The sequence below is a fragment of the Rana temporaria genome, chromosome 1 (genome assembly GCF_905171775.1).
Source record: "Rana temporaria chromosome 1, aRanTem1.1, whole genome shotgun sequence".
Taxonomy (NCBI): Eukaryota; Metazoa; Chordata; class Amphibia; order Anura; family Ranidae; genus Rana; species Rana temporaria.
Genome location: NC_053489.1, coordinates 141,650,346 through 142,227,061, shown reverse-complemented (window position 1 = coordinate 142,227,061; position 576,716 = coordinate 141,650,346). Strand labels below are relative to the sequence as shown.

Here is a 576,716-nt window from a genome sequence, read left to right as displayed (position 1 = left end):
AACCCCAAATTCAGTTTTTAACCAGTTCCCGACCCCCGCATGTACATATACGTCCACAATATGGCACGTACAGGCACATGGGCGTACACGTACGTCCTCGCCTATTAGCGGGTGGGGGGTCCGATCGGGACCCCCCCCCGCTACATGCGGAGGTCGGGTCCGCTCGGGGAGCGATCCGGGACCACGGCGCGGCAATTTGTTTATAGCCGCTCCGTCGCGATCGCTCCCCGGAGCTGAAGAACGGGGAGAGCCGTGTGTAAACACGGCTTCCCCGTCCTTCACTATGGCGGCGCATCGATCGCGTCATTCCCTTTATAGGGAAGACACGATCGATGACGTCATTCCTACAGCCACACCCCCAAACAGTTGTAAACACATACTAGGTGCACCCTAACTCCTACAGCGCCACCTGTGGTTAACTCCCAAACTGCAACTGTCATTTTCACAATAAAGAATGCAATTTAAATGCATTTTTTGCTGTGAAAATGACAATGGTCCCAAAAATGTGTCAAAATTGTCCGAAGTGTCCGCCATAATGTCGCAGTCACGAAAAAAAAATTGCTGATCGCCGCCATTAGTAGTAAAAAAAAAAAAAATAATAAAAATGCAATAAAACTATCCCCTATTTTGTAAACACTATAAATTTTGCGCAAACCAATCGATAAACGCTTATTGCGATTTTTTTTACTAAAAATAGGTAGAAGAATACGTATCGTCCTAAACTGAGGAAAAAAAATGTTTTTATATATGTTTTTGGGGGATATTTATTACAGCAAAAAGTAAAAAATATTGCTTTTTTTTCAAAATTGTCGCTCTATTTTTGTTTATAGCGCAAAAACTAAAAACCGCAGATGTGATCAAATACCACCAAAAGAAAGCTCTATTTGTGGGGAAAAAAAGACGCCAATTTTGTTTGGGAGCCACGTCGCACGACCGCGCAATTGTCTGTTAAAGCGACGCAGTCCCGAACTGTAACAACACCTTGGGTCTTTAGGCTGCATATTGGTCCGGGGCTTAAGTGGTTAAGAAAACTTTAATATTTAAGACCAAAAAAAAAAAAAAATTAATACAGAAATGTAGGCTTACTGAAAAGTATGTCCATGTAAGGTGCACTTAATACTTGGTCGGGCCTCCTTTTGCATGAATTACTGCATCAATGCGGCGGAGCATGGGGCGATAAGCCCGTGGCACTGCTGTTATGGAAGCCCAGGTTGCTTTGATAGTGGCCTTTAGCTCATCTGCAATCGTTGGGTCTGGTGTCTCTCATATTCCGCTTCACAAAACCCCACAGATTCTCTATTAAAGTTTAGGTCAGGCGAGTTTGCTGGCCAATTAAGCACAGTGATACCATGGTCATTAAATGAAATTGGTCGTAAATGTCGTAAATGAAATTTGATTTATTGCTCCGGATTACTTCTCAAGTGCACCTGTGCCTATACATAAAGAATAAAGCATGTTACATATTCTTAAAAATAAATAAAAGAAATTGCTTTAAAAAAAGGCATCAATTACTTCTTTGGCTAAAGGCTAAAGGCATTGTGTGAAAAATCATCCTCAAATTTTACAACAGAGGCACTAAAACCACCACTCTGATCCCCTTATTATCTCATGGCAGATGAGATTTGGCAGCCTTCCAATGTAAACAAACGGAAGTTGATTGTAAGCTTCTACAAACTGACTGAAAACCAACTTTACAATTTCTGCCATGATTCTGGGGATCAATTGCAATTACAGTAATTACATCTACAGAGATCAGCAAATGCTTGTTTTAAAATAATTTTACTACTTGATAGGAATACGATATGTACGGTGAGTACTTAATATCCATAATCTGGGTTCAGGTGCCATTTAAGGTTTATTAGTTCTCATTGAATAAAGTCATATAATTGTAACATGCAGCAATCATACCATTTATACAATACCTAAATATAGCTATGGAAAATGTATGTGTACTCTATGTCAATATATATATACACTGCTCAGAAAATTAAAGGAACACTTTGAAAACATATCAGATCTCAACAGGCAAAAATCTCATGCTGGATATCTATACTGATATGGACTGGGTAATGTGTTAGGAATGAAAGGATGGCACATCATTTGATGGAAATTAAAACTATCCACCTACAGAGGGCTGAATTCAAAGACACCCCGAAAATCAAAGTAAAAAAATTATGCAGCAAGCTAGTCCATTTTGCTGAAATTTCATTGCAACAAATCAAAATGGTCCTCAGTAGTTTGTATGGCCCCCCAGTGCTTGTATGCATGCCTGACAATATTAGGGCATGCTCCTAATGGAACGATGGATGGTGTTCTGGGGTATTTCCTCCCAGATCTGGACCAGAGCATCACTGAGCTCCTGAACAGACAGAGGTGCAACCTGGTGGTACCAGATGGACCGAAACATAATGTCCCAGAGGTGTTCTTTTGGATTTAGGTCAGGTGAGCATGTGGGCCATTCAAGGGTATACATTTCTTCATCCTCCAAGAACTGGCTGCATGCTCTCGCCACATGAGGCTGGGCATTGTCGTGCACCAGGAGGAACCCAGGACCCACTGCACCAGCGTAAGGTCTGACAATGGGTCCAAGTATTTCATCCCGATACCTAATGGCAGTCAGGGTGCCATTGTGTAGCCTGTAGAGGTCTGTGCATCCCTCCATGGATATGCCTCCCCAGACCATCACTGACCTACCACCAAACCGGTCATGCTGAACGATGTTACAGGCAGCATAAAGCGGCTTCTCCAGACCCTTTCACATCTGTCACATGCTCAGGGTAAACCTGCTCTCATCTGTAAAAAGCATGGGGCTTGGGGATGTCAGGCCCTCAGGCCACCCCCATGAAGTCTGTTTCTGATTGTTTGGTCAGGGACATTCACACCAGTGGCCTGCTGGAGGTCATTTTGTAATGCCGCGTACAGACGGTAATTTTTTGTGATAGAAAAAAACGACGTTTTATGTGATGAAAAAAAAACGACGTTTTTGAAACTTCATTTTAAAAAACGACGTAGCATACACACCATCGTTTTTTCAAAATGCTCTAGCAAAGCGCTGTTACGTTCAGCACCTACGACGGCACTCTGTTCCATTCAAGCTCGCTTCATAACTTGCTTCTGAGCATGCGCGGGTTTAAAAAAGTTGTTTTAAACGTCGTTTTGCCCACACACTATCATTTTAATACCATGACACAAAAAACGACGTTTTGAAAAACGACACAAAAAATTGAAGCATGTTCAAATTTTTTTTTTTTACGTTTTTCAGAAGACATAAAACGGAAAATTGTATACTCACCTTTCCGTAATTTTCCTTTCCTGACGCATCTTCATGGCAGCACACACTGGGTTGTGACTCCGCCCCCACAACCTGACAGGATTGGTTAGCTATAAATTTGAAGGGGAGACGCCCCGCACCATTCTCTGTATATATCATCATAAAACAATAGGGCGGGCATCTGTGTGCTGCCATGAAGATGCGTCAGGAAAGGAAAATTACGGAAAGGTGAGTATACAATTTTCCGTTTTCCTGACGCATTCATGGCAGCACACACTGGGAAATAACTCGCCAGTCGGGAGGGTGCAAGAAAACAGTAATATTTATTCTCTATAGCGCTGAGGAATTGGCTCTAAGAACAGATCTGCCAAAGTCGACGGTAGCCAGGAGAGCAGAATCCACTCTGTAGTGAGAAATTAAGATGTGTTGGGAAGACCAAGTTGCTGCTCTACCTATGGTTTCCGGTGAAATCCCGCAAAATGCTGCCCAAGAAGTGGCCACTGCTCCTGTCGAATGAGCCCTAATGCTCTTTAGGAGTCGTAAGTTGCTGGATGGAATAGGTCTCCGCGATAGCACTAACAACCAAGAGGTAATGGTACGGGAGGTAGCTGGCTGACCTCGTCTGCTCCCGTGTGGGATAATTAAGACAGAATCCGTCTTCCTGAGATGTAGCTGTGAAGTAACTGGAGATGGTAGACTTGACATCCTAGTCATGGGACTCGCCCCTCTCATTAGTAAAAGATGGAAGGACGATGTCCTGGTTATAATGAAAGGAGGAAGTTACCCTTGGATAAAAATGGTCTGAGGGCTTCAGAACCACTCTGTCAGGGGAGAACACTAAATAGGGGTTCCGTAGCCATAAGTGCTTGTATCTCCGACGTCCTCTTAGCTGAGGTGATCGCAATACGGGAAGCCATCTTCAGAGCTAGGTTCCACGGTGAGACTAAGTTGAATGGAGAAAAGGGTGGATTGGACAGGGCCTCGAGTACTACACAGAGATCCCCTTTTGGAAAGGCTGGCCTCCTAGGTGGTCTGATCTTACGCAGGCCCTGAGGAACAGAGTGACCGGATGATGAAGAGCCCATCTAGTACCCGTCATGCTGAAAGGGCGGATACTTGCACCTTCAGGGTACCCGGGCCCGGGCCCTTGTTAAGCCCTGACTGAAGAAATTCAAGAATTTGAGATGGGATTCCAATCTCTTTGCTGCGACGACACGAACCTCTCCCAGATCCTAGTATAGGTGACATCAGTGGAGCTCCTTAGAGCTTGTAATAAGGTTGATATTACCTCCTGAGAGTATCCTAGTTCCCCTAACCTAGCCCTCTCAACTTCCAAGCTGGCAAATGCAGCTTCTCTGGGCTGGATGGAAGAATTGCCTCTGATGTATGAGATCCCAGGTTACTGGAAGATGTATTGGAGGCCGCGTACCTAGTTGTAGCAGGGTCGTAAACCCTGGCCTCCTCGGTCGTAACGGTATTAGTACAATAACCGTGGCTGAGGACCTCCGAAGTCGGGACAGGAATCTTGTAATCCGAGAAGTTGGAAGAAAAATGTACCCCAGCTCGAAGCTCCATGGAAGAGCTAGGCAGTTTGTCCCTTCGGCTGATGGAAAGTGAGCTCTGGACAGGAACCTCTGACACTTGGAGTTCTTTGGCGTGGCCGCTAGGTCGACTTCTGGTATTCCACAAGTTTTCGTAAGAATGGAGAATACCTGTTGGTTCAGGGACCATTCGTTGTTTGAAAGTGTCTCTCGGCTTAGGTAGTTGGCCAACGAATTCTGTGTTGCCGGGACATACACTGCCCATAGATCTAACAGGTGCACTTGTGCCCTTTCCAATATGGGCAAGCTTCCTCTTGAAGCGTGCGACTCCTGATGCCCCCCTGTATCTGGATACATGACACCGCTACTTGTTGTCCATCCTGATCAGGACACTCTTCCCCTCTAGAAGAGGCGCAATGGCCAGGAGAGCCTGAAAGGCTGCTCTGAGCTCTAAAATATTTGACACTATGCCCTGAGCCCGAAAGTGCCACTGTCCTTGGGCTACTTGGTCTAGATAGTGTGGACCCCATCCCCCCTGGCTGGCGTTCGATGTTACTACTTCTGGACTTGGGGGAACTATTGGAATGGACTCCCTGAGGTTGGACGGGTGTGTCCACCACCATACTAATTGCTTTACCCAGTTCGGGATGTGAATGGTTTGGAGTATTGACGTTCCATTCCACTGCCTGAGAAAGGAGTTCTGTAAGACTTGCATGTGTCACAGGGGCCACTGTATCAAAGGTATGGATGCTGACATGGACCCCCGGGTACTGAGGCAGGCTCTGACAGTAGACGTCTGGATGATAGCAGATTCTGTACCTTCTGGAGTAAGGGCTTCAGCCTCTCTTGAGGGAGTTGCACCCGGTACAACCTGGTATATTATTCTGCCCCTAGGAACACCCTGACTTGCTGAATGCTCTGGGTGCTGAGGCGATGCCGAATGGGGGGCACCAAAATTGGAAATGAGATTGATAGATTGAGAACCGAAGGGACCTCTGGAAGGCGGGATGATCGGGACGTGAAGGTAAACGTCCGAAAAATCTAGGAGATAGCATCCAGTCTCCTACGTCCACTGTCAACAAAATGGACTGAAGGCTTTTCCAATCTGAGGGCCTCTATTTTGATCGTCTGTTGAACCTCTTTAGGTCCAGGACTGGACGTAGATCCCCTGTTTTTTTTTTTTTTTGTACCAGAAATAAAGGGGAATAAAACCCCCTCCCTTTCTGGTGTGGAGGTACTTGGTAGGCTGGAATGTGTTCCCTGGCAATGTGCCCATGAATTTCCAATTGTGACCGGTCTTGATAGAGGATAGTGTCCATGAATCTGTTATACGAGTTGCCCATATCCGAGCGAATCTCTTGAGTCTGGTGCCCACCTGAGCTGGGTGGGCAGACGGACCCTCAAAAAGGACTTCTGCTGTTCCCCGGCTGTGATAGCCTTGGCTTACTGTAAATACATGGAGGGTCGAGTATTCCAGTCCCTCCTAAATTTCCTGCCGGGACGGTAGGATCTAGCATCCCTGTACTTGACAGGAAGATCGCGTCTGTAAGCGGGGCCCTTCTGGGGCTCTGGTCTCCTATCGGAGGGAATCAGCCCGGATTTTCCCCCGGTAACCTTGGAGATGACCAAGTCCATCTTTGTGCCAAATACACTTGAGCCGCCATATGGAGTTTTGCACCAGTAGATTTTGATGCTGTCTCCGCTATCCAGGGTCTCAGCCATAAGGCTCTTCCCAGTCATGAAGTCGCCCCCTCAGGAGCCGTAAGCCAACTTAATTTCCCTGCAGGGAGGAGAATATCTTCCCCTGGTCGGCTCCTTCTAGAATGGAATTCTCAATGTTAGCCGCCCATGCAGCGATAGTTTTAGCTACTGCCGCCGTGGTGATAGCCGGCCTACTAGCGTCTCCTGTCGTGGAGCAGGCTTTCTTCAGTTCTATATTGATTTTACGATCAAGAACGTCCCGGATGGTAACTGCATCTTCAATCGGTAGAGAAACGTCTCTAGCGAGTCGCATTAAAGATGAATCGACCGTAGTTGCATTGATCAAAGAATTGATCCTAGACTCCCACAAGGGGTACAATCTGCAAACTTGTTGCTCATACTGGGCCGCTTATGCGATCTCCCCCACTCATCCTTTATGAGGTTTTCCAGCTCTTTGATGAAGGGAAATGATTCAGGGCCCCCTTTTCAGCACCAGGAAATATTTCTGAACCTTCAGAGGTTCTGCCATAACCCCTTCCCAGCCGATCGCTTCCTCGACTGAATGGGCAAATGGTTCAACTAAAGAAGAGACAGTCCGACGCCTGCTCACACTCCTCATTCTTAGAGAGGGTTTTTGCAGCCTGGCGTAACGGCCGGGTGCTGGGCGATGTGCTTGGGGAAGGATCGCCCACAATTGATCCCTGTGCGATTCTCCTAGGAGCTTAGTATATACTCTGGCCTCTGAATCCTTGGTTACTTCAATGAAGCACGAGCGGCAGGCCAATTCCCCTGGCAAGGCTGGCGCCCCGCATATTTGGCAAACATTTGCTGTGGTGCGGGTAAGATAGCTCCATCTGGGATGAAGGTAATTGTCTGCGGTGGGACCGACTATGACAGGAGTGGCTGTGACGCGAGCGGCTATGCCTTGACTGAAGAAAGCAAGAGGGTAACCTTGAGTGACTTCTTGCGCCTTCTGCCGGAAGCATGGCTAGAATCTCCCTCTGTGCCGCAAACTTGCGTCTTTTGACCCGATAGGGCTACCAAAACTGTAGCGTCAGTGGCCAAGCTCTCTTTTTTGTCTCTTCTCTACTTACCACCTTCTGGACGGCCTCTATACCTGGTCAGCTGATGGTGGTCTGCGAGGGCAGTGGCCCCCATGAGGATAGCAGGGAGACAGCCCGGAAAGGTGGGAAAAAAGAGAGAAGGGAAAACATTACAATATGTCCCCCCCCCCAACATTTATATTTATTAAATATAATGATTTATATACATATATCTATCCTTATTTTATTTTTTATTTTTTGGATTATATTAATTGTTTAATTATGGATATACTTTCTCCTATAATATGTTATAAATTAATATATAAATGTATTATATCTTCTATCCTATTTGTTCCTATTTTTTTTTTTTTTTTTTGGTTTTTTTTTTTTTTGTGTAATCAATTGGCCCAGGCTGAACTGGGACGAGCCTGCACACACCTGGTGCAATCTTCACTCTGAGTAGAGCAGAGCAGCAGGACTGCAGCCAGAACTACAGAGCGATAGGAGTGTTTCCTTTTTTTTTTTTTTTTTTTTTTTTTAAACGGCGCCGCCATTTGGAAGAGGGCAGAGGAGACCGGCGGCATCATCACTGAGCTGCGTGCATGCGCAGAGCGCTGAGGGGTACGCGGCGGTGACCCCGAGAGTATGGGGTGTCAGAGGAACCACAGGGCTCAGCAGAGCTGAGAAAAAAACAACAGGCAGGCAAAGGTACAAAATGGACTAACCTTAGGTGGCAAATGTAATGATACAAATACCTTTGTGGAAGCACACACTGCACTGGAAGGAAAGACAGAGCGAAAGTGGGGGCCACTGCGAGATTTGAAGCTTCTTTAAAGCTTGCTACAGATGCCAGTATAATTCCAGAGCCCCTGAGACCACCAGAACGGGGGTTCCCACCATAAAGCTCATTTAGAGACTGTACAGGAGGGACTTCCAAACAGGAGAGGCTGAACCTGCTGGGGCGATCTGCGGTAAGAGGCATGCTTCTTGCTTGTTCGTCCAATCTGTCAGGTGAGGATAAAAAAAGAGAATGGTGCGGGGCGTCTCCCCTTCAAATTTATAGCTAACCAATCCTGTCAGGTTGTGGGGGCGGAGTCACAACCCAGTGTGTGCTGCCATGAATGCGTCAGGAAAACAACATTTTCCCCACACACGGTCATTTTAAATGACGTTTTTAAAAATTTCATGTTTTTTCATCACAAAAAGTGATGGTGTGTACGCGGCATAAGGAGCACAAAGGAGCAGATACCGGTCCTGCTGATGGGTTAAGGACCTTCTACGGCTCTGTCCAGCTCTCCTAGAGTAACTGCCTGTCTCCTGGAATCCTGGAATCCCCTCCATGCTCTTGAGACTGTGCTGGGAGACACGGCAAACCTTCTGGCAATGACACATGTGCCATCCTGGAGGAGTTGGACTGCCTGTGCAACCTTTATAGGGTCCAAGTATCGCCTTGTGCTATATATATAGTATATATACTGTTTCTCCTTTGTAAATATTTTATTATATATTTTATTATACACTGCCATTAATATCTAAATCACTGGCAACAAAAGTGAGTACACTCCTAAGTGAAAATGTCCAAATTGGGTCCAAAGTGTCCATATTTTATTTGGCCACCATTATTTGCCTGCCTTAACCCTCTTGGGCATGGAGTTCACCAGAGCTTCACAGGTTGCCACTGGAGTCATCTTGCACTCATCCACTCCTCCATGATGACATCACGGAGCTGGTGGATGTTTGAGACCTTGCGCTCCTCCACCTTCCGTTTGAGGATGCCCCACAGATGCTCAATAGGGTTTAGGTCTGGAGACATGCTTGGCCAGTCCACCACATTTACACTCAGCTTCTTTGGCAAGGCAGTGGTTGAAAGAAGAGGTATCCTGCACTTGTCTATAGAATCACCAAATAGTCAAGGGAACCAATGTGTTCAATATGTGAGAATGCTGCTCAAATCTATAAAGTGTACAAATCCACTAAAAATTGAATAAAGAAAAAAGTGTGATGAGCGCAACCTCTAGGAACACTCTCTATGTGAGATATAAGGGTCAATGCTGTGAGCCAAATACATAACCAAAAATGTGAGTACCTATTAAATAAAGTGCAAAAGTGCAATGTATTGAACTCAGAGGCGCGTGAGTGCTCCGGGATCTGAATACCACTAAACCTCCTAAACATATCACATGTTGGAGTGTCTACCACACAAACCCGGTGGGGTTTGTCTTGGAGGTGTTTATGGGGTTGTTATCATGTTGGAATATTGCCCTACGGCCCAGTCTCTGAAGGGTTGGGATCATGCTCTGCTTCAGTATGTCACAGTACATGTTGGCATTCATGGTTCCCTCAATGAACTATAACTCCACATTGCCGGCAGCACTCATGCAGCCCAAGACAATGACACTCCCACCACCATGCTTGACTGTAGGCACACACTTGCCTTTGTACTCCTCACCTGGTTGCTGCCACACACGCTTGACACCATCTAAGCCAAATAAGTTTATCTTGGTCTCATCAGACCACAGGACATGGTTCCAGTAATCCATGTCCTTATTCTGCTTGTCTTCAGCAAACTGTTTGTGGGCTTTCTTGTGCATCATCTTTAAAAGAGGCTTCCTTCCTGGGACAACAACCATGCAGACCAATTTGATGCAGCGTATGGTCTGAGCACTGACAGACTGACACCCCACCCATTCAACATCTGAAGCAATGCTGGCAGCACTCATACGTCTATTTACCAAAGACAACCTCTGGATATGATGCTGAGCATGTGCACTCAACTTCTTTGGTCGACCATGACATTTTCACTTAGGGGTGCAGGCCCGGACTGGGACAAAAAATAGGCCCGGGCATTTTGGAATGAGCAGCCCATGACACCTTAACCGGCCCATCTCCACTCTCCATCCTGACAGATCTCCCGGGAGAGGGGAGGGGGAAACCCTGCAAAGGTGCAGAAGGTGAGGGGACAGGGAAAGAGCAATGGGGGCAGAGAGCACAGGGAAGAACCTTGAGAACATGGGGTGGGGTGAGAGCACGGGGAGAGGCAGAGAACACAGGGAGGAAGAGGAGAGCACAAAGGGGGCCGGAGAGCATGGGGGTCTAGAGAGCACAGGGAGTGGGGGGTTGGAGAGCACAGGGGGAGGCAAAAACACAGGGTGGGGCAGAGAGCACAGGGAGGGCAGGAGAGCACGGGGGGAGGCGGAGATCACTGGGGGGAGGCGAAGGGCACAGGGGGGGCAGCAAAGAGCATGGGAGGAGGTGGAGAGCACAGGGGGTAGGTGAAGATCAATGGGCGGCTGGAGAGTACTGGGGGAGAGGCGTAGGCCACAGGGGGGCAACGTAGAGCATGGGAGGAGGTGGAGAGCACAGGGGGGCTGGAGAGCACTGGGGGGACTAGAGAGCACTGGGGGAGAGGCAGAGGGTACAGGGGGCAGCGTAGAGCATGGGGGAGGTGGAGAGCACAGGGGGGGCTAGAGAACACTGGGGGGCTAGAGAACACTGGGGGGGCTAGATAACACTGGGGGGGCTAGAGAACACTGGGGGGCTAGAGAACACTGGGGGGGCTAGAGAACACTGGGGGGCTAGAGAACACTGGGGGGGCTAGAAAGCACTTGGGGAGAGGTAGAGGGCACAGTGGGCAGCGTAGAGCATAGGGGAGGTGGAGAGCACAGGAGGGAGGTGGAGAGAAGAGTGGACTGGAGAGCACTGGGGGGATAGAGAGCACTGGGGGGGGGCTGGAGAGAATTATGGGGAATTAAAAAGAGCACAGGGGGAGGTGCAGGGCACAGGGGGCAGCGTAGACCATGGGGGGAGGTGGAGGGCACAGGGGGCAGTGTAGAGCATGGGGGGAGGTGGAGAGCACAGGGTGAGGTGAAAAGCATAGGGGGAGAGGCAGAGAGCACAGGGTGGGCAGCGTAGAGCATTGGGAAGGTGGAGAGAACATGGGGAGAGACGGAGGGCACAGGGGGGCAACGTAGAGCATGGGGGGAGGTGGAGAGCACTGGGGAGAGACGGAGCGCACAGGGAGGCTAGAGAGCACTGGGGGGCTAGAGAGCACTGGGGGAGAGGCAGAGGGCACAGGGGGGCAGCGTAGAGCTTGGGAGAGGTGGAGAGCACAGGGGGTGAGATGGAGGGCATAGGGGGCAGCGTAGAGCATGGGGGGAGATGGAGGGCATAGGGGGCAGCGTAGAGCATGGGGGGAGGTGAAGAGCACAGGAGGGAGGTGGAGAGAAGAGAGGGGCTGGAGAGCACTGGGGGGGATAGAGAGCACTGGGGGTGATAGAGAGCACTGGGGGGGGGGCTGGAGAGAATTAGGGGGAATTGAAAAGAGCACAGGGGGAGGTGGAGAGCACAGGGGGAGAGACGGAGGGCACAGGGGGCAGCGTAGAGCATGGGGGGAGGTGGAGAGCACAGGGGGAGAGACGGAGGGCACAGGGGGGCAGCGTAGAGCATGGGGGAGGTGGAGAGCACAGGGGGAGATGGAGGGCACAGGGGGGCAGCGTAGAGCATGGGGGGAGGCGGAGAACACAGGAGGGATGTGGACAGAAGGGGGGGCTGGAGAGCACTGGGGGGGTTGGAGAGCATTGGGGGGAGGTGAAGAGCACAGTGGGAGGAGGAGAGCATGGGGGGAGGTGGAGAGCACTGGGGGGGCTAGAGATCACTGGGGGGGCTGGAGAGAATGGGGGGGTGAAGAGCACAGTGGGAGAGGCGGAGGGCACAGGGGGAGACCATAGAGCATGTAGGGAGGTGGAGAGCACAGGGGGAGGTAAAAAGCACAAGGGGAGAGGTGGAGGGGGCAGCCTAGAGCATGGGGGGAGGTGGAGAGCACAGGAGGGAGGAGGAGAGCACGGGGTGGGCTGCATAGCACTGGAGGAGAAGTGGAGGGCACAGGGGGCAGGAGAGCATGGGGGAGGTGGATATCACAGGGGGGAGGTGCAGAGCACAGGAAAAGAGGCGGGGGCAGAAGAGAGCATGGGGGAGGTAGAGAACACTGTGGGGGGGGGCTAGAGAGCACTGTGGGGGGCTAGAGAGCACTGTGGGGGCAGCAGAGATAAGCAGGATAGGTGGAGCGGTGGGGAGGCTGCATACTGTATAGAAGAATCATTCTCTCCATCTTCTTCCCGCAGTACCTGAATGCCTTCGAGAGAGCAGAAGGCATTCAGAGACTGCTGGAGGACGATGGAGAGAATGATTCTTCTATATGCAGCCACCCCACCGCTCCTCCTATTCAGGTTACAGGGGCCGCACTTACATTTTCTCTGAGAGATCCCCTCGGCAGAACATGCTGTAGCAGGCTCCTCTCCCTTCCTGGTCACGCCCCCCAGCACCAACGGCTGAACTTCACTGGCGGCCGTGAAGTGGTGTCTCCTCTAGTCCCTCCCCGTTCTTGTTTATGTCCTCCTGCTGCTGATGCCAATGCCGAAGGCTGAGCCTTAGGCTGAACTGGCAGCCGGGCGGTCGCTGAAAGGTCGGAGAACCGGCGCGGTCTTAAAGAGCAGCCTGCCTTGGCACCGCAAGCAAGAACAGCGGCCCGGCGGCCGCAGCCCACTGGACATTTGCCCGGTTTGCCCTATGGCCAATCCGGGCCTGTAGGGGTGTACTCACTTTTGTTGCCAGCGGTTTACTCATTAATGGCTGAGTGTTGAATTATTTTGAGGGGACAGCAAATTTACACTGTTATGCACGCTGTACACTCACTACTTTACATTGTCTGGTGGAAGAGGTCTTGCACTGAAGTAATATAAGCAAGCTAATTGGTCGAAGATTTGACAAAGCACCGATTGTCTTTCTCAAGACACTAAACAACTTTGACAAAAATACACTTAAAAAGGAAACCCCACCCTTGTGCCATATTAATAACAGGACAGTGCAAATTTAAAATGTTGCAGAGCAACTGGGCTATATGCACAAAACAGAACATCAAACCAAATAACAAAACACAGCAAAATGATTTGATGCAGTAATCAAGTACCAGCCGTCTTTAGCATGATACTGATAAAAGCAGCACATTACTGGAAAATAACACAAATCACAAGTAAGATCTATAATAGTGTAGATTCAATGCATAGCACCCGAATCCTGCTAGAATTCGCTCTGTGAAGTGAACATTAAAACAAAACAAACATACCAGACAAGTAGCAAAAATCATGCTGTGTCAGTGTTTTATAGAGAGTCAGTGTGTAGGAAAGGAAGCAGTCAGTGCACAGTAAAAGCTGCAACCATGACCAACAGGAAGTAGAGGGATGTCCTAACCGAATCTCTAACATCAGAAGGAAATGTAAGCGAGCAACAACCAGAGGACACTGATCTAAAGCAAAAACAAAAGGCGAAAAACAAACAACCCAAATAACAGTGGTGACAAAACCACAAGCAAAACGTGGCTAACAAAATATAATCAGAATTACAAACCATACATTATTGCAACATGGAATTAGAAAAAAACGAATCTGGGTCAGTCAAAACAGGAAGGAGTACTAACACTCACCAAGATGGAACTGGGTGAAGTAGAGCTAGTCATTTCACACACTGCCCATAATTTCACAAAACATATATTAAACATGCACATGATCTAAAAACTGCAAATATTCATACAAAACAGCTATAATTAATACTGTCATTCAGGCCCTTGGGGGACATAATTTGCAAATAGAGCCAAACCCACACCCTGTCATCCCCACCAACAAATGACCACTGCACCCTCTTTTTTACTAGGATGGATGATTATGGAGTGGTCAGATGATAATGTTTAATTTTTGCTTGCCTTAAATTAAGTCTAATTGATAAATTATTTTTATTTTCAATTATGGCAACAAACGTTCACAGAGCACAAATCGGTGGGTTTATTCTGATTACTTCTGCTTTTCAGGCCTATTTCTCAAATAGATTTTTGAGCCATAAAACTAGCAGTTATGTGATAACTGGAGTCAAAAATATGTACAATCTCATGAAAGGTCATTATATATTTTGGTATATAACCTTTGTCCAGTCCACCCTCATGTTATCATGGAACTACCATAAAACTGTCTATTCAAGCAATCAAGTTAATGCACTTGTGGGATTAGGATACAGTATATCCCCATTATTCATTGTTGTCATGAAGCTATCTGGGTAATAATTCTAAAGTATTGCACACGCTTGATTTATAGTATTGCTGCACTCTCTAATAATTACTTGGTCTTCAACACTAGGGCCCAGATTCACAAAGGAGATACGACGGAGTATCTCAGATACTCCGTCGTATCTCTCAGAGTATCTATGCGACTGATTCATAGAATCAGTTACGCATAGATATCCCTAAGATCCGACAGGTGTAATTGTTTTACACTGTCGGATCTTAGGATGCAGTACCGCGGCCGCCGCTGGGGGGAGTTCGCGTCGTACACCAGCGTCGGGTATGCAAATTAGGAGTTACGGCGATCCACAACGGTTTTTCGCGTTCGCTATGTCGTCGCTAGTCTAGTTTCCTGTCGCAAAGTTAGTCGTCGTTTTGGGTGCCTTAACTTTAGTCAGCAAACGTATTGCTGTCTAAAGTATGGCCGTCGTTCCCGCGTCGAAATTTAAAATTTCACGTAGTTTGCGTAACACGTCTGGGAATACGGAAGTACGCTACGCGCGTCGCCGTTCAAAAAAATGACGTCACTTCGCGCAAAGCACGGCGGGAGTTACGAAACGGAGCATGTGCAGTAGGTCCGGCGCAGGAGTGCGACTAATTTAAATGGCACACGCCCATTTAAATTACGCGGGCTTACGCCGGAGGCTGCCGGCGTAGTTTTCATCGCAAGTGCTTTGTGAATCAGGCACTTGCGATGAAAACTTGCGGCGGTGTAACATATCTACGATACGTTACACCGCCGCTCTTCTACCTGAATCTGGCTCTAGATACTCAAAATCTTACACACTAACCTTATATGGTCCTATCTATATTCATATTGTTTAGACTGACATACCTGTTTTCTTTCTTTGAAACTAAGATTACATTTTACATTTTACTGGGTAGTATAACTGATAAACTTTTGATAAGACAATTTTGTACCAAGTTCTTTCCTGCAATGTTCATTTGTGTCTTTTATGTAAACGATGGAACATAAAAATGTACAATGCTGAATGGAAAGTTGAAGTTATTAATCAAATAAAAAAATGTGATTATTAAAAAAAAAAAGATTGCATTTTACTGCACCTGATTGCTTTTACTGTTTACTTTTCAGTGTTCCCTTGAAAAATAATTATTAGGGCTCATGTACACTACAGCTGCTAAACTGAAGTTTAGGAGCAGTTGGGCATTTTTTTCAGGATTTTTTTTTTTGCAGCCCCTAAACTCTCCTCTATATTATCTTATGTGTAGTAGAATGGAGAAGTGCTGGATATAATTTTTTACACACGGTACCTTCATCCCATCAAGATTTAACCACTTAAGCCCCGGACCAAAATGCAGGTAAAGGACCAGGCCCCTTTTTGTGATTCGGGACGGCGTTGCTTTAACTGACAATTGCGCGGTCGTGCGACGTGGCTCCCAAACAAGATTAGCGTCCTTTTTTTCCCACAAATAGAGCTTTCTTTTGGTGGTATTTGATCACCTCTGCGGTTTTTATTTTTTGTGCAATAAACAAAAATAGAGCGCCAATTTTGAAAACAAAATCAATATTTTTTACTTTTTGCTATAATAAATATCCCCCAAAAACATATATAAAAACTTTTTTTTCCTCAGTTTAGGCCGATACGTATTCTTCTACCTATTTTTGGTAAAAAAAATCGCAATAAGCGTTTATCGGTTGGTTTGCGCAAAATTTATAGCGTTTACAAAATAGGGGACAGTTTTATTGCATTTTTATTATTTTTTTTTTAACTACTAATGGCGGCGATCAACGATTTTTTTCGTGACTGCGACATTATGGCGGACACTTCGCACAATTTTGACACATTTTTGGGACCATTCCCATTTTCACAGCAAAAAAATGCATTTAAAATGCATTCTTTATTGTGGAAATGACAGTTGCAGTTTGGGAGTTAACCACAGGGGGCGCTGAAGGGGTTATGTTTCACCTAGTGTGTGTTTACAACTGTAGGGGGGTGTGGCTGAAGGAGTGACGTCATCGATTGTGTCTCCCTATAAAGGGGATGACACGATCGATGCAGCTGCCACAGTGAAGCACGGGGAAGCTATGTTTACACACGGCTCTCCCTGTTCTTCAGCTCCGGGGACCGATCGCGAGACCCCAGCGGCGATCGGGTCTGCGGGTCCCGCGGTCCCGGAGCTTCGGACCGGGTCACGGGCACCCGCGGCACATGGCTGGGTAGATGTACAGGACGTGCCGGTACGTCCATCTGCCCAGCCGTGCCATTCTGTGGACGTATATCTACAGGCGGCGGTCCTTAAGTGGGTAAAATATGTATTTGGGAGGAGGGTGGGGTTTGGACTTTAATGGGACCAAATCAACTGATTTCTAGTCAAAATGTGAAAAGTATAAAGAGAGTTTTATTGCAAAAAACATATACACAATTTACATATTCATAGAATAAACTTCTTTAGTCATAACAACTATGAAGTGCCTAAAAAACATCCTATCATTGTAGATATAATATCAACTAAATTACAATCTAAATTACATTGAAAAAAGCTTAACATTTCCCCTAGGAAAAAGGACCACCCATAAAAGTGTCACCATGGGGAGCGGTGACCAGGGATCCCGGCAAGTCTGGGTGAATTGCCTAGGGGGGTTTTGTGGGATGAACGCCTCTCCTATCTTATCTGATATTTTATGATTTGTATTCACACTGTAATATTGTTATTAATGTTGTCTCTTTTTGTTCATAGTCTCATGACAACCTCTTATACATCATCTGACAAATTGTATGTATGGGTAATGCTCCCAAATAAGCGGCTGATATAAGAAACCGCGAAACATGTCAAGCTTTTTTCAATATAATTTAGATGATGTTGATATTCTATCTACAATGATAGGATGTTTTTATGGCACTTTATAGTTGTTATGACTAAAGAAGTTTATTCTATGAATATGTAAATTGTGTACGTGTTTTTTGTAATAAAACTCTCTTTATACTTTTCTAATTTTGACTGGAAATCAGTTGATATATGGTACCATCAAAGTCCAAACCCCAACCTCCTCCCAAATACAGTCGTATGCAAAGGTTTAGGAACCCCTGACAATTTCCAAGCTTATCATTTATAAATATTTGAGTGTTTGGATCAGCAATTTCATTTTGATCTATCAAATAACTGAAGGACACAGTAATATGTTAGTAGTGAAATGAGGTTTATTGGATTAACAGAAAATGTACAATATGCATCAAAACAAAATTAGACAGGTACATAAATGTGGGAACCCCTGTCATTTTGTTGATTTGAATACCTGTAACTACTTAGCACTGATTAATTGGAACACACAATTGGTTTGGTTTGCTCATTAAGCCTTGAACTTCATAGACAGGCGCATCCAATCATGAGAAAGGGTATTTAAGGTGGCCAATTGCAAGTTGTTGTTCTCTTTGACTCTCCTCTGAAGAGTGGCAACATGGGGGCCTCAAAACAACTCTCAAATGACCTGAAAACAAAGATTGTTCTATATTATGGTTTAGGGGAAGGCTACAAAAAGTTATCGCAGAGATAAAAGGGGTCAGTGCCCACTGTGAGGAACATAGTGAGGAAATGGAAGACCACAGGCACAGTTCTTGTTAAGGCCAGAAGTGTCAGGCACATAAAATATTGGAGAGGCAAAGGCGAAGGATGGTGAGAACGGTTAAAAACAGCCCAAGGACCACCTCCAAAGACCTACAACATCAACTTTCTGCAGATGGTGTCACTGTGCATCCTTCAACAGTTCAGTGCACTTTGCACAGGGAGAAGCTGTATCGGAGAGTAATGCGAAAGAAGCCTTTTCTGCACACATGCCACAAACTGAGTCGCTTGAGGTATGCAAACGCACATTTGGACAAGCCAGTTTCATTTTGGAATAAGGTGCTGTGGACTGATGAAACAAAGATTGAGTTATTTGGTCATAACAAGGGGCGTTATGCATGGCGGCAAAAGAACACAGCATTCCAAGAAAAATACTTGCCACCCACAGTAATATTTGGTGGAGGTTCCCTCATGCTGTGGGCTGTGTGGCCAGTGCCGGTACATGGAAACGGTTGCATGCATTCCACTCAATATCAGCAGATTCTTGAGAATAATGTTGAGGAATCAGTCATAAAGTTGAAGTAACGCCGGGGCTGGATATTTCAACAAGACCACGACCCAAAACACTGCTCAAAATCTACTCTGGCATTTATGCAGAGGAACAAGTACAATGTTCTGGAATGGCCATCCCAGTCCCCAGACCTGAATATCATTGAACATCTGTGGGGTGATTTGAAGCGGGCTGTCCATGCTCGGCAAACATCAAACCTAACTGAACTGGAGATGTTTTGCAAGGAGGAATGGTCCAAAATACATTCATACAGAACCCAGACACTCATTACAGGCTATAGGACACGTCTAGAGGCTGTTATTTATGCTCTACTAGATATTGATGTGATTTTTCTGTTGGGCTGCCCAAATTTATGCCCCTGTTTAATTTTGTTTTGATGCATATTGCGCATTTTCTGTTAATCCAATAAACCTCATTTCACTACTGAAATATTACTGTGTCCTTCCGTTATTTGGTAGATCAAAATTAAATTGCTGATCCAAACACCCAAATATTTATAAATGATAATTGTCAGGGGTTCCTAAACTTTGCATACGACTGTAGATATTTTAAATGTATGTGTAGTAGTAGTTATAGTAGTTTAGAGGCAGTTGAGGTTATAGGCATTTTTTTTTAAAGCAGAAAAATTGCATTCAGGACTGTAGTTTACTGGCATTTTCAATGCCAAATGCTTGTAACACGTGTAACTGTGGTAAACCGCGTTTATACATTTCCAAGCATTTTTAAAGGAGAAAACATTTCTGATAATTTTCGATGGAAGAGTCCCGTAAAGATGAACTCTGATCCTCTCACGCCATTTTCTATGTCTTTGGAGCCTTGGCAACAGCAACATCTGGAGCATTTCCTCACACATGTTTATGATTGGAACCATAGTAAAAACACATTTTGTTTTTAAATAGTTTACAATTTACTTGTTTTTCATGCATTGTGGTCATTTGGGAGGGCCTCTTGAGGTTATCTTCAAAAACTCCTCTGACCTCAAATGCTCATAACTGCTGCTAAACTTGCATAAACTTGGTATGTAAAAGCTGTAAAACAGATGTTTTTCACTGTGGGTTTTCAGCTGTCAGCTTCCAGTGTTCAGAAGAGGTTTTCAACCGCCCTGTGTACATGAGCCCTTTTTGGGACTAAATTCTATTGTTTGTATACCATTGACCTTTTGGCTTGATAAAAGCTTAACTCTGAGCATTAAAATAATATTTTTTTCTTTCTCCTTCACCATTAGGGATGAGCCGAACACCCCCCCCCCCCCCCCCCCCGTTCGGTTCGCACCAGAACCTTCGAACGGACCGACCGTTCGCGCAAACATTTAGAACCCCATTGACGTCTATGGGACTCGAACGTTTGAATTCAAAAGTGCTCATCTTAAAGCATAATATGCAAGTTATTGTCATAAAACTTATTTGAGAACCCGGGTCTTGCCCCAGGGAACATGTATCAATGGAAAAGAAGTTTTAAAAATTGTCGTTTTTTCTGGAGCAGTGATTTTAATGATGCTTAAAGTGAAAAAAAAATGAAAAATTCCTTTAAATATCGTACCTGCTGGGTGTCTATAATATGCCTGTGAAGTGGCACGTGTTTAGAACTGTCCCTGCACAAAATGAGATTACTATAAGAAAAAAGTAATTTAAAACTGCTTGCGGCTTTAATGTAATGTCTGGTCCCTGCAATATGGATGAAAATCTTTGAGAAAAATAGCACAGACACAGACAGTACACACACCACATATCTTTAGGTGCACACTGCAGAGGACACGGGCAGTACACACACCACGTAGCTTTAGGTGCACACTGCAGAGGACACGGGCAGTACACACCATGAAGCTTTAGGTGCACACTGGAGAGGACACAGGTAGTACACACCACGTAGCTTTAGGTGCAAACTGCAGAGGACACGGGCAGTACACACACCACATAGCTTTAGGTGCACACTGCAGAGGACACAGGCAGTACACACACCACGTAGCTTTAGGTGCACACTGCAGAGGACACAGGCAGTACACACCACATAGCTTTAGGTGCACACTGCAGAGGACACAGGCAGTACACAAACCACGTAGCTTTAGGTGCACACTGCAGAGGACACAGGCAGCACACACCATGTAGCTTTAGGTGCACACTGCAGAGGACACAGGCAGTACACACCACGTAGCTTTAGGTGCACACTGCAGAGGACATGGGCAGTACACACACCACGTAGCTTTAGGTGCACACTGCAGAGGACACAGGCAGTAAACCACGTGAGAATATTGCAGCTATAGCGCAATCACCTGTCTGCCAGTAAATTAGGAAGTGCAGATCTAGCTAAACTATACAGTGTATAAATATATATACAACACCTGGGATGCATATATATCCTCTACACACTGTAACTTTAACTGACTAGCCTGCCTGCCTGCTCTATCTACCTACTAAAAATGACACTCTCTCTCTCTCTCTCTTTCTCTGTCTTCTCTCTTTTAACCACCGCAACACACTACACAAGGCCGACCTGCAGGCGGCCTTTTATAGAGTGGGGCGTGTACTAAACCCCCTGAGACATAATTGGCCAAAGCTACCCTGGCTTTGGCCAATTATGGCTCTCAGTTTTTTGCAAGCTGTGATTGGCCAAGCATGCCAATCATCAGCCAGCAATGCACTGCAATGACGCAGTGAATTATGGGCTGTGAAACACAACTCAAATTTGGCGCGAAATTCGTAATTTGACGAACGATCGAACATACGATGTTCGAGTCGAACATGAGTTCGACTCGAATACAGAGCTCATTCCTGTTCACCATCCTCCAGGAAATCTATTGTTTTCATATAAAAAAAAATGAAAAGCCCCAAGTCCTTACTTGAGAAGAGGTCATATGAGGGGCTACAGTCTAGTTCGCCTTTCCTCTGGTTTGTAATGTGGGTCCGCCCATGGTGCTTCCCAGTGACATACAGTGCCTTGAAAAAGTATTCATACCCCTTGACCTTTTCCACATTTTGTCATGTTACAAAAATGTAAATGTGTTTTATTGGGATGTTATGTGATAGACCAACACCAAGTGGCACATAATTGTGAAGTGGAAGGAAAATGATAACTGGTTTTCAAAGTTTTTTACAAATAAATATCTGAAAAGTGTGGTGTGCATTTGTAATCAGCCCCCTTTACTCTAATATGCCTAACTAAAATCTAGTGGCACCAATTGCCTTCATTAGTAACCTAATTAGCAAATAGAGTCCACCTGTGTGTAATTTAATCTCCATATAAATACAGCTCTTCTGTGAAGCCCTCAGAGGTTTGCTAGAGAACCTTAGTGACTAAACAGCATCATAAATATGGGAAATACATTTAAAAGAGCGAACAAAAGTCCTGGATGGCTTAACTCCAATATAAAAATTAATATAAAAGCAAAGGAGAAGGCCTTCAAAAAATACATGGCTGAGGGATCATCATCAGCATTCAGACTTTACAAAGAATGCAACAAGCTATGTAAGGGTGCAATTAGGGCGGCTAAGATAGAACACAAAAGACACATAGCGGAAAACAGTAAAACAGGGATGACAGACAATATTGGCCACATAAGGAATGTTGAAGGACATCTGGTTACAAAGGATGGGGAGATGGTGAAGTATTGGATTTATTCTTCTCCTCAGTCTTCACGAGGGAGTCGGGGGGGCTTCAGTAACCAAAACTGCAGTTTTTGTCCTCATGACACATAACAGGAAGCACGCTCATGGCTAACAGATGACAGAATTAGCAATAGATTGGGAAACGTAACTTTAATAAATCAACGGGACCATATGGCTTGCACCCGAGGGTACTTAGGGAACTCAGCCAAGTATTTGCCAGACCATTGTTCCTATTTTTTACTGACAGTCTACTAACTGGAATGGTACCAGCTGATTGGAGAAAAGTCAATGTAGCACCAATATTTTAAAAAGGGCCAACATACATCCCTGGGAATTACAGACAGTTAGCCTAACATCAATAGTATGCAAGCTCTTGGAGGGGATGATAAGGGACTATATACAAGATTTACTAATGAAAACAGTATCATTAGCAGTAATCAGCATGGATTCATGAGGAATCGTTCTTGCCAAACCAATCTATTAACCTTCTATGAGGGGGTGAGCTGCCATCTAGATAAAGGAAGGCCCGTAGATGTGGTGAATCTGGATTTTGCAAAAGCATTTGACACAGTTCAACATAAATGTTTACAAAATAAGGTCCGTTGGTGTCACGATTTGGAGTCAGGCTCAGAGGCCAGTAGCTATAGCAGCAGAGCGGATATTCACACAGGTCACCCTGGCTGATGACACGGGTTCACCTGAGGTGCGGGGTCTAAGCACTAACCGGTATTCACCAGAGCTCCTGATGGTGGAGATGGGCTTTGCTGCATGTTAGTGCCAGGTCGTGGTCCTCAGGTTAGACCCACCAGGAGGTGAGCAAGCCGGGGTCCGGAAGCAGATATAACAGGTAGGGATCAAGCAAAAGCGTAGTCGGGAACGAGTCAAAAGTCGGTAACAAATAGTTGCAGGTTGGGATTCAGCAGAAGCATAGTCGGGGGACGAGCCAAAAGTTAGTAGCGAATGGTAGCACAGATCGGTCGGCAGCAAGAGAGACAGGAGCAAGATATTGGCTGGTGAAGGCTCAATATTCTGGCAACCAGGAAGTGCAGGGACATGGCTTTTATCGGAAGTTCATGGGAGGAGCAAAAGGGTTCAAGGTTCAAGGCAAACAAGATTCAAGACAAGATCTTTCAAGGAACTATCCGAAGAACTGTCCAAGGAGCTGTCCAGCATTCCAGGTGGCTCAGCAAGCAGAGTCACTACCAGACACACCAGAGGTCCCAGGTTCAAGCTCAGGTCCTAACAGTTGGCATGGGCCATAGAGTGAGTACATGGATTGAAAACTGGCTACAAGGGTGAGTTCGGAGGGTGGCGATAAATGGGGAATATCTGGAATGGTCAGGGGTGGGGTCTCCCAGGGTTCTGGTGCTGGGACCAATCCTGTTGAATTTTTTAATAAATAACCTGGAGGATGGGATAAACAGTTCAATCTCTGTATTTGCGGATGACACTAAGCTAAGCAGGGGAATACCTTCTCTACAGGATGTGGAAACCTTGCAAGAAGATCTGAACAAATTAATTGTGTGGTCAGGTTTAATGAGGTTTAATGTAGAAAAATGTAAAATACTGCATTTGGGTGGCAAAAATATGAATGCAATCTACTCACTAGGGGTGAACCCTTGGGAGTATCTAGGATGGAAAAGGACCTGGGGGTCCTAGTAGATGATAGGCTCAGCAATGGCATGCAATGTCAAGCCGCTGTTAACAAAGCAAACAGAATATTGGCATGCATTAAAACTCCAAGGATAAAGTGATAATTCTCCCACTCTACAAGACTTTGGTTTGGCCACACCTTGAGTATGCTGTCCAGTTCTGGGCACCAGTCCTCAGGAAGGATGTACTGGAAATGGAGCAAGTACAAAGAAGGGCAAAAAAAGCTAATAAAGGACTATTAGTTATAAAGGAATGTTGCGGGCACTGAACTCATTCTCTCTGGAGAAGAGACGCTTGAGAGGGGATATGATTTCAATTTACAAATACCATACTGGTGACCCCACAATAGGGATACAACTTTTACGCAGAAGGGAGTTTAACCACTTGCCGCCCGCCAATGACAGATTGACGGCGGCAAAGTGGTTGTAGAATCCTGACCGGACGTCATATGACGTCCTCAGGATTCTGAACCGCTGCGCGCCCCCGGGGGCGCGCATCGCGGCGATCCTTGTTGCGGGGTGTCAGTCTGACACCCCGCAACACCGATCTCGGTAAAGAGTCTCTCACGGAGACTCTTTACCACGTGATCAGCCGTGTCCAACCACAGCTGATCACGATGTAAACAGGAAGAGCCGTCGATGGCTCTTCCTCACTCGCGTCTGACAGACGCGAGTAGAGGAGAGCCGATCGGCGGCTCTCCTGACAGGGGGGGTTCGCGCTGATTGTTTATCAGCGCAGCCCCCCCTCGGATCGCCACATGGACCACCAGGGATGCCCACCAGGGAAGGGCAAAACAAAAAAAATGAAAAAGAAAAAGTCCAAAAAATAAAAAATAAAAGTCGAAAAAAAAAAAAATGGGGAAAAAAAAAGATGCAAAAAAAAAAAGATGCCAATCAGTGCCCACAAATGGGCACTGACTGGCAACAAGTAAATCAGTGCCGCCCCACAGTGTCCATCAGTGACGCCCCACAGTGTCCATCAGTGCCACCCCACAGTGTCCATCAGTGCCACCCCACAGTGCCCATCAGTGCCACCCCACAGTGCCCATCTGTGCCGCCCATGAGTGCCCATCTGTGCCGCCCATGAGTGCCCATCTGTGCCGCCCATGAGTGCCCATCTGTGCCGCCTATGAGTGCCCAGTGCCGCCCATGAGTGCCCATCACTGCCGCCCATGAGTGCCCATCAGTGCCGCCCATGAGTGCCCATCAGTGCCGCCCATGAGTGCCCAAGAGTGCCGCCTATGTGTGCCCATCAGTGCCGCATACCAGGGCCGCCAATCAGTGCCACCTCATCTGTGCCCGTCAGTACTACCTTGTCGATGTCCATCAGTGCCATCTCATCTGTGCCCATCAGTGCCACCATATCAGTGCCCGTAATTGAAAGAGAAAACGTACTTATTTACAAATAAAATTACAGAAAACAATAAAAACGTAATCTTTTTCAAAATTGTCGGTCTTTTTTTAGTTGTTGCGCAAAAAAAAAATCGCAGAGGTGATCAAATACCACCAAAAGAAAGCTCTATTTGTGGGTAAAAAGGACGCCAATTTTGTTTGGGTACAGTGTAGCATGACCGCGCAATTGCCATTCAAATTGCGACAGTGCTGAAAGCTGAAAATTGGCTTTGGCGGGAAGGTGTATACGTGCCCTGTATGGAAGTGGTTAATAAGACACATGGCCACTCACTAAAATTAGAAGAAAAGAGGTTAAACCTTAAACTGTGTAGAGGGTTCTTTACTGTAATGCCCCGTACACACCATCACTTTATGTGATGAAAAAAAACGACGTTTTTTAAAACGTCACTTTAATTGACCGTGTGTGGGGGAAAACGTAATTTTATGTCTTGTAAAAAACGAGCAAAAAAAATTGAAGCATGCTTCAATTTTATGTGTCGTTTTTCAAAACGTCATTTTTTACTTCACAGAAATTGACCGTGTGTAGTAAAAAAACGTCGTTTAAAACTACATGTTTTCACCCGCGCATGCCCAGAAGCTACTTATGAAGCAAGCTTCAATGGAAAAAGTGGTGAGAACGTAACCTCGCTTTGCTAGAACATTGTAAGAAAAACGATGGTGTGTAGGCAACTTCGTCTTTGAAAATTGAAGTTTCAAAAACGTCATTTTTTACTTCACAGAAAATGTTGTTTTTTTTCATCACATAAAGTGATGGTGTGTACGGGGCATAAGAGTGGTAAGGATGTAAATTCCCTTCCACATGCGGTGGTTTCAGCGGACCACAACATACAGGGATATACAATGTAATACTGACATATAATCACACATATAGGTTGGACTTGATGGACTTGTGTCTTTTTTCAACCTCACCTACTATGTAACTAGTCATGGATAAAGTTGTGGAGAAGTTTAAAGCAGGGTTATGTTATATAAAAACAATCCCAAGCTTTGAACATCTCACAGAGCACTGTTCAATTCATCATCCGAAAATGGAAGGAGTATGACACAAATGCAAACCTACTAAGACATGAACGTCCACCTAAACTGACTGGCCGGACAAGTGAGCATTATTCAGAGAAGCAGCCAAGAGGCCCATTGTAACTCTGGAGGAGCTGCAGAGATCCACAGTTTAGGTGGGAGAATCTGTCCACAGGACAACTATTAGTCATGCACTCCACAAATCTGGCCTTTATGGAAGAGGGGCAAGAAGAAAGCCATTGGTGAAGGAAAGCCAGCAGAATTTCCTTTTGCAGTTTGCGATAAGCCATGTGGGCAGACACAGCAAACAAATGGAAGAAGGTACTCTGGTGCTCTGGTGAGATGAAACCAAAATTCAACTTTTTAGCCTAAAAGCAAAACGCTATGTGTAGCGGAAAACTAACACTACATATCATCCTGAACACACCATCCCCACCGTGAAACATGGTGGTGGCAGCATCATGTTGTGGGATGCTCTTCTTCAGCATGGACAGGGAAGCTGGTCAGAGTTGATGGGAAGATGGATGGAGCCAAATACAGGGCAATCTTAGAAGAAAACCTGTTAGAGACTGAAGCGGAGGTTCACCTTCCAGCAGGACAATGACCCTAAACATACAGCCAGAGCTACAATTAGATGGTTTATATCAAAGCATATTCATGTGTTAGAATGGCCCAGTCAAAGTCCAGACCTAAATCCAACTGAGAATCTGTGGCAAGACTTGAAATTTGCTGTTCACAGATGCTCTCCATCCAATCTTACAGAGCTTGAGCTATTTTGCAAAGAAGAATAGGCAAAAATGTCACTCTCTAGATGTGCAAAGCTGGTAGAGACATACTCAAAAAGACTTGCAGCCGTAATTGCAATGAAAGGTGGTTCTACAAAGTACTAACTCAGAGGGGCTAAATACAAATGCATGCCACGCTTTTCATATATTTATTTGTAAAAAAAAATTAAAACCATTTATCATTTACCTTCTACTTTACAATTATGTGCCACTTTGTAATGGTCTATGACATAAAAGCCCAATAAAATACAATTACATTTTTGGTTCTAACATGACAAAATGTGGAAAATTTTAAGGGGTATGAATACTTTTTCAAGGCACTGTACATAACTACATAGTTAGCCTGGTTTCAAAAAAGACATATCTAGTTCAACCAAAAAACATGGACATGGACAATCACCATCAATCTGTCACTGATCTTCACTACAGATAGAGACATGGAGGATCAAATAGCAGAGGATTTAGGTAACTAAACTAGGTTCTTAGAAAGTTTTTTAAAATAACAATTAGAGAATGGCTAAGAGCAGTGAAGCATTGTTTTCATACCTGGATTTTAGCTTTCACGAACTTCAAATATACACTTATAAGAGGTGCAGTTTTTATTGCTATGTATCCACCCTTCACCTTTTAACTAACCAAAGGAGTTAGTTAGCATGGTTGTTTCTTTAACAATTCATTTTTACTCTTTTTACAATTCCAAATTGAAAAATGTTTAAAAAAATATACTGATCAAAATACAGTATATGAATAAAGATATTATGCATAAGGCCTCGTACACACGACCGTGAATCTCGTCGTAAAAGAAACGGTTTCCTCGACAAGGTTTTTGTCAGGCTTGACGAGAATCTTGTCAAGCTCTCCTTGCATACCAACTATTAAGACAAAAACTTGTTGTTCTCAAGCGCAGTGACGTACAAAACACGTACGACGGCACTATAAAGGGGAAGTTCGATTCCATTGGCGCCACCCTTGAGGCTGCTTTTGCTAATCTCGTGTTTCCGCGTGTTAGTAAAAGTTTGGTAAGAGACGAGTCACGCTTTTCAGTCTTCGTGCTTTCAGATCGTTTTCTGCAGTTCAGTTTGTGCTTGTGGGTCCGTATCTTGTCTTTCAGGGTGTGTGGTCAGGTCGTATTTGTTTTACAGTGCATTCCTGTCTGCTCGTTTCTGATTTTCAGGTCGTTGTTCATAGGACTTGCTGTTCTTCAGTGCGTTCTGTTTAGTCTGTTTGTTCTGATTAGATGTTAGTTTTCTAGCCATGTTGCAGGCACCTGCTTGGCGTAGAGTTCGTGTTGTGCAGTCGGTTTGTGTTGGTCTTATTGTTTTAGACCAAGACGAGGCCATGAACAGGATGAAGAGGCGTTCATGGACCAAGAATTGGTTGCTCCGTAGGAACCAATTCTCTCATATGCCTCTGCTGTGGGAGATCCAGGAGAATAATCCTGATGATTACAGGAATTTCCTTAGGATGTCTGACCCCGTTTTCCAGCAGCTCTTGGCTTTGGTGTCGCCCTATATCACCAGGCAGGATACCGTTATGCGGGAAGCCATCAGCACTGAGCAGAGGCTAGTTGCCACGTTACGCTATCTGTCAACTGGGAGAAGCTTGCAGGACTTGAAGTTCAGGACAGGCATCTCCCCCCAGGCTCTGGGCCTCATAATCCCAGATACCTGTTCTGCCATTATACAAGTCCTGCAGGAGGACTATATGAGGGTAAGTTTTCTTCTTTAATATCATATTCTATGTATTTAAAGTATGCTAATGTATTGTATTTTTTTCCTCCTTCCCTAATTACTATGTTTGTAATATGCTGTGAAAGTCCCCTTTGCCCCCATGCATGCTGTAAGTTTTTAATGCTCCTTTTTTGGCCTACATGCATATTTCCCTTCACTAACCTCTCCAGCATGCTATCCTGGGCCCAAACACACCTAGCCTAGTCACTTCCCAATGTATTTTGTAAGATCCAATGTATATCCTCCCCCCCATAAAATGTGTTTTAAAATATAGCTTCACCTTTTTTTTTTTAGGTCCCAAACTCATCTAGCCCCCCCTAAAATGTTTACAATGGTCCATCAGAGGGGGTGAGGAATGTGATAATTGGGCCTTATATTTTTGTATTTAAATGCTCCTTAAAATAAATGTTATAATGATGTTGGCCAATAATGTTTTTGTATAATCTGCTTGCAATGTTATGTGCAAAAGTACACATTTTTTTTATCTTGTTTGATTCCACAGCTATCTTCCACGCCACAGGAATGGCAGACTGTGGCATCGGGGGTTTGCTACACGGTGGGACTTCCCCAACTGCAGTGGACCCATTGACGGGAAGCACGTCCGCATTGTGCCACCACCCCCTTCTGGTTCCCAATACTAAAACTACAAGGGGTTTCATAGTATTGTGCTGATGGCGGTAATGTCAACACAGTATAAGTTCCTCTTTGTGGATGTGGGGAAGAACGGCCGGATGTCAGATGGGGGAGCCCTCAGGCAGACGGAGTTTGCTCTTTGTCTCCAGAGTGATGACCTTGCATTGCCACTGGAATCAGAGAATGTGGAAGGACTCCCCTTTGTATTTCTGGCTAATGAAGCCTTTAGACTGGGAAAGCATCTCATGAGGCCATTCCCCCAGCGGACCCTCACCCCAGAAAGGAGGGTGTTCAACCGGCTAGCCAGAGCCCAAAGAGTTGTGGAGAACGCCTTCGGGATAATGGCCAGCCGGCTCCGCCTGTTTTTAACCTCTATGTACATGGTGGAATATAAATGGAGCTAAATTATTTTTTGCTGCTGTATTCACCATCGTTTTCTAAGGAGACAGTCTCCTACTTATATGGCCACAGTTGGGCCCGAGGCTGGACTTGCCTCAGGTGAAATCACCTTGCCGGGCCTAGAACATGCCCGTACTGGCTTGCCCCCCAAAATGCCCGTGCAGTCTGGGATAAGTACGTGGAATATTTCACGGGTAGGGGGCCATTCCTATGCCAGCCAATGTGTAAATTCATTATTTTTAGAAAAAACATAAAGAAATCTGTTGAAATTACATTTTTGATGTCTTGCTTGTGTTCATTTCAGCTGTCTCCTAGTTTTTCCTAGTGTACTACTTGTAGTGTCAAGTGTATTTTCATTATGAACTAACAACCATTTCACTGGTAACACCAAAACAAAACATAACAAAAGTTCTAGGGGATTTAAGAAAAACAAGCCACACTTTGTTGTTGTTTTTTAAAAAAAAATTACTTGGTGCATATTCACACACATGGGGCCAGATTCTCAAAAGTCTGAGCCTGAGTCTGGGCGGTCGTATCTATGCGCCTGATTCTTAGAATCAGTTACGCATAGATTTCTATTAGATCCGACCGGCGTAAGTCTGTTACGCCGTCGGATCTGAACTGCATATTTACGCTGGCCGCTAGGGGCGTGTACGCTGATTTACGCCTAGAAATATGTAAATCTGCTAGATACGCGAATTCACGAATGTACGCCCGGCCGACGCAGTACAGATACGCCGTTTACGTTAGGCTGCTATATGAGGCGTACATGCGGCGTACCAATGTTAAGTATGGACGTCGTTCCCGCGTCAAATTTTTAATATTTTACGTCGTTTGCGTAAGTCATTCGTGAATGGGGCTGGACGTCATTTACGTTCACGTCGAAACCAATACGTCCTTGCGACGTACTTTGGAGCAATGTACACTGGGATATTCCAGGGACGGCGCATGCGCCGTTCATGAAAAACTTCAATCACGTCGGGTCACAAGTTATTTACATAAAACACGCACCCCTGTTCCAAATTTGAATTAGGCGGGCTTACGCCGGCCTATTTACGCTACGCCGCTGCAACTTACGGAGCAAGTGCTTTGAGAATACAGCACTTGCCCGTCTAAGTTGCGGAGGCGTAACGTAAATCGGATACGTTACGCCCACGCAAAGATACGCCGATCTACGAGAATCTGGCCCATGGTCTTAAAAAAATATTTGAGGTGTATAATTTGTTTTTGTTTGTTTTTTTAATTGCCATAAACTGTTTTTTTTTTCATGAAAATAAAAAAATTAAAATAACAACACAAAATACAACAATGTAAACCTCTAGGCAATAACTCAGACATTCTAATTTTTATTAAATTTTCTACCTGCCCATAATAAGATGGGTTGTTGTCACCCTTGGACAAGCCAAAATTTGAAGAAGCACACAGTCTTTTTAGGGTTAAAAATTGGTATTTTCCTCCTGATCCCTATTGTCAACATGTGCTATCTGCCATGATGGGTGATCAATGGACGTGTTTTGTGGGTGCAACCCCTTCTTCCTTTCACCTACTTGAGTAGCGAGGAAGTGGTTGCACCCACAAAACACGGACATAGCTATCCCGAGATGGCAGAGAGCACATGTTGACCCACTGTGTGCATCTTCAAATTTTGACTTGTTTGAAAAAGTGCAAAAAAACTATTTGAAACTGGGGGAAAAAAAAGGGGGGTCTTATTAGTTTCCCCCCAAGTCATCAATTATGTCCTTAAATGTTTCCTCAATAAAGGCCATTTTTGTTTGATGACGTACATCTCCCTACTGCATGCCTTGATTTGGAGGAGGATGTTTTGGGCCCTCGAATGGGAGAATCGAGGCCTTTATTCAGCCACATGTTCATCCCCTAAACCAAAAACAACAAAAAAAGGTATTAGGAAATCTGTAGGCCTACATCTCGTATTACCTGAAGCTGTGGTTACAGATACTGACCTGAATTTCCACCACATTCTCCACCTCTCCTTCCTCCACTTCTCCTTCCTCCACATCCTGAGGTCTGGGTGGTCAGTGAGGTGTGGGTTCAAAAGCAACAACATGGAGCACCATGCAAGTTCTGAAAAACAATAATAATAGGGACACAGGCAGGGCCGGATTCCAGACAAGGCCAACAAGGCCAGGCCTCGGGGCGGCAGTGGGTGCAGGGGCGGCACTGTGGCTGAGAGGAGAGGACACTTTCACTTTCATTTCGGGAGTTCCCCCTGTCATGCGGATGGTGAGAGGAGAGAAAACAGAGGGAAGAGGAGGTGAGATGGTTCTCGGCAGCAGCAACCCCCCTCCCGGTTCTCAATGTCATTTTGTCATTTTTGGCAGCAACACCCCCCAGGTTTTCAGTGTCATTTTCGGCAGTACCAATCCCAGTCCCCCACCCCCCCTCCGCTTCTCAATGCATCTCAGTATCCTGCCGAAAAAGTCCCCCGGCGGATAATGTCCCCCTTGTACTGCGTAGGCGAGGTGCCGGCATTGAAGGACCCGGCCTTGGGGTGGCAAAGGGAGTAAATCCGGGCCTGGACACAGGAGAAGTACTTACTTTTTTCAAGCATTCTCTTAATGCTCCCTCAATTTGAGGTCTGACCACCTCTTTCTGAGCTGCTCCTTCGATCTTTTCACCCCAAAATGTCTCTTCAGACTTTTTACCACTTTTTACATAATTGTAGCCTTCCTTAAATTAGGGTGGGTATAGGGCCCATGCCTGGCATCATAATCAGACTTTAGCAATATGTCCACCATTTCCGCATAGGACATATTAGATGCCTTGTATCTGCTCCTTGTTTCTGACGTTTCCTCATCAGGCTCCGGGCTTGTTGTGTCGTTTTTCGACAAATTTATAATTACAGACACCTGCTCATCAGACTCCACCACGTCGTCATTTTTGGATGAACTAGGCCTAATTGGAGACACCTGCTCATCTGATTCCGCCATGTTGTTTGCGCGCCGAAAGAAAAGGAGCGGGGAAACATCGAGTGAGAACGTCATGGGCGGGTGACGTGTGCGGAGTGTCACGAATGCGTAGTGTATATAAAGCTTAACACACATGTGTTGTACCTACGTTCGGTGTGCGGAGGATGACGTAAAAGCGAGGAACGTGTGAACGAAGGTATGATTTGAACTTGGGACATCAGTGGCCTATACTGCAAAGAGTTTGAAGGCCTATATGGGGATAAAGATTACTAGAGTTTATAGACTGTGATTGACATTAGTATATTTGTCTTTTGTTTTGTCTTGCAGAAAATATGAATCCATTTAATGAGAGGGAGTTCCTTAGTGATTTCATAGATAGATTAAGGGAGCTGCCCGCTCTTTCGGTGACAAAAGACCCCATCCACCGGGAAAAGATGGCTAAGGACAGCAGCACTGAAGAGCCTGCTCCCATTTGTGCACACTTGCATGCCCCATGTAACCACTGAACAGCTGGACACCTCGAGAGGCACATACATGACTGAGCGTAACAAGTTCCTGGCTTCTCAGAGGTCTGGAGCAGCAGCAGGAAAGGTATATGTACCGTCAATGTGATACTACAGCAGACTGTCCTTTCTTGACGACCACTTTGAATCAAGGCAGTCACTTTCTAGCCTTCCTCCCAGACTTCCCTCCAGAAAAACCTCCAGACAACCCTCCAACCTTCCCTCCAGCCAACCCTCCAGCCTTCCCTCCAGCCAACCCTCCAGCCTTCCCTGCAGCCAAGCTGAGCCTTCTCAGGAGCAAGAGGAGCCTTCCATCCTGGTGGAAGACCTGGATGTAGCTGTCTGGAGCCAGGTAATTTTAAATTTATTTATTGTGGGGAAAAAAATGCTGTAAAATAGATGTTAATATGTAAAAAATATATAATGTTTGATCTAAAAGTGTTTTCCATATCAATAGACAGAAGTGGCCCAAAAAGTTAGGGAGAAAAGAATGAAAACTGCTGGGGTCAGAATGATTGTCTTTTCTATTCATTTTCAATCAATTTGCAACAGTCATGAGCTGAAAATTGTGAGTAATTTTTTAACCCAAAACTTAAACTGTCCCTTTTTTATACACAGGAGGACATCAGCCAGGATGAGGGTCTGGAAAGTGTCAGGCAGGAGGAGGCCGGGGTGAGTGGCAGAGAGGAGGTGGCAGGAGTGAGTGGCAGAGAGGAGGTGGCAGGAGTGAGTGGCACAGAGGAGGTGGCAGGGCCAAGTGCCTCCCATCTGCCTTCCAACAAGAAGGACCAGGAGGGATAGGAGGGTGAGCGAGGCAGCACTGGCCCTGATTAAAGAGGCACAGGCCACCCTCCAGCAGCCTACCACCCCTGAAGAGGGCTATGGCACCCTCGTAATGGCCAGATGTCCGAGGACCAACGCCTCATATTTGAGCCCCTCTTAATTCGTTTGCTGAATAAGGGGGTGAGGGGGGCACTTACCGAGGACACGGTCATTTGTAGCCATGGCCATCCTCCTCCACCTGCTTCTTCTCAACCTCATCCACCTTCTTCTCCTCCACCTTTTTCTCCTCCACCTTCTTCTCCTCCACCTTCTTCTCCTCCGCCTTCTTCTTCCCCTCCGCCTTCTTCTCCTCCACCTTCTTCTCCTCCACCTTCTTCTCCTCCACCTTCATCTCCTCCACCTCCACCTTCTTCTCCTCCTCCTCCTTCTACACCTCCAGAGGCACAGGCTCCAGCCAAGTGGAGAAGGAAGGCTGCAGAGGTTGCAGGGCAGGCTGCAGAGAAAGCAGCAAGGAAGGCTGCAGGGAAGGCTACCAGGAAGACCAGGAAGTGATGGCCTTACTTCAAGGTGGTCTGACAGAAGGCAGCCTGCTGTAGTACCACAAACTTGGGACATATATCTGACCTGCTGCTGTTCCTGACCTCTGGGAGTCCAGGACCAGATTGAGCTCCCTCCTGTATGTGCTTCTCAATGTCCCAATTTTAGTGTCCACACAGAGTTGCACAAATGGCAGCAGGTTCTCCAGTGCTGCCTTCTATTTATTTTATTTATATTCTTTACCAGAATAAAAGGTCATTTTATTTTTACAGTTCATACTTGCCTATGTGTTTTTAATCAACCCAAAAATTTAGCTTGTGAGTAGGCAGGTTAACTTTAAACAAAATACAAAAGGTCTAATTATAAAGGGACAGATCAGATAACACCAAACAATAATGTTAAAATTGTGGTAACTTGACACAACAAAATTTGAAAATAAATCATGGAGATGACTAGAAATTAAATAATAATTACAAATGCAGATCTGTATTTAAAATATATATATATATATATATATATATATATATATATATATATATATATATATATATCTTGCTATATAAATTAATCAAAAATATTCATGAGATCAGCATGAAAAATGTTACAAAAAGTTAGTCATAACTCTGTGAATATCAGCAGCAAAAGAAGTTCATTATTGTTCAGTTTTGTACCGGAGGAACGTGTGAACGAAGGTATGATTTGAACTTGGGACATCAGTGGCCTATACTGCAAAGAGTTTGAAGGCCTATATGGGGATAAAGATTACTAGAGTTTATAGACTGTGATTGACATTAGTATATTTGTCTTTTGTTTTGTCTTGCAGAAAATATGAATCCATTTAATGAGAGGGAGTTCCTTAGTGATTTCATAGATAGATTAAGGGAGCTGCCCGCTCTTTCGGTGACAAAAGACCCCATCCACCGGGAAAAAATGGCTAAGGACAGCAGCACTGAAGAGCCTGCTCCCATTTGTGCACACTTGCATGCCCCATGTAACCACTGAACAGCTGGACACTAAAATTGGAACCTCGAGAGGCACATACATGACTGAGCGTAACAAGTTCCTGGCTTCTCAGAGGTCTGGAGCAGCAGCAGGAAAGGTATATGTACCGTCAATGTGATACTACAGCAGACTGTCCTTTCTTGACGACCACTTTGAATCAAGGCAGTCACTTTCTAGCCTTCCTCCCAGACTTCCCTCCAGAAAAACCTCCAGACAACCCTCCAACCTTCCCTCCAGCCAACCCTCCAGCCTTCCCTCCAGCCAACCCTCCAGCCTTCCCTGCAGCCAAGCTGAGCCTTCTCAGGAGCAAGAGGAGCCTTCCATCCTGGTGGAAGACCTGGATGTAGCTGTCTGGAGCCAGGTAATTTTAAATTTATTTATTGTGGGGAAAAAAATGCTGTAAAATAGATGTTAATATGTAAAAAATATATAATGTTTGATCTAAAAGTGTTTTCCATATCAATAGACAGAAGTGGCCCAAAAAGTTAGGGAGAAAAGAATGAAAACTGCTGGGGTCAGAATGATTGTCTTTTCTATTCATTTTCAATCAATTTGCAACAGTCATGAGCTGAAAATTGTGAGTAATTTTTGAACCCAAAACTTAAACTGTCCCTTTTTTATACACAGGAGGACATCAGACAGGATGAGGGTCTGGAAAGTGTCAGGCAGGAGGAGGCCGGGGTGAGTGGCAGAGAGGAGGTGGCAGGAGTGAGTGGCAGAGAGGAGGTGGCAGGAGTGAGTGGCACAGAGGAGGTGGCAGGGCCAAGTGCCTCCCATCTGCCTTCCAACAAGAAGTACCAGGAGGGATAGGAGGGTGAGCGAGGCAGCACTGGCCCTGATTAAAGAGGCACAGGCCACCCTCCAGCAGCCTACCACCCCTGAAGAGGGCTATGGCACCCTCGTAATGGCCAGATGTCCGAGGACCAACGCCTCATATTTGAGCCCCTCTTAATTCGTTTGCTGAATAAGGGGGTGAGGGGGGCACTTACCGAGGACACGGTCATTTGTAGCCATGGCCATCCTCCTCCACCTGCTTCTTCTCAACCTCATCCACCTTCTTCTCCTCCACCTTTTTCTCCTCCACCTTCTTCTCCTCCACCTTCTTCTCCTCCGCCTTCTTCTTCCCCTCCGCCTTCTTCTCCTCCACCTTCTTCTCCTCCACCTTCTTCTCCTCCACCTTCATCTCCTCCACCTCCACCTTCTTCTCCTCCTCCTCCTTCTACACCTCCAGAGGCACAGGCTCCAGCCAAGTGGAGAAGGAAGGCTGCAGAGGTTGCAGGGCAGGCTGCAGAGAAAGCAGCAAGGAAGGCTGCAGGGAAGGCTACCAGGAAGACCAGGAAGTGATGGCCTTGCTTCAAGGTGGTCTGACAGAAGGCAGCCTGCTGTAGTACCACAAACTTGGGACATATATCTGACCTGCTGCTGTTCCTGACCTCTGGGAGTCCAGGACCAGATTGAGCTCCCTCCTGTATGTGCTTCTCAATGTCCCAATTTTAGTGTCCACACAGAGTTGCACAAATGGCAGCAGGTTCTCCAGTGCTGCCTTCTATTTATTTTATTTATATTCTTTACCAGAATAAAAGGTCATTTTATTTTTACAGTTCATACTTGCCTATGTGTTTTTAATCAACCCAAAAATTTAGCTTGTGAGTAGGCAGGTTAACTTTAAACAAAATACAAAAGGTCTAATTATAAAGGGACAGATCAGATAACACCAAACAATAATGTTAAAATTGTGGTAACTTGACACAACAAAATTTGAAAATAAATCATGGAGATGACTAGAAATTAAATAATAATTACAAATGCAGATCTGTATTTAAAATATATATATATATATATATATATATATATATATATATATATATATATATATATATATATATATATATCTTGCTATATAAATTAATCAAAAATATTCATGAGATCAGCATGAAAAATGTTACAAAAAGTTAGTCATAACTCTGTGAATATCAGCAGCAAAAGAAGTTCATTATTGTTCAGTTTTGTACCATTCTAAAGATGATTTAAATGCGCAGCATTTAAACGATGCAATCATTTAAACCAGGGATATGCAATTAGCGGACCTCCAGCTGTTGCAGAACTACAAGTCCCATGAGGCATTGCAAGATTCTGACAGCCACAAGCAGGACATCCAGAGGCAGAGGTATGATGGGACTTGTAGTTTTACAACAGCTGGAGGTCCGCTAATTGCATATGCCTGATTTAAACGAATGTGCTATCTCGATTACGAACACTACTTTTACCGAACTCCAGTCTCATACTTTATTCCGAGCATGTGTGGGTTTCTAAGCATACACACAAACGTGTTTCTCGTCGTAAACCAGCCAGACGAGAAACACGACGAGGAGATTGAGACTGTGTGGGTTTCTAAGCATCCACACAAGCATGTGTGGGTTTCTAAGCATACACACAAACGTGTTTCTCGTCGTAAACCAGCCCGACGAGAAACACGACGAGGAAATTGAGACTCCCGACGAGAAAAAAGATAGCATGTTTTCTTTTTTTCTCGTCGAGATCCACAACAGTTTTCACGAGGTCATATACAGCCTAAGTTAAAACCAGCCACCAAAGGACTCCTCCACAGTAGCCACATCAACCTCATGTAACTGTTCTCCTTCAGCACTAAAAAGAGTATAACTCATAGAGGGTTAAGCTCCGTATACACGATCCAAAAATCGTACGGAAAATTCTTATCATGAACCTGGTACTGGAGGCCAATGGAGAGAGAGGGCTTCCCTTGTGGCTAAGTTCCAGACCCCCCTGAGGGTGAAAACAGGAAAGGTCAGGCCCAAAAAAAGCATGGGTCGCATGCTGGACTGTATGCAGGAGGTTCTAGAGTACAGCTGGTGTGCTGGCGTAGAATCAGCAGACAGGTGACACCCGTGAGGTGTTCCAGGATTTAGATAATACTGTGACTGGAGCGTGGTCAGAAGAAAGCCTAGGTCGTGAACCAGGTTGGTATCAGAGCAGACGTGGTCAGGTGGATAGCTGGAGTCGAACACAGGAAGCAAACAGGAGACAGGTCAAGGACAAGCCAGATCGGTAACAGGAGACACAGAAACAGGAACATATCACAAACATAACACACTGGAGGAGCTGAAGATCAACCAGCAAATGCAGACACTAGCAGACTTCCTTATATAGGCCCATGTGACCTGCTGGTAGAGATACTGGGTCCTAAAGTCCTTCTCCTGCCAGAGATGCTGGGTCCTAAAGCCCTTCTCCTGCTGTTGGTTCCCTGACAATGCCGCTTTCGAAGAAATGGTACGATAATCGGATCATTAGTACATAGCTTTCAAGAGCCGATCATGACAGTTCATCCGATATTATTCTATCGGACATGCACGGAATTTTTTTTGTACGATGCCATATCTTACGATTTTCTTTTAATCAGTACGGCTGTCATTCGAAAACACAATACAAATGCATTACAACACATGACATCACTTTCAAATTTTTATTCTGTCATACGAGAATTTTTGTGACTTTAGTAAACTCTTCAAATTGCAAAAAAACTGACAATGATTCGTCCGATAATCTCATTTAGCCAGATTCAGTAAGAATTACGACGGCGTAAGTCCGAATCTGCGCCGTCGTATCTTTAAGTGTATTCTGACATAACTGACATACGCTTAAATGTTGCTAAGATACGACCGGCGTAAGTCTCCTACGCCGTCGTATCTTAGCTGCATATTTACGCTGGCCGCTAGGGTGACACAACTTACTGGCAGGTATGTCACCCCCACATTCACACACCAGTCACACTGTAGCCTGCACTAATGACCGTGTGCAGTAATAAATAAAATAAAAGGATCATGACCTGAGCATAAATAAAAAAAAAACGAATTTCCTGAGCACAAACAACAAAAAAATAATAATTTCCTGAGCACATAAAAAACATAAAGAAGCTCATACTCTGAGCACAACAAAAAATAAACCGGCACTCATTTGCCCCGATGTGGGCTGCGCCTGGTGCCACCTCTCTGGCTCCTCAGCTGCCTGGGGGGAGCCTCGGGTGGGGGGGGTGGGGCATCTGGAGGTGGCTGATCCCCAGGTCTGCCACTCCTGGCAGGTGATGGCTGCCTGCCCTCCAAGGCCTGCATCAATCATCTGTGCCGAGGAGGCCAGGCTGTCAGCCACCCTGTGCAGGCTCACGGCGATTTCCCCCATATGCTGGGTCTGCCGGGCCTGGTCCCTTGCTATTTGTTCCTGCATGGAATCAGGAACACCCTGGGTCTTCCGTGTCGCCTTCCTGGGGGCAGAAGATGATTGGGACCGGCTGTATGGTGAGGCCCTTGAGGGGCTTCCCCTGCTGGGGGCTGAGCCAGAGGGGCTTCCCCCGATGGAGGCTGAGCCAGAGGGGCTTCCCCAGATAGAGGGAGGTGTGAGAGGGCCCGGGCACAACAGAGGCCTCCTCTATATAGAGGCAAACCTGGGCAAGTTTCACAGTCTCCTCCTCAACCACCTCGAGCGGAGAGGTGTGGGCAGTCCTCTCCACCGCTGGAACTTGCTTCCTAGGGGGTCCTGCTGAGGTTGTTCTGGGGAAGATGGCGTGGGATGGCCATCGGAAGCAGATGGCCCCGCTCCCTCCTGCACATCTGTGGATGACACAAACCATTCACATGTTGGTGGACCCACACACTTGTCACATGTTCCCTTCCACCCCCTCACATGCTACACACCGGATAGGGGTTAAAAAACACTTACCTGTCCTCGAGGCCTCATCAAGGGAATCAAAGCCCTCCAGGCCCTCCAACTGCTCCCTCTCCAGACAACGGGAAATCACCTCCTCCTCCGGGGTCAAGCTCACATCACAAGGTGGTCCGCCACCCGTGCCCCTCTGGTGCTTCCTGATGGCGGCCAAATTATCCCAAACATGGCGTCTCAGGTCATTAATTTTTTTATTAATGTCCTTGGCGGTCCGGGACTCATTGCCAAGGGCATTAACTTCAGTGGCGATGGACTCCAGGATGACCTGTTTCCTGGCCCGGCTGGTATCACGACTCTGGGCACCATGGAGGAAGACGTCATACCACTCAATAGCAGAGATGAGGACTGCCTTCTCCTCTGGCGAGAAATTCTTCTTTCTCTTGTCCTTCGCTGAAACTCTAGAAGCCATCACAAAACAAAAGTACCTTGCTCAGGGGGGGAAAAAGCAGGATGTACTTTTGCGTCGGACGGGCGCATGTCTGGGCGTATTTATGCGCTCAGCGTAAGCCGGGGGGGGCGGCGTATCCCAGGAAGTTGCGATGGCGTAGTTGTAAACATGCGCACAGGGAAGCGATCATACGTCAACGTCACTGCGCATGCTCCATTGATGATACGCCGGGAGTAAGCCACTGCTCCACGCTCAGGCCATCATTAGCATAAGGCCACACCCACTTACACTTATGCCGGCTTATGCCTTGAAATTTACGTTACGTCGGTGCAACGTTGGGAGCAAGTGCTTTGTGAATACTGTACTTGCCTCTCTAGGTTACGTCGGTGTAGCGCATTTGAGCTGCGCTACGCCGGCACAAAGATGCGCCCATCTACCTGAATCTGGCTAATAGTGATTAATGCTTATTTTATAAAAAAAAGAGAATTAAAAAAAATCACACTCACAACTATAGATAGGTATTGGCATGTAAATAGAGATATGATAGTCACAGTGCATCCTGTGGTTGTCCCACCCAACTAGTGTAAGAAAATACTGGATACAGTTCCAAAACACATGCACAACTAATTTGGGGATTTTATTAATTTAGGGCCAGATTGTGAAAGAATTACGTTGCTCCACGGCAGCGTAATGTATCTGATTTACGTCACACCGCCGCAGGTTTACAGCGTAAGTGCCTGATTCACAAAGCTCTTACCTGTAAACTTGCGGCGGTGTAACGTAAATCCGCTCGGCGCAAGCCCGCCTAATTCAAATGGGGCGGGCACCATTTAAATTAGGCGCGTTCCCATGCCGAACGTACTGCGCATGCTCCGTTGGGAAAATTACCCGACGTGCATTGCGCTAAATGACGTCGCACGGACGTCATTTGTTTAGACGGTAACGTAAATGGCGTCCAGCGCCATTCACGGACGACTTACGCAAACAACGTGATTTTTTAAATTTCGACGCGGGAACGACGGCCATACTTAACATGGCTTAGAACAACTAGGGCTCAGCCCTAATTTTACGACGTGTATCTCGACGGAAACGACGGAAAGTTTTTTTTTTTCTCAATTATAACATTTTTTATTGTTGTTTGCATATTTAAAATACAAAAAGCAGTACACCAACGTGCATAGTCTTAACATAATACATACACAACCATACATTTTTCCCCTCCCCCTCCCCCTGCCTTTGTATCATTATGAGTAAGTGAAAAAACCTCTTAATTCCAAATTGTCTTCCCTTGTGTCCACCCGCCCCTCCAACCCTCACCCACCCATCCACCCTCCCACCCATCACACTATGAACCAAAGTTTTTGAAGTTAATATGCTTCATTAAATTAATCCTCCTCATGAAGGGATGCCCGATAGCGGGTTAAAATATATATTAGATTTGAAAGACGACTGTCATCTTCTTATATAGAACATCCTGTTATGTCTAGCCAAGGCTTCCACATCCTCTCAAACTTTCTATAATTGCCCTGTCTAGTGAGTGTCACTCTCTCACTCCAGATCATTGTGTTAATGGTTTCAACCCAAGATTTAACAGTGGGTGGGGTCTAGGCCTGCCACCTCCACGCAATTAGCTTCCTTGCCTGGAAGAGGCATCTCAGCACCACCTCAAGGGCGCCAGCTGGCACTCTATCCTCCTCCATACTGGCTTATAGGCATGTCTTAGACTCAACTTCCAAATTAGTTTTAAAAGTTTTATTTATTATATCCACCACCTCCTCCCAGTATCTAAATAGCTTTGGGCATTTCCATAGCATGTGAATAAGATTGCCTGTCCCTCTGCACCTTGGGCATTCGTCAGTACTTCTCCACACAAGATTGAACATTCTCCTAGGGGTGTAGTATACTCTATGCAAGAGGAACAAGTGTGATACTTTCTGGGATGGGGAGATCGAAACCAATACCCCCCTCCTCAAGATCGCACTCCACTGTTCAGTGGTCATTTGACCTAAGTCTCTCTCCCATCCTATCCTGCTCTTAATGGGGCCTGCCCTACTTATTGTTTTGGCTCCTATTCTGGAATACAGTTCAGAGATCAGGCCTTTAGTTGTTTTTGAGGAGGTTATTTTCAGGAGGGTAGGGGCCGAGGACCATACAATGGGTTGTGGCCCAAACTGGGCTTGGATGGCGTGTCGGATCTGGAGATATCTGTAAAATGTATTATTTGCTATATTGAATTCCTGTCGCAAGTCTGAGAAGGATTTCATATGTTCTCCATCATACAATTGATTTAAACGGTTTATCCCTTGTCTCTCCCATTCCTTACATCTCTCAATATCTTTTAATTCCCTTAAGTTTTGATTGCACCAAAGAGGGGCAAAAGTTGTTATTCCCTTATAGCCCATCAGTGCTTTTGTTGTTTGCCACACTTTAAGGATAAGTTTTATAGTTGGACCTTTATGGATAAACGAACCAGCCTCAAGTGCCTCCACTATTGTCCTGTGTGGTGCCCCTATTAGCATCAATGTACCGGGATTCCCGCCTCCCTCCAATCCGCAGTTCGCAAGATGTTGTAACTGCGAAGCTAAAAAGTATGTTTTCGGGTGGGGTACTGCCATTCCCCCCTCTTTAGCTGGTAAGTGCATGGTCTGAAGGCCAATCCTAGCTTGTCTCTTCTTCCAAATTAACTCTCTGAAGAGGGATTCTATCCTTTTGAACCATTTTTGATCTATCCAGACTGGGGAGTTATGGAGGATATAGAGTAACTGAGGCAGCCATAGCATCTTTATTAAATTACATCGCCCCGCTATGGATAACGGTAGTCTACACCAGATGTCTCTTTTATGTTCCCATTTGGACAAGAGGGGAATTAAGTTATTTGGAACAAAGCTATTGATGTCCCTCGTGATCCATATCCCGAGATATTTCATCATAGCTACTACTTTTAACTGAGGAATTCCGTGAGGTATCTGGACACCAAGGGAATCAATTGGCAGTAGTGCTGACTTTTCCCAATTAATGACCAACCCGGAGCATAGCCCAAACTCGCCCAAGTGTTTTGATCACATTTTTTAACGAGGTTTCGGTGTCTCCCCAAAAAAAAAGGACGTCGTCCGCAAACAGTGCGATCTTATCCTCTATGGTTTGTCTGCGGAACCCCTGTATATCTTCTGATTTTCTGATTTTAATGGCTAATGGTTCCATCGCCAGGGCGAACAGAAGGGGGGAAAGGGGACAACCTTGTCGAGTACCTCTCTCTAGTTGGAAAATTTCTAAAAATTCGTTGTTGATTTAAATTTTTGCTCTTGGCTGGTTATATAACAGCTTCACCCAACTAATAAACCTGGGGCCAAACCCGAATTTCTCTAGGACCTTCAATAAGTAGTCCCATTCCAGACTGTCAAAAGCCTTGGCAGCATCCAAGGCTAAAACAGTTCTGGAACCCACCCCCTCTGTTGGAATTTGCATATTCAGGAACACTCTCCTGATATTAATACTGGTTGACCTATTGGGGATAAAGCCAGATTGGTCGGGATGTATGAGCGCTTGGATATTCCGGTTTAGACGAGTTGCTAACACTTTAGCCAAGATTTTGGCATCAGTACATAGGAGTGAGATGGGGCGATACGATGAGGCCTCAGTTGGATCCTTCCCCTCCTTATGTAAGACAATAATAGTGGCTTCTGTCATAGAGGTGGGGAGTATTCCGTGAGTCAATGCCCAATTTAATGTCTTAAGGAGTTCTGGTAGCAGAGTGTCCCCATATCTTTTGTAGATCTCTAAGGGCATCCCATCTGGGCCCGGTGACTTTTGAGTTGACATCCCCACCGGACATTCCCTGGAAAAAAATTCCCGGTCCTTCAGTCCCCTCCCTTCTCTTGGAGCTATAAAGGGATACGTAGAATTCTCTAAAGGTGTTTAATATCACAGTTTTATCGGTGGAAATTTCCCCGCTTGCTAACTTAACTGCTGTAACAGTGGAGGGGGGGAATTAGTTCTAATAAGCAGAGATAATAGGCGCCCCACACGCTCTCCCTCTCCAAACTGATTCTGTTTCTGGAATATTCGTTTTCCCTCTGTTCTTTTTAATATAGTCATTTTGTATATCTGTTGTTTTTCTAACCACTCTTTTAAACTGTGAGAGGTTGGGGCTTCAATGTATCTCTTCTCTGCCTGTAGCGACTGCTTCCTTAACTCGCTCTCTCCCTCCCTATTCTTCCTCTTAATCCCTGCTATCTTTTGAATCAGGAGACCTCGGAGGTGGGCTTTTAGGGTGTCCCATACCACCCCCACTGATGCAGTTCCCACATTTATCTGTAAAAATTCTTTAAGAGCCGACATCACCATACTGTGCTCACTCATTAGCTCGAGCCAATGAGGGCTAATTTTACATTCGGTGGGGTACCATTTACCCCTAGCTTTTATTGTCAACTCGATCGGTGAGTGATCAGAGACTCCTCTTGGGCCATATTCTATGTCTGTTACTAGTGTTGCTGCCTCATCGTTACCCAACGCCATGTCTATTCTGGATAAAGTGTGGTGAGTCTTCGAAAAACAGGAGTATTGGCGTTCCTGCGGACAGCGCGTACGCCAAATATCACATAGTCCAACTTCATCCAGAAATAGCGCTAATCGATCCTCTCCTTTTGTTTTAGGTCTGTTTCCCGGCGGGAACCTATCCTGGATCCTATCTAAAGCTTCATTAAAGTCTCCTATAATAAGTATCGGTATTCCTGGTTTATCCAATGTAAACTCAATCAATTTGTGTAGGACTTCAAATTTAAATGGGGGGGGGGGAATATAAACGCTGGCTATCACAAATAATTTATTTTCAATTGAGCAGAATAAAAATATAAACCTTCCCTGATCATCTGTCCTGCTCTCTCTACAGGAGAATACCAATCCTCTCCCCACCAGTATACTCACTCCCCTGGAATAGGAGGAGTGATACGAGTGGTAAGTGGACTGGAATTTTGGACCGCTCAACTGTGTAGCTGTTTTTGCGGTTAAGTGCGTCTACTGCAGGCAGAGCAGGCCTGCACCTCTCCCCCCCAGCATATCTAGAACAGTCATTCTCTTAACAGAGTCCATCATTCCACGCACGTTCAGAGAGTTTATACAGAACGTCTTATCTACCATATGCTATGGTTGAGTTTGGCATAAACCCCCCGATTATTCTCTCTTGTCTTGTATGAAAGGAGATACAAAAATGGTGCAGTCATAAAATGTGTGAACCATTGACCTTTACCCGATTTGTATCTTGGGGACCCCAAAAAAAAAAAAGGAAGAGTCCCGGCAGTAAGAAGAAAAGTAGAAGGTCCGAAACCTGAGCAACAATCAAAATTCTATATGCTGGGGAAGAAAACCACAGGAACCACTGGCTTCTAAGAATAAGATACTGGTTATATAGAAAACTCCCCAAGGTACTTTTTTTGTCAAGAATTAGAACATAATACAACTCTCCTATCGCCGAAGTGGCAAAAGCAAAAAAAAAAAAAAAAAGAGGGGGAGAGCCACAAAAAGTGTTTGCCCGCTTCGCCATACCTTAAAAAAAGAAAAATAATAATAAAAACGATCTAAATATGGAAATTGCAAATATTAATAGTGTCATCAAATATTTAGTGGTGGTGTGTAACCCAACCGATCCTCCCCCACCCTTCCCCCCTCCCCCCAATATATCCCTCCCTCTTATCCCTACCCATTCTACTCAACCCTCCCACCCTTGGCCCTCCTAGGCCTCCCCTGGGGACTCTACCTGTGGCCTACATACTACTCACCATTATTAAAACTACCATACCTCCCTATACGAACCACAACCATACGACCCTCCATCCCCCCCACCCCACCCCCTCCCTCTAACTACCGTTCAGTGCCTCTTACTTTCTCTTTTTCCCATTTTGTGCAAATTTTAGTGCATATTTATTGTGTAAGGGAGGGATTCCCTGTGGTTTAACTAGCCAGTATTCGGCTCATTACCGTGTTACAGTATTTGCTAAATTCGTATCGTGTTAAAAAGTGCAATAAATAACAAAGCCCTAAAAAAAAAAAAAAAAAGGGAGTCCTTGAGTTCCTAAGTCTTTCAGATGTCTTTCTTATTTTCCTCAAGCCATTTCACAGTACTCGCCGATGAGTCAAAAAAAAAGTTCCACCCAAAGCAGAGACTCGCAGGCGGGCTGGGTAAAGCAGAGCATACGGAAGTTTATGTTTTTGAAGAGTTCGCTTGATTGGAATGAAATCAGCTCTTCGTCTCTGCAAATCGGGGGAGAAGTCCTGATACAGCGAGACTTTAACCCCGTTATATAAAATCTCCCCTTTTTCTCTGGCCTTTTGGAGCAGAGTCACTTTGTCGGTGTAGTTGAACATTTTGACAAGCAATGGTCTAGGGCGCTCACTTGGCAAGCGTGGTTTAAAGGGGACCCGGTGGGCACGTTCAATGCCGAAAAAGGGTGAAAAAGTTGTGGCCCCAAAAGTCTCCCTAAACCAGTCCTCGAGAAATACAATGGGGTTAGCTCCCTCACTCCTCTCCGGTATGCCGATAATTCTAACGTTATTCCTACGATTTCTATTTTCCAAGTCATCGATCTTGGCCCCCTGCATGTCCATTTGTTTCTTTAACCCTGAAATTTCTTGCCTAAGCGGGAATAAATCATCCTCGACTGTACTTAATCTTTCCTCTAGGATGGTGGTTCTTTCCATGGTCTTGCTCAATTTGTCCCCCATTGAACATAAATCCTGTGATTGAGTCTTTGCAAGCATTTATGGCATACAAGAGGTCTTTCAATGTGGGTTCCCCCTCACTTCCTGTTGTACCACCTGCCATGGTTGTTTTAGGTAAATTAACTGGTTTTGTTACAGCATTTGTTGCAGCAATTACCGTGTAGTCTTTTTCTCCCCCAGACCCTTTGGTACTCACGGTTTTCATAGAAGGTACTGCTGCTGGTTTTATCGTTGTCAAACCTTTACTTCTCCTGTCCGTAGAGGGTCCTGCTTGCGCTGACTGCTGATAGTTCCCCTTCGCTGGAGACAGAGCGATTCGAGCAAAGCGATCGAGTTTTGCTGCAGCTGCTACAGATATTGCTGATGGCGCTGACGCATTTGCCTGGCTTTTTGCGGATCGTGTGGTTAGGGCTCCCACCTGCCCCTTGGACATATTATTAAGAATATTATTAAGAATAGCAAAAATATATACGGGAAGCGGCTAGCCTCCCCCACCACAGGGCCCCAGTCTTATCAGTCAAAACCAGTCCTGGGGGAAGGACGACAAGGGGAAAAAAAAATCCCAGCACCAGGTGGCCAAAAAAAAAAAAAAGAAAAAAACGTTATTCACAATAATGAATACTCATTAAGCGCACACTGGGTTAGGTTCTCCTCTACCCCACGTTGTTTGCTGCAATGTTTTATAATAGTCGCTGAAAAGTTTCAAGTTGTCACGTACCTGGTTGGCGAGCCCGACGTGCAAGGAGTGGCTGCCCTTGCTCCCGTGCGCATTACGGTGCGCGAATGTGCCGCGATTGCGCCGCGATTGCGAGTGCGCACGCCCGCGCCAAAGTGCCGCTACTGCCATCTAGTGGCCGAGATTGTTCATGACATTGCCCCCCTCCAATGGGCAGCCTCCGGATGCCCAACTGAGACAACTTAAGAGGATGAGCATCTTTAAAGGACTGGACCAATCTCTCCGCATGGATGTTACATTCTGGTTCCCATGAATTATCTTCGGGTCCATAGCCCTTCCATTTCACTAAGAACTGGATCTGGCCGCCTCTCTTCCTACAGTCCAGGATAGCTTCCACCTCAAACTCTTCCTCACCGTCGACTAGAACTGGTTCAGGGGGCCCGGTGTCCCTCTGAGGGAAAGGATCAGGGACGTCAGGTTTGAGAAGAGTAACGTGGAACACTGGATGGATGCGGAAGGTTTCAGGCAGTTCCAATTCATACGCCACGTTATTGATTTTCCTCTTGACGGGAAAGGGACCCAAAAATTTTGGACCCAATTTCTTTGATGGACATGCCAGTTTCAGGTTTTGAGTGGATAGCCACACTTGGTCTCCTGGTTCTAGGTTAAGCTCCCCCCTCCTTTTCCTGTCAAACACCTCTTTGTTATACTCCTGCGTCTTGGTCATGGTTTCCTGCAGAATCTTATTGTTGGTGCTGAAAAAGTTCAAAGTCTCCTGGACCGCGGGTACCGTACTTTCAGGGACGGAGTTAGACAAGAACAAGGGGTGGAAGCCGTAGTTTGCATAAAACGGAGATTGTCTTGTGGCGGAGTGAATAGAGTTATTATACGCAAACTCGGCTAAGGGCAGCAAGGAAGCCCAATCTTCTTGGGAAAAGGAAGAGAAACAGCGTAGGTATTGTTCAACAGTCTGATTAGTTCTCTCCGTCTGACCGTTCGACTGCGGGTGGTACGCTGAGGAGAACGACAGGCCGATATTAAGGGCTTCACAGAGTGCTCTCCAAAACCTGGACGTAAATTGTACCCCCCGGTCGGATACAATATTTGCAGGGACCCCGTGGAGTCTCACAATTTCTTTGATGAACATCCTTGCTGTTTCTGAAGCAGAGGGTGTGCCCCTCATGGGCAAAAAGTGAGCCATTTTGGAGAGTCTATCCACCACCACAAAGATGGTGGTAAAGCCCTCCGACCGGGGAAGTTCAACGATGAAATCCATGGAGATCATCTTCCAGGGTCTTTCTGGTACCGACAGTGGCTTCAGTAATCCCCAGGCTCTAGACTTACTTCCCTTGTTCCGTATACAAGTGGCACAAGACTCCACGTATTTCCTGCAGTCTGTTAAAAGTTGGGGCCACCAGAACGTACGCTGTAACAACTCTGATGTTTTGTGCACCCCAAAATGACCGGCCAGCTTGTGATCATGACAAAACCTTAGGACGGTGACCCGTACACCTTTAGGTACAAAAATTCTGTCTTGATGCCACAACAACCCATCCTTCAGCTGAAGATCCGAACTAGGTAGGGGAGGAAGGCTGGAAGAGGCTTGCTTGATTTGCGATAGCAGGTCTTCTTGAAGAAGCAAGAAGTTTTTGAAGGACAAGATGGTGTCCGGAGGAGTAGAGATTTCTGAGTCACCATACATACGGGAAAGGGCATCGGGCTTGGAATTCTTTGACCCAGGTCTGTACGTTATGTGGAACACAAATCTTGTGAAGAATAATGCCCACCTGGCCTGACGTGGTTTTAGTCTTTTAGCAGATTTGAGATACTCAAGATTCTTGTGGTCAGTATATATCAGGATCGGATGGGCTGCGCCTTCCAGAAGGTATCGCCACTCTTCCAGGGCGGCCTTGATTGCCAGCAGTTCCCGGTCCCCCACACCATAGTTCCTTTCAGGTTCAGACAACTTGCGGGAAAAAAACGCAACAGGGTGTAAGAGAGCCTTGGGGCCCTGTCTTTGGGAGAGGATCGCCCCAACAGCGGTTTCTGAAATCGACTGGCTTGTTTGGTTAGGCTGGTTATCGGGGCAATGATACTGGAGAACCCTCGGATAAACTTTCTATAAAAATTTGCGAAGCCAACAAAACGTTGGACACCCTTTTTGTCCTTGGGTGCCGGCCAATCAAGGATTGCAGAGACCTTTTGAGGATCCATTTTGATACCTTCCACTGAAATTATGAGACCCAGGAACTGTATGTCCTGGCGCTCGAACTCACACTTCTCGGGTTTTGCATAAAGTCCATGCCACCGTAGGCGGCCGAGTACACACCTCACATGTTCCCGATGTTTGCTTAGAGAAGGGGAGAAGATGAGGATGTCGTCCAGGTACACAATAACAAAAAGGTCGAGAAAGTCTCTGAAGATGTCGTTCACAAAATGTTGAAATGTGGCAGGGGCGTTACAAAGCCCGAAGGGCATGACCAGATATTCAAAATGTCCGAAGCGGGTTCGGAAGGCCGTCTTCCACTCGTCCCCGTCACAAATCCGTACCAGGTTGTATGCCCCGCTGAGATCCAATTTTGTGAAGATGACTGCCGCGCCCAAGCGTTGGAATAACTCAGGTACCAAGGGTAGCGGGTACCGATTTTTAATAGTCACTTTGTTCAATTCCCTGTAATCCACACAGGGGCGGAGGGAGTGGTCTTTCTTCTCTACAAAAAAAATCCCAGCCCCTGCCGGAGAGGTGGATGGGCGAATGAACCCCTTCCTGAGATTTTCATCAATGTAAGTTTTTAGGTTCTCAAGCTCAAGTCCTGTCAAGGGGAAGATTCTCCCAAAGGGAATTTCAGCTCCTGGGAGGAGCTCTATCGGGCAGTCGTAGGCCCTATGCGGAGGAAGGGTCTCAGCTCCCTTCTTACTGAACACGTCCAGGAAGTCGTGGTATGCACTAGGGACAACTTGGCGACTTTCAGGGTCAGAGTCCATGCAGAGCAGGGGAGACGAGGAGGGTGATACTTGCAGGCAATGTTGACGACAGTAAGGAGAGTTGAGGGTAATTTCCCCAGAGATCCAGTTGATCTGTGGGTTGTGGGCTTGTAGCCACGGCATGCCTAAGATAACAGGAAATATGGGTGACTCGATAATATCTAGGCACAGAAGTTCGTGGTGGATGTCGGCAATTGTTGTAGCCAGAGGCAAAGTCTCTTGGACAACCGGCCCGGATTTTAAGGCAGATCCGTCTGCAAGATGTACAGAAAGTCCAATAGTCTTAGAACGCAGAGGAATACGGTGTCTGGTGGCGAAGGACTGGTCCAAGAAACCACTGCACGCTCCGGAATCAATTATGGCGTGGACCGGAATATTCCTTCCGGGGAGCTGAAAGACAACGGAGACAGCCAGATGAGTTGAGCAATTCTTGGGGAAAGCGGGGTAAATGGACAGACGACAAAAAGAGGGACTTACGAAGCTTCGCCGGGCAGGATCTCACGAAATGTCCGGATTCCCCGCAGTATAGGCACAGATTATTGCTTCTTCGACGTTGGCGCTCTTCTGGGGTAAGAGATGGACGAAGGAGCCCCAGCTGCATGGGTTCCGAAGTGTCGGGTGGTGAAGAGGTCATTGGGACCGGTGGAGCTGAGTTGGCGAAGGAGGGTACTCGCGGCAACATCCAGACTGGACGTGACGGACCGGTGGTTCGTTCAGACCGGCGTTCTCTCAGGCGTCTGTCAATCTGGACTGCCAAATTAATTAAGGTGTCTAAAGTCTCAGGGACACCTACCCGAGCCAACTCGTCCTTATGTGAATCCGAGAGGCCAAGGCGGAACTGGTAGCAAAGGGCCGAATCATTCCAGCTGGTGTCTGAGCTCCACCTTCGAAACTCAGACACATAGTCCTCTGCTGGTCTGCGACCCTGTTGGAGGGCATGTAGGGTGGCCTCAGCGGTGGCAGCTTGATGTGGATCCTCGTAAAGCAAGGACATAGCTTGAAAGAAGGTGGTTAGGGTGTCCAGGGAAGTGTTTTTTTGTTCCAGAAGGCGATGGGCCCAAGCCTGTGGTTCTCCGGATAGAAGTGAGATCACGAATCCCACCTTGGTGGCCTCCAAGGAAAAGGTCCGCGGCTGCAGGGCAAAGAACAGTTCACAGGCGTTCCGGAAGGCCCGATATTTGCTCCGATCCCCTGAAAACCTCTCCGGTGTAGGGACCTTGGGCTCTGGTGGCAACATGATCACAGAAGGTGAGGCGGCATTACCCGCGGCTGCGGCAGCGGGAGCTGGAACTGATAAGGCCTGGACGCGGTCTCCAATCTTGTATAACCCTCTTGCAGGGTTCGGACCGCCTGGGTTAGTCCCTCAAAGTGACGGCAGAGTTCCTGCATGGGATCCACTCCCTGCGCGGGCTCGGACATGGCTGACCTGTACTGTCACGTACCTGGTTGGCGAGCCCGACGTGCAAGGAGTGGCTGCCCTTGCTCCTCTGACCACGAGACCCCTGATAGAGCAGACAGGGGGCTCGGGGGTACAGAGTTGCACGAGTGCCAGTTGCAGCGCTGGTGCTGAGCTGAGAAGAGCTCCAGAGGTCCCGGACTGCGTAGGGAAGCAGGTGCAGGCTTGCGGACCCAATAGGCAGGTGAAGGTGCAGGAAGCAGACGAGGCAGCAACAGCGGGGAAGGTGTATTGTAGTCTGGTGGGGACAAGTCCCAGCAGAGGGATCCGCTGATGGGTATTGGATCCGGTACAGGTGCGGAAGGCAAGCAGAGTCAAGTCCAGGCAGAGTCGGCAACAGGCGGGCAGCAGAAGTACAGTGGGTCAGGCAGGAGAATGGTCAGGCGATCCGTAGTCAGGGCAGGCGGCAGGCAGGGAGAGACAGGTACAAGCCGGGTGATCAGGAATCAGGTATAACAGGAACAAGGATACAAGGGTCACAGGGGGCGCTGTAGACAGGTCAGCAAGAAGTGCAGGGGTCAGGATCCTTTTGAACCCGAGTTTGGCGCCAAAACGGCGTCCTCACGTGCACGCGCGCTGCCGCCGCTGGTGCGCGCGCCCGTGCGCATTACGGTGCGCGAACGTGCCGCGATTGCGCCGCTATTGCGAGTGCGCGCGCCCGCGCGCGCCAAAGTGCCGCTACTGCCATCTAGTGGCCGAGATTGTTCATGACACAAGTTCTCAATGGGAGCAATTTCATTTCATTTAGACACAAGATGCAAGGGGCAGAAAAATAGGGAGCAAAAATGGTAATAATCAAATTGAGCAGGAAAAGCAAGAAGAGCAAAGTATCACCTGGAACTTTTTATTTTTTACCCAATTCTTTGCTGAGAGAGTTGTCTCCTTGCAGATCTGTTTCTCTGCAGTCTGTCTTTTCGTCAGCAGGGTGCAGCAGAGTACTCTTCATTGAGCTAACTACAGGTCTGGCACTGACTGTGACTGTAGCTGTGATCCGTCTTGCTACAGTCTCGCGAGACTTCCAACGGAGCTTCCGACTGGTGTTCACACAGCTCTGTTATGCTGCACTGTAACGACCATCCGGGCTCCTAAGGGGCGACCCGCGGGACCCGCTTTCTACCGCAAGGTGAGAGCAATTCTGTTTTGTACAGCTCCCCAATGAGCGTTTGCTACACCCGGCTCCCAAACGAGCGGAGGAGGCTGCTACAAGCAGGGATGGACACGCGATCCCACTGTGCGCTGATTTCACAGGAGGGAATGGCACAAAGCGCATGGATAGTGTAGCAACAAACCGGGCAGACTTGACAGGATAAGGGCATGAGGATTTGTGTCAGCAAGAGACACGAGCAAGGCACGTTATAGCCGGCATGATCTCGGGCATAGGTGAAGGGTATGGAGTGGAGGGACTCGTTCGCTCACTCCACCATTCTCACACCGCACTCACACCGTTCCTACATCTGGCCACGCCCCCCAATTCCTGGACTAATTGTGTACTGTAAAAAACGACATAAAGTTAGAGCGACGGGTAACGCGGACGTTCGTGGATCGCCGTAACTAGTCATTTGCATATTCTACGCCGACCGCAATGGCCTCGCCACCTAGCGGCCGGCATAGAATTGCATCCTTAAGATCCGACAGTGTAAGTCAATTACACCTGTCGGATCTTAGGGCTAGCTATGCGTAACTGATTCTATGAATCAGCCGCATAGTTAGGACGGGCGGATCACAGAGATACGACGGCGTATCAGGAGATACGCCGTCGTATCTCTTTTGTGAATCTGGCCCTAAGTGCTTAGCAAGGTTAGCTGATCTGCATTAGAATGTATTTTACATTTTTGTTAAGGGTAGCGTGGGAATATTTTACACATTGTATTCTGCTAAGGCCTCGTACACACGATAGGTTAACCAGAGGACAACGGTCTGAAGGACCGTTTTCATCGGTCAAAACCAAAAGTGTGTGGGCCCCATAGGTTATTTAACCATAGGTTAAAAAAAGCCAACTTGCTTTAAAATTAACCTATGGATTCCTAACCGATAGGTCAAAACCGATCGTTAGTAGGCATAACCATCGGTTAAAAATACACGCATGCTCAGAATCAAGTCGACGCATGCTTGGAAGCATTGAACTTCTTTTTTTTCAGCACGTCGTTGTGTTTTACGTCACCGCATTCTGACACGATCGGTTATTTAACCTATGGTGTGTAGGTGTGATGGACCATCAGTCAGCTTCATCTGTTAACCTAAGACAACGGTCCTTCAGACCGTTGTCCTCTGGTTAACGTATCGTGTGTACAAGGCTTTACACAGAAAGCAATATAACCTGGCAAAGGTTCTAATCCTTCTGTATTTTATCTAAAACGAAATAAAAAGATTTCATGTAGTTAGACTTTAACATTTTAAATGCTTGTTACATTATTAACCACTTGCCGACCGCGCACCGTCGTTATACGTCCACAAGTTGGCTCGGCTGGGCGAGAGCACGTAGTATGACGTCCTCTCTCCCAGCCGCCACTAGGGGCATGCGCGCGCGCCCCCCGCTCGCCCCCGACTCCCGTGCGTGTGCCCGGCGGGCGCGATCGCCGCCGGGCACACGCGATCGCTCGTTACAGAGCGGGGACCGGGAGCTGTGTGTGTAAACACACAGCTCCCGGTCCTGTCAGCAGGGGAAATGCTGATCTTCGGTTCATACAATGTATGAACCGAGGATCAGTGTTTCCCCTAGTGAGGCCACCCCCCCCACAGTAAGAACACACCCAGGCATACTTAACCCCTTCCCCGCCCCCTAGTGTTAACCCCTTCACTGCCAGTGGCATTTTTATAGTAATCCAATGCATTTTTATAGCACTGATCGCTATAAAAATGCCAATGGTCCCAAAAATGTGTCAAAAGTGTCCGAAGTGTCCGCCATAATGTCGCAATACCGAAAAAAAAATCGCTGATCGCCGCCATTACTAGTAAAAAAAAATATAATAAAAATGACATAAAAATACCCCCTATTTTGTAAACGCTATAACTTTTGCGCAAACCAATCATAAACGCTTATTGCGATTTTTTTTACGAAAAATATGTAGAAGAAAACTTATCGGCCTAAACTGAGGAAAAAAAATGTTTTTTTTATATATTTTTTGGGGGATATTTATTATAGCAAAATGTAAAAAATATTCATTTTTTTCAAAATTGGCTCTCTATTTTTGTTTATAGCGCAAAAAACTAAAAACCGCAGAGGTGATCAAATACCACCAAAAGTAAGCTCTATTTGTGGGAAAAAAAGGACGCCAATTTTGTTTGGGAGCCACGTCGCACGACCGCGCAATTGTCTGTTAAAAGCGACGCAGTCCCGAATCGCAAAAAGTACTCTGGTCTTTGGGCAGCAATATGGTCCGGGGGGTAAGTGGTTAAATGAGAGCAGGAAATATATATTCTAGACAGATAGATGGTGATGTTTCATTCTCAAAAACATTATATGAGACAGCAGATGGAAAGTCACATGTTTCTTCATCTACAAGCCACCAGATTAACCAGTGGGTCAAACAAAAAAGACCTCTACAAAAATACGCAGTGGTTATTTAGACCAAAAGTTGAATTAATGTATTTAGGAAGGAGACAACACTTAGGCGACTTGCCAAGTATTGTACTTTTCAGCTTAGCTAAAGAATCCTTTCCTCTACAATAGTTAAGCCTTGCTGTTCTTTTTCTCTGTATGTAGGCCATATATTCCTAAATTTTATTACCCACAGCTAAAGAAACACGATCCATCTGCGCATACCATTACTTGATGTGCTCGAAAACCCATAATGTTTCTTTTACAAAAACCTACAAGGGTTTTAGCTTTCTTGCAGTTAATTCCGGTCAACAATTTTATTAGAGAAGAGCAGCAGAGATTATATTGCTTCAGCAAAGATCAAGCAACATAATTCTCAGCAAGAAAAAAAAGATTAGTTATGATGCATTGCCAGAGTGAAATCAGAACAAATGTGAGGATTAAATTGATCTGATAACTAAGGAAAGCAAAATATATTGCTTCATTCCATTAAGCCGATTTGAGGGAATATTTTTAACTCCTGCTGCAGAAATAGGAATTGTTAAAAGAGATGTGACTGTACAATCAAAATAAAATAAAAGTGACAATTAAATGAATGCTCAGGAAGAAAAAAAGGAAAAGAAAGAAACTGTAGGAAAGAAATAAGACAATTAGGTCACATTTATTATTTTAAAAGTATTTTAAAAACTACATTTAAATTATAACTGAATGCTGGTGTAATAAATGCCCCTGCCAATTTTTTTTACGTACTTAGAGGTTCCAGTGGCATTATTCCAGCAATGAAGCTCATGGCTCTGCCCTCCCAGTCTTAGCCTCACTCATCCTCTTGTTCAGTTCTCTGTGGTAATTCAAAAAACCAACAGAGACTTTTAGATTAGTGATAAGTGGAGTGCTTCCTAGCGATATTATTGATTCCGCTGTTGTCAACGATACAGCAGGAACTTTCAGTTTCTTTCACTAACCTGCATAGGCCAAATTTGCTTTTTTTTAGTCTGTAACATCTCTAAAATTCACCCTTGTTTAACTAATGAAACCACCAAGCTACTCCCTTGTTATCTCTCGCCTTGACTATTGCAATTTCCTTTCTCATGGGTCTTTCTCTTCAGTGTATCATGAATGCCATCTGCTAAGTGTCTGCCACCTCTCTCTGCCAATCCCTTCACTGGCTTCCAATTGCCAAGCAAATTAAATTTACAATACTAACAACAAAATACAAAGCCATTCAAACTACATCAAGCTACTGCCCCAAGCTACATCACTAACCTTGTCTCCAAATATCACCCAAACTGTTCTCTCTGCTCCTGTCAAGCTCCCTTGTCTCCTTTTCCCATGCTCATCTCCAGTACTTCTCCAGAGATTCTCCCATCCTCTGGAATGCTCTACCTCAATCTGTCCGTCTATCTCCTACCCTATCTGCCTTTAGGAGGTCCCTGAAAATGCAGCTTTTCAGGGAAGCCTATTACGCCTCCAACTAACTGAACTTTTATTGCTTCCATCAGCTATCCCGCCTCCTAGTTATAAACTTTTGTACCACTTGCCCCACTCTATTACATTGTAAGCTCTTATGAGCAAGGCCCTCTTAACCCTCTTGTATTTTATTGTATTGTAACTGTACTGTGTCCCTTTATATTGTAAAGCTCTGTGCAAACAGTTGGTGCTATATAAATCGGGTATAATAATAAGTGGATGGTGTTTTGGGGTGTATTTTTCTAATCTCTAATTTAGTGTTCTTGGCATGTTTTTATTAATTTGTGCACTCCCTTTATTTGTTCTGCCCTTTTTTCAATTTCTATGTGTTTCTTTCTTTGAAAAAAAATGTAAAATTATAGAATAATGAGGGGACACTTTTTAGCACAAGAAAAGGTCCAGGATTCACTCAGAGCTCATTGCATATTTAACCACTTGAGAATTTTGAATGTAATCGATGGCTTACAAAATAACTTAAAATAGAACTATAGGCAAAACTTTTATTTCTTCATTTTGAATAGAGAAAGGGAGGGTTATAACCCCTGGCAGTTTTTCTTGCCATCCATGTACCACTGGGGAGATTTACCTTTAAGGATTTGTAAAGGTAAAACATTTTTTCCCTAAATAGCTTCCTTTACCTTAGTGCAGTCCTCCTTCACTTACCTCATCTTCCATTTTGCTTTCAAATGTCCTGATTTCTTCTGAGAAATCCTCACTTCCTGTTCTTCTGTCTGTAACTACACACAGTAATGCAAGGCTTTCTCCCTGGTGTGGAAAAAGCCTCTGAGGGTGGAGGGAGCGAGCAGGAGGGTCAGGACGCTATCTACAGATAGAGAAAGGAGCCCTGTGTTAGTGGCGTCCTGACACTCCTGCTCGCCCCCCTCCCCCCCTCAAAAGGCTTTCTCCACATCAGGGAGAAAGCCTTGCATTACAGTGTGTAGTTACAGACAGAAGAACAGGAAGTGAGGATTTCTCAGAAGAATAAGGAAAAGCAAAATCGAGGATGAGGTAAGTGAAGGAGGACTGCACTAAGGTAAAGGAAGCTATTTAGGGAATTTTTTTTTTACCTTTACAAACACTTTCACTTCCTGCGCCTTACCCAAAACAGGAAGAGGAAATCCCTGAAAATTAAGGGAATCCCTTGGGGCCCCCAGGTCATCAAACTAGTGTCCTTTTGGAAGAGTTTCCCTTTATCACTTCTCTGGGGAAAATCCAAATTTTGGAATTTTAATTTGCTTTCACTTTCAATCATAATGGTAAACAGAACAACTAGAGAGGATGAACCTCCCTAACGGGGGCACAGGCAGTAATAAAAACCCAGGGTTTGACAAATTTTCTTGGAATCTAGGAGCCAGCTTGCGTGCAGACGAGCTTGCGCGCAGAAGAGAACGCATACGTGAGTAGCGCCCGCATATGTAAACGGTATTCAAACCACACGTGAGGTATCGCCGCGATCGTTATAGCGAGAGCAATAATTCTAGCTCTAGACCTCCTCTGTAACTCAAAACACGCAACCTGTAGATTTTTTTAAACGTCGCCTATAGAGATTTTAAAGGGTAAAAGTTTGTCGCCATTCCACGATGCGGACGCAATTTTGAAGCGTGACCATGTTGGGTATCAATTTACTCGGCGTAACATTATCTTTCACAATAAAAAAATTGGGATAACTTTACTGCCGCCCCCCTCCCCAAGTCAGTAAAAAAAAAAAATTATTTAAACATGTCCCTTTAAAAAAAAAAAAAGGTCCTTATGTGCACTGTGTCTGGGCACCGGGCGCTGGGCACAGGTGCAGTATGAGTAGCGCCAATGTAGCGCAGACGTGGCGCTACATTGGCAGCAAAAAATGCCTTTGTGGCGATCACGGCGGGCCCACGGGGGCCGGTAATTGAGACCGCGGCTTTGCGACCTTGTAGGCCACAAAGCCGCGGCCTCAATTACCGGCCCGCCGTGGGTGTGCCAGGTCACAATTTCTTGTCGCAGTTGCGACCTGGCGCTCGGATTTTGTCGACCCCTGTTAGGTGTTCAAATCCATCTCCACTCTACCCAAAAGAAAAAAAAAATGTTTGCCTTTAGTTATACTTTAAGCACAGTTTCTAGGATCCAGCTTTTTACATCCTTCTCCTCTACCCTTCCATTGCTTCCTACACAGCCACCATTAACTGCAATCACTGGCTGTCAGAATGATAGCAGGGAATTGCCTCATATTTCGTAGCAGATGCACCTGTCAAAATGCACCCAATCTTGTGTAAAATTAGTTAATACAATGTAACAATGCATTGTTTTCTGGTTTTACTATCTCTTTCATATATAGATCAAATGCATTAAATTTCATTTGCTTAAGACTTCACTTAAAGAAATCTTACATGTAAAAACTTAAAAAAAAAAAAATCACTTTGCCTTCACTATTCCCTTAAAGCATTTCACCAACATCTCCCAATTTTCACAAAAATTCCTTGGTAATTCTGTTTTGCTCATCTCCATTTTAAATTTTATTCGTAATAGATGCAGCAAGTGGGTCAACTTGGTAAATGAGCCATGGGCCCATACCTGATAATGGATCTTAAAATGTATATAATATCTATCTAGCAAAATGGAACAATAGAATGATAGTTATATGGAAAAAGGACCTTTTCCTGTCTTTGACCTTGGCAGCAAAGTGCTCAGCTCTTTAGAGCAGTCATTTCCCTCTGCTAAAGCAAAAAATTTACTCAACTTGACGTCTAATTGACCCAAAGGAATATGCAGGCTGCTTCTAAAATGTTCCTGTGCAGCAAATTAAAGATTTCCATTTAAAACACCATTATCAAGTCAAACTTCCTCATGATGTATTCCACTAAAGAAGACAAGTTGAGAAAAGTAAAAAAAAAGAAGTAATTTAACATGCGTGTGGCACTGCTGAGATTTTAATGCTTATAAAAGTTATACAAAATGGGATAAGACAATTTATATTTTATAAATGTGTTAAATGTAGAATATCTGTGTGGAGATTGCTGTAACATGATAACTAATTTCTTCAGTAGAAATTAAGGTTAAAATGGAAAGAATCTTTTACAGATGAACACAGGACTAGGGTAGGCAGACCTTGGCAAGGTTTGGATAGCGATAAGCAAAATTGAGAGTGTTAATTTCCCTGCAGTTTCGGTGAAAGTTGCATAATTTTCATTGCAATTTTGCCACTAGTGGTAAATGCATTGATGTTAAAGGTGCAATGAAGTAAGTTTTAAGCTTGCAATAGGACTTTGAATTGACCGGAGTGATATGGATGCTCCTTTTAACTATCCTGATCTGTCTTGTGCAAAAAATGCAAATTTTTAGCACCCCAATTACTCTACATGTGTCACATGCAGAAAAAATAATACACAGTGGGTATTTGGGAAGGGCTTTTGTTTTAAGTTTCTAGCAGGTACCAAGAACAACTCCAATGATCAGGTCAAACTTAGGTGATGCCATGTGCTGTTTGATCTCAAGATGCATTTTGCTTTTCTGATTAACTCACCAAATTTTAGAAAGCTGGGCCACACTAATACATTTACGGGGTCTGAAATGTGTACTGTATTTAACTGATGCAGTGTAAAAACTGATGAGAAAACCTAGAGCTAGTTTTGCTCAATACTTGCATTCATGATATGCATGGGGTTCTAAGTTATATGCTTCTTACAGTGAACATGTAAATGTATTTTGTAGGGCTGTGGAAATTAACTTTTAATGAATCGATTAATCTTTGATCGATCTTGATTTTTTTGAACGATCAAAATGATTTTGATTTGTTACTCACCTCTCCGCTGGCTTCAGGGAGTTCCGTCGGAAAAAACCGGTGACGTCAGGGCCACCGGCGGGGGTTGCCGTGTCCATCTGAAGGGCTCCTTTGCTGTGCCTCATTTCTGCATGTCGGCGGGACCTCACTATCTGCCACACGCAAGGGCTGTTACACTTCCCTCTATCACTTCCCTCTATCAAACCTGGGAATTCTACAGCCATCCACTGGGAGTTATGATAGTTCCCTTCACGGGACATCTACATGCCGACGGACTGATGTTAACTTCTCCTTATTGGATTCAGCAGTGGCATCGTTGTACACATTTTTATACCAGTATCATTCTTAGCTACATGTTTTTATGACTGCTCTTTGCTACCGTTTGGTATTACTCGCACCATTTTTACAGTTTATGTAGCTACATCGATTTTATCTCCAGTGCAATATTTATTTTGTTACCTACTTGAAGACTATACAAAGTTTTAATGCTATTCCCATCGAGCGCTGCCTTTGTGTGTGTTTTTGTATCTGCTATCCATATTTCTCCAGTCTGTTGGTAGCTTGCATTGAGAATCAGCCTGCAAGGAGGAGATCAGCTAAAAGTAGTTGGATCTGTATGTGCGTTATAATTAATCGAACATTAGTCGATTCATCGATTAAAAAAAAATCGATACTCGAACACAAAAATTTTGATCAGTAACAGCCCTAGTATTTTGATGATTATCTATGAACATAAATTTGTATAAATGTATCAAAGACTGATCATTTATTGCATACTTTGTTAGCATTAGCCTTTAATGATGTAAACACACAAATAGGGCAGATTCACAGTAAGCGGCGTAAATGTAGGCGGGCGTAGCGTATCGTAGTTACGCGACACCCGCGCAACTTAGATAGGCAAGTGCTGTATTCACAAAGCACTTGCGTCTAAAGTTATGCGGCGTAGCGTAAATGTTTCGGCGTAAGCGTGCTAAATCAAATGAGGAAACAGGGGGGCGTGTTTTATGTAAACTTATCATGACCTTACGTAAATGACGCTTTTTTCAAACAACGCATGCGCGCGCATGTCAGTATCACGTCGAATATTCCAAATAAATTACGCCCCCGCTCAATTCCTAGTCGACGTGAACGTAAACTTACGTCCAGCCCCATTCACGGACGACTTACGCAAACGACGTAAAACACGACGCTGTTCCAACGTTTCCGACGTCCCATACATAACATGACTTACCCCTGCTTTATGAAGGGTAACTTACGCTGGCATATGTCTACGTAAATGCGTATCTTGCTACGCGGGCGCACGTACGTTCGTGAATCGGCGTATCTAGCTCATTAGCATATTCGACGCGGAAATCCACGGAAGTGCCACCCTAGCGGCCAGTGTAAATATGCACCCTAACGATACGACGGATGTAAGAGACTTACGCCGCTCGTACTCTTAGCCCGAATTTATGCATAACTGATTCTAAGAATCAGCCGCATAGTTACGACGGCTCTCTTCGGACTTACGACGGCGTACATGGCGCTACGCCGTCGTAAGTCCTTTGAGAATCTGGGCCCATAGTGTTTATAGCTATATAAAAAAAGCAAGTGGATCAATCAACCTCAGTTAAAACATAATCCTCTCTCCCAGCGATTATAGATATACATGTTATTCCAAATATTTTAAATACATATCAAGCAGCTACTATAACTATACAATTTAAAACAAAAATGTTCTAAAATCACTACATAGAAATATTCTACAACATTAGCAGCGCTGTATGGGCTGTGAATCTACACCAATGTGTCCTTATTTAATCCAAGTGGTTATTTAATAAAGTCCATCAAATGTTTGTCTTTTTTCAAAAAACACATCTGATAGATCCTTGGCTCCTGTCACCGCACCAGTGAATCCTCCTCCCTTAAGGTATCACACTCACCAGACAGGTGATCAATCAATTGCCTGTATAGAAATCCTTACTGGAGCTGCAGGATCACCATTCCATCTGGAGGTGCACATAGCGAGAGAGGTGCACATAGCGTAATACTGTATAAACAATTTATTAAAACAGTCCCCCCCTTCCAGATGTACACTTACAAGAAAATCAAACTTAAAAGCATGATATCGCAAGGTTCGGTAGGTATGCCTGTATCTCCCCGCCCCCTCTGATGAAGGAATTACGAAACAGTCAGGGCTGGACTACACAGCTGTTTAAAGGTAGAGGCAAAGACTGTCTGAACCCGGGGTCCCACTGCGATCCATGAACAATGATGAGCGGTGAGATACAGCACTTACCTATCGAACTTTGCGATATTCAAGCTTTTAACCACTTCCATACCAGGCACTTACGCCACCTTCCCGCCCAAGCCCAATTTTCAGCTTTCAGCACTGTCGCACTTTGAATGGCAATTGCGCGGTCATGCTACACTGTACCCAAACAAATTTGCGTCCTTTTTTCCCCACAAATAGAGCTTTTTTTGGTGGTATTTGATCACCTCTGCGATTTTTTTTGCGCAACAAACTAAAAAAAGACTGAAAATTTTGGAAAAAAAATAAAGTTTTTTTTTTCTGTAATTTTTTTTGTAAATAAGTAAGTTTTCTCTTTCAATTACGGACACTGATATGGCGGCACTGATGGGCACCGATGAGATGGCACTGATGGCATGGATGAGGTAGTACTGATGGGCACAGATAAGGTGGCACTGATTGGCGGTGCTGATGGGCACACATAGGCGGCACTGATGGGTACTCATGGGCGGCACTGATGGGCACTCATGGGCGGCCCTGATGGGCACTCATGGGCGGCACTGGGCACTCATAGGCAGCACGATGGGCACCTCATGTGCGGCACTTATGGGTGGCACTGATGGATACTTATGGGTGACACAGATGGGCACTGATAGGTGGGCACTGGGCATGGATGGGCACTGATGGACACTGTGGGGTGGCACTGATGGACACTGTGGGGTGGCACTGATGGACACTGTGGGGCGGCACTGGTTTACCCATGTTGCCAGTCAGTGCCCATTTGTGGGCACTGATTGGCATCTTTTTTTTTTTTAATGCTTTTTTTTTCAGACTTTTTTTTTTGCCTCCTTTTTTTTTTTTCCCTTCCCTGGTCCAGGGTGGGCTTCCCCTGGTGGTCCAGTGGGCGATCCGAGGGGGGGCTGCGCTGATAAACAATCAGCTTGAACCCCCCCCTGTCAGGAGAGCCGCCAATCGGCTCTTCTCTACTCGCGTCTGTCAGACGCGAGTGAGGAAGAGCCATCAACGGCTCTTCCTGTTTACATCGTGATCAGCCGTGGTTGGACACGGCTGATCACATGGTAAAGAGCCTCCATGAGAGACTCTTTACCGAGATCGGTGTTGCGGGTGTCAGACTGACACCCTGCAACAACGATCGCCGCGATGCGCGCCCCCAGGGGCGCGCAGCGGCTCAGAATCCTGAGGACGTCATATGACGTCCAGTCAGGATTCTACAACCACTTTGCCAACGTCAATATGTCATTGGCGGGCGGCAAGTGGTTAAGTTTGATTTTCTTGTAAGTGTACATCTGGAAGGGGGGGAGGGTTTTAATAAATTGTTATGCAGTATTACGCTATGTGCACCGCTTTTTTTTACTCTGAGTAATTCCAGATGGAATGGTGATCCTGCAGCTCCAGTAAGGATTTCTATACAGGCAACTGATTGATCACCTGTCTGGTGAGCAGGGCAGCCATCACAAATTTTGGGGCCCCTTATACAGCTTTAGGCAGGGCCCCCTGGAGCAGAGAACCTGGGGGGGTGTGATGAAACAAAAACAAGTGTAATCTCTTTTCTCCTGATGCAAGATAATAAGCGCGGGGGGGGGGGGTGTCTGGGGACCACCGGGCCCTCTTACAAGAGTAATGCAAAAAAAATGCCTGTACCCCCCTGATAACAGCTCTGCTGGTGAGTGTGATACCTTAAGGGAGAGGAGTCACTGGGTGCGGTGATGGGAGCCAAGGATCTATTCAGATGTGTTTTTGAGAAAAGAAAAACATTTGGATGACTTTATTAAATAAGGACACATGGGGCTCATTTACTATGCTCTGTGCGCTGCGCTGGTTCATGCGTTAATTAGTACTCCGGGTGAAGCCTTAATTAGGCGCATGAACCAGCGTTAGCAGGCGGCGCATTGAAAGTAATATGTAAAGCCACACGATCTCCCTATAGAAGTCTATGGGAGAAATCAAAAGTGTTATTATTAAAGGCTAATCTGCCAAGTTTTGTCCTAAAAAGTGTTTGGGGACCTCAGTCCTGCCCCCAGGGGACATGTATCAATGTTTTTTTTTTTTTTTTAAACGGCCGTTTTTTTCGGGAGCAGTGAAATTAATAATTCTTAAAGTGAAACAATAAAAGTGAAATATTCCTTTAAATTTCGTACTAGGGGGGGCGTAATGTCAGCATGATGAAATTGCGCATTTTTCCGCACTTAGAACTGCCCCTGCACAAAGTGACATTCAGAAGGAAAAAAAGCCATTTAAAATTCACACGCGGCTATAATGAATTGTCGGCTCTGACAGGATTAATTCATAAAATAAAAAAAAAAATTGTAGGGGTTCCCCCAAATTAAATTACCAGGCCCTTCAGGTCTGATATGAATATTAAGGGGAACCCCGCCGTAAAAAAATAAAAAAAAAAGATGTGCGGTTCCCGGCAAATATCCATACCAGGCCCTTCAGGTCTGGTGTGGATTTTAAGGGGAACTCCACCCCAAATTTAAAAAAAAAATGGCGTGGAGTCCCCCTAAAAATCCACACCAGACCCTTATCCGAGCACGTTAACCTGGCCGGCCGCAGAAAAGAGGGGGGGACAGAGTGCGGCCCCCCTCCCTCTCCTGTACCGCACCAGGCCACATGCCCTCAACATGGGGAGGATGTCCCCATGTTGATGGGGACAAGGGCCTCATCCCCACAACCCTTGCCCAGTGGTTGTGGGGGGCTGCGGGTGGGGGGCTTATCAGAATCTGGAAGACCCCTTTAACAAAGGGGACCCCCAGATCCTGGCCCCCCCCTATGTGAATTGGTAATGGGGTACATTGTACCTCTACCATTTCACCCCCAAAAAAATGTCAAAGTGTTAAAAATGACGTAGCCGGTTTTTGACAAATCTTTTAATAAAATCTTCTTTTCTTCTTCCATTCGGGTTCTTTTCCGCTGCTTCTTTCTTGGGTCTTCTCGTCTACTATCTTGCCCGACGTCTTCTTCTATCTTCTCCGTCCGTCCTTCAGCCTCCTCGTCTGCCGGTGTCCTCTCCTGTCTTCTCCGTCCTTCAGCCTCCTAGTTGCCCGGTGTCTTCTCTGTCTCTCGTCTCTTCAGCCTCCTCGTCTGCCCGGGTTGTCTTCTCCTAGCTTCTTCTCCTTTCCGTCGGCCTCCTCGTCCGCATCTTGTGTCTTCTCCGGTCTTCTTCTCGGGGTCCGCCAAGCCTTCTCGTCCACATATTTTTCATCTCCCAGACCCAGCGCTTTAATTTGATTTGGCCGCCGTGTTCCGCTCCTGGGACCCGCCCCCCTCTGACGCCACAAGTAAACTCCTTAGAAGGTCATGTGCGTCAGAGGGGGGCGGGGTCACAGAGCATCACACGGCGGGGGAATTTGTTTTCCATCCGGAGAAGAAAAACCTGCCGCAGCTTCCAATTGAAGTTCCCGCCGTGTCACACTCATGTGACCCCCCCATTCTGACGCACATATGCCACACGCGGACTTTCAGATGAGTTAACCTGTGGCGTCAGAGGGGGGCGGGTCCCAGGAGCGGGAACACGGCGGGATCTTCAATTTCAAGCGCAGCACCCAGAAGATCAAGAAGATGCGGGACGAGAAGGTCGACGGACAGAGAAGAAGATGGGAGAAGACGGCAAGACGGCAAGATGTGGACGAGAAGACCCAAGAAAGAAGCAGAGGAAGAAACCCGAAGTAAAGAAGAAGGAACCGCGGAAAGAAGATTTTATTAAAGGAATTGTCAAAAACCGGCTACTGTAATTTTTCACACTTTTGTCACTTTTTTTTTGTAAAATGGTAGGGGTACAATGTACCCCATTACCATTTCACACAGGGGAGTGGCCAGGATCTGGGGGTCCCCTTTGTTAAAGGGGTCTTCCAGATTCTGATAAGCCCCCCGCCCGCAGACCCCCACAACCACCGGCAAGGGTTGTGGGGATGAGGCCCTTGTCCCCATCAACATGGGGACATCCTCCCCATGTTGAGGGCATGTGGCCTGGTACGGTTCAGGAGAGGGGGGGGCTCGGATAAGGGTCTGGTGTGGATTTTTAGGGGGACTCCACGCCATTTTTTTTTTAATTTGGGGTGGAGTTCCCCTTAAAATCCACACCAGACCTGAAGGGCCTGGTATGGATATTTGGGGGGACCCCACACCATTTTTTTTGTTTTTACGGCGGGGTTCCCCTTAATATCCATTCCAGACCTGAAGGGCCTGGTAATTTAATTTGGGGGGACCCCCATACATTTTTTTTTTTTTAGTTTTAATGAGCAACGCCTGTATTCTTTATAGCCATGAGTACTTTAAACTTACTTTTTTTTCACTTCAGAAATGACATCTTGTACAGGGACAGTTCTAAGCACGGGAAACATGCGTGTACCCCCCCTCCCCCCCTGTATGAAATTTAAAGGAATATTTCACTTTTATTATTTCACTTTAACCACTTCCATACCGCGCCTATTCTGGCACTTCTCTCCTTCATGTAAAAATTATATTTTGTTCCTGGGAAATTACTCAGGACCCCCAAACATTATATATCATTTTTAGCAGACACCCTAGGGAATAAAGTGGCGGATATTTTTTATTTGATTTCCAACGGCATTTGCGCAATAATTATTCTAACGCCATTTTTTTTTGCCCAAAAAAAAACCACGGTCCATGAATTTAAAAATAACCAAACAGTAAAGTTAGCCCAATTTTTATGGATAATGTGAAAGATGATGTTACACCGAGTAAATAGATACCGACTTGTCACACACTCATGGAATGGCGCCAAACTTCGGGACATAAAAATATCCATAGGCGATGCTTGTTTTTTTTTTTTACAGGTGACCAGTTCAGAGTTACAGAGGAGGTCTAGGGCTAGAATTATTGCTCTCGCTCTAACGCATGCGTCAATACCTCACATGTGTGGTTTGAATGGTGTTTACATATGTGGGGACTTACATGCATATTCGCTTCTGAGTGCGAGCTTCTAGGGACAGGGCCGTTTATTTTTTTGTGTTTTTTAGCTCATATTTTTCTTCTTTCACTTTTTTGTCACCTTTTTTGATTTCGGATCACTTTTCTTCCTATTACAAGGAATGTAAACATCCTTTGTAATAGGACTAGTGTGTGACAGGTCCTCTTTATGGAGAGAGGCGGGGTCAATAAGGCTGGAAAGCATGGTATTGGAAATAAAAAAAAGATCTCATGCTTTCAGCTGCAATCATGTTCGTTCAGCACAGTGGTGTAGTGTATAGCACTTTGACCTAGCAGCAAAAGGGTTGCTGGTTCGAATCCTGCCTGTGACACCATCTGCATGGAGTTTGCATGTTCTCCTGTGCCTGTGTGGGTTTCCTCCCACAATATAAAAACATGCTGTACATCGATCCGGTCTAAATAAGCCCTAATATGCAGTAGTATATTTAGGTTTTGTGCTGCCCTAGCCTGACTACATTTCTGCACCTCCTAATAGAAAAATGACCCACCCCTTCCTGTCAAGGCCACACCCTGTATTTGTATGACCCGCCAGAATTTTAGGGGACCCACCACACTAGTTCTGGGGGGAGGGGGTTACTGGATTCCCTTAATTTGCATAGTTTTTTCTCTCACTTCCTGTTTGGCTATGGGGCAGGAAGTGAAGGCAAATCTCCCCAATTGGACACAGATAATACAAAATAAACTGACAGGGCCTATAACCCTCCTCACTCTATCCAAAATTAAAGAAAATAAAAAGTGTTTGATTATAGTTCTAGTCAGGGGCGGACGGACCATTGAGTCACTCGGGCACTGCCCGAGGGCCACATGCCACTAGGGGCCCCATCAGGGTTGCCAGGCTCAATAAAAACAGGGACAGTATGTTAAAAATCTTTTATTTTTTTAGATCTGTCCCTGATATGTCCGAAACTGACATGCTTTTCAATGTGAATATCCCAAGGCTTCCTGAAGGGCCTGGTAATTTAATTTGGGGGGACCCCCATACATTTTTTTTTTTTTAGTTTTAATGAGCAACGCCTGTATTCTTTATAGCCATGAGTACTTTAAACTTACTTTTTTTTCACTTCAGAAATGACATCTTGTACAGGGACAGTTCTAAGCACGGGGAAACATGCGTGTACCCCCCTCCCCCCCTGTATGAAATTTAAAGGAATATTTCACTTTTATTATTTCACTTTAAACCACTTCCATACCGCGCCTATTCTGGCACTTCTCTCCTTCATGTAAAAATTATATTTTGTTCCTGGGAAATTACTCAGGACCCCCAAACATTATATATCATTTTTTAGCAGACACCCTAGGGAATAAAGTGGCGGATATTTTTTATTTGATTTCCAACGGCATTTGCGCAATAATTATTCTAACGCCATTTTTTTTTGCCCAAAAAAAAAACCACGGTCCATGAATTTAAAAATAACCAAACAGTAAAGTTAGCCCAATTTTTATGGATAATGTGAAAGATGATGTTACACCGAGTAAATAGATACCGACTTGTCACACACTCATGGAATGGCGCCAAACTTCGGGACATAAAAATATCCATAGGCGATGCTTGTTTTTTTTTTTTACAGGTGACCAGTTCAGAGTTACAGAGGAGGTCTAGGGCTAGAATTATTGCTCTCGCTCTAACGCATGCGTCAATACCTCACATGTGTGGTTTGAATGGTGTTTACATATGTGGGGACTTACATGCATATTCGCTTCTGAGTGCGAGCTTCTAGGGACAGGGCCGTTTATTTTTTTGTGTTTTTTAGCTCATATTTTTCTTCTTTCACTTTTTTGTCACCTTTTTTGATTTCGGATCACTTTTCTTCCTATTACAAGGAATGTAAACATCCTTTGTAATAGGACTAGTGTGTGACAGGTCCTCTTTATGGAGAGAGGCGGGGTCAATAAGGCTGGAAAGCATGGTATTGGAAATAAAAAAAAGATCTCATGCTTTCAGCTGCAATCATGTTCGTTCAGCACAGTGGTGTAGTGTATAGCACTTTGACCTAGCAGCAAAAGGGTTGCTGGTTCGAATCCTGCCTGTGACACCATCTGCATGGAGTTTGCATGTTCTCCCTGTGCCTGTGTGGGTTTCCTCCCACAATATAAAAACATGCTGTACATCGGATCCGGTCTAAATAAGCCCTAATATGCAGTAGTATATTTAGGTTTTGTGCTGCCCTAGGCCTGACTACATTTCTGCACCTCCTAATAGAAAAATGACCCACCCCTTCCTGTCAAGGCCACACCCTGTATTTGTATGACCCGCCCAGGAATTTTAGGGGACCCACACACTAGTTCTGGGGGGAGGGGTTACTGGATTCCCTTAATTTGCATAGTTTTTCTCTCACTTCCTGTTTGGCTATGGGGCAGGAAGTGAAGGCAAATCTCCCCAATTGGACACAGATAATACAAAATAAACTGACAGGGCCTATAACCCTCCCTCACTCTATCCAAAATTAAAGAAAATAAAAAGTGTTGATTATAGTTCTAGTCAGGGGCGGACTGACCATTGAGTCACTCGGGCACTGCCCGAGGGCCACATGCCACTAGGGGGCCCCATCAGGGTTGCCAGGCTCAATAAAACCAGGGACAGTATGTAAAAATCTTTTATTTTTTTAGATCTGTCCCTGATATGTCCGAAACTGACATGCTTTTAATGTGAATATCCCAAGATTTTAGCTGCCCCGCCTCTGCACTGCCTCCTGGTGTGGTGGCCATCTGTAAGCCAGAGGGGCCCCATAATCTTCTATTGCCCGGGGGCCCCATGAGTTGTCAGTCCGCCCCTGGTTCTAGTTTAAGCACAAATTTCATAGAGTTTTATTGAGAGGCCTAAGAAAATATAACCATGCCAATAGGCCAGGATACAGCGTGGCTAATATGTATGAATGTGTGTGTTAGAGCACCCCACCCAATGTTAACTAAAAAATTATTAATTTGCAAATAAGTATTATCTGCTCATTTTTTGGGGATGTCTGCACCCCTGATAGTGACAACATTTGTGAGGTGTCTTCACCCTTTCTAATTCATTCACTTCCTGTCACATAGCCAAACAGGAAGTGAGGGTAAAACCTTACTAATATCTTTTCTTGGGGACACAGAGATCAATCTAAATAGTTTCCCATTATGTAAATTGCACTCTAGCATTTTGCTGTGTACACCCCAAATTATTAGGGATCTTGGACTTTGGGGTCCATTTACTAAAGGCAAATCCACTTTGCACTACAAGTGCAAAGCAAGGAAGAAAACAAAACAACTTTGCTTCTACAGGATTGGATGTTAAAACCATCAGTGCTTCCTCTCTGATTTTCAGCAACTATGCTTGTACTGCAGAGTGGCTTTGCCTTTACTAAACCCCAAACTAAATAATCATTTGGGGCAGGGATCCTCAAACTACGGCCCTCCACCTGTTGTAGAACTACACATCCTATGAGGCCTTGTAATGCACTGACATTCACAGACATGACTAGGCATGATGGGAATTGTAGTTCCTGAACAACTGGAGGGCCGTAGTTTGAAGACCCATGATTTGGGGTGTACACAGCAGTGCTGGAGTGCAATTTGCTTAATGGGGACACTAGTTAGATTTACCTGTGTCCCCAAGAAAAGACACTGGTAGGGTTTTAACCTCACTTCCTGTTGAAGTGACAGGAAGTGAAGCCAATTTTAAGAAAAGGGACACAAAGCTCATCCCAAAAAAAAACACAAAGCAGGGGTTCTAACACTCACTTGGCTTCCCTCAAACACCCACAATTAGAATAGGATTGCCTTGCGCTAGATTTAAGCACAGTGCTGTAAATCAGCACGTCAAGCCTGTCCACCAATAGCAACCCCCCCCCCCATGGGCCATGTTTGCAGGTTTTACTTCATCTTGCACATGTGCTTTAAAAGACAGTCTGGACAGCAATTCTTGATAAGAGAAATCCACAAAACATGTCCTGTCGGGGGTACTTGAGGGCTGAGGACCACTGCAGAAAAAAGAAAATACTTACCAGTTTGTCTTTAAATTTCGAGATTAAACATGGCAAACATTTCATGCCTACACACCAGGAAAGAAGCTTAGACAAAAATCACACATAATTTGTTAGGCCCAAACCTATTTCAGCTGCAGCTGTCAAAATATAGCATGAAAAAGTAACAAAAAACAAACTTCCAAATTTTAAAGTAATTTTTATTGGTCAACAAAACATGGAAAGCAAAATAAAGACAAAACAAACACACAAACAAAAATACATTTCAATAATCAAAATAACAAGTTTTAAAGTCACATCTTGACACATTTTTCATAAAATAAGGCCGCATAGACAAATACATCAAAGTGAACATCATTTAAATATAAACAAAAACCATTGGCAAAATAAAAAAAAAACATGCAACAAACCACATTTGTGTTCAGCAACAGCATTTCTGCCAGCCTGCCCCTTCTGAGGGCAGCTGAGAAATGATCGATCCATGCTTTTTATAACAGTGCTAGTAATGAAGCAATTGAAATCACATGAACAAATTGCAGTCTCTAGTTTGGGTGAGCTTGTAATTGCGCACACCTGGTATTAACCCAAACCACGCTCTATGAGCATCCAAGTGTTTTTTCACCTTTTAAAAAGAAAGGATACTTTTTTTCTAAGTGTTTGAGCAGACTCAGTTCATCACACATGTAGGAACCAAGCTGCAATGGCATGAGAGCTTTTTTTTCCCCCTGATTCGATGATTTCCAGCCTTGCGCAAGTCCCGCCTACATATGTAAACACCGTTCAAACCACACATGTGAGGTATTGTCGCGTGCGTTAGAGCGAGAGTAATACTTTTAGCACTAGACTTTCTCTGTAGCTATAAACTGGTAACCTGAAAAAATAAAAAAAAGGTCGCCTATGGGGAATTTCCAGTACTGAATGTTGGCCCCATTGCAGGAGTGTTTTCAATAGTAAAGCGTGACATGTAAGATATCTATTTACTCGGCGTAACATCATCTTTCACATTATCACCAAAAATTGGGCTAACTTTAGTGTTTTGTGAATTTTTAACCACTTGAGCCCCGGACCATATTGCTGGTCAATGACCGGGCCAGTTTTTGTGATTCGGCACGGCGTCGCTTTAACTGACAATTGCGCAGTCGTGCGACGTGGCTCCCAAACAAAATTGGCAACCTTTTTTTTCCCACAAAGAGAGCTTTATTTTGGTGGTATTTGATCACCTCTGCGTTTTTTGAATTTTTAGAGCTATAACCAAAAATAGAGCGACAATTTAAAAAAAAAAAAAGAATAATTTTGACTTTTTGCGATAATAAATATCCCCAAAAATATATATTCTAAAAAATAAATAAATCCCTCAGTTTAGGCCCATACATATTCTACATCTTTTTGGTTCCAAAAAAAATCGCAATTAGCGTTTATTGATTGGTTTTGGCAAAAGTCTCCAAAATATGGCATTTTTGTTATATTTTTTTTTAACTAGTTATTGCGGCGATCAGCGATTTTTATCGGATACTGCGACATTATGGCAGACACATCGGACCACTTTTTGGAACCATTGGCATTTTTTCTAGCGATCAGTGCTGTAAAATGCATTGCTTACTATAAAAATGCCCACTGGCAGGGAAGGGGTTAACACTAGGTGCGAGGGAGGGGTTAAATATGTTCTCTGGGTGTGTTCTAACTGAAGGGGGGGGGGACTGACATGGGTAAATGACAGATCGCTGTTCATGAAGGGGAACTCCAGACCAAAAAAAAAAATGTGGGTTTCCCCTTCAGGTGCAATACCAGGCTCTTAGGCTTGGTCTGGAACAGTAAGGGATTAAACCCGCGCCGAAAACCAGCGTGGGGTCCCCCCAAGATGAGACCAAGCCCTTATCCCAGGCATGCAGTCTGGCAGGAAAGGAATGGGGGAGGGGACAAGCGAGCGCCCCCCCCCTCCTAAACCATACCAGACCACATGCCCTCAACATGGGGGAGTGTGTGCTGTGGGGGAGGGGGGCACTGCCCCCCCACCCCAAAGCACTCTTGTCCCCATGTCGATAGGGACAAGAGCCTCTTCCCGACAACCCTGGCCGTGGTTGTCGGGGTATGCGGGCGGGGGGCTTATCAGAATCTGAGAGACCCCCTTTAATAAGGTGGCCCCAGATTCCGGCCAACCCCCACCCTATGTGAAGGAGTATGGGGTACATTGTACCCCTACCCATTCACCTGGGGAAAAAAATGTAAAGAATTAAAACACAACACACATTAATAAATTAATTTATTAGTCTGCCGGGGGTCTTCTGCCGGGGCCCCCCACCACCACCCCACTAGGGTTTCGCCGTCTTCTGCCAGAGCCCCCTTCACCATGAGGCTCCTGCCTATGGGGGAGGGCTCCGTCGCTTTCTGCGGGGGGGTTCACCTACCCCCCCCCCCGTCTTCAGCGCCGTCTTCTGCGGGGGTCTTCTGCGGGGGCTTCGCCGGTTTCTGCGGGGGTCTTCAGCGCCGTCTTTTACCGGACCCCCTTCACCAGTGAGGATCCTTGCCTTTGGGGGAGGGTCCCGGGCTTCGTCGGTTTCTGCGGGGGGGGTGCAGCGCCGTCTTTCACCGGGACCCCCTTCACTAGTGAGGCTCCTTGCCTTTGGGGGAGGGTCCCGGTCTTCTACGGTGTTTTCCGCCGGGGGGCGACACCCGCGGGCTTCTGCGATGCCTTCCGCTTCTGCCTGTCTCCTCCGCGGAGCACAGGGCTTTCTTCCGCCGGAGGGCGCCACCCTCCGGGCTTCTGCGGTGCCTTCCGCTTCTGCCTGGCTTCCTCCGGGAGCACAGGGCTTGTCTCCGCTGTGTTCTCTCTTCTCTTCCATTCGATGTTGACACGACGAGGTTCCGTGCTGGAATGCCGTCTGAGCAGCAGGGCATCGACTTATATAGGGCAATGCCACCATGTGACCTCAACCCATGTGACATCACATTCCCATCATGCCCAGGGAATGTGATGTCACATGGTTGAGGTCACATGGTGGCATTGCCCTATATAAGTCCATGCCCGCCGCTGACACGGCATGTCAGCGCGGAACCTCGTCGTGTCAACATCCAATGGAAGAGAAGGGAGAGGACAGCGCAGACAAGCCCTGTGCTCCCGGAGGAGACAGGCAGAAGAAGCAAGAGAGAAGAAAGAAGACGGAAGAAAGCCCTGGCTCCGCGGGGGGCCAGGCAGAAGAGGGAGCAGAGAAAAGACCGGGGAGTTGGCGCACCCCCGGCAGAAGACCAGGAAGACTGGAACCCTGGCGGAAGGCACCGGAAAGACCGGGGGATAGGCGCCATCCCCCGGCAGAAGTCGCTGAAGTCTGGATGGCCCCCCCTAATGTAAAAGAGCTTAAATGGGGTGGGGGCACCCGGCGGAAGGCTCCGGAGAGGACCGAGGGATGGCGCCCTCCCCCGGCAGAAATCTCCGAAGCCCAGGGTCCCGGCAGAAGATCGGGAGAGAAGAAACCCCCCTTGTGACAGAGCTAAAGAAGAAAGGGAGCTGATTAATAAAATATTTTATTCTGTGTGGTGTTTTATTTAACTTTACATTTCCCCCAGGTGAATGGGTAGAGGTACGATGTACCCCATACTCATTCACATAGGGTGGGGGGCCGGCATCTGGGGGCCCCCTTATTAAAGGGAGCTCGCAGATTCCGATTAGCCCCGCCCGCATACCCCGACAACCAATGGCAAGGGTTTGTCGGGAAGAGGCTCTTGTCCCTATCGACATGGGGGCAAGAGTGCTGTGGGGTGGGGGGGCAGTGCCCCCTCCCCACAGCACACACCTCCCCCATGTTTGAGGGCATGCGGTCTGGTACGGCTCAGGAGGGGGGGGGCGCTCGCTCGTCCCCACCCCCATTTCCTGTCCGGGCCAGACTGCGTGCTTGGGATGAGGGCTTGGTTTGGATCTGGGGGGAACCCCGCACCGATCGGCGCGGGTTTAACCCCTCACGTTCCGGACCAAGCCTAAGAGCCTAATGTAGCCCTGGAGGGGGACCCGCGCCGATTTCAGGTTTGAAATTTGGCGCGGAGTTCCCCTTCATGGCTGAAAACAGCTCGGAGATTCCCGTGCGCCGCGTCACGCAGCGCAATCACGGGTACGCCGCTTGGTATTTACCAAGATTTTCACGACGTACTGACACGGCGCACGGGAATCCCTGACTTTTCTCTCTACGCATGCCCAGTATGCAAAAGAACCTCCCGGGGTTCAGGCGCACTGTGCAAGCGTACGGGGATCTGTTTTCAAAAAACACTTTCACTTTCAATTCGGCCCGCCAAACACATTCAAACACATGTCACTTCACTTCCCCCGCATCCCCCCACCTCCCCCCTAATAAACTCCTGCCCAAACCCCCGCAATTTACATTTCAATGTGCCGTGCGCCAGGTCTGTACTGGTGCACAATGCACCCTCTCTTGGGCGCAAGGAGCACATTAGTAACTAGGGAAATACACTGCACTAGCAGCGTATTTCTTTAGTAAATGACCAAACGGCTGCTACTCCTGCTTTTACTCCATGAGTAAAGGCTTGGTAAATCAGCCATATTGGGTGTAGATTCACAGCCCATAAAGGGCTGCTAATGTTGTAGTGTTTATCGCTAGTTTCAAATAATGCTGGTTCTCCGCATTGAACCATTAATGTTCAGTTCATTAATTGAAAGCATCTTAAACATTGGCTGAATGGTTCTCACCAAAAGTAGAGTTGGATTAAGGGTTATAACAATTATTAGCTATAAACTAAATTAAAAAGATTGTAGTGCAAGCTTTTGAAACACATTGGCCTGAAGAAGAATTCAGTAGGTATCAGCTACCTGTTCAGTTCAAGCACACATTTGGACCGAACTTTGCTAGTTCTGGCAATCATCCAAACACTAGACTTTCAGCACATTCAGCAGGAGCCAAATGTCTTGTATAGTAGAATTTTTTCCCCTCTACTATATATGACAGCTTCCTTCTCCATGTCAATGGTTGTTAAGAAAGCAGCAGGTGCCGGCAATTAAGGAGGGATATGATTACCATGTATAATTACATAAGAGGCTTGTATAATAAACTTAGTGTACAATTTTCTCCTTTTAAAGTCACTACAAAGGACAAGGGGACACAGCATATGAAACTTGTATAAAAAACTTACCATAATTTTCCTTTCCTGGTACCTACCCATGACAACATTCCTGTGATTGAGCTCTGCCTCTAACCACTTCCTCAGGACCAGTTAACAGCATAAAAAAAGAATAGTTAAGGCTGTCAGTATTCTCTGTAAGACCGAAGGTGGGTCAGAATGCTGCCATGAATAGGCACCAGGAAAGGAAAAGTATTTGATACAATTTTACATGGTAGCATACCTGTGATAAATAACTAGCTGAAAGGTTGGGATGTGCAAAAAAAGTATATATAGACACAAAAGATTCACTGTCGCTCTATGGGAAAAAACTAGTGTCCCAGATTAACAACATAAAAGCCCTAGTATGCGAAGTGAAGTGAACAGTCCAGTGCTGCAGAGTTAATGGTACCCGGAAGTACCAATCATACACATATACACCAAAAGAATCTGCGCTCATGGAAGTCCACCAGTAGGATTACCCCAAATAATGAGGATAAAGAAAAATAATTAATGTAGAAACTATATTGGGAAAAAACAATCCTTTTTAATTAAAGACAACTTCAGTGTAAACAGTAGACGGTCTGGATTTGATGACATAACACTCTTGACCAGGTAACATATATCAGATATGACATTTCACCAGCAAACTCATAGTCTCAATGGGTCATAGCTCACGGTTTTAATCTAGCATGCCATCCGCAGGTAGACCACCCATATCTTGGAAAGAAGGTGTAAAACGGGGCACTGATAAGGGGATGGATGTCTCCTTACCAGCCGGAACCTGGCGGTGCGGGATCTGTATAGCCGCCCTGTATCGCAGCAGGCAGATGGGCGCCGGATTTCCCAATGAATCAAGCCGCCGGGGACACAGCATTCCACGTCCCGCTCATAGGGGCAAAGCCTGGTGTGGGGTGACAAATCAGGACCCGGAAGTGATGAATCCTCCACTCCGACGTACGTTTCACCGTAAATGGCGTCTTCAGGAAGTGACCTCATGCCACTTCCAGCTTGCATATATATGGAAACGTTACATTTGGTGAGACTCTTTTAAAATGGAGGAGAGGACAAATCTATAGCGTACATTTTTCTTCTAGGCATGCCAATCCGCACACTCTGTCAACGCCATTATAAAATAGCCATCCATTTAGAATGTACACAAATGTTAACAAACATAATTCCGATTTTAATGGAACAATGATCCTGTCACATATATATGTGTGAATAAACTAATTTGAATAAACTAATTTAACATACCATAAAGGGAAATTTCTCTGATCAGCGCCATCTTGTGAATGCTAATCTAATAGTGTTGGAAAATGCATCACGCGAATATGAAGGTATGTTTGTGGACAAAAAAAAAAAAACAAGTATGCAAAAAATTATTAAAAAGATTATATTAAAAATTTAAGAAGCTGATATATGGTAAAAATACCCCTGTAGCTAGTATATTGTGCACAAGAGGAAGATTACCATATTTGTCGGTTTATAAGGCGACCAGGCGTATAAGACGACCTCCTAATTTTACAGTTTTTTAAGGTATTTTTGCATGTACTCACCGTATAAGACGTCCCCCCCCCCCTTCCGAGGCTTCCGACGCTTCATATTTCTTCCTTCTAGAGCCATATTCTTCTTCATTCTTGCTGGAGCGGAAGTCATATTCTTCTTCCTCCTTGCTGGAGCCAATCACAGCAAGCAATGTATTCTATTAATGAATACAAAGCCTGCTTGGATTGGCAGAGGCTGTAACATCATCAGCCCATGCCTCTCTGACTCTCAAAGCCAATCAGAGCAGGCTACTGTATGTAGCCTGTTCGGATTGGCAAAGGTTGTAACTCCAATCCGAGCAGGCTCTCTATTCATTTGAATACATCGCTCACCGGGATTGGCTAAGCGGTATATACTGTATGTAGCCAAAGCTACATACAGTATTACCGTACATCCAGCAGGCATGACCCGGCGTACAAGACGACCCCTGCTTTTTGGCCATTTTTTTTAAGTGTAAAAGGTAGTCTTATACGCCAAATACAGTATATGGCCCAGATTAACATGCTTATAGGCAGATTTGTGGAGAAAGGACACAGCAAACGGCAACTGGAATATACGAGAAAACAAGCCAGGCAAATTGACCGTCCCAGTCTTTTAAAACCCCAAATTAAAAACCTGGAGTGGACCCAGGGGCGTTGCTAGGTGCCAAAAAGACCAGGGGCTTCAGCCTGAGGCCAAGCCGGCACCGGGGGGGGGGGGGGTGGCACGGTCGGTGGAGTGGCGCGGCGCAGGGTGACCTACCTCACACACATCACACATACCATGACCTACGTGAGTGTGTGCATACACTAACACAACCAGACTCCACTGACCACTGACTCCACTGACCAGACTACACTGACCACTGACCAGACTACACTGACCACTGACCAGACTACACTGACCAGACTACGCTGATCACTGACCAGACTGACCAGACTACACTGACCACTGACCAGACTACACTGACCACTGACCAGACCACACTGACCACCTACCACACTGACCACCTACCAGACTGACCAGACTACAGTGACCACTGACCAGACTACACTGACCAGACTACACTGACCAGAATATACTGACCAGACCACACTGACCAGACCACACTGACCAGACTCCACTGACCACTGACCAGACTACACTGACCACTGACCAGACTACACTGACCACTCACCAGACTACACTGACCACTCACCAGACTACACTGACCAGACTACACTGACCACTGACCAGACTACACTGACCAGACTGCACTGACCACTGACCAGACTACACTGACCAGACTACACTGACCAGACTACACTGACCACTCACCAGACTACACTGACCACTCACCAGACTGTACTGACCACTCACCAGACTACACTGAGCAGGACTACACTGACCAGGACTACACTTGACCACTGACCAGACTACACTGACCAGACTACACTGACCACTGACCAGACTACACTGACCAGACTACACAGACCACCTACCAGACTGACCAGACTACACTGACCACTGACCGGACTACACTGACCGGACTACCTGACCAGACTACACAGGACCAGACTACACTGACCACTGACAAGACTACACTGACCACTGACAAGACTACACTGACCACTGACCAGACTACACTGACCACTGACCAAACTACACTGACCACTGACCAGACTACACTGACCAGACTTCACTGACCAGACCACACTGACCAGACTACACTGACCAGTGACCTGTCTACACTGACCAGTGACCTGACCAGTGACCCAGACTACACTGAACCAGACTACACTGACCAGTGTCCTGACTACAACTGACCAGTGACCTGACTACACTGACCTGACTACACTGACCAGTGACTCGACTACACTGACCTGACTATACTGACCAGTGACTGACTACACTGACCAGTGACCTGACTACACTGACCTGACTACACTGATCAGTGACCTGACTACACTGACCAGTGACCTGACTACACTGACCTGACTACACTGACCTGACTACACTGACGAGTGACCTGACTACACTGACCAGTGACCTGACTACACTGACCAGTGACCTGACTACACTGACCTGTGACCTGACTACACTGACCTACATACACAATCAACTGACCTGACCTACATACACAATCACTGACCAACATACACTAACACTGGGTGACCCTACCTCAGCCTGTGGTACAGATGCAGCCAGGACTCGAGGAGGTTCAGGAGCCAAGGGGGAAAGGAGAGCCGCATGAGCGATGAGGCGAGCTGGGATGTGGGGTGCAGCGCTGTCAAGGCCAATGTGCCTGGGGTGACGTGACCCTGTACATATCGATATGTCCTCAGGAGCCGAGGAGAGCCGCATCATGGCGCGCCGGGCGGCATTGTAATTCCCGCCTTCTGAGCTTGCAGCACCTATGATGCACGTCACATGTCCTGTGGTCCCAGATTGGACGAGTGGGACGTCCATCATAGGCGCTGCAGGTTCCAGAAGGCGGAACCTGCTGTGTCTCTTCGGGCTTTGCGTCCATACTCATCGGCGCTCGGGCTACTAATGATCTTCGGCATGCCCGAGACTCAGGGCTTTTCAACTGCACATTCGGGGCTCCAGCCTCCTCAGCCACCGCTAATGACGCACCTGGTGGACCAGTACAACCTTGCGTACATCTCAGGTTTTTCACCTTCAATACAAAAAAGTTGAAAATTCAAACACACTGTCCAATTTTGCAGAAAGATCATACACTCAAAAGATTCTTCCCAGCAAACCTAAGTTTATCTATAGGAGGCCCCCGGGGTGGTTGCATAATATGAGAGCAAAAATGTAATTTGGCCTCCTAAAAGACTCGCCCACCTTTTGGATAGAACATGATTTGACAATTGTAGAAGATGTAAGGCATCGCAGAAGCATTTAGGACAAAACTAGGAAAACTTCAGTTTTTTCCTCAGTTGTGATGGAGGGTGAATATGTAATAAGTAAACAAGGCAAACCGCTGATCTGTCAGGGAGAAAAATAGAGATCTTGTGTTTCAACTAAGCTGAAACATGAATCTCTCTTTTATTCAGTGTATCTGTCCCCTACACAGTTAGAAAGCACCTCCAAGGGACACACTTAATCCTTTGATTGCCGCTGGTGTTAAACCCCTTCCCTGCCAGTGTCATTTATACCTGTGATCAAGTGCATTTTTGCACTGCATCCACTGTATTTGTGTCACTGGTCCCCAAATTTGTCCGCCGCCAATGCCGCAGTCCCGCTAAAAAATCGCTGCCATTACTAGTCAAATTTTTTATAAAAATGCCATAAATCTTTCCTATATTTTGTAGACGTGATAACTTTTGCGCAACCAAACATTATACGCTTATTGGGATTTTTTTACCAAAAATTGTAGCATACTACATATTGGTCTAAACTGATGAAGACATTGGGAATGTTTTTATATTAGAAATGTTAAGAATTTTGTGTTTTTTATTCAAAATTTAAGTTTTTTGTGTTTTATAGCGGAATTTTTTTTTTCCGCAGAGATGATATTATACCATCAAAAGAAAATTATTTGTGGGAAAAAGAAAGGACATCAATTTATTTGGGCTAAAAGTTGCAATAGTCAGTTAACCTCCCTGGCGGTATGATTATTTCAGATTTTAGGTGCTGAAGCGGGTACCATCATTTTGCAAGGAAATTTTGGGGTTTATATTGTAGGCCTGTAATCTTATGCCGCGTACACACGATCATATTTCAGCATGAAAATAAACGTTGTTTTTCAGCATGTTGAAAAAACAAAGTTTTTCCAACTTCATCATTAAAATCACGTTGCCCACACACCATCGTTTAAAAAAAATTATCTAGCAAAGCGCGGTGACATACAACACGTACGACGGCACTATAAAGGGGAAGTTCCATTCGCCTTTGGGTTGCTTTAGCCGATTCCGTGTTAGTAAAAGACGATTCGCGCTTTTTTGTCTGTTACAGCGTGATGAATGTGCTTACTCCATTATGAACGGTAGTTTTACCAGAACGAGCGCTCCCGTCTCATAACTTGCTTCTGAGCAACATCGTTTTAGCCCACACACGATAATTTTTTACAACCCGAAAAACGACCTTAAAAAATGCAGCATGTTCGAATTTTTTTTTTTACGTTTTTCAGAACCTGAAAAATGATGTGAAGCCCACACACGATCATTTAAAATGACATTTTTTAAAAACAACGTTTTTTTCATGCCGAAAAATAATCTTGTGTACGCGGCATTAGGAATAACTCACTTAAATCTGTCCAAACAAGAGTCTAGTAGGCATCCCGGGTATGAAAAAGTTTGAAAAACAAAATCATAAATTATAATATAATAAATAATTATAAAATATTATAACTAATAATAATATAATTATAATAAAAATTATTCAATAATGTAATCAACTCAAAATCACTGAAATTTGCTCAGTTGCAGAATTGTCGCTGTCATTACTTTTTTTTTTATGGCGAATTTCCCCACAAATCGCTAGCGCTCAATTCTGCAAGTGATTATCATTTATTATCGCTGTTTTCTAGCTGCTCTAATGCCCTCTAATGAAAACGGTCTGATGGATTTTTTCATCAGATATCCGATGAAGCTGACTTTCATCAGTCTTGTCTACACACCATCAGTTAAAAAAACGATTGTGTCAGAACGCGGTGACGTAAAACACAATGACGTGCTGAGAAAAATGAAGTTCAATGCTTCCAAGCATGCGTCGACTTGATTTCTGAGCATGCGTGGATTTTTAACCGATGGACATGCCCACAGACGATCGGTTTTTTAACCATCAGATAATTTTAAAACAAGTTCCTAGTTTTTTCACCCATGAATGAAAAACCGATGGGGCCCACACACGATCGATTCGTCTGATGAAAACGGTCCATCAGACCATTTTCATCAGACGAACCAATCGTGTGTACCTGGCATAAAACCACTTTTGACATAAAGGGACACTTTTTGGTTGCTATGGACAATCTACAGTTTGCAGGCAGAAAGAACAGTTTTTATTATACAAAAGTACATGCGGGGCACTGGGCAGACCACTAGGGACAAAGGGGGTGTGTATTTTTTATATACAGTACTGTAATCTATAAGATTACAGTATACTGTATGTAATGTTTTTATTTACTTTTTTGAATTTGGCGCCGCTCTCCGCCCTCGTGCGTCGTAACGTCGCAGGGAACGGAGATCGGCGGCACACAGGGACACTGTGTGAATCGAGCCAGGACACCGCTCGCTCACACAGCGGGGAGGCATCGCAGGATCCAGGGACAAGGTAAGTAACTTTGTCTGTGGCTGCTGCGAGTCGATCCCGAGTCTCGCTCGGGGATACCGCTTTTGGTACAGAAATTTTACCCCGAGCCAAACTTGGGAATACCGCCAGGGGGGTTAAAGCAACTCAGTGCCGTATCGCAAAAAATGGTCTGGTCAGGAAGAGGGTAAAACCTCCCGGAGCAGAAGTGGTTAAGCTTGAGGAGCCCGCAATACAAAATAATAGAACTACTACTGCATCAAAATAAACCAATAAGCGTGTGGGGAAAGTGGGGAAAAATACCCCCCATCCAGTAATGAGGTTATAAAATTGTGAATCGATTTGTGTTTCAGTGAAAGAAAAAGATGCTAAATACGCTAAATGACAATACACTGAGCACTCGTTTCTAACTTGGGAATACATATGAATGTTTAGAAATGCACTTTACATCTGTTTAGACATTAGTGCTCTGGGCATATTTCCCCTACCATATGGTCAATTATATTTTATCAGGAAAGAAATTGGCTCTTTTTTTTATTTGTGTATAATGTGACAACATGTCATCAGCTATATTTTCCTAAAGCCTTTGGATCTAGAACTGCACTGGAATCATAGGGCCAGATTCAGGTAGGAGGGCGTATCTTTGTGCGGGCGTAGCGTATCCTATTTACGCTACACCTCTGCAACTAGCGAGCAAGTGCAGTATTCACAAAGCACTTGCTCCGTAAGTTGCGGCGGCGTATCGTAAATGGACCGGCGTAAGCCCGCGTAATTCAAAGTAGGCTGGTAGGGGACGTGTTGTAGGGCTCAATGCTTAGTCGACGTGAACGTACCTACGCCATTCCCCATTCATGCACGACTACGCAAACAACGTGAAATACGACGCTGTTCCGACGTCCATACCTTAACATGACTTTACCCCTGCTTTATGAGGGGTAAAGTTACGCGGTCGTACGTTCGTGAAATCAGCGTATATAGCTCATTTGCATATTCGACGCAGGGAAATATACGGAAGCGCCCCTAGCGGCCAGCGTAAATATGCACCCCAAAATACGACGGCGTAGGAGACTTACGCCGCTCGTATCTTGGCAACAGTGAGGCGTATCTGATTCTATGAATCAGGCGCATAGATGCGACGCCTCACATTCAGAGATACGCCGTCGTAAGTCCTTTGTGAATCTGGGCCATAGTGTTTGTATGCACACTTTTGAAAGCCTATGTACTTTTTACCTACCTGTGACTATGGGAGATCACAACAGTCCCACCACATGTCCTATATGAGCTTGCAAGGTATTTTTCCCATAGTAAGTGGACAACCTCCTAAAAGCGAGATGATATAGGTATACAATTCTACAGTATCGTACATTTTTTATTTTAGGTGTTGAGGATTCAGCCATGGCTTCTGATACAGTAAGTGTTTCGTGTATAAGCAATAAACAAAAAGTAATAAGCATCCTTTTACCGAATATACAATCTGATCGAAATAAGTCAATATTGCATATGAAAGTGTCTTTACAAAAGTTGTCCTCTAGAAAGCACATAGTGCGCATCTAGAGGACCAACACATCAGACCAAGTCCCAGGGTGAGGGATCGGGTCACTTTGTCCAGGTCGATAAAAATTGTCCTGAATTTGAATCCATAGGAATGCAGCTGGCATCCTTTTTCTTTGGTCATGTTCAGACATCCTCAGGAAAATGTGGCACTAACTCGAATGACATTTGTTGTAATGCCAATATAGGACAAAATCATCTATCCAAATGAGGACAACACATCTCTCATACAGTTCAATAAATAAACCATATTCAAACTGGATGAAAGCAATCACGGATGAAAAGTCAGACCTATAGCAAAATTCAAATGATTCAGGAATGCAAGCTGAAGATTTTCTGGCTTCTGGTATTTGCCTTTAGGTGATACCAGCTGTAGTTTGCTCCTTCAGTCTTTCTCCCCACAGATCGACAGTTGCCGGGCAATGCCTCATCCACTTTCTATGGTAGATGGAGGAAAACTTATTGGGTGGCATCCTTGTTGCTTAGGCATTGGGGTTGACTTCCATCTGGCTAGACTTCTCCCCTGATTGGCTGGAGCAATGTGGCACTATACTTAAGCATCACAAGCCCAGGTTTCTCTGCTCTAAGCAAAACTGTGCAAAAACCTCACTATTTTTGCAAGTAAAGAATGTGAATAGTTAAACTTTAAATTATCACAAGCCCCACACTGTTAGGAAGAATTATTCTCAGATGAACTCTGCAAGCTGACCTGCCAGTTTCAAGCACTCACAGTCCAGTGTTCTCAACTGCAGCCAACCCCTTCTTCAACAGCATCTGTGGCCCTCAAGCCACCCACCTTGTTTTTGGTAATTGCTGGTACTTTTCTAACTTCAAAAATTCTCACAAGTTTGTTATGAAATATGACGAAAATAATAATAATAATTTAATATTTACCAACAAAAATATGAAAAGTCCATTAGGCCTCAAATTTGAGGTGAGACATTAAAATGGAAGCTTTTCAGAAACGAAAGAAAAAAAACACACCTTAGCCATGTTTGCCAAGCATCCAAGACACTAACAATTGAATTAGCTATCTCTAACTTTTACAAGCTTGGGTGAAAATTTTAAACACTGGCAACTTTCGTCACAGAACAAAGAAATGTTGTCCCAGCTTTGGTGAATAAACAAGAAGAGGTGTACTATCATCGTTGGTTATAAATCCTGCCATAGGAAAAGTTTTCACAGATAACTAACTGGGCTATTATCACATGGAAGTAAATAACTCCCATTGTATCAGAGAATAAGGTTGCCCTAAGGAAAACAGGCAGTATTGTCTCAGCTGTCTCTTAGACAATAGCAGAAAAACCCAGTTCATCTCACACCAAGGACAAAGACATGCATCTATCTATGAGATGGACATATCATATGAATCAAGTCAGAAATATCTTAAAAATACACATGATATTAAAAGAATATATATTGACATGAAATAAATGAAAAGTAATGTTTAGATTATCAATGACATCTTAGGACCAAGGGAAATATATGACCATCGCATTCGTTAAGTAGAACTTTGTTAGAAGAAAGAAAAGATGAGAATATGAGTTTAAATAGAAGTGTTTTAAATAAGATAACCAACTTGACAGGAACTCTCATATGGGCCAGGGACCCATGAGTTAAGGACAGATGTCAGATGGGCAGAACTTGGTATAATTTTTATAGTCTTATTTTTATGACGGATATAAAAGAGGGAGAAAATTAGATCAATGGATCAATAAAAGGAAGCGATCATCAATGAAAGAAGACCCCAAGGAAGAGCCCATCAATAGGAGCACCCCATGAGAGCAGGAATGAAGCAATGACTAATGTATGATGCAGGGAGGACTGACTCCGATGGGGAGGGGCACGCTAGGACAATGCATGAACACTACAACCATTTTAGCTCTGGTCACTTGCCAGTAGGAAATAGTCATTTTGGAATCGGTAATTATGCCATTTTTAATTTTATCTGAAATCTATTGTTGTTCCCTAGAAATGTTGAAATATTGAAGTATTGAATATCTTGTAGTTATGGTTTGTTCTCATAATCAATAACTGGTAATTTTTCCTTAAAGAGTACAATTTTTATTAATTTTTTACATAGTTCTATTTTTATTGACAAAACAAACGTCCAATAAATTTCACATTGTTAACCACTTACTTACCTGCAGTATAGTAACGGTTGGACATGTGAAATAGATGCTTTTGTTTCATTGTCATTTACATAAAGTTATTTCGAGAACTTACCATGACACACAGATCAAAGGTATTGCATGCCCATTTTGGGGGTATTTTATTGATTTTCAAGTCATTCATGTAACGCAATTGGTATTTTAATTTCATGTAAATATTCATATTTTGTCTACCAATAAATTAGCTATATTGTATGATCATACGTCTCCGTGAATAAGTTTCATATTATAGACTATGTCATACAGATTGACTTGTAATTAAAAATATCTTCGTTATAAAATAATTCAATATAAATTACTGTGCGGGTAAAAATTACCTTAAAAAAGCACAATAAGTTGTATTTATAACTTCGCCCCAGGTTGTCATGTTCCAAACAACAACAAATTAAGACTGATACATTACAACTCCAAGGGGATCCGTTATCCTGTGCCTTCATTTTACCATCTTATGCCCCTGTGAGGTATTCATGAAATGGATGTGGAATGAGAGGGTTTTAGCATGTCCAGGGGGGGAGGCATGATAACCAAACCAATGTCTCTGGAACACAATGCAGCCAGGAGACCAGCAGACATGCTTCTTACATTCTCAGTGGAAATGGCATGTGGAAGTGCATTATCTTCGAGAGCATAGAGGTAAATGTTATAATAATGTTACCTACTGTTAATGTAGTAGAGACATTTACAGAGTAAAAACAGGATCCGGTCACAATACAGGGAAACCCTGTCTTTCCTGTGGAGGTGGTCCGGGTACAGTTCCCAATATTTAGAGTAACTGATCTGCAAACTTCTAGTAAGCCCTGAGGTAATAAGCAGCTGGATCTTGATCTTGAAATTTTAGTTGACGTCACAAAAAATAAATAAAAATAATGGTTTAGAAAACTTCTCCATAGGAGATGTTCATCACCTAAAGACACCAACAAAAAAACGGAATCCCACAGAGTGTCTGGTTTATATAAAGACTGTGTCCAGGGCTGGACTGGGACAAAAATTTGGCCCTGGACTTCATCCATACTGGCCCACTTTGACAGGTCTCTCCCACGGCGGCCGGACAACTCCCACACCCCCCCGGCCACCCAAGCCCCCTCTCCCCTTCACTAGTCACTATCCGTTCTACTTTATGACAGTAGAACGGTTGGTACTGGTACTCTTATAGGCAGTACCAGTGGGGAAGCTAGACATTATTTCACCCGGGGCAATATGTTTGGTGCCCCCCCTTATGGGACAAGATTAGGCAGAAGGGAGAAACTGCCATGCCAAAGCTGTTGAGTCAGCTGTCTGTCCCCTCCCCCATGCTCCTCTGTCGTCCCCCCTGCTCCTCTGGTCCTCCCCCTGCTTCTTTGTTCCCCCCAGGTGAGCGCTGCGGGGAGGGAGAGGAGGTGATCGCTGTGGGAAGGGAGAGACAGAGGAGCAGAGGGGGGGCGGCGGTCCACTGTCACTGAAGCCGGCCCACTGAGCCATCGGGCCTCCCTGTAGTCCCAATGGCCAGTCCATCCCTGACTGTGTCTAATCAGCAGCATATAACCCAAGGTCTATGATTTCCTGTCCAGCATCCTGTCCATCTGATTAGTTTCTTTAAGAGCAATTCAGATGAAACAGATCTTCATTCAGAGCCTGCTAAAAAAAAAAAGCCTAAAAAAAAATAACTATTGGCAAATGTTTCATTTGCAGCACATTGTATTTAAAATGAGGTGACTGCAAACATGGGTAAATCTCAAGTTACTTGCCAAATAAAAGTCTCCTATGGTGAATATGCATAAAACTTCTTTACGAGCAGAATACACCAAGTCTCACTTCCCTTCAGTATCTATCACACTAAAGCACAGGTACTTACGAACTGCACATAGGATTTAATAGTTAACATTAATCATATCTTACCTTTTGCACAGTGTTGGTTTTGTGTTCAGATACAATAATAAGAAATTTAAATTTGGCAACGGATTTACTGATCTGGTAATCAAAAAAACAATAGTTTCAATATTTTGATAGAATCTAGCGATCATGATTTTTTCATTATCATTTCAGTTGTTTTTAGTACAGGGCAAAATTATTTCATACCCAGTTTTGGTTTACTTTTTCCAATAAACTTTTAAAATTCAAAGAGATTGGGCTGCAGCAGGTGAATTTACTATTTTCACTGCATTAAAGTGGATGTAAACACCATTCATGAAATCTGACCTGGGCAAATATATCTGTATTGTTTACTTATCTCTCTTCAAAGTCCTGTCTCTTCCTGCTGCTCCATTCCTCTGTTATCAGCATGATAACTTCCGACACACGAGTAAAAAGCAGTTGAAAATTTGTGTCGGGGAGGGAACTTAGATAGATAATCCTAGAGCTAGTCTATTCAAAGCACAGCTCTGCAAGTTTCTTCATTCCTCTGCCTGTGTGAAGGAAGGGCGTGTGCCTTTCCTCCAATCAGCTCACACACAGTGAATGCCCAGACTCCCCTCCCACTGCTGAAATAGGAAGACAAATTTCTAACATCTCTAGTGGCTGTGAAAGACTAGGACGTCATATGACGTTCTGTCAGAACAATAGAGCTATCGTGCTGCCATCAATTGACGGTGGCCGGTAGTATAGTTGTTAAGCTCTTCTACAAATGTAAAAGGGTATGGAGACAAACCGTTTACCACTGACACAGGTGCTTACAATGGTCAGCTTTTACTTATTGATATATATTATCCCCCCAAAAAATCTGTTGCTGTAAATGTGTGTGTAGCTGCAGTGAGAGCTGTTAATAAATGTGTTAGTGTTTCTAAATCTGCTAGTACATCTAACACCCACCCCCTTAAGACTGAAAATACTGCTGTCCAAAGTTGCCCCTATTCTCCTTCATCCAGAGTGGGGGCACTCTAATACAGGAGATACAAGAGGTATACAAGAAGTATGTTTTTGGCCAGATCACCAGGTGAAAACAGAGGAAAAAAGCCTAAAAAAGAAAACGATTGCAGCCACAATTTCTAAGGATTGGTAAGCTGCAATATATTACATTTTTAGTTTTGGGATTAATACTGCTTTAAGCTGGTCATACACATATAGATTTTTTCTGTTCAACAGATTCCTTCATTCATTTTACTAGATAGACAAATCTCCCCTTCTGCTGCCATTGTATTCTGACGGATGTCTCCTCCAGCTTTTAAAATACCCAAACAGTGACTGTAATTGATTTGAAGCCGGCGCTGTTCAGCTGACAATTTTCCACCTGGCTCTTACAATTTTTAAATAGGGGGATTTCGAGGCAGGGTCACCCACTAAGTGATTGTCAGCTAGTTCATTAGGAACCAGCCAAAAGCATGGCCAGCTTTACTGTGCTGTACAGATGTTCCTTCCAAATGGCTCACTCCCTAAAGAAACAAAAAACGCTTCCTATTATGCTCTTTTGTCCATGGTAAAAAGCAGGGAAACAAATCCTGTCGTGTGCACTCAATGGAACTTAAAAGCATGGACGGAGTGGGGGAAATGGAATAGTGGGGTTGATTTACTAAAACTGGTGCACGCAGAATTTGATGCAACAGCTTTTTCATTTTTTTGGCAAAGCTTAACTAAACAAAGTGAAGTTATAAGCTGATTTGTTACAATGCACAGTTGTACAAAATTCTGTGTGCAACCATTTTAATAAATGTCCTCCAATGTGTTCAAATCTTTCAGAATGTTGTACTATGTTAAATACAAGTTGTCTGGCTGTCATATTAATCCAATAGTTTACATATTTACTGGACCCCAACACCTGCAGATCAGATTTGTTTTCTGCAGTCCTTTTCCAGGACAGTTCTCAGTACCTGTATATACTAAAGACAGAAACAGACAGGGGAAAATAAAAACATTTTAGAAACTGCATAGCAATGGAGGCTTACATATTTTCCTCAATACGCTTTTTTTTACACTCCTCCATTTGTAATTTAAAGTGTATCTAAAGCCAATTTTTCTTAGTTATTTTTTTTTATGGATAGAGCATGGAAAGACTAAAACCCCTTTCAGGGTTTTACTGCTGTGCCACCCCACAGTGGAGACTCACCATCTTTATGTATCCTAATGAAAAATAGCTTTCACCAGGACTAATCTTCCAAAAGCAAAACTTGTTTGTCATCTAAGAGGATTTCCTTTACTAATCATTTCAGAAACACCAAAAAAAGAAAACATTTCTCTTTAAAGTAAAGTAAAACCTTTTAAAATGGGGCACAGATAGCAAAAAAAGTTCTTTATATCCAACAAGTTGTGAGGTTCTTAGATATTGAAAGGTAAACAAGCTAAATATCTGAGGAGACTTTGTGGTTGGTTTACTAAAAGCAAATAGGATGTTTGCTTTGCAAGGGAACTCTTACTTAGCTTAGTGGTTGTGGAGAAAAATCTATTTTGCAAAGAATAACCCAATCAAGACAAAAAAATGCATTTTTTGCATGTATGTGATTAAATGACGAATGCAGAGATTCCCTTCATTGACTAAGCTAATGAAACATTTTCTTGCAAAGTGAACATCCTATTTTCCTTTAGAAACTGAGCCATTTGGTGTAAACTTTCATTCTCTGACTAAGTGTATACTACAGTAGTTCTAGAACAGTGAGAGATGTGTCCACATCACAGAGAATAAGGTGAAGGGCCCAGTATTAGACTACAGCCTAAAATTGTAATATTACATGAAAGGTCTTTCCCTGTTAAGTTAATTTACTGTTAAATACGATACAGAGAAACAAAGACAACATTAGATAGAAAGGCAATAGCCAACATATCAACTTTATTAAAAAAGGAATAAAAGAAAGAAAAAAGTTGAAAAACATAAGCTTTTATTCGAGCCTGGATAAATCTACAACTGGTATCTATGCTATAATTCTTAAGGCAAAGTCTCATGTTAATATTATATATTTATGCATATATTATATCTGTTCTATATGTATAATTAAAAAAATAACCAAGACCTGGTGGCTGTTTTAATAAGGGTGCATACTCACAAGACCTGGGACAACTACATCTGGGGGCTATGAGGCCATTTTACATTTAATACCTTTGGCTCAGGGTGTATAAAAATTGCCCAAGCTGGCCATAAAGTAGAATTTCCTTGAAATTTTTCATTTTGAGAAAGTTTGTTCAAATTTCCTATTGCTAGTGGGGTCAAATCGACGTTCGTTTTCGACCACAGTAACAAGAAAGTTCGAAGGAGCAGGATAGAAAATTTTCTCAAACACATTTTAAACTGTGAATCTGGTTTTTGTTCGGGAAAGTCCATTCACTCCAAAAGAGAATTATAAAAAGCAAAAGTTTAAGTACTTTCAAATGACATTCGTTTGTATCATCATATATACTAATGAGAATTTTTGAGTGAATGTTTGTATGAATATTCACATTTAATGCTTATTTCTTTGAAAATCTACTAGTGTCTGGCCAGCTTAAGTGTCAATACTCATTGACACTTTGCTCAGAGCTGTATAACTTTCTATGTGTAGCTAATAGTGACCAATGTTTGCATTGACAGGTATGTCAGTTATCTCTACAAGGGGCAATTTCACACACTGAAACTGGGAGTGCTAAACACACTTGCTCAGGCATCTCTAGATGCAAAGTCAAAGGATTTGTGAATATAACCCTTTTTTTTTTAAATTAACAACTAAATAATTTTATAAAAATCACATTGGTACATATCACTCAGTTATTTTCAATAAACTTGCCTAATGTAAGCAGAACCCATTGTATGAACAGAAGTGACCATACAATTATGTTCAGAAATTAATATTTTATTATACTATATATTAGTAGTAAAGATTCTTTGAAGTGCATGAGTAAAAAGTGAAACAGGAGAAACAATCTATATAGCAATGATAGGTGCATTCACTGTGCATCTGAGAGAAACAAAAGAGAGTTCTCAGTCTATTTGGCCTAAAACTTTGTGTTCAGGTTTCTAAGATTCTGATATCAGAACCCAGATAACACTGATTAGAACCATAGGGCTTTACAATAAAAGCTAAAATATTGACCATATGATGGCAAAAAAGTCTTTTTTTATTGTTTTTTGGTTAACTTATTCCCTTCTAGCTACTTTCCGATGAAGTTGGAGGTGCTGTGGATGAAGACCGCCGCCTTCTTGACACAGACCGTGATCGCTCGATGCTATATGCAACATGCTTGTCATAATTTTGCAGCTGAGCTTCCATCAAGTCCCTTTGTTGTTGGCTTATTGTCTGACTAATCAGTCCAGGGAGAGCTTGAATGCTACCAATTAATGTCTCTAGCTTCGTCTCTAAGACAACAATCCTCTTCTCAAAGTCTTCACTTCTTTCATTTAGATCCGAGATCAAGTCATACATGATGTTTTGAGTCTGGGAGGAAAAAAGGAAAAAAATATATTATAATTTTTTGTTTTCATTTTGTGCAGTGCCTGACACGATACATAGAGCAAACTTAAAGAATATCTAAACCCGAAAACTAAAATATAATATGTAACAGCTTACAAGCTATTAGATGCAGTGAAACACAGCATCATTTTTCATTTTATACTGCTAAGTACTTTTTCTGTAAGAAGAGAAAAAGTAGGAATTTTGACATACCTGTAAATTCCATATCTTGGAGTACAGTACAGGATACAGCAGTTTATTCTTAGATCATGGGACATCACCAAGCAATAAATCAAAGGGTAGAACACAAAATTGCAGAAACAAGCTCACAGGAAGAAAAAGAAGGTCAATAGACTGGGACAGACGGTAACAGAAGAATCTTGTAGCCAAAGCAGGGATAAGCAACCAACTGTCAAGAAACTTTTAAAAATGTGAAAAGAAGAACAGGCTGTGGCCCTTTGACTCTTAAGAAGGACTGATTCTAGATGCTGTAAAGATCCCAAGAACCCCAACCTCTAGGAGGAATGGGTGCAGACAGGGAAAGATGGACTTCTTTTGAGGACAGAAGCCATAAAGAAAAGTAAATGAATCACCAAGTTGGGTGTAAGAGAAATGGAGAGTCCCATAGAGGAGAAATGGAAGAGGGGTCAGTTGGCAAGGTAATACATGGTAGGTAGGCATAAATCATGATCCTAACCCCATTCGTAAGATGTATGGTAAGTGTTTGATATATTCTAAAGGCTTGACAGAGGGAGGGAAATTATATTGCCACTGAAGGTGACAAAAAGACTCCTGGGAAAGGCGGATGTGTTTCCAGGAAACTTTGTTCCTATGTAGCCCAATAAAAGGAATGGGATCCCAGGTAGAACACAGGGAGAGCAAAAGAAGCAGTACTGCTGTTGAAGTGGAATTCCAGCTTACACCTAACTAGCCTTAAAACTGTCCCCTCCCCCTGGTAACAACGATGTTAAATAACCTGTGTAAGAGAGATGTTTATACTTATCTATTTTCAGGCTGCTCCAGTCCCCTCACATGATCCAGCTTCCCTGCGTCAACCAGCACAGATTCAGAGTAGAGAATGCTTACAATGGATAGGCCATTGAAGCCCATGGGTGACATCACCGCTCCAGGCTTTACTAGCTGTTGTCAGAGCGCTCTCCTCTGCAGCCCCTGCTAGTTGACACGGGATAGATTACGTGGCAGGACCAGAGCGGCCTGAAAATAGATAAGAATTGTATATACATGTTTCTTACACAGGTTAGTTAGTATAGGTGATAGGAGAGGGGAGGGAATAATTTTAAGGGTTACAGATGCCCTTTATTAAGAGAGTAGACACTTTTAGCACAAAAGTAGGGGTTTGCATGGGCAAGATTATCTGAGGAAGACTCCATAGAGGCACATAAAGTTGCAATTGAAAAAGAGCAACTTCTTGAAAAAGAGCGTGAGCAAGGAGTGAAAAGCCAATTTTTTTTCAAGAAACTATGCATGGTCTTACCAAGACATGCTGGGTACAAAGGGCTAGGTGTCTTGCATCTTCAACAGACAAAGTTGCAGAATGAGGAATGGGAACAATTTGTAAGATAGGGTTCCCTATCAACACACTAGGTGAAAACTATCTCAAATGAGAGATTAAAGTATGAGGGGAGCGATCTGAATTCCTCTGAGAGGAATGGCATCCAACTTTAAGGTTGGCTAACTGACCAATATTAGAGTACTGGAGATATCTAGGCAAGAGTCTGTAGAGCAGTCACATAATCAAATATGTTTTGAGAAACTGCAGACAATTGATGAGGTATCTACAGACGCGTGTGGAGTGAAAAAAGCACATAAAGCAGGTACTGAGGATAGGGGCGTTGCAACCTTTTCCAGTACAAGGTCAGCGTAAAAGTTGACCAGTGTCAAGGCCAATACTTTTAAGGATGGGATAGTAGAAAGACTGCTTAGCTTGTAAAACAAGAAAGGCAGGATATATCAAGACTGAGGGCAGAGTCTAATGCTTGCCATACATTATACAATTTTCTTGTACAATTTTTCTTTAGAGTTACCAAAACCATAGAATATGATGTCAAACCTAAACACTCTCAATTAGTATGCAATCAGGCAGGCAGTTGCACTACAAAGTTGAATCTAAAGGAAATTGCATGAGAAAAATGTATAATGCATGGCCAGCCTAAGTGTTGGCCAGGGAGGCCTGTATAAAGAAAGAGGGTCCATGAAACAAAGCTGGACTGTGTAGTAATGAGTATAGTGCCAGTAACCTGGAGTGGATAAACCAGGCACTCTCATGAATATGCACCTGAAGGTGCCAATGGCAGCCTGCTCATAAACATTATTGTGTCAATGATATTCTCAGCAGTACAAAGTTAAGGTACAAGCCCAAGGAGGATGCGTTGTCAACTGCTGGGGGAAGTGAAAGCATCAGTGTTTTGGCCTATGACCGGAGATTATTGAGAAAAAGGCTTCCAAAGCACCATAGTTCATAAAGACTCAGGGTCTGATTTGGGGTCCAATGATATAGCACCACAAGATGTATAGTGAGTTCAGCAATGTAACTACACTGAAGTATGGCAGGCACGGACGTAGAACATCACTGTATTGCGATTCCTGTTAATGTTAGAGGATTTAGTAATAGGTCTATAAAAGGTTTGGTAGAACATAATCTGCTGTGGTAGACTTTGTGTCAAGTCTAAAAGAGACCAGCCAGGAGGCTGGTTGCTATAGTAAATAGAATGGATGTTTTAAGGAGCAATTTAGGACAGGAATTATTGAATAGATAGGTCCTCATTTGCAAGATTTTGAAACTCCTTGAAAACTTCCCATAGAGAGGACAGTAATAGAGATTCTTTTTGCCTATCACTCTGAAGGACAGAGTGAATTTTAATGTCTGTATGTCTTTGCCTAATGTTGCGCAAACGTTAATAAATGTCCCTATTCCCCCCTTTATAACAAGGGGTGGGGCAAATGTTATTGCAAAGACAGTTTTTGAGCAGGTCCAGTAGGCTCTGCCACAATGTGAAGAACCTAAAGTAGATTATGATTCTTTGAGGAGACTAACATATTTTATCTGAATGGTAGAGAAGGCCCATAGGATGGGAAGGCAATATTCAGGATAGAGGTTAAGACCTCCCTTCCTTAGTAGATGCTTCAATGTATTCCTCAAGAAAAATTCCAAAGAGGAATGAACTTTCAAAAGGCACATTTAACAAGAGCATTCTCCATGGATTCTACACAGAATAGGGGATGGCTTTCCAGTTATTACCTTATTTTTTGTGCTTAGCAGACTATATATGATCAGCTGTACTAGGTGTATCTATCTAAAGACGTGACTGCACTGCGTCACCCATTCAGCCCACAGTAGACAGCACGTGGGAAGAAACTGAAGAAATTCTGACAAGGAAAAAATGATCTGCTATTAAGTGCTCCCCCTTACTCTCTGCAAATGCAAGTGAACTAGGTAATTTCAGGTTGTTACATCTGAAGATATTCAGGGAGTGGAGAGGCAGTAAACAGTTTATGGGTGTGAGTACCTGGCGAATCCAGAAGTGGTAATAGAGTAGATAAGACATAGTGACAGACTTTTCTGCTTTAGTCAAACAGGCTGCATGTTGTATGTTTGTGAGGGAGCCCAAATTCAGGGGCTGGAGCAGTTCCAGTGCTCCTGAGCACTTTAAATCCACTATTGTTCACTGAGGATCTTTAGGGTGCTCATTGAATGAATGCTTACTGAGGGGTTTAAGCATGTTCTGTGTGATGGAATTGCAATAGCCTATGTGCTAACTGGGTTCCTGTGGATGTGTCTCTGAAGTATCAGGCAACAGGTGAGACAGCAAATGGCTGGCTTGCATTGTCCGCAGGTATGGCAGCCAGAAGTGCACATTCAGGAGTTTAAAGAGCAGACTCCAAAGTAGACTAAGCAGTCTACTAGTTTAGCAAGAGAGGAGATTCCATTAGTGAGGTGGAAAAAAAGACTGACAGTTTTTAAGTTTTTAAATAGGTAAACATAATAATGTTATAACAACTGATATAAGGCCAAGTAAACAAGACAATATTGATGAGGCTAAAAACATTCAAGTGTAGATTACCCCATGACCTGTGCCCTCCAAACACCAGAAGTTTCAGTCGAAGAAAGAAGGAAAACTGGTGAAAAGAATACAAAATGAAATGTCTTTTGCAACAGGAGAAAGGGCCCGTGTACTCGTGTAGTGGGTGGGGTTATATAGGTATACTGTTATATAGGTACACTTGTGTTCCCACCAAAGCTTTTACAAGTGTTCACTCATCTAAAGGTAGCAGGATACAACCCATGTTCTATAAATCAACTTTTGTGTCCTGTACTGTACGATTAAGGCTAGGTTCACACTGCTGCGCTGCAAAATTGTTCTGTTTTTTGTCCTGTGTGAGGTTCGAATTTACAGCCATTTTACCGTGAATTTTAGGAGTTGGACATAGCTGCGATTGATGTTCTAGCCAATGGAATCATAATGTAAAAAAAAAGGTGTTAACTTCCTGTGTACTTCCTGTTTTTTGTGGAGAATAGTGTGGTGGAATTCGCACATATGTGAACCATCAATGCGATTCCAGAACGATTTACATTGAAGTCTATGGAGCTGAATTCGCATCGCACACGGATCAAACCCGCACAGGACCCTTTTTGAGCGCAGCTTAGATTCGCACCGAACTGATGTGAACGGCACTAATGTAAAATAATGTAATTCAAATTACTTGCGAATTTGAGCGATCGCAACGGCTCAAATTTGCAAAAGAATTCGCAGCACTGTGAACCTAGCCTTAGATATACCTTTTTAAACCGGTCAGAAATTGTGTATTCTGTAGATAGATGAACAGAAGTGTTTGTGTCTGTTGTCCAAATCAGAGTAGCAGCCAATGGTGACAAAACTGCTTCCCCATAAATACAGTGCAGTAAGTGTGGGTTGTTACCCCTGGAGAGGGTTTGTGTTATTGGCAGAATCACCAAGGCAGAAGAAAAAACTAAATCTAATGCCGCGTACACACGCTTTTGCCCGGTCAAATCACATTGGAATTCCGATGGAATTCTATCGGAAAAATATAGAACATGTTCTATATCTAAAGTCCGATGGAATTCATTGCAATTTCCGATGAACAAACCCAGATGGGGGCTACACACAATCGGAAAACTCGATGGAAAATCTGACTTTTTGCATCGGAAATTCCGATCGTGTGTATGGGGCATTAGGCATTTCATGGACTGATAAAGGGCAGTATATAAATATTTGTTCTAGGGTTTAGATATGCTTTAACACTTTATGACATTTGAGGGTACTTGAATTTACAGTAAAATCCCAATTATTATTAACGAAACAACATAAAATCCTTCACATTCTTGGCAAGAAAAAAATACAGTATACATTCTTCACAAGTGTGTACACATGAGTAGAATGGATAACCCTATGTGCTGTTGAATGCACATCTACACATTGGCTGTATAATAATATCCTTTGGCATGATACAAGATACATTCTAGCTAAGCTAGAATATTTAGGGTTTAGATATAGAAATGGCTTACACTATTAATGCCTACAATTATTGTTTTTTCTTGACTTTTGAGAAGCAGCCAGGTCATTTTACTCTGTAGAGTCTCCAACTTGTGGATAACCTGGTGTTCAGGTCATTAAGATCAGTCTTCTTAGTGCACTCCTAGTCATCAGAAATAAATTATTGATGCACCTGCCACCATTGTTGTGCAGTAAATGCTTTACTACAGGGATATGCAATTAACAGGCCTCCGGCTGTTGCAAAACTACAAGTGTCATCATTCCTCTACCTCTGGGTGTCATCCTTGTGGCTGTCAGAGTCTTGCTAAGCCTCATGGGACTTGTATTCTGCAACAGCTGGAGGTCCGCTAATTGCATATCCCTGCTTTACTGGATGCCTGCACACTTCTGGCCTATCCAGAAGTCTTCTGAAACCTCTTAACTAGTTACCGACCGCCCACCGTCGTTATACGTCGGCACTTTAAAGATGGATATCTCGGTAACGGCAGCAGCTGCTGCCACAACCGAGATATTCATCTCTTCAGTGGGCGGTCCTGTCAACAATAACGGCGGTCTCCGCGGCGGATTCGCCGCAAGATCGCCGTTATCGGTGGCGTTATCGCTGCTTACCGTAGCCGTCGGTAGCGGCGGAGGCGATCGGGTGCGCTCGGCTGCTGACTGGGATGCGAGTGATTGAAAAATGTCCTTCATCCGTCCCAATAGCTCTGCTGGGCGGAAGTGACGTCAAAACGTCAGTCCCGCCCAGCGTCTTAAAGAATCTTTTTTTTTTTTTGCATTTAAGCCTAAATATGAGATGTGAGGTCTTTTTGACCCCAGATCTCATATTTAAGAGGACCTGTCATGCTTTTTTCTATTACAAGGGATGTTTACATTCCTTGTAATAGGAATAAAAGTGATATTTTTTATTTTTATTTCAGTGTTAAAAATTGTAAAATAAATAAAAATAAATACGAAAACAACAAAAAAAAAAATTCAAAGCGCCCCGTCCCGACGAGCTCGCACGCAGAAGCGAACGCATACGCGAGTAGCGCCTGCATATGAAAACGGTGTTCAAACCACACAAGTGAGGTATCGCCGCGATAGTTAGAGCGAGAGCAATAATTCTAGCCCTAGACCTACTCTGTAACTCAAAAAATGCAACCTGTAGAATTTTTTAAACGTCGCCTATCGAGATTTTTAAGGGTAAAAGTTTGACGCCATGCCACGAGCGGGCGCAATTTTTAAGCGTGACATGTTAGGTATCATTTTACTCGGCGTAACATTATCTTTCACAATATGTAAAAAAAATTGGGCCAAATTTATTGTTGTCTTGTTTTTTAATTTAAAAAAGTGAATTTTTTCAAAAAAAAGTGCGCTTGTAAGACCGCTGCGCAAATACGGTGTGACAAAAAGTATTGCAATGACTGCCATTTTATTCTCTAGGGTGTTAGAAAAAAAATATATAATGTTTGGGGGTTTTAAGTAATTTTATAGCAAAAAAAAATGTTTTAGTCTCGTAAACACCGAATCTGAAAAACAGGCTCGGGGCTTAAGTGGTTAATAATTGTTTTGGTGAACAGAGCGGGTGTCCTTTAGATAGCATTAACAGTCACCAACTAATTTTATTAACATCGATTGCTTTTAAAAACAGATCATGTTTGCATACCTTGATAATGTTAAAGTGGATGTAAACCCCAAAAATTGTATTTATATTTTTGATGTCACAATGTACAGTATAAGATTTCCTATCATCTGTGCCCAGTCTTGCCACACATAGTTAATCCAGCTCTGAGCAATCCTCTATCATTGTTCAGTGAAATAAAACGGACTTACAGAGAAAAACCTTAGTCCGTTCCGCCCCCTTGCTGTGAGTGACAGGTTATTTACATATCTCATGCACTAGCCTGGAGACAGGCATTCTTTTTTAATTCCCACCCCCACTCCTTTTCTGAAGTCATGTGGTTACTTTTCTGGATTTTGACTGGATGTTAGTGATCATAGCAGAATTTAGTGTTGTGTTTAGTGCATGTTGACAAGGGAAGTGTAGAGGAGGGCGGGGAGTCTACTGACATCACGACTCCGCCGACAGAGCTCCAGACAACAGATCCACCCACAGAATCTGCAGTTTTTCAGTTCTTATAACAGACAGAGGGGAGACATTTGACAGGTAAGGATACATGCAGGAGGCATGTATATCCTTATAGATCAGCACTATGGCAGTAGTTTAGAAAGGATGAGAGTGGCTTTACATCCTTTTAAAACATCAATTTGAACTTACTGTTCAAGAGAATATACAATAAAGACAGCTCCAAAAAGGTCCTTCATGAAGTATTTACATAGCTGATCAAATGAGTTGACACGGAGCACTTTAAAATAGACTTTACTTTACCATTAGCCTACTGGGCTATTTTACACATTTCCTGGTCAGGCCAATTTTTAGCTTTCAACGCTGTCCCACTTTGAATGACAATTGCACGGTCATGTAACACTGTACCGTAACAACATTTTTATAATTTTTTGGGGGCAGATAGAGCTTTTTTTGGGTGGTATTTAATCACCACTGGGTTTTTTTTTTTTTTTGCTAAACAAACGGAAAAAAACGTTTTTCTATTATAAAATGTCGGAAATAAGTAATTTTCCTCCTTCACTGATGTGTGCTAATGAGGCTGCACTGATGGGCACTGATAGGCTGCACTGATAAGGCGGCACTGATGGGCACTGATGAGGCAGCACTAAAATGCAGAACTGATGGGCATTGATAGGTGGCACTAATATGCAGCACTGATGGGCACTAGGTGGCACTAATGGGTACTGATAGGTGGCACTAATGAACACGGATAGGTGGCATGAATAGGCAGCACTAATAGGCACTGATTGGCAGCACTGATGGGCACTGAAAGGCAGCACTGACAGGGATCACTGATGGGCACTGATTGGCATTACTGCTGGGCAGTGTTATGATGATCAGTGCTCTGATTATCTCTGCAGATCTCTCCTCTAAGGAAATGCCGCTGATCAGCTCTCAGCTTGAGGAGAGGAATGCCGATAATTTTTTATTTATTTTTTACACATTATGATGCTTATACCAGTGTGATTGGCGCTATCTGTACTATGTGATCACTCTGCCCAATCACAGCTAGCAACACAATTGTACACAATGAATGGCATGAATCAAAGTCATTCATTGTTTACAATTGTCATGTAACCTACTGTGATTGGTTATAGTGATCACATTGTACCGGCAGCAGGCTGGTACACTGATCAGTCATCTTTTGTGTCCGGAGGACACAGCCGGTGACAGAACATGCTGCAGCATATGATGTCCACCCAGAATGACAAAGGTCCCACCCAGCCAATTGTTAAATGACAGCTGGGCAGGGCCTTTGTCGTTCTGGGTGGACGTATGAGGTTAAGAATGAAAGAGCTGTCTTCAAGTAAGACTGTTCTGTGTTTGTACATTTCTATATATGCCCAACAGTTGGGAAACTCAGATAGTTTAGAGCGAAGGCTAGTACACATCAGCTGAATATCAGCAGGTAATGGCTGGTTTAACAGAAACAGGCCAACATTCGGCCCGTGTGTACAGCTTCTTGTCGAATAGATGATGGTCTCACAACTGGCTTTTGTCAAATGAGCATGCTGGAAAACCAGCATCCGATCAGCCCTCACAGCCAATGGTGTGAGCACTGATCAGTGTGTTCTAGCAGGGGGCAATCCACAACACAATAGCACCGCAGGGAGATCGCCAGTTTCTCTCATTTTTTTTGGTTCAGCTCACTGGGTTGATAAAGAAAAAACTTCCTATGTGTACCTAGCTTTAGCGACCACACTTATCAGAGGTAACTTGATAGTGTGGCTTTCACATGTATTTGCAAAGGTGTGCAACTAAAACCTCAGATTTTACATGGGATGCTGTTAGTTAGAAGGATATGGCAGTGCTGTTAGTTAAATAGACATGGGAATGCTGTTATTTAGATGGGCATAGGAATGCTGTTAGTTAAATGACATGGGTGTGCTGTTAGATAGATGGGCGTAGGAGTGCTCTTACTTAGAAGGACATTGGTGTGCTGTTAGAAACACAAGGAAGTGCTATTAGAAGGACATGGTAATGCTGTTAATCTGAAGAACATGGGAGTGCTGTTAGAAGTATTTTGGACTGATGTTAGTTAGAATATAAAACCCTTTGGGTCCACCTGTATGGGACAGCAGTCACCCTATATAACGTTTTTTATTAGAAAGAAAAATGTGTCAATTGTTTAAGTTGTTTTTTTGGGGGACATTTCCCCTTTTGGGGAAACATAATGAGTTTTATGAAGAGGGAATTTCAGTCAATAGCAATTTGTGGAGTTTTCTGGAAGGTCGCTGAGCCTATATAAACTCCTGAGGGAATTGGTTTCCCTCACACCGGGATCTCCTACCTGAAGAAAGCTTCTTCCCTCTTGCCCGTCGCAAGTAATGTATGTGTTTATCTGCCACCTTGGAATTTCAAGGGGGGCATTGTTGTAATTGCTGTAAAGGTTAAGCTTGAGTTCTCAAAACTGAGCTTTCGGTTATGTATATATAGAAATAATTTGTACCTTTACTATGAGCAAATAATTTGATGAATTAAATTGATAAAGTTTGCAAATACCAATAAAGTGCTGCAGCCTTTTTAATGCCATTTGAGGTGTTTTGGTCTTTACTGTATATTATTTTTGTGTGGTTAAGGTTTGGCGGTTGTGGCTTGCCATCCCATAACATAGGAGTACATCTTGGGTAATCACCAGTGTTTAAACAAAAATAATTAAATGTGCAGCACTCAACCTATAATCCTCAAGAAAGACATTAAATAGTGTGAAATGATAATCTTACCCTATCTACATAAATATAAATAAATATCACAAGAACATTCAAAATATCATACTATTAAACGACTGCCTTAAATGCAAACATATAAAATATGCTAAATGCCAGTTAAATTCACAAATCAAAACAAAAACAAAATATATATACAGTGAGGAAAATAAGTATTTGAACACCCTGCTATTTTGCAAGTTCTCCCACTTGTAAATCATGGAGGGGTCTGAAATTGTCATCGTAGGTGCATGTCCACTGTGAGAGACATAATCAAATTTTTTTTTTCCAGAAATCACAATTTATGATTTTTTAACTATTTATTTGTATGATACAGCTGCAAATAAGTATTTGAACACCTGTCTATCAGCTAGAATTCTGACCCTCAAAGACCTGTTAGTCTGCCTTTAAAATGTCCACCTCCACTCCATTTATTATCCTAAATTAGATGCACCTGTTTGAGGTCATTAGCTGCATAAAGACACCTGTCCACCCCATACAATCAGTAAGAATCCAACTACTAACATGGCCAAGACCAAAGAGCTGTCCAAAGACACTAGAGACAAAATTGTACACCTCCACAAGGCTGGAAAGGGCTACGGGGAAATTGCCAAGCAGCTTGGTGAAAAAAGGTCTACTGTTGGAGCAATCATTAGAAAATGGAAGAAGCTAAACATGACTGTCAATCTCCCTCGGACTGGGGCTCCATGCAAAATCTCACCTCGTGGGGTCTCAATGATCCTAAGAAAGGTGAGAAATTAGCCCAGGACTACACGGGAGGAGCTGGTCAATGACCTGAAAAGAGCTGGGACCACCGTTTCCAAGGTTACTGTTGGTAATACACTAAGACGTCATGGTTTGAAATCATGCATGGCACGGAAGGTTCCCCTGCTTAAACCAGCACATGTCAAGGCCCGTCTTAAGTTTGCCAATGACCATTTGGATGATCCAGAGGAGTCATGGGAGAAAGTCATGTGGTCAGATGAGACCAAAATAGAACTTTTTGGTCATAATTCCACTAACCGTGTTTGGAGGAAGAAGAATGATGAGTACCATCGCAAGAACACCACCCCTACTGTGAAGTATGGGGGTGGTAGCATCATGCTTTGGGGGTGTTTTTCTGCACATGGGACAGGGCGACTGCACTGTATTAAGGAGAGGATGACCGGGGCCATGTATTGCGAGATTTTGGGCAACAACCTCCTTCCCTCAGTTAGAGCTTTGAAGATGGGTCGAGGCTGGGTCTTCCAACATGACAATGACCCGAAGCACACAGCCAGGATAACCAAGGAGTGGCTCTGTAAGAAGCATATCAAGGTTCTGGCGTGGCCTAGCCAGTCTCCAGACCTAAACCCAATAGAGAATCTTTGGAGGGAGCTCAAACTCCGTGTTTCTCTGCGACAGCCCAGAAACCTGACTGATCTAGAGAAGATCTGTGTGGAGGAGTGGGCCAAAATCCCTCCTCCAGTGTTTGCAAACCTGGTGAAAAACTACAAGAAACGTTTGACCTCTGTAATTGCAAACAAAGGCTAATGTACCAAATATTAACATTGTTTTTCTCAGGTGTTCAAATACTTATTTGCAGCTGTATCACAAAAATAAATAGTTAAAAAAAATCATACATTGTGATTTCTGGATTTTTTTTTTTGATTATGTCTCTCACAGTGGACATGCACCTACGATAACAATTTCAGACCCCTCCATTATTTCCAAGTGAGAGAACTTGCAAAATAGCAGGGTGTTCAAATACTTATTTTCATCACTGTATATATATATATATATATCTCTATCTATCTATCTATATATATATATATATATATATATATATATATATAGATAGATAGATATCTATCTGTAGCTATATATCTACATATATATTGTAAGGGGTTAGCTCGGTAGCGGGGTGTGTGACCCCTTGGATGGGTTCACTGCACACTGAATTTATACAGACAGGCAGTCGAAGACGTTTGAAAACAAAGATTTTGGTTTATTCTTCCATCTTGCTGGAAACAAGTGCAAGCATCCAAACAGCATAAACAAAATCAAACATAAAATAAACCCTGGCCACTTGGGGCGTCTATCTTCACCACACAGGAACCTATCTATGGAGTCTGGCACAGCCTAGTGCTGGGCAGACACTGCTGGTCATACAGCAGAAAAACAATAGTCTTTTGATTTTTATCACACAGAAAAATCAATCCTCTCCTCACCTTCTCAGAAGACTTTCAGTACACTGCTCTCCTTACTCACAAAGCCTCAGGATGCAGCAATTCAGTGGTAATCCTCTGGATTACTTATAGAGGCCTTAAATGCCTCATTCTGAACAGCTGAAGTTTTCCAACGCCCTTAGACCTTTTCTGGCTACTTTTGCAGCCGACGCCTAATAACAATTGGTGTATTGTCTAAACAAGGCAGAAATGTATGTCTGTGACAACACCCACAGATTTACCTGACTTCCTGTCACAATATCTATATACAGGTTGTTCTCATAAGTTTACATACCCTGGCAGAACTTATGATTTATTGGCCATTTTTCAGAGAATATGAATGATAACACAAAAAACATTTATTTCACTCATGGTTAGTGTTTGGCTGAAGCCATTTATTATCAATCAACTGTGTTTACTTTTTTTTAAATCATAATGACAACAGAAACTACCCAAATGACCCTGATCAAAAGTTTACATACCCTAGTTCTTAATACTGTGTATTGCCCCATTTAACATCAATGACAGCTTGAAGTCTTTTGTTGCATTTTAAGGATGTAGCTCTTTAGATGGTAAAGCTGCCCATTCCTCTTGGCAAAAAGCCTCCAGTTCCTGTAAATTATTGGGCTGTCTTGCATGAACTGCACGTTTAAGATCTCCCCAGAGTGGCTCAATGATATTGAGGTCAGGAGACTGAGATGGCCTCTCCAGAACCTTCACTTTATTCTGCTGTATGAAAAGCCCCAAATAGTATCTTATCGTTTACAAACACATTTATTGTTAAAACTTAAAATGGGTACTTAGAATTTTCGAGTTAAAAAAGGCATGAAATTCTAGCAGTTAGAAGTCTGGCGTTATGCTATCTGTGCTCGACCAGTTTCGTCTTGTGACATCATCTGAAGATGCTCGATAAGACACTATTTGGGGCTTCTTTTTCCTGTACATGAGCCATACTGGACTAACACCAGTGGAACAAGGGACATAATTTGCTTGCCACAGTGCTACACAGTGGCACACACTGTGAAGGCTTACATACCCCATAGGGGGTAGAAAATCCGGTGAGTGCGGGCTTTGCAGGGACACGGATTGCAGTGTTCACCTATTGAAGGAAGAGTGTTATCTTTCACAAGGCACCCAGCACGCATCATATCACTCAGCAAGAGTGGGAATATTTTCTGTGATTATTTGCCATATGGACTTGTATATGATCACAACAGTGGTCTATATTTGATTGCACGTTTGTTTGTACTTTGTTTACTTGCACGTATTATATCACTCAGCAGGAGTGGGAATATTCAGATTCTGTGATTATTTGCCACATGGATTTTTATATGATCACATCAGTGGTCTATATTTGATTGCACTTTGTTTATTTGCACAAATCATTTATTGCAATATTGGGCACTTTCCACTATTGCACACAGGCACACATGCACTTTAATGGTATCAACATTTTATATTAATATTTTACTATGCCAGATTTATTCATTAATTGAATTATAGAACAGCGCCACATCTACTACTATTTTTCTTCATACACTTTTACTTCATTTAGGTGACAGTAACACGTAGAGGCTGCAGTTCTTTTTTCAACTCCCTAGGAATACAAGTCCTGTCAATTTAAAATATCCATAGCGCGGAATCACATTTTAACAAATTTTTCCTGTGTTTTGGATCATTGTCATGTTGGAATGCCCAAGTACATCCCATGCGCAGCTTCCTGGCTGATAAATGCAAATGTTCCTCCAGTATTTTTTGATAACATACTGCATTCATCTTTCCATCAATTTTTACCAAATTTCCTGTGCCTTTGTAGCTCACACATCCCCAAAACATCAGCGATCCACCTCCGTGTTTCACAGTAGGAATGGTGTACCTTTCATCATAGGTCTTGTTGACTCCTCTCCAATTGTAGTGTTTATGGTTGTGGCCAAAAAGCTAAATTTTGGTCTCATCAATCCAAATGACTTTGTGCCAGAAGGTTTGAGGCTGGTCTCTGTGCTGTTTGGCATATTGCAAGCGGGATACTTTGTGGCATTTGCATAGTAATGGCTTTTTTCTGGCAACTCGACCATGTAGCCCATCTTTCTTCAAGTGCCTCCTAATTGTGCATCTTGAAACAGCCACACCACATGTTTTCTGAGAGCCTTATATTTCACCTGAAGTTATTTGTGTTTTGCATCCCAAACAATTGTCCTGGCAGTTTTAGGCTGACATTTTAGGTGGTCTACCGTAGAACAGAACCCCTCATTTTCCACTTCTTGATTCGAGTTTGAACACTGCTGATTGGCATTCTCAATTCCCTGGATATCCTTTTTGATCCCTTTCCTGTTTTATACAGTTCAACTACCTTTTCCCGCAGATCCTTTGACAATTTTTTTCCCATGACTCAGAATCCAGGAATCTCAGTGCAGCACTGGATAAAAGATGCAAGGGTCTGTCAGGAGTCCAGAAACTAATTAACCTTTTATACACACGCTAATTACAAGCAAACAGATCACAGGTGAGGATGGTTACCTTTAAAAGCCATTCAAACCCCTTTGTGTCAATTTGTGTGCATGTTATCAGGCCAAAATCACCAGGGTATGTAAACTTTTGATCAGGGTCATCTTGGTAGTTTCTGTTGTCATTATGATTTACAAAGAGTAAACACAGTTGATTGATAATAAATGGCTTCAACCAAACACTAACCAGGAGTGAAAGAAATGTTTTTGTGTTATTCATATTCCCAGAAAAATGCCCAAGAAACCATAAATCCTGCCAGGGTATGTAAACTTACCTATGTGTATATATATATATATATATATATATATATATATATATATATATATATATATATATATATATATAGATAGAGAGAGAGAGAGAGAGAGAGAGAGAGAGAGAGAGAGATAGATAGATAGATAGATAGATAGATAGATAGATATACTGTAGATACACTGCAGCATATTAATATACACCACTTTATGGTCACATCATAAATATAGTCATCCACTGCAAACCTGGTTTTATTCTGAATAATTTAAACGTTTTTTGATTTTTTGGCTGTCTCAAATGTGTACTGATTTGTATTTTTCCCCAGTCCTGTTGCAATATTAGATTTTTGTTAGTTTAAAACAAATCATTGTTACAAGGACATGACAGTGCTGTTAGTTACATGGCCATGAGTGTGCTATTAGGTAGATGGACATGGAAGTGCTGTTAGTTAGAAGGACTTGGGAGGGCTGTAAGGAAGGATATGGCAGTGCTTTTAGTCAGATATAGGAGTGATGCTAATTAGATAGACACAAGTGTGTTGCTAGTTAAAGGAAATGGGTGTGCTGTTAGATATAGATGGACATGGAAGTGCTGTTAGTTTGAAGGTAATGGTTGTGCTGTTAGATATAGATGGACATGGAAGTGCTGTTAGTTTGAAGGAAATGGTTGTGCTGTCATAAGGATTTGGGGGCGCTGTTAGTTAGAAAAACATGGGCGTATTGATTGTAAAAAGAACATGGGAGTGCTGTTGTTAGGATATGGGATTGCTGTTAGTTGGAAAAACATGGATGCCTTAATATAAGGAAAAGTAAGTGCTATTGATTAAAAGGACACAGCAGTACAGGAATAACGAGGATAAATTTCTGGACAGCCGCACTCTTGAACAATCATTGCCTTTATTTAAAACAGGAACAGCACTACAAGTCTGTATGACTAAACACTAGATATAGTGTGAAACGTGTCAGCTGTCCGAGGTTCGATTGCTGTAACTTGTAGTGCTGTTCCTGTTTTAAATAAAGGCAACGATTATTCAAGAGTGCGGCTGTCCAGAAATTCATCCTTGTTATTCCTGCCTTGCTGATTGCATTGCTGGCACCTGGAATCTCTGTGGGGTGGATTTTTGCCAAGGTCTCCACCTGGAGCGGCCATCTCTCTTTCCTCGACACAGCAGTGCAGTTAGTAAAAGAAAATACAAAAACAAAAACAAAAAACAAAAAAACAAACAAGGGAATGCTGCTAATTAGATTGAAATGAAAGTAATATTAACTGGAAGTTCATGGGAGTGATGCTAGTTAGGCAGACATGGTAGGGCTGTTAGTTAGATAGATATGTGTGTGCTGGTAACTAGATAGACACGGACGTGCTGTTATTTAAAAGGATATGACAGTGCTGCTGGTTAGATTAATTAGATGGACATAGGAATGTTGTTAGTTAAAAGACATGGGTGTGCTGTTGGCTGGATGGACATGGGCATGCTGATAGTTAGATGGACATGGGGATGCTGTTAGTTAGATGGACATTGGAGTGTTCCTACTTAGAAGGACATTGTTATGTTAGTGTGATGTTATAAAAACATGGTAGTGCTGTTAATTAGAAGGACATGGTAGTGCTGTTAATTAGAAGGACATGGTAGTGCTGTTAATTAGAAGGACATGGTAGTGCTGTTAATTAGAAGGACATGGTAGTGCTGCTAATTAGAAGGACATGGTAGTGCTGCTAATTAGAACGACATGGTAGTGCTGTTAATTAGAAGGACATGGTAGTGCTGTTAATTAATAGGACATGGTAGTGTTGGTAGTCAAAAGAACATGGGAGTGATGTTAGAAGGATGTCAGAGTGCTGTTAGTTAGAGTGATATAGGAGAACTGTGAATTAGAAGAACATGAACATGGAAAAAACATAATTTACATGTAAGAACACGTGAATGCTGTTAGTTACAATGAAAAATACTTGGCAGCACTCTGAGAAGGAAACATAATTAATGTTAATTAGAAGGACCCAGGTGTGCTGTTTCTTAGAAAAACAAGGAAGTGCTAATAATTAGGAGGACATTTAAGGGATATTAAGTGAAATTACTATTATTTCCTATTAATTTCATGGGAGCAATGGTAATTAGACAGACATGGAAAAGCTGTTGGAACACTTAAAGTGGATAAAAACACTTACATATGTGACTATGGAAATGGGGTATCACGCGCCAATGTGCTAAACAATCTGATAAGCTGCTACCCAAAATAATCAAGTGATTATGCAGTATTTTGTATGTGAATGGGTGCGCTAAATAAATAATAATAACAATATTTGTGCAAATGATTAAACAAATACTAAAACACCTAAAGAAAAAAAAGTCCTGAAGACGTTCACCACGAAACGTACGTTGGGGCGGCACCCAACCACGCACACGTACGCACCAGTACCTGTCACTTCCTGCATCACTGGCTCCAAACCACCTCGGACGTGGAACGCACGCTCCGGAGACCAACAGAGCACACAGCTTACAGCGCTCAGGATCCTTCATAGCTGACACTATACTACTAAGCCTCAGTGCCGGGTTTGAGGCACCTCAAAAGTAAGCGGCCACTTGGCTCCCCTTGTACATATTTTATTGATCTATTAAAACAAGTTACACTATGTTTGGCCCTATTTTATTTTACATGCATGCATCGGAAAATCATTGATTGCAATCATCACTGCTGTCAGGACGCATCAAACTATAACACAGGTGATCCTGTTACAAGCCTTATTTGTCCTCCCTTTTTGGTATCAAAATTGGGGGCAATTCCATCTGGTAAGGAGCCCATATATCCATTCACATTGGGTGCTTGATAACGTTATGGTGAAGGTGGATCACAACTTTGATTGGAATCACACTATATCTTTCAACTAAGAATTATCTATGGGAAGCATCTTTCCAGCCATTTATGTTTTCACTGGACTTCTTTATAGCAGTTTCACGTTTGATATATTAACACTATTGCTGCTAGCATTTTAGTGTTTCTGGACTTTCCGGCTTGATTCACATATATTTTTCTTTAGGTGTTTTAGTATTTGTTTAATCATTTGCACAAATATTGTACATATGTGACTAGCCTAAGATGATACACAGAGATGAAAAAAAATCCTACAAATGTTGTACCTGTTTATCTGTACTCTTCTTTTCTCTACATTCGTTCAATGTGTAGAATTTAATAAAGCTTGTCTAAACTGTCAGAAAAAAAGGGGCGGAGAGCTGAAGTTACACTCTGCAGAGCACAGTGAGGAGAGCTCTCAGAGCTGGATGGAAGGGACACACCCCTTTCACACAGTATACAGGAACAGGGCTGAGGCTGTCAATCAGCTGGCCCTCCCTCCCATCACCAGTTTTCTCTTGGTGTCAGGAAAACTTGTCAGAAGTGACTCATGCAGATAGCAGAGGAATGAAGTAGCAGAGAAATGATACTTAGTGCTCTTAATTAAGGCAAGTACACACTATAGAGGGATATGATTTGTTCATATTTAATTTCTGAAGTTCACAAACACTTTTAACCTCTTCCACTGTTTCTACTCACCTTTGCTAAATCCACTAAGGTGTTAGCTTGATCATTCAACTTCCTCTGTTCCATTTTAACACTTCGTAACCTGCAAAAGGAAAGTAGCATAAGTATTTTTTTACATAACCATGAAAACTCAAATTAGCATGCAACAGCAGATCATAGGATATGAGAGATGCCTTGAGAAGTTTGACTGATCCGTTTAGTTATGTGTCTATAGAATGAAACGCATGCTTCTTCAACACAGCAAAGCAGAAAGCAAGGAAGTGTGATGTCCCAAGAGTCATCATGGTTCTAACTGATTACATAATAAAAGAATAAACTATACTCCATGGAATAGAGAAGCAGCAAAGTATCATGACAAACAGGCACTGGAAAAACAGCTGCAGTGCAGGGAAGACATTAGCGTGTTATTCCCAGTGTCTGAATGTGCTGATACAGTATTAGGCCTTTTTAGTTTGAGATGGATTGGGTTAGGTGTGTTGATACCTGATGAAAATACAGTGATAAGTGAGGGATTTCACTAGACTCAATAGATTCAATCTTTTACTTGACCAGCAGCTAAAAAAACTGTATTACTTGTGGCAAATAAGAGAAATGCAAGGTCAGACAGTTTATTTTGTTTAAAACAAACTGACTTCATAATGTTCTGCAGTTTCCATAATGACCTCTGTGTGCCATTTTTATTTGCTATAGCCAGCTTTTCAAACAGCTAGCACTGCCTTACTTAGCTTAACTATCCACTATTCAGTAATCTTCAGTATTTAAACAAATATCAAATGTATAATCCTCAAGAAAAAAATCAAATAATGTGAAATGATAATCTTACCCTTTCTACATAAATATCACAAATACAATAAAAAACATCATAACACAAATTTACTCTCTTAAATGCAAACATACAGTACAGACCAAAAGTTTGGACACACCTTCTCATTCAAAGAGTTTTCTTTATTTTCATGACTATGAAAATTGTAGATTCACACTGAAGGCATCAAAACTATGAATGAACACATGTGGAATTATACATAACAAAAAAGTGTGAAACAACTGAAAATATATTTCATATTCTAGGTTCTTCAAAGTAGCCACCTTTTGCAGCAGACACATCTATAGAACTGTTAAGAGGAGACTGTGTGAATCAGGCCTTCATGGTAGAATATCTGCTAGGAAACCACTGCTAAAGAAAGGCAACAAGCAGAAGAGACTTGTTTGGGCTAAAGAACACAAGGAATGGACAGCCTGCTCGGATTGGCAGAGGTCGTTACTCCAATCTGAGCAGGCTTAGCATGCTCTGTCATCACACAGTGCATCGGGATTGGCTAAGCGGCGCATATACAGAATACATGCAGCCGTACAGAGCACCCGGCAGCTGATATCGATCGAGCAACTGCTATACCCGGCGTATAAGACGACCCCCAGATTTTGGCTGTGAAATTCCGGTGTAAAAAGTCGTCTTATACGCCGGAAAATACGGTACTTTGAAGAACCTAGAATATGAAATATATTTTCAGTTTCACACTTTTTTGTTTTGTATAATTCCACATGTGTTAATTCATAGTTTTGAAGCCTTCAGTGCGAATCTACAATTTTCATAGTCATGAAAATAAAGAAAACTCTTTGAATGAGAAGGTGTGTCCAAACTTTTGGTCTGTACTGTATAAAACATGTGATCTTATGCTAAATAACAGTAAAATTCACGAATCCTTCCAGTGCTCTCACTTCTTTTACTATGATTAGCAGTGGTACCTAGCCTTGGTTTGTCACCGGCCGCCCACTTTGCCACCCACCCTTTGCAGGTTATACTACAGGAGATGAGGGGTATGCAGGAACACTGACAGTTTTAGCATTGCCTGCCTTGCAGTATGCATGACTGGGGCACCTACATTCAATGCTCACACGCTTCTACGGTGTAACACTGAATTACCTAAACTCTTAACGATACCGGACCACCCCATTTGGACTTCCAGCGGCATCCTATATATATATATATATATATATATATATATATATATATATCAGGTTCTTACTTGAGTTGGGATAAAATCCTTTCAAGAGATTAAGGATGAGTTTTCCCTTCCCAATTCTATGCTCTTCCAATACATACAACTACAGGATGCCCTTTGGGACCCAATTTCCTGGCCCCCCCACCCCAGTTCGCCCCATTCTTGATGCAATACTAGGCACAGATCTCAAGAAGCTGATTTTAATATTTTACAATGATTTTCTCACTCCCTCTGTAACTAAGTTGGTCTACCAACTTAAATGCAAATGGCTGCGGGATATCGGGGACGCAGAGGATGAGGATTGTGACAAAATACTGGATGCTTGTAAACAGGTTATCTCCTAAAGCCTCAGATAGCCTTACACAGCTTTACATTCTATATAGAGCATACCTCACATCAGTACACTTTGCCAGATATCGCCCTTCTCATTGCCTTACATGTCCCAGATGTTCTGACCTTTTTCCATATGCTGTGGGGTTGTCCGGCTATACATGACTACAGGTCTCAAGTTGTTGACAGTTGACCCAAAGCTTTGTCTGTTAGATTTCTTCCCTAATCCAGAAGATGATTGATTTGTGATACTTTTGATAGATTTGTGATACCCAAATGACCCTGAACAAAAGATTACATACCCTGGTGATTTTTGCCTGGTAACATGCACACAAGTTGACACAAAGGGTTTGAATGGCTATTAAAGATAACCATCCTCACCTGTGATCTGTTTGCTTGTAATTAGTGTGTGTGTATAAAAGGTCAATACGTTTCTGGACTCCTGACAGACCCTTGCATCTTTCATCCAGTGCTGCACTGATATTTCTGGTTTCTGAGTCATGGGGAAAGCAAAATAATTGTCAATGGATCTGCGGGAAAAGGTAGTTGAACTGTATAAATACACTCTAATCAAGAAGTATAAAATTAGTGGTTCTGTTGAAACCAAACCACGGTAGGGTAGACCAACTAAGTTGTCAGACACAACTGCCAGGAAAATTGTTTCGGGATGCAAAGAAAAAGCCACAGATAACTTTAAGTGAAATACAGCACTCTCTGAAAACATGTGGTGTGGATGTTTCAAGATGCATAATAAGGAGGCACTTGAAGAAAGATGGGCTGCGTGGTGAAGTCACCAGAAGAAAGCCATTACTACACAAAATGCTAGAAAGTATCCCGCTTACAATACGCCCAACAGCAGAGAGACAAACCTCAAACTTTCTGGCACAAAGTCATTTGGAGTGATGAGACCAAAATTGAGCTTTTTGTCCACAACCATAAACGCTACATTTGGAGAGGAGTCAACAGGGCCTATGATGAAAGGTACACCATTCATACTGTGATTTGCTGATGTTTTGGGGATGTGTGAGCTACAAAGGCACAGACAATTTGGTTAAAAGCGTTAGCAAGATGAATGCAGTATGTTATTAAAAAATACTGGAGGAACATTTGCATTCATCATCCAGGAAGCTGCACATAGGACATACTTGGACATTCCAATATGACAATGATCCAAAACACAAGGACAAGTCGACCTGTCATTGACTACAGCAGAATAAAGTGAAGGTTGTGGAGTGGCCAACTCAGTCTCCTGACCTCAATATGATTGAGCCACTCTGGGGAGATCTCAAAGGTGCAGTTCATGCAAGACAGACCAAGAATTTATAGGAACTGCAAGCTTTTTGCCAAGAGGAAGGGGCAGCTTTACAATCTGGCAAGATAAAGAGCCACATCCACAAATACCACAAAAGACTTCAATATGTCATTGATGTTAAAGGGGGCAATACACTGTATTAGGAACTGGGGTATGTAAACCTTTGATCAGGATTATTTGGGTAGTTTCTGTTGCCATTATGATTTAAAATGCGTAAACACAGTTGATTGATAATAAATGGCTTCAGCCAAACACTAACCATGAGTGAAAGAAATGTTTTTGTGTTAGCATTCATATTTTCTGAAAAATGGCCAATAAATCATGAATTCTGCCCGGGTATGTAAACTTATACGCACAGCTGTATATGTAGGTTTGGTTTTTAGGATAGTATTGGACTTGTGTGTGTCCCAAATTTTGATTTTAGTATTTTAAGAAATATAAGTAAGTGCAAAGAGCAAAGCAGCAAAATAATGCATTCATAAGTAACAAAAGTTCTCTTACTCTGAAATAAAAGTTTGCCTGAAGAAATATTTCTCTCCCCACAGTATTCTACTTGGTTATTACAGTTTAGCTGCATTGGTCAACATAAAAGAACATTTTGATGAATTCTATGAAACAAAAATCCACAAATGCATTTTAATTCATATCCCTCAAATGGTAATAAGATTATCTGAAAAAGATTGTCTTTGGATTTGAAAACCACATAAGCATCACTCAACTAAAGGATGGTGCCCAATTATGCAGTCATCTAGTAATGGCAATGTTTAATGTGATGCAATGTCTACAAAAAAAAAAAACACTTACATTTGCAGCACAATAGATAAACCACTAATCTTTAATATGTATGTATTTGGAAGAAAATGTAGTTCCTGGACCACATAACCACTAAAGTGTGTACCATGCCTAAAGTAAACCTGTACTTTGGAAGAGGTTTTTTTAAAAGTGGTCTCTATGCAAAACCCTTATATTAGTTTTGGATAGACTAGGAAAGAGTTAGACCTTCTGTCAAGTGTTTATTACTGTTTGTATCCCCCATTTTGAGATGTACCCCTCTATTTGTATTGGAAAGTGAAAAAAAATCCCAAATTTAAAGCTGTCTTCAGAGCAAGAGGTAAAGAGAACCCGTCTAATAGTGAGACACCTGTTCAGAGGACCAAGATGGAATTTTGGGAGATTTCCTATAACTTCCTGTAGTGCTTCTGGTATAGGAAGTAAGACACAAAGTATTCAGTGGTACACAGACAGCAAATAAAAAATGTTTAAATACAGGCAGGATTTTAACCTGTTCTACTGTTTTCAAAATTAAAAACTGTTTTGGCTATACATGCACCCATCTCTAAAACAAATATATTTATGTTTCCTTCACTCTCCTGCTGCTCCATTAAGTGCCATGAGCCATAAAAAAAACTCCTGGTACGCCTAGGAATGGAGCAGCATTACCCATATGGCATGGAGGACCTACCCATGTAATAGTGTTGGGACAATATCATTGTCACAGGGGAGTCATCATCCTGTGGGGGCTACAACACCAATGACCTGTATCTCACCCAGAGCTTTCACCAAAGGTGGCTGCAATGATCGGAGGGGGGGGGGATAAAAAAAGTATGTATATCTGTATGTGTAGGTCTACATTAAAGTGCACCTATTATTTTACCCTACATGTTCGAAGCACAGATTGACTTTAAGGTTAGCTGTTGTCCAATATGTTTCAGACTCAAACGACAGGTTCTGCCTATGTATCAATGAGGGAGGAGCAATGGCCTATCAGTTGAGAATTTCAACCCTCACAGATTTTATCTGCATAACTAATCATCAAGAATACCTACAGAAGTCATTAGTATTTGTTAGATATATGTGCTAGGTGATAGGTTAAGTTGGCAGTAAACAGGATGGTGGTCAAACACATGGAATTGATCCAACCTTAGATTGTAATTTTTCTTTTAATCATTGGTGTATGGTAATTTACTCACATCACATGAGTGAGCATGTTCAAGCCATAGACAGGCATTGAATAACACTCCTGGCACAAGCGTTACCTAGCAGAAACATCAGTGATCAACTAAAACAAATTCCCAAGAGTAAGAAATCCAGGGTGCCTATAGAAGGGATTTCATTTATATTTCAATGAAATTAGCTTGGGATGTAATCAGTTTTACTCAATGTCTAACATTAATGTAACTATTTAAATGTATGCTTCAAAAGCAGAACTTCAATCAAAAGTTCTTTCTTAGTTTTAGGAGATGAAGGAAACCTCCTAATGGAAACACCTGTCCCAGCAACAACAACCTAAGGGTGGGTTAACCCCTCATTTTGGGGATAGTCCTCTTACTTCCAGTTGCCATAGCATAAGAAATTAGGGAAAATCTCCCCCCCTAGGGGACACAAAGGGAAACAGAGCGGCAGAAAAATTCTACCACTTTTTTCACACAATCCAAAAACCATTTAAGGGATATAAATTAGGAAACGTGGACTTTCAACATCATAATTTCACTTATCACAGGTTACAATCATGACTTCGGTTAAGTTTTCATGACAGCAATCATATCAGTAACTGGTATGTGATTGACAGGACAGCAGCCCATCTTGAGGAACTGGCATCCCTTCAAGCATTAAAGAGAAAAAGTCAGTCCTTGGCATGCAGTAGTAAAGATTCTTCACAAGGTTTTATATAACAGCCGATACGGTGTGACTTACTTCCGAGCTCTATTTTCATTTGGGTGAAAAAAGGAAAACAAAACAAAGGAAAGCCTGTTTAAAAAACACTGTAAAGAGGTATACATGTTATGGGAAATTGAAATACACTTTTTTTCTTTTCGAAACTGCAACTTTTTTATTTTACTGTTAAATGAGTATTTCAAGTTTGAGTTCCTTTATTTCAGCAATTCCATTTAACTGTACTTGTTTTTCATTCTTGCTCATCATAGCAATTGCTAAATGTTTGTGAAATGTTATTACCGAAAGCATGCAACCATTCTTTACGGTCAAATGAAATTCAATCACTTGTAAACAAAGCCTTATAATTGTACTGTGGTATCTGTACCAAAATAAAATGTTTTCCATTTCTAAACATACAATATATATTTTAAAGACCATCATGTAAAAAAAGTTAAGGTATTTTATGCCATTTCAATTATTATAGTGCAGAAAATGCTTGGGATTTTTTCTCACTTGATTGACATTATCTGTTTATCTGAATATTGGGCACATATGTATACATTTCAAAAGCAAAGTTCTGCAAATCCTGGTGACTTTAGAAATATGCAGAATGCAGCATTTATTATGTAAATAAGCAGGTAAATTGAGTTTTACATTTTCTAGCACACGTTTTGTTAAATACAACTTCCCATTGCCACCTCTACCTTCTAGTTGACTCTTTGTTCTACTATAATCTGCCTTTGAAAATCTATAAAAAAAATCTTTAAATACCACTTTTTGTTAACTAAAAAAATACAAAATTTTCTTGCATTCTACCTGGTCCTTCATATGGGGCAGCGCTTAGGATGAGCATGCAGAATGGGCTTCTACTTGAAAGTGGAGGGGAACAGTGAGTCTTTTCATGATGGACCAGGCTCACTAACAGTTATGACCATCTAGTAACCTACATAGAGGGAAGGAGCTGACACCTGTGGTAGCCCTAATTTAATGATACAACAGTGGCCTCACTTGATTCTGGAAAAGCACTGACAGCCATGCTTACCAAAAATATAAAGCAGCTTTTTTCCAGCAATAGCAACACTAACAAAATGGATATACAGATTGCAGGAAGTAGGTGTTAAAGTGATCAACTACTAAATAAATCTTTGTGTCTGAAATTATTTGGCCCATCTTCAGCTGACATTTGTTTTGATGCTAGCTAGTTTAATTATTCACTGGCCTCTTGCACATCCTAAGGGAACAGTATTGGGAATACAACAGGGCTTCTTGGCCAACAGCTGAAAGAGATTTTTTTTTTCATACTGGGAATAGCCAGAGACAGCAGGTTTCTGCTGAAGAAACTATATGTATTGGATAATCATGGTTGCAGAATGCTAGTCATTCTTACAGTCCTAAAACACATGGTCGGTTAATAGGCATATGACCAACATAGTCTTGAGTTGTGTCTGTGCTTCTGCTTTAGAGGAAGCTTTAGAGTAAAAACTCCATGATGTTAGGGACTGATGATTTAAACATGTGTGTAGAGTTCTGCCTTAAATAAAACCATCTTTTTAATGTATTAAGAACCTTTATATTTCCCTTCCTGGACAAAAGCATACAAAGTCCCTTTCCTCAAGTTACTTTAACTGAACATAGTATTTTACCTAAATTACAGACTTCTCCAAACTCATGCTAACAAACAAGGCCACAACTTCTTGCATTGTTGCTTTTGACATAAATGCAGGTAAATGTACAAACACACAACAACCTACTTCACAGAAAATGAACACAGTGTATCCACCACCGAAAGTAATTGGAGGCTTACCGGATTCAGTGGACCCAAAATAGGCTTATACCTAATGGGTCATAAAGGCTTATAATTGATGGTATCCCACTTCTGGAGGTGTCCTAGATGGCAGGCAGGAGGGAGAGGTCCGATGCAATTCAGTAAACGTACCAGGAAGAGGATAATCCCAATAATAGCCTTAGATGTTAAATGATTTGGACCCACGTAAGTGGTTCAAAATCGCAGCTCATAGAGAAGGAATGTAAGAGAAAGCAAAGATGCACATAGTGTAATTCTGTATGTAAAGGTTTACTTAGCAGTAAAAACAAAAGAAATTACACTCACATTTCAGCAAATAAAATCAGGCATAAAAACTGTCAGCAGTAGGGTCAGCGGGTTCCTGACGCGTTTCGATCTAATAGCACCCCAGATGATGATCTATTAGATCGAAACGCGTCGGGAACCCGCTGACCCTACTGCTGACAGTTTTTATGCCTGATTTTATTTGCTGAAATTTGAGTGTAATTTCTTTTGTTTTTACTGCTAAGTAAACCTTTACATACAGAATTACACTATGTGCATCTTTGCTTTCTCTTACATTCCTTCTCTATGAGCTGCGATTTTGAACCACTTACGTGGGTCCAAATCATTTAACATCTAAGGCTATTATTGGGATTATCCTCTTCCTGGTACATTTACTGAATTGCATCGGACCTCTCCCTCCTGCCTGCCATCTAGGACACCTCCAGAAGTGGGATACCATCAATTATAAGCCTTTATGACCCATTAGGTATAAGCCTATTTTGGGTCCACTGAATCCGGTAAGCCTCCAATTACTTTCGGTGGTGGATACACTTTTGATTGTCACTCCATGCCTATGAAGACAAGTCACTTCACTGCAGATTGTTTCACTAAGTGTGGGGAGTGTTTTGACTATTGCATATGAAACCTCACCTACAAACTTTTTCTTATTTCGTTTGTGGACTCACGAATTTATAATCTATTAGTACCTTCGGTACCTTATATTGGGTTTGCATCCAGCATTCCTATCACACATGTATTTAGCGCTACACTTTTTTGTATATTGTTTGTTTTCACAGAATTGATCTATTTCTGTTGTGTTGGCGGCCATTTATATGTTTTTTAAGTAGCGCGGTGTTATTTATACTATTTGTATAATTTTTTTCACACGTTTTGATTTTGTTTCACACAGAAAAAATCAATCCTCTCCTCACCTCCACAGAAGACCTTCTGGCACTGCTCTCCTACTCACACAGCCTTAGGAGTGATGCAGCAATTAGTGGTAACCCTCTGGACTTCTTATAGAGGCCTTTAATTGCCTCATTCTGAACAGCTGAAGTCTTTCAACGACCTTTAGCCTTTCTCTGGCTACGTTTGTAGCCGACGCCCGATAACCATCTGTGTACCGTTTAAACAAGGCAGAAATGTATGTCCCATCAGTGACAACACACCCAGATTTACCTGACTTCCTGTCACACTACCAATGGTAAGTATCGTTAAACAAAATTAAACACACAAGCAAAGAGCAGCGCTAAAAGCACACAATTCAACAAGTGTGCATATATACAACAAAAGAAATAGTGCAATTAAAATAATTAAGTCCAAATAAACCACAGTCATTTGCTATATGACAGGACCATGATAGGTGTATAGAAATAGAAAGTCCAAACTGTGTTAGATTCCCCCATTGGGAAGTAAAGCTGTCACCAACACCTCCACGCCTGAAAAAACTCCCCCTCTAAGACAGACTCTTACCAGATCAAGCTAGGTCAAAAACATAAACACTTGGGCCCGGATTCACATACAGCGGCGCATATTTATGCCGCCGTAGCGTATCTCCTTTATGCTATGCCAACGCAGCACAGAGAGGCAAGCACTGGATTCACAAAGCCAGTGCTGCCAAAACTGCGCTGGGTTTCCTAGGCATAAGCCGACGTATGTGGAAGTGGGCGTGAGCCATGCAAATGAGGCGTGACCCCATGCAACTGATAGGCCGAGCACCAGACACATACGAATCGCCAACTGCGCATGCTCACAAATACGTCGGAACAACTGCCTAAGATATGCCGGATAACTGCCTACGGCGTGAACGTAACCTACGCCTAGTCATATTCACGTCCTACGTAAAATACGTCAGCTTGTGTTCCCTTTGCATGGATGCTGCTGAGTTACACCTTCTTTATGGGGCATAACTTTGCGCCGGACGTATGACTTTACGCGCACTGCGTCGGACGGACGTACGTTCGTGAATCGGTGTATCTCCTTCATTTGCATATGTGAATAGAAAATCAATGGGAGCGCCAAATACGTCCAGCGTAAATATGCGCCCACTCTACGCCGGCGTAGGCAAGTTACGTTGGTCAGATGAAGCCTATTTTGAGGCGTATCTTAGTTTCTGAGTCAGGCGCACAGATACGACAGCGCATATTTGCACTTACGTGGCGTATCTCGAGATACGTTGGCGCAAGTGCTTTGTGAATCCCGGCCAGGATCTTTAGTTGAACGATTCCTCCCCAGATCTCGGAGGGTGGATCACACGCTAATCAGCTTGTTCAGATAAAAAGAAAGAAAGCTCCATAGCATAATTCCGTAGAAAAAGTTTATTGGGTTCCAACTTCCCTCCTTTTGGGTAGGTATTGCACTTACAATTAATAAAATAAAATAAGTATATCTTATTTTATATATATGTTTTATATATATTTGGAAAATTGGCTTGCTCCTGTTTTGTAATAAAGTGTTTTTTGAGCGAGCTTAATGTAATGACTAACATACTACCTTCTGACCAATGGCGCTCGGTCCATTTATATATAAGGCTCTGGTAAATTGGCATCAGCCCCACTTCCTGATGATGCGCAGAGCGTGAAATACATAGAAGAGAGGCTTGACACGCAAATACACAGGAGCTCCTCACTTCCACCTGGGCTTTGAATCAAACGCGGTAAACTGATAGCCACACAGTGGACTGGATCGGTTCTCACAGACCCTAGAGCTGCTAATGTGCTGAGCACCTACCACATTTTCATGTAAGTGCAGCATTTTTAATAAAGCAGTATTACACTATACCTGCTTTTTGTGGCTCATTTGGAGGAGCCAAGTCTGCAGATTCTTTGATGGGAAAGGAGACAGGAGTTGAATATTGTGGAGGATATACTCACTGACTGAAGCGGTATACCCATATACTCACGTTTTATGATTACTGGCTGGTCGCATCTTTACGAGGAGAGGCGATAGATGTTGTATATGGTGGAGATTTACCCATGAATTGAAGAATTTGGTATCTTAAATATCCATGCCTTATGGTCACTTGTTGGCCGAATTGATCTAGTGAGCGCAATCTGTTTCTCACTTTGGGTGGAGCACTTTATATTTGGATCACTGAAGCACTTTTTATTCATAGAATCACGGTGTTGGAGAATCAAATATTTACTTTTATCATTGTTTATGAATTCATTATTGTGCACTCTTTTATATATATTTTTTTACATATGTATATTTTCCACAGTTTTTTTATATCAATTAACCACTGGTTTATTATTTATTTGATTGTTAATCACAACAGTTTTTACTTGTAGACCAGATAGCACCCTTTTGATCTCTTTCACTTTTCATTAGTCATCTACTCATTTTAGGAGCAGCACTGGCACATATATATTTATTTCTTATTTAATTAGGTGGTGCCACCTCATTTTTCTCCTGTTTTCATATAATTTTTCCTGTCCAATAGGACACCAATAACAAGCGGAATCCTGCAGGTATCTCTTTCTGCACACTGCTCTGCTCTCTGACGCTGCTGGTATCCCCAAATGACATGCTGACGTCAATGTTGGTGACACCCACAGATGTCGCAATGACAAAATGCGGTGTCAGTGTGAGACCATACAATGACCAAAATTTACGTCAGCACACCATGAGGGCGATTGTAAGTGCAATACCTAAAATGGGGAAGTTGGAACACAATAAACTTTTTATATGGAATTATGCTATGGAGCTCTCTTTCTTTTTAGCTAAATTAACTGATTAGCATGTGATCCACCCTCTGGGATGCAGTGAGATCTGGGGAGGAATCATCCAACTAAAGATCCTGGCCCAGATTCTCAAAGGGCTTACGACGGCGCAACGCAATGTACGCCGTCGTAAGTCCTAATCTTAGAATCAGTTACGCATAGATATCCATTAGATCCGACAGGCGTAAGGCTCTTACGCTGTCAGATCTTAAATGCAATTTTTTTTTTTGCCGCTAGGTGTCGCCTCCGTCGTTTTCCACGTCGTGTATGCAAATTAGCAAAATACGTGAATTCCCGAATGTACGCGCGGTCGACGCAGTGAAGCTACGATGTTTACGTTAGATTTGCGCGGCGTAAAGTTGCCCCTGCTATATGAGGGGCAACCAATGTTAAGTATGGCCGTCGGTCCCGGGTCGAAATTTAAAAATTTACGTTGTTTGCTTAAGTTGTCCGTGAATGGAGCTGGACGCCATTTACGTTCACGTCGAAACCAATGACGTCCTTGCGACGTCATTTAGCGCAATGCACGTCAGGAAATTTTAGGGACGGCGCATGCGCATTACGTTTGGCGCGGGAACGCGCCTAATTTAAATGCTCCACGCCCCCTACCCGGCTCATTTGAATTAGGCGGGCTTGCGCCGGGGGATTTAAGCTACGCCGCCAAAACTTTACAGGCAAGTTCTTTGTGAATAAAGCACTTGCCTGTAAAACTTGCGGCGGCGTAACGTAAAGCAGATACGTTACGCCCGCACAGTTTTACGCACAGATACGAGAATCTGGGCCCCTGTGTTTATGCTTTAGACCTAGCTTGATCTGGTAAGAGTCTGTCTTAGAGGGGGAGTCCATACCCTCCCTCTCTCTTTTAACTTGTGGAGGTGTTGGTGACAGCTTTACTTCCCAGTGGGGGAATCTAACACAGTTCGGACTTTCTATTTCGACACCCATCACGGTGCTGTCAATTAGCACATGACTGGTTAATTTGGACTCAATTATTTTAATTGAACTTTTTTCTTTTGTTGTATATATGCACTCTTATTGAATTGTGCATTTTTAGCGCAACTGTTTAATTGTGTTTATTCCTGTCTGCAGCTACATCATTACAAAACAGTGTATAGTGCTAAAAAGGTTGGCAGATAAAACCAATGAGCACAGCGGAGGAACGAGAATCTGAAACTTTTGAACGTTTTGGATACTACCAGACCTTCAGTTACTGCCGGGATCAGCAGCATAGGCAGCGAGGGAGGTTAGTATCCAATGTCTTCTTTGCAGGCACCCATTTATTGTACAGATTTATTTTGTCAATAAAGTTGCTTTAAACAAAATACAGGCCTAGTCTCCCTCATGTAACACTCCAAAAGAGTCTTTATTGATAGTAATATTACTGTGCTGTTTTAAATAATAAAAAAAGTTTCATCCTGTCCACTGAACACCAATCCAGATTCCAGTCTAGTGATTTATAGATCTATTTATGAAACTAGAAAAGCAGGAATGCTGTCCAAATAAGGATGATGTTTGCTTTTTTCCGCATTTCAGTATTCTGAAGACCTGGGTGTCCCTCTAATTTTTGGTTGGACAAAGTTCATTGAAATTACTGTAGAAAAATAAGATTATGTTTTGAGTTATAAAATGTAATACTTACTGATGGATAGCCTGCAAGAATTTGCGCTGATGTTTTCTCACTTTCGCATGGTCTATCTTCTTCACCAGTTTTGTATTTTTATAAATTAACCATGTTTCCCTGAGAACATTAGCTGCTGCATTTTTCACCTGTGGAGAGAATAATTACAACACTAAGTAAAACCCTAAAACATGTTATAACACACCAATCATTCCTAATATACCCCACTCCAGTCACTGGCTACTACAAAGCCTCCTATGACTTCAGAAAGAATGACAATAAACTGTAGACCTCATTTTTCAGTCAGTATAGCATGATGCTTCCTCTTAGCAGATATAACCCCTTCCACTCTTTGGGAAAGGCTTTCCAAAGGATTTTGTAGTAAAGCCCTTACTAAAGATTTATAATAAAGCCATGGTAATATATGCACACTCCGTCACTGATATGTGGTGTTTTATAGTGTTGAGGATAGGGATATGTGCAGGCCAATCAAGTTTCTACACACAAAACTTGTTAAATCATGTCTTTATGGACACACATACAACACACAACATCCAAGCACAGAGCTAAAGGTCCAGGTGGATTTATCACGAACAACACCACAGTAAGGGCTGTCCCAATCACTCATATGAACATTATGAGAAATAGTTTACCAGTTATTTTTCACCCAGTTCTAATAGCGCTCCTATTCCGGCATCTGGTACACAAATAGAACACACAACAGTCATGCTGGAACAAAAAATTGCCTGACCCAAACTGTTGTAACAAGTGCTCAATTGTCTAAAATGCTTTGTATACTGTAGCAGTGCCATTATTATACCTAAACGCAATAATTTGCAGGGGTGTCCACATACTTTTGCTATATAGGGAAGGTGTCAGGTATCCACAAACTATTAGCCATACAATGTAAGTAGCCAGTGACCATAGGATATATGAAATTACTGCATTAACAGAGGCAAAGCGAAAATATTAGCATTATAATTTTTAATGGGCGACTCAAGACAGTTCTTTTCAGGAGATAAAAGTTACAGTATCTCACAAAAGTGAGTACACCCCTCATATTTTTGTAAATATTTTATTATATCTCAGAGGTTCAACAAGGTCACATTAATGGCTGTGTGTTGAGTTATTTTGACGAGACAGCAAATGTACACTTTTATACAAGCTGTACACTCACTACTTTACATTGTAGCAACAAGTGTAATTTCTTAAGTGTTGTCACATGAAAAGATATAATAAAATATTTTCAAAAATGTGAAGGGTGTACTCACTTTTGTGAGATAGTGTATGTCTTTATAGCAGGGATCTGAAAACGTGCTGTGTTACAGATTCTGCAATCTAGAAACCTGTTTGAGAGAGTGGGTAATCAAATTAGAAAAGAAAAGTGTGACCTTGTTGAACCTCTGAGTTAAAGATCTTTCTCATGTGTATAGCCGGTATTCAGGGAAGTATCAGTACTGTTCCCAGTAGAGATAGAGTAGATACCTCTGGTATATCAGGTTCAAGGGGACAGCCACAGAGTTGTTAGAGACTGAGATATCAGTTAATTGTGTTATGCTTTAGGTAACCTGCTGCCAAAAAAAGGAAGTGGCACAGAGCATTTCCCAAAAATATATATCAAGATGCCTGTATGGGCATTGCATCGTCAGCATACATTACTTTGTTGCTGAAAAAGTTTGGTATGGACAGATGGTGTACTATATCATCAGGTCATGATATTGTAACGTATATGCTCCCTAATTTTGGTGCCCATTAGTGACACCATCACATCAATAACATTTATAATTAAGTAAATGCACTTTTTAGAAGAAACCTGGTATAAAGGCAGGGATCAGCAGAGCACTTTATAAGTACATATTGCACCCCTGAAGAAGCCGTTTTTTGTGGTTGGATTGTTAAGGTTTTTTTTATACAGTAGGTTTGTGCTAGTTGGGATGGTGATGCCAGTCTGTAATGTATATATTTTTTTTTCCAATGAAATATTAATGGAAATACAATGTCTTCATACCCCTTGAAACGTTCCACATTTTGTCACGTTGTGTTTTTGTCTGGATTTTATGTGATAGACCAACACAAAGTGGCACATAATTGTGAAGTGGAAGGAAAATGATAAATGTTTTTCAACATTTGTTACAAATAAATATGTGAAAAGTGTGGCATGCATTTGTTTTCAGCCCCCCTAAGTCAATACTTTGTAGAACCACCTTTCATTACAATTACATCTGTAACTCTTTTTGGGTATGTCTTTACCAGATTTGCACATCTAGAGAGTGAAATGTTTGCCCATTCTTCTTTGCAAAATAGCTCAAGCTCTGTCAGATAGGATGGAGAGTGTCTGTGAACAATAATTTTCAAGTCTTGCCACAGATTCTCAATTGGATTTAGGTCTGGAATTTGACTGCACCATTCTAACACATGAATATGCCTTGATCTAAACCATTACATTGTAGCTCTGGATGTATGTTTAGGGTCACTCTCCTGCTGGAAGGTGAACCTCCACCCCAGTCTCAAGTCTTTTGCAGACACTAACAGGTTTTCTTCTAAAATTGCCCTGTATTTGGCTTCATCCATCTTCCCATTAACTCTGACCAGCTTCCCTGTCCCTGCTGAAGAAAAGAATACCCACAACATGATACTGCCACGACCATGTTTCATGGTGGGGATGGTGTGTTCAGGGTGATGTGCAGTGTTAGTTTTCCACCACACATAGAGTTTTGCTATGTGGCCAAAAAGTTCAATTTTGGTCTCATCTGACCAGAGCACCTTCTTCTACATGTTTGCTGTGTCCCCCACATGGCTTCTTGCAAACTGCCAACAGGACTTATGGATTTCTTTCAACAATGGATTTCTTCTTGCCACTCTTCCATAAAGGTCAGATTTGTGGAGTGCACAAGTAATAGTTGTACTGTGGACAGATTCTCCCACCTTAGCTGTGGATTTCTGCTGCTCCTCCAGAGTTATCATGGGCCTCTTGGCTGCTTCTCTGATTATTTCTCTCCTTGCCCGGCCTGTCAGTTTAGATAGACAGTCATGTCTTGGCAGGTTTGCAGTTGTGCCATACTCTTCCTATTTTCGTATGATGGAATGAACAGTGAGATGTTCAAAGCTTGGGATTTTTTTTATAACCTAACCCTGCTTTAAACTTCTCCACAACTTTATGACCTGACCTGTCCTGTGGTGTTTCTCGGCCTTCATGATGCTGTTTGTTCACTGAGGTTCTCTAACAAACTTCTGAGGGCTTCAAAGAACAGCTGTATTTACATTGAGATTAAATTACACACAGGTGGACTCTGTGGAAGGCAATTAGTTCCCCTAGATTTTAGTTGGGGGTATCAGAGTAAAGGGGGCTGAATAGAAATGCACGCCACACTTTTCACACATTTATTTGTAAAACATTTTGAAAACTAAGGAACCAATCCTCTAGTACTGTGATAGCGCCCCCCCCCCCTCCTTACTGCTTGGAAAGCACACAGCTGTATTAACCCTTAACTACCTGCTGAGAGTGTCACCATAGTTTGTTGCCTCAACCCTTTTAAACTGAAATAAGTGTAACAATCATAAAAAAGATTTCTATTTCCTCCATTTTCCTTACATTTAAATTTTAAAAATGTATTTTTACTTTTATGAGCTATTCCCAATCTGTGTTGCTGAAACCCAATGATTTATTAGACTGAATAGAGTACAATACATGTAATTCCACAGTGGACTGATAACTACGGTACTGCTTTTGTACAATACATTCTATGCAAAACCTCTTCACTAGACAAATGATCACAAAAACCTTTGAGAGTCTTTAAGTCCCATTAAAGGCGTCACTTAAAATACAGTTTACAGATTTGGCGATTTAGCAATTACAGCAACACATTTAAAAAATATAAATATATATAAATATTTACATACAGTTGTGCTCATAAGTTTACATACCCTGGCAGAATTTCTTGGACATTTTTCAGAGAATATGAATGATAACACAAAAACTTTTAGTGGTTAGTGTTTGGCTGAAGCCCTTTATTATCAGTCAACTGTGTTTACTCTTTTAAAATCATAATGGCAACAGAAACTACCCCAAAATCTTTTGATTTAAGAAATAATTCACTAAAATACCTTGTGCAAATTTAAGATTGAAGAGCATCCTGCAATAGTCACAGCGAGGAGTACTATTATTAACTCACCTTACCCACATAGCAGCTGCTGCCAATTGTAAATACAGTATATTCAGGGTCAATTTATATATGTAGCAGAGTGTTAAAAGAAAAGCTAAGGAGACTTTCGGCCTATAAGCTTAGCTGACATTTTAGCACTGTATTTTATATATATATATATATATATATATATATATATATATATATATATATATATATATATATATAAAAAATCTTTACTTTGCAACCCTGCTGCCTGGAAATTGTAAATAACGAATATTAATTAAAAATATGTAATACTTACGGTACCTGATGAAAAAAACTGGATAACAAATATTGCATTTTTTTTAGTATTGAACATAATAAAGAAAGAAAACATATACATAGATTATACTGTACATTTCTTTTAGGTATAATCCTATTTGAAAATAAATAATAGTAATAAAACGATTGATTGAACGTGCCTCTATCATGCATGCATGACTTTCTGCAATGCCATATTTCATTATATGAGGATGGCTGGTTATCAGAAAGAAAATGCTAAATTGTTCTTCAGGCTACTCCAAAGTTACTTAATTAGCTGTAATGCCTGATCAAACAGGGTCATAGCCAAACTCTGCATGGGGTTTAACTGTAAGTAAACTCATTATACTTTACCAAAAGAAGGTAGTAATTACGCATTAGTCACTAAGGTTTTTTTTTTAATCTTCCTAAATTTGAATGACAGTTAGTAAAACTGCAATGTTTAGAAGCAAAATCTGAGTATAGCATATACGGTATGTTGATAGGTATTATTACATCAACCTTGTTTAGATCAAAGTGGCTACCCATGGGGATTTAGACTGCAGATAGAATCCCAGAGTTTTAGGGCCTGGAAAGTCTTAGATTGGATGGTATATTGAATCCATGTTTCTGGAAATTTATATTTATGAGGATTTCAAAGCAATGAAAAGCATAGCGGAGAGTACCTGAAAATATAAATTGAGGACCCCTAAGAGATATACAATTGTATAAAAGGTGTATAAAATTGCTAATCAAGCCACGTTTTTATTGGCCAGCACTCTAAAAATATGGACAGCAAACCACATAGTCATACAGTATATAAACCACATATAGAGTATAACCCAAATGGTTGCTGTGGTGAGCCACTGACACCAAGATATTTAGGTGGCTACATTAACACCTCTGAACTGCTAGAACATAACACCTTAAAAAGGCAACATATAAAAGTGCACCGCTGCATCATGAAATATAAACAAATACAAAAAATTATTGAAACATAAGTGTATAATGAAGTGTCCATACAATATAGTGCAAAAAAGTCCATATTAAAACAGTGAAAATTCCACAAATGGATGTTGATTGATGAAAAACTAAAAGTATTAGGCCGCGTACACACGGTCGGACAAAACCGATGAGAATAGACCGAGGTTCAGTTTCATCGGTCCAAACCGACCGTGTGTATAGCCCATCAGTCTGTTGTCTTTCAGTCCAAAATTTTAAAAAAATGCTTTAAAATCGAACCGATTGCCCGCTGCCCGATCGGTCCAAACCGATGGTTAGTGCAGAAAGCATTGGTTCAAAACCTGCGCATGCTCAGAATCAAGTCGACGCATGCTTGGAAGCATTGAACTTTGTTTTATTCAGCACGTCGTGTGTTTGACGTCACCGCGTTCTGACCCGATCGGTTTTTGGAACGATGGTGTGTACGCACATCAGACCATCAGGCCACTTCAGCGGTGAACCGATGGAAATGGCCCTGTCGGACCATTCTCATTGGTTTGGAACGGCCGTGTGTACGCGGCCTTAGTGTAATCCTATATAAAGTTTCCAGACCACCAACAAAGCACCTCACTTGTGCTCTCCCCCATGGGTATAGGCTCACCTCTAGGAGTGAGACACCTTCAATGAAGCAGGGTCAGAAAACGCCTGTGAGCCACCCCAGGACTCAGTGAGATATTCAACACAGCTGGCTCCATTGGGGGGAGCACGAGTGAGGGGATTCGTTGGTGGTCTGGAAGCTTTATATAGGATTACATTAATACTTTCAGTTGTTCATCGATCAACATCCGTTTGTGGAATTTTCACTGTTTTAATATGGACTTTTTTGCACTTATGTGTTGTTTGTTTCAATGATTTTTTTGATATTTGTTATATTTCATTATTCAGCGTGGGCACTTTTATATATTGTTTTTGTGCACATGCATATGGGGATGTGATCAGTGCTAGCAGTTGGTCTTTGAATACCTTTCACACACACGCACTGTGTTTCTAGTACATATATAATTAGTTTTGTTTTTTGGGTAGCTCGCAAGGCTCTATAGCAGGGATATGCAATTAGCAGACCTCCAGCTGTTGCAAAACTACAGCTCCCATCATGCCTCTGCCTTTGGGTGTCATTCTTGTCTTGCTATGCCTCATGGGACTTGTAGTTCTGCAACAGCTGGAGGTCCGCTAATTGCATATCCCCGCTCTATAGCCTCGTACACACGACCGGTTTTCCCGTCTGGAAAACTGCCAGGAGAGCTTTTGGCCGGGAAAGCCAGATGTGCGTATGCTTCCTTACAGTTTTCCCATCTGGATTCCCGGTGGCTCTTTTTCCCCCAGATTTACTAATACTCTATGGGAAACACTGCGAGGCAGTGCCCATGGAGCATACACATGGCCGGGATTCCTGGCCAAAGCTCCATGGCAGTTTTCCTGCCGGGTTCTCGGCTTTCACCTCGGTTTTCACGGAAGACTTTTTACCGCAGTGAAATCTGAGCGTGTGTACAGGGCTTATCACCTTAAAAAGGCAATTCACACAAAATGTAGATTACTAGCTGCATACTTTGTGTGTGAGATCATCTAGGGCACTTTGCCTCTTACTACTATTCTCATTAGATGCTGAATAAGATTTGGTGATGTTACTATTTTGGAGAAGAATTCGTACCTAAGGACCTGTAGTGCAAGGACCTCTTTGCTTCTGCTTTATTCATTCATTGCTTTATTCAGAATGCTTTATTCAGAATGCTTTATTCATTCTGTGGATGTGTGCACCCTTCCTGAGTATTACCCCACCAGTCATCAGGGGAGTAGCTTTAATATGAAGAAGCAGTTCCATGCCTCCTACCAAAAATTTTGGACCTCACACAGAGAGAATGCAGAACAAGTCATTGCAAGTTAGTAAAGGGAAAGCAATCAGCTGTAGGTAACCTAAAGTGCTAAGTACTGTATCTTTAAATAAAGTGCTACCTCTTTAAAATAAGTGCACTACTTAGGTCAGACTTTGATGTTAGTTACACAGGCAATCCCTGAAATTGCCTCAAAAATAGTGTCAAAATCATGGTCGCAAAATCACGGGAAAATCACGCGACTTTGAATTCGCGGTAGTTTGAAAGGGGCCTTACACTCACTTGTGCATGAAGTAAGCAAAATTCAGAAACGTTTGCATCAACGTGCGTCTCACTGGCCGAAGATAGCATCACTACCCGCGGTCCACTGATGCACTTCACCCCTCCCACAGGGCATTATCAAAGGCTTTTCTGAGTGGTTTGATGTACTTATTTATATACTATGAAATTCCTCCTTCTACAAAACAGAATGTAGACTGCAAGTGGTAATGTTATCGCCGGCCAGTGATAAGCACGTCGATGAAGGCTTCCGGGTTGGGCATTTTGCTTGCATTTATTCATGCACAACAGTGTAACTGTTTTTAACTTTGCCAACTATTTCAACAGAATTACGCTATTTGGATCTTTTTTGCCATCCTTTTTATGTAAAAACATTGTGTTATGGCACACCCCTGGTAAACATATTCAGCAAGAAGAACTACAAGTTCCAGCATATCTAGGACAATATAAAGCATTTGTGACTCTTATAATATAGGAGTCCACACCAGTAGGTGAGTGAGTAGGGACACTGAAGGGGAGCAAAATTTGCACTTTATTTAAAGAGATAGTACTTGGCACTTTAAAAATTGCACGATTGATCATCATATTCTGCATGAATAAAGATGCAAGGATATGGACTAATTAATGAATGAAATAATGATGATTTTTATCGATGTATTTATCCATTCTTTATCTCACATAATATCACATAATCAGTTTTTTCAGTTGTTTATTGCAAAGTTGGTTTAATGGCTTTCTGACTTAACACTTTACTAGAAGGCCATGGCCCTGGTGCTGATTTTGAACTGACGCCATGATGTCACACCTAAACTCTGGGTCCCATTGGAGAAAATGATGGTGGGTAGAACTCTGGTGGGGGTACCATGGATCCTATCGGTTGACAGGGGACTCCAAGACTGGATGTCTCCTTTGACTTGTCAAACGCTTACTTGTGGGACAGACTAAATGAGCCAGGCCAATTAGCATCTTCACCGTCTCCCTTGGTACACTCAGGGGCATTTCCTTGGTCTTTGCTGGGTGAAGATGGACTTTTTTTTCTGTTCCTGCGGGAAGGAGATACCTGCTGTACAAAATGTGCCCCTTGGGGTAAATTATTGCCCCTTGATGTACTTCAAACCCTTTACAGAACGTTCTTACTAGCGAACTGGAGATATCTCAGACTGGCAGATTTTTTTAATAGGTTTGGATGTGACCTGTGACCACAAAACTCACTGTCCCCATTTGAATCACTGTGGGTGGAACTTCTAGATTCTACGCATCTCCGTTCCCACATGTGCAAGTTTGTATTAGGTGTTCAATCGGTGGCCAACCACCTATATTATTAGAGAATGGGAAAGGGAGCTGGGCTTGGAGTTTACTCCATCTCAAATCCAGAAAATGGTACAGCTGATGCATACTGCATCCATAAGTACTCAGGAATCTTCTTACAAATTCCAGATGGTAAAGAACCCATTCCCCTCTGGCACAGATGATCCCTGCTACTGGCCATCATAGTTGGTGGGGCACATTCTTACATCTTTGGTGGTCATGCCCCAAGAATAAGGCCTTTTGGAAAAAATCACCCCTGACCCTTACACCCACAGCAAACACCCCCTTCTCTTGTAAGACACAAACCCGGATTTATTTTTAGTGTAGGTTTATTCTTCAGGATACGTCTCTTTTGGTGCTTTTATATTTTTTTTTGGGTGTCACAGTACATATCTCATACACCTTGGTTCTGCCGTGGCACCTTCTCAATGGTCCCGTCGTCTTCTGGGACATACTCAGATCCCAGAAGGCAAAATGGGGGAAGGAGGAGGGCCAGATAAAACAGCAGAAGTGATGTACCTCGCCACGGCGAAATGGGATGGAAGTAAAACATGAAGAAAACATGCAAAAAAGGTACCAAAAAAAAAAAAAAGAATATCTAAAAATGAGGGGGGTTGTTGGGGTCATCAATTGTTGATACTGAGTTTTGGTTTTAATACCGCCATCACTAGCAGGCTCAAAAGCTGCTGTGTTTGTGGGACTTTGCAGAGGAACAAAGAGAAATCTGTAGGCGTAGATAACCTTATAATTAGGTGCTTAAAGTACATCTTTTTCTATATATAAACTATTGTTTATATTGTAAAATGTAAATTATACACTTACTCTTTTAGTGAGCTGTGTATCCATCATGAAGTTATGAACATGTTTCTCTGCTTTGGTAAGTTCTAGCTTTCTTGCGACCACAGCTACAACGAGGGCAGTGCAGCCAGCACCCTGCAAACAATAAGAATAAAAGATTTTCATTTCATGGTTATATAATAAAAACAATGGGGCTTATTTACTAAAGGCAAATCCACTTTGCACTACAGTACAAGTGCACTTGGAAATGCAGTTGCTGTAGATCTAAGGGGGACATGCAAGGAAAATAAAAAACAGCATTTTTGCTTGTACATGATTGGATGATACAATCAGCAGAGCTTCCCCTTATTTCAGATCTTCCCCTCAGATCTAAAGCGACTGCACTTCTAGGATTTGCCTTTAGTAAATAACCCTCAATATGTCATAAAAGAGTCTCTGGATTAATAATTTCATAGAATACAAAATGTGGGGAAATTATCTCCCATGCTGAGGCACACCAAAGGTTAAGAGCCCTGAAAAAAAAAATGAAATGCAAATAATAAAAGACACAAACGGCACCAATTTCCACTGTAAATTACACAGCAATGGCAGCATAAATTTAAAAAGTCAAAGCAGTTTCTGCAGTCACATCCATGGCACTTGTTTATCTCGCCTCTCATGGGGCAGCCTTGTTGCAAAGTAAAAAGTGACAGAAAAAAATTAAACAAGGTATAAGTTAAGCACAATTTTTAAAGGTTAAAAAAAATAACGAGGCTTTATATTACTGTATTTAAGGGTAAATATATGTATATATCTTATGTTAGAGTACACACAGACACTTAAAATCAAAGTGGATGTCAGTCAATAGAGCCAGGTCTTTTCAATGTATGTCTGGCACTGAAAATAAGCACAGGCAATCTGGGTATGGCACAAAGTATATTAGTCACATAAGAACAAACCATTAAACCGATATCTGATCACAGCAATAACATGTTACACTGACTTCCACTTACGGCTGTCTAGTAGTCTTTATAATACATGCTGCTAAGGGTAAAAAAAAAAAAAAAAAATCTGCCATCATCTGGGTACATATAAATACTCATGACAGGCTTACTCTGCTCTTGAGAACTCACTCACTACCCCAGCATGCAGCAAGACTCCTAGTTGGCGCTAAATTTTCTTGTACATTTTAAGGGCGCTCTCTAATGTTCTTTTAGGTGTACATATAAAATAAATCAGCATGATGCAATTATTTTTCTTGTATGTGTCTATGTTTTAAGTGCTTGTAAACCCTAATGCCTCGTACACACCATCACTTTATGTGATGAAAAAAAACGACACTTTCTGTGAAGTAAAAAATGACGTTTTTGAAACTTCAATTTTCAAAGACGAAGTTGCCTACACACCATCGTTTTCTCACAATGATCTTGCAAAGTGAGGTTACGTTCCACCACGTTTTACCATTGAAGCTTGCCTCATAAGTAGCTTCTGGGCATGCGTGGATGAAAAAACGTCTTAGAAAACGACGTTTTTTGCTACACACGGTCAATTTCTGTGAAGTAAAAAGTGCACTTTTGAAAAACGACACATAAAATTGAAGCATGCTTCAATTTTTTTTGGTCGTTTTTTACAAGACATAAAACGACGTTTTCCCCCACACACAGTCAATTAAAGTGACGTTTTTAAAAACGTCATTTTTTTTCATCACATAAAGTGATGGTGTGTACGCGGCATTACAAATACACAGTGAAGTGACTAGCCTGGTGATACACAAAGATGAAAAATACATTGAATAGGTAGTGTCCTTTGCGCTACTGCGAGTAATGAATGTCACAAAGATAAAATAAAACAATAGTGAAATTGCAGCAAAAACTAGTGGTGATTACAATACACACACACTGAAATATATAAATGATGATGTGTCAGAAGTGAAAAAATGATTAAATAAATAATCATATAATATTAATAGTGACAATGTGTTGGTACATAAACCAAGTCCATATAATATAAATAACGTGCCAGTGCACAAAGTGACAGTGCACAGATAAAGTCAATACGTGGTAGGCAGATAAACTGCGATAGAGAAAAAATATTATATATAGTGCAAGTGGGTGTATAAATAAAAGTCCCCAGATCTCAATAAAAGTGAATAACTGGATCTTCAGAGTATTCAGTCTCACAGAACTCTCACCTCATGAAAGGTATAATAGGCATCAAGGACAATAACATAGAGTGTGTTTTAGATTTTTGCGCAAGAATTCATCATTTATGTATGAAAAATACATTGTGGCTGTTTGTTTGCAGCCCTCCATCCTCTGCAGCTGTTCAAAGTACAGAATTTACACAACATTTCTCAGCTTCCAGAGGCAGAAGGTGAGGATCTGATGTCACACACTGCACAGCATACAGCAGGGAGCTTAGTGTAATCTGACACCTGAGTGGGAGGAAAGGACACACCCAGCACTGCAGAGTCTAATAGGAAAACATACACAAAGTGCAATTTTTTGCAAAACGGTGAAAATCGAACGTACCCAAAATTTTCTCTAAAAATCTGGAGGTTTTCATTTTTCACTTACAGCTTTCATAATTTTAAAAGACCCCTCAAACTATAAATTTTCTAAAAACACATGGCCAGTAGAGTAAAAAAAAGTGCTACTGATTTTTTGGACCCCACAATAATTGTTCATTATATCGCTATGTTCATTAAAAATACACTAAAATTATTAATATTACACATAAACACAATGTAACTTACAATATTCCTGCTAATTAGTACTAAAGCCTCGTTCACATGTGGCATACTAAAGTGTACGCCCATGGGGGGCCATGTTTACACAGACAGGGATGCACAGGTGTTCCATGCATCCCAGTACAGCCAGTCTCATTTATGTGATTAGGGATGCAAAGGCTGCACAGGCATAGCTGCTTTTCCCAATCTGACATCCGTGTGGGTGTGGGTACACAGCCCCGAACACAGACAGTGTGTGCTCCGGGACATGCATGTGGACCTACATGGATGTAAAATTGAGAGCAACGGCTCTGTTTGTGCAGTTGCTACATCCCAAATGACTCTGCCTGCACAGAGATGCACAAAGCATCTTACCAGAAGAGGCCGGTCCATTAGGGGAGCCACACCCTTTGGCTTGAAAAAGGTTGGTCTCGGGCGCATAGCATACCACCCCCAACCCACCCACTTAAATTGTTACAATAGCAAATTAATATTCGCTAATGTCTTCCGGTTTCTCCTCCTAGCCAATCATCACGGATCGGGTTGGCTGGGAGGAACAGCTGCAGTATCCTTGGAGGAGGTGAGTGCGGGGGGACCGTCACCGTGGAGGGGTGACTGCGGGCGAACCTGGTGGGTCTTACTATGGGATCTGCAATCCCAGTGTTAAAGCCTGAGTGCTTTCACACTGGAGCGCTGCGCTGGCAGGATGTAAAAAAAAGTCCTGCAAGCATGTTCCCTCTCTTCTACAGGGGGGGAGTGTTTTTCTTAATAAATATTAAATTTTTTAACCCATTACGCCTTCAAAGTCCATCATCCGCCATATACACATATGTATTTATATATATGTGTATATATACATTCAACTGAAGCATGCTTTTTGCTCTTAATTTGGCAAGGAGCCGCTTGACCTTGAACCCAGTGACCTAGAACTGCTGACATGCAGTGACTCTTTACCTAAACCAGTCTCTAGTTTATACAAAGACCTCTTTCCAGACACAGTTCTATTGATGGAAACCTGCAGACTGGCCTGGGAGGCAGGGGCTAGACAGGGATGAGGGGATAAAATTAGGGGGACTACATTTCTCTCTCTGATCCAGTATACATGTATGCATAGAATATATCTTACCCCAGCCAGATTAGCTAGGATGTTTGGGAACCAGCACTCTCTATGCTGGAGATGCTCTGCACGCCTTGCAAACTTCATGATTGTATTTTGGGACTGTCCCCACATTAAGCCCTATTGGCAAGACATAGCACAGTGTATCAGGTCGGTCACCTCTATCTCGATTCCCCTGCAAATTGAAGTATGCTTGTTGCACCTGGTTGAAACTTTGGCCACTACTAGGGCTATACGAACTCTTCACACCCTCCTTCTGTTTTATGCAAAAAATTGGATTAGAGTTCTTTTGCCCCAACTTTGGCATCCTGGAAAACAACTTACCTAAATAGGGGGCCTTTGGCCAAATTCAAGGTTTGGGGGGTTGGATGTAATCTGAGGACACGGTTTCAGAATAAATTCTAAATAGATATAGTCAATGGTCCTTGGTGTGGGATTGAAAGACAGGAGGAGGGTGTCACTGGGATTATGGGTGTTTACTGACTGAACTCATGTTAAAGACAGCATTTATTTGGTTTTTAAATTCTCCTGCTGGTGGGGGGGCTGGATGACCATTATCCTGTATGGTTGCCCAAGGTGTCATCAAGCTAGTTGACTTCATACCTAGGTTTAAATGATGTACATATCTGTCTGGGCATGTGTGGTATTGTTTTTGCTTTTATTTAAATTTTTTTTGTTAGTTTTGTTGTTATAATCTGATAAAAGTTTTACTGTGACCGGTTGTTGGTTTCCGCAACATGCAGTTTGATGTTGTATGTATTTACAATAAAACTCAATAAATAGTAATTTGCAAAAAAATTCTAAATATAACAGATTTAAGAGTTTAGCCATTTGCGTACCTTTGGGCGTCTTGCACACATCCAAAAAACTCCCTCGCCTGTACACAAGGCGTCTCCTGTATGTCCAGGAGACTGCCTGTAGTTTCTTATATCCTCTGCTCCCTTTCCTGCACAGCCCAGAGAGACCTGGTGTCTGTAGAAAAATTATCTCTCAACCCTATGACTGGGAGCCAGTCAGAAGCCTTCCTCATTGAATGATCACTCTGACAGCCAATCACAGTGAGCACTCAGTGTAACATTTGTAAGCTAAAAAAAAAAGTAATACACTAGCTGTCTTATCTCCTCAGTTCCCTGTCAGGCAGTAATCTGTGAGTTAGAGAGCTGCAGCTGACACAAAGTAATGTTTATTGTGTGCATAGGGAGTTAGTTAAAGTTTAATTAACCAGAACATGCTCTTATTTTACTACTTAACCCATTCATTTCAACCTTTATAAGCACTATTTAACAGTTTCATCTCTTGTTCCATGTTTCTATTTTAAATTATTTGTTGGAAAACAAATATTATTAAGCACATTTATACATTGATATCTTTAAGGATTTACTGTAAAAAATATGAAAACAAGTTTAACCACTTGCCGACCGGCCACCGCCGTTATACGTCGACAAGTTGGCTCGGCTGGGCGAGAGCACGTAATATGACGTCCTCTCTCCCAGCCGCCACTAGGGGGCGCGCGCGCGCCCCCCGCTCGCCCCCGACTCCCGTGCGTGTGCCCGGCGGGCGCGATCGCCGCCGGGCACACGCGATCGCTTGGTACAGAGCGGGGACCGGGAGCTGTGTGTGTAAACACACAGCTCCCAGGCCTGTCAGCAGGGGAAATGCTGATCTTCGGTTCATACAATGTATGAACTGAGGATCAGTGTTTCCCCTAGTGAGGCCACCCCCCCCACAGTAAGAACACACCCAGGCATACTTAACCCCTTCCCCACCCCCTAGTGTTAACCCCTCCACTGCGAGTGGCATTTTTATAGTAATCCAATGCATTTTTATAGCACTGATCGCTATAAAAATGCCAATGGTCCCAAAAATGTGTCAAAAGTGTCCGAAGTGTCCGCCATAATGTCGCAGTACCGAAAAAAAAAATCGCTGATCGCCGCCATTACTAGTAAAAAAAATATAATAAAAATGACATAAAAATACCCCCTATTTTGTAAACGCTACAACTTTTGCGCAAACCAATCAATAAACGCTTATTGCGATTTTTTTTTACGAAAAATATGTAGAAGAAAACGTATCGGCCTAAACTGAGGAAAAAAAATGTTTTTTTATATATTTTTGGGGGATATTTATTATAGCAAAATGTAAAAAATATTCATTTTTTTCAAAATTGTCGCTTTATTTTTGTTTATAGCGCAAAAACTAAAAACCGCAGAGGTGATCAAATACCACCAAAAGAAAGCTCTATTTGTGGGAAAAAAAGGACGCCAATTTTGTTTGGGAGCCACGTCGCACGACCGCGCAATTGTCTGTTAAAGCGACGCAGTCCCGAATCGCAAAAAGTACTCTGGTCTTTGGGCAGCAATATGGTCCGGGGGGTAAGTGGTTAACATGCTTTGTACCAAAAATGTAATTGTAATGTTTCTGTAAGTAGAACAATCAGCAGAATAACATGTATATGTTTTCCCCACAGTAATGGTACTTGTGTTCACAATATTACTGATCAAACGTGAAAAAAAGTTAATGAACAAAATCATTATGAAAAGATAATGAACTTTGGTAAAAATATTAACAGAGTTCAGACAAAGGTAACGTTTCTAATCTCAGCTCTGCTAACTTTTTGTTTGGATGCATTTATTTTAACCAATGGTCGGACTTTGGAGGCAGGACAACAACAGAAATAGCAAAAAATATTGTTTATTACAAAAATATATTAAACAGAACAACACAGTATTCAAAGATAAAAAAAAATACAAGATGTTATAAGTATGAGTTATATCCCTTGGACGCACAAGGGAACACACTTCATACTTATAACATCTTGTATGTTTTTTTTATCTTTGAACACTGTGTTGTTCTGTTTAATACATTTTTGTAATAAGCTACATTTTTTGCTATTTCTGTTGTTGTCCTGCCTCCAAAGTCCGACCATTGGTTATTCTTTTTTGAGTAATCCCCTTTTTTCTCCTAATTATACGAATGTGGCAATGTGAGTGCCTCCCTTTCCTCTTTAATTCGATGCATTTATTTTATTATTAAGCTCATACAAAGACCTGGGAAAGTCGACAGAGGGCCTCTGTAAAAAAAAACTGTTGCATTAAAAGACACACCTGGTAGCTAAACTGAGCCAACAGCTCTAAGAAAGAGATATAGATGCTTACAAGCAATGAACAGCCCCGCAGTCAGCTAAGAGACCACATACTACAGGTTTGATGCTCATTTCTTCAGAATAAAAACTGCTAACAGTATAGCAATACATGACTAAATTGAGAAAGTATGGTGCTTCTGTGGTAGACAAAAAATGAAAAAATCATTTAGAGACACGCATAATTCACAGCATATCCTAGTAAGCTGCGCCTGCTGACTGGCTCCTGCTGTGCTCTGGGAGCCGAGTGTTCCCAGAACACAACGGGGGGACGGGAGGTGACGTCCTGCCCGCAGTCTGCCTGCAGACTGTGGCTGGAAGTGGGTGCAAATACCAGTCTTTAGACAGGTATCTGCACCCCCCTCCCCCTGAAAGGTGTCAAATGTGACATCGGAGGGGGGGGGGGTTACGATCAGCGGGAGTTCCACTTTAGGGTGGAGCTCCACTTTAAGTATTTTTGTCATATTTTCTTTATATCTGTCATTACTTTAAATAAATGTTATACTTGTAAGTATTTGTGTAATCTCTCTTTGCACATATCAAACACAACCTCAAAAATCATGACAAAACATCACCATAATCAGCTTCATTATGGCAACTGCTCAAAGCTACTTGGCTTTCTCTGCTATGATTGAAATAATGGGGTTTCCAAGGCTAGAGCTGCTTTAAGATAAACAAGCTACATGAATTTAAAACACTTTAAAAGGCCTAAATTTGATCTAATCCCAAACTAGTGTGTCATAAGCAATTGCCATTTTTTTCCCATAAAATACTGTTTTCACCTTACTTAATTTTTTTATGCATCTAAGTGCTGATCTCCTCCAGCCGTTTCTACCACTTCCTATCTACATGCACTTGCTCTTTCAATGGCTACACATTTTTTCCCTGACCTGGTTTACTGACAGTGATCAAGGTGGACAATGCCTGCATCCTGACAACACAGGAGCACATTTTTGGAGACAGTTGTCACCCGGTGAAGGGAAGTAACTGAACAAAGACCTGTTTGGCAGGATCACCAGTAAAAGTTAATGTTGTGTTACTGAGGTTACTAAGGAATAATTCTGATTTACCTACATTATTGGTATCCAGTGAAAACCACTTCAGCCTTTATCTTATTTTAGCTATTATGCTTTCAAATGTATTCATAATAGCCATGTGTAAAATTTACAAAACCACTAAAGCTCTACATTTAATTGAATAGAAGCTTAATTTTAAAACTACATACCAGGGTAGGAGCTCCAATACCAAAGTAATAGTAACTAATGTCTTTAAGCAATATAACTGAGAAAGAAAAAAAATACATTTCAATCCAATGTTAGAGACTAGGAAGTGCATAATTGCATTTATTAAATATTCAGAGCAGGTTCCTTTTTACATGAACACACGATTAACTATTCTAGAGAAACCACAAGGTGTCACACTCCACTGATCAGGCTATTAACATTAGTTAGCTATACAAATAGCCATATGAAGTATGCCACTTTTTACATATCCATTTTAAAGGTACACTCCACTACATCAACAAAATATTCATATACTTGGAGCTTTTACTAAAAATAACAAAATGAAAAATGTATTTATTGCTGTTATTATTTACCATTGAATTCTGAACAATCTACAAGTTCATAGCATATGTAATGATAATAACCCAGCAGTTGGGGCTTTTTTCAATTGTCACCAAAAAGGTCCAGATTCAATGTTAAACCTTTAATCAAAAGCATGTCACTTCTTCTCTAATGCCGCGTACACACGATCGGAAATTTTGACAAGAAAAACTTGGATTTTTTTTCCCGACAAAATCTTGGCTCAAACTTGTCTTGCATACACGCGGTCACACAAAATTCTGACCGTCAAGAACACGGTGACGTACAACACTACGACGAGCCAAGAAAAATTAAGTTCAATGCTTCCGAGCATGCGTCGACTTGATTCCAAGCATTTTTTTGTGTGCGTCGGAATTGCATACAGACAATCTGACTTTCCGACAAGAACTTTTCCCGTCGAAAAATTTGAGAACCAGCTCTTAAATTTTTGCTGTTGGAAATTCAGACAGAAAAAGTCAGATGGGGGCCTACACATGGTCGGAAATTCCGACCGAAAGCTCACATGAAACTTTTCTTGTCAGAAATTCTGATCGTGTGTACATGGCATAGCAATGCAATTTCAACATTCAACATTTAGGATCTAAGGGACAGGCACAATTATAACTGTTTTAGCTTATTGCTGCTGTGATTAACAACAAAGTGGCGTGCAGTAATTAGTGAGAAGACTGTTCACTATCAGCAACTTCTACAGGAGCAAGCAACATGGCTGAAAGAATTACTTTGTCTTTGCAACACTACAAAAAACACACAAAAAAATATCAGTCACCTTTCTTAAAGAGGAAGTAAACCCCTTTTTTTTAACAAATACACCTGCAAGAGAAAGGCATAATGAGCTAGTACGGCACATGCGCCGTAGACAGCGGTGCCCGTTTCTGTGAAAATATCTCCTTAACCTACATTTCTTGCACCTACAGGTAAGCCTTAATCTAGGCTTGCCTGTAGGTGCAAGTTGCAAGAGTGGGTTTACAACCACTTTAAATTTCTTAGAAACTCATAAAAATAGGATTTTTGTACTCACCGTAAAATCCATTTCTCTGAGTTCATGGACGGACACAGCAGCTATTGACCTTAGGGTATTATCCTCCCTTTTAGGAGATTGACTAGGCAGAAAAAACAGCATGTTAAGTGTTAAACACTCCACACAGTACAGTACCTCCCAGGGGACGGTTCCCCCAGGTACATCCCCCACACTCTGCTCTGCAGCCCCAGTTCGTAACAAGCAGTACAAACAAAGGAGGGGTGGGTGCTGTGTCCGTCCATGAACTGGATTTTACGGCGAGTACAAAAATCCTATTTTCTCTTCCGTTCATGGACGGACACAGCAGCAATTGACCTTAGGGACGTCCCCAAGCAGTGTCAAAAAATCGAGGGTGGGAAAACACAGCAAACCGAACATCACCCCAAACAAACCAGAGCTCCTCAACGGAGGAACTTCAACCTTAACCACTTCAATACCGGGCTTTTATACACACCTCAATACCGGGCCTATTCTGGCACTTCTCTCCTACATGTACAAATCCTGATTCTTTTGCTAGAAAATTACGCAGAACCCCCAAACATTATATATGTTTTTTTTAGCTTTAAAATTGCGCACACTCATGGAATGGCGCCAAACTTCGGTACTTCTCCATAGGCAACGCTTTGAAATGTTTTACAGGTTATCAGTTTAGATTTATAGAGGAGATCTAGTGCTAGAATTGTTGCTGGCACTCTAACGCACGCGGCGATACCTCACATATGTGGTTTAAAACGGCGTTTACATATGTCGGCGGGACTTACGTGTGCGTTCGCTTATTATTTTATTTCTTTTTTTACTTATTTATTTATTTTGTTACACTTTTTTTTAAAAAAAAATCTTTTTTTAATACTTTTATTCCTATTACAAGGAATGTAAACATCCCTTGTAATAGGAAATGTGTGTGACAGGTCCTCTTTATGGAGAAATGCGGGGTCTTTCTCCAGGCTGGAAAGCAACCGCGGCTTTGTTTACTTAGGGGGACCCGGGCGTGACTTCAGCACATCGCGCCCGGCCCTCCGACAGTCATCTGGTCACCAGTCATCTCTATGCTTCCTGCCTACGCCGGACGATTCTTTCTCCAGGCCCCCAATGGCACGGGAGAGCCCGGAGAAGCACCGGATGGCGGCGGGAGGGGGGATGTCCCCTCCCACCGCCTATAAGAACGATTAAGCGGCGGAACCGCCACTATGATCATTCTTATGGTGCGCAGGATCGCCGGCACTAAAGAATGATATCTGAATGATGCCTCTAGCTGCAGGCATCATTCAGATATCCCCCCGCAAAGCCCAGGACTTCATATGACGTCCACCCAGGATGGGAGATCCCATCTGTGGACATCATATGTCTATGGGCTAGTATTGAAGTGGTTGAACAGCCGCTTGCAAAACCTTGCGGCCGAAGGAGGCACCCGAAGATGCACTCACATCCACCTTGTAAAACTTTGAGAAGGTGTGGACTGACGACCAGGTCGCTGCCTTACACACCTGTAAAACAGACGCTTGATGGCGGAAGCCCAAGAGGCACCAATCGCTCTGGTCGAATGCGCCGTAACCGGGAAGGGAGACGGCCGCCCCTTTAAGGCATAGGCCTGAAGCACGACCTGCCTGATCCACCTAGAAATGGTAGCCGACGAGACCGCCAGACCCTTCTTAGGACCAGTCACCGACAGGAACAGTGAATCCGACCTCCGAAACTGAGCCGTAGCAGACAGGTACACCCGTAAGGCTCGAACCATGTCCAAGGAATGCAACGCAGCCTCTTTTGGGTTTGCCAGCCGAGGACACAAGGATGGAAGAACAATGTCCTCATTAATGTGAAAAGCCGAAACAACCTTAGGAAGGAATGACGGCTGCGGACGCAGCACCACCTTATCCCTGTGGATGACCAAATAGGGAGCCTTGCAAGACAAGGCCGCCAATTCAGACACCCGTCTGACCGATGTAATTGCCACCAGAAAAAACACCTTCTGAAAAAGAGTTAATAAAGGGATTTTCCTAATGCCCTCAAACGGAGGCTTTTGAAGCACCGAGAGGACTAAATTCAAGTCCCACAGGGGCAGTGGATGACGCACAGGAGGAGCCACATGCTGAACCCCCTGCACAAACGTACGCACCAGAGAGTGCGCCGCCAAGGGTCGCTGAAAGAAAACAGCCAAGGCCGGATTCTGCCCCTTAATCGTACTTAAGGTGAAAGCCTGATCCACTCCACGCTGTAAGAACAGCAGAATCCGGGACATCACGTATGTACGGGGGTGCCAATTCATCTCCTCACACACAGAGATGTAAGCCTTCCACGTACGATGGTAAATCTTCCGGGAAGTAGACTTCCGCGCTCGCAGCATGGTAGAGATTACCGAATCCGACAGACCCCAGTCCCTCAGCACCTGGCTCTCAATAGCCACGCTGTTATAGCCAACGACTGTAAAGCAGGATGAAAGATAGGACCCTGCGACAGAAGATCCTCTCGCAGTGGCAGGCGCCACGGAACATCCGCCACCAGACGCACCAGATCCGCGTACCAAGGACGCAAGGCCAATCCGGAGCAATCAGGATTGTTGGTATCCCCTTGGCTTCCACTCTGCGTAGCAGACGAGGAAGAAGCTTCAGAGGAGGAAAGGCGTAGATTAGGAGATAATAACCCCTTGGTGCCACCAACGCAACTGACGCGTTTGCCCACGGTTCTCTTGACCTGGTCATGAAATGTGACACCTTCCGATTGAGTCGGGACGCCAGAAGATCCACGTCTGGAGTGCCCCATTTCAGACACAGACTCTGAAACACATCCGGGTGTAGCGACCATTCTCCTTGGTCTAGCGTTTGGCGACTTAGGTAGTCCGCCAGCCAGTTCTGTACGCCCGGAATGTAAACGGCCGAAAGAGCCGGAACGTTCTTTTCGGCCCGCCGGAGGATGTGAGCGACTTCCGCCACTGCAGCCAAGCTCTGTGTGCCCCCTTGATGATTGACATATGCCACAGCTGTGGCGTTGTCCGACTGAATCCTGACCGGGCGGCCCTGCAGTCTCAGAGACCACTTGGAGAGGCACAGCCTGATCGCCCGGAGTTCCAGGACATTGATTGGCAGACGGGACTCATCCCGAGTCCAGCGCCCCTGGGCTGATTGAACACCCCACACTCCCCCCCAGCCGGAAAGACTGGCATCCGTCGTGACCACCATCCAATGGTACGGCAGGAATGACTTCCCGGCCCGAAGTACCGGAGATGTCAGCCACCACACTAGGGAGGACCTGACCAGGCGACTCACCCGGACTTGGTAATCCAGAGACGAAGGGAGCTTGTCCCAACGCGACAGAATTTCTCTCTGAAACACTCAAGTGTGAAAATGAGCATACGGAACCGCCTCGAAGGAGGCCACCATCAGACCCAGAACTCGCATGCAAAAGCGAAGCGACGACCACTTCTGGGTCGCCAACCGCCTCACCACAGTTTGCAGTGTCTGTAGTTTCTCCGTGGGAAGAAAAACTCTTGCCTCCGAGGAATCCAGGACCAACCCCAGGTATTCCAGGCGCTGAGACGGTACCAACACCGACTTCTGAACCTTTAGCAGCCAACCGAATTCCCAGAGGGTCTGGCAGGTGATAGACACATCCACCTCTAACTCTGAGCTTGAAGAAGATCGTCCAAGTATCCTACAATAGCGATCCCGCGCTGCCTCAGCAGGGCCAGAATCGGAGCGAGCACCTTGGTGAAAACCCTTGGCGCCAAAGCCAGGCCCGAAAGGTAGGACCACAAATTGAAGTGGTCCTCCCTGACCGCAAAGCGCAAACATTTCTGGTGCTTTGCGCATATGGGGATATGCAAGTACGCATCCTTGATATCCAAGGACGCCAGGAAATCCCCTTGATGGAGTGCCGCTACTACAGGGCGAACCGACTCTATCCTGAACTTTTGCACTTTGACAAAACAGTTGAGGGCCTTGAGATCCAGGATTGGACGAAACCCTTCCTTCTTGGGGACTACAAACAGATTGGAGTAAAACCCTGAAACCATTCCAGTAAAGGAACCGGCACGATCACCCCCCTGACCAGCCCCAAACAGGGCCTGCCGACGACCCGGAGGAAGCTGGAGGTTGGAAGGAAAAAATCTGTTTGGCGGACAAGAGAGAAACTCTATCTTGTACCCCGAGGAAACTACTTCGCAAACCCACCGGTCGGAAAGAAGAGACCTCCACCGAGCCGCGAATTCCCGAAGCCAGCCCCCCACCCGAGAGACGGGCGGGGGCAGACCTTCGTGCGGAAGCAGGCTTTTCCGCAGGCTTGTTGGGCTTCTCTTGGGGCGCTCCTGCCCTTTAGCGGGCGCCTTAGCGCCCTGGGAACATTTACCTGCCGCATCGGGCGGACGAAGAAAACGCTTGGGGGTTGTAAAGGAGGGCCCCTGCCTACGGCAAGGCTCCTTCCATTTACCAGATTGTGGGAGCAGAGTGCTCTTACCTCCCGTGGCATCTTTTATGATGTCATCTAGAGAAGCCCCAAAAAGCCTTTCACCCTAAAAGGGTAAGTCCACCAAGGCCTTCTTAGAAGACTGGTCCGCAGACCAACACTTCAGCCAGACTAGGCGGCGCAACACCACCGCGTAGGCCGACAAATTTTAGGCCCTGAACCAACTGGTCGGCCAGCGCCACACAGTCTGGAGGGGCTTGATGCTCCTCCAACACCTGAAGCAACAACCTTGCCCGTTCAGTAAGTGTCTGTGACACTAGAGCCCTGGCCAAGACCGGTCTCACCGCCGACCCCACCACTGTGAACATGGAGCGGGACACAGTCTCAGCCTCAGCTCTTCTATCTACGGGGTCCTTGAAAGCGGGAGCCCCTTCTACAGGCAACGTGGTCGCCTTGTTCAGTCTGGACACAGGAGGAAGTCCTCCTCAAAAGGATAACGAACCGCAAAGCATTTTGAAACAGCAAAAACCTTTTGCGGCCGATCCCATTCCTTGTACAATTTTTTCCCAGATAAGGAACACAAGGAAACATTTTTGCAGTGCGGGCCGGCCTGCAGAACCCAAAAGGGACCGGCATCTCTGATGTCTCCGCCGAATCCTCAATTTTCTGAGTATCCCGCACCGCAGTGATAAGAGCTCCCACTAGCGCCCCATCATGCGCTGACCCTGAAGCAGAGTCATCCTTACTGTCCGTGTGGACTAGGTCTGTATCCTCCGACACCTTCGGAACCAGGGCCGAGAGCAGTAGATGGGCCTGATTCCGTGTCAGAGACATCCCCAGAAGAAGGCGGGGGCGCTTTTTACCCCCCCTCTGGCCACGCGCCGCTTCAATCCTGGCAACAAACGCCTCTAGGACTGCCGTCATAGCATCCACAGAGGCTGCAGGTACAGGGGCACTAAGGGTTAACTCTGGCATGCCTGGTGGAGAAGCATCCGGTTTGGACGCTATGCTGACCCACTCTTTTGCCACCCCTGGAGTGCAAGGCAAGACCCACAGGCCACCCTACCGGCCGCAGCAGAGAACAGGGGACCCCCCAGAGGACTCACCACCCGACCAGGTCTGTATGCTGCTGTCTGCCCCAGAGCGCTGCTCCGTGCTGTGCCGTCCCTCAGGAAGTGTGCTGGAGCCGTTCGCGCCGTTATTTTAGCCACTAGAGGCAAAAACCTCTTCCAAAATGGCCGCTGACATGCAAAAAGAGCATGTGGGCTACATGAAAATGGCCGCCAAACTCTAATAAAGGCGCCCGGCGCCACCAAATTGACGGCCGCGATTGCATAGTAGGCCCCCCCGCACACACGACAGCAAAACAGCACCCCCGATAGCAGACACAGCCCCAGGATGGAGCCCCCCAGGCGGACCCCCACCTCACGGCCAACCACCCAGAACGCGGGGAAGGAGGGAGAGGAAGGGAGAGAGGAAAGCAGGGCGGACCTCCGATTGACCTCCCCAGGAATGCATCAGCTGCACCACCCTGCCAAAGCAAGGGGACTGCTACTTACCCGTCCTGCGACCACCGGCTGGAGGCATCCCGGACAGAACCAACGCCCGCGCAGTTACGGCATGGCTGTCGGCCCGGCACACTGTGACACGGACATAGAGCCGGTCATATGTGTGCCCTGGAGCGTATAGCTCGCCGGCCACCCCTGGAGCAACGGGGCATGTCGTGGACGGCCCAGCGCGTAGCTAAAAAGCCAGCACACGCTCGATGGCCGAACTTGGGGGGACTACAAGGATCGAGGATCCAACCTGTCACCCAGTCGGCAGTTGATTGTAGATCTCAGGATCCAAAAATGCAGGAAAACAAAAAAGAAAAGCAAGAAAATTGCAAAAAAAAAGCCTCAGAGCACATGGGCTCAGAGGAGCCATGTCATTCTCCTTGCTAGGCAGAAAGAAAAAAAACTGGGGCTGCAGAGCAGAGTGTGGGGGATGTACCCGGGGGAACCGCCCCCTGGGAGGTACTGTATTGTGTGGAGTGTTTAACACTTAACATACTGTTTTTTCTGCCTAGGCAATCTCCTTAAAGGGAGGATAACACCCTAAGGTCAATTGCTGCTGTGTCCGTCCATGAACGGAAGAGAAAAATGGTTGTTAGCAAAGACCAAAGTAAAAATAATAAAGCAATGAAATGCAATTGGCATAAAACAGATTTGTTTTATTATTGTTGTGCTTACCATTGCTTACATAGTTACACAGTAGGTGAGGTTGAAAAAGACACAAGCCCATCAAGTCCAACCTATGTGTGTGATTATATGTCAGTATTACCTTATATATCCCTGTATGTTGTGGTCGTTCAGGTGCTTATCTAATAGTTTCTTAAAACCATCAATGCCCCCGTTGAGACTACTGCCTGTGGAAGGGAATTTCACATCCTTGCCGCTCTTACAGTAAAGAACCCTCTACGTGGTTTAAGGTTAAACCTATTTCTTCTCATTTTAATGAGTGGCTATGTGTCTTGTTAAACTCCCTTCCGTGAAAAACCCCTATTATGGGGTCACCAGTATGGTATTTGTAAATTGAAATCATATCCCCTCTCAAGTGTCTCTTCTCCAGAGAGAATAAGTTCAGTGCTAGCAACCTTTCCTCATAACTAATTTCCTCCAGACCCTTTATTACCTTTGATCCCCTTGTTTGTACTCTCTCCATTTCCAGTACATCCTTCCTGAGGACTGGTGCCCAGAACTGGACAGCATACTCTAGGTGCGGCCAGACCAGAGTCTTGTAGAGTGGAAGAATTATAGTGTTCTCTCTGGAGTGAATTCCCTTTTTAATGCAAGCCAATATTCTGTTTGCTTTGTTAGCAGCAGCTTGGCATTGCATGCCATTGCTGAACCTATCATCTACTAGGACCCCCAGGTCCTTATCCATCCTAGATTCCCCCAGAGGTTCTCCCCCCGTGTATAGATTGCATTTATATTTTTGCCACCCAAATGCATTACAAAATGCATACAAATTGGTAAAAGATCTAGAGCACAGGTGTCAAACACAAAGCCCATGGGCCGAATCCGGCCCTCCAGGCCATTTCATGTGGCCCTCACACCTCTCCTGCAGCTACAGGAGAGATCCAGCAGTCCTCTGGTCCTCCTCCAGACCCCTACTTTCTTGTTTCAAGCAATACATCCAGCTTCTTCCCAGCAGCAGCATAATGAAAGGGGGTGCACTGTGATGTAAGGGAGAGTAGGGGACTTAACTTCTGATTGTGGGGTGGCTCTTGACATCTAATGTAAGAGGAGGGGATGCGCTGAACATCTAGGCCCGGATTCACAAAGGAGTTACGACGGCGTATCTCCAGATACGCCAACATAACGCTGAGTGTGAGGGGTCGCATCTCCGCGCCTGATTCATAGAATCAGATACGCCTCACAGTTGCCTAGATACGAGCGGCGTAAGTCTCTTACGATGTCGTATCTTAGGGTGCATATTTACGCTGGCCGCTAGGGGCGCTTCCATATATTTCCGTGTATAATATGCAAATTAGCTAGATACGCTGATTCACAAACATATGTGCGCCCGGCATATCAAGATACGTCGTTTACGTAAGGCGTCGAACCGGCGTAAAGTTACCCCTCATAAAGCAGGGGTAAGTCATGTTGGGTATGGACGTCGGAAACGTCCGGACAGCATCTGATTTTACGTTGTTACTAAATATGAACTGCTAAATACCTTTTCTCATCAGCAGTATATAGAAGTCTTGTGACTTCTATCAGTGTCTGGTTAAAGCTTGTTGGAGGGGTTTTAATTCTCCCCTGTTTGTCCTATAAGGCTGCAGGACTCCTGACCTTCTGTCTGGACAGTGCTGATTGACCCTGTGCTGATCACATGCACTCTCCCAAGAAAAAAAATACTCTAGCAATACACACCAAACTGAGCATGTTCAGCTTGCCCCAAGGCTCTGTTCTATCAGCAGATGGATTGGGGACTGTGGAAGAATGGGGGGGGGGGGGGAATCAGAGAATACAGGATCAAACAGCCTTTTTACACATTTCAGAGGATTAACCCCTTAAATTCCACAGTGAGTATAACCAACATGCTTTACTGCATATACAGACTGATTTTACTGTTGTGGGTTTAGTAACACCTTAAAGCCCACACTGTGGGGGGATTTACTAAAACCGGAGAGTGAAAAATCTGGTGCAGCTCTGCACAGAAACCAATTCGCTTCCAGGTTTTCTTTTAAGCTTTGAACAAGCTGAAGTTAGAAGCTGATTGGCTACAATGCACAGTTGCGTCAGATTTTGCACTCCCTAGTTTTAGTAAATCAACCCCATGGTAAATAAATACGTACAAGCAAGACTGTATACTGTAAAATTCATACAACAGTTTTACATGTCATCTTTTAATCTTTTTTATCTTCTTATTAAGAAGGGTTGTGCTGTCTTTTTATATCAGATGACAGAGTTTATAGTCATCTCTGTAACAAATGGTCATATGGGTTTAAAACAGATGTTATTTCCCTGATGATCCTCTGTCTGTATTTTGTATCCCTCCTTCTGCCATGATTTGATTTGGATTGCCCTTCATCGGGAGGGTGTTGAAATTTGGAACTCAGAGCTGTCTGTGGGTTGTTTGTATTTAAACATGTTGATTGGTGTTACAGTCCAGAGAGTTCACAGGTTCTAGAATGACTAAAAGCTATAGGAAATACGATAAGGTTGTTTTATGAATACTTGATCTGGGGAGTAAAAAATATCTATCAACACACTTTTCATCCTGCAGTCACAATCTGTATTCCTTATCCTATTGTACATTGTCTACAATCAACAATGAAGGCTTCATTTGTTTCTAATCATATTCTATTCCTTCTGTCTGGTATAGAGGAATTTCCCAATCAGTACACCAGTATTGTATTTCTCATGGAAAGCGGATCAGATACAGACAATAGAATGTCATGTACTGAAGCCAATATCTCTTTTAGCTGTTAGGTGGCATCTGTCTGAATGATATACAAACGTGCATCAAGTGTCGCAGTGACTAAGGTCAGGAGCTAATGTACATACGTACTTCACACTGACACACATAAATTCACTTGTCGTATACTGTTTAGAAGGAGTTTTGCCAAGTTCCCAAAAGACCCAGGGCCCAGCCCTGTAGCCACGGTCTCCACGTATCTGCTAAAATGCACATGGTGTAACACTACAGATGACACTAATAAAAGAGAACATCTTTGTAGAAATGGCATTGAACACTTATTGCAAAAAATATTAAACTGTGCTTTCTAAAAAAATAATTAATAATAAAAAATTGTCACTGTACATACTGTACCTAAAATAAATTTCAGGGACAATCTTTTGCTCTGTTTGTCATATACAATGTTGTCTTCAGAAGAGTCATAATATGTTAATTTAATACTCTATTATATCATGATAGTTACTTTGAAACATATCTTGTTATATGTTTAACCACTTGCCTACCAGGCACTTACACCCCCTTCCTGCCCAGGCCATTTTTCAGCTTTCAGAGCTGTCACACTTTGAATGACAATTGCGTGGTCATGCTGCACAGTACCCAAACATTTTTTTTTTTATAATTTTCTTCACACAAATAGAGCTTTCTTTTGGTGGTATTTAATTACTGCTGGGTTCTTTATTTTTTAACAAGAAAAAAAAAAGACCAAAAATTTGTAAAAATAAATGTTTTTTACTTAGTTTCTGTTAGTAAATTTTGATGAGGCGGCACTAATATGCTGCACTTATGGGCACTGATAGGTGGCATTGATATGTGGCACTGATGAGCACTGATAGGCGGCACTGGTGGGCACTAATAGGCGGCACTGGTGGGCCCTGATAGGCGGCACTGGTGGGCCCTGATAGGCGGCACTGGTGGGCACTAATAGGCGGTACTGGTGTGCACTAATAGGCGGCACTGGTGGGCACTGATAGGCGGCATTGAAAGGCGGTACTGATGGGCATTGGTGGGTGGCACTGATGGCCGACACTGATCGGCACTGATCGGTGGCACTTGTGGGCAGTGGTGGGCACTGATTGGCAACGCTAAATTGCTATACTGTAATCAGGGCACTGATAATCAGTGCCCTGATTACATTCCTAGACGTCCCCCTGTAAGAGATGCCGCTGATCGTCTCTCCTCGCCACACACTCTGTCAGTGTGAGGCGAGGAGAGCCGATTACCAGCATCTCCATGTTTACATGTGACCGGCTGTGATTGGATACAGCCATACACATGGTAAAAGAGGGGGAAGGGATCACCGCTCCACCCTGGCTTTGGCCAAATTATGTCTCTCTGTTTTTTGCAAGCTGTGATTGGCCAAGCATGCGGGTTATAGTGCATGCTTGGCTAATTATCAGCCAGCAATGCACGCCACTCGAATTTGGCGCGAACGACCCAAAACGTTCGTAACGCGACGAACGATCGAACATACGATGTTCGAGTCGAACTTGAGTTCGACTCGAATACGAAGCTCATCCCTACTAAGCATATAGCAATTAGAAGAGGGAAGGTCTGGACAGCCACACTCCAACAAAAATGCCTTTATTGTGCAAAATAACAAAAGTACAGACCACAGCAGGGTACAGGATAAAAAAGCTGACATGTTTCACACTCTCAACAGTGCTTAGTCATAGCTAGGTAAATGAGCCGTGGCTCTTTAAAGAGATCAGGGTCGCGTTGTGTTCTAGCAACACAGCGCGGTCGATAGTGCCGCACTGCGTGCCCCTGTGGGTGCGCACGAGCTGCCGCTCTGGGACGCCGTCATATGACGGCGTTCCAGAACAAGAGCCGCAGGAAGCAGTTAATCAGGGACAAAAATATGGTTGTGCCTGAAAATCAGGGACATTTTGGAACATTTTGCCCTCAGGCCCTGTTCACACTGGTACAACAGGACTGTTATATGACTGTCGATCCTACTTTGCCCTGCAATATCGGTCCTACATCAGTCCTACTTCGATCCTGCTTCCATCCGACTTGAATGAAAAGGATACGATTTTGCTCTGAATTTAAGATAGTCTGACTTGTCTTTTGACCAATCAAAACAATCCCAGTGTGACATTAATTCCTTTTCCTGCTGATGTAATCACCATGTCAGATGTCACAAGTCACATGTGATGAAGGTCATAGGACATTGGACGAAGATCTGACTTTGATCTGATTTAAACTATATTAAAAGGGCTAAAACTGGACCAAAGTCAGACCAAAGTAGTGCAGGAACCTTTTCTAAAGTCAGACCGACTTGTGTCAGATCAGTTAAGATGGCTCTTGTAGGGAACCATTGATTTGTACACGTCATGCAACATGTGCTCCAAAAGTCGGAGCATTCGTTGCAGGAGTGTAAACCGGGCCTCAGACAATATGCAGCCCTTTGGTGCTAACTTTCTGCTTAGCACAGAACTCAAGGCCAAAAAGCCAGGGACAGCTTTTAGTGCAATTTGCACCATAAAGTAGGTCTGTCACAGGTGAAACAAAATGAAATGTTTTACAACATAATAAAAAAGGAGAAGTTACCTTCATTTGAAATACAATGTAACTAAGCAATGTAGAATCAGCAGTTTATTTTTTCGGTCCTAAATACACAGGCATCATTTAATGCAGAACTTCACACAAACAACAACAAAATGAGCAGCCTATTAAAAGACAAAAAAAAAACAAAACCACTCTTTGCTGCAATATTCAGGTTCAATCCATAGATTACCCCTCTGGTACCTAATTTCTGCCAATACATGTCCTCAGTCTGATAGCTAGCATCATTTAAGCCACTTTCATTGAGCTCAAGTTGTCCTGGACTTGACCCAGCTTGTTAAGCCTCGTACACATGGGCCGAATGTTGGGAGACATTGACCGGTTTAATAAAAACCGGCGGACATTCGGCCCGTGTGTATGTCAGCTTGTTCCGACAGAAGCCAGACGTTTGGCCATATTCTGTTGAACGACTCCTGACCAGAGGGTTCTGGCGGGGGGGGGGGGCAGATCGATGTACTAACATTGAATCGTTTGTACAGTGGCTCAGACTGGAGTCTGTCTGTCAGTTTTTTTTATTGATATTTTATTGGTTTTCATTGGTATTAGTGTGTACCAGGCTTTAGTAAACAATGAAAGGAGAAGCAGAACAGTGAAAAGCTCAACTTCCTATCAGCATGTTTCTTTACAGCATATGACCTGATTGGCTCTTTATACTGCTTCTTCTGCTGAAACCCAGCCCTCCCATACAGGGACTTAAAGTGGCTGCAATAGTTTATATCTTTTATATCTGCCTAGAGTACGGCTTTAGTCTTTGCTTGTAATTGCTGGTCGAAAAAACATCAGATTTAGCAAGCTCTTACAAAGCATTTGCCAAACTTTGAGCTGCTTTTTTGAAACCCTAAAACACGCTTTAGGCCTCGTACACACGACCGAGTTCCTTGTGAAGCCGTCGAGAAACTCGACAAGCCAATTTTCTCCATTCCCGTCAAGGAAATAGAGAACATGCTTTCTTTTTGGCTCGTCGACAGTTTCCTCGACGAAAATGTACACACGACCGGTTTCCTCGGCAAAAAAATATCTCCCAGCAAGAGAAACTCGGTCGTGTGTACGAGGCCTTAGAGAGATTTAGGCAGTTGTTAGCAAGCAATTGGCTGGTTTCCCATATTTTCACACCATCAGAGGGTAGATAAAGCTTGATAAAGGTAATAGGATTGCAGATAGCAATCCTATTAGAATCAATACTCAGCACACTTAAAGAAAATTTTTGTTTCCTTACAGGCTTTACCAAAGCTGCTTGGAGCTAGACAAATGCTTGTGAAGCTGACTGTCTTTAGATTAGCCCCATATGCAACCATTAAGAATGCCCGTGTGTTTTAGGCCCAAATATCCAACTCTAGACAAGGAAATTGCACAGTCAGAAGCTCTGTACACTGTGTATAGTAGGGTTTCCACCTTTTCTTCAAGCCAAAGCCAAATACTTTAGCAGTGCACAGCATTTTTTTTATGGAGTATACGCTTTAAGATTGTAAAAGACCTTGGACACTTTTGGTTGCCCCAAGGAGAGCAGTAATGTGCGTGAATAGTGGGTGTGGCCAAATTGTGAGTGTTATGCATGGAATGCAGGGCTCAGGAACATTTAATGTACAGAATGCAGGGGACAGGAGTACAAAACAAAAAAAGCACGGGGAGGGTAGGTTGGATATGCTGGGGGGGTGCTTTGGGAGGGGAGAGGGCTAGTACTAGTGGGGGGCGGGTCAGATATGTGCTGGGGAGTGCTTTGGGAGGAGAGAGGGCTAGTGCTAGCGGACCAGTCAGATATGTGCTGGGAGTGGAGAGGGCTAGTGCTAGCGGGAGGTGGGGAGAGTTGGATATGAGCTGGGGATGCTTTGGGAGGAGAGAGGGCTAGCTCTAGGGAGGGTGGGAGGAGTTGGATTTTGCTAGGGGGCACTTTGGGAGGAGAAAGGACTAGTGCTAGTGCAAGGTGCGGTCAGATATGTGCTGTGGGGTTCCTTTGGAGGGGAGTGGGCTAGTGCTAGCGGGGGGGAGTTAGTTGTGTGCTGGGGGATGCTTTGGGATGGGAGAGGGCTTGTGCTCAGGAAAAAAGCTCCGGAACATTTTCCTTAATGACTGAGAAAATATGTTACTTTATGTAATTTGAATTGTTGCATGTCCATGCTTCTGTTCCTTAATGGCAGACGTCCATGGGTGCATGAAAAACCCAAAATGTGAATTTTTTTCAACAAATGTATCCTTGTACAGTGTTTTTTCATCACAAAGAATCACTTGGAGTGACCAGAACATACAGTATATAAGGCAGAGGTGCTGATTTACTAAAGAAGCACATTTAGCTTGAAAACCAGTATTAACTTCAATCAAATTATTCTAGATATTTAAAGTAAACGCAGACTCACTTGTTGTTTTAAAAAAGCACTCCTTAAAGCTTAAGTTTATTCCGCTTATATTTTGCCTTCCCTGGTTCCTCCTTTCCCCTTTCCCTATCAACATGCTACAGAAATGAAAAAAACAAAAACTCTCTATTTTCATTAAATACCTAATTTTTAACCCATGCAATGCAAGTCAGATAATGGCTGGTGGGAGGGGTCAACAGGGTACTGTATATAGCTACTTGAAAACATCACAGCACCCTGCCTCAATTCCATGCAAGGGCTCTCAGCCCTGATGCAAGAAGTGGCCTGCGGGAGTTATGCAAATGTCATAATACCTTGATGGGTGTTGGTCAAACAAGAAGAGAGGGTGTTCCTAGGCAGGATGCATTTGCATGCAGACCACCCTAGGTAATGCTTACATGGGATGCTTAATGTGTGGGGCAGGCCAGGGACAGTCAGACTGTGGACATCCTGCAGGCAGGAAACGGTGGCCATTATCTGACTTGCTGCAGTTTCTAGTGCACATCGTGAAAAGCTTACAGGGCACAGTGGAATCAGGGTAAGCTGTTTCTGTGCAGTAGTGCAACTGTGCAAGACTAAAGGGAAGACTAGAAACCACATTTTGGTAATATTCCCTTATCCTTGTCTGCCAAAGCACTGTAATAAATGCCCTGCTAGTCAAGTGGCTAAAACAGTTTGATTAATTGTTTTAATGATTCTCGGTTGTCATATAAAGATGATCTGGGTGCCTGTAAAGCCTGCCACCTCTGGTGCCACCCATGCTGGCTGCTGTAGCCATGAAAGCAGCTATTCGAGTACAATGTGTACTTGTTTATTTTTGCAGTAGCCAATGCTATCATATAGGGAGCCTAGTACATTAAATTAAATTAAACAAATAAATATATATAATTCAATTATTAAATATAATAAAAAAAATGTAAAAGTACTTCTGTCACCTTGCATACACGCTAGAATACAATCGTACACATGGAGCACATACATGTATGGAAACATCATTTGTGACACCATCTGAGATATCGCCACTAATCTTGGAGTGAGAGCTATAATTCTAGGGCCATAAACCACTGGTTAACTACAAATTGCTAACCTGTAAAAGCTTTTAAAAAGCGTCATCTATGGACAATTTGGGGCACCATAGTTTTTCAACATTTCATGGATGCACACAATTTTAAGACTTAAAATTTTGGGAATCTTTTTACTCAATGCAACCCCAGCCTCTTAATTTAAAAATTAGGTTTTTATAGTGTTTTAAGGCAATGCTGTATGCAATGGTCAAAAAAACATAGTAAACATTCAGAATTTTTTTTATTGCTTTGATTTCTCTGCTTTTAATGTAAATCTGATATGGGTAATGTGCTCTCAATTTTAGAAATTGTATCATATTTAGTAGATTTTATAGGGATTTATTTAGGTAGCAAAGTGCAAAGAGCAAGGAAGAACAGACAAGCTATAGCAACTATATAGCAAGTCAGTCGTTTTGCTGTTTAGGAGATGTGCAGAAGAAAGGTTATAGGATGCCACAGGAAAAATCTGTATAAGTGTAATAGTTTGTACCAGTAAGTATGAAGTTTATAAAAGATCAAAGTAATTTTAGTTGGTGTGTGACAATATAACTATTATGCAATAATAAAAATTATTATGTAAATAATTAGATTCATAATGATTGTTCAGCACACACTGGGGTTGTGACTCCGCCCCCACAACCTGACAGGATTGGTTAGCTATAAATTTGAAGGGGAGATGCCCCGCACCATTCTCTTTTTTTATCCTCACCTGACAGATTGGACGAACAAGCAAGAAGCATGCCTCTTACCGCAGATCGCCCCAGCAGGTTCAGCCTCTCCTGTTTGGAAGTCCCTCCTGTACAGTCTCTAAATGAGCTTTATGGTGGGAACCCCCGTTCTGGTGGTCTCAGGGGCTCTGGAATTATACTGGCATCTGTAGCAAGCTTTAAAGAAGCTTCAAATTTCGCAGTGGCCCCCACTTTCGCTCTGTCTTTCCTTCCAGTGCCGTGTGTGCTTCCACAAAGGTATTTGTATCATTACATTTGCCACCTAAGGTTAGTCTGTTTTGTACCTTTGCCTGCCTGTTGTTTTTTTTTTTTCTCAGCTCTGCTGAGCCCTGTGGTTCCTCTGACACCCCATACTCTCGGGGTCACCGCCGCGTACCCCTCAGCGCTCTGCGCATGCACGCAGCTCAGTGATGATACCGCCGGTCTCCTCTGCCCTCTTCCAAATGGCGGCGCCGTTTAAAAAAAAAAAAAAAAAGGAAACAGTCCTATCGCTCTGTAGTTCTGGCTGCAGTCCTGCTGCTCTGCTCTACTCAGAGTGAAGATTGCACCAGGTGTGTTGCAGGCTCGTCCCAGTTCAGCCTGGGCCAATTGATTACACAAAAAAAAAAAAAAAAAGAAATAGGAACAAATAGGATAGAAGATATAATACATTTATATATTAATTTATAACATATTATAGGAGAAAGTATATCCATAATTAAACAATTAATATAATCCAAAAAATAAAAAATAAAATAAGAATAGATATATGTATATAAATCATTATATTTAATAAATAGAAATGTTGGGGGGGGGGGGGAACATATTGTAATGTTTTCCCTTCTCTCTTTTTTCCCACCTTTCCGGGCTGTCTCCCTGCTATCCTCATGGGGGCCACTGCCCTCGCAGACCACCATCAGCTGACCAGGTATAGAGGCCGTCCAGAAGGTGGTAAGTAGAGAAGAGACAAAAAAGAGAGCTTGGCCACTGACGCTACAGTTTTGGTAGCCCTATCGGGTCAAAAGACGCAAGTTTGCGGCACAGAGGGAGATTCTAGCCATGCTTCCGGCAGAAGGCACAGGAAGTCACTCAAGGTTACCCTCTTGCTTTCTTCAATCAAGGCATAGCCGCTCGCGTCACAGCCACTCCTGTCATAGTCGGTCCCACCGCAGACGATTACCTTCATCCCAGATGGAGCTATCTTACCCGCACCACAGCAAATGTTTGCCAAATATGCGGGGCGCCAGCCTTGCCAGGGGAATTGGCCCTGCCGCTCGTGCTTCATTGAAGTAACCAAGGATTCGGAGGCCAGAGTATATACTGAGCTCCTAGGAGAATCGCACAGGGATCAATTGTGGGCAATCCTTCCCCAAGCACATCGCCCAGCACCCGGCCGTTACGCCAGGCTGCAAAAACCCTCTCTAAGAATGAGGAGTGTGAGCAGCGTCGGACTGTCTCTTCTTTAGTTGAACCATTTGGCCCATTCAGTCGAGGAAGCGATCGGCTGGGAAGGGGTTATGGCAGAACCTCTGAAGTTCAGAAATATTTCCTGGTGCTGAAAAGGGGGTCCTGAATCATTTCCCTTCATCAAAGAGCTGGAAAACCTCATAAAGGATGAGTGGGGGAGATCGCATAAGCGGCCCAGTATGAGCAACAAGTTTGCAGATTGTACCCCTTGTGGGAGTCTAGGATCAATTCTTTGATCAATGCAACACTACGGTCGATTCATCTTTAATGCGACTCGCTAGAGACGTTTCTCTACCGATTTGAAGATGCAGTTACCATCCGGGACGTTCTTGATCGTGAAATCAATATAGAACTGAAGGAAGCCTGCTCCACGACAGGAGACGCTAGTAGGGCCGGCTATCACCACCGGCGGCAGTAGCTAAAACTATCGCTGCATGGGCGGCTAATGTTGAGAATTCCATTCTAGAAGGAGCCGACCAGGGGAAGATATTCTCCTCCCTGCAGGGAAATTAAGTTGGCTTACGGCTCCTGAGGGGGCGACTTTATGACTGGGAAGAGCCTTATGGCTGAGACCCTGGATAGCGGAGACAGCATCAAAATCTACTGGTGCAAAACTCCATATGGCGGCTCAAGTGTATTTGGCACAAAGATGACTTGGCCTTCTCCAAGGTTACCGGGGAAAATCCGGGCTGATTCCCTCCGATAGGAGACCAGAGCCCCAGAAGGGCCCCGTTTACAGACCGATCTTCCTGTCAAGTACAGGGATGCTAGATCCTACCGTCCCGGCAGGAAATTTAGGAGGGACTGGAAGACTCGACCCTCCTTCATGTATTTACAGTAAGCCAAGGCTATCACAGCCGGGGAACAGCAGAAGTCCTTTTTGAGGGTCCGTCTGCCCACCCAGCTCAGGTGGGCACCAGACTCAAGAGATTCGCTCGGATATGGGCAACTCATATAACAGATTCATGGACACTATCCTCTATCAGGATCACAATTGGAAATTCATGGGCACATTGCCAGGGAACACATTCCAGCCTACCAAGTACCTCCACACCAGAAAGGGAGGGGGTTTTATTCTGGTACAAAAAAAAAAAAACAGGGGATCTACGTCCAGTCCTGGACCTAAAGAGGTTCAACAGACGATCAAAATAGAGGCCCTCAGATTGGAAAAGCCTTCAGTCCATTTTGTTGACAGTGGACGTGGGAGACTGGATGCTATCTCCTAGATTTTTCGGACGTTTACCTTCACGTCCCGATCATCCCGCCTTCCAGAGGTCCCTTCGGTTCTCAATCTATCAATCTCATTTCCAATTTTGGTGCCCCCCATTCGGCATCGCCTCAGCACCCAGAGCATTCAGCAAGTCAGGGTGTTCCTAGGGGCAGAATAATATACCAGGTTGTACCGGGTGCAACTCCCTCAAGAGAGGCTGAAGCCCTTACTCCAGAAGGTACAGAATCTGCTATCATCCAGACGTCTACTGTCAGAGCCTGTCTCAGTACCCGGGGGTCCATGTCAGCATCCATACCTTTGATACAGTGGCCCCTGTGACACATGCAAGTCTTACAGAACTCCTTTCTCAGGCAGTGGAATGGAACGTCAATACTCCAAACCATTCACATCCTGAACTGGGTAAAGCAATTAGTATGGTGGTGGACACACCCGTCCAACCTCAGGGAGTCCATTCCAATAGTTCCCCCAAGTCCAGAAGTAGTAACATCGGACGCCAGCCAGGGGGGATGGGGTCCACACTATCTAGACCAAGTAGCCCAAGGACAGTGGCACTTTCGGGCTCAGGGCATAGTGTCAAATATTTTAGAGCTCAGAGCAGCCTTTCAGGCTCTCCTGGCCGTTGCGCCTCTTCTAGAGGGGAAGAGTGTCCTGATCAGGATGGACAACAAGTAGCGGTGTCATGTATCCAGATACAGGGGGGCATCAGGAGTCGCACGCTTCAAGAGGAAGTTTGCCCATATTGGAAAGGCCACAAGTGCACCTGTTAGATCTATGGGCAGTGTACGTCCCGGCAACACAGAATTCGTTGGCCAACTACCTAAGCCGAGAGACACTTTCAAACAACGAATGGTCCCTGAACCAACAGGTATTCTCCATTCTTACGAAAACTTGTGGGATACCAGAAGTCAACCTAGCGGCCACGCCAAGGAACTCCAAGTGTCAGAGGTTCCTGTCCAGAGCCCACTTTCCATCAGCCGAAGGGACAAACTGCCTAGTTCTTCCATGGAGCTTCGAGCTGGGGTACATTTTTCTTCCAACTTCTCGGATTACAAGATTCCTGTCCCGACTTCGGAGGTCCTCAGCCACGGTTATTGTACTAATACCGTTCCGACCGAGGAGGCCATGGTTTACGACCCTGCTACAACTAGGTACGCGGCCTCCAATACATCTTCCAGTAACCTGGGATCTCATACATCAGAGGCAATTCTTCCATCCAGCCCAGAGAAGCTGCATTTGCCAGCTTGGAAGTTGAGAGGGCTAGGTTAGGGGAACTAGGATACTCTCAGGAGGTAATATCAACCTTATTACAAGCTCTAAGGAGCTCCACTGATGTCACCTATACTAGGATCTGGGAGAGGTTTGTGTCGTCGCAGCAAAGAGATTGGAATCCCATCTCAAATTCTTGAATTTCTTCAGTCAGGGCTTAACAAGGGCCCGGGCCCGGGTACCCTGAGGGTGCAAGTATCCGCCCTTTCAGCCATGACGGGTACTAGATGGGCTCTTCATCATCCGGTCACTCTGTTCCTCAGGGCCTGCGTAAGATCAGACCACCTAGGAGGCCAGCCTTTCCAATAGGGGATCTCTGTGTAGTACTCGAGGCCCTGTCCAATCCACCCTTTTCTCCATTCAACTTAGTCTCACCGTGGAACCTAGCTCTGAAGATGGCTTCCCGTATTGCGATCACCTCAGCTAAGAGGACGTCGGAGATACAAGCACTTATGGCTACGGAACCCCTATTTGGTGTTCTCCCCTGACAGAGTGGTTCTGAAGCCCTCAGACCATTTTTATCCAAGGGTAACTTCCTCCTTTCATTATAACCAGGACATCGTCCTTCCATCTTTTACTAATGAGAGGGGCGAGTCCCATGCCTAGGATGTCAAACCTACCATCTCCAGTTACTTCACAAATACATCTCAGGAAGACGGATTATGTCTTAATTATCCCACACGGGAGCAGACGAGGTCAGCCAGCTACCTCCCGTACCATTACCTCTTGGTTGTTAGTGCTATCGCGGAGACCTATTCCATCCAGCAACTTACGACTCCTAAAGAGCATTAGGGCTCATTCGACAGGGGCAGTGGCCACTTCTTGGGCAGCATTTTGCGGGATTTCACCGGAAACCATAGGCAGAGCAGCAACTTGGTCTTCCCAACACATCTTAATTTCTCACTACAGAGTGGATTCTGCTCTCCTGGCTACCGTCGACTTTGGCAGATCTGTTCTTAGAGCCAATTCCTCAGCGCTATAGAGAATAAATATTACTGTTTTCTTGCACCCTCCCGACTGGCGAGTTATTTCCCAGTGTGTGCTGCCATGAATGCGTCAGGAAAACTGAAAATTGTATACTCACCTTTCCGTAATTTTCCTTTCCTGACGCATCTTCATGGCAGCACACAGATGCCCGCCCTATTGTTTTATGATGATATATACAGAGAATGGTGCGGGGCGTCTCCCCTTCAAATTTATAGCTAACCGATCCTGTCAGGTTGTGGGGGCGGAGTCACAACCCCAGTGTGTGCTGCCATGAAGATGCGTCAGGAAAGGAAAATTACGGAAAGGTGAGTATACAATTTTCCGTTTTTTATCTCATCTATATCTCATCTTTTTTTTTTTATATCTCTTTATTAAACTTTTTTTTCATTACAAAAAACAGATCGCAGTACATAAAAACTTAGAACACTACACAAACACAGCTATAAATACGGTGTCGATATACAATCTGATTTCTATTTATAATCCCTTTTCCAGGAGATCCACTAACCTATCACCTAAAAAAATACCCAAACCGACATTTTTGGTCCAACTGATTAAGAGGGGAGATAAAAATGCTGCATTCAAGGGAGAACTACAATGGCAAAAAAGGATAACAGAAGAATACAAGGGGGAGGAGGGAGAGAAGGGGGGAGAAAAAACTGGAGGGGAAAGAGAAGAAAAAAACAAAAAGAAAAAAACAAAAAACAAAAGGAAGGGGTGAAAGGGAAAGATTTATTTTGGTGTTAGTCATGTATCTCTACAAAGGCTTCTAATTTCAAGCCTGCTTGTGTAAAAAAAAAAAAAAGAAGGGGGACAAGGGGAAAAAAAAATTGATTTGGGTGTTATAAATATTATGTGTTATTTTAAGAAGGCTTCCCATTCCCAGTCTATTTGTATAAAAAAAAAAAGGACTTAAAATGACTCCTATTCCGAGCCTATTTATATAAGAAAGGTGAAGGGGAAAATTTTATTTTAGTGAGTGTTATACTTCTAAACTTATCTTTACGGGGGCTCCTCATTTCAAGCCTTCTTGTGTAAAAAAAAAAAAAGCACCCTCTTACCCCAAAGTGTTCATGGTGCAAATATGTGATCCTAATTACTAGTGAGAAAGAAAAGAAGGAGAATAGAAAAAAAAAGGGGGGGGAGGTCAATAAATAGAGGTGAACCCCGAAAGGAGGGGGGGTGGAAGAGTGGAATATTCCCTACATCTCCTCCCCTCCATGACCTCCCCCATCCCCCACCCCCCTACTATATGCCTCCAATTCACTAAATTCTCTCCACCCCCTCCAAATCTCATCATGTCTTGATCTACATTCATCATGAATTGACAACAACTCCTCCATCCCCTGACTCTATTCATCTCTCTTAGCCATTCTCCCACTGATGGAGCTTTTTTTTCCTTTCAATTCCTTGGGATTAACGCTTTAGCTCCATTCAGTAGGTATGGGACAAGGGAATTTCTATACTTTTTCCTTGTCATCCCCGTAGTATTAAATAGGCAATGCCATGGATCTTGTCTCACCTCTAGTCCACTTATCTTCTTTATCATACTTAATACCTCTCTCCAATATACTTGTATCCGGGGGCAATGCCATCATATGTGTGCATGTGTTCCCTCCATCCCACACTCTCTCCAACATAGGGGTGACACCTCACTATTTATTCTATGTAGCTTCGTTGGAACGTAGTACCACTTAGTAAGGAGCTTATAGTTCACCTCTTTTACTTTTGCAGCTATTGATGTGGAATGGGCAAAATCTAGGACTTGTTTCTTCTTATCCTCAGATATAGTTTGATTTAATTCTACTTCCCAGCTTTCCAATAGTTTCAATTTGTCTAGCCCTCTCGTGGGTATCAATACTCTATATATATATATATATTTGATATCCCCTGTCTTCCTGAATCTCCACGGACTATGAGCTCTTCCCATGGATTCAATTCATCCATAGCTCTCAGGGGTCTCGGAAGTGTACTTACAAAATGTTGGACCTGTCTATATCTCCAATTATCCCCAGGTATTAAACCATATTTTTCTCGCAAATCTAACATGGAGCACAAGATATTACCCTTCATTACATCCTTCAGTTTCAATGTGTCCGAAGTTGCCCATCTCAGGTACAGGAGATCTATATCTCATCTATATGACTACTAAGAGACACATTAGAACACATGGTTTACATCAGGAGTGCCCAACCTTTTGAAGAGCAAGGGCCACTTAAGCGACTTGGTAACCGGTCGTGGGCCACAATGGATGGCAGCCCACTCGACTCTCAACACACCAAACTCGCAGGTAATAACAGTCTATGGCTCAGTGCAGGTAACCCACAGATGCACTTCTCTGCACCTGCGGATCAGTTTGAAAGCCCCCCAGTAACCACTACAGAACAGATATGCCCATATGTACACTGTGATTTTAGTAATAAACTTACCTTTAATAACAGTATCCTTTTTTATTCCATCCTAGAGCAGGAGGCCGCGGGCCACATCTGAGGGCTCTGCGGGCCACATGTGGCCCCCGGGCCACTGGTTGGGCACCCCTGGTTTGCATGATATATAGACTAATAAATTCAGTGCGTAATATATGAAATAAATATAAAAAATTTGAAAAATTATTTTTATTAGTGCAGTGATTTTATGGTTAAAACTCATAATTAATATTTGTGCTCTGGGGATAAAATAATATTTGTTTTTTGCTTTTGATCAAGGTTTTTAAATAATGTCCCTCTTTAAATTTTGTGGCAAATCAGGAGGGTCCACAATAAAGTATTTTAATATGCAAGCCTCTAGACTCAGACATTATCCATCAACCTTGCTCCAAAATGTCTAAAATCAAAACCCTAAATTCAAATAGAGAAATTTCCTATTCCCTGATCTTTAAATAAAAAGAAACCATTCCAAACAAAATTGTTATTTCATTATCAGATGTAACATACACTACACACTGGCACACTTTCTTGCAAGACCCATCTCTAAAAGCAACTATACCCATGATATCGGGATGTACATTCAGACAGGTAAAAACTATAAACAATTAAATTTAGACACACAGTAGACTAAAAAAAAAAAAAAGAGAAACCCCACAACAAAAATACTTTCTTGACAACATTCTGACAGAAAGTAATACATTTAAACAAGCAAGATGCTTTAGAGCCGGTTCACACAGGGGCGGCTCAGCCAACTGACAAGTCGCGCTCCGCTCTATTCAATAGAACCGTTCTAATAGGAGCGACGCAAGTGGCTTTGACTTAGAAAAAGGTTCTTGTACGACTTTGGTGGCGACTCGAGGCGACTTGCATTGACTTCAATACTAGGGCCAAAACAACTAATCGATTAATCAACAACTAATCGATTATGAAAATAGTTGTCAACTATTTTCATAATCGATTAATCGGCCAGTTGATTAGTTGGCCTGCATATAGAATGCATTATTTGTTTACATATCAGGAAATACAGTGCAGCACACATACAGCTCAGTACACCAAGTGTGAGGAGCAATGCATCATGGGACATGTAGTCCTGGGCAAGAAGTAAGTGGTTCTAAAGCAGGGGTGGGGAACATACGGCCTGCGGGCCGCGTGCGGCCAGCGAAATCATTCCATCCGGCCCCCCCGTGCCGCTGAGTGTCCGCAGAGCTGTAGGCTGGGGAGGCTGGAGCCCCGAATGGGTCAGTGAAAAGCCCCGAGTGAGTCTCGGCCATTACGGCTTTCACTAATAGCCCCGAGTCTCGCCGAGCAGGAAACATTTTTTTTCAGCCCTTCCGCCTGGTTGGCTGGTGGAACTGTCTGTCTCCCTCGATGTGGGAGTGGCGGGGAACACCAGCCAACCAGGCGGAAGGGCTGAAAAAAACAGATAACGGCAGCGATTGGCAGGCAGTGGAGTGGGAGGCGCTGCGCCTCTGCGCTGACGTGTGCATGTGTTTACAGCACGGCGGCGGTGGCGCGCCAAGTTTAATTTTCTCCATCTCCAGCTGCAAGGTAAGCAAACACTCTCCTGTACTGCAGGGGAGAGAGAGACATTGAGCAGCGCTGAGTAGAGAGCTACTGAAGCTAACATAAGTAAACCAGCAGGTGATTGCCCTCTGTTCAGCGCTGCTCACTGTCTCTCCATATGCATGATTAATGCAGGAAAGAACAGAGCTGGGGGGGGTGTCTGTGTAAATCTAAAGGGGTCTAGTGGTGCAGAGTGTTGCTATGTAATGTAAAAGGGGTCCAGAGTGCTGTGTAATGTAAAAGGGGTCCAGAGATGTGGTGCTGTGTAATGTAAAAGGGGTCCAGAGATGCGGTGCTGTGTAATGTAAAAGGGGTCCAGAGATGCGGTGCTGTGTAATGTAAAAGGGGTCCAGAGATGCAGTGCTGTGTAATGTAAAAGGGGTCCAGAGATGCAGTGCTGTGTAATGTAAAAGGGGTCCAGAGATGCAGTGCTGTGTAATGTAAAAGGGGTCCAGAGATGCGGTGCTGTGTAATGTAAAAGGGGTCCAGAGATGCGGTGCTGTGTAATGTAAAAGGTGTCCAGAGCTGCGGTGCTGTGTAATGTAAAAGGGGTCCAGAGATGCGGTGCTGTGTAATGTAAAAGGGGTCCAGAGGTACAGGGTACTGTATAATGTAAAAGTGGACCAGAGCTGTGTAATGTAAAAGGGGTCCAGAGTGCTGTGTAATGTAAAAGGGGTCCAGAGGTACGGTGCTGTGTAATGTAAAAGGGGTCCAGAGGTGCGGTGTTGTGTAATGTAAAAGGGGTCCAGAGATGCGGTGCTGTGTAATGTAAAAGGGGTCCAGAGGTGCGGTGCTGTGTAATGTAAAAGGGGTCCAGAGGTGCGGTGCTGTGTAATGTAAAAGGGGTCCAGATGTGCGGTGCTAATTTTTAAGTTGACCATTTTGTACGGCCCCCGAATGATGTTACAAAAATCCAAATGGCCCTTGGCAGAAAAAAGGTTCCCCACCCCTGTTCTAAAGGCAGAAGTTTTTTTTACCTTGCTATAGCGGGCGCTCTATACTATACTTTGCAGCTTGCTATTGAGGCACTATGAAGGCAGGAGGAGCCAGAAGCATCGGCAAGGGACCCCAGAAGTGGAGGATCTGGACTGCTCTGTGCAAAACCATTACATAGAGCAGGTAAGTAAAAAAAGTTTGTTAAAAAAAAAAAATCACTTTAAAGACACTGTGCAGGGAAGATCAGCATCTGAACCCAGAGAAAGTGGAGGTAATAGAAGGCATTACCACTGTGTATGGATATTTAAGAATAAATTGCCTTTTTTTTTTACATATTAACTAAATTGTACACCACACTTTTTTTTAAGATTATCCGATTAATCGAAACAATAATCGGCCAACTAATCGATTATGAAAATAATTGTTAGTTGCAGCCCTATTCAATACAGAAGTCATTTTGCAAGTCGCCTCTCAAGTCGTCTTGAGATCGCCTTGCCGAATTGCCCCCAAAGTCGTGCTGCCCCTACCCGGCTCTTACCTGTAATATGATTAATAACTGAACAAAAAATTTGTCTACTAGTACTTAAGAACCAAATCAAATATTTCTTAATCTATGATACAGATTATGTAATCTAACTGCTGAAAGTCCCATGAGGATGAAGGTCTATGCGAAGGACTACACAAAAAACACAGAAATGGCCAACATAGATGTAATATTACAAAAGGTTTCATGAAACATGCAGTATCTAAATACTATGCCCTGCTTCACAAGAAATCTGAACCTCATTATCACACTCACATTAAAACCTCAGAACACAACATATACAGAAGATTAACAGCTTGGGAATCATACTAGATAGTCTCACAAAAAAAAGATGGCCCCAATGCAATTCCATAAACTTTAAAAGAATGATTTAGGCCAGTCGTTTTCAACCTTAGTGAGATTAAGGTCCATTAATATCCTTCAAAACCTTCCATACTCCAACAGTAAAAAAAAAAATCTTTGTCATTTAAATTACAGTAACTTATATTTTACTCCATTTACTGATATTTTTTAAATTCCCATACTTTTGTTGTATGCGTATAACCTTTTTTTAGTGTACTTAAGGATTTTTTTTTATCATTCTCAGTGTGTTAAGCCCTGTACACACGATCGGTTATCTGATGGAATCTAATCCGATGGTATTTTTCGACGGATATCCGATGAAGCTGACTTTCATGAGTCTTGCCTACACACCACCGGTCAAAAATTCGACCGTTTCCAACGTGGTGACGTAAAACACTACGACGTGCTGAGAAAAATAAAGTTCAATGCTTCTGAGCATGCGTCGACTTGATTCTGAGCATGCGTCGACTTGATTCTGAGCATGCGTTAATTTTTGACTGATGGACTACCACACAGACGATCGTTTTTTTTTTTCTATCGTTTTTAAAAAGGAAGATTTTAAAACATGTTCTATTTTTTTTCACCAATGTTTTTATCAGACAAACCGATCGTGTATACAGGGCTTAACTGTCAGACCTTTAAAATGTAATCCAGTGTGCACTCCCATGCAGTAAATCGAAAGGGCTCATTCATTCTCAATCTACGTCATCTCGCCGTTCAGCCAATAGGGGCGCACGCGCCGCTCGCCCCTGATGCCGATGCGCGTGCCCAGCAGGCACGATCACCGCCAGGCACCTGCGATCACTCGTTACAGAGCGAGAACCGGGAGCTGCGTGTGTAAACACACAGCTCCCGGTCCTGTCAGGGGGAAAAATGCCTGATCAAAACATTTCAAAATTGTCGCTCTATTTTTGTTTATAGCGCAAAAACTAAAAACCGCAGAGGTGATCAAATACCACTAAAAGAAAGCTCTCTTTGTGGGGAAAAAAGGTTGCCAATTTTGTTTGGGAGCCACGTCGCAAGATTGCGCAATTGTCAGTTAAAGCAACACAGTGCAGAATCGCAAAAAGTGGCCCAGTCATTGACCACCAATATGGTCCGGGGCTTAAGTGGTTAAAGCGGAGGTTCACCCAAAAATCCACTTTTTGACATTAGCTGTAGCATACTGCTAACATCTGCAGTATGCAGTTTTTTTTTTTTTTTTTACTTGTACTTATCGTTATATGAGCCCTTGTTTTCCGGCTCCAAGCAGGGAATCCTGCGGGGAATGGGCGTTTCTAAGCGAAGAGGAGTTGATTGACGGCTGCTAAGGCGTGTCTTGGCCTCTGTTTAATCTTCAACTGCCATGATGCTGCACATGTGATCAGTTATGACACCAGCCATTGGATGGTTTGACAGTTTGGTTGAGAGCACAACCAATGTGACAGTTAGCTTTCCCGGCATGCCAGGAATGTAACTGCTTTTTCAAACTGTTAAATTGATGGGTTTACTTCCGCTTTAAGGATGCTGGAAAGTTCATTTTGAGGGTGAACCTCCGCTTTAAATCTGTGTTATGTCCTGTGCTAAGTGCAATGCATTAATGCAGCCCATTCATTTTTTTGCACAGTGCACGACAACACATTTCTGTGTGTAGCTTAGAGATGCCACTTGTAAAGAGATAGTACAAATGCAGCAAATGATTCTCAATCAAACAAATATAAAGCAAAATTAGGCTTAAAATAATTGTCCCTACTCACTCTGGGTCACAGCCTGTGTGAAATGCATGATGCTATGTCTGTTCACATTCAGCACTTGAATGTAACAGATGCAGTCCTGCAGTTTAATTGACATTCTGAGCTGGCAGAATATGGGTTGGAAGACACTGGGCATCCTTCAACTTGGAAGAATGGCAACCAGGATCAGGAGCACTATATCTGCAGGGAACAGTGCCAAAGAGGAGGTGAGTAATGTAGCAAAAGTATTATTTATGGGCACTTTAATCCTAAATTGAATAGTAAAGCTCCCTTTAACTCTAAGTCAGCCATACAGATTGAAATCGAATAACGGGTTGCACAAGGCAACTGTATTAAAGAGGTTTTCATTGAGAGTTTAATCCCTAATATGAGGAATGTCCTTAAAAGACCAGCATTTTATGTACACTGTACAGCACACTAGGAACATGTTCTAGTGGGCAGAAACATAACAAACTCAATTCATTTGGCTAAAATATTCTTTGGAGAATTTAGGGACCTACCAAAGGAACAATTTCCATTGACCGGTTATTTGCTAGCCTGTAAGAAACAACAGCTGAAATAAATCAAACAGGCAAGGTTCCACAGTTCACTACGAGTAATCGATCGGATATCTTGACACTGCAGTCCATCATGAAGACAATGTCAGAAATTTGCTGATTAAATACAGCTTCAACATGACTGGTTGGTTACAGGTTGTGCTTACACATTATACTCTATGAACTACTACACCGTGTAGTAGTTCATTTCAGCTGTCATTTTACACCGGTCAGCAGATAGACAGAAAGTGATGGCCTAGTAGCAGGGCTAGCAGAAAGGTGGATGTAGCTCTTGCAGCACACTGTGGTTCAGCTGATTAGGCTATGATCAAACCCATAACATCCTACACTGTCAAAACTACAAGACTATACATGATGAAATCCACCTCTATATATATATAGACGTTCATATTTACAAACAGATAATTCCAAGCAAGGGCGTGTATTTACTAAAAGGGGAATAGGCCAATAATTTTGCAAGGGAAATTTCACTTTGCAAGAGATTTTCACTTAGCTTAGTAAAGTTGTTGATGCTCTGCTGACTTCCATCATCAAATCATGTGCAAGCAAAAAATATAAATGTTTTACTTTTCTTGAACATGATTGGGTATTTTTTTCAAGGTGAATTTTCATCAAGTTCACTAAGCTAAGGGAAAATCCCTTTGCAAAGTGAACAAGCTATTTGTCTTTAGTATATCAACCCCATAGTTTTTCTCTTTTTATAAACATATTCTATTTTAACATTGATGTTTTTAGCACTGTTTAACCACTTAATCACCGCCTCATAGCCGAATTACGGCAACAAGGCGGTTCTGGGAGAATTGTTCCCGCGCGTCCGAGCGGGCGCGCACACGCGATCATCGGTGCTCGCTGGGTCCACGGGACCCGCAGCAACAAGGATCTAACTAAAGGGCCAGTGAAAGCGGCTCTTTACCACGTGATCAGTGCTCATCTGCGCTACATCAGTGCCGCCTGTGCCCCACCAGTGCCATCTGTGCCCCACCAGTGCCATCTGTGCCCACCAGTGCCACCTGTGACCACCAAAGATATGTAGCAGTATACATTTTAGGGCAAATTTCTTTAAAAAAATACTTTTTTGAATTTTTTTATCATAGAAATTAAGAATTTTTTTTTTTTTTTTTAACAAATTTTCATTCTTTTTTCATTTATAGCGAAAAAAAATAAAAACTGCAGAGGTGATCAAATACCACCAAAAGAAAGCTCTATTTGTGGGGAAAAAAGGACAAAAATTTCATTTGGTTACAGTGTTGTATGACTAAGTTATAGTCATTCAAAATGTGAGAGCACCGAAAGCTGAAAATTGGTCTGGTTATTAAGTGGGTTTAAGTGCCCAGTGGTCAAGTGGTTAATATGACCTGCAGGTCATTGTTCATATTTACTCATGCCAACACATGTCTGTATTTTGTCTTCAGGGTCCCTGTGCGTGCCACTCTACCCCTCTTCCGCATATGTAAAGGGAAGGAGATCGCGCTAAGATTATACAGTGACAATAAATGGTGAAAAAGTTCAAATCAATATAGATAGTCCCGCCACACAGGCAAATTCATAAAACAATCTCCCAGGTGCACCAACGAATCCACAAGAAGAGTGCTTGAAAGGAAAGATCCTCCACCAAGGTTACAAAGGGCCTCTTACCGGATGGAATTGATCTCCAGGTTATAAGAGATCTCACACAGCATGATAAGAGGTACTGGGATGATATCACATAGGCAGCCACAACACTGGAATCCTTATCAGAATATGTCCTCATTTAGCCAGGAGCTCCCATTAGAACATCCACAGGTATGCAAAAAACAAAAAGGCTCACATAGTGTAAAATCCTTTTTTTAATGGTAGGAAGTAAATGAAATCGCACTTACATGAAATGTATTAAAAACGAGCACATAAAAGCCGGCCAGCTTTGGAAACACAGCCCGTATCCGGGTAGAAGGTACGCGGTGACGTCAGCACGCCGCCTCCCAACGTTTCGTCGCGATAGGACTTGATCACGGTATACGGGCGGCGCTCTGAGTCACCGCGTATATACAGAAACAGACGGATGCAGCCTCGATGTGGAACGGCACCTGAAATCGAATCCGCCATGCCACAGATCGTTCTGTGGGCTAGGTACATAGACGACATCCTCCTCCTGTGGGAGGGCACTAGGTCTGATTTAATGCTATTTTTGAATTCTCTGAATATGAATGACAGGGGCATTCATCTAAGCCACGAGGTGAGTCAAGAGAAGGTCAACTTCCTAGACTTGACCATTTCTGTCACTGATGGCGTTTTTGTCACATCAACTTACTTTAAAGCCACCGACAGGAATGCCTTTATTCCAAAGAATAGCTGCCACCATACATCATGGTTAAAGTCGGTACCCAAAAGCCAATATTTAAGATTAAAGCGAAACTGCACAGAGGATGCTACATTTGTTGAACAAGCGGATGTTCTTACTCAGTGCATCCTTTATGTCAGCGTAGTTTTATATGTCCGTCTGGTTGCCCTTACAATGTGTGTGTTTGTGGCACCAGTAATGATTGTTTCCAGCAGCCAAGATGGCGGATTCGATTTCAGGTGCCGTTCCACATCGAGGCTGCATCCGTCTGTTTCTGTATATACGCGGTGACTCAGAGTGCCGCCCGTACCCCGTGATCAAGTCCTATCGCGACGAAACGTTGGGAGGCGGCGTGCTGACGTCACCGCGTACCTTCTACCCGGATACGGGCTGTGTTTCCAAAGCTGGCCGGCTTTTATGTGCTCGTTTTTAATACATTTCATGTAAGTGCGATTTCATTTACTTCCTACCATTAAAAAAAGGATTTTACACTATGTGAGCCTTTTTGTTTTTTGCATACCTGTGGATGTTCTAATGGGAGCTCCTGGCTAAATGAGGACATATTCTGATAAGGATTCCAGTGTTGTGGCTGCCTATGTGATATCATCCCAGTACCTCTTATCATGCTGTGTGAGATCTCTTATAATCTGGAGATCAATTCCATCCGGTAAGAGGCCCTTTGTAACCTTGGTGGAGGATCTTTCCTTTCAAGCACTCTTCTTGTGGATTCGTTGGTGCACCTGGGAGATTGTTTTATGAATTTGCCTGTGTGGCGGGACTATCTATATTGATTTGAACTTTTTCACCATTTATTGTCACTGTATAATCTTAGCGCGATCTCCTTCCCTTTACATTTGTCTTTGTGTAGTATAACACTTTTTGATCGCAGCTTCACACATTTTTGTAAAATAAGCGCAATATTTTTTTTGTACCTCTTCCGCATATGCATCAGTTGAAATGCCAAATGCCAAAAACCAAATATCTAGTGAAACATGCCATCTGCCCAAAAATAGTACAGGCAGGGCAAGCGGTCTTAGAATACTACCAATCACTGGAACAAATCAGGTAAACTCTTACTACAAATATTTATTAGCCTATACCAGCTAGAGGCTTTTCATTTGATTTATGTACAACTCATTTAAGAGTCACCTGCAGTCTTCCCTACTCCTAACCCTTGCATATTTAAATTATTTTGACAAAATATATACATTTAAAATAATTGAAAAAGCATTATAAATTCATGAACTACCAGCTACTATTATTTCATTCCTATGGTATAAATATTAATCATGAGCTTTAACCACACAATCATTTCACTAATAGAAAACATTTTTCATAATTTTTTAATATATTTCATATATTATGTACTGAGTTTATTAGTCTACATATCAAGAAAACCATGTGCTATTATGTTCCGGAGTGAGGATAGAATAACCATCATGGGTCTAATTATTCACAAATCTTTTTTATGATTATGATTTATGATTATATAATAGTTTTTACATAACAGCATTTATACATAGATTTTTTAACACGATATATCACTGAATCCTTTATAATCTATAGTAGATATCCCAAATCTCAAACAGTGACTACTATACAGTAAATATTAATGATTAAATTTATGCTATGTACCGTTTATATTATACTTAATATTTTTTACCTTTTATTTTCCTATACACCAAACCTAAGGAAGTGGCAGTTACTGTGCCAGCAAAGGCATTGATGGAATCTTAGATTGATGTATGACAAATAAATATCTACCTTTACAGACATCTCAAGTCTCTCACGAGGTGCAGGAAACTTCTGCATTTCTGCGGTGGCTCCCGCACACCCGCAAGCGCCTCCCGATCTCCCGGGAATGATCGGTGCGGGCAGTAAACAGCTGTCAACACCAATCTCCTTTGTTTAGACTTTTAGTTGCCAGACGCTTCTTCTTCTCCCCATCCCACGGCTGTCAGCTAAAAAGCTATACAGGAAGATCGTGTTCACAGCGGTTTTTTGCTGCACCGATCATTCACTGCTGTTCTGTGTGCTCCTCCCCCGGCCCCTTCCGTGTCCTTCTCCACCCCCCTGTTCTCCCCCAGCCCCCTTCCATGTCCTTCTCCCCCCCCTCCCTGTTCACTTCTCTACTGCCGCCCCTGTCCTCCACTTACGCCCCCCTCTTGTCCCCCGCAGCTGGCTCCTCTCCTTCCCTGTCAGGACTTGGACACTGAGCGAGATCTTTCCTGTGTCCTGTGATAATTGAGCAGAGTAAACTGTGTTTACTCTGCTCAGTTTATGAATGAACAGGAGCCTCTGTCTCCTGTTCATTCATCTTTAGTGCTGAGAAAGGGACTGGGGAATGTGTCCTCAGTCCCTTTCCATTTCTCAAAGAGGAGATGTCAAGGGGTCTGTTTAGACCCCTGATATCTCACCAAAGCACCCAAAAAAATATGAAAGAAAAGTGTAAAAAAAATTAATAAACTACTGACACCACTCTCCCCTGCCCTACCAACATGGACCACTGCTCCAACCCCTCCCCCCAAAAAGCATTGTAAAAAAAAAAAAAATAGAAAAAAAAATATTAAAAATAAAAAAATAAACCCTGAAATGAATTTGCCACCTCCCTGAAATGTTTTTGAAGGTTGGGATGTCTGCCTTTTCAAGGAAACATTTCTTAGCATCCCCTTTCAATTCAGATACCACTGCTGATCTCACCTCTAGTTTTTTGTTTGGGGCAAAAACCTTTTACTCTATTATGCTATTTGGCAAAATCAGGTAAAAAAAATTCTGTTTAGCTGCTATGAGTTTTAGCCTATCATGCCTGAGAACCAGAATAGAAGAAAAGCCTGTAGCCTTAAGCTCCAAGGAAACACTGCCAAGTAGCTCACCTGGTTATTTGTCACCATTGACAGGCACGCCATACGTTTAACACAAAAGCAAGGGAATCGCTGATGAGGAGTACAAAACTGCTATTGTTTGTTTTTAAGTGGCAGAAAACCAATCTACTGAACAAAGAGCTGTTTTGGAATTATTGTAGCCATATTTTGTTATTTAGCATTCTGCTTCACTGCTGTCAAGTTAAACACAGCAGGTGAAAGCTAACAAAGCTGCCCAAATAAAAACTGAAGCTAGCCATACATAAAGGTATCTCATTATTTGTAAATTAACAAACACGTCTTTGTATGAACCTTTTTTAAAGGGTAAGTTCACCTTTGTACACTTTTTTTCTTCTAAATTCCAGCTCCCCAATGCACCAATATAGCATTCATGTACTTGTTCTGCAAAAATATCAAAGCTTTCCATTAAATTTAGAGTCACTTACTTTTCTTGTCTAAATTCACGTTTCCAGTCGTTTCCATTAGTAATGTCTTCTTCCTGATCAGACTATAGGTCATGACACAGGAAGGAGTTGACCAGCTGACTTCATTAGCACACACCCTGCATCGTGCACCCTCCTAGTCCCAGCTGCATGTTTTTTTAAATGAAATGCAATCAGTGATCACGCTTCTCACTAAATACACAATATACAATCAGATTGCATAGTGTATGACCATCTTTATACACCTAAAATTACTAGTCATTCTTTCAGTACCATTAATTGTTAATGGCAGACCAAACACACATTTTGGCATGTGAAAAAACCGAGGGGCAAATGCTGCAAAGCACACAGTAAAAAACACACAAAAAGCCAAAATGTCCCATTAACCACATGTAGTGCAGCCAATTTAAATCAACATGCTGTTCTATGCGTGTCACAGGAAAAACAAGACACAAAATGTGCGCTCCCACTATGCTAGATGGGAATGGGGCCTGAAAGTGAAATTGGTGCGTTAACACAAGAACCCACTAGGCTCCATTTACATCTGTGCGTTTCTTTGCATTTCAGAAATGCGCTGCACCAAAAATAGCAGTAAAAAATGCATCAAGCTCCACTCTAAAAAAAAGTTCTGAAGCTTCTTTGGGGCAATATTGCTGTGTGTAGGGCAGTCCATTCAGGTGGATAGGCTGCCCTATGTGTGATGAGTGAAAATGCTCCAAAATGCCCCTCCCCCTAGCTAAAAAAAAAACAACAGTTGTGAACGAGGCTTGACAGCTGAGTGTTTCTGTCCACTCCCTCCTATGTATGGGTACTTTCATTTAAAAAACGTGCAGCTGGGAGTGGAAGGGTGGATGAGGCAATATTGAAACATGTCATCCTAACACCACCTTGGAATTAGAATGACAATTATAAATCAAATTAATGCTCATGGACAACCATTATATTATAAAGGTTACTATTAGTGGTTTTCTGACAGTGCAACCTTAATAAGATGTAAAGTGTTTCTAAAGAAAATTGTGTTGGATAGAGTGAAGTGTTAAAACCAATGCCAGTTTTTATTGCTGTATGTACCCCCACATTTTTTTTTGCTTTGGAGAGACTTCTTACCGTTGTGTCTCTAATGCCGCGTACACACGATCAGGCTTTTGCCTGGCCAAATCACATCGGAATTCTGACGAAATTCCATCAGAGAAAAATAGAACATGTTCTATATCTAAACTCCGATGGAATTCATTGGAATTTCCGATGAAAAAAATCTGATGGGGCTACACACGATTGGAATATCCGAGGGAAAAAGTCGGTCGGACTTTTTCCATCGGAAATTCCGAATGTGTGTACGGGGCATTAGAAGTGAAGCAAATGTAAAATCTCCCCAATAGGACCATTCCAAAATGCATGCGCCGTCCGTGGAATTTCCCAGTGTGCATTGCTCCAAAGTACGCCGCAAGGACATAATTGGTTTCGACATGAACGTAAATGACGTCCAGCCCCATTCACGGACGACTTACGCAAACAACGTAACTTTTTCAAATTTTGACGCGGGAACGACGGCCATACTTAACATTGTTACGCCGCACTTATGCCACCATATAGCAGGGGCAACTATACGCCGGGAAAAGCCTAACGTAAACGGCGCAACTTTACTGCGTCGGCCGAGCGTACGTTCGGGAATTTGCGTATCTACCTAATTTGCATACTCAACGCGGAATTCGACGGAAGCGCCACCTAGCGGCCAGCGTAAATATGCATTTACGATACGACAGTGTAACACAGTTACGCCTGTCGGATCTAAGGGAAATCTATGCGTAACTGATTCTAAGAATCAGGCGCATAGATACGACTGCGCAACTTAGAGATACGACGGCGTATCTGGAGATACGCCGTCGTATCTCATTTAAGAATCTGGGCCACAGTGTTTTCCATGCAGTCAGTTCCAGGTCAGTTTCTGCACTGGAAATTGACTGGAACTGACTGCACTGGTGTGAACTAGAGCCATAGAATGACATGGAAAACACTGTGCATGCATTTTTACAGCCAGTTCACACCACAAAAATGTTTAGTTTTTGCTTACAGTTCACAGTTCACACCACACGCAGTTCCAGTGCGTTTTTAATACAATTTGCTATGTTCCAGTACAGTTCTGCGCAGAAAAAAATGCAGCATGCTTTACTTTTGAAGACATGCACACCTGAGCGGTTTTCCTCCCCATTGCTCACTTATTCTGGACCTTGCATCCATTTGTTGGCCAGCTCGGAGTGGGTCTTCCTTGATTTTCCTTCATCATTTTAAACTTTTTCTGGAGTGGGGCTGTCCAGAAGAATTCTTTCTTTTGTTTTGCCTCATACGTGCATTGCTTGCACCCGTGGTTCTGTGAGGAGTGATTACCTTGAAGACATCCACACCTGAGCGGTTTTTCCTCCCCGTTACTTTTTTTCTGTACCAGAACCATTGGAATACATGGAAAACACTGTGAATGCATTTTTAGCGCAGAAAAGTGTACAGAACTGCATCTGGCGTGAACTAGCACTAAGTGCTGAAAAAAACGCACACTACTGCATCTGGTGTGAACTAGCACTTAAAGCGGGGGTTCACCCGGAATTTTTTTTTTAACATTAGATTGAGGCTAATTGTGGGAAGCACAATCGGGTGTTTTTTTTAAAATCAATGCAGTACTTACCGTTTTAGAGATAGAAGTTCTCCGCCGCTTCCGGGTATGGTCTTCGGGACTGGGCGTTCCTATTTGATTGACAGCCTTCCGACCGTCGCATACAGCGCGTCACGATTGTGCTTCCTACAATTAGCCTCAATCTAATGTTACAAATTTGTTTTTCGGGTGAACCCCCGCTTTAAACATTAGAAAAAAAATGTTAGTTACTACTTGAAATAATTTTTAGCACACCTAGAACCTAACTTTTTGGCGGCATCTATCTATGTCATAAAGGTTCAGTCCACCCAAAAGTAAAACTGGGTTAAATTACCCTGCAGCTTCTCTTATGCCTTCGATAGGTTCTCCTACTGTGGTCATTATGTTTCACACTTTTACAGCATGCTGGATGCACACAGGTGTGGTAGGGGGGGAAAACAATTAGTTCCCAGTAATTTCACTCAATCTATACTAAAAAAAAATAGTTTTGGATGAAAAGGCCCACTGTCCTTGTTCAGTAGAACAACCTGAGAGATCACCAGCCATTTTCTAAATATTCTTTTTATTGCAACAAACCTGCAGTTTGCACTTTTTAAAGCAAAGGGCTAAACTAAAGTCACACATATGCAAAAAAAACTACGCTTAGGAAAAATCTGAGATCTGGTGCTTACTTTAGGCTTAGAGTTGCAGGCAATATACAGTAGAGGAGAAGAACCAATCTCATTCATCAATGTTTCATCAATGCTCAATCAAGTTCAACAAAAGTCATAGTGATTAAATGTCTTCTTACCATAATTCCAGTAAGTAAACAAACTCCTTTTCCACAGTATGTGTTCGGTACCATGTCCCCATATCCGATTGATAGAAAAGTAATTGAAATTAACCACATTGCTCCAAGAAAGTTGCTAGTTACATCCTGTTGATCATGGTATCTAAAAAAAAAAAAAGCACAAAGAGCTCAATTAATTGAATGGTTATGTTTTATAAACAGAAATATGATGATAATCATGAAATTTGAAAAAAAAAAAAAAAACAGGAAAAATCTAATTAATATAAAAGTCACTACTATATGCAATACATCATCATCATGATCATCGTAATCATCATCATCTAACTGCAATTTCTACAAATTCAGATGCCAGTTCAGCTGTCTAGTGAGTATAATTACTAACAGGCATGTTCAAGCAGAAGAGCTATCCATACATTTGTGCCCATACTGTCTGTACTACTGCTGCTTCCTTCCAACATCCCGTTTTTGTTTTCTATATTTAGATATACAATATATATGTAAAAACTATTTCCCTGTTGTAAATCTTATCATATTTGTATCAAATTATTTTCATTTTTTTTCTGTAAAAAGTTTTATAATTCTATGAGAGTAATCTTACTTTCTCATTAAATAAATAGGCTTAGCCATACTGATTTGCATAGACACACTGCTTTGCAGTACTACACAGTGGGGTTGGTTTTTCAAAACTTCAGCTTCTAACTTCAGCTTGTATAATTAAGCTTTGACAAAAAAAAATCTGGAAGCGGATTTGTTTCTTTGCAGAACTACACCAGATTTTGCACTTTCCAGTTTTGGTAAATCAACTTCTGTGACTTTACTTTACTGCTCTTCCTTACACTGAAAGTCTAGAGCTGGCCAACTCATTGAAGACAGCATACCCGGTTACTGATATCATATCTCAACAGTTGTTAAGTAGACAGCTGTTGCAGAGTTATTGCTGTTGCTAACATACCATTTCTCTAGTGGATAATTCATGACTCTTTACATTAAATACAATAATAATAAGAAGAAAGAATAAGGAAAGCCAAGCATATAAAAATACTTTTAGATAAATGTTACAATAATAGGACAAAATATCTGCTTATTGAAAATATACTATAACCAATTCCATTTTAACCAATTCTTGCCTGCAACCCGTGTTATTTACATTCCTCAGCACCATGCCCTGTGCTGAAGGAAGTTCATGAAAGTCCTATGGCAGAACACCTGTGCCCTCCACTTGTTCTGTGATTGCCTTGTAACTAACAACTGCTCTGTAAGATACAGGTATAGGAAACCAATCAGCATTGTTACTAGCCGTGTGATCACTATGTTAGCCAATCAAATAGAACATAATGGGGATGCTTTTAAAACTGGAGAGTGCAAAATCTGGTACAGCTGTGTATGGTAGCCAATCGGCTTCTAAACTCAGCATGTTCAATTAAGCTTTGAAAAAAAACAAAAACAAAAGCCAATTAAATTCTATGAAGAGTTGCGATAGATGAGGGTGAACCTTGCTGTGTATGTCTATAGATGCTTACTTCGGGGGCACTTGGAAAAGAGGAGGAGCCTAAAGCGCCAGAAGAGGAGGTTTGAGTCGCTTTGTGCAAAACCATTGCATAGAGCAGGTAAGTACTGTTTATCATGTTTATTTAAAAAAGCCTTTACAATCATTGTTAAGATGCGTGAATGTGTTATTGTGCATTTAAACAAAACATAATGATGGTGCTAAATTTTGCATGGACATCTAGGCATCAATAACCTCTGATCAGTTTCTAGTCTGCGTGTTTACTTTACATTCATAATCATAAGAAAAAAACGTGTGATCTTTGCATCTGCATGCAATTTTGAGTACAATCTGGTATGTGTTTGCTTTTAAATAAAGAATTAAAAGTAAGATTCTTGTCCTATGTCATCCCTATAATATCAAGAAACATTTGGTCAACCCATTTGATAATCTATTCATTCAGATAAATCAAGAGCATCTAAATGACCTGTGTGTAGGCATTTCTTAATCACTTTTCATTGATTTTTTTGTAAGGTTGAATTTAAAGGGAAGTATCCATTGCGACGATAGTTTCAATCGTTTTCCAAAAAAGTTGTAGGGTGGGGGTGTAGGGGTATAGTACAAAAATAAAGAAAAATGTGCATACAAAAAAGATCACAATTACTTAAAAAAAATATTATAACAATTGCAATTATAATTAGAATCTAGTAAAAATAAAACACATGTTGCATATGCAATGAAAATATTTTAAAATAAGGCTCAAGATTTCAATAAAAAAACCAAGGCATAATCAATTGAAGAGATACTGAACCTCATGCCAGTAATATAACTATGCATATAGTCCTGTATGATGGAGCTTGGGATCCAATAGTGCCTATATATATATATATATATATATATATATATATATATATATATATATATATATATATATATATATATATATATATATATATTATAAACCCAATCAGTAAAATATAATATAAACATTAACATGTTGGTGTTATATCAAAAATAATTTACAGTCTTTTTAAATCTGCAGCTTTCATTAAATCACCTGGCAGCTGTGCCACAAATGTCATTGTTCATTATAGGACAACATTCTCCAAATTGCTTTCATACGTTGTGCCACACTGCCATATGCATTATCAGTGAAGCGTATAATAGGCCATGCCAGCGCTCATCGTGCAGACATGTTCCACCACTGTTACAATCAGGAAGCCTATCCTGAGTAATGATACACAGAAGTGCAGTGCATGCATGTAGACAGGAAGTGGCTGGAAAGACACTACAATGAATCAGCATCCAAAAAGGGATAAAAAAAAAAATGCTAAATAGTATAAAAAAAATTAACTGAACATTTTCTGTCTTTTCTATCTTCTGGTATGATGCAGCACATGTGATTCTCAAAAGGATTATTCATAATTGTATTATTCTTAATTATCCTACTCACACTGACTTCATGTTTTTCTGTTTGACAAAGTGGACCTTCACCCTAAAGTATAAGTCATGTTGCCTTACCTCCTCTGCCCACCCTCTAATACAGTTGGACATCATTTTATTAAATTATTTATCTGGTGACATGTATTTGTTCTGAAAAGCAGAACTTAATTTCGTGCCTAGAGGAGGACTACATGATCTCCCTCGCCCTCCTGTATGTGTACAAATGGGTGGCAGGGCTTCAGGTTTCAAGGGAGCCCTTCAGCACATCTGTGCTTGCACAGGTTTTGCCAACAAGCTGTGCATGTGCAGGATTTCCAGCACATGTGCAAAGATGATAATTAGAGAAATCTCTAAGGGCCCATTCACACGGGCGGACCATTTAGGTCCGCCTGACAGTTTTTTAGGCGGACCTGAACGGGCGCTCCATGCTCCTCTATGGAGCCACAGATGTCAGCGGGGACATGCTTGCTGACATCCGACCCGCTCCGATCCGCCAAAGTGTGAAGGAGGAAAACCCTACTTTTCCTTCCATCTGGCGGATCGGATGACAACAGACTTGACGGTCTGTCGTCATCCGATTCCCCCATAGGGTAGAGCGGCACTCTGACAGGTCGGTCCCTGCACAGTGTGCAGAGACCGACCTGTCATCTGCCCACTCAGTGGGGTTGATGGAGTGATCCCCGCTGAGCAAAGCAGAGCCCGCACACGGATCCGCCCCGTGTGAAAGGGCCCTAAGCCCCACATGGTCAGCTCAGTGTACAGTCTTGGCATGATTTTGTGTTCCCCAAATTCCCCAAATCCCAGTCCAGCCAATCAAGATGGCCGAAGACTCTAAAACCGAATGAAGACCAGATATTCATGAAAGTGCCAGCAAAGAGAGGCAATGTGGACATCACAGCAATGAAAGAGGTTGGTTTGCAAGATAATGCGCTACAATGTGCAATCATGCTGTGTATACTTACACATTGTGGATAAAGCTCCTAAGTCAGGTAAATTTAAAATATTTATTCACCTAATACACTATGTAATCAAATCCTCCTACTTTTAAATACCCCATAAGTGCCTATAAGTCCCAAAATGTCACATATACAGATGTATAAAAAAAACAATAAAAAATAATAAGTAATATCAAATGAAAGTGCAACACACATACATATCCCCAAATTATTAAAGCAGTATTAAACCCAAACGATTTTTAGATGGGATGTCTGTATTAGTTTGCTTTTTTGGGACTTTTTTCTTTTATTTCCACCTGGTAATCCAGCCAAGACATCTGTTGTTTTTTAAAAGCACAAGCTATCCAGCAGAATGCATCAGTTAACATGGATGGGACAACCACTTAACACGAACAAAGGTGATAAAAGGGCCACTAAAGCTTCAAATTTTTATTTTTTAAAGTAACAAACATATCATACCTACTTGTCCTCTTCTGGGGTCTTACGGCGTCTCTCGCAGCTCCTCCCTGCAAGAGCTTACCACCTCTTGGAAGCTCTCTCCCGAGGGGGTCACCTTGCGGGCGCGCTCCCATGTCATACAATCGGCATCCATAGCCGCAGATTGTATGACTCGGCCCTGCCCCCTGGAGGTCACGTCATTGGAGTTGATTGCCAGCAGCGGGAGCCAATGGCTGTGCTGCTATCAATCTATCCAATGAAGAGTCGATCAGGCATGAAGAGAACGACGTGGGATCGCACTAATTCGGGGCTCAGGCAAGTAAAACAGGAAGGTTTACAACCCCTTTAAAATTATCAGCTTTTATTTACTGATGCCTTAATCCCAAAAGGAAATAAAAACTGTTTGCTGTAACTGCTTATAAATTGTGAGCTGGAGATTGGCTTCAATTTGTTAGTGCATCTAAATCTGCTAATAATTTAACACTGCCCCCCCAAGACTGAAAGTGCTGCTGCCTGCTGTGCTTTCTGTGATCATTCATCCAGAGTTGTGTTACACTATGCAGGAGGTGTATTACTGGCCAGATCACCAGGTGAAAACAGAGGGGAAAAATGCCAAAGAAAGAAAAACTGATGCAGACATCACACCTAATGATTGGTACGCTGCAATATAATATATTTCAGGTTCTAGGTTTAATACTTCTTTAAGGGGCAAGTGCATAATCATATGATAGCGTGGACCAATGCAAAATGTTTACACTATGTTTACACTATGGAGTGTTTTTTTTTTTGTTTGCCTGTCCTACTAAACAAAGTGACATGAAGGAAAGAGGAGAGGTGGAGGATCAGTGACATCTAACTAAGACATCCCTAGTGATGGAAGCATTCATAACAATTGTTTTAATATAAAGATCATATGCATATGGATCATATGCTAATTCATTAGCATTTTACTCGGAAAAGCACATGTGTTTAGGCACAAAATTGATCTTCATTGGAGCATAGATTTGGTTGCTGCAGATTAACTTTTTGCACAATTACTGAACTGCACATCAGCACTTTGCGTTTTCGTCTGACTCAGTATTGATTTGACTTTGGTGGACACTTCTCTGTGGTTTGTTTATTGATGGATATTGTTTTATGAGTTTACAGTATAATCTGACTATAGAAAAGCAAAAATTGAAAAAAGGTAGGGACTTTCACTACTCCACAAAATCAAAATAAACCATAAAATATTTATTTATTATTAATTTAAATTAAAATCATGTGCTGATACAAACTATTTAAAAAACTTAGTTAAGTTATTATAAAATGTACATACACTGTAACAGCTGATATACAGTATTGTGCAAAAGAATTGATGCTGATTGAAGCCAAAGGGTAGTCACACTAAATATTGATTTAATTTAGATTTTTCTTCTGTTTGCCCACTTTGCATTTTGTAAATTGATACAAATAAACAATTAACTACAATGACGCAAATACATAATTATTCCATATGCATATCTTAGTTAGCACTTCCACCCAAAAAAAATACTTAAATAGTATAGTACAGTTTCACTATTATTATTTTTTTTTATATCATTTCCACATGTGACCGTCAGGATAACCCAGGCAGAGAGGCTAAAGAGAACCTTATGGGAGTCTAGCGCATATTAGACCTGTCACTGAATAAATATAGGACCTCAAAATATTAAAATTTACAAATAATAAATGAGGTGGGAAAAGTCTACATTTTAGTTCACATCTACTAACCTACATCTTTTTCAAGACAATTATAAACTGCTTTTTAAATCCTTCCACAGTCTACTCTGTCTGTAGCCTCCCGGAGTACCAGTGTTCACAGGAAGAGAGTTATCAAATCAAAAGTCCAAAATTGACTCATCTTCCCATTGTACTCTGCTTGCTATCAATGGGCAGAGTAACAGGCGACACAGCATGGACAAGCAGGCTACCCTGCATAGGAATGAACCCCACATGTAATCGTGCCACCCTGCCAGATAATTTATTCAACACAATTTTGTCATTATAATTTAATTTTAATTTTTTTTCACAATCAAAGATTTTATTGAAGCATGATACAATAACAGATAATAAAAAACATGTGTAATAAAGAATATCATACATCCATGGCTAACCGTTGTTACAGTAATGAAATTAAAAACAAGAACCCATAGCCAGGTGAATGAGTAAGCATTACATAGAGCATACATAAGCTTTGGAAGTATTATATAAAAGGGTTGGGATAAGGAAAGGGAAGTGGGGGTGGGGGGGGGGGGAATAGGTTTGGGAAAAGGGAAGGGAAAGTAGCATATTGAGTGGAGCTTAAGGGTTCAGGTAAGGTGATATACCACCTTTTTTTCTCATTGAATGAGTTGTGTGGGCTAGCTTGACAACAAATATGCGTAGACGTAAAAGTAAAAAGAGGGTTTTACTGGAATGATACTTAATTACTATAGACAACATTATTTGGTAAGTAAAGTATTATGCAATGAGTTTTTGGAACTCCGGGGAATAAGAGAATGAAATCCATGGTTTCCAGGTCTCATTAAAACTTGTGCTATTTTCCTTTTTCATGGCCGCAATTTCCTCTATTTTGTGAATATGGTTCACTCTATATAACCAATCCTTTATCTTGGGTGTATGTGTGGTCTTCCAGTGTAGGGGAATAAGTGTTTTAGCTGCTAGTAAAAGATGTCTGGTGAGAGATTTCTTGTATATGCTTATGGGGATGGTGTTGATATTAATCAAGCATGAAGCTGCGGTGAGTTCTAATTTAGTTTCTGTAATGAATTTGATCCATTTTCTAACCTCATCCCAATATATAAGAATTTGTGGACACTCCCACCATATATGAAGAAAGGTGCCAATTCCGTTACCACAACACCAGCACAAATCTGAAGCAGTAGGGGACCATCTCCTGGCCTCCTGAGGCGCAACATACCATTGGGTAGGAATTTTGTAAGTAATCTCCTGATATTTAGAGCTCAAAGAGCATTTGTGAGTCATAATACACACCTTCTCCCATTGTTTTTTTCGATATCTTAGTTTTTAAATCACTTTCCCATTTATCCTTATGTTTTGAATCATCTGCATGCTGAGCCTGGTTTAACCAGGAATAGGCTAGGGAAGTGGTATTTGCTACTGGAGATCTCTTAAAGCAGAGATTCTCAAAGGGCGACAATGGTAGGCAGTATAAAGTCCTATATTTGCTATTAATCAGGAAATCCTTCATTTGTATATAAAACCAGAGACCGGGAAATGGTCCATCCCATTCTGTCTGCAGAGCATCTAAAGTTTTGACCTTCGATTTTGTTAGGCATTGGAAGGCTGTGCAGGTCTGTGCATTCTTCAGGTTAAGGCCTGGGATAAAGTCAGGGTTATTGGTGACTGGAGTTAGAGGTCCAGGTATTGAGGCCAGATTGTATTTACCTGCTACTTTGTGCCATACGTTAGGAGTGTTTGCCACTAAAGGATGTGTCATTTTTTTATCTATCTTGGAGTGGATTGACCATGGGTAGAAAAGTAGGTTAAATGGGGTTAAGTTTTGTTCCAATTGGACCCAGTCTTTGTTCTGGCCGTGGCAGTGCCAGTCAATTACTCTTGTGATGTGGGAGGCTTGATGGTATTTCTTTAAGTCAGGCAAACCAATTCCTCCTCTGTGTTTAGGAAGTGTCAATAAGCTAAATTTAATTCTTGGTTTCTTATCTGCCCACAAGAAACGCCTCTGTGCTCTAAGAAGGCTATTAAAAAAGGACTCCGGGATTCTAATAGGGAGGGCATTAAAAAGATAGAGCAGTCTTGGGAGGAGTTCTGTTCTTAAGCCTATACCTACTCTTAGCAATCAACCATATTACCAAACAGATCCAAATTACCAGAGCCAACTGTCGATAAAAAGGGTTTAATACCGTGGATTAATTTAATTCTGGGACAGCTGTTACCAGCAAGGTAGATCCACCTCATTTCAAACAGTAATAGTTGTTGATCCCAATTTCTGCTGTGTGATTTAAGGTGTACTTTATCCTATACACAAAATCTAATGCAAGAGGAATCGTAAATATGATGCGCTGCCACATGTTTGGCTATTGGTGAGTATAGATCCCTATTCTCTTTTGCATATACAGCACATGTTCGTAAATTCAAAGTTGGAATTCATGTTCAATTTTCCCTTTTTATTAGTAACCCCATTTGAAAATAAGCATGTAAACAATGCCTGCTGTCTTGCTTTAAAAAAAATGTTTACTAAATATCTTTTCTACCATTAGGTATCACATTCTGATTGCTGTTGTCTATATATTTACAATGTGCACATGACCCACATCTGTAGGTTTCTTTCACTCAACATGGATCTTTATGTTTGTTACCAATATAATGGCTGTGAATCAATTTGTCCTTGATTGATACAGGTCTTCTAAAAGCTATTTCCCAAGAGTTGAAAATACATTTTCTAACTTTGTAGAACATACCCGTATTTCTCCCTGTGTTTGCGAGTGTCTTTCCTTTCTTAATTAGCTTTTTCTTAAATAATAACAATTACCTGGGCTGCAATTTACCTTTTTAAGGACTATCTTCAAAGTTTTATTTTGCTTTTAAGCTGGCTAAACATGGATATTTCTTAACAAAAAACAGATTCCACCATTCAAACAAATGATGCAAATGTAGGAATCCTCCTTCACGCCCTCCTTTCCGCACTGAAGTGGCCGAATTTCAATCAGTATATTGCCAACTTTAATATGTTCCACAATGTTTCCACTTCACTCCTAAAATCTGCATCATTAAAGCAATTGTGTCTGATGAGCAAATATTGGCTATACATTATTGATCAGATTGGGAAGGCAGGATCAGCCCACAAGATGTTATTTTCTGCTTTGGTCTTTGGATGCAAACTACTTGCTAGGGTTTGCCAGTATAGACTCTAGATTTATGATTTGTTAACTCTCTCCTTGTGGCCTCCCTGTGAATATTTGGATGTGGTATCTGTGACCAGGGATGTACACAGGGAAGAGGAACCACATGATATCTTAAATGTCGATTAGGAGGCTTTGGGGTATGCACCTTGTAATTAGATTTGGACCCATACTTTTTCCAGTGATAGGTTGAGTTGGACATTAACTATCCTATATTTATTTAATGGTCCCCTGCAGCCTCCCAACCTGGGTTATCTGGATGGCTGCAGAAGTGCTAATTAAGAAATGAAAATGGAATAACTACATATTTGTGTTATTCTAAACACTCACCTTCCATGTTAATCCAGAAGAAGTAGATCGTTGGTGTAGAAGACACATAGAAGAATGTATATCTCTCAATCAGTGATATTCAAACAAATATTAAGACAATAAATAGCATGATCATGATCATTTGGAAGAAACGCTAAACTATATGGGGTTATATGGAGGCTTGGTAGACCAAAGGTATATCAACTGTTACATGTACATTATAATAACCAGGAGACTTTTTATAAATAGTGTGGTAGATCCACAAAAGGATTACGCCAGCGTATCTATTGATACGCCGGCGTAATTAAAAATTTCCCGCGTCGTATCTTTGTTTTGTATCCACAAAACAAGATACGACGGCATCTGGGTTAGATCCGACAGGTGTACGCCGTTGGATATTAAATGCAATTTTTCGGCGTCCGCTAGGTGGCGTTTCCGCGTCGAGTATGCAAATTAGCTATTTCCGACGATCCACGAACGTACGAGCGGCCGTCGCATTTTTTTACGTCGTTTCCGTTCGGCTTTTTCTGGCATATAGTTAAAGCTGCTATATGGTGGCGTACTCAATGTTAAGTATGGCCGTCGTTCCCGCGTCTAATTTAAATTTTTTTGCGTCGTTTGCATAAGTCGTTCGTGAATAGGAATGTGACGTCATTTACTTTCACGTCGAAACCAATACGTCCTTGCAGTGTACTTTGTCGCAATGCACCCTGGGATATTTTAAGGACGGCGCATGCGCCGTTCAAAAAAAAGTGTCGTTTACGTCGGGTCACAACGTATTTGCATAGAACACGCCCCCATCACTCCCATTTGAAATTGCGCGCCCTTACGCCACAATAGATACACTACGCCGCCGTAACTTACCGCGCAGATTCTTCGAGAATTTACAAGAAGAAAAAGGAAGTTACAGCGGCGTAGTGTATCTTAGATACGCTACGCCTGCCTAAAGATAGGCAGATCTTTGTGGATCTGCCCCAGTATGTGTAAGTGCATGCTTTTAAGATAAGTTAAAAAGAAAATATTTGAAAGTGTACTTTGATTTTGTGAGTACCTATGAAAGTCCCTGACTTTTTTTCAATGTATGATTTTCTATGTACAGATTGGGTTGTGGGTACAAAATGCACTGTAAGTCACTATATTCATACTATATAATATATATTCATATATTCAAATTAATTAATATCACCTGATGCACGTTGCACCTAATAATTTAAGTATAGATGCCGACATTCATATTAGATTGTAATTTTTGCATATCCATTTTTAAACTAATTATTATTTATAGATTTTTTTTCATACATGGAGGTTGATGAGATGCTTTGGGATATCTATAAAATAAGAGCATTCAATTGTGCTGTGTAATAATATATATATAATATATTTATTTATGTATTTGATATACATTTTTTTTATATTACACAGAAGCTTAGTTAGGGTTATGGTAAGGGTTAGCACAGAGTTGTTAAGACTTACAATAGATTAAATATGAAATATTGCAAATAATTATTTTGTATTTTCAATACATCTGAAAGTCATGTTTTCCAGTTTCTCATTGGCTACATTTTTGTAAAAAGCACATTATTTCAAGAGCTAAAGCAAAAGAACCCTCCCAATTCCCACAGTATAAAAAATTAAATACATATATATATATATATATATATATATATATATATCTGCTGTAACACACAATTACATCCGCACTTACAATTTTCTCTTAGTCCCCCTGCAAGGTCCCACAATTGCCTGTTAAACCTAAAGTCCACCTAATGATGCTTTCTATGATGGTGTGGCAATGATGCTGCACTGCTCCTGAATTAAGAACAGAGTTGCCACTCTCGAGTAGGCTGTCCCTGCTTGCACCACAGTGGTGTCAATACATTTTGCAGGGGGCATAGCTATCAGTATTGTCACTGTTGATTCACAAGCTAGCTAGCTTGTCAATTAACACCTGGCCACATGTAGTTCTGCCAGGGCTTTCTGGATTGGCAGCACTGATTCTGTTTCTGAAACTCTCCCATTGTGAGCTGCAATGTCTGGAAGGAGAGGCATGTGAAACACATATAAAAGAAGATTTGGCTCAGTTAGAGAAAGTAAATAAGTATTTGTTTAATTTAAGATGCTTTTGCATCACATAGAAACTGGATTTGGTACTTGTTTTGAGTGTCATATAAGAGCCTTTAGTTGTACTACTTACAGGACTTGTAAAATAAAAATGAAAATAAAATGTTATAGAAAGTATATATTTATATATAGTGTGAATTAGACTTTACATTTCCGCCAGTTTGCCAGAGAAATGATCCGACGGTCCCATAGGCGATCAAAGAGTTAAAACTCTATGCCTTGGAGGACCGGAGCGACATCATGATGTCACGCCTGGTCCAGGCTGAAAGACAATATATATGGTTTTAAAATGTATGTAACATATTTTTTCTGTCATACATTTTCTTATATTTTACACTTTTCTCATAGAAGTCCCGTGGACAATGATTTGTTGTTTTGGATGTACTAATTGGGACTGATACATGACCTTCTTCCCATTTTATACCAGCTCCCCTTTGGACAATATATATATACTAGCTGAATACCCGGCGTTGCCCGGTCTTCCTATCTTAACCTTTTGGGGAGGAAAATCATAGTAATATAAATATACCCATCTTTTATATAAGGGTGTAGGTAAGGGTTAATTTAACTGTCATATATTTTTATTTGGCATATAAGTAATATGTGTAGCAGGTATTATTGAAATATCTCCAGGCGTACAGAAGTTATGTGGGAACATACATTTCCCATTGATTTGCATGGGACTTTAAACAAAAACCCCGACCCTCACAAATGGGGGTAGTTAAGGGATAAATTAACTATCCTATAGTTTAAGTGGACATATAAGTAACATGTGACCAAGTGTTATCGAAATATGTACAGCCGTTTGGAAGTTATGAAGTAACATGTATTTCCCATAGAGTTGAATGGAACTTTAAAGAAAAACCCCGACCATGGCAAATGGGGGTGGGTAAGGGTTAAACCACCTATCCTATGTTTGTTGCTGACATATAAGTAACATGTGTGCCAAGTTTCATGTTAATATCTTTAGCCGTTTGGACGTGATGCTGGAACATACATACACACATTGAGTTTTATATATATATAGATATATAGATATATATATATATATATATATATATATATATATATATATATATATTTATTTATTTATTTAGAGTGTAAAGATAAAAATTATTAAAAAATGTAAAATTAAGGGACAATGTCAAAACTAAAAATTAAAAGTAAAATATATAATATATATATATATATATATATATATATATATATATATATATATATATATATATATATATATATTTTAAAAGAGACCCCATCCCTCTGTGCACGCATATGTAAAGGTATTCGAACCACACATGTGAGGTATCACCACGAACGTTAGAGCGAGAGCAATAATTCTAGCACTAGACCTCCTCTGTGACTCTAAACAGATAATCTGTAAAGGCATGACATGTTAGGTATCTAATTACTCAGTGTAACATCATCTTTCACATTATATAAAAAAAAATGGGGTGACTATTGCGGCTATTTTATTTTTTAAATTACTTAAAGTGTCCTTTTTTCGCCCAAAAAATTGCATTTGAAAAACTGCTACGCAAATACCGTGTGACGTAAAAAATGGCATTTATCACCATTTTATTCCCTGAACATAATAAAGAAAATCTATTTTAAATAATAATACAATTTAGGAAAAATCTTAAAACACCAAGAAGAGAATTTAATGGAGCTCAGTTTAAAGAGTACCTTTTCTTAAAAAAGTAACACTGGAACTTGTTTTGTCAGTTCAACTAGGAACCACTAATGTACTTTTTCAATAAATAGAAATGGACCTTTAAAATGCAGTAGCCATTAGAAATAAATCAAAGTTTATTTTAAAACTGTGAGATAGATTGGTTTAGAAAAATACAAGATAGATTCTGATTGGTTCCTATGATTAAATCTGGGTTCACACTATACTACAGACAGTAGTACGACTTTCATCCTACTTTGCTCTGCGACATCGGTCCTACATTGGTCCTACATCCATCCGACTTTCATGAACAGGATACTACTTTGATCTGACTTTGTGATAGTCTGACTTGTTCTTTGACCAATCAAAACAATCCCAGAGTGAGATAAATTATTTTTACACTGCTGCTGTAAACACCATGTCGGATGTCAAAAGTCGGATGGTTAGGACAAGGATCCTACTTTGATCTGACTTCAATGATATTCAATGGGCTGAAGTAGGATCAAAGTCGGACCAAAGTAGTACAGGGAGCATTTTCAAAGTCAGACCGACTTGTGTCGGACCAGTTAAGACGGCTCTCATAGGGAAACATTGATTTCACACGTCATGCGACATGAGCTCCCAATGTCGGAGCGTTTGTCGGACAAGTGTGAACCCAGCCTAATGCCAATGCATTTGCTTCTTTCACAGTCTTTGAATCAACCCATTAAACTTGAGCTTGTAAAGATGTACACACTGTTCAAAAGGGGCTGTTTTTTGTTGAGTGCGTCTGTTGTAAAGTGCAATGACCCCAAGCATATTACTAACACAGCTCTGTATCAGATTACAATACACACCTGATTGATATACTCACAAGTTCATTGCTGAGAAGCACTACACCTCTCACTCACTTTTGTATGTATTAGAGCATTGCAATGTGTGAAGCATATGTAAGGTTTTGAGTGTCTTTTTCTGTGGCACAACATATGTATACATGCAGAACACAAGTTGTGTTTTATTTATATATATATATATATATATATATATAATTTTCAGATATTTTCTGTTATGTTTATAAATCATATTTTATAACACTGCAAGACTGTCAAGATTGGACCTGCTACACTGAGGTTGTGTCTAGAAAATCACTTTTGTTTCAATCTCTGAGTAGCAAAACCATCTTACATCTGCTGTCCTGTTCTGGGCCCCAACTCAACATTGAACCCTGTGGACTAAGACTGGGATGCCATTAAAGTTCATATGCGTGTAAATGCAGGCGTCCCGATACTTTTGGTAATATAGTGCATCTGGATGTTGCCTGGGCTTCTTTTTAGCCAGTGATTCCCTCTAGTGTAAAAGCCATCCTAGCGGATGATTAGCCACTGGATTGCTTTTACAGGCAGAGAGAGGGAACTCTGGGACTCGGAGGGTCCCCCCACTGCCCATCCCATGTGATTGGAGAACCTGGCATCCAATCTGGCGGTGGCGCAGGGTTACCACAGAACTAGCTATACTGGAAGTTCCCCGGCCATCTCCATGATCCCGGGAGGTCGGCCATAAGCCATGTCATGATATCACTTCTGGCTCTGGCAGATGTAAACACATTTTGTTTTACTAGAAAGCAGAGATCAATTTAGTTTTTTTTATCTGATGCTTTCCAGGGTAGAGGAGATGTCTGATATCTCTATAAAGAGAATCTTGCATGCCTTATTTCTATCACAAGGCATGTTTATCATAGGAATAAAAGTGTTAATTTTTTTTTCAAGGGACAGCGTATCAAAATAAATAAATAATTAAAAAACTCAGAAGCAAAAGTTATACCTATGTCGCGCCCAGTGTTCACACCACACATGTGAGGTATCATATCACAAATATATAATGTTTGGGGGTTCTGAGTAATTTTCTAGCAAAAAAAAATATACAGATTTTTTTATGTAGAAGAGAAATGTCAGAATTGGCCTGGATGGGAACTGGTTAATACTAATGATGATAAATATGCAACTGGTGCTTTCACTTTTGTGAAACCATATCATTATTGCCTTTATCAAATAAGTTTTATACAAGATATCAAGATATAAGGTATACTATCAGTACCTTGACTACTGTGCAACCATAGCATTTTTTCTTTTGAACTGGATATCATATAAGGTTTCACTACTGTGAACCCATATATATTCTAATACCCATAAAAGCATGGGCACAGATCTCAGAGTAAATCTCTACTGAGCCAATATATAGATACAATATTAAAACTAATAAAATATTAATACATGAAAAATGGAGTGCAATCGAGTCAATAAATGCAGAAATATATGGAGTCCCTTGCTAAGTAGAATGAACACTACTTACTTGAAAATAAATCCATTAATGCTGCATCCATAGCAACAGGAAGCAAAAGTATAGGTTGTTTGTTGTATTAAAGTTTGTTTACCATTTCCTTTCCATCCTATTTTTTATGATTTTTTTTTCTGCGGTTTTAGATTGTATGCACAGAACTACAAATAAATCCGGTTAACCTAAGTGCTTTCAATCAAAGTGCTTATAACAGTCCGTTTTTGATTAATAAAAATAAATCAGATTACATGTGGATGTTAATATGACATTTTCTATTGGTAAAAAAGTGGTGCTGATGTAAATCTGCTGTTTTACTTTTCCCTCATCTTTGTTAATGCAGATTGCATCTATGTGTATTTACAAACTACGTTCATAGGCTCCATTCACATCTAGGCATTTTTGGGCATTTTTCTGCTCTAAATCCTCGTAAACACGCTCGGTGTACTCTGCAAGAACCAGCAAGAAAACTGCTGGCAGTGCTTTCTTGCCGAGTATACCGAGCGTTTGTACGAGGCTTTCAGGTTTCTCGTCAAGAAAACTGCCTACAATCTCGACAAGAAAAATAGAAAACATGTTCTCTATTTTCTTGTCGTGATTCTCGGCAGTGTTTTCCTGCCGAGAAACCCGAGAGTGTGTATACTTACCTGTCGCCGTGGAAACCCGCGCATGCTCGAAATGACTGATGCATGTGCGGTAGCTTCCTAGGCATAGGTAGGATCTAGCAAGATGGCGGCGACGGAATCGAATGTGACAAACGCATGCTCGTCGTACGCGATGACGTCACCGCGTTCTTGCTTTTCAAAAGAACCGCGGTTCTTTTGAAAGGAGTGTCTGTACACTCGGGCGGCATGAGATTCTTGCTAAGAATCTCGTCAGGAAAAAAGTTTTTTTCCTGACGAGATTCTGGCCCATGTGTACAGCGCTAAAAGCTCGGCTCTCAGCTTCCCCCGCCACCATCCTCTGTAAGGTCGCGCTGCACAGTTCCCAATGGTTTCTGTTGTGTTCTGGGAGCCTAGTGTTTCCCAGAACACAACGGGGGGGGGGGACGCGGAGGAGCCGGACTCCCGTGGGAGTCTATACCCGGAAGTGGTGCAAATACCTGTTTTATACAGGTATTTGCACCCCCCTCCCCCTGAAAGGTGTCAAATGTGACACCGGAGGGGGGGAGGGTTCCGAAAAGCGGAGGTTCACTTTTGGGTGAACCTCCGTTTTAAGCCTCAGCACTAAAAACGCCCAACACGACAAATTCCCATTAATTTTAATGGCTCCTGTTCACATCGGAGCACCTAAAGCAAAATGCCCGTCGCTAAAAAAAATACATTAGCTTATTTTTTGGCAAATTACAGGCGTTTTACTGCTTTTACATTGGTGACTTGTCAACTTTAAAACACATGTACAAAAACGCTGCAAAAACGCCACAAAAAAAGGCCTGAAAAACGCCTGTAAAATAGCAATGCCAAGATGTGAATGGAGCCTGCAGAAAATCTAGCCGGGTGCTTCTAAATGCATGATAGCCAAGCTGTGACAATGACTTATCAGAAAACAGATTTTATTGCATGATTTAGTCCGTTTTAAAGTGATTTGAATGTGAAAAAAAAGCAGATTGTATGTATCAGCCATGTATCAACCCAAGCCAAGGGAAGGCATGTGCCTTATCTGCAAAATTAGTTCATAATCACATATAAAACAGTGTGCTCTAGCATTTTTATTTAATGTTTGGCAATTAAAGATTTACTGTTAGTGAAAACAGTCTGCGAGTCTGCACACTTTTTAGCCCATTTTACAGTCACCCAGATGCCACAAAGACAACTAAGAGGGCTACTTGAAATGAAAAATGTTTTTCCATCTTATTGCACATAACACTATTTCCAATCACTTTGCAGCACAGTTATTTAAAAAGATCAATATTAAACCTTTTTAATGAAAAGTCTAAATAACCCATAATATGAAATTTGCTAGGCTGACATTTGCACATCTATAATTTGTCTAGCTGTTTCTTGTTTCAATGGCTTTTTTTTAAACCACTTAAGGATGACCGCCCCACATACATATACTGCGGCAGGGCGGCCCTTAAGCAAACCTGCCAGAGCTCAATTGGTAATAAGTGATCCGTTCGTAATGGAGTAAGCACATTCATCACGCTGTAACAGACAGAAAAGCGTGAATCGTCTTTTACAAACACGAAAACAGCAAAAGCAGCCCCAAGGGTGGCGTCATCCGCATGGAACTTCCCCTTTATAGTGGCGTTGTACATGTTGTACGTCACCGCGCTTTGCTAGAGCATTTTTTTTTTTTACGATCGTGTGTGGGCAACGTCGTTTTAATGATGAAGTTGGAAAAAAATTCATTTTTTCGAGAGGGTGAAAAACTTTGTTTTTTACAAGCCGAAAAATGATCGTGTGTACGCGGCATCAGAGTTAATATGGGAATAATTAACCAATCCTTGTTTCCCTAATGACCCAAAATTTTCAAAATCCAATTGTCATTGGGACAGAAAGTGAGGTGAATTCTTCTGAACAGATGCACAGACAGCAAAACAAATGATACACGGGTGATAATCCCTATTCTATCCAAAAAGCTTAAAAATAGATTTTTTGGCTGGAGCTACACATAAAAAATGTACCTGTTTCAACTTACAGATTCAACTTAAGAACAAGCCTACAGTCCCTATCTTGTTTGTAACCCGGGGACCGCCTGTAGTATGAAGTGGCTTCTTACCAGAAATATTCAACTGTAAATTATAGGAGTCAGAAGTGTGGTGTAGAAAATATCCCAATGCGATAGAAGCTTTTCACTCCTTTTCCCCTTTAAAATTAGAGCGATGTCACAACTGATATTGGATAGTTGCTCCAACAAGCCATGAATGGAAATTAAACAGAGATATCTCCATGGTGTAAAACTGTATGATATATTTATTATAAATCAAAATGCTAGTTACTTACAATATGAACAATAGAATTAGGCATATATGCAAAAAATACCAGTCCTGGGATCCGATCTGACAGCCTTGTGGAATCTGTGTAAATGGTGATGACACGTGCGCCAATTACTCGAGGCTGTCGGATCAGATCCCAGGACTGGTATTTTTTTGCACCAGTATTTTTTTTTTGTGACTGTGTGTATATTATTAGCACTGATCATTGTATTAGTGTCACTGGTGATGTCAGTGGCAGTTAGTCAGTTCCACCCTTGCATCAGAAAGTATTAGATTGCCGTTCCATTATAAGTAGCGTATTACTGCCATTAGTAGAAAAAATAAATAAATACGAATTTCAGTATATATACCATAGTTTGTAGATGCTATAACTTTCATGCAAACCAATGAATATACACCTATTGGGATATATATATATATATATATATATATATATATATATATATATATATATATATATATATATATTATGAAAGACATGCAGCAGAATACATTTTGGGCAAAATTAATGAAGACATTTAATGTTTTTATTGCATATGTTTTACTGCAAAATTAAAAAAATATTGCTTTTGTTTTTTTGCTTATTATGCAAAAAATTGCATATTTTGCAAAAAAATAAAAATTCCAGCGGTGATCAAATACAAACAAAAAAAAGCTCTATTTGTGTGAAAAAAAATGACGTACATTTCATTTGGGTACAGCATTGCATGATTGCGCAATTACCAGTTAAAATAACGCAGTGCTTAATAGCAAAAAAATGGCCTGGTGATGAGTTTATTAGAATTGTACAGGCTGTGTTTAGCTAATAAAAAAATAATAATGTTAGAAAATGTCCAACCAGGTTTTGAAGTGAATATTACGCCAACAGATTTATTTCAGATTTAGAAAGACTTTCTGTTTTTATTGTTATCTTAATCCCTGCTGGGAACATTTACCCTCTCACTGCTAGTTTTGGTGACCATTGTCTACCTTATGCTACAGAAAGTGATGGGAAATGCAAAACTATACAGCTGTCACAAATACAGAAGGCAAGGAGAAATCTGTCAGCAGGCAGCACATGTTCTGGTGCCAGCTGTCTAACAGGGATATCCTCTAACTTTGAAGAGATCTTTTACTTCTTGCTGTCTAAGGGACAGAATGTGTCTAAGGGACAGAATGTGAAGAGAAATTCCTCTAATAGGCTACAGACAAGAAAAAACTGTGAGGGTTTTTATTCCACGCCTACTCTATTCTAAACTAAAAAAAAAAAAAACACTTTGGAGTTCATATACTTTGATTTATGCAAATGTTGGCTATGGAATTTTAAAGACAAATTCTATTTTTCTTGCCAGTCCAGCCCTGTTTGACCAGAAGTTGAAATTATTCAGATTTCAAGTTGATTTGAACCATGGACGTCATTGATCTAAATGACCAAAGCCTCAAAGCAGAATCGACTTACGGTTTTGATTTGTACTGGAGGTGACGTCACCCAGCTTCATTGAACGTGTTGCATCATAAATGATATGACTTCCTCAGGGACCTGAAGAAGTCATGTGATATATGATGCAATTCGTCGGGTGGTGCCTGGTGACGAAACGCACTTGGATATATGGACTTTGTATATGTATTTGGATTGGTAAGCTGTGGGTGTCACTTTAAGTTGTATTGCATTAATTGAGATTGTTGGAGCCATGGGTGTGCAGTTTGGGAGTATTAGTCCCAGTGGGATTGTGTTATCATCACCATAATATATATATATATAATATTTATGATAATTGTTGTGCTTAATTATTAATAGGAGTAATTGATACATTTATTCACATTAGTATAATTTTATTGTAGTGGTACACCGAAATTAAAATTTTGGTACCGATACCAAAAATGTAGGATGCACTGGACCGAAACCAAAATTTTCATTTTTTTTAAATATATGTATATTTTTATAAATAATTGTATTACATTTGACTTTTTTATTAATATCATGAATTTAAATGAATATTAATTTACATTTGGCTATTATCAGCACCAAAATCTTGCTTGCTGCTTTTTTGGTGCAAATTTGGCAAACTGCACCAAAAATGTACCTCCTTATTGAAATTAATTGAAAATGCAGCACAAATGCATCAAAAATGCACCCGTGCTTTGTCTTTGATGCATTTTTTGAGTCACATGACCTATGAAAAACATACCATGAGCAAGGTAAAATTGCATAAAAATCACTAAAATCTCTAAGATCACAGCAAAATAGCGAGCGTTTTCAGCATCCTTTGTTGGCACTTTTTTTTCTTTTACAGAACACTGCAAGCCCTATTTTTGGTCAATATTTTTTGGCGGACAAAATTTTGGTGCATCACTACTTTATTGCATATACACGCTAATATATTGGCTTATACATTTCATTTTAAGTAAGCTTTGGCACTAAAGAGCAGAGCTGCACCCAGTTACTACTATTACATTTATTTTTGATGTGGTTTGAACACATAGCAGGTCGTAGCAGCAGCACATATTGACATTATAGGTTGGCTGGGTTGACAGGCATGAGGTCTCAGTACACTTTGTGCCATTGAGTATATACCCAGGTCTCCCTTGCCGAAGAACTTGAACAGAAGTGGGGTTTAGGATCTAAAGGATGCTTCAAACCAATAATAGCACTTAATAGGAGGACAGTCTTCTCACTAAATCCTCATGACTGCAATCACGCATGAAAGTACTAAATCAGGTTTTACTCATAGTGTACCAGGAGCCATCTACTATTCAGCATACAATGGAAGATCCCCAATGAGGGAGACAAAAGATACTCCTCCAGAACAGTACGCCAAGACAGTTGCCCTCCTTTAGAAATATTCTCCAGGCCCTCTGCCCAGCTCCTGCTAAGGCCCAGACTGTAATCTCTTGTGTCAGTAACTCTCGTCCATTGGTAGCAGCTTCAGGAGAACTGGAACCCTCCCTGGAGAGTAAAAAACACTTTAGCAAGGCCTCCCAAACATTTGCCACCTCCCCAACCACCTTCTAGATAGTCTCTTATAATATAAATATTCACACTGGTCATTTGAATCTCCCTGTCCTATACTCTGGATACTTCTTCCAGGGGCAGGTGGGAGGAATCAAATACCAAGTTGAGGAAACAATAAACAGACAAAACTAATAGATCAAAAATTGCATTGCTACATGTAACATTCTCCAGCACATGTCCTCACCCCCCCCCCATCCTGCCTGCCAGAGGATCCTCTCCGTACAATGTCTGTGACATTGTAAAACCTTTGCCCACACAGCCGTATCACTCTTCCACCTAAACCTGTGAATGAGAGAACTACAAGTCCCGTTTTCCTCCACAGCAGACAGCTTGTAGTTCTCAATGAACTGCAAGGATGCTGATAAGCACAATTATAGTTCATTCACAAGCCCTGCAGCTTTCATACTGACAATCTATACAGAGGTGAAGGCTGAAAGCTATAGGGATTGTCTGCATGGACGTGACATTGCACATGTGATCTAGTGATCATGGGTGCAAAGCTTGGCAGGGAGAAAAATGTACATTTTTTTTACTGCAAAAATATGTGTGTGACAGAACCCACTGTCACTGTGTGTTTTGGAAGTGACTGTGGGCTGGCCTCCTGCCCACAGATTATGGCCCAGAAGAGACTGAGAGACTTGGGGACAAAATGGCATTGAGATAATGTAATGCTACATCCCTTCTCTTACACCCCCCCCCCCGCACGGTGCTGTGTTTAATTGTGTTGGGTCATGGCACGTAGACAACCTGTGTGACTTGTCTCGTGATTGAGGGGTTAAGGGCTGGTTATGGTGACTCTGTAGGCTGCAGGTGCATTTGGAGGACAGGAGCAGGGCCGCCATTAGGGGGTACAGGCATTACACCTGTAAGGGACCCGATGGTCACAGGTCTGGCGGAGATCCCCAGCAGGTGTATCCGAGATCAGTCACATTGTGCATTTATTATTTTTTCCCCAAAAATGTACTTATATGTTATTAAACATTATGGGCCAGATTATCAAAGGACTTACGACGGCGTATCTCCATGTATGCCGTCGTAAGTCCGAATCTGTGCCGTCGTAACTGTGCGCCTAATTCATAGAATCAGATACGCCTCTCTGTTGCCAAGATACGAGCGGCGTAAGTTTCCTACGCCGTCGTATCTTGGGGTGCATATTTACGCTGGCCGCTAGGGGCGCTTCCATAGATTTACGCATCAAATATGTAAATTAGGTAGATACGCCGATTCACAAACGTACTTGCGCCCGCTACGCCGTTTACATTAGGCTTACGTCCGGCGTAAAGTTACCCCTGCTATATGAGGCGCAGCCAATGCAAAGTATGGACGTCGGCAAGCGTATCTTTTTACGTTGTTTACATAAGTCATACGTGCATGGGGCTGTGCGTAGGTTACGTTCACGTCACAGGCAATGGGCCTGTCGTATTTTATGGAGTAAATTCAACGTGATACTGAGCATGCGCACGCATGCGCCGTTCGTTAGGCGCGTCATTTACGTGTGGTCACGATTGATTTACATACAACACGCCCACCTCTTCCACATTTGAATTACGCGGGCTTACGCCGGCCCATTTACGATACGCCGCCGCAACTTACGGAACAAGTGCTTTGTGAATACTGCACTTGCCCGTCTAAGTTGCGGAGGCGTAGCGTAAATAGGATACGCTACGCCCACACAAAGATACGCCAGGATACGTGAATCTGGCCCTATCTTTCCATTTTAATCTGAAGTTGCTATAATTTTCTAAAAGCATTTTAAAAAGGCAGGGCAATATGGCAAACTGAAGGCGTACGTTATACTAATGGTATATGAATTGCCTCAGATATATAATTTCCTGCTTGTGTATTTTCGGCATCCCCTGCAATAGGGGTTAGGGAAATTTCATTTTGGCAAGACACGCGTAACTCCAAGTGGTAACTCCTTCTAAAAGGGTACAGACACTGCATCGTTCCTCATTAGAACACTGGATTTGCTCAGATGGTTAAAATGGACCAGACCCTCTCACTCAATAATCAGTCTGGAAAAAAAAATGTGAAACACACAGCTTTTTCTTCACAACAGAAAAATATAGGACTCTGCTACAAAGTTTAATAAATTCCTCGAAATGTACATTGATCACCTTGAGGGAATTGTTTTTCGCGTCTGACAGAAACAGGGAAAGCCGATTACCGGCTTTTCCTGTTTACATCGTGATCAGCCGTGATTGGACACGGCTGATCACGTGGTAAAGAGTCTCCGTGACAGACTCTTTACCTTGATCGGTGTTGCGGGGTGTCAGACTGACACCCTGCAACAACGATCGCCACGATGCGCGCCCCCGGGGGCGCACAGTGGCTTAAAATACTGAGGACGTCATATGATGTCCAGTCAGGATTCTACAACCACTTTGCCGACGTCAATATGTCATTGGCGGGCGGCAATTGGTTAAATATCTTCATTTTGTAGACTGAAAGATGTTCAAGAATGAAGCCGAGGAATAAAGAAGGACCGTGTAGGAGCAGTGTGGATGTAATTAACAGCATTTATTAGGAGCTGCTCTGATTTAATGAGCAGGGAGCTAGTGACTTTAATATAAACAGCTGAAACGCAATCTTGGAACACAATCAGCAAACTCTATATTACTAATTAATTGCACTCTTGCTAATCATATCTTTTGCTAGCGTAAGCAAAATAGGTTTGCAAAGTTATACACATAGTTTTTTTTCCTTGTAGTACGGTATTTTATTGAATGAATATGATAATCCAAGTACACATCTTGTGTTATACATGTTGTAATAAGTTATCCAACTTACAACAGGTTTGAAAAAAAATAAAAATTCATGGTCCACTATATATGTACAGATAAGTTAATTATATAAACTCAACAGAAAATTGAAAAGTAAATAAATCATTAAATCAAGATATTCATTACTGTAGTTGGAAATACTATTTATCATATAAATTGTTTTACTTGGACCTGGAATATTGAAGTATAATTATGTAAAGCAGTACTTTATTACTGTTTAAATAAAATGAGTTATAAAATAAAAATAAAAGGATAGACAAAAATAAAATAAAAATAAAAATGGATAGGATAGGATAGTAGAAAAATAGAGAAGGAAGTGTATAAGTCCACTGATATGGTTTGAGTAAGTTGGCCAACAGCCTGAGTGTTTGAACAGAACACTATAATGTTTACGATAATGAGTAGGGTAACACCCAAGCTCTAGAAATTTGGTTTTGTAAGTCATTTATTACCAAATGAATCTTTCAGCTACCATGGCATAAGAATTGAGTTGTCGCGGAACGATGGAAGGTGATAATTAATCCAAGGGTTCCAGATTTTTTCAAAGACTGGAATTTGACCCCTTTCTATAGCTAGCATTTTGGTGTGAGATATGAAGTCATTTACTCTACGTATGGTCTCGGATATCTCACATGTACTTTTTTTTTAAAAACTCTTACTAACTGCCCACATTAGAAAGTGGTAACATCCGCATATTATTTTGCTTGGGAATGCTTGCAATGGCCTATGAAAACAACACAGCAACCCAAACACTTGTTTTGAATGTATTTGCTCACATTTTTAGGGTACCTGCATATGGCACTGACTAGAGCTGCACGATTAATCGTTAAAGAATCGAGATCGCGATTCTACCCTCCTCCTGATCTTGAAATAGCATTTCCTCGATTCAGTGTAGAGAGTTCTCTGCTCAAGCCGACAGCTGTCCAAAAAAAACCCCAAGAAAATCAGACTGCAATGTTTCTCACAACATCGCTTAGGTGGAGATAAAGAGAAACATTGTAACATATAGATAGTTTAGATCAAAGGGATGAACTTTGGTATGTAAATTAGGTCAGTTTAACCACTTAAAGACGAAATCTTTTTCTGACACTTGTTGCTTACGGGTTAAAATCTGTATTTTTTGCTCGAAAATTACTTAGAACCCCCAAACATTATATATGACATACCCAAAAAGACTTTCCACTGTAATTGGCACAAAATGTGGTTCTACAAATTATTGACTCAGGGGGGATGAATACAAATGCACACCACATTTTCTAGATATTTATTTGTAAAAAAAAAAATTTATCTATTCATCATTTTCCTTCCATTTCAAAATGAAATGCCATTTTGCGTTTGTCTATTACATAAACTTCCTATAAAATACATTTACATTTTTGGTTGTAACATGACAAAATGTGGAACATTTTAAGGGGTATGAATAAATTTTCAAGGCACTGTATGTGCCTGTGTGTACAAGAAAATTAAAAACTATGGGCTGCATGTACAACAGTAAAAAACAATACCTGTATGCCTAGAAATGTTGAATTTTTAGGCATTAGTATGCTAGGGAACTTACAAGATTAAGAAAATCCTGTCCAAAGTTTTTCATACTTAATTTTCAGGTGAGTGGGGTTTTCAATTTTCAATTTTACTAAAACGCTACTGGCAGTCCTTCTATTCCACACCAAGGTAGATAAATCGTTAGCTGCTGGGTGCTGTGGTTCCTCCAACAGATTGATGGGCTGTTGGATAGCAGCAGCACTAGGTGCCCTAACCCTGCATCTAGATGTAATAAACCATCTGCCAGAAAAGTAAGTATAACAATATTTGATTTCGTTTATTACACTGGCAACAGGGGCCATTTAACTTTGCTGGCCTCTTTCAGTTTTACTGCGTGCACATGCTGACACCCACTGTAATTAGACAGGGATTTGACAGGTCATGGCCAATAATAAATGACCGAGACCTTCTGATCAGCTGTGTCCAATCACAGCTTAGAGCCCTGTGTTGATATACAGCACAGGGCTCTGTACAAAGGGAGTGATTTCTTATCCCTGCAAAGCAAAACAAGAAGTGAAAATCCCTCTAAAGTGAGGGAATCATTAGTTGTCACCAGAATCACCAGAACTAGAATATCCATTGGAAGCTATCCCTACTATTGCTCTTCTGGGGACAGCCCAAAATTTGGGATTTTCTTTTACATTCACTTTTAGTGATAATGGTAAACGGGACTAATAGAGAAAAAGGAAACTCTCTAATGGGAGCATAGACTGCACTAAGAAACAAGACAGGTGTTATAATTCCAATAAATAAATTCCAAAAGAGCCAATAGCCGACTTGTGTTAAAGGGACATCTACACTGATAATCAGGGCACTAATTATCAGTATCCTGTTCATCAGTGCAGTCCCAACAGAACCCACCAGTGCTGCCAATCTGTGCCCATCAGTGCTGCCAATTAGTGCCCATTAGTGCCTCCTCATCAATGTCACCTATCAACACTGCCTATCAGTGCCCTTCAGTGCTGCCTATCAGAGCCCATCAGTGCAATTTATCAGTGCCCATCAGTGCCACCTATCAGTGCCACCTATCAGTGCCTCCTCATCAGTGCCCACCAGTGCCGCCACATCAGTGCCCATTAGTGCTACCTATCAGTGCCCATCAGTGCCACCTTATCAGTGCCCTGATGCGTTTCACACCCTCACTGGTGCTTAGTCATAGCTGACCACAGTGTGTTCTCCTGCTTAGTGTGGTCCGTTTTTAATAGGAAAGCAGTGGGACTAGCAGGAACACCAGGGGTTTTACACAAAGGAAGCAATATAAAGAGGACAGGGTATTTTTTTTCAGTACATGGTACAGCAGGCACATATCAGGAATATGAAATGCTGGGGTAAAAAACACTTTAAATGTAACCCCCAACCCATCACCCTAAATCTAACTCTAACTTAAAAATACATTGAAACATAATTACCAAAATCTCCCATTAATGTCATTTCAAATGTTTTCTTTTTGAATATACAGCTCTCATTTACATAACACCTGGTCTTCCGATTTTGCACCCTGTCACAAGGGCCTCCAATAGAAACTACAAGTGACTGTTTCAACACAATCTTTGCAAGCACAGATCACTGTTGTAAACATCAGGAAACTCACAGAGCCATCCAGTCCTCGCTGGAGTGAGAAAAGAGGAGATGCAAGGGGCCTGCAAGAGGCTGAGATGGACCAAAGAGATGAGATCTTTTAAAAGCATTTTAATGATGCATGGTGCTTTAGCAAACTCAATGCCATTCAGTTAAGCTTTAATTTACTGTAACAATTAACCTACTCCCTAGGGATAACTTAGCACTAAGGACTGAAATATTAGGTAAATATCTAGCATATGCTTGAAAAAAGTCCAAAAAAAAATGACCTGAAGACTACATCAGGAAAACAAAAAATAAATCAATAAATCAGTCTAATATAGTTATAGAGCTAGTCAGTCTAAAAAAGACACAAATTAATTTAGTTCAACCAATAAAAAAAACCATAGAAAACGTCTATATATGTACACTATTCTATATCCACAATTGATCCAGAGGGAAGCAAAAAAAAAAACGATAAAAGTTGAGTCTCATACTGTAGTGAAAGTCACTATCACAGTTAAACCGATTTGTCTCAGTGCACAGGGTACCTCTGCAACTATAGGCATGATATATAAACAAAAATGGGGGACAAGGGGAACAGGAGTGCAAGATGAGCCACCACATGGTACAGAAGTTGCATATGGAAAACCAACAACAGTATTGTGTTAAATAGTGAAAACTTTATTGAGTACAAAAATGTTACTAGAAAATTGGCAAGCACAATGGCCCATCCCTCCAAACACCTAATAAAAATGGTTTAAAAAGAGTGGAAAATGTTGTCACTCGTACTCAACAGACCAGGGCACAACTCACACATGCAGGCATACCAGAGTAACCTCAAAGAAACTTCCTAATATCTGAGCCTTAGAAGTCAGGGTAGGGGATCATAGAGTTCTGAGCGATACTTGCCCATTACAGGGCTTATTGTAGGCTACTAGCACGAATGACTCCTCCACTGCCTTAGACAACCTCGTACAGTCACGGCTCTCGGCCTCAATGATATATTATAGGAAGAACCTAATGACGGTGTATTATGAGGTAAACCAATCTTAAGCTGCAACCTAGCATATAGATGTGTGACGCTAAGTTTGCGCCTCCGAACTGTCCCCAATATTAACACAGAATCTGGAGTGTATCCAGTGATGTGTGTCTAACTGGGTAGGAGGGGAGGTTGGCTGATTGTCTGTGAAGTTTGGCCTCAGATGTTACAGAGACAAGAAGAGATAAAAAAATCACAGAACAGGAGGTGAAGGAAAATATTCCAGTAGTGACACCTCTTTTGGTAACAATGCAGGATGTTTTCAAACGTCCTGTTCTTTCTTAGGGATGTCTTCTCAATGATGCAAAATCTGCAAGCAAAAGTTAAATAAAAGAAATCTGCAATGCCTGCATTTTGTTTTATTTCATGCACAATTCCCTATAAATGCAGAAAAAGTAACATTTACTGTATGAAAATGTCAGTCTGCAGTCTGTGGGCAGAGCCTCAGCAATGTAAAATACACTGACAATAGTCCTGCATTATAAGTTCAGGAGTGCAAATGCTACCACTCTCAGCTGTGGGGAACCCATTACAGTGATAAGGGACCCTGCTGGAGCAGGCAATCTTTATTCCTCTACCTGTAGGCATTAGTAGCATTCAACTCTTGCAGTGTGGGGTGGGAGGCCCCTGCAAGTGCGAACGTTTACATTCAAAAAAAAATATTTGAGTTTCAAACAATTAAAAAATGGAACATATGAACAGCCTTAAAGGATCACTAAAGGATTTTTTTTAGCTAAATAACTTCCTTTACCTTACTGCAGTACTGGTTTCATGTCCTTATTGTTAGTTTTTGCTTTGAAGTAGCTGTAATTCTGCTGTGATCTCCACACTTCCTGGTTGTCTGTTTCCTTATAACCACAGTACTGGGAGCTTTTCACTGTGGTCTAAGCTGTCATTACTGTGTGTCTAAAACTTAACAGAACCAATCAGATTAATTTTAAAAACAAAACACTGCCCTGGATTTGTTTGTTTTTGTTCTGTGTGTCTCTCTAGTTCACAGGAACATGAAACCAGTTTAAAAGTGAAACTAACCTGCAGGCACATTATATGATTGATTTGTATCTATTTGTAATCATTTTTAAAAGGAATCAGTTAACTTTTATGTCTCTATACCCTGTAAACAGTCATTTTAGCAAAAAAAAAATCCTTTAGTGATCCTTTAAACACTGGCAATTACAATTCCGGGTATAGGGACCGTATAGGGACCAAAGGAGAAGTTCTCACTACAATCTATCCGAGGTCTCCTGTTAAGAGATACAATTGCAAGGAAGGCTAAGGATAACAACCTTGTAACCATCTATCAAAAAAAGAGAGGAAAAAAAAGAAAGAGCCATAAAGGGGAGAAGAAAATTGAGAGAGAAGGATGAGAAAGTGCCACAGAAGAAGGTCAAAAGAGAGAGGGAAAAGAAAAGACACAAAGAAGGTAAAGGGTAACCCAAGAGACCTAGAGATCACAGTCCGAACTAGCGACTAGCAAGTAGATAAAGGTTGCCATGGTTGCCATGGTTCCCAAGTTTGCTCGAACAAGGCTTGTTAAGGGGGAACTTTTGAATATTTCTGGAGTTGAGCTTTAAGCAGTGACTCCATTTATTTTAACATTAATATCACGTTTAAAATTATTACCTAAGCCTTTTGTAATTAAGTATAAAAAGAAAAGAAGAAACCGCGCTAAGAATAAAAAAAAGTAATAAACCTAATAGTGAAGCAGCAAACCTTCTGTGGAACATATACTGTACACAGTAAATTACAAACAAAAAATTAACAGGTTGCGCTAATAAATCAACAAAACTAGCAATACTGGGAATAATTCCGGATGAAGTACTACCTGCAGAGATGTATATAATGTGGACTAGATCCCTTTACTTAGCACGTAAACTTATCCTACAAGAATGGATTGCCACTACTCCACCAACCCATAAACAATGGGGTAATAAAATAAACTATGTATTAAAAAGAGAAAGACTAGCATACAAACATAGAGGAGTGCCCCAAGATTTTTATAAAATATGGTCCTACTGGTTTGACTATATGATGGTTCATGTGAGGGAGACGGGGGGAGGAGAAGTGAGGAGATCGACATATAAGACACTAATGCCGCATACACACGATCGGTCAAACCGATGAGAACGGTATGATGGGCTGTTTTCATCTAACTAAACCGATCGTGTGTGGGCCCCATCGCTTATTTATCCATAGGTTAAAAAAAGCAATCTTGTTTTAAATTTAACCGATGGATACCTAACCGATAGAAAAAAAACAATCGTTTGTAGGCACGTCCATCGGTTAAAAATCCACGCATCCTCAGAATCAAGTCGACGCATGCTTGGAACTTTGTTTTTTTTTTCAGCACGTCGTTGTGTTTTACGTCACCGCGTTCTGACACAATCGTTTTTTTTTAACTGATGGTGTGTAGGCACGACTGACCATCAGTCAGCTTCATCGGATGGACCGATCGTGTGTACAGGGCATAAGAAGTGGGGAGTGATAGGCACTCCTGGTTGAGGGTAATACTATGGCCTTTGGAAACATGCTTGATTCAACCTAAGAGGTGTTTGTCTGTGGTGTTTGTCTTGTTAGATGTTTTGCTTTGCATTATCTGATTCATTTCACCAACCGCCACCGAAGTGATAACAATCAGTGCCTCCACCAATAGTTAACCGACTCCTATAGATCCCTCATTACAAGGGATCAATAACGCTTGTGACTTTAGCCCAGCCAAGGCCTTTACACCAGGTCCAGATGATCTCCCTACCACATCACTCTTTAGTACTGTGTAGACTGAGATGTAATCTTCCCATCTACAGGGTCTTATCTGGGATAGTTATGATATCAGTTTCCTTATCAGACTGAAGTCTCAATACACAAGGAGAAGAGTTTCAGGAGAACCTGATTTTTGTTTTGTGATTTAGTGTGAAAAACGTGGCTGATTAAATGAATGTAGCTATGTTGGTTATTAAACACATAAGCTAGCAACACAAGAGACCTCTCGCTTATGTGACTTTATCCAAAAGAGGCTTTTCCACTTGAAAGACTAATAATTGCAAAATGGAACTAACAGTAATTATATATGGAATAATGTGATTTATGTGGTAAATTAGAAAGGGAATAAATTAAAAAAATATGAGGAAATCACACCTGACATTTGTCACCATAACAAGTGCCCTCACTGAATAACCTCTACTCTTTGGTGAAAACTGTAAAATTAACATTTTCCATTGTCATGTGACAAATACTGAGGTTAGAGCTACCAAACAGGAATTCTGACATCAATAAAAACCTGACCTTCTAACCTCCACTCTAGCCAGAATTACAGAAAAAGGTTTTAGCTGAAGTTACACTTTAAAGTTTGGGCTTTGCTATTTCTTGTCATACACAAATGATCTAATAAAAAAACACTAAGCATCAATCAAAGTGCAGTACTCAAGAGTAACATATCATAATGCATTTTGTATTGATCTTGCTTTCATAAACTGAATTCTGAATGAATGCTCTGGTTACTGTGCTAAGTATCTAATCAATTCCTTCTTACGCCGCGTAGATATGATCGGAAATTCCGACAAGAAAACCATGTTTTTTTTTCCGACTGAATTTTGGCTCAACACACGGTTACACAAAATTCCGACCATCAAGAACGCAGTGACGTGCAACACTACAACGAGCCGAGAAAAATTAAGCTCAATGATTCCGAGCATGCGTCATATTGATTCCGAGCATGCATAGGATTTTTGCGTGTCGGAATTGGATACAGACGATCAGAATATCCTCCAAGAACTTTTCTTGTCAGAAAATTTGAGAACCAGCTCTCAAATTTTTCTTGGCAGAAATTCAGACAGAAAATTTCCGATGGAGCCTACACACGGTCGGAATTTCCGACCAAAAGCTCACATCGGACATGTCGGAATTTCCGATCATGTGTACACTGCAATATCGTTTGTTGAATAAGCCCTCAAAACTGCCATTGCTAGATGCAGGCTTGCAGACATTTATAGATACATGCAAACACAGTGCTTCGGGGAAGTTGTTTGATGGTTGGTTTTAATACTGGCATGTCATGGACGACAGGAGACGAACTCGGCGCTCGTGGATGATATTTACCACAGATTTCTTTTAAATGTGAGTTTATGAATGTTTTGTTCTTTCAATAAATGTGCATTTTTTTTATAGGATTACGCTATGAGTCTCCCTTTTCTCATACATACCGCCAGTGCTTTAAGTGGGCCAAAAGAGGTGCCGGTACTCTATTAGGCGCCAGTGCTCCCCCCCAATACTGAACATGAAAATACCCTTGGCTGCGTGTGATGGGCACAGTGGCTGCATTTGATGGGCACAGTGGCTGCATTAGATGGGCACAGTGGCGACAATTGATGGTGGCACAGTGGCTGTGTGTGGTGGCACAGTGGCTGCGTGTGATGGCACAGTGGCTGCGTGTGATGGCACAGTGGCTGCGTTTGATGGGCACAGTGGCTGCATGTGATGGCACAGTGGCGACAATTGATGGCACAGTGGCAGTGTGAGTTGGCACAGTGGCTGCATGTGATGGCACAGTGGCGACAATTGATGGCACTGTGGCTGCGTGTGTTTCGCACAGTGGCTGCATGTGATGGCACAGTGGCTGCGTTTGGTGGCACAGTGGCTGCGTGTGATGGGCAGAGTGGCGACAATTGATGGCACAGTGGCTGCGTTTGATGGGCACAGTGGCTGCGTTTGATGGGCACAGTGGCTGCGTTTGGTGGCACAGTGAGGCTGCAATTAATGGGGGTTTTTTTTAGTTAGAGAAGGCAAGCTCAAAATAACTAAAAAATATTTTTTTCTGCCATTTGTTTATTAACCACTTCCAGACCTGCGCACGACGATGTACGTCCTATTTTTAAAGACGGATATCTCGGTAACGGCAGCAGCTGCTGTCACAACCGAGGTATCCATCTTTAGTGTGCGCGGTCTGGAATCCGATAATGGCGGTCTCCGCGGCGGATTCACCGTGAGAACGCCGTTATCGGTGGCGGGAGAGGGGCCCCCCCCCTCCCGCCGCTCTCCCGCGCCCTCCGCCACTTACCGGAGCCGTCGGTAGCGGCGGAGGCGATCGGATGCTGTCGGCTGGTGAGCGGGGACGAGACTGAAGGAAAAATCTCCTTCGCCCGTCCCCATAGCTCGGCTGGGCGGAAGTGACGTCAAAACGTCAGTCCCGCCCAGCCTCTTAAAGAGACAATTTTTTTTTTTGGTCATTTGAAAAAATGACATTTTTTATTTTTTTTCAATTTTTTGCATTTAAGCCCAAATGTGAGATCTGAGGTCTTTTTGACCCCAGATCTCATATTTAAGAGGACCTGTCATGCTTTTTTCTATTACAAGGGATGTTTACATTCCTTGTAATAGGAATAAAAGTGATAATTTTTTCAGTGTTAAAAATTCTAAAATAAATAAAAATAAATGCGAAAAGCAAAAAAAAATTTTTTTAAAGCGCCCCGTCCCGACGAGCTCGCGCGTAGAAGCGAACGCATACGCGAGTAGCGCCGACATATGAAAACGGTATTCAAACCACACAAGTGAGGTATCGCCGCGATCGTTAGAGCGAGAGCAATAATTTTAGCCTTAGGCCTACTCTGTAACTCAAAAAATGCAACCTGTAGAATTTTTTAAACGTCGCCTATCAAGATTTTTAAGGGTAAAAGTTTGACGCCATGCCACGAGCGGGCGCAATTTTTAAGCGTGACATGTTGGGCATCATTGTACTCGGCGTAACATTATCTTTCAAAATATATAAAACAATTGGGCCAAATTTATTGTTGTCTTATTTTTTAATTCAAAAAAGTGAATTTTTTCCAAAAAAAGTGCGCTTGTAAGACCGCTGCGCAAATACGGTGTGACAAAAAGTATTGGAATGACCACTATTTTATTCTCTAGGGTGTTAGAAAAAAAATATATATGTTTGGGGGTTTTAAGTAATTTTCTAGCAGAAAAAAATGTTTTAGTCTTGCAAACACCGAATCTGAAAAACACCTAAGGTCTGGAAGTGGTTAAAAAACTGATGGTCACCTCAGTCCAACCCCCCCTCCCTCCAATACAGTCAATTATTTTCTTACTTTCTTCTGTTGCAGTCCTGAGTCCAGGATCCAGACAGTAGCAGCACTAGGAACTGTAGACGCAGGCTGAGCTGAGGCTCCTCGTGACTTGGGCTTCTTTCCTTGCCACCGACACAGCTCCCTGCGCGAGTCCTCCTCTCACCTCTCACCTCGCCTCCGGCGTGACATCACGCGGCGCACGCCAGGGAATGAACCAACTCTCCTCCATGGGGGGGGGGTCGAGGAAACGCACAGGACAGGAGTGACAGGACAGAGGAAAGGGAGCCAGGAGCGCACTCGGCAGCAGTGAGTCGGCTCCGGCGGGGCGGCATACAGTTTCTATTGTGACTGCGCTGCCTGTCTGACACACATTACCGGCCCGCAACTCGACAAGCCCACCGGCTGCGTTCCGGTACTGTAAACCCACGTACTGGGCGCACGGAGAGGTGCTGGTACTCTCCAGGGCCATTTTTGGAAGTGGCGGTACTGAGTACCGCCGCGTTCCGGCCCAGTTAAAGCACTGCATACCGCCATATACTGCTGGAGGCAGAGAGGACCTAAGGTTATACACAGAGGGCTGACGAACTAGGCGTTCGTGGATTGATGCCCACGCTCCCTTTTCAAAAAGTGAGTGATTTACAGAGTGACCTGTCCCTACGCCTTTGCTGATGTGTAACAAAGTTATGCTATGAACATTCTCTGTTTTCCTATATTTCTCTGCATATGATACCTGCTACTGAGATCATTTAACAACATAAAGGAAACCATCTGAGTGCTACAACCACCCCCCTCAGTCACATCAGTGATCTTCCATGCTGGTTGTCTAACAGCAGTGAGGTGAGCTGCTTGCAGACACAGAGGTGTTCACACTGAAGCACTTTTTTGGTGGTGGGATTACCACATACAGACTGCATCATTAAGAATTTATTATTATCTTTATATATATTTTTGACATTTCTATATATATTTTGGACAGTTTTTTGGATTTCACAGTTTGGACTTGATGTATATATTCCACATTTATGCTTTGCATTTATGATGTTCCATATTCCTTTGTGGAAAGTTTGATGGGTTACTATAGGCTGATCACTTGTTAACTGTCATCACACTGAGATACACTGTTTTTCATACCCTTTTATTTTTAATTGTGTGCCCATTAGCCACACTTTTCCCCTTCCCTTTGTGTCACACAGCGCAGACATCACCATTTACACATGTCATGTATGGTTCCATCAAATGTCCATAAGCTCCCTAGCAATGTATAGGTTCCAACACTTTAAAACCTAGAAAAAAAAATGAGCTACAGTTCTGATGTGACCAAGCCACACTGCACAGTGCGATCCATCCATTCTGCTATTTATGAACATAAGAATTGTAACAATTAGGATGAATGAAAATACAATACTTGGGAGATATGATTAGATATATATTAAGTAGGGCTTTTACACTATGGCCACAATTCCCTGTGGAATCTAGAGCTGACTCTGCAAATTAATCAATCAACATGGTTCCTGAACCAAATACAGTACCTTATACCCCAGAGTAACTGACTATGGTGAACATAGCTATAATTGTGACATGTTAAACTTTCTAAGACCTTTAGATAATGTTATTTATTAGAAGCACTAATAGGAACAATGGAATGTAAAAAAAACTGCATGTATAAAAAAAAAAAAAAATCAACCTTATCAATGGCCTCAGCAGAAAACTGTACACAGGTACAAATACAGTATTTTAACATTGGTTTGTTACAAATAATAAAACAACATATTTCCACTTCAAATGTGTAATTTTACTATCTGTGTCTCTTAGGTCCCTACTAAAATCTTTCACTGTTTTATTTATGTGTAAAAACCTGGACTATTTTTCGTACACACAAACATAGCTAATTGGTTTTGCAGAAAATGTATTTTTCCATGCTGTTTCCTTTTTTAAAGATTCTCTGAGAAACTCATTTGAGATTTGTATTTCTTTGCCTTATTATGCTTTAAAAGTCATCTTTGAAATAGAAGCCCTCGTTAATGCTTTCACATAATATTACAGAATCTTGGGGATCATTTACAGAATATTGAATGCGTATTTGATTAAACCACAGTGAAATGTCATATCCACAGTTACAATCAAAGGGATGCTTGATATAAGGTTAGAGGGGATTTGGGTGTAAGGTAATTTAGCAAATAACAAACACATAAATAACTAAATCTTCTCATTTATGTTGCCTCAAAAATACTGTTTTGTAAATTAATTTACAGAAAATCCTGGATTCTTTGGATAACTGTCAGGGGCCAAATGCTGAAGTATAGGTCTCATGATCTCATCCAAAGGGGCTCAGGGAAATGGCATTCAAATTGAGTAGTTTATTTTGGAAGGTAAAGTATAACTAAAGGCAAAACCTTTATTTTTAATTTTTCAACAGTGTAGAAAGGGATTAAATGACCTGTCAAGTTGTTATTCCTGTCTGTGCCCCCATTGGAGAGAGTCATCCTCTATAATTGTATTGTTTACGGTTTTCACAGAAAGAAAAACCCTCACAAATTTTGGATTGTCACCAGAACAGGAATAGAGTGGAAATCCTCCAATGGGTATCAACCAGGCATTCCCTCACTATGGGAATAGTGGGAATCAGTAAATGAATAGTTCTCTTAATTCACCAAAGTTTCCAACTCTGCTATTTTGCTTGGCAGACTTCTGCATTTGTGAATCCTCATTTTCCAGCCATGGGGAAACAAATGTATGTGCCTGTATGCCAGATTTGGATCTTTAAGTGAAGCTGCACCTAGGTTTTTTCCAAATTTTTCACAAAAACAAAGTAAAGAAAAAAAGATAATGAGTAAAGCCCCATACACGCTATTAGTTTTCCTGCAGGTTTTTCTCTTCAGGTTTACCAAAACCATCTAATATGAGGTAAAACCTTAATGCCACGTACACACGATCGGTCAATCCAATGAGAACGGTCTGATGGACCGTTTTCATCAGACCAAACCGATCGTGTGTGGGCCCCATCAGTTATTTATCCATCGGTTAAAAAATGTGAAACTTGTTTTAAAATTAACCGATGGATACCTAACCGATAGGAAAAAAAAACGATCGTTTGTAGGCACGTCCATCGGTTAAAAATCCATGCATGCTCAGAATCAAGTCGACACATGCTTGGAAGCATTGAACTTCATTTTTTTCAGCACGTCGTTGTGTTTTACGTCACCGCGTTCTGACACGATCGTTTTTTTAACTGATGGTGTGTAGGCACGACTGATCATCAGTCAGCTTCATCGGTTAACTGATGGAAAAATCCATCAGACCGTTCTCATCGGATTGACCGATCATGTGTAAAGGGCATAAGAGTTTCAATTCGTATGCAATCAGGCAGGCCCTTGCACTACATGGTTTTGGTAAACCTGAAGAGAAAAACCTGCAGGAAAACTGATAGTGCGTATGGTGCTTCAGTCTTTAAACACTGCTACTCAGTTGACCTCCTCCCTGATATGCCCCTGTTGATGGCTCTCTAAGCCGAAACGCATTGGGGTTTTGCTATTTCAGCACCCTATACTGCTTTTATTATATACTCACGTGATTTTATGTATTTTTACAAATAAAACCTGTCATGGTTTAATTTGACCTGCACCATCTGGAGCACTCTTTTTATTTTGTTTGTTCATCTATGTTCTGCCTGCCCATTTGAGGCACTCCCTTTTGACCTGCATTGGAAGTCGCATCCGTTTTATCCCTGGTACTGGTAGTATTCGTCTGATCGGATTGATACAGCCATCACCGCCCGGAGTGACCATCTGTGCAGAGATCCAGGTCTGCTGAGACCATCACGCCTTCTAGACTTGCTGCTAGTAATAACACGTGAGTCCACACCTGTCGATAAGAGTACCCATTTCGTTTACTTTCCAGTTGATGTTTTGGATGATTGCTTCAGACAGCTATACACCTCATGTGGCTACACCCACCTACCACCCATTTATTGAACTGTGAATGCATTTACTTGCTGGAGTTATTCATTTACTTTCATCATTATTTTGAGATTCTAATTGGACTTTTTTCACTAATTTTTTCATGTATTGATTGTTGTTTTCAATTTACATTGATCATTATTCACTAGCGCTGCACTTTTTGTTTCACCATAGATATAGTTACACTGCTCCCTTTTTTAGCAACATATAACAAGTGAGAGCAGCACTAGATCTGATTACACTGTGATTCAATAAAATATGTAGCATTTTTTGTGCAAAACAAACCAAAACATTGTGTGACTAACCTTGTCACCCCCTGAAGACATTGACCTTTTATCTAAAGGTAATGGCTGTCAAGGTGCAAACTGTCTTTGTAAAAAAAGAACAGAAATGGAGATGGAAACCCTGCAAAGAAAATGTTACCTAGTTACAGCAGAGCCAAGGTAAGAGTTTTAGAACAAACTGCTACTGCAAGTAACAGACAGTATCAGTCTTGCCAATTCAGAAAATTCCACCGACCACGCTAAGTCTTAATCTAGACTCTAGATACTAGAGCCACAGATTTGCAGTTACCTCTGATTTACATCATGACACTGGTATTCACTTAGAGCAACTATTTCCCAAACCTACTGTGACTCATCATAGAGTAACCAGCCTGTTGTTCCCGCTACCGATCAAGCTGAATCCTCATGTTAACTAGACCATCTACACTGCAAACTATAGAGACAGTCAGGTGTCAGTGCACAAGCCAAACCACCACTACAACATTAGGCTAGTTATCTACCTCCCAAAAACTTTACTCCAAATTTACAGTTTGTCAATGAGCTACAATCCTGTTCTTGGTTTCAATGCCTTTGCCCCCCCATAGTTCTCTAAGCCACCCTACATGACATGTCAGACTTTACCAGATACATTATATGCTGTGTGCTCACAAGCACTGGATTAAAAAGAATCTGACAACCTGAAAGCTACAAAGAGCAGACGTCTACCTTTTAGGCCATCATAAGTAATTTGGGTATTTCTCCTGATGAAGATTTGACTTGTTAATAAAGTTGTTAGACCCCTAAACCTCAGAGTAAGTCAAGAGACTAATGCCGCGTAACACACGGTCGGAATTTCCGACAAGAAAAGTTCGATGTGAGCTTTTGGTTGGAAATTCCGACCGTGTGTAGGCCCCACCTGACTTTTTCTGTCGCAAAAAATTGAGAGCTGGTTCTCAAATTTTCCAACGGGAAAAGTTCTTGTCGGGAATTCCGATCGTCTGTATGCAAAAAAACATGCATGTTTGGAATAAATTTCACGCATGCTTGAAACCATTGCATTTTGGCACGTTGTAGTGTTGTACATCACTGCGTTCTTGATGGTCGGAATTTTGTGTAATCGTGTGTATGCAACTCAAGTTTGAGCCAAAATTCAGTCGGAAAAAAATCCACGGTTTTCTTGTGGGAATTTGCGATCGTGTGTGTACGCAGCATAAGAGTTGTTCATGCTGGCAATTCAGTAGATCAGGGTAACAAAAGTCCAGGAGCTATAGAAGATGGTCTGTTTAAAATGTTGCAAGACTTTTCTAAGAGATCTGGAAAGAATTATTATATTCTTTTTTTCAGTACTTTACAATATAAAGTGAGACAGTACAGTTACAATACAATTCAACAAATAAGGAGGACCCTACTTGTGGTAGCTTAAAATCTAAAAGGGAGGGGCAAGGGGTAACAAAGGGGATAAATGTGAGGGATAAGTTTATAGAGAAGGTAAAAGTACACTTTTTAGGCAGAGACAGGATAGGCTTCCCTGAAGAGATGACTTTTCAGAGATCACCTAAATGCTGACAGTTTAAAATTTAGCTAGACAGATTGGAGTAAGGAGTTCTAGAGGATGAGAGAGGCTCTGGAGAAGTCCCAGAGGTGAACATGGAAGGAGGCGATGAGCTGGCTAGGGAGCAGGAGGTCTTCGGAGGGGTTGAGTGAACAGTTTGGCTGAAATTTCAAGATGAGCTTGGTGTTGTAGCGGGAACAGAGTTGTGGATGACTTTATATGTTGTTATTAGTATTTTACAATTTAGTAGAGGGATTGTCAGAGGGCAGCAGCCACAGATTGGTTAGTAAGATGGATAAGTCTAGCAGCATCATTCATGATAGACTGAAGGGGAGATAGTCTGTGTAAAGGTAGGCCAACGAGAAGGGAGTTGCAATAGTTGAGGCAAGAAGAAGAAGTAGGAAGGCGTGGATTTTGGAAATGTTAGCGAGATTAAGACAGCAAGATTTAGATAATGATTGGATTTGGGGCCTGAAGGAGAGACTAGAATCTAAGATTAAACCTAGTACCCTGGCATGTTTGGCCGGACTGATAGTTGTGCTACTGATTCCGATGGTAAAGTTAGGAAAGAGGATCCAGGGTAAGGAAGTATTACAAGCTCAGATTTTGAGGAAGTGGTGTGACATCCATACTGATATGTCAGCCAGTAAATTAGGTTGTCGTTACCTTCTGGCTGCTGTGGCTCTGCTGGTAGCTGTGGTTCTTAAAGGATGCACTTTATTCTTGTTTCCTTGCTGCCCACAGCTGGTAATTATATTCTCCACTCACCTCACCTGATGATTTTTATACCTTGCTCCATGGCCACTTTCTGCCTCTAAATCTTCCTAAGTATTTAAGTCTGCTCCACTTTCATTGTCAGAGCAATAGGTTGTACCTAGCACTAGGCCCCTGATTTAAGAGGTCCGAGTTCCTTGTTCAAGTTCCTTGTTCCAATTCAAGATCCTAGTGTCTTCTGTGTGTCCAAGTTCTTTAAATCCTCTGTAGCCCTCTAACATCTAAAACTTGCCTTGTTTCATTGTTAGACTGACTTACCGTGTATCAACCAAGGTTTTCTCTCTGGATTTGCTTGTCTGGTGTCTACCTTGATCCTTGCCCTGGATATTCTTATGTCTGCCTGCTTCATGTCTGCCAGTACAGCTGTTCCGCTTCCATATCCACTTGCAGGGCTTTGTCTCTGCACTTTGAGCATGGTAATCCTGGGGGGTCGAATCCTGGCACCAGCACACAGCTAAATCCAAGGAAACATGACATTTGCTTCAGACGTTGCGCATCTACAGAGTACTTTGCCAGATACTGCAAGGCTACTGTTAAATGCTCAGAATGTGAAAGCAATAGGCATAATACATAACTTTATACTGAGACCTCTTTAAACAGGAGTCTACCGACACTGAAAATCTTATACTAATGCTGAAGCAGTAATCTACACCAATCACATCAACATTCAGAAGAAACCAAAATACCAAAATATTTCCTCAAGGTCAAAAATAGAAATCTGTGAAGATATATGCTGTTTTAGATGATCAAAGCAGCAATTCTTCTGCAATGTCACAGTTTTTGCATACATTTAATGTAAATGGTGAAGTAATGTGCTACAGAGTGCTGGCACACTGGAAACCATAGCAAAAATTGCTCTTGCTGAATAATTCATTATTTCAGACATAGAAGGAACTGAAAAAAATAGACCTTTCTATACTCAATGGGGCAGATTCACATAGAATCCGCGGCGGCGTAGTGTAAGCCATTTACACTATGCCGCCACAACTTACTGGAGCAAGTGCCATATTCTCCAAGCACTTGCTCCGTAATTTGCGGCGGCGTAGTGTAAATGGCCCGGCGTATGGCTGCGTAATTCAAAGGGGGCGGCTTGTATTTAAATTAAGCGTTCCCCGCGCTGATCGAACTGCGCATGAGCCGGCCGTAAAAATAGCCCAGTGCGCATGCTCCAGCTCACGACGGAAAACGTCAATAAAGCCGACATGAGCGTCATTGACGTAAAGTCCTATTCGCGAACGACTTAGTAAAACGACGTAAACGACGGAAAAAGACGACGCTGACCCGACGCCATACTTAACATTGCATATGGCGGACTGACGTAAGGTTACCCCTCATATAGCAGGGGTAACCTTACGCTTACGGAAACAACGTAAACGATGACGAGGCGGTGCAAAATTGTTTCGGGAATCGGCGTATCAGGCTCATTTGCATAGTCAAATGAGAAATCAACGTAAACGCCACCTAGCGGCCAGCGTAGAATTACATCTAAGATCCGACGGTGTAAGTGACTTACACCTGTCGGATCTACGCCGTATCTATGCGTAAATGATTCTAGGAATCAGACGCATAGATACCCGGGGCCAAAACAGAGATACGACGGTGTGTCTTGAGATACACCGTCGTATCTCTTTTGAGAATCTGGCCCAATGAGTGTAATCAAATACCCCTTACACCAGAAGTTGAACATCATCTATACTTCTTTTTGATTTGTCTGCTGGACAATGATGCCAATCTTCTCCTGGGAAGAGACATCCAAAGAGCACACAAAATACATGAACAGTTCAATGGTTTTCAACAACAGTGCCCAAAGGACCAACTTAGATTGAGTCACTGTTTCTTGTTTCAATGAGAAGCAGAGTTTTAACAATGTGCAAGTTTGGAAAACATTTGTTAAAGAATTCAAGACTCTGAATTTATTCTATGGGAACTCAAAATAAATTCCAACTCTGATCATGAGATTTCTTATAAGCTATCAAGTTTACATGAGTGAATCATGTTCCAGCAGCAGAGAAATTACATCTTAAACTATTACTGACATCAGCAAGACTGAACCATCAACTAGTGACTCTTATGCCGCATACACACCATCACTTTATGTGATGAAAAAAAAACGACACTTTCTGTGAAGTAAAAAATGACGTTTTTGAAACTTCAATTTTCAAGACGAAGTTGCCTACACACCATCGTTTTTCTCACAATGATCTTGCAAAGTGAGGTTACGTTCCACCACGTTTTACCATTGAAGTAGCTTCTGGGCATGCGTGGATGAAAAAACGTCTTACAAAACGACGTTTTTTTTGCTACACACGGTCAATTTCTGTGAAGTAAAAAGTGCACTTTTGAAAAACGACACATAAAATTGAAGCATGCTTAAATTTTTTTTTGGTCGTTTTTTACAAGACATAAAACGACGTTTTCCCCCACACACAGTCAATTAAAGTGACGTTTTTAAAAACGTCATTTTTTTTCATCACATAAAGTGATGGTGTGTACGCGGCATTAGGAAAAACCTTGATGAGAGCTCCAAAGCTTTAATTTTACATTCCTGCAACACAGTCTTGACCTGACATGCAGGGAGTGTACTGCAGGGTTGTACCCCAATGCCAGACTCTATTTTTGTTCTGCTCTTCTTAGTTAACATTAGACAAACCCTACAATGTGGGGTTTTGTGTTTTGTTTGGTTTGGAACTAAAAAAGAATATCCTCCCTGTCACCACACCACTGTTCCTCCAGTCAGTCTAAGCTGAGTTTACACATTTTCTCTGGGCCAATAAACCCCATAGATTACACAAAACCTATAGTTGCAGGAGTTATAGGGTTTCCAAACCCCCATACCCACACCACAAATTGATTCATATGTCCAGAGTGATTGGTGCAGAAACAATGAAACTGAATAATGAATCTATTTAGAATAGAACAGCTCTACAATAGTTTTTCGCAACCTCCCCTGGATAGGAGATAAGAAACTTAAAGTGGAGGTTCCATCAAAAAAATAATTTTGCTTCAAACTGTAGCTTACGACTAAAAAAGTAAAAAAAAAGATTTTTTTTTTTACTCATCTGGAAATGCCTGTTGCTATGCGGTCCTACAAAATCTGCCTTTGAAACTACCTAGGATTCTGACATCGTCTCCCTCTAATGCTCCTGGGAAATGTGTGTCATCATTTCCCAGGATGCAGTGCGCTGTCCAAATATCACTCCCCATCCAAGACTTCAGGAAGTAAGTGCCTGTAGGCTTTACAATGCCCCACAAGCAAAATGACAACCGGTGTGGCCATAGTTTTATAAACTATCCTTTTTTGAATATCTATGCGGATCGGCGGCGGATTGTAAAGGAGTAAGTGGCCAGATTTATATTATAAAAACGCAGGATGAAAGGACATACATTTAAAAAATGCTATTGTGGTTGGAACTCCGCTTTAAATCACACCACTATGGTGCAACCCTAAAAACTGAAACTAGGACAGCCCTTGCTGATCACTCCATACCAGTCTACTCTACCTTACCCCAGTCATAGAACACCATGGAATTTTACTGGGAGTAACAGATGGAACATTCCACCAAATCTTACTGACCAACCATTCTCACTTTTTAAATATAATAGACTGCCATGGATTGAGATATTTAATGACTGATAGCTCCTTCTTACCTCTATAGAGCTGCCTACAATTCAACATTTTTTAACTAGTCATCAAACTATCAACTACCAAGCACTCAAGCAACACAAGCTATCAACCTCTTTTTGCCCTTCTAGTAACACTACTGCCTAGCTGTTGGGGTGGGAATAAATACCAGAGTGTCCTGAGCAAAGAGAGAATATTTTGCTCTATGATATAAAGTTTCAGTAGTGAGTAGGATCGAAGAAAACCGGTTTTAAAAACACTCTCGATGGTAAAGTTTGCTCTATGTACATGAGACTTCAGTAGTGAGTAGGATAAAAGAAACCAGTTTTAAATTACTCCCTCAAATGGTATAGTTTGCTCTATGTATATAAGGCTTCAGTGCGAGTAGTATATAAGAAATATGTTTTAAACTACTCTCTCAATCCAGAGTACCAGCTCTCCTTTACAATGTATATCCTGCATTAATACTGCCATTTGCCACAAGTCACTGGCATGCTTCTGCACATCTTTTGGGATTGCCCGATCTTTAAGCCATTTGAGGATGACGTAATCTTTATTATAATTATGCTAACTGATCTTCAAACAACCCAGGCGCCCTTCTCCTCTATTTGACCTTGATTCCAATGATGAGAAATGCTCCCTTTTCATACATTTGATAAATGCTGCAAAGGCCTGAGTACCTATAATATGGAAGTTGTCCCTCACAGACTTAAACAGATCTATACCTGGTCCCCCAAGTAACTAAAGGTATTGTCATCTGTCAATCAGCAAGTGACTGGTCTTATGTCAGTACTCCCTCTTTTCCTAACCCCTCATTACAGATCTCAATACAGATCCCCACCCCAGTAACGCCCCCTTACCGCTTAGCCCCTCAGTACAGACCCGTTCAGTACATACACTCACCAGTACAGTCACCCCTAGTATAGATCCCCTCAGCACAAGCACCTCAAGTATAGACCCCCCCTCCCAGCCTTAACCCCTCAGTACAGACTCCTTTTCAGTGCAGATCAATCCACTATTAATCTGCTACAATACAATATATACAAAATTCTGCAGCCAGAATCCTCACAAGGTCTGGTACAAGTGACCATATTACCCCTATCCTGGAGTCCTTGCACTGGCTACCTGTCAGATTTTACATAGACTTTAAGATCTTCTTGCTCACCTATAAGTCTCTTTGTGGCTTGGCATCCCATTATCTGTCTAAACTTTTATCAACTTTCTTCCGCCCTCGTAACCTCCGCTCCTCAAATTGTGGTCTTCTGTGTGCCCTTCCCCACTTACCTACACTCAATGGGAGACAGAGCCATCTCAAGATATGCTACAAAACTCCAGAATTCACTTCCAAAGAACATCAGAGAGTCATCTTCTGTAAACTCATTCAAATCTATTCTAAAAACTTTTTTTCATTAGACACGGTTTCACATAATTGTCCCTTTTTTCCCCTTTGTTTTATCCTGTGCTTTCTTTATAAAGTACTTTGAGAAGCTACATTTAAAGGCACCATAGAAAATAAAAGTTTATTATTATTATTTTATTTTCACCTCTCTCTAGTACCAGATGCAGTTGCATTTCAAAGTGAAGAAAGACCTCCCCTCAGCTGTGTATTGTGATTTCCCTTGGCATTACTGCTGTCAGACAGCCAGAAATGGCACTGACACTAGCACTAAAGCGCAAATTCTGAAAGTAACAGGTGCTTGGTACAACACAGAAATATAAACATTTTGGCCACCCGGCATCCACGGAGTGCCGATACACGGTCTGGTCCCTAAGTACGCTGCTGCTTAAAGTGATTGTAAGAGAAATAAATATTTTAAAAAAATAACAAACATGTTATAACTAGCTGCTCTGTGCAGTGGTTTTTCAGAGAGCAGCTGAGATGCTACTCTTCTTGCCCCCTTGCCATGTGCTCCCATAGCAAGCTATGGGGGCACTCATGCATGCTTGATCCCGAGCTGGCTGTCTGTGTCCATAAGACACAGAGAGTCATGCTCAAGCTCCTCTTGCCTCACTGGCTGTGATTGACAGCAGAGAGAGTCAATGGTGGGAGCCAATCAGGAGAGAGAGAGAGCCTCCATTGATAGAGAGATCCATTGCTGGATTGGGATCGGGGGCTTAGGTGGGTCTGAGGCGGGAGCTTCACACTGAAGGTTTTTTACCTTTATGCATAGAATGCATGAATGTAAAAAATCTTCAGCCTTTACAAGTACATATTGACATGTAAAATTAATCACTGCTAAATGTATTTAGGAAACTCTGTATCTAACAGAATCAGAAAGGCCACACATATTCAAACTCCAGCCAGGTCATGCCCCCAATGCATTTTACTCCACCCCTTGGAGCTTAATCATGATTAAGCTCCAAGGGCAGAGCAAAACATGTTCGCTCAGGGCTTGGGACCATGAGACCTAATTTATGGTTTATACATACAACTTCACTTTTGTATTCCTATTGCATTGGTACTCTTGCTGAGCTGTTTCCCTGGTGTTATTCGATACCATTCAACAGCCTATGTAATGCTCATATCTAGGTATATCTATACATAATATCAAAAACTGAGAGATAGTAAACCAAGTTCAATATATCTCCCTCAGCGCACACGGAAAAGAATGTTAATAGAAACAGTAAGCAGCTACTATAAACCAGTCATTCAAGGAGGGCATGGTGCAAACCTTGCTGAAACAAGGTATAATCAAACAAATAAAAAAAAAAACACCCTTGACCCCTAAGACCCAAACCACCGTCGACCCATAACAGGCTTAAATGTCTTCTCCAAGGCAATGGAGAAAGAAGTTGTACATCAGCTACAACATCACTTAGACACCCATAAATTACTCAATCCATTCCAGTCCGGTTTCCGTCCTGGTCACGGGACAGAAACAGCACTGCTCAAAATATGGGATGACGTTCTCGAGGCAGCAGACAAAGGAGAATCTTGTCTTCTAGTACTGTTGGACCTTAGCGCAGATTTTGATACGGTAGATCACAAATTATTTCTGATGCGGCTAGTTAAAGTAGCCAGAGTTGAGGAAGGTGATTTATTTTGGTTTTCCTCCTTCTTGGAAAACCGATCACAAATAGTGAAATTGGGCCCTTTTTCTTCTGAAAAACGCACAGTGTCATGCGGAGTCCCCCAGGGATCCCCTCTGTCGCCTGTTCTGTTCAATATCTATCTCCGCCCTCTCTTTGAAATCAGTAACCAGAAGTTACTATACCACTCTTATCAATAAAAAGTGAGATTCTGCGCAACGTATCACGCAAGTGAAATACCAGTGTCACACAAAAAAAGGAGTGTGCAAAAAAGTGAAAAATCGATGAAGATAAATTAAATAAATAAATATAATCAATATTGATATATATGAGCTGACAGGTATCAGCAATGAAATGTCCAGCATAAAGTGCAGTGCAATCAATCCATAAGTTAATGCAATATGAGTGAGAACCAATTGTAATAATAGTCCCAAAAAATGACACAAATATGCTGTCAGAATGGACGCGCTGAATGTTATGGATATCAGCTAGATGACTGTAGATATGTGTCAGAAGATGAACCAAATCCCTGAATGGGCTCACAGGACTCTTACCTCTAAGCCCTTCGTATTGGGCATAAATGAACTCCACACAAGCAGCCTTCTATGGGTAGTCACAGCAACTCCTTCTCATGGACTAACAAATTCTTTCCTCCGTTCGATCCGGTATTACACAGATCCGTTAGTTAAAGGAACAAAAGAAGGGGGACTCCCATAGTGAGGTACCGTAGGTACAGGTCAAATAATTTAATAAGGAATAACCTGTGCTTACATAAAACTAAAAACAAGTGCAGCAGAGGATAAACAAGCCGCGTTCTACGGCGCCAGCTTACGTCACTCCGGGTGTACGTCCTCCAATCCCTACGCGTTACGACACGAAATCACGTGTCTTCATCTGGGGGAATCTGATTGGTGGTGTCAGTAATGTTTATATAATCGAAAAACGGAAGTCGTATCGCGGCCATTTTGTTGGAGACCGCAATGCTCTATGTATTCTGACTGCTAACCGGGACGTGCAGTAATCTATAGCCTGGCACTCTATAAAAATTATATAGTGGGGATGCCAGGAGAGACACAGCGATATAACAGCAACTGTGATATCTTATAAAAACACTGTGCTTTGGATAAATATCCTCAAATGTACCTAAGAAAAAGTGGATAAAAACGCCATGGAGAGAATATATGTATGTGATACTGATGTATCTTCATTATCATATCGCAGCTCAAACGAGGACATCCAGCAGTGACATACCACTAGGTGTCACTCAGGGGCTCAGTCCTATGGCATAAAATATATATCCACTACGAGATATCATAATATACAACATTATAAAAATGTATATAAAATATAATATAAAATATCAGTTAAAAAATTCTTCCATAGAATGCAGGGGATAAATAAGACTATATATTCATAAGATGGGACCCTCCCATAGACCCAACTAAAATGGGTTATGAATATAAGATATAATAAAATATAAAAAATATAAAAAATATTTTTATTTATTATAAAAATATATATATGGTGGTCGTACACCTGGTTTGTCGTATCTTACAATCAAAAATTATATATACACATAATATACAATCCATGAACCAACATGTTCTCTCCAAGAGGATACAAGGTACCCCTATATCAAACTTATCCAAGAGAGTGGAGAACTAAAAGTTGCTGAGGAAGCAGTTGAGATCAAACTCAACGTTCATTCCTCCTGGTGTGAGGGTACGCATTTTATGAATCCACTGAGATTCTTTTTGACTAATCGTGCGTACCTTATGGCTTCCTCTCCACGAGGGGTTAAATCTCTCAATACCCCAAAACTGCAATTGAGTGGGATCCCGATTGTGTATCTGATCAAAGTGTCTAGAGACACTATGTTTCGGGAAGCCATTTATTATGTTCTCCACATGTTCGCTCACCCGTACCTTCAAGGCCCTCTTCGTTCTCCCGACATATTGGAGATTACAGCTACATTGTAGCACATATACCACGGCCTCGGTGTGACATCCAATGAAGTCTCTAATCACATGGCTTTCTCCTGTGTTTGTTGCTACAAACTCAGTGCGTTTCTTTTGAAACCTATGTGATTTCCGACATGCATTACAATGTTTGCATGGGTAAAAGCCTTTTCCTGAGAAAAATGAGTATCCTGGCTTTGAGGGTGGTTCAACTTTATCCTCTGCTGCACTTGTTTTTAGTTTTATGTAAGCACAGGTTATTCCTTATTAAATTATTTTACTATGGGAGTCCCCCTTCTTTTGTTCCTTTACCCACACAGATCTGTGTAATACCGGATCGAACGGAGGAAAGAATTTGATAGTCCATGAGAAGGAGTTGCTGTGACTACCCATAGAAGGCTGCTTGTGTGGAGTTCATTTATGCCCAATACGAAGGGCTTAGTGGTAAGAGTCCTGTGAGCCCATTCAGGGATTTGGTTCATCTTCTGACACATATCTACAATCATCTAGCTGATATCCATAACATTCAGCGCGTCCATTCTGACAGCATATTTGTGTCATTTTTTGGGACTATTATTACAATTGGTTCTCACTCATATTGCATTAACTTATGGATTGATTGCACTGCACTTTATGCTGGACATTTCATTGCTGATACCTGTCAGCTCATATATATCAATATTGATTATATTTATTTATTTAATTTATCTTCATCGATTTTTCACTTTTTTGCACACTCCTTTTTTTGTGTGACACTGGTATTTCACTTGCGTGATACGTTGCGCAGAATCTCACTTTTTATTGATTCTTGTTCAATGTTATGTAAACATTATTAGGTTTTGCTGCACTGTATATATATTTTGTATTTTTTGTGGGCACATTTATTGAGGATTCATTTTAGCGCAAAAGCACCTATCACTATATACCACTCTTATGCAGATGACACACAACTATATTTTCACATCTGCAACAAAAAGGATCATTATCTTGGACTAGAGAAATGCCTTACTTTGATAGAAAATTGGATGACAAAGAGTTATCTTAAACTCAACAGCTCAAAAACAGAACTTCTCCTGTTTCACGCCAATCGAAAGAATTATCCCGCAACATCATGGACACCCCCGCCCATTCTGGGTCAAATCATCACCCCTAGCACCAAAGTCAAAAGTCTCAGAGTCATCTTCGACACCAACATGACAATGGATGCACAAATAGAATCAGTAGTCAGCGGATCGCACCATCTGCTGCGCCTACTATGCAGACTCACTCCCTTTATTCCAAAAGAAGACATAGCAGTCGTGGTGGGAACAATTATCAACTCCAGACTCGACTATGCAAATGCCCTCTACCTCGGACTCCCAAAGTACCAAATCCCCTGTCTGCAAGTCGTTCAAAATACGGCCGTGCGACTTGTGACTGGGAAAAAACTATGGGAATCAATCTCACCTTCACTGAGATCCCTTCATTGGTTGCCAGTAAAATACAGAATCACTTTCAAGGCACTCTGTCTAACTCATAAGTGTATTCTGGGAAATGCCCCCCAATATCTATGCGAAAAACTAAAAGGTCACAACCCCAATCGCGTTCTGCGATCCACCAACCAAAATCTACTTCAGATACCCAAAACCAGATACAAGTCCAAAGGAGAACGAAGATTTGCGGTCCAAGGACCCAGACTATGGAACGCTCTACCAACCAGCATCCGGGTTGGAGGTAAACCACCTGGCCTTCAGGAGAAAGATCAAAACCCATCTCTTCTGAGGGCCCAGGGAATGGATACCGAGCGCCCAGAGGCGATTCAGTTCGCATGTGTTGCGCTATATAAGTTTCTCACTCACTCACTATAATAATGCAAGATATGTCCAAAAATATGTACTTATACTCAAACATTAGCAGCGCTAGTGCAAACAACAGCAAGAAATGGAGACAATATATTTGAATAAAGTCCACTGGTAAAAAAGATAAAAATGGTAATCCACTTAGATATTGCATATTAGTGTGAGTCTATTGAAAGCAGAAGGTGAGTATAAAATAGTCCATCAGAGAGAAAGGATAGATTGAATACACTCCAACACTGGGTAAACTCTCACCGTAAACTGTCACCATACCGCTTGTGTCACCCCCTCCAGGTAATACACTTACCAGATAACACTGGATAGTACGCTTTTCTCTCAACAGATGCTGTCAGCGGACAAGGTACTTGCCATCTAGATATTGCTCATCGCAACCAAAAGTATACATAGCGCAATCCAGTATAACTCATATTTATTGTTTAAAAGCGTCTCACGAAAACACACTTAGTGATCCCGGGTAGGGAAGACGAGGGGTAGCTGACGTTTAGAGGGTTGCTGCATAGCTTCGCCCTGACCGGTTTCTGTCATTGATTTCTTCAGAAGGCAACGATGCCTTCTGAAGAAAGTAATGACAGAAACCGGTCAGGGCGAGCTCTAAATGGACGGTACGGTATGCCGTCCCTTCAGATGTCACCAGCTGCATGCAGTGTTAATATTACCTAAACAGTGCAAGTTTAGGAGATATTCACTGTACCTGCAGGTAAGCCTTATTACAGTCTTACCTGTAGATACAAGTAAAAAAAAAGACTTTACCTCCACTTTAAGTGCACACTTCCACAGTCCCAGTGACAGTACTCTTAGGCAGGTGAATAATCCATATGCCAATCTTACAATGTAAAAACTTTAAAGCCCTGTACACACAATCGGATATCTGATGGAATCTAATCCGATGGATTTTTTCGTCGGATATACGATGAAGCTGACTTTCATCAGTCTTGCCTACACACCATCAGTGAAAAATCCAACGCGGTGACGTAAAACACTACGACGTGCTGAGAAAAAGGAAGTTCAATGCTTCTGAGCATGCGTCGACTTGATTCTGAGCATGCATGAATTTTTCTCCGATGGAGTTCCACACAGACGATCGTTTTTTCCTATCGGTTTTTTATCCATAGGAAAATTTTAAAACATGTTCTATTTTTTTTCACCAATGGAAAACAAACCGGTGGGGCACACACCTGATCAGTTTGTCCGATGAAAACGGTCCATCGGTCCGTTTTCATCAGACAAACCGATCGTGTGTACAGGGCTTAACTGAAATTTACATCACCATGTTATATAAATGAAATGCTTAACATTTGATTAAATGGTCATAACATGCATGAGAAGTATGCAAGCCTGCAAAATACAGCCAAAGTTTTTCGCTTTGGGCTTCCAATTCATAAGGGTTGCATGTAAGTAAGAAAGGAAACAATTCTCCCAACAGTACAAATCTGGTTAAATAGATGTATTAAAAAGTTGTTAAAAAACAGGCATGTCATGAAAACAAAAAGCACTCTTATCTGTATATAAGGTTTGGCTCTGCCCTGTGTATTTCTTCAAAGAATGACATCATCAGGGGCTCAGAGAGGCACTGATTAGCTCAGTTATCCATACAGTTTTCCATTTTTATAAGTAAATTTAGGTTTTAAGCCCCACTGGGATCAAAGTGTGTACTTAGGGATAAATTACTCCAGCAATATTAGTAAAGATATAAACAGTACTGTGCAAAAGGTTTAGGCAGGAGTGAAGAAATGCTGTAAAGTAAGTATGCTTTCTAAAATATATATTTGAATTGTTTACAAAATGCAAAGTGAGAAAACAGTAGAAAATTCTAAATCAAGTCAATATTTGTTGTGACCACTTTTTGTCTTCAAAACAGCATACATTCTTTTAGGTACACTTGCACACAGTTTTTGAAGGAACTCGGCAGGTAGGTTGTTCCAAACATCAAGGAGACCAAACCACAGATCTTCTGTGGATGTAGTCTGTCTCAAATCCTTTTGTCTCTTCATGTAATCCCAGACTTGATGATGTTGAGATCAGGCCCCTATTATATGCCATACCAGTTTCAACCACCATGTGGTTGGTGAAACATCCAAAGACTGACACTCAGCTGGATTCACGTAGGGCAGCGTATGTTTTAGCCGTCGTAGCGTATCGTATTTACGCTATGCCGCCGTAAGTCAGAGAGGCGAGTGCTGTATTCACAAAGCACTTGCCTCCTAAGTTACGGCGGCGTAGCGTAAATGGGCCGGCGTAAGCGCGCCAAATTCAAATGAGGAACAGGGGGGCGTGTTTTATGTTAATGAATCGTGACCCGACGTGATTGGCATTTTTAACGAACGTCGCATTCACCGTCCGTGGACATATCCCAGTGTGCATTGCTCCAAAGTACGCCGCAAGGACTTATTGGTTTCGACGTGAACGTAAATTACGTCCAGCCCTATTCACGGACGACTTACGCAAACGACGATTTTCAAAATTCGACGCGGGAACGACGTCCATACTTAACATTGGCTAGGCCAGCTTTTTGTTGGACTAACTTTGCGCCTGAAAACGCCTTACGTAAACGGCGTATATTTACTGCGAGGGGCAAGCGTACGCTCGTGAATAGGCGTATCTCGCTGACTTACGCATTCTAGGCGTAAATCAGCGTTCACGCCCCTAGCGGCCGGCGGAACTAGACAGCTAAGATACGATGGCGCAGGCAGTCAAATCTTAGCTACATTTAAGTGTATCTCAATTTGAGAATACACTTAAATGTACGACGGCGCAGATTCAGAGTTACGACAGCGTATCTACTGATAAGCCAGCGTAAACCTCTCTGAATCTGGCTAACTGTATACAACATCACTAAAATATCTAGCCAGCACACCAAATTTCTTGAAATAAAGCTATTTGCAGCATACAATCACATCTAACTGTACATCATTTGGTGTGAGCGTATGATGTAATAAAAAAATTGATTTATCACAAACATGTTCCATTGATAGGGTAGTAAAAAAATATATTCTCCCTTTCCTAAGTCTTGCACTGTGTGGTTTAACAGAAACTTGAACCTGATACTGCATTAGAAAGCATCAAAAATCGTACATCATGACCAGCGTAAGAGAAAGCCAAATTCATTCATGAAGACACCTCAACTGCTAACGCTTGCATTTGTTTTAAAGGCTTTTAGCCTCAAGACATAGACATGCGGCATTTAAGAACGCTTCCGCTAAAACTGAGACACTCTGACTGCTATACAGTATGTAACAGTTGTGAATAATTCACCCGCTGAGCATAGTTTAAGATCTCCACATCTTTTAAACTGGCCTGATTACTACAAAGGCAATTAGTTCTGGGAAGGAAACTATAGTGAGGATGATACAATGGGATGGGGCACTGGTGCATAATAAAAGGAAGAGTTTTTATTTTATTTTTTTAGATCTTTTTTTTTTGCCTCAAGCTTGCAGTGTGTGTTAATTACCATGGATTGACAAGCTCCTCTTTTTTCTAAAGTGAATAGAAAAATAAACATAACATAACGCCATTACAAAACCAACACTATTGTCGCCAAATTTACACACATTTTCCAAGGCTGTGCTTTTAGTTTGTGTATTTTTTATTGGAAGGCCAGAAGACATGTTTTATCTGCTAGAGTATTAAACAGAGCATGCAGAATATCGTCCATAATAAAAGAGTACAAAATTCACCTCGGGCAGCAAACCTTGCTTCATTAGTTAAATTCAACTTGAGCAGGATATTGGCTTTTTATGTCGGAAGAATGAAGTACTTACACATTAAAATAAGTGCCTTGCTTCTGCAGCTTTCATAAACGAAGACTCTATTTTCTTTTTTAGCATGGAAATTATAGTTTCAAAGCTGTACAGATCAGACTGAGTTCTTCAAGGAGTCTGTTAAAATTAATAGATTTAAAGTGATTTTAAAGCTTTGTTTTTTTTTTGTCTTGTTTTTTAACATGTTATACTTACCTCCTCTGTGCAAGGGTTTTTGCACAGAGCGACCCTGATTCTCCTTTTCTGGCGTCCCCCGTCGACGCTCCTGGCTCCTCCTCTTCTCGAGTGCCCCCAATGGAGAGCCGCATTCAATGTGGCTCTCGTGCGGGCTCACTCCCGCGTTCTCCTGCTGCATCCATTGACATAGACAGCAGGACTCAGCCCCGCTCCCTGGCTCCCATGTCACTTGATTTACAGCAGCCAATGGCTCCTGCTGCTATCAATCTATCCAATGAGGACCCAAGACAGTGGCTGGAGCTGCTGTGCTTGTCCCCGTCGCTGGAACGATCAGGCTCAGATAAGAAAAAGGAGGAGTCTGGGGGGAAGCTTCAGCACAGGTTTTTTGCCTTAATGCATAGAATGCATGGCGGCTTCACTTCCTGGTTCCCTACTGCGCATGGTCCCTGCTGTCTTCTGGGACTTGTGTGTCTCTCAGAAGACAGCGGGGGGAGGGCAGACATGGCGTAAGATTGTCGCAGATACTGTGGCGATCTATGCTCGGTAGTGGGAGCAAATACCTGTATTAGACAGTTATCTGCTCCCCCTGAAAGCTGCCAAATGTGACACCGGAGGTAGGGATCCGAAAAGAGGAAGTTCAATTTTTAGGTGGAACTGCGCTTTAATACATGTTAGAAGAGAACATTAACAAGTCACTTTTCCAAATAAAAGTCAGAAAACAAATGAATCAGTGCACTTTGGCCTGTAGCAATTTTTTTTGCTTATTTGAAGGCAGCGGGGTCACCTCTGACACGTTTTGCATTTAAGGAGGCGTTTGAGCGCAAAACAAGTCAGGGGTGACCCCTGCTGTGAAGTACTAAACAAGAAAAAACTGCAACGACCCAGAATGCTGTTTTATTCTCTTTCCTGACTGACTTTGAGTACAACAAGCCGAACCGAGCAGCTGTGAGTAACAATATATATGTACACACACAGGCCCAGATTCACGTAGGAGATACGACGGCGTATCTCCAGATACGCCGTCGTATCTCTGAGTCTGAGGCGTCGTATCCTGGCGCCTGATTCAAAGAATCAGATACGCCAGAATTTGTATAAGATACGACCAGCGTAAGTCTCCTACGCCGTCGTATCTTAACTGCATATTTACGCTGGCCGCTAGGGGCGTGTACGCTGATTTACGCCTAGAAATATGTAAATCAGCTAGATACGCCGATTCACAAACGTACGCCTGGCCGTCGCAGTCCAGATACGCGGTTTACGTAAGGCTTTTTCCGGCGTAAAGTTACCCCTGCTCTATGAGGCGTAGATGAGGCTTACCAATGTTAGGTATGGACGTCGGAACAGCATCTAATTTTTCACGTTTTACGTCGTTTGCGTAAGTCGTTCGCGAATAGGGCTGGGCGTCATTTACGTTCACGTCGAAAGCATTGGCTTTTTGTGGGTTAATTTGGAGCATGCGCACTGGGATACTTTGACGGACGGCACATGCGCCGTTCGTAAAAAGCGTCATTTACGTGGGGTATCAGTTTCAGGCACCAAAAAAAATTATTTGGTGCACCCCTATCACATTATTAAGAGATTACATGAAGGTTAACTTTTTTCTTATTTCTCACTAGGGGAGAACAAAATCTTGATCTTCCATTCTGAATGGGTTCAGGGACCGCCAATCACAAACGTAAAATGTGTTAAAATGTGACCATTTAGATAACTCATGGGATTAATATGTGCTCAATACGGAAAGTGCTATAGAATGACACCTCCAGCTAGTCTTCTTTAATAAGGAATACATGTTACATCCAGGATTATTTTGCTGGTAGTAAATAGTGACTATATAGAGAATAGTGCTATTTAGAAAAAGTTATCCCCTGTAACCTGCACCTAATAAATACTGCATATCACTTTATTCTACAAATTCCCATGAAGTCCAGGGTACAGGGCAACTACACTATCAATACGTCAAATGCAATAGATAGTGTTATTGCTGAATCTGATAAAGTCGGTTAAAAATAGATGATATATATAATCTCACAACAGAAAGTCACATTATTTATAGCATTTCACACTTAAAACATTTATCCCACAATGTGTACTGTATCCTGTTCTAAAACTTAAGCTTGGGTTGGTCATTTTTATATCGCTAAAATATACAGGGAAGAGCACTTCACAGTCTTGTTTTTCTTTTTCTTTTGCCAAGGGAACAGAAATCTACTGAAGTGATGCTCTGACATTCTTTGTGCAGTTCATTCCACTTCAGCCATGGTACAGGAAAGTAGTAAGCTCTGTTTTGTAGGTCATGCTAGATGAATACTTGGATGAGCACAAAAGACCCTTGAGGGTACTCTGCCCATCTAGAGAATTTGCAGAGTGACAGTGGTACACTTAGGATGATGGAATGAAGAGAAAGGCAGTAGTTTATATTACAATACTTCAAGTTAGATGCGGATGTAAGTATGATTGTCTTATTTCTGGTGGCATGCAGGAGCTTGAAATCTATTTTGTTCTATACCACAGAACATATTGGATCATTACATATCAACATATTCACACTTAGAATAGTCTACAATGCCTCACAATTGTGAATGTCATTTTACACCAACATTTTGAATCTGATTGGTGGCTGTGTGGCAGTACTAACAGTTCTTAAGGCAGGTGTTAATGCATGAGGTCATTTGTTCTAATAGGAAGCATTAGAGTGCAGTGGCATAACCTACATGGGTGCAATGTGTGCGGTGTACACAGACCCTGATGGGGGCACTGTGCCATCACACACTGCACAACATGGGGAAATGCCATGCAGTTTTTGTTGCAGCTGCAATTGCTATTCACAGCTGCAGCAAAGATACATCCAGCGCTGGGGATCAGGTACTGATCTATTGGGGAAAAGGGCACTGTGATTGAAGAAGGAAAAGAAGTCCCGGGAGCCGCACATCACACAAAACCCTCATATAATAATTGTTTAGGCACCAATATTTATTGTATAGGTGCTGTGAGAAAAAAAGTTTTTGTCTTTTTTCTTTTGTTTTGATTATCTAATGTATGTCATTTCGATTTTCAAGTTTTTGATATTTGTGTTCCAGCATATATGGATGGTATGCATTTCCCATGATGAGTCCAGAAACGATATTCAGGTGCTAATATTTGAAGCCCCTTTTACCGGTCTCCCCCGGGGGGGGGGTTCCTCCTTTAATCTTCTATTTCCTTTGCATCAATTTCCTCCTTTAATCTTCTATTTCCTTTGCATCAATTTCCTCTTACCCTGGTCCCATCCGCTTCCAGGGGGGAGAGATGTAGACTTTTGTCTACCCTCTCCATGCCTTACTGCAGGGGTCTCCAAACTTTTCAAACAAAGGGCCACTTTATTGCCCTTCAGACTTTAGGAGGGCCGGATTGGGACCAGCAAGGGAAGAAAATGTCACGGGCCCGGCATCAGTGAGAACAAATATGGCCTCAGGGTTGGTGGTCAATAGGAAGATGAGGATTCCCCCTATTAGTAGGAAGAATAGTATACCATCATTGGTATCAGTGGATAATATAGTGCCCCATTGTTGGTGTCAATGGGAGGAATAGTCCCTAATGTCAATAGGAGGAATTGTGCCCCAAGAGGCCGGATAAAGGCTAGCAAAGCGGCCACATCTGGCCCTCAGGCTCACAGTTTGGGAGACCCCTTGCCTTAGGCCTCGTACACACGATAGGTTTTAAACAGAGGACAACGGTCTGATGGACCGTTTTCATCGGTCAAAACCGATCAAGTGTGGGCCCATAGGTTATTTAACCGTCGGTTAAAAAAAAAGCCAACTTGCTTTAAACTTTAACCGATGGATCCTAACCGATAGGTCAAACCGATCGTTAGACGACAACCATCGGTTAAAAAATCCCGCATGCTCAGAATCAAGTCGACGCATGCTTGGAAGCATATGAAGCGTTTTTTTTCAGCCACGTCCATTGTGTTTTACGTCACCGCGTTCTGACACGATCGTTTTTTTAACCAATGTGTGTAAGGCGCGACGAGACCATCAGTCAGCTTCATAGGTTAACCCGATGAAAATGGTTCCATCACGACTGTTTCCATCGGATGGACTGATCGTGTGTACGCGGCTTTGCTGGATGTTTATACATCCATTAGGGCAATCAATCAGGCAGCGGTTGGCATTTGTTTCTTTGTTTCTGTTTTTCCCCTATAGAATCCATCTGGGGACATAACAGCATACTCTGAGGATATTTCCTTTCTCCCAGGATCCCACAGGCCATTGATCGCAAGGGTTCATTTTTTTGGGGGGCTTTTTACCCCCATACCTCTTGCAGATGGAGTCCCCTTTCCATCATGTTTTTTTAGTTATTTTCCTTGGTTCGTTACCAGATTAGGTTGTGCCATCTTTCAGCCTAGTTAGCCCATCACCTAGATGGCTGCGGACTAACTGTCAAGGACATGCAATAAGTCTGGCAGCTTACCTTTCCTCATGTGTCCGGTAGAGGCCTGGACCCCCTTCTGGCTGCCTTTTTTATCATCTCTCCTTCCTGTATGGCCCCACCCCAAGGCCATCCCAGGAAATCTATATTAACTGTTGTACTGCAGGTCTGCTTTGCTGTCCAACCTTGTTCCTGTCTGCAGTGTGCTACGTCTACCTTCCCGTGTACCGTTTTTGGCTCGTCCCTGACTTCTCCTGTTTGCCTGTGACCCTGACCTTTTGCCTGTCCCTCGGTTACCCTTGTCTGCCTGTTGCCCTGACCTCGGATTACCCATCACTTTCGCTTGTCCTGGTTGTTGCTTCTCCTCTCTCCCTGCAGAGCGTGACCTAGGGGATCCCAGGGGTCGCGACCTGGATCCAGCTGCAGCGAAGGCCATCCTCACCACTGGAGGCTCTGGTGAACACAAAGATGGGTCTTAGACTCCGCTCCCCTGGGGAATCTTGGGCTCACACCTCCTCTCTGATTGCAGCAGTCGGCTGTAGGGTTCACTACCCTGTGGTGCATCCCTGATCCCAACAGGGTGCACTTGTCACCCGGCCACAGGTGACCTGACACTAACTTCCGGTGATCGTCAATCACCGGGAGTGACGTGATGTAGATGTCGTCGGGACAACGACACGTTTGGTACGTGCCGTAGTTTTTGACGTGATGTGGATGTCGTTCGGAACTGCCGCGCGTTGGTGTGTGCCGTCGTTTTGACGACAGTCGCATGCGCCGCCTTCCGATGATGCGACACACCAATTATGTGTGCCGCGTATTCTGTGGGGACAGTATGATCGGAAGGAGGCGGTACCATCGCCTGGAACGAGGATTGGTGAGAATTGGCGTCATTCCCCCTCCACCATTAGGAGGTTAGGAGGCACTTTCTTTGCTCTACCAGAGGCAAGGGGAACCTGCTGGGGCGAACTTGTGGATGAGAACAGGGCGGTTTTTCCAGCCATAATTGGGCTTCTAGGACCTTTTCTGATTACATCTTGGGGATCTTTCGTTATTACCCCCCGTTTTTTTTAAACTTTATCCTTAATGCCCTCTTTTTCCCTTTTGCCCTGATTTAGCGGGTGTCATCTTTTTAAGCGCCATTAATTGGACTTTGTTGATCTGGCCCACCTATGGGACTTCAGGGATGAGGAATGTATTGGATGCGGGAGATGGGAGATGGAAGATGGAAGATAAGTGTTTGGGGACTCCTTGGGAAATGTATCTGTAGATTCTGGGTCCCCGTGATTTAAAAAGGAAAAGTGAGTCACTATTTTGTTCACATTTTAAGGATGTGGGAATGTGATCGCTTGTTTTCAGATATCTAATATCAATTATTTTTGATTTCTCATAGATTTGATACTATAATATTCCTGAAGAAGAATGTTTTACATTTGAAACGCGTACGGATCATCCACCCAACGTGTCATCAGTTGATCTTTAAAATCTCGCCTTTAGAGTTTTTTTTATTTTTTTAAAAAGAGTGGAAGCAGCCTCAGCCTAGACTCTGACCAGGCCACATCCCCATGTTACGTCCTGTCCACTGAGCTTAGTCATAGGATTGCTACTACTAAGGCCAATCACAGTCCTGCTAGCCTCGTCTACTGTTTTTAGAGGAAGAAATCGCCAGAGATGGTGATACGATGTGCAGGGGAGGGCTATGTGGCTGTACTGTACTTACTACTGACCCCTATACTCTGCATCACGTATCCTGACCTTTGAACTCTGCATCACTTACTTTGATCTCTGAATTCTGAGCCACTTACTAATGACCTCTGACCTCTGTGTAACTTACTCCTGACCTCTGAACTATGCCTTGTTTACTACTGACCTCTAAACCCTGCGTCACTTACTACTGAACCTTTGTGTCACTTACTACTGAACCTGTGCCTTCTGCATCCATTTAAGCCAGGGCAAATAATGTCCTCAATCTCCATCTCTGCAGCCTCAGCTGCACAGAATGAATGAACAGGAATAGCTCTGCACAGTCTTCCTGTTCTTTCAAAAACTGAAGCATAGTCAACATAGTTGACTAAGCTTCAGTTATGAACAAACACAGTGAATGATCAGTACTTATCACTCACGGTGTTCACTCAAAAAAGGAAGGTGTCAGTAAATTACATATTTACTGGCCTCTTCCCCCCACTCTCATCCTGAAATGATCTCCACAGCATAAAGTTGGAGGGAGAGGAGGAGAAGTCGTTTTTTTAGCTGATTCAGGGGGAAATTATAGAAGAACAGTCCCAGTAAATGCCGACCCTCATGTGCAGGTTGCCCCTTCTTCTGCTTGTCAGCGGTGCAGCATACTATGTTGTTCCTTTTCTGCGCCACGATTGATGGGTAGATAGTAATCAACGAGTTGCGGACTTTTGCTCATTTCAGTCAATCAAACAATTTCCCAGCCACAGCCAGTGGTTATTATGGGAGAATTCCAAAGCAAAGTGCATCATAAAGGCTAAGCTGACTGCATCAAGAGCTTCTTGAAAAGCATTCTTACCCTCTGTAAAATATTGAATTGGTTGTTTTAGATACATACATCTGTTAACTGGAAAGACTGTAATGCCCATATTCACACCTCCTGCAAATTTCCTTTCTAATGTATCTCACTGACACTTACTCAATGACCCACACAAGGCTAATTGTATGTAAGGTGCTTCTTGCATTAAGAATGGGAGATATATTTACAGAACATTTGTGTAAATACATATGTAAAATGAAACCTTACACTATTTATACATGTCAGCTTAAAAAAATAAAAACATATGTTTGCTGTATTGCCAGTTTTAAAAAAACTGGCAATACCTCTTCAATAAAATTAATACAATAATAATAATAAAATAGTAATAATGTCCTATATTGTCCTTATTAAAACCTAATAAAAGGAAACTGTATTGCCACGTACCCACGATGAGAACATTCCGACAACAAACCATGGATTTTTTTTTCCTGACGGATGTTGGCTCAAACTTGTCTTGCATACACACGGTCGCACCAATTTTGTTGGAAATTACAATCGCCATGAACGCAGTCACATACAATACGTACGATGGCACTATTCATACCAAGCACGCCACCCTTCTGCTAATCTCGTGTTAGTAGAATGTTTGGTGAGAGACGATTCACACTTTTCAGCATTGTACTTTTCAGTGCGTTACAGCGTGACAAATTTGATTCAGAGCAAGCGTGGAATTTTGTGCGTCTGAATCTTCTACATACGCTCGGAATTTACGAGAATGGATTTTGTTGTCGGAAAATTTGAGATCCACCGCTCAAATTTTTGTTGTCGGAAATTCCGACAGCAAATGTCTGTTGGTGTCTACAGACGGTCGGAATTCTGAAAACAAGCTCCTATCGAAATTCGATCGTCTGTACGCAGAATAGGAGTTTTTTGGAGATAAATCAGGAGTAAACTGAACCAATTAATAACTACCAAAAAATATGAGAGTAGCTTACTGATCCTTTACCATCTGTAAACATTTATTACTCATACATGCATGACAAACATATTGTGCAGTAAAAACACATTTTATAAAAAAAATTAAAACACACACACACCATGCATTTGCCAGAATATTAATACATTTTCTTCAATGGTCCTGAAGTCCAGAGGTTTTGTACAACTTTGGGTATGATAAAGTAGCAATTTCTGGGTCCACAGCCTACCTGTTTTTTAGACCTCATTATTAGTTCCAGTTGTCCTCAGCCCGTTATGGACTCATGCATGCAGCCACAGACAGGACACACAAACAAGGCCACAGAATAATGTGCAGCCTTGGATGCATAAAATAATGCTCATGCCTGGATTGTAAACCACCCGGCCATACCCATCACAGAAACACATTGATCGGGGCAGTTTATGGCCCAAAACAGCCATGTGCATGAGTCCAATAACACTGATGCAGGGATATCTCCCCTCTCTACTGTGAGAACTGCTGCTGTGTGACAAGGCTGACAGCCGGCAGCATCAGCAGAACACTAAAAGGTACAAGAGCTTCGGTTTGTTTTGGGAACCCCATTAGGGGGCAACCAATTATTCAAGAAATTTCCTAAGTTTTGTTTGTGGCTTGGACAAGCAGATGTTGTGTTTGTCTAATGTTGTTGTCCTGCTGTAAAAAGTCTTCCTTCAATAAAAACTGTTTGCTGTCTTGCTGAATAAAAGGCAGGACAAACCTGCTTAGACTGTTTCTCGGTATTCCTATATATATATCTTTAAAAAAAGATGGACTGCATGTCCTGTATATTGGGTGCTGTGAACAGGCAGGCTCCAATCTGCTAATACAATACCATACCAATGAGTCACCACGCTCCCAAAAGATTCTTGCTCAGTAGTTACTTTGTTTATTTGTAGCAAATATCTTCTGACATTCACAACAGTTTGAAGCCTCCTCACTCTTCCTCAGATTCACTTCTAATTACACTGCACAGACAAGCTCATTAATGTCGGGTTCACACTGGTACGACACGACTGTTGTACGACTGTCGATCCAACTTTGCCCTGCGAAATCAGTCCTACTTTGGTCCTACTTCCATCCGACTTGAATACATAGGATACGATTTTGCTCTGACTTTGAGATAGTCTGATTTGTCCTTTGATCAATAAAAACAATCCCAGTGTGACATAAAGTCTGTTTTTTGTTCCTTTAGACCCCTTCACACTGAAGCGTTTTTACAGCGTATTAGTGTTAAAAATAGCGCTATTAAAACGCTCATAAAATGCTCTCCATGCATCTCAATGGACCCTTTCACACTGAGTCCTGCAAGCAGCATCTTTGGAGCAGCTTTTGGGCGCTGAAAAAAACGCTCCAAAAATGCCCCTCTCCATTGAAATGAATTGAAAGCGCTGTAAAAACGCTTACCCTTTCACATTGAGGCACTGCAAAAACGCCCCTAAAATGTTAAGGTCTTAGGCCCCTTTCACACTGGGTCGGGAGTCACGGTGGCGGTATAGCGCCGCTAAAAATAGCGCCGCTATACCGTCGGAATTGCCGCGGGATCCGGCCACTAGCGGGGCGGTATTAACCGCCGCTAGCGGCCGATAAAGGGTTCTGCAGAGGCGCATTGTGGGTGGTATTACCGCGGTTCCTCCCATTGTTTTAAATGGGAAGGAGCGTTGAAGGAGCGGTATAAACATACCGCTCCTCTCAACTCTCTCAAAGATGCTGCTTGCAGATTTTTTTCTCTCCAGCCAGCGCATCGCCTCAGTGTGAAGAGCCCTCGGGCTTTCACATTGAGAAGGCTGGGGCAGGAGTTTTTCAGGCGGTATAGCAGCGCTATTTTTAGCACTGTAACGCCTGAAAATCTCTCTCAGTGTGAAAGGGGCCTTAGCGGGTGCTTTACCAGCACATTGGGATTGCAGATGAGGCTTAGCTCGAATAACGCTCGAATAACGCTTGAATAACGCTCGAAAAACGCTTAAAAAAAAGCTTGAATAATGCTCAAAAAACGCCCCAGTGTGAAAGGGGCCTTAGGCCTGGTTTTACACTGGTACAACATGACAGTCATACGACTGTGGATCTGACTTTGCCCTGCTACTTGAAGTTCAACATCCGTCTGATTTCCATGAACGGGAATCCGACTTTGATCCCGACAATGCCAGGCACTTTGTGTCTGGTATGAATCTTTAGGGAAAACTCCATGGAAAATGCAAAACGGCATGGGTTCCCCCTCCAAGACCATACCAGACCCTTCGGTCTGACATGGTTTTTAAGGGGAACCCCCACAATAGCATGGTGTCCCCCCAAAATCCATACAAGACCCTTATCTCAGCACACAGCCTGGCCTTGCGTGGGCGTACAACATTGTACACAAACAAAATGTATGTCTTTTTTTCCCCACAAATAGAGCTTTCTTTTGGTGGTATTTAATCACCTCTCGGTTTTTATTTTCTGTGCTTTAAACAAAAATAGACAGACAATTAAAAAACAAACAAACAAAAAAACAATCATTTTAAATTTCTGCTATAAAACACACCCAATAAAATAAAAAATTTGAAAAATTCTTCATCAATTTAGGCCAATTTGTATTCTGCTACATATTTTTGGTAATAAAAAAAAAAACAAGCGTATATTAATTGGTTTGCACAAAAGTTATAGGCCCGGATTCAGAAAGGACTTACGACGCCGTATCTCCAGATACGACATCATAAGTCCAAATGAGCGCTGTCGTATCTATGCGCTTATTCAGGAACTGAGATACACCTGAAATTTTGCAAGATACGACCGACGTAAGTCTCCTTACGCCGTCGTATCTTGGGTGCATATTATGCTGGCCGCAAGGGGCGCTTCCGTAGATTTACGCGTTGAATATGCAAATTACCTAGATACGCAGATTCACAAACGTACTTGCGCCCGTCGGATTTAGCTATGCCGTTTACGTAAGGCTTACGTTAGGCGTACGTTTACCCCTCATAAAGCAGGGGTAAGTCATGTTAAGGTATGGACGTTCGGAAACGTCGGAACAGCGTCGTATTTTACGTCATTTGCGTAAGTCGTACGTGAATGGGGCTGGGCGTAAGTTACGTTCATGTCGAAAGCATTGAGCCGACTTATCTTAGGGAGTATTTGCGACGTGATCCTGAGCATGCGCGCGCATGCGCAGTTCGATCGGCCATGCATTTACATGGGGTCACGCTTCATTACAATACAACACGCCCACTGCCTTGCTACTTTGAATTATGCAGGCTTACGCCGGCCCATTTACGCTACGCCGACGTAACTTTGGGAGCAAGTTCTTTCTGAATACAGTACTTGCCTCTCAATGTTACGTCGGCAGAGCGCATATGAGATGCGCTACGCCCGCTCAAAGATACGACAATGTATCTGAATCGCGGCCATAGTGTCTACAAAATAGGGGGTAGATTTATGACATTTTTATTATTTCATTTTTTTACTAGTAATAGTGGTGATCTGCGATTTTTAGCAGGACTGCGACATTGTGGCGGACAGATCAGAAACCTAACTGAAATTTTTTACACTTTTTTGGGAACCAGTGACATTATTACAGTGATCAGTGCTAAAGATCTGCACTGACATTGTACTAATGACACTGGCAAGAAAGGGATTAACATCAGGGGTGATCGAGGGGTTAAATATGTTCCCTCAGTGTCTTTACTAACTGTATGGGGGATGGGCTGTGTTGAATGAGGGAGAGGGGGGACATTTTTAACACGTGTCATGTGTTATGTCAATAGTCTCCTTCCCAGGCGCTTCGTTCCCAATATTCAAGACTCAGGTTTTCTTCAAAAGTACGAAGTTTGGGCCAAATCCTCAAAAGGGATACGCAGGCGGAACTGCTGTTCAGCCTGCGTATCCCTGTGCCTATCTTTGGAACTGATCCTCAGAAGCAGTTTTCCAAAGATAGAGCAGAAGATCTGACATCTTGTAAGACACTTACACTGTCAGATCTTAGGATGCAGTTACCGCATCCGCCGCTGGGTGCATTTCTCATTGAAATGCCGCTTTGCGTATGCAAATGAGGACTTACGGAGAATCCACAAAGCTTTTCAGCTTTGTGTTTTCTGTGTAAGTTTACGTTTGCATACGTAAAATTAGTTCTGCTTTTACAAAGTGTAAACTAGTAACACCTTGTAAAAAACAGATCTTTTTTTCGATCGCCGCGATTTTTTTTAAATTTTTGAATTTTTTTTTTCGGCGCGTAACTTTTTTTTTACCCGACGCAACTTTATTGTCCCGTCGCAATCCACCAAAAGCCCGACGTAACGTAATTTCGCGCGCTGCCCGTCGGAAAATGACGTCACGAGCATGCGCGTACGGCCGGCGCGGGAGCGCGCCTCATTTAAATTGTCATCGCCCCCTGCAGAAGAGGACCGCCTTGCGCCGGAGACATTTAAGTTACACAGCCTGAAATTTCTAGGTAAGTTTAATTTTAAGTCAGAGTAACTTAAATGGGAAAAGTTAAGTTAGGCAGGATTTTTTGAGGATTTGGCCCTTTATTCTTCCATGATAGACCAAGCAAAAACGACAATGCTTACCATAATTACGAGCTGGTAACACATGGCAAGATGGTAATTCAGAAGGTTTCAGAGTATGATATGAGGTACATCATCTTTCTGCTGGAGAGGTCCCTCCAGAAGGGTCGGGGCCCAGAGTTCCTAGCTAGCTAGTCACACCACATGGATTCTTATACTTTTTTAAAAGCCAAGCTAAGCATAATTTCTTTTAGAATAGCTCCAAGAAAGGTGATGCTCCTGTCACAAACGTAACACCCACTTGTATATATTAAGTAACACATCTCCACCCATTGTCTTGACGTAGAACTCCAAAAATACATGTAACCTACACAGCAACTGACCTTCGTCTGTCCTCAAGAAACCTCAAAAATGGCCATGTTTAAATACTAATTCTCAGAAACCTTTATCACATAAAATAGTAATAAATTCAAAATCTAACAGGCTGCCTGGAGCAACACACATATCTGTATTCCTGCATAGCAGAAAGACAGGAGCTGTGTGTCATCCCCTGACAGAACGGAGATCTGCCTTGTTTACTTTGGCAGATCCCCGTTCTGTCACTGCAGGGAATGATCACGGGCGGCCGGCGAACATCGAGTCTGCTGGACCCACTGATTGGCTCACCGTGTACGAGCCCGATGTACACCTACATCGATTTGCGCAGCTGAGTCAACCTGCTGCAGTATAACTACTGTGGCTGGTCAGCAAGCGGTTAAAGAAAAACTAGCCTGTAACGGTCACCACCATTGACGATATTCCATTCCATCAACCCACGACAGCTTATTCGACAGTTCGACAAGCCAGCAGACACGATCCATAAGAATTCCCTCAGAAAGATGAGACATATGCTCTGTGTTCTGAGTCAAATGAATGAACCAATGATTTAATGGTTAGCTCTCTTATATACAGTACAGTCCACATCACCACAGTAGCAGACTTAGTTAGCATCTCACAATGGAATGTCTAGGAGCAGACGCAATTAACACTTCAAAAGCATGTGTCCCCCCATTGAATGAAAACACTCCATTTGGAGTCAGACTTTAACAACTTGTAATATTCCAAAATATCCTGCAAAACATGAATTATCATTTATCAGTCACCCTATGCCCAAAAAGGGCACAGGGTGACCCTAGACCCAGGAGTCATTAGTGACGCTGGCACAGGAGTACCCCCCATCCTTCAAGGGTCCATGGGTATCACGGGCCATTCTGTTACATAGCCCAAAATGATAAAAAATATATATTTTTTTTTATTTAGTTGCATATTTATTGCTATAACCTACTTTTAAGATCTACCTCAAAAGAACACCCCACAACAAATTCTCATACTCCTGATGATCGCAACAATGTTACATATGTAAAGCACTGCGTAAATTGACGGCACTATATAAGGACCTTAATAATAATAATAATAATATGTGTATGATATTTGTTGTTTGTAACCGTAAAAGGGCCCAGAAACAATAATGCACTTTTTTTATTTATTTTTCATCCTACCTAGAACACACTGACATTCATACAAAATTAGAAAAAAAACACATTGGGGGTGATTTACTAAAACTGCCAAAATTTGGTTTAGCTCTACATAGAAACAAATCAGCTTCCATTTTGTTTTTGTCAAAGCTTAAGCGCCGGTTCACACTACAGAGACTTGGGATCTGACTTGTCATACCTCAAGTTGCCCCAAGTCGCTTGACATCAGTAATCCCATGTTAGTCAATGAGAGCCATCTTAATGTACACTACTGAAGTCGCTCTGACTTCAGAAAAGGTTCCTGTACTACTTCAAGGCGACTTCTAGGCAACTTGTACCCATAGATTTCAATGGAAGTTGCCTCCAAAGTCGGATCTCCATCTTAACTGAAGCAACTTTACAGGAAAAGAAAATAGTTTACCCAGGCAAACCCCTCCCTTCCACAGAGCTGATTATTCTGTGATTGGCCAGCCAAAGTCGCCTGTCCTGGAGGCAACTTTAAGCCACGTTGTAAGTTGCTCCAAGTCGCTCTGAAGTCGCGCTGTAAGTCGCGTTGCCCCTGTATGAACCGCCAGCTATTGATGTATTTTAAATTACTACTTAAAACACACTTTTTCTCCATTCAAGAAGCTCACTTTGCATTTGTAAATGAATAAAAATAGACAATTAAAATATATTGTTTTTAAAGCATTCTTACTTTGCAGCATTTCTTCACCTAATATCACCTAATACTTAATATGTGATTGATTTGATTGGTTTTCAGTACTGTTCCTTGGTTTTACAATACATATCAGATTAGTTGTATAGTAGAACCTGAACAATGGTTAGAATAACAAAATGAACATAGCAATGCAACTTAATATTTATCGTCATGTAGAGACAACAATATCTCTAAGGCCCCGTACACACGACCAGTTTCCTCGGCAGAATTCAGCTTCCGACCGAGTTTCTGGCTGAATTCTGCCGAGAAACCCGGCCGTGTGTACACTTTCGGCCGAGGAAGCCGACGAGGAGCTCGGCGAGGAAATAGAGAACATGTTCTCTATTTCCTCGTTGTTCTATGGGAGCTCTCGCCCCGCCGAGCTCCTCAGCGGCTTCAGTGCTGAACTGGCCGAGGAACTCGATGTGTTTGGCACGTCGAGTTCCTCGGCCGTGTGTACGAGGCCTCAGAGGATTAGTGCAATGCATAGAGTTCTTCTCTGTAATTTCCTTGAACTTTATGGTCAGATATTTAATTACTCAATTATTCTTAATAGAAAAGGGTCCTGCCACCTCCTTTAAATTACTTTCTTTTCTTAGACTTCTAACATATAAGAAAAAGAGCAAAGTGAAAGAGAAACCTTCAAGATGCAGGTTCCTAAAGCAACTAATTAAAACAATATTTCATGTTAATATGTTTTCAAAACTCATTTTCAATATTTTATTTCTTCAGTTTTCATTAAAATAATGCTTGGTCATCCTGTCACAAACAGCTTGTTAGAGCTTACAATCTAATGCCGCGTATACACGATCACTGTTTGTGATGAAAACATTTTTAATTTTTCATCATGAAAATAAACGAAATTTTTCCAACTTCATCATTAAAAATGATGTTGCCCACACACCATCGTTTTTGAAAAATGATGAACAAAGCGACGGCACTCTAAAGGGGAAGTTCTATTCGCCTTGAGGCTGCTTTTAGCTGGTTACTTGTTAGTAAAAGACGATTTGTGCTTTTTTGTCTGTTACAGCGTGATGAATGTGCTTACTCCATTATGAATGGTAGTTTTACCTCCCGTCTCATAACTTGCTTCCGGGCATGTGCGGGTTTAAAACATCGTTTTTGCCCACACACGATCATTTTTTATGACACAAAAAATGACATAAAAAATTAAAGCATGTTCGAATTTTTTTTTGTCGTTTTTCAGAAGACAAAAAATGATGTGAAGCCCACACACGATCATTTTAAATGACGTTTTTAAAAATGTCATTTTTTTTTCATCACAAAAAGTGATTGTGTGTACGGGGCATAAGAGAAAGGGTGAAATGATGCAAAAGGTAATAACTGTGGGGGATGAGCTGATGGAAAAAATAAAAGTATAGTTGTTAGATGGGGCAGGAGGTGACAAGGGTCATCTGGGGTCCTGGAGAAATCCTGGTGACAAGAGATCTAGAGAGCAGGAGGTCTAGGGAGGAAGGAAGAGGACTATTTGGTTGGTATTTTGAAACAAGGTTAACAATGTAGCTGGGGGCTAAGTTGTGGATGGCTTTGTAAGTTGTTAGTATTTTAATAGTATTTTGAATTTCATTTGTTGGGTGAGCAAAAGCCAGTGGAGGGATTGGAAGAAAAGGGTAGCAGACACTGAAAGGTTGGTAAGGTGGATGAGTCTGGCAGCAGCATTCATGATAGACTGCAGGAAGGATAGCCTATATAAAGATAAGTCAATAAGGAGGGAGTTGCAGTAGTTGAGGCGAGAGATAACCAAGGAGTGAATAAGAAGCTTGTGTTGTCATTGGTTAGGAAGGGGAGATGTTGCTTTGCACAGTGATTGAATGTGAGGCGGAAAGGAGAGTTCAGAGTCTAGCATTACACCTAGCACCCTGGCATGCAGGGACAGGTTGATAGTCGAGCCCATCAATCTTGACATGCAATTGAGGTTTGCATGTGCTTTAACTATGACAAATTTATCAGGCTCCTTTAGTGGAATGCACCTTTCCATTAAATGGGAAGATAAACAATATTTAGTCTCATCTAGCAATTCTTCCACAATTTGACAAAGAAATTGATTGATCAAAAAAAAGTGGATGAAAACACTTCATGGGCTATCTTCCTCTGGCTTGTTTTGCATCCTAACTGGGCCTAATAATAGAGTAAAAAGGACCACAAGGGGTTGAAATGCATCAGTTGGAGACAGCCTGTGAAGTTTTACCCTCCAGTTTTTTTCAATAAATGTGTGGGTGCATTGAAGGCTGGCAGCATGCAGCTCAATTCTGCACTGGCTTTTGGTAGCTGAACGGCCTGGAGCACCTGTAATTCCTCATTCACACGGCCGGACTTTCCGAGAAAAAAAGTCTGGCAGGCTTTTTTTCTCGGAAAGTCCAGCAGTGTGTAGCCTCCATCTGACTTTTTTTGTCGAAGTCCGACAGACCTTAGATAGAGAACCTGTTCTCTATCTTTCGTTGGACTTCCGACAGACTCACGTCGGGACTTTTGCATGGTCAAAAGTCTGACCGTGTGTACGAGCATAACTGGTTCTGCAGGGTGATCCCCACTACTACATCTCTTTAACAGGTACTTTTTCCCCTGAAAGGAATAAGCCCTTTATTAATTTTGCACAGGTTAACTGTACAGCCTCGTACACACGACCGGTTTGTCCCGGCAGGAAAAATTGCCAGGAGAGCATTTGGCCGTGAATCACGGCCGTGTGTATGCTCCCTAGCAGTTTTCGTGTCAGGAAAACAGCTGAGAATCCAAAACGGGAAATAGAGAACCCTGCTCTCTATTTTCCCTTTGGGATTCCCGGCAGAGTGTTTCCTGCTGAGAAAACCGGTCGGTCTGTATGCTAACCTGTCCCAGGTAAACCCGCGCATGCTCGATAAGAGTTTGACGCATGTGCGGTAGCATACAAGTTTAGTGTGGGGTTTGTAGCAAGATGGCGGCGACCGCATCAAATGTGACGTGCGCCGGCTGGTCGTAGTCGATGACGTCACCGTGTTCTTGCCATTTAAAAGAACGGCAGTTCTTTTGAAGTGATACTAAAGTCTCTTTTTTTAATTAAAAATAACAAAAATGTTATACTTACCTGCTCTGTGTAGTGGTTTTGCATCCTCCTCTTCTTGTGTCCCTCTTCGGTGCTCCTTGCCCCTCTGGGCGCACCCGACCTGAGCCGCAGCTCTGTGTGTATATTTAGACCTGGACCGCCCCCCTTTTTCTCCTCATTGGCTCACTGACTTTGATTGACAGCAACGGGAGCCAATGATGCCGCGCTGCTGTCTCAGCCAATGAGTAGGGGAGTCCCTGACAGTCAAGTCTCTTGTGTAACATCGCTGGATCTAGATGGACCTCAGGTAAGTATTAGGTGGGCTGCTGCACACAGAAGATAAAATACTTCTGCCTTTACAACTACTTTAACCACTAGCCGACCTGCCGCCGCAGTTATACGGCGGCAGGTCAGCTCGGCTGAGTGAAATCACGTAGCTATACGTCATTTCGCATTCCAGCCAATGGTCCCAAAAATGTGTCAAAGGTGTCTGAAGTGTCCGCCATAAGGTTGCAGTACCAATAAAAATCGCCTGATCTCCGCCATTACTAGTAAAAAAAAATAATAATAAAAATGCCATAAAACTATCCCATATTTTATAGACGCTATAATTTTTTACGAAAAATATGTAGAAGAATACAAATCGGCCTAAACTGAGGAAAAAAATGTTTTTTATATATATTTTTGGGGGATATTTATTACAGCAAAAAGAAAAAAAATATTCATTTTTTTCAAAATTGTCGCTCTATTTTTGTTTTATAGCGCAAAAAAAAAAAAAAAAACCTGCAGAGGTGATCAAATACCACCAAAAGAAAGCTCTATTTGTGGGGAAAAAAGGACGCCAATTTTGTTTGGGAGCCACGTCGCACGACCGCGCAATTGTCAGTTAAAGCGACGCAGTGCCGAATCGCAAAAAGTGGCCCGGTCATTGACCAGCAAAATGGTCTGGGGCTCTGAAGTGGTTAAACACGTAAGTTAATGCTAAAAATGTTACAGCTTACCTGTCACTGGTTCAGTTTAATGTGTTTTTTAATATTTCAAAACTGATTAATAAATGCCGGTGTACAAAGTACTGAACAGCATTTATAGTTTTCGTTATGCTATATTTAACTTTCTGACAAGATTTGTCCATATGAGTCATTGTAAGACGTATGTGGGGGGGTTATGGCATTTATCACTGAAATCGCAGGAAATAGAACATGACAGTCATGCTTTTGTACGGATTACATCTGGATATTTCATATCATGAAAGGCTGATAATTGGCTGCATGTGCAGATGATACCATTTGGATGACCCAGAGCTGCTTTAACTCATAAGTCAGGCCAGGGCTAGGATCACTGGAGTAAGGTCTCCAACTCTTGAAAAAATAGCAACTATTTACATTTCTGGACACAGATAATCAGGATCACTTTGATCTCATACTCTGAAAGATGATGCTGTCCTCCTTTAACATACAAGTTTAATAAAGCACCCGAGGGCTGACATAGGAGCTGCTTTACAATATTGAAATACAAGGTAAAATAGTCTCTTATCTAGCCTATGTCTTAATGCGTTTTTTCGACTTTATTAAAAAGGCCTCCTTGATGACTTTTTAAAGATGTTTTAACACACTGGATTACAATTTCACTGCTGTACGGTGTAGAAGTTCATGAAAAAAATATAAGGATAAAGTACTAGTGATGTACATGAGTTTAAAGCGGAGCTCGCTGTAAAAAAAAAAATATTAAAAGCCAGCAGCTACAAATACTGCAGCTGCTGACTTTTAATATTAGGACACTTACCTGTCCTGGAGTCCAGCGACGTCTGCAGCAGAAGACGAGCAATAGCTCGTCTATCTGCTGCCCCCACCGCCATCCTGGGTGAGGGAATCAGGAAGTGAAGTGCTCCGATTCCCTAATGCGCATGCACGAGTCGCGCAGTGCCGTCCTTACTGGTCCCTGCTGTGTTCTGGGAGCCGAGTGTTTCACAAACACAACGGGTGGGGGCGGGAAATGACGCATTACCCGCAGAATCCCTGCAGAGAGGACTCCCGGAAGTGGGTGCAAATACCTGTCTTAGACAGGTATCTGCAACCCCCTCCCCCCCTGAAAGGTGTCAAATGTGTCGCCCCAAAATTTATACCACACCCTTATCCGAGCATGCATCCTGGCAAGTCATGAAAGGGGGGTGGACGAGCGAGCTTCCACCCCCCTCCTGAACCATGCCATGCCACATGCCCTCAACATGAGGGGGTGGGTGCTTTGGGGCAGGGGGGCTCAAGGGCCCAGGCCGGTAGTTGTGGGGGTCTGCTGACAAGGGCCTTTTCAGAATTTGGAAGCCCCCTTTAACAAGATCCTGGTCCCCCCCCCCCCATGTGATTGAGTATGGGGTAGTGTAAAAAATAAAAACACAGAAACAATTTTTGACAATTCCATTATTAACCACTTGTCACATGCCATATAGCAAAATGACGGCAACAAAGTGGTTGTGTTATCCTGATCGGACGTCATATAACGTGATCAGGATAACAAGCAGCGGCGATCGTTGTTGTGATGTGTCAGTCAGGCCGAAGCCGCGAAACTAGTTAAGAGGCTCGATATGACTTTCAAACCCATTATGCTTCTCCCCCCCTGTGGGGACTACTATACTGGTGCTATGTTGGTCGTATATTGTTTGTATTTTTTAACCCTGTACCCCCCTGTGTCTTTATTGATACTGTACCCAATAAAAATGTTTTTATTATCTACTTGTTTCCTTGTACACTGTATACCTATGCTACTAGTACCACGATAGTCCAACAATGGCCCACAACTCCCCCCTAGTTGGCTCTTTGGTTTGGGGACCTCGGAGCCAATACCCTATTTATCTGATCACGATGTAAACAGGAAGAGACGTTAATTGGCTTTTCATCACTCGAGTCTGACAGACACAAGTAGAGGAGAGCCGATCGGCTGCTCTCCTGACAGGGGGATCTATGCTGATTGTTTATCAGCACAGCCCCCCCACGGATGGGGAGTTGACCAAAGAAGCTGAGTGCACGTGCTCAGAGTCATATCCAGAGGTTGTCTTTGGGAAATAGACGTGAGTACAGCCAGCATTGCTGCAGAGGTTGAAGGGGTGAGGGGTCAGCCTGTTAGTGCTCAGACCATATGCCGTACACTACATTAAATTGGTCTGCATGGCTATCGTCCCAGAAAGAAGCCCCTTATAAAGATGATGCACAAGACAAGCAGACTAAGGACATGGATTACTGGAACCATGTCCTGTGGTCTGATGAGACCAAGATAAACTTATTTGGTTCAGATGATGTCAAGCATGTGTGGCGGCAACCAGGTGAGGCGTACGAAGACATGTGTGTCTTGCCTAGAGTCAAGCATGGTGGTGGGTGTTATGGCCTGGGGCTGCATGAGTGCTGCCGGCACTAGGGAGCTACAGTTCATTGAAGGAATCATGAATGCCAACATGTACTGTGACATACTGAAGCAGAGACTGGTCCGCAAGGCAGTATTCCAACATGATAACGACCCTAAACACACCTTCAATAAGACCACTGCCTTGCTAAACAAGCTGAGGGTAAAGGTGATGGACTGGCCAAGCATGTCTCCAGACCTAAACTCTATTGAGCATCTGTGGGGCATCCTCAAATGGAAGGTGCAGGAGTGTAAGGTCTCTAACATCCACTAACTCCGTGATGTCATCATGGAGGAGTAAAGAGGGCTCCAGTGGCAACCTGTGAAGCTCTGGTGAACTCCATGCCGAAGAGGGTTAAGGCAGTGCTGGAAAATAATGGTGGCCACAAAAATATTGACACTTTGGGCCCAATTTGGACATTTTCACTTAGGGGTGTACTCACTTTTGTTGCCAGCGGTTTAGACATTAATGGTTGTGTGTTGAGTTATTTTGAGGGGATAGGAGACACTGCTATACAGGCTGTACACTCCCTACATTAAATTGTAGCAAAGTGTAATTTCTTCAGTGTTGTCAAATGAAAAGATATAATAAAATATTTACAAAAATGCGAGGGGTGTACTCACTTTTGTGAGATACTGTACATGCCATTTTTGTTTAAAGGCGTTCTTCCATTAGTATAGAAAGTTGAATTAAGGAACTGGAAAGAAATTAAGTGTTATGATTGTGTATACAATAAAATCAACTAAAAAACTAAATTTGTATTCTGACTAACAATTCTGAACTGCCAAAAATACCACATTTTACAAACTGTATTGTCCTATAAGAATATGTGAACTGTACATTATTGGGCTATTTGTCATTGTTACCTGTAACCTTGGAACCAATGTCTCTTCACACTGCATGGTTATGCCCAGGCAGCCTACTCCATCTGAAATCATTAACTACTGCTTGGTGAGAGATTGCAACACATATTCTGTAAAAGTCATGTCCCTCTGTTCCCAACCACATTTTGTAAGGTGAATGTGTGGGAGGTATAGACAGCTGTTTTAGGAGTAACAGCATAAAAACGTAGTTTATATGTAAACTTTATTTTAACTATCATATTTACATAAAAATTGAATATGTTTAAAGTTAAAGTTAAAGTAAAAAGCCCTGTAAGTGCAGGGCTTTAAAGGGGTTGTAAATTTCCCTAAATGTATTCCTTTACCTTAGTACAGTGCACCTTCACTTACCTCATCCTTCAATTTTGCTTTTAAATGTCCTTATTTCTTCTGAGGAATCCTCACTTCCTGTTCTTCTGTCTGAAACTACACACAGTAATGAGAGGCTTTCTCCCTGGGGTGAAGAAAGCCTCTTGAGGGGGGAGGGGGCGAGTAGGCAAGTCAGGACACTCTTTACTTTGCACATAGAGAAAGGAGCTGTGTGTTAGTGGGCGTCCTGACACTCCTGCTCGCCCCCTCCCCCCTCAAGAGGCTTTCTCCACACCAGGGAGAAAGTGTCGCATTACTGTGTGTAGTTACAGACAGAAGAACAGGAAGTGAGGATTTCTCAGAAGAAATAAGGATATTTAAAAGCAAAATCGAAGGATGAGGTAAGTGAAGGATGACTGCACTAAGGTAAAGGCAACTATTTAGGGAGTTTTTTTTTTTTACCTTTACAACCCCTTTAAATAAAGACAGTTTCAAGAACTGGTTTTCACGCCAAGGAAGCATCCATGATAACCCTTGAATTGTATACAAACACCTTGTACAGTTCATAAAGACGTCTAGGCAGGTAGTAGCTGCTCATAGAAGCTGAAAGTGAATTAAAGAGTAGCTCCATTTTTGTTGAGAAAGAAACATTCCCCTTTGGGTGATCTATGTACATTGCAAGAATTTTAACAAAGTTTGTTGCAGATTCCTACATTTGTTGTTACGAATAAATAGCTGTTTGTTTCTCTGTGTCTCTGTGGAAAGTGAATCTAATGAGAGTGATTTTATTGTTATGAATAAATAGCTGTTTGTTTCTCTGTGTCTCTGTTGAAAGTGAATCTAATGAGAGTGATTTTATAATTATCAGCTGCTGCACTTGCAAGGTTCTAATGAAGAAATTGGTAGGGCCTGTTTTCCCTTTAGAAGTATCAAAAATGACAATGTGTTGCAGGGGATGCCTAAAATTTGTTTTAGTGCAGACTTCTGGGAAAACCAGTCAGCCAATCACAAGAAAATGGAAATTACATATCTGGGGGGTGTGCTTTACATCATCTGTGTACAGAATGCCTCCAGATTGCCATATTGCATTTTACATAAAAATACATTGCTGCAGATCGAAAACTAAAGGTAGTTTTCAATAACATTCAATTACATGCTTATGCTATTATTATTTTTTTATTTGCTATTATATTATATATATTATAGATTTCTATATTTTATATTATATTGCTATATTTTTGCCCACAAAAGTGGAAATCTTCTTTTAAATCTATTATTCATACATAAGGACAGTCGTACGTGGCTGTAGCTTTGGCACATTAGGAGCAAATTCTCTTGGCAGACAGCTTTTGATATTATAAAGTGTAAAGTCAATGTTTGGCCATATAAAACACTATATAATATTAATTAAGTTGAAATGAATAAAGAAGATGTAACGATTGTCAATATTATAGGTGGCAATGGTGTCATTTGGCATTCAATCAAAGTTGATAATAATCCAGACATTCTGTAGCTTCTACTGACATTCCTGTAAAAAAGGTCTCCTTAGGAGGTTCATTAAAATGATGGCCTATACATTTTTCCTTTTATCTATTTTCCCATAACAAACATTTAAGTGGTTCTAAAGCATTAAGGTTTTCACCTTAATGCATTCTATGCATTGAGGTGAAAAACCTTCTGTGCTGCAAAATCCCCGCATCACAACCTTATTTTAACCTGAGACTGATCCGATCCAGCGATATGCATGAGAGCAGTGGCTCTCACTGCTGTCTTCCTTCTTCCTGGGCAGATGTCAAACAAATGCTGTGCACAGTGAGCGGGGGGGTGGGGAAGAGCCTCCTGCTCTATGTCAATAGATGATTGTGTGGCTCGGAAGTGAGAACACATGGGTGCCTTAATGGAAAGCAGCTTTTCATGGGGGTACTTGCCAAAGAGGAGGAGCCTGGAGGGCTGGCAGGGGAACCCCCAGAAGATCAGGGCTGTTTTGTGATGCTCTGTGCAAGACCTTTGCACAGAGCAGGTAAGTATACCATGTTTGCTTATTTAATTAAAAAATTAAGCTTTAATGTCACTTTAACTGACAGCAGTAATTTTATATATCTTTCATTAATCAAATTTTCTGCCTGCAAGATTGGTCTAAATCTGTGTAACACTTATGCCGCGTACACACGATCAGAGAACGGACCGATGGACCATTTTCATCGGTTAACCGATGAAGCTGACTGGTGGTTTGTGGCGCCTACACACCATCGGTTAAAAAACCGATCGTGTCAGAACGCGGTGATGTAAAACACGACGTGCTGAAAAAAACGAAGTTCAATGCTTCCAAGCATGCGTCGACTTGATTCTGAGCATGCATGGATTTTTAACCGATGGTTGCGCCTACTAAGGATCAGTTTTGTTCTATCGGTTAGGAATCCATTGGTTAAATTTAAAACAAGTTGCCTTTTTTTTTAACCGATGGTTAAATAACCGATGGCGCCCACACACGATCGTGAAATACATGTATAGACACAATGTATCACTTTCTATACAATGATACTTTAAGAACTTGTGTAAGCACATGTGAAGATAACATAAGTTTTTTTTATAAAATATGTTTTATACTCACAAAAGTGCTTGGGCTTATGACATCATGCACAGCTCTCTCTCTCACTCTTGTGAGAGTTTTCCAGGAAGGGAGGGGGGATGATTCACAAGGGACCAATGAAAGCTGCAGAGCTGCAGGTGTGCCTCTATGTGTCTGTGTAAATCCAGGAAGTGAACAGGCAGCAGCTCGAGCTGCCCACAGTTAAAATGGCTGCAGCCAGACTTAGTGGAGGGAGATTTTTGCAGCATATTTGGCAAATACAGAATCACAGTATATATAAAATAATATGCAAAGTGGTTGGAGGGAAGCTTCAGAATGGCAAAGATGTTTTTATTGCAAATTATGTGAGCAGACTGCAGTTCCTCTTTAAGCACTTGCTCTTTGTCAGGTTTTTGTGCTTTCTCAGCCAGTGCCTTGCTCTTGTCTTCCCTGCTGCCATCCATATTTTGCTACCACTCGTTATTGACCCTTGGCTTGTTCCTTGACTACACTTCTGCCTGATTCCAACCTGCAACTTCTCGCTACCAATCTTTTGGCTTGTTTACGCACCCCAGCTTGATCACTTCCTGGTCGGGGCGATCCTGAGGACTGCAACCTGGTATTAACACGCACCTAAATCCAGCTCCACCATCAGGAGCTCTGGTGAACACCAGTTAGTACCAGCGGTAGTCTAGCAACTGCTATAACAAATGGTCTTTCTTATAAAACCCTAATTGCAAGACAATTGTACCAATAGAACGGCTTGTTTGTCCTAAAAAATACATATGTATTACTTTTTATCTTAAAGCGAAGTTCCACCCAAAAATGGAACTTCCGCTTTAAGTGCTGGTGACCCCCTGACATGCAACATTTGGCATATCATTTTTTGGGGGGGAACGGGTACCCTGTTTTTACAGTCACCCAGCTCCCACCTCCTCCCCTGGCACTGCGGTGCCAGAAGGATGATCACCTCTCCCCCCTCCCTCCCTCCCTCCCTGAAATCTTCTGGGACATGTCACAGGTCCCAGAAGATTGCCCGGCCATTCACAGTACAAAGCACCACTCATGCATGCACAGCCACAGCCGAGCGCCCACAGTTAGAATGCCAGCGCCACGGAGAGGAGGGGGAGAGGAGCGACGCTTCATGAGCCTACATCGCTGGACCGTGAGACAGATGAGTGTCTGATTATTAAAAGTCAGCAGCTACACTTTTTGTAGCTGCTGACTTTTAAATGGGTGGAACTCCGCTTTAAGTAATGACAAAGTTATTACTACATACAGTACCAAGCCCATAGCAGAAATAAAAAAACTGCTGTAGTCCATTGGAGGTGTACAGTTATGAGAGCTGAATTAGTAAAGCTCAAATGAGTCAAATAAGATGTTACAAAATGTATACACTAAATATGTTAAAAATTTTCTTATTTGGAAAAAAAAATCTGTCATTATATCATTTAGGTTGAACTCCAGGTAAAATAAAAAAGTTAACCTTGCTCTTTTTTCATCTAGAAGGAACAGTAAAAGCATTTATACTTGCCTTATCCCTCACTCTCCCCGCAGCCTCTTCAAAGCTCCAAGTTGTGAGCAGGCCCTCTGTTTCCTCCCTTACAATGCAGAACTGCTGGTCCTACATTGTACATGATGTGAGAGTGCCTACAAGCAACAGAGCTGTAAAGAGAGGCGCCTTTGGGGGACTAGTCATACAGCCAGAAGCAAACCTGCAAAAGCAAGGGTATGGAAAGAGAAACCACATCTTCTGTTATCCCTAGACAAAATAGGCTAATAACTCTTTCGCGGCAGGGGGTTCAGTTGAATTGAGTTCCGTTGTTATCAAATCATATAGAAATATATTGAAAATCACAACAAATACATTTTAAGAAGTTTGGTTATTTCTGTTTCTCCTCATACCGTCTCAAACAGGGGTTTACACATGAATGTGAAAAGCACCTGAAAATTCCAATTAAAATCAGTTAAGTATGTTTGGTGTACACCAAACATCCTGTTCCACTGCGCTCGCTGTGATTCCCCAGCCACTATTACAGCCAATCCTGGCTGTCAAAATGACAGCCAAAACTTGCCTTAAACAGAAAAACAATGCAACCACATCATTGTTTCATTAAATTTACTGCTTTTTTAATATGTACATCATGGGATGACCTGTGATCTGCATATGGCATCAGTTAAAGGAGTTCTCCAAGCTAAAACTTTTAACCCCCCGCTGTGCCCGGGCTGTAAAACTATACAAAATAAACTTTCACTTACCTGCCTACGATCCCCCGTTGTTCCGATATCGTCGTCCCGTTCTCTGGTCCCGGTCTGTTCCACTTCCTGCGGGTCGGTGACTCAAAGTGCGCTCAGCCTATCAGCGGCCGCAGCAATGTCCCGTCGCGGCCGCTGATAGGCTGAGCGCACTGTGAGTCACCGACCCGCAGGAAGTGGAAGAGACCGGGACCGGAGAACGGGACGGCGATATCGGAACAACGGGGGATCGTAGGCAGGTACCGTAAGTGAAAGTTTATTTTGTATAGTTTTACAGCCCGGGCACAGCGGGGGTTAAAAGTTTTAGCTTAGAGAACTCCTTTAAAGCAACCGTAATCCTATTTACCTTTTTATTACCCTTAGTTATCCCTAATAAATGTATTTTTTTTTTTATTACCATTATTATTTACTATTAAATCTTTAAAATGTTCATTCATTCTGTACATAAATTCTAATAAATTGCATTTAAAAAATGTTGCAAACTGAAAGAAAATATTATATATTTGTATATAAACTTTGAAAAAGCTTTGCATCGGAAATTTAGTTTTAGTGGCATTATAAACAGGACAATTATACAATCAAAATCATATTGTATCAACATTAATAATGTTTAATAATGAACACTGGGAAAAAAAGTGCATCTTTCCATTTTGTTACATCTTTTATGTCATTTTTGAAGACAATATTACCAAAGACAACTTGTTTGGCTTTTGAAATCCTAAAGTGCATTCAAACTAGAGCTGCGCGATTAATCGTTAAAGAATCGAGATCACAATTCTTCCCCCCTTGAGATCTTAACATGGCATTTCCTTAATTCAGTGCAAAGAGGTCTCTGCTCAAGCCGACAGCTGTCAAAAAAAAAAAAAAAACAGGCAGCCTGCTAAGTTTATCACAACATAGGCTTAGGCGGAGATAAAGATAAACATTTTGGGCCAGATTCTCAGAGCAAGTACGCCGGCGTATCTACTGATACACCGGCGTACTTTCAAATTTGCCGCGTCGTATCTTTAGTTTGAATCCTTAAACCAAGATACGACGGCTTCTGGCTTCGATCCGACAGGCGTACGGCTTCGTACGCCTTCGGATCGTAGGTGCAATACTTCGGCGCCCGCTGGGTGGAGTTTGCATCGTTTTCCCGCGTCGGGTATGCTAATTCGCTTTTTCCGTCGATCCACAAAGGTACGCGTGGCCGTCGCATTCTCTTACGTCGTCGCTAGTCGGCTTTTCCCGGCGTATAGTTAAAGCTGCTATTTCGTGCCAGGGCAATTCTATGTGAATCTGGCCCTTTGTTCTTTCAGATCAAAGGAATGAACTTCTGTCTGTAGATGAGGGCAGTTGTCCACTTAAAGACTAAAACTTTTTTTGGCACTCATTATTTACAAGTTAAAATCATTTTAATTTTTTTCGCTAGAAAATTACTTAGAACACCCAAACATTATATATATATACATATATATATATATATATATATATATATATATATATATATATATATATATTAGAGGTAGACCGATATGGGTTTTTCTCTGGCCGATGCCGATATTTGGAAATTGGGGCGGCCGATATGTGTTGCCGATTTTTGCGGCCGATATTTTAGGCCGATTTTTTTTTTATTTATTTTTTTTCCCTCATCTCCAAAAACCTAGGGTGGAGAGGAGATAATTGTTTAGGGTGGAGTGCAGCCTGTCAGTGCCCACCAGTGCAGCCTATCAGTGTCCATCAGGGCCACCTCATTGGTGTCTATCAGTGCCCACCAGTGCCACCTCATCAGTGCCCACCAATGCACCAGTGCATCCCATCAGTGCCCACCAGTGCATCACCTCATCAGTGCCCACCAGTGCATCACCTCATCAGTGCCCACCAGTGCATCACCTCATCAGTGCCCACCAGTGCATCACCTCATCAGTGCATCTCACCAGCGCATCTCACCAGTGCATCACCTCATCAGTGCATCTCACCAGCGCATCACCTCATCAGTGCCCACCAGTGCATCTCACCAGCGCATCACCTCATCAGTGCCCACCAGTGCATCACCTCATCAGTGCATATCCTCATCAGTGCCCACCAGTGCATCTCCTCATCAGTGCCCACCAGTGCATCTCCTCATTAGTGCCCACCAGTGCATCTCCTCATCAGTGCCCACCAGCGCTCATCGGTGCCAATCAGTGCATTACCATGTCATCAGTGCATTACCAAGTCATCAGTGCATTACCTCATCAGTGCCCACCAGTACAGCCCAATGTCATTCACTGCCACCAGCGGAGCGCTCCAGGCTCCATTCCATCTCCCAGTCCCAGCACAGGAAAGTTTTTTAATGTCCCTGGCCCCGACGTGCTGCCCCGCCTCTGCCTACAATCCCCAGAAGGCAGAGCGGGCCTGTAACAGCCTATCGGCGGCGGCCGCTGCCGACATCCTCCACTCTGGGGAAAAAAAAACGTCCCCTGACATGCTGCGCGCCCTGCCTCTGCCTACAAATCCCAGCGCGGGCCGGTGTACCAAGATGGCCGCGGCTCCGGAGCTAGGCCGAAGCCGCAGCCTTTCCTGATGCTATGACCGACTCCGGAGCTAGGCCGAAGCCGCAGCCTTTCCTGATGCTATGACCGCAGCGGCAATCCGCGGATTGCCGCCGCGGTCACAGCATCAGGAAAGGCTGCGGCCTCGGCCTAGCTCCGGAGCCGGAAAAAAAAAAATCGGCCTAATTTGGAAAAAAATCGGCCGATGCCGATTTCTCCAAAACGGCCAAATATATATATATATATAATTTGTATATATATATTTAGCAGAGACCCTAAAGAATAAAATGGCGGATGTTGCAATATTTTATGTCGCACTGTATTTGTGCAGCGGTCTTTCAAACGCAATATTTTGGGAAAAAATACACTTTAATGAATTACAAAAAAAAACTAAACAGCAAAGTTAGTTAGTCCAATTTTTTTTTGTATAATGTGTAAGATGATGTTACGCAGCAAGAATTGTGAGAGAATCCTAATTCTAAGCACAAAAAATGTGATTCTCATTTAGCCAGAATCGTGCAGCTCTAATTCAAACACAAAAGCAGACATTTAAAGTTATTGCTGCTTACCAGTCCTTAGATGTAATGCCCTGATGGCAATACCTATTACCTGAACCTCTATCTGTGGAGGAGCAGTGTTATCACTCCCAGACAGGAAGTGTGTTAGGACTATAACCCCCCCCCCCCCCCCCCCCCTTAATTTTTATAACCTACTGGGAAGGACAGCAGAGGATTTATTTTTTCATTTATTATACCTAATATTACACTATAAATGGTATACTCAGCAGAATAAAAAAGGGGCTGCAATGGACAATAGGTGGTATAGACTTGCAAAAGTTGGATTTGTTGTGACATGACGAATTTTACTGAACTAATGGTTAACTAATGACCCCAAAAAGGTTTGTACGGTAAGACACAACAAGCAATTTGGATGCTCTGTTCATGATCCAACTATTAACCAATACAGTTGGTACTGATTAAAACCAAATAGGGACCTGGAAATTATGTGGGGGTATGGGCAACATTATATAAGCTCTTTGCTTTTTCTATCAGTATAAATCGAATAGCGGACTTGTTTTTGAAAACACAGTAGTCAATTTTCTGCCTAGCTTACCCCATTCTAATTACTCTCAAGTTGTACATCATTTCACTTAACTATCTAATCTTTCCTTTAATCCACATAATGGACTAATCAGCTGAGTAGTTGAATAAATCAATAAAGGCAAAGTGGTAATATAAAAGATTAAATATGTCTATCTTCATAAAATTTGTAAGAATATCATCCAGTTAAGCTTTTCATTTTAAAAGTTTAATTGTATAACAGTTCTTACAAAGACAGAACTAATTTATTGCTTTCCCCTGGCCCACATACCACATTGTAGTTCTAGGAAATGTGACCCTCTGAATAGGTTTGACTTCACCATCCCAGAACTAGTTATGTGACACATCGGTATTGCTGCTCCTTGAACAAAAAATCAACTTTATTTTTAAGCAGAGTTCCAGTAAAAATTGCTATCCACATGCTAAATTATGCATTTCTTCATCAATATGATGTCGTCAGAAGCTTCTGATGATGTCATATTGACGAAACGCATCAAGAGGAGACGCAAAGTGTGCTATGCTGATTCCTGGGTGGAACACACGCCAACCCTGTCATATGGGTCTTGCTGCAACCACAATTTTTGTGGGTCTAGTAGAGCAGTGTTTCCCAACTCCAGTCCTCAAGGCACACCAACAGGTCATGTTTTCAGGCTTTCCATTATTTTGCACAGGTGATTTGATCAGTTTCACTGCCTTAGTAATTACCACAGCCGTTTTATCTGAGGGAAATCCTGAAAACATGACCTGTTGGTGTGCCTTGAGGACTGGAGTTGGGAAACTCTCTAGTAGAGGACATTTTAAAGTTTTTTGCAGATGTAACCTCGCTGAAAGACTTTAATAAATATTTTTGGAAACTTTTCACGCTATGAGGATCTCCGGTCTCCTTCTTTCTCACCCTGCTCTCTAAAAGATCTCATCACCGGAACTATGAGTTACCACACGGAGAGGGGAATGAGGACTGGTCGGCTATTTTTCCTTCACCTGTCACGTAGACCATTAAGCTTGATTTGACTTCTCTTGCCATACAGAAAATAGGGTCAACAACGTCCGGTGAGTAGGAATTTCTACTTTACCCTTTACTGGTGTCCCACTGGAAATCAATTGTGTATGCTGTCTATGCCTTATATCAGCCAACGTGGGCTACATGCACCTGAGAGAACTTTTTACACTTGATTTCACATTTTCTGATCGCAGAGATTATTACTTTATTGTTTGGACTTTTCGTGGCTTGTTTATTGCTACATGAAATGCACATAATTTAAGACTTTGTTTTTACTTTTATGCACTTGTCACTTTATTGTTAATCAATTTATTTGGTAATATATTATCAAGCATTGTTTTTTCACACAGAGTTCTAGTGGATCACCCTACACAAAGTGCAACTTCCATTTTAGAGTAAACAGCCTATTTGACTTTAGTAAATCAACGCCTATAAGTAACAATGCATACCAAATGTAAATCACATGATTCTGCTAAGCTGGATCAGGAAAGCTGCTTAGACCATTGCAGAGCACAGGAATACTTCCTAGGAATACTTCCTTATGTGTTCCTAGTACAGTGAACACGAGAGAGACTTCTTGCACTATGGTCAATATGATTAAGCAATTATTGTGCCCCTGCCGCCATTCTCGGTGAGGGAATCAGGAAGAGAAGCGTTGCGGCTTCACTTCCCGGTTCCATACTGCGCATGTGCGAGTCGCACAGTGCGTCCTTACTGGCCCCCCTGTCTCCTGGGACCAGTGTGTTTCCCAGAAGACAGCAGGGGGTAAGGGGCGGCAGTCTATTCACGGAAGTGGGTGCAAATACCTGTATTATTCAGGTATCTGCCCCCCTCCCCCCTGAAAGGTGGCAAATGTGACACCGGAGGGGGGAAGGTTCTGAAAATCGAAGGTTCACTTTTTTGTGTGGACCTCCAGTTTAAGTAACTTTGATAATTGGTCTCCCAAATCTTTGAACGTAATCTCTTTTTATCTCTTTTTATCTGTCTGCTTAGTTGGATTCTCTCTCTGTGCATCATATCCACCATTATTGAGTTCACAGCAAGATCCTAATTAATTTGTTTATTATAGAACTTTTTATTTAATGGAGAATGCTCATTTTTATCTTTTAATGACACCTTGTAATCTACGCCTGGGGTTTAATGTAATGCAACTACCGCGTTTGACGTTTTTTTTTTTATGAAACCATTAACAGTTTATAAGATGGCAAAACAACATTAGCAAAATATTGAACTCAATATTGTAAAAACATAAAAATGAATCAATATAATGACATGAAACTTATTAGGTGAAAACGTGTATAAAGAAATCACACCAAATATGTAAATAAGTGTCCATAAGAGTCCATTCACAAGGAAAAATATATGTGAAACAAAAAAGTCCAAAGAAACCAATTCATCCACGATTCAATTGCTATGCTGCTTTTGGAAGAGCAATTGTATCGTCCGAATTTCGGGTATTTTCATACTTTAACAAACTAAAATGAACGCACAGAATCCAAAAGATCCGACATAAAAAAATGCGTTGCTACAACAGTTCGATATAGATAGGAGATTCGACATGACGCGCTGACAATAGCGATCTGTGTCTATCAAACCTGTGGTCGAATGTGCCTAACCTTAACTCTATTAGTTCAAGATTATTCTACATAGAGAGGAAAGATTTGTCATAGAGAGAAAAGATTCAACATTATATAGACAGTGTTGGGGTAGACAATTCGAAATGAATGACAACGATTCGACAAAGCAGCGAAAAACATACAAACGTTGAATCTGTCATTGAAGGCTTATGGTGTCTGCCGAAAGTTCTAAGAAGATTCGACAAGCAGCTAAACGATACAACGCTGCAATCGTACTTTTCCAGTCAAATGTTCCGCCCATAGGCTATAGAAGAATTTGAATGTTGGTTGACTAGTAATAATAATTTATAAATATAATTAGAATTCTTCTATAGCTTGTAGGTGGAACATTCGACCGGAAATGTACGATTGCGGTGTCGTACATTTTAGCTGCTTCGTTGAATCTTCTTAGAACATTCGACAGACATCATAAGCCTTCAATGACAGATTCGGCCTTAATTACGAATGCATTTTTTAACGAAAAAAATTTAATAAAAACGAATTTCTGGAGTAACTAAATAAATAAATTTTTTGGACGAAAACTAAATTCTGAAACAAAATATTTCCGTGTGCACATGTCTATTGCTAAATGATTTTTTTTAAACCTATTGCCCAAGGATTTGATTAGTGTGATTCCCTTTGCAAGTTTCACTTGTTATTTTTTGAATAAATGTTTTTTTATGGGTTACAATATGGGCGTGTATGCTTTTTATTTTCTATCCTGCTAATGAACCAACCCTGACTAGATTACATTTGGCGCTTTGGAGTTTCCCTTCATAAGGAGATGTAACACACGCATTTGACCACACTATATGATGGTCCACACGATGCGGTAAGAGTCTTTAATACTTGGTGTCACCTATTCGTGGAAGCACTATGAATTGTGATTGTGGGGACACTGGTGGAGCAAGTGAATCATGGACAATTTGTTTCCTTTGGACTTTGTGTGAGGCCTCATACACACGACTGTTTTCCTCGACAGAATCCATCAAGAAACTTGGTGGCAGAGTTTTTTTGCAGAGGAAAACGGTTGTGTGTATGTTTTTCATCGAGAAAACTGTCGTGGAACTCGATGAGAAAAAAAGAGAACAAGTTCTCTTTTTCCTCGTCGGGAGTCTCAATTTCCTCGTCGTGTTCCTCATTGGCTGGTTTTCGACGAGAAAACACGTTCGAGTGTATGCTTAGAAACCCGCACATGCTCAGAAGGGTGGCGCCAGTGGAATCAAACTTCCCCTTTATAGTGCCGTCGTACGTGTTTTACGTCACCGCGTTTGAGAACGACGAGATTTGGTCTTGACAGTGTGTACACAAAGAAAGCTTGTCAAGTTTCTCGACAAGCCTGACAAGGAACTCGTCGAGGAAAACGATGTTTCATTTACGACGAGTTCCTCAGTCATGTGTACGAGGCCTCACATATATTTTTCCTTTTTAGCCTTTGTGAATGGGCTCCTTTGGACACTATTTATATATTTGGTGTGATTTCTTTATACACGTTTTTCACTCAATACATTTGATGTCATTATATAGATAAATTTTTGTGTTTTCACATTATTGAGTTAAATTTCTTAGCGCTGCTTGATATATTTATCACAATTCTTGCATTTAGTGTCACAGATTGCTTAAAGGGGTTGTAAAGGTTCATCTTTTATTTTCTAAATTGGTTCCTTTAAGCTAGTGCATTGTTGGTTCACTTACCTTTTCCTTCGATTTCCCTTCTAAAAGTTTTTTTTCTTTGTTTGAATTTTTTCACTTCCTGTTTCTCCTCAGTAAGCTTGCCACCATCATCCGAGCGGTGGAAAGTCATTTAGAACAGCTTACTGAGGAGGAACAGGAAGTGAGTAATTCAGACAAAGAAAACAAAGAAAAAAAACATTTAGAAGGGAAATTGAAGGAAAAGGTAAGTGAACCAACAATGCACTAGCTTAAAGGAACCTATTTAGAAAATAAAAAACAAACCTTTACAACCCCTTTAAGCGGCTGCTCATTTGTAATTTATATGTTTTAGTGTGGATAGCCTAAATGATTTTTGATTAGCATAACATACTGTAAATGTAAGGGAGCATGGTTGCTAAATGGTTGCCACTCTCGCAATGCAGATGTTATCTACATTAAGTTTGCGTGTTCTTCTCATGCTTATGTTCTGAGTGCTAGAATATCCTCCCATAAACAAAAAAGATTCTTGCAGGACAACTAGCTTCATCCAACATTTTGTTCCTTTACATATGTTTGCAGATGAAATGCATTGTTTGTCTAACCTGTTCTTTTGTTCTTCCTTTTATGGATGTAGAGAAAAATATGTTTTACATTAGTCAAAGCCTTGGAAGGCATGACAACACGTATCCATGGATACTGGAACTCTTGACCAATATAAGTGTTTAAAATACTCTGCAACATAGTGTCAGGTATACCATACATGTTTAACTACTTCAGCCCCAGGCTGCCCAATGACCAGGCCATTTTTTGCGATTCGGCACTGCTTTGTTTTAACTGACAATTGCGCGATCGTGCGATGTTGCACCCAAACAAATTTGATGTCCTTTTTTCTCCTTTCTTTGATCACCTCATTTAAATTTTTTTGCGCTATAAACAAAAAAGATCAACAATTTTGAAATAAAAGTAATATTTTTTACTTTTTGCTATAATAAATATCCCCCAAAAATACTGTATTTGCTGGCGTATAAGACAAAGGAGGAGGCTTTTGAAAAATGGAAGGCCGCGCTCTGCATGTTAGGTTAGAAGAATTTCATGGGTTAAAAAGTCGTCTTATACGCCGGAAAATATGGTATATAAAACATTTTTTTCCCCCTCAGTTTAGGCCGAAACGTATTCTTCTACATAGTTTTGGTAAACAAAAAGTCGCAATAAGCCATTAATGAATGGTTTGCACAAAAGTTATAGCGTCTACAAAGATATCGTTGTATGGCATTTTTATTATAATTTATTTTTCACCAGTAATGGCGGCGATCAGCGATTTTTATCATGACTGCGATATTTCGGAGGACACATCAGACACTTTTGATGCTATTTTGGGACCATTGTCATTTATACAGCGATCAGTGCTATACAAATGCACTGATTACTGTGTAAATGACACTGGCAGGGAAGGGGATAACCACTAGGGGGCAAGGAAGGGGTTAAGTGTGTCCTAACGGTGTGGGGGCTGGGCTACCAGTGACACGACATTGATCACTGCTCCCGATGACATGGAGAAGTAGATCAGTGTCCTGTCACAAGGCAGAACAGGGAAATGGCTTGTTTACATAGGCATGTCCCCGTTCTGCCGCTCTGTGACACGATCGCAGGACACCGGTGGACATCGAGTCCACGGGTCTGTGGGCACAGTCATGTAGCTCGCGGCAGGCGCCCGCGCCGCCGACAGCGTGAACGCACCCGCTAGGCGGCACATTCAAAGCAACGTACCTGTGCGTTGCTTTGCCTGCTTGTGAAATTCTGCTGATGTATATGTACGTGAGGCAGTGGGCAAGTGGTTAATGAATTCAAACTGGTTTCCTTGATTGGTATAAAATCTTTCAAACTTGGCAGCAGAAAAGGGTATTTTCTACATGATGCTACTTAAAGAACCTCCATCAAACATTGTATTGCTATATGCTCTTTGTAACCCATCATTGGATGGTTTGTGACCACAGGTCAGGTATAATTTCCAATGGTTAACGGTAAAATAATGGGCCATAAGCAAAATAAATAAACAAATTCTCACCTGTTCCATCAAGATGATCTTTTCTTTTCTATGTGTACTATCTAATATGTACACTGCTCAGCTTCTACCCAAATCTTTAAAAAATAAATTTTGATGAAGGCAAACCAACAATGCTTTAACTATTTTGACCAATCCTTTCATGCAGCCATTACCTGTTTCATGTCAGCAAAGGATCTGCAAAAGTGACATCCATGTCTGTTTCGATTTATCCTACATCTTGCGATGAAGAATAAAATGAACCAATGCAATCTCTAAAGGTGGGTGGACATGGATGGATTTGTCCATTCACATCCAACCATCCCGTTCGAGTTAGCAAAAACAGAAAAGAACACAAAACTTTTCCATTTGTGTTTGTGGACCTAAACACAACCAGATGCGGTTGGATATAATCCACCAACCCAGAGCTCTACATCGCGTTCTGTCCTAAACCGTATACAAAAACAAACAAAACAAAAATAGACAGAACATTTGCCTGACAGCAGTCTATTAACCACTTCAGCCCCAGACCATATTGCTGCTCAATGACCGTGCCCCTTTTTGCGATTCGGCACTGCGTCGCTTTAACTGACAATTGCGCGGTCGTGCGACGTGGCTCCCAAACAAAATTGGCGTCCTTTTTTTCCCACAAATTGAGCTTTCTTTTGGTGGTATTTGATCACCTCTGCAGTTTTTATTTTTTGCACTAATAACAAAAATAGAGTGACAATTTAGAAAAATGTATATTTTTTACTTTCTGCTGTAATAAATATCCCCAAAAATATATAAAAACACTTTTTTTTCCTCAGTTTATTCCGATAAGTATTCTTCGACATATTTTTCGTAAAAAAAAAAAACGCAATAAGCGTTTATTGATGGTTTGCGCAAAAGTTGTAGCGTCTACAAAATAGGCATTTTTTTACTAGTAATGGCGGCAATCATCAATTTTTTTCGGTACTGCGACATTATGGCGGACACTTTTGACACATTTTTGGGACCATTGGCATTTTTATAGCGATCAGTGCTATAAAAATGCATTGATTACTATAAAAATGCCACTGGCAGGGAAGGGGTTAACACTAGGGGGCGGGGAAGGGGTTAAGTATGTTCCCTGGGTGTGTTCTAACTTAAGGGGGGGGGTGGACTGACGGAGGGAAATGTCTGATTGCTGTTCATACATTGTATGAACAGACGGTCAGGCATTTCTCCCCTGGCAGGACCGGGAGCTGTGTGTTTACGAGCGATCGCGGGGGGCGTGCATGCGAGCGGGGGGCTGCGTGCACGCCTCCGGCGTTGCGTGTGCGCCCCTATTGGCTGCTCAGCGAGATGACGTATAGCTATGTGATCTCGCCCAGCAGAGCCGACCTGCCGCCGTATAACTGCGGTGGCTGGTCGGCAAGCAGTTAATTAAGGAATAAGGGTGCCAGCTTTCTTGAAAAAAAATACATTTTTTATTAAGCTGTTATGTTGTACTTCATACATTGCTTAGGGCCAGCAGCTTAAAGTCCTTAAATCATAATTTCAAATCTATATAACTGTGGACTTCTCTGACGCTAATGGGTTAGGAGTGCAATTAAAGCGGTAGTTCACCCTCTCTGACTTGATTTTACCATCGAGACAGGCATTGTAGCGCGAGCTACAGTATGCCTGTCCCGATTTTTTTAACCCCGGACTCACCTTGTAATCGTACATTGTAGATTTCGGCTCCCGCGGGGAATGGGCGTGCCTATGGAGAGGGAGGATGATTGACGGCCGGCCCTGGCACGTCACTCTCCCCGAAGACAGCCGGAGTAGGTCTCGGCTCTTCACGGCGCCTGCGCATAGCCTGTGCGCAGGCGCCGTGAAGAGCCGAGACCTACTCCGGCTGTCTTCGGGGAGAGTGACGTGCCAGGGGCGGCCGTCAATCATCCTCCCTCTCCATAGGCACGCCCATTCCCCGCGGGAGCCGAAATCTACAATCTACGATTACAAGGTGAGTCCGGGGTTAAAAAAAATCGGGACAGGCATACTGTAGCTCGCGCTACAATGCCTGTCTCGATGGTAAAATCAAGTCAGAGAGGGTGAACTACCGCTTTAATTGCACTCCTAACCCATTAGCGTCAGAGAAGTCCACAGTTATATAGATTTGAAATTATGATTTAAGGACTTTAAGCTGCTGGCCCTAAGCAATGTATGAAGTACAACATAACAGCTTAATAAAAAATGTATTTTTTTTCAAGAAAGCTGGCACCCTTATTCCTTAATTAACTGCTTGCCGACCAGCCACCGCAGTTATACGGCGGCAGGTCGGCTCTGCTGGGCGAGATCACATAGCTATACGTCATCTCGCTGAGCAGCCAATAGGGGCGCACACGCAACGCCGGAGGCGTGCACGCAGCCCCCCGCTCGCATGCACGCCCCCCGCGATCGCTCGTAAACACACAGCTCCCGGTCCTGTCAGGGGAGAAATGCCTGACCGTCTGTTCATACAATGTATGAACAGCAATCAGACATTTCCCTCCGTCAGTCCACCCCCCCCCCTTAAGTTAGAACACACCCAGGGAACATACTTAACCCCTTCCCCGCCCCCTAGTGTTAACCCCTTCCCTGCCAGTGGCATTTTTATAGTAATCAATGCATTTTTATAGCACTGATCGCTATAAAAATGCCAATGGTCCCAAAAATGTGTCAAAAGTGTCCGCCATAATGTCGCAAGACCGAAAAAAATTGATTATTGCCGCCATTACTAGTAAAAAAAATGCCCTATTTTGTAGACGCTACAACTTTTGCGCAAACCAATCAATAAACGCTTATTGCGTTTTTTTTTTACGAAAAATATGTCGAAGAATACTTATCGGAATAAACTGAGGAAAAAAAAGTGTTTTTATATATTTTTGGGGGATATTTATTACAGCAGAAAGTAAAAAATATACATTTTTCTAAATTGTCACTCTATTTTTGTTATTAGTGCAAAAAATAAAAACTGCAGAGGTGATCAAATACCACCAAAAGAAAGCTCAATTTGTGGGAAAAAAAGGACGCCAATTTTGTTTGGGAGCCACGTCGCACGACCGCGCAATTGTCAGTTAAAGCGACGCAGTGCCGAATCGCAAAAAGGGGCACGGTCATTGAGCAGCAATATGGTCTGGGGCTGAAGTGGTTAATAGACTGCTGTCAGGCAAATGTTCTGTCTATTTTTGTTTTGTTTGTTTTTGTATACGGTTCAGGACAGAACGTGATGTAGAGCTCTGGGTTGGTGGATTATATCCAACCGCATCTGGTTGTGTTTAGGTCCACAAACACAAATGGAAAAGTTTTGTGTTCTTTTCTGTTTTTGCTAACTCGAACGGGATGGTTGGATGTGAATGGACAAATCCATCCATGTCCACCCACCTTTAGAGATTGCATTGGTTCATTTTATTCTTCATCGCAAGATGTAGGATAAATCGAAACAGACATGCGCAGGCGCAGGCGCCGTGAAGAGCCAAGCCTATTTCGGCTATTTCCGGAGAAGCGTGACGCGCCAGAGCCGGCCGTCAATCATCCTCCGTCTCCATAGGCACGCCCATTCCCCGATATCTTCGATCTACGAGTACAAGGTGAGTACGGGGGTAAAAAAATCGGGACAGGCATACTGTAGCTCGCGCTACAATGCCTGATTTTATGGTAAAAGAAAAAAAAATATTTTTTTTTGCGTTGATAGGGTGAACCCCCGCTTTAAAGATCAATAAAAATTTGAGTTGGGGGGGGGGGTTGTTCCAGTTGACTGCAGTCCTCTTATAGAAGGCATCCTATTTAATGTCTCCAATCCTTTAACTCCAGGAGAATCCCAGGCTTTAGGCTGGGTTCACTCCGCAGCACGGAGCGGCTCATAGCAGGGGTCCTGTGCGTCCCTGTTTACCGTTTCAGGTCTGATTCCAGCCCAATTTTTTTGCTTAATACTATTAAAAAAAAAATGGCTTTCTTAACCACCTCAATACAGGGTACTTAAACCCCCTTCCTGCCCAAGCCATTTTTCAGCTTTCAGCGCGGACACATTTTGAATGACAATTGCGTGGTCATGCAACACTGTACACAAATGACATTTTATCATTTTGCTCTGTTGCCGGGCAATTGCGGGTGCCCGGCGGACATCGTGGCTGCCAGGCACACGCATCAATGCCTGAGTGATGCGGTGGGCGCGTGCCCCCTAGAGGGCCAGGAGGCCGAGGACATCATATGACACCCAGCCAGAACAAGAGCCGCACCGCCCAGGCAGCATTTGATGGCCGGCGGGCGGCACGCGGTTAATATAGTATGGATTGGTATAGTATAAAATGTGAAGTGGTATTAGAACGCAATCAAAGATATTTCTATCAGTTTAAGTTAAGCCCCATATACACTGTCAGTTTTCGTGATGGTTTTCTCTTCAGGTTTACCAAAACCATCTAATATGAGGTCAAACCTTAAGCGTTTCAATTTGAATGCAATCAGGCAGGTCCTTGTACTACATGGTTTTGTTAAACCTGAAGAGAAAACCAGCAGGAAAACTGATAGTGTGTATGGGGCTTGAGAGTACTTTCACACTGCTCCATTCAAAAAATGCAATAAAAACTTGTTTTTTAATACGTTTTTTTGCTGTGTTTTCCAGACTCCTGACTCTAATCATGCACCTGTGAAACTTGGACATGAGACCCAAAAGCACACTGAAAACACACCATGGTACATTTTTGATGCATGTTTGGTGCGATTTCTACAGCAATCAATGGGAGATGCATTTTTGGTGTGCTTTTGAAAAGTGCTTTTTAAAATGCCCCCACCGGCAGCCCACTGGTCTGAAGAGTTCCAAAGGATTTAAAGGGATAAATTTTCCATGCATTTTTCCTCCACTTTTTTACCCCAAAAACACATAAAAAAATGGATCAGTGTGAAAGGGTTCTTTCTGAAACACTGCCAATGTTACTTTGCTATGGCCCTGTCATACAAAACACAGAGTTGAAAGAAACATGTAAAAAAGTTTTTATTCTTTTTAAATACAAATTATTGGTATTATAATGCCTATTCCATTTCCTTTTCCCTTGTTATTTTTCTTAGCAAGCTTTGAAAATGTTTCTGTTATAGCCTACAAACATTATTTATGTAAAAATGTGGATTATTTTTTTATTGCAGTAATGTTTTAAAAAAAAAAGAATGATGCACAATATTTTTTTTTAAATGTCTTTATTTAATTTGTAAGTAACGTCACTAGGAGTTGTTGCAACATAATTTTAACAGAATAAAATTTGCACTTTGTATCTATAGTGACACTAGTTGGTTGGAATCTGTTACAATTTAAAACTGGAAAAAATGAAAAGTTAAAATTACTGGAACACCATACCACTAAGAAGCCTTACTTTAAAATAAATACCATACACAACTGTTTATCATAATCAATGACAAACCTATTACCAAATCAACAAGCACATTTCAAATAAGTTACACCCTCTGCCATGATTTTATTGCAATCTTTGTCGCCACTGGAGAGATATACCTTTATTTTGTGGTGATGGGCATTGTCACTGAGACAAAAATTAAAGCGGAGGTTCACCCTAAAAACAAGTATATACCATTACATTCAGCATACTTCCGACATGTACAGTATGCTGTTTGTTTTTGTTTTTTTCGCTGTACATCCCGTATTATTGTTCTTTTCCACCCAGCTTCAGGGTTCTCACTCCCGCGGGAGTAGGCGTTCCTATGCAGCGGCGCAATGTCACCTGGGACTTAGCCCACATGATTGACGTGCTTGATAAAAACTTCCCCCCAGCAGATAAGGCGCATCACGAGTTTCCGAAAATAGCCGAACTGGGAGTTGGCTCTATACGGCGCCTGCGCACAGACTAGGAGCCGTGTAGAGCTGACTGCGCAGGCGCCGTATAGAGCCGACTCCCAGTTCGGCTATTTTCGGAATCGTGACGCACCTTAACCGCCGGGGGGAAGTTTTTATCAAGCACCTCAATCATGTGGGCTAAGTCCCAGGTGACATTGCGCCGCTGCATAGGAACGCCTACTCCCGCGGGGTGGAAAATCCGGGTGGAAAAGAACAATAATACGGGATGTACAGCAAAAAAAACAGCATACTGTACATGTATGAAGTATGCTGAATGTAATGGTATATACTTGTTTTTAGGGTGAACCTCCGCTTTAATTGGAAATGCTACATTTTAAAGTAGTCATGAGAGCAAGAGGAAAAATTACAATGGGGACAAATGTTCTGGTGACTGTTGTCTATGGTGGGAATGCCTTTTATTTTGAGAAGTTTTCTTCTCATTTACTACTGAATTTCCAAGACAGGAAGTGAATGGAAATCTCTCCAGCATGGTACAGCCAGCAAAAAACATAATAACCTAAAAGGGGTTTTAATCTTTCTATAATTTAATCTATACATACACTTTAAAGGATGTACTTACATTCCAGTATATCTTACCTTTACATATTTGTATATATACTGTATTTTTTTTAATATTCTGTAAGTTTGTTCTTATGTGTATAAGCCAAAGGTATGTTTGAAGCCAAAACTTCTTTAGCTTTGGATAGAGTAGTGAAACATGAGAACCCCTCTCAAGTATTACCTGCTGCCTTGCTCTCTGTTAGCATCATTTACTTTGTCTACTTACCCTGGTGGCCACTGTTACCTGGACACAAAATAAGGAAAAATCCAAAATTTCGAGCTGTCGCTAAATTAGAAATAGAAGGAATATCTCCTAATAGAGACACTTGTTCCAGTCTAAAGGAGAAGTATGGTCAAAGCTCTTTTGGCTATACTTCCCCTGTGGATCACAAGAGTGTACTTAGTTCTTGACTACTGTGACACAAATTCAGCCAACAGGAAGTAAACAGGAAGTAAAGGGAAATCTCTCCAATGAGACACAGATAAAAACATTGACATGGGTTTAAAGTGGATGTAAACCCGAAAAAGAAAGAAAAATCTTTGCTGTCACAATGATTTCCTATCATCTGTGCCCAGTCTTGCCACACAGAGTTAATCCAGCTCTGAGCAATCCTCTTTTATTGTTAAGTGAAATAAAATGGACTTACAGAGAAAAACCTTAGTCTGTTCCGCCCCCTTGCTGTGATTGACAAGTTATATACATATCTCATTCACTAGCCTGTAGACAGGCATTATTTTTTTTAATTCCCACCCCCACTCCTTTTCTGAAGTCATGTGGTTACTTTTCTGGATTTTGACTGGATGTTAGTTATCATAGCAGAATTTAGTGTAAGGGGAGTGTAAAGGTGGGTGGGGAGTCTACTGACATCACAACTCCACCCACAGAGCTCCAGACAACAGATCCACCCACAGAATCTGCAGTTTTTTCAGTTCTTAGACAGAGGGGAGACATTTGACAGGTAAGGATACATGCAGGAGGCATCTATATCCTTATAGATCAGCACTATGGCAGTAGTTTAGAAAGGATGAGAGTGGATTTACATCCACTTTAACCCTTCCTTATACTACCTAAATTTAGCAAGAAAAAAATGATTGGGCTTAAGATATACAGTAGATTAATATAAACAGGGTGCTGTGCTTCCCAGTTCCTTGTGACCATGCAGCAAAATTAATGGTCTGCAGTTCCATTTACCAGTCATTTTGTCATAAAACACTGGGAAATTTAGGTCAATCGGTACAATGCCAAAACAATTATGTAAATGGGCTAAGAAAAAAGGGAATAATAGTAAAAAGGCTAAGAAAATGTAATTATAAATAATTAGTAAATAATAATGTACAGTAAATATCATAAAACTGAGCTGTTACTTTTTAAGTACAGCAAAAATAAAAATAAAATCATTTAAAATATATTTTAGTTTACTATACAAAGGCAAGACTAACAAGTAATCATATTTTGCTGGTATGACTTTCCTGAACAGATGTAATACCTAAGATCTATGGGCCAGATTCACATACATTTCCGCTACGCAGGGGCGGCGTAACGTAATCCATTTACGTTACACCGCCGCAAGTTTGCAGCGTAAGTGCCTGATTCACAAAGCACTTACCTGTAAACTTGCGGCGGTGTAACGTAAATGCGCTCGGCGCAAGCCCGCCCTATTCAAATGGGGCGGGCACCATTTAAATTAGGCGCGTTCCCGCGCCGAGCGTACTGCGCATGCTCCGTCGGGTAAATTACCCAACGTGCATTGCGCTAAATGACGTCGCAAGGACGTCATTGGTTTCGGCGTTAACGTAAATGGCGTCCAGCGCCATTCACGGATGACTTGCGCAAACGACGTGATGTTTTAAATTTCGACGTGGGAACGACGACCATACTTAACATGGCTTAGAACACCTAGGGCTCAGCCCTAATTTTACGACGCGTATCTCAACAGAAACGGCGTAAAGTTAGAGCGACAGGTAACGCGGACGTTCGGGGATCGCCGTAACTAGTCATTTGCATATTCTACGCCAACCGCAATGGCCTCGCCACCTAGCGGCCGGCATAGAATTGCATCCTAAGATCCGACAGTATAAGTCAATTACACCTGTCGGATCTTAGGGCTAGCTATGCGTAACTGATTCTATGAATCAGCCGCATAGTTAGGACGGGCGGATCACGCCGTCGTATCTCTTTTGTGAATCTGGCCCTATGTTTTTGGTGGTTAAATCTGAACTTCAGATAAACAGCTAAATACACAAGGTTGTGTGAATGATTTTACTTGCTAAAGGACTGTAATTCTGTACAGCCAGTCTTGTGATTCAGGCACCCCCTACCAGCCAGCATAACTAGCTCCTGTATCTCTACTAAATTGTTACAGCTTGGTCAAAACACCCCTAGGTCTCTCCTCCTACTGTGCGAGGGATTAAGGGGACGATAACACATGTTCAATGTCATATACAAGTTGCATAACATGTAATGATTTTTTAATGAATACATAACTGCTTTCATTTTTATTGTTTGCCTGGAGTTCAGCTTTAAAGGTTAATGCACTTTGCATATCACTATTGTTCATTTCATTGCCTCATTGGATGTTACATGACAATAAGTAATGTAAAGATGGATAATTAGATACTGTGATAAATACTAGCTGTACTGCTTTTTGCAGTATTGGACTCCATAGAATGCAACAAGCACAAGACATTACACAGGTCATTTCAAATGGCACTGCTTGTTGTTTTCTCACGGTTAATTTAGCAAATTCAGACATTCAGGGGAATTGTAGAGCCTAGAGAGTCAGTAGCTGTTTAAGTGTGGATTCTATCACATACTGTACATATGTGTATTTTTTCAGATAACAGATGATTATTAAATAAGAGGTAAGAAATGGATTCAGGGAAAAACACTTCTGCCATTCTTAGAAGTTGCATTAACAGCAGTGAAGTACTATCAGATGGGAAAGAGCTTTCCACTGACTGTCTGTGTCTATGTTTCAAGATTTATATCCATATTTCCTAGCTAAAAAATGTTCTCAAGACTTGTAAAAGAGCCATGGGAGTGAACTTGTGTACTTCACCTTACATCTCATAAAATAATCAAGATGCTGACTAGACTGAAAGTTCTGTAGTATATAAATTCAGAACTATAAACCCTACTTTGTTGCCCTGCATTACATTCTGAGATCAAATAATTACAAGCATAATGCTGATTCTACTGTTTATACACAGGTGTAGAAGTGTCAGATAATAAAGGAGGTGTCAGAAGCTGTAGATAGCTTGGCCCGAAGTGCAGGACACAGGGACAAAAGCATCCCTGGCATGCATAAGCAATATTACAGTACTAATGAAAGCTTAGTATTATTTAGCAGACGTGAAACTGTGCTTTGTATAATAGACAACTGCCTTTTTTTTCAGAAACACTGCCAGCTAAGCTGGATATCCCACATATCTGTGCTTTATTATTAACCACAGGCTTCTGGGAGGTGGAAATAGCCTACAGGTATGCACTTAGACTAAACAAACAATGCACAATGTGAAATATTTCAAAATGCACAATGTATTTCAACCTACTGGTACTACTTGTGTACCCAGCCATTTTTCTTAAAAAAGGTGAACTTAGACTTTTACTGATCCACGTCAGAGCTATCGCAGGTGGATGTAAATGAACATGCATCCATTTCCATCCTTTTACCCCCATCATGTTTAGGTCTGAAAAAAATAAAAAAAAGGATGCAAACCTTCACTGCTTTCTTTTTTGGATCTACAAGGACTTACAAACACATACATGGAGGCATGCACACATGCTCTCAGAAATGAAATGGACAGTTAGGATTGCCATAGGCAGGGCTTTTTTTCTCAGAGAATAGGTGCAGGAACTCAACCATGCCAGCCACAGACACACATACCGGCCAAATGGCATCAAATAGTAGCTCTTCCCTATGCATACAAACCCCTCCCTCCACTGCCCTCATCTTCTCCTCTTCCTTAAAAGTCCACCATCTGTCATATGTCTTACCTTTGTTGAATTAGTAAGCTGAAACACCCATCCGGCTGTAGTACCCCCCAGAATACTATACTACAGTCACTTGCAAGGGGGAGATCATGCATTAGGAGCATCAAAAACTGGTCAGCAGAGAAAAAATGGAGACCACAGAGGGTGCAGCCTACTACGCACCCTCTCCTGCCCATGACTGCACTGAACCCTGGGCACCTGTTCTGTATCTCCCTTGTCCCCATCTGGCACTCAGTGGGATCTGTGCAGGAGATCTGACCTGTGGGAGCTACTGGGAAATAAGCTATCACTTGTAAATGCAGAAGCTGGACTTCAGTGTTACCAAGTGATAGTAGTGAGCAGGAGCAGAAGACCTGAGCCAAAGGTGGTGGAACTGAGTTCCCCATAGTTCTGAAAAAGGCCTTAAAGGAAACCAGTCTTCAAAAAATACAGACTAAGGTATTTGCATATTCTGCACAACCTCTAAAAACACTTGAAGGGATTGTAAAGTGCCCAGGTTTTTCACCTTAATGCATTCTATTCTTATTAAAAGTCAGCAGCTACACTGTTACTAACTGCTGACTTAAAAAAAAAAAAAAAATTGCGGCTGGAATCCCACTTTAATATAGTTCAGTGAGTTGTGATATATATGTTGACTTTATACATGTACATTGGTTGTAAGCAAGTTAAAGGGGTGTTAAAGGGGTGTTCCACCTAAAATAAAATACAAATACTGCAGCTGCTGACTTTTAATAATCGGACACTTACCTGTCCCAGGGTCCAGCGATGCAGAGGAACAAAGCCCCGCTCGTCTCCCCCTCCTCTTCGCGACACTGGCATTGTCGTTGTGAGCGCCTGGCTGTGGCTTCAAAGCCGGGCACACACTGTGCATGCGCGAGCCGCGCTGCGCATGGTGATTGGCGGAGCAATCATCTGGGACCTGTAACCATGAATAAGCACTGATTTTGTGCGAAACGTCGGCTGTCCCCTGTTTCTGTTGCTGTGATCTGGTAATGCTTTTGCTGTTAATAAAAGACAACCTGTACGGTTTTTGGAGTGCGGCCATCCATCCTTCATTCAACCTTTATGGGGACCTGTAACGTGTTCCAGATGATTGCGGAGAGGGAGGGGGACAGGTGACTTACTTCCGGTTGCTGAGGCGACCTAGGGAGGAAGTGGGAGCTGGAACCCTCTAAAAAGAGGGTTTTTGCTCCCCCCTCCCAAAAAATGACATGCCAAATGTGGCATGTCAGGGGGTCACCTTTCTTTAAAGTGGAAGTTCCATTTTTGGGTGGAACTGCACTTTAAGTAATATGTCGACTTGCGTACAACCAGGGTGCCCATACATGGATCAAAATTTGTCCGGTCATTGCTGAACTGGCCGAATTTTGATACATGTATGACCGGCTTAACTTCAGGGTCTTTGTTGTTATGTTTGAGAATGAATACTTCACATTAAAAGCACCTATAGAGGTCAGTTATGGCTTGTTTTACAGTGCTTTTAAAGTATCCAGTGCTATGTGCTTTTGTCTTCTACGGTGGTATGGAGGCCACTGAAAAGCAATTTCTTTCCTTAAAAACAATAACTACTTTATATGATAAAGCTATATGTCCCATGTTCTTCTTATAGCAAAAAATCAATGTTTCCTATTACATCACACAAGAACCTTCTTTTGATGTTCTATACTCACCATATAGATATTCTATGTAACCTTTTGCAAGATGAAAAAGACTGTAAATTACTAAACTGAACAAAATACAGGATATTTTAGCTGTTAGTTTTCTTCAATCCTACACAGCAGGCTTTCATGTTGGGTTGGAGCTGGTCTGTATAAGTAGAGGGTAACTGACAGCTTGGCAAGCTTGTGTTTTAGCTACTGAAATATGTGCTTATTCATACAGTATGATGCACATGAAATCATTTCATTTTTGTAAGTCAGGATGGGCAATAAACAGTCATTAGTGCCATGAGATGAGCAGTAGGCTTTGTGCTATAATTATACCAGTCATATTTACTGTCCTTTCATAGTGCTAGATAGGCACATAAAAAAAAGATAAATGGAAGAATGTCAAAACAATGTAATAAAAGTAAAATATGTATGGTATTGTCAAGCTGTCCTCTAGCTCCCTCAGTCTAACATAAAAAAGGTAAAACTTTACTTCTACATCACTGCCATGAAACATGTATATGAAACAAACCAAGAGTCTAAAGCTGGCCAAAGATGGATCTAATTTCAGCGAGTTTAGCAAGTACAGTGAAACCTCGGTTTAAGAGTAACTTGGTTTGAGAGCGATTTGATTTGGGAGTAACTTTTAAAAAAAATCTGACTCGGTTTGCGAGTGTTGACTCGCAAGACGAGCAGAATTCCAGCTAAATAGGCCTGCAATATCTTATTTGGCCTAAGGTACGGGGGTGCAGGAGCCGAGAAAAGCCGAACATTGGCCTGCAGTACCTCATTTGGCATGAGGAACGGGGGCGCAAGAAACAAGCCAAAGTGTCCTCGGGCCTTTTCGGACGTTTTCATCACTCTCTGGCGTGACAAACACCCCCCCCTCTGGCCGAATTCAGTATTGCAAACCATTGAAGTCGATGCGGAAAAACAAATTATTTTTGTTTCCATTGACTTCAATGGGAAAACTCGCTTTGATATGCGAGTACTTTGGATTACGAGCATACTCCTGGAACGAATTATGCTCGTAATCCGAGGTTCAACTGTACCAGCTAAATTTTAATCCATCCATAGCCATTCCCGCTCAACAGAAGTCGAACTAACGATCAATTAAATTCAACAATTATAGATTATAGATTTAAAGATCAATTAAAGATCTGGATATTACATGAGAATCATTACAACATTTTTAGTTCAACGTGGTCTACAAGAAAGATCTGCTTCCAACAGACATATACCGAATTTGTTTTTCAATAGGTAAACAAAAAACCACACACACAAGATATATTGCACTGACACATGCCCAAAGCAAGCATGGTAATAAAGTAAAACAACTTGTGTTACGCTACAGAGGCTTTTAAGCATATTATTTATAAATGATTTAAAAGTAGATTTTAAGCTTCATCCTATTGCAATTAACTTTTACTCATTTGAAACTTTAGTTGGAAGAACTAGCTCACCCTTGATATTCTTTCCTAACCATAAATCAAGGTGACAGCAAAACAGCTTGATACCTGTCTACATGAATAATTAACATGTACTTTTACAGTAATTGTAGAAACATGATCAGTAGCTGTGTGGCATAAGGGCCTCAATCAATGAGGCCTCAAGCAAATGATCATGAAAATCTTTCCTTTGACCTTAACAGAACAGCCGTCACCAATGCAAAAAGGTTTCAATAAACTTTATTGCAAGTGCACAGATCTTTCACAGATAATGATTAGCAACAATATTTTTAGGTGACTATTAAGCTAGGATTTGCTCAATTAAATGTATTCAGATTATTGCAACCCTACATTAGGTTAGTGATACAGTAAATTGGAAACTAACAAGTAAAAGTAAATTAACGATAAAAATTATTTTACTTTGCTTGTAATTTTTGTATATAAAAGGAGTTGTCCATATTGGAACAGAGCTTCCTATTTTCTATCTGGCTTTCAAAAGCAGCATGCACGGCATAGTAAATCCCTTTATCATGTTTCAGATAGGAAAAGACTGAATTGTATTAAAGCAGTACTACACAAAAACAAAGGTGTAATATATTACAGCTTGCCAATTTTTGGATGTGGTGGCTTCATGAAGGAGCACAGGGGCAACTTTGAGCAGCAGCATTGTCAGTCTGGGGGAGGGGAGTTAGTGGCGGGTTGGGGCTCAAATTTTTTGTTGGGAGTGGGGGGCAAACAAACGGAAAAAAAAATAATTGCAGCCTCACTGTGCCCATCATACGCAGATACTGTGCCCATCATACGCAGATACTGTGCCCATCAAACGCAGCCACTGTGCCCATTAAAGGCAGCCACACTGCCCATCAAATGCAGCCACTGTGCCCATCAAATGCAGCCACTGTGCCATCAATTGTCACCACTGTGCCATGCCATCAATTGTCGCCACTGTGCCATCAAATGTAAGCACTGTTGTCAGTAACATTTGTGCCACCTACAGGAAGCGAACAAACCTATTGCTAGACACCATTCTTATTTCTAAGAAGCTTGTAACTTCTGCTAAAAAGTAAAGTGTAAACTACTCGGCACATCTTATGCAAACCTTTATTGTACCGTGTTTCCCCGAAAATAAGCCTGGGTCTTATATTAATTTTGGCAACAAAAGACCCAGTAGGGCTTATTTTCGGGGTAGGTCTTATAACATGCTGTTTCTCTCCTTCCCTGCCTGTCAGGAAGCCTCTGTTTGAACAAAGTTAAAATGCTTGTAAAATGCCCAAATCCTGTTACAGCTGTTACAGTAGCACACAATACATTACACAATGTGTGTGCCCCTGCAATCCAATGGTGCCAAACGCCTCAGCTCTGCTCTCCTCCATCTCTCCCAGCCACCAGCCCCCCCCTTCCGCAGCTCTCTGAGCGGGGAAGAGAGCACACCGGCATGTAACGAAAGAAAGATCTGTAGCATTTTAGTGCTTAAGTCTGTATGGATCGTGTGAGTTAAATACAGTACCTTGTGGAGACAGGAGTATCGGTATGCACACAGTGTGACGTGTTGATTTAGTGCAGAGCCTCTGCACTGAGACGACTGTACCTTCCGTGACTGCAGAGGAAGGAGGGGCCCCGAGATCCCCCGCCGACAGCTGGGAGAAGGAGGAGGAGACCAGCAGGGAGATGAGCTGAGCGCCGCTCTGTACCAAAGACACCTGACACTGCTAGATCTAAGAGACACATACACAGCCACAGCACACTGCACACCGCCATATCAGAGAGGATTATAGGAGTACACAAGCCCCTTAAACTAGGGCTTATTTTTGGGGTAGGGCTTATATTGCAGCCCTCCTGGAAAATAGCACTAGGTCTTACTTTCAGAGTAGGTCTTATTTTTGGGGAAACACCGTAATACTGGCAGAAATGCTAAACCTGTTTACCAGTTTGCCAGTCCACCATTGCTAAATAATGGTCCTACAATCCCTTAGGGCAGTGGTCATCAACCCTGTCCTCAGGGCCCACTAACAGGCCAGGTTTTATGTATTACATTGGGGAGATGCAGACTAGAATACTGCAATCACTGAGCAGCAAATGATATCACCTGTGATGTATTTCAGTTATCTTGCAAACCTGGCCTGTTAGTGGGCCCTGAGGACAGGGTTGATGACCACTGCCTTAGGGGATACTGCCTATGCAAACCTGAAAAAAACAATAACAAACATTTACATTTAGAGAGAAATCTAACAGTTAAAAGACTCATCGGAAAAGGAGCCAAATTAATAATTTTTATACCTAGACTATATTCAGAGTATATAACTCCTTAAGCTGCCACAATAATAACTGTGGCAGAAGTTCACAGCCTGCAGCTTTTAAATGGCTCAAACACAAGTTTGAAGGGAACTACCACTAGTTTTCAATCTACCCAAAACGACTATCATACTAGTACAGAAAAAAAAAAATTCTATCAGAATATAACACCATCTTAATTAAAGAACATTAAAAATGTATATATATCTGTACGTTAATAATATTATAAAAAAAGGATAAATATTTAAGATCTATGTGTATTAACATATAGGGATTGATTCACTAAAACTGGAGCTTGCAAAATCTGCTGCAGCTGTGCATGGTAGCTAATCAGCTTCTAACTTCAGCTTGTTCAATTAAGCTTTGTCAATAAAACCTGGAAGCTGATTGGCTTCTCTTCAAAACTGTACCAGATTTTGCACTCTTCAGTCTTAGTAAATCAAATTCATACATATATAAAAAAAAGGACTTTGTATTTTACTAAAAAGATTGATCTAAATTGATCCAACATACAAAAGGCTATACAATATGATTATATAGTTGCATTTATAACAACAGCTATGCATCATACCAGCTCTTGACAAAAAATATATAAACAAGGAATAAATGAAAGCTATGCATATAATTAGAATCATAGCTGGAACTATAAATAAGCAAATTAAAGTACATAAGTGTACAAATGCACCAGCAACCACCAGGACTACCTATATATAGGGGTGAATGGCAGAGGTAATAAAGACCAGAGGAATGCTAATATAGGAAAAATACTTCAGTCACTCTACTGCTGGTCCACTATTGCAATCAAATCCAGGGACAGGAAGGAGCTAGAAACAATACCCTCACAAGGAACCTGTATAGAATACAGGATAAAGGATTAATACTAATAATAATAATATAATAATAAAAAGAGATGAATAAAGGAGAGTTTGTCCTCTCTACAAAAGATGGATTAGGAAATGAATTGTCCTGTTACAAATAATAAAAGAGTATCTCCTTGCTAATGAATAGTACTACACTACATGAGCTAAATCCAGGGTTTCATTTAAACCAGAAGGAAGGAGGATGTTAAGAACATAAATCCAATATTTTCCTTAACCTAATTCCCTCATCCTTCGTTGCCTCAAGGAATTCAACACCAAACACCTTAAAGGGGTTGTAAAGGTTTGTTTTTATTTTCTAAATAGGTTACTTTAAACTAGTGCATTGTTGGTTCACTTACCTTTTCCTTCGATTTTCCTTCTAAATGTTTTTTTCTTTGTTTTCTTTGTCTGAATTTCTCACTTCCTGTTCCTCCTCAGTAAGGTGTTCAGTAAGCTGTTCTAAATGACTTTCCACCGCTCGGATGAAGGTGGAAAGCTTACTGAGGAGAAACAGGAATTGAGAAATTCAAACAAAGAAACAAAAACATTTAGAAGGGAAATAGAAGGAAAAGGTAAGTGAACCAACAATGCACTAGCTTAAATGAACCGATTTAGAAAATAAAAGACGAACCTTTACAACCCCTTTAAGCCCTTTATGGTTTGCATTATGGTGGTCACTGAAATGCCTAGGAACATAACAGTTATTAACCTTATTAAAAATGTTTATTTTTTGCTCCCCAAATCTCACTTAAATGATTTGAAATAGAATCCATATAATCCTTCTGCTTACTTTTACTCTATGGTGTCCTTTCATGAAAGTGCAGTAAAATACCGCTATTCAGTTCTCAGGCATGCTCAGAGAGATCGCTCTCCTCTGAGTGCCTGTTTATGAAACTTTGTAGCTTTGTAACTTTGTATACACCATTCATATAAATGAAAAATACATTTATAATCATTAACATTTTTTTTAATAAAGTATACAAATATAAATCCATATAACTGTAATAAAACAGTCCATGTGTAAAACATATTTTAGGGTTTACAATTTTTCTGTTACTAATAAATTAGAAATTACATAAAAATTACTTTAACAATAGCATTTTAATGCAGGTAGAATTATATATATATATATATATATATATATATATATATATATATATATATATATATAGATAGATAGATATATCTATATATATATAGATAGATATATCTATATATCTATAGATATATAAACACATATACATACACTATAAATTCATAACCTGCTCATTTTGGGGTGTGTAATAGTGGGGAAGATGTGATCTGACTGTATAGCTGCTTGTGTGTGAAGCATGGAAGTCAAAAGACTTCCTTCTTCCTCCACAATACTTAGCCAGCTTCCCGCTTCTCTCTCTGATTCTCCACCTCTGAGATGGTGAATCAGAAAGTGAGAATTCTGTCAAAGATCGCCAGTGAGGTGCCGAGATCGCACCTTCATAAACTGTCCGTTTCAGTGACAGTCAGTTATGCCCTGTACACACGATCGGTTCATCCGATGAAAACGGTCTGATGGAATTTTTCATCAGATATCCGATGAAGCTGACTTTTATCAGTCGTGCCTACACACCATCGGTTAAAAAAAAAACGATCGTTTCAGAACGCGGTGACGTAAAACACAAAGACGTGCTGAGAAAAATTAAGTTCAATGCTTCCGAGCATGCGTCGACTTGATTCTGATCATGCGTAGATTTTTAACCGATGGACGTACCCACAGACGATCGTTTTTTTCTATCGGTTAGTTAACCATCAGATAATTTTAAAACAAGTTCCTAGTTTTTAACCGATGGATAAATAACCGATGGGGCCCACACACGATCGGTTAGTCTGATGAAAACGGTCCATCAGACCGTTTTCATCAGACAAACCGATCGTGTGTACGTGGCATTACAGATTCTCACTGTGCTGAGATGATCAGTGGAGAACATGTTCTCCGCTGATTACCTCAGCTTCATAAACTGGTAATGACCTGAGATCAGCGGTGAGAGTCTTTTATACTTTCATAAAAGGACACCTGTATCTTTTTATGTTTCTCAAAGGCAACTTGTATCATTTCTTCTAAATCAGTTTACGGTTCAAAATGTCTCCTAGCAGCATATAGTCCTCCTAATTCTTGGGACATGTTCTCCTCAGCCTACATCCCTGACCATCAGAGACACTTCTAATCCACCTTGGGTGGTGTCTGCTAGCTGCATGTAAACACGGGTTTCCTAATGTGAGTTTAAAATGTGTTCTAGATCAGCCTTTTTCAGTCAGGGTGCCTTCTCAGTTCTTTAGGGGTGCCTTGGCAAACTGACTAAAAATTGCCCAAAGGTTGTGTACAAGCCAGCTTGGGGGGGGGGGGGGGGGTCAAGCCTGCCGTTTAGTTACACACATTTTCATTGTGAAAAATTACAACCTTGGACACTGTGTGCCACCAGCATCCAAACAACAGCTGACCTCATCGGTTGATAAGGAGGATGGCACCTGCATAGCATTCTTGTTTGACTCCCCCACCCCTCTCTGTCAGCACTGGGTTTACCTTAGCTCAGTAAAAGAGAAAAAATGAGGGAAAACTAATGCTGGAATACTAGTCAGTATCAGTGTGCTAAAGTGTATTTGCTTTGCAAGAATAAACTATCTCAATGTAGGGTGTTCTAAATGCTACAGCATGTAAAACTATTAGGTGTGCCTCGAAATTGTGTATCATTTTAAAGGGTGCCTCGACTGGAAAAAGGTTGAGAAACACTGTTCTAGACAATACTGTATATCCCAATTTCAATTTCAGCATGACTTAACCCAAGGTCAAACAAAACCAGAGCCTTTATCAACCACATGAGTAAATTTGATTTGATAGGGATTATTACCAGCCTGTCCAAGTCTTCATCCCAGATGATCAGTATATCGGTATGTAACTTACGTAGAACGCCAAGTTTTGAGCCCACATATAAATCTGTTGCCTAAAATCTATGAATAAATTGTGATAACTTTTGGCAAACCTGGCTCCCATGACGGTACCTCTCATTTGTAAATAATATACTTAAATAAAGGAGAAGTAATTAAGGGTAATACAAATTCTATACTTTCCAGAATTAAATTGGCTTGTCTAGAATTCACATATTGGACAGAGAAAATGTTGCACTGATTGAAGACCAAACTAATGTTAAATAGACGTATATAGAAATGACACATCCGGCAAAGCAGCATTTTCATTTTCAGCTGTGATGAGTCTCCCAGGTGTAAAAAATGAGGAATGATCAGATATTCAGCTGTCCAGCTTATACCACGTACATATGATTTGAAAATCGGACGACAGATCGTACGACTTTTTTTGTTTACTAGTCGCAAGTAGAAATTGAATAGGTTACTAAAGTCACGAAACTTCTCGTACGACAGAAAAATAAATCGGAAGTGATGTCATGTGTTGTAATGTATTTGTGTAGTATTTTCGGACAACAACTGCACTGACCAAATGAAAATCGTACGATCTGGTATTGTACAAGGAAAAATTTCATGCATGTCTGATAAAATAATATCGAATGAACTAAAATGATCGGCTCGTCCAGCCCTGTACTAACGATCCAATTATCGGACGATTCTTCCTCGGACGACATTTTTCGTACAATATTCGGATCGTGTGTACGTGGCATTACAGACTGACCAGCTTGCACTTTACATTGCAGCAGAGGTTACTCCATTGGTTTAGAAGTTATGAAGTAATGCTGTCCAGTGATTGTTTTTTGCGCTGCCTGTAGGTGGGAACAATAATCTCTTCAAAAACAAAATCAAAGTGACTAGCGGCCATTTAAAATGTGTCTGCCTGCTTCACAATAGTACTATACAATATCACTGTATTTTCTGGTAGGATCAGATATTTTCTGTAATTGCAGAAAATGTGCTTAACCTGGAAAAACAAAACAAAAGCAGTCACCACCTCAAAAGACTGGTAAGACTGGTATATTACATTTTTGTTCTTGGGTTTAGATATAGTTTATTTGATTTACTGAATCTTTGACTGATGAACGCTTACAGAAGAGCATTAGATGAGGCAACAAAACAAAAGGTGGCTAGCTTTATTGACCTTTTTGGGCACACTGGCATTAATACACCACAGTTCTAATTAGCAATTTGAATGTTTATTCTAGGGCTGCAACTAACAATTATTTTCATAATAGATTAGTTGGCTGATTATTGTTTGGATTAATCGACTAATAGGATAATCTTAAAAAAAAGTGTGGTGTACAATTTAGTTAATATGTAAAAAAAAAGGCAATTTATTCTTAAATATCCATACACAGTGGTAATGCCTTCTATTACCTCCACTTTCTCTGGGTTCAGATGCTGATCTTCCCTGCACAGAGTCTTTAAAGTGATTTTTTTTTTTTTTTAACAAACTTGTTATACTTACCTGCTCTGTCTAATGGTTTTGCACAGAGCAACCCAGATCCTCCACTTATGGGGTCCCTCGCCGATGCTTCTGGCTCCTCCTGCCTTCAGAGTGCTTCAATAGCAAGCTGCAAAGTATAGTATAGAGCGCCCGCTATAGCAAGGTAAAAAAAACTTCTGCCTTTAGAACCACTTACTTCTTGCCCAGGACTACATGTCCCATGAGGCATTGCTCCTCACACTTTCACATTCACAAATTTTCAGGCACTTGGTGACATGTATGGATGGTGTACTGATCTGTATGTGTGCTGCACTGTATTTCCTGATATGTAAACAAATAATGCATTCTATATGCAGGCCAACTAATCAACTGGCCGATTAATCGATTATGAAAATAGTTGACAACTATTTTCATAATCGATTAGTTGTCGATCGATTAGTTGTTTCGGCCCTAGTTTATTCTACAGCAAAATTACAATTACACTACCTATACAGACAATAAAATGCATGGCCTTGTCAGCTTTTCTTATTCCCATCAAAACCCCAGTGTGAGGTGTAAATATGTTACTTGGATATTTCCTGGAGTGCTGCATCCAACATCGGAAGACTTGGAGCAATTAGCAGTGAATGAACTTTCTCTGATGGCTTTGGATAAGAGGCCTCTCTAATTTCATAACATTTTCTGTGTTGCCCCCAGTTGAGTGTAACAAGCTGCCATTTCCTGTTGCTAGGTCTTGGAAGGGAATGCCTAAGGTTCCCACTGAGATTCAAGCTGAAACTGTCATTCTGGTAGTGCTGCAGGAGGGTGATGTTCCTGGCAGGTGTCTTACTTTAATGAGTCACCAGGAGCTTTGGCTCTTAAAATAACATAATGTGAAATAAAATTATCACATTTTGATTGCCACAGTAGTTCTCATTTTCTTTTAAATGTAGCTTTGCTGTTGTCGCCGGTATCCATAGCCTGTCTTTCTTACTCCAGCCTTAATAATGTGAAAAAGTAATAACATTTTCAAATTTTCTTGACTTTCACTATTTGTAATGGAGATTTGAATCAATGTATATCAGTAGCTGGCAGGCTAGATGTTCTTCACATTTTATTAAATAAAGCTGAGCAGATGGCACTAGAGTGTGGGAAATTCCAGCGTTTAATTGTATTTTGGGGTTTGATTTTCAAACTAACACGGTAATTATAATGGAATTCAAGCCAAAGCTTTTTTTTTTATATAGTGGGTAAAAGTCAGGCTTTTATTGTTGTCTGTGTCCTTGGTGGGGATATTCACCCCTCACTGTCTGTTCCAGTTGTCACAAGAAGAGAAAGCCAGGGGCAATCCAAATTTTGACAGTTGTCACCAGAACAGTGGTTGATAGACTCTTCCACATGTACTGCCTCACTTTGGGGAAATCTTGCCAATGGTACATAGCAATAGATTCTGTCAAAAATGACAAAACAAACTTAGCTGGAGTTGCACTTTCAATCTGTAACCAATAAGTGGACAACGTTTTCAAAATATTTTAAATTTAGAGGTTTAAATGTGAATGGACACAGAGCCACGGCTCGGGAGCACGCCTGCTTGGGTGCCCCCACAGCAAGCCGTTTGCTGTGGGGGCACCCAGCAGGAGGGAGGAGCCAGGAGTGCCAACAAGGGTCCCAGGGAGGATCTGGACTGCAAAGAGCAGGCAAGTATAACATGTTTGTTTGTAAAACAAAAAAACAAGACTTTAATATCGCTTTAATTTGTGTCTCACGTGCTTCTCTTCCTAAGCATTATGGTTCACTGTATATAGAGTTCAGAGACATTGGCAGAGTCGTGAATCACTGAAAGCAGTGGGCAAAAATAGGTCCTGACTGAAAAGCTACAGGCTTGTGAATCAGCAATGGCAATGTTGATAGCCAATGCACATATACCCTCTAATAATGAATGTTTGTTTGACTAGTCCAGCTCCTTGGACTTACTGTGTTCCAGTTCATATCCACAATTTCCTGTCCAGTATAGCCAGGGGACACATCTAACCAATCTAACCAAGCTGGTCTGTGGCTCCAAAAAGAGTACTTGTCACCTATCCAAAGCTAGAACATGGGGGTTTATTAACCCATTGTGATGACAATCAAATAAAAATAAATACATACAAGAAATATGTAATTTTTTTTTATAATAAACAGTTTTTAAAAAAACTTGCTCTAACCCCCATTGCCCTGCACACATGTGCAAACGCAAATGCACGCCTAGGGTGCGCACATGTATGTAAACCACGGTTGCACTAAGTAACAAAAAAAGTCAAAGAGTGCTTTCACACTCGTAATGCCTGGGCGTCGGTGGTATTTTTAGTGGCGCTTTACCATAATTTTTCAGAGCTTTTTGGACGTTAGTGGGGCGCATTTAACTCCCGCATTGATTTCAATGGGCAGGGGTGCTTTAGAAGCGGTGAGTTCACTGCTCCTAAAGTGTCGAAAAGAAGCTGCTGGCAGGACTTTTCTTGACGCCCTGCCAGCTCAGTGCACCAGTGTAAAAGCCTTCAGGCTTTCACACTTGGTTTGCAGCTGAGGCTTTTTACAGTCACTTTACAGGTGCTATTTTTAGCACTAAAGTGCCTGAAAAACGCCTCCAGTGTGAAAGGGGTCAAAGGGAGAACAATAATTCAAGAGCTCCTGGAGTATGTCTAAACATGAGCAGTAAAGGCTTTTAAATCATCACCTATAAAGATTTTTGGGTACCGTATTTTTTATCAAAAATAATTTTTGCAATATCACTGGTGCAAGCAATTTTAGGACTTTAGCATGTTTGGAATCCATTTACTCAACACAACTTCATCTTTTATATTTTACAAAAATGAGTATTATATTGTGTGTGTTTGCACTAAAATTCAATTTACAAAGATATTTGTAGAAAATGTGCATTTAATAAAGTCAGCTAATGGATACATTTTTCTCTAGAGCTGAACTAGTTAAGCTACATATAAATAAATTCTGGAATTAAAATAGCTGTGCCTAGATACAAAAATTTTGAATTTTGAACTACCAGACAAAGTCCCTTAATAGGTAAATTATTTGCAATGTGTACGTGAATCCAAAATGTGTTTAGTGTGACAGTTATGTTGTTTACTGGAGCAACTACTCTGGGCTACCTAAAATACTTGGGAGGTATCTACAGTCAACAGTAAAGTGATTGTAAAGCTTTGATTTTTTTTTTTTTTTTTAAATAATAAACACTACAAACCTCTTAATATCTGCTCTGTGCCAGGGTCCCCCGCCGGGGCTCCTGGATCCTCCTTTTGAGAAAATCCCCCCCCCCCCCCCCCCCCCAGAAAGATGCTTGCTATTGGGCCACTTGTGCAGGCTGGCTCCTAAGTCATCCTGTCTGCTTCTATTGATATAGACAATGTGGCTATAGAACCACTTTAATGCTCTCTTCACATGTGTGAAAAATTTGCACTGCTTTAATGTTTCTGTTTTATTTGTTAATGTCACCCCAAATGAAGGAAGCAAACATGCATTTTGCCACGCACCACCAAAAAAAACACGCATACCAGAAAGCAGCAAAATGCTCCATGAGCTACTATTCTAGGGTTTGTCATGCTTAGGGCAGCCCATCAACATCATAGGTGTATTTTAAATGACAGAGACAAAATAACCATTAAAAAATCCAGAAAAAAAACATGATACACTTCATCCCTAAGCAAAACACCACTTAGTACTTGGTGGATTTCTGCTTGAAATTCTGTCTCTATCATTTTAAAATACACCTATGATAAACATTATAGCCCCTATATTTCTTTGTAAGTGAGCAAACATACAGAATCTACAGGGGATCAAATAATTATTTTCCCCACTGTATGCATGTTAAGCAAAAATGTGTGCAGAAAATGTGCATTCCTCTTATGCTAGGAGTGCATTGGGCCTTAATGTTTAGTAAATTATGGATAACCGGGGCTCATCAGCCCATCAACCCTCCTATAGACCATTCAAAGTCTTAGACACAAATTCATTATGGCATATACTACAGTTGCTTAAATGCTGGTTCATGCATTATAAACCTGGTCATGACCAAAGAGGATCATTAAAATCACTTGAAAAACTTGCACAAAAAAAAAAAAAAATCAAAAAAAGTATATCTATTTCATATTCTGAATACCCACTGTGTACTATGGTTCCACAGTGATATTGCAGGCTCTGATTCTGCGCCACAAATTTGCCTCGGCGGGGATGCACTGTCCCTCTCTCCAAGGGTCCCGGTTATTGATTGGATAGATTGATAGCAGCGCAGTTATTGGCTCTCGCTGCTGTCAATCAAATCCAATGATGCGTGTGCTGGGGAGGGGGGCGCAGTCATACATTCTGTGGCTATGGACGCTAAACGGATGACACGGGAGCACACCCGCAAGGTAACCCCCCGGAAGAGAGTGCTTCTCCTAGGGGGGGTTAGCTGATGCAGGGAGGAGCCGCGAGAGCTGCCAAGGGACCCCAGAAGAGGATGTTCGGGGCCACACTGTGCAAAACGAACTGCACAGTGGAGGTAAGTATGATATGTTTGCTATTAAAAAAAAAAATAATCAAAGCTTTACAATCACTTTAAGCATAAGCATTAATCACAAATTTAAGACTGCCTCTGTGGAAACTTGTGTTATAAATGTCTGTATTAGTCAATACAAATATTAAACAGAATGATCAACAATCTATATTTTTTATTATTATTCACAAAGGGGAACCACCAGATGTTTTCTTGAAATGCATAACATCTCATTTTGTTTGTGTCTATATTTAAAAAAAAAGCACTACTGTAAGGTAAAACAGCCTACAATAACTACTTAATGCATCCTTGGCGAAGCTTGGCATTGGCAAAGCTGAATTATTTATAAAGTAATATAAGTTAGTAAGTAACACACGAGTTAAAAAAAAAAGTGAAATATGCTGATTCCTTCTGCTGTGTAACCCTGGATAATGTAATGTGCAGTCTAAAAAGCCCATCAGAGATAAGCACAGTTCTTTTTCAAGACTGTTTTAACTATTTAAAGTGAACCTATGTCAATTTAAATGTTATGCCTAAACCTAAACCAAAATGGGGTCAAGCTCCTAAATACATAAACTAAGGGGGGTGTGACGGTGATAGCGAGGAGTCGCTAACACTGAGGCCTCGTACACACGACCGAGAATCTCGTCATAAAAGAAACATCGTTTTCCTCGACTAAGTTCTTGTCAGGCTTGTCGAGAATCTTGTCAAGCTTTCTTTGCATACACACTGTCAAGACAAAATCTCGTCGTTCTCAAACGCGGTGACGTACAACACGTAGGAAGTTCGATTCCACTGGCGCCACCCTTGGGGCTGCTTTTGCTAATCTCATGTTACTGTGTGTTAAGTAAAAGTTTGGTGAGAGACAATTCGCGCTTTTCAGTCTGTTACAGCGTGACGAATGTGCTATCTCCATTACAAACCCTACTTTTACCGAAGGCACGCTCCCATCTCATACTTTATTCTGAGCATGCGCGGGTTTCTAAGCATACACACGAACGTGTTTCTCATCGTAAACCAGCCCGATGAGAAACACGACGAGGAAATTGAGACTCCCGACGAGGAAAAAGAAAACTTGTTCTCTTTTTTTCTCGTCCAGATCTTCGACAGTTTTCTCGACTAAAAACAATACACACGACCGTTTTCCTCGGCAAAAAAGCTCTGCCACCAAGTTTCTTGATGGATTCTGTCGAGGAAAACGGTCGTGTGTATGAGGCCTGAGTATTTCTGTTCCTATACATGGCACAGTGAACATCAGAGCTGCTCACCATCATAGCAAACAGCTATATTCCCATCTGCAGACGCGCAAGACCAGTATGGTGCAGAAAGGTGCAGGATAGTCACACAAAACTTAGAGGGCAAAGTTCTAAAGATTAAAGCGGGACTTCACCCAAAAGGGGAAGCTCTGCTCTTCCTCATCCCTCCTTCGCCATATTTGGAAATTTGTTTGGGGAAGGGGGAGCGGGTACCTAGTTTTGGCAGGCACTCGCTCCCACTTTCTCTTATTCCCCCCCCCCCCCCGCCCGCAACCTTGGACAAGTCACAGAAGGCTGCGGGATCATTCACATATTTTTTACGGAAAATATGTAGAATACGTATCGGCCTAAACTGAGGAAAATTTTTTTTTTTTTATATATATTTTTGGGGGATATTTATTATAGCAAAAAGTATTTGCTATATATTCATTCTTTTCAAAATTGTCGCTCTATTTTTGTTTATAGCACAAAAACTCAAAACCGCAGAGGTGATCAAATACCACCAAAAGAAAGCTCTATTTGTGGGGAAAAAAGGACGCCCATTTTCTTTGGGAGCCACGTCGCATGACCGCGCAATTGTCAGTTAAAACGACGCAGTGCTGAAAAGCAAAAAGTGGCCTGGTCTTTGACCAGCAATATGGTCCGGGGCTTAAGTGGTTAAAGCAGAGTAAAAAAATATCCCAAGCTTTGAGGATCTCATGGAAAACTATTTAATCCATCATCCCAAAATGAAAAGAGTATGGCACAACTGCAACCCTACCAAGACTTGGCCATCCACCTAAACTGACAGCAAGGAGAGCATTAATCAGAAAAGCAGCCAAGAGGCCCATGGTAACGCTGGAGGAGTTGCAGAGATGCACAGCTCAGGTGAGAGATTCTGTCCACAGGACAACTATTGGTCATGCACTCCACAAATCTGATCTTTATGGAGGAGCGGCAAGAAGAAAGCCATTGTTGAAAGAAAGCCATAAGAAATCCAGTTTGCTGTTTACGAGAAGCCATGTGGGGGACACAGCATTTGGCCTAAAAGCAAAATGCTATATGAGGCGGAAAACGAACACTGCACATCACCCTAAACACACCTTTCCCACCATGAAACATGGTGGTGGTAGCATCATGTTGTGGGGATGCTTTTTTCAGCAAGGACAGGAAAGCTGGTCAGAGCTGATGGGAAGATGAATGGAGTCTGCAAAAGACTTGAGACTGGGGTGGAGCTTCACCATCCAACAGGACAACGATCCTAAACATACAACCAGAGCTACAATGGAATGGTTTAGATCAAAGTATATTCATGTGTTAGAATGGCCCAGTCAAAGTCCAGACCTAAATCCATTTGAGAATCTGTCGCAAGACTTGAAAATTGCTGTTTACAGACGCTCTCCATCCATTCTGATAGAGCTTGAGCTATTTTGCAAAGAAGAAATAGGCAAAAATGTCACTCTGTAAATGTGCGAAGCTGGTAGAGATATACCCAAAAAGACTTGCACCTGTAATTGCAGAAAAAGGTGGTTCTACAATTTTTTCAGATATTTATTAGTAAGAAAATGTGAAAACCATTTATTATTTTTCCATCCACAATTATGTACCACTTGTGTTGGTCTATCACATAAAATTCCAATGAAATACATTTAAGTTTTTGGTTGTAACATGACAAAATGTGGAAAATTTCAAGGGGTATGAGTACTTTTTCAAGGCACTATAAATGGAAAAACAAGCTTCTGCGCAACTGAGCTTTTGTTTTATCCATATCCTGAGCAGGTCCCTTGTTCCAAGTCATGTTCCTATTTGGGAGTGAAACCCAAGCCTCACAAACTCAGCAGTTACAACAAAAACCTAAAATAAAAACAAAACCTAATAAACATAGCACCCATCCCTTATGCCCAAACTTGAGGATCAAGAAAACATTTCACCCCAACAATACATAAGAGATCTACCTAAAGTTACCAGAAATCCTGACCTGGCTGACACCATTATTGGTGTTGTCCCTTTTACTATGATGAAGTGAAGGAACTGATCCTCCAAAAAGACATATAACTCAAAATAACTTTTTAGAGGTACTTTGATGGAGCCTTGATCACCATCTACCCAGAGCCTTACTTAGTCCTTGTCCTGAATACGTCCTTTGTTCCAGGTCATTTTCTTCTTTGGGAATAGCAGCAGTCAAATAATAGGTTACTATAGCAGTGCATCGGCCTCCGGCTTTACAGCTCAGTGTTACCCTCTTTTAATTGACACTCATACACAATGACTACAATAGCTTGGTCGAGCTGAACTCAATCAAAACACCTGCCAGGGGAAAAGCCATAGTCCACGGGATTGGGAATTCACCATACTCTGCTTGTGGAATTTCCAAGTGAAACAAAACCAGGTGTAAATTGTGTAAATAAAAGGTAAAGACCAGGTTTCTTTATAACAGGATCTGACTGGCTTCACCTTAAAATTGATATTTAAGAAACTATAGAGCTGCATTACTCTAATCCCACACTTTGCCAGACAACATAACCAATTTTACAGTTGCTGGGTTAAAACATACACAGCAGTTCTTAGTTGCCATTTGCTCACCATTGTGTTAAACTCATGGTCAAAACTTATCTCTTCTCAAAGCCCTGATGGTATCATAATACTCACAATACAACAGTACAGTGGGTAGCTTAGGAGTGGATAATGCTAATGACATCCCTGAGATCAGAGCTAGTTGAACTGCTTAAGTATCCTAAAAGTTATGATACATTGATATGATAATATGGAAAAGAGAAGACTCAGAACGAATGGTAGATGGGTCTCCCAGAAAAACGGGCAGCAAGACAGCTTCCCATTCTTTGCCAAGTAGTTAATGTTTGTTTCCTATTTTTCTGTGAGAAAAAAAGGGGATAATTTTGATCATATAGATATTTTACTACATGCTGAGATTACACTGTGCAATAATGAGCTCTTCTGAAGCTCTAAAGTACTCATTGTCAAGCCCTTAGAAGAGCCCAACATGGCCCAATCTCTGACTGATCATTGCAATCGGCAGCCAAAGTGGCACAGAATATTCTCTGTATGGCTATGAGAATGTAATGAACTCTATTTTTGTGTATAAACTGTACAGAAAGGTAACAAAAACTGTTTCCTGTTCATACATTCCCTGCAAAGTGAACAAATGCTTCTGGTGCTTCTGCTACAGCAGACTTTATCACGTTTAGCTGATGTTTCACATTTCATTTCCTGCTTAGCAGATGTTTCACATTTCAAATTTTGTACTTTACTGGCACTAGCCAGAAAAAATGCAAATATTTACATTGTTCGACTTTTTCAAAAGTTCATAGATTTACTGATGATTTATGGTGTATTATTTGAAGCTCAACATAGCAGAAGATTTATATGACAAAACAGATTTGTTTCTCCTTTAACATGTATTTTTTTTAAAGTTAATGATTACAAACTAAAGCCTTACTAGGAGGAAACCTGACCTGACCTAAAAAACAAAGCCCCCTGGAACCGAAGTGCAGGCTGTACACATGGCCTAAGCTTCCAGATCAAGGTTAGGACCATCCCTTCCTAAAGGTAAGCCCCACCTCTTCCTGTAATTCAACTGTATAATTGGATATCTCATTGACAGGTAAAAGTCTCAATATTAGGAAGTAGCAGAGCTTACACTTGGCTTGGAGAAAGGTTGAGACCCCAAGTACTGTTTGGGCTCTACAATGATCACTTAATATACTAACATTAGTACTTGCAGTCACCACTTCTATACAAGTACTTGTAGTCATCACTTCCAATTTTTTCAGGACAGTTTTGATTTTCTTTAACCTTTATTGTAATTATAATTCTGTATTTAGCCAGTTGTATATCAAAACTGAATCCTAAATTTACAGGCACTGAAAAGCATCAGATGAAAGAAATTATGTGCTGAGACGAATATGGTGCCATTTCTGAACCTAAAAATATTTGACACATGGTTGCTAATCAGTTGACTTCAAAACTCTAGCCCACTGAGCCAGAACAGTCAACAGCCAGAATACAGGAATTACAGCTTTACCAAGACTTCACTGAGTGTGTACTTAAATTTATTTCATTACAGGGTTACCTGAAATGTATAAAGCAGGGCTCAAAATTTCAAGTCCTGAGCTACTAGCCAGGCCTCAAGGGTTACTCGCCAACAGTTGCCCACCTAACCCCTACCATGCCCCGCCTCTAATCCCGTCCCTAAACCCGCCCTCATAAATTATCTCATAAAAAGACACTACTTTTATGTTTTGTTATATATAAAAATATTAACAACTTTATCCGTGTTCACCAGCCTGTGCCCAGCAATGCAGCCTGTGCCCACTATAATGCAGCCTGTGTCCCCCATAATGCAGCCTGTATCCAGCAATTCAGCCTGTGTCCCCCATAATGCAGCCTGTGTCCCCCATAATGCAGCCCACCTGTGGATGGGAGGAGAAGAGAGCCGCCGCTGGATGATCAGAGCAGGGAACATCACAGCTTTCATTTCAATAGCTGTGTGTTCCCCTGCGGCGCGCCGTCACATAAGCCCCTCCTCTTGTCCGGGGGAACTTTGATACATGTCACCTATCCTAGGATTGGACGGTGATCTGTCTATCAATGTCCCGGAAAAAGAGGAGGGGCTTATGTGATGGCGTGGGGAACACACAGCTATTGAAATGAAAGCTGTGATGTTCCCTGCTCTGATCATCCAGCCGGCAGCTCTCCTCTCTTCCCCTCTGATCGGCGGTGCTCCCCCCCCCCCCCCCGGGTCCCAGGCAGCCCTTCTCGCCAGCCCTCAAAATCCACTCGCAAAATGCGAGTGGGCAAGTGGATTTTTTGAGGGGGTGGTATAAAGGATATGCTTTTACTTAAATCAACCCTAGATAATGATGTTTGTTCTATAGAATTTCCTTCATGTCTACCATATGAATATATAACACCTAATGATATGTTTTGACTATCCTTCTTGGTAACCATGACAGCAATAGCTTATTCCGAAGTATAATTGCAATGTCTATTTAGTTGTCATGAGCAATGAGCAATGCAATATCAAAAAGGATCTCACCTGTGAGGAATTAAATCTAGGCAGTAATTAAATAACCAAGATTTACTGTCCTATCTATGATCATCAGTAGGATTCTGCTTTCAAAAGCTTTGTGCAATTTTGTCCACGCGGAGGACCCTATTCTTGTGATCCCAGGCATCCAGTCATTGAAAAAGATCTACTCCTAAATTAAACTTGGTTAGGTCACCATAATCCCTAGAATCCATACACTCTTTAAAATCAGACAGTGAATTAAGAAGAGATTGTTAAAATAAATGCAAAATAAACTAAAAATCTTACCTTTCACAGGCTCGGACAGTCCATGCAGCAATTATCCATAATGAAATACTAAAAACCAACAGTACTGTTCCGGGGCATATTGTCATTAAAGTCTTCATTACAAAACGTGTGTTAAAGTTTATTTTGTTTAGTGCTCCAATGCTTCGTGAAGAGGCATCAGTAAAAAGTTTACTGTGTAAAAGCATAACTCTGGCAATGAGATATAGTCTTAAGAACATTGGTATAGATAAAATAATATCCACATCTGCTGTAGCTGTGGATGGGGTATAAGAGAAGGCAAGTCGTGCTGTCCATGTAAAAGTGTAATTTCCTGGTATGGGATGAATTGCACACACCAGTATTTCCACGCAGATGAAGAAAATGCGCTCATAGGTCATGGCTATTCTCCAGTCATCGGCTCCATTATCCACCATGAATAACTGCAACAAGAAGACATTTAATCAGCAGCTTCTCTTATTTGTGTATCTAAGCCCACTAACATTATATAATTTCATATAAAATCGACCGTAAAATATTATTTCAGGCTTAGGTGAACTCTACTGAATATGACCACCCACTGGATTGTTTTATCTAAAACCTTTAGTTTGGTTTCATCCACCTTGTGATCCATTATCAATACATTCCAAACTCAAAGCCAGCAAAGGGCATGTGACAGAATAACTTGGCATAAACATCTTGTTTCAACAAACTGTGACATGAGCACAGAGGCTGAAATGTTTAACAGACAGGATCCTAGACACCTGCAGATTCAGACCTTTGGACCACTTTTAAAGGTGTAATTGGGTATAGGCGGATATTCAAACACTGATTTAGGTAGAGCTGAAGGTAAAGGTAAAAGTATAATTATAGCTCCTGGTTTCTGCAAGAAATAGAAGTATAATTCAAAAATCCATCAATTTTATATGTAGCAAAGGTGGAATTTTTATTCTGTGAAGTATTTTATGCTTTATTGGTTTACATGGCATAATATGTTGCCCCAACATTTCACATTCCTGATATGTGTCTGTTGTAACTTGCACTTGTGTTAAAAAAAAGTATCCTCTTCTCTTTGTATTGCTTTCTTTGTGTGAAATACCTGGTGATCCTGCCAGTATTTAAAACTTACCCGGCTAGGCATGAGAGCACATTTATCTCAGCATGGTCAGTTTTCTGGCTGTGCTAGGAGCACAGCCTGCCTGTCCTCCTATAGCCAAGACTTCAGGGACATTCACTGAGAAGATCAGTGTACTGCTCTTTCTCCACACCTACCTCTCCAAGATCCCTATGCATCTGAGAACAGTGATTATGTAATACAAAAAAAAAAAACATTTTGCATTTCATTCCTATTTTAAACTGAATGGATTGTTTTATAAATTAAGGGTTCACATATATTTCAAGTTACTCAAATAGTGGGACAACATGTTTTACTGTCATGGTTACAAAAAAAGATCTTATACTTCTAGGTATGTGTCTAACACTCGTACATACCAAATAACCTCAAAATATAACCAGGGGTCTCCTGTAATGCCGCGTACACACGGTCGGTAAACCGATGAGAATGATCTGATGGACTGTTTTCATCGGTCAAAACCGATCGTGTGTGGGCCCCATCGGTTATTTAACCATTGGTTAAAAAAAAGCCAACCTGTTTTAAAAATCCACGCATGCTCAGAATCAAGTCGGCGCATGCTTGGAAGCATTGAACTTCGTTTTTTTCAGCACGTCGTTGTGTTTTACGTCACCGCGTTCTGACACGATCGTTTTTTTAACCGATTGTGTGTAGGCGCGACGGACCATCAGTCAGCTTCATCGGTTAACCGATGAAAACGGATCGTGTGTACGCGGCATACGAGGCTTTTCTGTTACCCAAGGAACAGATATGAAAGTGTTTATCACTGTACACAAAGAATTTATATCTGGTTGACCCAATGGCATAAAAAATGGTAGTAAAATTTCAGACACATCCTTTTGTAACCACACTGTGCAACTATATGTATGTAACTTGAAGCTCTAGTTTTCTCTTAAAGGGGAAAGTCATGATATTTTCAATGATGATTTTTATATGCCTTTCTAATTTTTACAAAATTGTTTAATAATATTATTCTCTTAAATATAGAGGTTAATTGTTAGTTACTACAAGTAGCTCTTAGTGGTTCAGTGCAATTATTTGGTCTCTCTCTTTACACTTGTTAGGCCTCATGCACACTGAGCATAAGCAAACGCCACTTTTCAGTGAGCTTGTCTTTTTTTTTTTTTCAGCCTCTATTTCCCTTTATATTAGCCAATACACACATATGCATTTACAGGCATATTACAAAAGGAGCGTTTAGAGGCTGAAAATATAATCACCTGCATGTTCAAGAGAGGAATGTTTGAGCAGAAAAATTTTGACATGCCTAAACGCCTGTAAATACGTACAAACGTGTCTAAGCGAAAGGTACATTTAGGGCTTGAGCATTCATTTATCTTGATAACCAAAACAAATTAATATTCTGGCCAGTGGAATTAAATCAATGCCCAAACACTTGACACCCCTGTAAGCACCTAAATGTGTTTTTTTTTTACTTATTTTGACAAGAGAAAGGGCATTTATGGGAGCTGAGCAAACACCCATTGTGCATGATGCCTCAAAGCGGGCCTGAACTTGTACAGTGTAAATTTGCTATTTTAAAATGAAAATGTACAAAGGTTAATGGTGTCTAAGCAGTACTCTGAAAAATCTACTTTTTGTCTGGAATTCCTTTAAAAAAAAATACCGGTGCAATTCCTGTGCCTTGGGACTCATAGCTTTTTAGCATATCTGCAGTGTAACATCATCAAAGGCACTGCTGGCTGTGATTGCTAGTCTCACAAGATATAGGGGAGATTGATTTGGTGATGTCACGACAGTGAATCTCATAAATGTATTGGTGAAATGTCATGTAAGTCAAATACAGCCTAAATTTGACATTTATGACCCTTCACCAATAAAAATGTGAGAATCTTAATTGGAGTGCTTGTGATTTTTCATCCTTTTACTGTGATTTAGCACAGCACCTTTCAATGTAATCACTGCTAGCACCATTCTACTACGAGGGGCATTCTAGTCAAACCAGGACTTTTGAGTTTATATAATAAAGGAACAAATTTAAAAGAGTGGAACCTGCATTTATTTTTCAACATACTACTCTGCTACATTACTAATGCCTGGAAAATTTCGGCATAGAAAGACTTGTCAGTACGCTTGACCCATCCTAGGACAGCCTGCTTCACTTCGTCATCAGTGCTGAAATGCTGACCTCCGAGGAACTCTTTTAGGGGTCCAAACAGGTGGAAATCACTTGGGCTGTAAGGGGAATGTGACAATGTCTCCCAGCCAAGTTGCTGTAGTGATGTCCTGGAAAAACAGGATGCTCTTAGTGATCAAACTAGCCTGTTTTTTCAGCAGACGCGTATGCACATCACACTCAACATGACAATAATATTCACTGTTGATAGTGGCACCACAGTGTAAAAAATCCACATGAATAAAGCCATGTTTGTCCCAGAAAATACTTGCCGTTACTTTACCTGCAGAGGCAATTGTTCAAAATGTTTTTGGTGGTGGTGGTGCTTTGATGCTCGTTTTGATTCTGGAGTGAAATGATGTTCGCAGTTCCTGTCACATGTAATGATGCGATCCAGGAAATCCTGTCCTTCCCTGACTTCAATGTAGTGCAGACTTCAACTCTTCTGTACTGGTCAAAATCGAAAAGATGTCTTGGAACCCAGCGTGTGCTAACTTTTCGAAAATGCAAATGTTTGTGAATGATTGTGTTCACTGTTCCCACAGAAAGATTTGTCTCTTGTTCGCTGCCTATCATTACTGATAGGCAGCGAACAAGAGACACACTTGCCAATTACTACTGCATATAGTACCACCATGCTAGCATCCCTTTTTATACCTGTAATATTAAATGTCCCAGTCTGACTTGAACGCCCCTCATATATTGGTCATAATACTTCAAGGAGTGCAATGCAGCCCTGTGTTACACTATTGTGCTTCTCTCTGTTCTCTTGAGGGCTTTCTGGAGAAGAAGCTGCAGGACCCGAGGACCTGCAATAAAAAATATCCCCTGTGTCGGATTTATACATTCTGTAGATCTTTGCTTCCTGCACCTCACTTGCTGCTTTTTGAATATAACCTCCCCACTCATCAGTTCACCAGTCATCAGATCCCCAGTAATCAGCTCTAATGCGAGGAAACAAAGTTCTACCAAGATAGCCACCTTCATGCAGAGACACATGGAAGAACAAGGCATGATTAGTTAATAAGAGGAAAAAGCTCAGCTGCAGAAATCCCAGAAGCACTCTTAGGCTGGGTTCACACTACTACACTACTTTCATCCTACTTTGCTCTGTGTTCAATGTTTCCCTATGAGAGCGTCTTGTAGCGTCCTACACAAGTCGGTCCGACTTTGAAAATGCTCCCTGTACTACTTTTGGTCCTACATTGATCCTACTTCAGGCCCATTGAATATCATTGAAGTCGGACCAAAGTAGTATCCTGTTCATGAAAGTAGGATGGATGTAGGACCAATGTAGCAGAGCAAAGTAGGATGAAAGTAGTGTAGTAATGTGAACCCAGGTGAAAACAGAGGGGAAAAAGCCTAAAAAGAAAAGAAAATTAATGCAGCCACCACATATAAGGATTGGTAAGCTGCAATATATTATATTTTTGGTTTTGGATTTAATATTGCTTTAAATTAATTGATGCAAGCATGAGAAGACATATAATAGTGTTCAGTAAGAGAGAACAATTAGTAATCCATAAGAACAAATCAGAATTAATCTTTCTGAGACTTACTGTGCTCTGTAAAAAAATATATATGTATATATATATATAGAGATATATATATATATGTATGTGTATGTGTATAGATAGATAGATAGATAGATAGATAGATAGATAGATAGATAGATAGATAGATAGATAGATAGATAGATCTATATATATATGTTGAAAAGGGTTTATGTACAAGTATCTCAATAAATATCTATGTGTAGTCATAGCAACAGAAGTTTTCTTTATTTTTACAGGAAAACCATTATAAGTTTCTGGCAGTTACATGTTTTTCATATTTCAAGTATTAAAAACGTATGCTTTTTAATATAGTTTTTCCTTATTCCCACAACTAAACAGCACATTGCATTTATATTTTCATAATTCAGTGTTTGTAAAGATTGATGGGTTTAAAAATCCATAAAGTACCTTCTCTGTTAGCAGAGAAGGAGGGGAATGTGTTCAACCTCTGAGTCATTAAGTCGTTTGTGTATTCTGATAGCCTGTTATTGAAATCTATTTAAAATGCATGCAATTATGAAATAACAGATAGTAGGAATTAGCTTTCTGTCACCTTGAGGCTGCATGTGGTAAACATATATACAATGAGCCAGATCCACATAGAAATGGATAGGCGCAGCGTATCAGAGATACGCTAAGCCGCCGTACCTTACCTGGCGTTCTTTCAAATCCTCATAGATTTCGCGCCGTAAGTTACAGCGGCGTAGTGTATTTCTGGCGGCGGAATTCAAATCGGCGATTAGGGGGCGTGCTTCATTTAAATGAAGCGTGTCCCCGCGCCGAATGAACTGTGCATGCTCCGTTTCGAAATTTCCCGCCGTGCATTGCGCAAAATGACGTCGCAACTACGTCATTTTTTAAACTTAGATGTGACTTACGTCCATCCCGATTCACGGACGACTTACGCAAAAAAAAGAAAAAATTCAAATTTCGACGCGGGAACGACGGCCATACTTAACATGGCAAATCTAACTATACGCCGCAAAATACCAGCTTTAACTATACGCCGGAAAAAGCCGACTAGAGACGACGTAAGAGAATGTGACGGCCGCGCGTACGTTCGTGGATCGTCGTAAAAAGCAAATTTGCATACCCGACGTGGAAAACGGCGCAAACTCCACCCAGCGGACGCCGAAGTATTGCATCTACGATCCGAAGGCGTACAAAGCCGTACGCCTGTCGGATCAAACCCAGATGCCGTCGTATCTTGGTTTGAGGATTCAAACTAAAGATACGATGCGGGTAATTTAAAGGTACGCCGGCGTATCAGTAGATACGCCGGCGTACTCTCTCTCTGGATCTGGGCCAATCATTTTTACATATTTACATAGAAATGAGCATGCCGGTTTTCTGAATGGGAAAATGCCGGGATCCGCGCGCATGCATGTGACGTCATCGCCGCTCCGGCCAATCACAGCGCCGGAGCGGCGATACTCAGAGGAGATATGGCGGCGGCGGCGGAGGGGAATGAGGAGCGCTTCGGGGGATTCAATCTCAGGTAAGTGCCACATAATGAGCTAGTATGCTATGCATACTAGCTCATTATGCCTTTTTGTAGGGTTTCTTTTACAGGAAAAAGATTTGGGGGTTTACCTCCTCTTTAAATTTAGATGTGTTTATACATACATAAAAATGGGTTTGTTTTATACTGTAAAAGACCTTCATAAATCAAATGCCAAATTGTAAGATTAAGTAATCACAAAGATGTTTTTATTGGGTAAATAAGTAACTGAAGTAGTCATCCATCATAATTAAACAATTACAATGTATTAGCCGCTATGTACAGTATAAAGCAACATGTCATGCTTGCTGAGGATAAAGTAGTTCTTTATTTGAAACCACTTATCTGAAAGCTCTCCTAAACTACCCATTGAGATTTGAAGATAGTTGTCATGGACACATGTAGTAGTCGTAGGAAGAAAATATCTATGAAAAGGTTTTGCTTAAATACATCCTTTGGACAACCACGTAGAAGACCAAAGAAAAAACACTGTTCCCTCATTATCATCAGAAGTCAGGCCAAATAGTAAGGATGTTGTTATACAGGGGTTTATTTACTAAAGCTGGAGAGTGCAAAATTTGGCTCACTTCTGTATAGAAACCAGTCAGCTTCTAACCTCAGCTTGTTCAGCTTTGGAAATAAAAACTGGAAGCTGATTGGTTTCTATACAGAAATCAGCCATATTTTGCACTCTCCAGATTTAGTAAATCAACTCCACTGTGACTTTGATTAGGTGCAAACTGCTCCAAATGGTGGAAAACACAAGTTGGAGTAATACACTGTAATGCCTTGTACACACAAGCGGAAATTCCGACAGAAAAAGTCAGACGGAAGCTTTTCATCGGATATTCCATCCGTGTGTATGCCACATCTGACTTTTTCCGTCGGAGTTTCCAATGGAATTAGATAGAGAACATGCTCTAAATTTTTCAGATGAAAAAAAAATCGGAATTTCCGTTTGTCTGGATGCGATTCAGACGGACTAAAAACCATGCATGCTCAGAATCAAGTCGACGCATGCTCGAAAGCATTAAACTTAATTTTTCTCGGCTCGTCGTAGTGTTGTACGTCACTGCGCACTTAACGGTCAGAATTTGGTGTGACCGTGTGTATGCAAGACAGCTTGAGCGGAATTCCGTCCGAACTCCATCGGAAAAACCGCCAGAGTTTATTCCGATGAGAAAAACGGTCATGTCTACAGGGCATAACTCTTTGAAAGAGATTTTATTTATGGAACACAATGGGGGGGGAAACACAGCAAAAAATACAAATGCAGTAAACATGGATCTGAAGCAATCAGTTTCAAAATTCATTCTAAAATATCTAATAACTAAACATATTTTGGGTTTACAGAAATGGAAATAATCAATCATTTCTGTGTAACTACCAGAAATGAAAGACTTCTAACAGAGCATCTTCAGATCTCGTGGGGATGTTTTACAAAAAATGGAGAGTGTAAAATCTGGTGCAGGTCTGCATAGAAATCAGTCAGACTCCAGTTTTATTTGGCAAAGCTTTTTTGAACAAGCTGAAGTTAGAATGGGATTGGCTTCCATGCATAGCTTCACCAGATTTTGCACTCTCTAGTTTTGGTAAAATCAACCCTAGTGTCTGGATCATAGTGAGCCATATGTGAGCCAAAAAACAGACAAATGGAGGAAAAGAATATGGTGAAATTATCTGCAGCAGTTTTTAGTTTTGTCTGTGGAGTTTAAAAACAAAACCTATGACTAGTTGATAAGTGCTTCAAAATACACTTAGGCCTCGTTCACACGACCGAGGAACTCGTCGGGCGAAACACATCGTTTTCCTCATCGAGTTCCTTGTTAGGCTTGTCGAGTTCCTCGACAAGCTTGCTTTGCGTACACATGGTCAAGACAAAATCTCCTCGTTCTCAAACGCGGTGAAGTACAACACATACAACTGCAGGGGAAGTTGGATTCCACTTGCACAACTCTTGGGGCTGCTTTTGCTAATCTCATGAGTTTGCATGTTAAGTAAAAGTTTGGTAAGAGACGATTTGCACTTTACAGTCAGTTACAGCTTGAAAAATGTGTTATCTCCATTACAAATGCAACTTTTACTCCCGTCTCATACTTTATTCTGAGCAAGCGCGGGTTCCTTAGCATACACACGCTCGAGTTTCTCGTCGAAAACCAGCCCGACGAGAAACTCGACGAGCAAACTGAGACTCCCGTCGAGGAAAAAGAGAACTTGCTCTCTTTTTTGCTCGTCGAGTTTCTCGACAGTTTCCTCGATGAAAAATGTACACACGACCGGTTTTCTCTGCAAAAAAGCTCTCCCACCAAGTTTCTTGATGGATTCTGCCGAGGAAACCGGTCGTGTGTACGAGGCCTTATGCCATGTACACACGATCGGATTTCTGATGGAATAAAATCCGATGGAATTTTTCGTCGGAATTCCAATGAAGCTGACTTTCATCAGTCTTCCATACACAGATTAAATTCCGACCGTCCAAAACGCAGTGACGTAAAACACTACGACGAGCCGAAAAATATTAAGTTCAATGCTTCCGAGCATGCGTCGACTTGATTCTGAGCATGCGTGGATTTTTCTCCGATGGAGTTCCACACAGACGATCGGAATTTACTATCTTTTTTTTTTTTTTCATTTAAAAAATTTAAAACATGTTGTCTTTTTTTACACCGATGGAAAAAAGGTTGATTTTCTGATGAAAAAATTCCATCTGACTTTTTTCATCGGAAAAAACGATCATGTTTACGCGCCATTAGGGGTGTATTTATAGCAAGTTTGCATAGCTATACATCCATTGACACTGCATGTAAATCAGGGGCTTGCGGTGAGGTCAGTGGCTGGTGAGGCATTGGTTAGTATCAGGGCCAGATACACACAGGTTACATACACTGCAATCGTTAGAGCGAGAGCAATAATTCTACCACTAGACCTCCTGTAAAAAAATTGAAAGCATCACCTATGGAGATTTTTAAGTACTGAAGTTTTTTTTTTCTTTTCTTTTTTTCAAGTGTATTTTGTGCGTGTACTCGAGAGAGGAGCCGGTCTGCAGGAGTTGGGAGTAGGCAGGCCTCCCCCAGAGGCAATCTGCCACCTTTCTCCATGCCCCGGGTGGCAATGGCGGTCCTCCCACATAGTCCGCCCTACCTGCTCCGCTTTGAAGCCCAACAGGGCAGAGGGACTCCCTATAAGGGAGTGAGAGGACCCGCTCAACCAGCCCCGTTAGTCCTTCGCCTCTCTTTTTAGAGACCACGTGGTCAAAGTGCGTGCATGTTAACCAAACTCAATTCACATGTAGCCGAGACCGGGATCCGAACCCCTAGCTGCAGAGGTGAATGGCTTGTCAGCGCAGTGCCAATTGCGTTGAGCCACCGCAGCTCCTTTTAAGTACTGAAGTTTGGCACCATTCCACAAGTGTGCACAATTTTAAAGTGTGACATGTTAGGTATCTATTTACTCGGCATAACATCAGCTTTCGTATTATACAAAAAAATTGGGTTAACGTTAGTGTTTTTTATTTTATTTATGAAACAGTTGCCCCCCCCCCCCCCCAAAAAAATTGGGTTAAAATTATTATTTTTTATTTTATTTATGAAACAGTTGTTCCCCCCCCCCCCCCAAAAAAAAAGTGTTTGAAGTGTTTTAAAAAAATTGCTGCGCAAATACCGTGTAACATAAGAGGTTGCAACAACCACCATTTTATTCCATAGGGTGTCTGCTAAAACAATATATATAAATATATATATATATATATTATACATATATATAAAATGTATGGGGGTTCTGAGTAATTTTCTAGCAAAAAAATATGATTTTTACATGTAGGAGAGAAGTGTCAGAATTGGCCTGGTTGGCTAGGGGTTAATTACCATAAGTCATATACAATAATTATTATATATTGTTTTTAAGGTAATTTACTATATTTTCAAAATCTGTACTCAAGCAGGTGGCTTAACGGACAAATTACTGAAGTTTTAAGTTATAACTTCCAACCAGTAATTTCACAGTAAATAGATAAATAAATTATTATGTTATAACATATAGCATATAAATATATGATTTTGCTTAAATATAACAGTACCTTTTCAGCAGAATCATTTTCTCCCTTTTAACTATGTGAGAAAAACATGGGATTATGGGTAAATCTTATACCCATGTTTTTCCTTGTAGTTAAGAGGGCTTTGCCCCTTCTATGACACTGCAGTGAGAGGTGTGCCTCCACTGCAGCATTTTTATTGGACAGCTAGGCTCAACGGTACTTTACTATTGGTCCAAGACTCCAAGCTGTTCATTAAGCTCAGTGCCTCTGACAAGAAGTGAGAGGCACTGTGAGCTCAAACTCTCAGTCTGCTGCAAACAAAGGGCCAAATCCACAAAAGAGATACTCCGGCGTAAGCCGTCGTATCTCTGGTTCTAACTTTGGAACTGATCCTCAGAAGCAGTTTTCCTAAGTTAGGCAGAAGATCCGACATCTGTAAGGGACTTACACTGCCGGATCTTAGGATGCAGTACCGCATCCGCCACTGGGGGCATTTCGAGTCGAAATGCCTCTTCTGGTATGCAAATTAGCACTTAGGGCGATCCTCAAAGCTTTTGTGCTTCGTTTTTTCGCCGTAAGTTTTAGTTTGCCAAGTGTAAAACTAGGGCTGCTTTTACAAAGTGTAAAGTTAGTCACACCTTGTAAAGGCCCATTCAAGCGACGGCATTTGGTATGCATTCCCGAGGGAGAACTCCACGGCAATTTGTAAAATCCAAACCGGCATGGGTTCCCCCCCAGGAGCATACCAGGCCCTTAGGTCTGTTATGGGTTGTAAGGAGACCCCCCCTCCGCCGAAAAATCGACGTAGGGGGTCCCCCTACAATCCATACCAGACCCGTATCCAAAGCACGCTACCCGGCCGGTCAGGAAGGGAGTGGGGACGAGCGATCGCCCCCCCCCCCTCCTGAGCCGTGCCAGGCCGCATGCCCTCAACATGGGGGGGTTGGGTGCTCTGGGGCAGGGGGGCGCACTGCGGGCCCCCCACCCCAGAGCACCCTGTCCCCATGTTGATGAGGACAGGACCTCTTCCCGACAACCCTTGCCGTTGGTTGTCGGGGTCTGCGGGCGGGGGGCTTATCGGAATCTGGGAGTCCCCTTTAATAAGGGGGTCCCCAGATACCGGCCCCCCACCCTAAGTGAATGGATATGGGGTACATATCCATTCACTTAGGGTGGGGGGCCGGTATCTGGGGACCCCCTTATTAAAGGGGACTCCCAGATTCCGATAAGCCCCCCGCCCGCAGACCCCGACAACCAACGGCAAGGGTTGTCGGGAAGAGGTCCTGTCCTCATCAACATGGGGACAGGGTGCTCTGGGGTGGGGGGGCCCGCAGTGCGCCCCCCTGCCCCAGAGCACCCAACCCCCCCATGTTGAGGGCATGCGGCCTGGCACGGCTCAGGAGGGGGGGGCGCTCGCTCATCCCCACTCCCTTCCTGACCAGCCGGGTAGCGTGCTTTGGATACGGGTCTGGTATGGATTGTAGGGGGACCCCCTACGTCGATTTTTCGGCGTGGGGGGGGTCTCCTTACAACCCATACCAGACCTAAGGGCCTGGTATGCTCCCGGGGGGGGAACCCATGCCGGTTTTTTCTTTGAAAATTGGCATGGAGTTCTCCCTCAGGAATGCATGCTGAGCGACGTTATCATTTTTTTGAATAATTATTTGTTTTCCCGGCGCGTATATTTTTTTTCACCCGTCGCAACTTTAGTGTCCCGTCGCAATCCACAAAGCCGCCCGGCGTCAATTACGTTCGCGCGCTGCACGTCGGGAAAATGACGTCACACGCATGCGCAGTACGGCCGGCGGGGGAGCGCGCCTCATTTAAATTATAAACGCCCCCTGGAGAGGAGGACCGCCTTACGACGGCGGCACTTAAGTTACACGGCCTGAAATTTCTAGGTAAGTGCTTTGTGGATCAGGCACTTAGGTAGAAACTTTAAGTCAGTGTAACTTAACTGCTGAAAGTTAAGTTACGCCGCCTGGCTGAGGATTTGGCCCAAAGTGTGCCAGCTTGTATTTAAAGCGGCCGCTCTGTATTTAGCTTCTGACAGGCTGTGCAAGGAGCCATGTACCTCCGGAACCATAGGTCATAGGAGCCCCACATTTTTTAGTGGTAGGGTAGGACTTAGGCCACATACCCCCCAAGTCGTGACCTCAGGTCACCGAGCTACGACCCTCAAAGCTTTTTTTTTTAGTGTTCATGGCAGGTGAGAACCTGCCTCACCTGCCTCCCCTGACTGCAGGTCCCTGATGTAAATTGGTTCTGAATGACTGGGGCAAAATTCAAGCTTGAATGATGAAAATACTGCATTATTGCCACAAGATAACAAAGTTCCTCTGTGCCAAATTGTCACCATAATGTTGTATTTCCACATTCACACATTCAAATTGTTGAGAATATAAGCAAAGAAGATTTGATTTGAAAAAACAAATCACACAGTACGAATTTACATGTAGTTTCAATTGACAAACAGCTATGCATTTTTTTTATAAATACAATATTTAGTGTTACTTGGCTGACTGTCAGTTACAAATGATTCATAGATGCTTATGCTGACTGCCTTGACATGAATGCAGGAGCTAAGTTTATTAAAGGTTTTATTGAGCCCAAGATTGTACACGTTGTCTTCAAAATGCTAAGTTAAGAAAAAATAAAAAGAATAACCTCCTAACTAGGCACATCTTATGCCAAAATCTTCATCTATACCAGCCTTTTTCAACTAGGGTGCCGTGGCACCCTGGGGTGTCTTCTGAGCTGTTCAGGGGTGCCGTGGCTAAACGCCTAAAAATTGGCCAAAAATAGTCAACAAACCAGAGGGTGAATCAAGGCTGCCTTTTTTGTTACACAAAGCCACTTTCTTATATGTGCAGCATTACAAGTTTGGGAATTGCGTTGGTCAGCTGCTGGTGTCCCAACAACTGAGGTTAGAATAGGTTGATCAGAAGGACTCCAGGTGCCTGAGAACATTCTTTTTTGCCCCTTACCTGCCCCTCTCTGTCAATACTAGGGCCACTGTAGCTGTTTGAGGGAGAGAAAGTGGTGCAGAAGAGAAAAGCTGGAATGCTAGTCAGTACCAGTGTGTAAGGGTACATTGCATTTTGAAGAATAAATCATCTCTAATGTTGGGTGTCCTATGTGTGTAGATGCTTCTGAAATATGTAAAACTATTCATTTCAGTTTTTACACTTTAGAATGGGGTGCCTCGAAATTGTGCAAAATTGTAAAGGGTGCCTTGACAGAAAAAAGGTTGAGAAACACGAGTCTCTACCACTTACAACACCTTATGAATACACAGAAACTGTTAACATATAAAACACATGAATCTAAACTAACTCACGGCATCAACAAAGAATGTTGCTACGTATGCTAGTGCTAAAGGGGTTAGAGAAAACAAAAGAAAAATGATCTACAATTTTGTTTTTATAAATTGTATTCTCACAGAACAAACCTACCAAATATACATTTCTCTTTCAATTACATTTTATATGTACCTTTACACTCATATGAGCTTTTTTTTAAATGAATATATATCTATATATAGATATATATACAGATATATATATATATTTAATTTTCTGTTGTGTACTGTGACCTTGAAAAATAAACAATCAATGCTTCTATGTAACCTGCTGCAGAATATAAAAGAGACAACATAACATTCTAATAATAGAAGGCACGTGGCCCATACTGAGAACCAACAGTGTAGAAGCAAATTAATTACAAAATACTTAAAATTAAAATATTATGGTAATTTAAAATCTAATCTATGGAATTTCCTACTCATTTTAAAAATAGCTTGTCATCTTTGTTTTTACTTTTCTAAACATTAAAGTCCTGAAGATCACTGGTCATAAGGTGTTTAGTTTTACCTTGTTAATGTATAAAAATAAAATAAATGTTAAACTATGTGTTTACATGTATTTCATTTTGTATGCTTTGTCCTCTGCAGCCAGTTTAGTGTTGCCAACTGCCCGTATTTTTACAGGCAGCCCGTAAAAACAAGCTATTTTTTCAATGTCCGTGAATGTCTGTGATAGGACAAGAGTGTCCGTAAAAAATAGCCGTGACCTGTCGGCTTTGAACTGGCGGTGATTGGAGTGATGTCATGGCATATCCCACCAGGCGCGCGGCGCCAGCCTTTAAAAATATCCATGAGGCAGGAGCTGAGCAGGCGGAACGGAGGAGCCCAGCCCAGCCTGGAGGAGCCCAGCACAGCACAAGTGGACCAGCTCAGGCAAGCCTTCCTTGCTTTAACCACTTCAGCCCCGGACCATTTTGCTGGTCAATGATTGGGTCACTTTTTGCGATTCGGCACTGCGTCGCTTTAACTGACAATTGCGCGGTCGTGCGACGTGGCTCCCAAACAAAATTGGCATCCTTTTTAGAGCAAATAGAGCTTTCTTTTGGTGGTATTTGATCACCACTGCAGTTTTTATTTTTTGCGGTATAAACAAAAACAGAGCGACAATTTTTTTTAAAAATTTATATTTTTTACTTTTTTCTGTAATAAATATCCCCAAATATATATAAAAAACTATTTTTTTCCTCAGTTTAGGCTGATACGTATTCTTCTACATATTTTTCGTAAAAAAATCTCAATAAGCGTTTATTGATTGGTTTGCGCAAAAGTTATAGCGTTTACAAAATAGGGGATAGTTTTATGGCATTTTTATTAATATTGTTTTTTTTACTAGTAATGGAGGCGATCAGCCATTTTTAATCGGTACAGCGACCTTATGGCGGACACTTCGGACACTTTTGGCAAATTTTTGGGACCATTGGCATTTTTATAGCGATCAGTGCTATAAAAATGCATTGATTACTGTAAAAATGCCAATGGCGGGGAAGGGGTTAACACTAGGGGGTGAGGAAGGGGTTAATTATGTTCCCTAGGTGTGTTCTAACTGAAGGGGGGGTGGGACTGACTAGGGGAAATGACAGATCGCTGTTTATACATTGTATGAACAGACGAACAGTAATTTCTCCACACATTCCTCCCGGTTCTCGCTCTGTAACGAGCCGGGCACTCGCGTCGGCACCAGGGGTGAGCAGGGGCCCCTAATGGCTGAGATGACGTAATATTACGTCGTTTCGCGCAGCCGAGCCGACCTGCCGCGGTAAAACTGCGGCGGCTGGTTGGCTAGTGGTTAAGGTAATAAAGAAGCTGGTAATTCTGGCAGGAGGTGATGGTGGCAGGAGGTTAGCTTCCTTGGTATTATACTAACCTGTCACATACTCACAATCCTAAGACTGATAAGAAACTGGCCCGTGTATGCACAGCTTACAATTGTAATATTAATTCCTTGATGCTGACTGCTTACATAACACATATATGCGGCCTACTGGACTAGGCTTTTTGGCATGGCACCACATATATGCGCATTGCGCATCTGTGTTTTTGCTGGGAGCATGCCGCATAGCACACTCCCTGCACAGAGATGAAGGTCTCATACTAATTATCGGGACCCAGAACACCCAGTTCACCTGATCGCTGTGGTAGTCTCTGATTGACTACCACAGTGATCAGTCACTGTGAAGCCCGTCCCCTGTGTTTCTCTCTCTGTGGATGGAGAGGAAAGATATTCCTCTCTCCTTGCAGAAATAAACAAAAACACAACTGTGTAAAATAAATAAATAAATAATGATAAAAAAAATACCTAGATCAAGGTTTGATCTGGGTCAGTGCCAGGGTTAGTGTTTGGGTCAAGTAAGGGTCAAAGGTCAAGGTGAGGGTCAAAGGTAAAGGTCAGTATATTTTGGGCAGGATTTTCTTTTTTGTGTCAGTGTGTATAAAGGTAGGACAAAAAAAAGCAATGTTTTTTTTTTTTTTTTTACTATTTTGGGCCGACCTGTTTGTTTTTGATAATAAAAAAATCAGGAGATATCTATTAGCACCAAATGAAAGCCCAATTTGTCCTGAAAAAAACAAGGTATAATCCACCTGGATACACAAGGTATTTGTGATGATATGTAGTTTTACCAATGCCGCGTACACACGATCGGTTTGTCTGATGAAAACGGCCTGATGGACCCTTTTCAACAGACCAAACCGATCGTGTGTGGGCCCCATCGGTTATTTATCCATCGGTTCAAAAAATTGGAACTTGTTTTAAAATCATCTGATGGTTAACTAACCGATAGAAAAAAAAACGTCTGTAGGCACGTCCATCGGTTAAAACTCCACGCATGCTCAGACTAAATTAGGGGACGGGAGCGCTCGTTCTGGTAAAACTAGCGTTCGTTATGGAGATGGCACATTCTACATTTTGAAAATTAGTGCCTCGTTTATTGCAGCGCATTTTTTTCTTCGTTCTATTGCTAGAATAAAGACGTTGTTTTGCTGATGGGATTTAGACAGAGTTCTCCCATACTGACTTCTTTTATTTTTTGCTTGTGATCTCATGAATAATCCTTTTTTTTTTTTTTAAAAAGCCAGATCTCCAAAATAATTTTTTGTACTCCACATCTTTATTTTTTTTTTTATTTCTTTTAATTTTCAGTTTTTTTTATCAAGTTATCACAACAACATTATTATTTTTTTTTTTTTTTCCCCCTCAAGGAGGTTGTGTCCTTTGTTAATTACACATTGTATTTCTGAAATGTTTTATGACTATTCACCAGAAAAACACAGTATTTAACTTAAATTAAATCTCCATTTATTCTGGACCAAAAAAATTAACATGAAGGGCAACAATTGAGCAATCAGCCAAATATATGCAGACTTTGGACCCCAAAGGCAGATTTCACCATGATAAACAACAAAATCAATAACATGAGGAGTCCCTCTAATTGGGATCCCAATCTGGTCCCCAAATCCCAGAAATCAGAAGCAGCAGCAGATGTCATACATGACCCCAAGCTGTGGTACTACAACAACCTCCGTTTTCTGGCAAATCAGCTTGAAGCCAGGGAATCACTTTCTGGTCTTCCTTGAAGCCTTCCTTTCACGGCTCCCTGCAGCGTTCTTTCCACGGCCCCTTGCAGGTGGTGAGAATGTGGCAGCAGGAGGAGGAGGAGGAGACTGGGCCAGGTCACTGAGGTGGGTGGTCTCAGTCAGCAGGCCCCTTCTTCCCCTCTGAATCACAAAAGCAAAGAGATCCTCTGCCAGTGCCCGTTGTCCCTCCTGCATTCTCTGCAGCTGGTCAGCGAGGTAGGTGCTGTAGCCCTCTACAGGGTTAAGGGGGCTTTCATAATTGCAGCTGCCTCCCTAATGACCTGCAGAGACTCCTCCTCCAGCTGTGAAATGCGCCTCGTCTTTTTGGGCGCATCTGGAGGGGAGGCACCTGTGATTCAGTGCTGCCACTGGGCCTGGGCACCTGCTGACTGCCACTTGGCCCAGCCTCCTCCTGTCTGCCACTCACCCCTTCCTCCTCCTGGTTGTCACATTCCGGAGCCTCCTCCTCCTCGTGGCTGAGCTCTTCCTGTGTATAAAAAAGGGACATGGTTTTATTTTTTGCTTCATCAATCACACACATTTTAAAGCTCATGACTGTTGCAATTTTTTATTTTTTTTGTAAATTGAACAGACTTTCATTCTTACCCCTGCAGTTGGCATCCCTGTCACAATAATTTCTGCCCACAACTTTTTTTTTGTTTTCAAGCTTTCATTTTGGTTCAAAAAACATCTCGTTAAACCAACAATAATTTGAGGCCAAGAAATATGTTGTAAACTACTATACCTGACTAAAGATGTTCAGATCTGGCTCCTCAATCTCAGCCAGCTCCTCGGCACCCTCTGCAGGGGTGGGGGGGAACAGTAGAAGGAATGCTGGGGGGAACAGTGGAGGGAAGGGTGGAAGGAAGACTGAAAAGTGATTCTCTGGCCTTGATCTGATCGTCCAGAAAACGGAGGTGTTTATAGTACCACAGCTTTGGCTCCTGTACTTCGCCTGCTGCTGCTCCTGACCTCTGAGAAGCACGGACCTCTTTAAATTCGCTTCTTGTAAGCATTCCTGATGTTATTGATTTTGTTGCTTATCATGGTGGAATCTATCTCTGGGATCCATGTCTGCATATAAGTGACCAATTGCTGAATTGTTGCCCTTCTAACATTGTTGTTATAATAGTTTTTGTTTTTAATCTCCCAGAGGTTTCGGAGTTCACGGTATTTCTCAATGAATCTCATCATATTCTCTGGCTCGCAAAGTTTCTCCATATTCAAGAAATTTCTAGAAGAGAAAACCAAAAACATATAAACACTATCTCAGCTTAAATTGTCATAATCTTATCACAATCTTGACCTTTAAACACAGTGGGCTGGATTCAGAAAGATCAGCGGATCTTTCTGCTGGCGTAACGTATCTCAGATACGTTACGCCGCCATAAATTTGGGCGCAAGTTCCGTATTCAGAAAGAACTTGCGCCCTAAGTTACGGCAGCGTAACGTATGTGGGCCGGCGTAAGCCCGCCTAATTCAAATGGGGATGTTGTGGGCGTGTTTTACCTAAATTTAACATGACCCCGCGTATTTTAAGCTTTTTGTGAACGGCGCATGCGCCGTTCGTGAAAAAATCCCAGTGCGCATGCTCGAAATTCTGCCGCAAATCGTCAATGCTTTAGACGTGAACATAACTTACGTACAGCCCTATTCGCGAACGACTTACGCAAACGACGTAAACATTTCGAAATTCAACGCAGGAACGACGTCCATACTTAACATTACGTACGCCTCATAAGAGCAGGAGCAACCTTACGCCGAAAAAGCCTAGTACACTGCTTAATTACGTCTGTCCAACAATCACAATCATTGCCTGATCTGAATACACAGTAAAATATATGTTTTTGAGTCTCGCATATATATATATTGTAGATGTGTCAGAGCAGATGGAGAGCAAAATTGCATGTGGGGCCCCAAGATTAAATTGGTCAAGGGTCCAATCAACATAAACCCCCCATTCCTGCCTTGATATCATGACTCAAGTATATATAGGCCTCTGCTGGCCCCATTTTCATTTTTACCTTTGTTTCAGTCGGTCGTCACTTCCGCTCGTGCAGACTCCGCGTAACCAATGTAGTCACGTTGTTCTCCTTATGTACCCCGCGCATGCGTGAAACGCCGCCCTCTTCGCCCGCCCATGACGGACCTTTTCCTCTATTCCACGCCCCTTCTCAGTGTGAAACGACAATATGGCGGTGTCACAGGTGCGTGGTATACTCTGTACCGACGAGGGAAGCCCGGAGGCGGGGACGTCCCGATCCAGGCCCAGACGATACAAAGCCACGAATATGTCACTTGAAGAGATGGTGGAGATGGTGGACATACTGCGGAGGAAAGATTACGATGGCGATCATGGCCCATACCATACCCCTAATCAGAGGAAGGCCCAAATAATGGACAAAGTGGCAAGGAATCTTTACGAGAAATTTGGGGTCAGGAGGTCCAAGGAGCAGCTCCGTAAAAGGTGGTCTGACCTGAAATTGCGGGAGCCAGAGCAGTATAGGAAGATCAAGAAAATTATTGACAAAAGTAGGTATTTTTCATGTGTTTGTTGCAATTATCTTTATTATATCTTTGCATGTTTTTCTCCATGTGTTTGTTTGGCCTGGTTGTACTTTTGAACATGGCAACTTTCAGGTTAGTGGGCAAAGTGTAGTATTGTTACTTTCGTGGTAAACATCGTTCCTCCAAAATCCGATGTTTTACGCAGATCCAGGAAAACCATGCCTATTTGGCGTAAACCAAAGTTTATAAACATTGTTGTCAAGATGATGTGTTTGTTCGACCTTACTAGAATGTAAAATGCAAACCGGATTCATTCACAGTGTAAAGGAGAGGATAATAAGCAGCTGGTTACACATCTGGACTCAGGAGTACCTGTGTGTCCCCCAAAAATAACCTTTTTATTAGGGTCTCACAAGGACCCTAATAGGATACTTTGGGGTGCCTCCATGTGTGTCACTTTGACAAAAAGCGTCAGTATTCCAGCTTGTGGAAACTCCAAAAAAAAAGATGATGATTTTAGGAATGATCCCAAACAGATAATTGTACCCCACTTCCAAATAATGTTTTTCTATTTTTGCCCTACAATATCTGTGTGCTGAGTATACCTTTTGTTTGATTTTATTAGGGGATAGAAGAATGGGAGGACATCATTCGGAGGAGGCAAGGAAGCAGAGACATGAAAAAAAACACCAACCTCAGCATGTGGAGGAGGTAGATGTGGAAGAAGGAGAGGTTGAAGAAGGAAGGGTTGAAGAAGGAGAGGTGGAAGAAGGAGGTGTGGAAGAAGGAGGTGTGGAAGAAGGAGAGGTGGAAGAAGGAGAGGTGGAAGGAGAGGTGGAAGGAGAGGTGGAGATCATCAGCACAACAGGTCAGTGTCTGTCACCACAGCTTCAGGTAAAGAGATGTAGGCCTGCATATTTCTAATAAACCCTTTTTTTTGTTTTTAGGGGATGAACATTGTGGTGTCACAGCATCTACTAGTACACCTTTCTCCAGTGCTAGTGTAAAAATCGTGATACAAGAAATAATGGAATGCAGTAGTGAAATGGACATTATGAGGAATAGGATGAATGTCATTGAACAAAAATATAAAAACATCATTGACATGATGGGGCATATAGTAGACTGACTCCCCCCCCCCCCCCAAACATTTTTCTAGGATGTGTTTTGCACCAATTTTTGCATTGGATAATCCACAAGCCAAAATTTGAAGATGCACACAGTGTGTCAACATGTGCTATCTGCCATCACAGGATATCTATGTCTGTGCTTTGTGGGTTCAACCCCTTCCTCGCTACTCAAGTAGGTGAGAGGAAGGGTTTGCACCCCCAAAACACATCCATTGATCCCCCATGATGGCAGATAGCACATGTTGACATTTGGCATGGGATCAGGATACAAATCCCCATTTTGCCGCTCAAAATGTGTGCATCTTTAAATTTTGGCTTGTTCCGGGGTGACATCACCCCATCACATGTGTTTCTAATAAGGTTGAACTTTGAAAGTTCCATTGTTTGTAGATATTTGCTTGTTTTAAAAAAAAAAATGTCTTTTTCTACCTGAAAATTTAAAAAACGCACAAGTTGTGCACAGAATAACCCCCCCCCCCCCCAAAAAAGGGAGTTTTCTACCAGAAAATTTTAAAATCGCACAAGTTGTGCACAGAATAAAACCCCAAAAAAAAACATTGTGTGGCTTCTTCTTTCTATGCTCAATAGCAGTTTGTACATTTAAAAAGTGAGTGATTACTGTGACAATTGTGGTGATTTACTAAAACAGTTCTCTGTTTTAGTAAATCACTAGGAGAACCAGGGAGACAGATAAAAGAAACACAAGAAAGAATGACAAAACTGTAATTTTAAAGATCAAATTTTGTGTTTATTTGTGTTTGTTTTCTTGTTTTTGTATTTTTTTTTAAAAGAAATATGCTCTGGCATAGCGATGGCCCCCCTACCCCCTATATGTGAAGTACTCCACATATCTATCTCGGGCATCTCGAGCAGTTCGAGGGGCCAAGCCAGTACGGCCAGTGTCCAGGCCAGTAAGGTTGTCTGAATGTCTGGCCTCAGGCCCAAGGTTTGTAAGGTAGGTCTCTGAATGCCTGCGCAAAAAATTGTGAAGTATGCACCAGCAAAACATTAAACTGTTCAGTTTGTATTCCGCCATGTGTATGCCTGTCAGGTACAGGCGGAACTGGCTGGCCATTATCCTGAAGGCATTCTCGACAACCCTCCGGGCTCTGGCCAGCCGGTAATTAAAAACCCTCCTCTCCGGGGTGAGGGTTCTCATGAGGTGTGGTCCAAGCCCGAAAGCTTCATCTGCGACAAACACGAAAGGGAGTCCCTCAACATTGTCTTCATCCGGTGGCAGTGCCAGGCCACCAGTCTGGAGATGTTGGGCAAACTCTGTCTGCGCGAATACTCTGCTGTCGGACATCCGGCCGTTCTTCCCCATGTCCACATACAAAAACTCGTACTGTGCTGACACCACCGCTATCAACACTATACTATGAAAACCTTTATAGTTGAAATAGTATGACCCCGAACGGGGTGGCGGCACTTTGCGGACGTGTTTCCCATCTATTGCCCCTCCACAGTTAGGGAAGTCCCACCTCTGGGCAAATTGGAAAGCCACAGTCTGCCATTCCTGTTGCGTGGAAGGAAACTGTGGAGTCAAACAAAAAGACAAACTAGTACTTTGGCACATAAACATTGCAATCACATTACAAAAAGACATCCTTGTCCAACATCAGCATAACATTTATTTGAGTGAGTATTTCAGGTCAAAAATAAAATAGGCCCACTTATCAGACTCCTCACCCCTCTGATGGGCCATTAAACATTTAAAGGGGGGGTTCTAGCTGAGTTTGGGCCCAGAAAAAAAATCTCTCTAGCACTCTGCCAAAATGGAATGAAAAACAAGACATTGGGACACATTTTAAGGGGGGGGGGGGGCAGAACTACAATAAAGCAGACAAAAAACAAGTTTGAAAAAGACTAGGCTAGGTGTGTTTGGGCCTAGGGTAGCATGCTGGAGAGGTTAGTGAAGGGAAATATGCATGTAGGCCAAAAAAGGAGCATTAAAAGCTTACAGCATGCATGGGGACAAAAGGGACATTCACAGCATATTACAATCATGGTAATTAGGGAATGATGCAAGAAATACAAGACATTAGCATACATTAAAGACATAGATTGTGATGTTAAAGGAGAAAACTTACCTTAATATAGTCCTTCTGCATTACTTGTATGATGGCAGAACACGTCTCCGGGATGATGATCCCAAGCGCCTGGGGGGAGATGCCTGTCGAGAACTTGAGGTCCTGCAGGCTTGGCGCATCACAGTGTCCTGCCTCGTTATATAGGGGGACAGAATATCCAAAAGACGGTGGAAAATGGGGTCCATCATACGGAGAAAGTTCCTGAAATCATTAGGGTTATTCTCCTGGTTTTCCCTAAGCAGAGGCATATGAGAAAATTGGTCACGCTGGCGCAACTAATTCTTGGCCCATGAACTCCTTGCCCTGTTCACGGCCACAGATCGGGAAACATTATGAACTGCAGAAGACAGCACATACGCAGCACGAACTTGATAATGAGAACGCACTTCCAACATGGCTTCAAACCGGTCGGCTGGTCAGAACGCACTTAAAATAGAACGCACCCAGGAACAGCAAGGCCTGTAAAGAACGAACTGAAAAACAGAAATCGAGCGGACAGGAACGCACTGCAAAACAGATACGACCTGACTGCAAGCACTGAAAGACAGATAAGAACCCACAAGCACAAACTGAACACGAGAAAACGATCTGCAAAGCATGGAGACTGAAAAGCGCAAATCGGCTCTAACCAAACTTTTACTAACACACGGTAACACAGAATCAGCAAAAGCAGACCCAAGGGTGGCGCCATTGGATTTGAACTTCCCCTTTATAGTGCCGTCGTACGTGGTTTACGTGACCGCGTTCTGACACGATCAGTTTTTTAACCGATGGTGTGTAGGCACCATCGGGTAACTGATGGAAAAAACCATCAGACCGTTTTCATCGGATGGACCGATCGTGTGTACAGGGCATAACACATGTCAAAGTTGTAAAAATGTACTTAAGCATTATTTTTATTTTTTTACCCTAGGCTTGGAGGGGTTAATAAAAAACATGTTTATAAAAAAAACTTAAATACACTGAGAAAATGCTGCCGAGCATGCGTCAAATTGTTTCCGAGCATGTGTGGGTTTGTTTTCCGGTCGGAAAAGCATACAGACGATCGGAATTTCCGATCAAAATTTTTTCCATCAGAGAAAAAGAGATGTCCTCTTTCTAACTCCATCGGAATTTCCGACGAAAAAAGTCTGATGGGGCATACACACGGAACATTTTTGGAACAAAGGGCACCTTTTACCCTTGTTAATCAAATTATATTGATTGATGGTTCTATGTTATATTGTCATTGTCTACTGTCCATCAGATTGTTATGGATATGAAAAAGGAAGAATAGTGCTGTTAACAGATTATATGAAGCACACATCAGATCTAATATTTTTAGAGGCAATAAAGTATAGACTCAAGTAGAGAAGAGAGAAGCTGGCCAGTCATTTGGGCATTAAGTAAGAAAACAAAGGTTCTGGTAAAATGCCAAGCACAAGAAGAGCATTAAAAAGAATATATGAAATAGGAATACAGTTAAATCTACACTGGGCACTTAGATAAATGAGTGGACAAAGTCTGACGAACAATGTAACCTTAGATTAAAGGTTTTTTGATGTTAAATTGTGTGAGGAATATATATTCAGGAATGGACCACAACTAAAGAATTATAAAATTGGGGAAAAGCTAAAACATGGAGAAGTGAAAATAAAATTGTATCAGCATGAGGAGTAAATGAACTTTCGTCCCTGGCCCAAATAAAATATTCTACATGTTATCAGAAAGGAGGACAGGTCAAGCACTACAGTTGCCTGTCTGATCATAGGAACTAGAGTAAGGCCGGCCATACACGGTTTGAATCTCGGCCAGTTAAGCAGGAACCTGTTGGTACTGGAACCGTTAATTGGTTGTAAACCTCAGACATGAAAAATCTATAGTGTGAACCTGTCTCAATTAAGAGCACTTAGGCCTTGTACACACGGGCAAACATGTCCGATGAAAACGGTCCGCCGGACCGTTTTCAGTGGACATGCCCGCCCGGAGATTTCTGTATGATGGCTGTACACACCATCATACAGAAATCTGCACGTACACGATACGCGGTGACGAGGCCGCGCCGTCGCCGCGACGATGACGCGGCGACGTGCGCGGCCCTGGAAGTTCAATGCTTCCACGCATGCGTCGAAGTCATTCGACGCATGCGAGGGATGGCGGCCGCTCGGACATGTACGGTAAGTCTGTACAGACGACCGAACATGTCCGACGGACAGGATTCCAGCGGGCATGTTTCTAAACATGTTTAGAAACATTTGTCCGCTCGAAAACGGTCTGGCGGACAAATGTACGCTGGAAACCTGTCCGCTCGGCCGTACACACGACCGAACATGTCTGCTGAAACTGGTCCGCGGACCAGTTTCAGCAGACATGTTCGGTCGTGTGTATGGGGCCTAAGTGTAATTTCTGTCTGCTGCTTTGTTCCTCTGCTATCAGCACAAATCATTTCTGACATTTTTTCCTGACAAATAGTGACAGGGGAAGGACCTCCCACAGGTTGACCACCTTAGCTAACTTCATGTGAGCTGTGTAAAGGGGGTGTGTCTCTTCTCTTCAATCAGCTCTCACAGCTCTCCTCGCTGAGCTCTGCAGAATGTGACTTTAGTTCTCCGCCCCCTTTTTTTGAAGTCTCAGACAGGCCTAGAAATTCAGCACTTTGAACTAATGTAGAGAAGAGAAGACTGCAGATAGACAAAATGTATGTAGGAGATTGATTTCATCTCTGTGTATCACCTGAGGATAATCCCTTCACTGGGTATATGTAAGGGTTTACAACCACTTTAAGCTGGCCATCAATTCAAGTCAGGAACCTGCTATCTGAATGGAAATTACTACAACTGCTGCAATGCTTAATATAACCCAGATGGATTGAATAAATTAGAAAGTTTTGGATAAAAAATAAATCTAAATGTCTAAAAATAATGTATTGTATGGCTCATGATTTGAGAGTAATAAATAAAATTATAGTTGTTGACACACTCATCATGCCAAATCCACACACACTGTTAGGACAGATACCACCTGCAGCCAGCTGTTTCACAGTTAATGAATTGTCCAATGTTTTTTCTGTTCCTCTACATCCAGATTGTTGGCACTTTTTGTTTTTTACAATTGTTTTCCTTTTCAATTCAAGCTGTTTGTGTGGACCTTTCAGTTGCTGCAAGGATGTACCTCCTCTGCCTCTAAGTACAGTGGTAAGCTCAAAGAATGTTGTATCAATGAATGGCTCAGCATGACCATACAGTATTTAAACATACAGTTATGATATAATATGTTGTGACATCAGGAAAATATGTCTGACAAAAAGGGCTTGCTGTGCCATCTAGCCAAAACTAATTACAGAGCAAGCAAGTCAATTATAATATTTTTAGGACACGGCATTAACAAGGTACACAACAACTTACTGAAGAGTAAAGGTAATCTTTCCTGCTCCAAAATATTAAAACAGTAGCTGCAGGAGCGGATATGAGCCTTCATCACTGTCCCTGCATTGGTAAAACCCAAGGACATCATGAAAACCAAGGACATACAACTGGAGTTCTTACACAAGAACATGGTAGGAAAAAACAAGCCATGGAGATTTTTTTTTTATGCTAGCCAAACCCAGTAATCAAAATCCCCAATTCTAGACTCGGAATTTCCGATGAAAAAAGTCAGACAGAATTTTTTCATCGGATATTCCGACCGTGTGTGGGCCCCATCGGACTTTTTTCCGTCGGAGTTTAGAAATAGAACATGTTTTATTTTTTTCCGATGAAAATTACGATCATCTGTGTGGAACTCCCACAGAGAGAAAAACATGCATGCTCAGAATCAAGTCAACGCATTCTCGGAAGCATTGAACTTCACTATTCTCAGCTCGTCATAGTGTTGTACGTCACCGCGTTTTGGACGGTCAGAATTTGGTCTGACAGTGTGTATGCAAGACAGCTTGAACGGAATTCCGACGGAAAACTCCATCGGATTTTATTCCATAGGAAATACCGATTGTGTGTACAGGGCATAACAGTTTGGAAGGATCTCATAAACTAAAGCCAGGTGACTAGGTGGTTGTTAACCACTTGCCGACCGCGCACCGTCGATATACGTCCACAAGGTGGCTCTGCTGGGCGAGAGCACGTAATATGACGTCCTCTCTCCCAGCCGCCACTAGGGCGTGCGCCCCCGGCTCGCCCCCGACTCCCGTGCGTGTGCCCGGCGGGCGCGATCGCCGCCGGGCACACGCGATCGCTCGTTACAGAGCGGGGACCGGGAGCTGTGTGTGTAAACACACAGCTCCCGGTCCTGTCAGCAGGGGAAATGCTGATCTTCGGTTCATACAATGTATGAACCGAGGATCAGTGTTTCCCCTAGTGAGGCCACCCCCCCCCCACAGTAAGAACACACCCAGGCATACTTAACCCCTTCCCCACCCCCTAGTGTTAACCCCTTCACTGCCAGTGGCATTTTTATAGTAATCCAATGCATTTTTATAGCACTGATCGCTATAAAAATGCCAATGGTCCCAAAAATGTGTCAAAAGTGTCCGAAGCGTCCGCCATAATGTCGCAATACCGAAAAAAAAATCGCTGATCGCCGCCATTACTAGTAAAAAAAATATAATAAAAATGACATAAAAATACCCCCTATTTTGTAAACGCTATAACTTTTGCGCAAACCAATCAATAAACGCTTATTGCGATTTTTTTTTACGAAACATATGTAAAAATGCAAAATGTAAAAAATATTCATTTTTTTCAAAATTGGCTCTCTATTTTTGTTTATAGCGCAAAAACTAAAAACCGCAGAGGTGATCAAATACCACCAAAAGTAAGCTCTATTTGTGGGAAAAAAAGGACGCCAATTTTGTTTGGGAGCCACTTCGCACGACCGCGCAATTGTCTGTTAAAGCGACGCAGTCCCGAATCGCAAAAAGTACTCTAGTCTTTGGGCAGCAATATGGTCCGGGGGGTAAGTGGTTAAAAGATATACAAAGAAACGTTTGGAGTCACAATACAAAGCCTTCACATACAGCTGACAAAACCACCTGGATTCACACCAGACACTGTAACGAAAAGTATATTTGATTTGATTTCCTCAAGGATTCACAGCCTGCACTAATCTATTTATTCAAGTGCTTTAAAGGAGAAGTGTGGGAAAATAAAAATACATACTCACCTATATGGCTGCATCACTCCAATGCTGCAGTTGTCCCCCTCCAGCTCTAAGACAGAGAACTGAGCTGATTGCTCAGTTCTCAGTCAGCTCTATACAGAGAGCAATGACTGTCAGGCACCCACTCTCTGCTCTGCACCTTCAGCACTCACGGGTAAATTGCCTACATGCTGAGACCAGACCTTTTTACTATAAATATATTTGAAGAATTTATTAGGGTTTGCAATCTGTAGGTCGTTTTGAATTTTTGTGGCCTTGATTTCCTTTTTACATATTCTGTTATATTCTTAGTAACATTTAAATGATGACAGTGTTCCTTCATTTCTATATTTTCTTAAATCTCTTGTCTTATAATATATAGCTTTTTTAACTTTGGCTGCGAGTCACATAGGTTTTATTTTTAGCCTTCAAACGTATTGCCCATGGAAATATATTTTGCAATGTGTCTGCATACAGTAATTTTGAAGAATTCTTATTTCCCTCAAGTCTTGGAGAGCATCCCTGAGGCCTCGTACACACAACCGAGGAACTCGTCGTAAATGAAACATCGTTTTCCTCGCCGAGTTCCTTGTCAGGCTTTCTTTGCATACACACTGCCAAGACATAATCTCGTTGTTCTCAAACGCATTGACGTACAACACGTAAGACGGCACTATAAAGGGGAAGTTCGATTCCACTGGCACAACCCTTGGGGCTGCATTTGCTAATCTCATGTTACTGCGTGTTAAGTAAAAGTTTGGTAAGAGACGATTCGCGTTTTTCAGTCTGTTAAAGCGTGACAAATGTGCTATCTCCATTACGAACGCTACTTTTACCGAAGGTGCGCTCCCGTCTCATACTGAGCATGTGCGGGTTTCTAAGCATACACACGAATGTGTTTCTCGTCGTAAACCAGCCCAACGAGAAACACGATGAGGAAATTGAGACTCCCGACGAGGAAAAAGAGAACTTGTTCTGTTTTTTTCTAGTCGAGTTCCACGTCAGTTTTCTCGACGAAAAACATACACACGACCCTTTTCCTCTGCAAAAAAGCTCTGCCACCAAGTTTCTTGATGGATTCTGTCGAGAAAATTGGTTGTGTGTACAAGGCCTCAGTCTTCAAAAATGTGCTCTTAAAGTGTTTTTATCTTTCCAGCATAGGCTTGCTGTTTGCAGCTAACATTAAACGAAACCACGTTATGGTCCCTGCTACTCAAATGTTCTTTTATCTAAACATTAGCAATAAGCTCTGCATGGTTAGAGATTACCAGGTCCAGCATAGCATCATTTCTAGATGGGGCCTCTATGAACTGTACCATAAAATTGTCCTGTAATAGGTTTATACATTTTTGCCCCTAAACTGTTTCAGCAGTGACATTACTTTAGTCAATTTCCAGATCGTTAAAATCCCCCAATATAATCACTGTATGTAAACAAGGCGGATCCCCATTCTGACAGGAAAGAAGAGAGAGATCAGCTGTTTCTAGCGATCAGGAACAGCGACCTCTCTCTACTCACAGTCACTCCGTCCCCCTGACGGTTAGACGCACCTCCCTGGGGCGCACTTAACCCTTTGATAACTTCTTCCCTGTCAGTGCCATTTATACAGTGATCGGTGCATTTTTATAGCACTGATCACTGTATTGGTCTCACTAATCACCAAAAAGTGTCACTTAGGGTCAGATTTGTCCACCACAATGTCGCAGTCCCGCTAAAAATCGCTGATCCCCGCCAATACTAGTAAAAACAATGGAAAAAAAATTCCTAAATCTTTCCCCCTTTTTAGTAGATGCTATAACTTTTGCGCAAAAATTAAAAACCGCAGAGATGCTTAAATACCACCAAAAGAAAGCTCTATTTGTGGGGCAAAAGGACATCAATTTTGTTTGGGTACAACCGCACAATTGTCAGTTAAAGTGACGCAGTGCCGTATTGCAAAAAATGGCCTGGTTATTAAGGGGTTAAATCCTTCCAGGGCTGAAGTGGTTAAAGAAACCTAAATGTTTTGACTCAAACTATTTCCAATACCATAGAAACAAGCAAATCACACCTGGAGTTTTACAACGCCACAAGAAAGAGATGTACCAATCTCTTAAATAATTAACCTTGACTGACCTATGCTCCAAAGAGCCCATTCACACAGGTCCGACTTGGGATCCGACTTCAGGTCACCCTTAGTCACCTCAAGTCGCACTGCATGAAGAAATCAATGTAAGTGAATGGAGCCGTTTTAATGTACACTACTGCAGTCGCTCCGACTTAAAAAAAGGTTCCTGTACTACTTCAATCCGACTTGAAGGTGACTTATACCCGTTGATTTCAATGGAAGTCGTCTCCAAGTCGGATCCCAGTTCACAGTGAGGCAACTTTACAGGAAGTCACCCCAGTGTGAACCTGTTCTAAGGCAAACCCCTCCCTCCCACAGGGGAACTCAACGCCAAATTTAAAATAAAAAAACAGCATGGCTTCCACCTCCAAGGGCATACCAAGCCCTTAGGTCTGCTATGGATTTCAAGGGAACCCCCAACGATGAATAAAACGGCGTGGTGGTCCCCCCAAATCCATACCAGACCCTTATCCAAGCAGAAAGCCCGGCCGGTCAGGAAAGGGGGTGGGGATGAGCAAGCGCCCCCCCTCCTGAACTGTACCAGGCGGCATGCCCTCAACATTGGGGGTGAGTGCTTTGGGGCAGGGGGGCACCCTGCGGCCCCCTCACCCCAAAGCACCTTGTCCCCATGTTGATGGGGACAAGGGCCTCTTCCCGACAACCCTGGCCATTGGTTGTCGGGGTCTGCGGGCGGGGGGCTTATCGAAATCTGGGAGCCCCCTTTAATAGCACCCTATGTGAATGAGTATGGGGTACATAGTACCCCTACCCATTCACCTGGGGGGTAAAAAGTGTCAAGAAAAAAAACACACTAGACAAGTTTTTAAAGTAGTTCTGCCGGAGCGATCATGTGGTAAACGGCCGCTGTCAGCGGTCATTTACCGTGATCCACCAGGTCCTGTGATACAGATACTCTCATGTGCGCGCCCCCGGGGGCTCGGGAGCGTGATTCTAGGAGGACGTCATAGCACGCCCTCCCAGATTTATTGAGCCGCACTGTAGCCGTCAGTCGGCTATGGCGCGGTCGTTAAGTGGTTTAGCAGCGATTGTTTTTTTTTTCTTCTTCTACTTTTTAATCTGAACTCCAGGCAAACAGCTAAATGCACATGCATATATATGTATGTGAACTCAACTTTCTGCCTATGCAGTTCATCATTATGGGACCCACTTACTGCCTTGCACAGTGATGCAACATCACCAATGCTCGCTGGTCCAGTAAGCAAGCTCCCACTTTTAGTTTGACAGTAGTGTGCAATACAGTAGAGCTTCACTAATTCAAAGTGCTACCCAATTTATAAGTCCTGCTTTGTGTTTCAAGGAATACACACTATGGGGGTTATTTACTAAAGGCAAATCCACTTTGCACTACAAGTGCAAACTACAAGTGCAAAGTGCACTTGAAATTGCACTGAAAATGTACTTGGAAGTGCAGTCACTGTAGATACGAGGGGGACATGCAAGGGACATAAAAAACAGCACATGATTGGATAATAAAATCAGCAGAGCTTCCCCTCATTTCAGATCTACCCCTCAGATTTACAGCGACTGCACTTCCATGTAGAAAATAAGATCTAAAGGGATGCTGACCTTGCAGCGTTCCTCATTAGAGCCCTGATTCTGCAGCAGCTGGTTGATAATTATGAAACCACTCCCATTAGACTCACTCAGAACAGGGGCACAGAGGAACAAACAGGTATTTCTTCAGAATAACAAAAGGTAGGAATCTGCAACAAAGTTTGTTAAAAGCCTTGCAATGTACATCCAGTAGATCACCCGGGATTGTTTTTTTTCTCAACAAAAGTGGAGTTACGCTTTAAACATGAAAAATAGTTTGCATTATGTCAAATAATGTATATTATATACCACAAAATGTACAGGATTTTAAATATGCTAATAAAAAAAAAAACATGGATTTATACGATTACTAGTATATTTAAAGTCATGTTAACAATCTTTTATAATCCACCAGACGTCATTTTTTAGGAGATGTTGCAGCTGGCTATTCACAAACCAAAGTAACAAATGCCACAAATGACAAACAAGTAACTAACATCATTATATATAGTAACTGACAAGAGAAAAAAAAAACTTTTGAGATATTGTGTTGGGGAATGACCTTTGCTGCCTGTTCATCTTTGAATGACAAGAACAGTGTTGTTTATTTTTAAAACCATTCAGAACTTAGGAGCTGCTACTGTTTATGTGTAAATCTTTTTATGAGACACCGACACTGATAATTATACTATAACAAACAAAATAAGCCAATTGTGTGATGTCACGATGTAGAGAATAAGATTTCCTATCATCTGTGCCCAGTCTTGCCACACAGAGTTAATCCAGTTCCGAGCAATCCTCTTTTATTGTTCAGTGAAAATTAACAGACTTCCAGATAAAAACCTGTCTAAATAAAAAGTCCTTTCCGTCCCCTTGCTTCGAGTGACAGGTTATTTACATATCTCGTGCACTAGCTTGTACACATGCACATTCCTGGATGTTTATCATAATATGGGGGGTGATCCACAGTTCAGTGTGAGAGGTAATGTATGGTGCAGTGAACAGCCATCAGAATATACATAGACAAGTGATTAGGGGAGATGTATTTAGTCAGAGCTGGGCAGAGTAGAAGCTTGAGTGATCTTATTATTATTGTTCTATTGCAGTGTGGTGTGTCTGAGGTCACCTCATCACATATACAACATTTCTTCATATTACCAGGATGTGTTATGTGGGGGAGGGGTAGATTTCTCACTTTTTATACTTACACCCAGTAAGGCTGAATGAACTTAGGGCTGGTTCACATGTCTAAACTGAATCGGATTGCATAGGTGTGAACACCCATGCGATTCTGGTGTGGACCAAAAAAAGTGTCCTGTGCGTGTTTGGTCCAAATGAGATGCGATTTCAGCCATACAGTTTGTATGGCTGAAATCGCATCGCACAGACATCGCATGTGATCTGAACAGCAATGCGGTGCAAATCACTTGCGATCTCGCACAGCGCACTAATGTGAACCAGCCCTAAGTTCATTCAGCCTTACTGGGTGTAAGTATAAAAAGTGAGAAATCCACCCCTCCCCCACATAACACATCCTGGTAATATAAAGAAATGTTGCATATGTGATCAGGTGACCTCAGACACACCACACTGCAATAGAACAATAATAATAAGATCACTCAAGCTTCTACTCTGCCCAGCTCTGACTAAATACATCTCCCCTAATCACTTGTATATGTATATTCTGATGGCTGTTCACTGCACCATACATTTCTTCATCTCACTGAACTATGGATCACCCCCCATATTATGATAAACATCCAGGAATGTGCATGTGTCCAAGCTAGTGCATGAGATATGTAAATAACCTGTCACTCGAAGCAAGGGGACGGAAAGGACTTTTTATTTAGACAGGTTTTTATCTGGAAGTCTGTTAATTGTCACTGAACAATAAAAGAGGATTGCTCGGAGCTGGATTAACTCTGTGTGGCAAGACTGGGCACAGATGATAGGAAATCTTATACTCTACATTGTGACATCAAAAAAAAAATTGGGGGGGTGGTTTACATTCACTTTAAAGAAACTGTGCATGAGAAAGTATTATACAACTAAAGCAATTTGAATATATAACTTGACAGATCTTGAACCTGATGCATCCTAAAGGCGCTGAAGTAATAGCTGACATATGCACAATGATGTAATTGTGGCTAACCTCTAATGTAACACTGCAAATATCTGGAAGAGGCAACACCCCATCAGTATAAATTACCATTATTCATCTGAACAATGAAAGCTTTGCTGAATATGTTTCGATTTCTAAAGTTAAAAGAAAAAACAGAAAATGCATATATAATAGATATAACCATGCCTTTTTTACTCTAATCCTATTGCTAGTTATATCCCATTATTATAATTACTGTTTCAAATGGTAACTGTATGTCCCCAAAAGCTTAAACAGATCTCAGTTGCCTGCAGCTTTCACACACGAGCACATACCTTAATAATGGTTCTTATATAACACATTAACAGACTTTTATTGAAATTCTCTAGCGTATACTAATTGAGCATCAGAAATACCATTCAAAAAATAACCAGGACTTTGTAAGAAAAAAAAAAAAAAAACCCTGAAGAATAAATGTAGCCTATTTACAGTTTAAGGTTTGCATAGGACAACATATGTATCACTTGTTATAATACTAGTTCATGAATGTATCAAAACTAAGAGGTCACATTATGTCAGGTAAGCAGACCGAATTACTGTAACATGGAAAACAGGATTTTATTAACAAGCAGTCTAAAATCCCTTAAAAATTGTAAAACGAAACCAAATGAAAATAGCATGGTAATTCTAATATATTAATGGGAGTGCTTTATAGATGAGAAATGTAAACAGGCATGCATAAACTAAGCCAACAATGGAACTATAGCTTGTTAAACTTTCCTATATGTGTGTGTGTATGTATATGTATATATATATATATATATATATATATATATATATATATATATATATATAAACATATATATATACATATATATATATATATATATATATATATATATATATATATATATATATATATATATATATATATATAATTTTGTTTACACAGCTATGTGCAAATAGATAAGCTCTAGTAAATATCATCTTCCTCCCATCTAGCATTCATGAGTAAGAAAATTATATATACCGTTCCAATCACTACCGTAATGGGAACTGCCTCTCATTCAGCTCTCCAGTCTCCGTGGGATTACTTAGTAGCAAATCAAAATTCATTCCCAGTACAGTAAAAGATTGCATCAGGGATATGCCTAAAAATAGGCAGCACGAAAAATAACAATTACGCTTTTTACGTTTCATTAATGCATGTCATTCACTAGCCATATTTATTTTGAATTGTGTATATCGTACTTGTTATTAATGTAGTATCTCACAAAAGTGAGTACACCCCACACATTTTTGTAAATATTTTATTATACCTTTTCATGTGACAATACTGAAGAAATAACACTTTGCTACAATGTAAAGTATTAAGGGCCAGATTCACGTAGAATTGCGGCCGTGTAACGTAACCCGTTTACGTTACACCGCCGCAAGTTTTCAGTGTAAGTGCCCGATCCACAAAGCACTTACCTGTAAACTTGCGGAGGTGTATCGTAAACACGTCCGGCACAAGCCCGCCCAATTCAAATGGGGCGGGTACCATTTAAATTAGGCGCGCTACCGCGCTGGACGTACTGCGCATGCTCCGTTCGCAATTTTTCCCGACGTGCTTTGCGCGAACTTACGGCGGCCCGACGTGTTTGTGAATCGCAACGTGCGTAATGTACTTACGCCGGGAAAAAAAATTCAAAAGCGACGCGGGAACGACGGGCATACTTTAACATGGTGGAGTAATTTTACACCATGTTAATAGCACCCCTAACTTTGCGACGGGAAACTAAGACTTGCGCCGACGTAACGACGGGAAAAACCTTTGTGGATCGCCGTAACTGCTAATTTGCATACCCAACGCTGGAATACGACGCAAACTCCACCCAGCGGCGGCCGAGGCATTGCATCCTAAGATCCGACAGTGTAAGACAATTACACCTGTCGGATCTAAGGGCTATCTATGCGTAACTGATTCTATGAATCAGCCGCATAGATACTCTGAGAGATACGACGGCGTTTCAGAGATAACTCGATTGTAGCAAAGTGTCATTTCTTCAGTGTTGTCACATGAAAATATATAATACAATATTTACAAAAATGTGTGGAGTGTATACACTTTTGTGAGATACTGTATATATACTATATATATATATATATATATATATATATATATACAGGCATACCCCGCTTTAAGTACACTCACTTTACATACACTCGCGAGTAAGGACATACCCCTGAGTGTATGTAAAGTGCCTTACAAGCACTGTACAGACATTTTGCAGCCGCAGTAGAAGGAGCTGAAGCTCAGAGAGCATTGCCCACCCTGTTTCAGTGTGCCCCTGACACCCCCACTACAGCCCCTGAGACCTTAACTACAGCTCCTAACACCCCCTGACCCCCCACTACACCCTATAAGTGCAAAAAGGTATTGTTTCACTTTAAGTACATTTTCGTTTTACATACATGCTCTGGTCCCATTGTGTACTTAAAAGTGGGGTATGCCTGTATATATATATATATATATATATATATATATATATATACTTTGCTACAATGTATAGTAGTGAGTGTACAGCTTGTATGTATGTTGTGTAAATTTGCTGTCCCTCAAAATAACTCAACACACAGCCATTAATGTCCAAACCGCTGACAATAAAAGTGAGTACACCACTAAGTGAAAATGTCCAAATTGGGCACCAAGTGTCAATAGTTGGGGGTGCAGCTCATTTGGGCTGGGTATTGCCAGTTAGGGGTTCACGGACATCCTCTATATACATGGACAGCAATGATGACGCTTTTAACGTAGTTTTGATGTTTTATGTAACTGTTTTATGTATAAAAATGATGTGACTAATCTAACATCTTTGTTGATGTTTTTTCTGTTTATGTTTATGTATGTGTTCTATTAGACCAACATGCTCCTGAAGAAGCGTTTTTACGTGAAACATGTTGAGCAGAACAAAATCTTAAATCTTGCATATTGGACCCATTTTCAAGGCCATATACTTCATATACACTTCTATTGTTTACTGGTTTATGTATTTTCTCATTTACTGAGTGTATTTATATCATTATACATTTTTGGAAGTGTCATTGTAGTACCTGTTGGGCCCATATGCTGATAGACTCTGTATTATGATTTATGATTTTTTTATATAAATTCTTACAATAAATATCTATAGATTTTTACAATTTATTACTCGTGTGCCGCCTAAAGTCTGTCTTTCTAGTCTAAATTTGCATTTCAAGTGTTAATATTTTGTGTGGCCACCATTACTTTCCAGCACTACCTTAACCCTCTTGGGCATGGAGTTTACCAGAGCTTCACAGGTTGCCACTGGAGTCCTCTTCCACTCCTCCATGACGACATCACAGAGCTAGTGGATGTTAGAGATTGTGTGCTCACTCCACCGTCCATTTGAGGATGCCCCACAGATGCTCAATAGGGTTTAGGTCTGGAGACATGCTTACATCGCGTCACGAGTAGCCGAAAGAAGCCCAACGTCGGTGCGGCTCTATACGGCGCCTGCTCACCGACGTTCGGCTGTATGCGACGCGATGTATGCGACCGTCGGAAGCCTATCAATCAAGTAGGAACGCCCAGTCCCGCAGCCCATACCCGGAAGCGGCGGAGAAGATGCATCCCTAAAACGGTAAGTACTGCTTTGTTTTAAAAAAAATACCCGATTCCCCTTGACAAAATGAGCATCAATCTAATCTTAAAAATTAACTTTAAGATCCTCAGAGAGTTCTTTGCCATGAGGTGCCAAGTTGAACTTTCAGTGACCAGTATGAGAGAGTGAGAGCGATAACACCAAGTTTAACACACCTGCTCCCCATTCACACCTGAGACCTTGTAACACTAGCGAGTCACATGACACTGGGGGGGGGGGGGGCTAATGGGGCCCAATCTGAAAAGGTAGTTGAACTGTATAAAACATGAAAGGGATATAAAAAGATATCCAAGGAATTGAGAATGCCAATCCGCAGTGTTCAAACTCTAATCAAGAAGTGGAAAATGAGGGGTTCTGTTGAAAACAAACCACGGTCAGGTAGACCAACTAAAATTTCAGCCACAACTGCCAGGAAAAGTGTTTGGAATGAAAGAAAAACTCACAAATAACTTCAGGTGAAATACAGGACTCCCTGAAAACATGTGGTGTGGCTGTTTCAAGGTGCACAATAAGGAGGCAGTTGAAGAAAGATGGGCTGCATGGTCGAGTCGCCAGAAGGAAGCCATTACTACGCAAATGCCACAAAGTATCCCGCTTACAATACGCCAAACAGCACAGAGACAAGCCTCAAACCTTCTGGCACAAAGTCATTTGGAGTGATGAGACCAAAATGTTGCTTTTTGGCCACAACCATAAATGCTACATTTGGAGAGGAGTCAACAAGACCTATGATGAAAGGTACACCATTCCTACTGTGAAACACGGAGGTGGATCGCTGACAAAGGCACAGGAAATTTGGTCAAAATTGATGGCAAGGTGAATGCAGTATGTTATCAAGAAATACTGGAGGAACATTTGCATTCATCATCCAGGAAGCTGTGCATGGGACGTGCTTAGACATTACAACTTGACAATGATCCAAAACACAAGGCCAAGTCCATTTGTCATCGGATAAAGCAGAATAAAGTGAAGGTTCTGGAGTGGCCATCTCAGTCTCCTGACCTCAATATCATTGAGCCACTCTGGGGAGATCTCAAACGTGCAGTTCATGCAAGACAGACCAAGAATTTACAGAAACTTAGAGGTTTTTTGCCAAGAGGAATGGACAGCTTTACCATCTGAGAAGATAAAAAGCCTCATCCACAAATACCACAAGCTGTCATTGATGTTAAACGGGGCAATACACGGTATTAAGAACTGGGGTATGTAAACTTTTGATCAGGGTCATTTGGGTAGTTTCTGTTGCCATTATGATTTAAAAAGAGTAAACACAGTTGATTCATAATAAATGGCTTCAGCCAAACACCAACCATGAGTGAAAGAAACGTTTTTGTGTTATTCATATTCTCTCTCTAAAGGAACACTTTTGAATCAGAACTCCTGGGATATTGATCTGGTCAGTTAAGTAGCAGAGGGGGAGGGGTGTATACAGAGGGGGTTGTTAATCCGTTTCAGCTGCTTTGCTGTTAATTGAAATTAACAACAGATGCACTAGATGGGCAACTATGAGACAACCAGACAGGAATGTTTTTTCAGGTGGAGGTGTCTGACAATTTTTTCCCTACTCATCTTTTCTGACTGGTTTTCACTAGTTTTGCATTTGGCTAGGGCCAATGTCACTACTGGTAGCACAAGGTGATTCTTGGACCCTATAAAGGTTCACAGGCAGTCCAACTCCAGGATGGCACATCAATACGTGTCATTGCCAGAAGGTTTGCCGCGTCTCCCAGCACAGTCTCAAGAGCATGGAGGAGATTCCAGGAGACGGGCAGTTACTCTAGGAGAGCTGGACAGAGCCGTAGAAGATCCTTAACCCATCAGCAGGACCGGTATCTGCTCCTTTGTGCAAGGAGGAACAGGATGAGCACTGCCAGAGCCCTACAAAATGACCTCCAGCAGGCCACTGGTGTGAATGTCTCTGACCAAACAGAAACAGACTTCATGGGGGTGGCCTGAGGGCCCGACGTCCTCTAGTGTGCTCTATGCTCACTGGCGGACACTGTGGAGCTCGATTGGCATTTTCCATTGAACACCAGAATTGGCAGGTCTGCCACTGGTGCCCCATGCCTTTCACAGGTGAGAGCAGGTTCACCCTGAGCATATGTGACAGACGTGAAAGGGTCTGGAGAAGCCGCAGAGAACTTTATGCTGCCTGTAACATTGTTCAGCATGACCAGTTTGGTTGTGGGTCAGTAATGGTCTGGGGAGGCATATCCACGGAGAGATGCACAGACCTCTACAGGCTACACAATGGCACCCTGACTGCCATTAGGTACGGGGATGAAATCCTTGGACCCATTGTCGGACCCTACGCTGGTGCAGTGGGTCCTGGGTTCCTCCTGGTGCACGACAATGCCCGGCCTCATGTGGTGAGAGGACGAAGAAATGAATACCATTGAATGGCCCCCATGCTCACCTGACCTAAATCCAAAAGAACACCTCTGGGACATTATGTTTCAGGCCATCCGGCACCACCAGGTTGCACCTCAGTCTGTTCAGGAGCTCAGTGATGCTCTGGTCCAGATCTGGGAGGAAATACCCCAGGACACCATCCGTTGTCTCATTAGGAGCATGCCCTGATGTTGTCAGGCATGCATACAAGCACTTGGGGGCCATACAAACTACTGAGGACCATTTTGAGTTGTTGCAATGAAATTTCAGCAAAATGGACTAGCTTGCTGCATAAATATTTCACTTTGATTTTCGGGTGCCTTTGAATTCAGCCCTCTGTAGGTGGATAATTTTAATTTCCATCAAATGATGTGCCATCCTTTCATTCCTAACACATTACCCGGTCCATATCAGTTTAGATATCCAGCATGAGATTTTTGCCCGTTGAGATCTGATATGTTTTTAAAGTGTTCCTTTAATTTTTTGAGCAATGTATATTCTGCCAGGGTATGTAAACTTATGAGCACAACGATATCTATATATACGATATATATGAAAAGGTTTACAGCTCTACCGTATAGCCAGTAGCAGTTGTATGCTTTTTCCTGTCACTAATGAAGGTACAAACATCTGACTTTAAAATAAAATCGGCTGTTTGTTACAATACAAAAAAAGTATGCAGTCCTGCAAATCTGATGCTTGTTTTTTTCTGCGTACAGTGGCAAAGTTTCATGTTGCGTTACTTGTAATGTGATTTTTTTGTTAATCATCATCTTCAAGCTCCTGCTAAAGGAATGTAACAAAAATGACAGCTGTGCAAACAGTGAACATCATCCTATGTGGGCTACATGAGGCCAGCCCACTGTAGCAAGGGAATTTAGTGAGTTGCTGCTGCAGATTATCTATTTCAATTATTCTGCAGGGGGAAAGTATATTTTGCCCGAGATTGGTGTTACTTTGCTGCATCTTTAAGCTTCCTGGTGGAAGGTTGTGTACAACTATATTTGTAAACTGATTGTTTTTTGTGTCACAGGGTGAAAATGAATTGTGTTCTATAGAATATAAAGTAGAGGCAGTATTTTCTCATGGCAGATTACCAAAATGTCGTTTAAATCTTGTGGTTTGGACAAGACTGCACTGCATTTACTGCGTGTCTCTCTCTTTCTCAAGCAGTCTGACTTTACAGAAAGGGCTTTTCAGAAAGGATCAAATCTGAGTGATGCTCTTAGAGGAGACACTGCATTAAAATCTTTTCATAAGATACTGAAAATGTATAGATTGATTTTCCTGAAATCTGCAGTAAAAACTGTATAAACGTTCTCTTTTATTCATTGACGGGCAGGATTAAAAGGCATTTAAAAAATGCAGCAGGTTAGAAGTGTACAGCCTATTTAGTTCTTGTCTGATGGGTGGTTATAATGCAGATCAGCATAGCTAGACAGAACATGTGTTTCTGCAAGGCTAGCAGAAATGTCAATGCTTTTTATTAAGATTAACTGCCAATCCTTGCTATTGCTGTAGGTGAATGGAGATACAAAAAAACAATCTTCCTGTTCAACAACATTGCTTGTACCTCTTTTTCTTTACAATACAGACATACTGAAAAAAGCAATCCTCATATAACTGGCATATGTATCAATGTAATTATATGAAGTATTCTATCCCACAGGGGTGGGCAGGCAGCAAGAATCTCATAAACATTACACAAAAATCTGATAAAACAAAGAAATACAGTAAAAAGTGTAGTCCCTTTGTAAAAATAAAAGATAAAATGCAATTCTCACTCCCTCCATTGATTGTAACATTTGTAAGGAAATGTGTCCTCAGAAGGAAAGAGCAACCTATTCATCTGTGGATCGTGAAAGGATCTTTGCCAAGCAAAGTGCCCCCATCCCTCCAGAAATCCATGACAATCGACTTGGAAATGCCTCTGCAAAAGTAGCTAGAGCTCTGCAAAAAAAGGGGCTGCTCCTCACCCACCCACCTATATAGCTGCATGTGGTGCCCCCCTTAGTTTATAGGAAGACAGGCAATCATATGGGAATTCCCCTTTCTGCACAATATATGGAGGATGCTAGGATAGTGAAAGCTGGCAGATAAATAATTCCACACCAGGGTACATTATACAAAGAGAAGCTTCATTGCCCCCCATCCATCCCTCCTCCTGTCTGTACAGAATGATTAGTAGCAGCTGACTCCCTCCAGAGCTGCTCTTCCCACGCACTGCGGCGCCGCACATGCGCACTGCTCTCTGCACGGGCAGCCTGGAAGAGCCCGGTGATTCCGAGACGGGGTAACCCCACAATGCGCCTCTAGGCTCATTAATAATCTGCGGGCTCGCTGGGCGGATGGATGCAGCAGCCGACTATATATAGCTCCGGAGACATTAATAATGCACGGAGCTCTCCGTGTGCCGCTGAGGGGGCAGCGCCGATTGTAGGCAGTGTGTGCTGGGGAGAGAGAGAGAGAGAGAGGACAGGGAATCCCGCTCCGCCGCCGCCGTGCTGTGCCTGACTGAGAGGGGGAAGACCACGTCTATTGTGCGGGAACAGCGCCCCTAGCGACACGGGATCCCGGACCGGGGATTACACGGTATTCTCCTCCCGGGAAACCCCCTCTCCCCAACTCTCTATACACAGGACATACTACACACGTCATCACAGGTATACACAGGACATATCACACACATGTCATCACAGGTATACACAGGACATACTACACACGCCATCACAGGTATACACAGGACATACTACACACGCCATCACAGGTATACACAGGACATATCACACACATGTCATCACAGGTATACACAGGACATACTACACACGCCATCACAGGTATACACATGACATACTACACACATGTCATCACAGGTATACACAGGACATACTACACACACGTCATCACAGGTATACACAGGACATACTACACACATGTCATCACAGGTATACACAGGACATACCACACACATGTCATCACAGGTATACACAGGACATACTACACAAACGTCATCACAGGTATACACAGGACATACTACACACACGTCATCACAGGTATACACAGGACATACCACACACACGTCATCACAGGTATACACAGGACATACCACACACGCCATCACAGGTATACACAGGACATACTACACACACGTCATCACAGGTATACACAGGACATACTACACACATGTCATCACAGGTATACACAGGACATACTACACACGCCATCACAGGACATACCACACACATGTCATCACAGGTATACACAGGGACATACTAAACACATGTCATCACAGGTATACAGGGGACAATACTACACACATGTCATCACAGGTATACACAGGACATACCACACACACGTCATCACAGGTATACAGGGGACAATACTACACTACACACATGTCATCACAGGGGACAATACTACACACGTCATCACAGGGGACAATACTACACACATGTCGTCACAGATATACACAGGACAATACTACACACATGTCGTCACAGATATACACAGGACAATACTACACACATGTCATCACAGGTATACACAGGACAATACTACACACATGTCGTCACAGGTATACACAGGACAATACTATACACATGTCATCACAGGATATACTACACACATCATCACAGGTACAGGGGACAATACTACACACATGTAATCATATGACATACTACACGCATGTCATCGCAGAACACACGTCATCACAGTTATACACATGACATACTACACACATGTTATCACAGGTATACAGGGGGGAAAATACACTCAAGTCATCCTATCTATACAGGGCACAATACTACACACATGTCTTTACAGGTATACACAGGAAATACTACCCACACATGTATATCTAGATCAGGAGCAGGGGAAATTACTACAGACACGTCATCACAGGTATACCTAGATCAGGAGCAGGGGACAATACTACACACGTGTACAAAGAGGGTGTGTGTGTCTATACTGTGCGCTTTCCATGTACTATACACAACAGACTGAGCACTAATATACTGTCAGTACACTCTTGTCATCATAAGTACACCTAGATAGGGAGTAGAGGAAAACATTCCACACAAGTAAGTGTGTTCTCCATGATGCTGAACAATTAGTACTAGACACGGGGCCAGAGACTAAGCACTAATATACACAGTAAACCCATGTCATCATAGGTATACCTAGATCAGGAGCAGAATGAAAATAGCCCACACATGTGTACAAAGTGTGTGTGTGTGTGTGTGTTTCCATTGTGCTGATCAATATGTACTAGACACAACACAAAAGACTAAGAACTAATGTACACAGTGTATGCCCATGTCATCATAGGTATATCTAGATCACAGAGCAGAGGAAAATGTGTTTGATCTCCATGGATGTATATACTACACCCATGTCATCAGAGGGTTACATATATGAGGTATAAACATATTCTAGATGGTTGTATTAGAGCAGAGGGCAGTGAATGTGGGTGAGGCCTCGTACACACGACCGAGAATCTCGACATAAAAGAAACATCGTTTTCCTCGACAAGGTTCTTGTCAGACTTGTCGAGAATCTTGTCAAGCTTTCCTTGCATACACACTGTCAAGACAAAATCTCGTCGTTCTCAAACGCGGTGGCGTACAACACGTACGACGGCACTATAAAGGGGAAGTTTGATTCCACTGGCGCCACCCTTGGGGCTGCTTTTACTAATCTCATGTTACTACGTGTTAAGTAAAAGTTTGGTGAGAGAGGATTTGCGCTTTTCAGTCTGTTACAGCGTGACGAATGTGCTATCTCCATTACAAACGCTACTTTTGCCGAAGGTGCGCTCCCGTCTCATACTTTATTCTGAGCATGTGCAGGTTTTTAAGCATACACACGAACAGGTTTCTCGACGAAAACCAGCCCGACGAGGAACACAACAAGGAAATTGAGACTCCCGACAAGGAAAAAGAGAACTTGTTCTGTTTTTTTTCTCGTCGAGATTCATGACAGTTTTCTCGACAAAAAACATACACACGCGACCGTTTTCCTCGACAAAAAAGCTCTGTCACCAAGTTTCTTGATGGATTTTGACGAGGAAAGCGGCCGTGTGTACGAGGCCTGAGTGTGTGCCTATACTGTGTGCTCTCCATAGTGCTGAACAATCTATAGTAGACACAGGGGACCACAGGTCTGAGCAGAGATGTATACAGTACACCCATGTCATCTTAGGTATACTTATAGGAGGCATTAAGTGTATTATAATAGAGGGTAGTGAAGGTGAGGGAGTGTGTGCCTGTTCTGTGTGTTCTGTGTGCTCTACATGGTGCTGAACAATGTGTACCAGACAGAGGGCTGAGGTCTGAGCACTAACACACACACTACACTCATATCATCATAGGACAATGTGTACCAGACAGAGGACCTGAGGTCTGAGTACTAACACACACACTACACTCATATCATCATAGGACATAGGACCATGTGTACCAGACAGAGGACCCGAGGTCTGAGTACTAACACACACACTACACTCATATCATCATAGGACATAGGACAATGTGTACCAGACAGAGGACCTGAGGTCTGAGTACTAACACACACACTACACTCATATCATCATAGGACATAGGACAATGTGTACCAGACAGAGGACCTGAGGTCTGAGTACTAACACACACACTACACTCATATCATCATAGGACATAGGACCATGTGTACCAGACAGAGGACCTGAGGTCTGAGTACTAACACACACACTACACTCATATCATCATAGGACAATGTGTACCAGACAGAGGACCTGAGGTCTGAGTACTAACACACACACTACACTCATATCATCATAGGACATAGGACCATGTGTACCAGACAGAGGACCCGAGGTCTGAGTACTAACACACACACTACACTCATATCATCATAGGACATAGGACAATGTGTACCAGACAGAGGACCTGAGGTCTGAGTACTAACACACACACTACACTCATATCATCATAGGACATAGGACAATGTGTACCAGACAGAGGACCTGAGGTCTGAGTACTAACACACACACTACACTCATATCATCATAGGACATAGGACCATGTGTACCAGACAGAGGACCTGAGGTCTGAGTACTAACACACACACTACACTCATATCATCATAGGACAATGTGTACCAGACAGAGGACCTGAGGTCTGAGTACTAACACACACACTACACTCATATCATCATAGGACAATGTGTACCAGACAGAGGACCTGAGGTCTGAGTACTAACACACACACTACACTCATATCATCATAGGACAATGTGTACCAGACAGAGGACCTGAGGTCTGAGTACTAACACACACACTACACTCATATCATCATAGGACATAGGACCATGTGTACCAGACAGAGGACCTGAGGTCTGAGTACTAACACACACACTACACTCATATCATCATAGGACATAGGACAATGTGTACCAGACAGAGGACCTGAGGTCTGAGTACTAACACACACACTACACTCATATCATCATAGGACATAGGACAATGTGTACCAGACAGAGGACCTGAGGTCTGAGTACTAACACACACACTACACTCATATCATCATAGGACATAGGACAATGTGTACCAGACAGAGGACCTGAGGTCTGAGTACTAACACACACACTACACTCATATCATCATAGGACATAGGACAATGTGTACCAGACAGAGGACCTGAGGTCTGAGTACTAACACACACACTACACTCATATCATCATAGGACAATGTGTACCAGACAGAGGACCTGAGGTCTGAGTACTAACACACACACTACACTCATATCATCATAGGACATAGGACCATGTGTACCAGACAGAGGACCTGAGGTCTGAGCACTAACAGGCACAGTATACTCATATAATCATAGGACAATGTGTACCAGACAGAGGACCTGAGGTCTGAGTACTAACACACACACTACACTCATATCATCATAGGACATAGGACCATGTGTACCAGACAGAGGACCTGAGGTCTGAGTACTAACACACACACTACACTCATATCATCATAGGACAATGTGTACCAGACAGAGGACCTGAGGTCTGAGTACTAACACACACACTACACTCATATCATCATAGGACATAGGACAATGTGTACCAGACAGAGGACCTGAGGTCTGAGTACTAACACACACACTACACTCATATCATCATAGGACATAGGACAATGTGTACCAGACAGAGGACCTGAGGTCTGAGTACTAACACACACACTACACTCATATCATCATAGGACAATGTGTACCAGACAGAGGACCTGAGGTCTGAGTACTAACACACACACTACACTCATATCATCATAGGACATAGGACCATGTGTACCAGACAGAGGACCTGAGGTCTGAGTACTAACACACACACTACACTCATATCATCATAGGACATAGGACAATGTGTACCAGACAGAGGACCTGAGGTCTGAGTACTAACACACACACTACACTCATATCATCATAGGACATAGGACAATGTGTACCAGACAGAGGACCTGAGGTCTGAGTACTAACACACACACTACACTCATATCATCATAGGACATAGGACAATGTGTACCAGACAGAGGACCTGAGGTCTGAGCACTAACACACACAGTATACTCATATCATCATAGGACAATGTGTACCAGACAGAGGACAGGAAATTGTGCACGAATGTACACAGTAAAATACTTCTATTTAAAGAAAATATACTGGAGGACTGTAAAGTAGCACAGTGAATGTGGGTGAGTGTGATTGTCTGTACTGTGTGCCCTCCATAATGTTGTTCAATCTGACACAGGGAAAGGTACTGGGCACCAATATCAGTATACCATTGACTTGAGTGTACAATGTATATCAGGCATTATATAAAAATATTCTACAGGAGAGTATACCATAACATATGGAAGGTAGAATGAGTGTGTGGCATTGTGCTGAAAGCTGTGCAGTACATATAGGTCCAGATGCTGAGCACTTACATACACAGTGCCCTCCTGGTTTAGGTATACTTATGTCGGATATCATATGAAAACATCCCAAGTTAGCATATGATGGAAGGTTTGGTGTGTGCCTGTACTGTGTGCTGGACATGGTGCTGAACACACTGAAGGAGACACAAGGGCATGACAATAGGCAGTGTGGACAGTACATTTAGGACAAAGGTGCACTTCTATCAGAAATCATATTCCAAATAAGTACATGAATGTATACAGGAATGATAGATAGGTGTGAGGCTGCACTGTGTCCTGGGAGCTCTTCATAGTGCTAAATGATTGTTATTTCTACACACAGGACAGGAGTCTGTGCACTAATGTACACTATACATGTGTGACAGTGTGTGCATTCCACTTCCATCAGGATCCATAAGAAAACAACACAAAGCAGGGCAGGGGGTCGTTGTGTGTCTGCGCTGTGTGCTCGGAGCTCTCCATGGTGCTGAGCCATCTTTTAGCAGACACGGGACAGGAGGCTCAGTACTATTGTACGCCGTATATTCATGTCATGGATAGGTACACTTGTATTATAGTACACTGTACATTCATGTCATGGATGGGTACACTTGTATTATAGTACACCGTATATTCATGTCATGGATGGGTACACTTGTATTATAGTACACCGTATATTCATGTCATGGATGGGTACACCTTTACTATAGTACACTGTATATTCATGTCATGGATGGGTACACCTTTACTATAGTACACTGTATATTCATGTCATGGATGGGTACACCTTTACTATAGTACACTGTATATTCATGTCATGGATGGGTACACTTGTATTATAGTACACCGTATATTCATGTCATTGATAGGTACACTTGTATTATAGTACACCGTATATTTATGTCATCGATAGGTACACTTGTATTATAGTACACTGTGGGGTAGATTCAGAGAGAAGATACGACGGCGTATCTTCAGATACGCCGCCGTATCTCTGAGTCCGGCCGGTCGTATCTATGCGCCTGATTCATAGAATCAGTTACGCATAGATTTCTTTTAGATTCGACCGGCGTAAGTCTCTTACGCCGTCGGATCGTAACTGCATTTTTCCGCTGACCGCTAGGGGCGTGAATGCTGATTTACGCATTGAAATATGTAAATCAGCAAGATACGCAAATTCACAAACGTACGCCCGGCCAAAGCAGTACATTTACGCCATTTACGTTAGGCTTTTCCCGGCATATAGTTACCCCTGCTATATGGTGGCGTAAGTGCGGTAAGTATGGCCGTTGTTCCCGCGTTGAATATTTAATTTTTTACGTCGTTTGCATAATTCGTCCGTGAATGGGGCTGAACGTCATTTACGTTCACGTCAAGACCAATGACGTCCTTGCGGCGTACTTTGGAGCAATGCACACTGGGAAATTCCATGGACGGCGCATGAGCCGTTCGGGAAAAACGTCAATCACGTCGGGTCAAGCCTAATTTACATATTATATAACACACGCCCACCTCTTCACTATTTGAATTAGGCCTATTTACGCTACGCCGCCGCAACTTTCTTTTAAGAATACGGCACTTGCCTGTAAAAGTTGCGGAGGCGTAACGTAAATAGGATACGTTACGCCCGCACAAAGAAACGCTGATGCGTGAATCTACCCCTGTATATTCATGTCATGGATAGGTACACTTGCACTATAGTACACCGTATATTCATGTCATGGATAGGTACACTTGCACTATAGTACACCATATATTCATGTGATGGATGGGTACACATGTATCAGGCAGTATATGGAGGTGTGTAATGTAGAAGAGACAAGCTTTGTGCTCGGAACTCTCCATGGTAGTAACAGGAGAGCAGCACAGGGGTACTGGGTACAGTCAGGTCATGCTTTTTGCCTTTTATTTATAGATGTCATATTAAACCGAGCTGGGAGTCTAGGAAAGCAATCAAAGCAATGCTGTGACGGCATCCCGACTATTCACACTATTCTCCACCAGATCATCAAAATGCAGTATAAAGTGTGACCTTGTGCTCAGTAAATCGTGCTCTAATATAGACCAATATAGGTCACTGTGTCCAGATTACAGAGGCTCCTTATTCTGTGCGATCTCTCTGGATGAGATCTCCGTACATTCTCTGTGTAATCTCAATGATTAGTGTGTCTGGGAATACGAGAAGGAATACTAAGGAATACAAGGTGTCGCCGGATAAACTTCTCCTCAGCTGGGATTTTAGGAATTCATTTATCAGCACCAACCATCATCATGTCATAAGCGGCAACTGTATGAGGAACCCCCAGAAGAGGACCACAAATCCCACTCTTCTCCCCTAATTGTACAAGTCATACATGTACTTCACTCTCCCACAGTCTTCATTATTAAATATCACTTGATGGGCATTTCATACATCTTCCCCAATGTGACAGAAACCCCAAATCACCTCTATTCCTCCTCAAATATATACACTTCCTTCTGTATTCCTAGTACAGACACCTTACTTCCACCTGACTCCACTGGATTCTATAAGATTGGAATATATATATATATATATATATATATATATATATATATATATATATACACAAACCGTGATATACACAAGCAATTAAAGAGATTTAGGTGTATATATATATATATATATATATATATATATTCTTAGTTCCCAATTCGGATTTTGTTACATACAATTCAGTGACATATCTCCACCTCCATCTATCCTAAATTATAAAAATGAAATCCCCACTATGGGATCAGTAAAATCAGCAACAAGATTAACAAGAATCTTACACCAAACAGATCGATCACATCAGTATACAACTATTGGTTTGAGAGCACTACCCAGTACATATTCCAATCTATTTGATACTGTCTAACTCTAAAATAAGGTCTTGTGTACTCTTCATAAGCACTGTGTGTATCTCTTTACCAGCAGTTGGAATCAGTCAGCAGACTGCTATTTCAGGCTGTAAAGTGTGCAGCACGTGGTCGGATCGTTACTCCAGCACACATGTACTATCCCCCCCCCCCCCCCATTGCAGTGTGCCCTTCACATCTCACATTGTAGATACAGGTACATCTAGGGGGTCATATTTTATATGCACACATACATCTAAATAATCACATTGCTTATACATGTACATCTAAGTGATTACATTCTATATTTACATGCATCTAAGCACTCAAACCGTATAAAAAAACACATTGCATAAACACCTACATTTAAGTGACCACATAGTACATACACATTCAACTAAGAGATCACATTTGTTATATACACCTACATCTAAGTGATCATATTCACATTGTATATACACACATCTTAGTGATCACATTTTATATATACATCTAAGTGATTACACTGTATATACAAACAACTAATTGATCACATTGTATATATACACACACATCTTAGTAATCACACTGTATGTACATCTAAGTGATCACATTATAAATACATCTAAATGTTCACATTGTATATATATGTAAGTGATCACATTGTATATACACACACATGTAAGTGATCACATTGTATATATAAGAGATCACGTTGTATATATATGTGATCACATTGTAAATACATCTAAATGTTCACATTGCATGTACATGTAAGTGATCACATTGTATATACATGTAAGTGATCACATTGTAAATACATGTAAGTGATCACATTGTAAATACATGTAAGTGATCACATTGTATATACATGTAAGTGATCACATTGTAAATACATGTAAGTGATCACATTGTAAATACATGTAAGCGATCACATTGTAAATACATGTAAGCGATCACATTGTAAATACATGTAAGCGATCACATTGTATATACATGTAAGTGATCACATTGTAAATACATGTAAGCGATCACATTGTATATACATGTAAGTGATCACATTGTATATACATGTAAGTGATCACATTGTAAATACATGTAAGCGATCACATTGTAAATACATGTAAGCAATCACATTGTAAATACATGTAAGTGATCACATTGTAAATACATGTAAGTGATCAAATTGTAAATACATGTAAGTGATCACATTGTAAATACATGTAAGTGATCACATTGTATATACATGTAAGTGATCACATTGTATATACATGTAAGCGATCACATTGTAAATACATGTAAGTGATCACATTGTAAATACATGTAAGTGATCACATTGTAAATACATGTAAGTGATCACATTGTATATACACGTAAGCCATCACATTGGTATACACACACACACACACACATCTAGGAGATGCAGATGTACAGCAGCACACGTTTTCAGCCAAGCTCTGAGCTAAAGATACAATGATTCATCTGTCAAATAAATAAGTCTTTCCCCTAAAACAAAGGCGAATTAATGACACATCGTGCGTGAGAAGTGTCCTCCCGGCAGGGAACACACTGCTTGTGGAATCATCACACAAACTGACGGACTGCGATGTACCATACAATCCACGTTATATAAAGGTGACCGGGTGTAAGCTATACATAAACTTTGCAGGCATGAGCCAGGGCCGCCCACAGTCCCCCGCTGGGTGATAGATCCCGGGGAGGACACACACGTGGAATGTCCTAGATGACACTATCAGACTATTTCATTGTATCCAATGCCAAGACAATGACTTCCCCTAGGAATATACACAAGGTGGTGTACACATTAGCAGACACAGGAGAGGGGAACAAAGCGCTTTACCTGGATTTCCCTGGCGTGGTATACAATAATGAGACCCAGCAGGATGATCGTGGACAGGCTTATAAGGCATTTTAGGGCTAATGAGTAGAGCGATCCCTGCAACAGAAACACGTGTCAGTATGACAGGGACAAGACACAGCAAGCTGGCAGTGAGGGCAACTTACTATACTTCCTAATCATATATGGGAATAGATTGCCTGCAGCTGGGACTACTCTCTTGGGGCTCAGGCTACAGGGAAAGGGCAGCTGTCAGGGCAACTGTATCACAGGGACACACACTTCATACCCAGCCTCCTACAGAGACAGGGACTGATCAGCCTGGTGCAATCACACTATCAGCACTCTGCTAAGACCATACAAAACACACTTTCACTGGCTGCATGCTGGGGACAATTGTATCTAACAAGTCCACACACTGCCCTTTACAAAGTGCTGTCAGAGAGGAATACAGGGGGTGATTGGTCAGAAGGCAATTCATCGGAGCACAGCCTGGTGAAGTAACACTGTCAGCACTCTACTCAGATCATACAAAACACTTTCACTGGCTGCATGCTGGGGACAACTGTATCTAACAAGTCCATACACTGCCCTTTACAAAGTGCTGTCAGAGAGGAATACAGGGGGTGATTGGTCAGAAGGCAATTCATAGGAGCACAGCCTGGTGAAGTAACACTGTCAGCACTCTACTCAGATCATACAAAACACTTTCACTGGCTGCATGCTGGGGACAACTGTATCTAACAAGTCCATACACTGCCCTTTACAAAGTGCTGTCAGAGAGGAATACAGGGGGTGATTGGTCAGAAGGCAATTCATAGGAGCACAGCCTGGTGAAGTAACACTGTCAGCACTCTACTCAGATCATACAAAACACTTTCACTGGCTGCATGCTGGGGGCAATTGTACCAGAGGGACACACACACTTCACACTCTTCCTCCTACAGAGACAGGGACTTCATGGGACCACAGCCTGGTGCAATCACACATCACAACTCTGGTCAGATCATACAAAACACACTTTCACTGGCTGCATGCTGGGGACAATTGTATCTAAGAGACAAGTTAATCCACTCTTCCTACACTGCCCCTTACAAAGTGCAGTCAGAGAGGAATACAGGGTGTGATTGGTCAGAGGGCACTTCATAGGAGCACAGCCTGGTTTGGTCACACTATAAGTACTCTATACAGATTACAGAAAATAAACTTTCACTGGCTGCATATGCTTGGGGCAACTGTATCTAAGGCTGGATACACACTATACAACTTTCTTTAGATTTTTGTAACCTCCCTGGCGGGATGATTATTTCAGATTTATACACCGCTCACGCACCGCAAGTGCCCATTGAAATGGATGGCCAGCGCTCCTGAAGCCCCTGCAAAGCGATTCGGCAGAGTCGCAACACGGGTGCTTTTTACCCGTTCTTCGGCCGCTAGTGGGGGTTAAAATCTCCCGAAAAACGCTGCTTTCCTGCTAGTGCCGGCACCACCCCAGTGTGAAAGGCGTCTAAATCTAAAGGAAATCTAACAACACAAGTTGTAAAGTGTTTTACAAGTTTATCCACTTCCTACACTTCCCGTTACAAAGTGCTGTCAGAGGGGAATACAGGGTGTGATTGGTCAGAGGGCACTTCATGGGAGCACAGCCTGGTTTAGTCACACTATAAGCACTCTATACAGATTATAGAAAAAAAAAACTTTCACTGGTTGCATGCTGGGGGCAACTGCCTCTTGCAAAGAGGAATACAAGGAGGTGACTGGTCAGAAGGCACTGGCAGAGCTTCCTCTACTTCTTATGAGCACAGCCTGGTACAGCCACCCTATCAGCCCTCTGCATTATAATAAATAGACTTTCACTGGCCGTATCAATAAAGACAAATTCAACCATCCCCTAAATTGCCTCTTACAAGTTCTCAGAGAGGAATACAAAGGGGGTGATTGATCAGAAGGGTCTGGTGTCCAGCCACTAAGTCATACTATTCCGATGGTATAAAATGGCATTTCACTGGCTGCATGCTGGTGACAGCCCCACTGCTGCTCTACAAAGTGCTCTACAATAATGCTGGTAATGGTTATATCACAAGGACACACCAATGTGTCCCCTTGTCTCCTTACAAAGTGCTGTCTGATCAACCCTTCTGCATTCCTCAGTATTAAATACATTAGGATGATATAAAATAGTCTTTCACTGGCTGCATGCTTGTGCCCAGGGACAGGCAAACAAGGTCAGTCACTCAATTGTAGCCCAGCCTAGTTCATCATCATGCTTCATCCACACTATCAGCATCCTAAAAGATGGACTTTCACTGGCTGCATGCTGGTGACAGTTGAATCACAAGGACACACTAACAAGACCGGTCAGCTGTTACAAAGTCCCCTGAGATTTTCCATAGGCATAGGGGAATACAAGGGTGGTGGAAGGGGGTGATCAGAAGGAGTTTCCTGCTTCATCCACACTGCCAGTTTCCTATAAGATAGACTTTCACTAGTTGCATGCTGGTGACAACTTAATCACTTTATCACAAGCGCACACACTAACAAGGTTGTCAGTCTTTACAAAGTCCACTCAGAATTTCCATAGAGGAATACAAGGGTAAAGGGGGCTGATCAGGAGTTTCCTGCTACATCCACACTCCAATACATTTAGACTTTCATAGGCTGCATGCTGGTGACAAGCACACAAGGATATAGGAGGGGGGGGGGGGCTGATAAGAAGGAGTTTCCTGCTTCATTGTCTGTATCACTGTCAGTATCCTATAAGATAGACTTTCACTGGCTGTATGCTGGTGACAACTTTATCACAAGCACACACACTAACAAGACCGGTCAGTCTTTACAAAGTCCCCTGAGATTTTCCATAGAGGAATAGAAGGGTGGTGGAGGGGGGGTTGATCAGAGAAAGTTTGCTGCTTCATCCACACTGTCAGCATCCTATAAGTTAGACTTTCACTGGCTGCATGCTGGTGACAGTTGTATCACAAGCACACTCACTAACAGGATCAGTCAGTATTTACAAAGTCCACTCAGATTTTCTATAGAGTAATAGAAGGGTGGAGGGGTGCTGATCAGGAGTTTCCTGCTTCATCCACACTGTCAGCATCCAATAAATTCACTTTCACTGGCTGCATGCTGGTGACAGTTGTATCACAGGCACACTCACTAACAGGATCAGTCAGTCTTTACAAAGTCCCCTGGGATTTTCCATAGAGGAGTAGAAGGGTGCAGGGGGGCTGATCAGGAGTTTCCTGCTTCATCCACACTGTCAGCATCCAATAAATTCAGACTTTCACTGGCTGCATGCTGGTGACAGTTGTATCACAAGCACACACACTAACAAGATTGGTCAGCCATTACAGAGTCCCCTGAGATTTTCCATAGGCATAGGGGAATACAAGGGTGGTGGAAGGGGGGGGGGTGATCAGAAGGAGTTTCCTGCTTCATCCACACTGTCAGCATCCAATAAATTCAGACTTTCACTGGCTGCATGCTGGTGGCAGTTGTATCACAAGCACACACACTAACAAGATCGGTCAGTCGTTACAAAGTCCCCTGAGATTTTCCATAGAGGAATAGAAGGGTGGAGGGAGTTTCCTGCTTCATCCACACGTCAGTATCCTATAAGATAGACTTTCATTGGCTGCATGCTGGTGGCAGTTGTATCACAAGCGCACACACACTAACAAGACCGGTCAGTCGTTACAAAGTCCCCTGAGATTTTCCATAGAGGAATAGAAGGGTGGAGGGAGTTTCCTGCTTCATCCACACCGTCAGTATCCTATAAGATAGACTTTCACTGGCTGCATGCTGGTGACAGTTGTATCACAAGCACACACACTAACAGGACCGGTCAGCCGTTACAAAGTCCCCTGAGATTTTCCATAGAGGAGTAGAAGGGGGCTGATCAGGAGTTTGCTGCTTCATCCACACCCATCAGTATCCTATAAGATAGACTTTCACTGGCTGCATGCTGGTGGCAGTTGTATCACAAGCGCACACACACTAACAAGACTGGTCAGTCGTTACAAAGTCCCCTGAGATTTTCCATAGAGGAATAGAAGGGTGGAGGAGTTTCCTGCTTCATCCACACGTCAGTATCCTATAAGATAGACTTTCACTGGCTGCATGCTGGTGGCAGTTGTATCACAAACACACACACTAACAAGATCGGTCAGCCGTTACAAAGTCCCCTGAGATTTTCCGTAGAGGAGTAGAAGGGGGCTGATCAGGAGTTTGCTGCTTCATCCACACGTCAGTATCCTATAAGATAGACTTTCACTGGCTGCATGCTGGTGGCAGTTGTATCACAAGCACACACACTAACAAGACCTGTCAGCCGTTACAAAGTCCCCTGAGATTTTCCATAGAGGAATAGAAGGGTGGAGGGAGTTTCCTGCTGCATGCTGATGGTCATGAAGGGTGAGGTCCTGATGCAAAGTTGAGAAGTTGCCCAGGGAGTGATGCCAAGGACAGGGGGGGGGTACACGTGTGTCCCCCCTGCCTCCATCCATCCCTCCCCCGGCTGCTCACCTTGTCATAGGCTCCCCAGGACAGTTCGGTCTCAATGACCATGACTACGATGCCGAACATGCCGAAGATGAGCGCGTAGTCGCTGAGCCTCTTGCGCTTCTCGAAGAGCGCCCTGCGGTGGCCGAGCTTGTAGCCGATGTTCTGGTTCTTCTTCTTGCCGGACTTGTTCCCCCCCGCGGAGGTGGAGGGTGACGCTCCGCTGTAGGGCACGAGGTTGTTGGAGTTGTGCTCGGGTTTGGAGACGACTATCTCGGGCGCGGAGGCGGTGGCAGAAGCGGAGGAGACGGGTTGTAAAGGTTGGGACTCGGAGTCGAGTTCATGAAGGTTCCTGCGGGACGCGCTGAGGTTGCTCAGGGGTCTCATGACGCCTCCGTTGTACCTGCAGCTGCTCATGGCTATTTCCGTGAACGGGTTACTCTCCCGGCGCTGGTCGTTGCTGCCGCTGATACTGGGGCTCGCCTGCTGGCGGCTGTGGCACTGCTGGTAGTGGGGTAGAGGAGGTGGTGCGGGCGGGTGGTGGTGCGGGGCTCTGGACGAACTGGCATGGCTGGAAGGCGTCAACTCGCTCACGTTCAGCTGGCTGCCCTGCCGGGAGGAGGCAGAGGACAGCGGGGAAGTGCGGAAGGCGCCGGCGGGGACGGGGGATGAGGTACGGAGAAGGGGGAGGTTGTCCCCGCCGTGGTGGAACGAGCAGCTGTTGCACCGGAGACACGGACCGTCCTGCTGCTGCTGCTGCTGGAAGAAGAGCTGCTCGTCCGGGCTGTACTGCTGAGGAGGAGGAGGAGGCGGCTGCTGCTCGGGGAAGAAGCCGTGCTGGAACTGCAGCGATGTTTCCATGTCAGGGCTGTTAAAGCTGCAGGAGGACCGCCAGGCTGACGACCCGGCGCACTGCGCTCTGCCAGGGATGGGGAAGTCCTCCTCAGCTCCGGAGGAACGGCCCATCTCGGCTCCCGTAGAATCAAGCCGGAGCGTCTGATTGGTCGGGCGGACCAAAACAACGGGCATGACGTCAGCGCCTGGGCGGGGACTCCGGCTGCAGCTGGTGTGTGAGGAGCGCGGCTGCCTTCAGTGCGATCCGGAGCTGGGACGGGGAGCCGGGGAGGAACCCCAGCACGTGTCTGATCAGCTCATCATCGGCCGGGGGACCGGGCACTGCCTGCACCTAGCACTGGCACATGGAGAACCCTGGATACTCATGGACCGGGAGGGCACAGCGGGGGCTGACAGTCTTCATAGTGAGGACACCTGCAAGAGATCACACAGGACATTAGTACCGGAGACACCGATCATCTACATTCATCATCATACTACATGTATAGGCTGTACATAGACAAACCTGACATTGGCAGCATTTATAAAGATCTGATCTGATTGCATTCATGAAGATCCGCTACAGATCTAGAAATGGGGTCAGAAATATGGTGACATATCATTGTGTAGCGTTCATTCAGTAAAGATCCTGATTGCATTCATATAGATCTCCATTAGAACCTCCACTACATGTGATGTGACCAGAAAGATGGTTACATGTCTTCTTGTTACATTCATTCAGTAAAGATCCCGATTGCATTTATATAGATCTCCATTAGAACCTCCACTACATGTGATGTGACCAGAAAGATGGTTACATGTCTTCTTGTAAAATTCATTCAGTAAAGATCCTGATTGCATTCATATAGATCTCCATTAGAACATACATTTACAGTTCTATTCATATGATGGGATCAGAAATACAGTGACATGTCTTTTTTATTATTATTTAAACAATACATTATTAACTTTTTTAAGGTGACTTGGCTTTTTGTAGCAAAGAACCTGCCTGATTGCAGCCATACAGATCTCCACTAGAACATACAGTTCTATCCATGTTATGGGATCAGCATACAGTGACATGTCTTCTGGTAGCATCCATTCAGTAAAGATCTTGATTGCATTCATATAGATCTACATTAGAACATATATTTAAAGTTCTATCCATGTGATGTGATCAGAAATACGGTGACATGCCTTTTTGTAGCAAAGATCCTCATTGCTTTCATATAGATCTCCACATATATTTATAGTTCTATCCATGTTATGGGATAGAATATGGTGACATGTCATTGTGTAGCATTCATTCAGCAAAGATGCTGATTGCATTCATGCAGATCTCCAGTAGAACATCCGCTAAAGATCCATACATGTTATGGGATAGAATATGGTGACATGTCATTGTGTAGCATTCATTCAGCAAAGATCCTGATTGCATTCATACAGATCTCCAGTAGAACATCCGCTACAGATTCATACATGTGTTGAGATCAGAATATGGAGACATGTCATTGTGTAGCATTCATTCAGCAAAGATCCTGATTGCATTCATGCAGATCTCCAGTAGAACATCCGCTACAGATTCATACATGTGTTGAGATCAGAATACGGAGACATGTCATTGTGTAGCATTCATTCAGCAAAGATCCTGATTGCATTCATGCAGATCTCCAGTAGAACATCCGCTAAAGATCCATACATGTGATGGGATCAGAAATATGGTGACATGTCTTCTGGTAGCATTCATTCAGCAACGATCCAGATTTCATGCATATAGATCTACATACACTTATAGTTCTATTCTTATGATGGGATCAGAAATACAGTGACGTGTCTTGTTTTTAAATTTAAACAATAGATTAACTTTTTTAAGGTTACACAGCTTTTTGTAGCAAATATCCTGCCTAATTGCAGCCATGCAGATCTCCACTGGAACATACAGTTCTAGAAATCCATGTTATGGAATCAGAATACAGTGACATGTCTACTGGTAGCATCCATTCAGTAAAGATCCTGATTGCATTCTTTCTAATAGATCTCCATTAGAACATACATTTATAGTTCTATTCATGTGATGTGATCAAAAATACAGTGACATGTCATTGTGTAGCTGTCATTCAGCAAAGATCCTGATTGCATTTATGCAGATCTTCACTAGAACCTCCACTACAGATCCATACATGTGATGGGATCAGAAATACGGTGACATGTCTTTTTGTAGCAAAGATCCTGATTGCTTTCATATAGATCTCTACATACATTTATTGTTCTATCCATGGAATGGGATCAGAAATACCGTGACATGTCTTCTGCAAGCATTCATTAAGTAAATATCATGATTGCTTTCATATAGATCTCCACATACATTTATTGTTCTATCCATGGGATGGGATCAGAAATACGGTGACATGTCTTTTTGTAGCAAAGATCCTGATTGCATTCATATAGATCTCCACATATATTTGAAGTTCTATCCATGTGATGGGATCAGAATTCAGTGACATGTCTTCTGCAAGCATTCATTCAGTAAAGATCCTGATTGCTTTCATATAGATCTCGATTAGAACATATATTTTCAGTTCTATCCATGTAATGGGATCCTGTCTTCTCAAATATTACTTGTAGGCTCCATGCATACTAGCATTTGTTTATAAGCTCCACAAATATTAGAAAAAAACAATGGGCGAAAAATGCTTATAGTAGCATTTTAGTAGGTTTTAGGAGTATTAGAATTTTATTAGCGTTTTTAGAGTACATGAAAAAAAAAAAAGCTCTTAGGCCCTGCACACACTGTCGGTCTATCCGATGAGAACGATCCGTGGCTCTGTGTGTCCATTCATGCCGCAGCTCAGCCCTGCCCCCTCCATCTCCTGGTTTGGCTCACTGGCTGTGATCGACAGCAACGGGAGACAGTGGCTATGGCTCCTGCTGCTGTCAAAAGCCCATCAGGAGTGCAAGTCCCTGGAGAACCAAGGATTGAGAGGGGGCTCAGGTAAGTATAAGGGGGACTGGGGGGGGCAGCACACAGAAGATTTTTTTTACCTTAATGCAGAGAATGCACGAAGGTAAAAAAAACTTGTGCCTTTACAACCACTTTAATGCTTTGGGGGATTGGACTTTAGATTATACAGTGGAACCTTGGATTACGAGCATAATCCATTTCAGGAGAATACTCGTAATCCAAAGCACTCGCATATCAAAGCGAGTTTCCCCATAGAAGTCAATGGAAACAAAAATAATTTGTTCCGCATTGACTTTAATGGCATACAATACCGCATGTGACCAGAGGTGGGGGGCGCCGGAGAGCCTTGGAAATGCTTGGGGACAGCTTGGCTGACCTCGGAAACACCCGGGAACTGAGTGTCACGGCTCCAAACCGTTCCGAGTGTCACCGGCGCCTCCGTACCTCTTGCCAAATGCGGTACTGCATGCCCCATTAGCTTGAATTCTGCTTATTTCGTGAGATAACACACACAAAATGTTTAAGTCGCAGCGAATTTGAAAATACTTTCCTGCACTTTCTGTGTGATTTCAGTGCGACTTGCATTGACATCTGTTAAATGAAGTCACATAGATGACACATTAAATTACACTGATAGATGTCTATGAAGTAGCGTGACTTCAAAGCCACACTGGGGTGAACCAGGGTTAGAGTTTACTGCCAAAACTTGACTGAGCTTTTTTTTGTATTGATCATGATTGCATTTATACAGATATCTACTAGAACACACAAATACAAATCCAAGGATGTGATAGAATCATAAACATGGGGAAATGTCTTCTCAAAAGTTACAGAAATGTTACAATGTTATCTCTAACAGGAGCTCCCTGAACTATAGGTTATCAGTCACCGTTAGACACCAGAATTGTAGCTCGTACCATGATCTGCATAGGTATGGGGCATGCATACTTACATTAAAGAAACACTAAAGGAAAACATTTTTTTTTTTTTGGAAAATAACAAACATGTTATACTTACCTCCACTGTGTAGCTCGTTTTGCACAGAGTGTCCCCGAACACGGGCTTCTGGGGTCCCTCGGCGGCTCCTCCACGCAAGAGCTTTCCACCTTCATGCAAGCTCCCTTGCATGGTGGAAAGCTTTTGCGAGCGCGCTTCTGTGATACAGCGGCGGCCATAGCCGCTCACTGTATCACTCGGCCCCTCCCCCGGCGCGGCGCGTCATTGGATGTGATTGACCGCAGCGCCAGCCAATGGCTGCGCTGCTATCAATCCGTCCAACCTAGCCAATCAACAGCCACTGACTGAGAACCGAGAAGGATGACCTTAACCACTTGCCTACTGTGCACATACACCCCCTTCCTGCCCAGACGAGATTTTAGCTTCCGGCACTGCATCGCTTTAACTGACAATTGCGCAGTCATGCCACATGGCTCCCAAACAAAATCGACGTTCTTTTTTTTCCCCACAAATAGAGCTTTCTTTTGGTGGTATTTGATCGCCTGTGCGGTTTTTATTTTTTGGGCTATAAACAAAAAAAGAGCGTCAATTTTGAAAAAAAGCACAATATTTTTTACTTTTTGCTATAATAAATATCCCATTTTTTTAAAAAATATATATTTTTTTTCTCAGTTTAGGCCAATACGTATTCTTCTACATATTTTTGGTAAAAAAAAAAAATTGCAATAACCTGGTTTGCGCAAAAGTTATATTGCCTACAAAATAGGGGACATAATGATTTTTTTTTTTTTACTAGGAATGGCGGCAATCTGCGTTTTTTTTCGGGACTGCGACATTATAGCGGACACTTTTGACACATTTTTGGGACCATTCACATTTATACAGTGAACAGTGCTATAAATATGCATTGATTACTGTATAAATGTGACTGGCAGGGAAGGGGTTAACCACTAGGGGGCGGGGAAGGGGTTAAATGTGTATCCTGGGTGTGTTCTAACTGTAGGGGGAGGGGGGTGACTGGGGGAGGTGACCGATCTGTGTCCCTATGTACAAGGGACACAGATCGGTCTCCTCTCTCCCTGACAGGACGTGTCCCTGCTCAGTTACTGGGCAATCACGGGTGCCCGGCGGCCATCGCGGCCGCCGGGCACGCGCACTGTGTTCCCAGTGACGCGACGGGTGCGCGCCCTAGAGGCTTTAAATGACAGGACGTCATATGACGTCCTGTCGGAACAATAGAGCATTACGCCCGCCGGGGGAATGTTAAGTGGTTAATGCATAGGATAGGTGTAAAAACAGGGTACCGGCTCCGCCCCCCCCCAAAAAAAATCACCAGCACTTAAAGCGTAAGTTCCATTCTTGGGTGGAACTCCGCTTTAACAAAAACAGCATTATTTCAAAATGGTACTCTAGTAACACACACAGTCTTTGATTTCAGCATTATGTGTAGCTAGAATTCAACTAGAGTTCAATGTAAAATGCGATTTAAATTTCAATCTAAATTTCCAAACTTAGGATGAATTTCGTTTACGTTACTCGGAGCATTTGGTAATATTCGTTTACATTGTAATTTGGGTATTTGGATATATCCGAATCTCTGAATAATGAAAAATTCATCTGAATATTAATTTGGAATGAAACGAACCACACATGTCTGGTGCATCAAGAATTTGGGTTTTTATTCCTTCCATTGGCCAGAATAATCTATGCTGCTGGTCATTGGAATGAAAGAACACTCAAACGATAAACATGCCTAGAATTTAGATGCATTTAGACATGTTTAAATGCGTGCCAAGCATTTTTTTCTGCCCAAAAGCTCCTTTCCTGCCAGGAGAAAAGTCATTTAGAGGAGCTGGTCAAACGCCCAGTGTACATGAAGGCTAAAGGTTTCATCTTGCAAAGGTCATCTGGGTTAAATTTGCAATGAAGTAAAGTCAGTGTGTTCATTTCAACCATACAATATGGCAACTAGAAGTTAAAGGAGTTGTAAATAAAAAAAAAAATTTCGCTGAAATGACTGTTTACAGGATATAGAGACATAATAGTTTACTGATTCCTTTTAAAAATGATTAAAAATAGTTAAAAATCAATCATATAATGTACCTGTAGTTTCTAGTTTCGTTTTTGCATGTTGCCAATACAGGGCAGTGATGGTTTGGAAAACGAAGCTGATTGGTGCTGAGGGGTTTTAGACACAGTAATCACACCTCCTTGATTAGTGACCACAGAGAGAAAGCTCCCAGTACTGTGGTCATCAGGAAACAGACAACCAGGAAGTGTGGAGATCAGAGAAGAATTACAGCAACTTAAGAGCAAAAAACGAACAATGAGGACATGAAAACAGCACTGCATTAAGGTAAAGGAAGCTATTAAGATAAAAAAAAAAATCCTTTACAAACCCTTTAAATGTTGAATGAGAGCTATGATGTCGATCCAATGTTTTCACTGATATGCATATTATTTTAGAATTGGTCGAATTTGTTAAAATCTTGTGATAATAGCTCAAGATTATTGTCATTTTTTTTTTCAATCATTAGCATTGTTTTTAATAAGGATCTGATAGAGATAGAAGATTCATACTATACATAGATTGGGAAATGGAAGTCTCTATTAGCAACAGTAAGATTGAAAGGTCATTTATAATAAACAAACTAGCAATTCGAATAAACTACAGGAACTTAAATAAGTTGGAGGAACCTTTAACCATCCTCCGGAGCTTAAAACCTTTCTGCTAAAGTTAGAGAATTGGAATGTAGATGTTCCCTTATTATTATTATATACACTAACTGTAAGTTTTGTGTTAATTGCTTCATACGTTTCTTGTACATAGAACACATGTGCTGCGGGGACATACACTCATAAAACTGGAACTGACTGCTGGACTTGCTGCTTAGTTGGTGAACATTTAATACCGTTTCCACTTGTCAGTGTCAGTCACTCTGACCAACTTATTTTTGTCAGTTTGTTTAATGTGGACCAGGAGATGTTTTCACTTTCAAAATCTATTTGGAAAGTTCTGGATATTTTTAAGTTGCTAATTGAATCTCTTTTCGAAAAGATAGGTGTGTCTGATTGTGGCATCACATGAAAAGCCTTTACAGCTCATTAACCATAAATAAAGACACCAAAATGATTCCTCTGATTATGTTGTGCAGGCGATACTCAATATGCTCTACGAAATTGACGGTTATGTACACCTATGTGTCCTTGGTGCACATATTTTTATGTATAAGTGTAAGGACATATATCGGTGAGTCTTTACATTTATTTTTTATATATTTTTAATTACATTTTTTTTTATATTTTATTCAATTTTATTCAATTTTTAAGTTTGCTTTTATTTATTTTTTCTACTTCAGGTTATTACTTCTTATTACTAAGGGGCTGATAGTTTTGTTCAGTGAAAGATCCTCTAAATGGAGACATTAGTGGGTTAATTTACTAAAACTGGAGAGTGCAAAATCTGCATAGAAACCAATAAGCTTCCAGCTTTTTTTGACAATGTTCAATTAAACAAGCTGAAGTTGGAAGCTGATTGGCTACTGTGCACAGTTGGACCAGATTTTGCACTCTTCAGTTTTAGTAAATCAACCCCTAGGAGTCTCCCCTTTCCCCCCTGAGCTGATCAAAGACAGAGAGTCCCCAATCATGTTCTATACCTAGCTAGCTGTCATCTGATAGCTGTGAACCCAGAAGTGCTCAGTGCTCAGGGCAGATCATCTCCGGGTTCTCTTTACAGAGTAGAGATTGGTTATGTGATCTCTCCTTCATACACACAGTGTGGCATGCATTCAGTGGCGTATCTAGGGTATGGCAGCCATGGCAAGTGCCATGGGCGCCATATGAAGGGGGGGCGCTGTTGAATGGCTGGGGAGCAAAGCACTTAACGGGGTCTGAGGGTCTCTCCTTCGCTCCTTCTGAGCATAGGCAGGGTCTCCTTTACAGCACCTTTGCTAATGGACAATGGCAGCGCTATCCCTGCTGCGTTCAGCCACAGCCCTCCCCTGTTCTCCCAGGCTCTCCCATTCCATTTGGTCGGATTGGCAGCGCACAAAGAAGAAGGAGGAACATCAGTTTCTCCCTCTCCTCTGTGAAGATTTCATCACTTCCAGTATTGGTTCTACATTTACCTGGCCTTGGAGGGCAGAGGAGGTATCAGGGGTCTAATAAACCCCAGATATCTCTATAAAGAGGATATGTCACTACCCAAGATATCACAAGGGATGATAAATATCACTAGCTTTGTTAGCTGCTTTTTTTGTTAAGGTTATCTGAAAGATGGGTTTCAAATGTTTCGACAGGGGCGCAGTTTCAGTGCTTGCCAAAGGCGCTATTTTCACTAGATACGCCTCTTCATGCATTTGTATTCAGCCCCCTTTACTCTGATACCCCTAACTAAAATCTAGTGGAACCAATTGCTTTCAGAAGTGAATATTTTGTAGAACCCCCTTTCGCTACAATTACAGCTGCAAGTCTTTTTGCGGATGTCTCTACCAGCTTTTCACATCTAGAGAGTGACATTTTTGCCCATTCTTCTTTGCAAAAAGCTCAAGCTCTGTCAGATTGGATGGAGAGCGTCTGTGAGCAGCTATTTTCAAGTCTTGCCACAGATTCTCAATTGGATTTAGGTCTGGACTTTGACTGGGCCATTCTAATACTTTAATATGCTTTGATCTAAACCATTCCATTGTAGCTCTGGCTGTATGTTTAGGGTCGTTGTCCTGCTGGAAGGTGAACCTCCACCCCAGTCTCAAGACTTTTGCAGACTCTAAAGCCCCATACACACTATCAGTTTTCCTGCAGGTTTTTCTCTTTAGGTTTACCAAAACCATCTAATATGAGGTTAAACCTTAAGAGTTTCAATTCTTATGCAATCAGGCAGGCCCTTGCTCTACATGGTTTTGGTAAACCTGAAGAGAAAAACCTTCAGGAAAACTGATAGTGTGTATGGGGCTTGACAGGATTTCTTCTAAGATTGCCCTGTATTTGGCTCCATACATCTTCCCATAAACTCTGACCAGCTTCCCTGTCCCTGCTGAAGAAAAGCATCCCCACAACATTATGCTGCCAACACTATATTTCACAGTGGGGATGGTGTGTTCAGGGTGATGTGCAGTGTTAGTTTTCCACCACACATAGCGTTTGGCTTTTAGGCCAAAAAAGTTAAATTTTGGTCTCATCTGACCAGAGCACCTTCTTCCACATGTTTGCTGTGTCCCCTACATGGCTTCTCACAAACTGAAAATTACACTTCTTATGGCATTCTTTTAACAATGGCTTTCTTCTTGCCACTCTTCCATAAAGGCCAGATTTGTGGAGGGCACAACTAATAGTTGTCCTGTGGACAGATTCTCCCACCTGAGCTGTGGATCTCTGAAGCTCCTCCAGAATTACAATGGCCCTCGTGGCTGCTTCTCTGGTTAATGCTCTCCTTGCCTGGCCTGTCAGTCTAGGTGGACGGCCAAGTCTACCCTTGGTAGGTTTACAGTTGTGCCATACTCTTTCCATTTTCAGATGATGGATTGAACAGTGCTCTGTGAGATGTTCAAAGCTTGGACTATTTTTTTATAACCTAATCCTACTTTAAACTTCTGCACAACTTTTTCCCTGACCTTTCTGGTGTGTACCTTGGCTTTCATGATGCTGTTTGTTCACTAAGGTTCTCTAACAAATCTCTGAGGGCTTCACAGAACAGCTGTATTTATACTGAGATTAAATTACACACAGGTCGACTCTATTTACTAGTTAGGTGACTTCTGAAAGGCAAGTGATTCCACTAGATTTTAGTTAGGGGCATCAGAGTAAAGGTGCTGAATACAAATGCATGCCACACTTTTCACATATTTATTTGTAAAACATTTTGGAAACCATTTATCATTTTCCATCCATTTCACAATTATGTGCCACTTGGTGTTGGTCTATCACATAAAATCCCAGTAAAACACATTTACGTTTAAGATTGTAACTTGACAAAATGTGGAAAATTTCAAGGGTATGAATACTTTTATAAGGCGCTGTATATATATATATATATATATATATATATATATATATATATATATATATATATATATATATATATTCAATTTTGACCGGAGAGAAATTTTTATGTCTTTCTTTTTTAGAACAGATCTTTTTCATATTTGCAGACCTAGCAGCTTCTTCAGATTGTAAACCCTCACATGTATCATGTGAAGTGACTATCATTAGGTGGTGAAATAATTCCCCCTACATACGTGGTAGCTGTGCATCTGCAGCCATTTCTTCTGCTAAGTATTCTGAAATCAAAAACACACAGAAGAAAAAAAATCCTTTTAGTTCTCGGAGCAAGGTGCAAGTATCTGAAGTCTTCACACAGCCAACAGCTTTCAGCCTTAATTGGCTGGAAGAGACACACTCCTTCATGCAGTAAGAGAACAAGCACAGCTATGGATAACAGTCACAAGCTGCAGCTCCCTCTCCCATCACCATTTTAACACCTGGTGTCAAGAAAAGCTGCCATGCTCTGAGAGCAGAGGAACGAGGCAGCAGAGAGAAATGGCAGTCAGAGCATTAGATAGAGACATGTACACAGTATAGAAGGATGTGCTTATTTTTATTTTTTTTCTGTCTGAGGTTTACAACCACTTTAACTCTGAAGCTTTTGTCTCTGAATAAAATAAGTAACAAACTGAAGTGTTTTTGGTAGCAGCATCAGAGGTACAGTAGGTGTAAGCCACGTGTCGGCTAATTTAGTTAAAGGATATGCTATATTGTTACTGTATGTTCAGAGGGTTGTTTTATGCATTGGGGTTGACTCTGTGGACTCTAAGGCCCCGTACACACAGTCGGTTTGGTCCGATGAGAATGAACCGAAGTTCATTTTCATCGGACCAAACCGACCGTGTGTATAGGCTATCGGCCTGTTTTCCTTCGGTCCAAAATTTTAAAACATGCTTCAAAACCAAACCGATGGACCGCTGCCCGATCGGACCAAACCGATGGTTAGTACAGAAACGCATTGGTTCAAAACCCGTGCATGCTCAGAATCAAGTCGACGCATGCTTGGAAGCATTGAACTTTGTTTTACTCAGTACGTCGTGTGTTTGACATCACCGCGTTCTGACCTGATCGGATTTTGGACTGACGGTGTGTACACATATCAGGCCGTACGGCCACTTCAGAGGTGAACTGATGAAAACGGTCTGTCGGACCATTCTCATCGGTTTTGTCCGACCGTGTGTACAAGGCCTTAGGAGTTAATTTACTAAAGGCAAATAGACTGTTCACTTTGCAAGGAAAGTTACACTTTGGAAAGTAACTTTTGCCAGAGCATAATGAATGAAGTAAGAATAAAATTTGCAAAGAGTACCCAATCATTTTAAAGGAAAATATAATAACATCTGTATTTTTTGCTTGCACTTGATTGAATGATGGAAGTAAGCAGAGCTCCACCTCATTTCCTTGGAAAGTGCAACTTCCCTTATAAAATGAACACTCTATTTGCCTTTAGTAAATCAACCCCATAGAGTTCAGGGAGCACTCTGAAAGTTTGTCATTTAATATGTATGTGCTGGTTGACCACCCCCTCTATCTCAAAAATTTCCACTACTTTGGTCTCCCTGACTGTGCTCTTTGATGGCTGCCTATCCCACCGCAGCTTCAATGTCAATTACAATTCTACTTTCTCCTCTTCTCTTCCTTTCTCCATTGGGGTGCCCCAAGGTTCTGTTCTTGGAACTCTCATATTCTCGATCTACACCTCCTTCCTGGGTCAGCTGAGAACCTCCCATGGTAATTCCCATGGTAATCCTCTTGCATCACTAATTTAATGACCAACATATCAGCCTGGATGTCACACCACTTCCTAAAACTCAACCTGTCCAAAAACGAGCTCATATTATTTCCTCCCCCACGTGTCCCTTCCCCTGACTTCTCTGTCAGGATCAATGGCACAACCATCAACCCATCCCCACACGTCAGGGTGCTAGGTGTAGTCCTGGGTTCTGGACTCTCTTTTTGGCCCCACATTCCAATCACTTTCCAAAGCTTGCCGCCTCAACCTCCACAACGTATTCAAATTACACCCCTTCCTAACCAATGACACCACAAAACTCCTAATCCATCCCCTGGTTATCTCTCACCTCGACTACTGCAACTCCCTCCTCATTGGCTTACCTTTACATAGGCTATCCCCTATTCAGTCCATCATGAATGCTGCTGCCAGACTCATTCCCCTTACAAACTGCTCAGCGTCTACTACTCCTCGCTGCCAATCCCTCCATTGGCTGCCACTCACCCAACTAATTAAATTAAAAATACAAGCAACGACTTACAAATCCACAACTTGGCCTCCAATTACATCACTAACCTAGTCTCAAAATACCAACCAAATCGTTCTCTTCATTCCTCCTGCTCTCTAGTTCCCATGTCACCTCCTCCCATACTCACATCCAGGACTTCCCCCGAGCCTCTTCATCCTTTGGCATTCCCTACCCCAATCTGTCCAACTATCTCCAACTCTATCAACTTTTAGGCAATCCCTTAAAACTTTTCTCTTCAGAGAAGCCTATCCTGCCTCCACCTAACTGTACTTTTATTTTCTCCTCCAGCTCATGCCCCACAGTTATTACCCTCTGTATCACTTGACCCTCCCTTCTAGATTGTAAGCTCTAACAAGCAGTGCCCTCTGATTCCCCCTGTATTGAATTGTATTGTGAAGCCCTGTACACACGCTCGGTTATCTCAGTGGTAAAATGTCACCCGAGAAAACCGAGGGGAAAGCCGAGAACCCGGCAGGAAAACTGCCATGAGAGTTTTGGCCGGGAATACCAGCCGTGTGTATGCTCCATCGGCACTGCCTCGCAGTGTTTCCCATAGGAAAGTAGTAGATCTGTCCGAAAAAAAATCTGTCCGTTTTTATATAGCTGTTGGCGCTATATAAATCTTGTATAATAATAATAATAATACTGGCATGTTGATTTAGTTGTTGATTTAATTTTTGTATTGCTATGGGGTATTTGTAAATTAACATTATAATAACTTTATTGACAGCCAAGTAACATTAGTGTAAAAGAGAATGCTGATACATTGCTCATTTATACTGAACTGGACAGAATTTTCAATAAGCCACGATGACTTGTACTGAGGATTGATGTCGACCATGAGTCAGGTTTTTTCTTCCACAGTTATTGTAGTAAATTTGCTTCTATCATCAATTGCATGTTACAAGAAGTAACTGAATGGTCTACTTTCCTCTTTCAATGTATGTTAAAGCCTGTTTTCTGCATAAGAGATGCAGCCTTTTTCATTTTGACATGTGTGGTAAAGTGCACTTAACTATGAGAGTACTACTTCAGAATGGTCACGCCTAAATCCTTAGGTATTCAGTAGCCCTTATTGTAACATATGTTGAGGCAATTGTTGTGTGCTCATCTATCTGTTTAATGTGCAGTAGAGTATAGATGACACATCTAGTCTAGTATACAATAAGCCTGTAGGAAAAGCATTGTTAGTTGAAGCACAACAGTTACTAGCTTGTAAGTATAATGCTATTTGCCACCTGTTGTTTTCCCTTCTGGCTTATGTAACAGAGTAGATAGTGATTGTAAATAGAAAGGGAAATGTACAAAAGAAAGTATGAAATACATTTTTGTTTCTTGTTTTTGTACCGTAAATTTTCCTTCTGAATTTTTTTTTAACGAAAATAAATTGCCTACTTTGTTTATAATGTAGGATTATTTATTCAGTAACTCAATAAGACCTATACAGTATAGCCATGCAAACAGCCGTAATCATTTGCAAAGTACAATACCCTTTGTAAGTGCAATCACATTTCACTTTATTATGTCAGCGTGGTATGCTGTTGTACTAAACTATGCGTAATTCTATACTTTACAGTTTTGTCTGTCTCTTTTATAAGAGAAGACGATGTAGCCCATAGCAGATAATCAGGATATACACTATATTACCAAAAGTATTGGGACACCTGCCTTTTCACGCACATGGGGCCAGATTCACAAAGAGATACGACGGTGTATCTCCTGATACACCATTGTGTCTTCTTTCTTTCCATCTATTTATTTATTTCTATTTCTCTTCTTTAGTCTGCTTTTTTATTTGCACTTCCTCAGAAAGCCTGTGTCATGAAAAAAAAGGTCAACGTATGAGTACAAGAACTCTTATGCTGCGTACACACGATAGTTTTTCGGCATGTAAAGAACAACGTTTTTCAGCATGTAAAAAAAACAATGTTTTTTCCAACTTCATCATTAAAACGATGTTGCCCACACACGGTCGTTTAAAAAAAATGCTCTAGCAAAGCGTGGTGACGTACAACACGTATGACGACACTATAAAGGGGAAGTTCCATTAGGATGACGTCACCCTTTAGCTGATTTCGTGTAAGTAAAAGACGATTCGCGCTTTTCTGTCTGTTACAGCGTGATGAATGTGCTTACTCCATTTCGAACGGTAGTTTTACCAGAACGAGCGCTCCTGTCTCATAACTTGCTTCTGAGCATGTACGGATTTTTCACGTCGTTAAAGCCCACAAACGACCATTTTTTACAACCTAAACCACTTAAAGACCGCCTCCTGCACATATACGTCGGCAGAATGGCACAGCTGGGCACAGGCACGTACCTGTAATCTTTAAGAGCCCAGCCGTGGGTCGCGGGCGCGCGCGCACCCGTGACACGGTCCGAAGCTCAGTGACCCGCGGACCCGATCGCCGCCGGAGTCCCGCGATCGGTCCCCGGAGCTGAAGAACGAGGAGAGGTGTGTGTAAACACAGCTTCCCCGTTCTTCACTGTGGCGCTGTCATTGATCGTCTGTTCCCTGATATAGGGAAAGGCGATCAATGACGTCCAGCCCTGCCCCCCTACAGTTAGAAACACATATGAGGTCACACTTAACCCCTTCAGTGCCCCCTAGTGGTTAACTCCCAAACTGCAATTGTCATTTTCACAGTAAACAATGCATTTTTATAGCATTTTTTGCTGTGAAAATTACAATGATCCCAAAAATGTGTCAAAATTGTCTGATGTGTCCGCCATAATGTCGCAGTCATGAAAAAAATTGCTGATCGCCATCATTAGTAGTAAAACTATTTTTTTTTTATAAAAATGCAATAAACTATTCCCTATTTTGTAAACGCTATAAATTTTGCGCAAACCAATCGATAAACGCTTATTGTGATTTTTTACCGAAAATAGGTAGAAGAATACGTATCGGCCTAAACTGAGGGAAAAAAAGTTGTTTTATATATTTTGGGGGATATTTATTATAGCAAAAAGTAAAAAATATTGCATTTTTTTCAAAATTGTCGCTCTATTTTTGTTTATAGCGCAAAAAATAAAAACTGCAGAGGTGATCAAATACCACCAAAAGAAAGCTCTATTTGTGGGAAAAAAAGGACGCCAATTTTGTTCGGGAGCTACGTTGCACGACCGCGAAATTGCCAGTTAAAGCGACGCAGTGCCGAATCGCAAAAACTGGCCAGGTCCTTTACCTGCATTTTGGTCCGGGTCTTAAGTGGTTAAAAACGACAACGTTAAAAACGTAGTGAAAAAATAGAGCATGTTCGAAAAAAAAATTTAGAACCCGAAAAACAGTTGTGTGTACGCGGCATTAGACAGAGGCTATACAGAGCACTGCTTCTGAAACATTAGTTAACCAAAAAGAGTATCTTGTTTACTCAGCCATGTGTTGATTTTCCCTTTAACAAATTGTATTTTCTGCTGACTAAAAGAGTACTCCCCTGCACCTAGAACCACTAACTGAAACAAAATAGCTGTCATTAAGTAATTGAATTTCTGACCTGGATTCAATTTCCTGAAATTCTACTCTCTATCACCTTTAAAGTTGCTGTTCAGACGCCTCTGCCCTTTTTACAGCTTCAGTTGAATAATTTATCCTAGCAGATTCCCTCAAAGAATGTAGTATATGAACCAGGTAAAGGCTTTTCACGTTTTAATTCAAAGAAAGCGGCTAATACACCCATTTAAATTTATTGCGTTACAAATCTGATTGTCAAAAAAATTGCCCATCTGAACGGGACGGAGGAACCTGAAGACGTAGGTAATCATCCAGTGCTTGACAGAAGTTAAATTTTCATCACTGCCTCTTCATTTTCCATGCTCCAATAATCTCGACACTAGTAAACTAGCGCATACATCTTCAATTATTCGACAACATGTTTCACGGGAGTCAAACACCTATATTAAGTGCTGGAAACTTGGGACGATGCCATGAGTATACTTGTCAAAGAAATAGATAGCACTGACAAGAATACGCCGCCACACACATAAATATCCCTGGCATAATGGTTCTTTTAGATATAAAATTGTCTTTTTTTATATTGAAGGAAGAAATTTTGATATGTAGAGCCTTTTTTATAATAAATAAATAAAAAATAAATAGAAAGAGAAGACACTGGGATTGATTTACCAAAGAAGGACAATTTGTATCCAATTTAACTCAGTGAAATTGTATCCACTTCAGCTATAACTTCATTTGCAAAGAAAATTACTTTTTTCTTAATCCCTCTGCACATGATTGGCTGTCCAATGTGAACAATGTTCTGCTTTAGTAAATTAATTGCACTGCCTATGGACCCGATGGACAAGAATCTTTTTTTTTCAACCTGTGTAGCTAAACAGATTCTAGCCATCTTTTTACATTTCCATTATTAAGGATACATTTTCTTTTTTGACAGATTTTTATAAATGAGTTCTTTCATTCATCAATTAAACATAAGTAAACTTCTCTTGTTCAGAGTGTCTTTTCTTTATGTTCTATATGCATGCGGCAGAAGAAACAGTTCTTGTTTGATTAATGTTCTTTTTACTTTTCTTTTTGTAAAAAATGCCATTGACAAAAATGCATTATTCAAAAATGGAGTTGCTTTGGCTATAAAGTACAACAAAACAAACTACCGTATATACTCGAGTATAAGCCGAGTTCTTCAGCACATTTTTTTGTGCTGAAAATGCCCCCCTAGTCTTATACCCGAGTCACCTTTTTGTGCCTGATCTCCCTGATTTTGGGCACACATGTAGCCCCACTGTTCCTCTACAAGTGTGCAAAGTTTCTTGCCCTGGGGAGCACCGATTTTTCAAAGCCGGGTTCCCCTTCCATAGACTCCCATGTTAAACAGTAATTTCTCTGGTGATTTTGGGGACTCGGTACTGGCCCGTCATAGGTCCCCTGGACCCAGAACTTGGCACACGTGTAGCCCCATTTCTCCTCTACAAGTATGCAAAGTTTGTTGTCTGGAGGACCTATGGCTGGGGAGCACCGATTTTTCAAAGCCAGGCACCCCTTCCATAGACTCCCATGTTAAATGTCAGTCTAGTCATAGACACAGTGAAGCCTCGTACACACGACCGAGAAACTCGACGGGCGAAACACATCGTTTTGCTCGTCGAGTTCCTTGTTAGGCTGTCGAGGATCTTGGCGAGCCAAATTTCCTCATTCTCATCAAGGAAAAAGAAGACATGCTCTCTTTTTGGCTCGACGAGATCCTCGACAGTTTCCTCGTCGAAAAGTGTACACACGACCGGTTTCCTCTGCAAGAAAAAAAAACAGCAAGTTTCTTGCCGAGAAACTCGGTCGTGTGTACGAGGCCTGAGGCATGGGCACAGTGAGGCATGGGCACAGTGAGGCATGGACACAATGAGGCATGGACACAGTGAGGCATGCACATGGACACAGTGAGGCATGCAGATAGACACCCTAGCCTTATGCCACCTACACACGGACGTTTTTCTTGTCCTAGAAAAAACTACGTTTTTCTCAACATGATTCTTGTCCAACCTGCCTTGCATACACACGATCGTGAAAAAAATGCTGGAGCAAAGCGCGGTGACGTACGACGGCACTATAAAAGGGAAGTTCCATTCAGATGGCACCACCATTTGGGCTGCTTTTGCTGATTTTGTGTTAGTAAAAGTTTGGTTAGTGACGCTTTTCAGTCTTTGTGCTTTTCAGTCTGTTACAGCGTGACGAATGTGCTATCTCCATTACAAACTCTAGTTTTACCAGACCGAGTGCTCCCGTCTCATAACTTGCTTCTGAGCATGCACGTTTTTTTTTCCGTCGTTAAAGCCTACACACGATCATTTTTGTCTGTTTCCTGATGAAAAAAGTCATGGGAGCTTTCTCTCTGTGGTCACTAATCAAGGAGGTGTAATTACTGTGTGTCTAAAACCCCTCAACACCAATCAGTTTCGTTTTTTCAAACCATCACTGCCCTGTATTGGCTCTGTGCAGCAGAGAAGCAGGAAACATGCAAAAACGAAACTGAAACTGTAGGTACATTATATGATAGATTTTTATCTATTTTTAATCATTTTTAAAAGGAATCAGTTAACTATTATGTCTCTATACCCTGTAACCAGTCATTTCATAAAAAAATTATTTTCCTTTACAACTCCTTTAAGCAATGACCTGGCTCCATCCACATATTCCTGTTGGCCAGTTAGGTCACCTATATTAGCAATAGTCTACTAGGAAAATGTGAGAGGTGGCAGGTCAGCACTCAACACCATCAATAAGGCCAGGTTTACACGTATGCGAATTGAATGCGTGTTTCCCCGCATTCAATTTGCATAGCAGAAGAATGTGACTGGCTCTCTATGGAGCCGGTTCACATATCTCCGCAGTGGGTCCAGTGCGGTGTGCTGAAAAAAACGCGCACCTTTTTTGGTGCGTGTCAGGATTGATTACAGCCCAAAATTTGGGCTAAAATCTGACCTAAACCGGTGAACCAGCACGCACCGGACCCCTGCTGTGCGCCGCATGCGGAGACAGTGTGAACCCGGCCTAAGTGTCGGAACTCTCAAACAGAGACTCAAGCAGCAAAATAAGTACCAGTAAGCCTGAATTTATGTACTACATTTTTGTGCTGCAGCTACAGTAAATGGTTGGTGCAGACTACCGTGTGAATCTCAGTCAATGAGGATGATTTGCTAATGGAGTTTTCAATCTTCACTTCAAGTAGCAAGATAAAAGAAATGGCCCAAATGATTTTTTTTACGTGACTTTTTAACTCTCATGTGTAACTTATAAAAACTGTAATTTAACCGCTTCAATACTGAGCACTTTTAAGCCCCTTCCAGGCCAATTTTCAGCTTTCAGCGCTGTCACGCTTTTAATGACAATTGCACGGTCATGCAACACCGTACCCAAATACATTTTTTATAATTTTTTTCACACAAATAGAATTTTGGTGGTATTTAATCACCGCTGTTTTTTTTTTTTTGTTTGTTTTTTAAACAAAAGAAAGACAGATAGCCAGATTCAGAGAGGTTTACGCCGGCGTATCAGTAGATACGCCGTAGTAACTGTGAATCTGCGCCGTCGTACATTTAAGTGTATTCTCAAATTGAGATACACTTAAATGTAGCTAAGATACGGCGGCCTGCGCCGTCGTATCTTAGCTGTCTAGTTCCGCCGGCCGCTAGGGGCGTGAACGCTGATTTACGCCTAGAATGCGTAAATCAGCAAGATACGCCTATTCACGAACGTACGATTGCCCATCGTAGTAAAGATACGCCATTTACATAAGGCGTTTTCAGGCGTAAAGTTATTCCACCAAAAAGCTGGCCTAGCCAACGTCGTTCCTGCGTCGAATTTTGAAAATTTTATGTCGTTTGCGGAAGTCGTCCGTGAATAGGGCTGGATGTAATTTACGTTCACGTCGAAACCAATAAGTCCTTGCGGCGTACTTTGGAGCAATGCACACTGGGATATGTCCACAGACAGCACATGCGCCGTTCGTAAAAAACGTCAATCATGTCGGGTCACGATTCATTAACATAAAACACGCCCCCCTGTTCCTCATTTAAATTAGGCGCGCTTAGGCCAGCACATTTGCGCTACGCTGCCGTAACTTAGGACGCAAGTGCTTTGTAAAATACAGCACTTGCCTCTCTGACTTACGGCGGCGTAGCGTAAATACGATACGCTACGCCGGCTGAAACATACGCCGCCCTACGTGAATCCAGCTAAGAAAATCTGTGTCAGAAAATGTAAATAAGTTATTTTTCTCCTTCACTGACGTGAGCTGATAAAGGGAAGCACTTATGGGCACTAGTATGCCGCACTGATGGGCACTGATAGGTGGCATTAATGTGTGGCACTGATAATCACTGATAGGTTGCACTGATAGTTTGCACTGATTAGTGGCACAGATAGGCGGCACTGATGGGTAGCACTGAAGAGCAGGCACCGATGGTCACTGAAAGGCAGCACTGACTTGCATCACTAATGGCCACAAATTGGCATCTCTTCTGGGCACTGACTAGCATCACTGCTGTGCAATGTTAGGGGCTGCACTGATAATCAGGGCACTGGTTATCTGTACAGTCTCCCCTGTAAGGAGATGCCGCTTATCGGCTCTCCTCTTCTCACACTCTGTCTTCCTTGTTTACGTGTGATCAGCTGTGATTGGACACAGCTGATCACATGGGTAAAGAGCCCTGTCATCGGCTCATTAGTGAAATTGGGATTGCGCCTTGTCCCAGGGATGCACAAGTGTGGTGAATCTGGGGCAACGTCACATGACGCCGTCCCAGAACGAGAGAGCAGGTAGTTAAATACCTATTGTTTTTTTTATTTTTATGTTTTTTTATCTGTGGTCATGTGATTGCTAACTCGTCTATTTTTTGTGTGACGAGTGGGTCAAAGCAAAAATGGGAAAGAGAGAAGCTGTTTGTGCCTGTAAGGACCGAGCAACCAAGTTCAACACAGTACAACCTTCCAGGAGAATATGCATGCATAATGAACCTGTTCTTTGTCTGTTAGGGTGTACAGAGGTGTGCCCTATCAGGTTAGCTACACAGGTTGGTGGGGCCTGTTAGGTAAGCTGTATGGGGCCCCGTGGTCCCAATGGTGGCCCAAGCCCCAGCATTTCAATGCCCACCTCCCTACTGGCAATAGTTATAACAGCAGGTTGGGGAGAACCTCATGCCCCTTCCCTTTCTAAAACCGACATTTGTCAGCTCCAGGACCATGACTTGTCTGTGTGGTGGGAGATGGGCAAGTCATGGTGTGTGGCTGTGATGGGGCAAGGGCAACCCCTCCAGCTGACTGGCTTCCTGTTATATGGCTTTCTGTTATGTTATGTTTTTCTTTTCTCCAGTTAAAATAATACTTTCACCTAATTTTATGCTAGGGACATTTGGGATTTTGTGTTTTTTGTTATTTATGGTTTAAAGTTGTTCTCCTGCTAAAGCAATAGTCTTCTGTATTTCCATTTTTAATTTATAGGTTTAAAACGTTTGTTCATTACAGGAACAAAGCGCAGTGCTGGTTTTAAAACTGGATTCTAGCTGTGTGCGAAATTTGTACAAGCCTGGTTTTAGGAACATTTCTTATATATTTCTTTTACTTAGTGGGAATATGAATATTTTAATGGGTCCTTGCATTAGTATCTTTTTTATTTTTGTCTGGAGAGACACTATAAAGTCAAATTCCTGTGTGTTTATTTCCTTTGCACATGATTGGATAATTGAATTGAATCTTCGCTCAGGTGTTGAGTGAAGATTCTAAACTTGTTTTGTAAAGCCTGTCATAGACAGAGCGATCTTTTTTTCCTGCAATTGCTTGATTCCCAGAAAATCGTTTCATTCCCCCTTCAACACAAACAAGCCATGACTAAGCACTGATCCAGTGTGAAACGCGTCGGCTGTTTTCCTAATTTTTTGCTGCTGTTTGTAGTGCATTTTATCATTTATTTTACAATAAAGACAATTCAAGAGTTTTTTGGAGTGCGGCTGTCCATCTTTTTGAAGTCTCCACTATCAACACAAACAGTGACAGGGGAATCTCTCCTGCAGAGCCATTCTTTTCTTTCAGCATGAAAGGGGGCGGAGGAGACTGTCCCCACTTGGAGAACACAGTGATTCTTGCTAGTGGCTATAGCAGTCGTTGGCAATAAGCGCATGTAAAATCTGGCATGCTTGTCGTAAGTTCATCGATCGATCAACTTGGTACAATTCAGCCTGCCCATACATGGTTTGAATTTTGGCCAGTTCCTGCTTAACCGGCCGAGATTCAAACCGTCTATGGCCGGTTTAAATCAGCCCCATTTTATATGCAAAGAATCATTTAATCTTAAAGTGCTATATATTTTCTGCAATAGTACACACTTAACAGTCTGCTCACAGTTTTCGATTAAATGTAAACTGAGCTGCACATGCAACCTCAGCTTAGTGAAAAAGAATTTATTTTTTCATCCCAGCGATCAGTGTGCTGTGAGTGGGGGGTAGGAGTAGAAGGGGAGTTAATTTTATCCTAGAGTTGGATTTTAATGTATCCTATAGAAGGCCTAAGATTATGCTTATTGCATATTGTACATACGTCCCTTACACATTCTTCAATTGGCCAGTGAGGCCACCATCACAACTAAAGGTCAATGGTGAGGCACTTGAAGTGGAGGGAGTGGGATCAAGAGCCAACTTTCTAGATCAGGGGTCTCAAACTGGCGGCCCTCCAGCAAAATTACACGTCCCATCATGCCTCTGCCTGTGGGAGTCATGCTTGTAACTGTCAGCCTTGCAATGCCTCATGGGACTTGTAGTTTTGCAAGAGCTGCAAGAAGGCCGCCAGTTTGAGAACCCTGTTCTAGATGAAGTCACTGTATATCAGAGCAACCTGATTTCAAGGGCTTTTCATGACATTCTGGAATATATGTGAAGACAGGTAAATAGAAGTGCCTAATGTAAGGTTATGATATGATAATTTTACTCTACCAATGTACATTATAAAAAAAACACTCCGCTTAAGAGTATATGTCTTGCAGGCTGAGTCACGCTCTAGCTTTTTATATCCCTTATGGACTCCAGCAGCAAGATCCTTTAGCAATAGTTTCTGTATTTGTAACCATCCACCTAGGAATCCAACTGATCTAAAACAGGTTCCCAGTCATCGTGTATGGTAAAATTGCAGCAGCAGGTTTGCAAACATGGCAAGTTTAGTTAATAGAGCTCACCACTAGGTAAGGTGATTTACCTCTGCAATATCTAAAAAAGAACCGAACTTCAGGTTGACTGAACATCTAAATGAAATTGTTGGCAAAACTCAGGTATGAACACAATCCTTAAAGTGGATGTAAACCCAAAATGTTTTTTTTTTATGTCACAATGTAGAGTATAAGATTTCCTATCATCTGTGCCCAGTCTTGCCACACAGAGTTAATCCAGCTCTGAGCAATCCTCTTTTATTGTTTAGTGAAAATTAACAGACTTCCAGATAAAAACCTGTCTAAATAAAAAGTCCTTTCCTCTCTCCTTGCTTTGAGTGACAGGTTATTTACATATCTAGCTTGGACATGTTTATCATATGTTATGATATGTTTATCATAATATGAGGTGAATCACAGTTAATTGTATATTACCAGGATGTGTTATGTGGGGGAGGGGTGGATTTCTCACTTGTTATACTGTGGATCACCTCATATTATGATAAACATAACATATGATAAACATGTCCAAGCTAGATATGTAAATAACCTGTCACTCAAAGCAAGGAGAGAGGAAAGGACTTTTTATTTAGACAGGTTTTTATCTGGAAGTCGTAAATTTTTGGGTTTACATCCACTTTAATGACGCAGTTGTTAGATGGGCACATTAAACTCTAGGGAAAATAATAGATCTTCTAGGTGAACTACATCAATGGTAGGGCTTTAGCAAATATTTTTACAAATTCATACCTTCCTTTATTTTGAAGAAGTTGCTGTTTTTTTTCACCCTTTAGTTTTCTCAATCTGATTTCTGAATTATACGATTAGGATTAAAACCACATGTGTCATTTTATTTCTGTAATGAGAAAAGCTGCGGTTTCTCTAAGATAAAAAGGAGCCTCGAAAAATATAATCACCCAAAGGTAAACTACTATGTTAGGGGTTGCCTTAAATCGGATCGAGTACAAGCTTCAGGGAAAAGTTATTCACAGAAGCGCAAAATGAGACTTTTGGTAATAATCTGTACACTAGTGTTGTACAGAAAGCACCCAGGGCTCTAGTCCTGCGGGAACGCGTGGGAACGGAGTTCCTGCACTTTTTTCACAGCAGGAACGCAGTTCCCTTTGCAGGACTAGAGCAGCCTAGAGCAGCCGAGCCGCCCGAGCCGATCCTTCACTAAGTGGCGATTGCCCAGCTCGAGTCACTGTCAGGGGCAGGCGAACCTTAGTAATCCTTTATGTAACCGGCCACTTCCTGTATATGGATTCATCGGGTAGTGTGCGGGTATTCCGTCACTTCCTTCGATGCCGCAATGTCTCCTGGGAGCTTTTGTCATTGTTCCCAGGAGACATTCCGGAGGTCTGCCGTGAGTTATCGCGGGATTTAGAAAGAACTTGCTTAAAAAAACATGCAGTTTAGTAATTATGCATATGAGCGTATAATTTTTTTTTTTGGTGGGGGAGAGGATCTTGAGTGGGAGTTCCCACACTTTTTTCCCCAGGACTTGACCCCTGAAAGCACCCATATTGCTATATTGCAAGGAGTCAATGTAATTTTTGTTGCCAGTTTTAAATCATTACAACAGCTGATACAAACTAAATTTTGTACTTTTTTTAATAAACATAATTTAATTAAAGAACTAAATTGTGGTAGTTATATGATATATCAGTTTCATTTATGACAAGGTATTTGCAAATAAGATGTTGGAAAATCAACTTTTTTTATAAGGATGGCCATGACATAAACATAGAATCATGGTTAATAGCTATTGTACTTTTGCTTGCATCATTAAATGCATAGAGTAAGTGCTCACATCAGATATAGAGTTTGACAAAGAATGCCACAATTAAACACAAGGGGTCTCACTAGCTCCAGCCATTCGTGCAGCAGTTTGTGCTATGAGCCTCTACAGGCACAGATGCCTTTTTGACAGTTTTGACAGATTGTACTCCAGAACTGTTGGCACACAAAAACATTTTTTCTTTCAGATATAAATCAATTCCATTATACTAACTAACAATCAAAAACCAGAACTCATCCAATTATTAATCACTATTATTACATTTATGTCTCACTACCAAATTTGTATTTTGGTTTTCTTACAGAAAAAGTGTATGTTAAGTTGCTAGTATACGCCAATGCATGTTGAATACCACTATGTACATTGGGTCTACCAGTAATGTTAACACATGCCTGTTAACTTGTGATGCCTTCATAGCTGTTTGTGAGTATAATTATCTGTGAATTTATTTGGTGTGTTACACAGGGGTCAAGTCCTGGGGAAAAAGTGTGGGAACTCCCACCCAAGATCCACTCCCCCACCAAAAAAAAAAAAAAAATGATACGCTCATATGCATAATTACCAAACCGCATGGTTTTTTTTTTCGATCCACTGTACCTTAGTAATCCTTTATGTTACTGGCCGCAAGTTCTTTCTAAATCCCGCGATAACTCGCGGCAGACCTCCGCAATGTCTCCTGGAAACAATGACAAAAGCTCCCAGGAGACATTACGGCATCGAGGAAGTGACGGAATACCCGCACACTACCCGATGAATCCATATACAGGAAGTGGCCAGTAACATAAAGGATTACTAAGGTTCGCCTGCCCCTGACAGTGACTCGAGCTGGGCATCGCCGCTTAGTGAAGGATTGGCTCGGGCGGCTCCGCTTCTCTCGGCTGCTCTAGTCCTGCAAAGGGAACTGCGTTCCTACTGTGAAAAAGTGCAGGAACTCCGTTCCCACGCGTTCCCGCAGGACTTGAGTCCTGGTGTTACATCCCTATTCTGACAGATTAGCATCTGTAGTGTAAAAGCAGCCACATAAACTGCTTTTTTGTCTTGTTGAGCATCCTACCGAAGGCCTACTCAATTATATAATAGCCCATATACACACAGCAATAATGATACATTTCCAATGGGAGGCAAAAGACATTTGTATAAAAAAAATACTCCCGAAATAATGATAAATATTGTACAACAAGAATGAAAGCTTTGGGTGTCTACATACTACATACAAAAATGACACCAAAATATATAAAAAAAAGTGATAATAATACCTTATCCCCTTGGATAATAACAACCACCCCAACAAAAAGATATATAAAAACAATTAAAAGGCCAACAGCAGTAGCCAAGAACCAGAAGGTCATAGACTAAATGCAAAGGGTATCCTTAAATAACATATATACCCATGACATGGATGTAAGGATAGACACATGATTGGTTAAAGCAAAACCTGCAAATGTATCTGAATAATTCCAGCAGTCCTAGGATATAAGATGCAAATTATTGCTCACCAGCAATAATGAAATTTATCCTGTAATTATATGTAGTAGTAACTGTAGCACTACCCCTGAAGGAGCTGGTGGTTTAGATTCGGCCCTGCCATTACCTCACTGTTCACCATTCTTGTCCTAGGGTACCTTCTTGAAGAGTTACAAATGTCCGCTCCAAAACTTTGTTTATTTTTCTTCAAGGGTTTTATTAAACAAGTGTTTGTCTCATGCCTCGTACACATGGACAGTTTTCCCGACGGGAAAACTGCGAGGAGAGCTTTTGGCCGGGAATCCCTGCCGTGTGTATGCTCCTCACATTTTTTCCAACGGGAAAACTGCACAAAAGCCGCCGGACAAAAAAAGATAACCAGCTCTCTTTTTTTCCCGCCTGGAAAACCGGCAGACTTTTGCCCGGCGTTTTTTGGCAGTTTTCCTATGGGAAAAACTGCGATGGAGCATACACACAGCAGGGATTCCTGGCCAAAGCTCTATTGCAGTTTTCCTGTCGGGAAAACCGGCCGTGTGTAGGGGGAAAGACTGACCAAGCAGGTTCTCGGCTTTGCCCTCGGGATTTACGATGGGAACTTTTCCCGTCGGAAATCCTGCATGTGTGTACGGGGCATCACTCTTTATATCCCTGTAAAAGCCCTTTTATAATTGAGGTGCAAGCTGCAAACTTTCCCTACATTAACCACTTGCCTACTGGGCACTTAAAGCAGAGTTAAACCCATAAAATGTCCATTCATCTTCAGCAACAACATTTGGGAATTTTTTATTTACTCCTTCAGCACTGTTGCTATGGGGTCTCTTCTATTCTGCCACTTCCTCTCCACAGCGATTGACATAATTTCCCTCTGCGCCTGTGCTCGCCAATGCTCCTGGGAGATGTGTGTCGTCCTTTCCGAGGAGTCAGTGGGCAGCGCCGAGGGCTAGCAACCGGAAATGACGCCATGAAACCATGAAATAATCATGTTATACCTACAGCAATGTTTTTACAGCAAGCTGTATGACATACAGAAATCTATAGTGGGATTTACAGAAATCCATAGTGGGATTTCCATATTGAATAATTGTATTTACGAAAGCTTACCATAAACAATGTACATACAGTAATAATATAGGTATAATTATCTGCTTATCAAACACCTGGCCTATGTTTACATTGATGCATGCTGTAAATCAGCCTTTCTCAACCAGGGCTCCATGGTACTCCAGAGTTTCTCCGGAGGTTGCTAGGAGTTCCTTGAGCAATGAGCAATTTCTAAAAAGCAAATAAGTAACCACTTATTTTTTTTACATCTGCAAGAGGGGGATTCTTCCAGCTGACCACAAATGTAAAGAGCATTCTTCCCACTAGCTATTATACTAATGTACCATGCGATGTACATTGTGTTTATAAGAAGTGGTTCCCTGAGACCATAAAGTTATTTTATTGGTTTTCCGGTGTTAAAAATTTTCAGAAAGACTTTCGTTAATGGTATCTAAAGTATTTTATTTTCCTTTTGACAAGAGAGGGCTAGGATGAGAACGTCTGCCAGGTTTTTTTTTTTTTGCTTCAATACAAAATCCAACAAAACAAACAGGGTGCAGCTTAAAGCGGTGTTTCACCCTAAAAAAAAAGTTTCTAGCATGCCATCAAGCATACTAGCGCGAGCTACAGTATGCCTTTTTTTTTTTTTCGAGCCGTACTCACAGTTTAATCCTGTAGTGAAGTTTCAGACTCCCCGCGGGGAATGGGCGTTCCTATGCAGAGGGAAGATGATTTATGGCCGGCTATGGCGCGTCACGCGTCCCAAAGATAGCCGAAATAGGACTTGCTTCTTCACGGCGCTATACGGCGCCTGCGCACAGACATCGGAGCTGACTGCGCAGGTGCCGTGAAGAGGCAAGTCCTATTTCGGCTATCTTCGGGAAGCGTGACACGCCATAGCCGGCCGTCAATCATCTTCCCTCTGCATAGGAACGCCCATTCCCCGCGGGGAGTCTGAAACTTCACTACAGCAGTAAACTGTGAGTACTGCGCCAAAAAATAAAATAAAGGTGTACTGTAGATCGCGCTAGTATGCTTGATGGCATGCTAGAAAAAAAAAGTTTTTTAGGGTGAACCCCCGCTTTAACCACTTGCTTACTGGGCACTTAAACACCCCTCCTGCCCAGAGCAATTTTCAGCTTTCACTGCTGTCACACTTTGAATGACAATTACTCAGTCATGCAACACTGTACCCAAATTATTTTTTTGTCCTTTTTTTCCCACAAATAGAGCTTTCTTTTGGTGGTATTTGATCACCTCTGGGTTTTTTATTTTTTGCGCTATTAATGAAAAAAGACCGAAAATTTGGAAAAAAAATGATTTTTTCTTAGTTTCTGTGATAACATTTTGCAAATTATTAATATTTCTTCATAAATTTTGGCCACAATTTATACTGCTACATGTCTTTGATAAAAATAACCCAAAATTTTTGGAAATTATTTGGTCTGTGTGAAAGTTTTAGAGTCTACAAGCTATAGTGCAAATCATAAAAAATTGTCACATCTGATCACACCTGATGTACTGAAGGCCTATCTCATTTCTTGGGACCCTAACAAGCCAGGAAAGTACAAATGCCCCCAAAATAACCCCTTTTTGGAAAGTAGACATTCCAATGTATTTATTAAGAGGCATGGTGAGTTATTTGAAGTTGTGTTTTTTTCCCACAATTCTTTGCAAAATTAAGATTTTTATTTTTCATTTAAAAAATTTCTCAAAATTGTCATTGTAATAGCTTATTTCTCTCACATGGCATGTGCATACCACAAATGACACCCCAAAATACATTCTGCTACTCCTCCTGAGTAAAACGATACCCCATGTGTGAGACTTTTTCACTGCCTGGCCACATACGGAGGCCCAACATGCAGGAAGCGCCATCAGGGGTTTTAGGAGCATAAATTGCACATCTAACTAGTTGACTACCTATTACACTTTTGAAGGCCCTGGAACACCAGGACAATGGAATTACCCACAAAGTGACCCCATTTTGGAAAGCTAATACCCCAACGTATAATCTATGAGGCATAATGAGTCTTTTGAACGGTTTATTTTTTTCCAGCAGTTTTTGGAAAATGTGGAAAAAAAATGAAAACGCATTTTTTTTACACAAAGTTGTCCATTGATAAGATATTTCCAACACATAGCATGTACATACCACAAATGACACCCCAAAATACATTCTGCTACTCCTCCTGAGTAAAACGATACCCCATGTGTGAGACTTTTTCACTGCCTGGCCACATACGGAGGCCCAACATGCAGGAAGCGCCATCAGGGGTTTTAGGAGCATAAATTGCACATCTAACTAGTTGACTACCTATTACACTTTTGAAGGCCCTGGAACACCAGGACAATGGAATTACCCACAAAGTGACACCATTTTGGAAAGCTAATACCCCAACGTATAATCTATGAGGCATAATGAGTCTTTTGAACGGTTTATTTTTTTCCAGCAGTTTTTGGAAAATGTGGAAAAAAAATGAAAACACATTTTTTTTACACAAAGTTGTACATTGATAAGATATTTCCAACACATAGCATGTACATACCACAAATGACACCCCAAAATACATTCTGCTACTCCTCCTGAGTAAAACGATACCCCATGTGTGAGACTTTTTCACTGCCTGGCCACATACGGAGGCCCAACATGCAGGAAGCGCCATCAGGGGTTTTAGGAGCATAAATTGCACATCTAACTAGTTGACTACCTATTACACTTTTGAAGGCCCTGGAACACCAGGACAATGGAATTACCCACAAAGTGACCCCATTTTGGAAAGCTAATACCCCAACGTATAATCTATGAGGCATAATGAGTCTTTTGAACGGTTTATTTTTTTCCAGCAGTTTTTGAAAAATGTGGAAAAAAAATGAAAACGCATTTTTTTTACACAAAGTTGTCCATTGATAAGATATTTCCAACACATAGCATGTACATACCACAAATGACACCCCAAAATACATTCTGCTACTCCTCCTGAGTAAAACGATACCCCATGTGTGAGACTTTTTCACTGCCTGGCCACATACGGAGGCCCAACATGCAGGAAGCGCCATCAGGGGTTTTAGGAGCATAAATTGCACATCTAACTAGTTGACTACCTATTACACTTTTGAAGGCCCTGGAACACCAGGACAATGGAATTACCCACAAAGTGACCCCATTTTGGAAAGCTAATACCCCAACGTATAATCTATGAGGCATAATGAGTCTTTTGAACGGTTTATTTTTTTCCAGCAGTTTTTGGAAAATGTGGAAAAAAAATGAAAACGCATTTTTTTTACACAAAGTTGTCCATTGATAAGATATTTCCAACACATAGCATGTACATAGCAAAAATTACACCCCAAAATACATTCTGCTACTCCTCCTGAGTAAAATGATACCCCATGTGTGAGACTTTTTCACTGCCTGGCCACATACGGAGGCCCAACATGCAGGAAGCGCCATCAGGGGTTTTAGGAGCATACATTGCACATCTAACTAGTTGACTACCTATTACACTTTTGAAGGCCCTGGAACACCAGGACAATGGAATTACCCACAAAATGACCCCATTTTGGAAAGCGAACACCCCAACGTATAATCTATGAGGCATAATGAGTCTTTTGAATGGTTCATTTTTTTCCAGAAGTTTTTGGAACATGTGGAAGAAAAATGAAAACGCATTTTTTTTACACAAAGTTGTATGTTTCTAAGATATTTCCAACACATAGCATTTAGATAGCAAAAATTACACCCCAAAATACATTCTGCTACTCCTCCTGAGTACAACAATACCACATGTGTGAGACTTCTACATAGCCTGACCACATACAGAGATCCAACATGCAAGGAACACCGTCAGGTGTTCCAGAGACACATAGTATGCACATACCAAGAATTACACCTCAAAATACATTATGCTGAGCAAAGCGTAAACAAAAGATTACCTGTGGTAATAGTAGCGCAGTTCTACAGCAGGATAGCACTGGTCCAGGCAGCAGGCAGGGACTTGGTCAGCAACGTCCAGGCAGGGATACTGTCCCGTCAGGGTTAGTGCAGGTGGTCAGTTCATGCAACAGGCAGAGGCATGATGGCATAGGTCCTACAGGCAGCAGGCAGAAGTAGGGCCTCGTTCAGGACAGAATGGGGACAGGGGTAGAGGCTTCTCCCACCCAAATCTCTTTGAAGCCTCCGGGCAACCAGACCCTAATCTAGGATGAGAAAACAAAAAAGTTTTCTTCATCCAGAAAAACTTTTCTGGCGCCCCTCACATATGTGAGACCCCTGTGTTCCCACTAGTTCAGTAGCAGGGTACAAGATCAGTCCATGAGGCAGGCAAAAACATGGTCAAACAGTCCGAGGTCAGTTCCAGATCAGGCAGAGGCAGTACAGAATCGTTAGGCAGAAGAATGGTCGAAAAAACAGTCCAGGGTCAATTCCAAATCGGGCAGAGGCATTACAAAATCGTTAGGCAGAATCGTGGTCAAAAAACAAGCCGGGGTCAGTTCCATATCGGGCAGAGGTATTACAAAATCATTAGGCAGAATCGTGGTCAAAAAACAAGCCGGGGTCAGTTACAGAGCAGGCGGTGGCATAAGGGGTGTGAAGGTGTGTGAAGGCAGGAACGGAGGATTAATACTTTAGTTTGGTGTGGTAACGGCGAAAACAGTTAATTATACAGAGGCCTGGTTGGGAAGGACAATCCACACAATGGAAAGATGTGTCTCGTCTGACTCCATCACTGGCGCATACCTTGCATTTTTTTTGACGTCGTCGGCCTGTTTCTGTGGGAGGGATTTTATCGGGAAAATGACGTTCGGCGAGACGACTTAAAACATCAGATCGGATGGTTTGGGGTGGGCCGTTCGGGAAAATAAGGGCAGTGATAAGGTCCTCTTGGTAGCCAAGGAACTGTTTGGGGTTTTGGGTGGAGTTGCTGTAAATTACATAAGAATTGTATATGGCCAATTGAAAAAAATAAATGGCAACTTTTTTGTACCAATGGTACGTTCTTCTTGTAGCAAGATAGGGTTCAAGCATCTGGTCGTTGAAGTCGACCCCCCCCATAAACAAATTATAGTCCTGGATGCAAGTGGGCTTTCGGATGGTGGTGCCACGCCTTCTGCGGGTTTCAACGACGGTATCATTATGGATGGAAGATAGCATGTACACGTCTCTTCTGTCCTTCCACTTCACCGCCAGAACCGCATTGTTACGCAGACTTGCTGATTCTCCTCTTTTCAGCGTTGTGTTCACCAGGCTTTGAGGAAAGCCTTTCCTATTGTTTCTGACGGTGCCACATGCTGGCGTCTGCTTCCGGTGCAGGTTGTGGAACAGGGGAAGAGAGGTGTAGAAATTATCTACGTATAGATGATAGCCTTTTTCCAATAGGGGGTTAATGAGTTCCCAAACAATTTTGCCACTTGATCCCAAGTAGTCTGGGCAATTAGGGGGATTGAGCTGGGTGTCCTTGCCTTCGTATACTCTGTAGGCATACAGGTATCCTGTGACTCGGTCACACAATTTGTAGACCTTCACGCCATAGCGGGCTCTTTTGCTGGGGATGAATTGCTTTATTTGTAGTCTGCCACTAAATTTAACAAGCGATTCATCCACACAGATGTGTTGGTCCGGGGTATATAATTGGGGGAATTTTTCTGAAAAATAATTCAGTAAGGGCCGAATTTTGAAAAGTCTGTCATGTTCTGGATGATTTCGGGGATGGCTCTGGGTATTGTCGTTGAAATGTAGGAATCTCATTATGGCAAAGTATCGGGATCTGGGCATTACGCTGGAGAAGATGGGCATGTGGTAGATCGGGTTTTTGGACCAAAAGGCACGGTAAGTGTTTTTTGGGTTGAGTCCCATACAAAATGTTAGGCCTAAAAAAATTTTAAACTCCTCCACCGTAAGGTCTCTCCACTGGAAGGGACGGGCATGGTATGACGTGGGATTATTTTTAATAAATTGCTGTGCAAATCGGTTGCACTGGGCCACAATTTCGGATAGCATGTCCTCTGTGAACATGAGGTTAAAATAATTGATTGGTGAAAAATTCTCTGTGTCCACTTGGATTCCTGGCTGGGCCGTGAAAGGGGGAATGTTGGCTTCTCCTGAATTAGGAGGAAGCCACAAGGGGTTCTGAAGGGCATAGGGAAGGCTGGCATGGGTCCTGGAAGTTTGTTGCCGAGGCACTGCGGTGCTGGCGGATGGCCCTGCAGTGCTGGCGGATGGCCCTGCAGTGCTGGCGGATGGCCCTGCAGTGCTGGCGGATGGCACTGCGGTGCTGGTGGATGGCACTGCCTCCTCACTAGAACGCCTTCGTTTAGCCGGCCGGCTATCTTCCTCCTCTGAGTCACTCAGTGTTCCGCTACTGAGGGCGGGCTCATAATTGACGTCCAACTCAGAATTTGAATTTGAAAGGGACTCTGAAAGAGAGAGCTCCCCGTTGCTCTCGTCGGGGGCAGAAATGATTTGGAATGCCTCCTGAAGGGAATAGGACCTTTTGGACCTTTTGGACATGGTTGCTGATGCAACTGCACAGGTGTGTGCTAAGCCTTCACTGATGGGCACTGATGAGGTGGAGAAGATCGGCACTGATGAGGTGGAGCAGATGGGCACTGATTGGCGGAGCAGATGGGCACTGATGAGACGGCACAGATGTGCACTGATAATGCTGCACAGATGTGCACTTATAATGCTACACAGATGGGCACTGATTGGCACAGGTGGGCACTGAGGTGGCACTGATGTGGCGGCACAGGTGGGCACTGATGTGGCGGCACAGGTGGGCACTGATGTGGCGGAACAGGTGGGCACTGATTGGCAGCACAGGTAGGCACTGATAATGCTGCACAGATGTGCACTAATAATGCTGAACAGATGTGCACTGATAATGCTGCACAAATGGGCACTGATTGGCACAGGTGGGCACTGATGTGGCGGCACAGGTGGGCACTGATGTGGCGGCACAGGTAGGCACTGATGTGGCGGCACAGGTGGGCACTGATGTGGCGGCACAGATGTGCACTAATTGGCGGCACAGATGTGCACTGATTGGCGGCACAGGTAGGAACTGATTTGGCGGCACAGGTGGGCACTGATGTGGCGGCACAGGTGGGCACTGATGTGGCGGCACAGGTGGGCACTGATGTGGCGGCACAGATGTGCACTGATTGGCGGCACAGGTAGGAACTGATTGGCGGCACAGGTAGAAACTGATTGGCGGCACAGGTGGGCACTGATGTGGCGGCACAGGTGGGCACTGTTGTGGCGGCACAGGTGGGCACTGATGTGGCGGCACAGGTGGGCACTGATGTGGCGGCACAGGTGGGCACTGATGTGGCGGCACAGGTAGGAACTGATTGGCGGCACAGGTGGGCACTGATGTGGCGGCACAGGTGGGCACTGATGTGGCGGCACAGGTGGGCACTGATGTGGCGGCACAGGTGGGCACTGATGTGGCGGCACAGATGGGAACTGATTGGCGGCACAGGTGGGAACTGATTGGCGGCACAGGTAGCAACTGATTGGCGGCACAGGTAGCAACTGATTGGCGGCACAGGTGGGCACTGATTGGCACTGATGAGGTGGCAAAGGGATGGCACTGTATGTTCAACACGGATGGCACTGGGATGGCACTGGGATGGCACTGGGATGGCACAGGGATGGGCACTGGGATGGCACTGGGATGGGCACTGGGATGGGCACTGTAAACGGGCACTTTTCACAGTAATCACAGTAATCAGACCTTCTCTCTCCTCACACGCCCTGTCTGTGTGAGGAGGGAGAGGCGGCAATGAGAGATGATCTCATATGTTTACATTTGAGATCATCTCTCATTGGCCACACAGATCGCATCGCAAACGGCCACTCTGATTGGCCGTTTGCGGCGATCTGTAATTGGCTGTGTCCAGGGGACACGGCCAACACAGAATTTCCCCGCAGCGTGCTCGGGAGCGCGCGCGGGGAACGAACAAACAGGAGGATGTCAAATGACGTCCTCTTGGATTTTGAGGTCCGCGCTGAAGCCGTCATTCGGCTATAGCGCGGGCCGGAAGAGGTTAATGCCGATTCACACTACAGCAACATGAAAGTCGGCACGACTTTGCAAAGCAACTTGAGGCAACTTTGAGGCAACTTCAAGTTGCCTCCAGGACAAACAACTTTGCCAGTGGCCAATCAAACAATAATTAGCTCTGTGGGAGGGAGGGGTTTGCCTGAGAAAACTATTTTCTCTTCCTGTAAAGTTGCTTCAGTTAAGACACTGAATCGACTTTGGAGGCAACTTCCATTGAAATCAATGGGTACAAGTCGCCTAGAAGTAGTACAGGAACCTTTTCTGAAGTCGGAGCGACTTCAGTAGTGTGCATTTAGACGGCTCTCATTCACTTTAATGTAATTTCTCATGTCGCACGACTTGGAGCGACACAAGTCGGATTCCAAGTCACGGTAGTGTGAATGGGCACTAAGTGTAGAATTAAAAGTGCTTTATTATAAACAAAGGTGATAAAAAATGGCAACTCACAAACATCTGGAGGAACAGCGAATGTAGGAAACCAGATGCTTTTCCCTTTCATCAAGGTCCAGCACAGTGGGTAGATGCAGCTGGCCTAGGTCATTGCTCTAAAGCGGTTCCAAACACATAAAACCCAACTGAAGGCAACAAGGGACAGCTAGAGACAACACAGGTAAAATACCAAAAGTGGGCATGGCTACACATTTGCCCCCTTTATGAAGCCTGCCTATTAGTGTGCACTATGTGTAATTTATATATATTTATACCTAGCTAGGAGCGTATAACAAAAAAAAAAAAAAACAGGTATGTAGCAATAGGAAAAAGGGGGAACTAGAGTGTACCTCCAGCTCTTTATTAAGGGCTAGTTCACACTAAATCGCAGAGCAGCCAGAGATTCAGGGCTCCAGCCCCTCTGCATTGCCAGGTGGCTAGGGGGCAGTGTGGTGCACGATTTAGCATAACACGCCGTCCACTTTTTTTTCTCATTTTGTCTTTATCTAAAGAAGTTGTAAAGGCAGAAGTTTTTTTTATCTTAATGCATTCTATGCATTAAGATAAAAACCTTTTGTGTGTAGCAGCCACCCCGTCATCTCCCTAATTACTTACCTGAGCCCCTTTTCATCTCCAGCATGTCCACAAATGTCTAAGCCGTCTGGGACACTCCTCCTGATTGGCTCAGACACAGCAGTGGCACCATTGGCTCCTGTGGCTGTCAATCAAAGTCAGTCAGCCAATCAGGGGAGAAAGGGGGCGGGGTCAGGTCGGGCACTGTGTCTAAATGGACACATGGAGCTCTAATTCAGTTTGGGTGCCCCCATAGAAATCTGCTGGGGGGTCATTTGATAGGAGGAAGGGGCCAAGAGCAGCAAAGAGGGACCCGAGAAGAGGTGGATCAGGGCTGTTCTGTGCAAAACCAACTGCACATAGGAGGGAAGTATAACACGTTTATAAAAAAAAAAAAAAGAGACTTTACAATCATGTTAAAAAGTGTACAAAAGGTACACTTCATTCACTGCAATGTCAGGCGGTGTGATTTGGGCCTGACATTGCAATGCAATTTGGGCCGGTGCACTGTTATAAAATGCAGCATGTCTGGACATTAAAACAGAGCACACTGCAGCACACCGCTAGGCTACGTTGCAGTGTGAAGGATACACATGGCAAACAATTGTTTCCTGTGTGTCTCTGCAGTGATAGACGTGTTACCATGCGGTACAATGTTTGTCACCGCATATAGTGTGAATTGGACCTTTAGAAGCTGAAGTGGGTTGAACTGGATGGACTTGTGTCATTTTTCAACCAAAGGGTATCAAATAGATGTAGGAAATACCTGAAGTTTTTGTTGCTGTCTTTGTCCCTGCATGGTCTTATATATTAACCAGTTGGTAACCGCCCTATAGCCAAAATACGGCTACAGAGCGGTTACTGTACTCTAGGAGGGCGTCAATGTACGTCCTCCCAGAGACTGCGTTGTGCGCGCCCGAGCGGGCGCGCACACGCGATCGCCGGTGCTCGCCGGGTCTACGGGACCCGCAGCAACAGCACTCGCGGTAAGGAGCCAATGGACGCGGCTCCTTACCACGTGATCGCGCCGTCCAATGACGGCGCGATCACATTTGTAAACAAACCCTGCGGCTGGGTCACATGCAGGTCATCTCTCTCCTCTCCTCACACCGTTGCAGCGTGAGAGGAGAGGAGAGAGATTTTTTCAAATCATAGTAAGTGCCAGCAGTGCCCAGCAATCCCCAGCAGTGCCCAGCAGTGCCCAGCAGTGCCCAGCAGTGCCCCATCTTTACCCCAGCAGTGCCATCTGTCCCCCAGGAAGTGCCATCTGTCCCCCAGGAAGTGCCATCTGTGCCCCAGGCAGTGCCATCTGTGCCCCACTAGTGCCATCTGTGCCCCACTAGTGCCATCTGTGCCACCTGTGCCCCACAAGTGCCCCAACAGTGCCACCTGTCCTACACCAGTGAACACCAGTGCCACAAAAGTACCACAACACTGCCACATCAGTGCCACAACACTGCCACCTGTGCCCATAAGTGCCACCTGTGCCCATAAGTGCCACCTGTGCCCATAAGTGCCCACAAGTGCCGCCTGTGCCCACGAGTGCCGCCTGTGCCCACGAGTGCCGCCTGTGCCACACCAGTGCCGCCTGTGCCACACCAGTGCCGCCTGTGCCACACCAGTGCCGCCTGTGCCACACCAGTGCCGCCTGTACCAAACCAGTGCCGCACCAGTGTCATCTGAGCCACACCAGTGTCATCTGAACCACATCAGTGCCGCCTGTGCCCATCAGTGCCACCTGTGCCCATCAGTGCCGCCTGTGCCCATCAGTGCCACCTGTGCCACACCAGTGCCGCCTGTACCAAACCAGTGCCGCCTGTACCAAACCAGTGCCGCACCAGTGTCATCTGAGCCACACCAGTGCCACACCAGTGTCATCTTTGCCACATCAGTGCCGCCTGTTCCCATCAGTGCCACCTGTGCCCATCAGTGCCGCCTGTGCCCATCAGTGCCACCTGTGCCACACCAGTGCCGCCTGTACCAAACCAGTGCCGCCTGTACCAAACCAGTGCCGCACCAGTGTCATCTGAGCCACACCAGTGCCACACCAGTGTCATCTGAGCCACATCAGTGCTGCCTGTGCCCATCAGTGCCACCTGTGCCCATCAGTGCCACCTGTGCCCATCAGTGCTCATCTGCACCCCACCAGTGCTCATCTGCACCCCACCAGTGCTCATCTGCACCCCACCAGTGCTCATCTGCGCCCCACCAGTGCTCATCTGCACCCCACCAGTGCCATCTGCGCCCCACCAGTGCCATCTGTGCCCCACCAGTGCCACACCAGTTCCACCTGCACCACTGCAGTGACGCCTGTGCCCACCAGTGCCGCCTGCTAATCAGTGACCCCAGAGCCACAGCAGTGCAACCAGAGCCACACCAGTGCCACATTTGCCCATCAGTTACACCTGCGCCACTGCAGTGCCACTAGTGCCCACCAGTGTTCTGCAGTCCAGCCTCACTAGCCACCAGTATGGCAAAAATTTTTTTTACCACCGAGCAGGCCTTCCAGAAACTATGGGCGTCTGATGACAGCTGTGAGGAGTCTCTGTCCGATTCCGATTCGGCCTATGAGCCCGTAACAGGAAGCGGTCTGATACTGATTCAGAGGAGGAACCTGTGCCCGTTAAAAGAAGGCGTTCTGGCGTGGAGCAGCCTACTACTAGTGCAGTGCCGTCCACCTCGCAAGCAGTGCCGTCCACCTCGCGAGCAGTGCCGTCCACCTCGCAAGCAGTGCCGTCCACCCCGCAAGCAGTGCCGTCCACCCCGCAAGCAGTGCCGTCCACCCCGCAAGCAGTGCAACAAAGGTCAGGCACCAGTAGGGTGTCCTCTCTGCCCCAAAGGGATAGGGGCCATGCCAGCCTTCCCTATGGCCTTCAAAACCCCCTGTGGCTGCCTTCGAATTCTGGAGCATCAAGTATCCCCCCTTTCACCGCCCAACCAGGTGTACAGGTGAACACCGATAATTTTGACACGATTGATTTTTTTCATTTAGTTTTTACAGACGAATTATTGTCATCTATTGTGGCCCAGTGCAATCTCTACGCTCAGCAATTTATTCTAAGCAACCCCGATTCCAGCTATGCCCGCCCCTTTCATTGGAGAGACCTGACCGTAGAGGAGTTTAAAATATTCTTAGGCCTGACCTTCAATATGGGTCTCTCAAAAAAAAACAAAGGGTACTCCTATTGGTCTACCAAAGCCATCCACCACATGCCCGTCTTCTCATCCCGTATGCCCAGATCCCGATACTTCATGATTCTACGGTTCCTCCACTATAATGACAACACCCAGTGCCCTCCCCGAAATGACCCTGCTTTTGACAAATTATTTAAAATTCGGCCACTTCTAAATTTTTTTTCTGAAAAATTCCCCCAGTTATATACCCCTCAACAAAATATATCAATAGATGAGTCCCTTGTAAAATTCCACGGCAGGCTGGGCATCAAACAATTCATCCCAAGCAAAAGGGCCCGATATGGGGTGAAGATGTACAAACTGTGTGACCGAGACACGGGGTACATCTACTCCTTCATTGTTTACGAAGGGAAGGACTCCCAACTACATCCCCGCGAATGCCCCGAATACATCGGAACAAGTGGAAAAGTCGTCTGGGAGCTCATCTATCCACTACTTGGAAAAGGATACCACCTTTACGTGGACAATTTTTATACCAGCTTGCCCCTGTTTAGAAATCTTTACCGGAGAGACACCCCAGCATGTGGCACAGTGAGAATAAACAGAAAGGGCTTCCCCCAAAAATTGTTGAATCAGAAGCTGAGACGAGGAGAGACGACGTCTTTACGGAACCAGGAGCTATTGGCTGTCAAGTGGAGGGACAGACGAGATGTCCACATGCTCACCACCATCCACAATGACACCTACGTGGAAGTCCCCAAAAGAAGCGGCCCAGTGCAGAAACCATCTTGTGTCTACGACTACAATTTATTTATGGGTGGCGTAGACTTCAATGACCAGATGATTGAACCCTATCTTCCCTCCCGAAAATCCCGTCACTGGTATAAAAAAGTGTCCATTTACTTTTTCAGTTTGGCCTTCTATAACTCTTATGTTATCTACAAAAAAGCAACACAGAATCCCGTTCCATATCTACTCTACCAAGAAGACGTTATCACCGCCCTTTTGTTCCCTGAAATGCCACCAGACATTCTTCGCACTGATTGCGTGAGCAGACTTCACGAACGGCACTTTCCTGACAAAATCCCCCCCCGTCGAACAGGTGCAGCCCGTCAGAAGAAATGCCGGGTGTGCGCCAGAGGAGGAGTCAGAAGAGACACAACAGTTTATTGTCCCGATTGTCCCTCCCAACCAGGCCTCTGTTTAGGTGCATGTTTCCGCCGTTACCACACTATTGAAAATTATTAGGTAAACAAAATTCAAATTCCCTGTCATTTTCCTCCACACCCCTTATGCCACTGCACTCTACATACCTCTGCCTTCTCCGGAACCGACCCTGGACTGTTATACGACCACGATTTTGCCTAATGCTAAAAATACCTCTGCTTTCTCTGGAACTGACCCTGGCTTGTTATACGACCACTCTTTTGCCTAACCCTAAACTGTACCTACATCTGCCTGCTCTGGAATTGACCCTGGACTGTTTGACCACGTTTTTTGCCTGCCCCTTGGATTGATCTTTTACCCTGCTATGCTAGTGGGAACACAGGGGTCTCACACATGTGAGGGGCTCCAGAATTGTTTTTCTGGATGAAAAAACTAATTTTTTAGTTTTCTCATTCCCAGATTAGGGTCTGGTTGCCCGGAGGCTTCAAAGAGATTTGGGTGGGAGAAGCCTCTACCCCTGTCCCCATTCTTTCCTGGCCTTACTACCAGGACCAATATTTTGGCACTGCTGGCTATGTACCGACTATGAACAATATTGCTGCCTGGACAATTCCATTCATTGTCGCTGACCACGTCCCTGCCTGCTGCCTGGATCAGGGCTCTCCTCCTGTGGACAATTGCACTACTAAAAACACAGGTAATCCTTTTTTTTTGTACCCATTACTCAGCAGAATGTATTTTAGGGTGTAATTCTTGGTATGTACATGCTGTGTTAGAAATATGAAGGGCCTTCAAAAATGTGATAGATTGTAAGGAAATTGGATGTGTAATTTGTGTCCCTACAACACCTGATGGTGCTTCTTGGATGTTGGGTCTCTATGTGGCCAGGCTGTGTAAAAGTCTCACACATGTGGTATCGCCATACTCAGGAGGAGCAGCAGAATATATTTTGGGGTGTAATTTTTGCTATGTACATGCTATGTGTTGGAAATATCCTATAAATGGACAACTTTGTGTAAAAAAAATGCGTTTTCATTTTTTTTCCACATTTTCCAAAAACATCTGCAAAAAAATGAACTGTTCAAAAGACTCATTATGCCTCATAGATTATACGTTGGGGTGTTAGCTTTCCAAAATGGGGTCACTTTGTGGGCGTTTCCATTGTCCTGGTGCTCCAGGGCCTTCAAAAGTGTAATATGTGGTTGAGAGATTAGATGTGTAATTTATGCTCCTAGAATGCTTGAAGTTGCTACTTCGGTGTTGGGCCTCTGTATGTGGCCACGCTGTGTAAAAGTCTCACACATGTGGTATCGCTATACTCAGGAGGAGCAGCAGAATATATTTTGGGGTGTAATTTTTGCTATGTACATGCTATGTGTTGGAAATATCCTATAAATGGACAACTTTGTGTAAAAAAAATGCGTTTTAATTTTTTTTCCACATTTTCCAAAAACATCTGCAAAAAAATGAACTGTTCAAAAGACTCATTATGCCTCATAGATTATACGTTGGGGTGTTAGCTTTCCAAAATGGGGTCACTTTGTGGGCGTTTCCATTGTCCTGGTGCTCCAGGGCCTTCAAAAGTGTAATAGGTGGTTGAGAGATTAGATGTGTAATTTATGCTCCTAGAATGCTTGAAGTTGCTACTTCGGTGTTGGGCCTCTGTATGTGGCCACGCTGTGTAAAAGTCTCACACATGTGGTATCGCCATACTCAGGAGGAGCAGCAGAATATATTTTGGGGTGTAATGTTTGCTATGTACATGCTATGTGTTGGAAATATCCTATAAATAGACAACTTTGTGTAAAAAAAATGCGTTTTCATTTTTTTTCCACATTTTCCAAAAACATCTGCAAAAAAATGAACTGTTCAAAAGACTCATTATGCCTCATAGATTATACGTTGGGGTGTTAGCTTTCCAAAATGGGGTCACTTTGTGGGCGTTTCCATTGTCCTGGTGCTCCAGGGCCTTCAAAAGTGTAATAGGTGGTTGAGAGATTAGATGTGTAATTTATGCTCCTAGAATGCTTGAAGTTGCTACTTCGGTGTTGGGCCTCTGTATGTGGCCACGCTGTGTAAAAGTCTCACACATGTGGTATCGCCATACTCAGGAGGAGCAGCAGAATATATTTTGGGGTGTAATTTTTGCTATGTACATGCTATGTGTTGGAAATATCCTATAAATGGACAACTTTGTGTAAAAAAAATGCGTTTTCATTTTTTTTCCACATTTTCCAAAAACATCTGCAAAAAAATGAACTGTTCAAAAGACTCATTATGCCTCATAGATTATACGTTGGGGTGTTAGCTTTCCAAAATGGGGTCACTTTGTGGGCGTTTCCATTGTCCTGGTGCTCCAGGGCCTTCAAAAGTGTAATAGGTGGTTGAGAGATTAGATGTGTAATTTATGCTCCTAGAATGCTTGAAGTTGCTACTTCGGTGTTGGGCCTCTGTATGTGGCCACGCTGTGTAAAGGTCTCACACATGTGGTATCGCCATACTCAGGAGGAGCAGCAGAATATATTTTGGGGTGTAATTTTTGCTATGTACATGCTATGTGTTGGAAATATCCTATAAATGGACAACTTTGTGTAAAAAAAATGCGTTTTCATTTTTTTTCCACATTTTCCAAAAACATCTGCAAAAAAATGAACTGTTCAAAAGACTCATTATGCCTCATAGATTATACGTTGGGGTGTTAGCTTTCCAAAATGGGGTCACTTTGTGGGCGTTTCCATTGTCCTGGTGCTCCAGGGCCTTCAAAAGTGTAATAGGTGGTTGAGAGATTAGATGTGTAATTTATGCTCCTAGAATGCTTGAAGTTGCTACTTCGGTGTTGGGCCTCTGTATGTGGCCACGCTGTGTAAAAGTCTCACACATGTGGTATCGCCATACTCAGGAGGAGCAGCAGAATATATTTTGGGGTGTCATTTGTGGAATATACATGCCATGTGAGAGAAATAACCTGTTATAATGACAATATTGGTATGAAAAAAAAAAAAAAAAAATCTTAATTTTGCAAAGAATTGTGGGAAAAAATGGCAACTTCAAAAAACTAACTATGACTCTTACTAACTACCTTGGAATGTCTACTTTCCAAAAAGGGGTCATTTGGGGGGTATTTGTACTTTATTGGCTTGTTAGGGTCTCAAGAAATGAGAGAAGCTGTCAGTACTTCAGGTGTGATCAAATTGTTCAATTTTCAGAAATTGGTACCAAAGCTTGTAGACCCTATAACTTTCACCCAGACTAAATAATATCCAAATTTTTTTTTTTTTTTTTTACCAAAAATATGTAGCAGTATGCATTTTAGGCCAAATGTATGAGGAAAATTACTTTTTTACAAAATGATATGATAGAAATGAAGAAAAATTCATTTTTTTACAAAATTTTCGTTCTTTTTTCATTAATAGCGGGAAAAAAAAAACGCAGAGGTGATCAAATACCACCAAAAGAAAGCTCTATTTGTGGGAAAAAAAGGACAAAAATTTCATTTGGTTACAGTGTTGTATGACTGAGTTATTGTCATTCAAAACGTGAGAGCACCAAAAGCTGAAAATTGGTCTGGTTATTAAGGGTGTTTAAGTGCCCAGTTGTCAAGTGGTTAAAACCTTGGTACTGCATGTAATGGATCAGGTTCCTGGGGGTATGGAGGCAATGGAGGCTGGAAGGTGCGCAAGAAGTCGTTTTTAACTCTTCCTTTCATATAGACCAGCATGCTCGCCATTTATTGTGAAAACTTCAAAGTTCCCCAATTTGGACACCGGTAGTGCTAAAAAAAACAGCATACACAAAAATATCTACATTGCCACCACAAAGAGCAGGCTTGTGAGGAGCCTTGCTGTTGACAATTCTGGTAAGTACACCTGCACTTAAGTACATAGGCCCAGATTCTCATACATTCGCGCTGCTCCTGGGCAGCGTAATGTATGAGCTCTACGTTACACCGCCGCAGGTCTACAGGTTTAAATCCTGATTCTCAGAACACTTACCTGTAAACTTGCGGCGGTTTATCGTTAGATTGCTCGGCGCAAGCCCGCCCAATTCAAATGGGGCGGGCACCATTTAAATTAGGCGCGCTCCCACGCCGAGCGTACTGCGCATGCTCCGTCGGGTAAATTACCCGACGTGCATTGCGCTAAATGACGTCGCCCCGACGTCATTTGCCTAGATGTATACGTAAATGGCGTCCAGCGCCATTCACGGACGTCTTACGCAAACAACGTAATTTTGATTCAATTCGACGCGGGAACGACGGCCATAGTTAACATTGGTTGCCCCTGCTAATAGCAGGGGCAACCTTACGCGTCGGGTACGCTACGCAAACGACGTTAATTCGCTGCGTCAACCTCGCGTATGTTCGGGAATCGCCGTACTTACCTCATTTGCATAGACGACGGGGAAAAGTGACGATGCGACACCTAGCGGCGGGAAAAAAATTACTTTTAAGATCTGACAGCGTAACAGCCTTACGCTTGTCAGATCTAATGGCTACCTATGCGCAACTGATTCTAAGAATCAGTCGCATAGATACCCGGGGCCAGATGAGGAGTTACGACGGCGCTAATGGTGTTGCGCCGTCGTAACGCCTTCCAGAATCTGGGCCATAGGCTTTACAGACAACACACACTGCTCTCAGTAAATTTAACCACTTAACCCCCGGACCATATTGCTGCCCAAAGACCAGAGTACTTTTTTGCGATTCGGGACTGCATCGCTTTAACAGACAATTGCGCGGTCGTGCGACGTGGCTCCCAAACAAAATTGGCGTCCTTTTTTTCCCACAAATATAGCTTTCTTTTGGTGGTATTTGATCACCTCTGCGGTTTTTAGTTTTTGCGCTATAAACAAAAATATAGAGACAATTTTGAAAAAAATGAATATTTTTTACATTTTGCTATAATAAATATCCCCCAAAAATATATAAAAAAACATTTTTTTTCCTCAGTTTAGGCCGATACGTTTTCTTCTACATATTTTTCGTAAAAAAAAATCGCAATAAGCGTTTATTGATTGGTTTGCGCAAAAGTTATAGCGTTTACAAAATAGGGGGTATTTTTATGTCATTTTTATTATATTTTTTTTTACTAGTAATGGCGGCGATCAGCGATTTTTTTTTCGGTATTGCGACATTATGGCGGACACTTCGGACACTTTTGACACATTTTTGGGACCATTGGCATTTTTATAGCGATCAGTGCTATAAAAATGCATTGGATTACTATAAAAATGCCACTGGCAGTGAAGGGGTTAACACTAGGGGGCGGGGAAGGGGTTAAGTATGCCTGGGTGTGTTCTTACTGTGGGGGGGGGGTGGCCTCACTAGGGGAAACACTGATCCTCGGTTCATACATTGTATGAACCGAAGACCAGCATTTCCCCTGCTGACAGGACCGGGAGCTGTGTGTTTACACACACAGCTCCCGGTCCCCGCTCTGTACCGAGCGATCGTGTGTGCCCGGCGGCGATCGCGCCCACCGGGCACACGCACGGGTGTCGGGGGCGAGCGGGGGGGCGCGCGCGCCCCTAGTGGCGGCTGGGAGAGAGGACGTTATACTACGTGCTCTCGCCCAGCCGAGCCAACTTGCCGACGTAGAACGGCGGTGGGCGGTCGGCTAGTGGTTAACTAATAGGTTAGATAAACTAGGCAATACCACTCATAGAAATAGTGCAAACACACGCTCACACTCTCTTACAGCCAGCTACCACTCTACCAAAATCTAAATGGCTGGACACACACACGCAGATGCAAAGACCCGTATTCTAAGAGTACCTCTTACATACATTATCTCACAAAAGTGAGTACACCCCTCACATTTTCGTAAATATTTTATTATACCTTTTCATGTGACAAAACTGAAGAAATTACACTTTGTTACAATGTAAAGTAGTGAGTGTACAGCTTGTATAACAGTGTACATTTTCTGTCCCCTCAAAATAACTCAACACGCAGCCATTTTTTCTAAAATGCTGGCAATAAAAGTGAGTGCACTCCTAAGTGAAAATGTCCAAATTGGGCCCAATTGGCCATTTTCCCTCCCTGGTGTCATGTGACTCATTAGTGTTACAAGGTCTCAGGTGTAAATGGGGAACAGGTGTGTTAAAGTTGGTGTTATTACTCTCATTCTCTCATACTGGTCACTGGAAGTTCAACTTGGCACCTCATGGCAAAGAACTCTCTGAGAATCTGAAAAAAAGAATTGTTGTTCTACACAAAAATGGCATAAGCTATAAGAAGATTGCCAAGACCCTGAAACTGAGCTGCAGCACAATGGTCAAGACCATACAGCAGTTTAACAGGACAGGTACCACGTAGAACAGGCTTCACCACGGTCGACCAAAGAAGTTGAGTGCACATGCTCAGCGTTATATCCAAAGTGCTGCCAGCATTGCTGTAGAGGTTGAAGGGGTGGGGGTCAGCCTGTCAGTGCTCAAACCATACGCCGCATACGGCATCAAATTGGTCTGCATGGCAGTTGTCCCAGAAGGAAGCCTCTTCTTAAGATGATGCACAAGAAAGCCCGCAAACAGTTTGGAAGTTGGAGGAGCGCAAGGTCTCTAACATCCACCAGCTCCATCATGTCATAATGGAGGAGTGGAAGTGGACTCCAGTGGCAATTTGTGAAGCTCTGGTGAACTCCATGCCCAAGAAGGATAAGGCAGAGCTGGAAAATACTGATGGCCACACAAAATATTGACACTTTGGGCCCAATTTGGACATTTTCACTTAGGGATGTATTCACTTGTGTTGCCAGCAGTTTAGACATTAATGGCTGTGTGTTGAGTTATTTTGAGGGGACAGCAAATGTACACTGTTATACAAGCTGTACACTCACTACTTTACATTGTAGAAAAGTGTCATTTCTTCAGTGTTGTCACATGAAAAGATATAATAAAATATTTACAAAAATGTGAAGGGTGTACTCACTTTTGTGAGATACTGTATGTAACATTTTATTTATGACATTTTCTTGTTTTATTGGTCCTAACCTAACTAAGACTATTGTGACAATGAGGAAAAATAATGATTCATGACCATGGAAAATACACCTCTTTTCCTCTGCTGCCTTTAAGGTTCATGGCTACTTGAGGAAAGCATGTGCTATTTCAATTCCACAGAGGTGTGGAGCTTCATCATGAATACCTATGGGACCAGGACATGTTAAGTTAAGTTCCCCACAAACATGTATTGAGTCAAAAACATATGACACTCCATACAGCAAACGAGGGAAGGAGATACAGCATGCAATACAGCTAATACGTTTCACATTATACTCGGTGCCTAATTATAGCTGCAATCTACCAATAAATATGCCTGTCAGTTTAGAAAAGTTATCATATCACATAGTTTTGGTAAACCTAAGGTTGGTTGTACAGTAATATCAGAAAAGAACAATGGGACTTTACGGTGCTCAATATCTCAGGAATTCGACAAAAAATAAAAAAATAGTTAAAAAAGATCGTTTATTGACTTACAAAAGATAAAAAGGCATTTCATTAAAGCCCAAAGGATTAAAAAGAATAGTTATTATAGTTATTATAGTTTATGCCAGACACAAATCCACCTCAAAACCCCCTTGATATAACAATACCATAAAAATGATATATAACATCATAGAAATGATTACAGATCCATATAAAGACTTGTAGTTTGAGGCAACTGCTGTATTGCTACGTGTTTCACTTTAAGAGCTTCATCAGGAGATTAGTGCTGGTGATAGAAATATCACAAAGAAAACACATGACATGAGTACATAAACAAAACATAAAACACCAAACAGAACAGAGCATGGTGGGGTTTTTTTTTTATGGAAAAATACCCGGAGTGTATTGTATGTTATAAGGCTTGACAGGAATTTATGGAGCTGTTATGCTATCCCCTTCCTGATGTTAGTCCATGACCCATACGCACATGTATTTTGCTGATTGGGACTGTGTTTTATCTCCAGTTTCATTCTTGTGAATTTATGTGTGACTAAGCGAGGACAGGCTGCTCTGGAGCTACTGAAGGTCTTTGATGGTATCCCACCTCCTTACGATAAGAGGTATGGTGGTCCCTGCTGCCCTGAAGATTGTGCACTTGAAGCCAACACGCAAGTTTGCGCTCCTTGGCCGCCTTGCCCATGAGGTTGGCTGGAAGTACCAGGCAATCACTGCCACCCTGGAGGAGAAGAGGAAGGCAAAGGCCAAGCTGCACTATAACAAAAAGAAGCACGTCATGAAACTGAAGAAGCAAGCAGAGAAGAATGTTGAAAGTAAAATTGCAAGGTACACAGATGTCCTGAAGAAATATGGTATCCTCGCATAAACATGCCCACAGATCTTAACCACTAGAGGGCCGCGCTATTGACGAAAGACGTCCACAGCGAGGCTCTTAAGTGCCGGGTGGACGTCCCTGGACGTCCTGCTATTTACATTCCCCGCGTGCGCCGCTGGGGGCGTGCAGCGGGGAAACACTGTGCCCGGCGCATCCCTGAGAAGCCGATGCGCGTGCCTGGCGGCCGCGATGTCCGCCAGGTACCAGTGATCGGCGGTGACAGCAGGGACGTGGAGCTCTGTGTGTAAACTCAAAGCTCCACGTCCTGTCAGGAAGAGAGGAGACCGATGCTGTGTCCCTTGTACATAGGGACACCGCATCGGTCACCTCCCCCAGTCAGTCCCCCTCCACACACAGTTAGAACACACCCAGGGAATACATTTAACCCCTTCCTCACCCCCTAGTGTTAACCCCTTCCCTGCCAGTCACATTTATACAGTAATTAGTGCATTTTTATAGCACTGTTCGCTGTATAAATGTGAATGGTCCCAAAATTGTGTCAAAAGTGTCCGATATGTCCACCGCAATATCGCAGGCCTGACAAAAAAAACGCAGATCACCGCCATTACTAGTAAAAAAAAATCATAAATCTATCCCCTATTTTGTAGGCGCTATAACTTTTGTGCAAACCAATCAATATACGCTTATTGCGATTTTTTTTAACAAAAATATGTAGAAGAATACGTATCGGCCTAAACTGAGGAAAAAAATATATTTTTTTAAGAAAAATTGGGATATTATTATAACAAAAAGTAAAAAATATTGTGTTTTTTTTTCAAAATGATCTGTCTTTTTTTGTTTATAGCGCAAAAAATAAAAATCGCAGAGATGATCAAATACCACCAAAAGAAAGCTCTATTTGTGGGAAAAAAATTATACAAATTTAATTTGGGTACAGTGTTGTATGACCGCGCAATTGTCATTCAAAATGCGTCAGCGCTGAAAGCTGAAAATTGGTCTGGGCACAAAGGGGGTTTAAGTGCCCAGTAATGAAGTGGTTAAATAAAATATTTGGAAAAAATAAAATAAAAAAATTATGTGTGATAGGACTGAGGACACACTTTTTTGTATTTTGGGCCCTGCTGCATACCAGGACAGGTAATTTACATTCCCTCTCTATAATATGTTGGTGTTTTCCTGAAATTCATTTTATTATTATGTGTGTGTGTGTGTTATATAAGTGTTTTATAACTTTATTCTCAGGTAATACCTGGTGCTGTGCCCTATACTCTCTATGTACAGTATGTTATTATATGACAATTAACTGGTGCCAATTGCCTGCATTGGCCTGAGCCCCCCATTTAATCCTATGTGCTGATTATGAGAAGTTTTCTACACTGATATATGCTGAGAGTAAGTGCTAGGTCATATATATGTATTTTCTATTTTTCTCTTTTTTTCTGTTCGGCGTTATATATTTTTTTTTTATGTACTCATGTCATGCCATTTTTTTTATATATATCTCTATCACCAGCACAATAATTCTCCTGATAAACCTCGTACAGTGCAAAGTGTAGCAATACCACAGTTGCCTCGACCCACCAGTTTATACAGATCTGTAATAATTTCTATGATGTTATATATCATTTTTATGGTACTGTTATGTCAAGGGGTGTTTTGAGGCAGATTTGTGTCTGGCATAAACTATGTCCCCTATTGTTTTTAGTCCTTTGGGCTTTAATGAAATATCTTTTTATCTTTTGTAAGTCAACAAAAGATTTTTTTTAACCATATTTTTTATTTTTTATCTAATTCCTGAGATGTTGAGCATGGTAAAGTCCCATTGTTCTTTTGTGGTATTACTGTACATTTCATAGGAATGTGGGGCTCCATTTACCTCTCATTGACTATTTGATTCTAAGGTTGGTTGTGCAAGGATTTTACAGTCAGATTGTAATGTGTGCTGAATTGTAAGTCTTAAAAAGTAAAACTTTTTTAGACTCAGCATTTCCATTCATGTGGGCAATACTGCATTTTGTATTCTGCTCTCTACCTTGAGGGGTTTTGTGTATTGACAGAACAGATGCATACATTTAATAAGGAGAGAGAGATATACAGAATATGAAAATCTGGGAGGACTTTGGTATATGTAGCAATACATTACAGTGCATTAATTCTCTGAAAAATAGCACTAAAGTAATTGTAGTGCATAAGCTAGATGACAGAAGCAAGTTACCGAAAACACATAAAAATATTAAAGAACGATTTATATGTAAAATGAATAATTTATCAAATGTATTGCTGCCCGTTTGGTGAAAATATCTACTGCATTAGAATAGCAGATCTTCCAATTGATATCTCTGGGAGAAATAAAGTCTGTGTGACTAATGTGGATATAAATTGTAGCATCCTAAAGTTCCATTATACAATAAGTGAATTATTCATCAACCATAAAAGTTGGTACTCTATTGAAGAAAAAGGAAATCACATCTGATCAGTAAGTGCACTTTAGTGAGTCCATACGGTATAATTTATGGTAAAGATCCTTTAGTGGAAGGTGGATAGAATGTAGCGCTAACCCTTATGTGAAATGGGAATACACATAAAAGGATCAAGTTGTAAAAATCATTCAAAACTAAATGAGTAAGAAAGTCCCACTTGATAATAATCATTCAATATAAGAAGAACAAGGAAGTCCAACCTAATATATAAAAAAGTGAAGGCAGATCTAGTCAAATGACCTAGATCTAGTCCAAAGCAAACAAATGGATGGTCTTGTAGAGTCCACAGTAAAGTTCACAGTCTTGGAGAGTCCACAGTAATGAATGGTGCTCTTCAAATGGGTAAGTATAAGCTGATGGGCAGGACATCCAATAAAAAAAAAATTCTCTATTGTAGTAAGAATGGATACCCTTGCCGCAACTGATGGACCCGTATGTCAGCGACAGCGGATCATGTGAGCTTGGATAGCCAGATCGATGCGTGGCCCAGACGGTGGAAGAAACCTGGATCTCCATTGGAAACTCCAAAGAACCTTGTGACACTCCAACGATTTAAGGCAGACGGCTAGATGGGGAGCACCCCTCTAACTTAGATCCCACAGTGATATATGGGAAAAAAGGGAAGGGAGCTCCAATGGTGTAGGTCAAAAATTAGTTGGTTGACCTACACCACTGGAGTCCCCTTACCTTTTTTTCCATATATCCCTGTGGGATCTAAGTTAGAGGGTTGCTCCCCATCTAGCCGTCTGCCTTGAATCGTTGGAGTGTCACGAGGATCTTTGGAGTTTCCACTGGAGATCCCGGGTTTCTTCCACTGTCTGGGCCACGCATCGATCTGGCTATCCAAGCTCATATGATCCGCTGTCGCTGACATACATTGCGGTAAGGGTATCCATTCTTACTACACTAGAGAAGATTGATTTCTTTATTGGATGTCCTGTCCATCAGCTTATACTTACCCATTTGAAGAGCACCATTCATTACTGTGGACTCACCCTCCATTTGTTTGCTTTGGACCAGATCTAGGTAATTTGACTAGATCTGCCATCACTTTTTTATATATTAGGTTGGACTTCCTTGTTCTTCTTATATTGAATGATTATTATCACGTGGGACTTTCTCACTCATTTCGTTTTGAATGATTTTTAGAACATTTATCCTTTTATGTGTATTCCCATTTCACATAAGGGTTAGCGCTACATTCTATCCACCTTCTATTCAGAATATTTGTCACATTTCTATATAGCAGCTTCCATTTATATTATCCATTTATTACTCACTATATCTTTACTATTTCCCACCTTCACTGTTTGCGCAATATTTTTCCACCTATCCCTAAATATCCTTTAGTAACCGAGTAGCCCTAATATTGTTTGCAACTTGTGATTTAGTACAATACAGGCTCAATTCATGAAGCTTTACAAAGGATAAGGATCTTTATTTTCAAATCTGTGACTGTCATTTTAAAAATTCACGAGACTGAATTTAGCTGTCACTTAAAAAAAAAAAAAACTTCATCTTGGTGTTTTAGCGTGTGAATTCTGTCTTATGTCTGCATTGTGTTTATTCCATCTGTCTGCAAACTCCATTGGGAAAATAACAAAGAAGCTTTATAGCAATATTGTCCTCCAGTTGACCACTGCGATAACTTGCTGTAAGCACCTCTGCTGATCATATAATTGTTTACAAATTTCTGTGACTGGCACTAGGGGACTAATATAAGTGTAGCACTACCCCCGAAGGAGCGGCTGGCTTGTTTTGGGTGGCATGTTACCTCGTGGCTCCTCTGCTGTCTAGGGGTGTATGGTGAAAGTAGCAGTAACGGAATGTCCACGACAGGTGTCTTTTTCTGTGCTCTTTATTACCCAGCCGGGTAAAAACAATAAAACTTGAAGTGAAGAGTAAAGATGCAGTAGAAGGAGAAACAGCAGATTCAGGCGTAACAATAGGGAAACAATCCTGCTTCCAACAACATTTTTTTTTCTTTGCCACTCCAGTCAGAGTGGGTATAGTGTACCTGGACAGGCCTCTCTCACTGACCTGGCAGCCAGAGTAGCACTCGGAACTTAGGAAAAAGTCTCTGCCACAGACCCTCCTTAGAATTGAAATAGTGGAGATAATCCTCCTTAATAGACTTTGCGCCTGGATCTCCTTCAGGAAGTTAGTTTTTAGGTTACCGACTGATAGGTGACCAACGTCCAGCCTTTCAGTACCCGGTTACCTTGATCCCCGGTGGATTGTCGAGACCCTATTGGATTACCAGCCTCTCTTGGCTCTCCTCAGGTGGACTCCCCACCGAACAGCTTCCTCTCAAAGGAACAACGCTTGGGATCTTCTTAGGATTGGGGACCCAGTCGATCACTGGGGCCCAGCCACAGCTTAAATGTTCCGGACCAACGTGGTCCCGAAACCAGGAACACCGCGTGGCACGTGCACCCTGGCCTGGAAGGCCATTTCGAAGGGGTGACGTGATGTGGTCACGCTAAAGGTGGGTGCCACACTGGAAGAAGAACCCAGACCAATGGTGTCTGTCTCATAAATGCCCTCCCCCAGCATGCACAGCGAGGAAAACCCCTCCTGATGGGCTGCTGGGGAAAAGCACCCAAACCTCAACACCACTGCTGCCACCTGTCGTCCTGGGGTGGGACCATCACCCCAGAAGCGACAGAATGAGCCCACAGTACAGCCAAGCTGAGACAGAGACCCGAATTTGAACAAAATTAGCCTGATCAGAGCTAACTAACTCTCTGACCCCCTCTAAATTTAAACTAGCACCGGTTCTTAGAAGTAACCAGGCGCTACATAAGATCAGGGCCGCCATCAGGGGGGTACAGGCATTACACCTGTAAGGGGCCCAATGGTCCCCAGGGGCCCGACTGGCCCCCCTCCCATTTTGTTTTGCATTACACCTGTAAGGGGCTGATGGTCCCCAGGGCCCCTTACAGGCTCAGCTGGCCCCTCTCCCATTTTATTTTTATTTATTTTTTGCATTACACCTGTAAGGGGCCCAATGGTCCCCAGGGCCCCTTACATGCACGGCCGGCCCCACTCCATTTATTTTTTGCATTATACCTGTAAGGCTCCCCCCCCGCTTATCATCTTGCATCAGGAGAGAGTAGAGAAGAGATTACACTTGTTTTTTTTCGTCAACACCCCCCCCCCCTCCCGGTTCTATGCTCCAGGGGGGCCCTGCCTAAAGCTGTGTAAGGGGCCCCAAAATTTGTGATGGCTGCCCTGCATAAGATACAACACTGTGAGATAGTTGAGGGGCTTGTTCAAAGTGCAAAAGTGGAGTCAGGAGTTAATTTGGGTAACATGCCAAGTCATTTGTTGTAGGTCAGAGAGTGAATTTAGCCAAACCAAAGAGCAATACCAAATATCAGAGACAAAACAAACCAAGGAAGCAGAAAAAATGCATGTAAATTGGCCTGGCACTCAGTCACAGGTAAACAGAGTCAGGAGAGAAATAAAGCATGTGAAAGAATTCAGTGAGATAGCAGATGTGTAAAAACCTAGGGTAGGCAACTTCTTGATCTGCAAGGAAAGTCGTGTCTACCAGGTAGATCTTAAAGTGGCTGTAAACCCTCTCATATACCCAGTGAAGTGAATAGCCCCAGGTGATACACAGAGATTAAACAAATCCTCCTACACAAGTTTTACTTGTTTATCTGTAGTCCTCTCTTGTCTACTGGAGGAGGGGGTGAAGAGCAGCAGTTAGCGCTCTAATACACTGTGTGAGAGCTGATTGGAGGAAAGGGACACCCTCCTCCACATTGGCAGGGGAACAAAGGAACATGCAGAGCTGTATTCTGAATTGACACGCTGTGTGCTTATCCCCCTCCCCGACACAAGTTTATCTCATGTGTCAGGAAAACTTGTCAGAAGTGACTCATGCTGATAACAGAGGAATGAAGCACCAGAGAGAAATAAAACCTAGAGCTTTAAAGAGAGACAAGTAAGTGCTTTGTTCAGATTTCAGGACTGGGGTTTACAACCATTTTTTTTTAAGCAAAAAAAAAAGTTTACAGGGTTGTCAGCCACCACCTGCTGGCTTGTCGGACTACTGCTGCCGTTCTCCACTTTACTGGGAATTTGCCAGTGCTTAGGGAGCAAACACATCAGGGGGGACAACCACGTACACAGAAATGCCACCATAAACTTGTTCCCTAATCAGATAAGATCTGCTCTGTTTAGGATTTTTTGGTGTGAGGAGGGGGGCTTTAACATATATTTGTCTACCCTTACCCTTACTTCCTATTGAGCTTGCATCACCTGCCCAATTAATAGTGCACACTGGCTGACTTTCTTAGCAACGCTTGCTGGTTTAGGGCTGGTTCACACCAGATGTAGTGGGACTGCGTTGGGTGGAAATTCTAGTGCAGTCCCACCACATGGACAAGGCAAGATGCTTTGTCTCCTGTGTGCCAGGTTCACACCACTGCACTGCAGTGGTGTGCAGGCACACTCCACTGAAAAAAAAGTACTGCATGTAGTACTTTTTATCAGCAGTGCAGTACAAGGCAATCCATTGCCTCACTGCTTGGCGGGCAATTGAACTTTGTAAGATGTCTGTGTAACTGCTCAATAAAGTCTCACCTTTGTCTCAAATTCCTTCTTAAAAAAGTAGTGAACATCCTGTGCCTTGTGCCTAATAGCTGTATATCTACAGAGTGGGGTCATCTCCCTCCCTAACTCTAAATACTAGTCTTGTAAGATACTTTGTGGGGTTTGGTGATGTCACTAGTGTGCTGCTTGATGGAGCTGCACTTGAAATGAGGGCCTGCACTGCAAGTATCTTCTTGCTTTTGCTCATCCATTATGTGGACCTGTGTTTTATGCATCTCTGCTGCTATTTCTTGAATACTGCTACATTTATCAGATCAACAGTCATTGGGGGGGGGGGGGGGGGGAGGGGGGACTCTAACTTAAAGAAGCAGGGGATCAAGAAGCCTTGACAAAATGGGACATACCTTGAAACAGTTTTTCATAGTTACTCAGTGATAGACCAGTGTTTGAGCACAGCCGTGAGTGAGCTGCATAAGAACAGGGGTTTTATCCTCATTCAGCTACCCAATCTGCAAGCCTGTCAGAAGGGAAAGGAGAAAGACATAGGTTTTTCTGTAGTCATGTAGACAGGTACCTGTGGTATGTCTTTGTTTGTGCACTATTACTTTAAATATTTCTGGCTGATGATGTGGGGATAGGGTCATTGCCTGTCTTCTGGGGTATACATTATGTGTGCAGGGGATCAGCCCCAGGGAGTCTGGTGTTTTATCAGAACAGTAAGGACCAGTGCTGTGATGCAACTCTTTTTCTTGTTGCCATCCATCCAAAGGGCAAATTCTCAGGGAAACCAAGTGTCATAACCTTGAGTTACTATGGACATTTTCCAACTCGGGTATGGTCAGCACAAGTTGCCTATGCACCAATCTTATGGATGGTGTTTTGATTTAGAAGCACTGCCAATCTACCTCAAAAGATGTTGCACAGCCAAATGTATGTTTATTATTTTTTTATGAGAGAAATGTTCTGAAGATTGATGTGTCCTGTTCATGTACGCTTTCGAAGTCTGTAAGTGAAGGAGACTTTTTATTTAATGAAGAAGTTGTCTGTGCCACCTAATATAAAGAAGTGCTTTAAGAAGGAGAACAAGTGATGTATCACAAGAATCTGAATACTGGGAGTTAAAGCTTTTTGATCCTTTGGTTAGAGCACACAAATGGGTGTGAGATGATACATGCAACCCACAGGTTGAGGACAGTGTAAACATAGCAGCCAGCCAGTTAGGAGGAGAGTGGCTTGGCAGGTGCAGGGCACCGCGTTAGTAGTCCCTCACCTCACGACCTGGACCTCATACTGGAACCTGCTGCGGCCCCAGGTGGGTCTAGACCTAGCCTGGAAGAAGACAGGTATATGTGGAGGATACTGAGGGAGACGTCAAGAGACAAGTGTCTTTGGGTGTCCTGCATAAACAGCTACTTCTCAGAAAATATTAAAAAAATGGAGTGCTACTTAAAATGGCTTGTAGATACATAACCCTATATGTAAAAAGGCCAGAACCTAGAAAAGCTCACACTACAGATGATTACTCGATCACCATGACCACTGTGGTAATCAATGGTTGACTCCTTATCATGGTGATTTGTGTCATGGCCAGCTGCACATTTCTCTGTATGGGTTATTAGAAGCAGGTAACAGTCCACTTTTATTATATCTTCTGGCCCCTCTACTATACTCTTGCTGCGCCCTCCACTTGATGGCTCACTTACTCTCCTCAACGAAACCAATGCGAGATTTGCAACCACAGTTCTCAGCATTGAAGCATAAAAAATTATCCCATAGCGTAAAATTGTCAAGTTTAATTGGTTAAAAACAAATAAAATATACACTCACATTAACTCTGCAATTAACAGCCAAGAATCAGCGTTCCTATGGGCTGTACGCTGAAAATTTCACTGATGTAGGCCCCAACCAGGTACATAACCTGCCCCTAGGGGGCAACCTCCCTGCCTGGAAATTGGCTTAGGATACATCATGTATCAGGTTACACTACAGAGAGATACACCAGGAATGTTCTTGAAAGTGAACACATGACTAAGAACATGTGCAGGAGAGTAATTAGAGCATGATCATTGATGCCGGATGTAATCAATTATTGATGGCTGTTACAACATAACGGTTCACATAAATGTTGCTTGGTGCGGAAGAGCCCTGCCTGCCACATGCTTTTTGCGCATATGTTGGAGACTACCTTATCATGGCCAAGCAGGTGCTGCCTTGGAAGGTGCCAGACTCCAATGCTGGACACTGGGGGTCACTATTACCCAAAGAGTGGACTAGCACATATCTGTGTGGGAAACAGTGACATGTTACAGGAAATCTGCTTGGAGGGCAAATGGTTCTACTCAGCTTTTTTATCCTGGACAAGGTGTTACTATTGCTCCTCTTTGAAAGAATGCCAGAGTTTGAAGAACCCAGAGACATTCATCAAAATGGAGTCAACAAACCTACCCCCAGCAAGCCCCGTAACCATATGGTGGAGGATGCTGCCTCTCAAATGCCAGCAGAATCCGTGGAAGGTCCCCTTGACTCTGATCCAGCTGGGTTGGAACAGCAGTGCCTCTATTTCCCCACAACATTTGGGGTTGGGTCAGAGTGCAGGGGACCCAATGCTGCCTTTTCAGAGCAGAATGTCTTCAGCCCTGATAACAATTCCACCAGCTGCAGTGGAGCTTTTTCTACTATCATTACTACTGAATGCTGCAGCTCTGGCTCTACTACTTCTTTAGTGGAGGTGACCAAGTCGTCTCCTGGTGCTCGGAAGTTTGTGGAACAAGAGCTGGTCATGGCTCACTTTAAGTTCACTGTGGAACCACTGTACACCCAATATAGTGAGATTGCTGTCCTGGCAGTTCTCAGGTCCTTGGATGCACAGCAGTCTTCCACCAATGCACAGTGTAGCTGTTCCTCCTGCACTGTGGAGGCATTGTCACTTATAAATAAAGAATCTGGCACTGCTTCTGTGTTTATAGGTGACAGCAGCCAGTGGGAATTAAAGAGCTAGTACCAAAGGTGGCTCCTAGCATGCCCCCTCCATCCTCCACATAGAGCTGTCAACCTCCCTACCCACAGCCATACTGTGGGGAACAGAAGAAGCCTGTAAAATTTGTGGGGTGTGTGAAAGTGCAAATATTTAGAAAGAGTAGATAGTCCTCGGATTTTGATTGCTGGCAACGAAGGTTCACAGCTGCTGTGGTTGCTAGCTTAAACATGTTAGTGGTTCCTGATTTATCTCTCCTTTGATGATGAAATAAAGCCCTGATTTTACAAAACATTGCTTGAAAGGTACTATTGTCTTTTATATGCAATCTAAATTGCATATAAGGACCACATTTATGACATATGAAATGCCAGTCAGTGGTAAATATAAGAACAGATTTTTGTTAAATTTGAGTAAAAGGATTCATTATTCATAGTGTCAATTAACTTTAGCTTGGAGTAACAGCAATAATCAATATGTGAATAAATGAGCCATTGACCTCATGGCTGATATTAATCAGTGAAGTAGAAAACCCCTGAAGCAGACAAAGTGACAGCAACAATTTAAACATGGAAAGTGTTAGCTAGGCAATGGGAAATGAAAAGAGCAGATAACGATCTGTATCCCTAAGCACTTATCCATGAGCCAATGCTTGTGGAACCCAGGGTCACACTGGTTCTGCATGGTAAAAATTGTGTCTAGTTTTAGCACTGTTATGAAGGTTATGTACTAGTTTAGATTCAGGTGTAGCGCTACCTCTGTAGGGGCCACTGGTATTAACTGGTTTATCCATAATAGTACAGAGGCTGCTCACCACTGCAAGCACCAGTCCATTCCCACTGGCTCCAGTAACACATTCTAGGAGATGTCTTTTTTTATATTTATTGCTTGAAGAAGCTTTAACAGGAGAGGGGATTAGGGTATAGGATACTTCAAAAATGAACACATAGCTAAATGTTAGCTAAATGCTAATTCTAACACTTGTAGGAACTTGACCCAGTCTTTGCTGCCTGATGGGGTAGGAGAGATTGATCAGACAGAGCTTGGAATGCTCCATCTGGAGTATGGACCCAAGGTTGTCCAAAAAGTTCATAACACAAAACTGTGCTGGGCACGCCTCTTGATGCAGCCATTGTGGCATCTGTGCAGGTGGAGGGAGGCTTTGTGTGGTAGGGGTCTATGACCACACGAGTGATAGTACTGGTATTATCTAAATTTATGAGTAGATCAGAGTGTAGTTAAACTCTGATCCTGATTGTTAGAGCAAACTGCGGTCTGTACTGGGGTGTTCTTCCAGCCCCGGTGCTGCAGGTGGCAGCAGTGGAGTCAAGGTTTGGGTGCTCTTTCCCAGCGGCCAATCACGAGGGTTTGTCCTCGCTGTGCATGCTGGGAGGGGTATTTATGGGGCAGACGCCATTTGTTCTGGGTCTTTTTTGTCCAGTGTGGCACCCACCTTTAGGGTGGCCACATCACGGCGCCCTGGCGTTATTGCCTACCTGGTCGGGGCATGCATGCTGCGTGGTGTTCCTGGTTCCGGGGCCATGCTGTGCCGTGACGGGGACCCAGTGAGTGACTGGGTTCCCACCTTTGAAGATCCCAAGCTGTACTGCTGTTCGGTGGGGAGTCAGTCTGAGGAGCGCCATTGAGAGGCTGGCGGTCCAAAAGGGCTTGGACAAACCACCGGGGATCGAGGTAGCCGGACACCGAGGGATTGATCACCTGTCGGTCAGTACCTGAGCGACAAGCTGAAGGAGATCCAGACGTAACTCAATTAAGGAAGCATATCTCCAGAATTCAACCCAGAGGGGACCTGTGGCAGAGGTATCTTCTAAAGCTCATTGAGAGGGGTCTGTGGCAGAGACTTTCTCCCAAGTTCAAGTTTACCTAGGAGGGTCTGTGGCAGAGACTTATTCCTATAATTGTCAGAGTAAAACTCTGGCTGCCAGGTCAGTGAGAGAGGCCTGTCCAGGTACGCTAAGCCCACTCCGGCTGGAGTGGTTCTAAGAAGTGTTACGTTTGGGAGCAGGACTGTTTCCTATCATTACGCCTGAATCTGCTATTATCCTATCTTCCTCAGCTTTGGGAGTCCCTGCTAAAACCAATTCACGAATTCATTGGTGGGTCAGTGGCAACATTTCCCATACATTGGGACAGTGGGAAGAAAGTAGCCCTTAAAGACAGCTTAAAAGATTATTGGTGTCATACAGCTGGCTCTGCCAAGTTGTGTTGGCCCTGGAACTATGCAGGTACAATAACATAGGCAGATACCATAATCAGCCACAGCTCAAGGAACCCCTAGCAATCTATTAACCACTGGGTGTACACAGTGAAAACATAAACAATAAAATAACGTGAATAAATATAATAATAAGTCCACATGAAGGAAAAAACTTGATAAAGAAATGTCCATCAAAATGACAGTGACTGTGAAGATGAACGGGTAACCATATTAGAAAGGTTTTATTGTAATAAAACCGACAAATACATTAAAAGTGATCACAAGTAACAAGATAAATGGCAATATGGGGCTCGGTACACCACTCCCCATATTGCCTTTTACAGTATCTTGTTACTTGTGATCACTTTTAATGTATTTGTCGGTTTTATTACCATACAACCTTTCTAATATTTTTTGACCTGCACCATTGGAGCACTGTTTTTCTTTTTCCTTTTCATGGTTTGGCAGATTATGTTTTTTGAGCTGTTCCATCATGCCCTTCATTTGTCCCCTACAAGGGTCCTTTCCCTTTCCAAAGCTTAATGTCCGTTAAAAACGGGGTGGATACCCTGTGAGCTCTGAGCATTTTTCTACAAGTCCAGGACACCATTCATCAAGCCGTGGAATGTGTGGTCTAGTGGTTATGTTTGTGGTTCCTGCTACCCAGAGTCTCCAAACAAGTTGAGCCTATTCGCCGTTGAGATTTCCTATGCCTGAATGATCTGCTGTCGTTGACAGGTGGATCCATTGGTTCCGGTAAGCGTATTCAATCTCTTCTTACCCTTTTGAAAGAAAGTTCCATTTGATGATCCTTATTCATCTTCACCGTCACTTCATATGTCATGTTGATTTACATTTCTTTATCAAATTTCTTCCTCCATGTGGACTTATTATTATATTTATTCATGTTATTTTATTGTTTATGTTTTCACTGTGTACACCCAGTGGTCACATTCACTCAGTGAGGTTTTTTCTAGAATCACATTTTCATTACTCTTTGAATTTCAGTCACATTCTAGTGTAGCAGCTTATTACATCCATTTTTGCTTTTTGTGTGTGTTTTTAGATAAGCGCAATATTGTTTAGGTTAAAAACATTTTTTTTTGCTATAAAATTACTTAGAACCCCCAAACATTTTTTATATATATATTTTTATAAAATGGTGTTTTTTGCAATACTTTTTGTCACACCGTGTTTGCGCAGCGGTCTTACAAACGCACTTTTTAAAAGAATAAATAAGACAACAGTAAAGTTGGCCCAATTTTTTTTTAATATTGTGAAAGATGTTACGTGGAGTAAATTGATACCCAACATGCCACGCTTCAAAGTTGTGCCTGCTCGTGGAATGGTGACAAACTTTTACCCTTAAAAATCTCCATAGGCGATGTTTAAAAAATTCTACAGGTTACATGTTTTGAGATACAGAGGAGGTCTAGGGCTATAATTACTGCTCTCGCTCTAACGATCGCGGCGAAACCTCACATGTGTGGTTTGAGCACCGTTTTCATATGCAGGCGCTACTCACATATATGTTCGCTTCTGAATGTAAACATCCCTTGTAATTATTTTGTTAAAAAAAAAACATCCTTTGTAATAGAAAAAAAAAGCATGACAGGACCTCTTAAATATGAAATCTGGGGTCAAAAAGAACTCAGATCTCATATTTACACTAAAATGCAATAAAAAATGGGTGGGGGCCATCTTCCCCTCACTTGTCTCCATGTCAAGCAGGAAAAAAGGACGCGATCGCCTTCGCCACTGCCGGCAGCTCAGGAGTGCACCGGAGAGTGGCGGGCCCTCTCCCACTGCCAATAAAAGTGATTGCAGAGACCACTTTTATCTTGAAGTGGACCGCCCGCTCTTGAAGAGGATACCGGGGTTATGGTAGCTAGCTGCTACCATAACAATGGTATTCCTCTTCAAAACTCCTCTTCAAAATACCAACGTAAAACAATGACGGGCGGTCCGGAAGTGGTTAAGGAAACACAGGTTCCACAGAGAATGGTTAAGAATGGCTTATGTATACACTATTGAGAAGCTCAGACCGAGCTAATAACCTACACTTTAAAACTAAACTGCAGGCATGTTTTTTTTTTTGCATCGTCAGAGGTAATTTTAAGCCACAGCATACACATACATTTCATTGTATAACATTAGGATTGTAATAGCAATGCACACAATAGTTATTATTGACAAACCAATATAAGCCTACTTGAAAAATACTACCGCCGATGGGTCATTGAATTCTTCCTTTTTGGAGGCTAACTACAAACTACTGCTCTGGCCAAACATTTTGACAATGACACAAATAATAATTTTCACAAAGTCTGCTGCCTTAGTTTTTGTGATGGCATTTGCATATACTCCCGAATGTTATGAAGAGTGATCAGATGAATTGCAATTAATTGCAAAGTCCTTCTTTGCCTTAAAAATTTACTTAACCACTTGGGCACCTAAACCCCCTTAAACCCCCTTAATAACAATTTCTCAGTCATACAACATTGTACCCAAATTTAATTTTCGTCCTTTTTTTCACACAAATAGAGCTTTTTTTTGGTGGTATTTAATCACTGTTGGGTTTTTTATTTTTTGCGCTATAAGAGAAAAAAGACTGAAAATTCTGTAAAAAAAATGAATTTTTCTTTGTTTCTGTTATAAAATTTAGCAAATTTGTATGTTTTTCTTCATAAATTTTGGCCAAAATGTATACTGCTACATATCTTTGGTAAAAATAAGTACAAATTGGTGGATATTATTTGGTCTTTGTGAAAGTTATAGAGTCCACAAGCTATGGTGCCAATATCTGAAAATTGATCACACCTGAAGTACTGACGGCCTATCTCATTTCTTGAAATACCCCTCAAATGACCCCTTTTTGGAAAGAAAACATTCCAAGGTATTTAGAAAGAGGCATTGTGAGTTTTTTGAAGTTGTCATTTTTTCCCACAGTTCTTTGCAAAATCAAGATTTTTTTTTTTCTTTTCTTTTCATTTTTTTTTACAAAATTTTCATATTAGCAGGTTTTTTTCTCACACACAGCATATGCATCTTCTATTCCTCCCGAGTATGGCGATACCACATGTGTGAGATTTTTACACAGCGTGGCCACATGCAGAGGCCCAACATGCAGGGAGCACCTTCAGGCGTTCTGGAGCACCCAGGCCAATTCTGACATTTCTCTCCTACATTTAAAAATCATCATTTATTTGCTAGAAAATTACATAGAACCCCAAAACATTATATATGTTTTTTTTAGCAAAGACCTTAGAGAATACAATGGTGGTCGTTGCAACTTTTTATCTCGCACTGTATTTGCGCAGCAATTTTTCTAACGTGTTTCTTACAAAAATAAAAATGTTGTGCTTAAGAAAAAACAAATCAGTAAAGTTAGCCCAATGTTTTTGCATAATGTGAAAGATGAAGTTACGCTGAATAAATTGATACCCAACATGTCACCCTTCAAAATTTCACACGCTCGTGGAATGGCACCAAACTTCGCTACTAAAAAATCCCCATAGGCGACGCTTTAAATATTTTTACTGGTTATATGTTTTTAGTTACAGAGGAGGTCTAGAGCCAAAATTATTGCTCTCGCTCTAACGTTCGCAGCGACACCTCACATGTGTGGCTTGAACACCGTTTTCATATGTGGGCGGGACTTACGCGTGGGTTCGCTTCTGCATGCGAGCACACGGGGACAGGGGCGCTTTAAAAAATATATATATTTTATTGTTCACTTTACTTTACTTTATTTTAGTTTAACACGTTTTTCCACAAAAAATAAAACATTTTGATCACTTTTAATCCTATTACAAGGAATGTAAACATCCATTGTAATAGGAATATGGCATGACAGGTCCTCTTTACAGTGAGATATGGGGTCAATAAGACCCCATATCTCACCTCTAGGCTGGGAAGCCTGAAAAAAAAAACAATCCTGGCTTTGATCATAGCATTGAGTCGGTAGAAGCAGGAGGGGGAGGGGCGTATTACAGGGTATTGCAGAGTATTGCGGGGTATTGCAGAGTATTGCAGGGTATTGCAGAGTATTGTGGGGTATTGCAGAGTATTGGGGGGTATTGCAGAGTATTGCAGGGTATTGCAGAGTATTGCGGGGAATTGCAGAGTATTGCAGGGTATTGCAGGGTATTGCAGAGTATTGCGGGGTATTGCAGAGTACTGCGGGGTATTGCAGAGTATTGCGGGGTATTGCAGAGTATTTCACAGTATTGCGGGGCATTGCAGGGTATTGCAGAGAATTGAAGAGTATTGTGGGGTATTGCAGAGTATTGCAGAGTATTATGACGTATTGTGGGGTATTGCAGAGTATTGTGGGGTATTGCAGAGTATTGTGGGGTATTGCAGGGATTGCAGAGTATTGCAGGGATTGCACAGTTTGGGGCAGAGTATTGCAGGGTATTGTGAGTATTGGGCAGGGATGGCTGAGCAGGGATGGATGGATGGCTGGATCTGTGACTGCATTTGTCACAGATCCAGCCCACAGCACTGCTGCTGCCTCCGCTCTCTCCCCTCTCCTCTCACACTGTACCGTTCGGTACAGAGAGGGAAGGAGGAACCGGCGTCATCACATGACACCGGGAGGGCGATTCTAGAAGGCCGGTAATTAACGGCCTCCCAGAGTTAAGCAACCGCCCTCTAGCCATACTTTGGCTATGGGGCGGTTGTCAAGTGGTTAATCCCATAAAAAACATTACCACTGCATTTATGAAAGAGGGCTCAGGGCACCCAAGAAAGTCCAGCAAGCACCAGGACTGTCTCCTACAGTTGATTCAGCTACGGGATCAGGGCTTCACCAGTGCAGAGCTTGCTCAGGAATGGCACCAGGCATGTGTGAGTGCATCTGCACGTACAGTGAGGTGAAGACTTTTGGAGGATGGTCTGGTGTTAAGAAGGCAACAAAGAAGTCACTTCTCTCCAGAAAAAACATCAGGGACAGACTGACATTCAGCAAAAGGCGCAGGGATTGGACAGCTGAGGACTGGGGTAAAGTAATTTTCTCTGATGAATCCCCTTTCCGATTGTTTGGGGCATCCGGAAAAAAACTTGTCCAGAGAAGAATAGGTGAGCACTACATTTAGTCTTGTGTCATGCCAACAGTAGAGCATCCTGAGACCATTCATGTGTGGGGTTGCTTCTAAGCCAACGGGAGTGGGCTCACTCACAATTTTGCCAAAGAACACAGCCATGAATAAGCAACTTCTTTCAACCATCCAAGAACAGTTTGGTGATGAACAATGCCTTTTCCAGCATGATGGAGCACCTTGCCATAAGGAAAAAGTGATAACTAAGTGGCTTGGGGAACAAAACATCAACATTTTGGGTCCATGGCCAGGGAACTCTACAGATTTTAATCCTATTGAAAACTTGTGGTCAATCCTCAAGAGGCGGGTGAACAAAAAACCCCCACAAATTCTGACAAACTCCAAGCATTGATTATGCAAGAATGGGCTGCCATCATTTAGGATGTGGCCCACAAGTTGCTTGACAGCATGTCATAGCAAATTGCAGAGGTCTGAAAAACGAAGGGTCAAAATGCAAATATTGACTCTGCATAAACTTAATGTCATTGCCAATAAAAGCCTTTGACACTTGTAATGTTTGTATTTATACTTCAGTATACCATAGTAACATTTGACAAAAAGATCTAAAAATACTGAAGCAGCAGACCGAAAACTTATATTTGTGTAATTCTCAAAGCTACAAATGTACATGGTACCCTCTAGAATTTGTAAATGTATGCAATGCACCTCAGTATGTTACTTTCTGGCTGTAGTTCCAAAAAAAACCTACAAAGCCTTACTAAACCTTAATTTCTTCTCCTGTACCTCATATTCACTGCTGCCAAACAAACCCCAGCTACAGCATGGAGTTCCAACTATCACACCGGTTAAACAAAAATAGAATGGTATTTATTTAAAGAAAAGTTAGCTGCCAATCTACTCAATAAAGGTAAAAATGTGTGGAGACTCGCTTTTACCCAACTCCAAGCCTTCATCCTTCCCTTCCTGCCCCTTGTCTTTGTGTTTTCCTCTACCCTCTTACATACAGTAACTTCATACATTAGGTGTCTGGTTTTTCAATTGGTACCCTTAACATCCATTTTTTATCCATGAGTGCTTGTTCTACTTTTTAAAGCGGATCTCCGTCCGACCCCCCCCCCCCCCATTTTTTTTTTACCATCTCTGCTTACTTGAATCAATTGTATCTGCACATTTCATTTATCCACCCATCCAGCAGATCCAGTGTTTTTCTGCTTAGATCCTCTCTCTTGCTCTGTTCTGCACCGCCATGTTCTTTCTGACATCATTCAGAGGCCCACTGGCTTTTCTGAGTTCAACGGGCAGACCTCCCGATGATGCACTGATAGGCCCGCCCCCTCCTCCTTTCCTGAATGAAAGGCTATGCCTCCTGGGATTTGTGATGTGCTTATACCAGGAGGCACAGCGAGTAGTGCGTGCGCCATTCGCCTAAGGCGATTGACCTGCATAGGGAGGCGATTCATATACAGACTGGAAGGAGGGGTGGAGTGGAGGAAACTTGTGGAAAAGTGTGAAGGTCTGCTTTAACTAAACTCTTGAGGGGGCATGTCCTTGTGTCTACCGCATATCACCACAGCCCCACTTGATGGGGATATAAAGCTCTTGCTTGAAAGTTTCAAAGATTAGTGACTGTTTCTTCTGTTATAAACTACACACTGCATATCTGCTTGTAATCCCCTTATAGATCACTTGTTAGGAACCTACCTTTATAATACTGATTAGCTGTCAGACTTCTGTACCCAGACTTATATTGTTTATTTAATAAGAATGTCTTGGACCAATGTAAGCATGCATATGTCATGCAGAAGGCTGATGCAAAAAACAGGACTCATCCTATCCAGCCGCTCCTACGAGGGTTTTGCTACACACAGAACACCTTTCATTTTTCCCAATGAATGTAAAGCATCCTCTGATTGGACAAGGTGGAGATTGTGATGTCACTGCTCCACCTCTCTTATTCATCCTGGGGTTGAGCTCCCAGTTTGGTCTGATTGAACTGATTGCTCAATCAGGCGTTCATCTGAGCACTGGTCTGATAACCCATTGAGTGGGAGCCAACATCATATAAATACTATAAATGGCAGCTATATTCAATTGTTGTTAAGGAAGCAGAGGGTTCCAACAACTGCCACAATCCTTTGCATCCAATAATGAACCAGCTTGCTGACCAGGAACCCTTGGCTATGGAAACAACAGGGCATGGACAGTGGCTGACATCACCCAGAGGCGATTCAGTTCACATGTGTTGCGCTTTACAAGTTTCTCACTCACTCACTCATTGCCCAAATATGTCCACATGGTCATATTTTGCCAATGACATGACCAGGTATAACCTTGCCTCTCTGTTAACATGTGCCATGAAAACTTGAGGAGCTGGCATTTGCAGCTACTGAGTGGCAGGATCAGACGTGTCAGCCGATTGGTGCTGGTGTCTGTCACTGTGTTTGGTGAATATCTGCATTTCTGAATGACATGATTGACAACAGATTTACATCATGGGAAGCCTTTCAGTGCTCATTAGTGCCCACCAGTGCCACCCATGAGTGCCCATCAGTGCCACCTAACAATGACCATCAGTGCTGCATATCAGTGCCACCCATCAGTGCTGCCCACCAGTGCCCATCAGTGCCGCCTATCAGTGCCCGTCAGTGCCAATCAGTGCCACCTCAATGGTGCCACCTTATCAGTGCCCATCAGTAAAGGATGGTCTTTGTTTAGCAAAAAATAAAAACCGAGGTGATCAAATACCACTAAAAGAAAGATCTATTTGTGGAAACAAAATGACAAACATTCTGTTTGGGTACAGTGTAGCATGAATGCACAATTATCATTTAAACAGCACTGAAAGCTGAAAATCGGCTTGGGCAGGACAGGGGTGTAAGTACCTGCTATTGAAATGGTTAAAATTGCTGCTCCCTGCCAAATATAATTTTTTAACATTTTTGGTTTTGCTTTGGTACATGTTCCCCAGTGCAGCGCCCAACCCCACATTTCATTTGTTTTGCCTAAGCTAATAAATGACCATTACTGTTTAACATTCAACTTCCATTGACTTCAATAGGGTTCCGATTCGACACATTAATTTCGCTATCGCTTGTCAAATGCACACTGAACAGAACACAGGTATGAGTGAGAAAGAGAGCATTTTTTTCTCACATTCCTTAAAAAATACTTTGTGATTTTTGTTCTTAAAGTGGCATTGTGAATTATTAATGCTCCAGGAAAATGTATTATTTTATAATCTGGAAATGTTCTAAGTATAAATGTACTGTATTTTGATTGCAGTCCAACATAAAACAGTCATTTTTTAGAGATTTTTTTTTTTTTTAATAAATCTAATGTTCTTAGCTAGACTCATTTATCATTCTAGCCGGCTTTTGCAATTTGTGGAATGTGTTATAAAAACATATTATTGACAGTTTTGGCTATGGGCCAGATGTTCTTTGAAAAGGACCATTGCCTTTTGAAATCTATTATTCATCAATCAGTTTGATGTGAAATATAAACTTTTTAAATATGTTTATATATTTTATTGGACAGGAATAGCTGGTTTTAGATTTTTCCTCCTTCCAAAGGAACAGCCTGACTTTCAGTTGAGTTAGGCATGCAATATCATCCCTCCTCCAATTTTTCTCTACATCAGTCTTCATTCTAATACTCTCATCTTAAGTAGCAAAGCCACCTTTTCCCTGATGCAAATGCTAGGCTACTTCTTCTGCCCCAAAATTATTTATGTTAGCTGTATCACTGAACAAAAGAAATGAGAAGTAGGGGGAACATCTGAAAATGAATATCATATAATCTCAAAGGGCAGATATTTTCATGGAATGAGCAAGCTCTGAAAAGGCATTTTTGGGCAAAAAAGTAATCTTACATAATACTGGTTAATGAACAGAATATTAAAAAAGGGAAAGGGTACCTCCTTTAAAGTTGAAGTAGAGCCAAAGCTCTTTTTGCCATGCTTCTCCTGCACTTAGCACTGCACTCCTGCAAACTAGATTCAGCCAACAGCGGGCTAATGTCTGCTGTCAGGTGACATCACAGACCCAGTCCAAGCTCTGCAGGAACCCTGAAAATAATGTTGGGATCTGCCCAAATGCCTGACCGGCAGATGGCTCAGCCTCCTAGTGCACTGCTGAGAACCTGAGCCAACCACTTCCACCCCCTTCACAGCCCTGCCCTCCAGTGAGTGCTGGAGGGTGAGAGCAGAGTGTCGGTGACTTAAAGTCACTGCTCTCTGTTCAGTGAAGTGTTCTGAGCGATCAGTAGTTTTTGATCAGCGGCGATCAGCTGCAGCATATGATTGATGTTGCATCTACAAAGGTATGAATGTTTTTTTTTTGTAGTATATAATGCCGCGTACACACGATCATTTTTCGGCATGAAAAAAACGTTGTTTTTCAAAAATGTCATTTAAAATGATCATGTGTGGGCTTCACATCATTTTTCAGGTTCTGAAAAACGACAACATTTTTTTTTCGAACATGCTGCATTTTTTAACGTAGTTTAAACAATGTCGTTTTTCGGGTTGTAAAAAATGATCGTGTGTGGGCTAAAACGACGTAAAAAACCTGCGCATGCTCAGAAGCAAGTTATGAGACGGGAGCGCTCGTTCTGGTAAAACTACCGTTCATAATGGGGTAAGCACATTAATCACACTGTAACAGACAAAAAAGTGCGAATCGTCTTTTACTAACAAGGAATCAGCTAAAGCAGCCCAAAGGCGAATGGAACTTCCCCTTTATAGTGCCGTTGTACGTGTTGTACGTCACCCCGCTTTGCTAGATAATTTTTTAAAAAACGATGGTGTGTAGGCAAGGCTGTTTTAATGATGAAGTGGGGGAAAAAATTTTTTTTCGACATGCTGAAAAACAAAGTTTTTTTTTCATACTGATAAATGATCGTGTGTACGCGGCATTACACTTCTCTTTTAATGTGTATTGTAATGTAATTGTAATGTAATTGTACAAAGTTTGAACGTGATTTAAGTTAAGGCTTATAACTTGCAGTTGAAACTGTTGAACTTCGAACTCCAAAGAAAGCACTCAGAATCATCCTGGATGTATTTCTGTTATCCTCGTAAGAGCCTCTCAACATGTTTGTGGTGATTGCTACACATGTATACACATGTATAATGAATCAAATTCCACAAATAAAATCTTTGTAGGTCAAGCACAGTGGCTAAGTGGTTAGCACTTCCACCTAGCAGCACTAGGGTCATTGATTTAAACCCCAACCATGGCACTACCTGCGTGGAGTTTGCATGCTCTCCCTGTGCCTGAGTGGGTCTCTTCCCACACTCCAAAGGCATGCCGGCAGGTTAATCCTGTCTAATCTGGCCCTAGTATGCATGAAAGTTAGTTAGGGACCTTAGATTGTAAGCTGCATGATGAGGGCAAGGACTGAAGTGAATGTACAATACATATGTAAAGCGCTGTAAATTGACAGCTCTATATAAGTACCTGTAATACAAATAAAATATAACAAAAATAGGAAAGTTGGTGGCCTAAACACATCATGTGTAGAAGATACTGTATAATATATTAATACATTCATTTAATTATAACCAACCTTCAGTTCTACAGGAACAAGACAACCATCAAAAACGCTGATGTACAGTATCATATGGAGCATAAATATAATAAATAATAATGTGCTTGTGCAAAATGTCACTCAACAACACTGCTAGAGAGGACATTACTTATGCATTCCAAAGCTATCCTTTTGGATTTCAGGTTTCTACGGTTATACTTGAGAAGTTTACATCAGATGTTCAATCCATTTTTAGTTTGAAGTCTCCTTTCCTACATAAACTGTACTACATGTGACATTTAGTTATTATAGTAAATCATTTTTCTAAACATGGATTATTCACCGTTATTACACCTAAAATTGTGTTTGTTATATCCTTTTCATTTATTTTGTGTTCATGGTGCAACCCACTGGAGTAGATGTACTAATGCCACGTGCACACGATCCGAATATTGTACGAAAAATATCGTCCGAGGAAGAATCGTCCGATAATCGGATCGTTAGTACAGGGCTTCTGTGAGCCGATCATGACAGTTCATCCGATATTATTTTATTGGACATGCACGAAAATTTTCCTCGTATGATACCAGATCGTACGATTTTCGTTTGGTCAGTACAGTTGGCGTTCGAAAATACAACACAAATACATTACAACAATGACATCACTTCCGATTTTTTTTTCTGTCGTACGAGAATTTTCGTGACTTTAGCAACCTATTCAATTTCTACTTGTAAACGGAAAAAGTCAAACGATCTGTCGTCCGATTTTCGGATCGTGTGTACGTAGCATAAAACTGGTCCACACAGAATTAGGTGCAGCTGTGCACTGTAACCAGTTAGCCTCCAAGTTTTATTGTCAAAGCTGAATTGAACAAGTTATGCCACGTACACAAGATCAGATTCTCCGTCGGAAAAACTTTGGATGGTTTTTCGACAGAATTCCGCTCAAGCTTGGCTTGCATACACACGGTCACACAAAATTTCCCTGAACTTGCGTCCGTCAAGAACGCGGTGACATACAACACTACAACGAGCCAAGAAAATTAAGTTCAATGCTTCCGAGAATGCGCCAAATTGTTTCCGTTCATGCGTCGGAATTTTGCGTGGAGGAATTGCTACAGACAATCGGATGAGAACCAGCTCTCAATCTTTTGTTGGCGGAAATTCCGACAACAAAAGTTCTATGGTGCATACACACGGTCGGAATTTCATTTCAAAAGCTCACATCGGACTTTTGCTGTTGGAATTTCTGATCGTGTGTACGGGGCATTAGAAGCTGATTGGTTACTATGCACATCTGCACCAGATTATGTGTGCACCAATTTTAGTAAATATGCCACATTGTGTACTAATATGTCCCTAAGAGATTTTGTTTCTATAGAAACTCATAGGAGAGGTAGGATCCAGGTCACACAGTTAACCACTCTGGCTGTATTCCTGAGTCTGGCTCAGGGTGGAAATCCAGTACCATAAGCGTTATCCCCGAGCCAGATTTAGGATTGCATCGCAGTATCCAGGCGGAGATTACTTACCTTGTCCCCTGGATCCTGCGATGTCTCCCTGATGTGTGATCGAGCTGTCTCCTCGCTCTATTCACACAGTGCCCGTGTGCCGCCGAGCTCCAGTCCCTGCGACGTTACGACGCACAGGGGCGGAGATCGGTGATAAATTCAAAAAAATAAAAACACAAAACACATACAGTACTGTAATCTTACAGATTACAGTACTGTATAAAATAAATACACATACCCTTTGTCCCTAGTGGTCTGCCCAGTGACCTGCATGCACTTTTATATAATAAAGACTGTTCTTTCTGCCTGGAAACTGTAGATTGTTCATAGCAACTAAAAAGTGTCCCTTTATGTCAAAAGTGGTTTTAGACCAGCTAAAAAACAGCGATAATAAATTAGAATCACTTGCAGAATTGAGCGATAGTGATTTGTGGGGAAATTCGTCATCATACACTGAAAGTAATAATTTTTATTATTATTATATTATTATTTGTTATAATTATTTATAGTTATTTATTATATTATAATTTATGATTTTGTGTTTCAAACTTTATCATACCCGGGATGTCTACTAGACTCTTGTTTGGACAGATTTAAGTGAGTTATTCCTAAGAATTACAATATGAAACGCCAAATTTCCATGCAAAATAATGGTACCACATTCAGCACCTAAAATCTGAAAGAATCATACCGCCAGGGAGGTTAAATGTAATTTGTCTATATATGCCGATGTTTGCACAATATAGCTCTCATTTTATAATGCGGCTTACTGTGTTTCATAACGCGGTTTCTGCACCAACCCTACTTTCAGTTCTACATTTATTATGCATTAGTTCTAATCAAAAAGGTCATTTTGCAATTTTGTTGGATCCAGTTAAAATATATATTCCTGTATGCCTTTGATTTACATTTTATCTATAATTGTTTTTGCTTTTGTTTCAAAATCTACAGTACATCTTCAGTACAATTGCTTTTGGCTGTAACATATTTCCTCAATGGTATATATTGAATTACAGAACAAATTATTACTGAGCATGGGTTACTGAAACAGCCTCATTAAATTTTGTCTAACCATCAAAATATCCATATCCAAATACAAATGTAGCGCCTGTGTACTTTCAGTCCAGGTGCTATCTTAAATTTAGAGGGGGATGAGAGAGTTACTTGGCTCTCATCCAGCTAATTCATGTAAATTGGGCCTCTGCTTTAGCTGGGTTATACTGTCAGTTCATTCTGTGTTCCAAAGGTGCCTTTCCACCTCGGGGCGACAGATGGCAGCAGTGGAGTTCAGTCCGAAGCGCCTCTTGCCAGCAGCCAATCAGGAGGGGTTTTCCCTCGCGGGGCATGCTAGGGGGGGGTACTTCAGGAGCGGACGCCGTTTTGTGGAAAGTTCTGGTTTCTGTTTCGGGTGCGGCACCCACCTCCAGGGTGTGCGCACATCAAGGGCCCCGGCGATATGGCCTACCAGGCCGGGGGGCACGTGCTACGAGGTGTCCTTGGTTCCGGGACCGTGTTGGCCTGGAGCAACTGAAGCTATGGCGGGACCCCAATGATCTACTGGGTTCCCCAAACTTTGAAGAAGATCCCAAGCGAGTTGTGCTGTTCGGAGTCAGTCTGAGGAGAGCCCGGAGGCAGGCAAACCAACAGGGCCTAGACAATCCACCGGGGATCAAGGTGACCGGACATTGAGGGCCTGATTCCCAAAAAACCTGCCTAACTTAACTTTCAGCAGTTAAGTTACACTGACTTAAAATCTCTACCTAAGTGCCTGATCCACAAAGCACTTACCTAGAAATTTCAGGCCGTGTAACTTAAGTGCCGCCGTCGCAAGGCGGTCCTCCTCTCCGGGGGGCGTTTAAAATTTAAATGAGGTGCGCTCCCGCGCCGGCCGTACTGCGCATGCGTGTGACGTAATTTTCCCGACGTGCAGCGCGCAAACGTAATTGACGCCGGGCGGCTTTGTGGATTGCGACGGGACACTAAAGTTGCGACGGGTGAAAAAAAATATACGCGCCGGGAAAACAAATAATTATAAAAAAAAATGACAGCGTCGCTCAGCATGCATTCCTGAGAGGGAGAACTCCATGCCAATTTTCAAAGAAAAAACCGGCATGGGTTCCCCCCCCCAGGAGCATACCAGGCCCTTAGGTCTGGTATGGGTTGTAAGGAGACCCCCCCACGCCGAAAAATCAACGTAGGGGGTCCCCCTACAATCCATACCAGACCCGTATCCAAAGCACGCTACCCGGCCGGTCAGGAATGGGAGTGGGGACGAGTGAGCGCCCCCCCCCCCTCCTGAGCCGTGCCAGGCCGCATGCCTCAACATGGGGGGGTTGGGTGCTCTGGGGCAGGGGGGCGCACTGCGGGCCCCCCGAACCCAGAGCACCCTGTCCCCATGTTGATGAGGACAGGACCTCTTCCCGACAACCCTTGCCGTTGGTTGTCGGGGTCTGCGGGCGGGGGCTTATCGGAATCTGGGAGTCCCCTCAAATAAGGGGGCCCCCAGATACCGGCCCCCCACCCTAAGTGAATGGATATGGGGTACATCGTACCCCTACCCATTCACCTGGAGGCAAAAAGTAAAAGTTATTAAACACACAACACAAGGGTTTTTAAAATAATGTATTATTCTGCTCCGGAGGCCCCCCCTGTCTTCTTTATTAGCTCTAATACCAGGGGGGCTTCTTCTTCCGCTCTCCGGGGGTCTTCTTCCACTCTCCGGGGGGGGTTTCTTCTTCCGCTCTCCGGGGGGGGCTTCTCCGCTCTCCGGGGGTCTTCTTCTATCTTCGCCGCTCTCCGCTGTTGACTCGGCGAACCCCGGTTCTTCTGCAGCTGTCCGGTGCCTTCTTCTTCAGCGCTGGCTGCCTGCTATCTTTGTGTGTTAGCTCAATTACTAGCAGGCAGCCATCGCGGTCTTCTGTGACGTCAGGTTCTTCTTCTCCCTTCTTCCGATGTTGACTCGTCGCCTCTTGTCACTGTAATGATGGAAGCACGCCTTGCATCCCATTTATATAGGCATCACCGTCCCATCATGTTCCGGTAGGTACCCACGTGGTGGGTGCACGTGGGTAGGCACCCACCACGTGGGTACCTGCCGGAGCATGATGGGACGGTGATGCCTATATAAATGGGATGCAAGGCGCGCTTCCATCATTACAGTGACAAGAGGCGACGAGTCAACATCGGAAGAAGGGAGAAGAAGAACCTGACGTCACAGAAGACCGCGATGGCTGCCTGCTAGTAATTGAGCTAACACACAAAGATAGCAGGCAGCCAGCGCTGAAGAAGAAGGCACCGGACAGCTGCAGAAGAACCGGGGTTCGCCGAGTCAACAGCGGAGAGCGGCGAAGATAGAAGAAGACCCCCGGAGAGCGGAGAAGCCCCCCCCCGGAGAGCGGAAGAAGAAACCCCCCCCGGAGAGCGGAAGAAGACCCCCGGAGAGCGGAGAAGCCCCCCCCGGAGAGCGGAAGAAGAAACCCCCCCGGAGAGTGGAAGAAGACCCCCGGAGAGCGGAAGAAGAAGCCCCCCCTGGTATTAGAGCTAATAAAGAAGACAGGGGGGGCCTCCGGAGCAGAATAATAAATTATTTTAAAAACCCTTGTGTTGTGTGTTTAATAACTTTTACTTTTTGCCTACAGGGGAATGGGTAGGGGTACGATGTACCCCATATCCATTCACTTAGGGTGGGGGGCCGGTATCTGGGGGCCCCCTTATTTGAGGGGACTCCCAGATTCCGATAAGCCCCCGCCCGCAGACCCCGACAACCAACGGCAAGGGTTGTCGGGAAGAGGTCCTGTCCTCATCAACATGGGGACAGGGTGCTCTGGGGTGGGGGGGCCCGCAGTGCGCCCCCCTGCCCCAGAGCACCCAACCCCCCCCATGTTGAGGGCATGCGGCCTGGCACGGCTCAGGAGGGGGGGGGGGCGCTCGCTCGTCCCCACTCCCTTCCTGACCGGCCGGGTAGCGTGCTTTGGATACGGGTCTGGTATGGATTGTAGGGGGAACCCCTACGTCGAATTTTCGGCGTGGGGGGGTCTCCTTACAACCCATACCAGACCTAAGGGCCTGGTATGCTCCTGGGGGGGGAACCCATGCCGGTTTTGAATTTAAAAATTGCCGTGGAGTTCTCCCTCGGGAATGCATACCAAATGCCGTCGCTTGAATGGGCCTTTACAAGGTGTGACTAACTTTCCACATTGTAAAACCAGCCCTAGTTTTGCGCAGGCAAATTCGGAACTTACGCAGAAATCACAATGATGAAATGCTTTGTGGATCTGCTTAAAGCGGGAGTTCACCCATTTAAAAAAAAAAAAAAAATCTCCCCTTAGCTTCCTGCTCGTTCGGTCTAGGGGAATCGGCTATTTATATTAAAATATGTGCAGTACTTACCCGTTTTCGAGCTGCATCTTCTTCCGTCGCTTCCGGGTATGGGTCTTCGGGAGCGGGCGTTCCTTCTTGATTGACATTCTTCCGAGAGGCTTCCGACGGTCGCATCCATCGCGTCACTCGTAGCCGAAAGAAGCCGAACGTCGGTGCGGCTCTATACTGCGCCTGCGCACCGACGTTCGGCTTCTTTCGGAAAATCGTGACGCGATGGATGCGACCGTCGGAAGCCTCTCGGAAACCTGTCAATCAAGAAGGAACGCCCATTCCCGAAGCCCATACCCGGAAGCGACGGAGAGGATGCGTCTCGTAAACGGGTAAGTACTGCACATATTTTAAAATAAATAGCCGATTCCCCTAGTAATAACGAGCAGGAATCTAAGGGGGAAAAGTGCCCTCTAAGGGTGAACCCCCGCTTTAAGTCCTCATTTGCATACTCAAAGCTGCATTTCAATGAGAAATGCCCCCAGCGGCGGATGCGGTACTGCATCCTAAGATTTGACCGTGTAAGTGTCTTACACATGTCAGATTTTCTGCCTAACTTTGGAAAAAGCCTTTTGAGGATCGTTTCCAAAGTTAGGCACAGACTGAACAGCAGTTAAGTCTGCGTATCTCTTTTGGGAATCAGGCCCTGAGAGTTTGTCTGTTGGCAACCTGTCAGTCGGTGACCAGTTGAGGAAAACTACCTGAGGGAGATTCAGGCATTAACCACTTAATCACCGCCTTATAGACGAAAGACGTCTACAAGGCGGTTCTTTAACCCTGGGAGGATGTCCATGGACGTCCTCCTAGAATCGCACTCCCGCGCGCCCCCTGGGGCATGCACACGGGAATCGACGGAGCGATCACTTGTAAAAAAAACCAAACCGGCGTCATGTGATGACGCTGGTTCCTCCCTCCCCTCTCTGTACCGAACGGTACAGTGTGAGAGGAGAGGGAAGAGAGCGGATGCAGCACGAGTGCTGTGGGCTGGATCTGTGACAAATGCAGTCACAGATCCAGCCATCCCAGCTCAGCCATCCCTGCCCCATACTAACAATACTCTGCTCCATACCCATACGGTGCAATACTCTGCAATACCCCACAATACTCTGCAATACCCCACAATACCCTGCAATGCCCCGCAATACCCTGCAATGCCCCGCAATACCCCGCAATACTCTGCTATACCCCGCAATACTCTGCTATACCCCGCAATACTCTGCAATACCCCGCAATACTCTGCAATACCCCGCAATACTCTGCTTCCCAGCCTAGAAGTGAGATATGGGGTCTTATTGACCCCATATCTCACTGTAAAGAGGACCTGTCATGCCATATTCCTAATACAAGGGATGTTTACATTCCCTGTAATAGGAATAAAAGTGATCAAAATTATTATTTTTTTTTGCGGAAAAACGTGTCAAACTAAAATAAAGTAAAGTAAAGTGAACAATAAAATATATATATTTTTTAAATCGCCCCTGTCCTCGTGTGCTCGCATGCAGAAGCGAACACACACGTAAGTCCCGCCCACATATGAAAACGGTGTTCAAGCCACACATGTGAGGTATCGATGCAAACGTTAGAGCGAGAGCAATAATTTTGGCCCTAGACTTCTTCTGTAACTAGAAACATATAACCAGTAAAAATATTTAAAACTTTGCCTATGGGGATTTTTAAGTAGCGAAGTTTGGCTCCATTCCACGAGCATGTGCAATTTTGAAGGGTGACATGTTGGGTATCTATTTACTCTGCGTAACTATCTTTCACATTATGCAAAAGAATGAAGAAAAAATACAAATTTGCTAAATTTTATAACAGAAACAAAGAAATTTTTTTTTTTTTTTTACAGAATTTTCAGTCTTTTTTCTCTTATAGCGCAAAAAATAAAAAACCCAATGGTGATTTACCTCCCTGGCGGTATGATTCTTTCAGAAAAAAGGTGCTGAAAGCGGTACCATTATTTGCAAGGAAATTTGGTGATTTGTACTGTAGGCCTGTAATTCTTAGGAATAACTCACTTAAATCTGACCAAACAAGAGTCTTGTAGGCATCCCGGGTATGATTTTTTTTTAAAAACAAAATTATAAATTATAATATAATAAATAATTATAAATAATTATAACAAATAATAATATAACTATAATAAAAATTATTCAATAATGTAATCAACTCAAAATCACTGAAATTTGCTCAGTTGCAGAATTGTCGCTGTCATTACTTTTATTTTTTTATGACGAATTTCCCCACAAATCGCTATCGCACAATTCTGCAAGTGATTATAATTAATTATCACTGTTTTCTAGCTGCTCTAAAACCATTTTTGACATAAAAATACACTTTTGGTTGCTATGGACAATCTACAATCTTCTGCAGGCAGAAAGAACAGTTTTTATTTTATAAAAGTACATGTAGGACACTGGGCAGACCACTAGGGACAAGGGGGGTGTGTAATTTTTACATACAGTATACTGTAATCTTATAGATTACAGTACTGTATGTAATGTGTTTGTTTCCGTTTTTGAATTTGGCGCCGTTCTCCGCTCCCGTGCGTCGTAACGTCGCAGGGAACGGAGATCGGTGGCACAGGAGGACGCTGTGTGAATCGAGCGAGGTCCCGCTCGCTCACACAGCGCGGTGGCATCGCTGGATCCAGGGACAAGGTAAGTAAACACTGTCTGTGGATCCAGCGAGGCAAGCCCGAGTCTGACTCGGGGTTACCGATCCTAGCACAAAAATCTAACCCCGAGCCTGAATCTGCAATTCTCCTTCTCACCCATCTTTTACTATCTACCTGAAGTTTGCTGTTTGCCATGTTGGGCAGTAATAAAAGCTACAAGAAAAAGACACCTGCTGCTTGGACATTCCGTCATTGCTCTCATCATCATCATTATTACCCCTAGATGCTCACAAGAGGTAACACGCCATCCCTATTCTAACCAGCGGCTCCTTCGGGGGTGAGCGCTACACAAAAAATTAATATTTACCTATAATATGTTTCTGTAATTAATATAGTTAAAGGATCACTAAAGGACATTTTTTTTTAAGCTAAATAGCTTCCTTTACTTTACTGCAGTACTGGTTTCATGTCCTCATTGTTAATTTTTTTTTCTTTGAAGTTGCTGTAATTCTGCTCTGATCTCCACACTTCCTGGTTGTCTGGCTCCTTATGAAAAATCTCTTGGCAGCTTTTCACTGTGGTCCAAGCTGTGTGTCTAAAACTCCTCAGAACCAATCAGATTCATTTTAAAAATAAAACACTGCCCTAGATTTGTTTGTTTTTGTTCTGTGGGTCTCTTTACTTCACAGAAACATGAAACCAGTTTAAAAACGAAAGTGAAACTGTAGGCACAGTATATGATTGAATTTAATCTATTTTTAATCATTTTTAAAAGGAATCGGTTAACTTTTATGTCTCTATACCCTGTAAACAGTCATTTCAGCAAAAAAAAAAATGCTTCCTTTAGTGACCCTTTAAGACATTTCACGCAATCCATTCTTTCTGTGTTTCTATGGTCCAAAATCAATTGTCTGTGTACCAATGCCAGCAGAAAACCCAACAGACATACCTGGATGTCCCATCAAAAAGCCAGCCAACCAAAAAACTTCTAGGTTTTATTGTCCAAAGCTTAAATGATAACTCCACTTTTGTGTGGGATTTTTTCCCCCAGAAGTCTGCCTAAGATACAAGTCAGATTTCAGGCATCCCCTGCAACAAAGATCTCTTTTTTGGTGAGATACTTCCAATAGGAACACATCTGAAGGGGTGCAGGCCCAGCAGCTTTCCTCATTAGTGCTCTGCAGTTTCCACAGCGGACTAATAAATATGAAACCACTCCCATTAGACCCACTCGGCCCAGACAAACACACAGGGATTTCTTCAGAATAACAAAAGGTAAGAATCTGCAACAAAGGTTTTTTATAATCCTTGCAATGTATATAGATCACCCAGAGGGGGGAATTTTTTTTTTCTCAACAAAAGTGGAGTTACGCTTTAATTGAACAAGCTAAAATTAGAAGTTGGTGGTTTCTATGCACAGATAAACCAGAATCTGTGCCCTCCAGTTTTAGTAAATCTCCCCTATGTGCCACGTACCCAAAAACACTCCAAAACTTTGAGCATTGTCTGCAAATTATCAAACTGTATGATAATTAACATTTTGTGAATTTTTTGGGTGTAATGTGTATACATAGGGGTATCATTGTGAAAATGTAGTAAAGGCAAATAGGCTAATTTATACAATTAAGAATGCAGGCTTTTGAGTCACATTGGAGTTGATTTAGTAAAGGCAAATAGACTGTTCACTTAGCAAAGGGAAGTTGCACATTGCAAGGGAATTTTCCCCAGATTTTAGTGAATGTAGTGAAGCTTCATTTTGCAATGTATACCCAATCACATGCAAGGTAAATATAAAAAAAAATAGCAGTTCTGGTTACATATGATTGGATGATAGAAGTCAATAGAGCTTCACCTCATTCACTAAGCTCTGGGGAATATTCAGTTGCAAAGTGCAACTTCCCTTGCAGACTGAACAGTCTATTTCCATTTAGTAGGTCAACCCAACCCCAACCTCCAAAGCCTGCATCTTTAATTGTATAAGTTAGCTGAAATTTACAAACTAAAAAATGTTGTTTCTACCCCATATAAATTATTATTCTATAAATCAGTTGGATGAATCAGAGTGTTTATTTAACAGAATGCCAAACATCCTGCCAGAAATGAAATGAAGTAGCATCTGCATAGTAGAGGTCCAGTGAGTTGGAAATAAGCTTAATAGAAATACATCTGGTTTATTTACACTCAGTTATGTCATAGAAAATGTTCAACAGCTCAGCCCACCCCAGCAAAATGTTCTTGTGGATGGCCAGATTTTATCTCTACAATGCTGTATAAAAATAACTTAAAGGACAAGTTAATTTTCAGTGAATGTGTCCTTTAATATATCCCCCACCCTCAAGTACAGAGTGCTTGTTAAACACTCACTTTCCTCCCATTACATCAAACTTCACTGCGTAGCTCTGCTGGAAATTCAAAGGTCTCCTCTTTTTAATGGGTATATCTGCTGTTGCCCCATTCCTATGAGAGAGACAAGGGTCGATCCTCCCTATAGGCTCACTATGCAAGGCGCTTAGGGCCCAGCAAAGCTGCGAAGGGCCCAACAAAAATTACTAGAGGTCCCGCCTGGTGAGAAGTCATTTTCGCCCCCTCACCCCGCTTCTCAACTCGTGGGCTGCATGGGAGAAGAGGTAAGAAGTCAGCACCCCCCGCTTCTCAATTTATTGTAAGATGTCATTTTCGACAGCAGAACACCCCCTCCCCCCACTTCTCAACTTTCTTTAATGTGACATGTCACTGTCGTCAGCGCCCCCCGCTTCTCATTTTTAATGTGCCATGTCATTTTGCTTAGGGCCCCAGGGAGGTCAGGATCGGTACTGAGAGAGACATATTCTTGCTGTCCTGCAAAATACAGCTAACCAATAGAAATGAATTCTGCTGTGTGAAAGGGGAGGAAGAGGGCACTGCACACATCTTGTTGTATATCAGAGGGATAGCACTTATTCCTCAGATGTTTGGGTCGTGCCTTAGTTGCTTGTGCAATGCCCAACAATTCTCATGTCCTAGATTCTGCACAGGAAGCCAGAGATACTGTATCTCTCAATGGAAGTCTTGTTGGCCATGCTTGGCCAGCCTACAGGAACACTTTTTAAAGTAAGCTCAGGTTTTTCTCCACTGAACATCCTTTTATAAAATACTGGTGCCCCTTTATTGCAGAGTCAATTTTAATACATGAGCAAATTTACACAATTATATTATACTATATAGTATTTATCAACAATTTGATGAAATTTACATATTTTTCTTGTACTAACTGTATATACCAGATTTCTATCCTTATTACCTCTGCTATATACCAGTTTTATTTTTTAAAGAGGGACTACATTGCATCTGAGCACCGAAAACCACTTCTGGACCAAACATATTTCTGGCACTTGTTGCTTACAAATTAAAATCTGTATTACTTAGAACCCCCAAACATTATATATGTATTTTTTAGCAAAGACCCTAGACAAATAACATGGTGGTTGGTGCAATATTTTATGCGCAGCAGACTTTCAAACATGATTTTTTGGGGATTTTTTTTTAAAATAAACAAATAAGAAAACAGTATAGCCCAATGTTTTGGCATATTGTGAAAGATGATGTTACACTAAGTGAATAGATACCTAACCTATCATGAAATGGCGGCAAACTATGGTACCTAAAAATCTCCATAGGCAACGTTTACAATTTTTTTAACAGTTACCTATTTGGATTTGCAGAGGAGGTCTTTTGCTAGAATTATTGCTCACACTCTAATGATCGTGGCGATACCTCACATGTGTGATTTGAATACCGTTTATATTTGAAAGTGCGACCTATGTATGCAGTTTCTTTGGTGCGTGAGCTCGTGGGGATGGGGAGCTTTAAAAAATAAATCTTATTTATTTTATAATTTTTTTATTGAACACTGTCCCTTTAAAATAAATATATCTTATCACTTTTATTGCTGTCACAAGGAATGTAAACATCCCTTGTGACAGTAATAGACAGTGACAGGTACTCTTAACCACTTCCATACCGGGCACTTACTGTACGCACCTTCCTGCCCAAGCCAATTTTCAGCTTTCAGCACTGTCGCACTTTGAATGATAATTGCGCGGTCGTGCTACACTGTACCCAAACAATTTTTTTATCATTTTGTTTCCACAAATAGAGCTTTCTTTTGGTGGTATTTGATCACCTCTGCGGTTTTTATTTTTTGCGCTATAAACAAAAGAAGAGTGACAATTTAAAAAAAAAACACAATTTTTTACTTTTTTATTTAATAAATATCAATTTTTTTTTAAAAAAAACTTTTTTTTTTCTCAGTTTAGGCCGATACGTATTCTTCTACATATTTTTGGTAAAAAATCGCAATGATCATATATTGATTGGTTTGCGCAAAAGTTAGAGCGTTTATAGATTTATGGCATTTTTATTTTATTAATTTTTTTACTAGTATTGGCGGCGATTTGCGATTTTTTTACTGTCACCGTGACATTGCGGCGAACACATCGGACACTTTTGACACGTTTTTGGCGCCATTCACATTTATACAGCGATTAATGCGATAAATATGCACTAATTACTGTATAAATGTGACTGGCATTCAAGGGGTTAACACTAGGGGGTGAGGAAGGGGTTAATATGTATACCTGTATTGTGTTCTAACTGTGGGGGAAGGGGGGTGACTGGGGTAGGTGACCGATCTGTGTCCCTATGTACAAGAGACACAGATCGGTCTCCTCTGTCCCCTGACAGGACGTGGAGCTCTGTGTTTACACACAGAGCTCCACGTCACTGCTCTTTCGTTACCGATCGCTGGTACCTGGCGGACATCGCGACCGCCAGGCACGCGCATCGGCATCTCGGGGACGCGCCCCCCCCCAGTGGCCAGAGGAATCCAGGATGTCATATGACGTCCTGTTGAGTTTTCAGAGTCACCGTGGAGCCGTCATTTGACAATGGCCCGGTACTCTAGTGGTTAATGGAGGGATCAGGGGTCTAAAAGACCCCAAATCCCTCCTTTGCACTTCAAAGTATTCAAAACAGCAAAATCTGCGTTTTGGAATACTGACATTTTTTTTAAATCGGCACCATTGGCAGCTAAGTAAACCGGAAGTAACGTTGTGACGTCGCTTCCATGTTTTTACATAGGAGACCCAATCTAAGCCATTTCTGGATTCGTTCGGGACACCACACACCTCTCGGACATACCGGATGGTCACTCTGGTCTCTCGGTAGGACGGGAGACTGGGCCAGAGCGGCAGAAGGTGGTGGGACGGTGGGGATGTCCCCTCCCGAGCCTGGTGATAATGGTCGAACGGCTTATTAGCTGCATCAGTTGTTATCATGAGATAGCCAACCGTTAGCTACAAAAAATGGTACCAGGTGATGCCTGCAACTGCAGGCATCACCCCGGTATAGACACTTTAAGCAAATGATAGGTACGTGATTTTGCATGAAGTGGTTAATATATTTTGTTATATTTTGTTTGTGTATTTTCTTTTTGTTATACGTGTACTTAAAAATTCAAGGACAAAGGTCCTAGACCAGGCTATAATTGGATTAATGAAATTACTAGTTGAATGCAAAAAATCTGGTAAAGAGACATTAACCACTTCCCACCTGCCGTATGCAGAATGATGGCTGGGAAGTGGTTCTGTTATCCTGACTGGGCATCATTTGACGTCCAGCAGGATAACATGCCGGCACACGCCTGTGGGGGTGTGCACCACAGCGATCGTAAGTGTGGCGTGTCAGTCTGACACACCACATCTCCGATCGTGTTGAGAAAACTCTGAGAGTGGCTTCTTACCATGTGATCAGCTGTGATCAATCACCAGGAAAAAAAAACAGGAAGTGCCGGTAAACAGCATTCCTCGGTTCGTGCTGACAGAGGTGGGGGTCTGTGCTAATAATCAGCACATTGATTATCAGCACAGCCCCCATCAATTGTACCCATCAGCTGCCAATCGGTGCCCAGTCTGTGCCCCATCATAACTCCCGCTCAATGCCCAATAAAGTGCCAATCAGTGCCCACCACAGTGCAAATCAGTGCCCACCTTAGTGCCAATCAGTGTCCATCACAGTACCAATCAGTGCCCAGCATTAACACCTTTTCAGTACCTGCCCAATCAGTGCTTCCCATCAGTGCCATATATTGGTGTCTATCAGTGCTGCCTATCAGTGCCCATTAGTGCTGCCTGTCAGTGCCCATAAATGCCACCTGTCAGTGCCTAACAGTGCTGCATATAAGTGCCTCCTATTAGTGCCCATCAATTCTACATATCAGTGCCTCCACATCAGTGTCCATCAGTGCCACCTTATCAGTGGCAACTCATCAGTGCCCATCTGTGCTGCCTCATCAGTGCGACTCATCAGTGCCCATCAGTGAAGAAGAAAGCAACATTTTATAACAGAAACGAAGAAACAATTTTTTTTTTCAAAAATGTCAGTCTTTTTTAGTTTGTTTAGCAAAAAATAAAAACCACAGAGGTGATCAAATACCACCAAACGAAAGCTCTATTTGTGGGAAGAAAATTTAGTTTGGGTACAGTGTTGCATGACTGCGCAATTGTCATTCAAAATGTGACATCGCTGAAAGCTCAAAACTGTCCTAGGCAGGAAGGGGCGAAAGTGCATGGTATTGAAGTGGTTAAATAATGAAATTAACAACATTCAAGATGGTTTGGAGAAATAACAAAGCTTCAGAATTTGAACAGCACGAAGAGAAATTTACTAAGAATTTTAACACTTTGGAAGATAAAATTACAGACACCAAAAGATCCAAGTTCATGTGAGACAGACTGTGAGGAAAATAAAGTGTACACCCTGAGAAAAGAAAGATACAGAAATGTATACAGCAATAGTTTTCCGAAATCCATTAGGTTTTATACTCAGAACAGTATCTACTCCCATGGGACGACAGGAGAGGTTTCTTTGATACAAAAGGAGAAACGTCAGTACCATGTCTTTCTTCTACCATGTCTAGTACTAGCAAAAGAAAAAGGAAATCTCAATAAACTAAAAAAAAAAAAAACTCAGAGTAGCGAACAGGACAACAAAAGAAAAAAAATAATGAGAGGGAAGAAACACAACAGATATAATTGTTTAAGGGATGCATTAGGTGAAACATTTAATATGTACTTAATTTTTCAGATTATTAGAAAAATTAAGTACATGTCAGTCACTTACATTTTTGTCATTTAAACTTTCGAGATTTATGTTTGATTCATGATTTAAGCATATTGAACATGGATCTAACTGTCTGTCAGTGACACAGAAGATTACCCCTCATCCTAAAATGACTACATCTATTAAACAGAAATTCAATTTTTTTATCAATACATAAAAGGGGAGAAAAGTGGATAAAAAAATAAAATAAAAAAAATGTATAGAACTGGACTCTGCTGTATTAGCAGAGAACAAAAACACAAGATATTCCCATAGACAAATCAAACTTCGAAAATAAACGCTTTGCTCTCTTAAAGAGAATTCTGCAATTACCATCATTAGTGCAGATAAAGGAGGAGTTGTAGTTGTACTGAATACCACCGACTATAGATAAGAAGCTTTAAGACAACTCTCGAACTCCAGTACCCTAAGTCGGGATCCTAACACAATACAGGCATACCCCGGTTTTAAGTACACAATTGGGTTTATTTACTAAAGCTGGAAAGTGCAAAATCAGGCTCACTTCTGCATAGAAACCAATGAGCTTCTATCCCCAGCTTGTTCAATTAAGACTGGTAATAAAACCTGGAAGCTCATTGGTTTTTATGCAGAAGTGAGCCTGATTTTTTGCTTTTCAGCTTTAGTAAATAAACCCAATTGTGTACTTAAAACCGGGGTATGCCTGTATACAGTATGTGAAAGAATTTGAGAACATATTCGAAGAAGCAGTAGCTAATGGAATTCTCGATCATGATATCTCCCAGAAATTGATTCTGGAATACTCCATTATCTCTATATTTTACCACCTTCCTAAGGTGCATAAATTGTCTACTATAAAAAGGAGACCTATTGCAAGCAGTATTGGCTCTTTAGAAAAAAAATTGGGCAATCAAATAGACACTCTCCTTGAATCCATTGTGATTGGCCTGTCCTCCTTATACAGAAGTTTGAGTACAAGACATTGGTGCATTGACTGTAAATGGTTTACGTGTGATGTCTCATCTCTAGAGCTTCAGGATCTTGAAACATTTTTTGGACCTAAATACTGAGTTTTCGGTTGAATGAGGGTATCTCTTTTTGGAGAGCATTACTTTTTCACTGACCCACAACTACTTTTTATTTGGTGGATTTTTGCATCTCCAAAGATATGGCATTTCGATGGGGGCTAAATCTGCCCCCACTTACATGGGTTGGTGGGAGGAGTCCACTGCCTACGGAGATACCAAACCATTTAGAGATCACATTCATCTTAAATTTTTTACTAAATAAACTGACAATGAATTTTTTGTTGTTCACAAGGACAAGCCACGGAATGGATCCCCTGTGTATCTAAACAAAAATTTATAAAATTTGATATTTACATGAGAGGAATCCATAAATGAAATTATTTAAAGCATAGGAACTTTTTTGTTTTTCTTTTCTTCAGCCTCCTGTACTTCCTGGCCAGTGAACATGGCATTCGTGGAGGCATCCATGTATCAGTGGGTTAGTCTTACTTAGCTTTTAGGAATGAGGACTGCTATAGACAATGCTACACTAAGCTATATTCCCTGACCACTTGCAAAAAGGTAACAATTACCATACGTTGGTTTTGATAATATTGCATGATTTGTGTGAACAGTCCAAACATTGAAAAACATACCATACATGTGGTATCGCCTTACATGGGAGGAATTGCAGAATATGTTTTGGGGTCAAATTCTTACTCCTATGCTGTATGTTAAAAAATATCTTAAATGAAATTAAACAAATTACTATGTTTTCAAAAACTTGTAGCAAAAAATGAAGGCCCAGATTCTCAAAGGGCTTACGACGGCGCAACGCCATGTACGCCGTCGTAAGTCCTAATCTGGGCCGTCGTATCTATGCGACTGATTCTTAGAATCAGTTACGCATAGATATCCATTAGATCCGACAGGCGTAAGGGTCTTACGCTGTCGGATCTTAGATGCAATTTTTTTTTTTGCCGCTAGGTGTCGCCTCCGTCGTTTTCCCTGTTGAGTATGCAAATTAGCTAAATACGCGAATTCCCGAACGTACGCGCGGTCGACGCAGTGAAGTTACGATGTTTACATTAGGTTTGCGCGGCGTAAAGTTGCTCCTGCTATATGAGGGGCAACCAATGTTAAGTATGGCCGTCGTTCCCGCGTCGAAATTTATAAAATGACGTCGTTTGCGTAAGTCGTCCGTGAATGGGGCTGGACGCCATTTACGTTCACGTCGAAACCAATGACGTCCTTGCGACGTCATTTGGAGCAATGCACCCTGGGATATTTTTCGGACGGCGCATGCGCAGTACGTTCGGCGCGGGAACGTGCTTAGTTTAAATGCTCCATGCCCCCTACCCGGCTAATTTGAATTAGGCGGGCTTGCGCCGGGTGATTTACGCTACGCCTCCGCAACTTTACAGGCAAGTTCTTTGTGAATAAAAGCACTTGCCTGTAAAACTTGTGGTGGCGTAACGTAAATGAGATACATTACGCCCGCGGACTTTTACGCCCATCTACGAGAATCTGGGCCTGTGTCTTCAAAAGACATACCATGCCTCTTAAAAAAACTTGGGGTGTTTGCTTTCTAAAATGTGGTAATTTTGTGGGTGTTTCTACTGTCATGGTTCTCCAAGGCCTCAAAAAATGTAATAAGTATTCAGGAAATTACAGTGCCTGGAAAAAGTATTCACACCCCTTGAAATGTTTCACATTTTGTCATGCTACAACCAAAAACTTAAATTTATTTTATTGGGATTTTATGTGATAGACCAACACAAAGTGTCACATAATTGTGAAGTGGAAGGAAAATTATAAATGGCTTTCAAATTCTTTTTACAAATAAATATCTGAAAAGTGTGGGGTGCATTTGTATTCAGCCCCCTTTACTCTGATACCTTAACTAAAATCTAGTGAAACTAATTGCCTTCAGAATTCACCTAATTAGTAAATATAGTCCATCTGTTTGTAATTTAATCTCAGTATAACTACAGCTGTTCTGTGAAGCCCTCAGAAGTTTGTTAGAGAACTTTAGTGAACAAACAGCATCATGAAGGCCAAGGAACACACCAGACAAGTCAGGGATAAAGTTGTGGAGAAGTTTAAAGCAGGGTTAGCTTATAAAAAAAATATCCCAAACATCTCATGGAGCACTGTTCAATCCATCATCTGAAAATGGAGAGTATGGCAACACTGCAAACCTACCAAGACATGGCCGTCCACCTAAACTTACAGGCCGGGCAAGGAGAGCCTTAATAAGAAAAGCAGCCAAGAGGCCCATGATAACTCTGGAGGAGCTTCAGAGATCCACAGCTCAGGTGGGGGAATCTGTCCACAGGACAACTATACGCGTACACACGATCAGTCTAAACCGATGAAAATGGACTGAAGGACCGTTTCATCGGTCCAAACCGACCGTGTGTGGGCCCTATCGGTCAGTTATCCTTCGGTCCAAAAATTTAGAACTTGCTTTAAAATTCAACCGATGGACGCCTAACCGATAGATCAAAACCGATGGTTAGTACGCAAAAGAATCGGTTAAAAACCTGCGCATGCTCAGAATCAAGTCGACGCATGCTTGGAAGCATTGAACCTAATTTTTCTCTGCACGTCGTTGTGTTTTACGTCACCATGTTGGACTCGGTCGTTTTTTTAACTGATGGTGTGTAGGCACATAAGACCATCAGTCAGCTTCATCGGTTAACCAATGAGAACGGTCCTTCGGATCGTTTTCATCAGATGGACTGATCGTGTGTACAGGGCTTTAGTCATGCACTCCACAAATCTGGCCTTTGTGGAAGAGTGGTAAGAAGAAAGCCATTGTTGAAAGAAAGCCATAAGTAGTCCCGTTTCTGGTTTGCGAGAAGCCATATGAGGGACACAGCAAACATTTGGAAGAAGGTGCTCTGGTTAGATAAGATCAAAATTAAACTTTTTGGCCTAAAAGCAAATTGCTATATGTGGTGGGAAACTATCACTGCACATCACTTTGAACACACCATCCCCACCATGAAACATGGTGATGGCAGTTTAATGTTGTGGGGATGCTTTTCTTCAGCAGGGACAGGAAAGCTGGTCAGATCTGATGGGTCAGTTGGCTGGAACCAAATACAGGACAATCTCAGAATAAAACCTGTTAGAGTCTGCAAAAGACTTGAGACTGAGGCGCAAGTTCACTTACCAACAGGACAATGGAATGGTTTTGATCAAAGCATATTCATGTGTTATGCCGCGTATACACGACCATTTTTAATGTTCTAGAAAAAACAATGTTTTTTTAAACCCAAATCTTGTCAAGCCTGCCTTGCCTACACACGATCGTGAAAAAAAAAATGCTCGAGCAAAGCACGGTGACGTACAACACGTACGACAGCACTATAAAGGGGAAGTACCATTCGGATGTGGGCTGCTTTTGCTGATTTTGTGTTAGTAAAAGTTTGGTGAGAGACGATTCGCGCTTTTCTGTCTTTGTGCTTTTCAGTCTGTTACAGCGTGACGAATGTGCTATCTCCATTAGGAACGCTAGTTTTACCAGAACGAGCGCTCCCGTCTCATAACTTGGTTCTGAGCATGCGCGTTTTTTTCACGTTGTTAAAGCCTACACACAATCATTTTTTTTTACGACGTGAAAGACTACAACTTGAAAAATGACGCCAAAAAATAGAGCATGTTCTACATTTTTAATGCCCATTTTTCACGTCATAAAAAATGCTCTGGAGCCCACACACGATCGTTTTTAATGACATTTAAAAACAAAAATCATTTTTCACGTCATGAAAAACGGTCGTGTGTACGCAGCATTAGAATGGCCCAGTCAAAGTGCAGACCTAAATCTGATTGAAAATCTGTGACAAGATTTGAAAATTGCTGTTTACAGATGCTCTTCATCCAATCTGACAGAGCTTGAGCTATTTTGCAAAGAAGAATGGGCAACAATGTCACTCCCAAAATGTGTAAAGCTGTAATTGCAGCGAAAGGTGGTTCTACAAAGTTTTGATTAAGGGGGGCTGACTATAAACGCACGCCACACTTTTCAGATATTTATTTGTAAAACAATTCGAAAACCATTTATCATTTTCCTTCCACTTCACAATTATCTGCCATATTGTGTTGGTCTATTACATAAAATCCCAATAAAAGAATACTTACGTTTTTGGTTGTTATATGAAAAAATGTGGACAATTTCAAGAGGTATGAGTGCTTTTTCATGGCACTAAAGATGAGTACTATATGTCCCTAGAAAGTCTGAAGGTGCTCCTTAGATTTTGGGTCCATTTATTTGGTTAGGCTGTGAAAAGTCTCACACACGTGGTTTCCTTATACTAATATACGTATTAATTGTCAACATTGTGTAAAAAAAAAAAAAATATTATTCCACATTTTCCAAAAACTTTAGGGAAAAAACATTTTTAACCTGCCTAGCGGTATGGCTCGGGGTGGAATTTCAGCACCAATAGCGGTAACCCCGAGCCAGACTCGGGATTGCATCGCAGGATACAGGCAGGGAGTTACTTACCTTGTCGCTGGATCCTGCGATGTCTCCCTGCTGTGTGATCGAGCTGTCGCCTCGCTCGATTCACACAGTGCCGAGTGCCGCCGAGCTCCGTTCCCTGCGACGTTACGACACACGGGGGCGGAGATCGGCGCCAAATTTAAAAAAGATAAAACATTGTACACATACAGTACTGTATGAAATAAATGCACACCCCCTTTGTCCCCCTTTGTCCCTTTGTCCCTAGTGGTCTGCCAAACTTGTTTGGACAAAATTAAGTGTGTTATTCCTAAGAATTACAGGCCCACAATATAAAATGCCAAATTTCCATGCAAAATAATGGTACCGCTTTCAGCACCTAAAATCTGAAAGAATCATACCGCCAGGGAGGTTAAAAGAATCTTCATGCCTCCTAGAAAAAGCCCTTGGATTTTGGACCACTCTATGCATCTAGGCTGTGAAAAAGCCTCACATGTGGGGTATCATTATACTCAGGAGGTGTATCAGAATGTGTTTTGGGATATAATTATAACTTGACAACCAGGCCAATTCTGGCACTTCGCTCCTACATGTAAAAATCATATTTTTTTTGCTAGAAAATTACACAGAACCCCCAAACATTATATATGTTTTTTTTTAGAAGAGACCCTAGAGAATACAACTTTTTATCTCACACAGTATTTTTCAAAATGCTTTTTTGGGGGGAAAAAACTGTTTCATGCTTTAAAAAAACCCCAGTAAAGTTTTTTGCATAATGTGAAAGATGAAATTACACCGAATAAATAGATACCTAACTTGTCATGCTTCAAAATTGCACACGCTCGTGGAATGGCGCCAAACTTCGGTACTTAAAAATCCCCATAGGTGACGTTTTAATTTTTTTTACTGGTTACATGTTTTGAGTTACAGAGGAGGTCTAGGGTTAGAATTATTGCTCTCACTCTAACGTTCGCGGTGACACCTCACTTGTGTGGTTTGAACACCGTTTTCATATGTGGGCGGGACTTAACTATGCTTTCGCTTCTGCATGCGAGCACACGGGGACTTTAAAAAACAAAATGTTATTGTTAATTTTACATCAATTTTTTTTATTTTGACACTTTTAAAAAATGTTTTATCACTTTTATTCCTTCTACAAATAATGTAAACATCCCTTGTAATAGGAATATGACATGATCAGACCTCTTTACAGTGAGATATGGGGTCAATCTCACCTCTAGGCTGCGAAGCCCAAAAAAAAAAGATCACCGCTTCCTAGCCGAAGCGGGGCCGTTTTTTTTAATGCAGAGGCTGGGCGTGACGTCATAACATCCTGCCGGCGGATCCATTCTCCGATTTACCGATCGCACAGGTAAGTCAGTAGAAGCACCAGAGGGCGGCAGGAGGGGGGATGTCCCCTTTCGCCACCTGTAAGAACGATCAAGAGGTGGAACAGCCGCTATGATCGTTCTTATGGTATAGGGAATCGCCGGCTGAAAACGGCAATATCTGAATGATGCCTGTAGCTGCAGGCATCAATCACATATACCACCACAAAACCGAGGACATCTTTGGACGTTAGGCGGTCGTCAAGTGGTTAAATGATAACTTTGTGAAAAAAAGTTTTAATTTCTTAATTTTGTGACAAAACTTCAAAAAAATTCAACATGCCTCTGTACATTGGACTAGCTACTTTACAAGAAGGGGTCATTTGGGAGTATTTGTACTGTCCTTTTTTTTCGGTACTGCGACATTATGGCGGACACTTTGGACACTTTTGACACATTTTCGGGACCATTGGCATTTTTATAGCGATCAGTGCTATAAAAATGCATTGATTACTATAAAAATGCCACTGGCAGTGAAGGGGTTAACACTAGGGGGCGGGGAAGGGGTTAAGTATGTTCCCTGGATGTGTTCTAACTGTAGGGGTGGTGGCCTCACTAGGGGAAATGACTGATCGCTGTTCATATATTGTATGAACAAACGGTCAGGCATTTCTCCCCTGACAGGACCGGAAGCTGTGTGTTTACACACACAGCTCCCGATCCTGTCATACTGTCGATACTGTATATATGTGTGTGTTTACACACACAGCTCCCGGTCCCCGCTCTGTAACGAGCAATCGCAGGTGCCCGGCGGTGATTGCGACCGCCGGGCACGCGCGCGGGAGTCAGGAGCGAGCGGCTGGTCGGCATCTAGTTAAAGGTACGGGGAGGCACTGAGCACCCAGCACATTGCACAATGGCTGCAAAGGTGTCAGTGACCCACCTATAACTAGTTCTACAGATAACTGGGTGTCTTGACCTGTAGATTATGTATGTAATTTCAAATGTATGCAGACTAAACCCCTGTTTTTAATGCATACCGTTAGACAGGTTAATTTAGTTGTCTTTAAGCTGGTCGGTAAGTAAACTTAGAATTTTCCTTGGATTTTTCCTTGGCTTTTTTCTAACATAGGTTGCCCTCCGACGCTCCTTGCTGCAAGAACCAGTTATAGGTGGGGGCAGTGGCTTACCTTTTTGCACTGTTGATATACTGGTCAGGCAACGCAATGACACCTTTGCAGCCATTGTGCTATGTGCTGGGTGTTCCGTGTGGGCTCCTTTCAGTCCATCGGTCCTCTAGTTATCCATCAGAATGTATGTGGTTCTACTGTGGAGTCCCTAATAAGTCAGTGATAGGACTTTACAGTAGATACATTATGAGTTTACAATTTTACAGTTTGACCTGTTACCATCTATTAACTACTAGCCGACCAGCCACCGTCATTATACGGCGGCAGGTCGGCTCTCCTGGGCGAGAGCCCGTAGCTATACGTCCGGTGTTCGAGCGGCCACTAGGGGCGCGTGCGCGCCGCCGGAGGCGCGCGCGTGCCCCCCGCTCGCCCCTGACTCCCGTGCGTGTGCCCGGCGGGCTCGATCGTCGCCGGGCACCCGCGATTGCTTGTTACAGAGCGGGGACCGGGAGCTGTGTGTGTAAACACACAGCTCTCGGTCCTGTCAGCAGGGGAAATGCTGATCTTCTGTTCATACAATGTATGAACAGAGGATCAGTGTTTCCCCTAGTGAGGCCACCCCCCCCCCCCACAGTAAGAACACACCCAGGGACATACTTAACCCCTTCCCCGCCCCCTAGTGTTAACCCCTTCACTGCCAGTGGCATTTTTATAGTAATCCAATGCATTTTTATAGCACTGATCGCCATAAAAATGCCAATGGTCCCAAAAATGTGTCAAAAGTGTCCGAAGTGTCCGCCATAATGTCGCAGTACCGAAAAAAATCGCTGATCGCCGCCATTACTAGTAAAAAATATATATTAATAAAAATGCCATAAAAATACCCCCTATTTTGTAAACGCTATAACTTTTGCGCAAACCAATCAATAAACGCTTATTGCGATTTTTTTTACGAAAAATATGTAGAAGAATACGTATCGGCCTAAACTGAGGAAAAAATATGTTTTTTATATATTTTTGGGGGATATTTATTACAGCAAAAAGTAAAAAATATTATTTTTTTTTCAAAATTGTCGCTCTATTTTTGTTTATAGCGCAAAAAATAAAAACCGCAGAGGTGATCAAATACCACCAAAAGAAAGCTCTATTTGTGGGAAAAAAAGGACGCCAATTTTGTTTGGGAGCCACGTCGCACGACCGCGCAATTGTCAGTTAAAGCGGCGCAGTCCCGAATCGCAAAAAGTGCTCTGGTCTTTGGGCAGCAATATGGTCCGGGGGTTAAGTGGTTAATTTATCACATGGAACTTTCTATTTTCGCAACTGGCATATGCTGTTTCACCATCTACGTGTGTATATATATATACATATATGCAATGGATTTATTTTGTGTATATATATATATATATATGTAGATATAGATATATATACATGAATTTCTTCATGCATACCATTATGTGTCAGGTTTACTCTTTTGACAATAAATATATTTTTACATTTATTCCAATGGTCTGTCATATGCCTCATTTAAAGTCCCAAACTTTTTCCTCTGTAATTAATTTTACTTTGTGGTTCTTAGTGCCCGATTTAAACTGCTTTCCTTTCTATAGCAAACTTGTTTTCTCTCTTTTTGCTGCAGGGCTTCCCTTAAAAAAGTGAGATTTAAATTTATTTTGAGGTTATATAACTTTTATGTTGATAGAGCCTATACAATATATTATATTAAAGTATAACTAAAGACTCCTGAGCAGTGGCGGCCCGTCCATAGGGACGCACGGGCGCCGCCCCCCCCTCCCACAGTCACAAAAAAAAAAAAAAAACGGGCCCTTTAAGAACTTTTATTCGGCTAAAATGTCATTTTGACATTTTAGCCACAGTTCTGGCGGCCGTCTATAGAGGGCGCTGCAGCGCCACCCCCTCTCGCAAACAAATAACACACATTCGCGCATAAATGCACAAATGTATGTTATTGTTGGTTGCCAGCACTGCCTGGTCTATTCAGATAACCAGATGCGGGACGCCGGTTACCCGAATAGCGGCAGCTGGTTGGCTGAGGGGAACTGCCTATAAAAGCCAGCGGCTCTGATAGGCTTTTCTCCGGCTCTCAGCTGTCTATACTCTGAGCGCAGGCAATCTGCGCTCATTGTATAAGACAAACGGCCGTTTCAGCCAATCAGGTTCCCGGATTCTGGTTATCAGGAACCTGATTGGCTGAAGCTTCACCACAGCGGCAGAAGACATCGAGGGAGCACATGGAATCCTCGGGTAAGTGCTTTTTACAGGGAAAGGGGCACAGTGACATCATGGGGCACAGTGGTGACAAAGGGCACAGAGGTGACAATTGGCACAGTGGCATCATGGGCCACAGTGGTGACAAAGGGCACAGAGGTGACAATGGGCACAGTGGCATCATGGGGCACAGTGGTGAGTGACAATGGGCACAGTGGCATCATGGGGCACAGTGGTGACAATGGGCACAGTGGCATCATGGGGCACAGTGGTGACAATTAAAGGGCACAGTGGCAACAGTTGAGGGGCACAGTGGCTGCGTTTGATGGCATGGCACAGTGGTGACAATTGATGGCACAGTGACTGCGTTTGATGGTATGGCACAGTGGTGACAATTGATGGCACAGTGGCTGCGTTTGATGGCATGGCACAGTGGTGACAATTGATGGCACAGTTGCTGTGTTGCATGGCACAGTGGTGACAATTGATGGCACAGTGGCTGCGTTTGATGGCATGGCACAGTGGTGACAATTGATGGCACAGTGGTTGCGTTTGATGGCATGGCACAGTGGTGACAATTGATGGCACAGTGGCTGCGTTTGATGGCATGGCACAGTGGTGACAATTGATGGCACAGTGGCTGCGTTTGATGGCATGGCACAGTGGTGACAATTGATGGCACAGTTGCTGTTTGATGGCATGGCACAGTGGTGACAATTGATGGCACAGTGGCTGCATTTGGTGGCATGGCACAGTGGCTGTGTTTGATGGCACAGTGGCTGCATGTGATGGGCACAGTGAGGCTGCAATTTTTTTTTTTTCGTTTGCGCCCCCCCAAAAATTTTGAGCACCAGCCGCCACTGCTCCTGAGTGACAGTATAAACAGACAGGCCTCATACATTAAACAAAAAATGTAATTTACTTCCATTGCATAAGCCAGGTGTTCTTTCATTTGCACCTTCCAAGCTCCCCCTCTCATTACTGCAGCTTACATTGGGAAGATTTCAGGAGCACAATCAGTGCTGTCAATCCAGAAAACAGTGAGCAGAACTAGGTGTTAGCAAATACTGACTGATAAACTACAGGCTTGGGAATCAGCAGTGACAATGTTCATAGTCATGCCCCCTGCAACATTTTTTCATCCCACTGTACTGCAAGCAGCTACAACCTACATGAAAGCGGGAGCAGTACAGAATAGTTGCTTGATCACATGAAGTTGCATCAGGTGGACTTTACTGATTGGATAAACAGGAATTTGTGGGACGTTGCATGGGGACTAAAAGAAAACTGTAAGTGCAGGTTATGCAGCACATAAATATACTGTATATTTGTTAATGGGGCCATAGTTCTCTAGTATCTTGTAGTAACACCCCAGCTTATGCTCTTTGTCTCTGGTGAATTTAGACCAAGCCTTGCCCATAAATATTGATTTCCTGCTTTTGCCAATTGTGCACTACTGTATTACCCGTGGTCTCTTAATTCTTGTAAAAAAAACACCTGAGAAAGAGAAATAAAAAATTGGTACAGACAAAATGCTGCTTAGAAAACAAAGTAGATTCTGTACCTAATTAACAAAGGGGTATACGAGTAGAGGCCAGACTGCTCCTAATTAACAAAGGACACAGCCCCTTTGTTAATTAGAAGTAGTCTGTACTCTGCTCTGTGCCATGTCTGTGACAGACACAGCACAGAGCAAATCAGCAGGAGCTGCATGCTTCGAACCTTCTATTCATCCTTACAACACAGCTCGCTTGACATCAGGAGAGAAGAGGAGGGCTGTTAACCGAAAGCTCAGTTCATGCAATGTAATCACTGCACTAGCAGAGTGAGGGATTTTGGCTGTCTGCAGATAGTTTACATTCCATATGCCAGGTGTGACCTGGAGGGCATCTGCGGCATTTTTTCTCTCCATTTTTTAAATAAGTGCAGACTCTTGCCAGTTTTTATTTCACCATGAATCATAAACTGGCACAGATAAATCTCAAATAGGTCTATCGGCTTAGTTACTGTGGTATACATCACTCACACCAATTTTCTGCACCATTATAATAATGTGGAAAACTTAGTAAATTCATTTTTTGTCACTAGTACATTTTGGTCTATCATCTTTGATAAATCTTTCAACTAGCTAATTTTACATTGCTGTGTCTTCTGCAGTAGTTAAATTCTTGTAGTAAATGCCCAGCCTGTACTCTTTGGCCCAGATTCACAACCGAGATACGACGGCGTATCTCCAGATACGCCGTCGTATCTCTTTTTTTTTTCTTAATTTCTCTTTATTGTTTTAAAAAAAAAAAAAAAATATATAAACATAAATACAGGTTTATATGCTTACATATCTGTAGTATAAAATTGCTTAATTTAGTTACATTAATACAAATAAACAAACATACATTATTTAGATTCATTGATTTACCCCTTCCCCTCCCTCTCTTCTCCCCCCTCCCCCCCCCCCCCCGCCAATATTATAAAGCTATAGGAGTAGGTATCTTCATCCTAATTAGTTTTTAGTTAGTTGAAGGAGAGAGGGCAAAGAGAAAAAAAGCGGAATCCCAGAGGCATATAAAAGAGAATCCAGTCCATCGGAAGGCAGAGAGTGCAGAGATGTCATTAGTTTCTTTTTGTCATTAGAGAGCTTTACCAGCCTCTGAGATAGTGGTATTTACACACTCTATACAGGGGCTATCTCTCAAAGGGGACTCCCATTTCTATCAACCAAGGCCCCCACACTCTTCTAAATCTGTTGTAGTTTCCTTGTTTAATAAAGGCTACGTATCTCTGCGTTGCGCCGTCTTATCTATGCGACTGATTCTTAGAATCAGTTACACATAGATATCCATTAGATCCGACAGGTGTAAGTCTCTTACGCCGTCGGATCTTAACTGCATTTTTTTTTGACCGCTAGGTGGCGCTTCCGTCGAATTCAGCGTCGAGTATACAAATTAGCTAGATACGCGAATTCCCGAACGTACGCGCGGCCGACGCAGTAAAGTTACGACGTTTACCTTAGGCTTTTCCCGGCGTAAAGTTGCCCCTGCTATATGAGGCGCAGCCAATGTTAAGTATTGCCGTCGTTCCCGCGTCGAAATTTGAAAATTTTATGTCGTTAGCTTAACTCGTCCCTGAATGGGGCTGGACGTAATTTACGTTCACGTCGAAACCAATGACGTACTTGTGGCGTACTTTGGAGCAATGCACACTGGGGAATTCCACGGACAGCGCATGTGCCGTTCCGCAAAAACGTCAATCACGACGGGTCACAGTAGTTTTACATAAAACATGCCCCCCTTATCCAAATTTGAATTAGGCGGGCTTAGGCCGGCCGATTTACGCTATGCCGCCGCAACTTACGGAGCAAGTGCTTTGAGAATACAGCACTTGCCCACGTAAGTTGCGGAGGCGTAACGTAAATCAGATACGTTACGCCCGCACAATTTTACGCGGATGTACGTGAATCTGCCCCTAAGTCTCTTATAAATTTAGGCCTAGTCTTGTTTCCCCTGAAGTTGCAAGACTAGAGAGGGTTAAGGGACCATGAGACTAGGTTTCAATCTCATCCAATTCTATACCTAGTATATACCTTCATGTATAAGACTCCACATGTATATGAAAACCCTAATATGAACGCACAACTTTCCAGAGAGGTGTGGTTCTTTCGTGCCCCGAAGGTAATGAAGAACTCATTTACATAAACTTGGGTAAACTCTGCAAAATGGCTGCTTCCAGGTTTTATTCCAGTATATTATGTGCCGAATTCCGAGAAATCAAAACTTCTTACTGGTGATAGGTGAGACTATTGTGTCTAAAACATGTTCATCCTGCTGGGACCTATCAGCTTGTCTCGTTTTCCATCTGCCACTTAGCGAGGATTATTTTGGAACAGACTTCATTGCATGTCAAACTGCACAATTTATGCATAAGTGAGACTCCATTGCAAAGTGGTTTTAACATGGATTTCCACATAGTGTGCACATTATTGAATAATTATACTGCATTTAAACAGATAATGGATGCCAATTAGAGCATGTTTTTATCCTCACAAGTGATACACTCTAAGCTTCTAATCATCTGAAGATTAACATCTGTTTTTGTCAATTTAAGTTTTTCTGTACACGTATTCCATAAGACATTCAACTAAAATATATTCGCTCCTCTAGTCAATTAACAAACAACTCTCAGTCTTCAAAGAAAACACTAATTGTTTCTACTGGGAACGTCAAGTTTTCTGCAACTTTTACATCCCATAAAATGAAATGAGTTCAGCACAGCTGTGTCTCTGCCACTGTGCACATTTCTTTGCCACTTAAAATGCTAATATACCACATGCACCCAGTCCGATCAGATCAGGTCATCTCAGCCATTACAAAGTGCCAATGATGAGGACTGCAAGTTTTTTTTTTAAACTTTCGGAATACCAGCACTATCATTTTCTAACAGGAACCCCTGATTAGCCAATATACATTCATTACACATTACACATTTGCAGACAAAATACATTACCTGCAAGTAAAGTTATTATTTAAAAACTGCCCTTCACTTAAAGTGTTACTAAACCCAGAACCTGCATTCATGGGCGTCCACTCCATAGGGCAAGGGAGGGCGCTCCCCCCCCTAGAAATCAGTGCCGTGATCCTCGGTGAGAAAAACAGTGGGCAATAAGCAAGGCGGCGGCACGGTGAATCCAATTAGAGCCGCTCTCTCTCTCTTCTAGCTCCAGCTGACAGAGAGGGGGAGGGGGGCTCCATTTTTTATGATATTGTTATTCAAAGTTGCTAGTTGCTTGATAGTTGCATCAGGTTTCTCAAGCCTTTGCATGCCTGCGCTTTATGTCATAATGACTAAGCCCCTCCCCTTCATGACATTGTCAAAAAGGGACCGAGCATGGATGACCTTAAAATGATGCCCCCCCTGAAAAAAGTTCAGCAGACGCCCATGCCTGCATTCACTATATGTGGTCTTCCACAGAACATGGAAATGAAATAGTTTTAGTAAATATAAACTGATAAATACCTTTTCTCATCAGTGGTATATAGCAGCCTTGTGACATCTATCAGTTCCTAGTAAATCTTGTAGCAGGAGTTTTCATTCTCCCCTGATCCTCTGTCTGGATTGGCCCTGTGCTGATCACATGCACTCTTTAAAAAAAAATGTAATCTCCCTAGCATTACACACAAAACTGAGCATGTGCAACCCGTCCCCTGGCTCTGTAAATATCATTTTTTTTTGTAGACAGTGGAAGAAGAGGAGGATCAGAAAGACAAGATCAAGCAGCCTTTATACACAAGGCAAAATAATTAACTCCTTAGGTTCCACATTTAGTATGCTTTGCTGCATATACAGACTTATTTTACTGTTGTGGGTTTAGTAACACATTAACATTGCTCAAGTTAGTTACTTGTGTAACATTTACACAACTTAATAATCAGCCAATTCATGTAAAATACACACACAAGCAAGAATATAGAAGGGCTGCATTGAATTGCATATCCATAAAATTTTGAATTAATTGACAGTGCACCTTAAAATAAATGGCACCGCAACGCATCCACAATATTGCACTCATTACCATACATTGCGTTGATGCAACGAAAGACATGAGTTTTGGTGAGTGTTGATGCATTGCAAATTTATAAAAACTCAACAATTGTGGGGCTTTATGGACATGTTGGAGGCTGCACTTGAGACTCCCTATATTCACTAAGTTGAGCACCACTACTTTAATATATCATATTGCTGAGTGGGGCTTAAATACTCAAGGTTATTCAAGGATTAGTTCATGGTGGGCTAAAGGGGAAGGGATATCTGCAAATGGGGACACCTATTTGGTTAACAACTGTATAAGATGAGATTTCCACTCACTTCCTATTCCATCTCTGGGGCAGGAACTGAAAACTCCCCAAGCAGTGGGTTCTATAACAGTTTTGGGAGTTATACCATTTTCAGTTATTCTTGCGACAAAAAAACTGAATCCCAGCATCAGAAGCTAATGTACCTATCAAGTTTACATGCCTTAAACATAGATGGTACTAAGAGGCTGTGAACCAGCATTTTGCAGCTATAGGTATATTTCGATTTCCCTTTCTGTATTGAATAACTTTAGCCCTGCTAACTTACTGAATGTACTTACTAACTAATACCGAAGTCTTATTTCTTTTTATACTTGAATAAAAATGGATAACTTTACATGACAAACCTTATCAATGTTTGAAGCAAATATTTCATTCAGATTTTTGTTTTAAGTAATGTTTGTTAATATGAAAAGCCTAATTTGCATACACACCCACTACCAATTTATGCTGCACGGTGATTATGCTTTACAGTTTATTTCTCTTGATGAAAGTTCTTTAGTCTGTTGAGCCTCATGAAGACAATGTAAACTCTAAGGGCCAGATTCTCATACATTAACGTTGCTCCTGGGCAGCGTAATGTATGTGCTGTACGCTACACCGCCGCAGGTTTACAGGTTTACATCCTGATTCTCAGAACACTTACCTGTAAACTTGCGGCGGTGTATCGTTAATTCGCTCGGCGCAAGCCCGCCCAATTCAAATGGGGCGGGCACCATTTAAATTAGGCGCGCTCCCGCGCCGAGCGTACTGCGCATGCTCCGTCGGGTAAATTACCCGACGTCTATGCGCTAAATGACGTCACCCCGACGTCATTTGCTTAGACTTTTACGTAAATGGCGTCCAGCGCCATTCACAGACGTCTTACGCAAACAACGTATTTTTTTTAAACTTCGACGCGGGAACGACGGCCATAGTTAACATTGGTTGCCCCTGCTAATAGCAGGGGCAACCTTACGCGTCGCGTACGCTACGGGAACGACGTAAATTCTCAGCGTCGGACGCGCGTAGGTTCGGGAATCTCGCGTACTTACCTCATTTGAATAGACGACGGGGAAAACGACGATGCGACACCTAGCGGCGGGAAAAAACTTACTTTTAAGATCTGACAGCGTAACAGCCTTATGCATGTCAGATCTAATGGTTATCTATGCGCAACTGATTCTAAGAATCAGTCGCATAGATACCCGGGGCCAGATGAGGAGTTACGACGGCGCTAATGGTGTTGCGCCGTCGTAGCGCCTTTGAGAATCTGGCCCTAAGTGCTTTATGCTGTTATTGCAATAGCTTTTAATAAGATTCCTAAATGCCCAAAGTTGTACTTTATTGCCCACTGTCTTTAACCACTTGCTTACTGAGCACATATACCACCTTCCTGCCCAGGTGAAATTTCAGCTTCCGGCACTGCGTCGTTTTACCTGACAATTGCGCTGTTGTGCAACGTGGCTCCCAAACAAAATTGACGTCCTTTTTTCCCCACAAAAAGAGCTTTCTTTTGGTGGTATTTGATCACCTCTGCGGTTTTTATTTTGTGTGCTATAAACAAAAAAAGAGCAACAATTTTGAAAAAAACACAATATTTTTGCTATAATAAATATCCTAATTTTTTTTTTTATTATTTTAGTTTAGGCCGATACGTATTCTTCTACATATTTTTGGTAAAAAAAAAAAACTTTTTTGCACAAAACAAAATAGGGGACATAATTATGATTTATTATTTATTTTATTTTTTACTAGTAATGGTGGCGATCTGCGATTTTTATTGGGACTGCAACATTATGGCGAACACATCGGACACTTTCGACACATTTTTGGGACCATTCACATTTATACAGTGATCAGTGCTATAAATATGCACTGATTACTGTATAAATGTGACTGGCAGGGAAGGGGATAACACTAGGGGGCGAGGAAGGGGTTAAATGTGTTCCCTACTAGTGATTCTAACTGTGGTGGAAGGGGACTGACTGGGGGAGGTGACCAGTCTCCTCTCCCTGACAAGACGTGGATCTCAGCGGCGGCACGCACGTGCCCCCTAGCGGCTCTTCAAGATGAGGACGTCCTCTCATAACAAGAGAGCTATCGTGCCGCCGTCAATTGACGGCGGCCGGTAGTAAGTAGGTTAAAGAGGTCCTGTCAGGTCTCTAAATGAGGGCCAGATAAGCAGCCCCGGAAACCTATGAAGTAGCACTCATGACCTGCACATGAGCAGTCTGCTCATTCTCCCAGCTTCGATTATTTTTGCAGGTGTAATGGAGAGCAGACTGCACATGTGCAGATAGTACAGGAAGGTCATTGTTTCTGGTTTGCGGTTTTCGGAAGCTGCACTTCCAATGCTGGGTACATCCTGCCATATGCAGGATAGATTGGGGGGGGGGGCAATGGTATCAACAACTGAAGTAGTAGTATTTTTTGTGGAATGGAAGCATGCATTTTAATATAGTGTGTATACTGTGATGCATGGGGGCATTTTGGGGGAAATGTGTGTAAATGTGAACTTACCCTTTAATAAACAGTTGATAAGATGTTGGCCACATATGCTAATGGGTCCTTGAAGATCAAAGACTCAGCAATAGCATGCAATGCCAAGCTGTAGCAAGCAAGGCTAACAGACTATTATCATGCATTAAAGGGTATCTTCTTAAGAGATAAAACTATAATCCTCAGATATATCCCCACTAACATTATGGGAAGCGCATAAGCCTGTCCTTAGAGGGTATTGCTTACGTCAAGCACAGGGCCGGATTAACAAGGGGGCTGATGGAGCTGCAGCTCCAGGCCCCTTTCTCAAGATAGGCCCATTTGCCCAAAAAAAAAAAAAAAAAAATTCAGAAAAATCAAAAAAGATCGACTTTGGGGGGTTGTAGCTCGACGACCAGAGGTCACAGAAACCCCACATTTGGGGGGTAGACACGGAAAGACCTACCCCACAACTGGTCAAAATATGGGACAGCTATCATTTATGGTTCCGGAGATACGGGCCTGCTTGCACAGCCTGTCAGAAGCTACATTCAGAGCGGCCAATATAAATACAAGGTGACACACTGCAGCAAACTTATAGGATCACAGGGCTTATAATAATTGTTTGTATATTACTCATGGTAATTAACCCCTTGCCACCCAGGCCAATTCTGACACTTCTATACTACATGTAAAAATCATCATTTGTTTTTTGCTAGAAAATTACTCTATGGTGGTCTTTGCACTTTTTATGTTGCACGGTGTAGAGCTGCACGATTCTGGCTAAAATGAGAATTGCAATTTTTTTGCTTAGAAGATAGATCACGATTCTCTCACCATTCTTGCGGCGTAACATCATCTTTCACATTAAAGCAAAAAAAACAAACAAAAAAAAAAATGGGCTAACTTCACTGTTTTGTTTTTATGGTTTTTATTATTCATTGAAGTGGGCAAATGCATTGTGACATAAAATATTGCAGCAATAGCCATTGTATTCCCTAGAGTCTCTGCTAAAATATATATAATGTTTGGCGGTTCCAAGTAATTTTCTAGCAAATAATATTACTTTTTAATTTAAGAAACAAGTGTTGGACTTTAAGTGGTTAAATTTAGTTACAAAGGGCCAGATCCTCGAAAGGGATACGCAGGCGTATCTGCTGATACGCCGTCGTATCCCTGTTTCTAAGTTCTCAGTTACGCATAGATTTTCCTAAGATCCGGCAGGTGTAATAGTTTTACACTGTCGGATCTTAGGATGCAGTACCTCGGCCGCCGCTGGGGGCATTTCTCGTCGAAATTCCGCGTCGGGTATGCAAATTAGCACTTACGGAGATCCACGAAGCGGTTTCCCTTCGTGAAGTCTCCGTAAGTTGTTAGTTTGCAAACGCAAAGATAGGGCTGGTTTTACAAAGTGTAAAGTTAGTACACCATGTAAAAGTAGACCCTTCTTTCCCGCAACGCTGTCAATTTTTTTTCAAAACATTTTTTTTTCCCGCCGCATCTCTTTTTTTTCCCGGCGCAACTTTTTTTACCCGGCGCGATTCACAAAACTCGGCGCAACGTAACTTCGCGCAAAGCACGTCGGGAAAATCGAGTCGGGAGCATGCGCAGTACGTCCGGCGCGGGAGCGCGCCTAATTTAAATGGGACTCGCCCCATTAGATTGGGCCCGCCTTGCGCCGGACGGATTTAAGTTACACCGCTGAAAATTTCTAGGTAAGTGCTTTGTGGATCGGGCACTTACAGTTGTGTTCAAAATTATTCAACCCCCCAATGCTGTAAATGGTTTTAGGGAATTTAGTGTACATTTGTAATTGTATTCAGAATGAAATCCTACAAGGACTTCTTAAAGAACCATATGCAACTAAAATGACATCAATTGGTTTTGTAATACAGTACTAAATGTTTATTTTGTGAATTCTTCATTTACACAATTATTCAACCCCTTAAAGACTACCACTCTGAAGAACAGAGGTTCATTGAAGTGTTCTCAATCAGGTATTGAAAACACCTGTGGATGTCAGGGAGCAGCAATAAAGCCTAATAAGCACCAATCAGGCAGCTTTAAAATGACTGTGATACTCAGCTCCTTCTAGACATTTACTGGTGTGGTTACAAACATGGTGAAGTCAAGAGAATGGTCCGGGAAGACAAGAGAAGAGGTGATTACTCTTCACAGGAAGGGCAATGGCTATAAGAAGATTGCAAAGATGTTAAACATACCAAGAGACACCATAGGAAGCATCATTCGCAAATTCAAGGCAAAGGGCACTGTTGAAACGCTACCTGGTCGTGGCAGAAAGAAGATGCTGACTTCGACTGCTGAGCGCTACCTGAAGCGTAGAGTGGAGAAAAGTCCCCTTGTGACTGCTGAGGAACTGAGAAAAGATTTGTCAGATGTGGGTACTGAAGTTTCTGCTCAGACAATACGGCGCACACTGCGTAATAAAGGCCTCCATGCCAGAACTCCCAGGCACACCCCCTTGCTGTCTCCAAAGAATAAGAAGAGTCGACTGCAGTATGCAAAAATCATGTGGACAAACCACAGAAGTTTTGGGATTGTGTTCTGTGGACTGATGAAACAAAATTAGAAGTGTTTGGGCCCATGGATCAACGCTATGTTTGGAGGAGGAAGAACAAGGCCTATGATGAAAAGAACACCTTGCCTACTGTGAAGCATGGTGGGGGGTCAATCATGCTTTGGGGCTGTTTTGCTTCTGCAGGTACAGGTAAGCTTCAGCATGTGCAAGGTACCGTGAATTCTCTTCAGTACCAGGAGATAGTGGATAACAATGTGATGCAGTCCGTCACAAACCTGAGGCTTGGGAGACGTTGGACCTTTCAACAGGACAATGATCCCAAGCATACCTCCAAGTCCACTAGAGCATGGTTGCAGATTAAAGGCTGGAACATTTTGGAGTGGCCATCGCAGTCACCAGACTTAAATCCGATTGAGAACCTCTGGTGGGACTTAAAGAAAGCAGCTGCAGTGCGCAAGCCTAAGAATGTGACTGAACTGGAGGCTTTTGCCCATGACGAATGGGCGAAGATACCCGTAGATCGCTGCAAGACACTTGTGTCAAGCTATGCTTCAAGTTTAAAAGCTGTTATAACTGTAAAAGGATGTTGTACTAAGTACTAAGATTGAATGTCAACTGGGGGTTGAATAAAACTGATAATGATGTTTGCACAGAAAAGACATTTGTGGTTATTTCATTATAAATGTTATGTTATATTTGTCTGACCTACACGTGCCTCTTTGATTTAATTGTAAGCAGGATGACTGAATGATCAAAATCAATGTCAAACTGGGCAAAACAATCAATTTCAGTGGGGGTTGAATAATTTTGAATACAACTGTAGGTAGAAATTTTGCGGCGGTGTAACTTAAATCCCAATATTTAAAGCGGGGGTTCACCCTATAAACCCCAAAAAAAAATTTTTTTTTCTTCTACCATAAAATCAGGCATTGTAGCGCGAGCTACAGTATGCCTGTCCCGATTTTTTCATCCCCGTACTCACCTTGTACTCGTACATCGAAGATACCGACTCCCCTTGGGGAATGGGCGTGCCTATGGAGACGGAGGATGATTGACGGCCGGCTCTGGCGCGTCACGCTTCTCCGGAAATAGCCGAAATAGGCTTGGCTCTTCACGGCGCCTGCGCATAGCCTGTGCGCAGGCGCCATGAAGAGCCGAGACCTACTCCGGCTGTCTTCGGGGAGAGTGACGTGCCAGGGCCGGCCGTCAATCATCCTCCCTCTCCATAGGCACGCCCATTCCCCGCGGGAGCCGAAATCTTTAATGTACGAGTACACAGTGAGTACGGGGGTAAAAAAATCGGGACAGGCATACTGTAGCTCGCGCTACAATGCCTGTCTCGATGGAAAAATCATGTCAGTGAGGGTGAACTACCGCTTTAAGTTAAGCCCGCTGTACGTGGATCTGGCCCAATGTTAGTTAGTTACAATGTTTCATTTTGTTTACAAACTTCGCAGACTGCCCAGATTTTTTCTTTACACACAGAAGTGTATCCCTTTGTTCTAAGAAGGAAGTGTTAGTTACAATGTTTCCTGTTAAAAACTTGGCAGACTGCCCGGATATTTTCTTTAATAGCTGAAAGTCTCTCCACTTGTTAGAGTCGGTTCACACTAGGGCGACACGACTTCCAGCGCGACTTTCATAGGCGACTCCGACACGACTTGAGCATTAACCACAGGGCGATCTGGGGCGATTTACAACACGACTTGAAGTCGTCTCCAGGACAGGAGACTTTCCAGTGGCCAATCAAACAACAATCAGCTCTAGGGGAGGGAGGGAGGGAGGGAGAGGTTTGCCTGAGAAATGTATGTTATCTTCCTGGAAAGTCGCTTCAGTTAAGACAGTGATCAGACTTGGATCAGACTTCCATTGAAATCAATGGGTACAAATCGCCTACAAGTTGGATTTAAGTAGTACAGGAACTTCTTTTGAAGTCGGAGCGACTCGAGTCGTGTGTATTAAAACCGCTCCCATTCACTTGCATTGTTTTTCTCGACAGCGCGACTTGAGACGACTTGAGGCGACTTCAAGTCGGATCCCAAGTCCCAGTGTGAACCGGCTCTTATATGAAAGAATCGTCAAACTCTGCATTGGAGATTGTCAGGGGGGTTGAATCGAGATCACGATTTTTTTAACGATTAATTGTGCAGCTCTAGCACGGTATTTGCGCAGCAATTCTTCAAACATTTTTTTTAAAAAACTTTTTTTTTATTCATTAAAAAAAACACTAGTTAGTTAAGTAAGCACAATTTTTTTTGGTATTCTAAGCGATGCTTTAAATTTTTTTTAGGTTACATGTTTAGAGTTACAGAGGAGGTCTAGTACTAGAATTATTGTTCTTGCTCTAACAATCGTGGTGTATGTAACCTGTGTGTATCTGGCTCTGATACTAGCCAGTGTCTACCCAGCCACTGACTAGTATCTCTCCCCAGCCTGTCCCCACACACCCTCTCACCTGCTGACCTGTGGATGGGGGAATCGCTCCTGCAGTGTTATTGTGTTCTGCCAGTGAGTACAATGATCAGTGTTGCTAACTATAGCTGGCAGCACTGATTGTTTTGGGAAAAACCTGCTGGTTGTACTCAAGTCGATTAATAGATTGACTTGTGTAAAACCAGCTAGCCCATACATAGATCGACTATGGCTGGTCTCTGCATAATTGGCGTAATTTCAATCCATGTATGACCCGCTTAACCACTACGCAATCCCTAAATATCCTTCCACTTCTGTACATAGTGCTCACTGTCATACTCTCCACACTCCTCTCCTGTACATAGTGCCCACTGTCATACTCTCCACACTTCTCTCCTATACAGAGCGCCCACTGTCATACCCTTCACACTCCTCTCCTGTACGTAGTGCCTGCTGTCATACACTTCTCTCCTGTACATAGTGCCTACTGTCGCACCCTCCACACTCCTCTCCTGTACATACTGCTCACTGTCATACCCTCCACACTCCTCTCCTATACATAGTGCCCACTGTCATACCCTGCACACTCCTCTCCTATACATAGTGTTCACTGTCATACCCTCCACACTCCTCTCCTATACATAGTGCCCACTGTCATACCCTCCACACTCCTCTCCTATACATAGTGTTCACTGTCATACCCTCCACACTCCTCTCCTATACATAGTGCCCACTATCATACCGTCTACATTCCTCTCCTGTACATACTGCCCACTGTCATACCCTCCACACTCCTCTCCTGTACATACTGCCCCATAATACCCTCCACACTTCTCTCTGGTACGTACTACCCTCTGTCATCCCCTCCACACTCCTCTCCTGTACATACTGCCCATTGTCATACCCTTCACACTCCTCTCCTGTACATAGTGGGAAAAACCTAACAGGCTGGTTGTACTCAAGTCGATTAATAGATTGACTTGTGTAAAACCAGCTAGCCCATACATAGATCGATTATGGCTGGTCTCTGCATAATTGGCGTAATTTCAATCCATGTATGACCCGCTTAACCACTACGCAATCCCTAAATATCCTTCCACTTCTGTACATAGTGCTCACTGTCATACTCTCCACACTCCTCTCCTGTACATAGTGCCCACTGTCATACCCTCCACACTCCTCTCCTATACAGAGCGCCCACTGTCATACCCTTCACACTCCTCTCCTGTACGTAGTGCCTGCTGTCATACACTTCTCTCCTGTACATAGTGCCCACTGTCGCACCCTCCACACTCCTCTCCTGTACATACTGCTCACTGTCATACCCTCCACACTCCTCTCCTATACATAGTGCCCACTGTCATACCCTGCACACTCCTCTCCTATACATAGCGTTCACTGTCATACCCTCCACACTCCTCTCCTATACATAGTGCCCACTGTCATACCCTCCACACTCCTCTCCTATACATAGTGTTCACTGTCATACCCTCCACACTCCTCTCCTATACATAGTGCCCACTATCATACCGTCTACATTCCTCTCCTGTACATACTGCCCACTATCATACCGTCCACATTCCTCTCCTGTACATACTGCCCACTGTCATACCCTCCACACTCCTCTCCTGTACATACTGCCCCATCATACCCTCCACACTTCTCTCTGGTACGTACTACCCTCTGTCATCCCCTCCACACTCCTCTCCTGTACATACTGCCCATTGTCATACCCTTCACACTCCTCTCCTGTACATAGTGCCTTTTGCCGTACCCTTTGCACTCCTCTCCTGTACAAAGTGCCCACTGTTAGACCCTCCACATTCCTCTCCCTCACCTGCACATACTTCCCACTTATATACCGTCCATACTCCTCCCCTATGTCGCTTACCCACAAAAACAGTTCTTTAAAATTATACTGAATACCCTCAATGTTACCAGCTCTAGAATGGACACACTTTTGTTAGTTCAACTAAAGGAAATCTCAGTTCTCATATTTGTTCAGCCCCATTAATAGTACTCCTTTAATTTTGTGATTAATACTATGATGTATAGAGGAACACCGATGATCTCAGCTACTCTCAAATATAGCACTTATATAAAAAAGTGTCCCTGAAAATATTTTTTAAATGTTGGCAACTGTGCACTTAGGCACTGCCCAAGGACCACTGTGTCAGTAGGGGCCCCATGAGAGGCTCCTGGGATCCTGTGATAATAAAGCGGTAGTAAACTTTACTGACATTACTACTTTTTAGAGGCCCTGGGGTAGGTTATGCCACAACGTACAAGTATGCACAGCATATTAGCACATTAGTGTACACTTAAATTTTCAGACTGAGCCCTCCAGTGCTGCGCTGTGATGAATCAGGCGGGGCCCGGGCACTTCCATCTTCACCCGGTCTTCCTTGTGGGTTCTGTGCCTTTGGTCACTTGCCTTGGCCGGGCTGCGTTCATGTCATTCCCACGCATTTATTTATTATTTATAAAAGGCCCCACCAAAATCCTCAGCACCAGGCCCAGGATGTTCTTAATCTGGCCCTGGTCAAGCATCACATCAAAAGAATGAAAAGAAAAAACTGCAACAAAAACTTGAAACTGAATTTAACAACTGTCATAATAAATTCCAATATAGCCCTACACCGCAGAATAAAACACAACTCGAGAAAGCTAGCTTAAATCTAGACCTATTTTTATCCGAATCTGTAGATAAAACTCTTCGTAAATCCAAACAAAAATACTACTTCCAAGCCAATAAACCTGGCACTCTCCTTGCACGTGCACTTAAAAAACGAAACAACCCATCCAAACCAATCCGACTGAAAATCTCCCATGATAAATATACAAGTAATCCAGTCAATATCCTTCATACCTTCCACAAACATCTCACCTCCTTGTATAAAAAAAGAAGGCTCTTTCGACCAATCCTTAGCAGAAACTTTTTTTTCTCAAATAAAACTCCCTACTCTATCCCAAAGTCATTATGAAAGCCTTGAAAGCCCCATCACTCCTATTGAAATTGAACAAGCAATCAAATGCCTCAAACCTAATAAGCGTCCAGGACCAGATGGGTTTTCAGCCATTTACTATAAAAAATTCTCACATATATTAACTCCCATGATGTTAGACGCATTCAACTCCATCATTAATAACCAATCATTCAGATCTGAAACTCTAACAGCAATTATATCTATGATTCCTAAGCCACAATCTGATGACTCTTCCTGTGCTAATTTTAGACCTATATCGCTCTTAAATCTAGATATAAAATTATTAGCAAAAGTGATTGCAACCCGATTGAATAGCATAATAGGTACCTTAATAAGTAACGACCAGGTTGGTTTTATCCCAAGGCGCCAAGCAACTGATAATGTTCGTAGGGCCTTGTTGCTGATCCAAGCAGCCAAAAAAAAAAGAATCCCTATGTGTCTACTGTCACTAGACTTTAAAAAAGCCTTTGACACGGTAACGTGGCCCTACCTACATTTCATTTTACAAAGATAGGGGCTTTGGCCCACATTTCCTTAGTTGGGTCACATCTTTATATAATAACCCAAAGGCATACATCAAGTATGCAGGGTATAAATCAGCTATGTTCAATATTAACAGAGGCACTGGCCAGGGGTGCCCCCTCTCCCCACTGTTATTTGCCTTACTCATCGAACCCCTAGCTCAAGCTATTAGAACAAATCCATCAATTAAAGGTATAGAACTGGCTGGCTACCATCATAAACTCTGCTTATTTGCTGATGATATTTTAATTTTCATGTCCTCCCCCCATATTACAGCTCCCAACGTTATAAACAAACTTGACCATTTTGCCCATATATCTGGATTAAAAATAAACATGCAAAAATCTATAGCTTTAAAAGTTTCTTTGCCCCCAGATATACTTCAACAAGCGAAGATATCCCTCCCTTTTACATGGTCCGCGACACATCTCTCATATCTAGGTATTGTACTTACCCCTGATCTAAAAGATATTTTCTCTGCCAACTACCCTCCACTGTTACGGAAAATTTCAAATTATTTAAAGCAATGGTCCACTCTCCCCTTATCTTGGTTAGGTAAAATAAATGTTATAAAAATGACTATATTACCCAAAATGTTATATCTCTTTAGAGTTTTACCCATTCCTATTTCAGCCTACTTCCTCAGAAACCTACAACGAAAAACACAATCATTTATATGGAGCACTTTAAAATCTCGAATCTCTCCACACACCCTATACCTCCCTAAACTTAAAGGAGGTGTAGGTTTCCCAAACTTTGCCACTTATTTTCATGCTGCGCAAATAGCAAACATTCCCAAATACCATGTAAGCCATGAAATTCCACTATGGGTAGTAATTGAAACCATTGATAGCGACCCAATCTCTATACCAAATCTCATATGGTCCACCTCCTCTAACCACAAAATAATCGACAATAAGATTACAAAACATACAATCACTATTTGGGAAAGATTTAAAATGACCCAGGGTTTACAATCCCCACATGTACCCCTTATATCTTTTATGAGAAACTCAAAGTTTTACCCAGCCCTCACATTTCCTAGAACCTTCACAAGATGGATTTCAGCGGGTCTAACACAATGTTGTGACTTTTTAAAACCTGCCTCATTTAAAACATTTCCAGAAATACGTGAAAGTCATAAACTTCCGGCATCAGAAATTTTTCGCTATTTACAAATTAAAAATTTCTTTGCACCATATTTACAAGGTATAAATAAATTGAGTGACATGACGCAGTTTGAACGAATATGTAAACGAGATCCTCATTCAAGAGGACTCATTTCAATACTATATAGCCAACTAAGTACTAAGCTTACCGCAAAATTACCTTCATATGCTGAAAAATGGATGAACGACCTTGGTTTCAATATAGATATATCTACCTGGAATAAAGTATGGTCAAATACTAAAACGTCCTCCCAAAATATACTTGCTATGGAAACAAATTATAAAGTTCTCATGTACTGGTATTTGGTTCCTGTTAGAATAGCAAAATTTGCTCCCCATTATTCCCCGCTTTGTTTTCGCGGCTGTGGTGATCCGGGAACACATTTACATATTTTCTGGGAGTGCCCTGTTACAAAAAATTACTGGAAAGAAATATTCCTCATGATTTCAGCAGTTTTCAAGAAATCCATTACTCCTGATCCGACTACCGCACTCCTAAATTTAAAACCGGATTGTATTTCCTATGCTCAATTTAAACTGTTCCTACAAATCACCACAGCCGCAAAGCAAACCATCTCCAAAGCTTGGAAAACAGCTACGCTTCTAGTTTCTGAAACCAGAAATAGATAACACCAAGCCATGCTCCACTCAAAATCAGAAGCCATAACCAATGATTCCATAGACATATATGAAACAATATGGAACCCATGGGTGACCTATACTATCTCATCTAACCCAGATGATTCTCTATTGAGACATTGGTAAGATATTGTAAGCCAGTAACATTCTGGATACAGTCCATCTATATTATTACTATCTCTATTATGTAATGATCCCGGAGCCTTTCCTCTATCCTGTACTCCCTTTCCTATCCTATTGTTTTCATCACTTTCCACTTTTTATACTCCACATTCTGTCCTTTTTCTTTCTTTTTTATCTCTTACTTCTTCAAATATATAGCTCAAGCTATCTCATTATATAAAATGGTAAATGTGAATATGTAAATACGATATATAATTTTGCTCCTATTGTTTTAATATTTAACATGAATAAGATCCTTCTCCCCCCTATTTCGACCAGTTTTTGAACCGATTCATTGTTAAAATTACAATTGCTCCATAGCTATAGTTCATATGATAATTATATCCGGTTCCATTTATATCACAATATTCTATAATATTTTATATGAGTTCAAATGCAATAGACTAACATGATTGGTTTGACTATAACCTGCTTTAATGATTCCTTTAATATTCCTCATAGGATCTACAAATATTTATTGGATTTTTCTATGTTTTAAATACTCTCGTATTACATGATACCATTTTTATTTTTCTGTAATCTTTTATTGTCAATTGTATCTATTGTTTTCTCTTTACTTTAAACACAATAAAAAAAAAAGAAAAAAGAGATAAAACTATAATGCTATCATTTTACAAAACCCTGATTTGGCCAGTCCCGTATGCAGCTTTGGTCACCAATCTTCAGGAACGATGGGCCAAATTCTCAAAAGAGATACGCAGACTTAACTCCATTTTTCTAATTTTACACGGCGCGTATATTTGCGCGCGATCGTCAAAACGACTTAAGCAAAGATTTCCGTATTTTCAGCCGTACTTAAATTAGTTACGCCTGCGCATTCCCGGGCGCAAATTACGCTAGGCTCGCCGCTGTTTTTGATAGGCAAAGATGCAAATGAGGGAGTTAGGGCGATTCTCAGAATTAAGTGTGTGTGCCGTATTTTCCGCCCTGTGCGCACCTGTTAGTTTTTCTGACTAAATTTCCACATTATAAAACCAGCCCTAATTTTACACATGCTGTGGAAGGGTTTGCAGAAGGGAGTTACAGCTCTAGTTGTGAAGTTTGTTGCTGAAAAATGCCAGGACCAGCAATGATTTTGACGGCACTTGCTGCCTTACAGGCACAAAGGAGGAGGAGGGCACAGAGGAGGAGGATGAGGGCACAGGCGCGTGTTTATCGGCCACGTCGTGATATTTGGCAAATGCCAGTTTATGAGGTCATTGGCAACTACCGATTTGATAGGGAGGCCATCCTGGAGATTACCCAACTCCTTCATGAGGATCTAATCGCCCCAACCCTACGTTCCCATGCCCTGACACCTCTGGAAAAAGTTATGGCAACACTGCATTTTCTAGCGAGTGGCTCCTTCCAGCGAGCATCTGGAGGTGTGGCTGGGATGGTGCAGTCCACCATGAGTAAATGCCTACATCAGGTGGTCCCTGCCATACTGCGGCGCATGAGCCATCAGTTTGTCATGCCCACCCAGGAGGACCAGCGTGTGCAAGCCATGACAGACTTCTACAATATTGCTGGCTTTCCTAAGATCATTGGTGCGATTGACTGCACCCATGTGGCACTCCAGCCCCCCCATGAAACTGAACACCTGTTCAGAAACAGAAAAGGGTGGCATTCCATCAACGTCCAGATGATTGTAGATGCCCATGGCCTCATCTGGCACGTTTGTGCCAAGTTTCCAGGGTCGTGCCACGACAGTTTTATTCTACGGCAGACCAAGATCTACCAAGACTTGGAGATGAACGTTTATGGAGACAGCTGGCTGATTGGTGAGTGACATTGGTGTCAGGTATGCCCCCCCCATGATGGAGACATCACAAGGGGCACATGCATGACTAATATCCTCCTGTCTTTTCCCTTACAGGTGACTCAGGATATGCATTGGGACCCCACCTGATGACCCCCTTTAGAAACCCCCAAACACCCGGACAAAGAAAATACAATGAGGTGCACGTCCAGACCCGGGCTATAGTTGAGCGGACTTTTGGCATGCTAAAGTCACGATTCCGATGCCTGGACAAGACTGGGGGTACACTATTATATTCCCCAGACTTTGTGTGCAAAATTATTGGTGCATGTTGCATACTGCACAATTTTGCATTAAGAAAGGGCATGCATGTGGACATATCTCCTGACCTGACCCCCCACCCAGGCAACCCCCCCCCCCCAAACCCCTCTACCCGGTCTGCTGAGGCCCAGGCAATCAGGAGACAACTGTCTGAAGGCATCTTTGCCCAGTAAATGCATCCTAATACAATTTTTGTTTTTGATTTGCCAAGACCAAATCACAGAGATTATGTGACCTTTAAATCTTTATTTTGTTAAATAAATGCACATTACTTATATGCCAAACAGAATGTTTATTTTGATTTACAAAACGCACATTAATTATCTCACAATGAGAATGCATGAATGCACGTCACTGTGGTCCCTAGCACAGACACATCACATGCACATAGAATTGGATTAGATCCAAGTACCCCCCCCCCCCTTTGGTACTTGGGAGCAGTAACGCCCCGCCACGGCTCCAATTATGTCACTGTGCATTCATACACCATTCAGGAACCTAGGATGACTTCTCCCTGGTCCTGGGGATCCCTACTCCACCAAAACTGAGGGTGACACCCTTATGTTTTCAGGAATGCCATCCCCCCACATTCACACATCATTCACACACATAGACCAAATCATAAGTACAGTGTAAAAAAAAAAAAAAAAAGTACCCCTGCAAATTAGGGATGTTGCCGAGTGCTCCTTCTGGGCTGCCCACGGGCACGGGCACGGTCACGGGGACGGGCACGGGGACGGCCACGGGGACGGCCACGGCCAACTGGGGGATCTTCACGGGGGGGGGTCTGTGCAGGGGAGGGAGTATTTTCAGGGGGGGGGGAATGTGCAGGGGAGGGAGTATTCTCAGGGGGGGGGGACTGTGCAGGGGAGGGAGTATTTTGAGGGCGGGGGGACTGTACAGGGGAGGAAGCAGCCTCCCCTGGTGTCTGTCCTCCTGCTGGCCTTCCCTCCAAGGCAACGGCTATCCTTGTCAGACAGGAAGTTATGGCAGCCGTATTGGCCTGCACAGCCCGGGTATTGGCCTGCACAGCCTGGGTGAGGGCAGTCACCTCCTGGGCCACACCTGTTGTGGCGTTCCTCATGTCCCACAAACAGGTGATGACCCCCACGGAGTTGGTGGCCACGTCACCCAGTGACTCCCTCATTGCACCCAGGCTGCGCTCCACCTTGGTCATTGTTTTTTGGATCGCAGACAGACTGCGGGTCTGCCGGACATTGTCCCTCAACAGACTGACCGGCAGACGCACCAACCCCCCCCTGTTTTCAGGGGTCGGCATCCTACTTGCCCCTGAGGCTTGTGGCCTTGGAGGAGGAGTTGGAGTGAGCCATGGGTGCTGCTGCATGTTGGAGGAGGGTTGGAAGGGGCGACCCATGATGGTGGCCTGACTTCTGGGCGCCTGTGGGGTTCCCTCAGGGGATGATTCAAAGGTCATATCTTGGCCCATCATTATTTCCTGCCCAATCAGAATATTGTCATCTTCCTCCCCCTCATCCTCCTCCCACTCAACATCCAAATTAGGGGAGTTGTGGGCACTCCCCTCCCATGGCGAATCCTGCCCTTCTTGTGACTCTGCATGAGCCTGTCTTGGGGGTGGTGCAGCAGCCTGCCCTGATGGGCCAGCAACCTCCTGACCTGATGGGCCAGCAAACTCCTGACCTGATGGGCCAGCAACCTCGTGACCTGATGGGGCTGCCACCTCCTGGGCTGATGGGGCTGCCACCTCCTGGGCTGATGGGGCTGCCACCTCCTGGGCTGATGGGGCTGCCACCTCCTGGGCTGATGGGGCTGCCACCTCCTGGGCTGATGGGGCTGCCACCTCCTGGGCTGATGGGGCTGCCACCTCCTGGGCTGATGGGGCTGCCACCTCCTGGCCATCTGGGGAGGACACAAAACAATCACAGGTTGTTGTATCCACAAACTTGACACATCTTCCCTTCCCCCACCCACACATGCTAATCACCAGATAGAAATTCAAAAAAATTACCTGTCCTCATAAGAGGATCATTGTCAAAGCCAGGCAGGCCCACCACCTGCTGTGGGTGGAAACACTGGGCCACTGCCCATTCCTCCTCACTCATCCTGACTGGGCAGGGTCCCCCTCCTCCAGTGCCCCTGGTATGGGCATGCAGCGTTGCCAGCTTGTTCCGGGACACGCTCCTCAAGTCATTTATTTTTTTTTGAACTCCAGCGATGGTCCTGGTCTCCCCCCCCCCCGCCGCATTGATCCGATCGGTGATCTTTTGAAGGATCTCCTTCCTCCTGGCCGGGGTGGTGGTGTGGCTCTCAGGGCCATGGAGAAATCGCCCAAATTTAAGGACGCCCTGAGCAAGTATATGCTTCTCTGCCGGTGAAAAATTTAGCTTCCTGCGCTTGGGAGCCATGACAGACAACACCCAGCAACAGGGAACTCAGCCAACAAACAAACAACAATACACACACACACCAAAGAAAATACAAACAAGCCAAAATAAAAAATAGACAGACAGCTACTATTAATTCAAAAACAAACAGGCAAAAAAGAAAAACAAAAAATATAAACAAAACCCAAAAAAAACTATTAGTAAAAACAAACAGGCAAACAATCAAAACAAAAAACAAATTAGCAAAAACAAACACCAACTATACCCTCCAACTCCACAAACACTTTTCTCACAAAACAATCTTACCAACAAACACTGACAAACGTTCAAAGCAGAAGCAACTTGCTTTAGGAAGGGAACACAGGGAAATACTTTTGCAATTGAAGTGTGTTTGACTGGGGCTATTTAGCCACAGGGCGATCTTCAAACTAAGTACGCTTGGCCTTTTACCTATCTCACTGATTGCGCTGACCAAAGTTCTGCACATGCGCATTGAGGTCCAGATTCGTGCGCGCATGCGCAGTACGGCCGGCACTTCATTTGCATGGGGTCACGGCTCATTACAATGAAGCACGCCCACTTCAATCCCACTTGCCATAACCACGCCTTAGGCATTGAAACTTAAGTTAAGGATGGCGCAGTTTTGAGCGCAAATGCACTGAGAATACGGTAGTTACGACACCAACTTAGGGCGCCCTAACTTAAATGACATAAGTTAGATAATCCTAAATTTACACATGGTTTTGAGAATTTGGCCCGATGTCCTTGAACTGGAGAGGGTCCAGAGAAGGACAAAAAAGCTAAAAAGGATCTGAAGAACCTTGGTTATGAAGAATGACTACACAAATTAAACTTATTTTCCCTAGAGAAGAGGTGCGTAAGAAGGGATATGATAGCAAAATTATTTAATCTAAGGTCTCCAAAGAAGACACGCAGCCACACAATGAAATTGCACGAGAAGCTGTTCAATCTTAAATTGCATAAGGGGTTCTCTAATGTTATAACAGTAAGGATGTAGAACTCCATTCCAAAATTGGGGACAAATAGATTCAATAAACTTTTAGATGTGTTTCTTAGTGAACACAATGTGCAGAAATGTGGAAACTGGTAGAGACATTAACATACACTCAGGCTGAACTGGATGGATCTGTGTCTTTATGAAACCTTGCCAACTATGTAGCTATGTAGATATGCTGTACAATGTCCCGAGCTAATAGACTTGCATTAAAAAATAAATATAAAAGAACAGTAAACCATAAGCATTGTGCAGCACTGCAAAGCAGGAATAGAGGCTGCATATATATTAAACAAATACATATATTCGAATGTATGATTACAATCTATGCATAGAAGCTATAAGTTTTTAAACATTAACATTTCTTGATGGCTATATTTACCTGTATACCCCAGAAAATAAAAATAAAATAATTCATAAATATCTATTCCCTGTAAGCAGTAATGTTTAGAAATACTTTACTAAATTAGGGCCAGATTCACGTAGATGAGCGGCGGCGTAACGTATGGTAGATACGTTACACCGCCGCAATTTTTCATCGCAAGTGCCTGATTCACCAAGCACTAGCGATGAAAACCTACGCCGGCGGCCTCCGGCGCAAGGCGGGCCAATTCAAATGGGCGTGTGCCATTTAAATTAGGCGCGCTCCCGCACCGGACCTACCGCGCATGCTCCGTTTCCGAACTCCCGCCGTGCTTTGCGCGAAGTGACCTCATTATTTCGAACTGTGACGCGCGTAGCGTAATTCCGTATTCCCGGACGGCTTACGCAAACAACGTTATTTTTTAAATTTCGACGCGGGAACGACGGCCATACTTTATACAGCAATACGATTGCTGTGTAAAGTTAAGGCACCAAAAAAAAGACTAACTTTGCGACGGGAAACTAGACTAGCGGCGACGTAGCGAACGCGAAAAACCGTCGGGAATCGCCGTAACTCCTAATTTGCATACCCGACGCTGGTTTGCGACACAAACTCCCCCCAGCGGCGGCCGCTGTATTGCATCTTAAGATCCGACAGTGTAAAACAATTACACCTGTCGGATCTTATGGCTATCTATGCGTAACTGATTCTATGAATCAGTCGCATAGATAGAACAACAGATACGAATCTGGCCCTAAGAGCCTAAATACTGTTTGAATTAGGAGTAAGATGTGTTCCAGAGTTAGTGTCATTCCATATTTTTAGATTTGTACTGCTCTATTTATAAGAATTACGATTTTACATCCTGGGACATTACTGAATTGTATTCCTCCCAGCAGTTGTTTCCATTCTGCTGAGTCTGCATATACAGGCATAAAGCTTTAATCAACAGCCTCTCCTTGGTTTGCCATTCTCTTGTTGGGAAATGTACTGTAATTTATTTTCTTCTTGTTATAATAAAACAGAGATTATTTGATGAAAAAATTATGTTCATTTACTACATTTTGACAACCATGCTTTAGAAGAAAATGTGAAAATGTTTATGGCCTTATCATCGCTGAATATTTATTAACCAGGAAGGATGCTATTCTGCCAACATAAAATCATAAATACAAGTCAGCAAGTAATAAATTATACAACATGACATAAAATATGTGTAATCAAACAAACATTAATACATATTAAATAAATACATGAATTTTATTACAATATAAACCTACTGCTATATTTATCCAAAATTAGACAAATTATTAAAATATAATAGTAATGACATAAGCAAGATGGTATAAATTATAAGATGAAAAATAACAGACTTATTGGCTGGATCACCAGGTGAAATTAAAGGATAAATGTCTAAGAAAATGAAACTCATGCCACTACATCTATGAAATGATAAGTGGCAATGCAATGCATTTTTGTTTTTGGGTTTAGTACCCCTTTAAATGGTCAGAATTTCAGAGGAAACTTTGTCTGAGCAATTGCTTATAGAGCTACTAGGAGTAGGCTGAACGTACTTGTTTTTTTTATTTACGTAAGGTGTAAAGTGAATGCAGGGTTGCTCTGGTGCCTGCTACTTTGATCAAAGTTAGAAGGGTAATGTCTGCCCCTGTCTTCTAAACAGTCTTCTAAAGTGAGCCTCGACGATCTTCTACATAGGCACAGAACATGTGACCACTGCCATAGCATTGATCTCATGACCAGGCACTGAACTGATTCTTGCCACTTAAACCAGTAAGTGAGGAAAGGAAGTCCTGTGTGAGCTGTAAACCACTCTACTTGGCGCTTATACAGGACAGGCTATCAGCCAGCTTCATGTTCATCACCATATGAAAGAAGGAGGATTGAGTTGCATAATCCTCTATAGTACTGGGTATTTTCTTTGTACCTGGGGTGGAAAAGAGTGGTGTGGCAGTGAAAAAATGGTGAGTATGTGCTGATAGTGATGGAGCATATTTGCAGAGGAGCCCCAGCTACCCACTAATACTTACCCTTTGCTGGCATGCTCTAACTGCTCTTTCTTCTGTTGCAGCCAGCAGAAAAATCCCCAGTGTTATGTCAGATGCTAGGGAGACTAGTGACATCACTTGACAATGCAGGCTCTTAGCGATTGGTTGTAAGACCCAAGCATTTCCACATGGGAGAAGGTCACATGCTTTCCTACTGGATATTGTCACTGACTGCAAAAAGGAGCAGCAGGGAAGCACTGGCAAGATATCGGTGGGCTGGGGGTGCTTCTTGGTAAACACACTTTCACTTTGCACTGAATGTGCAAGCTGGCAGTGTCTATTCTTGTTTAATATTTTTATTGAGTTTTGCATAAGAAAACAAGTTACAAATGCAGTATAAAAAATGCAAATATGGGATAAAGATCATAACAATAATTACTGAAATATCGGTAGAGTTTGGTGCTCAAATGCATGTTCATATTTATCAGATAAATACCGAAAATCGCAAATGTCAGGTATAAGGGACTAAAGAAAATAATAAAAAAAAAGAACTATACCTTATATCAGGCTTAGCGTGCCTCCGGACCACCCATCCACCCATAATGGGTTCAAACTGTGGATGGGAGGGGGCACGTGAGAGGAAAGATAAATACATAAAATATGAGAAAGCTATAGTCCCAAGAAAATAAATATAGTTATTGTGACATACAAGAAAAGGAGCATACATCTCCTGTGCATTGTTTCTGAAATACCTGAACTGACCCTACAAAAATGGGTAATATTAATAAAGGAATCTATTAGGTAAATTGTCCAAACTCTAAATTATATATTCAGACAATTGTAGAAAAAACAAGAGAGAAAAAATCCCAAATTTACTTGTTGATGAATAATAAGCAGAAAAAAAAGGAAATTGCTAAGAAAAGGAGAGGAAGAAGTGAGAAAGAAGAAGAGGAAAGAAGAAGGGAAGATAAGAGTAGGATTCTCTCCCGAAGGTGGCCGACCCCAGCCCCAAGAAAAAAAGAAAAAGAAAAAGAACACACTAAGAAAAATAAAATAAATGGCAAAAAAAAAGGAAAAATGTAAACATTATTAGCAAGGCATCAACAAATATTGATCAAAATCGGAAGGTAGGTAATGATCAACCCACGGTTGCCAAATTTTATAGAAATTTTTAATAGTATCATTCTCAATAGCCGACATTTTGTGAAAGACAAGGGCTCTATTCATTCGGTGTTTAGCCTCAGCCACAACAAGCGTTTGAGATTTCCATGCCTTAGCTATGGTTTGTTTAGCCGAAGTTGTCAGATATACAAGTAGCTAGAATTAAGACCAAGTGAGTTCAGGGGGCTTAAGGTTTAACAGTGCTACGGCAGGGTCGGGCGATATCGAGATTTCCAGGACAGTAGAGGCCATATTGAATATTTTGATCCAAAACGTTTGAGCTATTCGACATTCCCACCAGATGTGTAAGTGAGTAACTGGAGATGTGCAGCCACGAAAACAGGTATCTGGATAAGTAAGGAGAAATGTAGCTATTTTTTCTGGTACCATAAACCAGCGTGTTAAGACTTTGAAGTTCGTTTCCAGTGCATAGCAATTTGGGGATGAGTGCATGGTGGTTAACCAAATATTATCCCAGTCCTGTGATATTGAAACAGAAAAATATAAACAGATAAAACTCAAAAAAGTCCCAAAAGTTCCATATAAAACTGTAACAGCGCTATTTCAAACCAGCGTTTAAAATTCTTCTATGTGTAAAATAAACTCATAGGTATATGATGACAGTGCCGATGGATCACACAGATTATTTCTTAAATAAGTGCTCCTTTCACCAAGGGGGTTCACCACGTGGGGGGATGTATTAGTCCCCTGTTGGGGATGCACTCACCACAAGACTGAATAAAAAGGGCCTGGATAATATATCTGTGTATGTCTCCAGAGGGATGCACTTCTCCGCCAGCAGGAATGTAAAAATTCAACCGTATACATATAAGGAAAAAAATACTCATATAGTGTAATAACGTTTAAAATCATTTATTGTGCCCAAAATAACATTCTCACGCCCCCCTCAGGGCGTGACGCTATTCTATGACCAGATACGCTGTGCAGCCACCAGGAGCAGGAACAGGAGATTTTTGGGCAGACATCTGCATCTTCACAGGCTCATTGGGAGAAGCTGACAGGCACAGTACTACTTTCGCTTTTGCTTGATTACTGTTTATTTGTGGTACGCACAATAATCAAAGGGAATGTTATTTTGGGCACAATAAATGATTTTAAACGTTATTACACTATATGAGTGTTTTTTTCCTTATATGTATACGGTTGAATTTTAAGTCCTTTAAGTCCTGTGACCATTTGGTAGTATATAAGGATAAAGTATCTGTGAGAGGGGAATTAAGATGTTTATAAAGAAGTGAGATCAGACCTCTAGTATGAGGGTCGCTTTTGCAGATCCGTTCAAACTTTGATAATTGGTTGAGTATTGAACCTGTCTTAATGATTGGCGTATAGAAATTTTTATTCTGTAGATACCGAAAAAGTTCATTACTGGGTAAACCATGAATATCACACAGAGCAGGGAATGTAAGGATGTTATTAGTAGAAGCTATATCATATAGGAAAACTCATTTCTTAGTGGTCCAAGCTGCAAAGGATTGTGGAAACTTCCATGCAGGATAAAAAGCTGGGTGTCTAATAAATGATAGTAAGGGGTTATGTGAGGATTGTAATTTATGGGAATTCCTAAACTTGTCCCAGATGTTCATGGAATGCTTCGTAATAGGATTAGATATATGAGCTCTGTCGCATGGGGATAACCATAGCAAATTGCCCACTGATATTGGATCTATGTCTATGGATTCCATTGCAACCCATAGAGGAGATTCAAATGTCGAATGGTACTTGGACAAATGTGCTATTTGCGCTGCATGATAATATGAAGTAAAGTTAGGAAGGCCTAGTCCACCTTTAGATTTATCGAGAAAAAGTGAAGCTTTGGAAATACTTGGTTTTGTATTACCCCATATAAAGGACATAACTCTTTGTTGAAGTCTCAAAAAATAAAATGGAATTTGGATGGGAAGTACCCTAAAAAGATAAAGGAATTTTGATAAAATACATTTTGACAGCATTAATTGTACCAAACCAAGACAGAGGAAGTGAAGACCATTTTTTTATTAAACCTGAGACTTGTTTCAATAGTGGCAAATAATGGCAGTGTCTATTCAAGACCAATTATGACTAGACGCTAATATTTCCAGTAATAGTTGTTTTTTTTCTTAAGAGAAAAGATGTAACTGCTGTGACATTAAAGTTTGAGCCTTACCATGCAAGGCCATAAACCCAAAAATTGAAGAATATAAATCTTTGCTAGGTGAAACAGGGAGACTGTCATTGTTAAATTCTTCTGAAAGTGGCAGTTGGTAAATCAGGAAAGTAAATACATTTCAAAAGTTTTTATCTGCACTTGTTCTGGGTAGTGAATCAATATGGTGTGACAGCTGGGTAACTAGCATTTGGAGAATCGAACGTCAGCAATTAAAATGCTATTAAATATTAACATTTTACATAAAACCATTTTCTAAAAGATATACGAGTAGACAAAGTGGTCACTTAATAAAGGGGTCGTATGATTTAACCAGAGCCATGGCTGATGAGCAAGTTTATTTATCTGTTATAGTGTGTTCATTAAGTATGGTAAATAAATCTTATGTAGAGACTTATAAATGAACTTCCCAAAGTTTCTGTCCTTCTTCGCAATCTCCCTCCAGATATTTGTGATGTTGTTCTTTAGAAAACCCATTTCATCTCTTTTGTAGTAAGCAGTAAAGCTGTATTTATACAGATCTTAACAGTAGAATACCAAAGGAAGGATGTAAAATCTTTCGGATTATCACAAATCTGCTTACAAAAAAGGGATGAAGAAGATTGCTCAGATAAAACATACTTCAAAGTGAAGTAATGTTTCATAAATGTATAAATTATTTTTATCATGTTAAAGGACCGAACTCCTCTGCACCACTTTCTGTGGCGACATAAATCCCTTAGTAATACACCCTAATATTTCACGAATCCGTCTGCTTAAAGCATGCATTACAGCACACTGATCTCTTATTGGCAGGTCCATCACTTACAAAAGAATCTGCAGAATGCTCAATAATGAAAGGACCTAGGATCTGGCTGTTGTTTTTCTGAAGTTTGTCCAACTGTGGGATATGAGTATACCCTGGATGAAAACCACAGTATATTTTATATTCATACTTAAGCTGCATTGCTTTTATATTACACATTAAAAACAATATACATTAGCAGAAAGCCTTTTATTACCCTGTAGACCTGACTGCATGGTATGTATAAGTGTACAGTTAATGCTACAGGAATCACGGATGCCAATTTAAAAAGAACCAGGGTCATTTAAGTTGATGACTAATGGAAGTAATACTCTTGCTATATCCACATTTACAGTATATCCGTTGTGTACGCTTTTACTTGCAGTAATTTATCCTTTATTACCTGGAATTAACTGCAGTTGCCCATTCTGTTCATTTAAAGGAATATGTAGGGGCAGGGCTTTTTTTCTCAGAGAATAGGTGCAGGAACTCTCCCTTTTGGAGTTACCCCGTCTTCACCACTACCTACCCCCGAGTACCGTTCCTTGGTCCCACCCCCTACCCACCTCCCAGTATTCCCCCCTTTAATTTGTTAATGATAACAAGAAAAGCAGTAAAATAGATCCCCTACAGCCAAAAACAATAGACCCCCCAGCAACAATAGTTCCTTGACAACAATAGACCACCCTCAACAAAATAAACACCCCCTAGCAACAATAGACCCCCAGCAGCAACAAAAGATCTCCCCACAGACAGTATCAATAGACCATCTAGCAGTCAGCTACAATAGAATTCTCCCTCAACAGTAGACCCCTCCAGGCAACAACTCACTCTCCCAGGAACATAAGACCCACCCCAGCGACAGTCAGCAAAAATATACCTCCTGAGCAACAATAGATCCTCCCCTTGCAAAAATACATCCATTCCAGCAACACTATATCCCCCAGCAGCAATAGACACTGTAGCACAACCCAGCACCTCTTGACATCACATACATTCAGTGCTAGAGGTGCCTGAACTGCATTCCCCCGCGTTCCCGATGAAAAAAAGCCCTGTGTAGGGGTAACCTTCAGCCTTGCATCTACCATGGGTTTGCAGCGAATCCTTGATATTCACAAGGTAATCACAAACTTTTGGCCAAACAGTTGGCAGGTTTTCTACCAAAACGAAAAACAACCTATGTTGCATTGCATAACCTTTTCGTAGTCAGTTGAATCACAGTAGTCAATAATTTGAAGGTATAATTCTACACAGAATACTGTTTTTTATTTTTATTTTGGCAATGTTGCATGCCCCCTCAGTGGCAGTGTCTAGCATCCCATGTCTTTTGTTTGACAATAAATTGCTTCTTAGCCATACAAATTGCCAGAATTGAATAAACAAGATTCACAGATTCTTGTAGACTTCAGTGAAGCTCACCAACTTCAAGCAAGATTCACAAATCTGTTCCAAACTTGAACTAGGCAGATTCCCTCATGCCTATTCAAATTTAAAAAAATGTATGGTTGAGCACACACAATCACACAATAAAGAAAATCATTGGTTTATTATTATCAATGTAGCAAGGTCTCCTTGTCCAGTCTAATGAGGACCTCCAAAGCCAAAGATAGCTGGCATCCTTCAATATGTAGTGGGTTGTGAGGCATAGTGGGTGCAAATGCGGTGAAAGTCATTGGGCGCTAGACACTTCTTTCACAGTGGCGGCTGGTGCTCAAAATATTTGGGTGGGCCGCAAACGGAAAAAAAAAGAAAAAAAATTGCAGCCTCACTGTGCCCATCAAATGCAGTCACTGTGCCATCAATTGTCATCACTGTGCCATTCCATTAAATGCAGTCACTGTGCCATGCCATCAAACGCAGCCACTGTGCCATCAATTCGCACCACTGTGCCATGCCATCAAACGCAGCCACTGTGCCATGCCATCAAATGCAGCCACTGTGCCATACCATCAAACGTAGCCACTGTGCCATGCCATCAAACGCAGCCACTGTGCCATCAATTGTCACCACTGTTCCATGCCATCAAACGCAGCCACTGTGCCATCAATTCGCACCACTGTGCCATGCCAACAAACGCAGTCACTGTGCCATGCCATCAAACGCAGCCACTGTGCCATCAATTGTCACTACTGTGCCATGCCATCAAACGCAGTCACTGTGCCATGCCATCAAACACAGCCACTGTGCCATCAATTGTCACCACTGTGCCATGCCATCAAACGCAGCCATTGTGCCCATCAATTGTCGCCACTGTGCCAATTGTCACCACTGTGCCCTTTAATTGTCGCCACTGTGCCCATTGTCGCCACTGTGCCCATTGTCGCCACTGTGCCCATTGATGCCACTGTGCCCATTGATGCCACTGTGCCAATTCTCCCCACTGTGCCATTTAATTATAACCACTGTACCCATTGTCACCACTGTGCCCATTGATGTCACTGTGCCCTTTAATTGTTGCCACTGTGTGAATTGTCGCCACTGTGCCCATTGCCGCTGCTGTGCCCTGTAAAATGCCCCCCCCCGACCCGGCACTTACTTTTCTGTGAGTCAGCCATCCTCCTTCCACGAGCCCTCGATGTCTTCTCCCGCCCTCGATGACGCTTCAGCCAATCAGGTTACCGGTAGCCAGAACCGGTGAACCTGATTGGCTGAGATGCCTGTCAGTCTTATCCAAGGAATGCACCCCCAGTATGTCCCCTGGATAAGCATCCGGGAGGCTGAGGTCTGTACTCGGAAAGCCTATCAGAGCCGCTAGCTCTGATAGGTACTTCCGCACAGCCAGCCAGCTGCCGTTATTCAGGTGGCCGGCGCTCAAGGTCCAGCCATCTGAATAGAACAGCGGCCGGCAACAATAACATAATGCATGAATCTATGTTATTGTATCAGTGGCGGTGCGAGAGCCAGAGGGGGCGGCGTTCCAGCACCCTCTGGCTCTCGCACTGCCACTGTTCTTTGATATAAAAGAGGTTTTATTTCTTTTGACACTCCTTTTTGTATTTTTGGGGGAAAGAGGGTTAGGGCCAAGTAAGTAGTTATAAAATCAATTGACAGACACAGAGACTTCAATAGGAGGACAGCCATGAAGGGAAAGGCCCCAGCACATGCAGGAATGCTGTCTCCTATGGAAACAGCCCTTTAACAGTTCCTTACTCAAATGTAACAGTTCTTTCAGCTCCACTACAACTTGTAGTTCTTTAACACAGAGCTCCCGGTCTCTCACTAGACCCTCTGATTCGCTCACTCTGAATCCCTTGACCTCCTCCAAGGTTGGTGGTGGTATCTCCCTCAAGCTTTATCCACGCTTCGTTGCTGGGTCCATAGCTTGGCACTGCAGATACTTCTCAAGCTCCGCCACTGCTAACCGGCAAGGTCTCTGGCTTGACTTACAAGGCTGCCCTGCAAGAGTCTCCTCTGCAGGTTGGGTCCCTGACTTGATCACCGCCTAAAGTTTCCTGATTCCCCACCGTGCGTGTTCGATGAGAATATGATTCCGGTACTTTCTTCATTTACTCACTGTGGTCCCTGGTAATGGTGGTTGGTCCCTTTGTGGCAACAGCTTCCCTTCTACCTCCAACCACTGACGAGTTCTGCAACCGACAGAACTGCCCCTTTCAGGTGGACTGCAAGCCGCGGTCCCAACCCTGTGCTGCCCTCTTACTCCTGGATAGGCCCTCACAAGGCCTGGCAGCCAGATGCCCCTGGAAAAGGCCCAATCCCCGGCCTAGCAGCCCGAGACGTTCGACACTGGTACACCCAGACAGCCATCCAGGTGGCACAGGACATAGATCACCTGATATCACCCAAATATATAGGTTCTTCAAGTAGGCCAAGGGATTCAAGAAAACCACTGCCCATTGGCTGAGATACCCCATATACCCATAACCTGACCTTGGGTTGTCCTTCTCGAATCTAGTACCACCAAGCACCCGGCCCCCTAGTGGTAAAAGAGAAAAGTGCAACAAGGCCAAACATAGGGAGAAATAAATAGACCTCTATCAATCAACCAAGATGACTACTCTTGGCAAGTAAATTTGTGAGGAGCTCCCTGACTAAACCCCAGGGTGCTACATTAAATATACCAGTTGAGCTCAGACTATTAACAATAGGAAACAAAAAAAACAGCTAATCACAAGCACTGAGAGAAACACCTAATGTAAAAAGTGTGGGGGGAAATCAGATTCTACTGGTTTTGTGTGTTTCTACACTCTCAAGAAAAAAACCTGGCCCTGTAAGAAGGTGTGGCAACACTCTACATAATTCACTGTGCAATGAGTTAACAAGCTTTTCCACTCAGATTTGTGGTCCCACCCGATTAATGGATAGAAGCTGGTGGCAGTACTTTTGACCTCCTCCTCCTCATTGACCTTATCCTCTTCCTCTGCATCTGGACCAGCAGGTCCCTCAAGAGCCTCAGAGACTGTGCATCCCAGGCTAAATGCTTTTAAGCAATGCTGCAGCTTTTAGGCCTAGGGGAAAGAAGCCACACCAAATAAGAGCTTCTGTAATTTCTACAAGCCTAGGTTGAGAAGCAGCTTTCCCCCACACCAGCTGAAAATGGGCAAGGTCGTGTAATAATAGCACAAACCTGGCATCTGCTCTTCATCTATACCTTGACTGGACTGTGTCCTAAATCTCATATTTCAGTACTTCCTGTCAAATATCCTACATTCCAAGACATGCTTTGCCATGCCAGGAGGGTTTGTACACACTTTTACACTTTTAGTGCTCCTACCTACAATGCCATCGCCAGGGGGTGGCTATTGAGGCTATAGCCGTGAATCTGGGGCCCATAGTCTTGAGTCTCTTGCCGCAGGAGTCCCTGCCTAACAAGCATGCCGTGGCCTCTCTACAGTCTGCGAATAAGCAGAGATGACATTATCTCTCTCTGCCCTCCCCGCATCACTGCTCTTCCGCCCTCATAGCGTGGGTCTCGTTAATGTCGGAGGTGCGGCAGGTAGCAGCGAGGTCACATCTCTCACTGCCCTCCCCGCATCACTGCTTTCCTGAACCAACAATCCACATCTGGTGGCAGGTGACATGTCAAGCGATCATCCACATCTGGAGGCAGGTGACGTGGCAAGTGACAGTCCACATCTGGTGGCAGGTGACATGGCAAACGATCATCCACATCTGGTGGCAGGTGACAAGGCAAGTGACAATCCACATCTTGTGGTAGGTGATGTGGCAAGCGATCATCCAAATCTGGTGGCAGGTGGCGTGACAATCCACATCTGGTGGCAGGTGACATGATAAGCGATCATCCACATCTGGAGGCAGGCGACTTGGCAATGGACAATCCACATCAGGTTGCAGGTGATGTGGCAAGCGATCATCCACATTTGGTGGCAGATGATGTTGCAAGTGACAATCCACATCTGGTGGCAGGTGACGTGGCAAGCGATCATCCACATCTGGTGGCAGGTGACGTGGCAAGCGATCAGCCACATCTGGTGGCAGGTGACGTGGCAAGCAATCATCCACATCTAGTGGCAGGCGACAGTGGCAAGTAACAATCCACATCTGGTGCCCGGCGACGGTGACAAGTGACAAGCTGCATCTGGTGGCCTGAGGCAAGTGACACGGCTCCCACTAATTCTGCATTATGGTGAGTTGAACCACTTCATTATATATTACAATGTAACAATATAAATAATGCTCTTCAATCACACTGACACCATATGAACCATGGTGCCATGATGATTGAAGCACTGACACCAGCCATTGGTCACACAAAAATTGCTTTCCACCTGCGTGCCCACCCCCCCTCCCCCCTGGTTAAGGACCACTGCTTGGACTCTAACCCCAGATTTTTTGCAGACCTAGCAATGCCCCTGCCTACCTATCCATGACTCGCCTGGCATACAGTAAATGCTAATGCTAACATTAGCTGCCTGTCAAGAAATTAATATGGGGCACCCTCCTGCACTGAAATTCCATCTTAAATATGCTGCAGAGGCTACAACAGCAGTTAATGTTCACTTCTGTGAAAGTCAGGCTTTGGGAAATTTGGAGATTTTGCCTTAACCAGCAATAATTGCTAATCAAGGATGCCTGCACTGTTTTGGCCCCTGTTTAGGAGGCAAATAAAATAAGGAAAGCAATCAAGTGAGGATAAATTACACCATCCCTTTAGTGTTTCTGTTACTTTCCAAAACCCTATTCATTATACATGCAATATGTTAAAATATACTATGAGGACTCTGGGTTATCAGACATTTGTGTCATATAGGATCTTTCATGCTCTATTGCCTATACAAGGCCCAATGTCTTCAGGTGATTAAGAAGAGGACCACTATTGGGTGTCTATCCTATTGGATGCCCGGTAGAGGACTATGGCTGGTTTCACACTGATGCCGGATGTGGCTCGCAGCAGACGTACGGTGCTTCCCTGTTTTCCATTTCAGGGACAAATCATGGTCAAATTTTTGCCTGAATTCAGCACTGAGCCAAAGACGGACACAAGAGTCGGTCACAATCTCCTGTCATGCGACTTGGATGTAGGGATCCAATTTGCACTAGTGTGAACCTAGCCTTAGATGTGCAATCTTCTGCTACAAGCCCAGATGGAGAACAAAATCTGTTTCATCTAGGCTCTGCTTCATCCAATTATGTGCAATTTTTTTTTATTTTTTTCACTGCACATGATTGGTATTTTTAGTAAAGTGAAATGTCACCACATTCACTAAGCTCTAAATAAATGTATTTTGCAAAGTGCAACTTTCCTTGTAAAGTGAAAAGCCTATTGCTCTTAGTAAGTCAACCCCACTATTACAATTGAATTTCAAAAATAAGAAAAGACACAAGCACATCCAGTGTGTGATTGTTCCTGTATTTATTAAACTGCATGATTACATTTAGATGAAATGTAACAGGAGAGAAAACAGACACAAGTGCTTTGTAATTTATTTGAAAAGCTTTTCATTTGCAGCCAGTGCAGGTATAATCATTCCGTTTTGTTAGCATGAAATACATTTATGATTTCAAATTGAAGGAAAATTGAAAAGAATATCTAAATGAATAGCGGTTAATGTGCATAATAGCAAAATATGACATTTGCCAATTAATTTTATTGTTTAGGCTTTTAGAAATATTTATGAAATGTCAAAATGTTGGCAATTTGAACAATCTGATGTAATGTGAGCACTACGCTGTTTGTGGACTCAAATGATCTATTTAAGAGCTATGAAAATGGTAAATGATTTTCAATTATTTTTACAAATAAATATGTGAAAAGTGTGATGTGCATTTGTATTGAGCCCCCTTTACTCTGATGCCTCTAACTAAAATCTAGTGGAACCAATTGCCTTCATAAGTCATTTAATTAGTAAATAGAGTCCCCCTGTGTGTAATTTAATCTCAGTATAAATACAGCTGTTCTGTGAAGCCTTCAAAGAGAGCCTTAGTGAACAAACAGCATCATGAAGGCCAAGAAACACATCAAACAGGTCAGGGATAATGTTGTGGAGAAGTTTAAAGCAGGATTAGGTTATATATAAATATCCCAACCTTTGAACATCTCATAGAGCACTGTTCAATCCATCAGCCCAAAATGGAAAGAGTATGGCACAACTGCAAACCTACCAAGACATGGCCGTCCACCTAAACTGACAACTAAGTGTGTCCCAAAAGAAACTCTCAAAATAATTAAAATAATGAAAATATAATACAAGGGGATTACAGCACAGTGAGCATAGCTTATTGGTCCATCAACAAATAAATAAAATACAGTAACTTTGGGCATTCCTGCCCTTTTTAATTACACCTGCACTATGCAGTAGAATGGATATATAGGTGTTTAGGTCCTAAATAGCTTCCATATATACAACACATGAGATACTAAAGAGGTGTAATCAAATATTAATGCTTACATACTCATAGCAAACTCTTGATTATAAAAATGGGAATTCTTAGTTTGCATATATTGTAATATATGTTCAAACTGCATCAAAGTGATCGCTCTCTGGCCAGTCCCTATTCTTTCTTGCAGATTATCAACCTCTTATTTTGTAAAATAGTGTACTTATAGGAGCATGGACATATACTCCCAACATAGGGCAAAGATGCACATCTGGGGATGAAATGAGCCATAGACCAAAATCCAGCAATGCACATCCACAATGGGAAAATATACAAAGTTTAGGAGGAAGGATAGCACCAGCAAGTTAAAACAGTTATCTGTGCACATAACCAGCTGTCTCCCAACAAGTAGACCCAAGCAGTCCAGTGGAGAAGCCATTCATTGGCTCTTGTATTGAGACAACATTACCCTCTCTTGATAAAGACAAGCAGTGCCTTGTTGAAACGATCAATAAATCTGTCTATGCTGTTTTGATTATTTGTATAATGTTGTTATATTCACCACTTTTATTTAGATTTTTAGAGGGTGCACATTTAAGACCAATGTGTTCATTCTGTGCAGTCCGTGTAAATGAAGAGCAAGCCCTTTTTGTCTGTTGTATTTCATGATGCACTACTTTGATGTTAATTAGAGTTGAGCGGACACCTGGATGTTCGGGTTCGGACCCGAACCCGGACTTTTAAAAAAAAGTTCAGGTTCGGGACTGAACCCGACCCGAACTTTGAACCGAACCCAAACCCCATTGAAGTCAATGGGGACCAGGACTTTTGACTACTAAAATGTCTCTAAAAAACTAAGGGAAAGGGCTGGAGGGCTGCAAATGGCAGAACATTTTCAGGAAGAGCATGGCAAGTACTCTGGAAATAAATGTGGATAGGGAAATAACTTAAAATAACATAAAAAAATAAAATAAAAAATAAAATCATTTTGACCTAGGAGGACGAGGTCCATATGTAGTAGGAGGTTGAGGTGGATGTGGCGGTGTAGGTAGAAGCCGCGGTGGAGGAGGAGGGGGTAGCCAACACAGCAGGTTTTGGTTTTTAACTGATTTATTTTTTAAATTAGGGTAAACCCCAAAAGAGTGAGAAAGATCTAGGGTTGCTACCTCATCCCTTTAAACCTGAACACAGAGTAATTACACAGGTTCTGGGGCTAATTTAAAGCGGATGTGCCACTAAAAAAATATATTAAAAGCCAGCAGCTACAAATACTGCAGCTGCTGACTTTTAATATAAGGACACTTACCTGTCCTGGAGTCCAGCGGTGATCGCAGCAGATGACGAGCCGATCGCTCGTCACCCTGCTGCTCCCCCCTCCATCCACGGTGAGGGAACCAGGAAGTGAAGCGCTCCGGCTTCACTGCCCGGTTCCCTACGGCGCATGCGCGAGTCGCGCTGCGCCCGCCGATTGGCTGCCGCTGTGTGCTGGGAGCCGAGTGTTCCCAGCATACAACGGGGGACGGACGGGAAGCGGAGAAAAAACCCGTCCTTTGCCCGTATCGTAGGGCCGGAAGTGGGTGCAGATACCTGTCTGTAGACAGGTATCTGCACCCCCCTCCCCCCTGAAAGGTGTCAAATGTGACACCGGAGGGGGGGAGGGTGCCGATCAGCGGGACTCCACTTTAGAGTGGAGATCCGCTTTAATGTCGATAAGGCACCAAGTGTGTTTAATTAGCAGCACCTTAATCAGCCAGAGAACCTGTGTAATTAATATGTTTTTGCTTTTAAAGGGATGAGATGGCAACCCTAGAAAGATTAGAGAAAAAACAATGGCTGGGTAAGGCCGGCCCGGTGTCTATTCTGCACAAGGTACGGACAAGTCCTCTGGGATCCATGCCTGGTTCATTTTAATGAACATGAGCTTGTCCACATTGGCTCTGGACAGGCGGCTGCGCTTGTCTGTGATAACGCCCCCTGCCATGCTAAATACACGTTCAGACAATACACTGGCCGCAGGGCAGGCCAGCACCTCCAAGGCGTAAAGGGCAAGCTCAGGCCATGTGCCCAATTTGGAGACCCAGAAGTTTAAGGGGGCATAGCCGTCATTCAGTACGTGTAGGCGTGTGCACACATACTGCTCCACCATGTTGCTGAAATGCTGCCTCCTGCTAAAACGTTCCATATCAGCTGGTGGTGCTGTTTGTTGTGGCGTGCTGACAAAGCTTTTCCACATTTCGGCCATGCTAACCCTGCCTTCTGAGGTGCTGGCGGTGCCCCTGCTGTGTTGGCGACCTCTTCCTCCTCCTCTGCCTTCGCCTTCTGCTTCCACTGTGCCCCCGCTGCCAGGTGGGAATCGCACCAGCAGCGCGTCTACCAGCGTGCGCTTGTACTCGCGCATCTTGCGTTCACGCTCCAGTGAGGGAATTAAGGACGGTACATTGTCCTTGTAATGGGGATCCAGCAGCGTGGTCACCCAGTAATCAGCACCTGTTAAAATGTGCGAAACACGCCGGTCGTTGCGGAGACACTGCAGCATGTAATTGCTCATGTGTGCCAGGCTGTCCAGAGGCAACGAAAAGCTGTCCTCTGTGGGAGGTGTATCATCTGTGTCCTCTGTATCCCCCCAGCCACGCGACAGTGATGGCCATGAGCTGGTCTGGATGCCATCCTGCTGTGAACCTGGTTCCTCCTCCTCCTCCTCCTCCATGTCTTCCTCCTCCTCATCCTCCACTGCGTCATCCTCCAGAACTGTGCCCTTGCTGGACAATTGTGTACCTGGCCTTTGTTGGTGCACGAACCCACCCTCGGAGCCACTTGTGAATTTGTGAATGACTGCCCTGAAAGCCTTGGAAATGATCCCGATTCCTCCTCCTCCTCCTCCTCCTGTGCCACATCCTCTTCCATCATCGCCAGTATCGTTTTTTCAAGGAGACATAGGAGTGGTATAGTCACGCTGAGAGCGGCGTCATCGGCACTGGCCATGTTGGTGGAGTACTCGAAACAGCGCAACAAGGCACACAGGTCTCACATGGAGGCCCAGTTATTGGTGGTGAAGTGGTTCTGTTCCGCAGAGCGAGTCACGCGTGCATGCTGCAGCTGAAGCTCCACTATCGCCTCCTGCTGCTCGCACAGTCTGGCCAGCATGTGCAAGGTGGAGTTCCACCTTGTGGGCACATCACATATGAGGCGGTGAGCGGGAAGGCCGAAGTTACGCTGCAGCGCTGACAGGCGAGCAGCAGCAGGGTGAGAACGCCGAAAGTGCACACAGATGGCCCGCACTTTCTGCAGCAGCTGTGGCATATCGGGGTAAGTTTTCAGGAAACTCTGCACCATCAAATTCAGCACATGCGCCAGGCAAGGGATGTGCGTCAAACCGGCTAGGCCCAGAGCTGCTACGAGATTTCGCCCGTTATCGCACACCACCAGGCCCGGCTTGAGGCTCACTGACGCCAACCACTCATCGGTCTGTTGTTCCATGTCCCTCCACAACTCCTGCACGGTGTGTGGTTTTTCCCCCAAACAGGAACGTTTTAAAACTGCCTGCTGGCGTTTACCCATGGCTGTGCTGAAGTTGGTGGTGAATTTGTTACGCTGACTGGATGAGGAGGCGGTAGAGGATGAGGAAGCGGAGTAGGAGGAGTTAGGAACAGGAGGCAAACTGAAGCGCCCTGCAATCCTCGGTGGTGGAAGGACAAACTGCTATCCGCCTCAGGCCCAGCCGCCACTGCATTTACCCAGTGCGCTGTTAGGGAGATATAATGTCCCTGACCGTGCTTACTGGTCCACGTATCCGTAGTTAGGTGGACCTTGGCACAGATGACGTTGCGCAGTGCACACCTGATTTTGTCCCCCACTTGGTTGTGCAGGGAAGGGATGGCTCGCCTGGAAAAGTAGTGGCGGCTGGGCACGACGTACTGTGGGACAGCCAATGCCATCAGGCTTTTAAAACTCTGCGTCTCCACCAGACGGAATGACAGCATTTCAAAGGCCAGTAATTTAGAAATGCTGGCATTCAGGGCCAGGGATCGCGGGTGGGTAGGGGGGTACTTCCTCTTCCGCTCCAGTGTTTGGGAGATAGAGAGCTGAATGCTTCCATGGGACATTGTGGAGATGTTTGGTGACCCAGGTGGTAGTGTTGCTTGCCGGTCCTCTAATTGAGGGGTGGCAGGTGGCACTGTCACTACAGAGGTGGATGAAGAGGCCGAAAGGCCAGAGACTGATGCAGAAGAGGAAGCAGGAGGAGCCAGAGACCTTTCTTGGTTTTTGAGGTGTCTACTCCACTGCAGCTCGTGCTTTGCACTTAGATGCCTGGTCATGCAGGTTGTGCTCAGGTTGAGAACGTTTATGCCTCGCTTCAGGCTCTGATTGCACAACGTGCAAACCACTCGTGTCTTGTCATCAGCACATTGTGTGAAGAACTGCCACGCTAGGGAACTCCTTGGACCTGGCTTTGGTGTGCTCGGTCCCTTGCTGCGTTGGGCAGTAGCAGGCGTACTGTCTAGGGGACGGACGCTCTGCTTTGGCACCCTGCTCCCTCTTCTGCTGTGCTGGTGGCTCTGTGCGACCACCACCTCTTCCTCCGAACTACATGAGTCACCTGCATGAGGTTGATTCCATGTCGGGTCGAGGACCTCATCGTCCTCCACATCATCTTCCACCCAGTCTTTACCACTGCCCTCCTTGTCGGTCTGCACAATTGCAAAAGCACCAGCAGTTGTCAACTGTGTTTCATCATCATCCAAGACGTGCTGTGATGGTCCCCCCATGTACTCATCTTGAAATATAAGTGGTTGGGCATCGGTGCACTCAATCTCTTCCACTTCTGGGGCTGGGCTAGGTGGATGACCCTGGGAACACATGCTAACAGACTCATCAAAACGAAATAGAGACTGCTGCATGATTTGGGGCTCAGACTGCTTGGCTGATTTGCAAGGGGGTGAGGTGAAAGACTGACGGTGGAAATCGGCTGCAGGCGCCAACTCTGAACTTTCAGCACAAGTTGAAGAGTTGGTTGGGAGACAATGTGAAGGAACTGGAGGCACTGTCAGCAACCCAATCTACTAAAGCCTGTTCTGCTCCTGGCCTCAACATTCGTAGAGCTGGATTAGGCCCGACCAAATACCGCTGCAGGCTCTGTCGCCTACTCGCACCTGAGAAAGGTGTTTCACTTGTGCGTGTAGCTGGCACAGATCAACCACATCCTCTCCCTGTAACAGGAGCTCCACCAGCAGCACCACGACCGCAGCCACGTCCCTTATTTGACGTTTTCCTCATATTTCTCAAATGTAGGATCTTGTCCTAAATGGGTGTTTTTTAAATACAACAATAGTGTAATATGGTGTAATATGCAGAGATTCACCTATATAATTCTTTCCCTATAGCAAGAAGCAGGAACCTAGCCCTAAACAATGTACTTCACAGACAGTATATCACAGGGGACAGGTAGAGTGCTGGTGAAATATGCAGAGATTCACCTATATATTTCTCTACCGATAGCAAGAAGCAGGAACCTAGCCCTAAACAATGTACTGCACAGACAGTATATCACAGGGGACAGGTGGAGTGCTGGTGAAATAGGCAGAGATTCACCTATATATTTCTCTACCTATAGCAAGAAGCAGGAACCTAGCCCTAAACAATGTACTGCACAGACAGTATATCACAGGGGACAGGTGGAGTGCTGGTGAAATAGGCAGATAGTCACCTATATATTTCTGTCCCTATAGAAAATAGCTGGAACCTCTCCCTTAACTATGTACTGGACACACACAGTATATCACAGGTGGTGACAGGTGCAGTGCTGGTGAAATATACAGAGAGTCACCTATAAATTGCTGTCCCTATAGCAAATAGCTGGAACCTCTCCCTAAACTATGTACTGGACACATACAGTATATCACAGGTGGTGACAGGTGCAGTGCTGGTGAATATACAGAGAGTCACCTATAGATTGCTGTCCCTATAGCAAATAGCTGGAACCTCTCCCTAAACGATGTACTGGACACACACAGTATATCACAGGTGGTGACAGGCACAGTGCTGGTGAAATATACAGAGATTCACCTATAGATTGCTGTCCCTATAGCAAATAGCTGGAACCTCTCCCTAAACTATGTACTGGACACACACAGTATATCACAGGTGCAGTGCTGGTGAAATATACAGAAAAGTCACCTATAGATTGCTGTCCCTATAGGAAATAGCTGGAACCTCTCCCTAAACTATAAGGCCCCGTACACATGACCGAGTTTCTCGGCAGAATTCAGCCAGAAACTTGATCGGAGCTGTATTCTGCCGAGAAACCCGGCCATGTGTACACTTTCGGCCGAGGAAACCGACGAGGATCTCATCGGGCCAAATAGAGAACATGTTCTCTATTTCCTCGTTAGTCAACGGGGAAACTTGGCTCGTCGAGATCCTCGGCGGCTTCACAAGGAACTCGACGAGCAAAACTATGTGTTTTGCTCGTCGAGTTTCTCGGCCGTGTGTACGGGGCATTAGATGCAGATCTCACAGAAATAAACAGTGCTTGTGTAGATTTCTGAAGCAGGATACACCTCTCTGACACTGTCCCTCAATCAGCAGCAGCCTCTCCCTACACTAGCTAATGCAGAGTGACGAGCTGTGCTGTGTGCCTCTATCTGATATAGAGGCTGGTCACATGCTGGGTCACATGCTGCACTGGCCAATCACAGCCATGCCATTAGTAGACATGGCTGTGATGGCTTCCTAGTCACACTAGTAAAACAGTTTGGGTTCGCTCAACCACAATGTTAATGTGTTACTCGTTTTTTAGTTTAGTTTGTTTGTCTGCAATAAATTAATGGCTTAAAGCAGACCCCCAGGCTCCTTCAGAAAAATGGGTCTACAAATACTGTAGCTGCTGACTTTTAAAACTAGGACACTTACCTGTCCACGAATCCAGCGGTGTCTTCACCTGACCTGATTTTTCAGTCGGATCTCAGGTGCTGATGCCACCATTTCGGCTAAGGAAGAACGTCAGCTTCACACCCGTTACCCTACTGCGCATGTGCGAAGTGTGCTAAGCTTTGAATGACCCAGAAGAAGGAGGGGGCTTGACTTTCTATTTGATAGCAAATAAAGAAAAAATAACGTAGCACATATAATTGTGACACTAATCATATTGTAATTGAATGTTATTAAAAATGACCATTCCTTTTCAATCTGCAGCCATTGTAATTTTCTGAGAATGCATTGCAATATGGCTACCTGGAGGTGTTCTGTACACAAAGTGTGCACTGACCACTCCCCAGAAACACCATTTCCTGCTTGTGTGATTGGCTCACCAATTTTCCCGGAGGTCTGCCTAAGATACAAGTCAGGCCTCGTACACACGACCGAGTTTCTCGGCAAAAACCAGCAAGAAACTTGCTGGGAGATATTTTTTTGCCGAGGAAACCGGTCGTGTGTACATTTTCGTCGAAGAAACTGTTGAGAAACTCGACGAGCCAAAAAGAAAGCATGTTCTCTTTTTCCTTGACGGGAATAGAGAAAATTGGCTTGTCGAGTTTCTCGACGGCTTCAAAAGGAACTGTGTTTCGCCCGTCGAGTTTCTCGGTCGTGTGTACGAGGCCTCAGATTTCAGGCATCCCCTGAACAAAAATGTAATTTTTGGAGAGTTACTTTCAATAGGAACACATTTCCTTATTAGTGCCCTGCAGCTGCACACCTGACAGTCAATTATAAAAGCAACTCCCATTAGACCCACTCAGTGGGAGCACAGACAAACACACATGGATTACTTCAGAATAACAAAAGGTAGGAATCTGCAACCAAGGTTATATAAATCCTTGCAATGTACATAGATCACCCAGAGGGCAATGTTTTTTTCTCAACAAAAGTGGAGTTATGCTTTAAGCTTTGACAATAAAACCTGGAAGCTGGTTGGTTTCTATGCACAGCTGTAAGAGATTTTGCACGCTCCAGTTTTAGTAAATCCTCCACTTTTTATATGTAATAGCTCATTGTGTTGTCTGTCTGAGCCTTAAATGGCTCCTTTAGAGTATAGCTTATGAAAAGCAGATTTTTTTTATGATGTAACTTATTTTTAATCAATTATTATTCCTTTTGTCTGTATTTACACTTAATACGGATTCACAATGTCTTTACTAACCATGAGGCTGCTTTTTTTGGAGACCCCTTTGTTCACATTTGTGTCTGCCTAATGCAAACCTCAAATGCACTAATTGGTATGATTGTTTGGAAAACATAATACAATTTTAATGAAGCTGTAGGAAGTCCTGCTAATTTGTTTTAATAAAGTTGCCAGCGTGTATTCAGGTTTAGTGCAATGTTCCTCATCAAGTGGTGATGTGGTTTTCTAATGGTGTTCGGACATTTACCAACACATTTTGTCTTACATTTACTGCTAATGAACGCAAGAACCATTACTAGCTGTAAAATTCATTTACTTGCGTATCCGTAAAGCAAAGTGATAACTTATGCTTTAGAAGGCAGACGATTAGGTGGTATTAGTTAGTAACTGAGTTTCATTTTTGCCCCCCATCCACCCTTCGATACAAGAGAAATCTAACAAAACAGACAGATCAAGCTGATCTCGTCAGCTCCTTCTACATAAGTAATGTAATAACTACAGACAGTAATGGTATATAGGTTATATATATATATATATATATATATATATATATATATATATATATATATATATATATATATATATATATTCTATATAGGTAAGCACAGGAGAAATGTATTACACTATTGCCATAAATTAAGTTCAAGAGGCAGCAAATGATTTCATATTTATTTACTGCTTGACTCTGCTCACTGCCTTCTGCACCAAGGAAGAAAATAATATTTGTACCTCTGCTCCCAGGAGCCCAGAAGGCAAAAGATCCTTCAAGAAAATTCAGCTTTCACATAAAGTGACTGCCATTATGAACTGGAGTAGCAAATCCAATTAAATATCATTGTAAAATAAGTACAAAGTCTTGCAGGTATATTCATATCATCCCTTTGCTCCATCACTTAAAGGAGTTGTAAAGGAAAAAAAAATTTTTTGCTGAATTGACTGTTTACAGGGTATAGAGACATAATAGTTAACTGATTCCTTTTAAAATTGATTCAAAATAGATAAAAATCAATCATATAATGTACCTGTAGTTTTGTGCATCTACTTTCGTTTTTGCATTTAGTTTTGTTTTTGCATGTTATCCTGCATGTGTGCATGTACAGAGCCATAGAGCAGTGATGGTTTGGAAAATGAAACTAGAATCTCCCAGTACTGTGGTCCTCAGGAAACAGACAACCAGGAAGTGTCCAGAACAGAGAACAATTACAGCAACATCAGAGCAAAAAACGAACAATGAGGACATGAAACCAGGACTGCAGTAAGGTAAAGGAAGCTATTTAGCTAAAAAAAATCCTTTAGTGACCCTTTAACTTGTTACAAGTATATTCACATTAGCACTGAAACCTTAAGATGCATACACAAAGTGTAACTTACATCAACCTGCATCTCAAACCTACCTGCTAAATAGTAAGACCATACCCAAATCCTCAACACTGCTCCAATCCTACACCCAATGTCAACATACCATCGAGGTGCTGGCTCCTGTAGCTTTTCTCTGTTCAAACACGAGAATATAAGAAGATGAAGAGTCATTCTCCACATTTAGCTTGCTCTTGATATTTTATTCTGTTGATGATAAAGTAGCTGCATACATAGAGTCTTCATAGAAAAACTACACTCCCTAAAGACATTTCACCCCAATGTGTTCGCTCACAAGGCTAGAGTAGGTAAGGGTACAGCTTTACATATTCTATCCTTGTGAGCAAGCCCATTTGGGGTGAAACGCTTTTGGGGAGTTTTTTTTTTTTACTATAGGGTTGATTTACTAAAGGCAAATCCACTTTGCACTACAAAGTGCACTTGGAATTGAAGTCACTTTAGATCTTACGGGAAGATCTGAAATGAGCGGAAACTCTGCTGATTTTATCATCCAATCATGTGCAAGTTTGTGCGGAGGAGGCGCCAGACATGGCGTAGATAGCATGGCTCGGCTATCTATGCCCGGAAGTGGGAGCAAAATACCTGTATTAGACAGGTATCTGCTCCCCGCTCCCACCTGAAAGGTGCCAAATGTGACACCAGAGGGGGGGAGGATTCCGAAAAGCGGACGTTCCATTAACATAACTATTTTAACTAGAGCACACACCGCAAGATTTGGCACATGTACAGACAAGACACAGGTTGCACACAGACACTATGGGTCACTACAATTGCCCACATCACAAAACTGATGGAATCTATGCGCACACACCAGGATCCCCTGTACGTGCGCAAACATGCCACAGGTAGGGATGAGCTTCGAGTTCGAGTCGAACTGATGTTCGACTCGAACATTGCCTGTTCGCCTGTTCGGCGAACAACGAACAATTTGGGGGTTTCGCGGCAAATTCGAAAAGCCGCCGAACACTCTGTTAAAGTCTATGGGAGAAATCTAAAGTGCTAATTTTAAAGGCTAATATGCAATTTATTGTCCTAAAAAGTGTTTGGGGACCTGTGTCCTGTCCCAGGGGTCATGTATCAATTTTAAAAACGGACATTTTTTCGGGAGCAGTGAATTTAATAATGCTTAAAGTGAAACAATAAAAGTTAAATATTCCTTTAAATTTCATACCTGGGAGGGTGTAAAGTAAGCATGTGAGCATGTGGGGGTCTGCGAGCGGGGGCTTATCAGAATCTGGAAGACCCCTTTAACAAAGGGGACCCCCTGATCCTGGCCCCCCCCTATGTGAATTGATAATGGGGTACATTGTACCCCTACCATTTCACGAAGGAAGTGTAAATAGTTGTAAAAAACACACACACACCGTGGAAAAAAGTCCTTTATTAATAAAAATAAATAAATAAATCCAGCGGTGGTAATCCACTCTCGGTCCGGCTCCCCGCTCCAACCATGTCTGTATCCAGCGACGGGTGATCTCCTCTCCGGTCCAGCGATGAGAAGATCATCCGGGATCCAGAGAGCAGCATCGCCGGCTGCCTCTCTCCACCGGAGACAGCCTGGCGAATGATGCTGCTGAAGCTGTGACATTTCTTATATTGGTGAGGCGGGGCTACCCGTCACGTGACCCCGCCCCCTCTGACTCAAGGGGGAAGCCTGGGCTTCCCCAGTGACGTTGCAGAGGGTGCATCAGAGAGGGACGGGGTCACGTGACGGGTGGCCCCGCCTCACCAATATAAGAAATGTCACAGCTTCAGCAGCGTCATTCGCTGGGCTGTCTCTGGTGGAGAGAGGCAGCTGGCAATGCTGCGCTCTGGATTCAGGATGATATTCTCATCGCTGGACCAGAGAGGAGATCACCAGTCCCTGGATACCGACAACGTTGGAGCGGAGAGCCGGACCGAGAGTGGATTACAACCGCTGGATTTTTTTTTAATTTTTATTAATAAAGGACCTTTTTCCACGGTGTGTGTGTTTTTTACAACTATTTACACCTCCTTCGTGAAATGGTAGGGGTACAATGTACCCCATTACCGATTCACATGGGGGGCCAGGATCTGGGGGTCCCCTTTGTTAAAGGGGTCTTCCAGATTCTGATAAGCCTCCCGCCCGCAGACCCCCACAACCACCGGCCAGGGTTGTGGGGATGAGGCCCTTGTCCCCATCAACATGGGGACATCCTCCCCATGTTGAGGGCATGTGGCCTGGTACGGTTCAGGAGAGGGGGGGCCGCACTCTGTCCCCCCTCTTTTCTGCGGCCGGCCAGGTTACGTGCTCGGATAAGGGGTCTGGTGTGGATTTTTGGGGGAACTTCACGCCATTTTTTTAAAAAAAATTGTAATTTTTTTTTAAATTGATGGCGGGGTTCCCCTTAATATCCATACCAGACCTGAAGGGCCTGGTAATTGAATTTGGGGGGGACCCCCACGCTTTTTTTTTTGTTATAAATTAATTCTCTCTGAATTGCCGGGAGCGCTATTTCACATGCTTACTTTACACCCCCCTAGGTACGAAATTTAAAGGAATATTTCACTTTTATTGTTTCACTTTAAGCATTATTAAATTCACTGCTCTGGAAAAAATGGACGTTTTTAAACTTTTTTTGCATTGATACATGTCCCCTGGGGCAGGACCCAGGTCCCCAAACACTTTTTAGGACAATAACTTGCATATTAGCCTTTAAAATTAACACTTTAGATTTCAAATGTTCGCGTCCCACAGACTTTAACGGGGTTCTAAAGTTTACACAAACATTTGGTGTGTTCGCAAGTTCTGGTGCGAACCGAACAGGGGGGTGTTCGGCTCATCCCTAGCCACAGGTCTCTGCCAGGTCCTAACCATGCATGACATCTGTTTATGCACTATACTGTTAAAGTGATTGTAAAGTCTAGTTTTTTTTTTCTTTAAAAAAAAAAAAAAACATGTTATACTTTTTATATAAATTATTTTTTTATTTAGAAATTTTACTCTTGTGGCACACTCTGTGTTTTCAATCATATACAAAAATATTCATTTAAAAAAACATTTAATTACAATTCCATTAACCCCTATTTTTATTATCAACCGTGTAGCCTGTGTGTTATTTCTATTTTTCTTTTTCCTTCTTTCCTTCGCTCCCCCACCCCCCTCCCCCCTCCACCATCACCTTATTTACTTCCTCTTATGACTAGCTTTCATTTTTCTTCTGCCCACAGGCTTCTCCAGGGTATTGCAGCTTACTAATCACTAGACATTGGCTGTATTCGTTTTCTTTTTTAAAGTGATTTAAAGTCTAGTTTTTCTTTCAATAAGAATAACAAACATGTTATACTTACCTGCTCTGTTGCATTGGATTTGCACAGAGCAGCCTGGATCCTTTTCTTCTCAGGTTCCTCTTCTGTGCTTCTGGCCCCTCCCTCCTGTTCAGTGCCCCCACAGCAATCTTCTTGCTATGGGGGCACCCAAGCCAAGTCACAGCTCCGTGTAAGACCTAGCCCCTGCCCCCTCTCTCCCCTGATTGGCTAGTTGACTTTAATTGACAGCAGTGGGAACCAGTGGTGTCAATGCTGTGTCTCAGCCAATCAGGAAGGAGAATCTCGTGGACAACACTGGACAGAGAGGGACCTCAGGTAAGTGTTAGGGGGGCTGAGGTGGGTTGCTGAACACAGAAGGCTTTTAATCGTAATGCATAGAATGCATTAACCCCCTTGGCGGTATTCCCGAGTCTGGCTCGGGGTAAGATTTCAATACCAAAAGCGGTATCCCCGAGTCAGACTCGGGGCCGCCTCACAGCATCCACAGGCACAAGTTACTTACCTTGTCCCTGGATCCTGCGATGCATCCCCGCTGTGTGAGCAAGCGGCGTCCTCGCTCGATTCACACAGTGCCTGTGTGCCGCCGATCTTCGTTCCCTGCGACGTTATGACGCACGGGGGCGGAGAACGGCACCAAATTCAAAAAAGTAAATATACACAGTACATACAGTATATAGTATATAATCTGTAAGATACAGTATATCTTACAGATTACAGTACTGTATGTAAAAAATACACACCCCCTTTGTCCCTATTGATCTGCCCAGTGCCCTACATGTACTTTTATAAAATAAAAACTGTTCTTTCTGCCTGCAAACTGTAGATTGTCCATAGCAACCAAAAGTGTCCCTTTATGTCAAAAGTGATTTTAGAGCAGCTAGAAAACAGCGATAATAAATTATAATCACTTGCAGAATTGAGCGATAGCGATTTGTGGGGAAATTCGTCATAAAAAAATAATAATGACAGCGACAATTCTGCAACTGAGCAAATTTCAGAGATTTTGATTTGATTACATTATTGAATAGTTTTTATTATAATTACATTATTATTTGTTATAATTATTTATAGTTATTTATTATATTATAATTTATGATTTTGTGTTTCAAACTTTATCATACCCGGGATGTCTACTAGACTCTTGTTTGGACAGATTTAAGTGAGTTATTCCTAAGAATTGCAGGCCTACAGTATTAAACGCCAAATTTCCATGCAAAATAATTGTACCGCATTTGGTACAAAATTCCAGACATAATCATACCGCCAGGGAGGTTAAGATAAAAAAAACTTCTACCTTTAGAAACCACTTTAAAGATGGCAGCGTAAATGAGGAGCAGAGGGAGGGGATTATTGTCATGGTGAAGTTCCACTATAAAAATTAAGCATTAGGCTTCATTACCATATTATTATTTTCTTAGAACTGTAGCTGGTTCCATGAATGGCATCTTTGTGCTGGACCCACTAATATCTTAAAACAGAATTAGTTTAACCTCTTAGCCTCAAAGAGCACCAAAGACAAACGGTGCTACTTTATTGTTACATATCTACTATAGTTTAATAAAACATTTTTGTTGTAAAAACGCATTAAACAAATAATACTAAATGAAGCTATGTTGTTCAGTGCTTCCTGGTGTGCAGTGATATGATTATGCTGCAAGTTCTCTCAGTGGCACGATTCAAGCACCTCGTGACAACCGCTTGATTATGCCACAAAGAAAAATGCTTTGCATTTGCTTCAAGTCACATTCCAATTGTGCTATTGTAGTTTGAAAGGCAGGCAATGCAAAAAAAAAAAACACTAAAGCAGAACTCCAGGCAAATAAAATTATATAAAACAATGCTATTAGAATTTATACCTCTCTTAACCTTTTTATGATCAACAAAGCCTAGATAAACAGACCAAATTTAGCAGCTTCATTATATCTTAGTTTACTTGACACCCTAAAGCCTGGTACACACTAGCAATTTGTTTTTCATCCATTCAGATTCCATTTAGATTCAGCGGGGTGAATGCAAAAAAAACGAAAGAGCTTGGGAGGAGCCGCTGTACTAACAATCCAATGTTAGTACAGTGATCTCCTCTGTTGAGCTATTATTACTATTATACAGGATAAAGCACCAACAGTTTATGCAGCGCTTTATACAATATAAGGAGGGACAGTACAATTACAATATAGCTCAATACAAAAGTAATAGGAGGGTCCTGCTCAAAGAGCTTACAATCTTAAGGGAGGGGGAGGTGGTACAACTGCAGGAAATTATCTGATGGAGGTGACTCGGGTACAGTTCTTAGGTGGAGGTGGAGGTGGAGGTGGGGTAGGCTTTCCTGAATACATATTATTTTAAGGATCGCCTAAAGGTGGACAGGGTAGGAGCTGACCAGACACACTGGGACAGTGAGTTCCAGAGGATGGGAGAGGCTCTGGAGAAGTTCTGGAGGTGAGCATGGAAGGAGGGAACTAGAGAGCAGGAGGTCTTGGGAGGAGCGGAGAAGACGATTTGGGAGATTGGTGATGTAGCTGGGAGCGATGTAGTGGTTAGTATTTTGAATTTTTTTAATGATGGGGAAGGGGTAGCCAGTGAAGAGATTGGCAGAGAGGGGCAGCATTTACAGATCAGTTAGTAAGGTGCATTAGTTTAGAAGCAGCATTCATAATAGACTGAAGGGAGGATAGACTGTGTAAGCGAGGGGTCATCATGCCTCTGCCTGTGGGAGTCAAGTATCAGACTTGCAATGCATCATGGGACTTGTAGTTTCGCAACAGCTAGAGGGCCGCCAGTTTGAGACCCCTGGTGTAAGCTATTGTGTTCTGATTGTGCCCCCCCCCCCCCCCCGCCACAACACACTGGTCAGCACTCTTTGTCATTGGCTGAGAACGCTGATCGGATGCCGATCGGCAGACACTTTTCAGTCACGCCGGCTTCTGTGGAACCAGGTGCCATACACATGGGCAAATGTGTGCCCGACTGTACGGGGCTTAAGGTTATTTTTCCTCTTGAATGCATTTAACATTATTTTTAAACACATGTAAGACTTTTACTGAGAAAACTGTTTTACTAAAATCACTGCTTATTTTTTATCAGCTGACAACTAGAGAAAACTTCCCTCAATTCATTTTGGTTATTTTACACTTATCAGTTTTAATTAGCAATGTTTAAACTTCTTAAATTCATATATTTACTTTACACATTCTGATGCACTGTGATAGTTGTGATCTACTGGCTTTTGCTGTCACTGTGCCTCTTTCTATATGATGCCCACTAATAGTGCAAACTGGCAGGTTTCTATGTAGACAGACCTCAAGTTTTTGGCTTCCATGGTCATCACATGATTGCCAACTACAGTGATTGGTTCCCAATTGTTAGTATGAGACCCGAGACCTGTCAGTGACAGCACTGTTTCAGATTTTTTTTGGTGGTATTTGATCACCTCTGCGGTTTTTATTTTTTGCGCTATAAACAAAAAAAATGTGACAAAAATGTGACAATTTAAAAATATATATATATTTTACTTTATGCTATAATAAATATCCCCAAATGAAAAAAATAATAATAATTTCTTCATCAGTTTAGGCCAATATATATTCTTCTACATATTTCTTATAATTTTTCTTTTTTGCAATAAGCGTATATTGATTGGTTTGTGCAAAAGTTATAGGGCCAGATACACAGACATTTGCACTTGCGCCGCGTATCATTGATACGCTACGCCGCCGTACCTCCAGCGATTTCACGCCGTAAGTTACGGCGGCGTAGTGTTTTTCTGGCGGCGTATTTGAAATTGGGCGGATTGGGGGCGTGATTGATTTAAATGAATCGCGTCCACGCACCAAATGAACTGCGCATGCTCCGTTTTGAAATTTCCGCCGTGCTTTGCGCGAAATGACGTCGCACCGACGTCATTTTTTGAACTTAGACGTGAGTTACGTCCTTTCCTATTCACGGACGACTTACGCAAAAAAATTTTTTAAATTCGACGCGGGAATGACGGCCATACTTTAAAATGGCAAGTCTATCTATACGCCACAAAATAGCAGCTTTAACTATACGCCGGGAAAAGCCGACTAGCGACGAGGTAAGAGAATGCGACGTCCGCGCGTACCTTCGTGGATCGACGTAAAAAGCTAATTAGCATACCCGACGCAGAAAACGGCGCGAACTCCACCCAGCGGGCGCCGAAGTATTGCACCTACGATCCGAAGGCGTACAAAGCCGTACGCCTGTCGGATCGAAGCCAGAAGCCGTCGTATCTTGGTTTGAGGATTCAAACTAAAGATACGACGCGGCAAATTTAAAAGTAAGCCGGTGTATCAGTAGATACGCCGGCTTACTTGCTCTGTGAATCTGGCCCATAGTGGCTACAAACTATGGGAAAGATTTATGGCATTATTATTATTTTTTCTTACTGGTAACGACGGTGATCTGCGATTTTTAGCGGGGCTGCGACATTGCGGCAGACAGATTGGACACTTTTGACACTTTTTGATACGATTGAGTTTTATACAGCGATCAGTGCTATAAAAATGCACTGGTTACTGTATAAATGTCACTGGTAGGGAAGGGGTTAACACTAGGGAGCTGGTTGGCAAGTGGTTTAATTAGTTCTACAGTTAAAGTGTTACTAAACATAGCATGCTTGTCATACTCACTGTGGAACTTAAGGGGTTAATCCTCTGCATTGATCCTCCCCTCCTGCACTGTCTATTTGGGGAAGGCCAGCTAACTCAGGCAGAGTAGCCAACCTGCACATGCTCAGTTTTGTCTTATATGCTGGAGAGAACAGTTTCTTGTTTTCAGAGATAGCCAGGTCACATGATATTGGCATAACACAAGTGGGCGTGTATACAGGCTGCAGTGAAAATCTCCTCCTACCTGAACTCTCAGCACTGAAGAAGCTGTACAGTTTATCATGTAGCGGTGGTATACAGATCATCCAAAAAAATATATAGTGGAAATATTTTAATGTTAAAGATGATTTATAAGCTGTGGGCACTGTGGGGGGCGGATGAACTATTTTCATATTACTGCTTTTAGTAACACTTTAAGGTTTTTACCTATGCATTAAGGTGAAAAACCTTCTGTGCTTCAGCCTTCCCCCTGCCCCCCCCTCCCTTTTTTTCTTACCTGAGCCTGATTTGATCCAGCGATGTGCATGTGCGCAGAGTCTCCCACCCCTGTCTCCCTCCTCATTGGACTGATTGATAGCAGCGGTCCTGGTAATCAAAAGCTGTGACACAAGCAGGGGACAGGGCCAAGTCTTGCTGTCTGTGTCAATGGTCGCAGGAGTGAGAGTCAGGAGCGAGCAAGCATGGGTGTACCCAGGGCAAGTTACTTTCCGTGAAGGCACCCAACGAAGAGGAGGGGCCTGGAGGGTCCGCAGGGGACCCCAGAAGAAGAGGATTGGGCCTGCTCTGTGCAAAAGCATTGAGCAAAGCAGGTAAGTATAGGCATGTTTGTTATTTTAATTGAAAAGAAACAAAGGTATAATATAAACAGAACACAGATTAATATACTCTTAGCACTGGGTTTATTGCCTGAGAACGTTTGCAGTCAGGGGTTAATGTTCCCCCCCCCCACAATTTGTTACAGAAAAGAAAATGAGCTACTAAAGATGAAACCTGATATACTCACAATTACCATCATAAAACCATTGTGAGCTTTAACATACCAGTGTGAACACAGATTATTATATGTGATACTTAATTTAGGTTAGGGGCGCAACTGCAATTATATATCAGACAGGAGGCTCATATCTTATGCATTAATCTTTCTTTATTAATGCTCACAGCAGAATGTATTTCTAAAAACTCAATGTAAAAAACTTTAGAACAAACTACCACCCCCAGCAGTCCATATAGTCTCTAACCCCACCCCTACGGTGGTCTCCATAAAAGGGGCTGCTTGTGGTGGTTCCTCCTCTTTCTTTCTGCTCACAGCACCAGATAAGATAAGTACATTCCGTTACTACTGTGTTTTCTTCACAGTCGAAGGAATCATAGATTTTTTCTGACCTATTATCACTATTATTTTATTATATTCTATTATATTTTATACAGCTCCGTTTTTCTCCCTTATTTCATTCTTTGCCTGTCTTTCTGACAGTAATCTGTGTCTAGCGAACTGTCTTTTCTCTCCTATTTCAGTTTTTTCCCCTTTACTTCTACCGTGTACTTAGAGAGATCGGGGGTTCGCCCCCCCCCCCTCGACATCGCTACGTCACTCGTTTTCCACTTCACTGTTTTCCCTTCAGCCTATGCTGTTTCCCCTCTGCGCCATTTTCCTCTGTTTTCCTTCTTCCCTCACAGAACGCGCGCGCGTACGGGGGGCGGAGCTTCCAGCTCTCGTTCCGCTCATCCAATCAGCGCCCAGCGGCTGGGATATCGCGATATCTCGCTCCCGGGCCGCTCCTGCTCTCAGGCTCCCCTCCCCTCCGTCGCCAGTCCGGCGCCTACGGAAGGGAGGATAGGATCGGAGCCTGCAGACATTGCTCTGGTTAAATTAGGTAATAACATCTGCCTAGATTAGTTATTGCCCCCGCACAGCGCTATCTTTGGCTGCTAAATTGCTCGGCCGGTTTCTACACCTGTGCTGCCACTTTGATATCCCTTCTCATTACTGAATATTAGTCTGAGAATTACATGGCTGACCCCACTCAACTAAGCCCCAATGGGGATATGCCTCCCTCAGGCAACTCACACACGCTTAGTGCTTCCCAACTACAGGACATAATTCAAATGTCCATTCAGGCTGCCCTGGCCTCCACTGTCCCAGTCACTTGGGCTCAACAGCCCACAATTACTCCACCACTGCCGCCCCAGAGCGGTGAACCACCTACAAAAAAGGGTAAGTCCTCACACAAGAGGAAGCACACCCTGGTGGTGCATGACTCCCCGGCAGGGGAAGTAAATAATTTGCCACAGGTAGCCCCCAACACGGTCTACCAACCTCAGCATCAATCTAATCTAATGTTTCTCGACCCCTGGACCCCAGGGAGACTCAACAAAAAGGGTACAAAGCCGTTAGAAGGGCTAAACCGAATTCATATGATGAATCCTCTGAGGAAGACTCTGCCGACCCCTCTGATGGGTCGGAAGTCTCAGAGTCCGAATCATATACTGAAGATGCTGAGGCCACGGCACTTGACACAGCTGCCACTCCTGCCACGCAGGATGAAGTCCTCCTGGACGCTCTTGGAGAACCCTTTTTCTCCCCGGACGCAATTACCCACCCGCGTTCCAGAGAGTGGACTCCCCTGCCACACGTGTCACAATACGTGGAGCTGTGGGCAAGGAAGTCCCTGGATAGAACTGGCCGTAATAAATTAAGGGCCGAATGTCCCAGACCCTCCATACCAAAAAAGGTTGTGGCCACCCCAGAGGTGGACCCGGTCTTAACTAAATACCTTCTAAAGACAGGAAAGTTTCAGAAGAAAGGTATCGAACGATCCTTCCGGTCGATACAAGACCGCGTACTGGACCTTATGGGTCCGCTGACTAAGATCCTTAACCTCTCCGAGCAAGCTGCGGCTTCTGGACAACCGGTTGATCTCCCGCAACTTAGAGGCTGGGCCCAAAGAGCCCTATGTCTGGCCGGCACGGCCAACACGGCATGCTCTGTAGAAAGACGTAGATCGATCCTCATGCGCCTAGATCCCCAGTTGTCCCACCTGGCGGAATCTGAGCCCGGTCCCTCGGCTGAGGGCATGCTCTTCGGTGACATGGTAATAAAGGACATAAATAAATTTGTGGGCTTGTTCACCAGCCTAGACAAGGCCCAAAACTCCTTAAGGAGAACCGGGACCAATAAGGTTTTTAACAGGGCCGGCAGAAATAGAGGCCGTTCTGCCGGCCGTTCCGCTTTCTATAGGCCGCAGGGCAGACCCCCTGCTCAATACCAATACCAGGCTCCGTCCTATGCCGCCCCGGTGGCTCAACCGGCGCCCTTCTTTCCTCCCCGAGGCAGACCCTGGCGCTGACGCGGGGGACGGGGCTACCCATGATCCAGACCTCCTACTGGTGAGTATACCTTACACCACACTCAGTAATATTCCTGTGGGGGGTCGTCTGAAGTATTTTACCCACGCCTGGTCTGCGATTACGGCAGACGCGTGGATTTTGCACTCAGTAGAGGGATTTGTAATAGACATATTGTCCCCTCCGATCCTCAACCTAATTCCTCCCCCCATTCGGTTTGCGAGACGGAACTGTCTTCTCATAGACAAGGAAATTCGAGACCTGCTTACCAAACAAGCAATTATGGAGGTGGATCCTTCTTCCCCAGGTTTCGTAAGCAACCTGTTTCTGGTACACAAAAAAGGGGGAGGCTACCGCCCAGTAATAAACCTCAGGGGTCTAAATCAATACGTCGAATATCGACATTTCAAGATGGAAGGAATTCACTTCCTCCGGGACCTTCTCCACTCTGGAGACTGGCTCATAAAGATAGACCTAAAAGATGCATATCTAACGGTCCCTATACACCCAGGCTCACAACACCTTCTCCGCTTCCCGTGGAAAGGCAAGATGTGGCAGTTTACTTGCCTCCCATTCGGCCTGTCCTCCGCCCCATGGTGTTTCACCAAGATCATGAAACCAGTGGTGGCAGCTCTAAGAAGCAGAGGAGTACGTCTGATTATCTATCTGGACGACATCCTCATCATGGCCTATTCCAGGAGTCAAGCCCTCCTCCACATGTCATGGACTATGGACCTGATACAGTCACTGGGCTTTATTATCAATCACGAAAAGTCCATTTTAGTACCATCCCAACAGATGGAGTTCCTGGGCTTCACGGTAGACACCGTTCAATCCACCCTCAGTCTTCCCAAAACCAAACTCACCCTTATCCGCAAGGAGATTCGGTCAGCACTACGCCGAGGCTGCCTTTCCCTCCGTACACTGGCACGGCTAGTGGGCCTTCTTGCGGCCTCCATTCAGGCTATATTTCCGGCCCCATTGCATTACAGGGCCCTTCAGAGGCTCAAGATCATGCATCTGAGACAGGGCCTCAAATACTCAGACGAGATTACTCTATGCCAGGAAGCTACCGAAGAGTTGAGATGGTGGCTTCACCACGCCGTCGAATGGAACGGCAGGACCATCTTCAACCCCAGCCCGGACGTCGTCATAGAATCAGACGCCAGTCGCCGGGGCTGGGGCGCCCGGTGCGGGACGGCCTCCACAGGGGGGACGTGGTCCGCAGCGGAAACCTCTCTGCACATCAATGCACTAGAACTGCTGGCAGCCCTGTTCGCTGTCAAGAGTTTCATGCCTCATACCCCCACAGGCTGTATTCTGTTCCGCATGGACAATGTGGCGGCGGTCCAATATGTCAACCGCCTAGGAGGCACCAAATCCAAAACCCTGGCGTATATAGCGAAAGATTTCTGGAACTTTTGCTTAGCCCACAACATTACCCCTATAGCGGAATACATTCCGGGAGTTTCCAACTCAGTTGCCGACTGGAACTCGCGATATTTTCGCGATTCCAGCGACTGGAGACTAGATCGATCGATATTTCTTCGCTTGCAGCGTCTCTGGGGACCGCTATCCTTAGATCTCTTCGCCTCTCGCCTCAATCACCAACTGCCCCGCTTCTTCAGCTGGAGGCCGGACCCGGAGGCATACGCGGTGGACGCTCTCCGCCAGACTTGGCCGGAGGGAACACATTACGCGTTTCCACCTTTCCAGATGATTTCCAGACTCCTCCTATGGATAAATCACCTGCGAGCGGATGTAGTACTGATTGCACCATGGTGGCCGTCCCAACCATGGTTCCCGATGCTACTGGGAATGGCGATGGACCTTCCCAGGCTGATTCCCCATTTCCCACAACTCCTCACCAGTCCGAACGGGGAGTTCCATCCCCTGATTCTGGACAACAACCTTCCACTTCTTGCATGGTTGGTATCGGGATCCCAACTCCAGATAGAGTCCTTTCAGAATCAGCTCAGAATCTCCTCGCCCTGGCCTGGGCCCCTGGGACTAGATCGGCATATCCATCAGCCTGGAGGCTCTGGGTTCGTTGGTGTGATCAACGACAGGTTGATCCCGTTCAGGCCCCTATAGCACTGATAGTGAATTACCTGGCGGATTCCTTTGAATCCGGTAAATCATACAGCTCTATCAACATTTACCGATCAACTATCTCAGCATATCACTGCCCGGTGGATTCTTTGCCGATCGGCAGACACCCGTTGGTGTGCCGACTCTTAAGAGGCGCGAAGTTTCAACGTCCCCCTAGGCCTAGATACCAAGCGACCTGGGATGTTTCCAAGGTGCTTGATATGTTCGCCAGTTGGGGGGATAACGCGGACCTATCTCTTAGACTTTTATCCATAAAACTTACGGTCCTCCTTTGTCTGATTTCCATCAAGAGGGTGTCAGATGTTAGGGCTCTGGACATCTCCAGGCGACAATTTTCGCCGCAAGGTGTTGAATTCTCCATAGTCCGCAGGACCAAAACCAGAATCCAATCAGTATTTTATCCTGCCTTTCCTACACATCCTTTCCTCTGTGTAGTGCGTTGCTTACAGGCATACGAATCTCAGACCTCTGCTCTACGTCCCACGGACTCTTCACAACTCCTTATCTCCTATGTCAAACCCCACCTTCCCGTCTCATCTACCTCTTTAGCACGCTGGGTGAGAACCGCCATGGGAATGGCAGGGATCGACATTACACTGTTCGGTGCTCATTCCACCAGAGGTGCCATGGCTACCAAGGTGGTCGTATCAGGAGGCTCTCTTTCCGATCTTTAGAGAGCGGCGGATTGGTCTTCGGAGACCACGTTCCGTCACTTCTACTTTAGATCGCAAGACCACATCTCTATGTCGGTCCTTTCTTAGGATTATTGGGTATTATGTATTACTCATGTCTACATGTTTTGAATACTAGCTTTGAACTTGCATAAGATATGAGCCTCCTGTCTGATATATAATTTGAGATTTTCCTAGCTTGTGACGGAAAATATTGATTATATGAAGACAGGAGGCGAGTATCTTCCCTCCCGTTCCCTCCCTATTACGATTGTTTTTCATATTCGCAGGTTACTGAATGTCGATCCGGATCCTACAGACGGATACTCCAGTTTGGAGAATGATTGAATTCTGCCTTCATGTTGGAACGCAGCTCGCTTGAAGAACCCCGTTGGGATCAGTTGTTCCTGGAACCCCTGTTGGGTCACGGTTAGTGGTTGGCTTCCCTTCGGAAGCTGTCGGACGTCGACCGGCCGGTCTGGACTCCGAAGTTCATGCTTTGATCTTCCGTTGTGGTACCGTTTTACCTTAGAAGTCATCGCATCAAGAAAGAGGAGGAACCACCACAAGCAGCCCCTTTTATGGAGACCACCGTAGGGGTGGGGTTAGAGACTATATGGACTGCTGGGGGTGGTAGTTTGTTCTAAAGTTTTTTACATTGAGTTTTTAGAAATACATTCTGCTGTGAGCATTAATAAAGAAAGATTAATGCATAAGATACTCGCCTCCTGTCTTCATATAATCAATATTTTCCGTCACAAGCTAGGAAAATCTCAAATTATATTTGTTAAAACATTAGATGTTAAACATGATTAGTGCATCCAGTCTGTGTGTTCTCTAGGTTCTGCCTTCTGAAGCTAAGCACAAAAACACGACAGATCATTAAACAGTATTAAAAGCTGATGGTCTTTGCAGTGCACAGAACTGCAAATACAAAGTAAAGCCCGCTGCTTTAAATACAAATAGAAGTCAGAGTAGCACAACAGTTATCACAAAAGCAGGTACAGTGGAACCTTGGATTACGAGCATAATCTGTTCCAGGAGAATGCTCGTAATCCAAAGTACTCGCATATGAAAGCGAATTTCCCTATTGAAGTCAATGGAAACTAAAATAATTTGTTCCGCATTGACTTAAATGGCATGCAATACCACATGAAGCCAGAGGCTGGGGGGTCGCCGGAGAGCCTCGGAAACAGCCAGAAAGGCCAGAGGACAGCTCGGCTGACCTCCGCAAACCTCTGAAAGGCTTGGGAACTGAGGGCCAGATTCACGTAGAATCGCGGCGGCGTAACATATCCTAGATACGTTACACCGCCGCAATTTTTCATCGCAAGTGCCTGATTCACCAAGCACTTGCGATGAAAACCTACGCCGGCGGGCCAATTGGGCGTGTGCCATTTAGATTAGGCGCGCTCCCGCGCCGGACCTACAATACGATTGCTGTGTAAAGTTAAGGCACCAAAAAAAAACGACTAACTTTGCGACGGGAAACTAGACTAGCGGCGATGTAGCGAACGCGAAAAACCGCCGGGGATCGCCGTAACTCCTAATTTGCATACCCGACGCTGGTTTACGACACAAACTCCCCCCAGCGGCGGCCGCGGTATTGCATCTTAAGATCCGACAGTGTAAAACAATTACACCTGTCGGATCTGAGGGATATCTATGCGTAACTGATTCTATGAATCAGTCGCATAGATAGAAACAGAGATACGACGGCGTATCAGGAGATACGCCGTTGTATCTCATTTGTGAATCTGGCCCTGAGTCTTTCCAGAAAAATAAAAAAATTCCCATGTACCTGTAGCACTACCCCCGTAGGAGCTGCTAGTTTGAATTTGGGCCTGCCGTTACCTTACCACGTTCGTCTTAGGGGTCCTCCTTTAAGAGTCATTCACAAATTTTCCTATGGATAAAAAATCGATAGAAAAAAAACGATCGTCTGTGTGGAATTCAATCTGTCAAAAATCCATGCATGCTCAGAATCAAGTTGACGCATGCTCGGAAGCATTGAACTTAATTTTTCTCAGCACGTCATAGTGTTTTACATCATGGCGTTTTGGCACGGTCGGATTTTTGACTGATGGCAAGACTGATGAAAGTCAGCTTCATCAGATATCCGACGAAAAAATCCATCGGATTAGATTCCATCAGATATTCAATCGTGTGTATGAGGATTAAGTCTCTTTTTCTTCCAAGGGTTTATTAAACAAACTCAGTCAGAGGGATGGAGGGTTAGCGGAGATTCAGGTACCTTGCTTTGCGGATCACGGGTACTTTTTTGGATCCAGAGGACAAACTGTTTCCACACTGGATTCAGCAACCACCATATAGGCCTCTCTCACTGACCTAGCAGCCGGTGCGAAGCTCGTTCAAAAGTCTCTGCCACAGACTTGATGAGTGTAAACGAGTCGTTGCACAGTCCTCTGCCACAGGGCCGTGTAACCACACACAAAAGTTCCAAAAACACAGCTACACAGTACCAGGATCTTTCAGCCAGCCTGCAGCACTGCGAGGTAGATTGGCCACACACAGTTCCTGTTCTGTCAGGAGCGATCGGGGGTGCCTGGCGGACATTGCGGCCATCAGGCACGCGCATTGGCTCCTCAGTGATGCGGCAGGCGTGCCCCCTATATCCCTTATACCTTCCGCCATACAGCTACGGCGATTTTTCGCAGGGGAGTTATTCTGCCGCCGGCAAGCGGCAGGCAGTCGGCATTTGGTTCAACAAACTTCTTTCACATCGTCATTATGGGGTATTATCTGTAGAATTTTTGGAAAATAATGAATTTAATCCATTTTGGATCAAGGCTGTAACATAACAAAATGTGGAAAAAGTGCAGCGCTGTGGCAACTTTCCGAATGCTCTGTACGTTGTATAATAACTAATGATAATAATTAAAGAGGAGGTTCACCCAAAAAAAAAAAATTTAACAGTAGATTGGGCCTAATTACGGGAATCAGAATCGGGTGTTTTGGTTAAAATCAATGCAGTACTTACCTTTTTTGAGATAGATGTTCTCCGCCGCTTCTGGGTATGGGCTGCGGGACTGGGCGTTCCTATTTGATTGACAGCCTCCCGACCGTCGCATACAGCGCGTCACCAGTTTCCGTTTTGGGCGCAAGTTCCGTATTCAGAAAGAACTTGCGCCCTAAGTTACGGCGGCGTAACGTATGTGGGCTGGCGTAAGCCCGCCTAATTCAAATGGGGATGTTATGGGCGTGTTTTATATAAATTTAACATGACCCTACGTATTTGAAGTTTTTTACGACCGGCGCATGCTCGAAATTCCGCCGCAAATCGTCAATGCTTTAGATGTGAACGTAACTTACGTACAGCCCTATTCGCGAACGACTTACGCAAACGACGTAAAAATGTCTAAAATCGACACGGGAACAACGTCCATACTGAACATTGCGTACGCCTCATAAGAGCAGGAGCAACCTTACACCAAAAGAGCGTAACGTAAACGACGTAACAAAATAGCGCCGGGCGTACGTACGTTTGTGAATCGGCGTATCTACCTAATTAGCATATTTTTTGCGTAAAACGACGGAAGCGCCACCTAGCGGCCAGCATAAATATGCAGCCTAAGATACGACGGTGTAAGACACTTACGCCAGTCGGATCTTAGGGAAATCTATGCGTAACTGATTCTATGAATCAGGCGCATAGATACGACGCCGCAAATCAGAGATTTGATGGCGTATCTGGAGATACGACGTCGTATCTCCTACCTGAATCCGGCCCATATGTATTTAGGTTCTACATATTTTTAATAGAATATTTTTGTTTTCCTTACTTCAATAAAGTTTTGATTTTAATTCAGGGGTTATTCTGCATCCTTAGTAGAACAATGGATGGATATCTTTTTGATGCTTCTTACAATATTTTTGTTATGTCTTGTTTGTTTGTATATATATATATATATATATATATATACACTGAGCAAAATGTACCGTATTTATCGGGGTATTGCGCGCACCCGCATATAGCGCGCACCCCCAACCTAGAAGGGAAATTTTAGGAAAAAAAAATACTTACAGTTTGAATGCCCCTCGTCTGTGTCTTGCCTGGTGTCCATCGGTGGCCTTGTCCTGTCCGGCGTCCGTCTGCGGCCTCTGTGGTGTCCTCCCGTGCTGTCTCTCAGTCGAATCCCCGCTTCCCGCGCTGAGTTTGAATGCCGCCGCCGACATAAACCGAGCGCAGTACACTCGGGCACGCTCGGCCACGCTCGGCTTCTCACGCATAAAGGCTAGGAGGCGTCACAGAGCGTGACCGCGAGCAAAGCCGAGCCTGGTCGAATGTACCCGAGTGTACTGCACTCGGTATATGTCAGCGGCGCAGTTCAAACTCAGCGCGGGAAGCGGGTATCGGCATATATCGCGCACCCACGATTTTCCCCTTAAAATAAGGGGAAAAAGTGCGCGTATACGCAGATAAATACGGTAATTATAAACGCAACACTTTTGTGTTTGCCCCTACTTCTCCTTTGCCGAAAATAATCTATCCACCTCACAGGTGTGGCATATTAAGATGCTGATTATTGTACAGGTGTGCCTTAGGCTGGCCACAATAAAAGACCAATCTAAAATGTGCAGTTTTACTGTATTTGGGGGGGGGGGGTCTGAAAACCAGTCAATTTCTGGTGCGACCACTATTTGCCCACGCAGTGCAGCACATCTCCTTCGCATAGAGTTGATCATGTTGTTGATTGCAGCCTGTGGAATGTTGGTCCATTCCTCTTCAATGGCTGTGCAAAGTTGCTGGATATTGGCAGGAACAAGACGCCGATCCAGAGCACCCCAAACATGCTCAATGGGTGACATGTTCGGTGAGTATGCTGGCCATGCAAGAACTGGGATGTATTCAGCTTCCAGGAATTGTGTACAGATCCTTGCAACACGGGGCCGTGCATTATCATGCTGCAATATGAGGTGATGGTCGTGGATGAATTGCACAACAATGGGCCTCAGGATCTCGTCACGGTATCTCTGTGCATTCAAAATGCCATCAATAATGCACCTGTGTTCATTGTCCATAGCATACGCCTGCCCATACCATAACCCCACCGCCACCATGGGCCACTCGATCCACATCGTTGACATCAGCAAACCGCTCACCCACACAATGCCATACACGTGGTCTGCTATCTGCCCTGTACAATGAAAACCGGGATTCATCAATGAAGAGAACACCTCTCCAAAGGCCACAGGCCATGTGAACATTCTCAAGTCGGCTACGACGACAAACTGCAGTTAGGTCAAGACCCCGATGAGGACGATGAGCATCCAGATGAGCTTCCCAGAAAAGGTTTCTGACAGTTTGTGCAGAAATTCTTTGGTTATGCAAACCGATTGTTACAGCAGCTGTCTGGGTGGCTGGTCTCAGATGATCTTGGAGGTGAAGATGCTGGACGTGGAGGTCCTGGGCTGGTGTGGTTACACATGGTCTCAGTTGTGAGGCCGGTTGGATGTACTGCCAAATTCTCTGTAACGCCCTTTGGAGTCAGCTTATGGTAGAGAAATTAACATTCAATTCAATGGCAACATTCCTGCAGTCAGCATGCCAATTGCACGCTCCCTCAAAACTTGCAACATCTGTGGCATTGTGCTGTGTGATAAAACTGCACATTTTAGAGGGGCCCTTTATTGTGGCCAGCCTAAGGCCCCTTTCACACTGGGGCGGGAGGCACGGTGGCAGTATAGCGCCGCTAAAAATTGCGGCGCTATACCGTCGGAATTGCCACGGGATTCGACCACGGTTTCCCATTGTTTTAAATGGGAAGGAGCGGTGAAGGAGCGGTATACATACCGCTCTTCTCACCGCTCCAAACATGCTGCTTGCAGGAGATTTTTTTCTCTCCTGCCAGCGCATCGCCTCAGTGTGAAAGCCCTCGGGCTTTCACATTGAGAAGGCTGGGCAGGAGTTTTTCAGGCGGTATAGCAGCGCTATTTTTAGCGCTGTAACACCTGAAAAATTCCTCAGTGTGAAAGGGGCCTAAAGCACACCTGTGCAATAATCATGCTGTCTAATCAGCATCTTGATATGCCACACCTGTGAGGTGGATGGATTGTCTAGGCAAAGGAGAAGTGCTCACTAACACAGATTTAGACAATATTTGAGAGAAGAAGGCCTTTTGTGTACAGTCGTAGCTCATGATAAATAAGGGAAAACACAAAAGTGTTGCGTTTATAATTTTTCTCAGTATATATATATATATATATATATATATATATATATATATATATACAGTCCTGATCAAAAGTTTAAGACCACTTGAAAAATGGGAAAAAATCATATTTTACATTGTTGGATCTTAACAAGGTTTCAAGTAAAGCTTCAACATGCAACAAAAAGAAATGAGAGTGGGACAAAACATTTTTTGAGCATTCAATTAATTGAAAATAACGAATAAACTGAAACAGGCTGTTTTTCAGCTGATCAAAAGTTTAGGACCACATGCCTTTAAAAGGCCAAATCTGTGCAAAGATGTGTATTCATTGTCATTTCCTGTCAGGTAGTCACACGTTGTGATGGCAAAGGCAAAAAAACTCCCTTTTTGAGCGTGGTCGGGTTGCTGAACTGCATAAGCAGGGTCTCACACAGCGCGCCATCGCTGCTGAGGTGGGACGCAGTAAGACAGTCATTTGGACTTTCTTAAATGATCCTGAGGGTTATGGAACAAAAAAGTCAAGTGGAAGACCCCAAAAAAATTTCACCAGCACTGAGCTGGATGATCCAATTGGCTGTCCGTCAAGACACTGGACGATCCTCAACAATCCTCAACCCAAATTAAGGCCCTTACTGCAGCCCCATAACCATCAGACGGCATCTGAGACTGAAGGGCTTCAAAAACAAAAAACTTCTTCAAAAACCTTGTCTCCTTGAAAGCCACAGAACTACTTGTTTTGACTTTGCAAGAGAGCACCAAACATGGGACATTCAAAGGTGGAAGAAAGTTTTATTCTCTGATGAGAAAAAATGTAACCTTGATGGTCCTGATGGTTTCCAACGTTACTGGCATGACAAGCAGATCCCACCTGAGATGTTTTCTACGCGCCACAGTGGAGGGGGCGCCATAATGGTCTGGGGTGCTTTTTCCTTCAGTGGAACAATGGAGCTTCAGGAAGTGCAGGGGCGTCAAACGGCCGCTGGCTATGTGCAGATGTTGCAGAGAGCATTCCTCATGACTGAGGGCCCTCGTCTGTGTGGTAACGACTGGGTTTTTCAACAGGACAACGCTACAGTACACAATGCCCGCAGGACAATGGACTTATTCCAGGAGAATAACATCACTCTTTTGGCCCATCCTGCGTGTTCCCCTGATCTAAATCCAATTGAGAACCTTTGGGGATGGATGGCAAGGGAAGTTTACAAAAATGGACAACAGTTCCAGACAGTTCCAGACAGTAGATGGCCTTCGTGCGGCTGTCTTCACCACTTGGAGAAGTGTTCCCACTCACCTCAGGGAAACGCGAGGCATCAAGCATGCCGAAAGCATGCCGAAACAAATTTTGTCATACACCAGTGTAATCAGGAGAGGAGAAGGGGTTTTCTCATTCAAGCGCACCATCCTTCTTGCTTGCCTGAGGTAAGGGCAGAGGGATTTCAGGAAGAAAATGATACATGAATCATCTGCCTTTACTCAAGACGGGCACAGTCAGAAATGCTAGGGGATGTTTTTCAAAGTGAGACACAGTAAAATATAGCATGGAGACATGGATGGATGGGTGAGTTTGATTTGAATTTTAAAATGAAGTAAATCGTGTTTTTGTTGTGTCAAGCTCAGATGCAGTGTAGATTTGTGCACTTTAAAGATGGGCAGTATTGATGCAGCATGTTTCAATTGATTCAGGTGACTCATTAATTGGAATGGTAATAACCAAACACAAACAATCTACTTTTGTAAATACAATTACAATGGATTGGTCTGATCAAATTTAAGCAGAAACTGCTGTAGGGGAACATGCAAGGCAAATCAAATTCAAAAAAAGACACAGGACTGAATTTTGAACCTTCACAACTACTAGTCACTAATTGACAATTTGTGTGAGAACAAAAGTTGGCCATACATGAATCTTAACATTCTACTACGTCCTCAGAGATGTAATGAATGCTGTTCAAATGTACTGCAAAATTGTATTTGCTTTTAACAGCTGATTTTAGAACAAATGCAATTTCCTGAAAGGCAATCACTTTTACTGTTAGAAAATTGTTTGACAAAATGTTTCCATCCTGCTACTCGACTATTATTATTATTATTATACAGGATTTATATAGCACCGACAGTTTTCTCAGTGCTTTACAAAATGCAGGCAGACATTACCGTTACAATACAATTTGGAACAATAGGAATCAGAGAGCCCTGCACATTAGAGCTTACAATCTAAGAGGGAGGGTCAATTGATACAAAAGGTAATAACTGTGGAGGATGAACTGATAGAGAAAGTAAAAAACATAGTGTAGTAGTTAGAAGCAGGATAGGCTTCTTTAAAGAGAATGGTTTTCAGATATGGTCTAAAGATGTATAGATTATGAGATAGTTGGGAGACGTTTGGGAGAAGTCCTGGAGGCAAGCATGGGAGGAGCTGACAAGGGAATTAGAGAGCAGGAAGTCTTGAAAGAACAAAAAGAGAGCAGTTTTAAGACCAGGTTAGTGATGTAGCTGGGGGGTTGAGTTGTGGATGGCTTTGTAAGTTGTTGTTAGTACTTAGAATTTTATTTGTTGGGTGAGAAAAAGCCAATGGAGGGCTGAACGTTTCATAAAACTGGATGTGTCTGGAAGCAGCATTCATGATGGACTGAAGGAGGAATAGTCTATGTAAAGGTAACCCAATGAGAAGGGAGTTGCAGTAGTCGAGGAGAGAGATAACCAGGGAGTGAAGTAGAAGCTTTGTAGTGTCATTGGTTAAAAAGTGGCATATTATGGAGATGTTGCGGAGGCTGAGGCGGCAGGGTTTGGACAGTGATTGGATGTGGGCCTGAAAGGACAGTTCACAACCAGGGTTACCCTAGCACCCAGACATGACTGATAGGTGTGCCATTGATATTGACAGAGAAATCAGCGGAAGGGGCATGTGGGGGAGGAAATAATATGAACTCGGATTTGGATAGATTGAGCTTGAGGAAATGGTGTGACATCCAGGCTGATTGGTCTGTCAGTAAAATCAGTGATATGTGAGGTAACTGCTGGGGTGAGCTGAGGGGCAGAGAGAAAGTTTTAAAGGGGTTGTAAAGGACATTTTTTTCCCCCTAAATAGCTTCCTTTACCTTTACCGTGCAGTCCTCCTTCACTTACCTCATCCTTCAATTTTGCTTTTAAATGTCCTAATTTCTTCTGAGAAATGCTCACTTCCTGTTCTTCTGTCTGTAACTCAACACCGGAATGCAAGGCTTTCTCCCTGGTGTGGACAAAGCCTATTGAGGGAGAAGGGGGCGAGCAGGCAAGTCAGGACACTCTCTATTTTGCAGATAGAGAAAGGAGCTGTGTGTTAGTGGGTGTCCTGACACTCCTGCTCGCCCCCTCCCCCCTCTAGAGGCTTTCTTCACACCAGGAAGAAAGCCTTGCATTACAGTGTTGAGATACAGACAGAAGAACAGGAAGTGAGGATTTCTCAGAAGAAATAAGGACATTTAAAAGCAAAATCGAAGGATGAGGTAAGTGAAGGAGGACTGCACTAAGGTAAAGGAAGCTATTTAGGGAAAAAAAATTCCTTTACAGCCCCTTTTAGCGTCATCAGCATAAAAATGTGTAGATCGAGAATAGGAGTGGTCCAAGGACAGAACCTTGGGGGAACCTGACGATAGGAGGAATAGGAAAGAAGGCTCAAATTCTCTCAACATTAGGGCTGAAAACGAATGTCAATCCAATCCCACTGATGATTAGAAAATGATTTCAAGCTCAAAACGAAAATTTTCTCTTAGTGTTTGGCCAGCTTTAAGACATCATTAGCATGCTGGCTAGTAAAAACTATTGCTATGTTCTGAAAGTCAGGTCAAGGCCAAGACTAAACAAACAGTACTGGATGGAGTTGGGCTTTAATACTGAAGGGGACTTTTGTATCTGTCTCATCTAGATTGCAAAGAATGATGTTTACAAAAATAAGACCTACAGGTCTGGGAATGTCTCCAGTTGCCAATACTCTAACCAAGCTGCCAATCACAGATGAAGCATTTCAGACTCAAGTGCATTTCATTATGTCCAGCATTCCAATTTCAGATAAGAAAATAGAACTGCTGGAATATAGTACAGATGCAGCTTAAAATTTTAGAGCTATTTATTTCGGACTACATAAGGCTGTTTTAGGCTAATTGGTCATCTTCAATACGAATCAGTTCAATTCAGTGTATGGAAACCATGGCTCTATACAATGCACTGTATTAAACTGCATTGTATTTAGGGATGTATTGGTCAAAGAGATGTCGGGAAGAATACTAGTATAAAAACGATAGACTCCTGGAAAAATATTTGCACAAAACTAGTATACCATAAAAGCAATATGTAGCAAAAGATTCCTATCTGCTAGAGAGAATACTGTAAAAGAAACGACTAGATTCCAAGGAGAAGGCCATATATAATTCAAAAGACAGTGAGACTGGGAAATCATTTGGCAATTATAGAGACATAACTGAAAACATGGCAACATCATCATACAGTAAACTCAGTAAGTAACACTAGGGGAGAAAATTAAGGTATTTTGGTATTTATGCCCCAAAATACCATTTGGGGCATAAATCTTAAGAAATCGCAAGGAACGATGTTAACTGATAACAGCCCAGAGAAAGAGAGTACAGGAATTTATAAGCTTACATTTCTGACTGGATAGACAGCTACCTTTTTGAACTTGATGGATAGATATAATTTATTGTTTTAATAGGATATTTAACAGACCAAAAGTAAATAAATAAAATAAATGTATTGTTCGAGTTTACATACACTCATATTTTGCTGTTCTACAGGAAATATTATTTTTAAAAGAGAAGTATGACCTAAGCTTTTTTGGCCATACTTCTCTTCTGTGTCACAGGCGTGCATTGCTTGTGCTCTTCTGTGACCCAATATCAGCCGACAGTGGGCTAAAGCCTGTTGTTAGCTGATGTCCCACAGCCGCTCCAGGCTGTGGGAGGATCCTGGCAATAATGTTATAATCTACCCAGATGCCTGATTGACAGCTGACTCCGCCTCTCAGTAAGCAGCTGAGAGCCAAAGCCAGCTGCATCCACCTCCTCCCCTGCCTGACTCTCCATTGAGAACTTGAGGAGCAGAGTAGAGCGTGGTGACTGACAATCATGTTTCTCTGCTCTGAATAGACCATTAACTGAGCAATCAGTGGTCCTATGATTGTTCAGTTCTCGATCTTAGAGCCAGCTGGGGATGGCTGCAGCATCAGACTAATGCTACAGCATGGAGGTGAGTATGTATGTTTTTTTTTTTTTAGTATCTCAAACATCTCCTTTAATAGTTTTGCTTATCTTTAAAGCTGATGTGGGCATTTGTTCTGCTCTATTTTACCATAATCAAATAGCTGACAATAATACAACTTAAAGGTGTTGTAAAGGTAAAAAAAAAAAATTCCCTAAATAGCTTCCTTTACCTCAGTGCAGTCCTCTGTCACTTACCTCATCCTTCAATTTTGCTTTTAAATGTCCTTATTTCTTCTGAGAAATCCCCACTTCCTGTTCTTCTGTCTGTAACTACACACAGTAATGCAAGGCTTTCTTCCTGGTGTGGAGAAAGCCTCTTGAGGGGGGAGGGGGCGAGCAGGAGTGTCAGGACACCCACTAACACACAGCTCCTTTCCCTATCTGCAAAGTAGAGAGTGTCCTGACACTCCTGCTCGCCCCCTCCCCCTCAAGAGGCTTTCTCCTCACCAGGGAGAAAGCCTTGCATTCCGGTGTGGAGTTACAGACAGAAGAACAGGAAGTGGGGATTTCTCAGAAGAAATAAGGACATTTAAAAGCAAAATGGAAGGATGAGGTAAGTGAAGGAGGACTGCACTAAGGTAAAGGAAGTTATTTAGGGAAAAAATGTTTTACCTTTACAAAGCTGAACTCAGAGGAATTAAAAAAAAAAAATTCTATCTCTGCAATTCTATAATTCTATCTCTGCAATGCAGGGGTCAACTGTTTTATATAGGGGATGCTGACTAAGGGGATATACTTACGTTATTCCTCCAGCAACTAGCGCACTGTCCAACATCCTGGGTAGGGGCAGGCCCTTGGAGACCTCACACCAGATAACGTCAGAGAGCTGTGACCAGTTGGCCAGCAAAAAAGAGCGACTTTAGAGTACTGGTCTTACAGCATAAGGAAAACTTTTAGAATTGAATAATGCGGTAAATAGATTGCTAGAGATTGCTAGGGTTTCTGAGAGCATTGGCAGATTGATTTTATGTTTGATGGTGCCTGCATTGTTCTAACACCAATGTCACTCTACAGAGCAATAAGGCCAGTGGGGCCTCTTCTCTCATCTCTTAGTGTAGGCAATGACACCAATATGTTTCTAGTTGTCTATAAGGTTGGCATTCTTCCCACTGATCATCAATTTAAGGAGAATTCTTTATACTGACCACTAATGTAAGGAGCATTCTTCCCATTGACCACTAATGTAAAGGGCACATTTTACTGACCACCACTGTAATGCCGCGTACACACGACCATTTTTAATGGTCTAGAAAAAACGATGTTTTTTCGACCTGATTCTTGTCAAGCCTGCCTTGCCTACACACGATCGTGAAAAAAAAAATGCTTGAGCAAAGCGTGGTGACGTACAACACGTATGACAGCACTATGAAGGGGAAGTACCATTCGGAGGCTTGCTCTAGATTATAGGCTTGTAACTGGGAGGTTTTCTCACCTATTTTTTTTTATGTTTTGCTATTTTTTCTATACCAATCTATATACTTGTTTTCAGAATATTTTATGTATTGTTCTACCCACTTTTGTTATATCTACATTGTATGGTGCTGCAATAAAAACTCCAAGCAGAATGTGGCAACAATGTATGAAAGACCATGCAATCAAATCATAGGAAAACTGGATTGCAAGAAAAAAATATTTAATAGTATGGTTTGCACTAGAAATATTTACAAATGATTAACTCTATATGTACTTTTTTATTCCATGTACACGTCTTACCATCTGAAATTCACTTGTTTATAGAAAGAGATATAGATACAGACTGCTGGAGAACAGTTGGCAACTTATTGTTGGAGTTGGGAATATGCTCACTTTCTACAGCCATTGTACTGTCATGGCCGCAGCAACAAATCATACAATGATGCCATTGATGTTACTATGGTTACTTACTAAAGTTATTCATGGGCGTAGTGGGAGGGAGCTATAAAAGAGCATTGTGCAAACATCAGATAGGCAGACATGCTATAATTATAGGCAGAGGAACAGAGCTACTGGTTCTTTTTACCATCTATCTACCTTTCTGTAACCTTTACAAAGGAAGTCAAACATGTCCAATTTTACTACATTAAGTTGGACAAAATGTGCCCAGAATACAAATTTCATGTATAATTGAAATGCTTATAATACTGTATGAAATACGTTCTTCTTGAAACGTTTAGGGCAATTTAGAAATGCGAATTTACAAAACATTAGACAGATTTTTCATTGGAAGATACGCTTTACACGGGCCTTTGGAACCAAAAACGACACAAAATTATTAGTATGCATGATCAAATCAAGTGAGAATCCTAAACTGAAAGATATACCACCTAATTGTGAAAGAAGAAATGGGCCCTAATTCTGCTGTCAGTCACAAGAGTGCACTTTGTTCTGCCTTCCTGTGACCTGTATTCAGCTGACAGAGGGCTTAAAGTGATTGTAAATGATCACCTTGTAAAAAAAAACTTTCAGTTTTAAATTGAAATGAATAACAAAACATTTATGTATAGATATAAAAAAACAACTTTCCAAATACAGTTTTTCCCTTTTTTTTTATAAGTGATCACATTCCATCTGTTCCCTTTGTTCTCAGCTGACTAAAAGCTGTGGGGGGGGGGGGGGGGTGGAGAAGCAACATCACACTGAACTTCCCAGTGAATGGCTGTGCAGGAAGGGTGTGTCAGGACAAGTCTGATCATTGGAGGAGATCAGGCTGATTTTCCCAGCATGCAAGGCAAAACCAGAGAAAACTCCCAGCTCAACTCACCAACCAGTCTGCTTACCAGCCAAATTAACCTGCCTAATGCCCTGTACACACGATCGGTCCATCAGACCGTTTTCATTGGTTAACCGATGAAGCTGACTGATGGTCAGTCATGCCTACACACCATCGGTTAAAAAAACGATCGTGTCAGAGCGCGGTGACGTAAAAGACAACAAGGTGCTGAAAAAAACAAAGTTCAATGCTTCCAAGCATGCGTCGACTTGATTCTGAGCATGCGTGGATTTTTAACCGATGGACGTGCCTACAAACGATCGTTTTTTTTTCTATCGGTTAGGTATCCACCGGTTAAATTTAAAACAAGATTGCTTTTTTTTAACCTATGGATAAATAACCGATGGGGCCCACACACGATCGGTTTGGTCCAATGAAAACGGTCCATCAGACCGTTCTCATCGGTTTGACCGATTGTGTGTATGCGGCATTACAGTATGCATTAAAACAGGGGTTTAGTCAGCACACATTTGCAAACCTCCAGATATACCTGCCCTCTATCTCTCCATTAGAATGCATGTGTTCCCACTGTTCCCATAAATGTGCAAGGGTTAGGATTGTAGGTAACACAGGGTGCCATGAAGGGGCCCTGCAGCTTACGCATGCATTTGCAAATGAACTAAACCCCTGGTTTTAACGCATGCTGTTAGACAGGTTAATTCGATTGGTAAGCAGAATGGTTGGTGAGTTAAGCTGGGAGTTTTCTCTAGTTTTGCCTTGCATGTGTTGCCCTTCCATGTGCTCCTTGTTGTCAAGGCCAGTTATTGATGGGGGCAGGGGCCAATTGTTTGTTACTGAATTCCCAGCATAGATAGAGAACTGACCACGTGTGGTCTCTTGTTTAGCGTGGTCAGTTTTTAATAGGAAAGGAGAGGGACTGGCAGGAACACAAGGGATTTCACCCAAAGGAAGCAATACAAAGAGAACAAAATACTTTTTCATACAAGTACATGTTACATAAGGCACATATCAGCAGCATGAAATGCTGGGGTAACAAACACTTTAAGTCTACTGTCGGCTGACATCACTCAGCCAGTGCAGACTCTGGAGGGATACTGACTTTAATGTCAGGATCCACCCACATGCCTGACTGGTAGCTGGCTTAGCCTTTCAGTGAGCCATTGAGAGCTTGAGTCAGCCACTGCCGCCCCCTCCACAGCCCAGTTCTCCAGTGAGCACTGGAGGGAATGAGCAGAGAGTCAGTAACTGCCAGTCACTGACTCTGCTCTCCGAGAACTGAGCGATCAGAGGTTTTGATCACTCAGTTCTCAGTCTTAGAGGTGGTGGGGAACAGATACAGCAAAAGACCTAGCCTGCATCCACCTAGGTGGATACGTATGTTTGTCTTTTTTTAAATCCCATACTTTAAAATGTCTGAAATCCCTAGGAATGAACTTCTCTTATTTGCCTTTGATCTGCTAAATATACAACCGTTTTTATATTTTTTTTATATCTGTTCAATAAAAGCAAAAAATACATGTTGATTTTGCCAGAAACCCTGTGATCTGATAACCTCCTGTGCTTTCTACCTGTGCACAGATGTATGTTATTGTGGCTTCACACTGGCCCACCTACAGCCAAAGCACAGTGGGGCAATGTAAAAATGACCTTATGGAGATGAAGAGGGGGAGATGAGGAGGGGAAGGAGTTGGGAAGTCTGTGTTCTTTGTAATCCATCAGAAAGTAAAAAGGAACCTTCCCTCTAAAGAAGAAAATATGTTCTCCTGCCTTCTCCCCGGGGGCTCCTTCTTTCGCATTTGGATATTGTGTCTTGTTTTTTTGTTTTTACTTCAGTTGTTTTTTTTTTTGCAATGCAGCATAGGCGAGTATGATGTTTGCTACCACCAAGTGCCAACTCTGCTAATGCGCAAATGTGCCACAGAATTACTAGTCCAGTCCTGTGTGACATCTTTACCATGTGGCCGGTACCAGGGCATGCATAAAAGTATGTGGGTGTTGTTGGAGTCCTAAGGAGCTCCATTTATGTCAATGCGCGGTAGTTCGTCTGAGTGTGCATAGGTGAGCTCTAAGTGAACCCAAAGCTCAGGCAGAGTCCTTTGGCACTCCTGCACAAGTCTCAGACATACAATGATGGTGGCACCAGGATTGGGGGCAGGGACAAAAGTGAAGAGGACTGAAGTTACATTTTAAGTAAGTAGGACTAACATCATGTACTTAGGAATTCAGAGCTGTGTTATCACAGCTCCTTTTTTTTTGTTGCCTTGACATACACTTTAATGCACGGATCTATTAATATAAATCTATGTCTCAACCTCCTTCTTTTTCTGACACACCCCTTGGCTGCCCTTGTGAACAAGCCTTAAATTTAGATGGGGGTAGGCTTTGTAAGACTTCCAAAAATATATGTCCTGTTCAAAGAAATGTGGACAAATAACGTTTCAGTTGCAGTTTTATTACTCTTGAGTATCAGGCAATCATTACCCAACTTTTGCATAAACAGCGCTTCCTCCTGTAATGAGAGTATTTACACCTTTAACTTACAGTATGTGTACAGTGGTGGTGCAGTTTTCTGCCCTAGTCACAATACCAGAGAATGAGGAGATGGCACTTAGAAGGGATTAGGCATGGCTTCTTGTCAGAACTACTTTTGCACAGGACCAAAACAATGAGAGATATTTCATGACCCCCAGCTACACTAGCTGTCGTCCAGGAGCTGTGCAGTACTGATGTTGTCACATATGTATCACTAAAGCATCTATGCAATCTATAGCCGACCTTCCCTTTCTATCTCGGAACAAGTACATGTGTCTTGCCATTGATGGTAATGTCCAGGCTCAATGAATGAGCTCTGGAATGCCACCCATTATGCACAACCAACTAATAAACAATAATAAATTCTGTAAAAATGTGTTAATTTTAAATAATTTAAATCACAATACTTTAAATAACTTTATAAGGTATAACAATTTAAAATAAATAAATAATAAATCCTTACTCCTTAATCCTTACTGATATAGATATGTTTCAAATAGCTGGATATACTGGTATGAATTTGTATATATACAATTAATTGTCATTTTTGTATGCTGTTTGTTCTTCTGCTATTAGAATTAATTACTTCTGACAAATTTTTCTGACTCCAAGGGAAAAATGGTGACAGGGGAGGGATCTCCAGCAGATTGACAAGCTCAGCATTGTTCTTGTGTGTTATATGAAGGGGGGGGGGGGTGTCCGATCCTTCCAATCAACTCTCAGAGCTATCCTCACTGAGCTCTGCAGAGAGTAACTTCAGCTCTCCGCCCCCTTTTTCTGAACTCTCAGACAACCTTTTAAATTCAGCACATGAACAGATGTAGAGAAGAGAATTCTGAAAACAGACAGGTACAACTTAAAGCGGAGCTCTGCCATTTAAAAAAGATTAAAAGCCAGCAGCTACAAATACTGCAGCTGCTGACTTTTAATATATGGACACTTACCTGTCCTGGAGTCCAGCGAAGTCTGCAGAAGAAGACGAGCAATCGCTTGTCTATCTGCTGCCCCTACCACCATCCTCGGTTGAGGGAATCAGGAAGTGAAGCGTTCCGGCTTCACTGCCCTATTCCCTATGGCGCATGAGTGAGTCGCGCAGCGCCGTCCTCACTGGTCCCCGCTGTGTTCTGGGAGCCGAGTGTTTCCCAGAAAACAACGGGCGGGGGCGGGAGTGATGAACGTTTGTACGCGGCAAGACTGCTGGCTAAAAAAATAATGATTTTGGTGCATTAACAGATGAACTGATACGAGACAGGATTGTGTGCGGTATCTACAATGTTGCAGTTCATGTGTTGTTAAGGGAGAAAGATTTAACACTGGAATCAGCCATCAGAATATGTATGTTGTTTGAACATTCTGAAAGGACCACTAAGGAACTAAAAAGAGAGGTGTTTGTGGTGCTACAGAACAAAAGTCAATGTAGCAACAGTGGAAGTGAACATGCTACTGAACACAACAAGTGCCCGGCTTTTAAAAAAAGCTGTAACTCATGCAACAAATGGAATCATTTTGCAAAATGTTGTAGGTCCAAGCCTCCAAATAGAGATGCGTGGATGACACCATCTAGTCGTACTAAACAACAAAGGGCCAGATCCTCAAAGAAGTTACGCTGGCGTATCTATTGATACGCCGCGTAACTTCTATTTTGCTCCGGCGTATCTTTGTTTTGTATCCACAAAACAAGATACACCTGAAGCTGGGCTAGATCCGACTGGCCTACGTCTTAGTACGCCGTCGGATCTAAGGTGCATTTTTACCCTGACCGCTAGGTGGCGTTTCCGTCGATTCCCGTGTCGAGTATGCAAATTAGCTAGATACGCAAATCCAAAAACGTACGTCCGGCCGGCGCATTTTTTTTATGTCGTTTCCGTAAGGCTTTTTTCGGCGTATAGTTACCCCTGCTATATGAGGCGTATCCTATGTTAAGTATGGCCGTCGTTCCTGCTTCAAAATTTTTTAATTTTATGTTGTTTGAGTAAGTCGTTCACGAATAGGGCTTTGCGTAGAATGACGTTCACGTCGTAAGCATTGGCTTGTTGCGGGTTAATTTCGAGCATGCGCACTGGGATACCCCCACGGACGGCGCATCGCAGTTTAAAAAAAACGTCATTTACGTTGGGTCAAGACGTATTTACATAAAACACACCCCCATCACATCCATTTGAATTGCACGCCCTTACGCCGCCAAAGTTACATTACGGCGCAAATTCTTTGAGGATACAAAAAAAGCTGTAAGTTACGGCGGCGTAGTGGATCAGAGATACACTACGCCGGACGGATAGAAGCGCCGCGCTTCATGGATCTGGCCCAAAATGTGCACAGAATTAATGAAATGGAAAGTGATGATTACCAAAAAAATGTCATTGTGAAAGTGTGGACCTAATTGCAAATAATGGGGAAATATTAATTAACTAATTAACTAATTAATTTAACAGCATGCAACAAACATGTCAAGTTGAAAATTGACACTGGTGCCAAATGCAATGTTATGTCCTTATCCACATTACACAGCATTGACCCCAAAGCTGAAATCGATCAGTCAAATAAAGTAAACCTGATAGTTTATGGCGGTCAAACAATTCAGACACTGGGCACTTCTTCCTTGGAACTAACAAGGGACAAGCTGCTATTCCACATTGTGTATATGAATGTTAAGAGCCTGCTAGGCTTACCAGACAGCATGCGCTTAAATCGAATCCAACTCAGTTCAGAAGTACATGCTGTACAGCAACAGGCTCCTGAGATGACTGATTATGAGGACTTATTTTGTACTGACACTGTTGGTAAGCTTCCAGTCACGTAGATGAATCGGTACAGCCTACTATGTGTGCCCCTCGAAGGATCCCACTGACTATAAAAGACAAAGTCTTGCAAGAGTTGGAAAGAATGACTAGACTGGGCATCATTGCACCAGTGCAAGTGGCTACCCCTTGGGTGTCTGCGATGACAGCAGAAGTCAAGAAAGATGGCAATGTCCGCACATATGCATTGATCTTGTGTACCTTAATAAGGCTCTCCTGAGACCTTATCATCCATTAAAGACTATAGAGCAAGTGATCGCTGATATGCCACAGGCAAAGGTCTTCAGCATTCTAGACGCAAAATGTGAATTCTGGAAAATCCCTCTGGATGAGGAATCATAATTACTCACAACATTTATGACCCCATTTGGGAGATACGAATGCTTCAACTGGAAGCAAAGTCTTTCAGAGATGTATGGAACAGCTCTTTGCTGGACAGCCATGTGAAATAGTCATGGATGATATCTTGATTTGGGGATCCTTGGTTGAGGAAGACAACAAACAACTTAAATGTATATTAGATCGTGTCAGAGCCATCAATATGCAGCTCAACCGTACAAATGTTGATTCAGGGTCTCAGAGGTGCCATAAGTTTGACACCTTCTCATGGATAAAGGTGCCAAGCCTGATCCAGATAAAAAACAAAGCCATCCATCAAATGCCTGCTCCAGAGGACAAACATGGATGGCAAAGTCTTGGCATGACCAATTATCTCTCAAAGTTTATTCATGACTACTGTTAGATAACATCTCCACTCCATCAGCTTTTTGCGCCAAGATGCCGGCTGGTGTTGGACTGAAGAACATGCTGTTGCTGTAGATACATTGAAAGCACATTTAACTAGTCCACCTGTCCTACAGTAATTTGATGTGCATAAGCCGGTGGTAATGTCTGCTGATGCTTTCTAGCATAGTCTCGGTGCAGTCTGTCTATGAGATGGGAGGCCTGTGGCTTTCGCATTAAGAGCCCTCACTGAGATTGAAGCACGCTATGCACAAACTAAGAAGGTTTTATTGGGACTGGTATTTGCCTGTTTAAAATTCCATGGTTATATCTATGGCCGTGTATAATAATTCTGAGTGAACAAAATAGTAGCGCTGTGTTCAATAGATGAACAATCCTAAATAAGTGTGTAAATAAATCTGTGAAAAAATATAACACACATATGCTAAATGGTAATAAATATATGTGAGGAATAAAAACGACTTAAATAAATGTAAACAAATGTTTAAAACGTTCATCCGGTGGTCAAAAAAAAGGTAATGACAAGCCAAGTCTATAAGTACTTAAATTCCAAGGGGCAGATCCTCAAAGAAATTACGCTGGCGTATCTGTTGATACGCCGCGTAATTTAAAATTTTGTGCGTCGTATCTTTGTTTTGGTATCCACCAAACAAGATACGACGGCATCTGTGTTAGATCCGACAGGCCTTAGTACGCCGTCGGATCTAAGATGCAATTTTCCGACGGCCGCTGGGTGGCGTTCACGTCGTAATCCACGTAGAGTATGCAAATTTTCCGACGATCCACAAACGTACGATCGGCCGTCGCATTCTTTTACGTTGTTTCCGTTCGGCTTTTTCCGGCGTATAGTTAAAGCTGCTATCTGGTGGCATACTCAATGTTAAGTATGGCCGTCGTTCCCGCGTATAATTTTGAAAATTTTCCGTCGTTTGCGGTTTTGACGGACGGGGCAGGCGCAGTTCGTTCGGCGCGGGGACGCGCTTCATTTAAATGAAACACGCCCCCTACTCGCCGCATTTGAATTCCGCACCCTTACGCTACGAGAAATACACTACGCCGCCGTAACTTACGGCGCAAATTCTTTCAGGATTCAAACATTTGCAAAGTAAGTTACAGCAGCGTAGCGTATCTCACATACGCTGCGCCCATGCAAATGTATGAGGATCTGCCCCCAAGTGTTTAAACTTAAAGGCGGAAAAAGCCGAACGGAAACTACGTTAAAGAATGCGACGGCCGCTCGTACGTTTATGGATCGTCGGAAAAAGCTAATTTGCATACTCGACGCGGATTACGACGTGAACGCCACCCAGTGGCCGCCGGAAAATTGCATCTTAGATCCGACGGCGTACTAAGGCGTACGCCTGTCGGATCTAACACAGATGCCGTCGTGTCTTGTTTGGTGGATACCAAAACAAAGCTACGACGCACAAAATTTGAAATTACGCGGCGTATCAACAGATACGCCGGCGTAATTTCTTTGAGGATCTTCCCCAGTGTGTCCAAAACACTGCACGCTCGATGGTCGGTAATCCGAACGTTCTGGAACACGAGTAGTATGCCATGTAACCACTCCCACACCAGTTTCGTCACTCAGGACTTCTACAATGAATCCCATTGAAGAAGTCCTGAGTGACGAAACTAGTCTGGGAGTGGTTACATGGCATACTACTCATGTTCCAGAATGTTCGAATTACCGACCACCAAGTGTGCAGTGTTTTGGAGTGAAGTGGAGAACAAACGGAGCGGGGGGTGAGACTTGCAGTAACGTACATCCAGCGAGAGAATGATGCTAAAGCTTCAACGCTACCACCTGAATGTAATTTATAAATGAGCCTGTGAACTATTTGTTGCGGATGCACTTTCATGTGTACACCTCCGCGCTTCTGATAACTCTGGAGCTATTGAGGATTAAGGTGTGTTGGCTCTGGATGTGGTGTTGTCATCCAGCAGTATTCAAGAACTTAAGCAAGAAACACAGGCAGATGCCATCTGGCAGCACCTCAACGACATCATTCTCAATGAGTGGCCTGGCTCCAGCGTAGGGGTGGAGCTTATGACTTCAGCATGCATACCTAGAAGTGAGGTGTTGTGAAAAATTCTGATCTGAAGTTCTCTTAAGGGGTCAATGCTATTTTAAAGTGCCTTTACATTGTGGTGCACCAGGACTTGATATGCACTATTAGAAGTAAGTGGATTTTGTATTTTTTAATAAAATTTAGGGCTGTTACTGATCAAATTTTTTCTGTTCGATTAATCGTTTTTTTTTTTTAATCGATCAATCGACTAATTTTGATTAATTATAACACACATACAGATCCAACTACTTTTAGCCGATCTCCTTGCAGGCTGATTCCCAGTGCAGCTACTGATGAGGAAGAATCAGGGTTATCCATACTACCGGAAGATTTCAAAATGGCTATGGGTGCAATCAAAATCAGACTACATGATGCTCACCTCTCAGCTTCGATCCCAACAGGAAGAACAAACCCTGCTGGCCCTTTATTTAAAACACAGAGAATATCACACAAATATGCATACACGCCCCCTTGTAAGGCTGTCATTGGACAGTTCATATCCAAATACATCAAAGAGTTAGAACAGTCCAATCAGAGCAGCTTCTTAAAGTCACAGAAATTAATGGTTTTCTTTCAAACGTCACACAAGTTCCTTCTGGGGTCTGTAAAACACAGGATGTGGGGGATGGGCAGAACTTCCTATAGAAAAATTCCACAATTGCTTCTCCAATATGAAACATCCAGGAAAGGCTTAGAGTGGAGAGTGGAAGAGGATTACATCTGTTCTTAACATGTCCTTATATGGTCAACCTTAAGTTCCAAGATGTACTTATAACTTTAAAACACCTATCTCTTCATTTCATTCCTGATATGACAAAATCTTCATCAAGGAAAATAAGCAACATACTAAAGAAATATTACCGAAATACACTTTAATATTTCTAATCATAACATAAAATTTTCATTTTAGTTTCACGTCTATCACAGCCCCCCCTTGAAATGAATATTTTATCAGTTCATTCTCTTTGTTATTTCTTAACAGACAAGGACGGTAATGGAGGACACGGTCCATATAACAAAACATTATCATAACCAATATAAACAGAATTGCTATACCTATTTGAGTACAAATGTGTTATCACCCAAAATATTGTCCGCAGGTGACATTCTAAATGCCCCCCTTGTTCACCTAATATCCTGTATAAGGCCATAATTTTATACAAAGTCATTTGTGAAGTGGCCTCTAGGTGTTCAGTAATATACTGGAATGCATCCTTGTTTATAGTTAACAAACCTCTATTGACCATAGCAACCAGAATTGATCCAATCTACATTTACATTACTAAGTTAAATTTCATAAAAGCATCCGTTCCCACCAAATTACTATATTTCCCTTCATTAGCATTTTAATTTTATATTGGGCTCTGTCCTAAATATTTTATTTCCTAAAGAAACTTTATTACATTACACTAGTTTTCAGGACTGATCATGCAGCATGAATATTCTTGTCGCATGTCTGTTTAAACAAACATAGCAGCCTTTGGTTCAGTCTTAAAGATTCACTGTATCTCATAGGGATCCTTCTACAAAACACAACTTCCCTCTCTGACTGAACACCTTCGTCACTCCAAAACCTGGAAGATGACCCTTTAATCCATAAATATGGCTGTATCATACCGCATCATCTATCCATATTTGTATTTTTATTTTTAAACTATTTTAACTGACTTTCTTAAGCTATGCAGATTAACACCATTATCATTCTCTTTAAAATGACACCCTCAAAGTAAGGTATTCTTCAAACCAAATGGTGCAAAAAACCCACAGTTTAGTAACATATGAGAGAAAGAAAGAATGAGAGAGAAAGAAAGAAAGAGCAAAAGAAAGAGAGAGAGAGAAAAAGAAAGAAAGGAAAAGAAAGAGAAAAATAATACTTTATTAATAAGGGCTTTCTTTCAGATCTTCTAATGATTGTGTACAAATTACCTTTTATTATTAAAGAAAGATTTACCCTCATAATACGCTTCCATAGTTTACTTAACATAAACTCTGATATTTATTTATTTTTCCCTTCAAACTAGGCAAAGTTGAGGATGTTTACACTGGGAGTCGGATTTCAAGCTAGCACTCACTCCTGTAAACCACCACAGCCTGTAACCTGATCTGCTGTTAATGACCTCTAAGGGAAAACATCTGTCCCCCCCCATGCTTGGAGCAGATTGTACAAGTTTTAGACCATATACAATCCAATCGAATTGCATCGTTTTTCTCATTTTTAACTCTTTTTCAAAAATTTTAAAACATATTTGGTTTGTACATCTGCCAAAAATCATGTACACCACATTATAACATGACATTCCTTAACTTCCAATAGCGACAAAAGATCGCTTAGAGGACAAATCTCATGAAATCCACTGACCAGTCCCTGCGCATGAACCGACCATTGTTTTCTACTGATAAAGTCACTCATAATTACTCACAATCTATATTTTATCAGAAATGTCATTTTATAATAACTTTTAACACTTGTTTATTTTTTAATTTTATTTTTTACAATTTTTATAATAATATGTTTTATAAAGTTGTTAGATTGAACATAACTTTCATATTTTAATATTTTTCTCTGGGGAACCTTATAATAAACCAAACCCAAGTTTAGAATCTGTTGTAAACATTGCTCAAACCTCTACTTATTAATTCTTACAACCAGATCTGTAGGATTTCAGTTAAATACAAAATACCATGTTGTTTACCATTTACTGAATTGTATACAATTCTTCACACAATCTCAATCAACAATTTTCCCATTAAACCTTTGTTCTAATCCCATGCATGTTTTGACATGTGATAATACATTTTCAGTTGTTGGGGTAAACATATTCATAAACATTTACAGGCAGAATTAAACTTAATTATCTCATTAGAGAACTTCTTTACACTCTGACATTATTTAACTAATTACCCCATGTAACCGGGACCCCCCCTTTGAGATATTCCAACCCACAAACCCCAGTGGTCACAATCCCATGTATTTGAAAAAAGATATATAATTTCATTCAGATTTGGGCGGCACAATCCATAATATCACTCATCTTCCAGAGAATATTTTCGAAGGAACCTTTTAATCATCACCCAGGGGATATTGGTAATTATAGGTACCTACATCAGAAATGTGAGAAAAAACTCGTACACGAATATTAGTTACCTATTTTCAAAAGCGGTCACATAATCATAGCTCATAACAATCTAATCTAGAGACTGTCTCAAACAAGATTTCAGAAAGGGATAATGTATTGAATGCTCCCCCCTTGGGGCCCCTTACCCACTTAACCCTGAGGATGGCATGGCACAGCATGTGGAATAAAACCATTTAAATGTACTATGTAAAATGTTCTACTGTTCCAATGTGATACCCAGAATCTCCTCATCCCTCATTTGTGACTTGTGAACACAGCTTCTGTAGTCATGAACGCCAGGATTTACACACTCTCTCTACCGCTTTTGGGCACCCCATGCACACAGGACAGCATATAAGCGGATTCTACCTTCAGGTAGGTCTGCCACTCCCATCTACATCATTCTCCTCCCTTACGTGTCTGTCCAGCGAAGTGGCATTGTAGTTACCCCCCCCTGGACAGACTAAGGAGGGCATGAAGAAGAAGGCCCGTGGGCCGGAGGGCACAGAATCCAGTATGGGCAGCGGGCAGGAGGCGACACCATCTGCGTTCAGAACGAGGCAAAGCCTTCAGCGGGGAAGAGCATCCGGGCAGGCCCATGCTTCCTCCAGCGGGGCATACAGTTGGGCAGAACGTAAGGGGAAGGAAGGGGCACGGCCTCAAGCAGTCGGGCGGGGCCCATGCTTCCAGCAGGCATCGTGGGCAGAACATGAGGGAAATTAAGACAATAACAGGCCCTGGGTATCACATTACAACAACCAAACTGGAAAAAACCTCTATGTATCAAGTCAAAATACAGTGCATGGCATCGTCAGTGTAAGTGTAAGTGGGCAACCCAGATGGGACAGGTCCCCACAGAACACGCATTCAATCTATCCGATTAAAAGGATAAAAAAAACGGGACGAAATAATTCACCTAAATTAATTCTCTGTAGAAGATTTTAACTGTAAAATAAAGACTTAACAATTGCTTATTATGTGCATCAGATGTCTGTTCCATATTTCTTTTAAACCTCAGGAGAAATATCCCATTATTTACTGATTACCGTTTAATAATTGCGACAAAGCAACTGAAATCGTAGACTCTAACAGACATAGACAGTGCAATATCCCAAGTCAACCTTTTGTTAAAAAAACTCTGTGTTACAAAAAAACTGTCTCCTAGGTTGTCGTCCCTGGGGGGGGGGAGAGGGGGGGGCTATCCTCCAACTTGCAAATGTGGCAGAGCTCACGGCGGGCAGGATGCAGGGGTCTGGACCGCCCACATTCCTCACACACCCAGTTCTATCCCCCCACCAGGGAGGGGGCAGGAGTATATATTATATCAGGGAGGCATCCCAGAAGTATATAAAAAAAAACAGCAAAAATAACAATAAGCCCCATTGTACACATAGATTCGGATATAAAAATAGTCTGCGTTATCCCAAAAACCTCAAAGGTCTGTGAATCAAAAAGATACACCAGCAGCTGCTGAGATTTTGAAACAGACAAACCACGACATATATACACACATATCTCACAGTGTTCCTCTCAGACTGGCAGCAAGGAGAGGGGGGGGGGGAATTAAAGAGAAATCCTGCCCAGCAGGGAAAGAGTTAAAGGGGGGGGGAGAGGGGAGGGGGCCATCACTGCCTGGTTACTCCAGCAGAGAAATCTGAAACTCCAAAAAAAAAGTCTGCTGATAGAACTCCACACAGCCTGGAGAGGGGAGGGGGGGGGGGGAAAGGAGGGTGGGAGGGAAAAAGGTAAAAAAATTGGCTGCAGAGCGTGTGTGTTCGTCTCCCATTTAAAGTGGGCTGTTTGCATACCCATAACAAGAATGCATGTAAAAAAAACGCACTGACAAACAATAAAACAACACAGAACACACAAAACACACGGCTCTTTCAGCCCCTAATTCTTAACCCCTAACCCCAAAAATGTAACCCCAATTTAGCTTAAAAATCCCATAAAGTTTAACCACTAACCCCAAAAATGTTGCCCCCCCAAAAGAAGGCAAAACGAACCCCAATCTTCTATTTCGACTAGAGAGATTTGGTACACATATGGCACAAGCCATATGCATAGCAAACCCATAAAGATCCAACTTCCTTAGTGGCTATCTTTATTCCGTTTTGACTAAAGAGATTTGGTATACATATGGCACAAGCCATATGTATAGCAACCCCATAAAGATCCAACTTCCTTAGTGGCTATCTTTATTCCGTTTCGACTACCCAAGTCACCACCTTGAACTAACCGCAGTCAAGGAGCCCGGGACAGACATGCACACATAAACATCTCCACCCCAAGACACGCTTACCATGCGTCACCGGCTCAGGACCCCTGAAAGAAAAATACTGTCCGCCACCGCCTACAGACATAGACCCCTGAAACAGTCACATTCAAACTAACACAACACTTAAACATAAAAACACAGGTATCAACCGGCAGACGGGACAAAGGGTTACAAGCGTCGCTCAAGAAATCTCGTCTTTGATTTGAGGAAGTGCAACGCCTGCACCGAAGTGTAGGTGATCAGCCTGTCTCCACCTGCACAGACGCATTGCACTTCCCAAATAAAGCAACGAACCCACGTTGGGGCCAATTGATGAGGAAGAATCAGGGTTATCCATACTACCGGAAGATTTCAAAATGGCTATGGGTGCAATCAAAATCAGACTACATGATGCTCACCTCTCAGCTTCGATCCCAACAGGAAGAACAAACCCTGCTGGCCCTTTATTTAAAACACAGAGAATATCACACAAATATGCATACACGCCCCCTTGTAAGGCTGTCATTGGACAGTTCATATCCAAATACATCAAAGAGTTAGAACAGTCCAATCAGAGCAGCTTCTTAAAGTCACAGAAATTAATGGTTTTCTTTCAAACGTCACACAAGTTCCTTCTGGGGTCTGTAAAACACAGGATGTGGGGGATGGGCAGAACTTCCTATAGAAAAATTCCACAATTGCTTCTCCAATATGAAACATCCAGGAAAGGCTTAGAGTGGAGAGTGGAAGAGGATTACATCTGTTCTTAACATGTCCTTATATGGTCAACCTTAAGTTCCAAGATGTACTTATAACTTTAAAACACCTATCTCTTCATTTCATTCCTGATATGACAAAATCTTCATCAAGGAAAATAAGCAACATACTAAAGAAATATTACCGAAATACACTTTAATATTTCTAATCATAACATAAAATTTTCATTTTAGTTTCACGTCTATCACACTACCAACAACTGGAAAAATGGATAGCAGGATACAAAAAACACACAAAGGCAGCGCTCGATGGGAATAGCATTAAAACTTTTATAGTCTTCAAGTAGGTAACCAAATAAATATTGCACTGGAGATAAAATCAATGTAGCTACATAAACTGTAAAAATGGTGCGAGTAATACCAAACGGTACCAAAAGCAGTCATAAAAACATGTAGCTAAGTATGATACTGGTATAAAAATGTGTACAATGATACCACTGCTGAATCCAGATGAGGAGAGGTTAAAGGGTCACTAAAGGAAAAAAAATGTTTTGCTGAAATGACTGTTTACAGGGTATAGAGACAGAGGGCCATATTCTGAGTAAATATCCGCCTGCTTCGCTTAGGGCACTTACACTCCGCTGTCCCAACTTACTGGAGCAGGTGTTGTATTCCCCAACCACTTGCTCCATAAGTTGGGACAGCGGAGTGTAAGTGTCCCGGCGTAGCCTGGCGGATCTCCAAGGGGGCGGCTTCTATTCAAATGAAGCGCGCCCCCGATACAAAAGAACTGGGCATGCGCCGGGCTGCAAAAAGCCCAGTGCGCATGCTCCAGTTCTCGGCGGAAAACGTCAATGACGCCGACGTGTGCGTCATTGACGTAAAGTCGTATTCAAGAACGACTTACGTAAACGACGTATCCGACGAAAAAACACGACGGGGACCCGACGCCATCCGTAACATGGCCTACGCGAGACTTGCGGAAACTTACCCCTCATATAGCAGGGGTAAGTTTCCGCTTACGCAAACGACGTTAGCGACGGTTACGCGACGCGAACTCGTTCGTGAATCGGCGTAGAAGGATCATTTGCATATGCAAATGACTCCTTCATGTAAATGCCATCTAGCGGCGGCCGGCGTCATTGCATTTAAGATCCGCCAGTGTAAGTGACTTACAGATGGCGGATCTTAAGTGTATCTATGCAAAAATGATTCTAAGAATCAGGAGCATAGATACACGGGTCAAAAAAGGGAGTTACGATGGAGTATCCTGAGTTACTCCATCGTAACTTTACTCAGAATATGGCCCATAAAAGTTAACTGATTCCTTTTAAAAATGATTAAAAATAGATTACAATCAATCATATAATGTACCGGCAGTTTCACTCTCGTTTTTAAACTGGTTTCATGTTTCTGTGAATTAAAGAGACCCACAGAACAAAAACAAACAAATCCAGGGCAGTGTTTTGTTTTTAAAATGAATCTGATTGGTTCTGTGGAGTTTTAGACACACAGTTTGGACCACAGTGAAAAGATGCCATGAGATTTTTCATAAGGAGCCAGACAAGCAGGAAGTGTGGAGATCAGAGCAGAATTACAGCAACTTCAAAGCAAAAACGAACAATGAGGACATGAAACCAGGACTGCAGTAAGGTACTAAAGGTACTAAGGTACTAAAGGTAACATTTCCTTTAGTGAACCTTTAACATCAGTACGTCGGCATGTAGATGTCCCATGAAGGGAACTATCACAACTCCCAGTGGATGGCTGTAGAATCCCAGGTTGATAAAGGGAAGTGATAGAGGGAAGTGTAACAGCCCTTGCGTGTGGCAGATAGTGAGGTCCCGCCAGCATGCAGATATGAAGGCACAGCAAAGGAGCCCTTCAGATGGACACGGCAAGCCCCGCCGATGTCCGTGATGTTACAGGATCTTCGACGGAACTCCCTGAAGGCCCAGAATCCGGCGGAGAGGTGAGTACCAATCAAAAGAATTTTAATCGATCAAAAAGATTTTGATCGATCAAAAAAATGAAAGATTAATCGATTAATTAAAAGTTAATTTGCACAGCCCTAATAAAATTAGTAATTTTAAATGGAAAACACATTGACTGTTTTATTTTTTGAGTTATACACATGAGAGATCTTGCTTGGGAGCCTGGGAGGAGACTGGTGATTATTATAAAAGATCAAAGGGACCATATATGCAGGAGACATCTTAAAGAGGAAGGCGCAGTGTGACCTACTCTCCCATATAGGTCGATGGTGGAGAATATGGAATTCACAATATTGGAATGGTTCACTTACACTGTAATTGAGTGTTAATTGGGGACTGTCACATGTGAACACAAAAGTGGGACTGCTATACACTGTGGAAACTCTGTCATCCATAAATTGGAGTATGATTAATTTTTGTGGGTTATTTTTGATTAAAAAAAATGATTATTTAGTGATTGTTATCCTTTGTGAACAATATTATACACTGTGGAATTTTGTTTCATGAATCAGATGATTTTTTTTAATTATTGGTGTGTATATTGAGATTTCTTGGTAAAAAAAATGTATTACTTTGTGGCACTATTCATATATTAACATATACTAACAATAACATTGAGCAATGCTTTTGAAATCGCCCATTGGCTTGTGCTCATTCATGTGCATGGGCAATGCAAATCAGGGCTGGAAACATTTATGTCCAATACAAATGCACAACTCTTCTAAATGAAGTGCTAATTAAACAAAAAATCAACCCCACCACAATAAATTAAACAAAATGCATGAAAACTATATATTTACAACCTCAATGCATAAATGTGTATATACTGTAGTTAATAATTATTATAAATTTCAATCTTGTATTCATCATTCTTGACACTCTCCCAGGTTACAGCCCACAGCATATTACAAAGAGAGCGGAGAAGCACACACAGTGTAAAACTATTTATTTAAAAAAAATCAAATACCTTCACTCACACAGACTGGGTGCAATTAAAGTAGTATTAACCCCAGTAGCAAACATTTATTATTCTACAGCTTACCAATTCTTGATGTGATGGTTGCATTTGTTTTTGATTTTTTAGTCATGTAAAGCGGGGGTTCACCCCCAAATTTTTTTTTAACATTACATTTTTTTTAATTTTATCCCCGTACATACCGCATTTTCACCGCCGCTTCCGGGTATGTCTTCTGCGCGACTGGGCGTTCCTAATTAATTGACAGGCTTCCATCCGTCGCATACAGAGCATCACGAGTTGCCGAAAGAAGCCGAACGTCGGACTTTTTTCATCAGAAATTCCGATAGTGTGTACGCGGCATAACACTCCACCCCCCAATGGTGCTCCTTCATCCAAAGTGGGGGGCTCTTTAATACAGGAGGTGTGTTACTGACCAGATCAACAGGTGAAAACAGAAGGAAAAAAACCTTAAAGGGGTTGTAAAGGCAGAAGTTTTTTTTTATCTTAATGCATTCTATGCATTAAGATATAAAGCATTCTGTGTGTAGCAGACACCCTCAGCCCCCCTAATACTTACCTGAGCCCCATCTCTGTCCAGTAATGTTTACGAATGTCTATGCCGTTCGAGACTCTCCCTCCTGATTGGCTGAGACACAGAAGCGGTGCCATTGGCTCCCGCTGCTGTCAATCAAAGTCAGTCAGCCAATCAGCAGAGAGAGGGGGCAGAGCCAGGCCGCAGCTCCTTGTCTGAATGGGCACAGGAAGCTTTGACTCAGCTCGGATGCTCCCATAGCAAGCTGCTTTCTGTGGGCACACTCAACAGGAGGGAGGGGCCAGGAGCACAGAAGAGGGACCCAAGAAGAGGAGAATCCCAGCTGCTCTGAGCATATCCACTGCAACTGAGCAGGTAAGTATAACATGTTTGTTATTCTTCTTGGAAAAAAAATAGACTTTAAATCACTTTAAAAAAGAAAACGAATACAGCCAATGTCTAGTGATTAGTAAGCTGCAGTACTGTATATAAATGTTTTGGTTGTGGGTTTAATGATGCTTTAAACACGAAGTAAAAAGTGTATTTGTAGATGATAATAGTAACTCCGACATTTCTTTATGGACCCTGCCTCAGCACTCCCGCTCTTAGTGCAGCTGGCACGGCTCTGTGCTAGTGTTCTCCCACCTCTGTGAACGTATTAGTTACACCTCATCAATATGGACTTTTCTGAAGTTGTTCATAGTGATGAAATATATCAGGGGTAGAGCCTAATACACTTTTTACAGTTCCACACACTCTGCAAGAGTAATTTTATTGGGACTTTTTTCATTTTTGTTTCTTAAATTAATGGTAATAAATAGTTTTCTCCAGGAGAGTATCATAAAATGCAGATCAGATTCTCAATAAATACAGAATACTTTTTCTAGTCCCAAAGGGAAATTGGGAAAATTGGATCAAAGCATTGTCCATTTGGAGGTCCCACGATTAATTATTCACCTTCCCACTAACTAAAAGGTGAAGGGATTGGTAAGTGCCTTTTCAGTTATGAATAAAAGGCACACATGTGGTTGTGAGTTTTCATTGTGAAATGTCACAACAAATGAAAGACCATTGAATGCTGAATACAAGAAAGACTGAATTTTACTGATTTTCATATTGGTTATAATTACTGTACATTGTTTGTATGCATACTATTTCCTTATGGTGATGGGGGTTGATTTTTTTTTTTATATTTAGAGCTGCATTTATCAGAGTTATACACTTGTTTTTTAGTATCAAGAGGGATTTACTTTGGGTAATTTGTACGTTTTTATTATTTTAAATTGATTTAGGTCCATTAGTTGTGCTGTGACAGTGAGACCTAGGAAATTACGAACTAACAGTCTGCATTTTCCTCTGGGCATATGTTCATGTGTATACATGCAGGCAGAGTGTGACATCATGAATGTTAATGTGTGCCCTCTTTGATAAGATAAATGGATATTATATTATACATTTAATCTGTTGTTCTTCATCTGCATAGGTTTATTTATAACCCTGTGACTATCAATGACAACATATGTGATGGCTGGCACTCTCTTTGATGGCCTTTATATGTCATGGTGATTCTGGGCCCCTCCATCCCAAAGTTTCACATCTGGCATCCTCAGATGCATGTTCTTATAGCTGGATTGTAAATAGATGGTGAAAGGTAAGTGCAAGTTTCTTATTTATAATCTATGGTTGCTCAAATCTACTTCTCCTGTCTACTCAGCCTCCCTAATGGCCCTTTCATGGTATGCATAGTCTCACTGAGCAATTGTTAGCCATAGGAAGTTGAAGGGGTGGAGCCATGCTGTCAATATGTCTTTAAAGGTTCTAATTTATCCAGGTCAGGTTTTAGCTGTCACATTTAACTGGACTTCCAAGCCACTTCTTCACTGAATAAGCTACAAAGCATTTTCCCAATTACAGATGTAGCAGGGTGCCACTTTTGATGTGGATAAAAGACTGCCGTTTGCAGATAAAGAAGGAACTTAGCTCCCCCCGGTGGCCAATTGTTGTTATAGCCACCTCCTGTTTGGTTTTACCCTGGTGCAGCAATGGATGATGGGAATTGAAGTGCAGGGAGATAAAGACTCCATTGCCCTGGTCAATTGACAGACTAGACTACAATGTCCAGAGAGCAACTGTGCGATCCCAAAGTACTTTGCACCCTGCACTGCCTGGTGGGGGAAGGAATTTAAGGAGGAGGACGTCCTCAGCTCGCTCTCTCTGGACCGCCTCTTCAAGTAAATAGGAGGCCCGCGTTGAGTGTTGAGGTTTGTCTCCGGAAGCCTAGGCCTAAGAAGCCTGGGCCTACACATGCCTGTGCGGATCGCCCATCCTGAGAGGGGGATTCCTGACCGAGTGACCGGACTGTGTCCAAGAGCAACTGGTGACCTGTTTGATCGGCAGTGTTTGACGGCTGTGTGGAAGACCGGGAACCATCGGTGGCGGAAAGGCTAGTTCTAACTGTTCCTTTTGGATTACAAATAGCTTATTGTGCACCAACTTATGCTAGTGAAGATACCAACGAACTGTTGGTCTTCTTCCGCTCACCGGGGGTCTTGTTCCGCTCACCGGGGGTCTTCTTCCGCTGTCATCTCGGCCCCGGTTCTTCTCCCGCTCGCTCTCCGGTGCCTTCTTCTTCAGGGCTGGCCGCCGCTATCTTCGTGTGTTAGCTCGATTACTAGCAGCTAACACACGAAGATAGCGGCGGCCAGCCCTGAAGAAGAAGGCACCGGAGAGCGAGCGGGAGAAGAACCGGGTCCGAGATGACAGCGGAGAAGATGGGAGAAGACCCCCGGTGAGCGGAAGAAGACCCCCGGAGAGCGGAGAAGACCCCCGGAGAGCGGAAGAAGAAGGCCCCCCCTGCTAAAAGAGCTAAAGAAGACAGGGGGGCCCCGGAGCTGACTAATAAATTACTTTAAAAACCCTGTGTTGTGTGTTTTTTTTTCTTTTACACTGTGCCTCCAGGTGAATGGGTAGGGGTACGTTGTACCCCATATTCATTCACCTAGGGTGGGGGGCCGGTATCTGGGGGCCCGCTTATTAAAGGGGTCTCCCAGATTCCGATAAGCCCCCGCCCGCAGACCCCGACAACCAACGGCTAGGGTTGTCGGGAAGAGGCCCTGTCCTTATCAACATGGGGACAGGGTGCTCTGGGGTAGGGGGGCCCCGCAGTGCGCCCCCCTGCCCCAGAGCACCCAACCCCCACCATGTTGAGGGCATGCGGCCTGGTACGGCTCAGGAGGGGGGGGTGCTCGCTCGTCCCCACTCCTTTCCTGGCCGGCCAGGTACCGTGCTTTGGATACGGGTCTGGTATGGATTGTGGGGGGACCCCCACGTCGGTTTTTCGGCATAGGGGGGGCTCCTTACAACCCATACCAGACCTAAGGGCCTGGTATGCTCCTGGGGGGGAACCCATGTCGGTTTTTTATTTAAAATTTGGCGTGGGAGTTCTCCCTCTCAGGATTCATACCAAACGCCGCAGCTAGAATTGGCGGGAATCCAAGTCGGATCTCCCGTCGCTTCTATGATGGCTTTGTCTCTATCGCGGCAAGCCAGTTCAGCGCTGGGGCTCGTAGGTGGTCAATCTCGCCGAGAAAGGGAGCGAGATTGACACAATATCGCGGTCACCTACTGTATGCATTTTGTCATTGCATTTATATCATCTATTTTACAGGGCTAAATATGAACATAATGCTTAGAGTTCATAAAAACAATTTACTTTATTTGAGCCCCATCACTCAGGTCAGACGATCTGATTGAAGGACCTATATGCTAAAATTTCATTGGATGAGTTAGTTGTGATAAAATTTTGTAGATGCCATTTTCTTTTGGGCAACAGTGCAATATAAAATTACATGGGTAGAAAATGCAGACTAACAATAATCACCTCTGACAGACATTTTACAGCTACACTACTGACAGTCATTAGGATCTGTACATTTGGCTTAAAAGCTGAAAAGTAAAATCTTCCTCATAGGATGTGTGGCCAAATCTGGCAAAGGTCAGGACACTTGATCAGTTGGCAGAGGAGAAGACCCCCTCTATAGCAAACGTAAAAAAGAGACCTGAGAATATCTATTTTAATAACAGTAGGCGTTTCACTAATGAATGAGGGTGTTATTTGTGGTTGAGTTACTGTTTAAGGTGCTCTAAACTGAATTCTTTTTTTTACCTCAATGCATTATTGGCTCTCCACTTTTTCTGATCTCACAGGAGATTCTGAGGGCAGAGGAGCCATAGGCACCTGCTGCTGTCAGTCAGTCAGTCCTGTGAGGAGGGAACGAGGATGTGGCTTACTGGTACTGTGTGTGTCAATGGACACACACAGCCCAACTCAGGAGCATGCCCACACAGGTGCCTCCTTAGCACCCGGCTGAGAAGGCACTCGGAGGAAGGAGGAGCAGACAGAGTTGTCAGAGAACTAAAAAAGAGGAGGTAAGGGAATATTCTGCTCAATATCATTGCACAGAGCAGGTAAGTACAACATCTTCTTTATTTTAATTAAACAAAAATGTAACCTTTACTATCACTTTAAGTTGTCACATGAATATATTAGAGGGAATATCCCAACAGTAAGTCAGGCAGCTTCAAGCAATTGGGGAGGTTTTCACCCTTCTCCAATCTACTAAAACTGATTTCATATGTGTTTTAATTGGGAAAATATCCTATCACTTCCTGTCCCAATTGACACCATTCTCCAGATTAGGATGTTTAAAGGGGTTGTAAAGGATCATTTTTTTTTTAAACAACAAACATGTCCAACTTACCTCCACTGTGCAGTTCGTTTTGCACAGAGCGGTCCTGATTCTGCTGTTCTGGTTGTCCCACAGCAGCTCTTGTGGCTCCCCCCCAATAGCTACCGCCCGTCCATAGCCGCCGAGTGTATGACTCTGCCCCGCCCACCAGCGGCCATGTAATTGGATTGGATTGACAGCAGCAGGAGCCAATGGCTGCACTGCTATCAATCTATCCAATCAATGCCAAGACTCTGTGGAGAAGAGGATGCCGGGGGACACGCAGAGCAGGTAGACTGGCTCAGGTAAGTAAAACGGGGGGGCTGGGCCCGTGACAACCAGGTGTTTTTTCACCTTAATGCATATGATGCATTAAGATAACAAAACACGAACCTTTAAGGAAATCTCTGCAGTAGGGATACAGACAGTCTGACAGCCTAGAAAACCTGTCAAAACCCTTCTATATTCGAACCCTGACTGACTGAAATATTTTGCTGTTTGTGCCAAGCATGAGAATGCAAGGCATATCGCATTGGTAAGCACAATTCTTATGGGTGTGGAGTCACTGAGCACTTTGGTGTGGTGAAAGGTCTCATATTAAGAAGATTTTTTAAAGATTTGTTTTCCTTTGGACACTTTAAAGCGGAGTTCCGGCCACAATTTCACTTTTTAAATATAAATACCCCTGTAATACACAAGCTTAATGTATTCTAGTAAAGTTAGTCTGTAAACTAAGGTCCGTTTTGTTAGGTTGTTACAGCATTTAGACACTTTATAAAATAGAAATTGACTGGGGCCATCTTAAGTGTGGGCATCATGAAGCCAGACTGTATGACTTCCTGGATTTCAGCCTTGCAGATCTCGCACATGCTCAGTGCTGCACAAGCAGTGTAATAGGTTTCAGATCAGGTTTCAGCATCTGTACTGTCCAAGTCACATGATTCTTCGAGACTGGGGAGTGCACAGACTCCTGGAAAGTTACACCCACTACATTCCCAGGAGTCTGTGCTGTGTAGGTTAGGAAGCATTATGACCCATGTAATAAAACAAGGACCTTATGGAATGACCCAAACATAGGTATTAATATTAATTAAGTCTAATAGATGTAATCTTTGGTTTCCAAGTTTACTGGCTTAAGAACAAGTTGATGAAATAGAATTAATAATACATATTAGAAATAGAGGCCCGGATTCACAGAGAATGGGCGCACATTACGCTGCCGTAGCGCATCTCAATGTACGCTACGCCGACACAGCGCAGAGAGGCAAGCATGGAATTCAGGAAGCCAGTGCTCCCAAAGCATTTCGAAGGCGCAGGCCAGCGTAGGTGGAAGTGGGCTTGCCCCATGCAAAGCCATGCAAATGAAGCGTGACCCCATGCAAATGATGGTTTGAGAGCCAGACAAGTACGTTGAGCGAACTGCGCATGCGTCGTGTCGTGGACGCATCCCCGTGCGCATGCTCATAACCACGTCGGAACAACTACCTAAGATACGCCGGATCACTGCCTACGCCATGAATGTAATCTACGCCCATCCAGACACACGTCCAACTTAACTTTACGCCGGACGTACAACTTACGTGCACCTCTCGTAGCATGCGTTGGGCGGGCGCAGGTTCGTGAATCGCCGTATTTTCCTCATTTGCATATTTGAATGGCTAATCAATGGCAGCGCCACCATGCGGCCAGCGTAAATGTGCGCCCACCCTACGCCGACGTAGGCAAGTTACGTCGGCGGGATGAAGCCTGTTTTTAGGCGTATCTTAGTTTGTGGGTACGGCGCACAGATACGACGGCACATATTTGCACTTACGCGGCGTATCTGGAGATACGTCGGCGCAAGTGCTTTGTGAATCCGGGGCAGAGTGTGCACAATCTGGCGCAGCTCTTTATGGTAGCCTATCAGCTTCTAACTTAAGCCTCGTACACACGATAGGTTAACCAGAGGACATAGGTTACCTATGAAGCTGACTGATGGTCCGTCGTGCCTACACACCATCAGTTAAAAAAACGATCGTGTCAGAACGCGGTGGCGTAAAACACAACGACGTGCTGAAAAAAACGAAGTTCAATGCTTCCGAGCATGCATCGACTTGATTCTGAACATGCGTGGATTTTTAACCGATGGTTGTGTGTACTAACGATCGGTTTTGACCTATCGGTTAGCAATCCATCGGTTAAATTTTAAAGCAAGTTGACATTTTTTAACCGAAGGTTAAATAACCTATGGGGCCTACACACAATAGTTTTGGACCAATGAAAACGGTTCATCAGACTGTTGTCCTCTGATTAACCTATCGTGTGTACAAGGCTTCAAAGGGGTTGTAAAGGTTAGTTTTTTATTTTCTAAATAGGTTCCTTTAAGCTAGTGCATTGTTGGTTCACTTACCTTTTCCTTCGATTTCCCTTCTAAATGTTTTATTTCTTTGTCTGAATTTCTCACTTCCTGTTCCTCCTCAGTAAGCTGTTCTGGCTGACTAACCCCCAGCCAGAACAGCTCGGATGATGGGGGCAAGCTTACTGAGGAGAAACAGGAAGTGAAAAATTCAGACAAAGAAAAAAACATTTAGAAGGGAAATCAAAGGAAAAGGTAAGTAAACCAACAATGCACTAAATTAATGAAACTTATTTAGAAAATAAAAAACGAACCTTTACAACCCTTTTAAGCTTTTTCATTTAAACTTTGACAATACAACTGTAAGCTGTTTTTATGCAGAGCTGCACCAGAGTTTGCAAATCAACCCCACTATGTCCAGGACTGGAGACCTCATTTACAAAAAGATGTTGATGAAATGGGCAGAGTCTAGAGACGGGCAACACAAACTGTGAAAGGTTTGGGGAATAAAGCATATCAGGAGAAACTTCAGGAACCTAAAATGTACAGTCTGGTGGAAATAAGGGAAAGGGGAGACATGATTGAAACCTTTAAATACATCAAAATTAAGGAAAAAAATCCTAAAATGAAAATTGATGCAGCCACTACATTTAAGGATTTGTCATTTGAAATGTATTTCATTTTTGTTTTTGGATTTTAATACCGTTTTAAGCTAAAAAGAACCCTGAGGCTGGGTTCACACTGATACTACACAACAGTTATATGACTGTCATCCTACATTGCTCTGCGACATCAGTCCTACATCGATCATACATTGGTCCTACATCCATTCAACTTAAATGAACAGGATACTACTTCGAACCGACTTTGTGATAGTACGACTTAACCAATCAAAAAAATCCCAGTGTGACACAAATTCCTTTTACTGCTGCTGTAATCACCATGTTGGATGTCACAAGTCGGATGGTTAGGACAAGGATACTACTTTAATCCGGCTTCAATGATATTCAATGGCCTGAAGTAGGATCAAAGTCGGACCAAAGAAGAACAGGGAGCATTTTCAAAGTCGGACCGACTTGCGTCGGACCAGTTAAGATGGCTCTCATAGGGAAACATTGATTTCACACATCATGCGACATGAGCTCCCAATGTCAGAGCGTTTGTCATACAAGTGTGAACCCAGCCTAATGCAGATTCAATTCTATTCACATAATCATGCTTGGTGTTTTAATGATAATCCTGAAAATGTATGTTTAATACAAAAATGAGTCTATGATTGTACACATAAAAAGTGAGTTAAACCAAAATCCCTAAATTATTTTTAAGTTATACCTATCTTAATGACCCCAAAGCAGGACCATATCTAGGAAAAAGTGTTTATAGGAGAAGTCATATAATTATGAATCAGTCTTGGTAAGTCAACATTGACTACATAAGCAAACTAATATAATTACATTTTATTCAACTTTTAGGCTGCATTCACACCTGAGCATAGGTCGTTCGGTCGTTTTATCCGGCGTTTTTTTCTGGCGTTTTGATGCTTATTTGCGCGTTTGCATACAGCGTCGTCCAACGTTTTTGTACTTCAACGTTTTTTATTTTAGCCAATAGGAAAAATTATCATCTTTTCATCACTTGTTGCTATGTTGGTAGATTTTTTTTATCTTCTGCCTGGGTGAAATGTTCTATTGATTAAAGCGACAAAACGCCCGTAGCAAACGCTCGTTGTCGCGCTAGTCGCTTGAATCAAGCGTTTCCATTACTTTCTATGGGAAATAGAAACGCTCAAAAACGCCCAAACCGCCCGATTCGCGCGACAAAAAAGGGTCCGGAACTTGTTTGAGCTTCAGGCGTTCGGCGTCATGCGTTTTGGAATGGAGATGTGAACCATCTCCATAGGGAATAATGTATTTTTTCCCCCTCTAGCGTCAGGCGACAAGGCGACAAAAGGCTCAGGTGTGAATGCATCCTTAAGGGCATATTTATAAAGTAGTGTATGTGACATTTACCAAACATTCACTGCAGATGTATTCTTCTGGTACATGTGTTTTAAATCACAGTGATTGATTCACCTGTAGTGAGTGCTTAGAGAATGTCTAATTCACTGCTTTATAAATGCCCCATGTATTGTAGCTTACACTGATGATGAGCACAACATTTACACAATTCTATATATTTTAAAACTGCTAAATTGTGAACATTTGAAATCAAATATACACATACAATGGGTATTATTCTGAAAATTCATACATAGAAAAAAAGTCTAATTATTTAATCATTTTAAATAAATAATAACCTATTAATGATGACAATAAAACTGACACATAATACTTTTGGAAAATAATTCTTTAAATCTTACCAAGGTAACTTTGATGGGCTGAGATCTTAGAACGTACTATCCGGTATGTCACAAATCCAGGACATATGCATTTGTCAGCTCTTACACAACCTAACAGTTTCCTTAGGGCTAATGTTCTCCAGTGCGGATGGATTTCAATCTCATCTGCATTATGCAGCCATTATTGTGTTTTATGTAATTTTCAGTTCAAAGGCTCCTTTATGTTGCTGGAATAAAGGGAGAGAGACAGAAAGGGGGGGGGGGGGGGGGGAACCCATGTTGGGCTAACATCCTTGCTGACAGCTAAATTTTATAATGGAAAAAATGAAATCAAATGACAGGGAAACAGAAATATTCGATGTAGAGAAAAATACTTAATCAGGTGAATTTAAATCAGTGCTTGTTTAAGTAACTGTAAAAGCCCAAAGGTGAAGAAAAAGATGAGCTTATGTATGGATTTGGCAGAAAGGCATCTTGTTTAAAGGTGGGGCAGGCTATTATCTCTCTGTTTATCGTGTTCTATACTCCTGAGACAGAATATAATGTATCTAGATGACAAGTCCAGCTTGGGGCACTAACAAAAAAGAAGGGGAAGGAACATTCCAAGGACATTTTTAATAAAATCCATGAGTTCAATCCACTTTTTTTCTCATTACACCTTTCTGAAATATATGGAAAAAAAATCAAGTCTATTTACATACGACTGCCGTGTGCCCGTTCAACTCTCCTCTAATAAATTAGCATAAGGCTCTTGGTTTGTTTGTGATTCCTGGCTATCCAAGAGTATGCATACAGCTTAAAATACATATGGGTCAAAATCATTTTGTACAGCTAGGAAGATTCAAATCATATACAGAAACATAGATATAACATTAAGGCTGGGTTCACACTATTGCGAATTTGATGCGGTTTTACCTCATCCAATTCGCAATAGCAAGAGATTTAGAGCAGCTCTCTGTGGAGCCGATTCACACATCTCTGCAGCGGCTTGTACGAATTTGCACAGTAGCCCTGTGTGTCTTTTGGTCCGTTTCAGGTCCGAATTCAGACAAAAATGTGGGCTCAAATCAGACCTGAAATGGTGAACGGGGACGCACCGGACCCCTGCTGTGAGCCGCATGCGAAGATAATGTGAACCCAACCTAACTGTTCCTCTTCTCTCAGGAATATACATTCATTTAAAAGTATTATCTTTAATATACTTTTTTCATTCTCATGTACAACATCTGTCCACATATTCAGCCACTTCATGACAAGGGTAAGGCCCCGTACACACGACCAGTTTCCTCGGCAGAATTCAGCTTCCGACCGAGTTTCTGGCTGAATTCTGCCGAGGAAACTGGTCGTGTGTACACTTTCGGCTGAGGAAGCCGACGAGGAGCTCGACGAGGAAATAGAGAACATGTTCTCTATTTCCTCGTTGTTCTATGGGAGCTCTCGGCCCGCCGAGCTCCTCGGCGGCTTCAGGGCTGAACTGGCCGAGGAACTCGATGTGTTTGGCACGTCGAGTTCCTCGGCCGTGTGTACGGGGCCTCTAACAACATCTTAATGCCTGAACACAGTTTTTGCAAATTTGTGTTAGTATAACTGTACATATCATCACAACTATTTATTGTATCCAGGTCAATTATACCTTGTTTTTTAGGACAAATCAGGCTCTCATTTGATGGTAAATAGTAACGTATATCTTCTTTTTTTTTATTATCAAAGCGAAACTGAAACAAAATGGTAAATTTTTTAGATTTTTATCACTCACTACAACTCACTGACACTAACACTGATACTAAATTAAGAAAATGCCTTTTTTTCATGTTCTCTATTTCCTCGTTGTTCAATGAGGAAAGTTGGCCCGCCGAGATCCTCGGCGGCTTCAACACTGAACTCGACGAGGAACTCGATGTGTTTGGCACGTTGAGTTCCTCGGACGTGTGTACGGGGCCTAACACTGACATTGACCAAATCTTAACCACTAGCTGACCCGCTCACAGTAAATTTACTGCACAGGTTTGATCTAGGTCAATGTCAGTGTTAAAGTTTGGATTGAGGTTAGGATCAAAGGTCATTGTTAGAGTCAAAGGCCAGGCAGACAGCAGCTGCAGGCACCTCTTCATACTGGTATGTCGCCACCACATGGTACCTGAGCAAAGCAATGTGTACCATGTGATTAGCTGTAGCCAAGCACAGATCACAATAGTAGTCAATCTGTCATGAATGAAAACCATTGATGACAGTTAAAACAATTGTTTATAACAGTAATAGTCGCTGTTATTAACAAGAATAGTGTAAAAAAAACAAAAAAACTCTAATCATCCCTCACAGAGTAGTACAGTGTCACTATGGCGATACTGAACTACTCTGATGTAAGGATGTAAAAAATAGAAAACAATGTAAAAAAAAAAGGTAAACAATTTGAATACAAATTATTAACTTTGTATTTTACATACTGTTACCAGTCAGTATCCCTGATCACTGCCACACCAGTCATATAATGACATTGTAATGCACTGGTGACAGTATGTAAAAGAAAATTGTGATAACACATTTTTATTTGATTAAATTTCTTAATTTTTCAAAAAATTGTGACAAAAAGTATAACTTCAAAAAACTTACCATGCCTCTTAATAAATACCTTGGACTGTCTACTCCAAAAAAAGGTAATTTGGATGGGTATTTGTACATTTTAGGGTCTCAGGAAATGAGATATGCAGTCAGTACATCAGGATTGATAACAATTTTCAAATATATATGCCATAGTTTTTAGACTTTATTACTAAATAATATATATACTGATTTGGGTTATTTTTTATCAAAGGCATGTATCAAACTACATATTGGCCTAAATTTATGAAGAAAGATCATTTCTTTGCAAAATTTTATAACAGAAACAAAGAAAATCATGTTTTTTTTAAATTTTTTATATTTTTTTAAATACCGCCAAAATAAAGCTCCATGTGAGTGAAAAAGATGCAAAAAGAAATCATTTGCATACAATATTGCATGACGAGCAATTGCCAGTTAAAGTAATACAGTGCTAAGGATTGGGATGACATGTGGGCACACCTGTTCCAGCACCTGGTGTCGGCTAGGGATAGACTTATCCATTTTAAATTCCTCCATAGGATTTACTATACACCTGCTAGGCTTGCGTCTATTTATCCGGCAGTACAGGCAGAGTGCTGGAGATGTACATTTGCTCCAGTGGCTGCGGAACATGTCTTTTGGAGCTGCCCTCTGATCTCCATATTTTGGACAGAGGTTACATCTTGTATATCGGAAATTTTGATGACTCCTGTTCCAGTGACAGTTCGGGTGTGCCTCTTGGGGCTGGTCAAGGATGTGGTCCAGTCTAGGGCGCACAGGACTCTACTCAATATACTTCTATTCTATGCAAAAAAGGCCATATTATTACAGTGGCGCAGACCGGGGGCCCCTACATTGGGTTTCTGGAAGGGCCTAGTTAATTCTATGATGCCATATTACAAGTCAACGTACTTATCGAGGGGGTGCAGAGGGAAGTTTGATAAGGTGTGGTAGGCATGGTATAACTCGGATTTGACTTTGGGTTGATGTCTTTAATTGGGGACTGGCTGACTGTGGGGTGATTGTATGTACTTTGCTTTATGTTGTGTAGATCAGTTAGACCCATAGAGGTCCTACTGCGTAATCTGAGCAGGAGGGGTTGTGGGGTGCATAAGGTTCCGAATATTGCTGGGGAGGGAGTGCTGAGCTTTGGTGTTCTTGTTTTTGTTAAATTGTTAGTCAGGCTCTGTCTATGTTAGATAGAGGTCATTGTAAATACTGGCCGGCTGCTGTTTTGTTTTCTATGTCTCTTGTATAACTAATAAAAATAAAATAAAAAAATAATACAGTGCTGAATAACAAAAAATGCCCTGGTCAAGAAGGAGGTAAAAATCTTCCGATGGTCAAGTGGTTAATTAAGCTATTTTTTAACATACACTTTTCATTGTTTACCTGCTTCTCCTCTAGCAAGGAAAAAAATATACAATGTATAATTTTCTCCATTTAAAAAGGAGAAAACGAAGGGGCTGGCTGTAGAGTCACTGATCAATGTGGTAACCAACCAAAGGCTATTACAGCATAAGGTAATTGGGAACCAGGCCTCTCAGTTCCTGATCGTTAGTACGAGACCCAGAGCTCTCAGTACAAACACAATGACACATATATGCACCAACACAGATAAAGACTCACTTCTGTGAGGCCGCATATATGCATACACTAATCTGGAAGGAGTTATTATTATTATTCTGTGTGAATAGGGCAAATCAAATATTTTCAGGCTGAGTGATCCAGGAAAATACCACACTATGGTCACTAGATGGAACTGAGGATAATAGGAAAAAATTATTTATTGTATTTCCTATGATCTTCAGTTCCATCTAGTAGTCATAATGTGGTATTTTCCTAAACCACTCTCACAACACACAATTTTAATATAGCCTGCTTGATAAGGCAGTCCATTTAATGAATGAATTGAATGCAAACAACATAAAACAAATTATGCAGAACTTCATTACACCCATTCTGTGGAATTCATAAAAATGTCTATTTAGAATTCCATCATGTCTCTGCAAAACATATGTTGGTGTTTTCTCCAAATTCATGTACCTGTTGGAAAGCGTATTTTTACTTTTCAAGTAAGTTTCCCCTTAGCTTAGTGAATAAAGTTAAGCTCTGCTAAGCCTCCATCATCCAATTTTGTGCATGCAAAAAATATTTTTTTTCTATTTTCCTTGCCCATGTTTGGGTATCCTTTTGCAACGTGGATATGACCTCATTTATGCTGTTCAAAAAATCCCTTGCAAACAGAACAGTCTATTTGTCTTCAGTAAATCAACCTCAATGCCTAGTTTAGTCCCGACGCTTCATTCAGGCTTTCAGCTTACCTTTAACAGCTATATATTACATTTTTCCAGCAGTTCTTGATAACCAGGAGGAAATTAGAGTCAATAATAGCCTGAGCAACATAGAAGTCTGGAAACTGAAAATGGCTTTTTTAGCTTTTCCAGTTAATGCTACACACTGCTCAAAATATAATGTCATCACTTGAGATCTTCTATATCTCTGAGAACTGTCCCAATACATAGCAATGTATGTCATCATGAGCAACTACATAGAATGTGGCTTGTTCCGAAATTACGTTATAAAATACAAGCTAAAAGTAATCATACTTCCACTTGATCTGAAGTTAATATTCTATGGGGGTTATTTACAAAAGCCACTTTGCACTGCAAGTGCACTTTCAAAATCGCTGTAGCTCTGAGGGGGACATGCAAGGAAAATAAAAAACAGCATTTTGGCTTGCACATGATTGGATGATAAAATCAGCAGAGCTTCCCCTAATTTTAGAGCTTCCCCTCAGATCTACAGCGATCTACAGCGACTGCACTTACAAGTGCACTTGTAGTGCAGAGTGGATTTCCCTTTAGTAAATCAACCCCTGTGTGTTCATTGGATCGATTACTAATTTTTGAAACTGCAATTAGAAGAGTAAGTGAAAGTTGAAATATAACAATAATTCACTAAAGGGCCCATTGTGTTCCACCAAGGAAGAAGAAATACAAGCCAGGAGGACAGCCTAGTCACATGACAAATGCTCGGCTTTCATCCAATCCCGGGGCTTGCTCTCTGCTGCATTAGTAAAGAGAAACTGATCATCTCCACACTATGCTTACATTTTATGAATGAGCCAAGTGGAGTTTAAAGTTATCCACTTGAAATATACACCTTAATTTTATCTGCACCTCTATTAGCTCCTCCAAGATGTTCTGCTTTGTCAGTTTTCTTCTGCTGCTTGGCCAGTTTTCCAGAGGGTTTCCTACATATCTACATAGGAATACTTTAAGCTGCATACTGCACTACACACATCTAGTTAGGTGTTTGGCTGCAGTTTGTCTTCCAACCTGAAGATGGTTCTGTGTCATTTCTTAAGCCTGGAAGGAACTAATTGTCTCCTATTATGGGCTTTAGGCCCCTTTCACACGGGGCGGATCCGCTCAGCAGGCTCCACTAGCACAGCGGGAGATCGCTCGGTTGATCTCTGCTGAGCCAGCGGATGACAGGTCTCTCTCTGCTCACCTTTAGAGCCCCATTGATTTCTATGGAGAGATGGGACAAAAACGGACAGCATGTCCGTTTTTATCAGATCCCATCCGATCCGCCAAACGAATGACGAATGTATCGCTTCCAGTAATCCATGTCCTTAGTCTGCTTGTCTTCAGCAAACTGTTTGCAGACTGTATACAATATATGCAAGATGAGGAACACAGGTCGCTGAAAATACTGGAGATACAAAGAATGGGGGGGGGGAGGACTGGGATCAGAAACAAGGGGAACAGATATAAGGCAGCAGGGCACAGGGTAAGAGAAAGATCAGAAGCAGGATAAATGGCAGCAGCAGCATCTGACCTAGCACAGCAAAGCAAAGTAAAACACTGATGCAAGGAGAGACTTAAGTACCCTCCCAGCAGCCAGCATCAGATTGAGACTGATTACTAGAACCTTCTGGCTGCTGGGAAACACCCCCTGGTGGACACTAGGGGGCAGATCCACAAAGAAATTACGCCTGCGTATCTATTGATACGCCGGCGTAATTTCAAAATTCCCGTGTCGTATCATTGTTTGGAATCCTCAAAACATGATACGACGGCATCTCGGCTAGATCCGACAGGCGTACGTCTTAGTACGCCGTTGGATCTAAGATGCAATTTTTCGGCGGCCGATAGGTGGCGTTTCCGTTGAAATCCGCATCGAGTATGCAAATTAGCTATTTACGGCGATCCACGAACGTACGTCCGGGCGGCGCATTTTATTCCGTCGTTTGCGTTCGGCTTTTTCCGGCATATAGTTAAAGCTGCTATACTGAGGCGTACTCAATGTTAAGTATGGCCGTCCTTCCCGCGTACAATTTTGAATTTTTTGCGTCGTTTGCGTAAGTCGTTCGCGAATAGGAATTTGCGTAGAATGACGTCACCGTCGTAAGCATTGGCTGGTTTCGGTTTAATTTCGAGCATGCGCACTGGGATACCCCCAGGGACGGCGCATGCGCAATTCAAAAAAACATAGTTTACGTCGGGTCACGACGTATTAACATAAAACACTCCCCCATCACAGTCATTTGAATTCCGCGCCCTTACGCCGCGAGAGATACACTACGCCGCCGTAACTTACGGCGCAAATTCTTTCAGGATTCGAAATAAAAAAGATAAGTTACGGTGGCGTAGCATATCTTAGATACGCTGCGCCCGGCGGGGAATATCTGTGGATCTGCCCCTTGATCTACAACATCCCACTCTGGGAAGCACATTCCCACCAGCAGGTGACTCAAGTAAGGAGTCATAGGTGGCTTCCCACAGTCAACATGGCAGCATCAGGGACACGAAGACCAATAAAAAACTGGCCTCGATAAAGAAAGCACTGGATCCCTTGGCTGGTAGGTGTATTTTAGGTAATTACAGTAATTATAGCTGCTGGCTTTTATAAAAAATTTTAACTGAAGTTCCATCTTTACGTAATTACAAAGTTTTTGACAAATAAACAGGTCCATAGCAGAAATGTACAATCTACTTTAGTGTATAAGGGTTGTACAGGTGTGTGAGGGGAACTGATTAATGCAAAGCCATTAATAGATTATACAGTTGTACATTCAACAGAATTCAGAAAATAAATTATGACTGCATTATTCTTGTGCTACAAAGCATTTGAGGCTTTCTTTGCAATCGCTTATGTTTTTACCCAGAAATGTCCAGGGATGCCCAAGCTAGTAGGAAAAAAACTCTAAATACAATTTGTAAGTGTTGCTTCTGGATCTACCCTCCCGTTTCTGTGCTGCTCTAGGCTCCGCCTGTGTTGAAAGAAATGTGTAGGCCAGCATTACTGACCTCCTTTTGAAAACATTTGGCCTGACTGCCTTGGCTTCAGTACTTTCTAAAGCCTCGTACACACGACCGAGGAACTTCACGGGCGAAACACATCGTTTTCCTCGTCGAGTTCCTTGTTAGGCTGTCGAGGAACTCGACAAGGCAAGTTTCTCCATTCCCGTCGAGGAAATAGAGAACTTGCTCTCTTTTTGGCTCGTCGAGTTTCTCGACAGTTTCCTCGACGGAAATGTACACACGACCGGTTTCCTCTGCAAAAAATATCTCCCAGCAAGTTTCTTGCTGGTTTTTGCCGAGAAACTCGGTCGTGTGTACGAGGCTTAAGCCATTTATCTAAAACACGAATGCAAGTGAAAGTCAGAATGCCTCTTCTGCACACTTTTTCAGGTCAGTAACTGAATCAGAAATGCCAACCAGACAACTTGCATTTCTAGAAGTCAAACAATGAAAGATTATTTTCTGACACCAAAAGTTGCCATAATGGTGAAGACCTTATGCAGAAGCAGGATCCAGGCTGTTAAACTGCTCTACTAGGGGGTAAAAAGATGTTGGTGAAAAAGCTCTAGCTACACACACATGCACACCTTTACCCTGGAGTCCTTCATTAGTTATATAAAATGCAAAGAAAAACCCAGGACAATATTTTGCATTTCTTGAAGTTTCTCTAATAGGATATTGCAAAGACATGAAGAAATGAACAAATTTCACTTCTAATTAAAGGTCACAGTTGTACAGAAGTAGATAATTAGGGAGATATATCAACGTTAATAGTGACAGTTCTGACATCTGACATATTCTGCTTTAATTGTATTTTTGAAGTAATTTCCTATGTACATAATGCTTAGAATTTTTTTTTTCTTCTTCGAGAATGACCAAAGGGTTTCAATCCTAAATCTTGCCACTACAATTGGAACTTCTATTCCCTCTTTACCAAATGCTGTCCAGTGGCCAGAGAGTGGTAGTCATAATGGGCAACTTCATACACAGGTAATCTGCATAATGAGAAATTTCCTTGCCGACCAGCCGCCGTCATTTTACGGCGGCAGGTCGGCTCCCCTGAGCGAGAGCCCGTAGCTATACTTTGGCTCTCTCGCAGGCCACTAGGGGCGCGCCCCGTGCTCGCCCCCAACTCCCGTACGCGTGCCCGGCGGGTGCGATCGCCGCCGGGCACACGCGATCGCTCGTTACAGAGCGGGGACCACAGCTCCCAGTCCTGTCAGGGAGAGAAATG

At 42.6% G+C, this 576,716-nt stretch overlaps 2 protein-coding genes across 2 annotated transcripts; one reads left to right on the top strand and one right to left on the bottom strand.

The window, feature by feature from the left end:
* Positions 1-92,950: 92,950 nt before the first annotated feature.
* KCNN2 (potassium calcium-activated channel subfamily N member 2) lies at positions 92,951-367,098 on the bottom strand. The gene is made up of 9 exons (XM_040343654.1): positions 366,079-367,098; positions 361,555-361,650; positions 308,993-309,411; positions 184,441-184,582; positions 136,729-136,839; positions 127,086-127,213; positions 119,696-119,704; positions 113,372-113,441; positions 92,951-94,498 (listed from the first exon to the last, which is right to left on the bottom strand). Exons 1-9 carry the CDS (start codon positions 367,081-367,083, stop codon positions 94,211-94,213), a joined length of 2,268 nt encoding a protein of 755 aa, XP_040199588.1. The 5' UTR covers positions 367,084-367,098; the 3' UTR covers positions 92,951-94,210.
* Positions 367,099-369,806: 2,708 nt separating this feature from the next.
* Positions 369,807-415,760, top strand: LOC120936718 (putative 60S ribosomal protein L13a protein RPL13AP3). Its single transcript, XM_040349326.1, is given in 3 exon segments — positions 369,807-369,880; positions 415,382-415,477; positions 415,479-415,760. Coding segments are annotated over 3 exon segments (432 nt in total). The 3' UTR covers positions 415,741-415,760.
* Positions 415,761-576,716: the final 160,956 nt, after the last annotated feature.

What these genes read in the sequence shown, in the direction of transcription:
- KCNN2 (XM_040343654.1), bottom strand. Translation starts at nt 367,083, where the DNA reads ATGCCCGTTGTTTTGGTCCGCCCGACCAATCAGACGCTCCGGCTTGAT. An exon ending in ACTGTCCGAGCCTGTGAAAG is followed by an intron (nt 184,583 to 308,992) that starts GTAAGATTTTTA and finishes TTTTTTTTTTAG; the next exon opens with ATACCATGATCAACAGGATG. An exon ending in ATACACAGCTCACTAAAAGA is followed by an intron (nt 127,214 to 136,728) that starts GTAAGTGTATAA and finishes TTCTCTCCACAG; the next exon opens with GTGAAAAATGCAGCAGCTAA.